Below are 576,716 nucleotides of genomic sequence, written 5' to 3' on the forward strand. Positions count from 1 at the left end.
CGGCTTCATAGTACAACCTTAAGTCTGGCAGGGCGAAGCCCCCTCTTTCTTTCGCATCTGTTAATATCTTAAACTTAATTCTGGGCTTTTTGCCCTGCCAGACAAATTTGGAAATATCTCTCTGCCACCTCCGGAAACACTCCGTTTTGTCCACAATTTGCAATGTTTGTTTTTTTTTTAAAATAAATTTTTATTGGGTTTTCAGCTTTTTTATACACATAGAAAACAAACACAAACACAAAAACAAAACATCTATAATTTCATAGCCTTACTTTCATAATCTTCTTTCCGTGACCTCCCCACACTCCCCTACCCACCTTCCACTTTCATTAAATATCTCAGCAAATTATTTGTTCATATCTCTTAAATGTTGTTCATATCTTTTCTTAAAACTTATCATTTTTCCATTTTTACTTATCATAATTTTGCATATCCCATTTTACACATTAAATCCTTTCTCTGAGGTCGGCCTAATTTCTCTCCCACAAATTCTTCCCTCATTATGTTAAATCAATGATCATAATATTTCCATTCTAAATCCCAGATTTTTACCACCCTATACTCCCCTCCCCCCCCTGTCCCGGTTTTCGCCCCTTCCAAATCAGTGTCCTCAAAAAAGAAAAAACAAATTTAACCCGGATTTCTCACATCAGAGGCTCTTAGGCCCCAGTTAGTCTCTCTCCACCAGTTTTGTTTGTAGTCCTTTTTGTTGGTCTTCTCTTTTCGAAGGAGTTCTATCACCAACTCCTCATATTTTCCTCCTTCCACATCAAGCAAAAACAGTTTCTGTCCAGGATCAACAAATCTCCCATGCTCCAGCTTGAAGAAAGAGTCCCCATCGTGCTTGTTCATTCTTTTATAGCTCAATGTTCTAGTTATTCCAGGGACTACCATCTTTCTCTCCTTTTGCAGATTTGTAATCCATTGGTTGTCTTCTTTATTTCTTTTGTTCCCAAAAGTTGCAGGCTTTTGATTACTCTTTTCCACCTGCACTTCCTCTTCTCCTTCTTCTTTTCCCCCCAATTCTAAAGTTATCTCTTCTTCTACAGCTGCTGATTTTATTTCCACCTGCTTAATTCCATCAACAGAGTTGCTTAGTTTGAGATTGAAGGTCACCAGTTGTTTACTCATGACGTGACTCTGTTCTTGTAAAGTTCCCACAAGAAAAAACATTTTTTCTATCTCTGCCAGTAATTTTCCTTCAGCAGCCATTGCAATGTCTTTAGTTCCCTCTAGGGGGGTTTCCATCATGGTTCTTTTCCAACAGTCTGTTACTTTGTTGTTCAGAATTAGTTTGTTTCCAATCAGTTCAACTTATAAAGTAGCACTTTTAATCCAGAAAGATATTTGTAACACAGTTCCAAGTTTTGGCTACCCGTTTGACAGCTCTTTTGACAGCTGTCAAACTCCTTATTCTTTTTCTCGGGCTCACACTCAGGGCGCTTCCCGGGTCCGGGGGGGGGGGGGTCAGCCAAGAAAGAAAAACCTCTGAAATTCCTCTCTCTTCCTCTCCAGCACAAATAACTTCTTGATCCAATTTATGAAAGTTATCAATTTAAACACCAGAGTCTTTTCCGACCTAGTGTTCCTCTCTTTGCTTTAAGTCTTTAGGTGGGGGGGGGGAGTGTGGACTTCCTTTTTAACACGTCCCCCGTTCGTACTTAAATTCGAGGATAAAAACTTTTAGTGCCGAAATTTCCTTCTACTCACGGGTTACTTTTTCCAGTCCAATTTCAGGAAGAAAGACAGCGCTCTCCGGTCATGGCTCGCGGCTTCGCTCCGCCGAGGTAGCGATGGACTCTCAGCACCGCGCCGCTCCCCAGTCCATTCCGCAGCCTTTAAAAAGGCTCTTCGCGGGTCGGGGAGGGCGTTTGAGGTGCCCACCGAGTCACCAGGTCCGCAGGCTTCCGCGCCTGCGGTTTTTAAGGGTCCCCGTGTCGCCGGCACGGCAAGACCCGTCCTCAACGGAGCCGATTCCCTCCAGAGCTCGGAGGGAATCCGCCATTACCCGTTCGCGCTGTCCCGGAAGTCCCAGTTTCCACAATTTGCAATGTTTGGAACAGAAACAACATCTTTGGCAATGCTGGAATATCTGGACTTTGACAACATCATTATGATGGGAGATATGAACGGGATTGTATCAACTAACATGGACAAGTCGCAAAGTCAAAAAGTTACTAAAGATGGCAGACTACCAAAGACCTTTTTTGAAATGACAGACAATATGGACTGGATTGACATTTGGAGAACGAGAAACCCCTTGGGAAAAGAAGGAACATTCTTCTCTGAAGCCCATCTGACTTGGACAAGAATCGACCAAATATGGATTACTAGAGGTCTGGCACCTAAGGTCAGGAAAGTGGAAATCTGCCCAAAGACCTGCTCCGACCATAACGCTTTGAAAATGGATTTGACATTGTTACCAACCGGTTCCTTTCGATGGAAGATGAATGACAACTTATTTAGAGATCAGGAGATCACTAAGAAGGCCCAAAAAGTTTTGAAGGACTATTTTGAAATAAATTTGAACACAACGGTGGAAAAAAGAACAATCTGGGACGCAAGTAAAGCCGTGATGAGAGGGTTCTTAATACAACAGAATGCTATAAAGAAAAGGAAACAAAATGAAAAGAAAGACAAGATTTTGGAGAAAATTAAAGAATTAGAGAAGAAGTTAAGAATAAACCCGAAGTCACAGCTGATTCTGAGAGAAATCAAACTTCACCAGGCACAATATTCTAAACTGATAAATCAGGAAATAGAATGGAAGATTAAATCAATGAAACAAAAAACGTTTGAATCGGCAAATAAATGTGGGAAACTGCTGGCTTGGCAGTTGAAGAAGAGACAAAAGTTGAACATAGTAACAAATTTGGAAATTGAAGGAAGAAATATTCAGAACCCCGTGGAAATTAGAAAATCCTTCCAGAAATATTTCAAGAAACTATATACTCAAGGGCCGCAAAATGAGGTTGAGATTGAACAATTTTTGAAAAAAAATAGTCTTAAAAAATTTACACAAGAAAATAGACTACTCCTGAATAGCCAAATAACATGACAAGAAATTGAACATGCCATTCAGAACATGAAATTGGGCAAATCTCCAGGGCCAGACGGCTTGACCTCCAAGTACTATAAGACAATGAGTGACTATTTGATTCAACCTTTGATGGAGGTCAGCAATGAAATCCTGGAGGGAAAGAAGGCGCCGGAATCGTGGAAGGAAGCTTTTATCACATTGATACCAAAATCAGAAACTGAAAAAACACAACTTAAGAACTATCGCCCCATCTCCCTTTTAAATGTGGATTACAAAATATTTGCTGATGTTTTAGCAGGCAGACTTAAAAGAGTTTTAAATGAAGTAATTCATAAAGACCAGGCCGGCTTTCTCCCAGGTAGACACATGTTTGCAAACACAAGGAACATTATTGACATTTTGGAACTTTTGCAAACAGACATAAACACTAAAGCAGTGCTGATTTTTATAGACGCGGAGAAGGCCTTCGACAACATCTCTTGGAAATTTATGAAGGGAAATTTAAAAGAAATGGGAGCGGGGCGGGGTTTTGAAAATGGGATTGATGCAATATATTCAGAACAAAAAGCTAAATTGATAGTCAACAATGTGGTAACGGAAGAATTTAAAATTGAAAAAGGAACACGACAAGGCTGCCTGATTTCCCCTCTGTTATTTATTTCAGTTTTGGAGGTGCTCCTGAACTTGATCAGAGGTGACCGGTTGGTGCAGGGGATTCAGGTCGGAGCGAAACAATATAAACTTAAAGCTTTTGCAGATGACCTAGTTTTGACACTGCAGGAGCCAGAATCTAGTACGAAAAGAGTATTACAACTGATACATGATTTTGGTCAGGTGGCGGGATTTAAGCTAAATAAACAAAAAACGAAGGTGTTAGGGAAAAATATGACAGATACAGAGTCAGAACGGTTTCAGAGAGAAACAGAATTATCATTGGTGAAAAAGGTAAAGTACCTAGGGGTTAACATAACAGCCAAAAATCTGAGTCTATTTAAGGACAATTATGAAAAATGCTGGTCTGAAATTAAGAGAGACTTGGATAGCTGGGCAAAATTGAAGCTTTCTTTGTTGGGCCGAATTGCTGCTATTAAGATGAATGTATTGCCAAAGCCTTTTTTTTCTTTTGGCGAGGGGTGCCAGGACTCCAAAGAGACACTGCCGAAGGGGTCTCCTTTGGCTTGAGCTTCCTTCCAAGCCCTTTCAGGGGTCATTTAGCCAAACGTTGCCCCTCACAGTACCGGTGTACGCCCCGAATTGCTTACTGCGATTGGAGCTCACACTGTTGCAGCTGTGGTAAAAGCGGAAGTCCAATTTTATTCCTTTATTCATAATTGTCCTCATTGTTCCACTATAAACTGCTCTTGAAATTTTTGCATCCATTTTCTCATACAAGGTTTTGCTTGTTTGGGCTCGGTGTCATATTTCAGTAATAGCTTATAAATTTTACCCAAAAGCTAGAACTCTGTTATGATGGACTCAAATTCTGTCTTTTCACTGATTTAACTGTTTGCCATCCAGTCTTTCTTGAATCTGGATATTAGTTGACAGTATGTAAGTAGTTTCATATTTTATCTCCTCTTTAATACTTCAGCATGTATTTGATATGTTCTTGAAGATGAACCATATCTTGGTACAATCTATAGTCGTAGATTCTCCTCTCGGCTCTAATAATAATGTGGTGACATTAACAGTGCTGGTAAGGGCATTTTTATGATTTTTCTAGTGCAACTCATGATTTTTGTGGTGCAGGCTGTGCCCCTAGCTATGATGTGTGATTTGGCGGTGAGTTTGGGGTGGCTCAATGCAAAAAGTGTGAGAATCCATGGCTATGATGTGTAATTTGACAGTGAGTTGGGGTTCGCCCAATGCAAAAAGAGTGAGGATCCATGAGGATTTGTGCTTCAGAACCACGTTTTGGGACATGCTATGGCCAGGAAGCCGTGGATCCTAGTTTTTTGTGGTGCATGCTGTGCCCCTGGCTATGATGTGTTATTTGACGGTGAATTAGGGGTGGCCCAATGCAAAAAGCATGAGGATCCATGCTTTGTAGCCACATTTTTGGGCCATGGAGTGGCCAGGAAGCCGTGGATCCGAGATTTTTGAGGTGCAGACTGTGCCCCTGGACTTAATGTGTGATTTGACAGTGAGTTGGGGTGGCCCAATTACAAAAGGCATCAGGATCCATGAGGATCCGTGCTTTAGAACCACGTTTTGGGCCATGGTATGGCCTGAAATCTGTGGATCCGAGTTTTTTGTGGTGCAGCCTGTGCCCTTGGATTTAATGAATTATTTGACAGTGAGTTAGGGATGGCCCAATGCAAAAAAAAAAAAAAAGAGGATCCATGAGGACCCGAGCTTTGAAATCACATTTTTGGATCATGGACTGGCCATGAAACCGTGGATTCTAGTTTTTTGTGGTGCAGGCTGTGCCCCTGGACATGTGTGATTTGACATTGAGTTTAGATTGGCCCAGTACAAGAAGCGTGAGTATGCATGAGGATCCATGCTTTGCTACCACTTTTTTGGGCCACAGTACAACTAGGAAGCTGTGGATCCTAGTTTGTTGAGATAAAGGCTGTGCCCCTGGCGATGATGTGTGATTTGACAGTGAGTTTGGGTTGGCCCAATGAAAAAAGCGTGAGGATCCATTAGGATTTGTGCTCTGGGACCACGTTTTTGCGCCACGGTATGGCCAGGAAGCCATGGATACTGGTTTGTTGAGATAAAGGCTGTGCCCCTGGCTATGATGTGTGATTTCACAATGGGTTTGGGGTTGTTAAATGCAAAATGCATGAGGATCCATGAGGATCTGTGCTTCGCAACCATGTTTTTGGGCCCTGGTATGGCCAGGAAGCCATGGATACTAGATTGTTCAGATAAAGGCTGTGCCCCTGGCTATGATGTGTGATTTGACAGTAAGTTAGGGGTGGCCCAATGCAAAAAGCATGAGGATCAATGAGGATCCGTGCTTCGAAACCAAGTTTTGGGGCCATGACATGGCCAGAAAGCCTTGAATCCGTGCTTTTTGTGGTGCCGGTTGTGCCACTGGACTTAATGCATGATTTGACGGTGAATTAGGGGTACGCCAGTGCATAAGCCCTGAGTATCTATGAGGATCTGTGCTTTGCAAAGCCACTTCAGGCATAAGGAGGAGGTGGTGTTGCGGGCTCACGCCCCCAACAATCGTGCGGGGCTGGCTGCACATCCCGGTGCGCTGCGCTCCAGTTCTCCGCCTCAAAACTGTTTGGGCTTCTTTCAGAGCGTTGCTCACGAGCCTTCTGGCTTGCTTCCTGACGTGGTGCTTTAACGTTGCCGTGGTTAGTTCGCTCGTACAGCGCAACGCTTCACAGAGGATCACCAGCACATTGGCCAGTCAGCTCATCGCAGCCGTGCAGCTCCCGAACCTCCACTCCGTCTCCTCTCCGCAGCTGCTAACTGGGTCCTTGTCGTTGTGCCCCCCGGCATCCCTTTTGACCTCGCCATTCAGCAGCAAGCAATCTAGGAGCAGATCCGTGGTAGTGAGCCACTGCGGTGCTCACGGGAGGTTTGAAATTACCGGGGGGGGGTGTTTATTTTTATAAATATTTATTAAAGTTTTTAGGTTACAATATAACAAACAAACAAAGTTATAACATAACATGACATATTTTCTTATCTTCTTAGGACCTCCTCCCGCCTCCCGCCCCTACCTTCCACTTTAAAAAATTAATCCAGCAAATTGTCCCATTAAACTTTAATTAGTTTAATGCTAAGTAAATGTCCAGTGCGCTTCCATCGTCACAAGTCCCATTACAGCAGAGCATTTCGCACAGCGGTTTAAGAAGGGCAGGAGAGGCAGTATCTTTTCAAAGAGGAATCTTGGAGCAAGTGGTTTGGAGCTCAAAGAAAAGGTTTATTTACAAAAGAAAAAAAACCCTGGTGACGAACCACACATATCAGCAAACACACCCAAAAAAGGAACAAACACACGGGAGACTGACTATTTATACAAACTCACATTCCTGGAAGCTTAATGACTTCCAGCTGCTCAGTGATTAGAGCATCTTAACCCTTTGGTAGCAACACCCCCTTAATTCAAATTTAAACCTGAACAGAAACATTTATGAGATTGTGGACTCAAAGCTTTTGTAAAACCGTCTGCGAGATTTTCTTGGCTTGGACAATAAGTAAAGGTAAAGGTACCCCTGCCCGTACGGGCCAGTCTTGAAAGATTCTGGGGTTGTGCGCCCATCTCACTTAAGAGGCCAGGGGCCAGCGCTGTCCGGAGACACTTCCGGGTCACGTGGCCAGCGTGACAAAGCTGCATCTGGCGAGCCAGAGCCGCACACGGAAACGACGTTTACCTTCCCGCTGGTAAGCGGTCCCTATTTATCTACTTGCACCCAGAGGTGCTTTCGAACTGCTAGGTTGGCAGGCGCTGGGTCCGAGCAGCGGGAGCGCACCCCGCCGCAGGGATTCGAACCGCCGAGCTTTCGATCGGCAAGTCCTAGGCACTGAGGCTTTAACCCACAGCGCCATCTGCGTCCCTGGCTTGGACAATACTTTAGTTCAATTAAACCTTGTTTTACACTTTGGCATACATTTTGATAACGGATATCCAAGTGTTTTGTGTGTGCCTTGAATTGACCTGATTTAGCTAGTTTAATACAAGGTTGATTGTCTTCCCACACTCTGATAGGTAGGGAACATTCTCCAAACAATTCTTGTACCAGTTGCTTATAAAATTCCAGTTCTCTACATACATCTGATAATGCATTGAACTCAGATTCAGTTGAACTTAAAGCTATAAGTGATTGCTTTCTTGATCTCCAACCAATTAGTGCATTTCCAAATTTTATCGCCATTCCTGACACTGATTTTCTATCTGGTCCAGCATCTGCCCAACTGCTGTCGGCCCAACATTCAAGTTGTGTGCTGCCCTCTGCTGATAGTTTTAAGCGAAACCTTTTGGTAGTTTGGAGATACCTTAAAACTCTTTTTTACTCCTTGCCAAGCATGCATTGATGGTTTTTCAGCTTGTCTACACAGCATGTTGACAGCATATGTTATATCGGGCCGAGTCCACTGTGCAATGTGGAGTAGACTGCCTATCGCTGACTGGTAAACCCCAGGATTACAGAACTCTGCCTGTTGCTCAGTTTGAGCATCCTTTATGTAACTTAACTCCATTGGGGTTTTAACACCAGCACAGTTGTCCATTTTAAACCTTTCCAGCAACTGCTGGATCTTAGCTTCTTGGCTGAGCCAATAGTTCCCATTTTCATCTTGCTGAATTTTAACTCCTAGATAAACAGATACATTGCCTAGTGATTTTATCTGAAACCTTTCTCCAAGCTTTGTGGCAAATTGTTGTGCAAGTTTATCATCCTTTCCACTGTATAATAAATCATCAACAAATATCAAGACTGCTTCTTGTTCACATCCCGAGCCTTTTAGATAAAGACACGCATCTGCTGCGCTCTTTCCGAACCCCATGCTCTCTAGAGCATCGTTTAAGCAGGAATTCCAATTACGGGCGGACTGTTTCAACCCATAAATGGATTTGTGTAGGCGCCAGACCTGGTTTGGCTTGTCTCCTTCAAAACCTGGTGGTGGTGTCATATAGACTTCCTCCTGTAAGTCTGCATTTAAATAAGCCACATTGACATCAAAATGAAACAGCTTATTTCCCTTCTTAGCTGAAGAGGCTAAAAGCATTCTTAATGACTCCGATCTTGAAGTAGGGGCATAGATTTGAGAATAGTGAACACCTTTGCGCTGCGAAAACCGTTTTGCAACTAGTCGGGCTTTATATTGCAACTCCTCAGTAGTTGTGGGCTTTAAACGATATACCCATTGTCAGGGTTTCTGGGAGAGAGGAGGAGATGACAGAGGAGACGGAGAGCGAGTGGGAGGAGGGGCAGAAGGATGAGGAAGAAGATGACGGAATTCTGAGGGAATCCACGAGTCTGAGCAGCGAGTCAGAGGATTCTCAAAAGGGGGTTACCTTAATCAAGCAAAAGGGAGGAGAAGGGAGAAGCGGAGAGGAGCCCAGTGGAAGACAGACGCAGCAAGAGGCGTCTCAGCCGGAACGGAGTAAAGGGGGTGGAGTCGTCAGCCTCTCGGAGGGAGCAGGATTAGGAGAGAACAGAGAAAGGGGGTTGGAGCAAGGTGTTCAGCCGGAAAGGGTGGAGAGCAGAACAAGGGGTGGTGTAGCGGTCGAAAGAAAGGTCAGCAGCAACGTACGCGCGCCAAGTTCAAACGTAGAGGCGCGCGGAAGTGGAGAGAGCTCAGGGGAGGAGCCCGGCCCTAAAGCCAGAAGGAGGGGGGAAGAGGCGGCAGAGGATTCAGCCTCAGGCGAGTCACGGAGAGAGGGAACCCAGGGGGGCAGGAAGACCCTGCGGAAAAGAAAGGAGAGGAAGAGGTGGTCTAGAGCCAGGCTATTAAGTTGGTGTGGAAGAGGGGAGGAGTCAGAGGGGACTTCAGCGGTCTAACGTGACAGACGTACGGCCACGATGCTGAACTGTACGAGAAGCAGAAATCTTCAATAAACTTTTCCTGTAAATAAACTGCAACGGAGTGAGGTCTCTTGTGAGCTGGGACCCGTCCTGGGTGGCCGTGACAGTAAGTCCCCTCTCAGAAAGCAAAAAATTTTTTTTTGCGAAGCTCACGAACGGGAGCAGCCATGAGCGCTGAGGAGCAGCTGGTTGCACTGCGGGATCAGGTTACCGCTCTCACATCGGCAGTCATTGCTTCGCAGAAGAAGAATGACGACTTGGAGAAGACGTGCCAGGATTTGCAGGCAAGGTGGGAACACGCGGACAGGGCGGGGGCCCCAGGTTCCAGAGCGGAGGGCATTGCGCTTGGACGGAGGGGGGGTGCCCTGGTTCCGCATTTTAATGGCAACTTGCAAGACTATCCCAATTTCAGAGCGGACGTCGTTTATGCACTGCATTTACTCCGTCACGATTTTAAAGATGAGGAGGAGAAAGTGGGGTTCATTGTTTCGCACCTGCATGGGGAGGCCAGGGCTTGGCTACGCAATCTGTGGCGCGAAGATGGACCGGCCCGTCGCAATTCAACTGCGTTCATCAAAGCGATGGATTCTTGTTTTCAATCCTCTGTGGATGTGGACATTGCGCGCCGTCAAATGCACGGGCTGAGGCAGGGGAAAGCGACTGTGCGCCAATACCACTCTAAATTTTTTGCATTGCTCACCGCCTTAGATTGGCCAAAGGACAGTAAGCCGGTCAGAGATCTTTTTTGGGAGGGATTGAGCCCCCCCATCAAGGATGAGATCGCTAGGGGGGACAGACCCCAGACCCTAGAAGACGTGGTGCAACGGGCTTTAGCTATTGGAATTCGACATGAGGGACGTCCGTGGCACGAGGAGGACGGGCCCCAAGCGCGTGCGCAAGCGAGGACTCTCCCTTTTGTGCACAGGGATTTCAGCCGTGCGCACCCCTCGCCAATGGGGAAGGACAGCGAGGAGCCAATGGAGATTGGTGGTGCTAGGGCTCAGAAGCCATCCCAGAGCCCTGTCCCTGGTGCAGCCAAAGCGAAGCCTCCTAGAGGAACCAGGAAGTGTTACATCTGTGACAGTGCGCACCATATGGCGAAAGAGTGCCCCCAGAGGCTCCAGAAGCACACTGCAGCACTGGCAACTGTAACAGCAGAGGTGCAACCAGGGGAGCAGCTTCAGGGAAACGACAGTGCCTGGCTGGAAGCAGAGCTACTGGGGCTCAGCCAGGCGGATCTGTAGACAAGCCCCCAGCATCACTGCAGAGCGTGGACCCTTTGCCTCCCAGACCGGCAGTTCTGCTCACAGCAACACTCCAGTTGCCTGATGGGAGACTCCTCGAGGTTCCAATAACGATCGATTCGGGAAGCAACGCCGACTTCGTGGGACTGCAGTTCGTTAAGCAGCACAACATGGCGCTCCTGCCTGCAACGACGCCTCTGAACGTGGTCACGGTAGACGGCAGGAAGTTGCTGGGGGGGCAAGTGGTGCAGCAAACCCCTCCCATGATGATGCAGATTGGCAACCATCGAGAACTTATTAGTTTCAATGTCACCCACTTATCGGACACACCCATCGTGTTAGGCATGAGTTGGCTGGAGAGGCACAGTCCCGCGGTTGCGTGGTACCAGCGGCAGATCACCTTTTGTTCATCGTATTGTGCTCAGCATTGCTTTCAGACCGATCAGGGAGGAGAAGCCGAGCAGCAGTTGCATCTGGGTATGGTGCAAACAGTGCCTCACAAGTACCAGGACTTCTTGGAGGTTTTCTGTGAGAAGGAAGCTGACAAGTTGCCGCCTCACAGACCTTACGACTGCGCGATTGATTTAGTGCCAGGGGCGCAACTGCCTGCTGCCAAGCTGTACTCCATGTCGGAAGACGAGATGCAAGAGCTTCGGGAGTTCATAGACCATAACCTCAAGCGAGGTTTCATCCAGGAATCTAAAGCAGCGGGTGGCAGCCCTGTGTTCTTTGTGAAGAAGAAAAACACGCCCCAAAAAAGGCTTATAGTGGATTACAGGTTCATAAACAGCTTGACTAAGCCCAAAGCTTTCCCCATGCCCAAGATTGACGACCTTTTAGCGACCGTCAGGAGGGGCAAGATTTTCACCAAGCTGGACCTACGTGGAGCTTACAATCTCATCCGCATCCGGAAAGGAGATGAGTGGAAGACCGCCATGTTCACCCCTCTGGGCACATACGAATACAGAGTCATGCCTTTCGGTCTCCAAAATGGCAGCCACGTTTTTCAAGCATTTATGCACCACGTGCTAGCAGGTCTCCTCTACAAGAAGTGTGTCTGCTTTCTCGACGATATCCTGATTTTCTCGGAATCGCCGGAGGATCACGATAAGGACGTGAGGGAGGTCCTGCAGAGGCTGAAGGACCACAGGCTGTACGCCAAGTTGGAAAAATGCCAGTTTGATGTCAGAGAGGTTGATTTCCTTGGCTACAAGTTGTCCGACGAGGGACTGGCCATGGACAGGGCTAAGGTTCAAGCGCTGTTGGACTGGAAAAGCCCTCGAAATCGGAAAGAGGTCCAGAGGTTCATCGGCTTTGCCAATTTTTACCGCAAGTTTATTAAAGGTTTTGCGAACGCGACGGCGGCTATCACTGACACCCTCAGTTCCAAGAAGAAGAAGTTCGTCTGGACCGAACAAGCGGAGCGGTCCTTCCGGACGCTTAAAGGTCTTTTCGCCTCCGAAGAGCAGCTGCTCCACGTGAATCCCGGCAGACCCATGCGGGTAGAGACCGATGCGTCAGACAGAGCGGTTGGGGCCGTTCTTTTGCAAGAGGATTCACAAGGCAACTGGAGACCGGGTGCGTTCTACTCCCGGAAGCTCAGCAAGACGGAGCGCAATTATACCATATGGGACAGGGAGTTGTTGGCCATTCATGCAGCTTTCAAAGCGTGGCGACACTTCTTAATAGGAGCCAAGCACACGGTGCAAGTCCGCACGGATCACAAGAACTTAGAGTATTGGCGGACGGCTAAGTTACAGACCCAGCGACACATGCGCTGGGCGGAGTTCTTTGCGGATTTCGACTTCAAAATAGAATACATCCCAGGAGACTCCAATGTTATTGCAGACGCGCTGTCCCGAAAGCCGCAATACTTGGAGGAAGCAGCTCCAATCGCAGCAAAGCACATTTTCGCACCGCAGGCGTGGACGTGCGCTACCATCGCAGTCGACCTGGACGCGGTGCGACGCGCGTTGCAAAGGGATCAGTTTGCACAGTCCAAGATGGAGGAGCTACGCGGAGGGTCGCGAGACAACGATGAGTTCCAATTGCAAGATGGACTTTTGACTCGTAAGGGTGCCCTTTACGTGCCCACCGACGATCTTCGAGCCAAGGTTCTGCAACAATTGCATGACGCCCCTAGTGCAGGCCATTTCGGCAAAGAGAAGACGATGGAGTTGGTGGCTAGAGACTTTTGGTGGCCCCAGATGAGAGGAGAGGTGGCGGACTACGTCGCCAGGTGTGATATCTGCCAGAGGTCCAAACCAGTGCACCAGAAGCAGGCGGGATTGCTAGAACCGCTGGAGACACCGCAGCAACCGTGGGAGAGGGTAGCGTTGGACTTTGTTACGGACCTGCCCAGCTCCAGAGGTAAGACGGCGGTGTTAGTGGTGGTGGACTTGTTCACCAAGATGGCGCATTTCATCCCTTGTGCCAAGGTGGCGACGGCAGAACAGACCGCAAAGCTCTTCATCGATCACGTCTTCAGAGTGCATGGACTTCCGCAGTCCGTCTTGTCCGACAGGGGGCGCCAGTTTGTTTCCACTTTCTGGCGAAAGCTTCTGGGCATCTTGCACGTCAAAATCAACCTGACATCGGCGAGACATCCACAAACCAACGGTCAAGCGGAGAGGGTCAACGCGATCATGCAGCAGTACCTGCGGTGCTACGCCAACCAGCGACCTGCGGCGTGGGTGGACTATCTGCCGATGGCTGAATTCGCCTACAACAACACGAAACACGCATCCACCGGGGTGACGCCTTTCTTCGCGAACAATGGCCGTCATCCCAGAACCTTCCCGAGATTTGCGGCACCAGGAGGGGGGGGGCCTCAAGATGCCGACCAGTTTGCAGCGGAGTTGCAAGAGGTGCACGAGGAGCTGCGGAGACATTTGGAGCTGGCAAAACAGGCGTATAAGGTGCAGGCCGATAAGCACAGGAGGGCGGGAGAGGACATCCAGATTGGGGACTGGGTGTGGTTAGCAGCCCACGCGATGCCGGCCAGGTCATTGGCCAAGAAGAAGTTAGGACACAGGCAGCTAGGGCCATATCAAGTTGAGGCTAAGATCAATCCGGTGGCTTTTCGTCTAGCCCTTCCGGAGGGTTCCAGGGTGCACCCGGTCTTTCATAGGTCGGTGCTCACTCCCTACAAAACCCCACACAGGTTTCAAGAGTCAGGAGCACTCCCAGAGCCACGTAGGAGGGCGCCTGAGGGGGGGGAATCGCCAAGACCAGAACCTCTTAACGAGGTCACAGAGATACTGGACTCGAGATGGGGGGAGGAGGGAGTTGAATATTTTCTAGCCAGGGAAGGCACTCCGGCCTCTGCCAATAGCTGGGTGCCGGGTTACGCGTTGGACGAACCCCTGTTGAAGGAGGAGTTCCATGCACTTTTTCCGCACAAGCCCATGCCCGAGGAGTATTTTGATGATTGGCTTTTCACGCCCACTTTGTCAGACAGCACGTTCGAGGGTTTCTCCTCACCCGAGGGCCATACGCCCGAAACAAGCCCGACCAGGGATCCGAGACTGGGGGGGGAGGAGGCAGGCCCTTGTTGGTGGGTGGATCAGCCAAGGGAGGCATGGAGTCAGAGATGGATGGTAGGTCCTTGGCAGGCAGCGCCAGGAGAAGCAGTGATGGAGGAAGAGACTGTGAGGTCTGTGGGTGGGGAACCCGAGTTCGAACACACATATACGGAGATGACAGAGGAGAACGTTGAAGTGGACAACTTGTATCCTGAACCGACCCCGGAAGAACCACGTTTTCCTCAACCTGCACCCGGCGAGCGGGAGGGGGGAAGGGGGGGCTTCGAGGGGGGGATGGATGTCAGGGTTTCTGGGAGAGAGGAGGAGATGACAGAGGAGACGGAGAGCGAGTGGGAGGAGGGGCAGAAGGATGAGGAAGAAGATGACGGAATTCTGAGGGAATCCACGAGTCTGAGCAGCGAGTCAGAGGATTCTCAAAAGGGGGTTACCTTAATCAAGCAAAAGGGAGGAGAAGGGAGAAGCGGAGAGGAGCCCAGTGGAAGACAGACGCAGCAAGAGGCGTCTCAGCCGGAACGGAGTAAAGGGGGTGGAGTCGTCAGCCTCTCGGAGGGAGCAGGATTAGGAGAGAACAGAGAAAGGGGGTTGGAGCAAGGTGTTCAGCCGGAAAGGGTGGAGAGCAGAACAAGGGGTGGTGTAGCGGTCGAAAGAAAGGTCAGCAGCAACGTACGCGCGCCAAGTTCAAACGTAGAGGCGCGCGGAAGTGGAGAGAGCTCAGGGGAGGAGCCCGGCCCTAAAGCCAGAAGGAGGGGGGAAGAGGCGGCAGAGGATTCAGCCTCAGGCGAGTCACGGAGAGAGGGAACCCAGGGGGGCAGGAAGACCCTGCGGAAAAGAAAGGAGAGGAAGAGGTGGTCTAGAGCCAGGCTATTAAGTTGGTGTGGAAGAGGGGAGGAGTCAGAGGGGACTTCAGCGGTCTAACGTGACAGACGTACGGCCACGATGCTGAACTGTACGAGAAGCAGAAATCTTCAATAAACTTTTCCTGTAAATAAACTGCAACGGAGTGAGGTCTCTTGTGAGCTGGGACCCGTCCTGGGTGGCCGTGACACCCATCAACAACCTACAGCTTGTTGCCCTTTCGGAAGCTCTGTACTTGTAAACACACCGAGAGACTTCATTGAAGCCATCTCCTTTTCCATTGCTTCCTGCCACTTTACGGCTTCTGAGCTTGGAAGCTGTTGTACTTCCATATAGCTATCTGGCTCACACTGTGCCATATTTACGTATACACTTGTCACCTTAAACCGCTCTGGCGGCTTGCCCTTTGTGGCACGATTTGACCTGCACAATTGCTCCTCTTGTGCCCCCTCTGACCGTTGGCTGTCAGAATCTGTCTCAGACTTTATATCTGGACGCGCCCCTAGGGATAAAGACCTCCGTTCAGATACCTCCCTTGGGCTTGGTGTTGCAGGTGACCTGCTTCGCTTTTGCTGTCTGCTAGGCCTACTGACTGGCGATGTTGGAACACTCCTAGATTCTGGCTTTTCTACCTTAGGAGAAAAACCTTGTGCCTGGTCAGAATCTGCATCTGAACCATGTGCATCATCCCCTTCTTGCTCACCACCCTCTGGACTTTCATTCTCAGCATAAATGCCTAAATCATCTCTCAAAATGTCAGGGTTAGCATGTAAGTGAGTCCATCCGGACTGCTCACAAAATTCAGCGCTCCTACTGAGGATCACTCTTGTAGTATCCCCATCTGGGTTCACGAACCTCCAAGATTTGGCATGTGGTTCGTACCCACAAAAGATGAGTTTCCTAGCCCTTGGACCTCCCTTTTTCCTTAACGCTTTTGGGATAAGTACATAGGCTTGACATCCAAACACCCGAAAGTAATTAACTTTGGGCTTCTTCCCATATAAAGCAAAATATGGGGTAGTATCAATTACCGAATTATATACTCGGTTCAGAATATGAGTAGCCGCCTGCCAGGCTTCCGCCCAGTAACTTTGAGGGAGTTTAGCATCAAACAACATAGAGTTTGCCAACTCTTGCAGAACCCTGTTTCTATGTTCGGCCACGCCTCCTTCTTGGGGGGAATAAGGTGTAGACAGACGATGCTTAATTCCCTTTTTCTTAAAGAAATTCTGCAACACAGACCCGGTAAATTCTGACCCTCTGTCTGTCTGAAAAGCAAGTACTCTAGTACCGAATTCAAGTTCTACTGCATGAACCCAATTTTTAACTGTTTCTGCAGTATCTGCTTTTGTTTTGAGAGGAAAAAACCATGTAACCTTTGTTTTGTCATCCGAGAGACACAGTGCATACCTCGAACCTCCCATGCTAGCAACAGGCATTGGGCCACATAGGTCCATATGCACAAGTTGGAATACTTTGTCAGATTTCCTATCTGAACTGGGATAGCTGCATCTATGAACCTTCGCCCTTTTGCATGCAGTACAATCCAAATACTTAGTACATTTGTTCATTTTGCACCCTTCTGATAATTCAGGTTGCCTTTTAACATACTGAAAATTAATATGTCCCAAACGGCGGTGCCATAAATGAACACAAGAATTATGGGTAGGCGAGTTCACACAACCAGCATGAACCTGTTCAACTTCATCTGGGCTTGTCTCAAAATAATATAACCCATTTCTGCATTCCACCTGCAAAAGAGATACGTTATTCTTTGAAATAGTGCAAACCCCATTTTCAAACACAGTTTTAAACCCATTTCTATCAAGTTCTGACACAGACAAAATACACCCCTTCATTCCCTTTAGCACGTAGGCATCAATTTCTGTTTGCAAACAATTCAGGAACACTGTGCCTACGGTCTCTAAGGAACGTTTAGTTGAATCTGCCATTGTCACAAGTTTAAGGGTTTGCAAATGTCTGCAATTCTGCAAACGGACACTAGATGGCGCCACCAGGTGGTGAGATGCACCACTGTCGATCAACCAGCGTAGATTGCTGCCTTGGCCACGCCCTTGCATCAACGCCATTGCTGAAGCCATGTGCTGTGTGCTGTGGGAGTAGCCACGACCTCCTCCTCTTCTTCGACGTCCCCTGGAACTCCTTGTCTGGTAACTAGAGGTAACGGCCTTGGTGCTGTCTTGACCAGGTTCACGTGTGAAATTCCTAATTAAATGGGAAGAGGAACCACAGCGAAAACAGTGTCTAGCTGCAAAAGCATTCACTGTGTTCTCAAACTCAGCATCCCCACTCTTAGGCACAGCATAACTCCCCTCTGAAGACAAACCTCTTTCTCTTTGCCTTTTATCCTGTTCATCTGCAAGCCGAGAAGAAATGTATTCAAGGGTTAATTCAGTTGAAGGCATAGCTTCCAAAGTTAGAGCTAGAGTCTCATAGCTTTTATCAAGAGAAGACAACAATATGTATGACTGCTGCTCCATAGAGAAAGGAATGCCCAGCTGTCTTAGTTGATTAAAGGCAGACACCATTTTGGCAATATGTTCTTTCACACACGCTCCCGGTTGGAGACGTAAATCAAACAAACATCTTGTAGCATGGATCTTGGCCCCCGCAGTGTTTCTGGAATTTAGCCGCTGCAGAACCGTCCAGACCTCATGCGTGTTCTTTAACTCAGAAACATAAGGCATTTGCTCTGGTCCCACTGCCAAAACTAGTAGACCTTGGGCTTTCCTGTCGCGTTTCTGTGAAGCTGCTGCTGCTGCTTTGTCTTCTGCAGACGCGTCTGCAGCTGCCTGTAAAGGCGGTGCTTCAGTACAACTCCACAACTCTTTTGCTTGCAACCAAACCCTCACTCTAGCCTTCCAATCTTGCCAATTTTTCCCATTGAGTCGCGTAAACGGGACAGTAAAACTTTCCTGGGACTCTGCCATCCTCCCTGGGGCTTAGGAACGATACTCACACACCTGTAGACCGTCTCCCAGCTGCTGAGGTGGCTCCTTGAGGAATAAGACGTCTTCCAGCGAGTACAAACTGTGCAGTGCCTGTTTAAAACTTTTTCTAGGCACGTTGCAGGACTCAAGCTGCTTTGAAGGCTTTCGTTGTCGGCAACCGCTTCTGTCTTCGCTCCAGTCCTTTCATAAATCACTCTGAACTGCACTCCTTATCTCCTTCTTGACGTACAAACACCCATAACCTGTCCCATTAAACTTTAATTAGTTTAATGCTAAATGTCCAGTGCGCTTCCATCGTCACAAGTCCCATTACAGCAGAGCATTTCGCACAGCGGTTTAAGAAGGGCAGGAGAGGCAGTATCTTTTCAAAGATGAATCTTGGAGCAAGCGGTTTGGAGCTCAAAGAAAAGGTTTATTTACAAAAGAAAAAAAACCCTGGTGACGAACCACACATATCAGCAAACACACCCAAAAAAGGAACAAACACACGGGAGACTGACTATTTATACAAACTCACATTCCTGGAAGCTTAATGACTTCCAGCTGCTCAGTGATTAGAGCGTCTTAACCCTTTGGTAGCAACAATTATCACCTTTCTTACATCCTTACTGTCTAGTTTTCAATGTTATATCTCAAATTTTAGGTACCTTGGTTATACTCCATAAAAAATTAAATTTAGCCAAATAGTTATCCAAAAAAATTTGTTTTTTCTTACATTTTGACTTATCTTCCTACTTCACTTCATCTGTTTTAATGGTGCCAAATTGTTTATAATCAAGCATCCTGCTTAACATTCATACAGCTTACAATATTTTTGCAAATAAATCTTAAATTTTTTCCAATCCTCTTCTACCGTCTCCTCTCCCAGGTCTCGGATTCTGCCGGTCATCTCAGCCAGTTGCATATAGTCCATCAGTTGCATCTGCCATTCTTCCAGTGTAGGTAAATCTTGAGTTTTCCAATGCTTCGCAAGAAGTATCCTTGCTGCTGTTGTTGCGTACATAAAGAATGTTTGGTCCTTCTTTACCACCCCTTGGCTGACAATACCCAAAAGGAAGGCCTCTGGTTTCTTAGAGAAGGTATACTTGAATACCTTTTTCAGTTCATTATATATCATTTCCCAGAAAGCCTTCACTTTAGGGCAGGTCCACCAGAGGTGAAAGAATGTTCCTTCATTTTCTTTACATTTCCAACACTTATTATCAGACAAGTGGTTTATTTTTGCAAGTTTGACTGGGGTCATGTACCATCTGTATATCATTTTCATTACATTTTCTTTCAAAGCATTACATGCAGTGAAATTCAACCCAGTAGTCCACAACCTTTCCCAGTCCTCAAACATGATATTGTGCCCAATGTCCTGTGCCCACTTTATCATGGCCGATGAAATTACTGGGGTTTGAGAGCAGCTGGGGGTCGCGATCGCTTCGGAGCGAGCCAGCTTTAAGCGGCGTTGGCTCTCATCGGGGGTTGCGGAGGAGTTTCTCGTTGCTGCGCGTACTTTTATTTGCCGTGCACGATCATTTGCTGCCCTTTATTTAATCAATTCGCCCAACGGGAAGGCTTCACCGGCAAGCGGTTTTACGCATTCAGGAGTGCAGCCAGCTCTGGTTACTAAGCTTACGGAGGCACGTGGGCTTCCCCCTTTATTCCGGTGTGCCTAAAACTCACTCCTTGGGGCTAACTGGGAACGTGTATGCGGTGTTGAATTGCTTTCTGCCGTTGGGGTTCTCTCTATTGCTTTTACAGGCGGATTTTATTCGAAAGCCTCTGTGGTGGATAAAGTGTTGAGGGTTGCCTAGGCTACAGCCACGCGCAATGCTGCCATCTTGAGTTGACCACGTGGTCACTCTACGGTGGCCATTTTAAGTGAGGCAACCCCCCAGCTTTCTAGTGATTATTTTTCTTAGCATAAGGGCTACATCGTATCCGCTTTTTGGGTTACTCTGTGTCTATTACGGATACATTTTACAGTGTTGCCAGCATTGTGCCTGCAAAGCTTCCGATTCCCATGGGAGTTACTTGGGCATTGATTTGTAGCTGTGCCGGTTATTGACTAATATTACATAGGTACTGTTGGGCTGCAATAGGGATCGCTCTCAGTAAAAACGTTGCATTACAATCTGCTCTGAAGGTGTTCTAAGTTAAGAGGCTTCACTCTTAATTCATTGGGGCTTGTTTAAAGTACATATTAAACTGTGATTCATATTAAAGCGCATTTACTCATAATTAAGGTGCATATTGTGTAATTTACAGGCAAAGTGCATTGGATTTAACATCTTTAGTTAAGAGGCTTCACCTTTAATTCATTGGGGCGTGTTTAAAGTACATATTAAATTGCAACTCATAATAAGCGCATTTATTCATAATTAAGGTGCATATTTTGTAATTCATAGGCAAAGTGCATTGGATTTATCATCTTTAGTTACGCTGTTGGTACAGGGGATTTAGCTCTGTGGTGCAATCTGATATCTGCAGTTCATAAGGTTGCCCTAATTAATCAATAATTCATAAGGTTACTCAAGGTACTCAATAATTCATTTGGGCTAAGCATAATTCATGTTGGGGATAAGCAGTGTCCAGTGCACAGCGGAATGATGAAAAGTATATGCCAACATGCTCTATACTACTTTATTTACAGTTCAAAGCTGGTAAGTTACAGAAAAACATCTTCCCTCTGCCGGAGCAGAGAAAGCGTCATCTCTCCTCTAAGGCACAGAGAGAATCACAAACTGAAACTGCAAAGAACAGTGAAAAACAGGAAACCAGTGTACGTCACATCCAGTCTCCCGTTCCCGTGGGAAAACCTCCAACAGTACAGACTCTGTGAAATGTAAACAACCTGTCTCGTGACAAGCACTTCGCTGCACAGAGAAGAAAGCAGAAACCAACATCCTCCCCCTTTCTGTGAACATCTCTGGGCAGCGTGTTCGTACAATATCAGTACAAACCCAACTTCTGCACATAGGTACAGTGTTGATCCCTTGATACAATCTTGGACAATACATCAGCAGGAATTTCATTACCTGGCATATAGGACACCGTTACGAGTCCCTTCTGAATACGTTCCCTAGCATGTTGCAACTTCAATTGCAAGTGCTTTGTGCTTTGCTTACAACCTTCAGAATTCAGCAAAGCCAAACATGCTTTGTTGTCCTGGTAAACCTGGATTGGACATTTGACAGGAATTTTCATGTCTTTGCACAATTGTAACAACCATTCACAATCTTTAAGTGAATAAGACAGTGCATTCAGTTCAGCTTCACAAGTACTTAAGCTAACTGTTGTTTGCTTCTTGCATGACCAATCAAATAGACCCTGATTGTACTTATAGCAAACTCCAGACGTACTTTTCCTGTCTGTAGTGTCACTTCCAAAACTTGCATCTGCAAATATCTCAAGACCACCAGACTTCTGATTGTTAAATCTCAGTCTGTAATGCATAGTGCCTTTCAAATACCGCGCTATGCGTTTCAGAGCTTTCCAATCCTTAACAGTAGGATTGTTGACTTGTCTGCTTAGCAAATTACAGCTTACAGCAATGTCAGGTCTTGAACATCTGGCAATGAAGTTTAGCTTGCCTAGCACACTTCTGGCACACAACTTTGAGTTGAGCTAGGGCGTTATTGTACATTGTGACATCTTTCCAAAAGAATAAAAGATCATCAACATAAAACAAACAATACAGTTTCTTTTGCCCCTCCTCTTTGACAAATACACATGGATCAGATTTCCCTTGCTTAAAACCTAGAGAAAACAACACTTCAGTGAGTTTTGTGTGCCAACACCGTGCACTTTGTTTGAGACCATAAAGGGACTTTTTCAGAGCACAAACAAATCCCTGTTTTACCTGTACGCCATCAGGTGGAAGCATATAAAGTGATTCATTTAGAGATCCGTACAGAAAAGCTGTATTCACATCATGGTGACTAATGTGTAGATTTTCTTCTGCAGCTAGCTTGAGCATAAGCCTAATGCTCTCATACCTCACTGTGGGTGAGTAGGTCTCGTGATAGTCTTCACCTGGTACCTGAGCAAATCCTCTGGCTACCAATCTGGCTTTGTGTCTGACTATCTTTCCATTTTGATCAGTCTTCGCTTTGAAGACCCATTTGCTTCCAAGCAGTTTCATTCCTGGAACTACTGGAACTAGGTCCCATGTTTTGTTCCTTTCCAAGGAATCAAGCTCAGCCTTCATGGCATTTAACCATGGCTCAGCTTCCTTTGATTCCAAATCCTGGATTTCTTGGAAACTTGAAGGTTCAAAAACCTTCTTGGAGCTTTTAACAGCTGTTACTGCTATCTTAGCAAACTCATCAGCAAATCTCTTTGGAGGTCTGCCTTTTGTGGCTCTCTGTGACCTGCGAATTAGCCTTAAGTCTTGAACACTCTCCTCTTCCTTCTTAGGAGAAAAGCGACCTATTGTGAACAATGGTTCCTCCAATTCTTGATCAGAGCTTTCAGAGGGTCGCATAGAGGCTTTCGCACTCTTGAAATCCTCTGAATCACCCGATTCAGTTTCAGACTCAGAATCAGAACCTTCATCAGTGGGTGTGGGTTGTTGTGGTTGCTTTTGACTATCCTCAGTCTCATCACTGTCATCAGGATAACATTGGAAGATTCCCACATTCTCCCCCCACTTGGCATTGTACTCAACACTTCTTGTGAGCTTAATTTCCTTAGAGTCAGTCATCATTATTCTGTAAGACCCTTTCTGATAACCTAGAAAGATACCATGCAATCCACGCTTGTCTAACTTTGAGTGTTGTGGTGAGTGAACCCACATGTCCGAACCAAAAATTTTCATGTGTTTGATGTATGGCTTCTTGCCAAACATCTTCTCATAGGGGGTACAACCAATCGCTGAAGATAACCTGCGATTATAACTGTAAGTGAAACATGAGAGAGCTTCGGCCCAATAACTCTCTGGAAGATTTGCATCATGCAGCAAGGTTTTTAACCCTTGAAGCAATGTTTGATTTGCTCGTTCCGCAAGTCCATTCTGCCATGGCGAGCGAGGACTAGACAAATCGTGTGGAATTCCTTTCTCAGCCAGAAAAGCTTCAAACTGCTGAGAAGTGAATTCTCCCCCCCGGTCAGTGAAAAGAATCTTTATCTTCTTACCATGCACATTTCCCAACCAAGCACAGAATTCCTTGAACCTAGGAAAAGCCTCTGATTTCTGCTTGAGATTGTACACAAAAATATACCTGGAAAATGCATCAACGAGAACCATGAAGTACCTATTTCCACCCAAAGAGGGCGCTAGTGGTCCAACCAAATCAGCATGAACAACCTGGTATGGTTCTGTAGCTTGCCTACTAGACACCTTACCTTTCGCAGCCATTTTTACCTTGTTTGCTGCGCATGCTTTGCACTTCATGTGGTACCTGCAGGGTTTAATAGTCATAACTTCAACCAAGGCAGGCATTTTAGATACTGCCTCAAAATGCAAATGACCAAATTTTCGATGAAAATCATGAATACATTCTGCATGCAAACTTTTGTTAGAACCTGCAATGCAACAAGTGTCATCCTGCACAACATCATCATAATACAAAAGAAACAAACGACCAACAAATTCAGCATACAATTGATAATCATTTTTCTTAGTGATGATGCATCTATTGTTCTTAAAGGAAACGTCAATCTTCTTCTCAATCAGCTGTCCAACGCTGAGCAGATTATGTTTCGCATCCGGCACATAAAGAACATCCTGTATCGATAAGTCCAAACTGTGAAGAACAACAGTTCCGTAGCCTTTACTGGGGATTGTGTGGTCATCCGCCTGGTGAATTGCACCTTCCTGCGGTGTAAAAGACACGAACAGTCGCTTATCGTTGCACATGTGATGCGTTGCCGCTGAATCAACAACGAAGAAAGATCTAGACGTCTTCTGGACCTCTGCAACCTCTGCAACCTCTGCAACCTTTGGAGCGTAGCGTGAGACCATTGCCTTGTGCTGCGTTGTCCTGGACACCGGACCTTTGCCTTTGCTCTGGCCTTTTCCACGCGGTGAGCTTCCACTGCGCTGCTCTGTCTTGGCCTTGGGATATTTGCATTCCCTCTTCATATGGCCTAGACGTCCACACGAGTAGCATTTCACTGCCTTCAAAGCTTTGGCGCCATCTGGTGGTTCCACTGCACTGCGGGATGACGTCTGTGAAGACTCCCCATTTCCCATGCAGCCAGCACCCCGCCGATCTGCTTCATTCTGAATCATGGCAGTATCACAAGCTACTGTGCGTTGAGCATTTGGCTGATCAGTGGTATCAAATCCCCCACATGCTTCATCCAGCCTTCTGCAGCTAGCCATCATGACTTTGGCATTTGCCTCTTGCGTCATCAATGCTGCTTTAAATCAGACTGCTTTATACAAGCTGTGTCTGTGTACAGCTGCTTCTATCGAAAGGCAAATTCTAAACAGCCTCTGCCTTGCCTGAGCCTCTTTGCTTATCTGCAGCTGCTTCAAACTGCATTCCAAAAGGCAAGTTCAATAGCGAAAGTCCCCAAGTGCTTTCTCTATGTTGCCCTTTAATTCTTGCTGCGTCATGTCTGCAGCTGCTTTGAAACTGCAGCATTTGTAAAAGTTACTTTCAATTTCCCAGCCATCCAAGCCACTACGCTTGTGCCGTGGAAAACGGCTTTAAAAGTTCAAAGTCCAGCCTTAAAGCCATTAATTAGAAGCTGGCAGGCTGCCCGGAGCAGTAGCACATACCTTCATCAATCATCTTGACGCGCAGAGCAGATACCGTGCGTTCCGTCTCTCTGCCGCTGTTCCGATGCTTTGCCGGCACTTCGTTTCTTGCTCCTTTGTTCCTCTGCCAGGAGCCCGACTTCTGGAGTCCATCCTCAAAACACTGCGTTTTCTGGGCCCGGAACCAAATGTTGGGGATAAGCAGTGTCCAGTGCACAGCGGAATGATGAAAAGTATATGCCAACATGCTCTATACTACTTTATTTACAGTTCAAAGCTGGTAAGTTACAGAAAAACATCTTCCCTCTGCCGGAGCAGAGAAAGCGTCACCTCTCCTCTAAGGCACAGAGAGAATCACAAACTGAAACTGCAAAGAACAGTGAAAAACAGGAAACCAGTGTACGTCACATCCAGTCTCCCGTTCCCGTGGGAAAACCTCCAACAGTACAGACTCTGTGAAATGTAAACAACCTGTCTCGTGACAAGCACTTCGCTGCACAGAGAAGAAAGCAGAAACTAACAATTTCACAGTACATAATCCTCACAGTGAATAATTTATGAGATAGTCTATAAATCAGTGGGGCTTCTTAATAATTTATTGGCAAAGTCCACAGTGCATAGGTATTATTTAAGGCTCATAATTCAGTCGGCTCATTTGTGTTGCGCTATCCTTTGGGCTTAGCTTACAGTAAATACCTTTAATTTAAAATGCTTAATTATTAGGGATCATTCGAAGGCTGGTTCAGTTGGTCTTCTCACGGGTGGCTGGGCATTTCCGGTGCAATTACCAGCTTCCAAATTTTTGTGGCGCACTCATTTTCTTGGTACACATTGTGATCTGCTTTGCTCCCCAGTTGTGATTTGTTTTTGCTTCCAAATTTCCTTTTATTATGGCTAACAGGGGCAACTCTCAGGCACCCAATGAGGGGCAGGGTGGTTCTCAAAACCCCACCATGCCTTGCAACCCTCAAGCCATAGCTCAGTTCTTTTCAGCGATTGAAACCTTTTATTTACAATGCAGGCCAGTGGCTGCCAATACTTCCACTCCTGTGGTGGCCTCCCAGAATTGCATCCCGGACACCCTTCCCAGTGAGCAGGTCTGCGCAGGTCCTTCAACCTTGGCCCCCAGTGCGATGCAACCTGGGGGTGGGTCAGGCAACTGGCCCCAAACACGTTCCCAGTCTTCGCATGCTCAGAAGTCAAAATCCGGTGCTGCAAAAACCAGAGTTCCGGGGGCCAGCGCCAAATCAACAAGGCCTGTTCACCCTACTTCTAACCAGCAGGTAATTGATATACCTAGCATATTTCAGGAAACACCACCCCAGCCTATGCCTTTGGAGGGCGCCTCAGGTTCTTCCTCGGAAGAGGTACTTCCTCAGCAGTCAACACCAGCATCCACTGACCCAGCCCCAGAGGTCAGCGGAACCCAGGGAGGAAAGAGAAAAGCTAAGAGAAAGCACGTCGCTAAGAAGAGTAAGAGAAGCGAGCCGTCAGATTCCGAGGATGAAACAGGTACCTCTTCATCAGAATATGATAGCGACGCCCCCATGGAAAGCAACTGGGGAGAGGGGGAGAATATTGCTGGGGTCCCACTTTGGGTGCACGAGAGGAGGGCCAATTCACACCGAAAAACCTTTAATGGGACCCTGGAATGGAAGGGTGGTGCACTAGTGGAAGATGTTAAAACTTCCACTAACGTGTCTACCGACTTCATCTTAGGAAATCACCTTTCTGATAGAAAAAGGACTAAGATACTCAATGGAGACTATATAGACATGTTTACTTTGCTCGAAAAACGAAGATCATGGCCACTGGGCCCATCACCTCCTGGCAAATAGAAGGGGAAGGAATGGAGGCAGTGAGAGATTTTACTTTCTTGGGTTCCATGATCACTGCAGATGGTGACAGCAGTCATGAAATTAAAAGACACCTGCTCCTTGGGAGAAAGGCGATGGCAAACCTAGACAGCATTTTAAAAAGCAGAGACATCACCTTGCCAACAAAGGTCCGTATAGTAAAAGCCATGGTTTTCCCAGTAGTGATGTATGGAAGTGAGAGCTGGACCATAAAGAAGGCTGATCGCCAAAGAATTGATGCTTTTGAATTATGGTGCTGGAGGAGACTCTTGAGAGTCCCATGGACTGCAAGAAGATCAAACACATCCATTCTTAAGGAAATTAGCCCTGAGTGCTCACTGGAAGGACAGATCGTGAAGCTGAGGCTCCAATACTTTGGCCACCTCATGAGAAGAGAAGACTCCCTGGAAAAGACCCTGATGTTGGGAAAGATTGAGGGCACAAGGTGAAGGGGACGACAGAGGATGAGATGGTTGGACAGTGTTCTCGAAGCTACAAACATGAGTCTGACCAAACTGCGGGAGACAGTGGAAGACAGGAGTACCTGGCGTGCTCTGGTCCATGGGGTCACGAAGAGTTGGACACGACTAAACGACTAAACAACAACAACTTTGCTCCCACCAGCTAAAATGTCAGAGAAAGGGGAAAGGAGGCGGTCTTACGGTAAGAGAAGGTATAGGTCACCCCGGGCGGAGCGCACCTTTGAGAACTGGCTGGAGGGGTTCCAGGTCTTCATGGGGGTCGTTTCAGCATGTTACCCCAAACGCGGGATGCATTTGGCGGCCTACATGGCGCACATTAGAAGGCCTCGGGAATTGGCTGGGGAGGCAGCCGCTCTAACGTATGATGAGGATTTCTGTAGGAACGCCTCCTTGCTGCTGACCACCCGCTGGGACCTGAGGGACCAGAACTATTGGATGGAGCACGTGGGTCCTTACGTGGAGAAGAAAACGCAGGACCCCGCTAAGTCCAGTAAGGTTGAAGCAAAACGCCATAAACAGTGTTGGGAGTATAACCGGGGTTCTTGCCTGCGCCCATCGTGTAAGTACTTACACGAATGTGAAAAGTGTCTGGGTAGCCATCCAGCAACGGCTTGCTATAAAGGTAAGCAGCCCTTTCGGGGCGGCAGGGGTCACCTCCATCAGGGAAACCGAGGTGCCCCCGGACCCTCCCAGGGCGCAACAGGCAATCACTACTAATTTGTCTCTTACCTTAGCCTACTCACCTATCAAACTACAACCCTTAAAAAGACTCCTAGATTCATATCCTAATAGGCATGCTGGCCTTCTCCTTTGGGAAGGGTTTTCCCATGGTTTTAGAATTCCGGTCACATTCACACCTAATTCAGGTAACACTCCTAATAAAAAAATCAGTAAAAGATAGGCCCGACATTGCCATGAAAAAGATACAGAAGGAAATTTTGGCGGGGAGGGTAGCTGGACCATTTTCGGAACCCCCCCCCCGGAAGACCTACACATTTCACCACTAGGTATCATGCCCAAAAAGGCCCCTGGGGAATTCTGGAGGATTCATAACCTCTCTTACCCAAAGGGTACCTCAGTTAATGATGCTATTCCCCAGGAACTGTGCTCAATGAAATATGCATCCTTCGATCAAGCGGTAAAGCTTGTTCGCAGTTTTGGTAGGGGTGCCTTCCTGGCCAAATGTGACATCGAGTCTGCCTTTCGCCTTCTGCCAGTCCACCCCCAAGATTTCCGCTGGTTGGGTTTTAAAATTGAAGGGGCTTATTTCATAGATAAAGCCATGCCCATGGGATGCTCAATTGCTTGCGCGGCCTTCGAGATCTTTAGTACATTCCTGGATTGGGCGCTTAGATTTAAAATAGATGCTAAGGGGGTGGGGCATTATTTGGATGACGATTGCGTAGCGCTCTTACAGGCCATCATGTCCTTGGCCGAGGAGCTGGGCATCCCTTTGGCGAACGATAAAATGGAAGGTCCAGTCACTACCATGACCTACCTGGGCATTGAGCTTGACACAGTTGCACAAACATCTCGCCTCCCTGGGGATAAGTTTAACGCACTGAAAGAACTTATTACGCAACTATTGCCCCTTAAGAAGGTTACCCTCAAGCAGATCCAATCTCTCCTAGGTCACCTTAACTTCGCCTGTCGGGTAGTTTCCCCAGGCCGCCCTTTTTGCGGGCGTCTGGCGAGATTGTCAGCAGGTTTAAGAACGCCACACCATAGGGTGCGTCTATCTAAGGCAATCAAAGCAGATCTTGGGGTCTGGCTAGAATTTTTGGAAGAATATAATGGCATTTCTCTTTGGCAAGTTAGCATGACACTGCAGGCCGATTTTCAGGTTCACTCAGAGACGGCAGGTTCCTTGGGGTTTGGTGTCTACTTTAGGGGACAGTGGTGCACGCAGCGGTAGCCCTCAACGTGGCAGGGTAAACCTATATTGCGTGATTATTGAAACTTTTTAGATTTTTTTCCCATTGTAGTTGCAGTTCATCTATGGGCGGAACACTTCAGAGACCGTCGGGTTTGCTTCTGGACGGATAACCAGTCAGTGGTCTCAGTCTTGACTAAGCAATCTTTGTGCTCTCCCAGGGTGGCTGCTCTACTGTGGTCCTTTGTACTTTTTTACCTTCAGCTAAATATGTACTTTTCTGTCAAATTTGTGCCAGGAGTTAATAACAGCATTGCGGATGCGGTATCTCGATTTCAGATGGATCGCTTCCGCTCGTTGGCACCGAATGTGCAGCAATTGCCTCAGCCGTTTCCGGAGCACCCTTGGAGCCTTGGGAACGAGACGTGCTAAAGGGAGTATTGGCATCAGTTGCCCCTTCAACCCTAAGATCTTATAAAAAGGCTTGGTCAGACTTCTCAGCATTCCGTCGCAAAATGGGGGTGGATAGGCCGGCCAATCTCCCGACTAAGGCAGAGGTTTTAAAATACCTCGTGCACCTGCGAGAGTTGGGGCGCGCTGCGAAGACCCTCAATATTCTGTCTGCAGCGATATCATTCTTTTGCAAAGCTATGTTCTCAGTCAACCCCTGTGCGGGCTTTGTAGTGCGGAAAGCTTTAGAAGGGTGGCGCAGACTGCAGCCCCACAGCACCGATAGCAGAAGGCCCATAACATTCAACATACTCTGCCAAATACATAAGAAACTCAGGGCCATCTGCTGGCCAAAGTATGAGGCCCGTGTTGGGATACTGCCAGGGAGACAAAGGCCATCACTGCCTCCATGCCGACTCCGGACTCCGGACGTCCATCGATCTCCCGTAGATACAGTATCAAATCAAATCAAAATGTTTATTCGGCTTTACGCCCATCATGAAACACACACACACACACACAAAAAAAAACAGCGGACTCGTACAAACCACAAATAATATAACACAATTCACAACTCACAAGGGCAGATATTAGCCATTCATAAGAAAAGATTAAGATTAAGAATTAAAAATTTTAGGCACAGTATCAGCAATTAGCGGCACGAGCTCCAGAAATAGATTGCCACATTCCTGGGCTGATGCACACTCTATCAGCAGAATTCACACAGCGAAAGTTGCACTCAGGAGAGTATCATTTAGAATGTTTATTCAGCGTTGATCAGAACAAAGAAAAACATGACCGCCTGCTAGTGTGTTCAGGCACCAAGAGAGAAAACGAAAGCAACAGCAAACACAAACATCTTGTGAACAGGAAATACGCAGACTCTGATTCACATAGCCTGCTCCCTTTTAAGGTGGAACGGAAATATCCTAACATCCTCCCCCATTCCGTGTAACCTGTAGTACCTGTGGTTCAACCCAATTGCAACCTCTGTACGTAAACCTTAAGTTGTTCTCTGTTAACAACTTTAGACAACAGATCAGCAGGAATTTCATTTCCTGGCATGTAGGACATCTGAATCAGTCCTTTCTGAATACACTCTCTTGCACGATGTAGCTTAATCTGCAAGTACTTGGTTCTTTGCTTGCAACTCTCTGAGTTCAGCAAAGCCAAAAAGGATCTATTGTCTTGATACACTTGTATTGGACATTTCACAGAAACTCCGATGTCCTTAAACAGTTGCATCAACCATTCACAATCCATGAGTGAAAATGACAGAGCATTGAGTTCTGCTTCACAGGAACTTAGGCTCACTGTCGTCTGCTTTTTGCACATCCAGTCGAACAGACAGTGGTTGTACATGTAGCATACTCCAGAAGTGCTTGTACCATCCGTGGTGTCACTTCCAAAACTAGCATCTGCAAAGATTTCAAGACCTCCAGTCTTCTGACTGGTGAACCTCAGCCTGTAGTGCATAGTCCCTTTCAAATAGCGGGCTATGCGCTTCAGAGCTTTCCAATCCTGAACAGTAGGATTGTTAGCATGTCTGCTAAGCAGGTTAGTGCTTACAGCTATGTCAGGTCTTGAGCATCTAGCAATGAAATTCAACTTTCCTAGAATGCATCTGTACAGCGTAGTGTCAGAAAACGCTTCAGCAGTACTATCTACCTGGTAACCTGTCACCATCGTTGTGTCTGCTGGGTTTGCATCAACCAAATTCAACCTGGTTAATACATCAGTAATTTTCTGTGTTTGGTGTACCAGAAAATTACCTGCTTGGTCCCTCTCCACCTGCAGAGAAAGATAGTTGGATACCTCACCAAGAACCTTCATGTCAAAGTGCTCCTTCAGCTGAGCTAGGGTGCTTTGGTAAAAAGCCTGATTCTTCCAAAACATCAGAAGATCATCAACAAAACATAAACAATACACTTTGTTTTGCCCCTCCTCCTTGACAAACACACATGGATCAGCTTTGCCCTGGTGAAAACCTAGAGAAAGCAATGTCTCAGTGAGCTTTGTGTTCCAATACCTGGCACTCTGCTTGAGACCATATAAGGATTTCCGCAGTTTACAGACCATTCCCTTCTGTATCTGCATTCCATCAGGTGGAAGCATGTACAGCTCCTCCCCCAAAATCCCATACAAAAAAGCTGTATTAATGTCATGATGGGAAACATGCAGTTTCTCCTCTGCAGCGACTTTGAGCATCAGCCGAATGCTCTCATATTTGACGGTGGGTGAGTAGGTCTCGTGGTAATCCTGTCCTGGTACCTGTGAAAAACCTCTGGCAACCAATCTGGCTTTGTGTCTGACAACCTTGCCATTCTGGACTGTCTTGGCCTTGAAGACCCATTTGCTGCCAACCAGTCTCATTCCTGGGACTACTGGTACCAGTTCCCAAGTTTGGTTCCTGTTCAAGGAATCAACTTCAGCCTTCATGGCATTAAGCCAAGGCTCAGCATCTTTAGAGGTTAACTCCTGAACCTCTTTGAAGCTTGAAGGGTCCATCACCTTCTCTGAGCTACTAAGAACAGCAGTTGCTGTCTTAGCAAACTCATCAGCAAATCTCTTCGGAGGTCTGCCTTTGGTCGCCCTTTCAGACCTGCGTACTAGACGTAAGTCTTCTGCACTCATCTCCTCCTTCTTAGGAGAAAAGTGACCAATGGTGAACAGTGGTTCTTCCAGTTCATTGTCAGACGCATCAGATGGTCTGACTGAGGCCTTTGCGCTCTTGTAGTCTGCTGTGTCATCACTGTCGCTGACACCAACAGCAGCGCCACCAACTGAACTGGAATCCGAACTCTGATCATCACCATCATCATCATCATCCTCATCCTCAGCTTTCTCAGATTTCTCAACATCATCTGCTTTCATCACATCACTTTCATCCTCCTCTGGGTAACTCTGGAAAATTCCCACATTTTTCCCCCACTTAGGATTGTACTCAACACTCTTGGTGAACTTAATGGACTTAGAACCAGTCATCCATACTCTGTATACACCTTTTTCGTACCCCATGAACAAACCATGTGCCCCATGCTTCCCAAGCTTGTTGCTTTGTGGGGTGTGTACCCACATGTCAGAACCAAAAATTCTCATGTGCTTGACGTTCGGTTTTTTACCAAACATCTTCTCGTAGGGAGTGCAACCTATAGGTGATGACAGTCTGCGATTATGGAATAAGTAAACGTCGACAGAGCTTCCCCCCAAAACATCTCAGGGAGGTTGGCATCATGCAACAAGGTTTTCAGGCCTTGTGAACCCGAGGAAGAGAAAGAGGAAAACCTCAGGGGTTCAGTCTTTACCAGGAATCGGCGGATACGCAGAGAAACAGCAAAGCAGAGATAAGCGTAATGAGCTACCACTAGTGACTACTTCGTTTCCCTGATAGACCTGAAAGACCTTTATATAAAAACATCTGACCCCCTCGGAAAAAGAGGTGGTTTAAACAGGGAACAGAAGACGCCGTAATTAAACTGAAACCATTTGCCAGAACGAAGGGGTTGCTGGAAAACGCCATCCTTATCGCGCTACGCCCAGCGGAAAGCGGAAGAGAAGCGCCGACGGCGGCGCCATTAAAGAGATCAGTACGCGCTAGCGGGCAATTTGCAACTCAGCAACTTGGACTAACCTGATCTAAAAACTTTGCGGTTGTGCTTCTGTCTATCTCCTGATGCCATAGCGAAGAGTCGGGTAAACCTGCGGTTAACGTCCGGAAAATAACCTTCTATTCCGCGCTGCCGGACCTTTTGGTTTATATGTGTGGTGAGCCTGTCTTTAGAACGAAGTAGGACAGAGAGAGCCACCTAGTGGATAAAGCGTTTACTTTGTTGGGAACTTTTTTATCTAAACTTTATTCTCCCTTCCCTTCTTCCTCTATTCCTGTAGACTTGCACCCCTTCCCTCCCCCCCCTGCCCCCTCGCCCCCCTCCCTTCCCCCCTCTCCCCCCCTTTTTTTGGTTCCTCCTGGGTAGAATAGAGTGAGATTTTCGATGCCGAGACCTTTTGTCTCTTACTTGTAAAATCAACCCCCCTAGCAAAACCCTTCTAAGAATTTATTGCGCCGATTTATTGTGCTGATTGAAAGCACATCCTTGACTGTAGACTTAAGAACTCTCAAATTTCTGAACTCTTAAACAGCGGGACTTTCTCTGATACCCCCAAGGAAGTAATACGGCGAAAAGAAACAAGACGCCCCTTGTGCAACCTGAAGATCGGCAAAAGACTGAGGGCCGGGGACAACTAGGGCAAATTGGAATCTGCCTAGAAATGTTGTAATTATATCGTTTGCCGTGTTAAGTACAGGTCACCCCCCCCAAATTAAGAATGTCAAACACAGGGAAAAGACCCGAAGGGGGAACACCAGTGGAAAGAAAGGGATCAAAGCAAGAAGGGGACTTCAGAGCAGAGATCCTAAGAATGTTTGCGGAGATAAGAGAGAGTGAGAAAAATGTAGAGCGTAAGATAGAACAAATAGAACATAGAATTGGGGAAGTAGATAAGAAGTTAGATGAAACAGTTAATGAATTGAAGAGTCAACTGAAAGAGGTATTTAGGAGGACACAGACAGTGGAGGAAGGTTTGAAAAAGACAAGAGCAGAATTGAAAGATGTAAGACGTGAGGAAGATAGGATTAAAGCTGAGGTACTGGACTTGAACAAAAGCCAAGAAGACATGAAAGACTGGATTGCCATGAATGAACTAAGACAGAGGGAGGCTAATCTTAGGATGAGAGGCATTCCCGAAGTTCAGGGAGAAAATATAAAGGAGAAACTAACAACAGAACTAGCCCTCTGGCTAGAGATACCATCAGAAGAGGTAGAAAAGGCAGTGCAATCGGCTTTCAGACTGAAAGCTAAATCCCCAAGGAATAAAAAATTTGTAGGAGACTGCCTAATTATATTCAAAGACAGGGAAATAAGAAACAGGATTCTCCACAAAAACAGAGAGAAAAGGTTCAATATTGGTGGCAACAACATAATAATTTTTAAAGACATCCCAGTTAGGCTTCTAAAACGCAGGGACTCCTATAAAGAATTGGTACAGATACTTAAAAGGAATAACATCGAGTTCAAATGGGAGTTTCCTGAAGGCATCTCCTTTACATATAGGAGCAAGAGACAAAAGCTGACAAATCCAGGAGAAACAGATAAGTTTTTAAGGAAATATAAAGAATTAAAACCACAAAAAGAAAAGGGCAAAGGCGAGGAAGAGGGATCAGAGGAGGACCTGGAGGGGGGGGTGGGGGGTTCTGGGGGAGGGGAGGAGGGAGGGACGGAGGAGGAAGTTTAAAAAGGAAACAACAAAAGGAAACAACAGCTGTTTACTTCTCTTTTCCCCTAATTAAATCACAATGGTGTTAAAGGTCTATAGTTGGAATGTTAATGGGATGAATGATAAGGGTAAGAGGAACCGAATTGAGCATATTTTGAAGAAGGAAGGTTTGGACGTTATTTGTCTCCAGGAGACGCATATAGCGAGAAAACATAAAAGAATTTTGATCAATCAGAGACTGGGGAATGAATTTATATCCTCTGACCGGAGCAAAAAGAGAGGGGTGGTTATCTATATTAACAAACAAATTGAAGCGAAACATCTATTCAAAGATGAAGAAGGAAGGATATCAGCAGTACAAATAAATTGGCAGGGAGAAAAGATAATAATAGTGGGAATATATGCACCCAACGACAACAAGTCAGAGTTCTATGGGAGGTTGGAAGAAAAGCTACTTGACTACGCCGATCAGAAAATCATATTATTGGGAGATATGAACGGTGTGGCGTCGTTGGAACTGGATAGATTGAGGGATACAAAGGGCAAAGAAGGGAAGTTACCCAGAACTTTTTTCTCCCTAGTGCAAAATTGTAGTTTAGTGGATATCTGGAGATTTAAACACCCCCTAGAAAAACAGTACACCTTCCATTCAGAACCTAATGATTCATCATCAAGATTAGATCAGATGTGGATTACGAAAGAATTAGTTCTAAGATCTGTACGGGTGGAGATCCAGGCTAGAACAATTTTGGATCATAACCCAATAAAAATGGAACTGAAAGGGCAGGAAAGCAGATCCAATAGATGGAAACTTAAGGATTATCTGCTGGATGACCAAGAGGTAGTAGAAAAGGCTAAAAACAGACTAAAAGAATACTTTGAAGATAACTTAGGCAATAACACAAAGTTAAAGGTGGTGTGGGACGCAGGCAAGGCGGTGATGAGGGGTTTCTTTATCCAACAGAGTGTAATTAAGAATAAAAAAAGGGAAAAAGGGAAAAGAGAAATTATGCAGCAATTAGCAGAGAATGAACAGAAACTAATTAAAAACCCAAAAGATAAGAAAATAAAAGAGAACTTAAAAGTTTTACAATCCCAATATACAATGCTGATAAAACAGAGAGATAGAATGGAAAATTAAAAGATTGAGACAGAGGAATTTCGAACACGCTAATAAAACCGGGAAGCTACTCGCTTGGCAATTGAAAAAAAGAAAGGAACAGAATATGATAAATAGGATAGTGGTGGAAGGAGAAGAGATAAATAAACCTAAAGAAATAAGGAGAGCCTTTTTGGATTTCTACGGAGGACTCTTTAAAAATACAGAAAAGAATAAGATGAGGAAAATAGAGCGATACTTAACATCTAAGAACATCAATAAGATTTCCACAACAGACAAAAAGAAGCTAAATGCCCCAATCGAGACAGAGGAAATTAAAGTAATAATAACAGACCTAAAAAATGGGAAAGCCCCAGGCCCAGATGGGTTTACCAATAGATACTATAAAGAGATGGAACCGGTTCTGCTGAAGCCACTACAAGAAGTAATGAACAACATTCTTAAGGAAAGAGAAATCCCGGAGACGTGGAAGGAGGCACTGATTACACTAATCCCAAAGCAAGATTCAGACTTAGAGCAAATCAAAAATTTCAGACCGATTTCCTTGCTAAATACAGATTATAAGATTTTCGCGGGAGTCCTGGCAAGAAGATTTAAAGCCATTCTGGTAAAAAGTATTCATAGAGACCAAGCCGGCTTTCTGCCGGGTAGGCAAATAAAAGATAATATAAGAAACATTATAAATATTATAGAATACCTAACAGAAAGGTGTGACAAACAAGGCTTACTGCTATTTGTGGACGCTGAGAAAGCGTTCGATAACGTAAACTGGGAATTCCTGCTGAAGCAAATGGAACATATGGAAGTAGGTACTGAATTTTACAATGGGATAAAAGCAATTTATACGGAACAAAGAGCGAGATTGATAATAAATAATGTGGAGACGGCAGAAATATTAGTATCTAAGGGAACAAGACAGGGATGCCCACTATCCCCACTGTTATTTATAGTGATGTTAGAGGTCCTACTAAACTCCATTAGAGCCAATAAAGAAATCAAAGGAATCAGGGTTGGCCAGCACGAACATAAAACTAAGGCTTTTGCAGACGATTTGGTTGTAACAATGGAAGACCCACTGAACTCAATAAAAGAGGTACTCGGAGAATTTGACCAATTCGGGGAAGTAGCGGGCTTCAAACTAAACAAAAGGAAAACAAAAATAATAGCCAAGAATATGCAAGCAGATGAAATTGAGGAATTACAAAGAGAAATAGAAATAGAAGTGACAAAAAAGGTGAAATACCTAGGGGTATGGGTAACGCCAAAAAATATAGATCTATTCAAAAATAATTACGAAACAGTATGGAAAGGAGTCAAGAAGGATTTAGAAACGTGGGGCCGGCTCAGATTGTCATTTTGGGGTAGGATAGCCACAATCAAAATGTCGGTACTCCCAAGAATCCTATTTCTCTTTCAAAATATCCCGATTATCAAAGGCACAAAGACATTCAAAGCCTGGCACAGAGAGATCTCCAGGTATATCTGGCAGGGAAGGAAGCCGAGAGTTAAATTTAAACTATTGACGGACACGAAAGAAAGGGGAGGCTTCGCCCTGCCAGATCTAAAGTTATATTACGAGGCATCATGTTTATGCTGGGTTAAAACATGGATAAAACTGGAAGATAGGGAAGTGCTAGACTTGGAAGGTCACGATACTCGATTCGGGTGGCATGCCTATTTATGGCATGGGCGGAAGAAAGGGCACAAAGGATTCGGGAACCACATATTCAGGGGGCCTCTGATGGAGATATGGGAAAGATATAAGGATGTGTTAGAACCTAGAACACCACAATGGCTGTCCCCATTAGAGGTTATATCCGTCAAAAAAATCAATATGAGAGCCAATTGGGCAACTTATGAGCAACTGTTAATGAAGGAGGAAGGAAAGTGGAAATTGAGGCCGTACGATCAGGTCAAATCTCAAGTATATGATTGGCTGCACTACCACCAGTTAAACGATTTGTTTAGAAAAGATGTTAAGGACAAAGGATACGCGGACAAAAAATCCAGATTTCAAACTGAGATCCTGGAGAATAACACAAAAATCTTATCTAAAATGTATAAGCATCTACTGGATTGGCACTTAGTTGACGAGGAGGTTAAGGCGGTAATGACACACTGGGCTAGAGACCTAGGCCGTAATATATATTTTGAAGAGTGGGAAAAACTCTGGAAACAACACATTAATTTTACGGCCTGTGTGTCACTCAAAGAGAACTTAATGAAAATGTTTTATCGCTGGTACCTGACCCCGGTCAAACTAGCCAAAATGTACGGATCCTGCAACAAATGTTGGAAGTGTAAGGAAAGAGAGGGGACTTTCTACCATGTGTGGTGGGAATGCCAAAAGGTCAAAGGGTTTTGGGAGAGTGTATATAATGAAATGAAGAAAATGTTAAGATACACCTTCGTTAAAAGACCCGAGGCATTCCTACTAGGCTTGGTAGGAATGGAGATAAAGAAAAAAGATCACAAATTGTTCCAATATGCAACAACGGCAGCAAGGGTCCTAATAGCTAAAAACTGGAAACAAGAGACTCTACCGACAATGGAGGAATGGAGATCCAAATTACTTGACTATGTGGAGATGGATAGGCTGACGGGAAAAATTAGATATGTAAAAGATCAGAGGTTTGTTGAAAATTGGGAAAGTTTTACGAAATATCTGGAAAGCTTAACCGAAGAACAGATAACACTGGTGGGTTTCAAAGGTGCTTTGTAAGAAGCAAAGGGTAATGCCAAAAGAAAAGGAATGAATGAGAACGACTTATGGTATTACAAATAAAGAAATGCGGACTTATTGTTTATAACAGTATGGACGATTCGTGGAAAGGCTGAAGGAAGTCCTTTTCTTTTATTTTTTTGGTGGAATAATAAGAGTATTGATATAGTTTGTTTTGTATTTTGGTTTGTACTTTGATTTATGTAAACCAATAAAAATTATCCATGAAAAAAAAAAAAAAGGTTTTCAGGCCTTGAAGCAAAGTTTGGTTTGCTCGCTCCGCAAGTCCATTCATCCATGGCGATCTAGGCGTTGACAAGTCATGCTGGATTCCCTTCTCAGTCAGGAAAGCTTCAAACTGCTGAGAAGTGAACTCCCCACCCCGATCGGTAAAGAGGCAGCTGATACGTTTACCGTGAACATTCTCCAACCAAGTACAGAATGCCTTGAACCTAGGAAACGCTAGCGATTTCTGCTCAAGCATAAACACATGAATGTACCTAGAAAAAGAATCCATTAGAACCATGAAGTACCTTGCTCCTCCCAAAGAGGGCGCAAGTGGACCAACCAGGTCTGTGTGCACAAGCTGGTAGGGTTTGGAAGCCTGCCTGCTAGACTCCTTGCCTTTTGGAGCAACCTTCACCTTGTTCTCTGCACAAGATACACATTTCATGTGAAACTTACAAGGTTTGATGTTCAAACCTTCAACCAACTCAGGCATCTTGGCTAGCGCTTGCCAAGACATGTGACAAAATCTTTGATGTGCTTCATGAATGCATCCTGCATGAAAAACCTTGTTAGTTTGTGCAACACAACAAGAATCAACATTAGACACAACAGCATTGTCATAATAAGTTACACAGAATAAACCATCTATAAACTTTGCATGCAAAATGTCCTCTTTGCCTTTCCTGATGACACAGACGCTCCTCTTGAAGGAAATCTCAAAACCACGCCCAGTCAGCTGTGGGACACTAAGCAAATTGTCCGCAGCACCTGGAACAAAAAGTACATCTCTGATGGTAGTGTGCAGACTTGCAAGTTTCACAGTCCCTTTTCCTGCAATTTGCAACGTCCTTCCATCAGCCAGGTGGATCTCTCCATCTTGAGGTGTGAAGGAGATAAACAGGTGCTTGTCTTTTGAAACATGGCGGGTACACCCCGAATCAATAACAAACCTGGCCTTAGCCTTTGGAGCAGCTCTTCTGGCAAGCAAAACCTTGTTTTCCACCGGTGTGGGCTTTTGCAGCTTGCCCCCCTGCTCCTGGCCATCAGACTTGCCATTAGCCTTTGGTGAAGCTGTGCCAGCAAACAAAGCCTTCTTTTCCACTGGCATGGGCTCTTCACCCTCCCTCTGCTTCGGGCCATCTGCAGGCATCTTGCTCTGTTTACCTCTGGCCTTCCGGCCTCTGCAAAGGCGATGACCTTGGCTCCCACAAGAAACAGAGCTCTCAGCTGCCCACTCCTTGGCTCCCCCTGGAGGCTGGAATTCTGCCTGGGATGACATCACAGTCAGCTCCCGCTGCAGCTTGCAACCGGTGCCCTCAGCATCCCTGCATTCACTCGCATTCTGGGAAACAGCCAGGACCTCCGACGCAGTCATACTCTGGGCTGGGATAACCGGCAGATGAGCTACTTTCAAAGCATTCCACATCTTACGTGCAGTCGTGTTGCCAGCTAGCGTTTTAATTTCCTCCAGAGAGACGGATAAGACTATTATGTCTACGGCCCGTGAATCTTGGGCCCTCCATCTATCTGTCAGAGGAACTGGAGGGGCCTCACACACAGTATGCCACACTCCAAATTGTCGCAGCAAGCTCTCGCAGTACCTTGCCCAGGTCTGATAGTTGTGGCCATTTAGCTTTGGGCACTCAGCAGCTTCAGAGGCTTGGAAAAACTCCATTTCAGCTATTTGCTTGAGCCGTGAGCCTTTATGCCTTCAAAGACTTCTTATCTCGGCAGCTCATTAATCACGATGCCTCTGGCTCGGCTCCCAGGCCAATTAGACCAGCCGGACATCTAAGACTTTTGCCGGCAAACAGAAAAGCCTTATTTTGCTTTTGCTTTTCCACACATACCTCAGCAGTCTATTGCAGTCTTACTCTCCTGTAAGTGCCGTGAATCTGGGCCCGAAACCTGTTGTTGGGATACTGCCAGGGAGACAAAGGCCATCACTGCCTCCACGCCGACTCCGGACTCCGGACGTTCATCGACCTCCCGTAGATACAGTATCAGCAATTAGCGGCACGAGCTCCAGAAATAGATTGCCACATTCCTGGGCTGATGCACACTCTATCAGCAGAATTCACACAGCGAAAGTTGCACTCAGGAGAGTATCATTTAGAATGTTTATTCAGCGTTGATCAGAACAAAGAAAAACATGACCGCCTGCTAGTGTGTTCAGGCACCAAGAGAGAAAACGAAAGCAACAGCAAACACAAACATCCTGTGAACAGGAAATACGCAGACTCTGACTCACATAGCCTGCTCCCTTTTAAGGTGGAACGGAAATATCCTAACAGCCCGCCTATTTTCAGCAGCTTATTCATTCACCTTCTATGGTGCCCTACGCATAGGCAAGGTGGTCTGCGAGGACCTACCAGATTCAAGTACAAGGGGGATTTTCCTAGAGGATGTGACCTTATCCCGCTCAGACCTGATTCCTAAAATCTGTAGTTCAAAAACCAACCAGCTTGGGAGAGGGGCGCTAATTCAGCTGCTAGCTACCCAAAAAACCGGTCCTTGCCCCGTAAAAGATGCAAGAAGATACTTATATTTAAGACCAAACACCCCTTGCCCCTTTTTCATTCATGCTGATGGCTCCCGCCTCTCAAAACACCAGTTTACGCGGGTTATGCGTAAAGCAATTGCTGCTATTGGGCTCCCTGAAGAGGAATATGCTGCTCACTCATTCCGCATTGGTGCAGCTACCACAGACCCGGTACACCTAGGCTTGACAGCAGAAAAAATAAAGGATTTGGGTCATTGGAAGTCCAACACTTATAGAGGGTACATCCGCAAACCGCTATGAGGATCTCCATCGCCCCCATCATCCCTGTCCCCTCTTTGTATGCTCTTTCCCATTTTAGGTGTCAGGGTGGTGCACCTTTGGATCATAGGCCATAGCATTGTGCATTGGGCCAGAATCCGAGCCATCACCAGGGGCTGGGGATGTGGCTTACAGCTTCCAAAGAACATTGAATTATCCTGGATCATGCGTCACGGAATGCGATGGGCTGAATTCCTACCTGCAATAAAGGCCAAAGCTGCCCTGGAAGGTCCCCCTGAGGCGTTGGTCATCCAACTGGGCGAAAACGACCTGGCCTATCGGAAGGGCATGGACTTAATGTGAAATATTTTCAGTGATTTTGAGGAACTGCGGGCTGCCTTCCCCAATCTAATGATAATTTGGTCATCACTGCTTTAAAGGCGTAATGGAGAGATTGCAGAAGCCCCAAAGCTGTAAATAAAGCCAGGAAGATCCTGGAGTGCTCAGTGGCTCATATTTTTTTTTAAAATAATTTTTATTAAGGTTTTCCAAATTAAAACAAATAAAATCCAATTCATAAACTTTTTCCAATATCCAGGACTTCCCCTCCCCACCCCCTCTTGTGTTCCAAATCTTCCAAAAAAGCAATAATATTCAACAAATTCTTATTCCCAAAATACACTCATCATCAATAACTCAATTTATGCAAATTTCCATCCCCTAAGGTCGACCTATTCCCTTCCACGAGTTCCCCCCTTTCAAATATAGTACAGATAAAAATAGAATAAAAACAAACAATAATTTTACAACCTTTGGATTCCAAATTTCCCTCCCCTCTTTCCCTGTTGCGTTCCTCCTATCCCTCCACTTCTAATGTCTTCCTGATGAACCCACATTTCACTAAACCCACATCCCTCTGGTTCTTTACCGGTCTTTTTTTTAAAATTACAGATGTCCAATCATAGAAGGAGTCTATCAAAGGGGGCCCATTTCTTCTATCCAGATTTTTATATCCAGGAGTATAAACTCCAATTTTATATCCATAAGCTTGTCAAATCTGGATATCCCAAATGTTCCCACTCCAGTTCTGTCCAGTTCTTGTTGTTTCCTTGTTCTTGTCAATCACTCTCCTCCTTTTTACTTCCCTGTTCCCTCACAGAAATGTTCTTTTTCCAAAGGCTTCTAGTGTCTCTACAGAGGCTTGTTATTCAGGAGCAAAACATTACATCATGTTCCTTTCATTTTTCAACAGATTAATCCATTGTTTCCAGTAAAGTGTAGGCCTCTGTAGACAAAATAATGTTCCATTTCTGCAGTTTCCCAGGAGATTAAAAGTTCTATCCAACTGTTCAAGTTTCCCGTCGAAAACACATGCAATGTCCCTCAGCTCCTCTAGGTGGATTACAATAACAAAGTTCCCTTCCAGATCACATCCGCCAGTCCAAATAACTTATAAATCCTTATTTGAAACAATTTATCTCCAATTTATAACAAATGTAACCGGCAAAGTCCTCATAACAAAGTCTCAATTTCATTCTTCCGTTTTGACAGCTCTTTGACAGCTGTCAAAACCTCCGTTATTCTTCTCCAGGCATTTTCACGAATCGCTCCAGGGATTCCGGGGGGGTTGCTTTTTAATCCGAATTCCACTTTTCTCCTCCAGCTCAATCTTATAGATTTCCCTCGCGAAGTTGCTAGTTCGGCAAGATAAGGTTCCTCTCGATCTTAGTTATCCAGTCCTTTGTTTTGGCTCTTCTACAATTTGGGGGGGGGCTGACTTCCTTTTTTCCACCTCCCCCGTTCGCTCCAAATTCTAAAAATTTATCCCTCTTTTTAGTCCATATTCCAATTACTCACGGGTTCTTCTTTTGGGTCCAAATTTTCAATAGAAGAAGTCAGCGCTCTCCGCCGGATGGCATGCGGCTGCGCTCGGCAGGGATAGCAGAGGACTCAAAGCACCACGCTCCTCCCCGGCACCCGATCCGTAGCCTTTAAAAAGGCTCCTTCACGAATCGAGAGGGCGCTGACGGTGCCAGCCGAGTCTCCATGTCCACGGCCTCCGTGGCCGTGGTTTTTAAGGGTCCCCGCATCGCCGGTGCGGTAGGACCCAGCCCCTGCCGAGCAGGCTCCCTCCGGAGCTCGGAGGGAGCCCGCCATTCGGCGATGGCGCCGACCCGGAAGTTTGAGTGCTCAGTGGCTCATAGAGTAGCGGTACTGGGGGGGGGTCATTGACCACCCCAGCATCCAGTTTAACAGGGAGGCCCTCTACCGCAGGGATGGCGTGCATCTTTCTGATGTGGGTAACGATATGTGGCTTGCTGACATACTCACGGGGATCAGGGATTGGTTTCAGGTTTGAGGGTATTGGCGGCGAGCTTTGCTCGAGTGGCAGTTAGGCATTGGTAGGGATATTATTATGTAGATGTGTTGGGGGGAGGAGTGTTGGAAACTGGCCCCCTCGGGAAAGGCTGGCTCCTCTTCCCAGGCTCTTCGGGGCCTGTTGCCAGTGGTCTACCCTGGCTGGCATCCCGGCAGACCAGGGAGATCTTGATAGGCGACACCTCCCTGATGAAAAGTGCACACCCCCTTCCCCCTTGCATAGCAGCAGGAGAAAGAAAACAGACAGAAAGTAGACTATTTCATCTCTACTTTATTCATCTCTGTACACTGTACAAAAAGCATGTCTGCTCACTCAGAATCCTCCAAGCAACTGAGTAAGACTTCCCGGACACGAACAACAGGAAGGTCTCATATTACACAGAGAACAAATCCCTGAGAATTGCCTGGAACATCCTGTCCCATGGTTAGACCCATCATGTGATGTAAACATCGAACTGCTTGTTTGCAGCTGCGTAGTACTCATATCCCAACATCCTCCCCCGTATGATTCGAAGCTAGCTGCGAACAAAGCTTCATCCAGAGAAGAAAACAAACAGTTGTTATACACGTAACAATCCCCTGTTGTTTCAGTTCCACCTTTGGAACTACCTGCCACTGGTTTCACCAGTGTAACCCTCTGGTTGTCTGTTTTCCAAGGAATGAGAGCTTCTGCATTACCTTGGCTAGGGAATGTAGTGTTACGTTTTGCAACTCCCAGTTGTGTCTTTGTCTCTGACTTAGACATACCTTTAACCTGGCTTGAGTTGTTAACTATAGTAACACATGCAAGAGCTGAATTAGCAAATTCTTGAGAGTACCTTTTGGGTGGTATGCCCTTTGTGACTCTCTCAGACCTGCGAATGAGGTGCAGATCCTCCTTGCTGACTGATTCATCCTCTGGACTTTTGGGAGAACCACGCCCAACAGTAAACAGTGGTTCAGTCAATTCTAGTTCAGCCTTAACTTGTGAAGGACTAGACATTGTGTGTGAACCCTTCTCAATGACTGTGTCAGCAGAACTCTCTGAGCTCTCTGTGTCACTCTCAGTATCAGAATACTCATCTGTATTGACATCAGTGGGAAATGTGTGGAGAACCTCTCTCTCCTGTCTTGGAGTGCTCTCTAGAAACTTTGTGAGAATCACCTGACCAGATTCAGACAAAATTACTCTGTAGAAACCCTTTTCATAACCCACAAAAATGCCTTTGGCATTTCTGACCCCTTTTGGAGTATCCACATTCACATGAGATCCAAAAACCTTAAAGTATTTTACTGAAGGTTTCCTCTGGAACAGCTTCTCAAATGGAGAACTTTCCATACCTTTTGGAACCTTCCTTAACCATGTGTAACAGAATGAGTTTAAGGACTCAGCCCAGAACTCTTGTGGCAAATGTGAACTAAGCAATTGTGCTTCCATGCCTTTCTGCAACTCTGTGTTCACCTTCACACACACACTCTTGTTCCATGAAGCTTCAGAGACAGCAATCTTATGCTCTATCTCATGTTTCTCAAGGAAATCTTGAAAATTCTGTGAAAGAAAAATTGGCTTTTCATCTGTGAAAAGATATTCAATATTAGCATCATGAACAGTCTTAACCTTGTTACAAAACTCTTTAAACCTTGCTAAGGTTTGGATGTCAAACTCAGCCAAGAACATATCAAACAGATTCCTCACTGGCCTTGCAGACAACTTCATTGTCCAGAAAGTGGGAGAAGCAACAAGAAGAACAGCCAAACAGCGGAGGAAGCTAAACAAACAGCGGAGGAAGCTAAACAAATAGCTGAGACTGCAATTAGCACAGCATCTGCCACTGAATCGAAAGTACAAAAGTTGGAAACAGAAGAAATTCCAGAACTACGAAAACAATTGGATGACCATAAATTGAAACTGTCTATGATCGAACTGAAAGATAAACAGGTTAACCTAAGGGTCAGAGGAATTCCAGAATTGGAACCTGGCAGTTTGGCAGACTTCATTACCAAAGAATTTCAGGACTACTGGAATTTGGAAAAGGAGGAATTTGGAATTGTGACAGCATTTAGATTGGGAAGAGGAGGAAAGAAAGAAAAGAACAGAATAAGAGATTGCCTGATTACATTACGATCCAAAGAGGAGAGAGACAAAATTCTGAGTTGCCACTACGAAAAATCCTTAGCGGTCTCACAGTCAAGAGTGGAAATTTTCAAGGATATACCAAAATTCCTTTTGGAGCTAAGAGGGGACTACTATGATCTAGTAGGCCTCTTGAGGAAGAACAAGATCAACTTCAGGTGGGAATTTCCCCAGGGCCTATCTTTTACATACGAAGGAAGGAAAATTAAAATCAAATCGGTGGAGGACAAAATCAGATTTTTGGAGAAACACGAGGAAGATCTACACAAAGAGCTAGGACATCAGCTGGCTGTATCTGCACTGGATGTACTGAACCTATCTTTTGGATTGAACAACAGAGTGAAACCAACAGAGGAAGAACAACTTCAAGGCGCAGTTGGAGGAAAAGCAGAATAAGTACACAATGTCGCTACAAATATTAAGTTGGAATATTAATGGCTGCAACGTCCCTGAAAGGAGGAGAATTTTTTTTCATATATTACAAAAAGAACAACTGGATGTGATTTGCTTACAAGAAACGCATGTGACTAGAATACACAGGAAACTCCTCAGTAACAAAAAATTAGGACAGGAATTTATTTCATCGGATAAAGTAAAAAAAAGAGGAGTAGTGATTTATGCAAAGGAAAATCTATCACCGAAATTAAAATTTAAAGAAGAACATGGAAGAATTTTGGCAATTGAAATTCAGCCGCAAGGAGAGAGATTCTTAATCATAGGGATTTATGCACCAAATGAAGGAGAATCGGAATTCTTTAAAAAGCTACATGAGATTTTGCTGGACTATTTGGATTATAACTTGATTCTGATGGGAGATATGAATGGAGTGGTTTCAACTAACATGGACAAAGCACAGAAACAGGTAATTACCAAGGACGGTAGATTACCAAAAACCTTCTTTGAAATGACAGATACTATGGATCTAATTGATACTTGGAGATTTAAGAACCCTCTAGAAAAAGAGGGAACTTTTTTCTCTGAGGCAAAAAAGACATGGACAAGGATTGATCAAATATGGGCAACCAGAGGACTGGCTCCGAAAATCATGAAAGTGGAAATTTGTCCTAAAACTTGCTCCGACCATAATGCAGTTAAGATGGATTTGAAACTAAGGCCAACTGGATCCTTTAGATGGAGAATGAATGACTCTTTATTCAGAAATGAAGATATGATTAAAAAGGCCCAAAAAACCCTGAGAGACTACTTTGAGATAAATTTGAGTACAACGGTCGAGAAAAGAGTAATATGGGACACAAGTAAAGCTGTCATGAGAGGATTTTTGATACAGCAGAATGCAATTAGGAAAAAACTACAAAATGAGAAAAAAGATAAAATCTTGGAAAAAATAAAAGAAGGTGAAAAGAAACTGAGATTGAATCCAAAATCACAGGAGATTTTGAAAGAGATAAAGCTATATCAAGTACAGTACATGAAATTGATGAATCAAGAAATAGAGTGGAAAATTAAACAAATGAGACAAAAAACCTTCGACTCGGCAAATAAATGCGGGAAACTGTTGGCTTGGCAATTGAAAAAAAGACAAAAATTGAATACCATAACAAACTTGGAAGTGGAAGGAAAGAACATACAGAACCCAGGAGAGATAAGAAAGTGCTTCCAGAGGTACTTTAAACAGCTGTATACACAGGAGCCGCAGAGAGAAATAGACATTGATTGCTTTTTGAAACTAAATGGTCTACCAACAATTTCACAAGAAAATAAATTAATGCTGAACTATAAAATAACGGACCAGGAAGTAGAATCGGCCATTCAGAATATGATTGATTGATTTATTATTATTATTACGGCCATTGGCCCATATCTAAAAACAATACATCAAAATTTATCCATAAACAATACAATTTAAACAGTTCCAAGTTAAAACACCCCTATAAAACCAATTTTACTTCCATTAAGTAAACTATACACAATAAGCTCCCTCTATGTCAACCACAATTCAAATCCCTCAGATTTGGGGGGATATGCGTCTTAGTTCTGGCACTTATTGATGGTTCTTAAGTTTGGCTAAGCTGTCAGAGTCATACAGTGATCCATTTCTCCTCTTATGAAATAAGACATTAATCAGGTATCTAGCGACTGCAGGGGATCTAGCGACTGCAAGAGATAAGAAAGTGCTTCCAGAGGTACTTTAAACAGCTGTATACACAGGAGCCGCAGAGAGAAATAGACATTGATTGCTTTTGGAAACTAAATGGTCTACCAACAATTTCACAAGAAAATAAATTAATGCTGAACTATAAAATAACGGACCAGGAAGTAGAATCGGCCATTCAGAATATGCAATTGGGCAAGTCACCAGGTCCAGACGGTTTGTCCGCGAAGTACTATAAATCACTGAAGGATTGGATAATACAACCATTAAAGGACGTTTGCAATGAGATACTGGACGGGAAAAGGGCACCCGAATCGTGGAAGGAAGCATATATCACACTTATACCAAAAACAGAATCTGAAAAGACACAGCTTAAAAATTACCGCCCCATATCCCTACTTAATGTGGATTATAAAATATTCGCAGACATTTTGGCTAAAAGATTGAAAAAAGTATTAGCTGAAGGAATTCATAGAGATCAAGCGGGCTTTCTCCCGGGCAGACATTTGTCTGACAATACAAGGAATATCATAAACATTTTGGAGAAACTACAAGAGGACATTAATACTAAAGCTGTTCTTATATTTGTGGACGCAGAGAAAGCCTTTGACAACATTTCTTGGAGCTTTATGAAGAAAAATCTACAAGGGATGGGGGTTGGTCAGGGGTTTGAGAATGGTATAGGTGCAATCTACTCAGAGCAAAAGGCCAAGTTAATTGTTAATAATGTAGTAACAGAAGAATTTAAAATTGAGAAAGGTACACGACAAGGATGCCCTATCTCCCCATTGCTTTTTATATCCGTTTTAGAGGTCCTGTTAAATATAATAAGAAGGGATCAATTGGTTAAAGGCATACAGGTGGGAGCAAAACAGTATAAATTGAAAGCATATGCAGATGACTTGGTACTGACGTTGCAGGAACCAGAGTCCAGTACAAAAAGAGCACTGGAATTAATTCAAGAGTTTGGGAAAGTAGCTGGTTTTAAACTAAATAAAATGAAAACTAAGGTGCTAGAGAAAAATTTAACAGACAGTGAGAAAGAGAAATTCCAGAGAGAGACAGGATTAACTTTGGTTAAGAAAGTGAAATATTTAGGGGTGAATTTGACAGCAAAGAATGTCAACCTATACAAAGACAATTATGAAAAATGTTGGTTGGAGGTGAAAAGGGATTTAGAGATCTGGTCGAACTTGAAATTGTCATTGCTGGGCCGAATTGCTGTTATAAAGATGAATGTATTGCCTAGAATGTTATTTCTGTTTCAAGCATTGCAGATTATAGATAAGATGGAGTGTCTCAAGAAGTGGCAGAAAGATATTTCAAGATTTGTCTGGCAGGGCAAGAAACCCCGAATAAAATTTAAGATTTTAACTGATGCTAAAGAAAGGGGTGGGTTTGCCCTGCCAGACTTTAAAGTGTACTATGAATCAGCTGCGTTTTGCTGGCTGAGGGAATGGCTACTTCTTGAAAATACGGATGTTTTGGATCTGGAAGGTTTTAATAATGCATTCGGATGGCATGCATATCTGTGGTATGACAAGGCCAAAGTACACAGAGCATTTAAGAATCATATTGTTAGAAAATCCCTCTTCAATGTCTGGATAAGATATAAGGACTTATTGGAAAACAAAACCCCAAGGTGGCTGTCTCCAATGGAAGCGAAAGCTTTGAAAAAACTCAATATGGAGGCCAATTGGCCGAAGTATTGGGAAATTTTAGAACAGGAAGGAGATAAGTTGAAATTACAGAGTTTTGAAAAGCTAAAGAGCAAGGTGCGTGATTGGCTCCATTATTATCAAATAATGGAGGTTTACAATTTGGATAAAAAAATTGGTTTTCAGATGGAAAAATCAAAACTGGAAACACAGTTATTAGATTCCAAAAGTAAAAACTTGTCAAAAATGTATAACTTGCTGCTGAAATGGAATACTCAAGATGAGATGGTGAAATCAGCTATGATTAAGTGGGCTCAGGATGTTGGACATAATATTATGGCGGCTGACTGGGAACAGTTATTAAATTTACGGCATGCAATGCTTTAAGAGAGAACATTATGAAAATGGTTTACAGATGGTACATGACACCAGTCAAGCTAGCAAAAATTTACCACTTGTCTGATAATAAATGTTGGAAATGTAAAGAGGCTGAAGGAACATTCTTTCACCTTTGGTGGACATGCCCAAAGATCAAGGCCTTTTGGGAAATGATCTATAATGAAATTAAAAGGGTATTTAAGTATACCTTTCTGAAAAAACCAGAGGCCTTTCTCTTGGGCATGGTCGGCCAATTGGTGCCAAAGAAGGATGACCTGGTTAGTGGGGTAGAAGTGGAAGGATCATTAGGCGCGAGTGATCATGCTCTTCTGAAGTTTACTATACAGCGGAAAGGAGCAGCCAAGCATTCTAGGACTCAATTAGTTGACTTTAAGAAAGCCGACTTCATAAAACACAGGGAAGTGCTGGGTGAGAGCCCATGGACAGTAATACTAAAAGGAAAGGGAGTTCATGATGGCTGGGAGTTTGTTAAGAGGGAGATAGTAAAAGCACAACTTCAGGCAATACCAATGAGACGGAAACATGGAAGGTGCCTAAAGAAGCCAGGGTGGCTATCTAAATAACTTTTAACTGAGTTAAGATTTAAAAAGGATGTGTACAAAAAATGGAAAAGGGGGGAAGCCACCAAAGAGGAATTCAAACAAATAGCCAGCACGTGTAGACACAAAGTCAGAAAAGCTAAAGCACAGAATGAACTCAGGCTTGCTAGAGAGGTTAAAAGCAACAAAAAAGGCTTTTATGGGTATGTTCGTAGCAAAAGGACGAACAAAGAAACAGTGGGGTCACTCAGAGGAGAAGATGGTGAAATGCAAACAGGGGACACAGAAAGGGCTGAACTCCTCAATGCCTTCTTTGCCTCAGTCTTCTCCGATAAAGAAAACAATACCCGACCTGAAGAATTTGGAGCAAATGATTTAGCAGAGGAAACACAGCCCAGAATAACTAAGGAGATAGTACAAGAATACTTGGCTAGTCTAGATGTATTCAAGTCTCCAGAGCCAGATGAACTGCATCCAAGAGTATTAAAAGAACTGGCAGGTGTGATCTCAGAACCACTGGCAGTCATCTTTGAGAATTCCTGGAGAACAGGCGAAGTCCCGGCAGACTGGAGGAGGGCAAATGTTGTCCCTATTTTCAAAAAGGGGAAAAGAGAGGACCCAAATAATTACCGCCCAGTCAGTCTGACATCAATACCAGGGAAGATTCTGGAGCAGATCATTAAGCAAACAGTCTGTGAGCACCTAGAAAGGAATGCTGTGATCACCAATAGTCAGCATGGATTTCTGAAAAATAAGTCATGTCAGACTAACCTGATCTCGTTTTTTGACAGAATTACAAGCCTGGTAGATGAAGGGAACGCAGTGGATGTAGCCTACCTTGATTTCAGCAAGGCATTTGACAAGGTGCCCCATGATATTCTTGTAAAGAAGCTGGTAAAATGCGGTCTTGACTATGCTACCACTCAGTGGATTTGTAACTGGCTGACTGACGGAACCCAAAGGGAACCCATCAATGGTTCCTCTTCATCCTGGAGAAGAGTGACTAGTGGGGTGCCACAGGGTTCTGTCTTGGGCCCAGTCTTATTCAACATCTTTATCAATGACTTGGATGATGGACTCAAGGGCATCCTGATCAAATTTGCAGATGACACCAAACTGGGAGGGGTGGCTAACACCCCAGAGGACAGGATCACACTTCAAAACGACCTTGACAGATTAGAGAACTGGGCCAAAACAAACAAGATGAATTTTAACAGGGAGAAATGTAAAGTATTGCACTTGGGCAAAAAAAATGAGAGGCACAAATACAAGATGGGTGACACCTGGCTTGAGAGCAGTACATGTGAAAAGGATCTAGAAGTCTTGGTTGACCACAAACTTGACATGAGCCAACAGTGTGACGCGGCAGCTAAAAAAGCCAATGCAATTCTGGGCTGCATCAATAGGAGTATAGCATCTAGATCAAGAGAAGTAATAGTGCCACTGTATTCTGCTCTGGTCAGACCTCACCTGGAGTACTGTGTCCAGTTCTGGGCACCACAGTTCAAGAAGGACACTGACAAACTGGAACGTGTCCAGAGGAGGGCAAACAAAATGGTCAAAGGCCTGGAAACGATGCCTTATGAGGAACGGCTAAGGGAGCTGGGCATGTTTAGCCCGGAGAAGAGGAGGTTAAGGGGTGATATGATAGCCATGTTCAAATATATAAAAGGATGTCACATAGAGGAGGGAGAAAGGTTGTTTTCTGCTGCTCCAGAGAAGCGGACACGGAGCAATGGATCCAAACTACAAGAAAGAAGATTCCACCTAAACATTAGGAAGAACTTCCTGACAGTAAGAGCTGTTCGACAGTGGAATTTGCTGCCAAGGAGTGTGGTGGAGTCTCCTTCTTTGGAGGTCTTTAAGCAGAGGCTTGACAACCATATGTCAGGAGTGCTCTGATGGTGTTTCCTGCTTGGCAGGGGGTTGGACTCGATGGCCCTTGTGGTCTCTTCCAACTCTATGATTCTGGGAAACACTCAACAAATTGAATTTTAAGTCTGGAACATAGTAAACATTATTTATAGTCAAATTCAGACTTTCCAGATAAACAGTTCCAATTCCAGTCGCTTCCATCTCTTGACCGTTGGCCTGTTTCACAGTGAAGCGTTGATTTTGAAACGTAGAAAATAACTCTCTGTGTGACGTCAGTTGCTCTGTCGCACCTGTGTCAAAAAAAAAAAAAGCATTCTCAACCGATGATGAGGCCTTTGGCGACATCAAAGCTTTTGCTGGTCTTGCCTGTGTTTTGACACGACCCTTGCCTGTAGCCTCTGGCTTTGTTGAGCCCCCTTTGGCTCCTTTAGGCTGACGTGCCTTTTTACAGTTCTTCTGAATATGCCCAGGCTGGCCACAATTATAACAATGAACGACGTTAAGAGCTACAGCCTGCTCTTCTCCAGCAACAACAGTGGGGGTGGTTGAACTGCTAGCTTCACTCCCCCCATCAGCAACAGCTATTGCAACAAGTCTGTCTCTTTCATTCAGAACAACGGAACAAATTCTCTGAACTGTCAGATCAGCAGCAGGTAGCGATCCAAGCTGACTTGCAACCGTTTTGTACGTTTGATTCAAGCTGTTGATTATCATAAAACAAAAAATAGACTCCTCAAGAGGAAAATTTCTTTGCGCCATCTGCTGGCGTAGAAATTGCATCTCTGTCAAATGCACTTGCACATCCTCACCAGGCTTCAGTCTCATGTTTGTGAGCTTTTCAAAATGCAGCAGTGCTGTACCAGCGGCGTCTCGCTGATGTATACGCTGAAGCGTGAGCCAAATCTCTCTTGCGAATTCCAAATGTGATATATGTACTAATTGATCGTCAGCAACACACAAGATGATAGCAGACCTTGCCTGCACATTAGAGCCATTCCAGGCCCTTGAAGGTGCTGCAGGAATGGGATTTTGAATCACCCCAAATATTCTCTGTCTCTCAAGTAGGGCTTTCATTTTAAAAGACAACGAGGAATAATTGTCATTTGTTGGGGGGGGGGTGGATAAGGCACCCTTGCTTAGCATCCATCTTGACCCCAATTACAACTATCAGCTACGAGCCGTAAGCCTTTGGCAGCAAGCTACGCTGAAAAATCCAACAGCCTTTGAGCCTTAACTGCTCAACTCCGGCTTGCTTCCCTTTTGCCTTTGAAGCTTAACGAGCCCATAAATCAGCCCAAAGTGCTCACGATTCCTTGGCAGTCGACGGCAGTGGTTATCAGCACTCTCCCGGAATGCAGGAATGTAGCTTTCTCACTGTGTTTTAATCCAAAAACAGCAGCTCTTCGATGAACCGGAGAACCGTTCAATCCGCATTCACCAGGCAGCCATCCATCAGAAACTGGCAGAGGTCCATGGAACGTTGCAATCAGCAAAAAACGCTTCCACCCGGTGCTCCAGCCGTCCTTAGTCGTCACTTGTTGCCACAGCCATCCGCGGTGCTACCATTTCTTGGCACAACCATCGGCTCTGCTGCCATTTGTTGGAAACTGGCCCCCTCGGGAAAGGCTGGCTCCTCTTCCCAGGCTCTTAAGGGCCTGTTGCCTGCAGACCAGGGAGATCTTGATAGGCGACACCTCCCTGATGAAAAGTGCACACCCCCTTCCCCCTTGCATAGCAGCAGGAGAAAGAAAACAGTCAGAAAGTAGACTATTTCATCTCTACTTTATTCATGACTGTACACTGTACAAAAAGCATGTCTGCTCACTCAGAATCCTCTGAGCAACTGAGTAAGACTTCCCGGACACGAACAACAGGAAGGTCTCATATTACACAGAGAACAAATCCATGAGAATTGCCTGGAACATCCTGTCCCACGGTTAGACCCATCATGTGATGTAAACATCGAACTGCTTGTTCGCAGCTGCGTAGTACTCATATCCCAACATCGAGTGCCCCCGAGTGGTGACCCCTGGGGGAGTTCCTAGTGATGTGCATCCCAGGGCTTCCCCTGCTGGTGTTAACCCTTTCCGGTTTTCATGCTAACAGGCTGAAGCCGGATAGTCTGATAGGACCAATGCCTAAAGCCAATACCGCTCTTACCTGTAACCAATAAAGTTGTGGCCAATTTTTGCCCATTAAACTTAATCAATGGTGTCCCGTGTCTTTATTTATTCCAATCGGGGGGAGGCGGGAATCGCCACGCAACCAAATTGTTGGGCCACGGTATAGCCAGGAAGCCTTGAATTCCAGTTTTTTGAGGGGCAGCCTGTGCCCCCTGGCTATGATGTGTGATTTGAGGCTGAGTTTGGGTTGGCCCAATGCAAAATGTGTGAGGATCCATGAGGATCCATGCGTCGAAACGTTTTTGGGCCATGGAGTGGTCAGGAAGCCATGGATCCTACTTTTTTGAGGTGCAGTCTGTGCCCCTGGACTTCATGTATAATTTGACGGTGAGTTAGGGGTGGCCCAATGCAAAAAGCATGAGAATCGATGAGGATCCGTGCTTCGGAACCACGTTTTGGGGCCATGGTACGCCCAGGAAGCTGTGGATCCTAGTTTTTTGTGGTGCAAGCTGAGCCCCTGGCTATTATGTGTGATTTCTACAGAAACCCTGAGGATCCACGAGGATCCATGCTTTGAAACTATGTTTTTGGGCCTCGGTATAGCCAGGAACCTCTGGATCCTAGTTTTTTGTGGTGCAGGCTGTGCCCCTGGCTATGATGTGTGATTTGACGGTAAGTTGGGGTGGCCCAATGCAAAAAGCATGAGGATCGCTGAGGATCCGTGCTTCGGAACCACGTTTTGGAGCCATGGAGTTGCCAGGAAGCCTTGCATTCGTGCTTTTTGTGGTGCCGGATGTGCCCATGGCTATGATGTGTGATTTGACAGTGAGTTTGGGTTGGCCCAACGCAAAAACCATGCGGTTCCATGAGGATCCGTGCTTTGCATAGCCACTTCCGACCCTAGGGGTGAGTTGGGGTTGCGGGCTTCCCGCCCCCAACTCTCGCTCAGAGGCTGGCGAACAGGGGAATCCTCTGCCGCGTCATCCCCTGGCCAGCCTATCAGCTGGCTCAGGGGGTGTGGCTTGCCGCTCTTAAGGCAAGCGCGGCAGAGGAGCTCCCTCTTTGCCGCCGCCGATCAGCTGGGGAATTTGGTTCGTTCTCTCCGGCTCTGTGCTCTGTTTGCGTTTCTTTCTACTTCTTTTTTTGCTTCTTCTGTTTTGCCTCCTATTAGGTTGCTGTTCTGTGTGAGGAGCGAGGGAGCAATTGTTTCTTCTCTTCTGTGCTTTTTTTTGCCGTGCTGCTTCTTCTGTTTTGCCTCCTTTTAGGTTCCTGTTTGAGAGAGGAGTTCCGGCTCGGGTACCTTTGCCGGCAGCGCGTTTTTTCTTGGATCAGTCTTCTCCATCCACCCCCTTTTGGTGCGCCACAGCCTCTCGGCTTCCAGCAGCCACTTTGTTCCTTCCACTGCCGCCAGCATCGTTTCGCTGCTGGATTGCCTTGTCCGAAGCTCCACACGGAAGCTTGGGAGTTTCTGTGCTGAGCTCCCTTCTCTAAAGTCCACCTAGGGTGACCCTGTTGCCCCTCTTGGAGCTCCTTACCGTGTTGAATTCTTCCCCCGCTACTGCTGCTCCTGCACCTCAATCACAGCTGTTCAACTGGAGGACTCCTGAGACGCGGTTTGCTTCAGCTACCACTCGAGGTGGGAGCTATTTGGGCAGCTCAGGGAAGGGAAGCGCCTTCGCCTTGTGTGACTCTTTTAAACACGGGGTGCTGCAGCGCCTGCGGGAGGTTTGACTCCTTTCATGATAATTTGGTGGGAGGCTTTGGGCTTCATTTCTGCCTGAGATTGAGGCGCTAAAGCCGAGTTCTCGCTGGCAGCCTCGTGAAAGCTACTGTTTAAATTTCCCTGTAAGCCAGCGCCTCCCTGGGCGATCGCTGGATTGCTTGCTGTGCGCTCTTAACAAAGGGGACCTTTGATCAACTACGCGCAGCCTGGCTGTGGAGTGCGGGTTTTAGCAGCTTCGTGAAAGCCACTGTTTTGTAAATCTTTGCAAGCCAGTGCCTTTAGGGGGCTAGATTGTTGGCTTCGCGTTTTAGAGCAATGAGTCCTGTTTTCTGGTTGCCAGGGTTACTGCGTCGTGCTGTTGCCATTTTAGAGCGACCACGTGGGCGAGGGGCGGCCGCCATCTTATGTGAGGCAAGCCCCCCCCCCCCCCCGCAGGGTTGAGTGGAGCTATTTTTCTTTGTGTTTACACCCGTGGCTTCACTCCTTTCCCCTGCCGCTTTAGTTGTATTTTGCTGTTCTAACTAGCCAGGTAATTTTATCAAAATCACACTTTTCCTTAGCTTAGAGAGAGTTTAAACTCTACAGCGTGCCAGGATTGTATCTCCTTCATCGTTTTCATTGTATCATTCGCTATTGTAATATATGCTTAGTGCTGCTGGAGGATTAGTTACAAAATGCTGAGTGCAGGGAGAAGTGGCTGGTTTTAAAGTGTAGCGTGCTTGGGGAGAGTTGCTTTCTCTGTACTGAATATTAGAGACCATAGATTACATTCAATTGAAGGGAATAAAATAAACAATTATTAATTAAGCAGTGTTTTATAAATTAAATTGCAATTACTGTTTTTAATTAATTTGAAAATCTTGAGCCATAAATACGTTATCCAGCAGGGATTAGATACATTACTCACATTGCATTGGTTTGATACAACGCCTCATTAATTTCAGTCACTGATGTCAGGGAACTGCCATCGGAGCCAGAGGGTGAGGGAAGGCTCCAGAGCGATGCCGGAGAGGGTCCCAGCAGGGAGAGAGGCAGCCCATCTGCTGGGGAAGGAAATCAGCGTAACACCAGGGGTGAAGGGGGGCAGATGGGGGAATTGGAGAGAAGGCTCCAGGACTCTTCACCGGAGACCAGTGGGGAGAGCACGGGTACTCCGCTGCCCACACCCTCCCTGCGCAGAAGACTTCCGCGCAGGGAGAGTAGGAGGAGACTTGGCGTCAAAGAACTTCTTTGCTGGAAGAAGTTCAAGAAACGCCCACTGACGGATTCTGCCATCGACTGAGACAGCCACAAAGTGAAAGGCTGTCCAGACAGAAAGGGTTCAACCAGGTAACCTAGCCAGGAGTGGCGGCAACTTACGCACGAGCAACCCCTAGAACCATTACAGCTGAGATTGATTAATTCATACAGTGGTCTAAGACATAAATATTTTATTTGGCATAGATTGGATATTTAACAAACAGTGCAATTGTTGATATAGCGTTTATTAAATTACGTTTACTGAGATTAATTAATTCATACAGTATTTAAATTCATAAATAACTAGTGGCCCATATAATTCATTCCTATTTTATGTATAATTCATTCCTGATTAACGTTAAATGCCTTGCGACCCTCAGGCTTTCGCTCAATTTTTCTCAGCCTTTGAAATCTTCTATTTGCAATGTAGGCCAAGGGTCACTGGGTCCGCTTTGCCAATTTTAAGTTCTCAGGACTGTATTCCAGATACTCCACCTAGCATGCTGGAGCAACCAGGTACTTCGGCCTCTGCCTCTAATCTGAGTAATGCGCAGCCTGGTGGCAGCACAGGTGAGCTACCCAACATGCGCTCTCAGTCAGCACGCAACAAAAATTCTACACCCAGTGCTGCTGAGGGTAGGTCCTCTTCCACTAGGCCTAGACGCTCTGCCCAACAGCGGGAAGAGATAGGTGTCCCTAGTGTTTTTCAGGATCCCTCCTCTCAAACAGCGCCCTCTGAAGGCGGTTCAGCTTCATCCTCGGAGGAGGAGGCCCAGCCGCATGCTGAAGCTTCCAGAAACGCAGGACGGGCCCCAGCAGCCACTGAAAAACAGGGAGGGAAAAGGAAGGCGAAGAAAAAACACACCTCAAAGACCAAGAAGAGCAAGCATTCCGACACCGAGGAGGAATCAGGTACTTCCTTCTCTCCAATTAAACTCCATCCATTAAAAACTCTCCTTGACTTATACCCTAATAGGCAAGCTGCTAGGTACCTCTGGGAGGGGTTTTCCCTAGGCTTCAGAATTCCTGTCTCAGTCACACCTAACTCCGGAAACCCACCTTATCAGAAATCAGTAAAAGACATGCCCGAAGTGGCTAGGAAGAAAATACACAAGGAAATTGCCGCTGGTAGAATAGCTGGCCCCTTCATGGAGCCTCCTTTTGAGGGATTGCATATTTCACCTTTAGGTATTGTTCCCAAGAAGGCCCCAGGTGAATACCGTATGATACATAACCTTTCCTATTCTAAGGGGAGCTCAGTCAATGATTCAATTCCGTAAGAGCTATGCTCTGTTAAATATGCCTCCTTTGATCAAGCGGTAAAGTTGGTCCGTAAATTCGGGAGGGGAGCTATGCTGGTGAAGTATGACATTGAGTCGGCCTTTCGCCTCCTTCCGGCTCATCCGGAAGACTTCCATTGGCTGGGCTTTAAGTTTGAGGGGGCATATTTCATTGATAAGGCTATGCCCATGGGTTGCTCAGTTGCTTCCGCAGCCTTCGAGACCTTTAGCACCTGCCTGGACTGGGCCCTCCGCTTTAGGACAGGTACGGAGGGGGTGGGGCATTATTTGGACGACTTTATTCTGGTGGCCAGTAATGCGCCTGACTGCGCAGCCCTGCTCCAAGCATTTACATCACTGACTCAGGAGCTGGGCGTGCCGTTCGCGAACAACAAGTCACAACCAGGACATACTTAGGCATTGAACTTGATACCATAGCCCAAACATCTCACTTACCCAGGGAGAAATTGACTGCGCTTAGGGAGTTCATCGTACAGCTTTTGCCCCTTAGGAAGGTTACCCTCCGACAAATCACTCTTAGGTCACCTTAACTTCGCCTGCCGGGTTACAGCCCCAGGCCGCCCCTTCTGTGGCCGTTTGGCGAGATTATCAGCTGGCTTACGCTCTCCCCATCACAGGGTCCGATTATCGAAAGCAGTTAATGCTGATCTGGAGGTTTGGCTGGAGTTTTTAGGCATGTACAACGGCATTTCACTATGGCAGGACAACCTGTCACTCCAGGCCGATTTTCAAATTCAATCAGACACAGCGGGTTCTCTTGGCTTCGGGGTTTATTTCAGGGGACAGTGGTGCGCGCAACCATGGCCTTCCTCCTGGCAGGGAAACCAATTACACGTGACCTTACCTTTCTGGAATTTTCCCCAATAGCGGTGGCGGTGCATTTGTGGGCAGAGGAGTTCAAGGATCACCAGGTGTGCTTCTGGATGGACAACCAGGCTGTGATTTCCGTACTCACCAGGCAATCCTCGTGTTCACCGAGGGTGGCAACTCTATTGAGGTCATTTGTTCTTTTGTGCCTGAAATTAAACATTTATTTCTCGGCCAAGTTTGTTCCAGGAATTAATAACGATATCGCGGATACTTTGTCCCGCTTCCAGAACAATTGCTTCCTCTCGTTGGTGCCGTATGCTCAGCAATTGCCTCAACCGTTTCCAGAACACCTCTGGAGCCTTGGGACCGAGAAGACCTAAAGGGAGTATTAGCTTCAGTTGCCCCATCAATGCTTAGATCCTATAAGAAAGCTTGGGCTGATTTCTTGGCATTCCGTATTAAATTAGGCATTGTTACTGAGGACACTCCCCCGAGAAAGGCGGAGGTGCTAAAATATTTAGTGCATTTATGGGGAATGGGCCGTGCACCCAAGACCCTTAATATTCAGTCTTCTGCGATCTCTTTCTTTTGTAAGGCCCTTTACTCGGTTGATCCTTGCGCCGACTTCCTAGTCCTGAAGGCGCTGGAGGGCTGGCGTAGGCTCCAGCCTCCTAGCACAGATGGCAGGAGACCCATCACCTTCGACATCCTGAGTCAAATTCATAAAAAGCTAAGGGTGGTTTGTTGGTCTAAGTACGAAGCACGCCTATTTTCAGCAGCGTACTCCGTCGCCTTTTTCGCCGCCTTGCACATTGGTGAGGTGGTGTGCGACAATCAGCCCAGTCTTATTTCTCGAGGGATCTTACTGAAGGATGTGACATTATCTTCCTCAGACCTACTTCTCCATATACGAAGCTCCAAAACGGATCAGCTAGGAAAAGGGGCCTTAATTCGCCTTATAGCAACTCAAAAGAAGGGGCCTTGCCCAGTAAAGGATACAAGGCGATTTTTATATTTGAGACCAAATGCTCCCGGCCCCTTCTTCATACATGAGGATGGCTCTTGCCTCACAAGGCATCAGTTTACACGCGTTATGCGCAAGGCAATTGCTGCATGCGGTTTTCCCCCTGCGGAATTTGCGGCTCATTCGTTTAGGATTGAGGCAGCCACGACAGTGGTACACTTATGCCTCCCGGCCAAAAGAATAAAGGATATGGGGCGTTGGAAATCAGATGCCTTTAAAGGGTATGTCCGGTGATCCATTATGATGATATTCAACACACACACCCGATCCCTCCTTGTTCTGCTCTTTTTCTTTTAGGTGGTGGGGCTGTGCACGTCTGGATCATTGGACATAGTATTGTGCACTGGGCCAGAATTCATGCTCTTAATCAAGGTCAAGGAAGGGCGCTGGAATTGCCTGAGAACATAGAACTCTCCTGGATTTCTCGGTGTGGAATGTGTTGGGCTGAATTTCTGCCAGCAGTGAAGGCCAGAGTCGCCAAAGATGGTCCACTGGATGCCCTTGTCATCCAGTTGGGGGGAAACGATTTGGCTTACAGGAAGGGCGTGGACATAATGTGGAATATTTACAATGATTTTGACGAATTGAAAAATACTTACCCAAAGCCAGTCATAATTTGGTCTTCCCTGTTAGAAAGGTGCAAATGGAGAGATTGCAAATGTCCTATTGCTATTAATAGGTCCAGGAAAATATTGGAACGCTCGGTGGCTTGTAGAGTGGTGTCACTGGGGGGGGGGGCGGGTCATCGACCACCCCAACATTCGATTCAGCAAGGCAACCCTCTACTGTGGGGATGGCGTACATCTTTCCAACGAAGGGAATGATGTTTGGCTCGCTGACATTTCTGCGGGGATTAGGGATTGGTTGCAGATTTGAGGGTATTGGCGGCGACCTTTTGCTCGAGTGGCAGTGAGGCATTGGTCGGGGTATTGTTATGTAGATGGATGGGGGGAGCGCCATCACCTCCCCCAGTTGCGAAGGGTAGTCCGGTAAAGCACTCCGGGGGCGTGGCCCCGTCCGAAGCCTAGGGAGGTCAGGGCCCAAGGCACGCCCCTGAGCGGTGACCCCAGAGGAGTGCCTAGTTGATGTGCATCAGCAGGGCTCCCCCTGCTGGTGTTAACCCTTCCTGGCCTCTCAGGCATACAGCCTGAAGCCGGATAGTGAATAGGATCAATGCCTAGGCCAATACCGCTCATTTCCTTCAATCAATAAAGTTGTGGCCAATTTTCGCCCCTTAAACCTTAACTTATGGTGTCTTGTGTCTTTATTTCTTCTGGTGGGAGGTGGGAACTCACCACGCAACCACGTTTTTGGGCCATGGTCTAGCTAGGAACCTATGGATATATTCTGTCACTACATTGTTCACAATTAATTTTGCCTTTTGTTCTGAATAAATTGCACCTATACCATTTTCAAAACCTTGACCTACCCCCATCCCCTGTAAATTCTTTTTCATAAAACTCCAAGAAATATTATCAAAAGCTTTCTCCGCGTCCACAAATATCAGAACTGCCTTAGTATTAATATTCACTTGTAGTTTTTCTAAAATATTAATTATGTTCCTCATGTTGTCAGACAAATGTCTGCCCGGGAGAAAGCCCGCTTGATCTTTATGGATTTCTTCTACTAGCACCAAATTCAAATTCAAATATCTTTAATACGGTCAATGACCTTTTTTAATCTTTTGGCCAAAATGTCTGCAAAAATTTTATAATCCACGTTAAGCAGCGATATGGGGCGGTAGTTCTTAAGCTATGTCTTTTCAGTCTCTGTTTTCGGTAGAAGTGTAATATAGGCTTCCTTCCACGACTCTGGTGCCCTTTTCCCTTCCAATATTTCATTACAGACTTCCTTCAATGGTTGTATTAACCATTCTTTCAAAGATCTGTAATATCTTGAAGTCAAACCATCCGGTCCTGGAGATTTACCCAATTGCATGTTCTGTATGGCCCCTTCCACTTCCTGATCCGTTATTTTATAATTCAACATTAACTTATTTTCCTGAGAGATTTTGTGTAGTCCATTTATTTTCAAAAATCGACCAATGTCCATTTCTTTCGGCTTCTCCTGTGTATAAAGTTGTTTAAAGTACCTCTGGAAGCACTTTCTGATCTCCACTGGGTTCTGTATATTCTTTCCTTCCACTTCCAAATTCGTAATAGTATTAAGTTTTTGTCTTTTTTTATTTGCCAAGCCAACAATTTTTCACACTTATTTGCCGATTCAAATGTCTTTTGTCTCATCTGTTTAATCTTCCATTCTATTTCCTGATTCATCATTTTCATATATTGTACTTGGTATAACTTTATCTCTTTCCGGATCTCCTGTGACTTTGGTTTTGCTCTCAGTTTCTTCTCTCCTTCCTTTATTTTCTCCAGGATTTTATCTTTTCTTTCATTTCGGGTTCTCTTCTTAATTGCATTCTGTTGTATCAAAAATCCTCTCATTACCGCTTTACTTGCGTCCCAGATTACTGTTTTTTCCACTGTAGTATTCATATTTATCTCAAAATAATCTCTCCAGGTTTTTTGGGCCTTCTTGATCACTTCTTCATTCCTAAACAAAGTATCATTCATCCTCCATCTAAAAGAACCAATTGGCGTCAATTTCATTTCCATCTTCACAGCATTATGGTCAGAACAAGTTTTGGGGCAAATCTCCACTTTGCTGGTCTTCGGAACCAGTCCTCTAGTTACCCAAATTTGGTCAATTTTTGTCCATGTCATTTTAGCTTCAGAGAAGAAAGTTCCCTCTCTTCCCAGAGGGTTCTTCATTCTCCAGATGTCAACTAAATCCATATTTTCAGTCATGTCAAAGAAGGTTTTTGGTAGTCTACCATCTTTGGTAACTACCTGTCTCTGTGCCTTGTCCATGTTTGTAGACACCACTCCATTCATATCTCCCATCAAAATCGTATTGTAATCCATATAGTCCATCAGAGTCTCATCTAACTTCTTAAAAAATTCCGGTTTTCCTTCATTTGGTGCATAGATGCCTACTATCAAGAATTGCTCTCCTTGTGATTGGATTTCAATTGCAACAAATCTTCCTTGGTCATCTTTGAATATAAATTCAAGATGTCATAGGCGAAGGGGATCGAGATACGGATATGCTCATACCCCTTCCAATCTGCGCCCCATCCCGAGAGACGAGGGTAGGGTGAGCAAGGATTACTCACCTCCGTCACTGGTGTTGTGCAATGCCAGGTCTATAGGCAACAAAACCGCCACCCTGCGAGATTTCTTCACCTCGCAGGGGGTTGACCTGGCATGTGTGACTGAGACCTGGGTGCGCGAAGGGGATACTGTTACCTTACGAGAGATGGCGCCCCTGGGCTTCCCCGTCCTCCACCAGTCGCGGACTGTGGGCCGGGGGGGAGGGGTGGCGTTATTAATCCGGGAAGATTGTTCTTTCAGGGCTCTACCATCGCCATCGATCCCCGGCATTGAATGTGTTGGCCTAGTGTGGGGCTCCGAGGTGAGCTTGGCTGTCTGGCTGGTGTACCGGCCACCTAGCGCACCAGCAGCCACCCTGTCAGGCCTGCTGGAGGCGGTGGCCGGCTGGGCCTTGGAGTTCCCTAACCTATTGGTATTGGGGGACTTCAACATCCATGCTGATGCCACTCCCTCCTCACAGGCTCTGGACCTGGTGTCTTCCATGGCGACACTAGGGCTCTCCCAGTTTGTTTCGGGCCCCACACATCAAGCAGGCCACACGCTGGATTTGATCTTTGGCATCAGTATAGATGTGATCATGTTTCCTTCAATGAAGGTGCCATGGTCTGATCACTATGCTCTGAAAGCCAGGATTGACGCTCCACCCCCACCCTGCTTGGGTGGCGAGCCAATTTGGGCTCGCCCGCAGAGGCTGATGGACCCTGATAGATTCTGTCAAGCCTTGCGGGACCTTTCTCCCCCTGGCGACTCATTGACTGAGCTTGTTGAGGCCTGGAACACCCAGCTCCTGGCAGCCATCAATGAGATCGCACCTAAGCGCCCTCTGCGACCCCGCAGAAACCGGGCTCTCTGGTTTACCGAGGAGCTCCGGAAAATGAAGCGGGACCTCAGACGGCTAGAGCGAGTATGGCGGGGTGCCCGTGACGGAGCTTCAAGAACATCTTATAGGGTTTTTATGAAAACCTACGAGATGGCAGTGAAGGCCGCGAAGAAGTCCTACTTCTCGGCCTCCATTGCATCCGCTAGCTCTCACCCGGCGCAATTATTTAGTATAATTCGGTCTTTAACGTCCCTCGAAGGACAGCCAAATTTAAATAACAATTTGACACACAGCTGTGAGGCATTTGCGAGCTTTTTTGCGGAGAAGGTCTTGTTGCTCCGCCATGACCTCCCTGCCAATTTGGATACAATAAAGGAACTGGAGGCCCCTCGACTGTCCTCGGGTTCAGTATTGGACCACTTTGACTGGATATCCCCAGCCGATGTGGACAGACTCCTCCGAGCTGGAAAGCCCACCACCTGTCCTCTCGACCCGTGCCCGTCCTGGCTGATTAGAGCGTGTCCAGACGAGGTGCGGGCCCCCCTGGGGGATATCATCAATCTGTCCCTTGGCACCGGGACATTCCCAGGGGAACTGAAGGAGGCAGTGGTGCGCCCGCTCTTAAAGAAAACATCATTAGATCCCTTAGATCTATCCAATTACCGCCCGGTTTCGAATCTTCCATTCCTGGGTAAGGTGATTGAGAGAGCGGTTGCTGAGCAGCTTGGTAGGTTTCTGGATGAAACATCAGCTCTGGATCCATTCCAGTCCGGCTTCCGCGCTGGTCATGGGACCGAGATGGCTCTGGTCGCCCTAACAGATGATCTCCGCAGGCAGCTGGATCGAGGCGGGTCGGGGCTGCTGATTCTTCTAGACCTGTCAGCAGCCTTCGACATGGTCGATCACGAACTCCTGGACCACCGCCTTGCCGACGTGGGGATCCAGGGCACAGTCCTTCAATGGCTGCGCTCGTTTCTCTCTGGTCGGGGACAGAGGGTGGCGCTTTGGGGGGAATTGTCATCCCGCCACTCCTTGGTGTGTGGTGTGCCCCAGGGTGCAATACTCTCCCCGATGCTTTTTAACATCTTTATGCGCCCCCTCGCCCAGCTTGTCCGGAGTTTTGGGCTGGGCTGCCATCAGTATGCTGATGACACCCAACTCTATCTGTTGATGGATGGCCACCTGGACTCGGCCCCAGACACACTGATCAGATGCTTGGAAGCTGTGGCTGGATGGTTACGTGGGAGCCGGTTGAAGTTAAATCCTTCGAAGACAGAGGTCCTCTGGCTGGGACGGGACGACATGGGACTGAGGGGGCAACTCCCATCTCTTGCGGGGGTGCAATTAGTGCCAGCACCGTCCGTTAAGAGTTTGGGTGTAATCTTCGATACCTCCCTCTCCATGGAGGCGCAGATTGCAGCTATTACAAAGGCGGCATTTTTTCATCTCCGCCAAGCTAAGCAGTTGGCTCCTTATCTCTCTCGCCCTGACCTAGTCACTGTGATCCACGCGACGGTCACCTCCAGACTGGATTATTGTAACTCGCTCTACGTGGGGCTGCCCTTGAGACTGACCCAGAAACTCCAGCGGGTGCAGAATGCCGCAGCGAGACTCCTTACGGGGTTTTCGCTTAGAGATCACATTCATCCGGTGCTACACCAGCTGCACTCGCTCCCGGTGGAGTACAGGATCAGGTTTAAGGTGCTGGTTTTGACCTTCAAAGCCCTATACGGCCTAGGGCCCTCGTACCTACGGGACCGCCTCTCCTGGTATGCCCCACAGAGGAACTTACGGTCTTCAAATAAAAACTCCTTGAAGGTCCCAAGCCACAGAGAGGTTAGGCTGGCCTCAACTAGAGCCAGGGCTTTTTCGGCTGCGGCTCCAACCTGGTGGAACGCTCTGTCACAAGAGACAAGGGCCCTCCAGGACTTGACATCTTTCCGCAGGGCCTGCAAGACAGAGCTGTTCCACCTGGCCTTTGGTCAGGGCGCAGCCTGACTCCCTCCTTTGGCAATCTTTACAAAACTTTAGTTTATGGTTGCCATCAATTTTGATTTTAATTCATTTTTATAATATTTTATAATGTTGTACTGTTTTAGTGTTGTTAGCCGCCCTGAGCCCGGCTTCGGCTGGGGAGGGCGGGATATAAATAAAATTTTTTATTACTATTATTATTATTATTATTATTATTATTATTAAATTTTGGTGATAGGCTCTCCTTTGCATAAAGAACTACTCCTCTTTTTTTAACTTTATCTGATGAGATAAATTCATGGCCCAATCTTTTATTACTCAATATCTTCCTGTGTAGCCTTATCGCATGTGTTTCTTGTAGACAAATCAAGTCCAATTGTTCTTTTTTCAATAAATGAAAGACTCTCCGCCTTTTTTCCGGGGCTGACTTCCGGTTCCGGCTGACTTCCGGTTCCGGCCGCGGACAGCGAGGAAGCGCAGAGAGCCCGGTCTCGGCTTTCTGAGCGTTGTAGAGGTTTGGGGAAACGCGCGAAGGCTCACCGACCCCCGAAAACCCCAAGGGGGGGACCCTTGGAGGATAAGGTCTTGGCAGTGTGGGAGCGGCTGCTTCGTTTCCTCCGGACCGTAAGGACGTGAGGGCGAAGGAACCGCGAGCGCAAACGAGGAGACACCGACTCTACAGCGCGATGCCTCGAGCTTCTGCTGGGGACGCGACGAACTCCCTTAGAGAGTGAATGGAAACCCCAGCGTTTAGTGGCTTTGTTTGGCGCCGGAAACAGTGCCACTTTAACGAGAATTTTGATTTAAAGCTGTGGGCTACCTGGTTGTTTAAGGATTATATGACGGAGTCCACTCAGTGGAGGAGTTAAGATGGCACAGACGCGAAGCCGTAAGAATGAGGAAGTTCATCGTAACTAATCTGACTGAGTGAGTAGGACTGAATTTGAACTGGGGGAGACTTTAAGGACTTTATTTTAGCCATAATTAAGAAGAAGGTTATTAGTAGGGATTTTTTCTATCACTGTTACTATTGCCATTATCGTTTAATCAGGCTAAAGTGGACTTCAATAAAGTTAAGGCGGACTCTGCCTGCAGGACTTTAGACGCCCACGCTTGCGTGCTTGCGCTACCTAACCCACTTATCGGGACTTTTGCTCAACCTTCCTGGGACGTTTTGAGGTGTACGCAGCTCCCCCTCTACATACTTGCCTGGGATCATTGGAGTGGACTAACTGGAGTGGCTGAACAGCAAAAAGAGGAGAGGAGGAGACTGGCGCGGAGACCCCATGCTATAGGTACCTCAAAGACCATAAGGATTTTAAGGACTTAAAGGACCCTAAGGCCAGATTTAGGACGAAGGGACATAGTGGGGGTGACATGCCTTTATGACCTTCCGAGGGTGAACCTCTGGGCCAGTTTTTGATCTATTGAACGGAGTCAATCGACGAGGCCACCGGAGTTTATTGGGTCATCGGACCCGGAATAACTTGATTCGATCTATAGAGGACATTAGTCAGTCCCACCACCGTACCGCAAGCGGGGCCCAGGATAAAGTTTATTGGTGCCCCTCCTCCGGGTTTTCTTTTGGGGCTTATCTGGGGGCTACTTTCTCCCGATATACTCCCTTGTGTTTCTTCTTTTTTAAGATTTGGGGTCTAGGGAAGGGGGGGGAAATTTGTGATATTTGTGGGTTTGCGGAAGAAGAGAGTTAATAAGGATGTGGAAGGATGGGAAAGAAGTGAAAAGAGGGGGTGGTACCCCTGGGGATAGGAAATCATCTCGCCAGGAAGAAATTAAAGACCTAGATAATTTATAGGCAAGAATAAAGAAGGAATTCAAGCAAAATGAGTTATATATGGAAAACAAATTGGGAGAAGTACAGGAGATGATTGATAAGAGGATTGAGGGTGCGGTTGGAGAACTTACAGCTAAGATCCAAGAGTTATCTGCTAAGTCCAAAATAATTGAGGAATCTAATAAAAAACTGCAGAAAGAGATGAGAGAACAGAAAAAGGAATCAGTTAGAATGAAAGAGGAGTTAAGAGAAATAAATATATCACAAGATAAGATCTGGGACAATCTGGCCATGGCAGAAATGCGACAAAAACAGCTTCACCTCAAATTTAGGGGGGTAGCTGAGGAAAAAAATGAAGATATTAAAGGGAAAATGATTAATGAACTTTCCAGGTGGCTGGGCATAAAGGAGGAAGAGGTGGCCATGACAGTGGAGAATATATTTAGATTGACAAAACCCCCACATCTAAAAGTAAATAGATTCTTGGGGGATTGTTTAGTGATTCTTAACTCTTTGGAGATGAGAAATTTGGAGATGAGAAATAAGGACGAGCTACCACAATAAATTAAGAATTGACGGCAGGCCTATTGTTATTTACAAAGAAATACCAGTCAGGTTACTGGGCAAAAGAGAAGGGTATAAACATTTGGTGGCAGTTCTGAAGAGGAATGGCATCCAATTTAGATGGGAATTTCCAGAGGGGATTACCTTTTTCTATAAAGACAAAAAATTTAGACTGTCGGACTTGCAGGAGGTGGAGAAGTTTATGAGAAGGTATGAAAAGGATCTTGGGAAGGTAGAGACTAGAGTGAGAACTAGAGAGATGGGAGAGGAGGAAGAGAGAGAGAGAGGGCAGGAGAGAGGGTTGAGGAAAGAGGAGAAGGTGGTGGAATCAGGAGATGAAGAAGATGAGGCCGCAGTGGGGAGAGAGGCGGCAGAAGAGGAGGAGTCCTCGGGAAGCAAAGGCGCAAGCTTATAATTTAAGAGCCTGATTAGAGAGTTTTTATTTTTAAATAATAGCCGATACATTAAAACTTTTGTCTTGGAACGTGAATGGGTTGAACGAAAGGGTTAAGAGGAATAAAATTGAGAAAGCTTTGAAAAATAAGAAATATGTGATTTGTTTTCAGGAGACCCATATTGCTAAGAAACATAAGCATATTCTTGTGAATAAAAGACTGGGAGTAGAGTTTGTTAACTCGGAGACAAATAAGAAAAAGGGGGTGGTGATATATGTCAAAGAAAAGTGGGCCCCTGTATTGATCTGTAAAGATGATGAAGGGAGAATATTGGGAATACAACTAAACTATCGGGGAGAAAAAATCAATGTCGTAACAGTCTATGCACCGAATACAAACAGAATGGAGTTTTTTGAGAAATTAGAACGTATCCTACTGGAATTGGAAGATCACAAATTGATTCTCTTGGGTGATATGAATGGAGTTCCGGCACCAGAGATTGATAGAAGCGAAAAGAAGGGGAGGCCGGACCGAGGGAAACTCACGAAATCCTTTAATGACATGGTTGAGAACTTAGCATTAATCGATATATGGAGGTATAAAAACCCGTATGAAAAGCAGTTCACCTATTACTCAGAGCCCCACCAGAGCTGGGGCAGAATCGATCAGATTTGGGTATCAAGTACAATTCCGTTGAGTGTAATAAAATGCGAAATTCAACCTAGGACACTTTCAGACCATTGCCCCTTAGCCTTGGAAATAAAAAATGTAGCAAAAGGACAGTACAGGTGGAGGATGAATGATTATTTATTAGAAATTGATGAGGTAATAGATAGGGCTAGAAGTACTCTGAAAGATTATTTTGATTTAAATTTAAATGGAGATATAACCTGGGATGCTGGGAAGGCGGTCCTTAGGGGTTTCCTAATACAACAAAATAGCTATAGAAGGAAAATTAGGGAACAAAAGAAAGAACATATTATCACCCAATTAAGAGAATGTGAGAGGAAACTAACTATAAATCCAGCAGATGAAGAGAGTATTCAAGTGTCCAAAGTATTACAGTCCCAATATTCGGCCCTATTAAACCAGGAGGTAGAATGGAAAATTAAAATTATGAGGCAGAAATATTTTGAGTCAGCAAATAAAATGGGGAAGTTATTAGCGTGGCAGTTAAGAAAAAGGAATAAACAAAATGTGATTAATAAACTTACAACGGAGGATAATACGACTGAAGACGCAGCTGAGATAGAAAGAAGGTTCATCCAATTTTTTGAAAAATTGTATGAAAAAGGAGAGGAAAATAATATAGAAATAAGAAACTATTTGGACAGAAGTGGGGGGAAATACCTAACAGAAGATGACAATCTGCAACTCAATAAAAAAATCACTATAGAGGAGGTGAAGGAGGCCATTAACAGGATGAAACCTGGCAAGGCGCCTGGGCCGGATGGTTTGTCATCAAAGTATTATAAAACGCTAGGGGAGTATCTAGCCCCGGTGCTTACAGATGTTATTAATAACATCCTTCAAGGAGGAAGGGCTCCCGACTCCTGGAGGGAGGCATTTATTACTTTAATACCAAAAACGGAAAAAGATAAAACAGACATAAGAAATTTTAGGCCAATCTCGCTACTCAATAGCGATTATAAGATCTTTGCGGACATCATGGCTAATAGATTAAAGAAACATTTAAAGAAATATATTCATAAAGATCAAGCCGGTTTTTTACCAAACAGGCAGCAGAAAGATAATGTCCGTCACATTTTGAATATCATTGAATATTTAGATATGAGGACAGACATCCCGGCAGCCCTGATGTTTATCGACGCCAAGAAGGCCTTCGATAATGTTTCGTGGGAGTTTTTATTACAATGTATGAAAACAGCAGGAATAGAAGGACCCTACTTGGATGGCATTAAGACTATATACTCTGAACAACGGGCCAGGTTGATTATTAACAATAACTTATCTAAATCCTTCCCGATCATGAAGGGGACAAGACAGGGCTGTCCCTTGTCACCCCTGCTATTCATTATGGTTTTGGAGGTTATAACAAATAAACTGAGGGAAACGGCAAACGTAAGTGGGATAAAAATAGGACAAAAGGAATTTAAATTAAAGGCGTACGCCGATGACCTGGTCCTGTCGTTGGAGAACCCCTTGGAGAGCGCTAGCTGTGCAATAAATCTGTTAGAGGATTTTGGTAAGTTATCAGGATTTAAACTTAATAAGAAAAAAACTAAAATCTTAGTAAAAAATTTGGATCCACAGGCAAAAATTACCCTAGAGCAAAGGACTGGAATACAGGTTGTGAATAAGATAAAATATTTGGGAATTTGGCTATCACCGAAAAATATAAACCTAATGGAAGATAATTACAATAAGACATGGCAGGGAATTAAGAAGGATTTAGATACCTGGCATAGATTAAAACTATCTTGGACAGGAAGGATGGCTGTGATAAAGATGTGTGTCCTCCCGAAGTTACTGTTTTTATTTCAGAATATCCCAATAATTAAAGGCACCACTTGTTTCAGGAACTGGCAAAAAATCTTGGCTAAGTTTATATGGCAGGGAAAAAGAGCCAGAGTGAAGTTCAAATACCTTACGGACTCGAGAGATAGGGGAGGCTTTGCCGTACCGAATATAAAGCTTTATTATGAGGCCGCCTGTCTCTGTTGGATAAAAGAATGGGCCATCTTAAAGAACACAGACATGTTGGACTTAGAGGGCTTCGATATAAGATTCGGATGGCACGCCTATTTGTGGCAGGAGAAAGGGAAGGTGCACCGGGGCTTCTCTAATCACATTATCAGAGGTCCATTACTTGAAGTTTGGAATAGATATAAGCAGATGATTGAAAAGGGTACACCTTGGTGGCTCTCCCCGATTGATATTGTTAAAATTAAAAAATTGAATATGACAGGTGAAAGGTGGACATATGAAGACTTATTAGTTAAAACGGAAGATGAGTGGAAAATTAGGCCCTATGAGGAGCTGAAGGATAAAATTAAGGAGTGGTTACACTTTCACCAAATCAATGCGCTGTGGAGAGACCATAAAAAATCAGGGATGAGCGATAAAAAATCAAAGTACCAAGTGGAAATTCTGGAAAGCAATAACAAACTCCTCTCTAAAATGTACAAACAGCTACTGGAGTGGGACACCAAGGGGGATGTGGTGAAGGGTGCGATGGTAAAATGGGATAAGGATCTTGGGCATAAGGTGGATTATACTAAATGGCAAACATTGTGGAAAAAGGGCGTGAGGGTCACGGCTTGTGTAACCCTCCGAGAAAACTTAGAAAAAATGATACATCGTTGGTATTTGACCCCGGCTAGGTTAGGCAAGATGTATAGGAATGTTGATAATCGTTGTTGGAGATGTAAGGATAAGGTGGGAACCTTTTTCCACATCTGGTGGTCTTGTGACGTCATTAAAGGATTCTGGGGACAAATTTATGAGGAGTTGAAAAAGATTTTGAAATATAATTTCCCCAAAGTCCCTGAGGTGTTCTTGTTGGGTATGATAGAGGATGAAATAAATCACGTAGACCAAACCTTCTTTCAATATGCCACCACAGCGGCGAGGATTTTAATTGCACAGAAGTGGAAATCCCCCGAAATACCCTCGGTTGGAGATTGGCAAGTGAAACTGTCCCAGTACATAGAATTAGCAAATTTAACACAAAGAATTAGGCACCATAAAATGGCTAAATTAAAAAATGATTGGAATAAATTTCTAAATTATATTAAGAGTAACTTGGGAATTAACATTATTACAGTAGATAATGGTTAATACTTACGGCATTATGAATAATTTTATAACAACTGCAGAAACTATACATGATTATGTAACCCTAAGCTGAGTGGGCTGGAGGTTTTACCATTATGTAGACTATATTTTTTTGTATATTCTGTGTGTTTCACACAGTATACTTTATATTTTGTATGTCAGATATTTCGATACTTTGTATCTATAAGTGTGTATCTATCTTGTGGTTTATTTCTTTTTTGAATGTTGTCTTTTTCTAGAAAAAGTTGTGCTCAATAAAGTTTTTTTTTTTTTTTTTAAAGAAAGACTCTCCGCCTTTTTTTCCGGGGAGTTCAGTCCATTCACATTCCAACTCAATACTTGCAACGCCATGGTATAATTACTCTGATTTTCCTCCAACTGCACCCAATACTTGCTCTTCTTCTGTTGGTGGTGTTGGTGTCACGTTCACTGGGGGATCCAGTCCAAAGGATAATGTTGCTATATCCACTATTCCTCTATTTAGTGATCTTCTATCCAATGCTCTTTGCTCTATTCCTCTATCTGGAGATCTTCTGTCCGATGCTCTTGGCTCTTTTCCAAGTTCCTTCTGCAGATCTTCTTCGTAGTTATACAAGAACTTTGCTTTATCTTCTACTGATCTTATTTTTATTTTATTTTATTTCCTTTGAAACTGAAGGATAGACCTTGGGGAAACTCCCACCTAAAGATGATCTTATTCCTTCTCTCTTTTTTATGATAATTTTTTATTGATTTTCCAACACAAAATAAAGAACAAAACAACACACAATACATAGACAAACAAAACATATAAACATGTATAATTTCAAAACCTCTTTTTCATAAACCTTACTTCCCAGGCTTCCCCTTACCTCCCCTTTTCTGCATCCCTGTTTCTAAAATTTCTTCAACAACCCCTCACTCCAATTAACTAATTGCTCATTTTCTTTTTCTTTTTTAGCTTCTTCTCATACTTAGTCAATTACAGCTGTAATTCCTTTCCCTTGACATTTTAGCACTCATTAATTTTACAACAGTTCTTGAGATATACTTTAAATTTCTTCCAGTCTTCTTCCACTGTCTCTTTTTTTTGGTCACGGATTCTGCCCGTCATCTCCGCCAATCCCATGTACTCGATCACCTTCGTCTGCCATTCTTCCAGTGTGGGTAGTTCTTGTGTCTTCCAATACTTTGCTAAAAGAATCCCTGCTGCTGTGGTAGCATACATTAATAACGTCCTATCCTTCCTTGACACCAATTGGCCGACCATGCCCAGGAGAAATGCCTCTGGTTTCTTATGAAAAGTACATTTAAGTACCTTCTTAATTTCATTATAGATCATTTCCCAGAAGGCTTTAATCCTCGGGCAAGTCCACCAAAGGTGATAAAAGGTACCTTCAGTCGCGTTGCATTTCCAGCATTTATTATTGGGCAGATGGTAAATTTTTGCAAGCTTGACTGGGGTCATGTACCACCTGTAAATCATTTTCATAATATTTTCTCTTAAGGCATTGCATGCCGTGAATTTTATACCAGTGGTCCATAACTGCTCCCAGTCAGCAAACATAATGTCATAACCAATGTCTTGTGCCCATTTAATCATAACTGATTTAACTGTCTCATCTAGTGTACTCCACTTCAACAGCAGGTTATACATTCTTGACAAATTCTTAGTATTGGGTTCTAACAGTTCTGTTTCTAATTTTGATCTCTCCATCTGTAAGCCAATTTTCCTGTCTTGTTTAAACACCTCCATTATTTGATGGTAATGAAGCCAATCTCGTACTTTAGACTTCATTTTTTCATAACTCTGCAATTTAATTGTTCCACTCTCTTGCTCTAAAATTTCACAGTATTTTGGCCATTTCGATTCCATGTTAAGTTTTTTCACTTCCTTTGCTTCCATTGGTGACAGCCACCTAGGGGTTTTATTTTCCAACAAGTCCTTATATCAAATCCAAACATTGTAAAGTGCTTTCCTGACAATATGGTTTTTAAATCCTTTATGAGTTTTTACCTTGTCATACCATATATATGCATGCCAACCAAATCTGTTATCAAATCCTTCCAAGTCCAAAATGTCTGTATTTTCAAGAAGTAGCCAGTCTTTCAACCAGCAGAAAGCTGCCGATTCATAGTAGTTCGGCAGGGCAAAGTCCGGCAGGGCAAACCCCCCTCTATCTTTTGCATCAGTTAATATCTTAAATTTTATTCTGGGCTTTTTGCCCTGCCAGACAAATTTAGATATGTCTTTCTGCCACTTCCTGAAACAGTCCATTCTGTCCACAATCTGTAATGTCTGAAACAAAAATAGCATTCTAGGCAATACATTCATCTTAATTACAGCAATTCGGCCTAACAAGGAAAGTCTCAGATTTGACCATATTTCTAGATCTTTCTTTACCTCTGTCCAACATTTATCATAGTTATCTTTAAATAAGTTCACATTCTTAGATGTCATGTTAATCCCCAAATATTTCACTTTCTTTGCCACCATTAATCCAGTTTCACTTTGAAACCTCTCTTTTTCAGCATTTGTTAAGTTTTTCTCCAGAACTTTACTTTTTTGCTTATTCAACCTGAATCCTGCTACCTGACCAAAAGCTTGAATTAGTTCTAGAACCCTTTTCGTACTAGTGTCTGGCTGTTGTAAAGTTAATACTAAGTCATCTGCAAAGGCCCTCAATTTATATTGTTTGGCTCCGACCTGAATTCCTTTAACCAGCTGGTCCCCCCTAATCATATTTAACAAAACCTCCAAGACAGATATAAAAAGCAGTGGGGATATTGGGCACCCCTGTCACGTCCCTTTTTCTATAGGAAGTTCTTCAGTAACCACATTATTTACAATTAACTTTGCTTTTTGTTCAGAATATATTGCACCTATACCATTTTCAAACCCTTGACCTACCCCCATCCCATGGAGATTCTTCTTCATAAAACTCCAAGAAATATTATCAAAAGCTTTCTCCGCATCCACAAATATTAATACAGCCTTCGTGTTGATGTTGACTTCTAACAGTTCTATAATGTCTATTATATTTCTCACATTGTCTGACAAATGTCTCCCTGGGAGAAAGCCTGCCTGGTCCTTATGAATCTCTTCCACCAACACCTTCTTCAATCTTTTTGCTAAAATGTCAGCAAATATTTTGTAATCCACATTAAGTAATGATATAGGGCGGTAGTTCTTAATCTGATTCTTTTCAGTCTCAGTTTTTGGTATAAGTGTAATAAATGCTTCTTTCCACGATTCGGGTGCCTTTTTCCCCTCTAAAATTTCATTACAGACCTCCTTCAACGGTTGTATCAACCATTCCGTCAAAGCTTTATAGTATCTGGAAGTCAGTCCATCTGGTCCTGGAGATTTCCCCAACTGCATACTTTGAATGGCCCCCTCTATTTCTTGTTCTGTTATTTTCTCATTCAAGACCATTGTACTTTGTTGTGAAATTTTTTGTAATCCATATTTCTTAAGAAAATCATCTATTTCTCCTTCATTCTCCAGCCCTCGTGCATATAGTCTTCTGAAATAACTCTGAAAACAATTGCTAATCTCGTTTGGTTTATAAATGTTCTTTCCATCCACCTCCAAACTTGTAACTGTGTTCAGTTTTTGTCTCTTCTTCAGTTGCCATGCTAGAAGTTTCCCACATTTATCTGCTGATTCAAATGTCCTTTGTCTCATTTGCTTAATTTTCCATTCTATCTGTTGATTCATCAGTTCCATATACTGCATCTGGTAAAACTTAATTTCTCTCAAAATTTCATGAGACTTTGGTTTTGACCTCAGTTTCTTTTCTCCTTCTTTTATCTTTTCCAAAATCTTATCTTTCTTTTCATTTTGTTTCTTCCTCTTTAAAGAATTCTGTTGTATCAGGAAACCTCGCATCACGGCTTTGCTTGCGTCCCAAATTACTCTTTTCTCCACCTCTGTCTTCAGGTTTATCTCAAAGTAGTCTTTCAAAGTTTTTTGGGCCTTTTGTAGATCTCTTCATCTCTGAATAGGGTGTCATTCATTCTCCATCTGAAGGAACCAGCTGTTGTTAGTTTCATCTCCATCTTTACAGCGTTATGGTCGGAGCAAGTCTTTGGGCAGATTTCTACTTTTTTTTATCTTAGGAGCCATCCCACTAGTAATCCATATTTGGTCAATTCTTGTCCATGTCATTTTTGCTTCAGAGAAAAAGGTTCCCTCTCTCTCAAGAGGGTTCCTTGTTCTCCAAATATCAATCAAGTCCATATTTTCAGTAATTTCAAAGAAAGTCTTTGGTAATCTCCCGTCCTTAGAGACCACCTGTCTTTGTGCTTTATCCATGTTTGTAGAAACCACACCATTCATATCTCCCAACATGATTACATTATGATCCAGATAGTCCATTAAAATCTCATGCAACTTCTTAAAAAATTCTGCCTTCCCTTCATTTGGTGCATAAATTCCAACTGTCAAAAAATTTTCTCCTTGGACTTGTATTTCAATTGCTAAAAATCTTCCTTGTTCATCTTTAAAGATCAGCTTTGGGGCCAGCTTTTCCTTTGCATAGATCACCACTCCTCTTTTCTTAACTTTGTCTGATGAAATAAATTCCTGTCCTAATCTTTTAGTTATAAGCAATTTTCTATGTGCCCTAGTCACGTGGGTTTCTTGTAAGCAAATTAAGTCCAATTGTTCTTTTTTCAAAATATGAAAGACCTCACGCCTTTTTCTGGGAAGGTTCAGTCCATTACAATTCCAACTTAGAAATTGCAGAGCCATCTTGTTGTTTAGTTGGTTACTCCTCCAACTGCTCCCTGCAGTTGTTCTTCCTCTGTCGGTGGTTTAAGTCCAAATGTTAAATTCGAAATATCTGCTTCTGAAGTTGGTTCCACCACTCCCTTCTGAAGGTCCTCCTTGTTTCTTTCCAGGAATTGTTCTTTGTCTTGAACTGTTCTTATTTTTACTTTCTTTCCTTTGTAGTTGAAAGACAAACCTTGTGGATATTCCTACCTGAAAAGTAGATCGTTCTTTTTCAGCAGGTAAACCAAGTCCTTGTAATAAGTTCTTGCCTCCAAAATGTATTTAGGGATGTCCTTGTAGATTTGCACAAAAGCATCTTCAATCTCCAAAGTTCTTTGGTAATGTAGATTTACTATTTTATCTCTTTCCTCTTTGGTTCTTAAGGTTATCAGACAATCCCTTGGACTCTTTCTGTTTTGTCTCATACCCAGTCTGAAGGCAGCTGTTATCTTAAATTCTTCTTCCTCCAAGTTTACCTGCCAGAATTCCGAAAGTTCTTTTGTGAGAAAGTCCACCAAGTTGTCCTTTTCACTTTCAGGGACTAGCCTCAATCTCAGATTCCTCTCCTTCCTCTGTAGTTCCAGCAAAGATAAGGCCGCCTCATGTTCATCCAGCTTTTTACAGACTGGTACTAATTTTTCCTGTGTAGTTTCTGCAGTAGTTTTAGCTTCTTCAGCAATTTTTCGAGTTGTGGAGTTTTCTTCAATCAATTTATTTATAATTTCTGTATTAGATGTAATACTTTTAGTATTCAAATCTAATTTTGTTGAAAGTTCTGTCAGCTGTTTAGTATTTTCAGTACTCTGCTTTGTCATGGCTTCTAAAGATTCATTTATTTTGACTAATGCTTGTGTCACTGGATCCATAGAAATAGTTGTCGCTTTTTCCTGCCCAGCTGGACCTGCTGGCAGTAGGCTTGATATTGAGCCCCTTTTCTTTTGTGCAATTTTACTTTTAGCTCTTGTTGTTATCTCTTCTGCTGGGCCACTCATGTCCCAAGGTCATTCCCACAGGAGCAGCTTTTAAATGGAAAAATCCACTGACTTGTTCTTTACAGTCTGTTTTGCAACTGTTACCTCTCAGCCCTCTAGAGGGGGTAGTCCAGAGTATCCAATAGACAAAGGAACAAAGAAACAGAGAGTCCCTAAAAAAGATTTTTTAGCAACAATCTTCCAATGTGTCAAAGCTGTCAATTAAAAGTTTCAATAAAGTCCCAAACTTGTAACAAATAAAGTCCCAACTTTGTAGCAAATCTCAAATGACAGTTCACTGTCTCGGTGCCTTGCTCTTATAGGCAGTCCGTTCCAAGAGTCTAAAATGGCAGAAAACTTTTCCCTTTACTTTTTCCGTGCAGGTTATGCAAAATCCACCTCTCTTCCCCCTTGCTCCTGCCTGCTAGGGGGAGGTTCAAGTTCAATGTCCAGGTTAAACAGTTTTCAATTTAATTTAATTTTCATCGGATTGCAGCTTTGTAATTTCGTTGTTTTAGCTGTCATGCAGTCCGGGGAAGGCAGACTTCCTTAATTTTTACCTTCCCGTTTTCGGCCAAATTTCAAGGATATTTTATAGTCCCAGTAAGCCTTTCAATCCTACTTATGGGTATTCAAGTTCAGTTCCAAATTTCAGGAAGAAATCGGCGCTCTCCGCTCATGGCGACGCGGCTTCACTCCACGGGCTGGGTGATTTTATTCCTTCTCAGCAGGGCAACCAAATCTCGATAGTTAGACCTAAGATCCAAAAGATATTTTGGGGCGTCTTTAAAAATTTCCACTCTTGACTGTTGTACTTCCAAAGTCTTCTGGTAGTGCCAACCCAAAATTCTGTCTCTCTCTTCTTTAGTTCGGAGGGTGATCAAACAGTCTCTTATTCTATTCTTCTCTTCTTTTCCTCCTCTTCCAAGTCTGAAGGCCCTCACAATTCTGAACTCCTCTTGCTCCAAGTCCAAGCCCCCAAAATCAGCAAATTCCTGCGTGAGAAAGTCTATCAAACTATCCTTCTCCAGTTCAGGTAAAGCTCTGATCCTCAAATTTGTCTGTTTTTCTTTGAGCTCAATCATAGAAAGCGTCAACTTGTGGTCATCAAGTTGCCTCTGTAGGGCTGGGACTCTTTTTTTCTCCAGTTGTGTTACTTCACCTTCCACAGCAGAAACTTTTTCCCTGGCTTCCTCTGCTGTAGTAGATTCCTGTATCAATTTCTGGGTGGTTTCTGTGTTGGTATTCACCTTTTGTCCCAGATTATTTATACTTTCTGTATTTAAATCGATTTTAGTACTTGCAGCATCCACTTTCGCATTTGTCGCGTCTGCTTTCTTGTTAAGCTGTTCCAATGAATCATTTATCTTACTTAATGCAAGCGCTAAGGCCTCTTCTGTTAACATTCCTCTTGATTTAGAATGTACTGGTACAGCCGCAGAGGAAGCAGGGGGGCCTGATGTTGAGGCTCTCCTAGGTTGCTGCCAGGTCTTCCCAGACCTTGTTGTTTTTTCTGGAATTGACTGGTCTATTTTTTCCTTTCCATCTGCCATAACACTTAAGAAATTCAAGGTCAGTCCCACAGTCACACAGTTTTTATCTTGCAGCTGGAAATTCCCCTAATCCAGCTCTTGTAACAGTTTCAAAAGCTTCCTCTAGAGGGAAACAGTTGTTATTTGTATTAATCCATAATGTCCCCTTTTAAAACACAGTTCAAACAATAAAGTTAGTTTCAGTTTTCAAATACTTTTACTCCTTTTTAAGGTCAGACGGAAACAACTGAAACAATGTATCTCTCTTATTTAGCTAGCTGTCAGTGAACGTTCTATTTGCAGTCAATGAACATTCCAAAGCACGTCAGTCTTACTAGCAGCCCGTTTCCAGGTTCGGAGAGGTGGTATTTTAACTTCCTTCACTCTCTCCTGCAGGCGTATACAATCCAAAACTTCCCCCCTCTTCTCCTGCTTCCAAGGGGGGTTTAATATTTTTACTGATGGAAATTTAGTCCTTTACAGTAGGCTTTCCAAGACTTTAGCTTGCAGCCTATTTGCTTCAGTCTATTTACAAAAGGGGAAGGTGGACTTCCTGTTTTGAACCTCCCCGTTTCGATGCCAAATTAAGACGTTTAAAAATCCAATTCTTCACTCTACTCACGGGTAGTTGCTTTAAGATCAAATTGTCTACAGGAAAAAGTCAGCCCTCTCCGGCAACAGCTATGCGGCTTCGCTCCATGGAAAAAGCAGTTGATTCGAAGCACCGCGCCGCTCACCCCACGTCACGCCGGATCCCCGAAACCGGGTTTCCCCGCGAGTAGGGGAGGCGCTAAAGGTGCCCACCGAATCCCACATTCACAGGCTTCACCCGCCTGTGATTTTTAGTGGGTCTCCGCCTTCGCCGTGGCGGCCAGACCCGAATTTCCACGAGGCAAATTCCTCCCGATCAGAGGAATTCCGCCATTACCGAAGGCGCCAACCCGGAAGTGTGCAAGAATCCGTGCTTCGCAACCACGTTTTTGGGCCACGGTTTAGCCAGGAAAATGTGGATCCGAGTTTTTTAATGTGCAGGCTGTGCCCCTGGACATGATGTGTGATTTGACAGTGAATTAGGGGTGGCCCATTGTAAAGAGCATGAGGATTTCTGGGCCATGGAGTGGCCAGGAAGCCGTGGATTCGAGAGTTTTGAGGTGCAGGCTGTGCCCCTGGACTTGATGTGTGATTTGAGGGTGAGTTTGGGTTGGCCCAGTGTAAAAAGTCTGAGGATCCATGAGGATCTGTGCTTCACAACCACGTTTTTGGGCCATGTTCTAGCCAGGAAACTGTGGATCCTAGCTTTTTGAGGGGTAGGCTGTGCTCCTGGACATGATGTGTGATTTGACGGTGAATTAGGGGTGGCCCATTGTAAAGAGCATTAGGATCCATGCTTCGTAGCCACATTTTTGGGCCATGGAGTGGCCAGGAAGCCGTGGATTTGAGATTTTTGAGGTGCAAGCTGTGCCCCTGGACTTGATGTGTGATTTGAGGGTGAGTTTGGGTTGGCCCAGTGCAAAAAGTCTGAGGATCCATGAGGATCTGTGCTTCACAACCAGTTTTTGGGCCATGGTCTAGCTGGGAAACTGGATCCTAGCCTTTTTTGGGGGTAGGCTGTGCCCTTGGTCATAATGTGTGATTTGAGGGTGAGTTTGGGTTGGCCCAATGCAAAAAGTCTGAGGATCCATGCTTCGTAGCCACATTTATGGGCCATGGCGTACCCAGGAAGCCGTGGTTCTGAGATTTTTGAGGTGCAGGCTGTGCTCCTGGACTTGATGTGTGATTTAACTCTGAGTTGGGGTGGCCCAATACAAAAACCCTGAGGATCCATGAGGATCCATGGTTCAAAACCATTTTTGGGGCCATCGTATGGCCAGAAAGGCGTTGTTCCCAGTTTTTTGAGGTGCAGCCGGTGTCCCTGGATTTCATGAATGATTTGACAGTGAGTTAGGGGTGGCCCAATGCAAAAGGCATGAGGATCCATGAGAATCCATACTTCAAAACCATGTTTTTGGTCCACGGTATGACCAGGAAGCCGTGGATCCTAGTTTTTTGAGGGGCAGGCGGCGCCCCTGGACATGATGTGTGATTTGACAGTGAGTTAGTGGTAGCCCAATGCAAACAGCGTTAGTATCCATGAGTATCCGTAATTCAGAACCATGTTTTTGGGCCATGGTATGACTAGGAAGCCATGTTTTCTAGTTTTTTGAGGTGCAGGCTGTGTCCCTGGCAATGATGTGTGATTTGACGGTGAGTTTGGGATGGCCCAATGCATAAAGGGTGAGGCTCCATGAAGATCCCTGCTTCGAAACCCTGTTTTTGGGCCATGGTATCACCAGGAGGCAATGGATCCCATTTTTTTGGTGGTGCTGGTGGTTCCCCTGGACATGCTGTGTAATTTGATGGTGACTTTTGCCCAATACAAAAGGTATGAGGATCCATGAGGATCTGTGCTTCGAAACCACGTTTTTGGGCCATTGCATGGTCCAAAAGCTGTGGATCCTAGTTTTTTGTGGTGCAGGCAGTGCTCCTGGAGATGATGTGTGTTTTGACGGTGAGTTTGGCTTGACCCAATGCAAAAAGCCTGAGGATCCATGAGGATCCATGCTTCAGAACCACGTTTTGGGCCATGGTATGGCCAGAAAGCATTGGATCCTAATTTCTTGAGGTGCAGGCTGTGCCCCTGGACATGATGTGTGAATTGAAAGTGACTTTGGGGTGGCCCAATGCAAAATGCGAGAGGATCCACGAGGATCCGTGCTTCGAAACCAAGTTATTGGGCCATTGCATGGCCGGAAAGCCGTGGATCCTCGTTTTTTGTGGTGCAGGCTGTGTCCCTGGTGGTGATGTGTGATTTGACGGTGAGTTAGGGGTAGCCCAATGCAAAAGGCGTAAGGATCCCTGAGGATCCATGCTTCAAAACCATGTTTTTGGTCGATGGTATGGCCAGGAAGCCGTGCATCCTAGTTTTTTGAGGTGCAGGCTGTGTCCCTCGCGATGTTGTGTGATTTGACGGTGACTTTGGCTTGGCCCAATGCAAAAGGCGCAAGGATCCATGAGGATCCGTGCTTCAGAACCATGTTTTTGGACCATTGCATGGCCAGAAAACCATGGATTCGAGTTTTTTGAGGTGCAGGCTGTGCCCCTGGCTATGATGTGTGATTTGACGGTGAATTTCAGATGGCCCAATGCAAAAGTCGTGAGAATCCATGAGTATCCGTACTTCAGAAGCACGTTTTTGGAATTGATGTGTGATTTGATGATGAGTTAGGGGTGTCCCAATGCAGAAAGCATGAGGATCCATGAGGAGACATGCTTCGAAGCCACGTTTTTGGGCCATGGAGTGGGCAGGAAGCCGTGGTTCCTAGTTTTTTGAAATGCAGGCTGTGCCCCTGGGGATGATGTGTGATTTGACGGTGATTTAGGGGTGGCCCAATGCAGAAAGCATGAGGATCCATGAGGATCCAAGCTTCGAAGCGACGTTATTGGGTGATGGTATGACCAGGAATCCGTGGATCCTAGTTTTTTCTTTTGCAAGCGGTGCCCCTGGTCATGCTGTGTGATTTGACGGTGAGTTAGGGATGGCTCAATGCAAAAAACGAGAGGATCCATGAGGATCCGTGGTTCAGAACCACGTTTTTGGGCCACGGTATGGCCAGGAAGTCATGGATCCTAGTTTTTTGAGGTGCAGGCTGTGCCCCTGGCGATGATGTGTGATTTGACAGTGAGTTAGGGGTGGCCCAATGCAAAAAGCATGAGATTCCATGATGTGTGATTTGAAGGTGAGTTAGGGGTGGACCAATGCAAAAAACGAGAGAATTTATGAGGATCCGTGCTTCACAACCTCGTTTTTGGGCCATGGTATATCCAGGAAGCTGTGGATCCGTGGATTTTTTGCGCAGGCTCTGCCCCTGGACTTGATGTGTGATTTGACAGTGAATTAGGGGTGGCCCAAAGCAAAAAGCATGAGGATCCATGCTTCGAAGCCATGTTTTTGGGCCATGGTATGACCAGGAAGCCGTTCATCTTATTTTTGGGGGTGCAGGCTGTGCCCTTGGACTTGATGTGTGATTTGACGCTGAGTTAGGGGTGGCCCAACACAAATACGTGAGTATCCATGAGGATCCGTGTTTCAGAACCACATATTGGGCCATGGTATGGTCAGAAACCCTCAGATCCTAGTTTTTTTGAGATGCGGGCTTTGTCCCTGGCAATGATGTGTGATTTGAAGGTGAGTTAGGGATGGCCCAATGCAAAAAGCGAGAGGACCACGTTTTTGGGCCATGGCATGACCAGGAAGCCGTGGATCTTAGTTTTTTGAGGTGCAGGCTGCGCCCCTGGCAATGATGTGTGATTTGACAGTGAGTTACGTGTGGCCCAATGCAGAAAGCTTGAGAATCCATGAGTATACATGCTTCGAAGCAACGTTTCTGAGCCATGGAGTGGCCTGGAAGCTGTGGATCCGAGTTTTTTGAGGTGCAGGCCGTGCCCCTGGCGATTATGTGTGATTTGAGTGTGAGTTGGGGTGGCCCAATGCAAAAAGCATGAGGATCCATGAGGATCCGTGCTTCGGACCCACATTTTTGGGCCATGGTATGACCAGGATACCGTGGATCCTAGGTGTTTGTGGTGCAGGCTGTGCTGCTGGACTTGATGGGTGATTTAACGTTGAGCTGGGGTGGCCCCATGCAGAAAGCGCGAGGATCCATGCGGATCCATTCTTCAAAACCATGTTTTTGGGCCATGGTGTTATGGTTCCAAGGGGTTGCTCGAGAGCAAGCAGGCAAATGCTTCCCTGCTCGGCTGTGAAGCCTTGCTTTTGATGCCAAAATAAAATTTGGCTTTTTTTGGTAATATTTTTTATTAATTTTAGCATACAAAAATTTTAAGACATACCACACAAATTATTATACATATATCCTTATTTGGACTTCCTTCAGCATCTCTGATAGCCTTCCGTCTTAATTATTTCTCCTGCAATTCTTTTTTTAAAAAAATAATATTTATTCAAAATTTTAAAGGTTACAATAAAAAAGGGAAAAACAGAAATTAAAAAAAACATAAAAAACATACAAAAACATACAATCATTAAAAAAAAGAAGAAAAAAGAAAAAGGAAAAAAGAACCAAATCAAACCTTTACATAACTTTCTTCCTTTACTTATTTCCTTGAACCTCCTCGCACCTCCCATTTCTGTATTCTAATTTAAATTGTTGTTTCAGCAAATCCTTCTAACCTAATTTTTATCTTAATAATTTATTTTAACATACTGTATCTTTACATTCTCTCGTTCATCAATTCATTTTTACTTAATCCTTTAATGTCTTTTTACCAAAGCCACATTAATTCCTTTCTCAAACATCTTATCAACAAAATCCTTGATTTTACCATATTTTTAAGAAACCACTTTTACTTTTACTTTGTCCAAACTTAACTCTCATCCAAACCTATATAGCAATACTTGTTCTTAAGACATTTCCCTAAGGTCGAAAGAAAATTCCCTTACACGAATTTCCCAATTCTCCTAAAAGTAAAACAAAAAGGTAAAACAAAAAAGCAACTTATATTATATACACTTTAAATTCCCATTTTTCATTCCACCCATACCCCCTTCCCGGTTTCAGTCCCCAACAAATCTCAAAAAAAAAAAGACCATCAACCCGGAGATCTTATATCCGAGGCTCTTAAATCTCTCCTCTGCCAGTCTTTTTGATAGTCTTTGATATTAAAGACCAAATCTCGGGGAGACTCCCGCCCAACAGCATCCACGTTTCTTCCAGCCAGGCCTGCGTACTTAAAGATAAGGCCTATAGGGTATTCCGCATCTTGTTTCATTCTCCTTTCAGTTCCAAGTGTCCCCATAGCTCCAACTTCCAGCTAAATCAAATTTATAATCCAAGGGTCATGTGATCTCCACATGAGGAGGTCTCTCCATCTTTCATTTTCCAATTCAGGCCAGGCTTCCATCTTCAAAGATTTGTTTCTCCTTGTTACCATCATGTCAGGCCTCAAGTTGCGGCTCACCTTTTGCATCTGCAGGGTTACGGCTCCCCCTTTTTTCTCTTCAGAGGCAACATTACTCTCCTTCTCAACTTTCTGTTTGTTCAGTTAAGTAGAATTCCTGTACCAAGTTCTTATCAAGTTCATTGCTGGTACTAACTCTTGTGCCCAAAGTTGTAACATTTGTAGTCAAAACACCTATTTGTCCTTGCAGCTTTCCCAAGAGAAAGAAAGTCCTGTTCAGTTCAGACTGGATTTCCTTACCAACTGCCATTCTTAAGCATATCAAGGTCAAAAAACAATTTCTCAGCTGGTTCTTAATGCAATGTCCCAAGGCTCCCTCTAGGGGGGTTTAAGTTTCTTTTTACTCCTTTCAGCACAAAACCAAAAGTTCCATACGTTAAATTGTAACAGTCCTTCCTTCTTTTAAAACATAGACTTGTAACAAATGTAGACAGTAGACACAAAGTCCTCTTTTTGTATCTTGACAGCTAACTTGACAGCTGTCAAATTGTTCAATTGCTCATCAACCGGCTCTCACGGACCACTCCCGGGTCCGGGGGGGGGGCACATCAATTCTTAAATTTAGTTCTTCTTCTGCAGGTTCCCCTGCTTCCAAATAATTTTTCTTGTAATCTCAATCAGTAGAATTAAAGTCTTTTACAAAAAATAAGGCTCTCCACGACCTTAGTTGGAGGTTCTTTGCTTTAGATTATTTACAGAAAGGGGAGGCAGACTTCCTGTTTGTACCTTCCCCGATCAGTGCCGAATTTAAATGTATTTTAAAAATCCCATTTCCGTACTACTCACGGGTTGTTGTTTTAGAGTCCAAATTGTCCCAGGAAAAAGGCAGCGCTCTCCGGCAACGGCTATGCGGCTTCGCTCCACGGAAATAGCCGATGACTCTCAGCACGGCGCCACTTCCCCCTCTTCACTTCAGAGCCCGTTAGTGGGTTCCTTAGCGGGTTGGGGGGGCGCTAAAGGTGCCCGCCGAGTCCCACGGTCACAGGCTTCATCCGCCTGTGATTTTTGAAAGGGTCCCCGCTTCGCCGTAGCGGAGAAGACCCGTTTCCCGCGGAGCTATTCCCTCCAGTTCAGAGGGAGTCCGCCATTGCCGGTGGCGCCACCCTGGAAGTCCGAGCTATTTCTCCTGCAATTCTTAACTTAATATTGTCTTTACATTTTCTAACATTTATTGCTAACTTTATACATTTTTGCTAACTTAACTGGCGTGATGTACCATCTATACATCATCTTCATCATGTTTTCTTTCAATGCATTACATGCAGTAAATCTCAAACCTTCTTTCCATAATTTGACCCACTCACTTAATTGAATATTATATCCTAGATCTTTTGCCCAATGAATCATCACTGATTTTACCTCCTCGTCCTTCAAGTGCCACTCCAGCAGTAATTTATACATTTTTGACAGAATTTTAAAATTGTTATTTAATATTTATTGTTTAAACCCCGATTCTTTTTCATAGAAACCATTTCTTTGATATCTTCATTCACCTGATAATAGTGTAACCAATTATTAACATACTGTTTCACTTCTTCATATGGCTTCAATCTCCATTTTCCTCCTTCTTTAATTACTAATTCCCCATATTTTATCACTTCCCACTCATATTAACCTTTTTACACACATCATTTCTAATGGAGACAACCAATGCGGTGTTTTTTGTTCCAATAGGTTTTTATACTTATCCCAGATTTCAATAAGAGATCTTCAAAATATGTGGTTTCAAAATCCTTTATGGACCTTTTTCTTGTCATACCACAAATATGCATGCCAACCAAATCTATTATCACGACCTTCTAAATCCAACAGTTCTGTATTCTCCAATTTCATCCACTCCTTCAACCAACAGAGGCACGATGCTTCATAATATAATTTCAAGTCCGGCAGGGCGAAGCATTCTCTTTCTTTCTTTCTTTCTTTCTTATTAAATAATTTTTATTAACAGACCAATCAAATCAAATCACATAAATTCCAAATTACAAAGCTGAATTTTAAATTTTTGTTGGGGGTACCCATATTTCAAGTTCCGAAAGGGATCCAATCCTCTTATTGCTGCTGCTTTAGAAGTCCACAAATCTGTCCAGATAATGTTCACAATTCTGTCCAATCCTTTCTTGTTGTTTTCCACATCTTTTCTAGTTATTTTCATATATTTTTCCTTTCTCTTTGTCTTTGTGGCCTCTGATAGTCTCCCAAGCGGGTTGAAACAAATTTGTATTCCTGTGTGGATTTTTCCGTTCATCCAAGAGTCGTATTTCAGACAGCTACCGTATTTCATCGCTTCCATAAAGAAAAACATTCTTGCCGTCTACTCATTAACTTTTCACAGGTCTGTCACACCCTTTCTCAGCCCTCGAGGAGGTTCTGCCAGGAATCCAATATGAAAACAAAACTTCCTCCTCCGGATCATGAATCTTTCGACAGGACCTGTCAAGATGGCGACGCCCTTTATGTTGCTGCATCATCAAAAGCCCTTGTTCTTTTCTCGATCTCATAAACCAAACTTTTGGTAGTAAATCATTTCCACACAGTTTTTAATCATCCTGCTTAGGTCAGTTATGTGACAGTTCTTTCTTGGGGAGGGATTATTGGTTAATCACATAGAAGAAGAGGGGGGGAAGTCCCCCCCCATCCAGTCCCGCTCCGGCATACTGAACCTTTGATGTATTTTCTTCATATTATATTCCGTTAAATCCAACCCATTGCTCTCGTTTCACAGAGGTCACTTCAATTAGCAGTCTTCACTCCCTTTCTTCACTTGAAATATGTGCATTTGCTTCTATTTCCAATTATATATTTCAAGCTGATGCAGCCAGTGAGCGATCAGAGACAGCGTCCGGGAGAGCCGGACCCTTCCGAGGGCTTTGTGCCTAGTGCCCTCACCCCCTTCTTTCAAATCCAGGGGTGAATTATGGACACAGCAGGCAAGGCAGTGTTCCCCATTCCCTTGGGGCAACAAAGGGAGGCTGCATACTCCCATATCAGCCTCTTAATTACCTTGGGTGGGTTGGAGAGATGTTATCGTCGGCCATCTTCCAATGCGCCCCCTGGTGGCCCCCCGAAGCCTCCTCTTTCTTTAGCATCTGTTAATAACTTATATTGTATTCTAGGCTTCTTACCCAGATATATCTTGAAATTATCTTCTGCCACTCTTTAAATATTGTTGCCCCTTTGATTATTGGAATTGTCTGAAACAAAAATAACATCTTTGGTAGCACGTTCATCTTTATTGCTGAAATCCTTCCCCAAAATGATAATTTCAACCTTCCCCATACATCTAGATCCCTTTTAACTCTATTCCACATTGGTGTATAATTATTTTGAAATAGATCAATATTTTTCGGGGTTAACCAAATTCCCAAGTATTTAACTTTTTAAACCACATCTATACCTATTTGTTGTTGTAATGTTTCAACCAATTCTTGTTCCATATTTTTAACCATTATCTTAGTTTTCTTTTTATTCAATTTAAAACCCGCCACTTGACCGAATTGTTCTATCTCCTCTATTACTTATTGATGGTTCTTCAATTGTTAATACCAAGTCATCGGCAAAGGCTTTTACCTTATATTCATTCCGACCGACTGCAACGCCCTTTATCCGCTCATTTTTTCCTTATCGACCTTAGAAGTACTTCCAGTATGAACACTAATGGAGAAAGGGGACATCCTTGTCTTGTGCCTTTAGCAATTACTATATTTTCTGTTGTTATATTATTTACAATCAATTTTGCTTTTTGTTCAGTATATATAGCTCTTAAACCATTTAAGAAGAATTGACCTATATCCATAAGATCCACATTTTTTAACATAAATTCCCAAGATATATTCTGCCTTGTTGTGCCTCAAGAGGCAGGGCCCATTCCTCAAACTCTGTTCAATTACAGAAGAAAAACCAATTCTTGCCAGCTATCAATTTACCCCTTCCTCAAATTACCCCTAATTAATTTTTACCCCTTCTGCTTTCCCCCCATGTCAATGACTTAGTCATGGGAGCTCTCTTTCCCTCCTAGGGTACCAGATGCATTAATGTCATCTCTGGGGCTGAATGGAGGAGGTTGACTTTTTGTACAGATGGTCCCCAAGGCTCACCTCCCACTTTGAGCCATAAGCGTTAACAGAAAATCTAGAAAACTCTACAAAGAAAATCTAGAAAACTCTACAAAGGGTGGAGATGGACGTTTGTCCTAAGACTCTCCTCCCTGGAAGAGAGGGGAGTGGTTGTGGGCGGGAGCCCGAGCTCCGCCCCTGGCCGGGGGCCTTAGCCCCCGCCCCTCCTCACCTGGCTGGCGCCCATGCCCACCGGAGACAGCCAACCAGGTGTCTCCGGGGGGCGTGTTTAGCAGCTTAATGCTGCGGCTCCAGCTCCGCCTCCTCCTCGGTCGTCATCGTCCAGCAGCGAGTCATCAGCTAGGAGAGTCATCACAGAGAAGAGCCATGAGGTTTGGAGTCGGGGGGGGGGGGTCTGGTTCCTTGCATGCCTTTTAACTTTAAGAGGCTTGCGTGCACTCATTGCTTTACTGCTTTTAAAAACCCAGGCATCCAGGTTTGCCTTGCTGTGTCTTCTTTTCCGTGTAAAAACCTACATTTAACCTTCTATTTCCCCCCCACTCCTGGTGCTTGATTTGTTTGTGCCCAGCACGTGCCCCCAGCAAGGTCTGAGTGTGAGTGTGGCTCCATCTTTCTTTCTCCCTCGTCTCCTCGCTTTCCTTCCCCTGCCTCTGCCTTGGTGGCTGTGCGTTTTATTTTAATTTTTGGCCAGGATGCTTGTATGTTTTCCCCTCTATTGCCCTTGCCTGTCCAATTGCATGGCTGGTCTGGGTGACTGAGTGGGTTTGCCTTACATTTAATTTGTTGGCCAGGGTGCTTATGTGTTTCCCCCCTCCATTGTCCTTGAGAGCCTGTATGGGACAGCTAAATATTTCTGCATTGCTGGGGTTGGACTAGATGATCCTCAGGGCTCCTCTCCAATTTTAAGTCGTGTGTGTGTGTGTGTGTGCTTGCAGCGTGTGTTTGTGCCTGCCATTTATTGATTATTACTCTTCTAGCGTGGGTTTAATTTACCCTGCCATCCCTTCCATTGGTACCACTTAAATCGGGAGCCCACTGTAAAATTTAAAGGCTGCTGGGGCTTGGAATACATTGTGCACTTAAACCTCACCCCTCTTGGTTTCTCTAAGCCACCCCCCTTCGCTTGATGTTTGGGGGAAGAAATAAGGCAGGGCTTGGGGTGGACAATTCAGGGTTTATGATCAGGGAACCATTCCTTAGCACTGCACGTTTATACGTTTAGAACCTTTGAAGGTGTGCCTTTGCCTGGTTCTTGTCATTGGCTGCATTTGCCAGTACAGGCTCCCTAAAGAAAACTGCTTTTAAACAACAACAACAAAAAAGGTTTCGGCTTATAGTACCTTACTAAAAAGTCCAGGTTAACTCACGGTTTATATTTCCACTTCATTTTGGCTCACTGTAAAGGACAGCTATTTTCCTTTTCTTCAAACTTTTTCCTTGCCCAGCATCTTCATTTTACTCCCTCCACCCCTCCTCCCTCCAAACTCCCCCCCACGCTTTCCTTCTCCTCCCTCCACCCCTCCTCCCTCCCTACACCCCCCACCCTTTCATGAAAGAGATACATCACATTAACCTTAAAGAAAAGGGGGGGAGGCGTCTTTGGATTTCCCTTTGCTTCTTGCCTGAGTCATCACAGTTACCAGACAGGTTTTTCAACTTGCTTGCTTGCAGGCTTGATTGCTCTTTGAGTGACTGGCAGATTGTGAGGCATTGTCTTTAAGCACCTGGCAGTTCAGCAGCTCTAGTTGCATTGTCAGTTTAACTAACCAGCAGTTTGACCAATTGCAGTCTTGTGTGTATTTAAGCACCTTTATTTCCATCAACTGGTCTTGAGCCAACCTTGTGGGCAAAAAGTTTACTTTCTTTGTTTGGCAAAGTTTCCTTTGTTTGGTGTAAGTTTCCCCAGATATTCCCCTTAAGAGCAACCTCACCCCTCCTTTTCAGAGGGCCGCTGCTGTGGGCCTGGAATCTTATTGATTTCCTTTTCTCTTAATTTGGCTGCAGCTTCTGAGCATCTCCTTGTAAGCAGTTATTTTCAATTCTGTTTGATTACTTGGCAATGCTTTGCGCCTAGATTTGCCTATCATTTAAAAGGGGCAACTTTTTATTGTAGGCAATTATCTTCTAATTCTGTTTGACTGCAGTTGGGGTTGCTTTGTGTATGGGATTGTTCCTTGGAGCCAGGTGCTAATATGTAGCTGAGCGCTGCTGCTTGAACTCTTGCTGGGTTGTGATTTAATAAATATAAATAAATACAAGCGGTGCAGTTAAGTGACGTATAGCTTGTTCATTTGAACAACAAAAGCTCATGCAGCAGGCACAAGATCCACCCACAAAAACCACAGTCAAGCGAGAGGACAAAGATTTGGCACCAAAGTACACAGCAAAAAAGCCCCATAAACTTTTGTTATAGGTGTTTTTGTGTTTTTTAAAAAAATATAAGTATCTGGAAAGGTTTATGAATCATGCAAGGAAAGATGAAACAAGCATGCATTTTATAAAGGAATGCAAGTATTTTAAGTGTATGGAGCAGATCTAATATGACATCTACTAGGAGGAATTTTTGTTGTTGTTGAATGCAAACATGGTACCATGAGAAACAAATTCTTTCACTTTGCATGATCCATTCATTCAGCTTCAGCCAATTTTTGGAATGGATCATCTTCATGATTGTATTTTTTGAGGAGGGTGGGGAGTTGTCTTAAAAAACAAAACAACAAACAAAGCACAGATGGCAGCTGCATCCCAATATTCTTCCAGGTTAGATAGGTGGGGTGGAGGTGGGGTGAAGGGAAATTACCAAAGTCATGACAAGGGCTTGAATAGTGAGGAAATATCCACCATTTCTACAGCACGCCCCCCCTCCCCCAGCAGTCATCCTCTGGCTGCACTTGAATACTATCAACATGGCTTTTTGTTCATACTGCTTTGTTTTGTTTTTTAAATAAAAGGGACAATGAGCCCCAGAAGCATTCAGGTGGCACCATTTACCAAACACTTACAAGGCTGGTTTTCATCTTTGTGTAGTGAAGATCAGGCGCACGCCACTCCCTAGTACTGTGATGTGCTCCATATGGAGCCTCGTAACACTTTAAGACCAGGTTGGACAGCAGAGGTGGGGAACCATCCAGGGCTCTTTATCTGCCCCTTAAAACTTTCTCCCGCTCTCCAGGCCTTAACCCTCACTGGCTCTACTTCACACTGTGAATGGTTTTGGCTGGCTGGAATGTGTCCTTAAACTCTGATAATGCCTCTTGCTTGCGTGGACGGAGGCTGGGTGTTTGTGTGTATTATTTGTGCATAGAAACTAGCCCACTGCACAAAGGTAAAAATTCACAATCATTGTTCCACCCACCAGTGGCATGTGGCTCTCAGGCTGAAAAAAGTCTTTGTTGTCCACTCTTATCTCCCTGGGGCATGAAAGGAGAACCAGTGTGGCTAGAGTGTTTGACAGACTAGGACCTGGGAGGCCAGGGCTCAAATCCCCACTAAGCTTAACCTACTTCACAGGGTTGTTGTGAGGATAAAATGATGAGAGGGAGAACCATGTAAACCACCTTGAGCTCCTTGGAGAAAAAGGTGCGAGAGAAACTAATGGAGACGTATGGGCATTTGCTGGGCATCACGCAGTGTGCATGGCATAGGGGTCCGTACACCCCACTTCTTCACCACACAAATAAGATCTTCCAGCCCAGTAAAGCACCTGAACTGGGTAATAACGTTTCCAACACCTGAAAAATCTTAAGGTGTGGCACAAAGGTAGACATGAGAAGAAAATCCAAACGCCACTTCCTGTTGGGCAGCCATACCCAGCAAAGGCAATGCCAGCCCACAGCTTATTCTCCAAGAGAAAAAGCATTTGGAGGCTTCCCCCATCAGATTGTGGATCATAAAGAGAATTCAGGCCCTGCTCATGACAGAGAGCATTCCTTTATTTGTACCTTCACTATCCGAATGACCTGAAGGAAACACGCCAGTGGCTGACAGGTAGATGAGCAGGACACTATCTGCAGGCAACTCCTGAAAGTTTGACAGGAGAAAGGGGGGGAGGGGATTTAAGGTAAAGGTAAAGGTACCCCTGCCCGTACGGGCCAGTCTTGACAGACTCTAGGGTTGTGCGCCCATCTCACTTAAGAGGCCAGGGGCCAGCGCTGTCCGGAGACACTTCCGGGTCACGTGGCCAGCGTGACATCGCTGCTCTGGCAAGCCAGAGCCGCACACGGAAACGCCGTTTACCTTCCCGCTGGTAAGCGGTCCCTATTTATCTACTTGCACCCGGAGGTGCTTTCGAACTGCTAGGTTGGCAGGCGCTGGGACCGAGCAGCGGGAGCGCACCCCGCCGCAGGGATTCGAACCGCCGACCTTTCGATCGGCAAGTCCTAGGCGCTGAGGCTTTAACCCACAGCGCCACCTGCGTTTTAGTGAGGTGAGCGGATTTAGTGAGGGAATATTGGAGAGGGAGAGGTAGGCATTTGTTTATTAATGCACAATACAGATACATATCATTTATTTTAAGCTGTCTGTATCAAGCATAACCCAATATTAATATTAAAAATGTTTTTTTTAAAATAAATGTAGCAGGAGAGAGAGAGAGAGAGAGAGAGAGAGAGAGAGATTCATTTGTGATGCCAAAATTCATTTGTGATGCCAAGTTCATAGGTTCCCTCTCCAGAACTTGCAGCATCCGGATCATGTCGATTGTCAGCTTGCTGAACATAAAATAAAATAGGCACATAGAGTAAGTACAGTTACAGGTTTTTAAAGTAATGAGGTCCAGGTCATTGGGGTGGTGAGTAAGAATAAAATGTGTCCTCACATAAAGAAAGAATATTAAGCATTATTTGACTATCAAGTATAGTTCCAGATGGGTCAGGCTTGTGACAATGGCTGCCTTGAAAATGATGGCTCTGCTGTATATGTAATCAAGAAATGTCAAATCAGATATGAAAAAAGGTCTTGAACTTCTAGTCCTTGTTGAAAGCTCAAATTATGTGTGATTTCATGCATTAGTGCTGGAAATGAAATGAGCTACCAAGTGTGTGTCTATATCAGCTTTTAAAAAATAAATAAATAAATAAATAAAAATGAAACCTTGCATACTGCTTTACAATTATTACAATAGAAGCACAATGCAGTGCAAAATACTAAAAATAGTACCAGAATATACATATTTAAAAGTCAAATCATAAAGCTATATAAAGGAGCAAAACATTTACCCTCTAAAAAGTCTAGAAAACTGGCAGAACACAGACATAAAGGCAATGCGGGGAGAAGCCCAGAGCCCTTTTCAAAAATTATGCTTAAAATTACTTTTGGGGGCCTATATCACTACCAGCTAATTAATCACTTTCTCTTCATAGATAATTCTAAAAATTATAGGGGTGTGTGTGTGTGTGTGTGTGTTAGGGATTGTCAGTATACTTCATAGCACCCTCATTAAACTACTATTCCCAGAATTCTTTGGGGGAGCCATAGATACTTTATGCTATAGTACAGGGGTAGCCAACATGGTGCCCTTTGCATGTCATTGGACTACAACTCCCATCATCCCTTACCACTGGCCATGCTGGTTGGGGATGATGGGAGTTGGGGTCCAGCAACATATGGAGAGTGCCTTATTGGTTACCTCTGCTATATTAGAAAGCCAATTATGTTTGTCTCATTATTTTTTAAAGCCTGTTCACTTTCAGCCCGGTGCCATCTGTTTCTGACCTGCAACGACTCTCTCCAGGGCCTTGAGCAGAGATTGTCCTCCTAGTTTGTTTAAAAGAAATGTGGGTGGTAGGAAGTGTCAAGGGCTGCTTTATGCACCTGTGCTCTACACTCTGTGTAGCCTGGAAGACCACGTTCATCCCTGAGGACAAAGATCGGTTCAGTTCAAACATAACACTGAGCCTTGATTATGGAAAATGAACCATGATTCAATATGATGTCCAAGCTGACAAGAGTAGAAGCACTCTCAGTGGCCAAACTTTTCCAGTTTGATAAATCTCCTATAGTGTGCATATGTGCATGCGCGTGCATGTACACACACACACACAAAAAAAACCCCCCAAAAAACCACACATCAGGCGATATATATACATTTCCCAAGTCCTGTTGGAGATTAAGTATACTAACTGGGAAATATGCACAACTCCCTCTTCACAGACAGCTTATGTGCATGTTCTCCACAAGATCTGGTGAATGTGTGTCAGGTGTGATGCACATTAATTTTTTTAATCACTTTTTAAAATTTAGAATTCTGTAACTTAAACTTAAAATAAGTCCATCTTGTGACCTATCATATCAAAGCCCATGAAGTTCTGAAGAGATTGGTGTTTTCAGTTTCTCAATGCTGTACTGAGCTTTTAAGGTTTTTGTGTAGTCCAAAAAAGCCAAAATGGTCATTTTTTTTATTTCCAACCCTCATAACTCAAAAATGGGATGAGCTAAAAAGCTAAAATTTTAGATTTAAACTTAGTTTTGATCATTCAACAAGTATACAAAAAACTGGATGACATGAGGAAAAAAGTTGGATCACTTGATATAAAATGACCACACTTGTGACATGGGACGAAAGTCTTGTGTACAGGATCCCACCTGGTTGTTGCAGTGGCCAATAATAAGCGCATCTGTGAGAGTCAGCTGCCCTACAATCATCCCCGGCTCCAGCAGAGGGACTCCCGTTTCAGAGAGGGATCTCCGCTCGGCCAAGCTGATAAAGCTGCCTTCAAAGCTTTGGCGCCATCTAGTGGTTGCACTGCATTCTGGGATGACATCTGTGAGGACTCCCCCTTGGTGATGCATCTAGCATTACGCCGATCCGCTTCATTCAACACCACAGCAGTGACATGCACTACCGTTAGCTGAGCAGTAGGCAAAACAGCAAGCTGGCTGGCAATTGCTTCCCAACTTAAACCCAAAGAATGTAGAATCATGAAGGAATACACAGCCTCTGGAAAGGTGATTCCATGCTGTTGCAACTCATGTCTGAGATTCTGCATTTCCTTTTTTTTTTATAAATAATTTTTATTATTTTTCCAACACAAATATACAATTTTATCAAAATTTCCACAAATTTGGTTCTTTTTGGACTTCCTTCAGCTTCTCTGGCAATCATCCATATTTGCCTCTCAATTACGCATTTCTCTGTTTATATTGCCATTAAACTTCCCTCCCACTCCTGTTTCTTTTTAACAATATATCTCAACTTTCACAGTGCTTCTTGAAACCCCGCCAGTGTTGTTTGCACATCACATATTCTTTTCAGATATTCAACAAATTTCCTCCAGTCCTCGATGAACTTTTGGTCTCGAAGATATCTAATTTTTCCGGTTAGTCTGTCCAGTTCTGAATAGTCTGTCAGCTTCAGTCTCCATTCTTCTATCGTCGGTATTTCCTCTTGTTTCCATTTCTGGGCCAGTAGAATTCTTGCTGAGATTCTGCATTTCCATGAGGTGAGCACGTACCTCTGCTTCTTCAGCAAGTGCCATATCATGCAACTTGGCATAAAAGAACAAAGAAGCTCCCGCCTCCATTCTTAAATGTGAATCCTTAAGACTGTCCCACATCTCTTTGGCTGAGGCCTTGTTATGCAAAAGACATAACTCTTCAGGGGACACAATAAGCGTCAGAGTTCCCCTTGCTTTGGAATCCTTAGCCTCCCATTCTGCGGTTACTGGAGCTGGCGGGGGGGCATCTGTTATCACATTAAACAGACCCTCTTTTCTTAGCAGAGCTTCTGCATACTGCACCCAGTCCTGATAATTCCCTTTGGAGAGCTTAGGAATTCCCAACACAAAATGAAGAGCCTCCTGTACTTTTGGATTAGCCATCTTGTGTCTTTTTACAAGCAGCTGCATTCCAAAAGCACACTCATGAGACTTTTGCTTTCCTGCCGCAGCTGGTCAGTGCTCTGGCTAAAAGTTCAAAGTCCACCCTTATTGCCATTAATTAGGGACTGGCAGGCTTCCCGGGGCAATGAGCACATTGTTGTTGTTGTTGTTTAGTCGTGTCCGACTCTTCGTGACTCCATGGACCAGAGCACGCCAGGTACTCCTGTCTTCCACTGCCTCCCGCAGTTTGGTCAGACTCATGTTTGTAGCTTCGAGAACACTGTCCAACCATCTTGTCCTCTGTCATCCCCTTCGCCTTGTGCCTTTTATCTTTCCCAACATCAGGGTCTTTTCCAGGGAGTCTTCTCTTCTCATGAGGTGGCCAAAGTATTGGAGCCTCAGCTTCACGATCTGTCCTTCCAGTGAGCACTCAGGGCTGATTTCCTTAAGAATGGATAGGTTTGATCTTCTTGCAGTCCATGGGACTCTCAAGAGTCTCCTCTATAATTCAAAAGCATCAATTCTTCGGCGATCAGCCTTCTTTATGGTCCAGCTCTCACTTCCATACATCACTACTGGGAAAACCAGGGATTTTACTATACGGACCTTTGTTGGCAAGGTGATGTCTCTGCTTTTTAAAATGCTGTCTAGGTTTGCCATCGCCTTTCTCCCAAGGAGCAGGCGTCTTTTAATTTCGTGACTGCTGTCACCATCTGCAGTGATCATGGAGCCCAAGAAAGTAAAATCTCTCACTGCCTCCATTTCTTCCCCTTCTATTTGCCAGGAGGTGATGGGCCCAGTGGCCATGATCTTTGTTTTTTTGATGTTGAGCTTCAGACCATATTTTGCGCTCTCCTCTTTCACCCTCATTAAAAGGTTCTTTAATTCCTCCTCACTTTCTGCCATCAAGGTTGTGTCATCTGCATATCTGAGGTTGTTGATATTTCTTCCAGCGATCTTAATTCCGGCTTGGGATTCATCCAGCCCAGCCTTTCGCATGATGAATTCTGCATATAAGTTAAATAAGCAGGGAGACAATATACAGCCTTGCCGTACTCCTTTCCCAATTTTGAACCAATCAGTTGTTCCATATCCAGTTCTAACTGTAGCTTCTTGTTCCACATAGAGATTTCTCAGGAGACAGATGAGGTGATCAAGCACTCCCATTTCTTTAAGAACTTGCCATAGTTTGCTGTGATCGACACAGTCAAAGGCTTTTGCATAGTCAATGAAGCAGAAGTAGATGTCTTTCTGGAACTCTCTAGCTTTCTCCACAATCCAGCGCATGTTTGCAATTTGGTCTCTGGTTCCTCTGCCCCTTCGAAATCCAGCTTGCACTTCTGGGAGTTCTCGGTCCACATACTGTTTAAGCCTGCCTTGTAGAATTTTAAGCATAACCTTGCTAGTGTGTGAAATGAGTGCAATTGTGCGGTAGTTGGAGCATTCTTTGGCACTGCCCTTCTTTGGGATTGGGATGTAGACTGATCTTCTCCAATACTCTGGCCACTGCTGAGTTTTCCAAATTTGCTGGCATATTGAGTGTAGCACCTTAACAGCATCATCTTTTAAAATTTTAAATAGTTCAGCTGGAATATCATCACTTCCACTGGCCTTGTGGCCTTGAGCACATACCTCTCATCAATCATCTTGACACGCAGAGAAGATAAGAGCTGCATTCCATTATTCAGGGCTCGGAACCAAAAATGTCGGGATCTTCGCTCGGCCAAGCTGATAAAGCTCATTTTGCTCTGGCCGAGTCCTTCGTAATTGCCTCCCGATGGGATTAACGACCTGAGCCTTTGATGAGGCCCCAGGCACATTCCTATCCAGCAGAGAATCAAAGCAGCATGCGGAAGTGATGAGAGGTTTGGACTACATGGCTAAAGAGTTTGTTTCTTACTACGCAGACTGAAAACACATCCTCTCTCTCTGTGAAAGCAGAGAGCAACTGAACAACAAAGGAACAAGAAACCATTAACGTCACATCCATCTCCCGTGAGACTTCCAACAGTATGGAATGTGTGGAATGTAAACAGAGTCTTGTGACTCCAAAGCACTGCTCAGTGGCAAACAGAAACTAACAAACACCCATAGCACTTTCCAAGTAGTTGCGGGTGGGAGCAGTGGAAGTTTGGGAACCACTGCTCTGTGAGAACAGTTGCACATTTGAGAATATGATAGCTCACAGCTGAGATGCATAATATGGTGAACGAAGACGGATCAGAGAAGATCAGACCAAAGAATACACAGAGCCTTTGGAAAAAATACTGATCGAGATCTGCCTGAATATGAGAGTAGAATGGTAAAGTGAGAGGTAGCAGATAATGAAATGGAGAGGACCTTCACACAGGTGGCTGGAGGAGTGGAACAGACAAATGATTAAGTTGTGATCCTGGAGGAGGGGAATGAAACCATTAACAGACATTAAGAAACATCTTGAGATGGCAGAGATAGAGCTGAGAGAGAAATGATCCTGTGTACAAGGTGGAGTGAATTCAGAGGAAAAAACTACCAAGCCTGTGCCAATTCTCTTTGGGGGGGGGGGGGCGGGATGGAAGAAGAGGAAATGGAAGGAACTTTTTTGCAAATTAGGACGGAAAATCATGGCCAACAGGAAATGGGATTGGAAGAGATGGAACTGGGTACAAATTAATGAATATACAACAAGTGGATAACTATGGATTATTATCCTTATAATGGATGTTGTTTTTTTATTTTTGTTTTTGAGATAAGGTCCACATACCGGATTGGAAGAAGACTATTCTAGGCATGTAGTGATAATAACAACTGGGGAGCCCCTTTTGGACTTTTTTGTGGAAATGAGAATGAACTTGGGGTGTCTGGGGTTGAAGATTGGGAAAACATCATCTAGCTGAATGAGAAACAGCTGGATATAATCATGGAATACAGCTAGATACTAGCATTGAGAGCCAGTGTGGTGTAGTGGTTAGGAGCGGTAGACTCGTAATCTGGTGAACCAGGTTCATGTCTCCGCTCCTCCACATGTAGCTGCTGGGTGACCTTGGGCTAGTCACACTTCTTTGAAGTCTCTCAGCCCCACTCACTGTTGGCATGCAACCAAGGAAATGGGGGCAATTGGCAGGCCCCCCCAGCTGGCGCCAGCCCACTGGCCAGTGTGCCAGGTGATCTCCAGTCCTCGTTGCAGCATCTGCGACCTGAGCTTCAAAAGCTGGGGCATGCAACTCAGCAGGGTAAACGCGCAAACAGAAGTGGCAGGAGAGGCTGTGTGAGCATATTTACAAGCAATTTATTCAGCATACATCAGGACAAAAGGAAACATGTATGATGTCCTTCGTGTCCAAAGCAAGGCAGCTAAAAGCAAAAGCTATACACAAACAGAAGTTCCCAGCAAGCTTTGCTGGCGTATAAACAGACATATGACATACAACAATTCCACATGTCTGTTCTTAAGGTGGAATGGAATATTCTAACACCTTTCATTGTAACCTGTGTCACCTGTGTCGCAGTATTTCAACCCAACTGCAACCTCTGTACATTAACCTGAAGTTGTTCTCTGTTAACAACCTTAGACAACAGATCTGCAGGAATTTTGTTTCCTGGCATATAGGACACCTGAATGAGTCCTTTCTGAATACACTCCCTTGCACAATGTAACTTTATCTGCAAGTATTTGGTCCTTTGCTTGCAACTCTCTGAGGCCAGCAAAGCCAAACAGGACCCGTTGTCTTGATACACCTGTATAGGACATGTCACTTTGACCCTGACATCCTGAAACAGTTGCATCAACCATTCACAACCCATGAGTGAAAATGACAAGGCATTGAGTTCTGATTCATAGGGACTTAGGCTTACTGTTGTCTGCTTCTTGCACAGACAGTCAAACAGACAGTGGTTATACATGTAGCATACTCCAGAAGTGCTTGTACCATCCGTGGTGTCACTTCCAAAACTAGCATCTGCAAAGATTTCAAGACCTGCAGTCTTCTGACTGGTGAACCTCAGCCTGTAGTGCAAAGTCCCCTTCAAATAGCGGGCTATGCACTTCAGAGCTTTCCAATCCTGAACAGTAGGATTGTTGGCATGTCTGCTAAGCAGGTTAGTGCTTACAGCTATGACAGGTCTTGAACATCTAGCAATGAAATTTAACTTCCCTAGAATGCATCTGTACAGTGTGGTGTCAGAAAATGCTTCAGCAGTACTATCTACCTGGTAACCTGTCACCATCGGTGTGTCTGCTGGGTTTGCATCAACCAAATTCAGCCTGGTTAATACATCAGCAATTTTCTGTGTTTGGTGTACCAGAAAATAACCTGCTTGGTCCCTCTCCACCTGCAAAGAAAGATAGTTGGATACCTCGCCAAGATGCTTCATGTCAAAGTGCTCCTTCAGCTGAGCTAGGGTGCTTTGGTACAAAGCCTGATTCTTCCAAAACAGAAGAATATAATCAACAAAATACAAACAATACAGTTTGTTTTGCCCCTCCTCCTTGACAAAGACACATGAATCAGCTTTGCCTTGGTGAAAACCAAGAGAAAGCAATGTCTCAGTGAGTTTTGTGTTCCAACACCTGGCACTCTGCTTGAGACCATATAAGGACGGGAGTAATCCAAGTGCACTTTATACCCAAAGTACAATCTGCACCAAGGCAGGGGCTGACTGGAAGGAGGCAAGAATGTGGAGAAGGGAAAATTATTTAGCAGATGGAAGAGAAATGAAGAGGAACATGGCTCCTGTGAAGGAATATCAAGTGATGCCCATGTTAGATTTTAATCACAGCTGTAGTATAGGCAGAAAATATTTCACTTTCAGTGCATGTAGAATTTGTCAGTGTTTGAAAAAGAAAAGGTTCTGACCTCCTTTTTACTCCTCAGACCTTAGTTGGCACAAAGAGTCCTTAAGAAAGAGTACTTTGCAGAATGCTACTTTTATTCTCAAAAATCTCAAAAGTCTTCTTATCCAACCACGACCAACAGCTTTTACACACAGCAAACGCAACCAGCTTTCTACCATCCAACCAACCCACACCAACACTAACATTAACCACTCTATATATACAGGTACAATTTGGTGAAAGGTTGCATGAGTCATTGTAGGCCACTGACTTAGTTCTTTTAGCATTAAAGAAACAGCGGCCAATTTTTAGCCATGACAGAATTATTGGAACTTGAGAGGACGAGTGCTTGGAGGACCAGAGATAATTTACTCTGGAGGTCTACGTGCCTCTCTACTACCTGCCAGCACAGCTATCAGGCCAATGGGAGGGATCATAGCTCTGGAGAACAGGATTTGCATGCAGCAGGTCCCACATTCAATGTCTGGCACTTCCAGCCAAATAACTCAGGTGGCTGCAGATGGGGAAATACTTTTCCCTGCCTGAGACCCTGGAAAGCCATGGCCAGTGAGATCGACAAATAGTTTGGCTTGGAAAAAGGAAGGTTCCTCCGTTACTAAATCCAACTTCTGACAGAAAGGAACAAAATGGCTGGATTTAGAGCATGCAAGAAGAAAGCTTGTATCCCTTAAGAAAAGGATTGGGTAAGCTTCAGTCTGTGGGGCAATATTGGCCCCCAAGGCTGTATTCCCCAAACCATGCCTACCCAGCCACCATCAGCTGGCATCACTAGTGACAACATATGATGGGAGGTAGGGTTAAATCCTGCAATGCCTGTGGCATGCCTTTTCCTACTAGTGTTTTTATACTATAAAGCACTCAGCAACCCTCAGGTGAAGGGCAGTGTACAAAACAAACTAACTAACTAACTAACTAACTAACTCCCACTCTTCAGCTGATGAGAAGTTAAATCCTGCTCAAGCTTAGCAGAAAGATATCAGAAAGGTATTTCCAAAACACTGTTCTCCAAAGCAGCTCCAAAGCAGTTAAGGCATGTTTGGCTGGGAAGGGGGTTCCAGGTCAAAGATCCCAAGCCCTTCACCCTCTCTGCAGAAGCCACTGGGGCTCCTGTGGGAACCTACAGTTTTGTATTCTGCTTCCCCTGCAGTAAAGCCCACCAGGGGTATTATATTATTGTTGTTGTTGTTGTTGTTGTTGTTGTTGTTGTTGTTGTTGTTGTTGTTGTTGTTGCTGCTGCTGCTGCTGCTGCTGCTGCTGCTGCTGCTGCTGCTGTATTTATTTATACCCCGCCTTTTTCCCTAATGGGACTCAAGGCGGCTGACAACTAAAATAGAAACAGCTATAAACATATTAAAAAACAAGCATTAGTAGACTATATATATATATATATATATATATATATATATATATATATATATAGCAGTATTATTTTGGAATACACACACACCATTAAAATAAAAAACACCACAGCACCAGCCCTTTCCTTAAAAGTAAGCAGCCATAATAGGAAAGACAGTTCCAAAGGGCTGATTGCAGCAAATTGCTGATTCTGTAGGTTCACCCTATCTATACTGTAATTAGTTAATAGGATCTTATTTCCCAAATGACTCTGGAAAAATGGGCTTGTAAAGCTGGCTTGACACTCATATCATCCAAAAGATATCTGCTGTGGCATTTGGCTTAGGGTTCTTGCTTTTACCCTAAGTTCTCTACCCAAGTACAGAGTTGCCTTACTCATTAGTCCATGTATTTGTGTCTTTTCTTTCTCTTTATCTACTTGCTGGCCAAAGTGTTAGAGAGGCCATTACTTTGGAACGTTCAGCAGAGATAAACCATATTTCTGAAGAACACCCTGGAAACCCTGTTAATTCACAGGCTGGAATGTTACATCCGCTGGAAAGGGGGATGTGTTACTGATGGAAGCAGTACCCTGGGCAGTGAAGGGCTCCTAAATATCCAAGTGGCTCCACCAAGCCAGGGTGGTAACTGGCTCTCCTCAACAGGAAGGGCTTATAAAAGACTTCTGAATGAACAGAGATGAGAAACCAGAACAACAACTCAATGCCAAAAAGGATCTGCACCCTCAATGTTGTGGGCCCAACTCTATGGAACTCCCCACAAGAAGTTAGACAGGCACTGTCCCTACTGAGTTTCAGACATCTGGTCAATATCATTATGTTTCAGGAGGCCACTGCACCCTGAATGCTTCTCGGATGTTTTGCATTACTTTCTTTTTTCTTTTTAGATTCTTTAGGTTTCTTTTGGTGGTTTAATTTAGTTCTTAAATTATGTATATGGTATAGCTTATTGTTGTAAGCTGCTTTGAGATCTAGATGGTGAAAAGCAGGATAAAAACTTTGAAATAAAAATAATAATCTGGAGTCTAAGAGCAAATGGAGAGCCACAGGTACCCATGTAGTACAGTTTTGGATAATAATAGGTTTCTCCTGGATCTGGCTCACATAAAGTCTTGGCTTCTTCCTTGATTGACTCCTGGGCCCTCATTCAACAGCTGCCTATGACTAATCAGGGATAGGGAACTTGTAGCCCTTCAGATTCTGCTGAACTGCAACTCCTTCACCCCAGCCCCCAGCTGGGGCTTGATGGGCATTACGGTCTAATGACATCTGGAGGGCCACAGGTTCCCCCATCCCTGCTCCTGCCGACACCTGCACCTCAAGGGAGGAGACACACAGGTAGCCAAGGGATGCCAACTGAACTGAAAGTGGCTGCCCACCAGACTTCCAGTTGATTCACAGAGCTGAAAGCAAGCGGGATTCAATCCTCGGGAGAATCCAGCTTCTCGGGGGGGGGGGGTTGCATAGGCGCTGCAAGCCCCCAAAAACCTCAGAAGGCAAATTCTGAGGGCAGGTTCCCAGCGAGCCAAAGAGCGGTCTCTCCGCCAGACAAAACATTCCTTTTAGGAGTGAGAGAGTTGGTGAGATCGAGACGCCGGCTTGGGGTCGCCATATTCTACTCCCGAGAAGTGCAGCCTCAAGCTTGCCCAGCACAGTGATCGACTCCAAAGGAAAAGAAATCCGCATTTGAATTGGTGAGAGACAAAAGACTTTTAAATTTAAATACAATTCGTATGCAGCGGGGTGGAAAAAAGGAGGTAAGCCCTGTCTGGGAATTGCATTGGGAAGCAGGACGCTCTTACAGAACAGAAAAGGCTTGATGTTCCCTACTGTGGAATTTATTGCTTTAAAGTAAACACATTTGCTGGAGAAGAGGATTATATATAATAAACTTAAAAGAGGTGAAAGCCTCTGTTTGTGGATATTAGCGATCTGTCTGGAATCTCTGCTTTTGCAGGAAGAGAACCTCCTGAAAACTTTTACTTTCAGTTTTAGTAACTGCGTAGCAGAAATTAAAACTTTGAAGTGCAGCCTTTCTTTTTAACTTTAAATGGTCCAAACCACAGAAGCTTGGAGATACTACTGAGACCAAATTGAAAGTAACTTGGATATATATTTATTTATTTATTTATTTATTATTTTATTACTTTTTATTGCGGCTAATTTAGGGAAGTGTGGAGCGGAGAGTAAAACAATAAATCAACCCCTGCTTTCCTTCTTGGAGTGGATTGTTAGAGCTGGAGGACTGGCGTCTAGAGAGAATCTCCTATCCTCCTTTTGATAAATACACTGTCTTCCCTTCTGCTTTCTGGATTATTTTTGGATTATTGGATTGGCATCTTCTTTATTTTCCTCCTCTTTTGACTGATGGATAATTGGTCTGCATGTGGAATTAGGCTGAAAAGCAGCTGAAGAAGTGGTTTGTTTTATATTTGGTTCTATTTTTTCCTTTGTTGGTGGACAGGGGTTTTTTTTTTTGGGGGGGGGTCTTTTTTGTTTTTTTGTTTTTTTCTTTTCCCCTCCCCCCTTTTTATTATTAATTATTAATGCCGCTTACTTTTAAGGATTGGCCAAACAAGAGGCAGAAGGAAACAATTTTTATTTACATTTTAACCTTCAACTGGGTGGTTTTTGGGGCTCACTCATTGAAATTGTGGATTAGCCATTTAAGAGGCAGGAAAACTGCTGTGGTGATATCTAGTGGTGAAAGGGGGGGATTACAATTAAGTGACTTCAATTACAAATATACAATTAGTTATAAAATTACAATTAAGTAATGGCAGAAAAAAAGAAGGTAGGAGATGGAGGGACACCACTAGAGAGGAGAGCGTCAAAACAAGAAAGTGAGAATAAAAGTGAAATTTTGAAAATGTTTGCAGAAATAAAAAAGGACATCAAACAGAGTGAAAGAAATATTGAGACAAGACTGCAGCAAATGGATCAAAAATATGATTTGACAGTTGAAGAATTGAAAGGCCAGTTGAAGGAAATAACAAAAAGAACACAAAGTTTGGAGGAAGGAATGAAGTGGACAAAACAAGAAGTAAGAGATATTAAAAAAGAAGAGGGAAAAGTTAAGACAGAAGTTTCAGAAATCAACAAAACACAAGAAGAGCTATGGGATGCGATTGCTATGAATGAACTGAGGCAGAGAGAAACAAATTTGAGATTGAGATCTGTACCAGAAACAAATTTTAGAAAAATTAACAACAGAAATTGCACAATGGTTAAATATGGAAGCACAAGACGTGGCAAAAACAATTCAAAATGCATTTAGGATTAAGACAAGAACAACAAAGGCAAAAAAATTCCCAGGAGACTGTTTGATTATATTTAAAGACAGAGAAATGAAAAATTTGATTTTGCAGAAGAATAGAGAAAAAAGATTATGTATTGATGGAGTGAATACAATCATATTTAAATACGTCCCACTTCGGTCGTTGAAAAAACGCGACCAATATAGGACATTAACACAGATTTTGAGGGAAAATAATATTGAATTTAAATAGGAATTTAAAGAAGGAGTCTCATTCTACTATAAGGAGAAAAAAGTTAAATTTAAGAATGTGACACACAAATTTCTGAGAAGGTATAAAGAATTGTGAAAAGGAGAAGAGGCAGCAGCAGCAGAACGAGGAGGAGGAGGAGGAGGATTTAAAAACCTTAAGAACTTTACTACAAAGGAGGCCAAAATGGCATTGAAATTATGGACATGGAATGTAAATGGCATTAACAATAGGAATAAAAGGAGCAGAATTGGACATTTTTCGTTAAAAAAGAATTTGGATATTATCTGCTTACAAGAGCTAGAAAACATAGAAGAGTACTGATCAACAAAAAAATAGGAAATGAGTTTATCTCATCTGATAAAAGTAAGAAGAGAGGAGTGGTGATGTATATAAAAAATAAAATAGAGGCTCGACAAATCTTTAAGGACTAAGAAGGCAGAGTAATAGCAGTACAAGTCACCTGGCAAGGTGAAAAATTGATAATTGTTGGAACCTATGCACCTAATGGTAGTAAGATGGAATTTTACAAAGATTTGGAAGAAAAACTTGTTTGAATTTATGGATCAAAAAATTATAATTATGGGAGACATGAATGGAGTAGTCTCATTGGAAATAGAACAAGGAAAAAAGAGAATAGGAAAGAAAGGAAGTTACCAAAGACCTTTTTCTCTATGATAGAGAATTGTAATTTAATAGATGTTTGGAGACTAAAACACCCATTAGACAAACAATTTACATATTTCTCAAAACCAAATCAATCAGCTTCTACAATTGACTATGTATGGCTTTCCAGTGAATTAACACCCAGAGTAACAAAAATAGAAATACAACCAAAGATATTTTCGGATCCTAATGCAATTAGATGTGAAATAAAAGAATTGGATGTAAAGACCTTTCGATGGAGACTGAATGAAAATTTGTTAGAAGATAAAAAACTAATGAGAAGGCTCAAAAGATGCTAACAGAATATTTTGTTAATAATTGTAATAAAGGAAATAAAATAAGTGTTGTTTGGGACGCTAGTAAAGCAGTTATGCGAGGCTTCTTTATACAACAAAATAGCATCCGGAATAAATTTAGAGAGAAAGGTAAAAAGGAGATCTTATATCAGATTATGGAAAATGAGAAAAAACTAATAAAAAATCCGAGAGATTTAAGAATTAATCAAAATATTAAGATGCTACAAAGCCAATTTGCAAATCAATCAAGAAGTGAAATGGAATATTAAAAGAATGAGACAGAAGAACTTTGAACATGCCAACAAATCAGGTAAATGGTTGGCGTGGCAAATAAAAAACTGGAAAGCTCTAAGTACAATAAATAAAATAATATTGGATGGAAAAGAAGTATAAAATCTGAAAGAAATTAGAAAAGGAGTTATTAACTTTTATAAACAACTGTATTAAAAAACTGGAAAGGAAGACGTAAAAAAGATAGAGGAATTCCTGAAACAGAAAGGAGTGCAACAAATCCTGACAGAGAAGAAGGAACGACTAAATGAAAGAATAGCGGAAGAAGAAATTAAAGAAGCAATAAAGCAATTGAAAAGTGGAAAGGTACCAGGGCCAGATGGATTTACAGCAAAATACTACAAGGAATTAAAGCACACCGTACTTGTACCGTTGAAAGAAGTGATGAATAATATATGAAACAATGGAGAAATACCAGAAACATGGAAAGAAGCATATATTACATTAATACCAAAACCAGATTCTGACTTACTACAAGTGAAAAATTATAGGCCAATTTCGCTGTTGAATAATAACTATAAGCTATTTGCTAGTATTTTAGTGAACAGATTGAAAAAAGTAATGAATGAGATAATACATGAAGATCAAGCAGGTTTTCTTCCTGGTCGCCAGATGAAAGATAACATAAGGAATATTGTGAACATAATTGAATATCTGACGGCCAGGAATGATAAACAAGCGAAGTTAATACAAAAAAAATCCTTCCAGTAGCACCTTAAAGACCAACTAAGTTAGTTCTTGGTATGAGCTTTCGTGTGCATGCACACTTCTTCATATACCCACGTATTTCGTGTGCATGCACACGAAAGCTCATACCAAGAACTAACTTAGTTGGTCTTTAAGGTGCTACTGGAAGGAAATTTTTTGTTTTGACTATGGCAGACCAACACGGCTACCTATCTGTAAGCGAAGTTAATGTTTGTAGATGCAGAAAAGGCCTTTGATAATATATCTTGGGAATTTATGATAAAGAATATTGAATTAATGGGCATTGGACAATTGTTTATGAAAGGTATAAAAGCTATATACTCTGATCAAAAAGCAAAATTGATAGTAAATAATATAATAACTGAAAATATTGAAATTACGAAAGGTACAAGACAAGGGTGTCCGCTTTCACCGTTATTATTCATATTGGTACTGGACGTCTTTCTAAGGACAATAAGAGAAAATGAGAAAATAAAAGGAATTTCAGTTGGCCGGAAAGAACATAAAGTGAAAGCCTTCGCAGACGACTTGGTACTAACTATAGAAGAACCATTAAATAATGCCAAAGAAGTTATTAAAGAAATAGAACAATTTGGACAAGTAGCAGGTTTTAAATTAAACAAAAGCAAGACTAAAATATTAGTTAAAAATATGAAACAAGACTTGGTTGATATGTTGCAGCAGGAAATTGGTATAAAAGTAGTTAAAAAAGTTAAGTATTTAGGAATCTGGTTAACCACAATGAATATAGATTTATTTCAAAATAACTATACACCGGTGTGGAATGGAATTAAGAGAGACATGGAAATATGGGGAAGAATGAAATTAACATTTTGGGGAAGGATTTCAACTATAAAAATGAATGTGCTACCAAAGATGTTATTTTTGTTTCAATCAATTTAAATAATCCAGGGGGCAGCAACTTTTAAAGAATGGCAAGAAGCAATTTCAAGACATGTCTGGCAGGGGAAGAAACCGGGAATACAATATAAATTGTTAACAGATGTTAAAGAAAGAGGGGGCTTTGCCCTGCCAGACTTGAAGTTGTACTATGAAGTTGTATTATGAAGCGGTTTGCCTCTGTTGGTTAAAGGAATGGAGGCTGTTAAGAAATACAGATTTGTTGGATTTGGAAGGTTATGACAATAGATTTGGTTGGCACACATATTTATGGTATAATAAAACAAAAATCCATAAAGAATTTGGTAATCACATATTTCGAAGATTTTTATATGAAGTATGGGACAGGTATAAAAACTTACTAGAACGTAAAACACCATGGTGGTTATCCCCATTAGAAGCTATGAGTGTGAAAAAGATAAATATGAGTAAAAATTGGGTTACCTATGAGAAATTGTTGGGGGGGAAAGGAAATAAATGGAAAATGAAACCATATGAAGAGGTTAAAGAATATGTAAATGATTGGTTGCACTATCGCCAAGTCAATGAAATATATAAAGAGGATTTAAAGGAAAAAGGATTCGATGATAAAAAAATCAAAATTTGAAATAGAAATATTAAACAATGAATGTAAAATAATGTCTAAAATGTATAAAATACTGTTGGAATGGCATTTGAAAGATGAGGAAGTGAAATCGGTAATGATACATTGGGCAAAAGACTTTGGATATAATATACAGTTTGAAGAATGGGAAAGGTTGTGGAAGGAAAGGATAAAAGGAAAGGATAAGAGAATATGATGAAAATGATGTATAGATGGTATATTACACCAGTGAAATTAGCTAAAATGTATAAGACAAATAATAAATGTTGGAAATGTAAAGAAAAAGAAGGAACATTTTATCATATGTGGTGGGAATGTAAAAAAGTAAAGAACGTCTGGGAAATGATATATAATGAGATGAAAAAGATCTTGAAATACACATTCTTAAAAAAAACAGAAGCATTTTTACTTGGTATTATAGGTCAAGACATTAATAGGCAAGTTGTTAAATTGTTTTTATACGCAACAACTGCGGCAAGAGTATTATTAGCCCAGAAATGGAAACAAGAACAAATTCCGACAAAAGAATGGCAGACGAAATTAATGGACTATGCAGAACTGGACAAAATGACAGGAAGGATTCGAAACCTGCGGGACCAGAGATTTACAGAAGATTGGAAGTATATGAATTATTTGAAGAGCAACTGTAATCAACAAATTACGCTAGTAGGATTACAAGAAGTTTTGTAAGGAGAAATATACAAAGTGTTACAAAGTAGAAAAAGATAGATATTGGTTATGAGTTTGAAATGTAATAGGGAAGATACGAAATGCATACTGAGAGATTAGATTGGAAAATTTTCAGACAGGATTGATGGAAGTCAAGAATTTGAATAAGATGTAAAAGTATGTTTAATTACTGTTGAAAATGATATGTTAAAAAAACAAATAAAAATTATATTAAAAAAAAGAAAGTGGCTGCCCACCAGCTGCCAAGTCACACAAGTTTGACAATCCAGCACTTCTCATTTTTAAATTACAAAAAACTCACAAGGCTGAGGCATGGCCTGACCTGTCTTCTTTGTTGACTTGGGAGTAGTAAGACCTCTGGCAAATAGCAGAGTAGAAGGAAAAGGCTTCATTCAGGTAGCTGGTTTCAGACGTGCGAAGGCTGTGTGGGAAGAAACACAAAGGGCTCAGTGCTCTGCTAGATAAACATGTACCCCTCCTGCCCTTGGCTGAGAGGGCTGCCCATCTCACAGCAGTCCTCCTGGCACTTCTGACATTCCACTGAACTTTTTGCCACTCTTAATTGCTAAGGCCAGCAAGACTTTCACTATAGAGAGACTGAGACAGACAGACAGACAGACACACAGACACACAGACACACACACACACACATGCTGCATCCAGGAAGGGTTGTCACTTGCTAGTAGTGGTAGTAAAGCTGCCAAATCTTGGAAGTGTTGTGGTTCTGGACAGTGAAGAGTTAACACTCCAGGAGCGTTCTTATCAATTGGGTGCACTGCCCACATGACCCGGGCATTTTCCTTTGATCTGTGCTCTCTGGGGGTTGCTGAGAGCAGTCTGTCTGGGAATGTGAGCAAGGTAGATCAAGAATTGCAAGAGCAAATAATTGGCCTGGGGACTGTCTGGTAACTTTTGTGAATATGGATATTAGAAATAAAATACTACAAATTAGCAGTAAGACAAAACTTAAAATTCAGGAAACAGACATAATCATTCATAAAATTGTTCCATCAAGGCTTTTAAGAAAAAGGGGAAAATATAAACCTTCAGTGGAAACCATAAATAAAAAATCAATTGTGCACAGATGGGAATTCCCTGAGGGAATTTCCTTTCTTTATAAAGGGAAAAAGAGAAGATTTTTTACATGGGAGGACGCTGACAAATTTTGGAGAACATATAGAGAAGAATTAGAAGGCAAAAGACAGCTGGGAGGCGGGGCGGATGATCTTAAAAAACAACCAGAGGAGGACAAATCTTAAGCATTAAGGACAAGTGACTTCTCTGACTTTATTATTATTTTTATTATTTTTAAGAAGTTGAATCACTGTGTAGTAAATAATGGAATTAAGGATTGTTACTTGGAAGGTAAATGGTTTAAATGATAAACAGAAAAGAAATAAGGTGGAATATATACTCAGCAAACAGAAATTGGTTTTGATATGTTTGCAAGAAACTCATATCACAAAACAACACACAATAATTTTATCCAATAAGACTTGATTTTGTTTCTTCAGATAAATCCAAGAAGAACTGAGTTGTAATATATGCAAAAAAGCATTTTGAGCCAAAATTGATCTATAAAGATTCACAAGGAAGGGTCGTTGTGATAGAAATAACAGTCCAGGGGGAGAAAATTAAAGTTATCGGCTTCTACGCACCGAATGAAAAAAAAAGTTAATTTTATCAAAAGCTGGAATGAGAGTTGGGGGAGTTTATTGGAGAGAAAATTATATTTTTAGGAGACCAAAATGGCGTGGTAAATCCTGATTTAGACAGATCCAAAAAGACTACTAAAAACAGCAAATAAAACTCCCAAAAACCTTTTTTCAGTTAGTAGATTTGTTAAGTTTAGAGGACGCATGAAGAATACAAAATCCGACAGTGAAAGAATACACTTCCCCCCTCTACCCTAATAACTCGGCAGGAAGAATTGATGCCATCTGGCTAACAAAAGATTTGACAGTCAAAATATGTAAATCTGAAATTCAACCAAAGACAATAGCTGACCATAATGCAGTACAAGTAACACTGACTTGGACCGTCCCTTGGATCTTTCCGGGCCCCAAGCTGTTATTTGTCACTGCTCAATGACCCACCCTTGCATCATGGTGTTCCCCTTCTGTTGTTAGATGTATTGGTTTTTTATGCTTCTGTGCTTTTATGTTTGCACATATTTTATGGGCTAATAGCCGTAAATAAATTTGAAATTGAAATTGAAATAACACTGACTTGGGGAAAGAGGAAATCTATAAGATAGAGATTAAATGAAACTTTATTGAGAGATGAAACAATAATAGAAAAAGCAAAAAAGACCTTAAAGGAATTTTTTGAATTGAATTTAAATAAGGACACTGATTTAAAAATAGTCTGGGATGCTAGTAAAGCTGTCTTAAGAGGTTTCTTTATTCAACAAAACGTAATTCAAAGAAAACAAAAGGAAAAAACAAACAAGAAATCTTAGAGGAGATTAGAAAAAGCGAGTTGGAATTATACAAAAAACCTGTCAGGGAACTGCCATCGGCTCAGGGCGAGAGATAGAAGGGCAGCTGTGTTACAGGGAGCCTCCGAAAATCTTGCGAAGCAATTCTTCTTCCAGTGAGGAGGAAAGCCCCACCTCTGAGTGGAGAAGAGGTACAAGGACGAGAGGATGCTAGGAAGAGCCTTAACACCGCGCCTGAGCAAGCCGGAGAGGCGGGAAGCATGCCCTTGCCATCGCCCATCCTGCGCAGTAGTCTGAAGCTCAGGGAGGGGCGGAAACGGCTGGGGGTGACGAGACTTTTATGGTGGGGGGGGGGTACAAAAAAAGACCACTCCCGGGTTCTGCTAGCGATTGAGCCAGACATGAACTTATGACGCTCTTCACTGTAAATAGTTTGCACCAAAATAAAGCCTGTAAAAGACAGGTCGGAGTCCTGCCTGGTTACTCTCGAGCAACTACAACAGCACCTGACAAAACCAAATAGTGTAGAATTAAAAAGAAATATTAAGATACTACAATCTCAATATTTAATGCTAATAAACACAGAAATGGAATGGAAATTAAGATTATTGAAACAAAAACCTTCGAACACGCTAATAAACCAGGAAGGTTATTAGCATGGCAATTAAAAAAGAGAGAGGCAGAAAGGCTTATAAATAGAGTTAAGTGCGAAGGCAACATAATAAACAACCCTAAAGAAATAGAGAAATGATTTGTCAAATTCTTCCCCCCCCCCCAAATAATATTTATTATTTTCAGTAGGTAAACATAATAAAAAAGAAGAGATTAACAATAATAAAGACAAACAAAAAATAGGAGAAAAAGAGAGAAAAGAAAAAAGATACATACAACATATTGCCACTTAATTAATTAAAATTAAGTACCATCCATCTTCATAAACATAGTATTTGAGTTCCTCGAATCTCTTCCATCCAAATTTATATGTAATTATATGTAGCAGTTTCCAATATCAGTGTTTCAGAAAGCCATATCACAGTCCTAATCATGTTACATAACTTTCCTTATCGTAGATTTTCTTATTTGTAAATTTAATTCCATTTTAATCCTAGGCCTAATTGTTTCTTTCAAGTGATTACATATCTTTAATATTACAATATTTGTTCAAATAGTCTTTAAATTTCTTCCAATCTTCTTAGTGTTCCTCTTCTTTCTGGTCGCGGATTCTCCCGGTGAGGTCAGCCAGCTCCATAAACTCCATCATCTTCATCTGCCATTCTTCTACCGTTGGTAATTCTTGTGTTTTCCATTTCTTGGCTAATAAAATCTGTGCAGCAGTTGTGGCATACAAAAATACTTTTACATCTTTTTGGGGCAGTTCAGAACCTGTTATTCCAAGGAGAAAGGCTTCTGGTTTCTTCATAAATGTATATTTCATCATTTTTTTAATTCATTAAAAAAATTTCCCCAGAAGTCTATTACCTTGGAGCAAGTCCACCATATATGATAGAAAGTACCTTCCTTTTCTTTACATTTCCAGCATAAATTATCACAATTGTGGTAGATCTTCGCCAGTTTAACAGGGGTTAAGTACCATCTATACATCATTTTCATAATATTTTCCTTTAGCATTGTACACGCAGTAAACTTAACCCCTTTCTTCCAAAGTCTCTCGCAATCCTCCAGCATTATATTATGTCCCACATCTTGTGCCCAATCAATCATAACTGATTTTACTTGCTCATCTTTTGTATGCCACTCCAATAACAAACTATACATTTTAGACAAATTTTTAACATTAGTATCTAACAACTCCTTTTCCAGTTTGGTTTTCTCAATTGCAAAACCTTTTTTCTTATCAATCTTAAATAATTCATTCATTTGGTAATATTGAAGCCAATTTACTTTATCTTTGATTTGTTCAAATAATTTTAACTTAAATCCCTCCCCATCTTCAACCAATAAATCTGAGTATCTCAACCACTTATTTTCCATATTAAGCTTTTTTTATGCCTGCGCTTCCATTGGTGAAATCCATTTGGGTGTTTTTCTTACCAAAAGATCCTGATATCTAGACCAAACATTAAAAAGTGCCTTCCTAATTATATGATTCTTAAAGCCACTGTGGGCCTTTATTTTGTCATACCAAAGATATGCATGCCAGCCAAACCTATTGTCCAATCCTTCTAGGTCCAAAATGTCCTCATTTTCTAAATTGATCCAATCTTTAATCCAGCAGAAATATATCTTTAAATCAGGTAGGGAAAAGCCTCCTCTTTTTTTTGAATCTGTAAGTAATTTATACTTAATTCTCGTTTTTTTCCCTTGCCAGATAAATTTGGACAGGGCCTTCTGCCATTCTTTAAAACATTTGACATTATCAATAATAGGTAAAGTTTGAAATAAAAACAGCATTTTCGGCAATACATTCATCTTAACCACCGATATTCGTCCCATAAGTGAAAATTTTAAGTTTGACCAAATCTCTAAATCTCTTTTTATTTCATTCCATACTTTCTCATAATTATCTTTATACAAATTCAAATTCTTAACTGTTAAATTCACACCCAAGTATTTAACCTTCTTCATAAATGCTAGGCCTGTTTTTTCTATTGGGGTTTTTCTTTCAACTTTATCTAGGTTTTTATCGATTACTTTGGTTTTGCTCTTGTTTAATTTAAAACCAGCCAGCTGACCATACTCCTGTATCATCTCCAGTGCTTTTACTGCACTGGTCTCTGGATCCTGTAAGGTTAAAACCAAATCATCAGCAAAGGCTTTTAATTTATATTGCTTAGTGCCCACTACAATGCCCTTGACTTTCTCTTCTTTTCTCAAACTGTTCAGCAAGACCTCCAGGACCACAATAAATAATAGAGGGGAAAGTGGGCACCCTTGCCTGGTTCCTTTCTCAATTTTAATTTCTTCCGATACCACATTATTAATAATAATTTTAGCTTTTTGTTCAGAATAGATCGCTTTGATACTATTTAAAAATTGTTGACCAACCTCAATACTTTCCAATTTTTTTCCCATAAAAAGCCAAGAGATATTATCAAAGGCTTTCTCCGCATCAATAAACATTAATAATGCTTTGGTGTTTCTCTTAGTCTCTAATCTTTCCAGAATATCCACTATATTTCTAATATTATCTTTCATATGTCTCAGTCTCAGTCAGTTTTATTGCACATAGCCAAAGGCTGCCGCAATGTACACAGAATTATTTGACAATTAAAATAAAATATACTGAATTGATAAAAAAGACTTAAAACATTTATATTATTAAAACATTACGTACTCTAAACAAACCTATAAAAGTACCCCAATGTACAAATAAAAACATTAAACAATAAAATTCATGAGCTAAAATCATCACATGGTCACTAATGTTAAAAACAATATCAATTAATACAGTGTGCAATTTATACTCAGAGTTTGGTGACAAAGATAGAGCATAGCCTGAGGTAGATAGATAGGATCAAATAAATTCATCTCCTTTACAGTTAATGGCTACCTTGGCTATATAATTTGCTCTAATTTTCCTAGTAGGAGTTGCAAAAAGTGCTACCCGCCAGGTCACATACTTATCTGTGTCTGCAAGGAGATATAAAATCATATCAAGGGGGTTCTGGCCAGGGGACCCTGTCATTATAGGTACCAAAAATCTTTTTCTTGCATCATTATATAACGGACAGTGCAAGATATAATGCATAAGGTCCTCTACTTCAGAACATCCCCTAATGCAAACACGTTCGTTTTTTTTGGTATGCCTCTGTGTCTCCCATCTCTACAAGCAGAGCTTATTGTATTTAGTCGTAGCTCTGTAAAAGCTTTTCGAAGCTGTGCAAAAGTCAATTCATTAAAATAAGATATGTGTTCATTGACCTCTCTAAGTTTAAAATACAATGGGGCGCATGTAGATGTGCACATAGAGTTTAGATCATTTTTAGTTCCCACTGCCCTTATGGTTCGTTTAAAAATATTTTTCTGTGAATATAAGGGGAGATCTTTAATCTCACTCACTGAGAGGTCATATTTGCCCATCAGTTGGGCAGCATGATGTACCCAGTTTTTAAGGGGTTATCCATTTGAGAGCTCAATCAGGCATTTTTTTGGTAGCCTAGTGTTGTCCATCTGTTGAACTCTAAACCAGTAACATAGAATTCTTTTATCTATTTGGCTCTCTATGCTTAACATGCGAGTTTCCAACCTGACCATGGCAGAATGCACGTCTTTGGGTAAACCTAAAAGAACTCTTAAAAAATAATTCTGTGGGGGTTCCAGACCGGAGACCTTTGAGGTACCCCAAACCTCTGCACCATATAAAATCTGGGCCATTGTTTTTGCTTTATACACAGATAGAGCTGGGTTGACCAGATTTCCACCTTTACAGGCAGCGAATTTCAGAATTGCTTTTGCTGATTTAAAGGCTTGCAATTTAATATTGGATAGCTGTGTATTCCAAGATGCCGTTTCTGAATAAATCAATCCCAGATATTTAAACGTATTTACTTGATTTATGATGTGTTCATCCAGGTGCCAAACATGCTTTTTAGAACACTTCCCAAATACAATGACCTGCGTCTTATTATAGTTTATAGATAAAGCATTCCTCGTGCAATAAGAACTTAATTTTGCAAACAGCTACCACCTGGGTTCTAGATACAAGTACTAGGTCATCAGCATACATTAAAACTGAGAGTTTTTGGTCGAGAATTGTGACAGGGGCAAACTGTAGGCCCTCCAGTTCTTTAACCATGTCATTAATATAAAAATTGAACAGGAAAGGTGCCAAAATGCATCCCTGTTTGACTCCAGTAATGGTCTTAATTCTAGTGGTGAGATGGCCAGCCAGATCCACCTTTACTTGTATTGATGTGTCAGTATATAATGTTTTGATGAGAAATAATAGACGGAGGTCTATATTTGTCTTTTCCAATTTTTGCCACAATGCGTGTCTTGGGACCGTATCAAAAGCTGACTTTAGATCGATAAAAGCAACATATAATTTTTGCTTCAAATTATGGATTTACATAGCAGAAAGTTCAGCACAAAGCAGTGGTCCAATGTGGATTTCCCTCTTTGGAAACCTGCCTGGACTTCAGATATCACCTTATTTGTATCTGCCCATTCTTCTAGTCTCCCAAGAAGGAGCCTGGCATATAGTTTGGAGGCTACATCTAACAAACTAATGGGTCTATAATTGGCAGGGTTTTTCTTATCACCCTTTTTATATATTGGGGCAATTATACTCAACTTCCACCCTTCAGGTATGCGACCTGAGCTGTTAATGTATGAAAACAATTTAGCAAAAATGGGTGACCAGAAATCAGGTCTTAGCTTATAGATCTCCATTGGGATCATGTCTTCTCCTGGAGCTTTATTAGCTAGTTGGCTTGCGATTAGCCTGTTAATCTGATTGGGCATGACGTCTGGCCATTGTGGCAGTTCTGATAACTGAGTATAGTAAACTTGTGGGGGTGGGTCAGGACAGGGGCCATATATTTCTGTAAAATACGTCACCCAATCCTTTCCTTGGACAGATGATTCTAACGAGTAGCCCAGCCCATTTGTGCCTTGGGCAACCAGATGCCAAAATTTCCGTGAGTCCTTTTGAAGTGCTGCATCTCCCACTTCCGGAGGCGGCGCCATTGGCAATGGCGGATTCCCTCTAGTTCTGAGGGAGTAAGCTCCGCGGAAACCGGGTCTTGCCGCTATGGCGAAGCGGGGACCCTTTCGAAATCACAGGCGGGTGAAGCCTGTGACCGTGGGACTCGGCGGGCAACCTTAGCGCCCCCCCAATCTGCGAAGGAACCCTGTAAAGGGCTCCGGAGCGAAACGGGGAGTCTGGCGCGGTGCTGAGAGTCAATTGCTTCTTCCGTGGAGTGAAGCCGCACAGCTGTTGCTGGAGAGCGCTGACCTTTTTCCTGTGACAATTCGGCTACTAAACAACTACCCATGAGTAGGTCAAGTTTAAAGATCGGGGAATTAAAGGGAAAAAAGGAATAATTTGGCACTGAAGCGGGAAGGCGTAAACAGGAAGTCCGCCTTCCGTTTTCTGTAAACAGATCAAAGCAAAGACTGTCTAAGCTAAGACCCGGAGAATTGTTTTAAAAGGACTTAAATCCTAACGCCAAATTAAGAGAACTCCCTCCCTGAGTTGCAGGAGAGGGGAGGGAAGAGGGGAAAGTAATTTTTTGCCTGCAAAAAAAGGAGAGAAAAGGGAATAAAGACCACCACTTAATCCTTGGGAACGGACTGTCAAGGATCAATAGAATTGCCATATTGAGAGTTGCACTGTTTATGGACAATGTAACTTTTTGACAGTTAACTCTGCAAGTGAGATACTTTCATTCTGAAGGGCTTCTTTGGACTTGAAACTGTTGCTTATTTTGTTGAAGGGGGACTTGGGAAAGTTGGAAAAGATACTTTATTGTAACAAGTATTGACTGCTACTGTGTCCCCCTAGAGGAACATTGAAACTGCTACAACTAGCTGGGGAATTTTCCACTTTTAACTGGCTAGGGAAATTTCCACTGCAAAACAAGTATTGGCTGTGGGACTGACCTTGATCCTCAGATAAAGTGTTATGGCAAACTTGCCTCAGGGAAAAAAAATTGCTTCAGGAAAAAAACAACAAGATCGGGTAAAGTTAGACTGCAGCAGAGCAGTGCAGCATTGCAGCAGCGCAGAGCAGCAGCATCCGGCCCTTCGGCACCACAAGGGGAAGATTCTGCACAAGCTGGGTCAAAAGGAATGGCATCTGAAGAGGGATTAGCTTCAGCATTAAGTAAAATTTATGAATCCTTGGAAAAACTAAGCAAACAAGTTGCTGAAACAACAAGTAAAATTGACCAAAACACTATTAGTATCAACAACTTGGGGCAGAAGGTGAACTCAAACACATAATCTATTGAGAAACTGCTGCAAGAATCTACTTCGAATCGAAAGACAGCTGAAGAAGCAAAGGAAAACGTATTGGCTGTGGAGGAAAAGATACCACCGATATGTAAGCAGCTCGAGGACCACAGGTTGTTGTTGTCTATGATTGAACTGAAGGAAAAACAGACTAATCTGAGGATCAGGGCTGTACCTGAACTTGAAAAAGACAGCCTAAGTGATTTTCTTACACAGGAATTTGCAGACTACTGGAACCTAGATTCAGACAAGCAAGATTTCAAGATAGTAAGTGCTTTTAGACTTGGAAGAGGGGGGAGAAAGAACAGGGTGAGAGACTGTTTGATTACCCTCCGATCAAAAGAAGAGAGAGACAAAATATTGAGTCTGCACTTCCAGAAGACTTTGGAGATACAAGAATCAAGAGTAGAGATTTTTAAGGACATCCCAAAATACTTATTGGATCTTAGGGCTAACTACGGAGATCTGGTGGCCCTGCTGAGAGGAAATAGAATTGTTTTCAGGTGGGAGTTGCCCCAAGGCCTTTCTTTTACCTTTAAAGGGAGAAAAACCAAAATAAGATCAGTGGAAGACAAAGAAATTTTTTTGAGAGAGCACGGAGAAAACCTGCAAAAAGAAGCTGAAGAAGAAGAAGAGTCAAGAGCATTAAAACCAGGAATACTAGACTTAGTATCACTACCTTTGGGATTGGACAAACTAGAGAAAGTGACACCACCGACAGAACAAGAACAATTACTTGGTGCAGTTGGAGGAAAAGCAAAATAATTACACCATGTCTCTGCAACTATTAAGTTGGAACATTCACGGTTTTAATTCCCCGGAGAAAAGGAAAAAAGTTTTTCATTTATTGAAAAAGGAACAATTGGACTTGATTTGTTTACAGGAAACTCATGTGATAAGGCTACACAGGAAAGTACTGATTAACAAAAGATTGGGCCAAGAGTTTATTTCATCGGATAAGGTTAAAAAGAGAGGAGTTGTAATCTATGCAAAAGAGAGCCTATCACCGAAATTTATTTTTAAAGATGACCAAGGAAGATTTGTGGCAATTGAAATCCAAATTCAAGGAGAGAAATTCTTGATAGTAGGAGTTTATGCACTAAATGAGGGGAAATCTGAATTCTTTAAGAAGTTGCATGAGACATTGTTGGACTACATGGACTATAACATCATTATGATGGGAGATATGAATGGAGTGGTGTCTACTAATATGGACAAGTCACAAAGACAGGTAGTTACTAAAGATGGCAGACTACCAAAAACTTTTTTTGACATGACTGACAACATGGACTTAATTGACATTTGGAGAACTAAGAACCCCTTGGGTAGAGAGGGAACTTTCTTCTCTGAAGCCAAAATGACATGGACAAAAATTGACCAAATCTGGATAACTAGATGATTGGCTCCCAAGATTCGAAAAGCGGAAATTTGTCCTAAAACTTGCTCCGACCATAATGCTGTGAGAATGGAGATGAAATTAACACCAATTGGTTCCTTTAGATGGAGGATGAATGACACCTTGTTTAGAGATGCAGAGGTTACCAAGAAGGCCTAAAAAATCTTGAGAGACTATTTTGAGATAAATATAAATACTACCGTTGAAAAAAGAGTAATCTGGGACGCAAGTAAAGCGGTCATGAGAGGGTTTCTGATTCAACAGAATGCAATAAAGAAAAGAACTCAAAATGAGAAAAAAGATAAACCTTTGGAGAAAATAAAAGAAGGTGAGAAGAAATTAAGAGTGAAACCAAAGTCGCAAGAGATTCTGAGAGAAATAAAGCTATATCAAGTACAATATATGAAAATGATAAATCAGGAAATAGAATAGAAAATTAAACAGATGAGACAAAAGACATTTGAATCGGCTAATAAATGTGGGAAACTGCTAGCTTGGCAGATGAAAAAAAGAAAAAAATTAAATACTATTACAAATTTGGAAGTGGAAGGAAAGAATATACAGAATCCACTGGAGATTAGAAAGTGTTTCCAGAGATATTTTAAACAACCATATACACAAGGGCCACAGAAAGAAACTGATATAGACCAATTTTTAAGAACAAATGGATTACAAAAAATTTCTCAAGAAAATAAGTCAATGCTGAATTACAAAATAACAGAACAGGAGGTGGAAGGTGCCATCCAGAACATGCAGTTGGGTAAATCTCCGGGGCCGGACGGTTTAACCTCAAAATACTATAGATCTTTGAAAGATTGGTTAATTCAACCACTAAAGGAGGTTTGCAATGAAATTTTGGAGGGGGGGAAAGCGCCAGAGTCGTGGAAGGAAGCTTATATTACACTTATACTGAAAACTGAGTCTGAAAAAACACAACTTAAGAACTACCGCCCCATATCCCTGCTTAACGTGGATTACAAAATTTTTGCAGATATATTGGCTAAAAGATTGAAAAAAGTATTAGTGGAGGAGATACACAAAGATCAAGCTGGCTTTCTCCCGGGTAGGCACTTGTCTGACAATACGAGAAATATAATTAACATTTTGGAGAAGCTCTAAGTGAACATTAATACTAAAGCAGTTTTGATATTTGTAAATGCGGAGAAAGCTTTTGATAATATTTCTTGGAGTTTTATGAAGAAAAATCTTCAGGGGATGGGGGTTGGTCAAGGTTTTGAAAATGGTGTAGGTGCAATTTACTCAGAACAAAAGGCCAAATTGATAGTTAAAAACGTGGTGACAGAAGAATTTAAGATGGAGAAAGGGACACGACAAGGCTGCCCAATTTCCCCATTGCTTTTTATTTCGGTCCTGGAGGTTTTGCTAAACATGATTAGAAGGGACCGTCTGATCAAAGGCATACAGGTCGGAGCCAAACAGTACAAACTTAAAGCTTTTGCAGATGATTTAGTATTGACATTACAGGAGCCAGAATCTAGTACTAAAAGAGTATTGGAATTGATTCAGGAATTTGGTCAAGTGGCAGGATTCAAGTTGAACAAGTTAAAAACTAAGGTTCTTGCGAAAAACTTAACACCGATTGAGAAAGAGAGGTTTCAGAAGGAGATAGGTTTAACACTGGTTAAGAAAGTAAAATATCTGGGGGTTAACATGACTGCTAAGAATTTAAATTTATTTAAAGATAACTATGAGAAATGTTGGGCAGAAGTGAAAAAGGATCTTGAAATATGGTCAAATCTGAAGCTTTCCTTGTTTGGTCGAATTGCTGCTATAAAGATGAATGTATTGCCAAGAATGTTATTTTTGTTTCAATCATTGCAAATTTTGGACAAAATGGACTGTTTCAAGAAGTGGCAGAGAGATATTTCCAGATTTGTCTGGCAGGGCAAGAAGCCCAGAATAAAATTTAAAATATTAACTGATGCAAAGGACAGAGGTGGGTTTGCCCTGCCACACCTTAAACTCTATTATGAATCAGCAGCATTTTGCTGGCTGAAAGAATGGCTGCTTCTTGAGAACACAGACATTTTGGATTTAGAAGGTTTTAATAACGTTTCTGGGTGGCATGCATATCTGTGGTATGACAAGGTTAAAGCACATAAAACATTTAAAAAACATATTGTCAGAAGAGCATTGTTTAATGTCTGGACAAGATACAAAGATTTACTTGAAAATAAAACCCCAAGGTGGTTATCACCGATGGAAGCGAAGGCTCAGAAAAAGCTCAATATGGAGGCCAAATGGCCAAAATATTGGGAGATTTTGGAACAGGAGGGCGACAAACTGAAATTGCAGAGTTTTGAGAAATTAAAAGATAAAGTGCAATATTGGCTTCACTATTATCAAATAAGGGAGGCTTACAATTTGGACAAAAAAATTGGCTTCCAGGTGGAAAAATCAAAATTGGAAACAGAACTGTTAGATCCCAAAACTAAGATACTATCAAGAATGTATAACTTGCTGTTGAAATGGAATACTCAGGATGAAACGGTTAAATCTGCTATGATCAAATGGGCACAAGATGTTGGACATAATATAATGTTTGCTGACTGGGAACAGTTGTGGACCACAGGTATGAAATTCATGGCATGTAATGCCTTAAGAGAGAATATTATGAAAATGATATACAGGTGGTACATGACAGCAGTCAAGCTTGCAAAAATATATCATTTGCCCGATAATAAATGTTGGAAATGTAAAGAAAATGAAGGTACATTCTTTCACCTTTGGTGGACGTGCCCAAGGATTAAGGCTTTCTGGGAGATGATCTATAACGAAATGAAAAAGGTTTTTAAATATACCTTCTTGAAGAAACCAGAGGCCTTTCTCCTGGGCATGGTCGGTCAATCGGTGCCAAAGAAGGACAGAACTTTTTTTATGTATGCAACAACAGCAGCAAGAATACTCATTGCGAAGTATTGGAAGACACAAGATTTACCCACCCGGGAAGAATGGCAGATGAAATTGATGGACTATATGGAATTGGCGGAAATGACTGGCAGAATCCGAGACCAGGGAGAAGAGTTGGTGGAAGATTGGAAGAAATTTAAAGACTATCTGCAGAAACATTGTAAAATTAATGAATGTTAAAATGATGTTGGATTGAAATGAAGTGGTTTTAGCAATAAGGTTAAAAAGAATATGTAAAAATGGATTGATAATCAGATGAAAATATAAAGTTATAATATGTTAAGACACAGAATTAAGATAAAAACAAAGAGGGGAAGGATTTGCTGAATTTACTATGTGAACTGGAATACAAAAAAGGGAGGTGTGAGGAGGTCAAGGAAATAAGTAAATGAAATATAAGATATGAAAAGATTGATCTGTTTTTAATTGTTTTTTCACTTTTCCTGTATTTTGTATTTTTACTATGTATTTTTGTATCTTTTTCTATTTTTTCCCCTTCTTTTTATTCTGTAACTTCTTTTTATTTGTAAAACTTTAATAAATATCTTTTTTAAAAAATGAAGTGCTGCATCTCCCAATTCTTTCCACTGTTCATAATATATTTGTTTCTTGTTTTTAAGTAATAATTTATAATTGTATCGTAATTGGGCTACCTCAGCTTGTAGAGCAAGATTGTGCTTATCCTGTTTTAACTTCAATTTTCTAAGTACCCTAGCTAGGCATTTTTTGCTATTCTGACATTCCTTATCAAACCAAGTCTGTCTCTTAAACTTTTTGTTTTTTATCACACTAGCTGTGGTCATCAGTGGGCGCATTGATTGATTGGTTGATTGTGTTCTCATAAAGTCCAATTATGTTTCCTGTTTCTAACAACATTTCCCCCTTTAATAAAGCAAATTCATGGGAATCCAGGATCTGAATCATTTTTTCTTGGACCTGTGCATTCCATTTTAACCTTCTATTTCCAAGTATCAGATATTCTGTTTCATCCAATAATTTAGGAGAGGCAGGAGAAACGAATGATGTCAGAGATAACTCAAGTGGAAAGTGGTCACTTTCAGCTCTGGGAATTATCCTGAAGGTATCTCGGTTAACTGGCACATTATTAGATGTTAGGATATAATCTATGGTGCTAGTAAATCCTCTGGGGGAGATAAAAGTAAAATAACCCTCTTGATCCTCTTGACCGTGCCCATTGCATAACAAAAGGTTATGCTTTATTATAAGTTCACAAATATATTTCCCAGCGCGATTAGAGGTGGTGTCCATTGCTGCCCTCTGACAGATTTCAGGTTCGTCCTCCAAGTTTAGACCAGATAATATTGTATTTTGTGGGGAAACAAGGCCGATCCAGGCATTGAAGTCACCTCCCAAGACAAGCCAAGGGTTAGGTGACAGAGAGTCTATACTTTCCAGTAGTTGATCAAGTTTATCCCAATATGATCTCAGTTCCCCACAAGACTTTACTGGAGGTATGTAGACACAGATGCAATAAGTATTTCTCAGGAGACTATCAGAAAGGGACAACACTAAAAAATTAGGGGTGGTCAACGAGGGACACTGTTGAATTGATACATTAAGAGAGGTTGACACCAGCACCGCCAGCCCCCCACTAGGCCTTCCATACTTTACAGTTCTAAAAGCTGGTTGAGTGTAACTTGTAAAACCCTGTAATTCAACCATAGTGCCCTCTTTTGCCCGGGTTTCTTGAAGAAAGATGATATCATGTGTTTGTAGATAGGAACAGAAATCACTGTCTTGGATCTTGTTCATCCACCCTGTTACATTCCATGAGAGAAGTTTAATTGTTTTACAGTGATTTACTCTTAGTCAATTGTTGGCCAATGTACTCTCGGAGTTTACCAGTTTTTGAGGCAACAGAGTATTGCTAATGCTAGTGGAATAATCAAGATGTTCGATTATTTCAGTCGTCGTACATAAAGTACTCACATTTGTAATCACTGGGCCTTTTCTTTGCAAATTGCTTGCCAATGGGGATTCCTTGGGTGTATTTCCTGACTCCTCCTCTTCTAAATATCTCATCTTTGTCCAATACTCCGGTGGTTCTATAGTTATCATTCTGTTGTGGCCATTGGGTCTATTATCAATCTCTGCCTCCGGTTCTTTAATCTCTTTCAATGTCTGGCTCATAAGATCAAGCCTCTTGATAACTGACTGTTGCTCTTCCTGAGGGAGATTCCTAAAGGAGCGGAGAAAATCCTCTTCCAAAGGATTTACAGAGTGCTCAGATTCCTGAAGATAATTGTCTAGAGGAATCGGCTGTTCCTTTTGGCTCACCTGGTTATTTTGATGTTGGGCATGATCCTGTGAATTCAACTCAGGCATGTCTGTTTCCTCCCCACCTGTCAAGTTTTTTTGCCATGTCATTGCTTCCATTGGGGAGCCAGGCTTTGGTTTTGTGAGCCCCTCTGAAGCACCAGTCCTCATTTTACATAAGGGTGCAACATTGCGAAATACCCAGGTTGGAAAAACTCCTCTGCTTGACAATCTGAATTTCAGCTTGTGAATCAGTGAGGGCAGTCTAGTAGAGGAAAAAGTTAACATAATTTTTTGGCTTTGATTTGTGGTATTCAATAGTTCAGTCCTAACGAGGTCAATCTCTGTAAGTCCAATGCCAAGTAAGTCTGATAAATGTTGTTTGGAACGCTGGGCACCTTTCCAGTTAGGAGATTGATCTGGCCTTCCACAAATTGTCATGCAGATCTTTTTTGGTTGGAAGATTAAATAAGAAGAGTTTGTTTTGAGAGCCTCTGCACGTTCTATGTTGAGCTTAGGGGTCTGCTCTTGTTGTTGCCAATTTCCTTTGGTACTATGGTGTTCTGTTGATGCCTGCTTGTTATTAACTGATAAACTGTGGACCTTATTGGAGGGGGATGCCAGCCGGTGGCAGAGGACAGAGTGACTCCAGGAGACATAGGTGTAAAAACACCAAACGGAAAAACGAAGACTTTATTACTAAACAAATAAACACAAGCTCTGGTGGATGTTATTCCTGCAGGCAAGGCAACAAAACTCAGCTTTTTTCCTTTATAGCAACGGTCACCTGCAGCCAATTAATCCCAGAAACTCTTAAAGGTATACACACATGTTTCTGTGCCGAATGTCCTCTAACACCCCCTCTCATTCAAAACAGAAAACAATAGTATTTTAAACAGAAAAGAACATATTTACATATCACACACTGCAACTCCCAACTTTGTTACCAGTCGTGTATGTTTTTCAAGGGTTAACGCTTTTGTAAATACATCCGCCACATTTTGTGTACTTTCACAATACTTCAGCATTATCTGGTTCTGTTTTACATTTTCAGCTACATTTTGGTATTTAATTTCTAAATGCTTTGATTTGTTTCTAAACAGGTCAGATCCAGACAAGGTTATTACGGCTTGATTATCTTCCATAACTTGAATAGGATAATTACACTCTACGTCTATATCCTTGAGGATCTGAACATAAAATTTTACTTCATTACATAATTCCGACAATGCACAGTATTCGGCTTCAGTTGATGATGTGGCCACTATAGTTTGTTTTTTGGATTTCCATCCTACTAAAGAATCTCCAAATTGAAATACCATTCCAGAAATTGATTTTTTATCAGGCAGGTTGGCCCAATCGCTGTCCACGTAACACTGCAATTTTGTGGACCCTGAAGATGGTAATTTTAAACAATAATCAAGTGTTTGCTTTAGATACCGGAAAATACGTTTTAAACCTTTCCAGGCATTTTCTGTAGGACAGCTTACTAGTCTGCTTAGTATTCCAATTGCATAACTCAAATCTGGTCTGCTCCACAATGAAATGTATAATAAACTTCCAATTATTGAATGGTACATTTCAGGATTTACAGGTTCTGTGCATTTTTCTTCATTTTTGAAAAAACCTATTTCCATTGGGGTTTTCATTCCCTTGCAGTTTTGCATATTGTTTCTTTCAAGTAACTCCACTATTTTGTCTTTTTGACTCAACAAAAAACTTCCATCGTTTGTTCTTTGAATTTCTAAACCGAGATAATATTTTACTGGCCCCAAATCTCTTACTTTAAATTCCTTTCTTAGTTGTTCTGCAAATTTTTTCACTTGCTTGTCACCTTTTGTAGAGTAAAGCAAATCATCAACATAACACAAACACAATTCTTGTTTATCACCCTTTCCTTTAGTGTATAAGCAGTTATCAGCTAAGCTTCTTTTAAAACCAAGATTTTTTAAAGCATTATCAAGACATTCGTTCCAATTTCTAGCTGACTGTTTGAGCCCATAAATTGCTTTGTTCAGCCTATATACAGAATTCTGTTCTCCTGCCTCAAAACCTGGCGCTTGATTCATAAAAATTTCTTCTTGCAGATTTGCGTTAAGATAAGCTGTTTCAATATCAAAATGGTTTACCTTAAACCCACGTTGTGCTGCAAGAGCTAGCAATAAGCGTACACTTTCACTCCTTGCAGTAGGAGAAAAGGTTTCATCAAAGCTTTCACCTTTTCTTTGAGTAAAGCCTTGTGCTACCAGTCGGGCTTTGTACTTAACATCACCACCTGCCAAGTGTTTTATTTTATACACCCATCTACAGCCCACTGCCTTTTTTCCTTCTGGCAATGGCTCAATGGTAAAGACATCGTGTTCTGCTAAAGATTTCATTTCTGCTTTCATTGCATTTTTCCACCTTACTATTTCCTGGTGTGGTAACTTTAAAACTTCCTCATAATCACGAGGTTCCTTTTTCACATCAACAGTTTTAGCTTCTTGTATAGTAAACCTTTCTGGAGGTACCCCCTTATTGCTTCTTTGTGACCTTCTAACTTGAACACTCTCCCCCTCTGAACTATCTTCCCCTTCTGATTCATCCTGCTCAGGAGAAATTGGTTCAGCTTTAGGAGATTGTGTACTGGGATCCTCATCCCCTGAATCCTCATCACTGTCACTTTCAGAACTTTCTTTAATTTGTGGCTTATCTTCCTCAGATTTCACAAATTTATCTGTATTATCAGAATATAACATAACTTCTGAATTTCCATGTAAACGAACCCAACCATCTTGCTCACAAAACTCACAAAACTTGGAGGGCTTCAGACATGAACTCGCCTCCACGGTCACTTTGCAACTGGGTAACTTTGTAAGGAAACTGCCTTTCTATATAGTTGATCCAATTCTTAATCAGTTGACCAGTTTCACTTTTGTGTTTTAACAAATATACCCAAGTATACCGGCTATAATCATCCACAAGAACCAAAAAAAACTTTGCTCCTCCTTCAGACTCTGCAAATGGCCCACAAAGGTCTGAATGTACTAAAGCAAATGGCCTCTTGCTAATTCTAGTACTTTCAGGATAAGACCCTCGCTTACTTTTAGACTCCTTGCAGGTATTGCAGTCTAGAAAAACTGAACATTTTTTCATTTTAATTCCCTTGCTTAATTCTGGCATTTTTGCAATACTGCGGAAATTGGCATGCCCCAAACGACGATGCCACAGATGCTGGCACTCATCATGCAAGGCTCTATTACAGGCTTTAACACATGCCCCAGACTCACTTACTAGCTGGTCTTTCAAAACAAACAAACCATTTTGTAGCGACGCTGTAACCACTTTTCCAGCTTTCTCTATTCTACAGCCTGAACCAGAAAAGGTTACTTTAAATCCCTGCTTAACAAGACTTGTAACTGAAAGCAAATTATTTTCTAAGCTTGGTACACATAAAACATTGGTAAACTTGGTACTTAAACAGTTGATATTCACACTACCCTTTCCAGCTGACTCATGCGCTGTTCCATCAGCTAGTACTACATTTACAGATTTACAAGGCTGCTTTTCTACAAGGGTTTGTGCAGACTTGACAAAAATGTTTGTTGCTGCTGAGTCTAAAATCCAGTCTTGTCCAACGTCGTGACTGGTGCCTCGAACTGCTGCAGAAACATACTGGATTCTATTCTTCCTGTTTCCTCGCTTCCCAGCAAACGCAGGCCGCCCTTGTCTTGTATTTTCTCCCACAGACACAGTGCACTGTCGTACTAAATGCTTGGTTGACCCACAACGATAGCATCTTCTAACTGTGAACGCTGCTTCCTCTCTGTGGTCTACAACCTCTTTAGGATGCCGCTCCTCATCAGTTGCATATCTTTTACTGGACTGCCTCCCATTTCTGGAGTTACAGTGAGGGGTTGTGGCCTTCCTCTCATGGCGTCTTTCCTCCTCATCAAGCAAACGGCCAGTTAAGAAATGCATTGTTAATTGGCTTTCTGGGATTGCTTCCAGAGTCATCACTAAATTGTCCCATGACTCAGGAAGTGAAGACAGCACAATATAAACTTTTCTCTGTTCAGAAAAATGTTCCCCAAGTTCATTTAACTGTGAAAATAAATCACGCATTCTTTGAAGATGTGTTGAAACACATTCACCCTCACTTAGTCTGGCTCGGTACAGAGCTCTCATTAGAGTAATTTTGCTGCCAGCAGTGTCTCTAATATGTATTGCTCTCAGTGCTTGCCAAATCTCACTTGCTGTTTCAAGGTCTCGCACATGAGATAACTGAGACTTCTCTAAACTCAGAATTAAATTGGCATAGGCTTTGTCCTCCAGCCTTTGGTCTGCTTCATCTACTTCTTCATCCTCCTCTTTTACAGGAGGGTTAACAATTGCAGTCCAACATTGTTCTTTCTTTAAAAACGCCTGCATCTGTAAACTCCATGACATATAATTGGACTCTCCCAGTTTCTCTACTGGAAAATAGGAAGCTCCCCCTTGAGCTCCAGCTCCAAGTCCAGCCATGGCACCACCCAGCCTTCAGCTTTCCACTCAGTTCTTACTCACACGTGGCTTGAAGAAACGTTCGGCTCCTGGTCCCAAACAGACACTCCCTGCTGATGCCTTCACACAGCCAGCTGCTTGAGAAACGCTGAGTTGCTTCCAGTCTCTGGGTTCTTTTCACGCTCTGCCTCTGCCCACTCAAGACTGGGGACTGGGCCCATAACCTATTGGAGGGGGATGCCAGCCGGTGGCAGAGGACAGAGTGACTCCAGGAGACATAGGTGTAAAAACACCAAACGGAAAAACGAAGACTTTATTACTAAACAAATAAACACAAGCTCTGGTGGATGTTATTCCTGCAGGCAAGGCAACAAAACTCAGCTTTTTTCCTTTATAGCAACGGTCACCTGCAGCCAATTAATCCCAGAAACTCTTAAAGGTATACACACATGTTTCTGTGCCGAATGTCCTCTAACAGACCTCTCTGGATAATTGGGTTATTTGAGAGGCAATACCTCTAATTTGCTGGAAGATATGCTCAACCGTTCTTGCAATTAGAGTTAATTGGGTGCTCTCCCTACTTGTTATTCCTTCCTCTCTGAGGAGCACAGGATCAACTTGCCCCATTGCTGGATCCAGTTCCACGCTCTCACCTTGAATACTCTCCCCACACTCACAATCATCTTCAAGAGGAGAAAACTGTTTTTTTGTTGGAACTATAAAAGCAGATTTGTTAAAAAAGTCCTCTATTTTAGATTGTTTGGGAACCGGTGAGAGAGCTACATCCTCTGGGTCCCTGTGGCGTTTACTAGCAGGCATAGCGTCACCGTGGGGAGTAAACAAGGAGAGGTTTCACCAACCAAAAAAGAGAGGAAAAAATAGAAAGTGCTCAGTTTCTTCAATTTAAGAGCTTCTCTGTGTGGAGACTGCCAGGAGTTTCAGCAACAAAGTATAGAAGGGAGTTGGCGGTTAATAGCTAGCAGCTGACGGCCTGCCCAGGATGCTTCACAGAACTTGCCCAAGATGTTTCTCATAGCATAGACAAGAAGGTGCTGTTAGAATCTCAGTAGGTTGGTAAGTTAAAAAGTAGAGAAGTAAAAAAGGAAAAAATACTTCCCTGGGTGGCAGTCAATGATAATTACAGTCCTGTTATCTGCGGAGCTCTGAAGCCTGCTTGCTAAGCCGGCGCCATCTTGCTCTTTCATATGTCTTCCAGGCAGAAAACCCGCCTGGTCTTTATGTATATATTCTGATAAAACTTTTTTCAATCTATTAGCCAGGATATTTGCAAATATTTTATAGTCTATGTTCAGTAGTGAGATTGGTCTATAATTCTTTACATCTGTCCTATCTTGTTCAGATTTCGGTATCAAAGTTATAAATGCCTCTATCCAGGTTGCAGGAGCCCTCCCTCCTTTCAATATCTCATTACAAACCTCTGCCAAAGGTTGAATTAACCAGTCCTTAAAAGTTTTATAGTATTTGGCAGATAATCCATCCGGTCCTGGGGTCTTGCCCAGTTGCATCTGGTTTATTGCCATCCCAACCTCCTGTCTAGTAATCTTGTCATTGAGTAGTGGTTTTTTATCTGCGGGAATTTTCTGCAATTCATTTGTCCTAAGAAATTGCTCAATTTTATCTGTATCCTCTTTACCTTTTTTATACAGCTGTTTAAAATATTTCTGAAAGCATTTTCTAATATCCCCAGGGTTTTCTACAGATTTCCCCTCCGATACAATATTTGTAATTGTGTTTTGTTTCTGTCTCTTTTTTAATTGCCAAGCCAACAGTTTTCCACATTTGTTTGCAAATTCAAAATTCCTTTGTTTCATTAGTTTTATTTTCCATTCTATTTCTTGGTTTATAATTTGAGAAAATTGAGTCTGCAACACTTTAATTTCTTTTTGTATCTATTGGCTTTTCGGCTTTGATCTTAAACTCTTTTATTTCTCTTTAATTTGAGATAGAATTGTTTCCTTTTTTGATTTTGTATCTTTTTCTTTATAGCATTCTATGACTCTTTTTTCTACCTCTGTATTTATATTTAGCTCAAAATAATCTTTCAGAGTCTTTTGGGCCTTACCCACCACCTGATCATTCCTCAGCAATCCATCGTTCATCCTCCATCTGAAGGAATCCTGCAGATACAATTTCATTTCCAATAACACTGCATTATGATCAGAGCAAGTTCTAGGACATATTTGGATTTTTGTTACCCTTGGAGCTAAATCCCTGGTAATCCATTGGTAGTCGATTCATGAAAATGTCTGGGACGAATTTGAAAAAAAAAGTATAGTCTTTCTCTATAGGATTCCATAGTCTCCATATGTCTGACAGGTCATATTTGTCTACCATATCAAATAACAATTTTGGAAGTCTGCCTGCATTTTGCACTTTCTGCTCTTGTGATTTATCCATAAATGTGGAGACTACCCCGTTCAAATCTCCCATTAGTATTATTTTATATTCCAGGTAGTCATTAAGTTTAAAATCCAAATTTCTGAAAAATTCTACTTTTCCATCATTTGGTGCATAAATTCCCAATAAACAATTTATCGCCCTGTGCTGTAATTTCCACGGCAATGTATCTTCCTTCCTCATCCTTAAACAACAACTTGGGGTTCCATTTTTCTTTAACATAAAAAAACCACTCCCCCTTTTTAAACTTTGTCTGATGAGATAAAGTCCTGACCAAGTTTTTTATTCTGTAAATTTTTCTATGCAATCTTGTAACATGTGTTTCTTGCAAGCAAATTATATCCAAATTATGTCTTGCCAAGATATGAAAGACTTGGCCCCTTTTTTGGGAGAATTTAAGCCATTAACATTCCAGGAGTAAATTCTTAAAGACATCTTAATTTTTTAGGGCCCTTTGGCCCCCGCACCCAAAGGGGGGAAACTTTCCAAACCAAGTTCTTTTGCGTTTTTCTCCAGAAATCTCTCCTTCTCTCCAACCGTTCTGATTTTTTCTTTCCTCCCTTGGAATTTGAAGGAGAGGTCCACTGGGAATTCCCAGCTAAAGAAAATATTTTTCTTCCTTAGGGCAGTTGCCAGATCTGTATAAATATTTCTCAAAGATAAAAAATGCTCTCCCATCTATCTTTAAACTTTTTTTATAATGATGTCCCAATATCGTGTCTCTTTGTTCCTTTGTTTTAAAAATCACCATGCAATCATGTGTGATTTTAGAATCCTTTTTAGGACCAAATCTGTATGCTTTGTCAATCCACAAATTTAGTTCTTCTTTTGAGATCTCCCAATAAGTTGAAAATTCTTCAATAAGCCACCCCTTCAAACTATAACTCCCAGGCGCAGGCACACCTCTGCCATGGCAATCTTTGTTAGAGATGACCTATTAAACCAAAATGAGTGTTGTTTAGGATGCCAGTAAAGCGGTTAAGCGAGCTTTCTTTATACAACAAAATAGCATCAGGAATAAATTCAGAGAGAAAGGGAAAAAAGAGATTTTAAATCAGATTATGGAAAATAAGAAAAAAATCCAAAAAAATTCCGAGAGACCCAAAAATTAATCAAAATATTAAGATGTTACAAAGCCAATTTGCAATGATAATCATGTTATTGTAAAGCACCAAAGCTGCTGCAAGCAAAGGCTCTAGCAGCTCAGGCAGCTGCTTGTGGCTGCAAAGCCAGACAGGATGTTTGTGACTGCTGCCATGGAAACAAAGGGGCAGTCCATTCTGTACTGAGCACCGGATGTTAGCTCAGTGTGTGTGTCATATGACCCATACTGGAAGTACATGGGCGGAGTTTATTCTAACTGCTGTTGAGTGCAGACATGTTTTCTCTGTACTGATATGAAAGACAGAAATAAAGATGTAAATAGATTTCTGTCTGCTTCTTTCCCCTCCCTGGGGGACACCAAAGGGGAGAGAGGATGAACGATGTGTTCCTCTCACACATCTGAGAAGAATCGCCGAGACCTCGGCTGCTTATCAGCAGTGTAGCAGCGGGGAGGTCGCCAAGGAATATCTGCCGGTGCCTAAGCTGTGGCACATACCTCTGACCTGGCAGAATTCCAACAGTGATAGCAGATGCCGGTTGCTGGTTTCTTCGATCCATGGGAGTCTGCAATAAAGAGTGGCAGAGCTGCTGTTTTCATCTGCTCCATGGAAGCCTGAAGTGAAAAGCTGATCTTCTGCAGCCAGAAGCTGACCAGAGGAACTGACAGCCAAGCCTCAGGAGCCCAAGGTATGAGATTTTCGGGCTTAAAAGAGTGAACGCAGATTGAGATATTCTCTGGTTCACGGGGAGCAGAGTTTGGGAAAAACAGCTCCAACTGCATTCCAGACATTATTGTGGTTTGCTGTCCAAGGAAAGGAATGCACTGTTGCTAAGCAACAGACCTCGGCTGCTTATCAGCAGTGTAGCAGCGGGGAGGTCGCCAAGGAATATCTGCCGGTGCCTAAGCTGTGGCACATACCTCTGACCTGGCAGAATTCCAACAAATCAATCATGAAGTGGAATGGAATATTAAAAGAATGAGACAGAAGAACTTTGAACATGCCAACAAATCAGCTAAATGGTTGGCGTGGCAAATTTTAAAAAAGCACGAAGTGCAATAAACTAAATAATATTGGATGGAAAAGAAGTAGAAAATCTGAAAGAAATTAGAAAAGGATTTGTTAACTTTTATAAACAACTGTATTAAAAAAAAACTGGAAAGGACGTAAAAAGATAGAGGAATTCTTGAAACAGAAAGGAGTGCAACAAATTCCGACAGAGAAGAAGGAACGGCTAAATGGAAGAATAGAGGAAGAAGAAATTAAAGAAGCAATAAAACAATTGAAAAGTGGAAAGGCACCAGGGCCAGATGGATTCACAGCAAAATATTATAAGGAATTAAAGCACACCCTACTTGTACCATTGAAAGAAGTGATGAATAACATATTAAGTAAGGGAGAAATACCAGAAACATGGAAAGAAGCATATATCACATTAATACCAAAATCCGATTCTGATTTATTACAAGTGAAAAATTATAGGCCAATTTCGCTGTTGAACAATGACTATAAGCTATTTGCTAGTATCTTAGCAAATAGACTGAAAAAAGTAATGAATGAGACAATGCATGAAGATCAAGCAGGCTTTCTTCCTGGTAGCCATATGAAAGATAATATAAGGAATATTGTGAACATAATTGAATACCTGACGGCCATAAACCAGCGATGTTAATGTTTGTAGATGTGGAAAAGGCCTTTGATAATATATCCTGGGATTTTATGATAAAGAATATGGAATTAATGGGCATTGGACAATCATTTATAAAAGGTATAAAAGCTATATACTCTGATCAAAAAGCAAAATTGATAGTAAATCCACTTTCACCACTATTATTCATATCGGTACTGGAAGACCTTCTAAGGACAATAAGAGAAAATGAGAAAATAAAAGGAATTTCAGTTGGCTGGAAAGTACTAACTATAGAAGAACCATTGTTGTTGTTTAGTCGTTTAGTCATGTCCAACTCTTCGTGACCCCATGGACCAGAGCACGCCAGGCACTCCTGTCTTCAACTGCCTCCTGCAGTTTGGTCAGATCATGTTTGTAGCTTCGAGAACACTGTCCAACCATCTCATCCTCTGTCGTCCCCTTCTTCTTGTGCCCTCAATCTTTCCCAACATCAGGGTCTTTTCCAGGGAGTCTTCTCGTCTCATGAGGTGGCCAAAGTATTGGAGCCTTGGCTTCAGGATCTGTCCTTCCAGTGAGCACTCAGGGCTGATTTCCTTAAGAATGGATAGGTTTGATCTTCTTGCAGTCCATGGGACTCTCAAGAGTCTCCTCCAGCACCATAATTCAAAAGCATCAATTCTTCGGCAATCACCCTTCTTTATGGTCCAGCTCTCACTTCCAAGAACCATTAAATAATGCCAAAGAGGTTATTACAGAAATAGAACAATTTGGACAAGTAGCAGGATTTAAATTAAACAAAAGTACGACTAAAATATTAGTTAAAAATATGAAACAAGACTTGGTTGATATGTTGCAGCAGGAAATTGGTATAGAAGTAGCTAAGAAAGTAAAATACCTAGGAATTTTGATAATATATCTTTGATAATATATCTTGGGAATTTATGATAAAGAATATTGAATTAATGGGCACTGGACAATTGTTTATGAAAGGTATAAAAGCTATATACTCTGATCAAAAAGCAAAATTGATAGTAAATAATATAATAACGGAAAATATTGAAATTACGAAAGGTACAAGACAAGGGTGTCCGCTTTCACCGTTATTATTCATATCGGTACTGGACGTCTTTCTAAGGACAATAAGAGAAAATGAGAAAATAAAAGGAATTTCAGTTGGCCGGAAAGAACATAAAGTGAAAGCCTTCGCAGACGACTTGGTACTAACTATAGAAGAACCATTAAATAATGCCAAAGAAGTTATTAAAGAAATAGAACAATTTGGACAAGTAGCAGGTTTTAAATTAAACAAAAGCAAGACTAAAATATTAGTTAAAAATATGAAACAAGACTTGGTTGATATGTTGCAGCAGGAAATTGGTATAGAAGTAGCTAAGAAAGTAAAATACCTAGGAATTTGGTTAACCACAATGAATATAGATTTATTTCAAAATAATTATACACTGGTGTGGAATGGAATTAGGAGAGATTTAGAAATATGGGGAAGAATGAAATTATCATTTTGGGGAAGGATTTTGGCTATAAAAATGAATGTGCTACCAAAATAATTATACACTGGTGTGGAATGGAATTAGGAGAGATTTAGAAATATGGGGAAGAATGAAATTATCATTTTGGGGAAGGATTTTGGCTATAAAAATGAATGTGCTACCAAAAATGTTATTTTTATTTCAATCAATTCCAATAATCCAGGGGGCAGCAATTTTCAAAGAATGGCAAAAAGCAATTTCAAGATATGTCTGGCAGGGGAAGAAACCGAGAATACAATATAAAATGTTAACAGATGTTAAGGAAAGAGGGTGCTTCACCCTGCCAAACTTGAAGTTGTACTATGAAGCAGTTTGCCTCTGTTGGTTAAAGGAATGGATGTTGTTAAAAAATACAGATTTATTGGATTTGGAAGGTCATGATAACAAATTTGGTTGGCATGCATATTTATGGTATAATAAAACAAAAATCCATAAAGGATTTGGTAATCATATATTTCGATATGAAGTATGGGATAGGTACAAAAACTTACTAGAACGTAAAACACCATGGTGGTTATCACCATTAGAAGCTATGAGTGTGAAAAAGATAAATATGAGTAAAAATTGGGTTACCTATGAGAAATTGTTGGGGGGAAAGGAAATAATTGAAAAATGAAACCTTATGAGGAGGTTAAAGAGTATGTGAATGATCGCCCAGTCTCAAACCTTCCATTCTTGGGCAAGGTGATTGAGCGAGTGGTTGCTGAACAACTCCAGGCACGCCTGGAAGAAGCGGACCATTTGGATCCCTTGCAGTCGGGATTCAGGCCTCATCATGGGACTGAAACTGCCTTGGTCGCACTGGTTGATGATCTCCGGCGGGCTAGGGACAAAGGTGAGAGCTGTTTCCTAGTTCTGCTGGATCTCTCAGTGGCGTTTGATACCATCGACCATAACATCCTTCTGGACCGTCTTGAGGGGCTGGGAGCTGGGGGCACTGTCATACAGTGGTTCCGCTCCTTCCTCCTGGGCCGTGTTCAGAAAGTGGTGGTGGGGGATGAGTGTTCAGACCCCTGGGCTCTCACTTGTGGGGTGCCTCAGGGTTCTGTCCTCTCCCCCATGCTTTTCAACATTTACATGCAGCCACTGGGAGAGATCATCAGGAGGTTTGGGCTGGGTGTTCATCAGTATGCAGATGATACCCAGCTCTACCTCTCTTTTAAATCAGAACCAGTGAAGGCGGTGAAGGTCCTGTGTGAGTGTCTGGAAGCGGTTGGAGGATGGTTGGCGGCTAACAGATTGAGGTTGAATCCTGACAAGACAGAAGTACTGTTTTGGGGGGACAGGAGGCGGGCAGGTGTGGAGGATTCCCTGGTCCTGAATGGGGTAACTGTGCCCCTGAAGGACCAGGTGCGCAGCCTGGGAGTCATTTTGGACTCACAGCTGTCCATGGAGGCACAGGTCAAATCTGTATCCAGGGCAGCTGTGTACCAGCTCCATCTGGTACGTAGGCTGAGACCCTATCTGCCTGCAGACTGTCTCGCCAGAGTGGTACATGCTCTGGTTATCTCCCGCTTGGACTACTGCAATGCGCTCTACGTGGGGCTACCTTTGAAGGTGACCCGGAAACTACAACTAATCCAGAATGCGGCAGCTAGACTGGTGACTGGGAGCGGCCGCCGAGACCATATAACACCGGTCTTGAAAGACCTACATTGGCTCCCAGTACGTTTCCGAGCACAATTCAAAGTGTTGGTGCTGACCTTTAAAGCCCTAAACGGCCTCGGTCCAGTATATCTGAAGGAGCGTCTCCTCCCCCATCGTTCTGCCCGGACACTGAGGTCCAGCTCCGAGGGCCTTCTGGCGGTTCCCTCACTGCGAGAAACAAGTTACAGGGAACCAGGCAGAGGGCCTTCTCGGTAGTGGCGCCCGCCCTGTGGAATGCCCTCCCATCAGATGTCAAAGCGATAAACATCTACCTGACATTCAGAAGACATCTGAAGGCAGCCCTGTTCAGGGAAGTTTTTAATATGTGACATTTCAGTGTATCTTTTATCTTTGTTGGAAGCCGCCCAGAGTGGCTGGGGAAACCCAACCAGATGGGCGGGGTACAAATAATAAATTATTATTATTATTATTATTGGTTGCACTATTGCCAAGTCAATGAAATATATAAAGAGGATTTAAAGGAAAAAGGATTTGATGATAAAAAAAATCAAAATTTGAAATAAAAATATTAAACAATGAATGTAAAACAATGTCTAAAATGTATAAAATACTGTTGGAATGGCATTTGAAAGATGAGGAAGTGAAATTGGTAATGATACATTGGGCAACAGACTTTGGATACAATATACAGCTTAAAGAATGGGAAAGGTTGTGGAATGAAAGGATAAAAGTTACAGCCTGTAATGAAAGAGAATATGATGAAAATGATGTATAGATGGTATATTACACCAGTGAAATTAGCTGAAATATATAAGACAAATAATAAATGTTGGAAATGTAAATATATTTTATCATATGTGGTGGGAATGTAAGAAAATAAAGAACTTCATGATATATAATGAAATGAAATAGATGTTGAAATATACATTTTTTTAAAAAACCAGAAGCATTTCTACTTGGTATTATAGGTCAGGATATAAATAGGCAAGATGTTAAATTATTTTTATATGCAACAACAGCGGCAAGAGTATTGTTAGCCCAGAAATGGAAGCAAAAAGAAATTCCGATGAAAATAATAATAATAATAATAATAATAATAATAATAATAATAATAATAATAATTGTCAGGGGCTCAGGAGCAGAGGCACAGGAGAGGGAGGAAATGGAGAGCGAGGGGGAGGAATCCGAGGGGAGCGTAGGCGATGACAGTGGTTCGAGGGATTCCCAGAGTCTCTCCAGCGAATCGGAAGGGCCAGGGCAAGGGGGGTGCCTAGGGGGACACCCCAGGAAGAAGGGGCCAGAGGGGACTCAGAGAGCAGCAGTTGGAAATCAGGACCAGCTTCCCCACCAGAGCGCAGTGGGGGGGAGGAGTCCCAAGTATCGGGATCAGGCTGCTCACCACCAGCGAGAGGAGATGAGTCAGGATTGACCACGCCTCCATCGGAGAGCGCGGAAACGGTCGAGAGGAAGGTTGGAGGCTGGGCGCACGCGCCAAGTTCAAATGTACAGGCGAGCGGCACAGCAGGTAGCCCGGATAGGGAACCAGGTCCTAAAGCCCGCCGGAAGGAGGGACAAGAGTCAGGGGGGTCAGCGTCAGAAGAGTCCAGAAAGGAGGAGACCCCGGGGGGCAGAAGGACCCAGAGGAGGAAAGAACAACGGAAGAGGTGGAGTAAGGCTAGAGTCTTAAACTGGTGTACAGGGGGCGGAGACTCAGACGGAGCTTCGCCGGTCTAGGTTCTAGACGTAGAGCTGCACGCTGCGCCTTATAAATGGAAACTGAACTTCAATAAAGACTTTTGTACTTTACCACCGGCTGGCGTTGGTCCTCTGTGAGCTGGGACCTAGAGGCAGCTCTGACAATAATAAAAAATAATAATAATTTTATTTATATCCCGCCCTCCCCAGCCGAAGCCGGGCTCAGGGCTGCTAACAATACTAAAACAGTGCAACATTATAAAAACATTATAAAAATTAATTAAAATCAAAATTGATGGCAACCATAAACTAAAGTTTTGTAAAGATTGCCAAAGGAGGGAGTCAGGCTGTGCCCTGACCAAAGGCCTGGTGGAACAGCTCTGTCTTGCAGGCCCTGCGGAAAGATGTCAAGTCCTGCAGGGCCCTAGTCTCTTGTGACAGAGCATTCCACCAGGTTGGAGCCGCAGCCGAAAAAGCCCTGGCTCTAGTTGAGGCCAGCCTAACCTCTCTGTGGCCTGGGACCTTCAAGATGCTTTTATTTGAAGACTGTAAGTTCCTCTGTGGGGCATACCAGGAGAGGCGGTTCCGTAGGTACAAGGGTCCTAGGCCGTATAGGGCTTTGAAGGTTAAAACCAGCACCTTAAACCTGATCCTGTACTCCACCGGGAGCCAGTGCAGCTGGTATAGCACCGGATGAATGTGATCTCGCAGCGAAGACCCCATAAGGAGTCTCGCTGCGGCATTCTGCACCCACTGGAGTTTCTGGGTCAGTCTCAAGGGCAGCCCCACGTAGAGCGAGTTACAATAATCCAGTCTGGAGGTGACCGTCACAGTGGCTAGGTCAGGGCGAGAGAGGTAAGGATCCAACTGCTTAGCTTGGCAGAGATGAAAAAATGCCGCCTTTGTTATAGCTGCAATCTGCGCCTCGATGGAGAGGGAGGTATCGAAGATTACACCCAAACTCTTAACGGACGGTGCTGGCACTAATTGCACCCCCGCAAAAGATGGGAGTTGCCTCCTCAATCCCATATCGTCCCGTCCCAACCAGAGGACCTCTGTCTTCGAAGGATTTAACTTCAACCGGCTCCCATGTAACCATCCAGCCACAGCTTCCAAGCATCTGATCAGTGTGTCTGGGGCCGAGTCAGGATGGCCATCCATCAACAGATAGGGTTGGGTGTCATCAGCATACTGATGGCAGCCCAGCCCAAAACTCCGGACAAGCTGGGCGAGGGGGCGCATAAAGATGTTAAAAAGCATCGGGGAGAGTATCGCACCCTGGGGCACTCCACACACCAAGGAGTGGCGGGATGACAATTCCCCCCAAAGCGCCACCCTCTGTCCCCGACCAGAGAGAAACGAGCGCAGCCATTGAAGGATTGTGCCCTGGATCCCCACGTCGGCAAGGCGGTGGTCCAGGAGTTCGTGATCGACCATGTCGAAGCCTGCTGCCTGCGGAGATCATCTGTTAGGGCGACCAGAACCGTCTCGGTCCCATGACCAGCGCGAAAGCCAGACTGGAATGGATCCAGAGCCGATGTTTCATCCAGAAACCTACCAAGCTGTTCAGCAACCGCTCTCTCAATCACCTTACCCAGGAATGGAAGATTCGAAACCGGGCAGTAATTGGATAGATCTAAGGGATCTAATGATGTTTTCTTTAAAAGCGGGCGCACCACTGCCTCCTTTAATTCCCCAGGGAATGTCCCGGTGCCAAGGGACAAATTGATGATATCCCTCAGGGGGGCCCGCACCTCGTCTGGACACGCTCTAATCAGCCAGGACGGGCACAGGTCAAGAGGACAAGTGGTGGGCTTTCCAGCTCGGAGGAGTCTGTCCACATTGGCTGGGGATATCCGGTCAAAGTGGTTCAATACTGGACCCAAGGACAGTCGAGGGGCCTCCAGTTCCTTTATTGTATCCAAATTGGCAGGGAGGTCATGGCGGAGCAACAGGACCGTCTCCGCAAAAAAGCTCGCAAATGCCTCACAGCTGTGTGTCAAATTGTTATTTAAATTTGGCTGTCCTTCAAGGGACGTTAAAGACCGAATTATACTAAATAATTGTGCTGGGCGAGAGCTAGCGGATGCAATGGAGGCTGAGAAGTAGGACTTCTTAGCGGCCTTCACTGCCATCTCATAGGTTTTCATAAAAACCCTATAAGATATTCTTGAAGCTCCGTCACGGGCACCCTGCCATACTCGCTCTAGACGTCTGAGGTCCCACTTCATTTTCCGGAGCTCCTCGGTAAACCAGGGAGTCCGGTTTCTGCGGGGTCGCAGAGGGCGCTTAGGTGCAATCTCATTGATGGCTGCCAGGAGCTGGGTATTCCAACCTTCAACAAGCTCAGTCAATGAGTCGCCAGGGGGAGCAAGGTCCCGCAAGGCCTGACGGAATCTATCAGGGTCCATCAGCCTCTGCGGGCGAGCCCAAATTGGCTCGCCACCTAAGCAGGGTGGGGGTGGAACGTCAATCCTGGCTTTCAGAGCGTAGTGATCAGACCATGGCACCTTCATCGAAGGAAACATGATCACATCTATACCGACGCCAAAGATCAAATCCAGCGTGTGGCCTGCTTGATGTGTGGGGCCCGAAACAAACTGGGAGAGCCCTAGTGTCGCCATGGAAGACACCAGGTCCAGAGCCTGTGAGGAGGGAGTGGCATCAGCATGGATGTTGAAGTCCCCCAATACCAATAGGTTAGGGAACTCCAAAGCCCAGCCAGCCACAGCCTCCAGCAGTCGGGAAGGGAAGGGGAAGGGGAAGGGGAAGGGGAAGGGAAGGGCGAAGGGGGAAGGGAAGGGCGAAGGGGGAAGGGAAGGGCGAAGGGCGAAGGGCGAAGGGAAGGGCGAAGGGGGAAGGGAAGGGCAAAGGAGGAAGGGGGAAGGGGGAAGGGAAGGGAAGGGAAGGGAGAAGGGAAGGGAGAAGGGAAGGGAGAAGAGAGAAGGGAGAAGGGAAGGGAGAAGGGAGAAGGGAAGGGAAGGGAGAAGGCAGAAGGGAGAAGGGAAGGGAGAAGGGAGAAGGGAAGGGAAAAGGGAAAGGAAAAGGGAACGGAAAGGAAGGGAAAGGAAAAGGGAAGGGAAGTTTTACCAGTGGCGCAGTGACAAAATTCATTCTACATCTACTTCCTTTGAAACCATTGCTTCGTGTGTTTTGAAATATAATACACAGAAGAAAGAGATTGCTGTATAAATACAATTTACTAAAGAGAAAATAATTCCCTTTTTAAAAATATATTTTTTAAAAGGTGTGGGGGGATGGAGAGAAACCTACAGCTGTTTAGAATAGGACCTATAATTCAGAAAAGGAAATCTTTTTACAGTTATCATGACTGCAGCTAAAGAGGAAGTACAACCCAAATACAGAATTACTCCTATGATTATCATTATCATTATTTATACCCCGCCCATCTGGCTAGGTTTCCCCAGCCAGGGCAAAGGAAAGTATGTTTGTGGGAAGGTGCTAGGCAAGATTTGAATGCAAAAAAAGATATTCCCAAACAACAAGATGAGATTGTCGTCATTGGGGGGGGGTTGAGATTCCTGTGTCCTTAAACACACCAGAAAATCAACAGGTACAAATTTCACATGGGGCAGGTGGGTGGGAGGGGCCGGAATAGGGTGCAAAACACTTCCAGCGGTTGAATTCCTGCCCTGTTCGGAAGCTCCCACCCAACCTTGTAAGCAAATGGATGGCCAGCCAGGGAAAGTACGTGGAGAGGCTGTAAAGTGGAGCAGAAGCAGGAGCAGAAAGGAAGAGAACTTCGCCGAGCAAGGCGGAAAGAGATGAAAAGAGGCGACGACCCAGAACGCGGCGGGTCACGCGTGTGGAGCGTTGCGCAAGCAAGGGAGCCACGGCGTTGCGCAAGAGAGGCCCTCCTTAGCCCGGACACTACCTGCCCGCCTGCCCGCCTGCCCGCGAGCACGCCCCCCTACCCTTCAGCTGGCCGACAACGGCCCAGGCAAAGGCCCGGTTCTGTCACCGGCAGAGCGGCCCGCCCCGGCGTTCAATCACAGCAGCGGCACGAGCCCCGCCCACAAAAGTCGCTCGAAGCTCCCCGATCCCTCCCCATCACGTGTCACGACTTACCCAATAGGAACGAGATTTCCGCTTTGGAACGCTCTTCATTCAAGCCCCACCCCTCTCATGGCAACTGCTTCTGCTCCGGGTTGGTGGTGGGCAGGGCTTGAGGGGGGCTGGGCTTTGCGCCCGGCTCTGAGAGTGAGTGAGTCAGGTAGGGGCAGAGAGCTGTGAGTGCGAGCGCGCCCCCCCAGATGTTGCGCCCGGTGTGGCCGGCCCCCCCTGCACCCCCACGCTATGCCACTGTGACTATATGACAATGAAAATATGGTGTTCTTTCTAAGAAAAATGTTATTAAAGGTAGAAGCTTCCATAGCCAGCAATTGTCTACAGTGGTGCCCCGCAAGACGAATGCCTCGCAAGCCGAAAAACCCGCAAGACGAAAGGGTTTTTCGGTTTTTGCGTCGCTTCGCTAGACGATTTTCCCTATGGGCTTGCTTCGCAAGACGAAAGCCCATAGGGAGATCTCCGGGGACCTCTTTTAAATGCTGGCGGTGGGGAGCAAAGCCTTTCCCCCCCCCTCCGGACTTCAGAAGAGGTCCAGGAAGGCCGGCGGGGGCGAAAGGCTTTGCTCCCCACCGCCAGCATTTTAAAAGCGGTCCGGGATAGCAGGGAAGCGCTTCCCGCTATTCCGGACGGCTTTTGAAGGCAGGCGGGGGGAGCAAAGACTTTTGCCCCCCGCCAGCCTTCAGAAGAGGTCCAGGACCTCTTCCGAAGGCGGGCGGGGGGCGAAAGTCTTTGTCCCCCCTGCCTGCCTTCCCAGGGGCTTTTAAATCGCCCCAGGACTGTCCGGGGCGATTTAAAAGCCCCCGGATGGCTTTTGAAGGCAGGCTGGGGGGAGCAAAGACTTTTGCCCCCGCCAGCCTTCAGAAGAGGTCCAGGACCTCTTCCCCCCGCCAGCCCCAAAGAGCAGGTCGAAAGGAACCTGAAGCCTGGAGAGCGAGAGGGCGCACTGACCCCTCTCGCTCTCCAGGCTTCCAACGTAGCTGCCTGAACGCACCTTAAACGGCACCTTGTTTTAGAGCAGGAAAACAAGAGGGGAAAAATTCTCCCACTTTCTGTGCAGCGCTTCCTGCCGCTTCGCTGAAGGGGCGCTGGGCAGAGAGCGGAAGAATTTTTTCCCCTTGTTCTCCCCCCTCTAAAACAAGGTGCATCTTATTGTCCGGTGCGTCCTATGGTGCGAAAAATACGGTACATCCAGAAGCTTCCAGAGTGCTTTTAGGGATGCAAAATAAAGGCATGTGATAAATTCTTGGATTGCAGAGCTTGCAAAAGAGTAAAGGTAAAAAGGTGCAGTTATCCTAGGTCTGACAGAGTGACCACAAAACCTTTTGAACTGGTACATGCAGACCTATGTGGCTCCATGCCAGTGGCCAGTCTGGGCGGGGCCAAATTTGTGCTCACTCTGACAGATGATTTTTCCTGAAATGGTTGGCTGTTCATCTTGAGACACAAGAGTGAGGGTGAGCCGCTGATCAGAGACTGGATTGCGGCAGTGGAACTACAATTTTCCACACGTGTACAGAGCTTTCAAAGTGACCATGGTGGAGAATTTACTGGGTCTGCTTTGCAGGGTTTCTTCCACCAGAAAGGGATACGTCACAGGCTGACGGTCACTTATTCTCCCCAGGAGAATGGCATTGCGGAACGCAGGAACAGAACACCACAAGAGGCAGCTGAAGCTCTACTTCCGCCCAAAAGCACCTGCCCCAGCGCTTTTGGGTGGAAGCTTGGAAATCGGTGAACTTTACGATTAATCGCTCATATAGCTCTGTTGTAGGGAACATGCCCTATTTCCTGATGCACGGTAAGAAGCCCAAGGTACATTTCTTATGTGTGTTTGGATGCGAGGCTTGGGTTCTTGTGCCAAAGGCCCAACCCAAGGTCCCAGAAAATGATCTTTTGTGGGTATGAGCCTGGGACAAAGGGGTGGAGGTTTGCCTATCCAGAAGACGATCAGTCCAGGATTCTAGTCAGCAAGAGTGCTGAGTTCTGTGAGCAGAGTGGGTGGACACGGATCCATAGGAATCCTGACATTCTCTCAGAGAGTCTGTTTGATTCTGCTGAGGAGCGAGAAGTAGACACTGAATCTGCTGCTGAGGATCAGGTCTCTGACCAGGAGCAGGAACAGGGAAAGGCATCTCCACAGGCTATTAAGCTAGAGCAAAAGAGCGCACCTTCATCTCCCATCAGACCAGCGCAGAAGGCCAAAAGATGCAGTAAGTCAGAGGGGGAGTCTTCTGATGTCAAGGACACATTAGCTGGCCCCAGTTGGTCAGAGGGAGCACCTGAGGTAGTGCTCAGACGTTCCACACACACTACTAAAGGGATACCTCCTGAGAGGTTCGAGATCACTAGCGTGTGGGTTGGTTTGGTGCAGTGCAAACCAGAGAGTTTGAGGAAGTTCAACAGTTGCCTGAAGCAGAAGCCAGGAAATGGCAAGAGGCAATGGGAAAGGAGTTGAACTCAATGAGGTATTTAGGTGTGTTCACCACCACGAAGCTGCCAGCAGGCAAGCAGGCTGTGAACCGTTGCTGGGTTTACAGGATTAAGCCCACAGCGACTGGAGAACCACAGTACAAGGCTAGGCTAGTAGCCAGAGGGTTTATGCAGAGGAGGGGGCTGCATTACATTGAAGTATGCTCATACTTCCCGGAGTGAAACTCTGTGCATGCTTTTAACAGTAGCTGCACAAAGAGGGCACCAAGTGCACCATTTTGATGTAGATGTGGCTTATTTGAACTCAGACCTGAAGGAGGATCTGTACATGCTACCTCCTCCAGGGTTTGAGGGCAATGAGCCAGGTGTTGTGTGGAAGCTGCACAAGTCCATTTATGGCTTGAGACAATTGGTCAGAAATTAGAACATATGTCTAAATGATGCTTTGGGAAGCATGGGTTTCCAAAGGAGTCTTGCAGACAGCTGCCTATACCTGAAGAGGGTCAGGAGAGACACAGGAGTTGATCCTGGTGTTTGTGGATGACATCTTATACGTGTCACAGACAGCTAAACAGGTGCAAGGTTTTGCCAAAGAGCTTGGAAACCATTTTAAGCTCAAAAACCTTGGTCCAGAAAGGCAAGATTGAGCAGTTGCTTGAGAAGTTCAGGATGTCTGACTGTGCAGGGGTCAGAACACCCATGGAGACAAGCTACATGAAGGACAGTCAACTTGGGGATCATTCTGAGTTCCAAAACCCTGAGGTTTTTCAGTCATTTTTTCCAAACTTTACCAACCCCATCCATTGTTTTAACAAGATGGCCTGTCCCTTAAAAAAAAAAAATCACCCTATACTATATAAACCTGTGATTGGAAACACCCGGTATCAGTCTTTAACATCAGCAGTAACATCTAGACCAGTGTTTCCCAACCTTGTGCCTCCAGATGTTTTTGGCCTACAACTCCCATCATCCCTAGCTAGCAAGACCAGTGGTCAGGGATGATGGGAATTGTAGTTCAAAAACAGCTGGAGGCACAAGGTTGGGAAACACTGATCTAGACCATGGGAGCTTTTCAGCCCTGTTCTTGAGTTTGTTTAAAATCTAAAACAGCTTATCTTGTGTTCCTTTTTTTTTTTTTGAATTTGTGCCATTTAGGTTTTTAAACCTTTTGTAAAAGCAGCACTAGAATTTTCACAGTTGAGTCCTCAATCCTTTATTACTGCGCTGTGCTTTACCTAGGTCAAGCTAGGATTATAATACTTCAGAATTTTGGGGGGGTTCTACCCTTTTTTGAATTTTGATCATTTAAAGTTTATGATTTTTCTATTTCCTTCTGAGGAAACTGAATAGTTCAGTGAAACGAGGTTTGTAGCCAGCATCCCGTTAAGGCTTTGTTCTGTTTTAGGTTTTTCTAATGTTTTCCTTAAGCTTTTTGATTTTTAATATTTAGTTTATTTCCACAAGATAATATTTCTAGTAGATTACTTCTCGTTTCAGGGATTTTCACAGTATTTCATTTGTTTTGTGCAATTTCTCAATTCCATGACTGTCTTTTTTCTATAGGGATGAGGAACCAGCAGCTCTCTAGCTGTTACCAACTCTGATCATCTCTTACCATTGGCCATGCTGGCTGAGGCTGATGGGAGTTGGAATCCAACATCATATGCAGGACCAGAAGTTTCTTATACTGTTGCAGCTGGTCTCTGAAGCTCCTGATTTTCACTCCTACCCAGCACAGTTGTTTCCCCTCAAAGGCTGATGTCAGAAAGGAGTGGCTTGTTTTACACCGTGACTGCCCAACCTTAACCTTCACACGACCATTGCTCAGTGCTTTTTTTCCAGGGGGTACTCAAGGGTATGCAGTACCAGCACCTCATTTTGTTGTTTAAAAAGTGTGGCACTTATTGTAACAACTTCATGGTGAGTACCAGCACCTATTTCTCTAGAAAGAAAGAAAAGCATTGCCAGTGTCCAATCAGCAGCAGGGAGGTTGCCAGGAAACCGGCCCTGATTGCTATTTAGAATCTGGTTTTATTTATGGTGGAAAGAGAGCCCAAGTATTGGGCCATTACAAACATTCACAAATATTCACATATACTGTGGTGGGCAGGACAGGGAGGGGGCACACAAGCAGACGAGCTGACACAGCCTGGTGCCTAGGCCTTCATCTCTCCAGTTTCCATATGCATCCCAGACTGAGGCTTTGGGTGGGACACTCAGTCCTCATGAATTTGAAGAGTCATCTTGGGTTGGAGGAAGTGTTTGTAGCATTAGAAGAGAGAAAATGCCTACCCACTTTCTTCACATTTTGCATAATTGTATACATGTTCCCACACGCACTGTTTTTTCCAGCATTACAAATGTATCCTTTCATTAGAGGGGATTTGTTCCTGTCCCATGATCGTTTTGCTTGCCTTTTTCTGAACCTTTTCCCAGTTCTACAATGCATTTTTTAGGGACAGTGACCAGATCTGTACAGAGTATTCAAAGTGCAGTATCACCACAGATTTGTATAGTAGTGTTGCAATACTGACAGTTGTTTTCAATCCCTTTCTTAATGGTCCATAAGATGGTATTCACCTCCACAGCTGTGGCACACTAGTTGATGCTTCCATTGAATGTCTCGAATACCTTTTTCCTGGTCAGTCTATCACTCGCTCAGGCCCCTTTAAGTGTACAGTTGAAGCCAGGATTTTTTGCCTCAATGGACATCACTTTGCACTTACTTACATTGAATAGAATTTGCCATTTGAAAGCCCATTCACCCAGTTTGGAGACATCCTTTTTGTTCTTACTGCCCTGACCAATTTGGTGCCATTTGTAAACTTGGCCATCTCACTGCTCATTCAGGTTATTAGTATAATAGTTCAAAACTCAAGTCCCAGTACTGATCCTAGGGGGGCCCTACTTACAGTCTTCCATTGTGAGAACAGCCCATTTATTCTTACCCTTTGCTTCCTGATTGTTGACCAGCTGCTGATCCATAAGACCTTATCCTCTTTATTTCATCACTGCTAAGCTTACTCATTAGTCTTTGGTGAGGAACTGTATCAAAAAGTTTTGAAAATACGGTATCTACCACAGCACCTCCGCAGATATACTTATTGACGCTCTTAAAATAACTGCTATGGGAGGCAAGATGTGTTGGGATATGAGTGCTCACCAGCTGCCAACCAGCAGCTCATTGTTTACATCATGTGATTCATCTGGTGTTACTGAGTGTGAGACAGGATGTTCTTCGCTCTTCTCAAGGTTGGGTTCTCAGTGTAACTTGAGACCTTCCTGTTGTTGCTGCAAAGGGGGAGTGAGTGAGTTGTGTGGAGGTTATTGAGATGTACACACTGTGCTGGTTATTTTTCAGCAAGGCTCTCTTTTTTGTACACTTGGTAATTCTACCTCTAATAATGCTCTGCAATAGCTTTTCCAGTAGAAATGTTAAGCTAACTGGCCTGTAATTTCATGGCAGCTCCCCAATTATCTTTTTTAAAAAATGGTGTTACCTTTAGGACCTCAAGCACAGAGGCTGATCTTAGGGTGTTGCATACTTTTGGTAGCTGATCAGCCATTTCACATTTCAGTTCTTAAGATTACACTTAAGCTTCTGCTGTTCAACACCCTTATTTTGAAATGTTCCATGAAATGAAGGATTTTCATGAGCTCAGGTGAACTACTGCAGCTGCCCAAGGGCCCGTTTTTACCTGGCTCCAGATATATAGTTTGTTGTCATATACTGAAGACTGACCAGTGAGGACAAGTCATGCCCCCTTTGAGCCTGTCACACACCAGTGCAGCTCATTGACTGATACGGGGCATGGGGAGTGGTTTATTTTTTGTGTCCTCCTTCCACATTGCTGGTGGCACATGACGTCCTTGAATTCCCTCTCAACCCTTGCAGCCACCCAATCCAGTCATCTGCTCTGTATGAGAAACATACAGGGGATTCTGGGGGCCACTAGGTGGCGCATCGGAAGATGGCTGACAATAACATCTCTCCGACCCACACAAGGTAATTTGGAGGCTATGATGGGGGTAATTAGCCTCCTTAACCCCCCCCCAGGATTGTGGGGGGGGGGGGACACGGCCCTTGCCTGCTGTGCCCTATACCACCCCCAAATTTGTGAGGGTGGGGGCACTAGGCACAAAGCCCTCCTGTGGGATTCCGGCACTCCTGGACGCCGTCCCTGATTTGCGCCGCTAGTTGCAAGGATCTTCAAAAGAAACAATTTGGACAAGATAAATTGCACATGCTTCAAGGAAAAAGGGGAGTAAAGACTGCTGACAGAAGAGATCTCTGATAACAAGACAAGAATAAAATATGAGAAGATACGTCAAGATACGGTACGACAAATGACTGAGGGGGGAGGGGGGGAAAACCTGCCTTCCCTTTTATTATGTGATTTAACAAGAATCCCCTCCCCTAATGAGTCAGAAATCAAGGACTTAAGCTGTGGATTTAAGGCTGTGTGGAGATAAACGTTCGATCCAAAGCAATGTTTCAAGATGAAGCTGGAAAGCTAAGAGTTTTGGAATGATGCAGTTAAAAATGCCGTCGCCATTTTGGGAGGCATTGTTGGAGCTCTTGGGTCTGGGAGGAGAAAGAGAGAAATAGAGTTGACTTTCGGGACAGCGCCAATGACTAATGGCGGATTCCTTCTGAGCTCCGGAGGGAATCGGCTCCGCGGGATCGGGTCTTACCGCTGCGGTGAAGCGGGGACCCTAAAAAATCACAGGCGGTGAAGCCTGTGAACGTGGTGACTCGGCGGGCACCATCTGCGCCCCCCAAGCTGCGAAGGAGCCTTTTTAAAGGCTCCGGAACGGGACGGGGTGAGCGGCGCGGTGCTGAGAGTCGACTGCTCCTTCCACGGAGTGAAGCCGCACGGCCATTGTCGAAGAACGCTGACTTCTTTCTGAACAATCGGACTCTAAAGCAACTACCCGTGAGTAGGTTTAAATCGAATCAATTTGAGGAAAAATTTGAACAATTTCGGTACCGAAACGGGAAAGGCATAAACAGGAAGTCTGCCTTTCCTGCTTGTAAACAGACCAAAGCAAAGAGACTATAAAGCGGAAACTCTGAAAGACGTCTTATAAAGGTTTAAAATCGAACATCAAAAAAGTGGTTCCCCTCCTGTTTGCAGGAGTGGAGGGGGAGAAGTTTGAGCATTATTTACCTGCAAGAAAAGGGGGAAGGAAAGATATATCCGCCGCCTCCAAAACCTGGGAACGGGCTGCCTTTGAAAGGGAAAGCCGATCAGTGGGAAGACTGTCAGCACGTTAAAGGTAAAGACTCTTGAAATAATTCTGCGTAAGATATAGTGTTTCTAGACTGCTCTTGATTATAAAGTAACTTTTAAGGACATTGAAACTGTGGCTTTTAAGTGATTTGGGGGACTTATAAGGACCATATTTGTTTTAAAAAGTGTTTTAAAAAGTGAAGCTGGAAATGTGTCCCCCTAGAGGAGACTTTGTTGCAATAACAACTAAGCCACTAAGTAACTAAGCCATTGGAAAATTCCTCTTCACAACAAATCTACCAGGCGTGAGACTGACCTTGGATTTTCATAAGAGTGTTATGGCAAATGATAAAGGGAAGATAGAGCTGGTACAGGAAAAAATCGCCAGGTCTGGCAGACAATACAGGACTGACAGTACACATCAGCGAAGGGCTTCAACATCTGGAGCAGCAGGTACAGCAGGAGCTGCTGCTTTGCAAACAAAACTAAAGGTTATGTCATCTGAAGATGTATTGGCTCAGGCACTTGGTAAAATCAATGAATCCTTGGAAAATTTAGCTAAACAGGTAGCAGAGACAAATAAACAAGTAGCAGAAACAAACAAACAAGTAGCTGAGGCCTCAGCAAAAATTTATTTGAATACCACAAGCATTAACAAATTGGGAAAGAAGGTGAATTCTAACACACAGTCCATCGAAAAACTATTAGAGGAATCGGCCACGACCCGAAAGATAGCAGAGGAAGCAAAGGAAATTGCAATTGCCACTCAGGAGAAGATACCACTGGTATATAAGAAACTAGAGGACCATGATCTGACATTGTCTATGATTGAACTACAAGGAAAGGAGAGAAATTTAAGAATCAGAGCAGTACCGGAAAGTGAGAAGGACAACTTGGCGGACTTCCTTACAAAGGAATTTACAGATTTTTGGCAACAGGACTTGGGGAAGGAAGAATTCAAGATAGTGAGTGCATTTAGACTTGGCAAAAGACAAAGAAAGAACAAGGTAAGAGATTGTTTGATTACTTTTCGAACAAAAGAAGAAAGAGACAAAATTTTGAATTTGTGGAGATCTTTAAGGATATACCAAAATATATTCTGGATGTAAGGACCTATTACGGAGATCTTGTCGTTCTACTGAGAAGAAACAGAATACTCTTCAGGTGGGAATTCCCCCAAGGCCTATCTTTCAAATATAAAGGAAGGAAAATAAGAATAAGGACAGTGAATGACAAAGACAAGTTTTTGAAAGATCACGAAGAGGATTTACAGAAAGAAGTGGAATCTGGAGAGGAGCCAATCGCACCAGAAAAAGGAATATTAGACATAGCAAACTTATCATTCGGACTCCTTGGCCCAAGGAAAGATACACCACCAACAGAAGAAGAAGAACTACTCGGTGCAGCTGGAGGGAAAACTAAGTAACTTCAACATGGCTCTGCAACTTCTAAGTTGGAACTGTAATGGACTTAACTCCCCTCGGAAGAGAAAAATGTGTATTTCATATATTAAGAAAAGAACAATTGGACTTGATTTGTTTACAGGAAACACACGTAATGAGGCTACACAGGAAAATACTTATTAATAAGAGATTGGGACAAGAGTTTATTTCGTCTGACAAAGTTAAAAAGAGAGGAGTGGTGATATACGCAAAGGAGAAACTTTCACCGAAATTAATTTTTAAAGATGAACAAGGAAGATATTTGGCAATTGAAATTCAATTCCAAGGAGAGAAATTTTTGATTGTAGGGGTGTATGCACCAAATCTGAATTCTTCAAGAAGTTGCATGAGACTTTACTGGACTATCTAGATTACAATTTGATTTTGATGGGAGATATGAATGGAGTAGTTTCTACAAATATGGATAAAGCACAGAGACAGGTAGTCACAAAAGATGGCAGACTACCAAAAACCTTTTTTGAGATGACAGACAATATGGACTTAGTGGATATTTGGAGAACAAAGAACCCTCTCGGAAGAGAGGGAACATTCTTTTCTGAAGCCAAGATGACATGGACTAGAATTGACCAAATTTGGGTAACTAGAGGAATGGCACCAAAGATAAAGAAAGTGGAAATCTGCACAAAAACCTGCTCCGACCATAATGCTGTAAAGATGGAGATGAAACAAATATCAACTGGCTCCTTCAGATGGAGGATGAATGACACCCTATTTAGAGATGAAGATGTGTACCAAAAGGCCCAAAAAACTTTGAGAGATTACTTTGAAATAAATATGAACACTGATGTTGAGAAAAGAGTAATCTGGGACGCAAGCAAAGCTGTTATGAGAGGGTTCCTGATACAACAAAATGCAATAAAGAAGAGAAGCCAAAATGAGAAAAAAGATAAAAATTTAGAGAAAATAAAAGAAAGGGAAAAGAAATTGAGAGTGAAACCAAAGTCGCAAGAGATTTTGAGAGAAATTAAATTATATCAAACGCAATACATGGAACTGATGAACCAAGAAATAGAATGGAAAATTAAACAAATGAGACAAAAGACATTTGAATCAGCAAATAAATGCGGGAAACTATTGGCTTGGCAAATGAGAAAAAGACAAGAACTAAATACGGTTACAAATTTAGAAGTGGAAGGAAAGAACATACACAACCCAACTGAGATTAGAAATTGTTTCCAGAGGTATTTTAAACAATTATACTCACAAGGGCCACAGAAAGAAATGGATATAGACCGATTTTTAGAGACAAATGGATTACAAAAAAATTCTCATGAAAGAAAATGAATGTTGAACCATAAAATAACTGAACAGGAAATAGAAGGTGCCATTCAAAACATGCAACTGGGCAAGTCTCCGGGACCGGATGGGCTGACTTCCAGATATTATAGATCTTTGAAGGAGTGATTATTACAACTTTTGAAGGAAGTCTGCAATGAAGTTTTGGAGGGGAAAAGGGCACCAGATTCGCGGAAAGAGGCATATATTACACTTATACCGAAAACAGAGACTGAAAAGACTCAACTTAAGAACTACCGCCCTATATCGTTATTAAATGTGGATTGCAAAATTTTTGCTGACATTTTGGCTAAGAGATTGAAAAAAGTTTTGATGGAGGAGATTCATGGAGACCAAGCGGGCTTTCTCCCGGGAAGACACTTGTTTGATAATTTGAGGAATATAATTGATATTTTGGAAAAACTAGAAGTGAACATAAATACTAAAGCAGTTTTGATATTTGTGGACGCGGAGAAAGCCTTTGACAATATTTCTTGGAGCTTTATGAAAAAGAATCTTCAGGGGATGGGGGTAGGCCAAGGTTTTGAAAATGGTATAGGTGCAATATATTCTGAGTAAAAAGCTAAGTTAATTGTAAATAATGTGGTGACAGAAGAATTTAAGATAGAAAAAGGGACACGACAGGGGTGCCCAATCTCCCCATTGCTTTTTATATCAGTCCTGGCGTTTTTGCTGAATATGATCAGAAGGGACCGGTTGGTTAAAGGTATACAGGTCGGAGCCAAAAAGTACAAATTGAGAGCATTTGCAGATGACCTAGTACTAACATTACAAGAGCCAAAATCTAGTACTAAAAGGGTCTTAGAACTAATTCAAGAATTTGGTCAAGTGGCAGGATTTAAATTGAACAAGTCCAAAACTAAGGTTCTAGAGAAAAACTTAACAGCAATTGAAAAAGAGAGGTTTCAGAATGAGACAGGTTTGGCTGTGGTTAAGAAAGTGAAATACTTGGGGATTAACATGACAGCTAAAAATGTGAACTTATTTAAAGATAATTATGAGAAATGTTGGACAGAAGTGAAAAAAGATTTAGAAATCTGGTCAAATTTGAAGCTTTCCTTGTTTGGTCGAATTGCAGCTATAAAGATGAATGTATTGCCTAGAATGTTGTTTCTGTTTCAAACATTGCTAATTGTGGACAAGATGGACTGTTTCAAGAAGTGGCGGAATGATATCTCTAGATTTGTCTGGCAGGGCAAGAAGCCCAGAATAAAATTTAAGATTTTAACTGATGTAAAGGAAAGGGGGGATTTGCCCTGCCAGACTTTACTATGAATCAGCAGCATTCTGCTGGTTGAAAGATTGGCTGCTCCTTGAGAATACAGACATTTTGGATTTAGAAGGCTTTAACAATATTTTTGGGTGGCATGCATATTTGTGGTACGACAAGGTCAAAGCTCATAAAGCATTTAAAAACCATATTGTCAGGAAAGCTTGTTTAATGTCTGGATTAAATATAAAGATTTGTTGGAAAATAAAACCCCAAGGTGGTTGTCGCCAATGGAAGCAAAGGCTGTGAAAAGGCTCAATATGGAGGCCAAATGGCCAAAATATTGGGAAATATTGGAACAAGAAGGAGACAAATTGAAATTGCAGAGTTTTGAGAAATTAAAAGATAAAGTGCGAGACTGGCTTCACTATTATCAGATAATGGAGGCTTATAAATTGGACAGGAAAATTGGCTTCCAGGTGGAAAAATCAAAATTGGAAACAGAATTGCTAGAACCAAAAAGTAAGATTTTGTCAAAGATGTATAACTTGCTGTTGAAATGGAATACGCAAGATGAAACGGTTAAATCAGCTATGATTAAGTGGGCATAAGATATTGGTCATAACATTATGTTTGCTGACTGGGAACAGTTGTGGACCACCGGTATGAAATTTACGGCATGTAATGCCTTAATAATAATAATAATAATAATAATAATAATAATAATAATAATAATAATTTATTATTTATATCCCGCCCATCTGGCTGGGCCCCCCCAGCCACTCTGGGCGGCTTCCATAGAAACCAGGAAACACTAAAATATCATACATTAAAAACTTCCCTGAACAGGGCTGCCTTAAGATGTTTTCTGAATGTCAAGTAGTTGTTTATCGTTTTGACATCTGATGGGAGGGCGTTCCACAGGGCGGGCGCCACTACCGAAAAGGCCCTCTGCCTGGTTCCCTGTAGCTTTGCTTCTCGCAATGAGGGAACCGCCAGAAGGCCCTCGGCACTGGACCTCAGCGTCCGGGCAGAACGATGGGGGTGGAGACGCTCCTTCAGGTATACTGGGCCGAGGCCGTTTAGGGCTTTAAAGGTCAACACCAACACTTTGAATTGTGCTCGGAAACATACTGGGAGCCAATGTAGGTCTTTCAAGACCGGTGTTAGGTGGTCTCGGCGGCCGCCCCCAGTCACCAGTCTAGCTGCCGCATTCTGGATTAGCTGTAGTTTCCGAGTCACCTTCAAAGGTAGCCCCACGTAGAGCGCATTGCAGTAGTCCAAGCGGGAGATAACTAGAGCCTGCACTACTCTGGCGAGACAGTCTGTGGGCAGGTAGGGTCTCAGCCTGTGTACCAGGTGGAGTTGGTAGACAGCTGCCCTGGATACAGAATTGACCTGTGCCTCCATGGACAGCTGTGAGTCCAAAATGACTCCCAGGCTACGCACCTGGTCCTTCAGGGGCACAGTTACCCTATTCAGGACCAGGGAGTCCTCCACACCAGCCCGCCCCCTGTCCCCCAAAAACAGTACTTCTGTCTTGTCAGGATTCAGCCTCAATCCATTAGCCGCCATCCATCCTCCAACCACCTCCAGGCACTCACACAGGACCTTCACTGCCTTCACTGGTTCTGATTTGAAAGAGAGGTAGAGCTGGGTATCATCTGCATATTGATGGACACCCAGTCCAAACCCCCTGATGATCTCTCCCAGCGGCTTCATATAGATGTTAAAAAGCATGGGGGAGAGGACGGAACCCTGAGGTACCCCACAAGTGAGGGCCCAAGGGTCTGAACACTCATCCCCCACCACCACTTTCTGAACACGGCCCAGGAGGAAGGAGCGAAACCACTGTATAACAGTGCCCCCAGCTCCCAACCCCTCTAGACAGTCCAGAAGGATGTTATGGTCGATTGTATCAAAAGCCGCTGAGAGATCCAGCAGAACTAGGAAACAACTCTCACCTTTGTCCCTAGCTCGCCGGAGATCATCAACCAGTGCGACCAAGGCAGTTTCGGTCCCATGATGAGGCCTGAACCCCGATTGGAAGGGATCCAAATGGTCCGCGTCCTCCAGGCGTGCCTGGAGTTGTTCAGCAACCACACGCTCAATCACCTTGCCCAAGAATGGAAGATTTGAGACTGGGCGATAGTTGGCCATACTGGCTGGGTCTAAAGATGGTTTTTTAAGAAGCGGTTTAACGACCGCCTCTTTCAGCGGATCTGGGAATGTTCCCTCACAGAGGGAAGCATTCACCACCCCGCAGAGCCCATCGCCCAGCCCTTCCCGGCTTGCTTTTATTAGCCAGGATGGGCAAGGATCAAGGAGACAGGTGGTTGGTTTCACGCGTCCAAGCAGCCTGTCCACATCCTCGGGGGTAACGGATTGAAACTGATTCCATGCAACTTGACCAGACAGGGCTCTAGCACTCTCCCGCCCCAGCCCTGCTCCCACGGTGGTGTCTAGCTCCTTCCGAATATGAGTGATTTTATCTGCAAAAAACTTTGCAAAATCGTTGCAGGAGATCTTGGGGTCTTTACAAGGCCCCGGTGGTAAAGGTGGTTCCGTTAAATTGCGGACCACCTGAAAGAGTCTCCTGCTACTATTTTCTGCAGATGCAATAGAGGCGGTGAAGAAAGTCTTCTTCGCCGTCGCTATCGCCACTTGGTAGGCTCGACGTTGAGCTCTAACCTGTGTCCGGTCAGATTCGGAGTGAGTTTTCTGCCACCGACACTCTAGCCGTCTCAGCGATTGTTTCATCGCCCTCAGCTCCGAAGAAAACCACGGGGCTGTCCGGGCTCCATGCAATCGGAGAGGGCGCTTCGGAGCCAGACAATCAATAGCCCTGGTTAACTCCGCATTCCAGCGGGCCACCAGGGAATCAGCTGAAAGGCCATCAACATGGGATAAAGCATCCCCTACCACTCTCTGGAAACCATTTGGATCCATTAAGTGGCGGGGGCGGACCATCCGAATTGGTCCCACCTCCCTGCAGAGGGGAAGGGTCGCGGAGAAGTCCAGTTGCACCAGGAAGTGATCTGACCATGGCACTTCTTTGGTTTCACTTTTACTTAGTGTCAGATCACCCACGTCACTAGAGGTGAATACCAGGTCTAAGGCATGTCCATGACTATGAGTTGGGCCCAACTTATTCAGGGACAGCCCCATGGAGGCCATGCTTTCCACGAAGTCCCGAGCGGCCCCTTGTAAGGTCGTGTCGGCATGGATGTTAAAATCCCCTAGGACAACCAAGCTAGGTGTATCCAGGAGAACATCCGCCACGACCTGAAGCAGCTCGGACAGGGAATCCTTGGTGCAGCGGGGAGGTCGGTACACCAAAAGGAATCCTGTACTGCCCCTATTGCCCAACTTCCAGAACATGCACTCAGAAAACTGGGTCTTCCCAGTAGGACGCCTGATGCAAACTAGTGACTTCCTAAAAATCACTGCAACCCCCCCTCCCCGCCCACATGACCTGGGTTGCTGTGCGTAAGAGAAACCCAGTGGGCAAGCGGCAGCAAGGACAGGCCCATCTGCTTCCTCCAACCAGGTCTCTGTCACACATGCCAGGTCAAATCCTCCATCCACAAACAGGTCGTGGATGGCAGTGGTTTTATTCATCATTGACCTGGCATTACACAGCAACACCTTCAGGTCATGTGGGTTTCCCCTGTTGATTCCAGTATCCATCCGGTCAAGGCCAGACCCGGAGGCAGGGATAGTCTTCAAACAGCGACTAAACCTGCCTCCTCGGTAATGACATGGTCTGGTCTTAGTGTAACTCCGCCTCCTGCCCATGATCACTGAGATCGGATGTCCCAGTGCTTCCGCCCCTGTGGAACTTGTCCCAGCCATCGTGTTGGCTGGGGCCCCACTCCCAGGCAGCCCTGATCCCGCCCCTTAAAAACAAAATACAAACTATACAGAACCAATAAAACAACAGAAAACAAAACAGAACAATAATACTAAAATTAATCCCCAACCAAATATCCATCCCACCCACCCACCCCAACAGAAGAAAAAAGGAAAAAGAGAAATACAAATTTAAATTGCCACCGACTGCTTGAGGACATTTTAAAACACATTAACCACTTGGAATAAGGGCCTTGGCCGCGCCCCCTGGGCCAGTTGGAAAAAGCCCTGGAAGGGAGCAGGCCCTGCAGTCCTCACCCAGCCGATGGTCCGAGGCCTCCCAGCAGCAGGAGTCCCTTTATAGCTGGGAGAGAGGGCTTGGGCCACCCCCCCTGGGCCAGTTGGAAAAGGCCCTGGAAGGGAGCAGGCCCTGCAGTCCTCACCCAGCCGATGGGAGAATATTATGAAAATGATATATAGGTGGTACATGACCCCAGTCAAGCTTGCAAAAATCTACCATTTGCCCGATAATAAATGTTGGAAATGTAAAGAAACTGAAGGAACATTCTTTCACCTTTGGTGGACGTGCCCAAGGATTAAGGCTTTCTGGGAAATGATTTATAATGAAATGAAAAAGGTATTTAAATATACCTTCTTGAAGAAACCAGAGGCCTTTCTCCTGGGCATGGTCGGCCAATTGGTGCCAAAGAAGGACAGAACATTTTTTATGTATGCAACAACAGCAGCAAGAATACTCATCGCAAAGTATTGGAAGACACAAGATCTACCCACTCTGGAAGAATGGCAGATGAAGGTGATAGAATATATGGGACTGGCAGAAATGACTGGCAGAATCCGAGACCAGGGAAAAGAGTCGGCGGAAGAAGACTGGAAGAAATTTAAGGACTATCTAGGGAAATATTGTAAAATTAATGGATGTTAGAATGATGTTGGTTAGAAATTAAATGGTTTTCAGCTGTAATGTTTAAGATAATTGGGGGGGGGAAGGTTGAAAATTAAGCGAAAATTAATGGTGAGGATTTGCTGAATTAACAATTTGAATTGGAATACAAATGGGGAGGTATGAGGAGGTCTGGGAAGTAAGTTATAAGAAAATAAGTGAATGGAATTTTATGTGGTTTTTAATTGTTTTTAGTTTTGTATTTTTGTTATTTCTTTTTGTTTGTGTTTCTTTTTTATTATTGTTTTTGTATAACTTATGAAATGTTAATAAATATCTTATAAAAGAGAGAGAGAGAAATAGAGTTGTTTACATATCGTGGATCAACTCCTCGGTGGGACTTAAGAGCGACAAATGCCAAAATTTACGATGGAAAGAGTGATGTTATCTACGAAGGAGATATATGGAAACCATATGGACTTAGTGGAGGAACGGGAAATCCACACAGGATTATTATACTTGCTATCGGCTTAAGGAGACTAACAGAAGAGATCGTAAAGGAAAAAGAGAAATTATATGAACAAGATATGATGTGGAAACACCAAGATAAGACTGGATAGAATTATGAACTTTGTCTGGACTGATTGGGACTGATTTGGACATTAACGCAGTAATAAGAAGATGATCTGAATCCCCCTTTGGATCTTGAAGTATGGGTTCCCCCAACAAAATTTAAAAATTTGGCTTTGTAATTTGGAATTTATGCGATGTGATTTAATTTGATGTGATTGGCCAGTTAATAAAAAATATTTTTTTTAAAAAAAAAAGAGAAACAATTGGGGGATTCTAGTCTACCATGTAATAATAACTGGCTACAGCTTCATGCTAGGCCCCAGCTTGGATCCCAAGCAGTTAGGAGAGAGAAATTTAAATGAGGCTCACATCCATGATTAGGTTACTGGGCAGTTTATCATCTGGCATGCATATCCTTTCTTCCAACAGAAATGGGGAACCTGTGACTGGCCATATGTTGGACTCCTGGCTCCTATCAGCCCTGGGCAGTATGGCCAGGTCACAAGTTTCCAATCCCTGCCTTACAGAGTAGGGACCATGCCTCCTTGTTCCAGTGAATAGCCAATAAATGCTTTTCTAGATTAAAGGACAAGATTTGTCCCCCAGGAACTACAGTTGTGCCCAACAAGGATTGTGTGTGCATCCCACTTGAGTTTGGAACAGCATCTCCTTTCAGCCAGGCATTCCATGCCCCAGGCTTGGGTAGGGAACAGGTATCATGTCAAAGGGAAAGCAGGCACAGGAGAGGAATGAACCCTAGTCCCCTAGAGCCCAGCCCAGCATCATAAGTGACAACTTGCAACACAAAACAAAGCAGGCACAATTCAGGGGGTTCCAGAAATTCACCATCTTGCTGCATTCCTCTCTGCACCAGGAAAGCAGCCTGATATGCCAGTAAAAGCTCTGCTTTGAGGAGAGAACCCACCTCTTTCCCTTGCTGTAGGAGAGCAAGGGAGTGAAATCTTGCTACTGTAAGTTGGTTGTTGTCAAAAAAAGATGGAGGAGATAGCCCAAGTTCTTGCTGGAGAAAAGGAGTAGTAACAGGTGACGAGGTAATTACTTTACTTTCCGAGTGGGCTTCAGGATGGAGTGGAAAACACAGGAATGCCTGTGCCTTCTGCCCAATACCTGCATCAAAGAAGAGTGCCTTGACTTTCCACCTTCAGTTCTTTGCCCGTGCCAGGAGATTCTGGGAAATGAGGCGACAGTCCCACATAACACTCCTGACTAGAAAGCCAACCTAACTGCTGAAGACAAAGTGGGAGATAATCCCAGCTAGGGAGGACAGATTTTTCAAACCAATCCTCCTCCCAGGAATAATAGAAACCTTGTGTACAGCTAAGCTATGATGGAGCTGATCGGAGATAGGAAACACCTGTGGACACCTTAGCTGCTGCTGACCATTGGGTAAGTTGGCTGGAAGTGCTTGGAGTTGAAGTCCACCCACAGCAACCAAAGGGCCACAGGTTTCCTGTCCATGGACAAAACCTTCCATGTTGAACAGACCGCCTGCCCCCCTGCAGCTAGTCCTTCCCTTTGCGCAACACTGACAGGGAAGACTTTTGCAAAGACAGGATGCTGCTGCAGCAAATCCCACCTTAGCTGAATGGTATGAGGGATAACCCAGCAAAGTGCCTTAAGATTTTTCTGCAGCAGATAATTATACTCTGTGTAAAGGGAATTGGGGTTGCTCGTGCGTAAGTGGCCGCTGCTCTAGGCAACATTGTCTGGCTAAACCTTTCCCTGGCTGAACAGCACTTTCACTGCCTCCCACCGCCCTTGATTCTCTTATGAAACCTCTTTTCAGGTTCTTGTCAATAAACCCCCGCAACTCCTGCATCTCTCTGTCTGACATGGCATACAGTTTACCCACTGGCAGCTGAGCTCCTGGGAGTAGGTTGATTTGACAGTCAAAGGGCCTATGGGGGGGTAGTCTATCCGCTTCCTTCTCACTGAAGACCTCCTGCAGGTCAGCGTATTGCGGTGGTACCTTCCCTTTTCCCCCCACCGCCATCCCTGCCACCCTGGCTACAGCCATCCTCGGGGTCCCCCCCCCCCCGTGACAGTGCTCCAAGCAGTGAGCTGACCCAAAAGTAACTGTCCGCTGGTGCCATGCCACCACTGGATCATGTAGTGCCAGCCAGCTCATCCCCAGTATGATTGGTGGTCCTGCCAGTGTGGCTACGTGGAAGGCAATGGTTTCTGTGTGTCTGGAAACTCTCATTCTCATGGGGGGAGTCTGGTGCGTCACTTCTCCTCCCAGGAGTTCTCTGCCATCAATGGTCGTTACTTGTAAGGGACACTCTAGAGGCAGAAGGTGGAGCTGGTGCTCCAGCGCGAAATCCTTGCTAAAAAAATTGCAAGAACTGCCGGAATCCAGCAGTGCCTTCACCTTGATTGGGTGCCCATTAGGGAGTTCTAGTACCACCTCTATGGCTATCGCTGCTTGGGGGGGGTCTGGCTTGGGCACTTTTACTGGTTGCTGGCCTGGCTGCTGTGCCCGCAGATCAGCAACCAAGCGTTGGCTTTTCCCTGCTCCTTATCCCCCTCCTCCTCCTCACAGCCAGCAGCCCCCACCATTCCTTGCCATGCCTTCCTCTGAGGGCAGACCCTGGCAAAATGTCCTGGCTGTTGGCAGAGGAAACACTTCTTGGTTGTTTTCCCCTCCTTTCCCTCCTTCTTTCGAACTTCGTCGGAGTTTGAAACCCCCCGCGTGCGCGCTCCCCCAATCTCCATTGGTTCCACTGGCTGGGAAGGTTGCTCCGGTATTTCAGGAATGCGGTTGTCATGCCAACGCTCTCCCCTCCCTTCCCGCTTCTCTAGAGCGCGCGCTTCTTGGCGTACTCCTATCGCAAGCACAGCTTTAGTCAGCTGATCCATCGATTGAGGGCGGGGCGCGCGGGAAAGTTCATCCTTCACCGAGGGGGATAAGCCTTCCTCAAAAAGCATTTGCATGGGTTCCGAACCCAGTTCCCACCCAAGTCTGTGGATAAGCATCACAAAACGCGACCAGTACTCTCTAACTGACTGGCCCCCCTGCTTGCACGCCATCAGTTCCCTGCGCGTCACACTCTGCTCCACTTCACTTGAGAACATGGTATCCATGGCGCCAAAAAATTTCCTACGGTCCTTTAGAGCAGCATTCTGCGTTGCCATTGATGGCCGGATCCATTCTCTGGCCGCGTCCTGAAGATGCCCGATAACATAAGCCACCCTCTCCCCATCATCAGCAAAGTCATCATACTGCAGTTCCAGCGTGTACTGTACCTCCGTCCTGAATGCATTATAATCTCTGGGGTTTCCCCCAAACTTGTGCACCAGTCCCGGTACCTTCCTTGCAATGGGGGTGGGCTTCCCCTGGGCATCTTGAGTCCGCCTTTCATCTAGCCGCGCCGCTAACAGGGCCACCTGCCGTTCCAAATCTCAGTTTCTCTCCTCCAGATTTGGCACTGCCGCTGCTCCCTCTCCGGCGCCTGCTCCTCCTGTTTGACTCATGATGCTGCCTGTCCTGTCGTTGTGCACAAGCAACGTCAAGGACTGACGGATTGCTGTAAAGGGAATTGGGGTTGCTCGTGCATAAGTGGCCGCTGCTCTAGGCAACATTGTCTGGCTAAACTTTTCCCTGGCTGAACAGCACTTTCTCCGTGGCTGTGTCAGTCACTGGCAGAATCTGTCAGTGGGCGTTTCCTGAACTTCTTCCAGCATAAAAGCTCTTTGACACCAAGTCGCCGCCTAGCCTCCCTGCGCGGAAGTTTTCTGCGCAGAGTGGGTGTGGCCAGCGGAGGTCCTGGGCTCTCCCTGCTGGTCTCTGTGGAAGAGTCTTGGAGCCATCTCTCCGAAGTCCTTCCCGGCTCCCTTTTCTTCCTGGTGTCACGCTGATTTCCTTCCTCCGAGGAAGTGTTCCCTCTCTCCCAGCTGGGCCCTTCTCCTGCATCGCTAGGGAGCCTTACCTCCACTCTTGGCTCCGATGGCAGTTCCCTGACACTCTGGTAGTGTTTAAAGTGAGTATAAGGAACCTGTGACTCTCAAGAGTCCTTGTCCATTGCCCATGCTGGCTGGGGTGTTCTGAGTTTCCCCAACATCTGGAGGGCCACACGTTCCCCACTCCTGGTTTAAAGAGGAGGCAAAGGGGGCTAAGTCCTAAAAAACCAGCTGTGTGAACAGAGCACTTGACTCCTTTAAAGAAATTAGAACATTGGGTTTGGATAGAGCTGGGAGAGAATGTGTACGTGGAGGCTGACCCTTTCAACTTCCTCGCACCCTGTTTTACACAACTGGAATTACAGCAGCTTTAGCTGAGGGGTGAGTGGAATGGGAATTCCAGTCAGGAAAATGCAAGTCGCTTAAATGATGCACCTTCAAAAAACACAATGCAGGCTCTCAAATTAAAACTGTCCTTCAAGATGCCTTCGTGTTCAACAGTTTAGGTGATGGACAACAGTATCAGAGCCAAAATCCATTTCCCTTCCTTGCTGATCTTGGTTTACTGGTCCGTACTGGGACTAAGAGCTCAGCACTCTCTTCCCCCAACCAACAACAGCTTGCTTTGTCCTGGGAAGGATATGGCAAGAAACTGTTTTCAAAAGTCAACTGTTATTGTACAGGTAAGCATCAAGTGGAAGTTGTAAACGGCCTTCTTTAGTCTGTACAACTCACTGCCAAAAATGGGTGGAAGAGGCAGCCATTACGGCATATAGATAACATCCGTTTTCCCCTCAGAGCAGAAGTGCTTCTATGATGGGGTTGCTTTCCACCCACCCCCCACCCTATCCACCAGGCTTCAGAAGTAAGAGGCCGGACCCAAAAAATGAGGCAGGAGACTGAGGCTCTGATGCAGGTTTTTCTGTACATAAGTTTTTTTTGACACCAAAGTGTTGCTTAAAACAAATCAGAAGAAGCAGCAGCAGCAGCAGCTGCAGCAGCTGCAACACATGCCCCAAAGCCTTGGTGGAAGAGAGAGATGGTGGCGGAGAGAAGGGAACGCTGTTTGCTTTTTCCAAGGAAGGAGGCCAGAAGAGGCAGCCTGCTTGGAAAACTGATTTTGGAGCTGTGCAAGGAAATGCAGCTCCCCGAGTGGGAAGGGGGGGGACACAACACAAAAGAACAAAAATGTCACCACCCAAAACAACCTCCCCAGAGCAGAGGAAGAGCCAAAATAATAAGAGATTGTCCAGTCCTTGTTATTTTTTTAAAAAAATATTTATTGAAATTTTTAAGTAATAGTGTAACAAACAAACAAAGTTATAACATAGCATAACATATTTTCTCATCTTCTTGTGACCTCCTCGCACCTCCCACCCCTACCTTCCATGTTATAAAGTTAATCCAGCAAATTATCACCTTACTTCCATCCTTACTGTCTGATTATCGGTTAAATTTAACCAAATAGTTATCCGAAAGAAAGTTTGTTTTATCTTACATTTTAACTTATGTTCCTACTCCACTTCATCTATTTTGATGGTGCCAAATTGTTTATAATCAAGCATCCTGCTTAACATTCATACAATTTACAATGTTTTTGCAAATAAATCTTAAATTTTTTCCAATCTTCTTCTACCGTCTCCTCTCCCAGATCTCGGATTCTGCCGGTCATCTCAGCCAGTTGCATATAGTCCATCAGTTGCATCTGCCATTCTTCCAGTGTGGGTAAATCTTGAGTTTTCCAGTGTTTCGCGAGAAGTATCCTTGCTGCTGTTGTTGCGTACAATTATAAAAAGTCCCTCTTTACTCACGGGTCCAATTATAAAAAGTCCCTCTTTACTCACGGGTTGTAGCTTCTGATTCCGAATTTAAAGGAAAAAAGGTCAGCGCTCACCGACAGCAGCTGCGTGGCTTCACTCTGCAGAGTAGCGATCGACTCACAGCGCCGCAACCCCCTCCACGATCCGAGGCTCCTTACGGGGTCTCTTCAACGTTTCGGGGGTCGCTTTTGGCACCCGCCGAGTCCCACGTCCATAGGCTCTTGCTGCCTGTGGTTTTTCGGTGCGGGTCTCCGCTTTGCCGTAGCGGACGACCCGATTCCGCAGAGCTTCCCCCTCAGCAAGAGAGGAGGACCGCCATTGCCGTTTCGCGCCGCCTCCGGAAGTGATTGTCCAGTCCTTGTTAGCACCTGTACAATAAAACTGTACCGCACACCCCCACACCCTGCCCCCCTACCCTCCAAATGATCTCTCTCTCTCTCTTTCTCTGCTGCCCCCACCCCGTTGAAGACCGTACTGCCTTGCCAGCCGAACTGATTGAACAAGGATGAAATTATAAAGAGGGAGTGGGAGCTGTACAAATAAAATAGCTGAGACCACCAGGTGCCTTCGGCTGTGTAATCATTCTGTTTCGAAAAGTGGCTGGCTGGACATCAGAAACAAAATAATATGATAAAAAAGGGCAGGGAGGGAAATGCACCCAACCAGGGGTGCCAACTTGAATAAAGTACTGGGGGGGGGGGCAGGTGTCACATTGCTTAGCTGATCACAAGACGTGATGACCACACACCATTTGAATGGTTATGCTCCTCAACTTTGGGGGGGGGGCGGCCCCTCAAATAATTTATTGTGGAAACTGAAGGTTGGCTCCTACTCACCCAACAGAAGCTGGGTGTCTCTAAAACAGAGGGGGGAGAAGAAACAATAGCCTCCCTCTCGCTATTTCATGGAGGACAGGAGAAAGGAAGGCCCAGCTTAGTCACTCAGGGGAATCCCAGAGGCGATGGTGGCTGCAGGAAGTTGTCCCCTGTCTCTCCACACACACACACACCCGAATCACAGTGATACAGACTTACCAAGAACAAAAAAGAAAAAGAACACCACAAATTAAATACTAATTTAAATAAATACTCTCGAAGAGCTTGGGGGTGGGGAAAGAGACGCAGTTCCATGGAGAGGCTTCCAAGCCACCGAGGCCTTGCAGCAGGTGAACGAGTGCAGAGTCCAGGGCACAGGGGACAGCAGCTTCCTACAATCAGGGTTGGTGGGAAGGTAGGAGGGCAGGCGGTGAGCACCTGTTGCAGTTCGTCAGGGAGGACCAGGCAGACAGAAGCCCTGCCCGCGAGAAGGCCACCTTCTCTCCTTGGTCCAGATTATTGCCTTGCAGTGCAGTCCGACGCCGACAGAGGGGAATGCCCAGCCCCCCATCAGCTGCTCCAGGCCTCCAACATCACCTCCGAGCCCAGCAGCCGAGCCAGCTCCAGCTCGTGGCGCACCAGCTCCACCGTCTCTGCAGCACCCAGAGCCAAGGGGGGCGCCATGTGCTCCTGGATTTCTTTTGGGGCCAGCACCTGGCTCAACAACACCTGGCGCTGGAACTCCACCTTGGGCAGGGTGGTCACCTCAAAGTGTGGGAAACGGGCCTGGAAGATGTGGGACGAGAGCTTCAGCCGCTTCAGCATGTCTGAGAAGAGGAACCAGTTGCAGGGCCTGGGCAAAGGGGAGAAGCGTGGTGGTCAGTAGGGACATGCTCTCTGTGCCCATCCCTCCCCTGTTCTCCATTTCACTCTCCCCCTTCCCACCCCCACAGTCAAAGTTCTAAAAGCTGAAATGCAAGGGTTGAAACCTACCCATAAGTGACACCATCCCATCTTGATGGAAGCCCATTTTCCCCATATGTTGCTAGATCACAACTGCCATTATTCTTCCCACTGGCCAAACTGGCTGGGGCCAACAGGAGTTGGAGCTCAATGACATCTAGGGGGCCACATGTTCCCCATCCCTAATGTACTCAGAGCAACTGCCCTATCTTCTAGTGCCGTGTTTCCCCAAACGTGGGTATCCAGCTGTTTTGGGGCTATGATTGCCATCATCCCTGACCACTGGTCCTGCTAGCTTAAAAAGTGCTCACGCTGCAACTCCACGCATCCTCTCTCCCCAGCCGTTAGCACCCACCTCATATTACCCACGGCTACAACTGCCTGGTGCAAGTAAGTGAAAAGGATGGTAGTGCTTAGTTTTTGAACACCATGCTTCTAACCCTCATGGGTGCCCATTATGCTTGAATACACTGCAGCCTGTCCCTACTGACATCTCAGCAGTTGGCTGGACAGAGGAGGGGGGAGGCAGGACTTGGGTCAGGTAGTGGGTAGCTTGTCTCTGTGCTGTGCGGCCCTCCCCCATCCCTCCCCCAGCTTCTGCCTAATAAAAAACAGAACCAATGATGCAAAAGCACAAGACATTCTGAGATCTGCTTCCTTTGCATCCTTTATCTGGGTCACAGTATTGTAATGACTGCAGCACCAGCAGTTTGGAATGGTGCTTTTGCAGATGCAGGATCTTGGCCACGACCCTGCCTGCCTTCACCCCCATCCTTTTGGAACCACGGAGCTCCCACCACTTCCATGCTTAATATGCAGAATAGGCATCATATACCCCCCCAAGCCTGTTATTTTGTCATGGTTTGCCAGTCTCTCATTTGTCACAGCAGGCTCTCTGAATGCCCCTCCCCTCCTTGAGAAGGAGAAGGAGAAGCTGGCAAAACCTTGCTGTGCCTGTGTGAGCTGGAGAAGGAAAGGGAAAGCTGACTTGCAAGCAAATGCATGTCTCCTCATCCTTTCTCCAAGGCTCTCAAAAGCTGTTGTCTGCAACAGACCCGTCATTCTTTCCCTCCTGCTCACCACCTTCCAATGGCACTGGCCTTCAGACTCCTCTTTCTCCCAGGGAGTAGTGGGGTGGTACAATTTGGCCCGTTCTCAAAAGCTCCCCAAGCGCTCCCAACAAGGAGCTGCCGCCATTACTCACCCATGGGAGACAGACACTTCCAGGTTGTAGCAGGGGAGCAACGGCTTGTTGGAAAACTCAAACATGAGGTGGCCCGAGTCCTGCTCATCGTCCTGATCAGAGCTCCCGGGAGGGTTGAGCAGAAGGTCACAGCCAATTTTCTCTTTCCCCTCTGAAACAAGGGATACGGGAAATGGAGAGGGAAGTGAGAGAGGGGAAATGCCACGGGCTCAAAGAACTCTGCACGCACAAGCTTGCTCCCTAGCCTTCCCTGTGCCCAGTTCACTTGCTGGACAGCCATCACCATAGCAACCCAACCATGGGCTGCAAAAAAAAGCCCAGCATGTAGATGCCTGGAGGAACACCTGGCAGAAGCCGATAGAAATTTAGAGACCACTATGGGGCTGTATTATGGTGCAATGCTACAGGAGTGCAGATGGCTCAGGCTGGGTGAGGAATGTAGCTCTGCAAGAATGACAGCTCCTGTTTTGAAAAACCCCATGCATCTAGCCTTTTTAGGTGCAGAGAAGCATCTGGCAGTGCTAGTAAGCTGAGTCTCCTGATGTTTCAGAAGTCGGAATGTAAGATTTCCAGGGGTTGGGGTGCATAGCTCATCAGCCCCTCCCAGGATCAGCAAAGGTAGAATAAATGACAGACACACACACAAAAACCCAAATAGTGGAATAAATTGTGCATAATAAGGGAACTTATGCACAGTGCTCAATCCTTGTCCTTTAGAGCTACCTTCTCCAATGTGGTGCCCTCCAGTTGTTTTTAGACTACAACTCCCATTACTCATGACTGTCAGCAGTGCTGGCTGGGGTTGATGGGAACTGGGACCATGTAGCATCTAGAAGGCACCAGGTGAGGGGAGGCTACTTTTGGCAGGCACAAATTTCAACTGTTCTGGACTGCATGGATGCAAAAATGCTGGGTTCCTCTTTCCCACATTTAAACAGAGAGTACAAACAGTCTTAGATACATACTGCCTCTCATTTCCCCACTCTCTCCACTCTCAGGATGGGAGAGGCCAACTTCCTGAGGCACAGGAGCAGCAGGCTCTTTTCTCCCACAGAGAATGGCTGGAATTCTGGCACAAGGTATGCCAAAAGTCACCCATCTCTTGCTGCCTACTGCTTGCCCAGAGCTGCCATTAGGGCAAGGACAGGGAACCTGTGGCCCTCCAGATGATGCTGGACTCCCAACTCCCATCAGTCCAAGCAAACAGTTAGGGATGACAGAAGCGGAAGTCAAACAGCACCTGGAAGGCCACAGGTTCCCTGTCCCTGCCTAGGCTGAAGAAGGGAAGGCACCAGCAAAGGATCAAAGAATGGAGGAAACTGTTAGGATATAGTTCCGTTCCACCTTAAATGGTCAGGCATGATTGTTGTGTATCACATGCCTGTTTCGTTCCAGCTCTCTCTCTTTTTTAAAAAAATAATAATTTTTATTAACCAACCAATCAAATCAAATCAAATCAAATCACATAAATTCCAAATTACAAAGCCAAATTTTAATTTTTTGTTGGGGGTACCCATATTTCAAGTTCCAAAGGGGATCCAATCATCTTCTTGCTGCTGCTTTCAAGTCCACAAATCTGTCCAAATAATGTTCACAGTTCTATCCAATCCTTTATTGTTGTTTCTTGTTGTTTTCCACATCTCTTCTTGTTGTTTTCATATATTTTTCCTTTCTCTTTGTGACCTCTGATGGTCTCCACAAGCGGGTTAAGACAAATTGTAATCCTGTGTAGGTTTTTTCCGTTCATCCAAGAGCCATATCAGACAGCTTCCGTATATCATCGCTTCCATAAATAAAAACGCTCTTACCGTCGTTAATCTTCACTAGTCTGTCACTCCCTTCTCAGTCCTTTGAGGAGGTTCTCTAGGAATCCAGTATGAAAACAAGTCCATTCCTCCTCCCGGTCGTAAATCTTTCGACAAAACCAGCCAACATGGCGACTCTGTTTTTTATTGCTGCGTCATTCCAAAAGCTCTTGTTCTTTTCTCAATCTCCGTAAAGCAAACTTTTGGTTAGAATTCATTTCCACACAGTTCTTAATCATCCTGCTTGGATCAGTTAAGCAACGGTTCTATCTTGAGGAGGGGTTATTGGTTAATCACTTTGAAGAAAATAAAAAGAGTTCCCCCCCATCCAGTCCTGCTGCCGACATTCCAAGCCTTTGATGTATTCTTCATGATATATTCCTGTTGATCCAACCCGTTGCTCTTCTTTCACAGAGGTCCCTTCAATTAGCAGTATTCACTCTCGTTCTTCACTTGAAATATATGCATTTGCTTCTTTCTAATTGTTTATTTCCAATTTGCTGCAGCTAGTGCGCGATCAGAGACAGCGTCCAGGAGAGCCGGAGTCCACACAAGGGCATTCTGCCTAGTGCCCTCACCCCCTTCTTTCGAATCCGGGGGTGATTTATGGGCACAGCAGGCATGGGCAGTGTTCCCCATTCCCTTGGGGCAACAAGGGAGGCTGCATACTCCCATAACAGCCTCTTAATTACCTCGTGTGGGCCGGAGAGATGTTATTGTCGGCCATCTTCCAATGCGCCCCTAGTGGCCCCCCCATTTCATTCCAGCTCTCGCTGGGAACTTCTGTTTTGTATATAGCTTTTGTTCTGGCTGTTTTCCTGGACACGGAGGCAAGCAGTCATGTTTTTCCTTTGTTCTGATCTACGTTGAATGAAGCTGTAAATAAGCTCTTCTGTCTGCATCTTCCGTTGTGGAGACTCTGCTGAAAGGGTGTGCACGGGCCTTGGAATGTCTCTGAGGCTCGTGTCGCTAATTGACTGACGCTGTTCCTGTTGGAAAGCATGCCCCCTCGGGAGAGGCTGGCCCCTTTCTGCGGCTCCCGGGGCTTGTCTCCGGTGACCTACTCCGGCTGGTATCACGGCAGTCCAGAGAGGTCTTGATAGGCGTCATCCCCCAGCATGGAAGATGCACACCCCCTTCTCCCCCTGCATACCAGCAGGAGAAAGAAGATAGTCAGAAAGTCTATTACATTTCTACGGTTTATTTCTGACTTTACATCTGTACAAAAACATGTCCGTTCAGTTCAGTCTCCTCCAAGCAACTGACTAAGACTTCCTTCACACATGCAACAGGAAGGTCTCATATTAGACACAGAAAAAATCCCTGTAAACTGCCTGGTACATTCTTTCCCAGGACTAGCCACATCATGTGATGTAAACATCGAGCTGCTTGTTTGCAGCTGCGTTGTACTCATATCCCAAAATACTCCCCCATATGATTCAACGTTAGCTGCGAACAAAGCTTGATCCAGAGAAGAAAACAAACAGTTGTTATACACGTAACAATCCCCTGTTGTTTCAGTTCCACCTTTGGAACTACCCGCCACTGGTTTCACCAGTGTAACTCTCTGGTTGTCTGTTTTCCAAGGAATGAGTGCTTCTACATTGCCTTGGCTAGGGAAGGTAGTGTTACATTTTGCAACTCCCAGTTGTGTCTTTGTCTTTGACTTAGACATACCTTTAACCTGGCTTGAGTTGTCAACAATGGTAACACATGCAACAGCTGAGTTAGCAAACTCTTGAGAATAACTCTTGGGTGGTATGCCCTTTGTCATTCTCTCAGACCTGCGTATTGTTGGTTTCTGCTTTCTTCTCTGTGCAGCGAAGTGCTTGTCACGAGACAGGTTGTTTACATTCCACAGTAAATGCACTGTTGGGTTTCTCACGGGAACGGAGACTGGATGTGACGTACACTGGTTTCCTGTTTATCACTGTTCTTTGCAGTTTCAGTTTGTGATTCTCTCCGTGCTTTAGAGGAGAGAGGATGCCTTTTTCTGCTCCGGCAGAGGCAACATGTTTTTCTGTAACTTACCAGCTTTGAAATGTAAATAAAGCAATATAGAGTATGTTGGCACGTACTTTTCATCATTCCGCTGTGCACGGGACACTGCTCATCTCCAACATTTGGTTCTGGGCCCAGAAAAACGCAGTGTTTTGAGAATGGACTCCAGAAGTCGGGCTCCTGGCAAAGGAACAAAGGAGCAAAGAAACGGGAGTGCCGGCAGAGGATCGGAACAGCGGCAGAGGGACGGATCGCACGGTATCTGCTCTGCTCTGCGCGACAAAATGATTGATGTGAGGTATGTGCTACTGCTCCGGGCAGCCTGCCAGCTTCTAATTAATGGCTTTATGGCTAGACTTTGAACTTTTATAGCCGGTTTTGCCGAGGCACAGGCAAATGGCTAAAAGCAACACTTTCCTATGCTGGGGGAAATCGAAAGTAACCTTTTAAAGGTGCTCTTGAAGCAAAGCAGCTGCAAGTGTGACGCAGCAAGAATTTAAGGCAGCATAGAGAAAGCACTTTAGAACTTTCGCTTATGAACTTGCCTTTGGAATGAGGTTTCAAGCAGCTGCAGATAAGCAAGTGGCTCAGGCTCACAAGCAGAGGCTGTTTTGAATTTGCCTTTGGATTAAAGCAGCTTGATTTACAGCAGCAGAGATGATGCAGGAGGCTAATGCCAGAGTCATGATGGCTAGCTGCACAAGGCTGGGTGAGGCAAGTGGGGAATTTGATACCACTAATCAGCCAAATGCTCAACTCACAGTAGCCTGTGATACTGCCATGATTCAGAATGAAGCAGATCGCCGGGGTGCTGGCTGCATGGGAAAGGGGGAGTCTTCACAGACGTCATCCCATAGTGCAGTGGAACCACCAGATGGCGCCAAAGCTTTGAAGGCAGTGAAATGCTACTCGTGTGGACGTCTAGGCCATATGAAGAGGGAATGCAAATATCCCAGGGCCAAGACAGAGCAGCGCAGCGAAAGCTCATCGCGTGGAAAAGGCCAGAGCAAAGGCAAAGGTCCGGTGTCCAGGACAACGCAGCACAAGGCAATGGTCTCACGCTACGCTCCAAAGGTTACAAAGGTTGCAGAGGTTGCAGAGGTCCAGAAGACGTCTAGATCTTTCTTCGTTGTTGATTCAGCGGCAACGCACCACATGTGCAACGATAAGCGACTGTTCGTGTCTTTTACACCGCAGGAAGGTGCGATTCACCAGGCGGATGACCACACAATCCCCAGTAAAGGCTACGGAACTGTTGTTCTTCACAGTTTGGACTTATCGATACAGAATGTGCTTTATGTGCCGGATGCCAAACATAATCTGCTCAGCGTTGGACAGCTGAATGAGCGGAACATTGACGTTTCCTTTAAGAACAAAAGGTGCATCATCACAAAGAAAAATGATTATGTATTGCATGCTGAATTTGTTGGTCGTTTGTATGTTTTGTATTATGATGATGTTGTGCAGGATGACACTTGTTGCATTGCAGGTTCTAACAAAAGTTTGCATGCAGAATGTATTCATGATTTTCATCGAAAATTTGGTCATTTGCATTTTGAAGCAGTATCTAAAATGCCTGCCTTGGTTGAAGGTATGACTATTAAACCCTGCAGGTACCACATGAAGTGCAAAGCATGCGCAGCAAACAAGGTGAAAACGGCTGCGAAAGGTAAGGTGTCTAGTAGGCAAGCTACAGAACCATACCAAGTTATGCATGCTGATTTGGTTGGACCACTAGCGCCCTCTTTGGGTGGAAATAGGTACTTCATGGTTCTCATTGATGCATTTTCCAGGTATATTTATGTGTACAATCTCAAGCAGAAATCAGAGGCTTTTCCAAGGTTCAAGGAATTCTGTGCTTGGTTGGAAAATGTGCATGGTAAGAAGATAAAGATTCTTTTCACTGACCGGGGGGGAGAATTCACTTCTCAGCAGTTTGAAGCTTTTCTGACTGAGAAAGTAATTCAACACGATTTGTCTAGTCCTCGCTCGCCATGGCAGAATGGACTTGCGGAACGAGCAAATCAGACATTGCTTCAAGGGTTAAAAACCTTGCTGCATGATGCAAATCTTCCAGAGAGTTATTGGGCCGAAGCTCTCTCATGTTTCACTTACAGTTATAATCGCAGGTTATCTTCAGCGATTGGTTGTACCCCCTATGAGAAGATGTTTGGCAAGAAGCCCTACATCAAACACATGAAAATTTTTGGTTCTGACATGTGGGTTCACTCACCACAAAACTCCAAGTTAGACAAGCGTGGATTGCATGGTATCTTTCTAGGTTATCAGAAAGGGTCTTACAGAATAATGATGACTGACTCTAAGACAATTAAGCTCACAAGAAGTGTTGAGTACAATGCCAAGTGGGGGGAAAATGTGGGAATTTTCCAATGTTATCCTGATGACAGTGATGAGACTGAGGATAGTCAAAAGCAACCGCAACAACCCACACCCACTGATGAAGGTTCTGATTCTGAGTCTGAAACTGAATCGGGTGATTCAGAGGATTTCAAGAGTGCGAAAGCCTCTATGCGACCCTCTGAAAGCTCTGATCAAGAATTGGAGGAACCATTGTTCACAATAGGTCGTTTTTCTCCTAAGAAGGAAGAGGAGAGTGTTGAAGACTTAAGGCTAATTCGTAGGTCACAGAGAGCCACAAAAGGCAGACCTCCAAAGAGATTTGCTGATGAGTTTGCTAAGATAGCAGTAACAGCTGTTAAAAGCTCCAAGAAGGTTTTTGAACCTTCAAGTTTCCAAGAAATCCAGGATTTGGATTCAAAGGAAGCTGAGCCATGGTTAAATGCCATGAAGGCTGAGCTTGATTCCTTGGAAAGGAACAAAACATGGGACCTAGTTCCAATAGTTCCAGGAATGAAATTGCTTGGAAGCAAATGGGTCTTCAAAGCGAAGACTGATCAAAATGGCAAGATACTCAGACACAAAGCCAGATTGGTAGCCAGAGGTTTTGCACAGGTACCAGGTGAAGACCATCACGAAACCTATTCACCCACAGTGAGGTATGAAAGCATTAGGCTTATGCTCAAGCTAGCTGCAGAGGAAAATCTACACATTAGTCACCATGATGTAAATACAGCTTTTCTGTACAGATCTCTAGATGAATCACTTTATATGCTTCCACCTGATGGCGTACAGGTAAAACAGGGATTTGTTTGTGCTCTGAAGAAATCCCTTTATGGTCTCAAACAAAGTGCACGGTGTTGGCACACAAAACTCACTGAAGTATTGTTTTCTCTAGGTTTTCAGCAAGGGAAAGCTGATCCATGTGTATTTGTCAAAGAGGAGGGGCAAAAGAAACTGTATTGTTTGTTTTATGTTGATGATCTTTTATTCTTTTGGAAAGATGTCACAATGTACAGTAACACCCTAGCTCAACTGAAAGAGCACTTTGACATGAAAGATCTTGGTGAGGTAAACAACTACCTATCTCTGGAAATAGAGAGAGATCAAGATGGTAACATTCTAATACACCAGTCACGGAAAATTGCTGATGTGTTAAGCAAACTAAACCTGATGGATGCTAACCCTGTAGACACACCGATGACAACAGGTTATCAGGTAGATGACACTGAAGAAGCATTTTCTGACACTACACTGTACAGAAGTGTGCTAGGCAAACTAAACTTCATTGCCAGATGTTCAAGACCAGACATTGCTGTTAGCTGTAATTTGCTAAGCAGACAAGTCAACAATCCCACTGTTAAGGATTGGAAAGCTCTGAAACGCATAGCACGGTATTTGAAAGGCACTATGCATTACAGACTGAGATTTAACAATCAGAAGTCTGGTGGTCTTGAGATATTTGCAGATGCAAGTTTTGGAAGTGACACTACAGACAGGAAAAGTACGTCTGGAGTTTGCTACATGTACAATCAGGGTCTATTTGATTGGTCATGCAAGAAGCAAACAACAGTTAGCTTAAGTACTTGTGAAGCTGAACTGAATGCACTGTCTTATTCACTTAAGGATTGTGAATGGTTGTTACAATTGTCCAAAGACATGAAAATTCCTGTCAAATGTCCAATCCAGGTTTACCAGGACAACAAAGCATGTTTGGCTTTGCTGAATTCTGAAGGTTGTAAGCAAAGCACGAAGCACTTGCAATTGAAGTTGCAACATGCTAGGGAATGTATTCAGAAGGGACTCGTAACGGTGTCCTATATGCCAGGTAATGAAATTCCTGCTGATGTATTGTCCAAGATTGTATCAAGGGATCAACACTGTACCTATGTGCAGAAGTTGGGTTTGTACTGATATTGTACGAACACGCTGCCCAGAGATGTTCACAGAAAGGGGGAGGATGTTGGTTTCTGCTTTCTTCTCTGTGCAGCGAAGTGCTTGTCACGAGACAGGTTGTTTACATTCCACAGTAAATGCACTGTTGGGTTTCTCACGGGAACGGAGACTGGATGTGACGTACACTGGTTTCCTGTTTATCACTGTTCTTTGCAGTTTCAGTTTGTGATTCTCTCCGTGCTTTAGAGGAGAGAGGATGCATTTTCTGCTCCGGCAGAGGCAACATGTTTTTCTGTAACTTACCAGCTTTGAAATGTAAATAAAGCAATATAGAGTATGTTGGCACGTACTTTTCATCATTCCGCTGTGCACGGGACACTGCTTATCTCCAACATGCAGATCTTCCTTGCTGACTGGTTCTTCCTCTGGACTTTTTGGAGAACCACTCCCAACAGTAAACAGTGGTTCAGTCAATTCTAGTTCAGTCTTAACCTGTGAAGCACTAGACATTGTGTGTGAACCCCTCTCAATGACTGTGTCAGCAGAACTCTCTGAGCTCTCTCTGTCACTCTCAGTATCAGAGTACTCATCTGCATTGCCATCAGTGGGAAATGTGTGGAGAACCTCTCTCTCCTGTCTCGGAGTGCTCTCTAGATATTTTGTGAGAATCACCTGACCAGATTCAGACAAAATTACTCTGTAGAGACCCTTTTCATAACCGACAAAAATGCCTCTGGCATTTCTGACCCCTTGTGGAGTTTCTGTATGGACGTGAGATCCAAAAACCTTAAAATGTGTTGCAGAAGGTTTCCTTGTGGAAGAGCTTCTCAAAAGGAGAACTTTCCATACGTTTTGAAACCTTTCTCACCCAAGTGCGACAAAAAGAGGATAAAGATTCAGCCCAGAACTCATATTGCAAATGTGAACTCAGCAATTGCGCTCTCATGCCATTTTGCAACTCTTTGTTCACCTTTACATACACACTCTTGTTTCATGAAGCTTCAGATACAGCAATCTTATGCTCTATCCCTCGTTTCTCCAGGAAATCCTGAAAATCCTGTGAAAGAAAAATTGGCTTTTCATCTCTGAAAAGATAAACAATATTAGCATCATGAACAGTCTTAACCTTATCACAAAACTCTTTAAACCTTGCTAAGGTTTCTTTTGGTGATTGCAATACATATGTATGTGTCAGGGAACTGCCATCAGAGCGAGAAACGGAGGCAGGGCTACCCAGCGATGCCGGAGAGGGGACGAGCAGGGGGGAAGGATTTCAGCGTAACACCCATAGAGAAGAGAGGGAGTTGGAGGAATTGGTGACAGGGCTCCAAGACCCTTCCCCCGACACTAGTGGAGAGAGCACTGGGACGCCCCTGCCTTCCCCTTACTTGCGCAGACGCGTTCCGCGCAGAGAACATAGGAGGAGACTCGGGGTCAAACAGCTTTTATGCTGGAAGAGGTTCAAGAGACGCCCACTCTCGGATTCTGCAAGTGACTAACAGGTCACGGAGGGCGAGCTCCGACCCTAAGCATGGTTGGGGTAAGCAAACTAACTGAACTGAAGTAAGGTTACGCACAAGTAACCCCTCACAACCATTACAGCAATCCGAGAGTCCCTGCTGTTACTTGTGTGCAAGCAGTGGAAACATGAGCCAGACTGGAGGCGCCGGGGCAGCGGAGCCAGCTGCGGGGGCGCAGGACCTACTAAAGAGGAACCAGGAGCTGGAACGGCATGTAGCACTGCTGATGGCGCGGCTGGACGAGAGGCGCACCCAGGACGCGCAGGTTAGACCCACCCCAGTGGCAAAGAAGGTGCCAGGACTCGTACACAAATTTGGGGGGATACCCAGAAATATAATGGATTCCGAACAGAAATAGAGTACGCCTTGCAGCTACAGCATGATGACTTTGCTGACGAGGCAGCGCAGGTGGCGTATATCGTGGGGCACCTTGAGGGCAGCGCGAGGGAATGGGTTAGACCCCTAATGGCCTCGCAGAACCCCGCCATGAAGGACGTTCGGAAGTTTCTTCAGGCAATGGACGCAATGTATTCTAGCCAATTGGGGGAGAGCGTGAACCAAAGGGAGCTGCTGAGATGCAAGCAGGGGGAACTTTCCGTGAGAGACTACTGGTCCCGCTATGCGATGCTAATACACCGGCTCGAATGGGATCTAGATAGCCCTCCCATACGGATGCTGTTTGAGGAGGGGTTGTCCCCAACCGTTAAAGATGAGCTCTCCAGCGCGCCCCGCCCGGAGACTATGGATCAGCTGACAAAAGCAGCGCTGGCGATAGGCGCGCGCCAAGAAGCGCGCGCTTTGGAAAGGCGGGAAGGGAGGGGAGAGCGCCACTCTGACTACCGCATTCCAGAGATGCCTAAGCTGCCTGCCGATGACGTAGTGCCAATGGAAATCGATGGAGCGCGGGCGCGCGAGGTTTCTGGCGCCAACCAAGGAGGCAAAAGGGAGGGAAAGGCTGGGAAAAGCACCAAGAAGTGTTTCCTCAGCCAACGGCCAGGACACTTTGCCAGGGTCTGTCCTCAAAGAAAGGCTTGGCAAGGGATTGTGGGAGCCGCTGGAAGCGAGGAGGAGGGGGCAGAGGAAAAGGTGCAGGGAAACGCCAGCGCTTGACTGCCCACAGGGGGGCGCAGCAGCCAAGCAAACAGATAACAGAAGTGCCCCAACCGGACCCACCCAAGGTTTCTATAGCGATAGAGGTGGTGCTAGAACTCCCAAATGGACACCCAGTCAAGGTGAAAGCAATGCTGGACTCAGGCAGCTCCTGTAATTTTTTTAGTAAGGAGTTTGCATTGGAGCACCAGATCCACCTGCTGCCACTTGATTTCCCGCTCCAAGTGACCACGATAGATGGCAGGGAGCTGCTGGGAGGGGAAGTGACACATCAAACCCCACCTATGAGAATGAGTGCATCCAGGCACACAGAGACCATTGCCTTTCACGTGGCCACACTGGCGGGACCCCCGATAATACTGGGCATGAGCTGGCTAGTGCTACATGATCCAGTGGTACATGATCCACCAACGGACAGTCACCTTCGGGTCAGCACACTGTTTGGAACACTGTCTAGGGGGGTGAAACCCAGGGTGAGGTTGGCCAGAGTGGCAGCAACTACACTGAAGCAGAGAGCGGACGTGCCACCACAGTACGCAGATTTACAGAAAGTCTTCAGCGAGAGGGAAGCAGACAAGCTGCCGCCACATAGGCCCTTCGACTGCCAGATCAACCTGCTCCCTGGGGTGCAGCTACCGGTGGGTAAGCTGTATGCCATGTCGGACAGAGAGATGCAGGAGTTGCGAGACTTTATTGACAAAAACCTTAAGAGGGGGTTCATAAGGGAATCTAAGGCAGTGGGGGGAAACCCTGTGTTTTTTGTGGACAAGAAAAACACGGATCAGCCGAGGCTGGTAGTGGACTTTCGAAAATTAAACCTTGTATCGGAACCCGTGACCTTTCCAATGCCCAGAATTGATGATATTCTGACTAAGGTGAGGAAGGGCAAGATCTTCACCAAGCTGGACCTCCGGGGAGCATACAATCTGATTAGAATAAGGAAGGGGGACGAATGGAAAACCACCATGTTCACCCCCCTAGGGGCCTTTGAGTACCTAGTCATGTCATTTGGATTACAATCGGGCTCAGCCCGTTTTCAAAGCTTCATGCACCATGTGCTGGGACCCCTGCTGTACAAAAACTGTGTAGCATTTCTGGACGACGTACTGATCTATTCGGACAATGAAAAGCAGCATGTCCAGGACGTCAGGGAAGTGCTGAAGAGGCTACTAGAGCACCAATTGTGGGTCAAGCTGGAAAAGTGCCAATTTCACGCCAGTGAGGTGGAATTCCTGGGATACAAGTTGTCGGACAAAGGACTTGCCATGGCCCCTGGCAAGGTGCAGGCAGTGCTGGAATGGAAGGCCCCTAAGACCCGGAAGGATGTGCAGAGGTTCCTCGGGTTTAGCAACTTCTACCGGAAGTTCATCAAGAACTTCGCCCACTTGACCGCACCCATCACGGATTGTCTCAGTAGCAAGAAGTTCGTCTGGACGGAAAGTGCCCAAAGTTCCTTCAAAAACCTAAAGAAGGCGTTCGCCTCGGAGGAACAGCTCCTGCACGTGGATCTGCAGAAGCCGATGAGGCTGGAGACCGACGCATCAGACAGAGCTATTGGAGCAGTGTTGCTACAGCCGGGACGGAGCCAACACACCTGGAGGCCGTGCGCCTTCTTCTCACAGAAACTGAACAAATCGGAGCATAACTACACGGTTTATGATCGCGAACTGTTAGCTATTTATGCAGCGTTTCGACAGTGGAGACATCTCCTAATAGGGGCATAGCACAAGATTCAGGTTTGCACGGATCATAAGAACCTGGAATATTGGAGAACAGCTCAAGTGCTCAACCAGAGACAGATTCGATGGGCACAGGAGTTCTCCAAGTTCAACTTTGAGATCAAGTACATGCCGGGGGAAGAGAACGTGAGGGTAGACGCGCTTTCACGGAAGCCCGAGTATATGGAAGGAGAAGGACCGCCGCAAGCTCGACACGTGTTCCCTGAGGAACGATGGGTTTGCGGGGGAGCGTTGGTTGGGAAACGAGAACTAACCGAGCTGATTCGCCAGGACGAATTCGCCCAAACCAGAATCAGGGAACTCAGGGGAACGGGGGGAGATCAGGGAGGCTTTGAGGAGAGGGAAGGACTGCTGTATTACAGGGGAGCAATGTATGTGCCCGGGGAAGCCCTGCGAGAAAGGGTTCTCAGACAGCTTCATGACAACCCAACAGCGGGGCACTTTGGGCAACGCAAAACCATGTTACTGGTTATGAGGCAATTCTGGTGGCCAAGGGTGAGGGAAGATGTACGAGAGTATGTACGGGGGTGTGACCGCTGCCAACGGGCCAAGGGAGAGAGAGCGGCCCCGGCGGGGTTACTGGAGCCCTTACCCACACCGGGAAGACCATGGGGGGAAGTGTCGATCGATTTCATGACCGATTTACCCAAATCTAGAGGGAAGACAGCAGTCATGGTAGTAGTAGATCTGCTAACCAAAATGTGCCATTTTATAGCGTGCTCACATGCAGTAACGGCCGAGGAAACCGCCCGGTTGTTTGTGGATCACATCTTCAGGTTGCATGGGGCTCCGTCGAGGGTTTTCTCCGACCGGGGGAAACAATTTACCTCGAGGTTCTGGAGGAAACTCATGAGCTTATTGCAGGTGGAAGTGGGATTCTCGACGGTGAGACACCCGGAGACCAACGGGCAAGCAGAGAGGGCGAACAGCATTTTACAGCAATATCTACGCTGCTACGTCAACGAGAGACAGAACGATTGGGTAGAGAAGCTAGCACTAGCGGAGTTTGCGTATAACAACGCTGAGCATATGTCCACGGGGATGAGCCCATTCATGACTAATTATGGGTTGCACCCCAGGGCTTTTCCTGGGAGAGGGGAGGAAGGGTGGAGCGTGCCCACCGCAGAGCAGTTTGTGGAAGAAATGGAAGCTCTGCACCAGCAGCTTAAGATGAACCTGGATAGGGCCAAGGAAGTGTACAAGAGACAAGCAGACAAACGTCGCCGGGAAGGGGAGACCATTAGGGTGGGGGACCGAATGTGGTTATCCACACAAGGCTTACCCTTCAAGGGCGGGTGTAAGAAACTGAGGCCAAAACGGCTGGGACCATTTGAGGTGACCCACCAAGTGAACCCGGTGGCGTTCCGGCTCAAGTTGCCAGACAGCATGAAGATCCACCCGGTATATCATAGGTCGCTGCTCTCACCGTACAGAGGGGAGCGGAGGGTCCGAGAGGCAGGAGGGGAAGGGCTCACCCACCCACTAATGGAAGAGAGGGAACGCCACCACGAGGTAATGGAGATCCTGGATTCGCGCTGGCGAGGGCGGCAGGTGGAGTACCTAGTGGCTTGGGAGGGGGAACCCGAGTCAGAAAACACGTGGGTGCCTGCAGGGGAAATAGATGATGGATATCTGGTGGAAGAGTTCCACAACAGGTATCCGAGGAAGCCCAAACCCCTTGAGAGATTCTGGGAGGAGCAATTTGCCACCACCGATGAGGAGGAGGAGGATTTCGTGGGTTTTCCGGCTTCCCAGGAGGAAGGAGGAGAATCGTCAGGAGAGGAGGAGTCAGATTGGGAAGTCCCGCCCGTAAGAAATTGGAGCAGGTGGGAAGCGGGGTTTGAGTCCACGGACGACGACAGCAGCTCCTTTCGGGGGTTCCCGGCATCGTCAGCTGAAGAAGGGGACAAGGTCCCGTCACAGGGTCAGGCTGGGGGTGAAGGGGGTCCTGGGGAGGAGGTGGATGTCAGGGAACTGCCATTAGAGCGAGAAATGGAGGCAGGGCTACCCAGCGATGCCGGAGAGGGGACGAGCAGGGGGGAAGGATTTCAGCGTAACACCCATAGAGAAGAGAGGGAGATGGAGGAATTGGTGACAGGGCTCCAAGACCCTTCCCCCGACACTAGTGGAGAGAGCGCTGGGACGCCCCTGCCTTCCCCTTACTTGCGCAGACGCGTTCCGCGCAGAGAACATAGGAGGAGACTCGGGGTCAAACAGCTTTTATGCTGGAAGAGGTTCAAGAGACGCCCACTCTCAGATTCTGCAAGTGACTAACAGGTCACGGAAGGCGAGCTCCGACCCTAAGCATGGTTGGGGCAAGCAAACTAACTGAACTGAAGTAAGGTTACGCACAAGTAACCCCTCACAACCATTACAGTATGCAATCCATACATATTGAGAATAGTGATCAACAAACACAAGATAGTATTTAGCATTGCGTCTAGATGGTGCTAGAGGACCAATTACATCAGCATACACTCGCTGAAAAACACTGTTAATCTTTGTTGCCTTTCTTCCCGTGGCTTCTTTCGATACACCTGCAAAAGAAAGCATTTTAGATTCACATGCAGTGTGCATTTTGTAATCATTCTCATCAAAAATCAATAGATACAGTCCATCTTTCTCTCTGGCAGAAAGATACAGCTCTCCATCTTTAAAGATTTTGCAACTCTGCTTATCATAGGACAACATCAGCCCTTTCTTTGTCATCTGAGAAACACTCAACAAATTGAACTTTAAGTCCGGAACATAATAAACATTACTTATAGTCAAGTTCAGACTCTCCAGATAAACAGTTCCAATTCCGGTAGCTTCCATCTCCTAACCATTGGCTTGAATCACAGTGAAGCGTTGCTTCTCAAACGTAGAAAACAATTCCCGGCGTGACGTGAGGTGCTCGGTCGCTCCAGCGTCGATAATAAACGCGTTTTCTACCGATGATGTGGCTTTTGGCGACATCAAAGCCTTTTCTGGTCTTGCCTGCGACTTGGTACGACCCTTGCCTGAAACCTCAGGCTTTGCACAGCCCCCTTTGGCTCCTTTCTGTTGACGTGGACTTTTACGGTTCCTCTGAATATGCCCAGGCTGGCCACAATTGTAAGAACGAACAACGTTCAAAGCTACAGCCTGCTCCTCTGTAGCAATAACAGTGGGGGTGCTTGAACTCCGAGCTTCACTCCCCCCATCAGCAACAGCTATTGCAGCAAGTCGGTCTCTCTCATTCAGAACCACGGAACAAATTCTCTCCACCGTCAGATCCGCGGCAGTTAGAGAACCAAGTTGACTTGCAATGGTTTTGTAAGTCTGGTTCAAGCTGTTAATAATCATAAAACAGAATATTTCTTCCTGAAGAGGAAAAATTATTTGCGTCATCTGCTGGCATAGAAATTTCATCTCTGTCAAATGCACTTGCACATCGCCATCAGGCTTCAGTCTCATGTTTGTGAGTTTCTCAAAATGCAGCAGCGCAGTGCCAGCGGCATCTCTCTGATGAATTCGCTGTAACATTTGCCAAATCTCGCACGCGAATTATGTGGTCAGAAACACATAAGATGATAGCCGACCTGGCCTTCACATTCTGTTCATTCCAAGCTCTTGTGGGAGCTGCTGGGATGGGATTTTCAATCACCCCAAATACTCTCTGTCTCTGAAGTAGGGCTTTCATTTTCAAAGACCATGAGGAATAATTGTCATTAGTTAGGGGGGGGTGGATAAGGCAAACCTGCCCCTTGCTTGGCATCCATCTTGATTCCAAGTGTCAGCTCTCAGCTACAAGCTTGAAAATCCAACAGTCTGTCAGCTGGCTCCCGGGGCTTGTCTCCGGTGACCTACTCCGGCTGGTATCACGGCAGTCCAGAGAGGTCTTGATAGGCGACATCCCCCAGTGTGGAAGATGCACCCCCCCTTCTCCCCTTGCATACCAGCAGGGGAAAGAAGATAGTCAGAAGGTCTATTACATTTCTATGGTTTATTTCTGACTTTACATCTGTACAAAAACATTTCCGTTCATGAGAGACTATTTTGAAACTAATTTGAGAACTATGGTGGAAAAAAGAGTAATCTGGGACGCAAGTAAAGCGGTCATGAGAGGGTTTCTAATTCAACAGAATGCTATAAAAAAGAGGACTCAAAATGAGAAAAAGGATAAAATTTTGGAAAAAATAAAAGAAGGGGAGAGGAAATTAAGGTCGAGACCCAATTCAAAGGAGATTCTGAGAGAAATCAAACTTTATCAAGTACAATATATGAAACTGATAAATCAAGAAGTAGAATGGAAAATAAAGCAGATGAGGCAAAAGACATTTGAATCGGCTAATAAATGTGGGAAGCTGCTAGCTTGGCAGTTGAAAAAAGACAAAAGTTAAACACAATTACAAACCTCGAGATAGAAGGGAAAAACATTCAGAATCCCGTGGAGATTAGAAGGTGCTTCCAGAGATACTTTAAACAATTGTACACACAAGGGCCTCAGAAAGAGACTGATATAGACCAATTTTTGAGACTTAATGGACTACAAAAAATATATCAAGAAAAAAGGACAATGTTGAATTATGCAATTACAGAACAGGAGATTGAAGGTGCCATTCAGAATATGCAGCTGGGCAAATCTCCAGGGCCAGACGGGTTAACCTCCAAGCATTACAAAGTTTTGAAAGATTACTTAATTCAACCATTAAAGGAGGTTTGCAACGAAATTATGGAAGGGAAGAGGGCGCCGGAGTCATGGAAAGAAGCTTTTATTACGCTTATACCTAAACTAGAGTCTGAAAAGACACAACTCAAGAACTACCGTCCCATTTCCCTGTTAAATGTGGATTATAAAATTTTTGCTGACATTTTAGCTAATAGACTAAAAAAAGTATTAGTAGAAGAGATTCACAAGGATCAGGCAGGCTTTCTCCCAGGTAGACACTTGTCTGATAATACAAGGAACATAATTGATATTTTGGAGATGTTACAAGTGAATATTAACACAAAAGCTGTTTTAATTTTTATTGATGCGGAGAAGGTCTTTGACAATATTTCTTGGAATTTCATGAAGAAAAACCTTAAGGGAATGGGGGTGGGACAAGGGTTTGAAAATGGTATAAGTGCAATTCATTCAGAACAAAAAGCTAAACTGATTGTTAATAATGTGGTGACTGAAGAATTTAAGATAGAAAAAGGAACACGACAAGGTTGCCCTATCTCTCCATTGTTATTTATTTCAGTCCTGGAGGTGCTGTTGAATATGATTAGGAGGGACAGTCAGATTAAAGGAATTCAGGTCGGAGCCAAACAATACAAACTGAAAGCTTTTGCAGATGACCTAGTTTTGACATTACAGGAGCCAGAATCTAGTACGAAAAGGGTATTAGAACTGATTCAAGAATTTGGTCATGTGGCAGGTTTTAAATTGAACAAGTCAAAAACTAAAGTTCTAGAGAAAAACTTAACACAGATTGAAAAAGAAAGGTTTCAGAATGAGATTGGTTTGACCTTAGTTAAGAAAGTGAAATATTTGGGGATCAATATGACAGCTAAAAACTCGAATTTATTTAAAGATAATTATGAGAAATGTTGGTCAGAAGTTAAAAAAGATTTAGAAATATGGTCTAAATCGAAGCTTTCCTTGTTGGGGCGAATTGCAGTTATAAAAATGAATGTATTGCCAAAAATGTTATTTTTGTTTCAAACCTTACAGATTGTGGACAGGATGGATTGTTTCAAGAAGTGGCAGAAGGATATTTCTAGATTTGTTTGGCAGGGCAAAAAGCCCAGAATAAAATTTAAAATATTAACAGATGCGAAAGAAAGAGGGGGGTTTGCCCTGCCGGACTTTAAACTACGAATCAGCAGCATTTTGCTGGTTGAGAGATTGGCTGCTTCTTGAGAACACTGATATTTTGGACTTAGAAGGTTTTAACAATGCTTTTGGTTGGCATGCATATTTGTGGTATGACAAGGTTAAAGCGCACCAAGCTTTTAAATACCATATTGTCAGGAAAGCATTATTTAATGTCTGGATAAGGTACAAAGATTTATTGGAAAACAAGACCCCAAGGTGGTTGTCACCCATGGAAGCAAAGGCTCTGAAAAGACTCAATATGGAGGCCAAATGGCCGAAATATTGGGAGATATTAGAATTAGAAGGAGATAAACTGAAATTGCAGAGTTTTGAGAAATTAAAGGGCAAAGTGCGAGATTGGCTTCATTATTATCAAGTAAGAGAGGCCTATAATTTGGACAAAAAGTTGGGTTTCCAGGTGGAAAAATCAAAATTGGAAACAGAACTGTTAGAACCTAAAACTAAGATCCTTTCAAGAATGTATAACTTGCTGTTGAAATGGAACACTCAGGATGAAACAGTCAAATCAGCCAAGATTAAATGGGCACAGGACATAGGCCATAACATTTTGTTTGCTGACTGGGAAAAGTTATGGACCACCGGTATAAAATTCACGGCATGTAATGCCCTAAGAGAGAATATTATGAAAATGATTTATAGGTGGTACATGACCCCAGTCAAGCTTGCTAAAATTTATCACCTGCCTGATAATAAATGTTGGAAATGCAAAGAGTCTGAGGGTACATTCTTTCACCTATGGTGGACGTGCCCAAAGATTAAGGCTTTCTGGGAAATGATATATAATGAACTGAAAAAGGTATTTAAATATACCTTCCTTAAGAAACCAGAGGCCTTTCTCTTGGGCATAGTTGGACAATTGGTGTTAAAGAAAGATAGAACGTTTTTTTATGTACGCGACAACAGCAGCAAGAATACTTATCGCAAAGTATTGGAAGACACAGGATTTGCCCACCTTGGAAGAATGGCAGATGCAAGTGATGGACTATATGGAGTTGGCAGAAATGACTGGCAGAATCCGAGACCAGGGAGAAGAATCAGTGGAATAGGACTGGAAGAAGTTTAAAGACTATCTGCAGAAACACTGCAAAGTTTATGAATGCTAAAATAATGTTGGATTTGGAAATAATAAGGCATTAGTGACATAGCTTAAAAAGTATGCAAAATGTAATAGAAAAGGAGGAAAGATTAAAGTGATATTATGTCAAAAGTAAATAATATATAAAGGTGATTAAGTACGAGGAGAAAAGATTGGTGACATAATAGAATGAACTTAATAATTAGAAATGAGATCTGAAAGAGGGTAAGGATTTGCTGTATTTGATTGGGTAAAGAGGAACACAAAAAAGGGAGGCGTGAGGAAGTCAAGAAAGGAAGCTAATCAAGCATGATCGAAAAAGTTGGAGTTTTTATGTTTTTGTACTTGGTTGGGTGGAATTTTTCTTTACTGTATTTTATATTTTTGTGTTTTGATCTGTTCTATGTGTTACTTTTGATTATGCTTTATTTCTTTTTACATTTTTTCTATTTCTGTGGTGGTTATGTACTTTTATTTTTTGTAAAAACCTAATAAATATATTTTTTAAAAAAAACATTTCCGTTCAGTTCAGTCTCCTCCAAGCAACTGACTAAGACTTCCTTCACACACGCAACAGAAAGGTCTCATATTACACACAGAACAAATCCCTGTGAACTGCCTGGTACATTCTTTCCCAGGACTAGCCACATCATGTGATGTAAACATCGAGCTGCTTGTTTGCAGCTGCGTTGTACTCATATCCCAACAGTTCCACGGGAGACCAGTGATTGTCTGGAGACGACGTGTAGGCTGACTGATGCCTCCGTCTCCCTGGCAGTATCCCAACAACAGGTTATGGGCCCAGATTCACGGTGCTTACAGGAGAGTAAGACTGCTGAAGACTGCAAGAGGTATGTGGAGAAAAGCGAGACTTTTCTGTGCCGCAACAGAGTCTTTGAAGTCCGAGCCAACTAATTAGGCTGGCAGAGAGAGCAAGCAGGCCTCGTAATTTACAACCTGCCAAAGATAAGGAGCTTTTGAAGGGAATAAGACTCATGGCTGAAGTAAAGAGCTGAAATGGAGCTTTTACAAGCCTAAGATGGGGTTCCATGCCCAAAGCTTAATGGCCACAACTATCAGACCTGGGCAAGGTACTGTGAGGGCCAGATGAGACAGTTTGGAGAGTGGCACACTGTTTCTGAAGCCCCTCCAGTTCCTCTGACAGATAGATGGAGGGCTGATGATTCAGATGTGAAATGCTTTGAAAGTAGCCCATCTGACAGCGTCTCCAGCACAGAGTTTGACTGCCTCGGAGGTCCTGGCTGTTTCCCAGATTGAGAGTGATTGCAGGGATGCTGAGGGCACCAGTTGCAAGCTGCAGGGGGAGCTGACTGTTACGTCATCCCAGGCAGCATTCCAGCCTCCAGGGGGAGCCAAGGAGTCGGCAGCTGAGAGCTGTTTCCTGTGAGAACCAAGGTCGCCTTTGCAGAGACCAGAAGGAGAGATGTAAACAGAGACAAAAGCCTGCAGGTGGCCAGGAGCAGGGGGGCAAGCAGCAGCCCAGGCCGGTGGAAAACAAGGTTTTGTTTGCTGGCACTGCTGCTCTAAAGGCCAAAGCCAGATTTGTTGTTGATTCTGTAGCCACAAGGCACATTACGAAAAATCAACGCTTGTTTATCTCCTTCACGCCTCAAGATGGAGAGATCCAACAGGCTGATGGAAAGACGTTGAGAGTTGCAGGAGTCGGGACAGTGAAACTGGCAAGTCTGCACACAACCATTAGCGAAGTACTTTTTGTTCCAGATTCTGCAGACAATTTGCTCAGCGTCCCACAGCTGACTGGGCGAGGCTTTGAGATTTCCTTCAAGAAGAGCGTCTGTGTCATCAGGAAGGGCAAAGAGGACCTTTTGCATGCAAAGTTTATAGATGGCTTGTTCTTGATAACTTATGATGACAATGCTGTTGATGTGTCTAGTGTTGAATCTTGTTGTGTTGTACAAACTAACAAAGTTCTTCATGCAGGATGTATTCACGAGGCGCACCGAAAATTTGGTCACATGTCTTGGCAGGCACTGGCCAAGATGCCTGGAATGGTTCAGGGTTTGAACATCAAGCCCTGTAAGTTTCACATGAAATGTGTGTCTTGTGCAGAGAACAAGGTGAAGGTTGCTCCGAAAGGCAAGGAGACAGGCTTCCAAACCATATCAGCTAGTCCACGCAGACCTGGTTGGTCCACTTGCACCCTCTTTGGGTAGAGCAAGATACTTCATGGTTTTAATTGATTCTTTTTCCAGGTACATTCATGTGTTTATGCTCCAGCAGATGTCAGAAGCATTTCCTAAGTTCAAGGCGATCTGTGCTTGGTTGGAGAATGCTCACAATAAACACATTGGTTGTTTATTTTCTGATCGAGGTGGTGAATTCACTTCTCAGCAGTTTGAAGGTTTCCTGACTGAGAAGGGAATCCAGCATAGCCTCTCAAGTCCTAGATCTCCATGGGAGAATGGACTTTGTGAGCAAGCAAGCCAAACTTTGCTGCAAGGCCTAAAAACCTTACTGCATGATGCCAATCTCCCTGAGAAATAATGGGCTGAAGCTTTATCGTGTTTCCTTTATTCCTATAATAGGAGACTGTCATCACCTATTGGTTGTACTCCCTATGAGAAGATGTTTGGTAAGAAACCTTACGTCAAGCACATGAGAATATTTGGTTCTGACATGTGGGTACACACCCCACAGAACAGCAAGCTTGGGAAGTGTAGGGCACATGGTTTGTTCACGGGGTACAAAAAAAGGTGCATACGGGGTATTCATAACTGACTGTAAGTCCATTAGGTTCACAAAGAGTGTTGAGTACAATCCTAAATTGGGGGGGGGGGGGAGGGATGTGGGAATTTTCCAGAGTCACTCAGAGGAGGATGAAGATGATGTGAAAGAAGCAGATGATGATGAGGCAGATGAGGAAGCTGAGGATGATGATCAGAGTTTGGATTCCAGCTCAGTGGGCAGCGTTGCTGCTGTTGTCAGCGACAGTGATGACATAGCAGACTACAAGAGCGCAAAGGCCTCAGTCAGACCATCTGATGCGTCTGACACTGAACTGGGAGAACCACTGTTCACCATTGGTCACTTTTCTCCTAAGAAGGAGGAGATGAGTCCAGAAGACTTACGTCTAGTACGCAGATCTGAAAGGGCCACAAAAGGCAAACCTCCAAAGAGATTTGCTGATGAGTTTGCTAAGACAGCAACTGCTGTTCTTAGTAGCTTAGAGAAGGTGTGGGAACCTTCAAGCTTCAAAGAGGTTCAGGAGTTGACCTCTAAAGATGCTGAGCCATGGCTTAATGCCATGAAGGCTGAAGCTGATTCCTTGAATAGGAACCAAACCTGGGAGCTAATCCCAGTAGTCCCAGGAATGAGGCTGGTTGGCAGCAAATGGGTCTTCAAGGCCAAGACAGACCAGATTGGCAAGGTTGTAAGGCACAAAGCGAGATTGGTCGCTAGAGGTTTTTCACAGGTACCAGGACAGGATTACCACGAGACCTACTCACCCACCGCCAAGTATGAGAGCATTAGGCTAATGCTCACGATTGCTGCAGAGGAGAAACTGCACGTTTCTCATCACGATGTGAACACAGCTTTTTTGTACGGGGTTTGGGGGGAGGAGCTGTATATGCTTCCACCTGATGGAGTGCAGATACAGAAGGGAATGGTCGGTAAACTACGGAAGTCCTTATATGGTCTCAAGCAGAGTGCCAGGTGTTGGAACACAAAACTCACTGAGACATTGCTTTCTCTAGGTTTTCACCAGGGCAAAGCTGATCCATGTGTGTTTGTCAAGGAGGAGGGGCAAAACAAACTGTATTGTTTATGTTTTGTTGATTATCTTCTTCTGTTTTGGAAGAATCAGGCTTTGTACCAAAGCACCCTAGCTCAGCTGAAGGAGCACTTTGACATGAAGGATCTTGGTGAGGTATCCAACTATCTTTCTCTGCAGGTGGAGAGGGACCAAGCAGGTAATTTTCTGGTACACCAAACACAGAAAATTGCTGATGTATTAACCAGGTTGAATTTGGTTGATGCAAACCCAGCAGACACACTGATGGTGACAGGTTACCAGGTAGATAGTACTGCTGAAGCGTTTTCTGACACCACACTGTACAGATGCATTCTAGGCAAGCTGAATCTCATTGCTAGATGTTCAAGACCTGACATAGCTGTAAGCACTAACCTGCTTAGCAGACATGCCAACAATCCTACTGTTCAGGATTGGAAAGCTCTGAAGCGCATAGCCCGCTATTTGAAGGGGACTTTGCACTACAGGCTGAGGTTCACCAGTCAGAAGACTGCAGGTCTTGAAATCTTTGCAGATGCTAGTTTTGGAAGTGACACCACGGATGGTACAAGCACTTCTGGAGTATGCTACATGTACAACCACTGTCTGTTTGACTGGCTATGCAAAAAGCAGACGACAGTAAGCCTAAGTTCCTGTGAAGCAGAACTCAATGCCCTGTCATTTTCACTCATGGGTTGTGAATGGTTGATGCAACTGTTTCAGGACATCAGAGTTTCTGTGAAATGTCCTATACAGGTGTATCAAGACAATAGATCCTGTTTGGCTTTGCTGAACTCAGAGAGTTGCAAGCAAAGAGCCAAGTACTTGCAGATTAAGTTACATTGTGCAAGAGAGTGTATTCAGAAAGGACTCATTCAGGTGTCCTACATGCCAGGAAATGAAATTCCTGCTGATCTGTTGTCTAAGGTTGTTAACAGAGAACAACTTAAGGTTTATGTACAGAAGTTGCAATTGGGTTGAACCACAGGTACTACAGGTTACACGGAAAGGGGGAGGATGTTAGGATATAGTTTCATTCCACCTTAAATGGTCAGGCATGATTGTTGTGTATCACATTCCTGTTTCGTTCCAGCTCTCGCTGGGAACTTCCGTTTTGTATATAGCTTTTGTTCTGGCTGTTTTCCTGGACACGGAGGCAAGCAGTCATGTTTTTCCTTTGTTCTGATCTACGTTGAATAAAGCTGTAAATGTGCTCTCCTGTCTACATCTTTCGTTGTGGAGACTGCTGAAAGGGTGTGCACGGGCCTTGGAATGTCTCAGGCTCGTGTCGCTAACTGACTGATGCTGTTCCACGGGAGACCGGTGATCGTCCGGAGGCGACTGGGGGCCTGCCTGATGCCTCCATCTCCTTGGCAGTATCCCAACAAAAACATCGCAAGGTGCACTTGTGAGACCAATATGTCTTGAGCTTGAAGGGTCAACCAAACCAGTTTCTTCAAAGGGCAGTAACTGAGCAAAATCACCCACCATTTGAAGAAAATGGTTCAAACACATCTTTGAAGATCTGTCTCCTCCACTCAGTACGCTGCAGGAGCAAGTGGTTTAAGACCAAAAGACAGAGTGCTTGGGAAACAAATAAAAAATGCCCTGCACTTCATTCCCTTGCTCCAAACATCCTGCCTCTAAGGATGGAGGGAAGCCGATCAGCTCCACTACTTGTTGTTCCAGGGAGCAGGGAAAAGAGGTAGGTGGGGTCTACTCACCTAATATAGTGCTGCTGTAAAAATCCCAGGCTGTATGGGGGTCCCCTTCAGCTCAACCCTGCAGATCCAAGATGTAATCTGCAAGAAGATAAAATGGAATAAAGGAAGCTGAGATGTCAATGTGTTTTCAGGTGCTTAGGCAAGGTTCCCAGAGAGTAAGATGGGGGGATTTTTGACCTGATGTGCCAGATATTTTATCTCTCCCCATCCTTGTGGCTGAACTTTTACAGGTAGGCAGAGGCAACCCATCTGCCATCGGGTGACCATTAAGTAGGCAATCTTGCCCACCTGTTTAAGTTAAGTTGCGGAAGGAAAAAGTCACCAGGAAGCAGCAAGGAGCAGAACTGAACTCTCTCTCATCAGGTGATGGGTGGGCACTTAAAATACTGATGCTTTGGCTGAGCATACCAGCTCCATGTGGGGAACAGGCAGGCACAGCCCATGCAGAACTGAACAGCCCATCAGCTGATTTCACCCACCCATCAAAGTGATGTCAGGTTAAAGGGAAGTTTTCCTTCTGCACATATGTTTTCCCTCTGCACATAACTGTTGCATTATAGGGATACATAACTGTGGCCTTATGGGAAGTCTTGCTATGGGAAGTCTTGCTTCTCTCCTCTTGCATTCTGGGAAGTCTCGCTTATAATCTTCTCTCTGTTTCTGCACACACTGTACGAACCTGCTCCAAACACCAAGACATTCCCTCATCGCTCAGTTCACCTTAAGTTCATGGTGACTTGTACTCCATGCATAGCTGACCACATCTATAGAACTTGATTATTATATTCTTTCATGTTATGATCAATCATTAGTAATTGTTTGTGTTATATTAATCTTTAGTTATAATTAATTAGGAGGTTTCATGCTTGTCTAGTCCCAACCTTGTTTCCCAGCCTTTAATCTACCAGTGATAAATGTTCACATGTAATTCCCACCCCTCACATGTAATTCCCACCTTGCATTTGCATTAACCAATAGGCAATGAGTTTCTTTGTGTTTGTATCAACCAATCAACCACAAGTACACCTGTGGCAATGTTTGTGATATTCAATAAAAGAGAGTTCCCGGGACTTCCCCGGCAGACGCCTCTCACATGACACCTACTACTCGTCTCCCGTGATTTTCATTCCTACATCTGGTGACCCGGGACGTGCCAGATCCCTTACGCAGCCTAGCACCTGTACTTCACTCAACTGGAAAAGTCTCAGCGCGCTTACTTCGTGAGTATGGGGGGCGATTTGACAAAATTGCAGAAAGAACATGCCAGGGAATTGTTTTCTCTAGTTAGACAGCGAGTTGTGGGTGTTAATGTTTCCTTAAAAGAAATTGAACAGCTCCTTGGTGAGATTGCTTGCCAATGTCCCTCCTACCCCGAAAGGGGGTCCCTTGAGGTGGGGACTTGGCAAAAGATCGGGAAGACCCTCTTTGCAGAACCGAGGGCTCCGATTCATTGTCTGCTCACCTGGCAGAAATGTGCAGCTGCCGTTGCTAAATTAGGACCCCAGGCGTCTCCTTCGGCCCCTGCCCTTCGGGCTGTTGCAGACAATCCCCCCTCTCCTTATCCTAAGCTTTTGCCTCCATTGCAGCCTTGCCAACCCCTCCCTACACCTCAGCCCACAAACCCATCCACCCCCACTTCCGGGTTAGCGCGTCTGGCTAATGGCGGATTCCCTCCGAGCTCCGGAGGGAATCGGCTCAGCAGGGGACCGGGTCTTACCGTGCCGGCGACACGGGGACCCTCACAAACCACGCACACGGAGTGCGTGGACATGGTGACTCGGCGGGCACCGTAAGCGCCCCCCCGACCCGTGAAAGAGCCTTTTTAAAGGCTAAGGATCGGGTGCCAGGGAGCGGCGTGGTGCTGTGAGTCTTCTGCTACCCCTGCTGAGCGAAGCCGCATGCCATTCTTCAGTCAGCGCTGACTTCTTCCTGTTAAATTTGGACTTAAAAGCAAGAGCAACAACCCGTGAGTAATTTGAAAATTGGATTACAAATTTTTTTGGTTTGGATTTGGCACGAACGGGGGAGACGAAAAAAAAGGAAGTCCGCCTCCTCCATATTGTTAACAGTGCAAGCAAGGATTTGTCAACTAAAGTTGCGGGAAAAATTTGTGTGATTGGATAAAAGATATAAACCTCACGGATTTAAAAGAACTAAGTTAAGGTGCTGGAGGACAAGAGAGTATTTTGTTTGAAGTAAAATACCACCCTACTCAAGCCCGGGAGCAATCTGAGTTAAGAGCCTGCCGAGATATTGATATTTTTGACAGCTGTCAAATTTGCTGTCAAAGTTGAAAGGACTGAAATTGAAACTCTAATTGATTAAATCGCTACAAAATATCACAAATAAGGAAAGATTGATACAAACCAATCTGACTTTTGGATCGGAGAGGGAAAGATTACTAAGTAACCAGAATCCCTCTAGAGGGGACTTTCGGACATTGCAAGAATGGAACTAAAACAAGGAATACAGGAAATACGTGCTGACTTGAAAGAGCTGATCCTTTTCGTGGGAAAATTGTTACAGAAGAATGAGAAAGGCCATGTTTTGTCTACGAGCCCACCAGACCCGAAACTATCTGAAAATACATTAACTGACTTGGAAAGGGACTCGTTGTTCAAAACACAGGCAGCTGGACAAAGAAAAGAACTCAAGACTGAGGAGGAAAAAACACCTGCCAAGCAAAAGGATTCAAAAGAAGTGAAGGCTGAGACACTGCATAAGAGAGAAAGACCTGTTAAAAAGAAATTCAAACTGACCAAGATGAAAACAGGACTATTTGGGGCATATAGATTCATGAAACAGCGTTGGAATACTGGGTATAAGCGAACAGGTCCAACTGAAAGAATCACTGCCAGCACTGAGAAAATAAGTCACCGATCCTGGGAGTTAAGCATGAGAGATTTTCAAAGAAATCAGCTGAAAGGAACTGTGAGAGACTTGCGCGCCTCGGACGTGAGATCGCCAGGCTAAAAAGATGGACTAAATGTACTTTGGTTAAGGATTGAAACCGGGGGGAGAAGGGTGGGAATTAACAGTCCGAAGGGGATCTTTTCTTTTTCTTTCTTTTTCTCTTTTTTTCCTTTTAATTTTTATAGAACAAAGATTAGTATTACAAGAATGGGAAATCCGTGGGAGGGAAATGGTGGCAATTTTAGGAAAGGTATTTTTTTTCTTTTTTTAGATCTATGTTTATATTTTTGTCTATTCTTTCATTTTTATATAGAGGATTAAGGGATATATGTTAATGAAACGTCAAAAGCATAATAAAGTATAATTTTACAACTAAAATGTCAAAGCACAAACAAAGTATAAATTTTATAACTAAAATGAGTTTAATTAAATTAGGGATAAGTAACTTTAACAAAATAAGGTACAGGATGTTCAGGGGAAAAACTTGCTAGAATAAATAAATTGGAGTTGGGAAACAATAGGAGGAGACGTGGGGAAGTCCTGAAAAGAAGCTATTGAAAATAAGTGTGAAGAGGAGAATCTTTTTTCTTTTTTTCTTTTTTCTTTCTGCTGGTGTACTGCATGTTTATTTGATGTATTTGATGTAACCTTTTTGGAAAACCAATAAAGATTATTTTAAAAAAAAAACAAAAAAAAAACCCATCCACCCCTCCCCTTCCTCCTTTGCCTGCTTTGCCTGCCACAACCCCTGCGTGCTCTCCTACAGGAGCTGTGCGCACCTCACTTTCCCTGGCTAGGCAGAAAGGAATTCTGTCCTTAGAGGAGGAATCTGTGTGGGCTGGGGAATTGCCTTCTGCTTTCCCTATTAGCTCTTTTGTTAATATTAAACAACAACATTCAGAGCCCTACCATCAATTTATAGATAGATTGAAAGAAGCAGTCACCAGGCAGGTTGATAATACTACAGCCCAGAATGAACTGATGAAAAAATTGGCTTTTGAAAATGCAAACACTGACTGTAAGAAGGCTTTGCAGTCAATCATTAACCGTCCTAAGTACGATCTGAGCCATGCCATGTCCTTGCTTGCCGGAGCCAATCCAAATTTGGCAGCCAACCAAAGTGAATTTAAGCATAGCGCAGTAGCTCTGTCCCGTTGGATGCCCTTACTGTGTTTACTAATGGAGCCCCCTCCAGGGGGGTCGTTGCATGGCTACAAAATGATAAATGGCACAGCCTCTACATTCTTCCACAGAAGTTTGCCCAGCATTCTGAGCTGGCAGCTGCTGTTAAAGTTTTGCATCATTTCTCCACGCAGCCAATTCCATGACCCCATACGTGGCTTCCTTTAATGTTACTTGTGCCCGTATGGTGAGCTGCACAAAAACCAACAGTGTAAAAATGGGCAAGGATAACTTCAATTGTTCTGATTATGTAAATATTTCATATATATATAAATACACAGAGCTGCCTGACGGCTGGTTTTGGTCGTGTCCAGGCTTCACGTTTAATTATATTCCTGCAAACATTAGCCATGGCACGCCCTGCTGCTTAAGCCGTATGTCTATTATTTTACCAAAAAAGCATCATTTGTCCCGCTCTCGATATTGACGCCCTGTGCAATTGACTAATGATTATAACGATTCTGTTTCTCTCCCTAGCAGATCTGAATATATTTCTTTAGCTGTCTCTCTTTTAGGAGACCCTGGATTGGCTGTACGAAATAGCAGGAATATTAACTCTTTAGCTTGCTCCGCAGCAAAAGCCTTGAATTCTACTTCACAAGCTCTTCACCTTTTGAATAAAGAACAGAGTGAATTGCGTCACGGACTCTTATAGAACCGCTGCTATCGATTATCTATTGATGCTCCATCATTATGGATGCGAACAAGTGGAAAACATGTGCTGCTTTAATATCACTGACAATTCTAAGGCTATTCAGAAACAAATCTCTCATTTGCAAAATCTCACACATCACATCAAACAGGATGTTGGTTTTTCTGCTTTCTGGGATTCTTTCACCCAGTGGCTTACCGCTTGGCTGCCAAACCTTACTTGGCTTCGTAATCTCTTTCAATATGCTATTGTCATAATTTGTATATTGATTCTACTATGCTGCTTCCTCCAATGCATTCCTGGCCTCATAAGTCTTTTCTCTCGACTTCTCTGTCCCCCTCAGCCACCCAATAAAATCCTTGCTGCTTATTTTGCGAAATGGCAACACCAACAGTAAACCAAAGGGGAGATATGGGCAGATTTATTTCGAGCATGCGTTGGCAAACCACGTATCTCGTAGTATTTTTTGTCCCATCCTCCCTGGCGAATTTATTTTGGGCATTCGCTGGCACACCACTAATCCCGAAATATTTTTGCCTTATTTACCCAGAATGCCTCGCATATAAGAAAAGAAAGGGGGAGATAAAGGGAAGTTTTCCTTCTGCACATATGTTTTCCCTCTGCACATAACTGTTGCATTATAGGGATACATAACTGTGGCCTTATGGGAAGTCTTGCTATGGGAAGTCTTGCTTCTCTCCTCTTGCATTCTGGGAAGTCTCGCTTATAATCTTCTCTCTGTTTCTGCACACACTGTACGAACCTGCTCCAAACACCAAGACATTCCCTCATCGCTCAGTTCACCTTAAGTTCATGGTGACTTGTACTCCATGCATAGCTGACCACATCTATAGAACTTGATTATTATATTCTTTCATGTTATGATCAATCATTAGTAATTGTTTGTGTTATATTAATCTTTAGTTATAATTAATTAGGAGGTTTCATGCTTGTCTAGTCCCAACCTTGTTTCCCAGCCTTTAATCTACCAGTGATAAATGTTCACATGTAATTCCCACCCCTCACATGTAATTCCCGCCTTGCATTTGCATTAACCAATAGGCAATGAGTTTCTTTGTGTTTGTATCAACCAATCAACCACAAGTACACCTGTGGCAATGTTTGTGATATTCAATAAAAGAGAGTTCCCGGGACTTCCCCGGCAGACGTCTCTCACATGACACCTACTACTCGTCTCCCGTGATTTTCATTCCTACATCAGGTGACTGACCAGAGGGGGCACAGTTTAGAGGAAATGGCCTCATGGGCCAAACTGGATCCAAGATTGGCCTGCAGGATGAAGGCTCCACAATCCTTGCCATAAAGACTGATTAAAGCAGGGTTTCCCAAACTTGTGCCTCCAGCTGTTGTTGGACTACAACTCCCATCACCACAAGCTAGCAGGACCAGTGGTCAGGGATGATGGGAAATGTAGTCCAAAAAAACAGCTGGAGACCAAAGTTTGGGAAACCCTGGATTAAAGGGATAATTCAATGTGGATTTATCACAAAAGATTGTGATGTTATGATAAATCCACATTGAACTTTGCAAGCCTTTAATGAGAGCAAAAATCTTCGTCTTTTGCTCACAGGTACCTTCTAGCAAGATTCATGTAGGATTCTAGTCTAATGTTTTCAAGGCAGAGCCCTCCAACATGAATCCGTCCAAAGCCCTCCTTAGAGGGAAAACTAAGCACCAGAATCAACCCATTGAAGCATGCATATATCCTGCAGAATGATGTCCTTTAGTGCAAATCAAGCACTTTCCCTGCAAAACCCATGTGCATTTTCAACTGCAGCAACACATACGTCATATCTAGTATCCAATGGCCAGGGTGTGTGTGTGCAGGGGAATAAAATTGCTGCCTTACCTTTGACAAATGGAAACCTACCATTAAGGAAGTTTTTCATGTTTTCGCTGCTGGCCAGCTTCAGGGCAGTCTGCCCCGAATATGTAGCCAGGGTTGGGTCAGCACCGTAAGACAGCAGGAGCCACATGATCTCCAAGTTGTCATTTGCTGCAGCGTCATGGACAGGCCTGCCAAGAGACAAAGAGTTTTAAATTGAATTTCACAGAGTCAAAAGGCTGGAGCTGACCAGGGATCACCCATTCCTCCCTGGCCTTTTCCCATCAGGGAACCCTTGAGGAACCTGCAAGGGACCCTACCCCTCCTGTTTGCCTTTGTAAAGTGTTGTGTACTCTCTGTTAATGACAGGCGGTAAGCTCAGCATCTGATTGCCTACAAGAGGTCCCAAGTTCAATCCCTAGGAGCTTCAAGTAGGGCTGGGAGAGACCCCTCTGAAAAACCAGAGAGCCTCAGCCAGCCAGTGCGAACAATATGCTGAGGTGGATGGAAGGGTCCTCTGTTCTGCTACATATTTTAAATAGGGAGAAATGAATATGGAGAAATGTCCACTGTTGATCTGTCCTTGGTAACTGAGCAACGACCGTATTATTAATAAATAATTATCCTGAGGTGCAAGGATTTTAAGAAGTACCAGACATGAAGGAGCCACAGCTCAATGGCAAAGCACATGCCTTTCAAGTACACGGGACAACAATTTAGTCCCCGGAATTACTTGATAAAAGATCCAGGCACTGCCACTTTGGGCTTGGGACATTGCAGAACTGATGCCCCTCAGGGTAGATGAGTGCATCAGACAGCCCATCCATTGCGTCTTTCTCATGGGGTGAGGCGTGGACTGGACTACTTTCAAGACCGCAGAGGGATTCTTGCTGAGCCTTCTCCCTAGCATGCTATTTTTAAAGAGAGAGCAGCTCCACTTCAGCAGACAGTTCTCAACCTGCAGAACTTGCTGAAATTCAGTGCAAGATCCTGACCTTAAACTGTATTATGAATCTGCTTGTTTGGTATGGATCAGGGACTGGATGAGGTTGGATAAGCAAGAGACATTAGAATTAGAAGGACATGACAATAGATTTGGTTGGCATGCATATTTATGGTATGGGAAAGGGAAGATTCACAGAAGTTTCTATAACCATATTGTAGCACCCTGCTTGTGGTTAACGCTTAGCTGGAATGAAATATTCAACGCAGCAATAGAGAAATTAAAATAATAATTTATTTGTCAGACAAATAAATGAGAGGCACAGTGGTATATGGTTACCAAGCTCTGGCCTGGCCTCCTGCCATTCTGGCCAGCACTTATATTTCCTTAATCCAGCCCCCTTGCTCCTCCTGTGGCTGCCTTTGTCCAATCAGCCTGGTTGAAATTCCCATTGGCTGTTTGCTAGAACCAATCACAAAAGATACACCCATTTCCTTTTGCCTTTTATGGGAGACAAAAGCTATATATTCTTCTATCTATAAATGACAAATAAGTAATCATTTATCTTACATTTATCTCAACAAGGAACCTTAATTACCAGCTCACCTCTTGCCCTCCTTGCCCTATTGCCCTCCAAAACAGATCGTTAATGGTTTTAAATTTTTATCTTTAACAGATGTCAAGGATCTTAAGTTCACATTCTCATGCATCATCAATGAAAGATCTCCTTTTGGAGGTCTTTAAACAAAAAGCCTGACAACTATATATCAGGAGTGCTCGGTGGCATCTCCTGTCTGGCAGGGGGCTGGGCTCATTTGCCCCTCTGGTCTCCTATAACCATGATTCTATGAAATAAGAATTTAACATTTCTTTCTTTCTAGATCCTTTGCATAATTACATTTAAGCTAATATATTTAATACATAGCATAAATAACCTTTTAAAAGGAAAAGAAATCTTAAAAGGATATCAGTTTAAGAAAGAAACAACTTTAGAAAAAGATTTCCCAAAATACTCCCTCCTTTTCTGCCAGCTAGATGTTTTCCTTTCCATTTCTCTTGACCTTTTTAACCTTAGGAAGAAGATATGGCTCAAGTTTACTATTTGCCTAAGCTTAATCTGTAGGGTCAGTGTAACCTTGCTCTTAGCCTGTAATTCCCTTTTTACGACTTTGAGAATTGTTTTCTGCTATAAATCAAGGGGCCCCTTGTCCAGGAGAATAAACATCTTGCCAAGGTTCTTAGGCAGCTGGTTTGCCTGGCATGAAACATTTGAAAATCTTTAAGCTCATTTTAAAATACAGATCCTGATTAATATATAAGCTTTGATAAAAATGCAGGCTGTGATTAGATGCCTCATTCCCCCCTTTCAAGCTCAAGGACCTTCATCCCAAGTGTCCTTGATAGCTTGACCTTCATCATTTTCCTGAGGTAAAGCTCTGTATAGGGCCATAATATGAGGTAGAGTTTCATTTGAAATCATCTTGCTAATTGTACTTCTAAAACATGAAATGATACATGGCACCATACATAAAACCATTACTACTACTGTCAAGAAAAACAAGCAAGACAATAGTATCCCTTTGAGTCCTGCGACATTAGGTAACCAATTGGTGAGCCATCCCATATCCCATCCTTCCCATGTTTGTACAGGGACATGTGCTATATTCTCCATCTTTGTGGCCAACACACGGATTGCCTCACCATTATCAGAAATGTTAAAGCAACAGGCATTCCCTGTCAAGTTCAAGACTCCACATAGGCCTCCCTGCCTGGCAAGTACATAATCCATTCCCATTTTCAGCTGCAAAATGGCGGCTCTACTTTCATCCAACTGTTGTGCAATAAGTCTCAAACTCTGGGCCGTTGCATTGGTTACAAGTTCCACTACTGCTTGCAATCGAATTATTCTGTTTAGATTATAAATAGGATCCCGTGCCCCTTGTATGAGCTCACCAGGATTCCAGGAGGCAGGATCATAATAGGCTATAATGCGCTCTGGTGGCCAATCATCAGTATCGCTCCAACTTTGTGTACTTCCTCCTGCTATATGAGAAATATCAGCGTTTCTTCGTGTACGCTTGACCGAACTAGTGGGCATGATCCACATTGGTGGTAATACCCATCCCAAGAAACAAGTCCCGCTCCATTTGGAAGGGAGTTTCTTGTATGCCCATTCTCCACATATCCACCACAACCATCGGGTCTGAGGTTTTTGGTACGTGGAGTGCATAAGGCGAAATATCAAAAGGGGTAGAGAGTTCACAGTGCAGTATGTTAGATTGCCTTTTTCTGTCACAGTTATGTTCCATACCACTTTCCATGCATGAATAAAAGGAGGTGCACAGGGCAAGGTATTCCGAGTTCGATAGGTAGTACCGTTTGCCCAGGTTTGACTATTCTTAATATAATCCCAAGTATAGTGGCAATGAGAAGAGCCTATCATGGTAGAATCAGCTGCATCTGATGATTTATGTACACAGAATTCCCCTTGCACAGGTATAACTCGTATTGGTTTAGTTGAGTTCCATCCGGGGAAATTCTGTACTTCTGTTTGGTGTGGCATTTCGCTTACCATACCAATGGCATTTAATGGTATCGGTAATAAGGGCATACCTCCCTCTGAATCATCTGGCCCAAGAGAGCAAACAAGGCAATTAGTCCTATTTGTAACCTTGGCTACCATCTCAGCTAAGCCTACCCACATATTGTGGTCATGGCGGAATCCATATTTAGCAAATTTGGTCAGATTCAAGGACCCTTCCCCTTCCCAAGGGATCAGGATTAATAATAAAATCATGTTGATGTCTAGTAGATGCATTCTTTCCACAAAAGATTACCTTATTGTGATAGCAAAAAAATATTAGCCCCAATATAATTCCCCCAGTGACAGAAATGGGGAACCACCAAGACCAAAACATATATCCCGAGGATCCCCAATGAGTAATATCCCTGATAATTGTTCCACAGGGGGGGGGGGGCAATCAATCAATTGTATAAGAGAATCTTTCCATTCACAATCGCTGGTTCAGATGTTCCTCAAGCTTCAGGCGTGCGCAGGTCAGCCAGCTTCCAGGTTGTGGCTGCAGCAGGCCGGTTGTCTAATGTTGCCCGTGACCTAGCCCGTTCCCGGTAGGGCTAGATACAGGGGTTTTTGGAGAGAGTCAGTTTTAAAGGATTAGAGGGGTCACCTTTGCACGTCCAACTGCCTTCGGACTTCTTCAAACGGGAGTGATGAATCCAGGGGGTCACCTCAGCTACCTTCACCGCTGTTGGAGTAGAGAGCAAGACGGTGTAAGGTCCACGCCACTTAGGTGCAAGTGGATCGCGTTTCCACTCTTTCACCCATACACTATCGCCAGCCTGGAACTGATGAATCGGCTCGGCAATGCTGCACGGCGTGCGTTCGAGGGCCCACCTGTTAAGAGAAACAAAAACACGGGAGAGAGATTGCACTTGTCCCTGTGTCACATGGTCTCCTATTTGTTTAAGGTCAGCTGGAATATCCTGAACAAAGGAGGGCGGCCTCCCATACAGGAGCTCAAAAGATGACAACTTAAGTCTTTTTGTGGGTGCACACCGAACACGAAACAGTGTTATGGGTAACACATCTACCCATCCCAACCCCGTTTCCTGGGTTAATTTTGCCAATTGGGTTTTCAGAGTCCGATTCATTCTTTCAATTTTCCCTGAACTCTGAGGCCTATATGCTGCATGCAGTCTCCATTTCACTTGTAGGACTCGACATACTTCTTGTACTACTTGATCAATGAACGCTGGCCCATTATCACTTCCAATGCATCTAGGTAATCCAAACCTCGGGATCAATTCAGTGAGGAGTCTCTTAGTTACCTCTCGTGCCTTTTCAGTTCGGGTGGGAAAAGCTTCAACCCATCCGGTAAGAGTATCTACAAACACAAGGAGATACTTGAATCCCTTAGAAGGGACCAGCTCTGTGAAGTCCACAATTAGGCTTTCCATGGGGACATATCCCACATGTTGGATTCCAGGAGGTTGTACCGGTCCCTGCCTGGGATTGTTTTTAGCACAAAGAACACATTTCTGGGAAATGCAAGTTGCTAATTGTGATAGATTAATAATATAAAACTTCCGACTGAGACTCTCTCTGGTTGCAGTACCGCCAAGGTGAGTAGATTCATGATAATTTCTTACAATGGTGCCTGCTAGATGATGAGGTACATAAATCCTATTGTCCGGCAGGATCATCCAACCGTCCTTCACAACCGCTCCTTCCTGTTCAGCCCACTTCCTCTCTTCTGGGGTATAGTGAGGTTTAACTTCTTCTGGAACTACCTCTGGTATGAGGGCTGCTATAAATCCTCCCACAGGCTTTTGGGCTGCCTCTCGGGCTGCTTTGTCAGCAGCATGATTTCCTCTGGTTATTGGATCCCTTCCTCGTCCATGACCTTTGCAGTGCATTACAGCAATCTGTTCTGGAGCCCATACTGCTTCCAACAGGATTTCTACTTCAGGTCCATATTTCAAAGCCTTCCCGTGGGCTCCGATCAGACCTCTTTCTTTCCATAGAGCTCCATGTGCATGCAGGGTTAAGAAGGCATATTTAGAATCAGTATAGATGTTTGCCTTACATCCAGCTGCCAATTGCAGAGCTCTAGTTAAACCTATAAGTTCAGCTTTTTGTGCTGAGGTGCCGGCAGGCAAAGCTTCAGCTTCCACAACTTCCTCATTGGTGACCACAGCATATCCTGCTCGTCTGGCACCTTCATGCAGGTAACTGCTACCATCAGTATAATATACAACATCTGGATTTTTCAATGGTTCATCTTTCAGATCGGGTCTACTGGAATAAACTTCATCCATTATTTGGAGACAATCATGTGATTCTTCATCATCTACCTCTGGTAGGGGCAGCAAAGTTGCTGGATTGAGCATATTCACTACTCGTAGATGAATCCTGGGATTTTCACACAATAGGCCTTGGTATCTAGCCATCCTTGGGTTCGTTAGCCAATAACTACCCTTATATTCCATGAGTGTCAGAACAGCATGAGGTACATTCACATACATTGTTTGGCCAAAGGTAAATTTATCAGCTTCTTTGACAAGGCTTGCAGTGGCCGCTACTGCCCTTAGGCATGGAGGCCATCCTTTTGCTACTGAGTCCAATTGTTTAGACAAATAAGCTACTGGGCGGTTCCAACTTCCTAATCTCTGGGTCAGGACTGCTGCTGCAATCCCATTCTGTTCATGTACATACAGCTGAAAGGGTTTTTCCGAATTAGGCAGTCCAAGCGCTGGGGCCTCCATAAGTCGTTGTTTGATAACTAAAAAGGCTTGTTGCTGCTCAGGTCCCCATACAAATGGGTCCTTTTCTGCACCTCGAGTGCTTTCATGTAAGGGTTTGGCCAGACTGCTGAAATCAGGTATCCATAGTCTACAAAACCCTGCTGTTCCCAGGAATCCTCTGAGTTGTTTTCTTGTGGTAGGTTCCTTGATAAGGCAAATAGCTTCTTTCCTCTCTGGTCTCAATGCTCGTTGTTGGTGTGAGATGTCAAAGCCCAAATATTTGACCTTTTCTAAACATAACTGTGCCTTTTTCTGGGAGACTCGGTAGCCAGCTTGCCAGAGCAAGTGGAGCAGTTCCTCTGTCCCTTCTTTACAGGTATCAAAATCCTTTGCCGCTAGTATAAGGTCATCTACATATTGCAGAACCACCTTTTCTCCCGGTATTGAGGGGTAACTTGTTAGATCCTTCGCCAAGGCAGTGCCAAATAAAGTTGGGGAATTTTTGAATCCCTGGGGCAATCTTGTCCAGGTTAGCTGGCCTTTTGTTCCTGTTAAAGGGTCTTCCCACTGGAAGGCAAATATAGGTTGGCTCTGTGGTGCCAGCCGGCAACAGAAGAATGCATCTTTCAAGTCCAATACAGTAAAAAATGTTGCTTCTGGTGGGATCAAACTCAGCAAGGTATATGGGTTTGGTACATTTGGGTGCAAGGTCTCGATAGCCTGGTTTACGAGCCTCAAGTCCTGTACTGGCCTGTATTCATCTGTCCCAGGTTTTCGAACAGGCAAAAGGGGTGTGTTCCATTCTGATTGGCAGGGCTTAAGCAGACCATATTTTAATAGGCGGTCCAAATGTTTCTGGATGCCCTCCGCTGCTCGCCGGGGTAAGGGATATTGCTTTACAGATACAGGGGTAGCCATAGGTTTTAGGGTTACTACAATTGGAGCTATATTCTTAGCCATTCCTGGTGGGCTATTTTCGGCCCATACTCCTGGTGGCACCTGTAGGGTTCGGAGGAGCTTGTTTAATTCTGTATCCAATGTGGGTTGGACTTGCAAGGCTGACATTAGGCGCCATGATTGTTCCTTAGGTACTGAGAGGGTAATTATTTCTGCTGCTTTTGATGGCAGTTTCATTTCTGGACCTCGAGGAGTGAAGGTGATTTGGGCCTGCAATTTGGATAACATATCTCTACCTAAGAGAGGTATTGGACACTCAGGTATATACAAAAACTGATGGGTTAAACGATGTCCCCCAATCTGGCATTCCAAAGGTTGGAGGAAAGACCTCTTAGCTGACTGTCCAGTGGCGCTTTTAATGACTACACTTTTGGATGCCTTTTTCTGCAATAGTTCTGGGAGTACTGAGTATTCAGCCCCAGTATCAATCATAAAGTCTATTAAATGGCTCCCTAATTGAATCGTGACCGTGGGCTCCTGGAAGCCTAACTTTATGGAGTCCGGTTGTTCCTAGTCTTGGGTAAAATCCTCTTCTGCCAGTCCAATGAAATTGTCTCTACTCCGTCCTTGTCCAGGTCTCTGATATCTTCCATCTCGAATCATTCCCCGTCCCCGTCCCTGGTTTCTTGGGCCGGAGCCTGGGCCTGGGCCTGGGCCTGGGCGTACTTCTTCCAACCTCAGGGGTTCAGGACACTCCCGCTTCCAGTGACCCTCCTTCTTGCAATTTGCACATTGATTCCTTCCCAGTGGTGGATTCCTTCCCCGCCCTCTCCCTCCATTTAAGGGGCGGTAGTCTTGCTTTACTGCTGTGGCTAGCATCACCATCTTTTCCTTCTGCCACTTCTTCTTCTCTTGTTTCTCAGCCTCATCCCTATTCCGATAAACTCGGCGTGCAATGGCCATAATTTGGCTCATCAGCATCCCTTCCCATCCTTCTGATTTCTGAATTTTCTTACGAATGTCAGAAGCGCACTGGGCCACAAATGTAGCAGTAATCATTCTGCTGTTTTCAGGGGCTTCAGGGTCAAAAGGAGTCCATATACGATAGGCTTCCTGCAGCCTCTCTAAAAAGTCTCCTGGACTCTCATTTGGTTTCTGTTCTACTTCTGAGACTTTAGACATATTAGTGGGCTTCTGACATGCCCTGCGGATACCTTGCACAAGCGTCTGGCGGTAGGTGGTAAGCCTGGTCAGGTGAATTGCATTGTTTGGATCCCAATTAGGATCTTCCAAGGGAAAGTTGTCTTGGAGATGACGGTCAATATTAAAAATATTTCCCACTCTGGCCTGCTCACGCAAATATATCTGTGCCTTTTCAATTATGTCTCTTCTTTCCTCAGTGGTGAAAAGAGTATTCAGGAGTTGGCGGCAATCTGTCCAAGTATTTGGACATGAGTATTGGTCTATGAGTATTTACTATTGAAGTCACCAAGTCCATCATAGCCTGAGGTTTTTCTGCGAAAGATGGGGTGTGTGTTTTCCAATTCATCAGATCCGTAGTCGTGAATGGAATATATTGCAGGGTCGAAGTTCGAGGTGGCCTTGGTCCGGGTTGCCCGTTAACCAGCACAGGCTCCTCAAGTGCATCAAATACTCTTCTAAGAGGGGCTACTACGTGACCTTTCTCTTCGCTTTGCTCTAGGGGCCTCAAATCATAGGGGATGGTATCTGTCCCAAGGCGTTCTTTTAGCAGCTTTATACGCCTGGCTGTATTGCTTGCTGACCAATCAAGGTCTCCCTGTAACTTCTGTAATAGTTCTCTAGGACTAGGATGTACAGGGGTTTGGGGTGGGCAATCAGTTGTTCCACTAACGGAGACTGTAGATGGAGGTCTACTGGGACTCACAGGTGGAATAACCACTTCTGCTTGGGCTTTATTATAAGACTCCAATGCCTCCTGAAGATATTTATCATAATCTATCAAGTTCTGTGACTCCACCCCCATTATTCATTCCACTTTCTTGCCTTGGGGTTACAACTGGTGGAGTGTTTGGATCAGGCTCCCTTCGATGTGGAGCATAGGGTGGAGGTGGAAGCACCTCTTCCTCTGGTCCCTCAAAAATGGGTTTGAGTTTATTTGGCAAGATTCCTTTCCTAGCTTCGGCTTTTACAGCCAACAATTTGCATCGTTTGACTTTGCATTTCCTTATCCATGGAGGATTTTTATTTAATGTGCTCAGCCAAGAATCTATATATGAAAATTGTTCTGGGCACCCTCCAGTTTCTTTGGCGATATCAGACCAAAGTTTGCTTACTAAATTTATATCAAAGGTTCCCTGAGATGGCCATCCAGTATTTTGTTTCGGCCACTCTAATTCACATAACGTTCTCAAGCGCTCTGGTGTCATTTTGACTCCATATGCCCCTGAGAAGGCTTTCTTAAAATTTTTTAACATACATTCAAGAGGTGTATTTTCCCCCTTTGAACCTCCAACTCCCATTGTATGGCCCTGTGAAGTATCCACTCAGTAGCTCACACACGCGCTTTGTGGGGATCCTTGCCCGGTGAAGTCGCCTTACCGGGAACCGAAGTACTGCCCACTCCACACTCAGGTCAGCTACAGATTGTTCTGTACTTTCTCACACATACAATGCGCTAGATACTTCACCACACTCTACCTCCCAACCTTTCCCTTTTCCTCCACCAGACCACCATCTGATGTACCCAACCACCTAGCGTACTCAGTTTCCCCTTACTGAGACGCAGAAGTTTGATCAGGACTTCTCTTCCTCCCAATTAATTGGAGGGCCAAAACCCCTTAGTGCACTTACCCTTAGCTGGTTCCCTGTTTATTTCTCTGGTTCCCCCCGGTCCGTCGCCGCCAGTGAGCAGGGTATCAGACAGACGAGACTTCTGCGTTCCCCTGGAAAAAATTTCCAGTGCGCGCTTGGGTAAGCAGTTCGTGGTCCTCCCTCTTGTACCCTGCCCAGTAGGGCGAAGGGGCTGCGTTCCAGCAGACCACTTATCCGAGTCACAGGGGCACCATAAAATGTAGCACCCTGCTTGTGGTTAACGCTTAGCTGGAATGAAATATTCAACACAGCAATAGAGAAATTAAAATAATAATTTATTTGTCAGACAAATAAATGAGAGGCACAGTGGTATATGGTTACCAAGCTCTGGCCTGGCCTCCTGCCATTCTGGCCAGCACTTATATTTCCTTAATCCAGCCCCCTTGCTCCTCCTGTGGCTGCCTCTGTCCAATCAGCCTGGTTGAAATTCCCATTGGCTGTTTGCTAGAACCAATCACAAAAGATACACCCATTTCCTTTTGCCTTTTATGGGAGACAAAAGCTATATATTCTTCTATCTATAAATGACAAATAAGTAATCATTTATCTTACATTTATCTCAACAAGGAACCTTAATTACCAGCTCACCTCTTGCCCTCCTTGCCCTATTGCCCTCCAAAACAGATCGTTAATGGTTTTAAATTTTTATCTTTAACAGATGTCAAGGATCTTAAGTTCACATTCTCATGCATCATCAATGAAAGATCTCCTTTTGGAGGTCTTTAAACAAAAAGCCTGACAACTATATATCAGGAGTGCTCGATGGCGTCTCCTGTCTGGCAGGGGGCTGGGCTCATTTGCCCCTCTGGTCTCCTATAACCATGATTCTATTGAAGCAAAGAGGTACTCGCGAAGTGTTTAAAATATAGATCAGCCAGACAGCATTTGGAGAATAAGAAGGTGAGGTTTATTGCCAGGCAATAAGGACCCAGTTGGAATATCTTCCAAAGAACTGGGACCCCGATTGACAGAAATCCAGAGGTCTTTATACCTGAGCAGAATACAGCAAATCATTGATCATAAGACAATCATGAGGGACTCACAATATTGTCAGCGAGAATCAGCCAATCAGCAAGCGGTTGTCACGCTACCTGACCCCCGGTCAAGCCTTGGTCAGCACCGGATTCTAGTTCTGCTTTCCGAGCTTGCAGTGACGCTCTGTCTAACCTTTCCCCCAGTAATGACAGGACAGGGAGCTTGGACATTCTGTGGTTTTGCTCTTCCTGTTCTGTGGATTAATTTAGCCTGTATCTGAGGGGAATTTGTATCAGAATCTCTGATTCATGTCTTTCCCCCTTGTCCGGGGTGCGCAGATGTTTAGGGGAAAGGTCAGCTCCAAATTTCGCTGTTTCAAGCATTTTGCAGTTTGCTAAAGCACAGCTTCCCTTTTGATTTAAAATGGATTATAAAGTACTGTATTCCTTGATTTGTGTAAGCATATATGAATATATATTGAATATATTGGTTTCTGATAACTGATTATGTGGATAGCGTAGGGGTAGCCCTTTCCCCTTGCCTCACTATGAAATAAGAATTTAACATTTCTTTCTTTCTAGATCCTTTGCATAATTACATTTAAGCTAATATATTTAATACATAGCATAAATAACCTTTTAAAAGGAAAAGAAATCTTAAAAGGATATCAGTTTAAGAAAGAAACAACTTTAGAAAAAGATTTCCCAAAATACTCCCTCCTTTTCTGCCAGCTAGATGTTTTCCTTTCCATTTCTCTTGACCTTTTTAACCTTAGGAAGAAGATATGGCTCAAGTTTACTATTTGCCTAAGCTTAATCTGTAGGGTCAGTGTAACCTTGCTCTTAGCCTGTAATTCCCTTTTTACGACTTTGAGAATTGTTTTCTGCTATAAATCAAGGGGCCCCTTGTCCAGGAGAATAAACATCTTGCCAAGGTTCTTAGGCAGCTGGTTTGCCTGGCATGAAACATTTGAAAATCTTTAAGCTCATTTTAAAATACAGATCCTAATATATAAGCTTTGATAAAAATGCAGGCTGTGATTAGATGCCTCAATATAATTAGGAAATCATTAATGAGAGTATAGGAGAGATATAAAGATTTATTGGAACAAAAGACCCCTTGGTGGATTTCACCACATGAAGCATTACTTGCTCAAACCACTTGGAAAGAAAGGAAAATGGCTCACATATGTTGATCTATTAAAGGATCATGATGGAAAATGGAAATTAAGAGATTATGACGAGATCAAAGATCATTTTCAGAGTTGGTTGCACTAGCAACAATTATACGAAACATATAAAGAAGACAGTAAGAAAGGATTTAGCTACACAAGATCTAGATTCCAAACGGAAGTGATTGAAGGGAAAGTGAAATTACTGAAGGCTGCTTACAGCATACTATTAGAATGGGAGACGTAAGATGAAGAGGTAAAATCAGTCATGATTAAATGGGCACAAGATGTAGGCCACAATATTATGATGGAAGATTGGGGAAAGTTAAGGAAAACTGAAATAAATTTTACAGACTGTTCCCTGTTGAAGGAGAATTATATGAAGAAGATGTATATGACACCAGTGCAGTTAGGGGAAATGTACAAAACTAGTTCAAATATATGTTGGAAATGTAAGGAAAAGGAGGTGACATTTTTTCATATGTGGTGGGATTGTAATGTAATAAATTTTTTTTGGAGAAATGATACACAATGAAGTGAAGAAAATGTTCCACTTAACGTTTGTTAAAAAACCTGAAGCATTTCTGTTAGGGATCGTAGGGAAAGACCTGCCAAAAAACCTGAAAAACATCTTCATGTATGCAACAACGGCCGCGAGAGTCTGGATGGAAGACTGAAGAAATCCCAACTAAAGAATCATGGCAAGAGAAACTGATGGACTATGCAGAACTGGCAAAGTTGACACATAAGCTACGGGACAAGGATAACTGTGACATCAAAAGTGAATGGGAACCCTTTATAAACAATTTGAAGAAGCAACAAAGTGAATTGGACTCTTCAGCAGGTTTTGAATAAACACTCACAAACTCTTTATTGACAATAATCAGTTAGACAACTTAAGGATTTATACAACTTTGTAACATGCAGAGAATAGCATTCATAGAGAAACCAAAGATTGGAACTGAGGGAAGTCAGGGGGTGGGGGGTGGGCTTTTTAGGGGAGGGTGGGGGAAGGGAGGAAAATGGGGAAAATATTAAGGAAGACATGTTTTTGGATAATATGTTTTGCTTAAATGCCTAATATTTTTTTTTAAAAAAGGAAAGCAAATGCAAAAAAGAAAAGAAAAAGAAATTCAGTGCAAGATGCCCCTCTTAGAGCACACAGACAAGGTAGGTTGCATTTATTTATTTAATTGCCACCCCACCTTTCCTCCCAAGAATCTCAAGGAAGTTCACGTAGTCTCCCCCGTCTCTTTACCCTCATTAAAAACGTGCAATGTAGGTTAGGTAGGAAGGGTATGGCTGGTCCAAGATCACCCAGAGAGTGGCAGAGTTGGCAATGGAACCTGACTCTCCTCTGCCCTAAATCTGACACTCTTAAGTACTGCACCACAGCAGCTCTCACTGGCTTAACTCATCAATGTTACAGATTCAGAAGCTAAAACGGGCCACCTGAGGCCCAGATTCAGTGGACCACTTAGCCCCTGGCCAAGCCCCTGGCAACTGTGGTTCCTCAGCAGCGGTGGACTTGCCTGGTGCCATCCTGCACACTGCAGTTCACGTTTGCACCATGCTCCAGCAAGAGCTGCAGGATGTCCACCCAGCCGCGAGCGCAGGCCTCGTGCAGGGCTGTGTAGCCTGCGTTGTCCCTGTGGTTGACATTGTTGTTTTCCTTCTGCAGGCAGTACATCACCACATCCTGGCGAAAGAACCCCCAACCCAAGATTAGTAAACAATGGCAGCAGTTGTCTCCTGCTGTTTATCCGCCCCGCCCCCCTTGCAAGAAGTGGCACCTACCTTGTAGCCAAGCAGGGCTGCTCTCTGCAGCAGTGTCTCCCCTGCATTCTTGTTCACTATCAGTCGACGAGCTTCAGGGGGCACTGGCGGGGCTGCGGGGGGCTCAGGGGCTCTTTCTGATTTGTGCTGCAGGGACTTGTTCAACAAGCAGGGTTCCTGAGCTTTCTTTGGAGAGCGTATCTTGAACTGGCTCAGGCGTGCCTTGGCCTTTAAAAAAAAATGGAACACAGAGAATGATTGGGGGGATTGGGGAGGAAGAAGAGTAGTGTCAGAACAGGGCTAAGTGAAGAAGAATGCTGAACCTCTAAAAAAAGCTTGCATTCCACAACGTCACAGTTTACATCAATAACACATTTACTTTTGTATGCACACTCAATTCTGCTTCTGCTAGCTGTTGAGAAGGGCAGAAAATGATATACAATATGGAAGTCCGGAAATCTCAGCTGTGTAAATCACACTCTCCAACACCACGCTAGCCCAGTTTCCTGGGATCTCACAGGCATCGCTCACATTTTTTAAAATCTTAAAAAAAGAAAAGAAAACCGAGACTCTCAAATGCTGAATTCTGCTCCCAGTAATCCATTCGGCCTTTGCATTGTGCACAGGCAGACGTACCCAGGGCGGATTGCTGATTTGGGTTCTGAACACATACACACACGGCTTCTGCTCTGATCATATTGAGAGCCCTTTAAAATAAAATGAAAAATGCTAGTAAATCCATTCACAGGAACTGAGGAAGCAGCTGTACACCAGGATGAAACTCTTTGTTTTGCTTAAATTAGTACTGTTGACAACAGGGATGTGCTGCCTTTGGCACTTCAGCTCCCTCCCACCCCAGCTAGGGGGATGACGGGTTGCCCATCCTTGGTCTGTGATGCCGAGTGGCAACTTCCCAAAGCCCCAGGCAACCAAGAGAAGTTATTTCCCAGCATCTGCTAGCTAAACCTTTTAAGTGGCGATTGAGCCTGGTTTTGTAGCTCAGACTCCCACAGAGCCCTGGGTGCAGCACCCGTCTAACCCTATCCCGAAATCAACTCCAGCATCTCCTAAGCAATACTGTACCTTCCCCTCTTCACAGATGCCTGAGAGGTGTTTGGTTTTGCATTTGCGTTCCCCGGAAGGTTTCTCTAGCACATCCTGGATGGGAGCCGAGTTGGGGTGATCCAAGAGGAATCCATTGTGGAAGTCCAGGAGTCCTTGGAGGGTTGGAGAAAGCCTGCTCCTCAAGCACAGGGCCGAGCCTTTGCTCGGCACAGCATCCTTGTGGTTTCGGTACCTGAAGTCTGCAAGGCAAGGCAGAGGGGGATTAAACAGCACAAAGGAGGCTCAAATGCACACATCCCTGGGCTCAAATGCACACATCAGCTCCTGAACATGCAAACAGAAGTGGGGAGTAGAAAAAGAAAGGAACAGCAGAGGCTTCAGAGCAAGCTTCTTGGTTAGCTCCCCTTGCATACTATCAGCCAGCCGTGGGTACATCAGAGGAAGCTGTCCAGCATCCTCAGTCTATGGTGTGCTGCTAAGCAACTGCTCCATTTTAGCCAACTGAAATGGCACTAACGTCACAACTTCTGCACCTATTTCCCTAGCTCCCTTTTATTCTGAGCCACTGCCACATTACCGTGGCAGTGAGTTCCATAGCTTTATTGAATTTATTATTATGCCATCGACGTATATGATCCTTTGCTAACAACTTGAAAGGAAGATGGATCAGAGGGCCAGAGAACTGCAAAAGCAAAGGATTCTGGGAAACTGATACCTCTGACCAGAAGCAAAGAATTAGCATACAAACGAGGGCGAAGGGAGAAGCAGACTGGTGGACGGACCCACCACTGGCAGCACACACCGTTAGATACACTGCAGATGTCCACAATCGCCCCAAAGGGAAGCTGTGCTTGAAGTTCTACGTGGTTTCCTCCTGCTTAATGAACTTTCCCACAATACATGCGGCCGTGTCCTCCCTTAAGGCTTCCAGGCCTTTAAGCTCTTCACGAAGCACTCCGCAGCTTTTTCCACCCGTGCTAACAGAGACCAAGCTTAAGCAGCTGCCCCCTGGTGGCTACCGCAGCTGGCAAACTGGACAGTTGTGCCTTGCTCCGTGCCACTACGGAAGACTTGTCCTCACTCAGGCTGAAGAGGGATGCCTTCCTGCAACCGACAGTGGGATTAATTTGGCAAGCCTGCAAGAGCAATTGTCCCTCTTCTTTCCAATGGCCTAAAAGGGTTTTGTTTTTGTTTTTTTTAAAAAAAAGATGCCAGAAAGGAGAGGGACAACAATTGCTTGTTATTTCCTCTCTGGTAAAGCACTGCCTTTTAAATTCTAGGGAGGAGACAGCTGCAGCATAAGCTGTTCAAAGGGCACTCCATAGACTTCAGAGCCGTTCAGCAACAAATAAGCAGGCTAAGAAGCTGGCGAGGTCTATTTTGGACAACCTCTAGGGAGGTGAAGTTGGATGGATGTCCACCAGGGGTGCTTCAGGCACAGACAGGGCTGTGTGCAGCACTTGGCGCAGGATCACAAACTTCAGACTGCACCACATGGTTCAAAATGCATGGTCAATGCTGGCAAAACCTCAGATGACCCGAGGAAGGGAGACTGCCAGTCCCAAGTTCACACTGTTTCCATGGGAAACTACTGCACATGCACAGAAACATGGTAGGCAAACTAAGAGTGCTGGCAACCATTGTGAGCAGTGGGGGCACACAGGGTGAACAATGTTTCCCTCTCTGCCCCTTATAACCCTCCCAATCACAGGTCTTGGCATGGGTGGCACAGCCCACAAATTTGTGTTTTTTATTTACCAGCCCGCCCCACGGCCAGCAAGAAACACTGGCAATGCTTTGTTTAAAAATTGCATTCTGCAAAGCAGGTTGGCAGAGAAGAGGCAGAAAGGTCCATGCCTCTTTTGCGAGTCCACTCACTTGCCTGCATGGGATTCCTGGTTGCCCATGGCAAGTAAGTGAATTGTTAAATGCAAAGCTGCCACAGGGCCAAGTAACACTAGCCTGACAGCGCAGAAGTTGCACCAAGGGCTGCCGCCTTGAGGATCCCTGCCCTGCAGCCGTTCCCGGTGGCTCCCCTTCGCTACCTGCTTGCATTTTCCACGGCTTGTTGCAACATCTCATGTGCTCCTCTTTCTCCCGCTCTATCAAGTACTCTCCAGTCTGGTACCTCCAGCTTTTCTGCCTCCTCCTTTTCGTTCTCTTTTTTTCCCCCTTTCCTTTTCTTATTTATACCCCACCCTCCCCAACTAATTCTAGGCTCAGGGTGGCTAACACCAAGTATAAAAACAATTGATTAAAATACAACTTAAAAACAAGACAGATAAAAAATAATACAAGAATAGTGACTGATCTTCTATTTTTTTTAAATGATATTTTATTAAGTTTTAAGAATAACAACAAACAGAAAAAGGAAAAAAAACACATACACAAAAATATAAAGTTATAGAATACAAAAAATACAATCATTTAGAAAAAAAGAAAAAAGACAACACCAAAAAAGAAAAGAAAAAGCACATTGAAAAAAACAACAACACAAAAATCCCTCTTTTTAATTCCTCATCTTTGATTCACTTATTTTCCTGACTTCCTCACATCTCCCTTTTTTGTATCCCTTTTAAAAATTAGTTCAGCAAATTCATATCCAATTTAGTTTATCTATTATCAATCCAATCTTATTTTTTACCTTGTCGCTAGAACCCCTTCAGTTCATTTCAATGCCATTAACATTCAAAAATTTTACAATGTTTCTGTAGATAAATTTTAAATTTCCTCCAATCTTCTTCCAACAACTCTTCTCCCTGGTCTTGGATTCTGCCAGTCATTTCCGCCATTTCCATGTAGTCCATTACTTGCATCTGCCATTCTTCCAGTGTGGGTAGGTCTTGTGTCTTCCAATGCTTTACGATGAGTATTCTTGCTGCTGCTGTAGCATACATAAAAAAGTTCTATCCTTCTTTGACACCAATTGGCCGACTATGCCCAAGAGAAAGGCCTCTGGTTTCTTGGGGAAAGTGTACTTAAGTACCTTCTTCAATTCATTATAGATCATCTCCCAGAAAGCCTTAATCTTTGGGCATGTCCACCAAAGGTGAAAGAATGTACCTTCAGTTTCTTTACATTTCCACCATTTATTGTCGGGCAAGTGATATATTTTTGCAAGCTTGACTGGAGTCATGTACCACCTATACATCATTTTCATAATATTCTCTCTTAGGGCATTACATGCCATAAATTTAATCCCGGTGGTCCACAACTTCTCCCAGTCAGCAAACATGATATTATATCCTATATCTTGTGCCCATTTTATCATTGCAGATTTTACTGTTTCTTCCTCAATGTTCCATTTCAACAGCAAATTGTACATTCTTGATAGTATCTTAGCATTGGGTTCTAACAGTTCTGTCTCTAACTTTGTTCTTTCCACCTGGAAACCCACTTTTTTGTCCTGGTTGTAAACCTCTCTTATTTGAAAATAGTGTAACCAGTCTCGCACCTTCTCTTTAAGCTTCTCATAACTCTGCAATTTCAATTTGTCACCTTCCTGTTCTAAAATTTCCCAGTATTTTGGCCATTTTGCCTCCATATTAAGTTTTTTCAAAGCTTTCGCTTCCATGGGTGAAAGCCACCTTGGGGTTTTACTCTCCAAAAAATCTTTATATCTGATCCAGACATTAAACAATGCTTTCCTGACAATATGGTTTTTAAATGCCTTATGTGCTTTTACCTTGCCATACCACAGATATGCATGCCACCCAAATACATTATCATACCCTTCAAGATCTAACACATCCGTATTTTCCAGAAGTAGCCATTCCTTCAGCCAGCAAAAAGCTGCTGATTCATAATAGAGTTTAAAGTCTGGCAGGGCAAACCCCCCTCTATCTTTAGCATCAGTAAGTATCTTAAATTTTATTCTGGGCTTTTTGGCCTGCCAGACAAATCTAGATATATCTCTTTGCCACTTCTTGAAACAGTCCATCTTGTCAATGATTTGTAGTGATTGAAATAAAAATAACATTCTCGGCAATACATTCATCTTAATAACAGCAATTCGACCCAGCAAGGAAAGCTTCAGGTTCGACCAAGTTTCTAGATCTTTCTTCACTTCTGACCAACATTTCTCATAGTTATCTTTAAATAAGTTCACATTCTTAGCGGTCATGTTCACCCCCAGGTATTTTACTTTCTTTACCAATGTTAAGTCTGTCTCCTTCTGAAACCTCTCCCTCTCTATTGGTGTCAGATTCTTCTCGAAAACCTTGGTTTTTGACTTATTCAACTTAAAACCTGCTACTTGACCAAATTCCTGGATTACTTCTAGGGCCCTCTTGGTGCTAGTTTCTGGCTCTTGCAATGTCAATAATAGGTCATCTGCAAAGCCCTTAAGTTTATATTGTTTAACTCCAACCTGAATACAGTGGTGCCCCGCAAGACGAATGCCTCGCAAGACGAAAAACCCGCAAGACGAAAGGGTTTTTCGGTTTTTGCGACGCTTCGCTAGACGATTTTCCCTATGGGCTTGCTTCGCAAGACGAAAGCCCATAGGGAAATCTCCGGGGACCTCTTTTAAATGCTGGCGGTGGGGAGCAAAGCCTTTCCCCCCCCCCCTCCGGACTTCAGAAGAGGTCCAGGAAGGCCGGCGGGGGCGAAAGGCTTTGCTCCCCACCGCCAGCATTTTAAAAGCGGTCCGGGAGAGCCGGGAAGCGCTTCCCGCTATCCCGGACGGCTTTTGAAGGCAGGCGGGGGGGGGAGCAAAGTCCCGGGGCGATTTAAAAGCCCCCGGTTAGGCAGGCAGGGGGGACAAAGACTTTTGCCCCCCGCCAGCCTTCGGAAGAGGTCCTGGACCTCTTCTGAAGGCTGGCGGGGGGCAAAAGTCTTTGCTCCCCCCCGCCTGCCTTCAAAAGCCGTCCGGGGGCTTTTAAATCGCCCCGGACAGTCCCGGGGCGATTTAAAAGCCCCCGGTTAGGCAGGCAGGGGGGACAAAGACTTTTGCCCCCCGCCCGCCTTCGGAAGAGGTCCTGGACCTCTTCTGAAGGCTGGCGGGGGGGCAAAAGTCTTTGCTCCCCCCCGTCTGCCTTCAAAAGCCGTCCGGGGCTTTTAAATCGCCCCGGACAGTCCCGGGGCGATTTAAAAGCCCCCGGTTAGGCAGGCAGGGGGTCCTGGACTTCTTCCGAAGGCGGGCGGGGGACAAAAGTCTTTGTCCCCCCTGCCTGCCTTTCCGGGAGAGCGGGAAGGCAGCGCTGCCTTTTATACTCTCCAAAATCTTTTCTTTTTTCTCCTCTTGAGTTCTCCTTTTTATTGCATTCTGCTGTATCAGAAACCCTCTCATTGCAGCTTTACTTGCGTCCCAGATTACTCTTTTTTCCACAGAAGTCTTCAAATTTATCTCGAAATAGTCCTTCATCATTTTTTGGGCCTTCTTGGTGATTTCTGTATCTCTAAACAAGGTGTCATTCATCCTCCATCTGAAGGAACCAGTCGGTGTTAATTTCATTTCCATTTTCACAGGATTATGGTCGGAGCAGGTTTTGGGGCAAATTTCCACTTTTCAAATCTTGGGAGCCATTCTTCTGGTTATCCAGATTTGGTCAATTCTTGTCCAGGTCTTTTGGGCTTCAGAAAAGAAAGTCCCCTCTCTACCTAGGGGGTTCTTAGTTCTCCAAATGTCAATCAAGTCCATATTGTCTGTCATTTAAAAAAAGGTTTTCGGTAGTCTTCCATCTTTTGTCACCACCTGTCTTTCTGACTTATCCATGTTTGTCGATACCACCCCATTCATATCTCCGAGCATGATGATATTGTAATCCATAAAGTCCAACAATGTCTCATGCAGTTTCTTAAAAAATTCTGATTTCCCCTCATTTGGTGCATAAACCCCTACTATCAAGAGTCTCTCTCCTTGAGATTGTATCTCAATTGCCACAAATCTTCCTTGGTCATCTTTAAAAATAAATTTTGGTGATAAACTTTCTTTTGCATAGATCACAACTCCTCTTTTTTAACTTTATCTGATGAAATAAATTCTTGACCTAATCTTTTATTGATTAATACTTTCCTGTGTATTCTGGTCACATGGGTTTCTTGCAGACAAATCAAATCCAATTTTTCCTTTTTCAATAAATGAAAGATTCTTTTCCTTTTGTCAGGGGAGTTCAAACCTCGAATATTCCAACTTAGTGCCCGCAGAGACATTGTATAAATTATTCTATATTCCTTCCAACAGCTCCCAGCAATTGTTCTTGATCTGTGGGTGGTATCACTTTCTCTGATTTATCCAGTCCCAATGGTGGTTTCCCTGGGTCCAAAGCTCCTGGTCTTGGTATCTTCGGTTCTCTTTCTTCTGCCTCTTTTTGTAGATTTTCCTCGTGATCTTTCAGAAATCTCACTTTATCTTCCTCTGATCTTATCTTCACCTTTCCCCCTTTATAGGTAAAAGACAGGCCTTGTGGAAACTCCCACCTAAAAAATGATACTGTTTCTTCTTAACAGATACACTAAATCTCCGTATTTAGCTCTAAGGTCTAATAGGTATTTTGGGATATCTTTAAAAAATTCAGTCCTTGAGTCTTCTATCTCCAATGATTTCTGGTAATGGAGGCTCAATATTTTGTCCCTCTCTTCTTTAGATCTGAGTGTAATCAGACAGTCTCTTACCCCTCTTCCCCCTTTGCCGCCTTTACCGAGTCTGAAGGCAGTCACTATCTTAAAATCTTTGTCCTGATCAAGGCCCCAGAATTCTTCAAATTCCTGTGTCAGAAATTCACTCAAGTTATTTTGTTCCAATTCTGGTACCGACCTAATCCTTAAATTGGTCTGTTTGTCTCTTAGTTCGATCAAGGACAATAGCACCTTATGATCCTCAAGTTGTTTGTTAATTGGCTGTATCCTTTCTTCTACTGTCTGTGCCTTCTCTTTTGCTTCCTCAGCAATTTTTCTTGTCAATTTAGAGTCCTGCAGCAACCGATCAATGGCCTGTGTGTTGGAGCTGATAGTTGTGGTGTTTAAGTCAATTTTAGCTGACAATTTTTCCAAAGCTCCAAATATTTTATCTAATGATGCATTTAATGTCTCTTCAGAGCCCCCACCTTTTGCTCCAGGCTGTCCAATTTCTTCTTTTTCTAAGACAGGTGGGGCTACTACTGATTGTCTTCGTTGCTGCAGCCTGGTTTTTATCTTTGAGGAGTTTACCTGGGATTTTTCCTGAGGTAGAAGCTGATCCATTACTTTATCTTTGAAACTCAAGGTCACTCTCACGGTTCAGATTCTTTAGTAATGGGAAAATTTCCTGGCCAGCTATAATGGAAAATCCCCAGTTATATCACAAAGCTCCTCTAGGGGAGCTCCTTGGCAACAATGTTCTTTTCAAAGTAACTTATTTCTATAGGCAGTAGTATCCTTCAGTCAAAAGCAACAGTTACAAAGAGGGTCCTTCAATAAAGTCAGTTCAGTTACAGAGTGGTCTCATGTAGTAACAATGTCTTTAAATGGTGCAGAACTTTCCCTGCTGTCTCTGGCAGTCCAATATCAGGGATTAAGCAGTGGTCTTTATTTTCCCTCACCCTTTTTCCTTCAATCGAAAAATTTCTTCTCTTCCCCCCACTCTGAGGGGGGTTACTTATTCCAGACATTAAAATTTAGCTCCTTTTAGCTCAATTTTCCGAATTCTTAGCTTCAAAAGTCTTTGCTTTAGTCCTATTTACAAAACCGGAAGACGGACTTCCTTTTTGCGCCTTCCCGCTTCAGTGCCAAATTCAAGTTCTTTGCGTCGATCAAAGCAAACAAATCCTTTGATCTTCCACTTTTAACGAAATCTTACTCACGGGTTGTAGTTTAGAAGCCGAATTTTCAAAGGAAAAAGGTCAGCGCTCTCTGGCATCAGCTGTGCAGCTTCACTCCGCAGAAGTAGTGATTAACTCTCAGCACCGAGCCACACACCCCCGTCTCGTTCCGGAGCTTTTTAACAAGCCCCTTTGCCAAACGGGGGGGGGGGCGGCGCAAAGGTGCCCGCCGAGTCCCACAGTCGCAGGCTTTGCTCGCCTGCGGTTTTTGGAAGGGTCTCCGCTTCGCTGCAGCGGGTAGACCCGATTTCCGTGGAGCTTCCCCCTCTGTATCAGAAGGAGACCGCCATTGCCGTTGGCGCCGCCTCCGGAAGTCTAGTGACTCATCTTCTAGAATATATTGATATGAAACCTAGCAAGAAGGTGGCAATGTTACTGGTAGATGCGGAGAAAGCCTTCGACATTGTGGCCTGGAATTTTCTGGTCCACACTGTGGAAAGTTTGAAACTTGGGAACAAAATTTCGAATGGTAGTAAAGCGATATATGAAAACCAGAAAGCTAAGTTAATAATTAACAATGAAATAACTGAAGAATTCCGAATTGAAAGAGGCACCAGACAAGGATGCCCTCTATCCCCACTTTTGTTTTTTATGACGCTGGAAACACTCCTAATAGCGATAAGAAAGGACCTAAAAATCAAGGGGATTAGTCTAGGTAATAGACAATATAAAGTTAAAGCGTTTGCGGACGATGTAATCATTACTACAGAAAACCCAGAAGAAAGTATACCAGAAGCACTAAAGAAATTGTTTGAGTATGGAGAAGTATCAGGCTTTAAGTTAAATAAAGAAAAATCTAAATTATTAATGAAAAATATGGGGGTAAAGGATCAGGAAGAATTGGAAAGAGTAGCAGGCCTTAAAATTACCACGAAAGTTAAGTATTTGGGGATCTAGATCACAAATAAAAATACCAATTTGTACAAAGATAACTATGTGAAGAAGTGGAAGGAAATAAAAGGATATCTAAATAAATTGAACTTGCCCTTATGGGGAAGGATATCCTTGATAAAAATGTCAATTCTACCAAAGATGCTCTTCCTTTTCCAGACGATCCCAATAATTATCAGGACAAAATGTTTTAAAGGTTGGCAAAGGGATCTTTCTAATTTTATCTGGCAAGGTAAGAAGCCAAGAGTAAGGTTCAAAGTACTGATGGAGCCTAGAGAAAGGGGCGGGTTCGCAGTCCCAAACCTCAAGCTGTATTTTGCGGCTGCATGCATGACATGGCTAAAAGATTGGATGTTACTGACAGATACTGAAATCTTAGACCTGGAGGGCTGGGACAAAGTTTTCGGGTGGCATGGTTATCTGGGTCACGATAAAATAAAAGCACATAGAGGATTCACTAATCATTTGGTGAGAAAGGCCCTATTCAAAGTCTGGGAAAGAAATCAAACAATAGTAACAGCCAAAACTCCCTGGTGGCTGTCACCTATAGAGTCATCAGCCTTGCACAGAAGCAATATGAAAGATAGCTGGCTAACATATAGGGAACTCGTAGAAGAGATAAAAGATTGCCCAACAGTAAAGACAAAAAAATTCCTTCCAGTAGCACCTTCCAGTACCTGGTATCTGAAGAAGTGTGCATGCACACGAAAGCTCATACCAAGAACTAACTTAGTTGGTCTTTAAGGTGCTACTGGAAGGAATTTTTTTGTTTTGACTATGGCAGACCAACACGGCTACCTATCTGTAACCAACAGTAAAGAAATTAAAAGAATTAAAAGAGAGGGGGGTGAATTGGTTAGAATATTTTCTATTAAAACAATATTTGAGAAGGATAGTAAGCTTAAGGGTTTGATAAAAAAATCTCGGCATGGGAAAAGGAAATTTTATATAACAACCAACAGACTCTTTCAAAAATATATAAACTGTTACAAAATGGGGAAGTAGAAAAGGAGGAAAAAGGAGACGCTATTAAAAAATGGGAACAAGATCTGGGCCACCCAATTGAATATAATGGGAAAGACTATGGACAAAAAATATAAATTTTACAGCATGTTACCTAATAAGAGAGAACTATATGAAAATGTATCACAGGTGGTACATGGCACCAGAAAGTCTTGCAAAAATGAATAAAACATAATAATAAGTGCTGGAGATGCAAGATACAAAAAGGAACCTTCTACCATATGTGGTGGACGTGCCCCGAAATTGGGAAATTTTGGAGCATGATCCACAAAGAAATAAAGAAAATATTAAGAATATCATATAGTAAAAGGCCAGAGGCATTCCTTTTAGGAATTTTAAATGACGATAGTCCAAAAGACAAAACTAGATTTTTCTTATACACAACGTCTGCAGCAAGAATCCTGGTGGCTAAGTACTGGAAAGGGAATCAGTTACCCACTAGGGGAGAGTGGCTATGTAAGCTCTCAGAATACTTAGAATTAGCCAAATTGACAGATTTAATAAGACAAAAACCAAAAAATGAAGTTAAAAATAATGGGAGTGCGTAATGAATACCTCAAAAGTCAAGGTTCGAGGGCAGAAATCTGGCTGAGTCTGGAATAACCTTGTGAAGTGAAAGGATATGAAAGAAGGATTTATATCTAGATGTTAGGATAGAGAGGATAAAGAAAACAGGAAATCAGGAAGACAGAATGAGAGATAAAGGAGGTGCTGTGGGATTGGTGGAAGTCAATGTCTTGTTGTTGTTGTTTTAGTGTTTATAATATTAACTTGTAAGATATGGATTTGTTTTTTTGTTTTTTGTTTTTTTTTGTCTTTTTTAGTTTTCGAATGTTGATTTTTGTGTGTTGTGTATTGCTATCTTTTGATATCTTTCGGGTTGTTGTTGTGTGGAAAATACTAATAAAATTCATTTATTAAAAAAAACAAAAAACAAACAAACATACAACATTAAAATTCAGCCTCATTTCAGTAGAAACTCAAATCAAAACTTTTAATAATAATAATAATAATAATAATAATAATAATAATAATAATAATATCTTTATTGTCATTGCCCCCTCTCGGGGACATAGAAATTACTTGGCTGCTCCATCCACCCAGGTAGGGCACTCCACACAAAATCAAAACAACTATAAAAACACTAATTAAAACAATACAGTATAATACAGCAAGGAAGATTAGATGACTTTCAAAGTCCAGGCTTCCCATTCAGGGCCGAGATTGCTCTGGAGAAGAAGCTGTTCTTAAGACGGCTCGTTCTTGTCTTCATCGTCCTGTATCTCCGTCCCGACGGCAGGAGCTCGAAGAGACAGTGACCAGGATGCGATGGATCTTTTACTATGTCCAGTGCCTTCCTATGGCACCTTGTGGCATAAATCTGCTCTAAGGTGGAGAGTGGGCAGCCAACAATGCTCTCTGCTGCCTTAACAACTCTGCACAACCCCATCCTGTCCTGGGTAGTACAGCTTCCGTACCACACACATAAGCCATAAGTGTGTGCAATTAAGATGGCGTCCGGCACGTTTCCCCCTTCATACTGTGCTTCTGTGCCGATAGAAAACATCTTCAGCTCTCTCAGCTTAGTCCCAGCAGAGTTCACGCAGCGGGGGAAAACTGTTGCTGTGTGTGGAAAATAAATCAAACTGGAAGCAGGCTTTCCTCTTATCTCCAATAGTCTTTTATTGCGTAGAATAACATTGTAAATTTAGCCCGGCGAACAAGCAGGCATCTTTCGCCTCTCCTCTCAGTCAAAACCGAAAGAGAACTCACACAAAGGAAAATTCCCGTATGTGAACATAACCACGCCTCAGAATGTGAGACGTCACTCAGAACTGTTTAACCCTGTAAGTTCTGATTCTCCTCACAAAGTGAGCATGCTCTCAATGGCACAGTGATAGAAGGCAAGCAGCAGTTTCTGCGGAAGATGGTTTTTCCTTAGAATTCTCAAAAAGTACAGTCTCTGCTGCGCCTTCTTCACAAGCCCCCTTGTGTTGACACTCCAGGACAGATCCTCTTGTAATTCAATGCCCAAAAATCTGAACGTTGTTACCCTCTCCACACAGACCCCATCAATCAAAAGTGGCTGGACATTGCTCTTCTGTCTCCTGAAGTCCACCACAAGCTCCTTTGTCTTCCTTGTATTTATGAGCAAGTTGTTAGCTCTGCACCACTCTGTCAGCCACTCTACCTCATCTCTATAGTCCGTTTCACCCTCCCTTTCAGAGATGAGCCCAATCACAGTTGTGTCATCTGCAAATTTGACAACCCTATTACTAGGGTGAGCAGCGACACAATCGTACGTGTAGAGAATATAAAGGAGCGGACTGAGTACGCATCCCTGTGGTGTTCCTGTGTTAGTCTTAAGCATATTAGAGGTATAAGGGCCCAACCGAACCCTCTGGGGGCGGTCTGACAAAAAGTCCAATATCCACCCACAAAGTGATAACGGAAGCCCCAGATCTTCCAGTTTAGACATCAGACGTTGTGGCAGAATGGTATTAAATGCCGAACTGAAATCTTAAAAAAGCAGTCTGGCATACCCCCCCCCCCCCCCGCTGCTCCAAATGTGCAAGAACGGCATGGAGGGCAATCGCCACAACGTCCTCTGTCGATCTTTTCGTTTTATAAGCAAATTGGAATGTGTCCAGTCCCTCTGGTAGGCAGGCAATGACATAATTTCGTACCAGCTTTTCAAAGCACTTCATGATTATAGGTGTGGGTGCTACTGGACGAAAGTCATTCAGATCTTCCGGGTTAGATTTTTTTGCTATTGGAACGATAGTAGAGGACTTTAGGCAGGATGGAACAATAGCCTGGGCTAGGGATCGATTTAAAATCCCAGTGAAAACTCCTGCTAGTTGATCTGCACAGTCTCTCAATACCCTTCCAGCTACCCCATCTGGCCCTGTGGCCTTCCTTGGGTTGATTCCCTTCAACACCTTCCTCATCTCTTCTTTTTCCACAGAGACTACTACATTCCTTTGTACTGATGATGGTGATGGTGGTGATGGTGGCAAAGCCTTCACAGGGAGTGGTGGTGGTGGTGGTAAAGCCTCAGCAGGTGTTGCTGCAGATGTTACTTCAAAACGGGCAAAAAAGGCATTCAAATCCTCTGCGAGGGATGCCCCTCCCTCGTCTGCCAGGGAATCCTTGGATTTATATTCTGTTAATTCTTGTACACCTTGCCACACCTGCCTGGTGTTATTACTTTGTAGATGATTCTCCAGCCACTGTCTATACGCCTCCTTTGCTACACGGATACCTCTCTTTAGATCCGCTCTAGCTAAGCTGTACAACAACTTATTTCCACTTCTGAAGGCAGTATTTCTTGCCTTTAGCAACCCCTGGACCTCCCTTGTCATCCAGGGCTTCCTGTTTGGGTAGATCTTTATCCGGCGCCTCTGTGTTACATTGTCAGTGCAGAACCTGATATAGTCCAACACTTGCTCAGTATGAGTCTCTACATCCTGTTGGGCGAATACCTCCCAATCGGAGTCATGAAAACAGTCTTGTAGTTGTTGGGATGCTTCAGCTGGCCATATTGTAATATCCCTCTTTATAGCTGGAGTCCGTTTCCTCAATGGAATATATTCAGGAGTCAGGAGCAGGGACACATGATCAGATTGGCCTAGATGTGCCAGTGGTTCAGCCTTATAGGCCTGTTTGACATTTGTATACAGCCTGTCCAGAGTCCTTTCTCCCCTGGTTGCACACTTTATGTGTTGATAGAATTTAGATAGGACCACTTTCAAATCTGCCTGGTTAAAATCCCCGCATACAAGAAATGCAGCCTCGGGATACTTGCCTTGTTGTCTGCTAATGGCATCATGCAGAAGACCCATTGCCTCATTGATGTTCGCATCAGGTGCAATGTATACTATAGTTATCAGTACTGCTGTAAATTCTTGGGGGATATATATATATATATAGTTGGGGAGCAATGACTAGCTATCACAGCGTGGTTTGTGCACCAGCTGTTATTCACATATGCACACAAACCTCCCCCCCTCTTTTACCAGAGTCCTCTGTTCTATCATGGCGGAACACTGTATAGCCTGTTAGTTCTATGGCTGAGTCAGGAATAATTGGTGTCAGCCAAGTTTCTGTAAGCAGCAGAAGACAGCATTCACTCACAGTTTTCTCCGTTGCTATCCACAATTTCCACTCCTCCAGCTTATTCACCAAAGATCTCACATTCGCATAGAAAATGCTGGGAAGCGGTAAGTTATAATGTTGTGTCTTCAACCTTAATTGCCTTAATAGCCTTCCTCCTCTGCAGCCTCTCTTCTGTTTACGGTCTCTCCTTCTCCTGTGTCTCTTTACTCCCCAGTTCTTTGAAGTCAAAAAATCTTCCTTGCAGACGCGGAGACACTCACAATTTGTGCAGCACTCACTCCGTAGCCGAATAGATAACATGTCCTGCCGACTATAAACAAGTCTATTTTGGCAGGACAAAAAAGCCAAATTCTGAGTTGAGGAGCAACCAGCCGCTGCGTCTACACGCGCCACCATCTTATCTGTTCTTGGGGGATAAAGAGGGACCACTAGGGGCGCATCAGAAGATGGCTGACAATAACATCTCTCCGACCCACACGAGGTAAATTGGAGGCTGTGATGGGAGTAAATAGCCTCCCTACCCCCCCCCTCGGATTGTGGTGGGGGACTGCCCTTGCCTGCTGTGCCCTATACCACCCCCAAATTTGTGGGGATGGGGGCACTAGGCACAATGCCCTCCTGTGGGATTTCGGCGCTCCTGGACGCCGTCTCTGATCTGCGCCAAAAGCTGCAAGAACTTCAAAAGAAACAATTTGGATGAAGCGAATGCACATATTTCAAGGAAGAAGGGGGAGTAAAGACTGCTAACAGAAGAGATCTCTGATAAAACAAGACGAGTCAGAGGAACAAGTATAAATCATGAGAAGATACGCCAAGACTCGGTATGGCAAAGGGACTGATGGGGGAGGGGGGAAAAAACCTTTCCTTTCTTTCCTTTATGTGATTAAACAAGAATCCCCCCCCATAAGTCAGAAATGTCGTTTTAAGGACTTAAGCTGTGGATTTAAGGCTGTGTGGAGATAAACTATCTAACCAAAGCATTTTTTAAGAAGAGCGTGGAATGTATAAGGGCTTTGGAATGACGCAGTTAAAAATTCCGTCGCCATATTGGGAAGTTCTGTCAGAGGACTTAAGTCTGAGAGGAGAAATAGAGAAATAGAGCTGTTTTTATATTGTGGGTGAAACTCCTCAGTGGGACTTAAGAATGACAGTTCTGTAATTAATGATGGAAAGAGCACTGTTATCTATGAAGGCGATGATATATGGAAACCATCTCGATGTGAGGATTGGAAGAACGGAAAAATTCACACAGGATTATTATTGGTGTTTATCGGCTTAAGGAGACTATCAGAAGAGATCAGAAAGAAAAAAGAGAAAATATATGAACAAGATGTGATGTGGAAACAGCAAGATAAGACTGGATAGAATTATGAACTTTGTTTGGACTGATTTGGACATTAACGCAGTGGCAAGAAGATGATCAGAATCCCCCTTCAGATCTTGAAATATGGGTTCCCTCAACAAAATTCAAAATTCAGCTTTGTAATTTGGAATTTATGTGATGTGATGTGATTTGATTTGATTTGATTTGATTGGCCGGTTAATAAAAATTATTTTTAAAAAAACAAAAAACTTTTTGGGGATAAAAATGTCAAATCTTCAAGGCCAACTATCCAGACTGGTCCTACGTGGGCCAGAAAAAACCCAGGGAAGTCCCCAAATAGGAGTTCCATCACAGAAGGAGAAAGGAAAAATGAAAGAGGGAGAGGGGATCAAGTTGATTCCAAGCCAAAGGCCAGGCGGAACAACTCTGTTTTACAGGCCTTGCGGAAAGAAATCAGATCCTGCAGGCCCCTGGTCTCATGGGACAGAGCGTTCCACCAGGCCGGAGCCAGTGTTGAAAAGGCCCTGGCTCTGGTTGAAGCTAATCTGACTTCCTTAGGGCCCGGGATCTCTAGGGTGTTGCTATTTATGGACCTTGAGGCTCTCCATGGGGCATACCGGGAGAGGCAGTCCCGTAGGTATGATGTGGCCGCTCTCCTCCGCCGCCTCCTTGCAGCTCCACAGCTGCCGAGTGGCATCCACTTGCCACGGCATCCCCTGACCCTTGCGCGAGTGGAAACTGCTCTTCTCTGACCGTGACTGCTCTCTGTCTTTGCAGCCGGAGTGGGGGGAGAGGTGGTGGGATTTTCTCAGCCTGCGATGCCTCAGGGTGAATTGATCCTCTCCCTCAACATTCTCTTCTTCCTCTTCCACCGGCAGTAGAATCTCCTGGCCACACTCCTCCAACATGTTAACAGAAGAGCCTCCCATGCTTCCTACAGGAAGAAGGAAAGGAAAGGACCCCCCCCCCCCCGCTCTTGAATCAGAATTAAGCACTACACCTCGGGATCTCAGCTTTAGCAACACCTCACTCTTTTGTGCCCAATTTTTCCTCTCAGGATCCCCTAATATATAATTCATTTCGCAAGTAACAACAACAACAAAACAATTAGCAAATCCAGATGCTGATTTTTCTTCCAAATTCACTCTGAGGAAGAGACCTGTGTAATTCAAAAGCCTGCACACTTGGTTTCAAAATTAAATTGACCCAAAGCAGAGATATTGTTGGTTTCTGCTTTCTTCTCTGTGCAGCGAAGTGCTTGTCACGAGACAGGTTGTTTACATTCCACAGTAAATGCACTGTTGGTTTTCTCACGGGAATGGGAGACTGGATGTGACGTACACTGGTTTCCTGTTTTTCACAGTTCTCTCGGAGTTCTTTGTTTCCGAGGAGAGAGGAGTTTTTTCTCTGCTCTAGCAGAGGCAAGATGCCTGCTTGTAATCTCTCAGCATTGAAGTGTAAATAAACTAAACTTAAGCATGTAGTATGTACTACTCATTCTTCTGCTGTGTAAAGGACTCTGCAAAATCAACATTTTTGGTCCTGGGCCCAGAATAACGCAATCAAGCTGAAGGATGGACTCCGTAGGTCGAGTGGGAGTTCCGGCAAAGGAACAGAGAAACGGACCGGTCTTATCTTCTCTGCGTCAAGTTGATTGATTGAGAGGTATGTGCTCATGCTCCGGGCAGCCTGCCAGCTCCTAATTAATGGCTTTATGGCTGGAATTTGAACTTTTAAAGGCCGTTTGCCACGGCACAAGCGTAGTGGCTTGGATGGCTGGGAAAGTGAAAGTAACTTTGAACTTGCCTTTGGAATGAGGTTTGAAGCAGCTTGTATAAAGCAGCCTGATTTAAAGCAGCAGAGATGACGCAGAAGGCTGATGCCAGAGTCATGATGGCCCTTCAGGATGCTTGTGGGATTCCTAAGCTCAATAAGAAAAACTATGTGGACTGGGTTCTCTATGCAGAGGCTATTCTGTGGAAAGAGGGTCTGTTTGAAGTTATTACAGACACCCCCCCCAGCTCCAGTTACAGATGCATGGGAAGCTAAGGATTCCAAAGCAAGGGGAACTCTTACATTGATAGTATCCCCAGAAGAGCTCTGTCTATTGCGTGATAAGACCTCAGCCAGAGAAATTTGGGACGCTCTGAGAGAGGCTCACTTGAGGACAGAAGCTGGATCCACTATGTTTTACTTTAACAAGCTGCATAATATGGCTCTTGCTGAAGGTGGAGATGTGCGTATACATCTGATGGAGATGCATAATCTGAGACATGAGCTGCAACAGAGAGGACTCAACTTTCCAGAGGCTGTGTATTCCTTCATGATACTACAATCTTTGGGTTCAGGTTGGGAGTCTGTTGCAACTCAGATTTCTGTACAACCAACTGCTCAGCTGACAGTGGACTATGTTACTGCCGTGATTCTGAATGAAGCAGATCGCCGGGGTGCTAGCTGCATGGGCAAGTGGGAGACTTTACAGACGTCATCCCATAGTGCAGTGGAACCACCAGATGGCGCCAAAGCTTTGAAGGCAGTGAAATGCTACTCGTGTGGACGTCTAGGCCATATGAAGAGGGAATGCAGATATCCCAGGGCCAAGACAGTGCAGCGCAGTGGAAGCTCATCGCGTGGAAAAGGCCAGAGCAAAGGCAAAGGTCCGGTGTCCAGGACAACGCAGCACAAGGCAATGGTCTCACGCTTCACTCCAAAAGTTGCAGAGGTCCAGAAGACGTCTAGATCTTTCTTCGTTGTTGATTCAGCGGCGACCCACCACATGTGCAACGATAAGCGACTGTTCGTGTCTTTTACACCGCAGGAAGGTGCGATTCACCAGGCGGATGACCACACAATTCCCAGTAAAGGCTACGGAACTGTTGTTCTTCACAGTTTGGACTTATCGATACAGGATGTGCTTTATGTGCCAGATGCCAAGCATAATCTACTCAGCGTTGCACAGCTGAATGAACGGAAAATTGACGTTTCCTTTAAGAACAAAAGGTGCATCATCACAAAGAAAAATGATTATGTGTTGTATGCTGAATATGTTGATCGTTTGTATGTTTTGTATTATGATGATGTTGTGCAGGATGACACTTGTTGCATTGCAGGTTCTAACAAAAGTTTGCATGCAGAATGTATTCACGATTTTCATAGAAAATTTGGTCATTTGCATTTTGAGGCAGTATCAAAAATGCCTGCCTTGGTTGAAGGTATGACTATTAAACCCTGCAGGTACCACATGAAGTGCAAGGCATGCGCAGCAAACAAGGTAAAAATGGCTGCGAAAGGTAAGGTGTCTAGTAGGCAAGCTACAGAACCATACCAAGTTGTTCATGCTGATTTGGTTGGACCACTAGCGCCCTCTTTGGGTGGAAATAGGTACTTCATGGTTCTCATTGATGCATTTTCCAGGTATATTTATGTGTACAATCTCAAGCAGAAATCAGAGGCTTTTCCTAGGTTCAAGGAATTCTGTGCTTGGTTGGAAAATGTGCATGGTAAGAAGATAAAGACTCTTTTCAGTGATCGCGGGGGAGAATTCACTTCTCAGCAGTTTGAAGCTTTTCTGACTGAGAAAGGAATTCAACACGATTTGTCTAGTCCTCGCTCGCCATGGCAGAATGGACTTGCGGAACGGGCAAATCAAACACTGCTTCAAGGGTTAAAAACCTTGCTGCATGATGCCAACCTTCCAGAGAGTTATTGGGCTGAATCTCTCTCGTGTTTTGTTTACAGAAAGGAACAAGACTTGGGAACTAGTTCCAGTAGTTCCAGGAATGAAACTGCTTGGAAGCAAATGGGTCTTCAAAGCGAAGACTGATCAAAATGGCAAGATAGTCAGACACAAAGCCAGATTGGTAGCCAGAGGTTTTGCACAGGTACCAGGTGAAGACTATCACGAGACCTACTCACCCACAGTGAGGTATAAGAGCATTAGACTTATGTTCAAGCTAGCTGCAGAGGAAAATCTACACATTAGTCACCATGATGTGAATACAGCTTTTCTGTACGGATCTCTAGATGAATCACTTTATATGCTTCCACCTGATGGCGTACAGGTAAAACAGGGATTTGTTTGTGCTCTGAAAAAGTCCCTTTATGGCCTCAAACAAAGTGCACGGTGTTGGCACACAAAACTCACTGAAGTATTGTTTTCTCTAGGTTTTCAGCAAGGGAAAGCTGATCCATGTGTATTTGTCAAAGAGGAGGGGCAAAAGAAACTGTATTGTTTGTTTTATGTTGATGATCTTTTATTTTATTGGAAAGATATCACAATGTACAATAACGCCCTAGCTCAACTGAAAGAGCACTTTGACATGAAAGATCTTGGTGAGGTAAACAACTACCTATCTCTGGAAATAGAGAGAGATCAAGATGGTAACATTCTAGTACACCAGTCACGGAAAATTGCTGATGTGTTAAGTAAACTAAACCTGATGGATGCTAACCCTGTAGACACACCGATGACAACAGGTTATCAGGTAGAAGACACTGAAGAAGCATTTTCTGACACTACACTGTACAGAAGTGTGCTAGGCAAGTTAAACTTCATTGCCAGATGTTCAAGACCTGACATTGCTGTTAGCTGTAATTTGCTAAGCAGACAAGTCAACAATCCTAGTGTTAAGGATTGGAAAGCTCTGAAACGCATAGCACGCTATTTGAAAGGCACTATGCATTACAGACTGAGATTTAACAATCAGAAGTCTGGTGGTCTTGAGATATTTGCAGATGCAAGTTTTGGAAGTGACACTACAGACAGGAAAAGTACGTCTGGAGTTTGCTACATGTACAATCAGGGTCTATTTGATTGGTCATGCAAGAAGCAAACAACAGTTAGCTTAAGTACTTGTGAAGCTGAACTGAATGCACTGTCTTATTCACTTAAGGATTGTGAATGGTTGTTACAATTGTGCAAAGACATGAAAATTCCTGTCAAATGTCCAATCCAGGTTTACCAGGACAACAAAGCATGTTTGGCTTTGCTGAATTCTGAAGGTTGTAAGCAAAGCACGAAGCACTTGCAATTGAAATTGCAACATGCTAGGGAACGTATTCAGAAGGGACTCGTAACGGTGTCCTATATGCCAGGTAATGAAATTCCTGCTGATGTATTGTCCAAGATTGTATCAAGGGATCAACACTGTACCTATGTGCAGAAGTTGGGTTTGTACTGATATTGTACGAACACGCTGCCCAGTGATGTTCACAGAAAGGGGGAGGATGTTGGTTTCTGCTTTCTTCTCTGTGCAACGAAGTGCTTGTCACAAGACAGGTTGTTTACATTCCACAGTAAATGCACTGTTGGTTTTCTCACGGGAATGGGAGACTGGATGTGACGTACACTGGTTTCCTGTTTTTCACAGTTCTCTCGGAGTTCTTTGTTTCCGAGGAGAGAGGAGTTTTTTCTCTGCTCTAGCAGAGGCAAGATGCCTGCTTGTAATCTCTCAGCATTGAAGTGTAAATAAACTAAACTTAAGCATGTAGTATGTACTACTCATTCTTCTGCTGTGTAAAGGACTCTGCAAAATCAACAGATATTGCTTGTCTCTTTCTGTATGGTTGTTTAGGGACTGGGGGACCAAGGCAGCTAAGCTAAGAAGATTTTACACAACACACAAGCATATGTTTCAGACAGACCACAACTCCCTGAAAAATAGCCAGGTTCCCCTACCCCAGGTTGAAGGAATCAGCCACTCACCTGACTGGCTGCGTGTGCGGGTGCTCAGCACCACAGGAATGAAGTCCCGGAAACTGTTCTTTGATTTCTTCTCAACAAAAGCTGAGGAGGATTGTTTGGTTGGGGGGAAAGAAAAGAAAAAAGAAGAGAGCTCTGAAAACTAAACTGCCATTTGGAATAATACAACTATTGGTCCAGGGACGCTGTACATCTTCCTTCCTGCCCCCATCCCCAGAGATCTTAGCCACAAGCAGGTGTGAAGCTGGGAAAGTGAGCCCACAAACCCAAAAGGGGGTTTTCAGACACACAACTCGAGATTAGGGCACAATAGATCAAACTGTTCATGGGTTCAGTCATTCAGTCTGCTCTGTCCCACTTCCACATTAATCGGAAAATATACTTTAAAATTTTCATTTCTAGGTTCCGGAGGCGGCGCGTCCGACAATGGCTGCCCTCTTCTAACCGCGAAGAGGGAGCTCTGCAGAAACGGGTCGTCCGCTACGGCATAGCGGAGACCCACGTCGGAAAACCACAGGCAGCGAAAGCCTGTGGCCGTGGGACTCGGCGGGCACCAGGAGCGCCCCCCGAAACGCAGAAGGGACCTCGTAACGTGGAAGGGTTGGCGCGGTGCTGTGAGTCAATCGCTCTTTCTGTGGAGTGAAGCCGCGTAGCTGCTGTCGGCGAGCGCTGTCCTCTTTTCCTGGGAACATCCGATTGGAAAACAACAACTCGTGAGTAAGAAAAGAAAGAAAGATTTGGAGGATAAATTATTGCTAATTCGGCTAAAAGCGAGAGACGAAACCAGGAAGTCCGTCTCTTGTCACTGCTTAAGATTCAAAGCAAAGGACTTTGATGTTTGGAGCCTTTGAAGAGGCGCTAAAAGGCAATCAATTCTTACATCTATTGAAGTCGCTTTTAAGATTTAACCCTTTAAAAGGTTTACTTCGTAATATGAACTGTGCTTTACCTTCTCTGCTGGATTTACAAATTGACAGAGAACCCCAGGCAGTCGGACTGCCTATATAATAGAACTGTCAGATTGCAAACTTTGACACTTTGTTGCTTTGTGCTATTACAAGCTGAGCTCTAGTGGAACTGTTACATTGAATTATTCCATCCTGCACTTGTTATACCTTGAGACCAACTCTGCTAAACACAAGGAAACTGAAGGTTCCTTGGAAACTAAAGGCTGTTTGGACATTGCTTTTGAAGTATTGGAATGTGGAAAAGTTTGAAGTTTTAAATAATTGGCTTTAATAATTTGATTTCCTCCCTCAAAACATAAGTGGGCTCCCTCTAGAGGACTTTGGATTTACAACTATATGTGACTTTGCTTTCTGTTTCCTTTCCTCCTACTTGGTTGTTTACTTTATGGGCTTGTGGATTCTCATGGGAATGCATGAGACCTTTGACCCTGACTAGCAGACAGAATTGGAATGAGTGGCACTGGGAGAATAACAAGAGCGGCTAAAGGGAAAACAAAGCAAACAACTTTGAATCTATCCTCACAGCCGCACAGATCATCTGTCCCTGATGTTTTGGAATTAGAAGAAACTGAGCAACCGTTGTTAGAAGATATGGCAACAGGTGGATCTGCTTCAGTATTAGACAAAATACTTGAAAAACTGGAAGGCTTAGACAGAAAAGTGGATGAACAAACGGCAAAGATTGATCAGACTAGAGGCAGTGTCAATAAACTAACTGAACAAGTTACCTTGAATGCACAATCAATTGGCAAACTATTTGAATCCACTGCAGAAAATCGGAAATTGGCAGAGGAAGCCATCCAGAAAACTGAGGTACTGGAGCAGGAGGTAAGACCACTGCATAAGCAGGTTGGAGAACAGCAGGCCTACCTGTCTATGATCAAACTACGGGCTCGGGATAACAACTTGAAATTGAGGTTTATACCAGAACTTGAACCTGAACAAGGGAACTTAATTGAGTTTTTGACAAAGGACTTTTCCAAGTGGTGGCCTTTGGAGGAAGAAAAGGACTTTAAAATTGTGACTGCTTTTAGACTTGGAAAATCAACAAGGAAAGACAAGCCCAGAGACTGTTTGATTACCCTGAGATCCAAGGAGGAAAGAGACAAAATATCCAAGGAGGAAAGAGACAAAATATTAGGACTACACTACGAAAAGTCACTTGAAATTTTGGATAAAAGAGCAGAGATTTACAAAGATATTCCAAAACAACTTTTGGACCTTAGATCCACCTACACTGAACTAGTAAGGCTGCTGAGGAGTAATTCAATTATTTTTAGGTGGGAATTCCCCCAAGGACTATCTTTTACGTTCAGAGGGAAGAAGGTGAAAATTAAAACAGCTGAAGACAAAGAAAAAAATTTGAATACCTACGGAGAGGACCTTCAGAAAGGGATTGAAAGACCCTCAGGGGCTGGACCACTGCCTGTACCTACACCTACACCTTCGGGGTCTGAAGACCAGGAAAAAAAGATACCACCACCAGAGCAATAACAGATTTATCCAGGATGTCTCTGCAACTTCTGAGCTGGAACATAAATGGCGCCAACCCCCAGAGAAAAGGAGAAGGATATTTCATATATTGAAAAAAGAACAATTGGACATTATTTGTTTGCAAGAAACACATGTGACCAGGCTACATAGAAAAGTGTTAATAAATAAAAGATTAGGCCAAGAATTTATCTCTTCGGACCGAGTAAAGAAAAGAGGTGTGGTGATATATGCAAAAGAGAGCCTGTCACCAAAACTTTTATTTAAAGATGAACAAGGAAGAATTTTGACAATTGAGATTCAAAATCAAGGTGAAAAGTTTTTGATATTAGGAATTTACGCGCCAAATGAGGGAAAATCGGAATTCTACAAGAAGCTGCATGAGATAATGCTGGACTATCTGAATTATGACAACATCATTATGATGGGAGACATGAATGGGGTGGTATTAACCAACATGGATAAGTCACATAGCCAAAACGTAACAAAAGATGGCAGACTACCCAAAACATTCTTTGAACTGACTGACAACATGGACTTGATTGACATTTGGAGAACAAAGAACCCTCTAGGAAGAGAAGGAACATTCTTTTCTGAAGCCCAACTGACATGGACAAGAATCGACCAAATATGGATAACTAGAGGCCTGGCACCCAAGATAAAAAAAGTGGAAATCTGCCCAAAGACCTGCTCCGACCATAACGCTGTAAAGATGGACATGAGACTAACTCCAACCGGCTCCTTCAGATGGAGGATGAATGACAATCTGTTTAGAGATCAGGAGATTGTTAAAAAGGCCCAAAAAGCTTTGAAGGACTATTTTGAGATAAATTTGAACACCACGGTGGAAAAAAGAACTGTCTGGGACGCAAGTAAGGCGGTTATGAGGGGGTTTCTGATACAACAGAACACTATAAAGAAAAAAGCACAGAATGAGAAAAAAGAGAAGATTCTGGAGAAAATTAAAGAAATTAAGAACAAGACCGAAGTCAAAGGAGATCCTAAGAGAAATTAAACTTTACCAAGCACAATACTCAAAATTGATAAACCAGGAAGTGGAATGGAAAGTTAAGCTAATGAAACAAAGATCCTTTGAATCGGCAAACAAATGTGGAAAGCTGCTAGCATGGCAGCTGAAAAAGAGACAAAAATTGAACACGGTCACAAATTTAGAGACTGAAGGAAGAAACATTCAGAACCCAGTGGAGATTAGAAAGTGTTTCCAGAGATACTTTAAACAACTATATACACAAGGGCCGCAAAACGAAGTGGAGATAGAACAATTTTTAAGGAAGAATGGTTTACCAAGGTTGTCCCAGCGAAATAGAACAATCCTGAACCATAAAATAACACAACAAGAGATTGAAGAAGCCATTCAGAACATGCAACTGGGCAAATCTCCAGGGCCAGATGGGCTCACCTCCAAATATTACAAGACATTGAAAGACTATTTGATACATCCATTAATGGAGGTTTGCAATGAAATTATGGAGGGGAAGAAGGCACCGGAGTCGTGGAAAGAAGCTTTCATCACATTGATACCCAAACTAGAAACTGAAAAGACCCAACTTAAGAACTACCGCCCCATCTCCCTCCTAAATGTGGATTACAAAATATTTGCAGACATTTTAGCAAGTAGATTCAAAAAAGTGTTAAATGAAGTAATTCACAAGGACCAAGCAGGCTTTCTCCCAGGTAGACATTTGTTTGCTAATACAAGGAATATTATTGACATTTTGGAACTTTTGCAAACAAATATTAATACAAAAGCAGTGTTCATATTCATAGATGCGGAGAAGGCCTTTGATAATATCTCATGGAAGTTTATGAAGAAAAACTTGGAAGGGATGGGAGTGGGGCGGGGGTTTGAGAATGGGATAGAGGCAATCTATTCGGAGCAAAAGGCTAAATTAATAGTGAACAATGTGGTGACGGAAGAGTTCAAAATTGAAAAAGGAACACGACAAGGTTGCCCTATTTCCCCTTTGCTATTTATTTCGGTCCTGGAAGTGCTCTTGAATATGATTAGAGGAGACCGGTTGGTGGAAGGAATTCAGGTCAGAGCGAAACAGTATAAACTTAAAGCATTTGCAGATGACCTAGTATTGACCCTACAGGAGCCAGAGTCAAGTACCAAAAGGGTATTGCAACTGATTTATGAGTTTGGTCGGGTGGCGGGATTTAAACTTAATAAGCAGAAAACCAAGGTTTTGGAAAAAAAATTGACTTCTTTAGAATCAGAAAGGTTTCAGAAAGAGACAGAGCTAAACGTGGTTAAAAAAGTAAAATACCTAGGGGTAAACATAACATAACATAATTGAAACTTTCCTTGTCAGGAAGTATTGCTGCTATAAAGATGAATGTATTGCCAAAAATGCTGTTTTTGTTTCAAACTTTACAGATTGTGGATAAAATGGAGTGTTTGGGGAGGTCGCAGAGAGATATCTCTAAATTTGTCTGGCAGGGCAAAAAGCCCAGAATTAAGTTCAAGATATTAACTGATGCTAAAGAAAGAGGGGGCTTTGCCCTGCCAGACTTAAAGTTGTACTATGAATCAGCAGCTTTCTGCTGGTTGAAGGACTGGCTGCTTCTTGAAAACACTGATGTTTTAGATTTGGAAGGATTTAACAATGCTTTTGGATGGCATGCATATTTGTGGTATGACAAGGTTAAAATCCATAAGGCTTTCAAGAACCATATTGTCAGAAAAGCAGTGTTCAATGTCTGGACAAAATATAAAGACTTATTGGAAAATAAGACCCCAAGGTGGTTATCACCAATGGAAGCTAAGGCCCCGAAAAGACTCAATATGGAGGCCAAATGGCCGAAATATTGGGAAATAATAGAAAAAGATGGAGATGACTGGAGGTTGCAGAGTTTGGAGAAACTAAAGGATAAAGTGCGAGATTGGTTACATTATGCTCAGATTAAAGAAGTTTTTAAGTTGGACAAAAAGATAGGATTCCAGGTGGAAAAATCAAAGTTAGAAACAGAACTGTTAGAACCCAGTTCTAAGATACTTTCAAGAATGTATAACTTGCTGCTAAAATGGAACACACAAGATGAAACGGTCAAATCAGCTATGATAAAATGGGCACAGGACATAGGGTACAATATTATGTTTGCTGACTGGGAAAGGTTATGGACCACCGGCCTGAGATTCACGGCATGTAATGCCTTGAAGGAAAATATTATGAAAATGATATATAGGTGGTACATGACCCCAGTCAAGCTTGCAAAGATATACCATTTGTTAGATAATAAATGTTGGAAATGTAAAGAAACTGAAGGAACGTTCTTTCACCTCTGGTGGACCTGCCCTAGAGTCAAGGCTTTCTGGGAAATGATATATAATGAGCTGAAAAAGGTATTTAAGTATACCTTCCCTAAGAAACCAGAGGCCTTTCTTTTAGGCATTGTCGGCCAGAGGGTGTTAAAGAAAGACCGAACTTTTTTTATGTATGCAACAACAGCAGCAAGGATACTCATCGCTAAATACTGGAAAACCCAAGATTTGCCCACACTGGAAGAATGGCAGATGCAACTGATGGACTATATGGAACTGGCGGAAATGACTGGCAGAATCCGAGACCTGGGAGAAGAAGTTGTGGAGGAGGACTGGAAGAAATTTAAGGATTATTTACAAAAACATTGCAAATTGTATGAATGTTAAGAAAGATGTAAGATTAGCAACAATGTGGTACCAATAAATTAGTTAAAAGGAATATGAAGATAAATGTAATTAAAAGAAAAGATAAATTTTGGATAAATACTATGTTAAAATTAAGTTTTTAAAACCGGGATTTAAATTATCTAAAATTAGGGATATAATATTCGAAAATTATATTATAAGAATTGAAACAAGTTAATAAATTGCTGGTAAAGTTTAAGATTTTGGAACGCAGGAACAAGAGTTGTGAGGAAGTCCAATGAGGTGAATGAAATGTGGATATTGGAAAATTATATGTTATTCTGTATGTTTTCTTACTGTTTAAACAAAATTTTAATAAATATTATTATTATTTTAAAAAAATCATTTCTATCCTGCCCTTCCTGTCACCTAAAATACACATTTAAAACGTATTTTGGTACTCCCCCCCAAAAAATCTTTATTTATTTATTTTTAGCTACGAGCTGTATTGCAAAATTTGAACAGCTGCAAAACCCAAAGGACAGTTGTGTTCTGATTCGCATTATCATCAGCTTGTAACCTCATGCCCAGCTCAACAGGCAAGTGGTCCTGCCATGGTTGCACAAACAAAAACTGAGGTAGAGGACATTGCAAAAAAATTAAATAAATAAAATAAAAACCTACATTTAAGTTATCTAATAGGCTTGATGTTTGTTAAACCTTTGCTTACATGTAACCCTAACCCTAACGGGAAAAAAAAGGAAAATGCTAGGTACGTGTAATGGTTCTAGGGGTTGCTCGTGAGTAAGCCGGTGCCAACACCTGGCTGGGTTGCCTGAGTGAACCTTTTCTGTCCGGACAGCTACTCACCCGTGGCTGTCTCAATCGCTGGCAGAATCCGTCAGTGGACGTTTCTTAAACTTCTTCCAGCAAAGAAGCTCTTTGACGCCTAGTCTCTTCCTACTCTCCCTGCGCGGAAGCCTTCTGTGCAAGGAGGGCGTAGGCAGCGGAGGACCCTTACCCTCCCCGCTGGTCCCCGGCAAGGAGTCATGGGACCGCCTCGCCGATTCCCCCATCTGCCCCCCTTCTCCACTGGTGCTACGCTGATTCTCTTCCCCAGAAGATGGGCTGCCTCTCCCCATCCCGGGACGCTCTCTGGAATCCCTCTGGCTTTTGCTCTCTCCCACCAGCACTGATGGCAGTTCCCTGACATCCACCTCCTCCTCAGGACACCCCCCCGGCGCAATTTACCGATACAACCTCCCCTCTCTCCTCGGCCAACGATGCGGGGAATCCCCTGAAGGAGCTGTCATCATCTTCTGAGGATTCAAAATCAGCCTCCCATCCGCTCGGATCTCTTCCCTCTGGTTGAACCTCCCAATCTGATTCTTCTCCCTTGGACACCTCCTCTCCCTCCTCTTCGGAGGCAGGAAAACCCACAAAGTCCCCTTCGTCGTCTGTGGGTCCAAATTCTTCCTCCCAGAATCTAGCTAATGGTTTGGGCTTATCTGGGAACAAACTGTGGAATTCTTCCACCAGATACCTGTCAGTGATTGATTCAGCAGGGACCCACGTGTTTTCCGACCTAGGTTCCCCCTCCCAGGCTACCAAGTACTCTACCTGGTGACCTCGCCACCTTGAATCAAGTATTTCCGTGGCTTCGTTACAGTGTTCCCTCTCCTCTACCCGCGGGTGGGTGGTAACCCCTCCCTCCCGTCCCGGGAATTCCCGCCCCTCCCTGTAAGGTGAAAGTAGGGACCTATGGAACACCGGATGTATCTTCATGTGCTGTCAGGCAACTTGAGTTTAAATGCCACTGGGTTAACCTGCTGTATTACCTCAAAAGGCCCCAGCCGCCTCGGCTGCAACTTCTTGCACCCTCCCTTTAGGGGCAACCCTTGGGATGACAACCACACCCGGTCTCCCACCCGTATGGCCTCCCCCTCCCGACGGTGCCTGTCCGCCTGCCTCTTGTAAACTTCCTTGGCCCGCTCCAAGTTCAACCTGAGTTGCTGGTGTAAGGCCTCCATTTCCTCCACAAATTGCTCAGCTGCAGGTACACTCCATCCTTCCTCCCCCCGCCCCGGGAAGGCCCTGGGGTGACACCCGTAATTGGCCATGAAAGGGCTCATTCCCGTGGACACATGTTCAGCGTTATTGTACGCAAATTCAGCCAAAGCTAATTTCTCTACCCAGTCGTTCTGTCTCTCACTGACATAGCAGCGTAGGTATTGCTGGAGTATACCGTTCGCTCTTTCGGCCTGTCCGTTGGTTTCTGGGTGCCTTGCCGTCGAGAAGCTCACCTCGACCTGTAGCAAGCTCATGAGCTTCCTCCAGAACCGGGAAGTAAATTGTTTCCCACGATCCGAGATTACCCTCAAGGGAGCCCCATGCAGTCTAAAAATGTGATCCACAAACAGCCTGGCTGTCTCCTCTGCCGTTGCTGCATGTGAGCAAGCTACAAAATGGCACATTTTAGTCAGTAGATCGACTACTACCATGACCGCTGTCTTTCCCCTTGACTTGGGCAGATCTGTCATAAAATCAATGGACACCACCTCCCAGGGCTTTCCTGGTGTAGGTAAGTGTTCCAGTAACCCTGCGGGGGCAGCCCTTTCCCCCTTAGCCCTCTGGCATCGGTCGCACCCTCATACATATTCTCGTACGTATTCCCTCACCTTTGGCCATCAGAACTGCCTGGTTACAAGTAGCATGGTCTTGTGCTGTCCAAAGTGCCCAGCTGTTGGGTTGTCGTGGAGCTGTCTAAGTACCTTCCCCCTCAAAGTCTCCCCCGGTACATACAGCGCCCCCTTATAGTACAGTAGCCCTTCCTTTTCCTCAAACCCTCCATTGTCTTCCTTTCCGAGTTCCCTGTTTTTTGTCTAAGCGAACTCATCGTCTCTGGTGAGCCCTGCCAGTTCTCGTTTCCCAACCAACGCTCCCCCCCACACCCACCAGTCCTTGGGGAACACGTGCCTGGTGTCTGGTGGTCCCTCTCCTTCCATGTACTCCGGTTTCCGGGAGAGAGCATCTGCCTTTACGTTTTCCTCTCCCGGCACGTATCGGATCTCGAAGGAAAACTTGGTGAACTCCTGGGACCATCTGATCTGTCTCTGGTTGAGCACTCATGCGGTCCGTCAGTATTCCAAGTTCTTGTGGTCAGTTCGGACCTGGATCTTGTGCCGCGCCCCTATCAATAGATGTCTCCATTGCCGAAATGCCGCATAGATCGCAAGCAGTTCTCGGTCATACACTGTGTAGTTTTGCTCTGACTTGCTCAGCTTCCTTGAGAAAAAGGCACACGGCCTCCAGTTCTGCTTGGCCCCAGGCTGCAAAAGGACCGCTCCAATGGCGTGGTCGGACGCGTCCGTCTCCAGTCTCATAGGCTTCTCCGGATCCACATGCAGGAGCTGCTCCTCTGAGGCAAACGCTTTCTTCAGTCTTTCAAAGGATTGCTGCACACCCTCTGTCCACGCGAACTTCTTTTTGTTACTAAGACAATCCGTTATGGGCGCTGTCAAGTGAGCGAAGTTCTTTATGAACTTCCTGTAGAAGTTGCTGAAGCCTAGGAACCTCTGCACATCCTTTCTGTTTTGGGGGGCTTTCCATTCCAGCACTGCCTTCACTTTGCCTGGGTCCATAGCTAGTCCTTTGTCTGACAACCTGTACTCCAGGAACTCAGCCTCCCTGGTGTGGAATTGGCATTTTTCCAGCTTGACCCACAACTGATGCTTCTTCAATCTCTGTAGCACCTCCCTGACGTCTCTGACGTGTTGCTTTTCATTGTCCGAATAGATTAAGACGTCATCCAAAAAGGCTACGCAATTCTTGTACAGCAGGGGCCCCAACACATGGTGCATGAAGGCTTGAAAGCAGGCGGACCCCGATTGTAATCCGAATGGCATAACTAAGTACTCAAAAGCCCCCAGGGGGGTGAACATCGTCTTTTTCCATTCGTCCCCCTCCCTTATCCTAATTAGATTGTATGCTCCCCTGAGGTCCAGCTTGGTAAAAATCTTCCCCTGCCTCACAAGTGTCAAAATATCGTCAATCCTGGGCATTGGGAAAGTCACAGGTTCTGACACCAGGTTTAGGGCCCGGTAATCCACGACTAATCTGGGCTGATTAATCTCTTTTTTTGTCCACAAAGAACACCGGACTGCCCCCACCGCCTTTGATTCCCTTATGAAACCTCTCTTCAGGTTCTTGTCAATAAACTGCCGCAACTCCTGCATCTCCCAGTCGGACATGGCATACAGCTTACCCACCCGTAACCGAGCCCCTGGAAGCAGGTTGATTTGGCAGTCAAAGGGCCTGTGGGGGGGCAGTCTATCTGCCTCCCAATGCTGAAGACCTCCTTCAAATCAGCATATTGTGGTGGCACCTCCCCTTTTTGCTCCAGGGCCAACCCAGCCACCCTGGCCACAGTCATTCTTGGTTCCTTCCCTCCCAGACAGTGTTCTAAGCAGTAAGCTGACCCAAAGGTGACCAATCGCTGATGCCATGACACCACTGGGTCATGTATTGCCAGCCAGCTCATTCCCAGTATTATTGGGGGTCCTGCCAGCGTGGCCACGTGAAAGGCAATGGTTTCCGTGTGCCTGGAGACCCTCATTCGCATTGGCGGTGTCTGGTGTGTCACTTCCCCTCCCAGGAGTTCCCTGCCATCAATGGTGGTCACCTGCAAGGGAAAATCTAGTGGTAACAGGTGGAGTTGCTGCTCCAGAGCGAAGTCTCTGCTGAAGAAATTACACGAGCTGCCAGAATCTAGCAGCCCCTCCACTTTGACGGGGTGCCCATTTCGGAGTTCTAGCACCACCTCTATGGCTATAGCTGCCTTGGGGGGGGGTCAGGCTGGGGCACTTCTATTGGTCGCTGAGCTGGCTGCTGCCCCTGCTGGTTGGCAGCCAGGCGTTGTAGTTTCCCTGGACCGGCCCTTCCTCCCCCTTCTCGTCATGGCCTGCAGCCCCCATCATGCCTTGCCAGGCTTTTCGTTGAGGGCAGACCTTCGCAAAATTTCCCGGTCGCTGACAGAGGAAACACTTCTTGGTAGTTTTCCACTCCTTCCCCTCCCTTTTCCGACCTTCACCATCGTTTGAAACTTCGCGCGTGCGCTTTCCATCGGCTCCACCGCCTGGGAAGAATCCCTTGGCATCTCCGGAATGCGGTTGTCATGGAAACGTTCCGCCCTTATCTCCCGCTTCTCCTGAGCCCGCGCTTCCTGGCGTACACCGATCGCAAGCACAGTCTTTGTGAGTTCATCCATCGACCGCGTGCGGGGCGCTCGGGACAACTCGTCTTTCACTTCGGGGGACAAACCCGCTTCAAGCAACATTTGCATTGGTTCAGAGTCCAGATCCCACCCGAGCTTGTGGACTAACATCGCAAAACACGACCAGTAGTTTCTGACGGACTGGCCCCCCTGCTTGCACCCCATCAGCTCCCGCCGTGTCACGCTTTGCTCCACCTCACTGGAGAACATCGCGTCCATTCCCTGGTAGAATTTCTTAAAATGCTTCAATGCATCATTCTGCGTCACCATTAGGGGCCTGATCCATTCGCGCGCCCCATCCTGCAGATGTCCCACAATGTAAGCCACCCTCTCCCTGTCATCCGCAAAGTCATTTTTCTGCAATTCCAAAGCGTACTGAATTTCCGTTCGGAAAGCATTGTAGTCTTGGGGCTTTCCACCAAACTTGTGTACCAGCCCCGGGACCTTCCTCCCTATCGGGGTGGCTCTGACCTGTGCATCCTGAGCCCGTCTCTCCTCCAGCCGCGCAGACAGGGTAACTACATGCACCTCCAGGTCTCGGTTCCTCTCGACCAGACCTCGCACCATGGCTTCTTGCTCTGTCTCTCCGGCCGGCCCTGTTTGGCTCATCGTGCTGCCTCTCCGGGGCAACGCACAAGCAACGTCAGGGACTGACGGATTGCTGTAATGGTTCTAGGGGTTGCTCGTGCGTAAGCCGGTGCCAACACCTGGCTGGGTTGCCTGAGTGGACCTTTTCTTTCTTTTTTTTAATAAGATTTTTATTAAAGTTACAAAAATTATATAAAAACAAAACAAAACAATAATACAAACAGACAAAAATAAAAACAAGTATAATTTCAATCCCTTATTTTCTTATAACTTACTTCCCCGACTTCCTCATACCTCCCCTTTCTGTATTCCAATTTCTAATTTATTAATTCAGCAAATCCTTTCCCTTAATTTTCATTTAATTTTTAACCTTTATTTTCTTTTTACTTATCCATTACAGCTGGAAACCACGTAATTTCTAAACCAACGTCCTTGTAACATTCATTAATTTTGCAATGTTTCTTAAGATAGTCCTTAAATTTATTCCAATCTTTTTCCGCTGTCTCTCTCCCCTGGTCTCGGATTCTGCCAGTCATTTCTGCCAGTCCCATGTAGTCTATCACCTTCATCTGCCATTCTTCCAAGGTGGGTAGATCTTGTGTCTTCCAATACTTTGCGATGAGTATTCTTGCTGCTGTTGTAGCGTACATAAAGAAAGTTCTATCCTTCTTTGACACCAATTGGCCAACAATACCCAAGAGAAAGGCCTCTGGTTTCTTCAGAAAGGTATATTTAAATACCCTTTTCAGTTCATTATATATCATTTCCCAGAACGCCTTAATCTTTGGGCACGTCCACCAAAGGTGGAAGAAAGTACCTTCATTTTCTTTACATTTCCAACATTTATTATCAGGCAAGTGATAAATTTTTGCAAGCTTGACTGGGGTCATGTACCACCTATAAATCATTTTCATAATATTCTCTCTTAGGGCATTACATGCCGTAAATTTCATTCCGGTGGTCCACAACTTTTCCCAGTCAGCAAACATAATGTTATGACCAATGTCTTGTGCGCACTTAATCATGACTGATTTCACCGTTTCATCCTGCGTATTCCACTTCAACAGCAAGTTATACATTTTTGACAAATTTTTTGTATTGGATTCTAACAATTCTGTTTCCAATTTTGATTTTTCCACCTGGAAACCAATTTTCCTGTCCATCTTATAAACCTCCATTATTTGATAATAATGAAGCCAGTCTCGCACTTTATCTTTTAATTTCTCAAAACTCTGCAATTTCAGTTTGTCCCCTTCTTGTTCCAAAATTTCCCAATATTTCGGCCATTTGGACTCCATATTAAGCTTTTTCACAGCCTTCGCCTCCATTGGCGACAACCACCTTGGGGTTTTATTTTCCAACAAATCTTTGTATCTAATCCAGACATTATACAATGCTTTCCTGACAATATGATTTTTAAAGGCTTTGTGTGCTTTAACCTTGTCATACCACAAATATGCATGCCACCCAAGAGTATTATTAAAACCTTCTAAGTCCAAAATGTCTGTGTTCTCAAGAAGCAGCCAGTCTTTCAACCAGCAGAAAGCTGCCGATTCATAGTATAGTTTAAGGTCTGGCAGGGCAAATCCCCCCCTTTCCTTTGCATCAGTTAAAATCTTGAATTTAATTCTGGGTTTCTTGCCCTGCCAGACAAATTTCGAAATATCTTTCTGCCACTTCTTGAAACAGTCCATCTTGTCCACAATTTGCAATGTTTGGAACAAAAACAACATTCTAGGCAATACATTCATCTTTATAACCGCAATTCGACCAGACAAGGAAAGCTTCAAATTTGACCAGATTTCTAAATCTTTTTTCACTTCTGTCCAAGATTTCTCATAATTATCTTTAAATAAATTCACATTTTTAGCTGTCATATTAATCCCCAAATATTTCACATTCTTAACCACAGTTAATCCTGTCTCATTCTGAAACCTCTCTTTTTCAATAGCTGTTAAATTTTTCTCCAATACCTTAGTTTTTAACTTGTTCAGTTTAAATCCTGCTACTTGACCAAACTCTTTAATTAATTCTAAGACCCTTTTAGTACTAGATTCAGGCTCTTGTAATGTAAGTACCAGATCATCTGCAAATGCTCTCAATTTGTACTGTTTTGCTCCGACCTGTACCCCTTTAACCAGCTGATCCCTTCTAATCATGTTCAACAAAACCTCCAGGACGGATATAAAAAGTAATGGAGAGATTGGGCACCCCTGACATGTCCCTTTTTCTATTTTAAATTCTTCCGTGTCAGGGAACTGCCATCAGAGCAAGAAACGGAGGCAGGGCTCCCGAGTGATGCCGGAGAGGGGACTAGCAGGGGGGAAGGATTTCAGCATAACACCCATAGAGAAGAGAGGGAGATGGAGGAATTGGTGACAGGGCTCCAAGACCCTTCACCCGAAACTAGTGGAGAGAGCGCTGGGACGCCCCTGCCTTCCCCTTACTTGCGCAGACGCGTTCCGCGCAGAGAACATAGGAGGAGACTCGGGGTCAAACAGCTTTTATGCTGGAAGAGGTTCAAGAGACGCCCACTCTCGGATTCTGCAAGTGACTAACAGGTCACGGAGGGCGAGCTCTGACCCTAAGCATGGTTGGGCAAGCAAACTAACTAAACTGAAGGCAATTTACGCACAAGTAACCCCTCACAACCATTACAGCAATCCGAGAGTCATTTACGTTACTTGTGCGCAAGCAGTGGAAACATGAGCCAGACTGGAGGCGCCGGGGCAGCGGAGCAAGCTGCGGGGGGGCAGGACCTGGTGAAGAGGAACCAGGAGCTGGAACGGCATGTAGCCCTGCTGACGGCGCGGCTGGATGAGAGGCACACCCAGGACGCGCAGGTTAGACCCACCCCAATGGCAAAGAAGGTGCCCGGACTAGTACACAAATTTGGGAGGAAGCCCCAGGAATATAATGGATTCCGAACGGAAATAGAGTACGCCTTGCAGCTGCAGCATGATGACTTTGCTGACGAGGCAGCGCAGGTGGCGTATATCGTGGGGCACCTTGAGGGCAACGCAAGGGAATGGGTTAGACCCCTGATGGCCTCGCAGAACCCCGCCATGAAGGACGTTCGGATGTTTTTTCAGGCAATGGACGCTATGTATTCTAGCCAATTGGGGGAGAGTGTGAACCAAAGGGAGCTGATGAGATGCAAGCAGGGGGACCTTTCCGTTAGAGACTACTGGTCCCAGTTTGCGATGCTAATACACCGGCTCGAATGGGATCTGGATAGCCCTCCCATACGGATGCTGTTTGAGGAGGGGTTGTCCCCAACCGTTAAAGATGAGCTCTCCCGCGCGCCCCGCCCAGAGACTATGGATCAGCTGACGAAAGCTGCGCTGGCGATAGGCGCTCGCCAGGAAGCGCGCGCTTTGGATAGGCGGGAAGGGAGAGGAGAGCGTTGCCCTGACTACCGCATTCCTAAGATGCCAAAGCAGTCTCCCGGTGACGTGGTGCCAAGGGAAATTGATGGGGCGCGCGCCCACAAGGCTCTGAGCGCCCACCAAGGAGTCAAAAGGGAGGGAAAGGCTGGGAAAAGCACCAAGAAGTGTTTCCTCTGCCAACGGCCAGGACACTTTGCCAGGGTCTGTCCACAAAGAAAGGCTTGGCAAGGGATGGTGGGAGCCGCTGGAAGCGAGGAGGAGCGGGCAGAGGAAAAGGGGCAGGGAAACGCCAGCGCTTGACTGCCCACAGGGGGGCGCAGCAGCCAAGCGAACAACTAACGGAAGTGCCCCAACCAGACACACCCAAGGCTTCTATAGCGATAGAGGTGGTGCTAGAACTCCCAAATGGACACCCAGTCAAGGTGAAGGCAATGCTGGACTCCTGTAATTTTTTTAGTAAGGAGTTTGCACTAGAGCACCAACTCCACCTGCTGCCACTTGATTTCCCACACCAAGTGACCACGATAGATGGCAGGGAGCTGCTAGGAGGGGAGGTAACACATCAAACCCCACCCACGAGAATGAGTGTGTCCAGGCACACCGAAACCATTGCCTTTCACGTGGCCACACTGGCGGGACCCCCGATAATACTGGGCATGAGCTGGCTAGTGCTACATGATCCACTGGTGGCTTGGCATCAACGGACAGTCACCTTCGGGTCAGCGCACTGTTTGGAACACTGTCTAGGGGGGGAGAAGCCCAGGGTGAGGTTGGCCAGAGTGGCAGCAACTACACTGAAGCAGAGAGCGGAGGTGCCGCCACAGTACACGGACTTACAGGAAGTCTTCAGTGAGAGGGAAGCGGACAGGCTGCCGCCACATAGGCCCTTCGACTGCCAAATCAACCTACTCCCTGGGGCGCAGCTGCCGGTGGGTAAGCTGTATGCCATGTCGGACCGAGAGATTCAGGAGTTGCGGGACTTTATTGACAAAAACCTTAAGAGGGGGTTCATAAGGGAATCTAAGGCAGTAGGGGGGAGCCCTGTGTTTTTTGTGGAAAAGAAAAACACGGATCAGCGTAGGCTGGTCGTGGACTATCGCAAATTGAACCTCGTATCGGAACCCGTGACCTTCCCAATGCCCAGAATTGATGATATTCTGACTAGGGTGAGGAAGGGTAAGATCTTCACCAAGCTGGACCTCCGGGGAGCATACAATCTGATTAGAATGAGGAAGGGGGACGAATGGAAAACCACCATGTTCACCCCCCTAGGGGCCTTTGAGTACCTAGTCATGCCATTTGGATTACAATCGGGCTCAGCCTGTTTTCAAAGTTTCATGCACCATGTGCTGGGCCCCCTGCTGTACAAAAACTGCGTAGCATTTCTGGACGACATCCTGATCTATTCGGACAATGAAAAGCAGCATGTCCAGGACGTCAGGGAAGTGCTGAAGAGGCTACAGCAGCACCAGTTGTGAGTCAAGCTGGAAAAGTGCCAATTTCATGCCAGAGAAGTGGAATTTCTGGGGTACAAGTTGTCGGACAGAGGACTAGCCATGGACCCCGGCAAGGTGCAGGCGGTGCTGGAATGGAAGGCCCCCAAAACCCGGAAGGATGTGCAGAGGTTCCTTGGGTTCAGCAACTTCTACCGGAAGTTCATCAAGAACTTCGCCCACTTGACCGCACCCATCACGGATTGTCTCAGTAGCAAGAAGAAGTTCGTCTGGACTTCTTAAAAAATTCGGATTTCCCCTTATTCGGTGCATAAATTCCTACAATCAAAAATTTCTCTCCTTGAACTTGAATTTCAATTGCCAAGAATCTTCCTTGGTCGTCTTTAAAAATTAATTTCGGCAACAATCTTTCCTTTGCGTATATCACCACTCCTCTTTTTTTAACTCTGTCAGATGAAATAAATTCTTGTCCCAATCTTTTATTAATAAGTATTTTCCTATGTGACCTCATCACATGTGTCTCTTGTAAGCAAATCAAGTCCAATTGTTCTTTCTTTAATATATGAAAAACGCTTTTTCTCTTCCGGGGTATATTCAGACCATTACAATTCCAGCTTAGAAGTTGCAGAGCCATGATGGGGTTATTTACTTTTCCCTCCTACTGCTCCAAGTAATTGTTCTTCTTCTGTCGGTGGTTGCAGTCCAAATGATAAATTTTCTATGTCCAGTATTCCTTTTCCTGGTGAGATTGGTTCCACTCCAGATTCCACCTCTTTCTGAAGATCCTCTTCGTGGTCTCTCAAAAACTTGTCTTTGTCGCTCACTGTCCTTATTCTTATTTTCCTTCCTTTGTATTTAAAGGATAGGCCTTGAGGGAATTCCCACCTGAAAAGTATGCTGTTTCTTTTCAGTAGAACAACCAGGTCTCTGTAGTGGGTTCTTACATCCAAAATATACTTCGGTATATCTTTAAAGATCTCCACATAATAATCTTCAATTTGCAATGTTTTTTGGTAGTGCAAATTCAGAATTTTGTCTCTTTCTTCTTTTGATCTTAAAGTTATCAAACAATCTCTTGCCTTATTCCTTCTTTGTCTTGTGCAGAGTCTAAATGCACTCATTATCTTGAATTCTTCCTTCTCCAGGCCCTGTTGCCAGAAGTCTGAAAATTCTTTTGTAAGAAAGTCCGCCAAATTATCCTTTTCACTTTCAGGTACTGCTCTGATTCTTAAATTTCTCTCTTTTCTCTGCAAAACAATCATGGACAGTGTTAGATCATGATCCTCCAATTTCTTAAAAACCGGTGGAATTTTCTCCTGGGTAACAATTGCAATTTCCTTAGCCTCCTCTGCAATCTTTCGAGTTGTAGCCGATTCCTCTAATAGTTTTTCAATAGTCTCTGTGTTAGAGTTCACCTTCTTTCCGAGTTCATTTATACTTGTGGTATTTAAATCAATTTTTGCTGAGACCTCAGCTACTTGCTTGTTGGTTTCTGCAATTTGCTTGTTAGTTTCGGCAACTTGTTTACTTGTCTCTGCCCCTTACTTCGTTAAATATTCCTGAGATTCATTAATTTTACCAAGTGCCTTTGCCAATGCGTCTTCAAATGACATAGTTCTTGATTTTATTTGCGAGGCAGCAGCTGCTCCTGTGCCTCCGAATGTTGAGGCCCTTCTTTGTTGTAAAATATCAGTCTTGTATTGTCTGCCGGATCTTAAACCTTTTTCCTGTGGCTCTACTTTCCCTTTACCATCTGCCATAACACTCTCATGCCAAGCCAAGGTCAATCTCACGCTTGTAAAATTGTTTTGAATAGGAATTTTCCAATGGCTCAGCAGCTAGTGGTTCAGTTATCATTGTTGCAACAAAGTCTCCTCTAGGGGGAGAAATCTCCAGCTTCACTTTACAATTTTTGAAACAAAAGTGTTCTTTAAAAATCCCCCATGCCTCCTAAAAAGCCACAGTATCAATTATTTTCAGAGTTATTTTAAATGCAACACAGTCCAAAAACAATCCAGGGACACTGTATCCTTTCAAAGAGTTATCAGAAGTTAGCTCAAAAGTTACTTCTTTACCTTAACGTGCTGACAGCCCACAGCCGGCTTCCCTATCAAGGCAGTCCGTCCCCAGGGTTTTAAAACAGTGGTTAAATTCCAATTCTCTTCTTTTCATGCAGGCATGTAAGGTACAATTCCCCCCCCCCCACCGCTCCTGCAAACGGGAGGAGGACTACTTTTTTGACGGTGGATTTGCTTTTGTCCAAAGATAAATTCTCCAAAAGTTACAGCTTCGCAGTCTCTTTGCTTTAATCTATCTGCAGAACGGAAAGGCAGACTTCCTTTTTATACCTTTCCCATCTCGGTACCGAAATTCATCAAATTTAGCTTCAATTTAGTCCTTTAATCCTACTCACGGGTAGTTGCTTTTTTAGATCCAATTCTCAGGAAGAAATCAGCGCTCTCCGATAATGGCGATGCGGCTTCACTCCACAGGCTCGGTAAACAACTCTCAGCACCGCGCCGCTCACCCGCTGCTGTTCCGAAGCCTTTAAAAATGCTCCTTCACAGTTTTTTTGGGGGGCGCAAAAGGTGCCCGTCGAGTCTCCTTGTTCACAGGCTTCACCACCTGTGATTTTTAGGGGTCCCCGCTTTGCCGTAGCGGCAGGACCCGAACCCGCGGAGCAGACTCCCTCCAGAGCTCAGAGGGAAATCCGCCATTAAACGCTGGCGCTGACCGGAAGTCCTGAGTGAACCTTTTCTGTCCGGACAGCCACTCACCCGTGGCTGTCTCAATCGCTGGCAGAATCCGTCAGTGGGCATTTCTTAAACTTCTTCCAGCAAAGAAGCTCTTTGACGCCTAGTCTCTTCCTACTCTCCCTGCGCGGAAGCCTTCTGCGCAAGGAGGGCATAGGCAGCGGAGGACCCTTACCCTCCCTGCTGGTCCCTGGCAAGGAGTCATGGGACCGCCTCGCCGATTCCCCCATCTGCTCCCCTTCTCCACTGGTGCTATGCTGATTCTCTTCCCCAGAAGATGGGCTGCCTCTCCCCATCCCGGGACGCTCTCTGGAATCCCTCTGGAGCTTGCTCTCTCCCTCCGGCACTGATGGCAGTTCTCTGACAGTACGCTACTGTATTTTAAGGAAGCAAGCCAGAAATTCAGAGAACGGGCCTTATATATCCCAGAGAGGATGTACAGAAACGCCTCACACTGCAGGTAGCAGCTCTGCCCTTTAAGGGTGGCTCACACCCATTTTGATCATCCCTCTCTCAAGAGGTAGGAAAAGATGGACTGTGCCCAGCAGAGAGAGACCCTTGCTGGCTACAGGACCAGCGTAAAAGAGTCTTCCATGGATGTTGGACACTTTTAGGAAAGGCAATCGTCAGAGCGCAGACCCAGCTCCTGTACCTTCTTCGCAGCTGTGCCCATGATGCCCTGGAGCTGCCTTCCGGCGCTTGCGCTTCACACGAGGGCTGCCATGCTCCTTCGTGGAGCCCGACTGGCTCTCCTGCTTGCTGACCTCATGGGAGCTGTGATACGTCCGCCACTGTGGATACAGAAGAGACACACTGGCAGTGAGAAGAAGCAAGAGGTCTTTGCCAGATTTGTTCCACGTTATTTTTTCCATGTTTGTACCCCGCACCTCCCCCCTTCATGGATCACTGCCTTGCCATGGCGAAGGGGCTTGAATAACTCAGAGAAGCTATGAGCTATGCCATGCAGGGCCACCCAAGATGGACAGGTCATAGTGGAGAGTTTTGACCAAACGTGATCCACCTGGAGCAGGAACCGGCAAGCCACTCCAGTATCCCTGCCAAGAAAACTGCATGGACAAAGACAACAGGCATATAAAAGTTATGACGCTGGAAGATGAGCCCCTCAGGTCAGAAGGCATCCAACATGCTACTGAGGAAGAGCGGAGGTGTAATGGCTTGGCTCTCCCACAGAAGCGAGAAACCAGCAGTAATTATCTCAGGTTTATTGCTCAAACACATAAATCACTCCGGAGCTCCTTCACTCCATGTCTGACTCCAAGTTAGCAGTTGCCAAGTCTAAACTCCGCCCCTTCCTCTTCTTCCAACAGTGGAAAAAACCCTTCCGCTTCCGTTCTTTTTCCCTCCTCTTACTGACCTTTTCCCGCCTTCGAGTCTTTGGGCTAACTGTTCCCAGCCTCTCTCCTTCTGTCTCTGAGCTAAGATTGGTGTTTAGAGCTTTTTTATCTTCTGCTTGCTCTCTGCTCTCTGAAGTTCTGCCACTCGGCTGCCCCTCCTCCCTCTCACATTCCAGTCTGCATTCCAGTGTCCTTATCTCCCTCGGCTTGCTTAGATTCCCAGCTTCTGTCAGCTCCGGAACGAAGCTGACATCACCCCCTCCTCTAAGCCCCCCTTCCTCCTCCTCGGCTTTGCTGCCTGTCTCGGAGGGCTCTCTCTGCTCTGGTGCCCACCATGTGCCAGTCTCTTCAGCTTCTTCTTCGCTAAGGTCATCCTCTTCCTCCCACCCTCTGGGCTTGGGTTTGTGGGGGAACCTACGGTGGAACTGCCGCTGCAGGTCTGGGGCATGTAAATCCTGGCTTCGTACCCAGGAGTTTTCTTCAGGTCCATAAACTTTCCATGACACAAAATACTGTAACTGTCTTCTACACAGTCTTGAGTCTAAAATCTGTCGGATCGCAAACTCCTCCTGATCCTCCACCATGACCGGAGGAGGAGGTGTTTGTTTAGGTTCCTGGCAGGGATGTGCAGGAACGTATGGTGACAGGAGAGCCCTGTGAAATACAGGGTGTATCTTCATCAAGGCAGGCAATCTCAATTTAAACGCTACGGGGTTTACCTGTTCTACCACTTCAAATGGTCCCAATCGCCTTGCCTCTAACGTCTTGCACCTCCCCTTTGTTGGTAAGTCCTTGGCCGACAACCACACCTTGTCCCCCACCTTGATCTCTTCTCCCTGCTGTCTACGTTCATCAGCATTCCTCTTATACACGTTTTTAGCTGCGTCCAGCTTTTCTCTCAGTAGTTCGTGTAACACCTGCATCTCCCCTACAAACTGTTCTGCCACTGGCACCAACAACGTGTCCTCTGGTTCTGGAAACGCCCTCGGATGTCGTCCATAGTTGGCCAGAAACAGTGTTTGTTGGGTAGACGCATGTACCGCATTGTTGTACGCGAATTCTGCTAGTCCCAATTTATCCACCCAGTCCTCTTGCTGGTACTTCACGTAGCAATGCAAGTATTGCTGCAACGTAGCATTGGTCCTCTCTGACTCTCCATTGGTTTGAGGGTGTCTCGCTGATGTCAGACACAATTCAACTTCCAAAAGCTGCATCAGCTTCCTCCAAAACTGTGAGGTAAATTGTGTTCCTCTGTCCGAAATCACTCGCAACGGCAAACCGTGCAGTTTGAACACGTGGTCTACAAACATCTGGGCTGTTTCCTGTGCCGACAGCAGCTTTGGGCATGGCACGAAGTGCGCCATTTTCGTGAACAAGTCGACCATGACCCAGATGACTGTCTGCTTTCGAGAAGGCGGCAAGTCTGTGATAAAATCCATTGTGATCGCTCTCCCTTGCGGAGTCAGAAGTGGTTGCAGAAGTCCCACTGGTGCTGCTCTAGGTGTTTTTGCTCGCTGGCAAGTGTCACATGCCCTGACATACTCCTGGGCCTCTTCTCTCATCCTGGGCCACCAAAACCGTCTCCTTAGTTGATCTACAGTCTTGTACTGCCCAAAGTGACCCGCCGTCGGGTTGTCGTGGCACTGCCGCATGACTCGTGCTCGCAAATCCCCTTCTGGCACGTAGAGCACCTCACCCTTAAACAAGAGGCCTTCCCTTTCAGTGAATGCTTCAGCGCTGTTCTCCTTGTTACGTATCGCTGCCAGTTTCTGCTGCGCAAATTCATCTCCTTGTGTTTGGCGCCTGAACTCTTCCACATTGACAATTGATGTTGCCGCTAGTTGCAACTGTTCTGGCTTCAGAATGTGTTTCAATTCTTGCTTCTGTTCTCCCCTCATGTATTACGGTTTCCGGGACAAGGCAGCACACCTGTTGAACCGATGCAGATTGGATCGGTGGAAGGGGGGAGAACCAGGAAGGCATGGAAGGAAGGGAGTCAGTGGCGTCGGGAGACACGCACTTGCTTTGTGTGTGCTAGGCAGGGGCATTTGGCTAAACAGTGTCCTGATAGGAAGACAGGGGGATCCCTTTCAGGGACCAGGGTGGAGAAAAAGCCCAAACCCCAAGCAGAACAGTCGGGAAACGGCCAATCCCAGCCCTTAAGAGAGGCTAGGGGCTGGGAGACAAGTCAGTAGAGGGGCCTCAAATGGAACCAGCCGTTTCTGGGATAGCTCTGCCCATGACGCTACAACTCCCAGATGGTCGCAGGGTGCAAGGGCAAGCACTGGTGGATTCGGGGGCTTCTCTAGACTTTGTAGATGCAGATTTTGCGAAGCAACACAACCTTGGGACACAGCAACAAGACTCCCCAATCGAGGTACAGACGATAGATGGTTGACCCTTAATAGGGGGGGAGGTGGTTCAAGCCACACAACTGTTAGGGGTGGAGGTGGTGGGACACAAGGAGACAATGAGGTTCCATATCACTAAGTTAGTGACACACCCCATAGTCCTAGGAATGATGTGGCTCACAAAACACAATCCTGTCGTGGCCTGGCGCCAACGCTCCTTAACGTTCGCGTCAGCCTTTTGCCAAGCGAACTGCTTGAGGCGTGAAGTACCTAGAGAGGTGGGAGCGAAGGGGGCGGAGGTAGGAGGGAAACTCACGGGAGAAGAGAGTTCCATACCCTTGCAGTATAAGGCCTTCAGAGACGTGTTCTGTGAGAGGGAGGCAGACCAGTTACCCCCACACCGCCCTTATGACTGCAAAATAGACTTGGTGCCAGGGGCCCAGATACCCACCAGTCGCCTCTATTCCATGTCAGAGATGGAGTTAGCCAAGCTGAGGGAGTTCTTGCAGAAGAATTTGGCAAGGGGTTTTATCCGACCAACAAAGGCACCAGGGGGAGCCCCAGTTTTCTTCATAAGCAAGAGGGACACCCTGGAATAAAGGCTCGTTGTGGACTATAGGAGAACCAACAAGCTCATGATTCCCAGCCGATACCCCTTGCCACGTATTGGGGATCTGCTGGAGAAGTTGAGATCAGCGAAAATTTTCACCAAGTTGGACCTGAGGGGGGCCTACAACCTGATACGGGTAAGGGAAGGCGACGATTGGAAGACGGCCTTTAATACAAGATATGGGACCTTTGAGTACTTAGTGATGACGTTTGGGTTGCAATCGGGCACAGCCTCCTCCTCCTCCTCCTCCTCCTCCTCCTCCTCCTCCTCCTCCTGCTCCTGCTGCTCCTGCTGCTCCTGCTGCTGCTGCTGCTGCTGCTGCTGCTGTATGGAAGTGAGAGCTGGACCATAAAGAAGGCTGATCGCCGAAGAATTGATGCTTTTGAGGAGACTCTTGAGAGTCCCATGGACTGCAAGAAGATCAAACGTATCCATTCTTAAGGAAATCAGCCCTGAGTGCTCACTGGAAGGACAGATCCTGAAGCTGAGGTTCCAATACTTTGGCCACCTCATGAGACGAGAAGACTCCCTGGAAAAGACCCTGATGTTGGGAAAGATGGAAGGCACAAGGAGAAGGGGACGACAGAGGACGAGATGGTTGGACAGTGTTGTCAAAGCTACCAGAATGAGTTTGACCAAACTGCGGGAGGCAGTGGAAGACAAGAGTGCCTGGCATGCTCTGGTCCATGGGGGTTACGAAAAGTCGGACACGACTAAACGACTAAATAACAACAACAACAACATCCCGCACCTCCAGCACTCCCATGTCCCCAGGGCTGTTTGCAATTGAAATGAAACTTAATAAAACTCTGGAACCGAAATGCTAAGAAGATCCAGCAGATTTTTAAAAAGCACAGCAGTGACATCACTACCCCAATCTGCTTAACAGGTAAAAAAAAAAAAACTAAAATTAAAACAACCTGGGAAAATGGAAAGGGACATAGCTGGTGCTGAAATGACATCAAATCAGGTGCCACCTGGGGGGAAGTGTGTTTATATATATATATGGGACTCGGGTGCCGCTGTAGGTAAAACCTCAGTGCCTAGGATTTGCTGATCGTAAGATCGGCGGTTCGAATCCCCGCGGCGGGGTGAGCTCCCATCATTCGGTCCCAGCTCCTGCCCACCTAGCAGTTTGAAAGCACCCTTAAGTGCTAGTAGATAAATAAGTACCGCTTTATAGCGGGAAGGTAAACGGCATTTCCGTGTGCGGTGCTGGTGCAGCTTCATCACGCTGGCCACGTGACCCGGAAGTGTCTTCGGACAGTGCTGGCTCCCGGCCTCTTAAGCGAGATGAGCGTGCAACCCTAGAGTCGGACACAACTGGCCCGTACGGGCAGGGGTACCTTTACCTTTACTATATATATATATATATATATGTTTGTGTGTGTGTGTGTGTATGTATGTCTATATATGTGTGTGTGTGTGTATGTCTATATGTGTGTGTGTGTGTGTGTGTGTGTGTGTGTGTGTGTATGTACACACACACACACACGGGAATACCTGAAAAGGTCTCTCACTGCCCTTAGAGCCAGTGTGGTGTAGTGGTTAAGAGCGGTAGTCTCGTAATCTGGGGAACCGGGTTCGCGTCTCCGCTCCTCCACATGCAGCTGCTGGGTGACCTTGGGCCAGTCACACTTCTTTGAAGTCTCTCAGCCCCACTCACCTCACAGAGTGTTTGTTGTGGGGGAGGAAGGGAAAGGAGAATGTTAGCTGCTTTGAGACTCCTTAAAGGGAGTGAAAGGCAGGATATCAAATCCAAACTCTACTTCTTCTTCTTATTGCCACTCACTTAGCCTTTGAAGGGCAGGTCACCCTCAGAAAGGCTACAGAAGTGAACCTCAGTCACAGTGGTGTGGAGGAAGACAGTCTAAGAGATAATCTGGGTTCCAAGCCATGCAGGAGCTTTAAAATGATCAGCATGGGCCACTTTGAACTGAACTCTGAAAGGAATCAGAAGCCAGGGCTTCTTAATGGCTGTGTCTCAATCAAGCAGCTGCTGGCAACAGGGAACGCACTTGGGGCAATTAAAACAGACCTGCCCTAAGCCATATGACACAACCAAGCAGTGGCGTAGCGTGGGGGGTGCAGGGGGGGCCGGCCGCATCGGGCGCAACATCTGGGGGTTAGGGTTAGGGGGCGCAAATCCACGGGTTAGGGGGCACAAATTACTTGCCTTGCCCCGGGTGCTGACAACCCACGCTACGCCACTTCAACCAAGTGCCTCTGAGCCTCTTCTGATGTCACATGCTCCATCTAGCTGCACAAAACAACCTCTGATACAAGTAAAGTCTAACACAGGGGAAAGCCCAAGGCATTCTGGTAAGGCTGGAACCACCAGACAAAACGAGAATCGCTTCCAAGACCACATCTGGGATTCACACATCAGCTTCACCTCCAACACAGAGATTCAACCTGGCTACATTTTTTTAAAGTATAGAGGACAAACTACATTTTAAAATGTAATATCAGAGGCATCTCGTCATGTAATTATTTTCCCTGGATCCGTTCTGTCTTTTAGGTAAGATACAGTAAAAATAAGAAACTGAATAAAAAATAACCAACCAGGACATTCGTGTAAACAATGGACACTGATCCTAATAGTGCTCTCATGCAACAAACAAGCACTTCTCATGAGGGAAAGTCACAAAATAATTTAAGATGCACAGTGGTATCACATGAAATTCCTGGTTCTGTCTGCTGTCCAGGCAAGATTCTCTCCTTCCTGTAGTATTGGAAGCAGCTCTGCAGGAACTCCATCAGCACTACAGGAGCTTACTTCCAACATCTTTCAATCCTAGTTCATCTTTTTCCTTGTCCTCAGCAAGAAACTAGTCCTCCCGGAGGACTCCCTAACCCTCAGCCCAATCTCACCCATGCCACCCCTAAGATGCTGCTCCAGGAAACACTGGGTGTGAGCCCTGTTTTCACATCAGGGCAAGTCACTCACCTTGCGGGTGTGCAGGTTCTGGCTGTCCGATTTGCAGAGAGCCTGAGATTCCTCACTGCCCCTGCACTTCTGCTTCTTGTGGGTCAGGCGGTCTGGCCCGTCATGCTGCCGCTTGGACTTGCAGGGGAAGCCCTCCTCCATTTCAATGTGGGCCACCCCCTTGAGCTTGGCTTTTGGAGGGCTTCTCGAGGCAGCCCCAGCATGCAGACAAGTGGCAGAGGTGATCAGCACCTCTGGCTCCACTTGTTCCTTCTTCACGCGGCTGAGATCAACCTGGTGCACACTGCGGAGAGGGACTTCTGCCGCCAGCTGATCCCGAGGTGCGTTGCTGCACTTCCGGTCCTTGCGCTTGCTCCCTGGGAGAGGTGTCTCAGAGGTCGTCCGCACACCTGGCTGGCTAGCTAAGGAAAGGCCGTGAGATAGGTAGGCAGCCAAGACCTGGTTTTTAGGCTTGGTGTCCCCGGGGCACTTGCGGCTACAGCCCTCTGGGGGAGCTTTGGGCTGCTGGGTGGCCTCTGCTGCTGAGTCAGCCTCAAGTCTGTCAGAGTCGTATTTTGGAATGAGACCCTCGGAACCCCTTGTGTCTGGGAGACTGGTCTGAAGAGCTGGTGAGATGCACAAAGGGCTGGCATTGTTCAGCAAGGCTGCCTTACAACCCTTGCCCTGAGAGGGAGATTCGGGGGCTTTCTGAACCACTGCGGAGGACTCTATCAGCTGCACACCAGGGAACATGGCCAGCTCACCTGCACCAACTGGCTTGCAGGGGGCAACTTGATTCGGGCACAGCTGCCCGGCTGCCGAGATGCCGATGGAAAGCAGAGGGCCCTGATGGTAAGGCGACCACCCCGAGGGCAGCAGCTGGGGGCTGGCAGGCTTCCTGTTGACTGAGCACCGAGGGTAAATGCTTCCCTGGCTGGGGCTCCAAATGGCAAGCTCCTTTGAGGGGTGCAACTGGGCCCCTGGGACACCCCAGGCACGAAGGAGCTGCCTTGCGGGGTCAGGTGGCCCCTCTCCACCACTCTTCTTCCCGGGAGGCAGCCTGCCACTGCGAGGCTCTTCCTGGTCAACAATGGAAATGAGCTCCTGCTTGGCGAGATGGCGGGAGTCCCTGCCAAGGCTGGTGCCAGAATCCTTCCCCAGCAGCACGGAAGCTGGGACTGGGTTGGCCACCCCAACGTAGGTGCCTGGGATGGTGCTGATGAGGGTGGTCGAGTTCTTCACCCAGGAGCCCTGCTCCCCATTGCGGAGGAACTCCGGGAAGAAGACAAAGGGCGACGTGGTGCCTGGGCCGCCAATGGCCTGAGCTACCCACTGAGGCTTGGAGAAGACTGTGGTGAGCAGTGCTTTGCCACTGGTGTGCACCGGGGTCAACACAGGCATCGGGGCCATCTTTCGCTGGCTTGGAGGAGGCAGCTTCTGGTGGTTTGACTTGGCGGAAAGGTCAAGGGGCATCTCGCTGCATTCTGGGGAGACCATCTCACGCTCCAGCTGTGGGGGGGGATTTCAGTGGGGAGATGGAGGCCAGGATGCCCAAGGGAAGCTGTTCTGGGCCTGCTGGGCCCCTGGCAAGCACGCTGGTGGCGACTGACAGCGGCACAGTGCTGGCACCTGCCATTGCCGAGGCAGGCGTGCTAGGCAAGAGGTCCGAGCCATCGACAGCAGAGGAGGGTCCAGTGACCGCAGGGGTGCTGCTCTCCCCTGACGGGGCAGGGCAGTTCAGCTGGCTTGTCTCCACAGGGGCCACTTTGGGATCTGCGGCCAAAGGCCTAGCCACGGAGAAGGCATATGGGTAAGAGCAGAGCTCAGAGGGGGAGAGAAGACTAGGCAGGCAGGGGTCTTGTGGGAAGGAGGGCATGACAGGCAGAGCAAGGGCAGAAGGGACCCCGAGCAGGCTCGGAAGAGGTGGGAGGTAAACCAGGGGCTGGCTGGGGGTGAGGACTGCTCCGGGTGGGAAGGAGAGGGCCATTTTTTGCATAGCAAGGGCCTGAGAAGTGGAGAAACAGATGCTTTTCAAGGTGAAGGTGGCTGGGGCAGAGGTCAAAGTGCTGCAGCTGTTGGTGGCCATGGTGGCGGCGGCCTTTGTGGCAGCTGTAAGGGTTGTGCCAGCAGCTGCGGTGCTCTTCTCCTTCCCTGGATGCTCGCTCTCCAGAGCCTTTGGGAAAGCAGGGGAGACCTCTGCCGCCTCCTTAGCAGACAGCCGTGCACCGTCCGGGCTGCCACTGCTCTCTGGCCTTGTGAGTCCACCCTCCCTAACTTTGCCTGGGTTGGCATCGCTGCCCTTCAAGGCCTTCTCAGCACAGTCTGGCTCGCAGGGCTGCTCCTTAAGTGTAGGTTCGAGTTCCTCTTCCATGGTGCCCTCTGCCTCAAACCCTTGGGCATTGCCGCCGCTACTTGAGACTGCCGTGTGCTCCACCTGCAGCAATGAGGGAAGGCAATTGCATTAATAACATTATTGTATAAGCACAATGCTGGTGTTTCATATGCAAATTATATCAGGAATCCTAAAACAGGTTAGAAATCAGTTTTATTGTCTCCACATTGCTAGGGAGCCAAGGCAGAGTGACTTGACTAAGGCTACCTAGAATCAACAAGGGTGATCCACACCTCCACCTGGTACGCCGCGTGAGACCCTACCTACCTTCAGATTGTCTCATCAAAGTAGTGTGTGCCCTGGTTATCTCCTGCTTGGACTACTGCAATGCGCTCTACATGGGGCTACCTTTGAAGGTGACTCAGAAACTACAACTAATCCAGAATGCAGCAGCTAGACTGGTGATTGGGAGTAGCTGCCGGGACCATATAACACCAATCCTAAAGGATCTTCACTGGCTCCCAGTGCGTTTCCCAGTACAATTCAAAGTATTGGTGTTGACTTTAAAGCCCTAAATGGCCTTGGTCCAATAAACCTGAAGGAGCGTCTCCTCCCTCATCCTGGACACTGAGGTCCTCCTCTGAGGGTCTTCTGGTGGTTCCCTCACTGAGAGAAGCAAAGTCACAGGGAACCAGGCAAAGGGCCTTCTCTGTATTTAATCATAGCTGATTTCACCGTTTCATCCTGTGTATTCCATTTCAGCAGCAAATTATACATTCTAGATAGATTCTTAGTATTGGGTTCTAGCAATTCTGTTTCTAACTTTGACCTCTCCTTCTGAAAACCAAGTTTCCTGTCTTGCTTAAATGTCTCATTTATCTGACGATAATGTAACCAATCTCGAACTTTATGCTTTAGCTTCTCAAAACTTTGAAGCTTCAACTTTTCACCATCTTGTTCTAAAATTTCACAATATTTAGGCCAGTTAGATTCCATGTTGAGTTTTTTCACTGCCTTGGCTTCCATTGGTGACAACCACCTGGGGGTTTTACTTTCCAATAGATCTTTGTATCTAATCCAAACATTATACAGTGCTTTCCTGACAATATGGTTTTTAAAGCTTTTGTACACCTTTACCTTGTCATACCACAAATATGCATGCCAACCAAAACTATTATCATATCCTTCCAGATCCAAAATGTCTGTATCCTCCAGAAGTAGCCATTGCTTCAACCAGCAAAATGCTGCTGATTCATAATAAAGTCTTAAGTCTGGCAGGGCGAAGCCCCCTCTGTCTTTCGCATCGGTTAAAATCTTAAATTTTATTCTGGGCTTTTTGCCCTGCCAGACAAATTTAGATATATCTTTCTGCCACTTCTTGAAACAGTCCATTTTGTCTAGGATCTGCAACGTCTGAAACAAAAACAACATTCTCGGCAATACATTCATCTTGATAACAGCAATTCGGCCTAACAAGGAAAGTTTCAGCCTAGACCATATATCTAGATCCTTCTTTACTTCTAACCAACATTTTTCATAGTTCTCTTTAAATAAATTCACATTTTTAGATGTTAAATTTACCCCCAGGTACTTGACCTTTTTTGCTATTTCCAACCCAGTTTCACTCTGAAACCTATCTTTTTCTTCCTTTGTTAATTTTTTTTCCAACACCTTTGTTTTTTGTTTGTTTAATTTAAATCCTGCTACCTGACCAAATATCTCAATTAGTTCTAAAACTCTTTTGGTGCTAGCTTCTGGCTGTTGCAAAGTTAGCACTAAGTCATCTGCAAATGCCCTTAATTTATATTGTTTAGCTCCGACCTGTATTCCTTTAACCAGCTGGTCCTTTCTAATCATATTTAACAAAACCTCCAGGACAGCTATGAAAAGTAGAGGGGATATAGGGCATCCCTGTCGTGTGCCTTTTTCTATTGGTATTTCGTCCATTACCACACTGTTCACAATTAGTTTAGCTCTTTGTTCAGAATATACTGCACCTATACCATTTTCAAACCCTTGACCTACCCCCATCCCCTGGAGATTCTTCTTCATAAAATTCCTAGAAATATTGTCAAAGGCTTTCTCCGCGTCCACAAAAATCAAAACTGCCTTTCTGTTAATGTCCACCTCCAACAACTCCAAAATATCTATAATGTTCCTCACATTGTCTGACATGTGTCTCCCTGGGAGAAAGCCTGTTTGATTTTTATGAATCTCCTCTACCAATACTTTCTTAAATCTCTTTGCTAAAATGTCTGCAAATATTTTGTAATCCACATTTAATAATGATATCGGGCGGTAGTTCTTCACTTGAGTTTTCCCTTCCTCTGTTTTTGGTACAAGTGAGATGAATGCTTCTTTCCACGATTCGGGAGCCTTTTTCCCCTCTATTATTTGGTTGCATACTTCCTTCAATGGTTGTATTTGTTATTCTAAAGCACCAATGCTACAGCAAGCAAAGGCTATAGCAGCCAAGACTGCTGCTTGTGGCTGGAAAGCCAAACAGGAAGTTTGTGACTGTTGCCATGGGAACAAAGGGGCAGTCCATTCTGTACTGAGCACCGGATGTTAGCTCAGTGGGTTTGTCATATGACCTGTGCTGGATGTACATGGGTGGAGTTTATTTCTAACTGCTGATGAGTGCAGACATGTTTTCTCTGTACTGAAGTAAAAGACAGGAATAAAAGATGTAAATAGATTTCTGTCTGCTTCTTTCCCCTCCCTGGGGACACCAAAGGGGAGAGAGGAGCAGTTGGTGTGTTTTCCTCACAGCCTGAGGAAAATCGCCGGAACCGACCTCGCGTATGTTTATTCCTGCCGGGAGTCGCCGGAGGGAGGTCTAAGGAATTCAGCCGGTGCCTGAACAGATAGGCACATACCTCTGAGACGGGCTTGCATTCCAACAGTGGTAGCAGACGCCGGTTGCTGTTTTCATCGACCTCTGCATCAAGAAGTGGCCTCCATGGAAGCCTGAGGTGAGAAGGCTGATTCTCTGCAGCCAGAAGCTGACCAGAAGAATCTGAAAGCCAAGCAACGGAGCCCAGGTATGAGATTTTCGGGCTTAAAGGAGTGAATGCAGATTGAGTTATTCTCTGCTTCACGGGGAGCAGCGTTTGGGTAAAACAGCTCCAGTCAAAAGAGAAACCGCATTCCAAACATTCCTGTGGTTAATCCTGTTCAAGGCAAGGAATGCTGTTGCTTAGCAACGAAGGCCATGCCTCAGAGAGGAGAAGTGAAAGTTAAAATGGAATGTTTTGACTACACAGTCTGAAGAGCTCTTGGAAAATTCCAACGCAGCTAGCGTTGAGAGCTGCCAGGTGCACAGAGTGTAAACAAGCCAGCTATTGGATTTTAGAGGCTTGTGTTTGAGAGTCAATGCAAGGACTCAAGATGGATGCAAAGAAGGGAGCTTTGCCTTCTCCGCCCCTTTTGACCAGTGACAATTATGCATCTTGGTCTATTAAGATGAAGGCCCTGCTGCAGAATCAGAGACTGTTTGGGGTGATTGAAAACCCCATTCCAGCAGCACCAACGCGTGCTTGGGAGTCACAGAATGTGAAGGCCAGAACGGCTATAATTCTGTGCGTGTCAGATTCGCAGTTGATCCACATACAAGATTTAGACCACGCGAAAGATGTTTGGAACACGCTGAGAAGGACACATCAGAGAGATGCAGGTTCTTCAGCGTTGCTGTATTTTGAGAAGCTGACCAACCTGAGGCTTCCGCCTGATGGAGATGTTCAAGCGCACCTGACGGAAATGAAATTTCTGCGTCAACAGATGGTGGAACGTAACTTCCGTCTGCAGGAGGAAGTGTTTTGCTTCATGGTGATTAACAGTCTGAATCGGACTTACAAAACAGTTGCCAGTCAGCTGGGGTCTCTCCCAGCAGCTGATCTCACTTCGGAGAGGGTCTTTGCCGTCGTGTTGAATGAACATGACAGACTTGCCGCCCTGGAAGTGAAGGACAAGGGGAGACAAGAACGGAGTTCTGACACCCCCACTGCTGAAGCTACTGGAGAAAATGCTGTAGCTTTGAACATTATCCGATGCTACAATTGTGACCAGACTGGGCATCTTCAGCGCTACTGTAAGAAGCCACGTCGGAACAGAGGAGCCAAGGGAAGCTCCACAAAGTCTGAGGCGTCAGACAAAGGTCACACCATCCCAAAGGCAAAGACTGCAAAAGCTTTGATGTCGCTAAAAGCCACACCAGAGGTGGGAAACTTCTTTGTCCTAGACACGGGCGCGACGGTTCACATGACAGGACACAGAGGACTATTTTCTACGTTTAAGAAGCAAAACTTCGCTGTGCAACTAGCCAACGGTCGAAAGCTGGAAGCCACCGGAATTGGAACTGTGTATCTTAAAAGTCTGAACTTGACTATAAGCAATGTCTATTTGGTTCCAGAGTTGAAGTACAATCTGCTCAGCGTTTCGCAGATTGCCAAGAAGGGACTAAAACTGTCCTATGATGATGAGAACTGTGAGATCTACAAAGATGGAGAGCTGTATCTTTCTGCCAAAGAGAAAGATGGACTGTATTTGTTGACTTTTGATCAAAGTGATTACATGAAATGTAATTCTTGTGATTCTAACATGATCTCTTTTACAGGTGTAGCCAAGAAGAACACCAAGCAGGTGACCTCGAGGGTCAACAAGGCATTTCAGCGGGTGTATGCTGATGTGATTGGTCCTTTAGCGCCTTCTAGAGGCAATGCAAAGTATTACCTAATATGTGTTGATTCTTTCACAGGTTTTGCCTGGATTTATCTTTTGGAGAGACCGAAAGAAGCCTTAGAAAGGTTTAAAGAGTTTTGTGACAAAGTTAAAAATATGCATGATGCTGACATAGATTGTCTTTGCACAGATGAGAAGCCAATTTTCTTTTTACAGGATTTCCAGAGGTTCCTGAAGAAGAAAGGGATAAGACACAAAACTGCTAGTTCCGAACAAGCTTGGAACAAATGTGTCTGTAGTAGAGTGAACAAAGAATTGCAAAAGGGAATGCATGCGCAATTGCTAAGTTCACATTTGCCACATGAGTACTGGGCTGAGTCGCTAATGTCATTCTGTTACACGTGGTTGAGAAAGTTTTCAAAAGAGTTGGGATGTTCTCCTTTTGAGAAACTGTTCCACAGAAAACCTTCTGTTGCCCATTTCAAGGTTTTTGGGTCTCATGTGAGAACAGAAGCTCCAGGTGGGGTAAAGAATGCCAGAGGCATTTTTGTGGGTTATGAAAAGGGTCTCTACAGAGTAATTTTGTCTGAATCTGGTCAGGTGATTCTCACAAAATTTCTAGAGAGTGCTCCTGAACAGGAGAGAGTGATTGTTCACACATTTCCCACAGGTGATGATGATTCTGATGATGATGACGATGAGTTTGATTTTATTGAGTTCAGTAGTACTGATGATGACAGCGATAGCTCAGACAGCTCAGTTGTCACAGTCATTGAGAGGAAATCTCACGTAATGACTAGACCCTCAGAAGAGGAGGATGAACCACTGATTAAGCTTAGTACTGGTTCTCCAGAGAGTTCAGAGGCTGAACCAGAAATCAAAGAAGAGCAGCACCTCTTACGTATGTCTGAGAGAGCAACGAAGGGTGTACCACCCAAGAGGTATTCACAAGAGTTTGCTAACTTATGTGTTGCTGTTGTAAACGACCAAGGTCAGATAGAAGCTGTGTCTGAGTCAGAGACAAAGGCACAACAGAGAGTTGCTAACCAAGGTAAAGCAGATGCACTCATTCCTTGGAAGTCACACAACCAGAGAGGTACATTGGTAAAACCAGTGGCGGGTAGTTCCAAGGGTGGAACTGAAACAACAGGGGAGTGTTATAAGTATAACAACTGTTTGTTTTCTTCTCTGGATGACGCTTTGCTCGCAGCACGCATTGATACTTTAGGGGGAGTATGTTATTCTAAAGCACCAATGCTACAGCAAGCAAAGGCTATAGCAGCCAAGACTGCTGCTTGTGGCTGGAAAGCCAAACAGGAAGTTTGTGACTGTTGCCATGGGAACAAAGGGGCAGTCCATTCTGTACTGAGCACCGGATGTTAGCTCAGTGGGTTTGTCATATGACCTGTGCTGGATGTACATGGGTGGAGTTTATTTCTAACTGCTGATGAGTGCAGACATGTTTTCTCTGTACTGAAGTAAAAGACAGGAATAAAAGATGTAAATAGATTTCTGTCTGCTTCTTTCCCCTCCCTGGGGACACCAAAGGGGAGAGAGGAGCAGTTGGTGTGTTTTCCTCACAGCCTGAGGAAAATCGCCGGAACCGACCTCGCGTATGTTTATTCCTGCCGGGAGTCGCCGGAGGGAGGTCTAAGGAATTCAGCCGGTGCCTGAACAGATAGGCACATACCTCAAGACGGGCCAGAATTCCAACAGTATTAACCATTCCTTGAGTGCTTTGTAATATTTTGCAGTTAAGCCGTCTGGTCCTGGTGATTTCCCCAATTGCATATTCTGAATGGCACCCTCTATTTCTTGTTCTGTAATTTTCTCATTTAAAATCCTTTTGTTTTTTTCTGAAATCTTTGGTAGTCCGTATTTTTTAAGAAATTCCTCTGTCTCTTGTTCATTTATAGGCCCTTGTGCGTACAATTTCTTGAAGAAACTTTGAAAACAATTACTTATCTCATTTGGTTTGGTAATAAGTTTCCCATCTATTTCCAAGGATGTCACAGTATTCAACTTTTGTCTCTTTTTCAATTGCCATGACAGCAATTTCCCACATTTATCTGCCGATTCGAATGTCTTTTGCCTCATTTGCTTTATCTTCCATTCTATTTCTTGGTTCATCAGTTCCATATATTGCGTCTGATAATATTTTATTTCTCTTAAAATCTCATGAGACTTTGGTTTAGATCTCAATTTCTTCTCTCCTTCTTTTATTTGTTTCAATATCTTTTCCTTCCTCTCATTTTGTTTTTTCCTCTTTATAGAATTCTGCTGAATTAGGAAACCGCGCATCACGGCCTTACTTGCGTCCCATACCATTCTTTTTTCCACCTCCGTTCTCATATTTATCTCAAAATAATCCTTCACTATTTTTTGGGCCTTTTGGTAGATTTCTTCCTCTCTAAATAGGGTGTCATTCATTCTCCATCTAAAGGTTCCAGCTGTTGTTAATTTCATTTCCATCTTTACTGCATTATGGTCGGAGCAGGTTTTTGGGCAGATTTCTGTTTTTTTCACTCTTGGTGCCAGATTGCTAGAAATCCAGATTTGATCGATTCTGGTCCAGGTCATTTTTGCTTCAGAGAAGAAGGTTCCCTCTCTTTCCAGCTATGATTAAATGGGCACAGGATATTGGTCATGATATTATGTTTGCGGACTGGGAACAGTTATGGACCACCGGTATTAAATTTACGGCATGCAGTGCCTTGAAAGAGAACATAATGAAAATGATCTATAGGTGGTACATGACCCCAGTCAAGCTTGCAAAGATCTACCATTTGCCCAATAACAAATGTTGGAAGTGTAATGAGACTGAAGGCACCTTTTACCATCTTTGGTGGACCTGCCCAAAGATTAAGGCCTACTGGGAAATGATCTATAATGAAATTAAGAAAATCCTTAAGTGGACATTTGTAAAGAAACCGGAGGCTTTTCTCTTGGGCATGGTCGGCCAATTGGTACCAAAGAAAGATAGGACATTCTTTATGTACGCAACTACAGCAGCAAGAATCCTGTTGGCAAAGTATTGGAAGATGCAAGAACTACCTACTCTGGAAGAATGGCAGACGAAGGTGACTGAATATATGGGACTGGCAGAGATGACCGGCAGAATCCGTGACCAGAGGAAAGAGACAGTGGAGGAGGATTGGAGAAAATTTAAAATATATCTTAAAAATTATTGTAAAATCGTGGTTTGATAAAATGTTAAGGGGAAAGAAACAAAGAATTACAGCTGTAAATGTTAATCTTAAGTAAATCTAAAAGAGACTTGATTAAAAAATTGACTGAAGGGTTGCTAAAAAAGAAAATGGTAAAATAAGGATGCGGTGAAAGGGAGGTATGGGGAAGTCAAATTCTGTTGTATGTTTTTGATATATGTGTTTTGTTTTGTATTGTCTTTGGTATGTTAAGAAAACTAATAAAAATTATTATAAAAAAGGGCCTTCTCTGTAGTTGGGGCCGCCCTGTGGAATGACCTCTCATCAGATGTAAACCGAAAGTAACTTCACACACAAAGAACATTCCCCGTATGTGAACAAAACACACCTCCCAGTGGGCAGGACGACACATTGAACTATTAACCCTGTAAGCTTTGATTCTCCTCACACTCCCTCTCATTCTGTACACTGGGGGAACTGTAAGTACAACCACTTACCCCAAACACAACCCTTCACAGAACTCCCCATGACGCTGGAAGCTCAAAGGTTTAGTAAACCCATCTGCCAGATTCTCCTGACTTGCACAGTACCTCAGCTTCACCAAGCCTGTCTGGACACTCTGACACACATTTTGGAAATGTTTGGTTCTGGACTTAAACTGTCCAGACTCTGCCAACTTCAAACAGCATTGATTGTTCTCCCAAACAGTGATGGGCAGGCAACAATCCCCACAGATCTCTTAGACCAAACACTGGTAAAATTCTAGTTCCCTACAGAGTTCTGATGGCACACTGAACTCAGCTTCAGTAGAGGAAACTGCAATAAGACTTTGCTTTTAGGACTTCCACCCAACTAGAGATTCCCCAAACTTCACTACCATCCCAGACACCGATTTCCTGTCTCCAAGATTTGCCCAATCGCTGTCAGTCTAGCACGTGAGCTGTGCTTCACTCTCAGCTGACAGTTTGAGACAGAAATCTTTGGTATTTTGCAGGTAACGCAGCACCCACTTGATACCATTCCAGGCACTCACACTTGGCTTTGTAGCCTCCCTGCTGAGCAGATTGGTAGCAAATGCTACGTCTGGTCTGCTCCACTGGGAGAGATAAAGCAAACTACCCAGAGCTGACTGAAAGATCTCAGCGTTTTCAAACTCAGCACATTCCCCAAGCGGACTGTCTTTCACGTAGCTTGTCTCCATGGGTGTTCTGACCCCTGCACATTCATACATCCTGAACTTCTCAAGCAACTTCTCAATCTTGCCTTTCTGACTGAACAAAAAGCTTCCATCCTCAGACCTATCTATCTGGACACCTAGGTAAACCTTCACTGGATCAAGGTTTTTTATCTTAAACCTTGCACCTGTTTCCCTGTTTGTGCCACATGGACGATGTCATCCAGAAACACCAAGACCAGCTCCTATGTCTCTCCTGACCCTTTCAGGTACAGGCAGCTGTCTGCCAGACTTCTCTGGCAACCCATGCTCTGCAGAGCATCATTCAGACACATGTTCCAATTACTGGCCGATGGTCTCAAGCCATAAATGGACTTGTGTAACTTCCACACTACATCTGGCTCATTGCCCTCAAACCCTGGAGGAGGTAGCATGTACAGATCCTCCTTCAGGTCTGAGTTCAAATAAGCAACATCCATATCAAAGTGATCCACATGATGACCTCTTTGTGCAGCTACTGTTAAAAGCATGCACAGTTTCACTCCGGGAAGTAGGAGCATACACTTCAGTGTAATGCAGCCCCTTCTGCTGAGTGAACCCTCTGGCCACTAGGCTATCCTTGTACTGTGGTTCTCCAGTCACTGTGGGTTTAATCCTGTAAACCCAGCGACAGCTCATGGCCTGCTTGCCTGCTGGCAGCTTCGTGGTGGAGAACACACCTAAAGACCTCATTGAGTTCAACTCCTTTCCCATTGCCTCTTGCCATTTCCTGGCTTCTGCTTCAGGCAACTGTTGAACTTCCTCAAAACTCTCTGGTTCGCACTGCACCAAACCAACCCACACACTAATGACCTCAAACCTCTCGGGTTTAGTAGTGTGTGTGGAACGCCTTAGCACTACTTCAGGTGCCTCCTCTGATCCACTGGGGCCAGCTAGTGTAGTGCGTCCTTGTCATCAGAAGACTCCACCTCAGACTTACCGCGTCTTCTGAACTTCTGCACTGGACTGGTGGGAGATGAAGGTGCACTCTGAGGTTCTTTTTTAATAGCCTGTGGAGATGCCCTTCCCTGTTCCTGCTCCTGGTCAGGGACCAGATCCTCAGTAGCAGGTTCAGTATCTACCTCTCCCTCCTCAGCAGAGTCAAACAGACTCTCTGAGAGAATGTCAGGATTCCCATGGATGCGTGTCCACCCACTCTGCTCACAGAACTCAGCACTTCTGCTGACTAGAACCCTTGACTGATTGCCTTCTGGATAGGCAAATCTCCACCCCTTAGTCCCTGGTTCATACCCACAAAAGATCATTTTCCAAGACCTTGGGCCACCCTTCCTGCATTGGGCCTTTGGCACAAGAACCCAAGCCTTGCACCCAAACAAATGGAAAAAATGCACCTTGGGCTTCTTACTGTGCAGCAGGAAATAGGGCATGTTCCCTACAACAGAACTGTATGAGCGGTTCAGCGTGAAGCTTGCAGCTTTCCACGCTTCCCCCCAAAAGCGCTGTGGCAACCCTGCGTCAAACAGCATGGCTTCTGCCACTTCCTGCAGTGTTCCGTTCCGACGTTCTGCAACCCCATTCTCCTGTGGAGAATTTGCGACTGTCAATCTGTGGCATATCCCTTTCTGGCGAGAGAAAGCCTGCAAAGCAGACCCAGTGAATTCCCCACCGCAATCTGATTGAAAACTACACACCCTCAGGGGGAATTGTAGTACCACTGCAGTGATCCACTCTTTTAACCATGTTGGCAGTTTCACTCTTGTCCTTAAGACAACCAACCATTTCGGGGGAAATCATCAATCAGAGTGAGAGCAAACCTAGCTCCGCCCAGACTTGCAACTGGCATAGGGCACATAAATCTGCATGGACCAGCTCAAAAGGTTTTGTGGTTACCCTGTCAGAGGTAGGAATAAGTGCACATTTTAACCTTAGCTTTCTTGCAAGCTCTTCAACCCAGAAACTTATTACATGCATTTATTTTGCATCCCTCAGTGCATTCTGGCAGCTTCTTGACATACCCCCAATTGCTGTGCGACATTCTCCTGTGCCACAAATGCTGACACATATCGTGAGTGGGAACGTTAGCACACTGGGCTTGTGCTGTCTCAGTGTCACCCTCACGTGCTTGAGGTGTTTCCAGAACAAAGAACCTTGTTCTGACATTCAACACTAACCAGGTGCTTCCCACCCCTGGAAATAGAACAGACATAATTTTCAAATCTAACCTTATAGCAATCTGTAACAAGAGAAGAAACAGACAGCAGACAACATTGCATTCCTGGCACAACATAGGCTTCCAGTTCCGCCTGTAAAAAAGGAACAAAGGTATTTCCAACAGTCATTAGCTGACTCTGCGACCCATCTGCAAGTGTGACTGCTTTTCCAGTCGAAACAGCTCTGCAGTTCCACATTCGGCCACCAGAGAGCAGCAGATGATGACTGGCACCACTGTCGATGACCCAGCGCAGCATGCTGACCTCACTGGAGCTGTCTATCACCATCGCCATAGATGCAGCAAGATGATGCGAAGTGCTGTCTCTCTCACTTCCGCTGTCACTTCCTCTCCTCGCGTTACCACGCTGGGCTCCCCCTCTTATCTGGTTGCCATGAGAAACAGCCTTGGAGGCATCCTGTGCAGATTCCTTTGCTCTCCTTGGACACTCTCGATGCAGGTGTCGATCAGAGCCGCAAACAAAGCAATGACACGTTGAAAAAGCTTTGGCTGTGTTTTCTGTCTTTACTGCTCCCTCACTCCTGGCGGCAGCTCTCCTTGAGGCTGTCCTGCTTCTGGGGATGTGGCCTTTGGCTCCCGCTGTGGTTCCATGATGAACCCTCTCCAGTTCCTGCCAAACAGCCTGGGCATTTCCAAGACCCTCAACAACTGGCAACTGTGAGCCATCCAGACTGAGCACTATAGATCCCAGGGCTCTCTGGTCCCTCCTCTGTGAGGCATTTGCCGCTGCAACTGCTGCTGCTCCAGCTCCGTCTCCAGCCTGAAGCGGAGCTGCCTCCCAGAGACCTTTGGCTGTAAGCCAGGCTTTCCGGGACCATTCCTCCCAGTTATGTCCATTGAGTCTCTCAAAAGGGACTGTGTAGGACTCTTGGCCTTCCGCCATCTTCTCCCCCAGGGCTTAGCGTACTCATGTTCCAGTAGCTCCTGGCACCCAATTCTGAAGACGAGGCCTTCACCAGTGAGCTCCATGGCCTCAAGCCTTAGGCAGGATCTCCAGCTGGACCTCCTGCTCCCCCACACACAGGCACGACGTGGCTGAATCCATAACCTGTTGTTATGCAGGCAACTGCCACAACCTGTGATGATTTCTGGATGTCCTGTACGCTTCCTTGTGCTTCTGGACTTTCCCCAGCTTCGAGCAGAGTATCGCAAACAGTGGAGTGTGCTTGTGCGGGTGCAAAAATGACAGTCCGTACGCAGGCTTCTTTCTAATCTAAAGAAGCTTTAATGTACATGTAATGGTTGTAAGGGGTTACTTGTGCGTAAGTTGCCTGCTAGTTGTGTTCGACTGCCTGGTTCACCATGCCTTGGCTGCCAGCCCACACTCCGTGGCCGGTCAGTCGCTTGCAGAATCTGTCAGTGGGCGTTTCTTGAACCTTTTCCAGCATAAGAGCTGTTTGACGCCAAGTCTCCTCCTACTTTCCCTGCGCGGAACTCGTCTGCGCAAGTAAGGGGAAGGCAGGGGTGTGCCAGCGCTCTCTCCACTAGTCTCTGATGCAGGGTCTTGGAGACCAGTCTCCAATTCCTCCATCTCCCTCCCTTCTCTACTGGTGTTGTGCTGAATTCCTTCCCCCCTGCTGGTCCCCTCTCCGGCATCACTCTGGAGCCCTGCCTCCGCCTCTCGCTCTGATGTCAGTTCCCTGACAGTACAGCATAGCAAATAAATCATCCAGGAGAAAGAGCAGGCATCCTCCCTTTTGTCAGTGAAAACCGAAAGTAACTTCACACACAAAGAACATTCCCCATATGTGAACAAAACACACCTCCCAGTGGGCAGGACGACACATAGAGCTATTAACCCTGTAAGCTCTGATTCTCCTCACAATATCTGATCACTTGGGGATAGAATACCTCAGCACGCAGAGGTTCCATTTAGCTATCCTGGCTTAAGAAACAGGAATATCCTTTTGTACCAGATTCAGATGACTGGCCCATCTAGCCCAATACTGTCTTCTTTTACTGGCAGCAGCTTCCCAGGGTCTCAGGCCTTCCTAGAACCTGCAACCTGATCCTCTGGAGTTGATGTGGAATGAACCTGGGTCTATACACATGCAAAGCAGTTGCTCTACCTCTTGGTCAGGGGGTAAACAGCCATTAACAAATCTCTCCTTCTCCTCCATGAATGTGCATAACACCCTTTATATAAAAAAGTCACCCAAGTCCATAATAATAATAATAATAATAAATTTTATTTATATCCCGCCCTCCCCAGCCGAAGCTGGGCTCAGGGCGGCTAACAACAATCAAAATAATCCAACATTCTAAAAACATTCATTATAAAATTAATTAAAATCAAATTAAAATCAAATTGATGGCAACCATTAAGCAAAATTCTGTGCAGATTGCCAGAGGAGGGGGTCAGGCTGCGTCCTGACCAAAGGCCTGGTGGAACAGCTCTGTCTTGCAGGCCCTGCGGAAAGATGTCAGGTCCCGCAGGGCCCTAGTCTCTTGTGACAGAGCGTTCCACCAGATTGGAGCCGCGGCCGAGAAAGCCCTGGCTCTAGTTGAAGCCAGCCTAACCTCTCTGTGGCCTGGGAACTTCAGGATGTTTTTATTTGCAGACCGTAAATTTCTCTGTGGGACATACCAGGAGAGGCGGTCCCGTAGGTACGAGCGTCCTAGGCCGTATAGGGCTTTAAAGGTTAAAACCAGCACCTTAAACCTGATCCTGTACTCCACTGGGAGCCAGTGCAGCTGGTATAGTACCGGATGAATATGATCTCGCAGCAAAGACCCCATAAGGAGTCTCGCCACGGCATTCTGCGCCCGCTGGAGTTTCGGGGTCAGTCTCAAGGGCAGCCCCACGTAGAGCGAGTTACAATAATCCAGTCTGGAGGTGACCGTCGCGTGGATCACAGTGACTAGGTCAGGGCGAGAGAGATAAGGAGCCAACTGCTTAGCTTGGCGGAGATGAAAAAATGCCGCCTTTGTTATAGCTGTAATCTGGGCCTCCATAGAGAGGGAGGTATTGAAGATTACACCCAAACTCTTAATGGACGATGCTGGCACTAATTGCACCCCCGCAAGAGATGGGAGTTGCCCCCTCAATCCCATATCGCTCCGTCCCAGCCAGAGGACCTCTGTCTTCGAAGGATTTAACTTCAACCGGCTCCCACGTAACCATCCAGCCACAGCTTCCAGACATCTGGTCAGTGTGTCTGGGGCCGAGTCAGGATGGCCGTCCATCAACAGATAGAGTTGGGTGTCATCGGCATACTGATGGCAACCCAGCCCAAAACTCCGGACAAGCTGGGTGAGGGGGCACATAAAGATGTTAAAAAGCATCGGGGAGAGAATCGCACCCTGAGGCACTCCACACACCAAGGAGTGGTGCGATGACAATTACCCCCCAAGCGCCACCCTCTGTCCCCGACCAGAGAGAAAGGCGGCAAGGCGGTGGTCCAGGAGTTCGTGATCGACCATGTCGAAGGCTGCTGACAGGTCTAGAAGAATCAGCAGCCCCGACCCGCCTCGATCCAGCTGCCTGCGGAGATCATCTGTTAGGGCAACCAGAGCCGTCTTGGTCCCATGACCAGCGCGGAAGCCGGACTGGAATGGATCGAGAGCCGATGTCTCTTTTTTTTTTTTTAAAAAAAAGATCTTTAATAAAGTTTCAAAAATTATATAAAAACAAAACAATAAGACAAACAAAACACAAACAAAAACAAGTATAATTTCAATCCCTTATTTTCTTATAACTTACTTCCCCGACCTCCTCATACCTCCCCCTTTCTGTATTCCAGTTTCTAATTATTAATTCAGCAAATCCTCTCCCTTATTTTTCATTTGATTTTTAACCTTTCTTTTCTTTTTACTTAATCATTACAGCTGAAAACCACTTAATTTCTAAACCAACGTCATTCTAACATTCGTTAATTTTGCAATGTTTCCTAAGATAATCCTTAAATTTCTTCCAATCTTCTTCTGCCGTCTCTCTTCCCTGGTCTCAGATTCTGCCAGTCATTTCTGTCAGTCCCATATAGTCTATCACCTTCATCTGCCATTCTTCCAAGGTGGGTAGATCTTGTGTCTTCCAGTACTTTGCAATGAGTATTCTTGCTGCTGTTGTAGCATACATAAAGAATGTTCTATCCTCCTTTGGCACCAATTGGCCGACCATACCCAGGAGAAAGGCCTCTGGTTTCTTCAGGAAGGTATATTTAAATACCTTTTTCATTTCATTATATATCATTTCCCAGAAAGCCTTAATCTTTGGGCATGTCCACCAGAGGTGAAAGAATGTACCTACAGTCTCTTTACATTTCCAGCATTTATTATCAGGCAAGTGGTAAATTTTTGCAAGCTTGACTGGGGTCATGTACCCCCAAAAATCATTTTCATAATATTTTCTTTTAAGGCATTACATGCCGTAAATTTCATACCAGTGGTCCACAACTGTTCCCAGTCAGCAAACATGTTATGACCAATATCTTGTGCCCACTTGATCATAGCTGATTTAACCGTTTCGTCCTGCGTATTCCATTTCAACAGCAAGTTATACATTCTTGACAAATTTTTGATTTTGGGTTCTAACAATTCTGATTCCAATTTTGATTTTTCCACCTGGAAGCCAATCTTCCTGTCCAACTTATAAGCCTCCATTATTTGATAATAATGAAGCCAGTCTCGCACTTTATCTTTTAATTTCTCAAAACTCTGCAATTTCAATTTATCCCCTTCTTGTTCCAGAATTTCCCAATATTTCGGCCATTTGGACTCCATATTGAGTCTTTTCACAGCCTTTGCCTCCATTGGCGACAACCAAGCCGATGTTTCATCCAGAAACCTACCAAGCTGTTCAGCAACCGCTCTCTCAATCACCTTACCCAGGAATGGAAGATTCAAAACCGGGCAGTAATTGGATAGATCTAAGGGATCTAATGATGTTTTCTTTAAGAGCGGACACACCACTGCCTCCTTCAGTTCCCCTGGGAATATCCCGGTGCCAAGGGACAAATTGATGATATCACCCGGGGGGTCCGCACCTCGTCTGGACATGCTCTAATCAGCCAAGACGGGCACGGGTCAAGAGGACAGGTGGTGGGCTTTCCAGCTCGGAGGAGTCTGCCCACATCTATACCGACGCCAAAGATCAAATCCAGTGTGTGGCCTGCTTGATGTGTGGGGCCCGAAACAAACTGGGAGAGCCCTAGTGTCGCCATGGAAGACACCAGGTCCAGAGCCTGTGAGGAGGGAATGGCATCAGCATGATGTTGAAGTCCCCCAATACCAATAGGTTAGGGAACTCCAAGGCCCAGCCGGCCACCGCCTCCAGCAGGCCTGACAGGGTGGCTGCTGGTGCGCTATGTGGCCAGTACACCAGCCAGACAGCCAAGCTCACCTCGGAGCCCCACACTAGGCCAACACATTCAATGCCGGGGATCGATGGCGATGGTAGAGCCCTGAAAGAACAATCTTCTCGGATTAATAATGCCACCCCTCCCCCCCGGCCCACAGTCCGCGACTGGTGGAGGACGGAGAAACCCGGGGGCGCCATCTCTCGTAAGGTAACAGTATCCCCTTCGCGCACCCAGGTCTCCGTCACACAAGCCAGGTCGCAGGGTGGCGGTTTTGTTGCCTATAGACCTGGCATTGCACAACACCAGTGATGGAGGTGAGTAATCCTTGCTCACCCTACCTTCGTCCCTCGGGATGGGGCGCAAATTGGAAGGGGTACGAGCATATCCGTATCTCGATCCCCTTCGCCTATGACATCTGCCCCCACCGCCATACTGTGGCATCTGAATATAGACTGCATTTTTAATCAAGACTTATATTGGCTTATATCTTGATCAGGTTCCTAAATTAAATGGGCTTAGATTTTCAAAGGTTTCATGCCAGGCAGAAAAAACCTTGGCAAGAGGTTTTCTCCTAAGACAAGAGGGCCCCATTGATTTATGGTAGAAAAAACAATTCTCAAAGTCATAAAAAGGGAGAATTACATATGCTGCCCCAAGGCTGAAAAAACACTATTAAGAATGGGTAAATAGTAAAATAATACCAATGTGCCTCCCAGTAAAATGAGCCATATCTTCTTCCTAAGGTTGAAAGGCCAAGAGCAAATGGTTTTGAAAAACAACTGGCTGGAGAAGGGGGGGAGTGTAAACAGGGGAAGAGACTTTTTCTTCACTTTTTATTTTGAGGCTGTAAACTGTTCCTTCCTTTTACTTTGAGGAGATTTATCCTTCTAAAAAGCTATATATGATAATGTATGAAATATATTAGCTTAAATATATTGGCTTAAATGTAATTATGCAAAGGATTTAAGAAATGCTAGATTCATAGAGTCATATTGCAATAGGAGACCAGAGGGGCAAATGAGCCTAGCCCCCCCTTGCCAGACAGGAGACGCCATCGAACACTTCTGATATATAGTTGTCAGGCATTTGTTTAAAAGACCCTCAAATGAAGGAGATCTTTCAATGTTGATGTGAACTCAAGATCCTTGACATCTGTTGAACATAAAAATGTAAGATTAAACATTTGTTTTAGAAGGCAATAGGGCAAGAGGTGAGCTGGTAATTAAGATTCCATGTAAGATATATTATTACTTATATGTCAAATATATAGCTCTTTGTCTCCCTTATAAGGATAGAAGGAAATGGGTGTATCTTTTTGTGATTAGTTATAGCAATCAGCCAATAGGAAATCCAACCAGGCTGATTGAACAGAGGCAGCCCAGGAGGAGCAAAGGGGGCTGGATTAAGGGAATATAAGTGCTGGCCATAATGGCAGGAGGCAGGCCAGAGCTTGGTAACCATATACCACTGAGCCTCTCATTTATTTGTCTGACAAATAAATTATTATTTTAATTTCTCTGTTGCTGCGTTGAATATTTCATTCCAGCTAAGCGTTAACCACAAGCAGGGTGCTACATTTTATGGTGCCTGCGACTCGGATAAGTGGTCTGCTGGAACGCAGCCCCTTCGCCCTATTGGACAGGGTACAAGAGAGAGGATCTCTAAACTGCTTCCCAGCGCGCACTGGTAAATTTTTCCAGGGGGAACGCAGAAGTCTCGTCTGTCTGATACCCTGTCCACTGACGGCGACGGACCGGGGGGGACCAGAGAAATAAACAGGCAACCAGCTAAGGGTAAGTGCACTAAGGGGTTTTGGCCCTCCAATTAATTGGGAGGAAGAGAAGTCCTGATCAAACTTCTGCGTCTCAGTAAAGGGGAACTGAGTACGCTAGGTGGCTGGGTACATCAGATGGTGATCTGGTGTAGGGCAAAGGGAAGATTGGGAGGTAGAGTGTGGTTGAAGTATCTAGCGCATTGCATGTGTGAGAAAGTACAATGTGTAGCTGACCTAAGTGTGGAGTGAGTACTACTTCGTTTCCCAGTAAGGTGTGTGTGAGTGACTGAGTGGATACTTCACAGGGCCATACAATGGGAGTTGGGGGTTCAAAGGGGGAAATACACCTCTTGAATGTATGTTAAATAATTTTAAGAAAGCCTTCTCAGGGGCATATGGAGTCAAAATGACGCCAGAGCGCTTGAGAACGTTATGTGAATTAGGGTAGCCAAAACAAAGTACTGGATGGCCATCCCAGGGAACCTTTGATATAAATTTAGTAAGCAAACTTTGGTCTAACATCACCAAAGAAACTGGAGGGTGCCCAGAACAATTTTCATATATAGATTCCTGGCTGAGCACATTAAAAAAAAAAAAAAAATCCTCCATGGATAAGGGAATGCAAAGTCCAACGATGCAAATTATTGGCTGTAAAAGCCGAAGCTAGGAAAGGAATCTTGCCAAATAAACTCAAACCCATTTTTGAGGGACCAGAGGAAGAGGTGCTTCCACCTCCCCCCTATGCTCCACATCGAAGGGAGCCTAATTCAAACCCTCCACCAGTTGTAACCCCAAGGCAAGAAACTGGAATGAATAATGGGGGTGGAGTCACAGAGCTTGATTCCTTGATAGATTATGATAAATATCTTCAGGAGGCATTGGAGTCCTATAATGAAGCCCAAGCAGAAGTGGTTATTCCACCTGTGAGTCCCAGTAGAACTCCATCTACAGTCTCTTTTAGTGGAACAACTGATTGCCTACCCCAAACCCCTGTACATCCAAGTCCTAGAGAATTATTACAGAAGTTACAGGGAGACCTTAATCGGTCAGCAAGCAATACAGCCAGGCGTATAAAGCTGCTAAAAGAACGCCTTGGGACAAATACCATCCCCTATGATTTGAGGCCCCTAGAGCAAAGTGAAGAAAAAGGTCACGTAGTAGCCCCTCTTAGAAGAGTATTTGATGCACTTGAGGAGCCTGTGCTGGTTAATGGGCAACCTGGACCACGGCCACCTCGAACTTCGACCCTGCAATGTATTCCATTCACAACTACAGATCTGATGAATTGGAAAACACCCCATCTTTCGCAGAAAAACCTCAGGCTATGATGGACTTGGTGACCTCAATAGTAATAGTCCTATTTGGACAGATTGTCGCCAGCTCCTGAATACTCTTTTCACCACTGAAGAAAGGAGAGACATAATTGAAAAGGCACAGATATATTTGCGTGAGCAGGCCAGAGTGGGAAATATTTATAATATTGACCATCATCTCCAGGACAACTTTCCCTTGGAAGATCCTAATTGGGATCCAAACAATGCAATTCACCTGGCCAGGCTTACTACCTACCGCCAGACACTTGTGCAAGGCATCTGCAGGGCATGCCAGAAGCCCACTAATATGTCTAAAGCAGGGGTGTCAAACTCAAATTCATCGGGGGGCCGCATCAACAGTTTGGTCACCCTCAAAGGGTCGGTTGTATCTGTAGGACTATGTGTCCACTCTTTATTTGTATGGTGCATGTATGGGGACATATTTATACTACTGCTGGCATTATATCACTCCGTTTCTCCTCTCTTCTACAATGGGAATAACCATGGCCTACCTCCTAGGATTGTTGTGAGATCACATTAAGTGTGTGCAGTCGGGTACTGCTGCTGCAAGGCTGAAAACAAGAAACCAGCTCCCTAAAATACAAGCTGGCAATAGCCCATTATGTGGGTCAGAGGCGGCTCTGGTGCAAGTTCAGCTTTTCTGCGGAGCTCAGAGAGGCATTTGCCACCCTAACCCACCACGCTCCGTTGGCCCCAGTGTCTGTTGCGTGTGCCCCCGGGGGGGGGGGGATGATTGCCACGAGGCTTCCGGCAGGTGCTTCACCCAGGAGGGAGAGGGCCCAGCCTGCCTCCATCTCTTACGGCCCTGCACCCCAGGGACCAGGCCGGGCTGTGCCAAGCCTGCAAAGGAAAAGCACAGGCTGCTTTAATATCCCCATGTGCTTGCTGACCCATAACACTGTTTCGTGTTCGGTGCGCACCCACAAAAAGACTTAAGTTGTCACCTTTTGAGCTCCTGTATGGGAGGCCGCCCTCCTTTGTTCAGGATATTCCAACTGACCTCAAACAAATAGGAGACCATGTGACACAGGGACAAGTGCAATCTCTCCCGTGTTTTTGTCTCTCTCCCGTGTTTGTTTGTTTGTTTATCTTAACAGGTGGGCCCTCAAGCACACGCCGTGCAGCATTGCCAAGCCGATTCATCAGCTCCAGACTGGCATAGCATATGGGTGAAAGAGTGGAAACGTGATCCACTTGCACCTAAGTGGCGTGGACCTTACACCGTCCTGCTCTCTATTCTAACAGCGGTGAAGGTAGCTGAGGTGACCCCCTGGATTCATCACTCTCGTTTAAAGAAGTCTGAAGGCAGTTGGACATGCAAAGGTGACCCCTCTAATCCTTTAAAACTGACTCTCTCCAAAAACCCCTGTATCTAGCCCTACCGGGAGCGGGTTAGGTCACGGGCAACATTTGACGACCGGCCTGCTGCAGCCACAACCTGGAAGCTGGCTGACCTGCGCACGCCTGAAGCTTGAGGAGCGTCTAAACCAGCAATTGTGAACGGGAAGATTCTCTTATACAATTGATTGACTGCCCCCTTGTGGAACAATTATAAGTGATATTACACATTGGGGATCCTTGGGATATATGTTTTGGTCTTGGTGGTTCCCCATTTCTGTCACTGGGGGAATTATATTGGGACTAATAATTATTTGCTATCACAATAAGGTAATCTTTTGTGGAAGGAATGCATATGCTAGACATCAACATGATTTTATTATTAATCCTGATCCCTTGGGAAGGGGAAGGGTCCATGAATCTGACCAAATTTGCTAAATATGGATTCCGCCATGACCACAATATGTGGGTAGGCTTAGCTGAGATGATAGCCAATGTTGCAAATAGGACTAATTGCCTTGTTTGCTCTCTTGGGCCAGATGATTCAGAGGGAGGTATGCCCTTATTACCAATACCATTAAGTGCCATTGGTATGGTAAGCAAAATGCCACACCAAACAGAAGTACAGAATTTCCCCGGTTGGAACTCAACTAAACCAATACGAGTTATACCTGTGCAAGGGGAAATCTGTGTGCATAAATCATCAGATGCAGCTGACCCTACCATGATAGGCTCTTCTCATTGCCACTATACTTGGGATTATATTAAGAATAGTCAAACCTGGGCAAACGGTACTACGTATCGAACTCGGAATACCTTGCCCTGTGCACCTCCTTTTATTTATGCATGGAAAGTGGTGTGGAACATAACTGTGACAGAAAAAGGCAATCTAACATACTGCACTGTGAACTCTCTACCTCTTTTGATATTTTCGCCTTCTGTACTCCAAGTACCAAAAACCTCAGACCCGATGGTTGTGGTGGATATGTGGAGAATGGGCATACAAGAAACTCCCTTCCAAATGGAGTGGGACTTGTTTCCTGGGATGGGTATTACCACCAATGTGGATTATGCCCACTAGTTCAGCTAAGCGAACACGAAGGAATGCTGATATTTCTCGTATAGCAGGAGGAAGTACCCAAAGTTGGAGCGGTACTGATGATTGGCCGCCAGAGCGCATTATAGCCTATTATGATCCTGCCTCCTGGAATCCTGGTGAGCTCATACAAGGGGCACGGGATCCTATTTATAATCTAAACAGAATAATTCGATTGCAAGCAGTAGTGGAACTTGTAACCAATGCAACGGCCCAGAGTTTGAGACTTATTGCACAACAGTTGGATGAAAGTAGAGCCGCCATTATGCAGCTGAAAATGGGAATGGATTATGTACTTGCCAGGCAGGGAGGCCTATGTGGAGTCTTGAACTTGACAGGGAATGCCTGTTGCTTTAACATTTCTGATAATGGTGAGGCAATCCGTGTGTTGGCTACAAAGATGGAGAATATAGCACATGTCCAAGTATAAACATGGGAAGGATGGGATATGGGATGGCTCACCAATTGGTTACCTAATGTTGCGGGACTCAAAGGGATATTATTGTCTTGCTTGTTTTTCTTGACGGTAGTAATAATGGTTTTATGTATGGTGCCATGTATCATCTCATGTTTTAGAAGTACAATTAGCAAGATGATTTCGAATGAAACTCTACCTCATATCATGGCCCTATACAGAACCATACCTCAGGAATATGATGAAGATCAAGCTATCAAGGACGCTTGGTAAGCAAGGTCCTTGAGCTTGAAAGGGGGGAATGTGGCATCTGAATATAGACTGCATTTTTAATCAAGACTTATATTGGCTTATATCTTGATCAGGTTCCTAAATTAAATGGGCTTAGATTTTCAAAGGTTTCATGCCAGGCAGAAAAAACCTTGGCAAGAGGTTTTCTCCTAAGACAAGAGGGCCCCATTGATTTATGGTAGAAAAAACAATTCTCAAAGTCATAAAAAGGGAGAATTACATATGCTGCCCCAAGGCTGAAAAAACACTATTAAGAATGGGTAAATAGTAAAATAATACCAATGTGCCTCCCAGTAAAATGAGCCATATCTTCTTCCTAAGGTTGAAAGGCCAAGAGCAAATGGTTTTGAAAAACAACTGGCTGGAGAAGGGGGGGAGTGTAAACAGGGGAAGAGACTTTTTCTTCACTTTTTATTTTGAGGCTGTAAACTGTTCCTTCCTTTTACTTTGAGGAGATTTATCCTTCTAAAAAGCTATATATGATAATGTATGAAATATATTAGCTTAAATATATTGGCTTAAATGTAATTATGCAAAGGATTTAAGAAATGCTAGATTCATAGAGTCATATTGCAATAGGAGACCAGAGGGGCAAATGAGCCTAGCCCCCCCTTGCCAGACAGGAGACGCCATCGAACACTTCTGATATATAGTTGTCAGGCATTTGTTTAAAAGACCCTCAAATGAAGGAGATCTTTCAATGTTGATGTGAACTCAAGATCCTTGACATCTGTTGAACATAAAAATGTAAGATTAAACATTTGTTTTAGAAGGCAATAGGGCAAGAGGTGAGCTGGTAATTAAGATTCCATGTAAGATATATTATTACTTATATGTCAAATATATAGCTCTTTGTCTCCCTTATAAGGATAGAAGGAAATGGGTGTATCTTTTTGTGATTAGTTATAGCAATCAGCCAATAGGAAATCCAACCAGGCTGATTGAACAGAGGCAGCCCAGGAGGAGCAAAGGGGGCTGGATTAAGGGAATATAAGTGCTGGCCATAATGGCAGGAGGCAGGCCAGAGCTTGGTAACCATATACCACTGAGCCTCTCATTTATTTGTCTGACAAATAAATTATTATTTTAATTTCTCTGTTGCTGCGTTGAATATTTCATTCCAGCTAAGCGTTAACCACAAGCAGGGTGCTACAATACCTCTCTCACCCCTCCACGGTAGCAATCCCAAGCCTCATACTAGCCTCCATTAACAAATCAAACCAAAAACAATTGTACCAACAAAACAAATCCCCACCCCACTCACCATCCAACCCCAAACCAACATAAAACGGAACAAAATAAAAATACATGTATACAGACCACCGTTCACGGTGGTACAACAAAGTAAAAACCCCTTTAAAACACTTTAAAATATATAAAAACATCTTTAACATTTGCTGCAGCAACACCAGTGTCCTTAAAACTGTAGCGGTGGCGAGTGTGGGCCCCGCCCCCTAGGCCTGGTGGAGTGGGCCTACAGGAGGAAGCGGCCTTCCTCAACCCCCACGGTGCAGCAGCAGCAGTGGTGTCCCAGTGCCTCAATGAGGCCTTTTAAGCTGTGGCGGTGGTGAGTCAGTCTGGGCCCCGCCCCCTGGGCCAGGTGGAATCAGCCTGAGGAGGGAGCGGCCTTCCCCAACTCACAGTGCAGCAGCAGCAGTGGCCATCAGTCCACCCTGTGGCAGCCCATTCCATTTGAGCTGGCCAGATAATTAGCCACCTAGGCCCTCTGTATCTCAGCAAGTGTCAAAGCCTCCTCCCTTAGGTACAGCCACTAATACCAGCTGCCCTTACCTTAGAAAAGCTGCTGCCAGTGCAGGAGTCAGGGGAGCCCAGATGCTGGGAGTTGCTGGTGTTGGATTCTTCATCAGAAAGTGGGGCTCTTGTGTTGCAGAAAGAAGAGAAAGAACAGTGAAGCTGAGAAACAATCTCCCAAGCCTGCAAGACCCAAAGCACCCCACTTTGGGGGGTATCTCTTGTTAGCAGATGCACGTAGGCAGGGGGCTTCGTCAGCTAGATACAGTTCATGAGTCACACACAGCTCACGCTTGTCCTAAAGGATGTGCAAGCAAGGCAAGGTTGGCTTCCCAACCTTCAGCAGTGGTCCTGTGTAACTTAAGAGAAATTCAGAATCACTGAATGCTTCAGTCTGGGTCGCCAGGTGCTGCTGGACTAAAACTCCCATCATGCAGAACCAGTTTAGCCAAGAGTCAGGGATGATGGGAGCCGTAGTCCTGCAACTCCAGGGAAGCCAAGGTTGAAGAACACTAACAAAGCCATAACAAGCGACAAACACCAGCTCCCTCCCAAGACCTTTTTCTACCTGTTTGCCTTGATACATGTGGCACCCACTCCTAAATCTATGCTGTTTTGGGTCCAGGGCTGCAGCTTCCCAAACTTTACCACCAAGGACGATGGAAGTAAACTTGTGAAGTAGCAGTTGAGATTGTAGCCAAAGTTAGTGTGGGGGGAAAGAAGAGTCCAAGAATCTTGATGATGAAAGAAGAGATCCCTTCCATCCACCTTCCCCCCTGAGATCCCTCACCTCAAGCTTTCCAGACTTTCCACAAATTCTCTCATATCTCAACCATGGAGAAAACCAGCATCAAATACCCCACATTACCCACTTGGCCTGACCTCAATCCCCTACTCTACTTAAGAGTGCTGAGTGGAAAGCCTGGCCATGCTTTTAGAAAGTAATCTTTCTTTCCCTCCACCCCAACATTTTTTTGGGAGGTAGAGCAGCACTATCTCTTCAAAAACATGTGGTTAGTGGTGGTGCTGTCAGCTAATTTCAGGCTGCATATATGCTATAAATTTAAAGCACATTACTTTCTTCTAAGAATCCTGGGAGCTGTAGTCTACGCCTCACAAAGCTGCAATTCTTAGCTACTAAAAACAACCTACAGTTCCCAGGATCCTTTGGGGGAAATCGTATGCTTCAAATGAGCTTTAGATTTATGATTTATGATCTTGAAACACTGGTCTTGCTGGGGGCAGCAGGGAACTTTTGCTAGTTATTATGTCCATTACATCACTTCAAAAATGTGGAAAGCCAGTCCTGCTGCATTTGGGACCCCTCCTGCTCCTTTTGCTAAGGAGTGGGGCTCTGGGCATGCATCTCCGAACCCTGCCCTGATAGCACCACTGCATACTAGAGACTCAGAGAGGTGCCTGTGATCATGTAGGAGTGATTTGTCCCACTTTGCCTCTGCTGGTGATGCATACGGCTACAGGTGAAATGTCATAGATCTTGCAAAAATTAAAAGGATCCAGCAAAGCTTCTCCATTCAAACCTGATACATTGAAAGTTTCTGATTTTAGCTTAAAAACTACCATTCTAATATAGATCTCGCAATATTGAGTACTACTTGGCCAAATTCATACTTTAAATTAATGATTATTATGATGATGATAACAACATATTATTATTATTCAATGTACCACTTAATGACAAAAAAGGCTCGATACCATGTGATGCAGTGGTTAGAGCAGACTAGGAAAGGAGAGACCCAGGTTCAAACCCCCACTCAGCCATGAGGCTCCCTGGGTTCCTTTGGGCTGATCACTCTCTTTCAAAGTAGCCTACCTCACAGGGTTGTTGTGGGAATAAACAACGGGGGAGAGAAGAACCACAAGTTACTTGGAGGAAAGCATAAAACTTTCATTATTATTAAACAACAAAGCCACACACTTCCAGCAAAAAAGAGAGAGTTAAAATAATTAACAGAGATCATAAAATGTACTGGCTGGTGCTGATCTGATCCATAGTCAGCACATCTGGTGGGTACCAAGAGATAGCTACTTTAAAGCAGTAGTCTTCCAGCTTTTTCAGACCCAGGAACTTCCTTTAGCTCAATCATACATATCCTGACCCATTTATTATTTTTCTTACCATATATTTGTATGGTTGTAGAGCTACTGTTTTGACCCACTGTAGATAAGTAGCGGATACCTGGTGCAAAAGTTTAAAGCTGATGTCTGGTGCCGGGAACTTGTGTCCCTGCAGATGTTGTTGGACTGCAACTTCCAGAAGCCCCCAGGCAACAATCAAGAATGGTGGGAGTTGTAGCCCAGCAAAGTCTGGAGGGCCACAGGTTCCCCAGCCCCACTCCCAAGTCTCTTTGGCTAAAACACCCTACAAATTAAGTCAGCTGAACTGCATTTCTGCAAACTGGAGGACACCCCTTTTCCCAGCATCGTCTAACAAGGAATCCAACACCTCATACACACCAGCTGCCCAACCTCTTCGCTCCTGGCCTGTGGAGGCTACACGCACCTCACCTCTCTTCGCTGAGGCCACACATGCGAATCCACTCAGCGCCAGTCCAGTTGTGCACCCCGCTGTAGAGAGGCGCTGCAGAGATCATGACAGCGGCTCAGTGCCAGCCAGTCTCAATCCTGTCACGGGCTCTGCCTATTGAAAAACAACAACAACAAAACACAAAGCATTAGGGCCAGATTTGACAGTCGCTGTTTTCAGCTTCTAAGGGGCAGTTCAGACAGATAAAGAGCAGGGGGGCAGTCACACTGACCCTTGGCTAAGGTGAGGTGCTGCCATGCACAAAGTTAGGCTGGAGGCAAGGGCATCTGCAGAAATGTTTTTGGGAAGGTGGAGCTAAACCACCAAAAAGGGGAAAGCAAGCTAACCTCTCTGCCGCACAAAATGAGAATAATTACCGTACTTCTTGTACTTTTTTGCCTCGTATCTCAGGCTTGAAACTTAGCTTGTTTAAAATGAAAAGCGGGGAATCTGGGAGTTATGGTTCATGGGGTGCAGGGTTGTCTCCTTTGTGGATGCCTATGGCTGGAGGAAGCATGGAACACTGCAGGAGAAGAAGTGCAAAAGGCAAAGGCACGCACGTCAGCTTGAAATTCCTTGAGCTGAGTTCTGTTCAGATAAAGAGTCATTTCCTCTCCGCACTGCCAGGCAATTAATTGCAAAGCAATTCTCAGTACAGATATGCAAGACATGAGCTGTCAAATTTCCAGACTGGGGCCACAGTGGGAAGACCATACAGGGATTGTGGGAAACCCAAAGAGGGGAGTACTGTAACTTCTCATGATGAGAAGTTAGTAGAAAACACAACACCAAGGGAAAATTCAAAGTCACTAGGAAGCTGTGTGGTGTAGTGGTAAGAGCTTGAGACAAAGGAGACCCAAGTCCAAATCCCTTGGGCCCATCGTCATGTATTAACCTAACCTACCTAACAGGGTTGTTGTGAGGAAAAAAATTGGGCAGGGAGGAGCATCATCTATGCCACCTAGATCTCCTTGGAGGAAAGATGGGGGTTGAATGCAGTATATGAAATAAAGGGGGGAGAGAGATGAGGGAAGCAAGTGTGAACTCTTTCTCCCATGCACCGTATCAGTGCTTTATATGGTTATAAGAGAGCTTGCAGATGTGTGGGGGACTTAACAAGCAAATTTCATGGTATATCGAGGGCAAGAAGAAAGCAAAGTACCATACAAAATGGGAGGCGGCACTGGGGGAGAAGCAGAGAGCACAGATGGGACAGGATCTCCGTGCACGAAACATGCCAAAAGCAGAGGCCAAGGCTGCACGGGCAGCCATGTGTTTGTCGAAAGCGCAAAGAAGGACGGGGGTCAACGGCAGAGGCACGAAGGCACCTTGAAGGATGCAGCAACAGAAACGGACATTGTTGAGTGCTTTTTTTGTTGTTGTTCCCAGGGAGGATGTGGGATGTGAGCCAGACAGAACCATTCCCAGGGAGCAGAGAAAAGGGGAGAGCAGGAATCCCTCGCAACTAGGGGAACAAAACCCAGGGGTTGAAAATTGGGTAGCGGAGAAAATAGAGAGAGAGACTCCAAGCTAGGCAGTACAAGTGCAAGTTCCCAAGGAACTACGAGGAGTTCCCTTCTGGGCAGGCAGCACGTAGGGAGGTGCCAAGTGCAGAGAGAATTCCACAAAGGAATTTGCAGAAGTGCCCTCGACCAACCCCACTGAGAAGTCACCCTGATGGCAAGCGTCCCTTCTTGGGAGTCAGGAGCCTTGAGAAGCAACAAGCACCTTCTTTCCCAATCCTCAGTATGCCACTCCCTCAGCAGGAAGATAGCCATGTACACCTCTTGGGGTCCTATAATGTCATCTTATGTAGCCTGGCAGATTAGCATGAGCCAAAGCTCCGTCTCTGCCAATCTACAGTGAACTATTACAACAAAACAGAGGCACCAGGAAAGCAGCTTGAGCCTACAAATGTTTACTCGGAAATTGCCCTGCTTTCAGCAGTTGAGGCTAACTGTGAAGAGGATGCTGCAATCTGTAGGGTCTTCCAAATTTAGTAAACACCTTAGCAATGGAGCTTTGAATATAGCTCTCATGAGAAAGAATATAGCTCTCCATTCCTCGGCCTCAGCTGCCTTTTTCAGAAGCCTGTTCCAATTGCCTGTCAGTACGCCTTTGAGCCGATGCCAACAACTGGGCTCAACAACTTCTGCCGCAACTGGAGCACTTCCAAAGACCTTCCACTCCTGGAAAGCAGGTCTAAGTGCACTGGAGCCACAAATGTCCATTGTGAGCACCAAACTCAGCAGAGTATGAACAACACGGAAGAAAGCTGTGAAGCATAACTTCTTTTATTTCTATTAGCTACTGCAAACTAAAACTAAAAAGAGGTACTGGCTTGCATGAGTGTTATAGTTCTCACTCAGCCATTTAATCTCTACAGAGATAACACTCAGACTCCCACAGAATCAGGCAGGAGCGGAAGAAGCAAAGAGCAGTTTCCGCCTCCTCCTTTCTCAAAACATCAGATCAGGAGATTATTGCAATGGGAGGGGGTGGAAATGTCCACATTGCCAGAGATGAATCCAATTCGGAACCCATACAGAAATGCTTTCTGTTTTCCTGTTTTATTGCAGAGTTATTCAAAAAGTAGCACACTTGATAATACTGGAACAATCATCGCTTGGGAGTGCTACACTTGGTCCAGGATGTTGAGGTTAAAGAGGGCTGCTGGAAGCATAGAATAGATTTTGGTATCTTACCCATAGAATTAATTCAAAGCACAACTGCATATGTCATTTAAGCTTTTGCAGGGGTTGAAAGGCTTCCGGTTTCACTGCCTCCTGAGAATAAGATAAGAGCGACAGTGAAATTTCCAGCGACCTTTATCCCATAAAAATAAAGAATTCGGCTGATAAGGAATGCATTAAGGACAAGGGGACAAAGCTAGGCTACGGAACCAACACGACGTGAACGTGCTGGTGTGGCAAAAAGAAGCCAACCCCAAAAAAATTCCCCCAAAAGACTAAAGCACAAAGAATAAAGAGCGGGGAGAAGATTTTATTTGATAAATTACAGAAATATTTCTCATTATACTTAAACAACAGCGCAGAACTGTACAATAAGTATCAAAAAAAGTGGAAGAATAACAATATTTATTCTGCAGCGGCAAGTTTGTCCTATGTGTTACGGCAAAATCTGGGTGCGAGGCTGCTCTGCCACCCAGCTCATCGGACTAAGTCCGTGGGTCCCTGCGGAGGAAAATGAGCTCAGCCGGAGACAGGAGCAAGCAGCAGAAGATCCAAGTTTATTGCGCAACAGGTTCAAGGCGAGATTGAACAGTGAGAAAGGGGTGACATGAGTTTTTGAAACTCCCTCCATGTCCCAGAATACAGTGCAAAACACGTCATGAATACATTAAAGAGAGGTTTGGTTACACAGATTAACATATGGAGGAGGGAGGGGGGAATATGCAGAGCTACACCAGATTAACATAAGGAGGAGGGAGGGGGGAATATGCAGAGCTGGAGATATGCACAGATAAACACTTCCTGGGGATGAGAAAACAATAGTCCCAAATATGCATAGTCTGCCACCTGACATTGTCTGGAGGAAAGGCTGATCAGAGCAATTTGAAAGGATTAGGGTCTTGACACCTTGCTTGAGGGATTTTGCTGGACAGGGGAAATGTGATGGAGTCCTAGGGTAATTGAGCAAACTGGCACGCTGATTTTCTATGAATTTTATAGATTTTAGTCCCTTTTGACATTGACAATTGGAAATAAATTGATATATTGTAGCGAAGAAGAAGGTGAAGAAGACATGCCCCCCCTTCCGTAACAGTCCGCCATTCGGAGATAGATTTGCATTAAAGTTCTGTAAGAACTTGCAAATCTTTTCTCCGCACCCTAAATCTCGGTGAAGGTAGGGGTGCCGTGTGAGTGGGAATAGGCCCTAATGGAAAAGGAGGTTGGTTGAGCAGGGCAACAAAGGAGGGAGCAACACGGACCAATACAATGTATGTTTACGTTATATAGATATGCACTAAGTATCCAGGCTGCAATTAGCTTTTGGTCCTTTTAAGTGCAAGTGAGCAACTTCCCATGACTGCAAGACCAGAGCCTCTAAAATAAAACCCCATAGAAAGGCCAAGGTAAAGACATTTACCTCAGGACGTGTCCAAACCTGTGCCAGCTGTGATGGGTGCCAGGCAACATGGCTAATATGAAAGCCCTAAGTGGATTCACCAGGGATTGCCACTACTGTGACACGTGAGACCACAGAAGAGCTACCTTGACACCTGAGAACACAAAATGGCGGGGGGCAAAGCAAACTGCATTTTTTCCAGTCAATAGTGGACCTTCCTGCTAAATGTAAAGCATAGACCACCACTGAACAAAATACAACAGGTGTTCCTTTATGCGATATCCTATATCCAGCTATCTGCACTACTATACTTGCAAATGGCCTTAAGAGGCATGATTTGCAAGTCCCCTTCAGGTTTGCACAAACCCACACATCTAGTACGATAGATACAAAGTTATTATTTAGTGCAAATCTATCTCCGAATGGCGGACTGTTACGGAAGGGGGGGCATGTCTTCTTCACCTTCTTCTTCGCTACAATATATCAATTTATTTCCAATTGTCAATGTCAAAAGGGACTAAAATCTATAAAATTCATAGAAAATCAGCGTGCCAGTTTGCTCAATTACCCTAGGACTCCATCACATTTCCCCTGTCCAGCAAAATCCCTCAAGCAAGGTGTCAAGACCCTAATCCTTTCAAATTGCTCTGATCAGCCTTTCCTCCAGACAATGTCAGGTGGCAGACTATGCATATTTGGGACTATTGTTTTCTCATCCCCAGGAAGTGTTTATCTGTGCATATCTCCAGCTCTGCATATTCCCCCCTCCCTCCTCCTTATGTTAATCTGGTGTAGCTCTGCATATTCCCCCCTCCCTCCTCCATATGTTAATCTGTGTAACCAAACCTCTCTTTAATGTATTCATGACGTGTTTTGCACTGTATTCTGGGACATGGAGGGAGTTTCAAAAACTCATGTCACCCCTTTCTCACTGTTCAATCTCGCCTTGAACCTGTTGCGCAATAAACTTGGATCTTCTGCTGCTTGCTCCTGTCTCCGGCTGAGCTCATTTTCCTCCGCAGGGACCCACGGACTTAGTCCGATGAGCTGGGTGGCAGAGCAGCCTCGCACCCAGATTTTGCCGTAACATATGAAAGTTGTTAAAACTACAAACACAAAGCGGCTGAACTGCTAGAGAGCAAAGAGGAAAAGACACGAAAAAATCAAGAGAAAAAGCAGAAAGAAAGACTCAACACGTGGTTTTGGATTTAAACTTTTTTTAACTTACATAAATGGCAAATATGGCATAGTGTGCTTGGAGAAAAGGCTGGACTAAGTGTGGACTCAGGAGCAGAGAGAGGAACGACGCAAGAAGGGGTGGAGTCAAAGAAACAAGAGGTCTTAAAGGAGACAAAGACAGGTATCTATTAAAAGGATTACAGAGACTGGACACAGCGACACCAAGTGGTGTAAAAAAGAAAAAGCATCCAACTTTACTCCAGTTAACTGTATAAGAGAGACTGAGTGAATTGAAGAGTGAACAGGCGATTGAATAGGGGAGGAAGGTAAAAAAAAAAAACCACTCTCCCACCCCTGGATATACAGACTCACAAACAGTCTTCCCTTCTTACTTTTTCCCCCTTTTCCCATTTCCCTTTTTTGGGGGGATCATAGAATCATAGAATCACAGAGTTGGAAGAGACCACAAGGGCCATCGAGTCCAGCCCCCTGCCAAGCAGGAAACACCATCAGAGCACTCCTGACATATGGTTGTCAAGCCTCTGCTTAAAGACCTCCAAAGAAGGAGACTCCACCACACTCCTTGGCAGCAAATTCCACTGTCGAACAGCTCTCACTGTCAGGAAGTTCTTCCTAATGTTTAGGTGGAATCTTCTTTCTTGTAGTTTGGAACCATTGCTCCGTGTCCGCTTCTCTGGAGCAGCAGAAAACAACCTTTCCCCCTCCTCTATGTGACATCCTTTTATATATTTGAACATGGCTATCATATCCCCCCTTAACCTCCTCTTCTCCAGGCTAAACATGCCCAGCTCCCTTAGCCGTTCCTCATAGGGCATCGTTTCCAGGCCTTTGACCATTTTGGTTGCCCTCCTCTGGACACGTTCCAGTTTGTCAGTGTCCTTCTTGAACTGTGGTGCCCAGAACTGGACACAGTACTCCAGGTGAGGTCTGACCAGAGCAGAATACAGGGGCACTATTACTTCCCTTGATCTAGATGCTATACTCCTATTGATGCAGCCCAGAATTGCATTGGCTTTTTTAGCTGCCGCGTCACACTGTTGGCTCATGTCAAGTTTGTGGTCAACCAAGACTCCTAGATCCTTTTCACATGTACTGCTCTCAAGCCAGGTGTCAGCCATCTTGTATTTGTGCCTCTCATTTTTTTTGCCCAAGTGCAATACTTTACATTTCTCCCTGTTAAAATTCATCTTGTTTGTTTTGGCCCAGTTCTCTAATCTGTCAAGGTCGTTTTGAAGTGTGATCCTGTCCTCTGGGGTGTTAGCCACCCCTCCCAGTTTGGTGTCATCTGCAAATTTGATCAGGATGCCCTTGAGTCCATCATCCAAGTCGTTGATAAAGATGTTGAATAAGACCGGGCCCAAGACAGAACCCTGTGGCACCCCACTAGTCACTCTTCCCCAGGATGAAGAGGAACCATTGATGAGCACCCTTTGGGTTCGGTCAGTCAGCCAGTTACAAATCCACTGAGTGGTAGCATAGTCAAGACCGCATTTTACCAGCTTCTTTACAAGAATATCATGGGGCACCTTGTCAAATGCCTTGCTGAAATCAAGGTAGGCTACATCCACTGCGTTCCCTTCATCTACCAGGCTTGTAATTCTGTCAAAAAACGAGATCAGGTTAGTCTGACATGACTTATTTTTCAGAAATCCATGCTGACTATTGGTGATCACAGCATTCCTTTCTAGGTGCTCACAGACTGTTTGCTTAATGATCTGCTCCAGAATCTTCCCTGGTATTGATGTCATACTGACTGGGCGGTAATTATTTGGGTCCTCTCTTTTCCCCTTTTTGAAAATAGGGACAACATTTGCCCTCCTCCAGTCTGCCGGGACTTCGCCTGTTCTCCAGGAATTCTCAAAGATGACTGCCAGTGGTTCTGAGATCACATCTGCCAGTTCTTTTAATACTCTTGGATGCAGTTCATCTGGCCCTGGAGACTTGAATACATCTAGACTAGCCAAGTATTCTTGTACTATCTCCTTAGTTATTCTGGGCTGTGTTTCCTCTGCTGAATCATTTGCTCCAAATTCTTCAGGTCGGATTGTTGCATTCTGGAAAATTTGTTGATAAATTCCTACCCTCTACTCCCCTCCTTCTTTTTTTCCTTGCCTCCCTTCCTGGCTTCCCTTTCCCCTTTTGTTTCCCTCACCTACCATTAATTTGGTAACAGGAATTGTTGAGCATCAACAATAATTGAAAAATAATTGGATTAATAGGAATCTCATTTGAAGAGAGTGGGTGACAAGGTGGGAGGCGAGTGGGGGGAGAGGGGGTGGAATGGAGGCGGGCAGGGGAGAAGAGTGAAAAACGAAAGGTATTCGGATTATTTAGAAATATTTGATTTTATACAGAAAGCAACAAACCCAATTGAGGGGGGGGGAATAGAGAGATAAGAAAAATTGAAAAAAGTCATTATTTTATAAATCGGAAGGTGCCAAGTTTTATTTGGAAATAAAAGATCATGCCAAGGGATTAACCTTATATAACCTCAGGGAGGACAGAGGGAAAGAGTAACAATTAAGGCTTGGGATAAGGTTTTTACTTTATCCCAAAGAAACTAATATGTCATCCAACAAAAAGTTTATTACAGGCCCAACATACAACCAACAGGGCAGAATAAATTCTGGGTTAGAACAAGAAATGGACCTGAGAGACCTCATTCTGAGTTTGAAGAACAATATAGGATACATGAAAAAGGAATTTTGTGATCTCAAAATGGAAATGAATAATAAAGTAAAAGGACTAGATGATAAATTATATAGGATGGTGTGAAAAATTGATGAAAATACAAAATCAGTTACAGAATTGAAGATTCAAGTAAAAAAAAACTCACTGAGGGAAAGCAAGAACTAACAAAATCAATACATGAACTCAAAACCAAAACACAACATTTAGAATAAATTAAAAAAAAAACCTCCAAAGAATTAAGAGAAAATAAAAAAAAGATTGGGAAAGGGTTAAAAAGGAAAATGATGACTTTAAAATAACACAGGAGACAACCTGGGATGCCTTGTCTATTCTCCAGATGCAGACTAAAGAGAATGTTCTCAGAATACACGGTGATCCAGAAATAGCTGAAGAGAATGTACAAGAAACTATCACAAGAGAAGTAGCTAATTGGCTAGAAGTAGAAGAAGATTTGATATCAGAAAACACAGAGAATGTATTCAGGGTAAACTCTAGAAAAGCAAAGGCAAATAAATGGCCTGAGGATTGCTTAATTACATTCTCATTGAATAAACTGAAGAATAGGGTCTTACAACATAGAAGAAAGAAGGCATTTAAAATAAAAGGAGAAGACATCATAATCTTGAAAGAAATCCCCCCCCCATCTGCTTAAAAAGAGAGAAAAATATCAATTCCTGACAAATGCCCTAAAAGCAAAATCTATATTTTTTAATGGGAATTCCCAGAGGGAATCGCCTTTAATTTTAAAGGAAAAAGAAGATTGATTTAGAAACAGTAGAAGAAGCTGAAAAATTCTACAGAACATATAAAAATGAGCTAGGGGGCAACAGACAGACAATAGCAGAAAGTCCAGCCTAAAATATAAGAACTATAAGAACACTAATCTAGAATACATTAGGAACGTGATTGTAGAAGGTGATTTGACATTCAATAAAGTATTATACACTGACTTGCTAATTTACAATATTAACACTGACTTGTTAATATTGTAAATAAAAATTATTGTAACAAATTTTAACGAATAAAAATGAATCTAAAAATTATGTTGTGGAACGTTAATGGTTTAAACGAAAAGAAAAAAAGTAACAAAGTACAACACATATTAATGAAACAAAAGAATGATGTCATCTGCTTACAGGAGACCCATGTTACAAAAGACCACAAAAGAGTGCTAATAAATCCTAAACTAGGAAAAGAATTCATCTCTGTCCAGGTAAAAAAAAGAGGGGTAGTGGTCTATGTTAGACCATGCTTAGAGCCAGAATTAATATTTTCCGACCCAAACAGAAGAATAATAATACTCAAAATTCAAAGCCAAGGAGAAAAAATTATTATAGTAGGGGTGTGTGCCCCTAACGAGGAAAAGGCAAAACAAATTTAAAAACTAGAAACGAAGTTGTTAGACTATATGGAAGAAGAAATAATATTTGTCAGGGAACTGACATCGGAGCCAGAAGTGGAGGCAGGGCTCCCAAGCGATGCCGGAGAAGGGCCAAGCAGGGAGAGAGGGAACTCATCGGCTGGGGAAGGAAATCAGCGTAACACCAGGGATAAAGGGGGGCGGATGAGGAAATCGGAGAGGGGGCTCCAGGACTCTTTGCCGGAGACCAGCAGAGAGAGCACAGGTCCTCCGCTACCCACACCCACCCTGCGCAGAAGACTTCCACGCAGGGAAAGTAGGCGTAGACTTGGCGTCAAAGAACTTCTTTGCTGGAAGAAGTTCAAGAAACGCCCACTGACGGATTCTGCTAGCGACTGAACAGCCATGAAGCGAAGGGCTGTCCAGCCAGGAAAGGTTTAATCAGACTACCTAGCCAGGAGTGGCGGCAACTTACGCACGAGCAACCCCATATAACCATTACAATATTATTAGGAGATTTTAATGGGGTTATAAACCCACAACCAGATGGAATGGGAGAAAATAATAGACAAGGGAAATTACCATCCAGTTTTGTGAATATGATTGAGAGCTTGGAACTAAAAGATTCTTGGAGGTATAAAACATGAGCTAGAAAGAGATTATACGTATTTCTCTGAACCAAAGAAATCAGCTAGCAGGATAGATGCTATATGGATTTCTACAGACTTGCTTAGAAGGATTGAGGAGTCACAGATTTTACCAAAAACAATTTCAGACCATTCAGTCCTCTTAGGCCTAAAATCAGATTGGAGAACAGGAATAAGGAGAAGGCAATTGAATGAATCTTTATTGAAAGATGAAAAATAATAGAAGATGCTAAAAACACACTAAAGGAATACTTCGAATTAAATAACAAGTAAACGAGCGATATCAGAACAATATGGGATGCAGGCAAGGCGGTTATTAGAGGATATTTTATAAAACAAAATGCCTTACAAAGAAAAGAGAGCAATAGGACTTCAGTGTTGGCTGCCCGTTCTGCTGGAAGGGTGAGCTCTTTCGCTTGAAAGAGCACCGGTGCTTTGAAGGTTGAAGGTTGGGGAAACCACTAGAGCGATGCGGTACCTCTTAGAAACCTCGGATTGAGCATTCCGAGGACTTGGTGTTCCTGCGGGTGCCTGGAATGACTCCCTCACTCCCTGGTAAGCTCTTGATAAGGCCTCCGAGAGCGGGTGGGGTTGGAGACTGAGGCACTTGGGAATAGACTCGCTTCCTTCATCACATGAAGCTCTGAGTCCGGCGATCGTGAGCGGCCAATTTCTCCAAGCAACTTTGATTGGAAAAGAGTGAGTAATAAATTAAAAATCTGGACATTTATTTGGAAAGGACAGGGGCTTAAAAAAAACGGAGGTCAGTCCCTTCCTCTGATTAAGAGACAAAACAGCTACATTAGCCGAAGCCGCGATCTAAGATTTACGACTTTCTAAAGACTTTCAAGTTAACCTTTGTATCCCTCCTGCTAGCAGGGGGAAGGGGGGAGATACTTTTCAGACTTTTTTTAATCCTTGCAGACAGTTTGGATTTACGAGGTATTTTCTTTGTGGAAGCAGACTACTCAGTCGGGGAGACTAGACTCCATTGTGACGTTGTAAAGAAAAGGACACGTTCAACGTTTGTTTTCCTACTTGGGGGGGGGGGAGTAACTGCAGCTGCCCGAACTCAAAGGTTTTTCCTTTTCCCTTTCTCTTTTAAACCGTACCCCTACCCCCAGATATACCGTATTTTTCGCACCATAGGGCGCACCGGACCATAGGGCGCACCCAGTTTTTTGGGGGGGAAATAAAGGGGGGAAAATTATTTTCCCCCAGGCACGGGGCTGGGGTGGGGGAAGCTCGAGTTTCCCCCGACCCCAGCCCCCAAAACAGGCAGCTCTCTGCAAACCGTGGGAGCACTCCCGCTGCTTGCGGAGAGGTCCGCGAAGCCTGGCTGCGCTGAGCTCAGCGCGCGCAGGCTTCAACATGCAGGCAACTCTCCGGAAGCAGCGGGAGCGCTCCCGCTGCTTGCGGAGAGGTCCGCGAAGCCTGGGCGCGCTGAGCTCAGCGCGCGCAGGCTTCGGCATGCAGGCAAGTCTCCGCAAGCAGCGGGAGCCCAGCGCTGGGCTCCCGCTGCTTGCAGAGAGGTGTGCGAAGCCTGGAGAGCGTGAGGGGTCGGTGCGCACCGACCCCTCTCACTCTCCAGGCTTCAGCGAAAGCCTGCATTCGCACCATAGGACGCACACACATTTCCCCTTCATTTTTGGAGGGGAAAAAGTGCGTCCTATGGTGCGAAAAATACGGTAAATGGTAAATTGTGACTGTGTTATTAACTTCTGGGGAATTAAGGAAGGATTACAAGTTAGAGAGACTGTTGACTTGTATATTAAGACTGGTGGAGAGGCTTGAGAAGAGAAACTGTCTGTCTCCTTATCTCACCTTTGTGTTTGAGACTGACCTTGAACAAAAAATTGCAAGTTATGGATGGGGGAGAGAAAGGAGAGAGGACAGAGAAAACAAAAACCAAAGCAAGGAGGGATTCTAAGTCACCATCTTTTGAGGACTCTGTGTTGCAATTGCTTCAGGAAATTAAAACAGAAGTAAGAGGAAATCAAAAGTCTATACAGGAACTAAAAAGTGACTTTGCTCAATTAAGACAAGATTTGACCCAAGTTAATTCAGATGTATCAGCACATGAGTCAAGGCTGGCGCATTTGGAAACTGTGAGAATTGCTGACTTAGAAGCAATTCAGCGACAATCTCAAATTTCAATTGCATCTCTGCAGCTAAAACAGAGGGAATGCAATCTGAGATTGAGGGGCGTACCTCAGAAAGAGCAGGATAATTTGAAGGATTGGTTAATTGAAGAATATGCAGTGTACTGGGGCCTCTCAAAAGAAGAATTAAATTCCTGGATTGACAAGGCCTACAGATTTGGACCTAAAAAAGATACTAAGATGACACATGACTGTATGGTGATTTTTAAAACTAAGAGCAGAGAGATATTATTTTAGGCCACCATTATAAAATAAAAATTAAAGATAGATGAGAAGGGAATAATTCTGTTTAAAGACATTCCGACATACTTTTTTTAAAAAAAGAATATTTATTAAAGTTTTCAATAGTAATACAATAAAAATCAAAAAGAAAACAGAAAAAATAACAAAAATACAAAAATGAAAATAATTAAAAACACACAAAGTTTCCATTACTTATTTTCCATTAACTTATTTCGAAGACCTCCTCGTACCTCCCTTTTTTGTATTCCAATTCAAATTGTTAATTCAGCAAATCCTTATCAATAAATTTTAACCTATTTCTAAACCTTTTTTTCCATATTCTCTTAAAGCATTACAGCTGGAAACCACTTAGTTTCTATCCGACATCATTCTAACATTCATTAATTTTGCAATATTTCTGTAGATAGTTGTCAGGGGCTCAGGAGCAGAGGCACAGGAGAGGGAGGAAATGGAGAGCGAGGGGGAGGAATCCGAGGGGAGCGTAGGCGATGACAGTGGTCCGAGGGATTCCCTGAGTCTCTCCAGCGAATCAGAAGATTCACAGAAGGGGGCGCCTATGGCCAGGGCAAGGGGGGTACCAAGGGGGACACCCCAGAAGGAAGGGGCCAGAGGGGACTCAGAGAGCAGCAGTTGGAAATCAGGACCAGCTTCCCCACCGGAGCGCAGTGGGGGGGGGAGGAGTCCCAGGTATCGGGACCAGGGTGTTCACCACCAGCGAGAGGAGATGAGTCAGGATTGACCACGCCTCCATTGGAGAGCGCGGAAACGGTCAAGAGGAAGGTTGCCCACTGGGCGCGCGCGCCAAGTTCAAATGTACAGGCGAGCGGCACAGCAGGTAGCCCGGATAGGGAACCAGGTCCTAAAGCCCGCTGAAAGGAGGGACAAGAGTCAGGGGGGTCAGCGTCAGAGGAGTCCAGGAAGGAGGAGACCCCGGGGGCAGATGGACCCAGAGGAGGAAAGAACAACAGAAGAGGTGGAGTAAGGCCAGGGTCTTAAACTGGTGTATAGGGGGCGGAGACTCAGACGGAGCTTCGTCGGTCTAGGTTCTAGACGTAGAGCTGCACGCTGCGGCTTGTAAATGGAAACTGAACTTCAATAAAGACTTTTGTACATTACAACCAGCTAGCGTTGGTCCTCTGTGAGCTGGGACCTGGAGGCAGCTCTGACAGTAAGCTCCGTCCCCTAAAACCTCGCAACGTGAGTGGACGCAGCGAGGGGCGAAGATTGGTGCTTCGCGAGCTCACAAAAGCAGGACAGGATGACTACCGAAGAACGAATGGTAGCCCTGCAAAATGCAGTGACACAACTTAACGCGGAGATACTAGCAGCCAGGAAGAGGGAAGAAGATACTGCTGCTACCTGCAGGGATCTGCAAACCAGGTTTGAAATGTTGACTAAGCAGGGGCTACCGGGAGCCAGACCAGAGGGGATTGGGCTGGGAAAGAGAGGAGGCAGCCTTGTGTCTCATTTCGATGGGAGTCTGCAGCAGTACCCTAACTTCAGAGCAGACGTGGTATTTGCGCTACAGTTGCTGGAGAAGGACTTTAGAGATGAGCAGGAGAAGGTGGGCTTTATACTAACTCATCTCCATGGAGAAGCTAAAGCGTGGCTGCGCAATCTGTGGAGAGATGAGGATCCCGCTCTCCGAAGTGCGGATGCCTTCATTAAAGCGATGGATGTGTGTTTTTTATCTACAATAGACGTAGATATCGCCAGAAAAGAGATACATGGACTGAAACAAGGGAGAGCCACTGTAAGGCAGTATCACTTCCGCTTTTTTGCATTGGTCAACGCGCTGGGATGGGAGAAAGATTCAGCTGCGGTCAGAGACCTTTTCTGGGAGGGGTTGAACGGAGCTGTGAAAGACGAAATTGCTAGGGGGGAACGACCCCAAAGCACTCAGGAAGTTGTCCAGAGAGCGCTAACGGTTGGGGTGCGTCTGGAAGAACGTCCGTGGAGCAAAGACAAAGGGCGTTGGGGACGCACGCCGGCGAGAGCACCTCCCTTCTTTCCCAGGGACGCAACGCGCGCTCAATCCACGCCTCCGCTGGGAGGGGGAGAGGAACAGATGGAGATAGGTGGTGCCAGGGCTCAGTCAGCAACCAGAGCCCTAACACCGGGAGCAGTCAAAGCGAAGCCTCCTAGAGGGAACAGGAAGTGTTACATCTGCGACAGTGCTCAGCACATGGCAAAAGAGTGTCCCCAGAGGCTCCACAAGCACACTGCAGCCTCAGCAACAGTAACAGAAGCAGTTCAGCAGAAAGAACCACAGCAGGGAAACGACGGAGTCTGGCTGGAAGCAGAGGCACTGGGGCCCAGCCAGACGAGTCAGTGAAGCAGTCCCCAGAGATTTTACAGCCCACAGACCCACTCCCGCCCAAACCAGTGGTGCAACTCACTGCATCGCTCCAGCTACCCAATGGACTCACTATGGAAGTGCCCATTACGATCGACTCTGGTAGTAATGCAGACTTTATAGGACTGGATTTCATCAAGCGACATCGCATAGCGCTCCTGCCAGCCACGATGCCCCTGAAAGTTGTCACGGTCGATGGAAGAGAATTGCTAGGGGGGCAGGTGGTCAAGCAAATGCCGCCGATGGTGATGCAAATTGGAAATCACCGGGAAGTCATCAGCTTCAATGTCACCCAACTGTCGGACACGCCTGTAGTATTGGGCATGAGTTGGCTGCACAGGCACAGCCCGGCATTGGCATGGTACCAGCGCCAACTAACTTTCGGCTCCTCCTACTGCGCAGAACACTGCATCCTGCCTAGCCCGGAGGGGGAAGAGGATGACCCGCAGCTACGATTAGGCACGCTGCAAGCAGTGCCCCACAAGTACGCAGCGTTTTTGGAGGTTTTCTGCGAGAAGGAAGTGGACAAGCTGCCTCCCCACAGGTCCTATGATTGCAAGATTGACCTCCTGCCGGGGGCGATGCTGCCGACCGGGAAACTGTATTCCATGTCGGAAGACGAACTGCAAGAACTCAGGGAGTTCATAGATCACAACTTGAAGCGCGGTTTCATCCGGGAGTCCAAAGCAGTGGGGGGCAGTCCCGTGTTTTTCGTGAAGAAAAAAGACACGCCCCAAAAAAGGCTTGTGGTTGATTACAGAATTTTGAATTCGAAAACCAAGCCCACGGCCTTTCCCATGCCCAAAATCGACGACCTACTCGCGACGGTGAGGAAAGGACGCGTCTTCACCAAGTTGGATCTGCGAGGGGCGTACAACCTTATTCGCATACGGGAGGGTGACGAGTGGAAGACAGCCATGTTCACGCCCCTGGGCACCTATGAATACAGAGTTATGCCGTTTGGATTACAAAATGGCTCCCACTATTTCCAAGCCTTCATGCATCACGTGTTAGCGGGACTCCTCTACAAGAAGTGCGTCTGCTTCCTGGACGACATCCTGATATTCTCAGAATCGCAGGAGGCTCACGAGAGGGACGTCAAGGAAGTTCTGCACAGACTACGGGAGCACAGACTGTACGCCAAACTGGAGAAGTGCCAGTTCGACATGACAGAGGTGGATTTCCTGGGCTACAAATTGTCCGACAAGGGGCTCGCCATGGACAGCGCCAAGGTCCGCTCAGTGTTGGACTGGAAGAGCCCGCGCAATCGGAAGGAGGTCCAGAGGTTTGTCGGCTTTGCCAACTTTTATCGCAAGTTCATCAAGGAGTTCGCTATGCAGACGGCAGCCATTACCGACACTCTCAGCTCCAAGAAGAAGAAGTTCATCTGGACGGAGCAGGCGGAGCAGTCCTTCCAGAAGCTCAAGCGTCTCTTCGCGTCCGAAGAGCAGCTACCGCATGTGAACCCCAGCAAACCGATGAGGGTTGAAACGGACGCCTCAGACAGGGCCGTGGGAGCGGTCCTGTTGCAGCAAGATCCGCAAGGGGACTGGAGGCCGTGCGCTTTCTACTCCAGGAAACTCAGCAAGTCGGAGCAGAACTACGCCATCTGGGACAGGGAGTTGCTGGCCATTCATGCAGCATTCAAGGCGTGGCGGCACTTCCTCATCGGAGCCAAACACACAGTGCAGGTCCGCACGGACCATAAGAACCTGGACTACTGGCGCACGGCAAGGTTCCTGAACCAGAGGCACATACGCTGGGCGGAGTTCTTTGCGGATTTCGACTTCAGGATAGAGTACATCCCAGGAGACAACAACGTCATGGCGGATGCACTGTCCAGGAAGCCGCAGTATCTCGAGGAAGCGGCACCGGCGGCGGCCAAGCACATTTTCGCACCGAAAGCGTGGGCGTGCGCTTCGGCCACCGTGGACCAGGACGCCGTGCGTCGCGCGCTGCAGGCGGACTCCTTCGCACGAGCCAAGATTTAGGTGGTGCGCAGTGGCACAGCGAAGGACGACGAGTTCCAGATACGCGACGGACTGCTCATCCGCAAAGGGGCCCTCTATGTACCGGGAGACGACCTCCGCGCGAAGGTACTGCAGCAGTTGCACGACGCACCCACCGCCGGGCACTATGGCAAAGAGAAGACTGTAGAATTAGTAGCCAGAGACTTTTGGTGGCCCAAGATGCGGGGGGAAGTTGCGGATTACGTCACGAGGTGCGACACATGCCAAAGGGCCAAACCAGTACACAGACCGCCGGCGGGACTGCTGGAACCGCTGCAGACCCTGCTCGAACCGTGGGAGAGGGTGGCTCTGGACTTTGTCACAGATCTACCCAGCTCGCGGGGCAAAACAGCAGTTCTCGTGGTGGTGGACATGTTCACCAAAATGGCCCACCTCATTCCGTGCACGAAGGTGGCCACAGCGGAACAGACCGCCAAACTGTTCATAGACCACGTGTTCAAGGTTCACGGTCTACCACGGTCTATCCTGTCCGACCGGGGGCGCCAGTTCATCTCGAACTTCTGGCAGAAGCTGATGGGCATCCTGAACGTCAAGATCAACCTAGCGTCGGCGAGACACCCGCAGACCAATGGACAAGCGGAGAGGGTCAACGCCATCATGCAGCAGTACCTGAGATGCTACGCGAATCAGCAGCCTGCGACATGGGTGGACTACCTGCCGCTCGCCGAGTTCGCCTACAACAACACGAAGCACGTGTCCACGGGGGTGACACCGTTCTTCGCCAACAATGGGAGGCATCCCAGAACCTTCCCGGGATTAGAGAGCGTGGGGGAGGGGGAGCCACAGGCAGCGGACGCCTTCGCGTCGGAGTTGCAGGAGGTCCACGAACAGCTCCGAAGGCAGTTAGAACTAGCGAAACACGCATACAAGCTGCAGGCTGACAGACACAGAAGGGTTGGGGAAGACATACAGGTGGGAGACTGGGTCTGGTTAGCAGCCCAGGCAGTACCGGCCAGATCGTTAGCGAAGAAGAAGCTCGCACATAAGCAGCTAGGGCCTTACCAAGTCGAGGCAAGGATCAATCCAGTGGCCTTCTGGTTGACACTTCCGGAGGGATCCAGAATGCACCCGGTCTTTCATAGATCAGTGCTCACGCCCTACAAGGCACCTCACAGGTTTCAGGCGCCAGGGACGGCACCAGACCCGCTCAGGGAAACGCCCACGGACGGGGGGTCACCAAGGGGGGGAGCCTATCAACGAGGTCACAGAGATTTTAGACTCGAGATGGGGGGAAGAGGGGGTTGAGTATCTCCTCGCCAGGGAAGGTACCCCGGCCAGCGCCAACAGCTGGGTGCCGTACTATGCGGTGGAGGAGCACTACCTCAAGGACGAGTTCCACGCACTCTTCCCACACAGACCTATGCCGGCAGATTATTTCGATGAATATCTTTTCACACCCACACTTTCAGCCAGCACGTTCCAGGGGTTCTCATCGGACGAGGAACCAGCACCCGACACACGTTCCCCGGAGGGATCACCCTCGGGGTCTGCCACAGACCGCTCTTACTGGTGGGACAATCAACCGGAGGAGCAGTGGCGCAGGAAGTGGCTGAAGGGGCCTTGGCAGGCAACATCCCCCGAGGCGACCGGGGGAGAGACAGACATGGACGTGTTGGGGGAGGACCTTGGGTTCGAGCACGGAGGCAAAGAGATGGAAGCAGAGGAGATCGCCGTCGGCAAGACCATGGAGGACTATCCGGACTTATCCGGCTGGATGCACGCCACGGGGGACGAACTGTATCCTGCATTCACCCCCATAATGATGGAGCAACCAGAACCCACACCTGAAGGAGGGGAGGGGGGAAGGGGGGCTTCGAGGGGGGGATGGATGTCAGGGGCTCAGGAGCAGAGGCACAGGAGAGGGAGGAAATGGAGAGCGAGGGGGAGGAATCCGAGGGGAGCGTAGGCGATGACAGTGGTCCGAGGGATTCCCTGAGTCTCTCCAGCGAATTGGAAGATTCACAGAAGGGAGCGCCTATGGCCAGGGCAAGGGGGGTGCCAAGGGGGACACCCCAGAAGGAAGGGGCCAGAGGGGACTCAGAGAGCAGCAGTTGGAAATCAGGACCAGCTTCCCCACCGGAGTGCAGGGGGCGGGGGAGGAGTCCCAGGTATCGGGACCAGGGTGTTCACCACCAGCGAGAGGAGATGAGTCAGGATTGACCATGCCTCCATTGGAGAGCGCGGAAACGGTCAAGAGGAAGGTTGCCCACTGGGCGCGCGCGCCAAGTTCAAATGTACAGGCGAGCGGCACAGCAGGTAGCCCGGATAGGGAACCAGGTCCTAAAGCCCGCCGAAAGGAGGGACAAGAGTCAGGGGGGTCAGCGTCAGAGGAGTCCAGGAAGGAGGAGACCCTGGGGGGCAGACGGACCCAGAGGAGGAAAGAACAACGGAAGAGGTGGAGTAAGGCCGGGGTCTTAAACTGGTGTATAGGGGGCGGAGACTCAGACGGAGCTTCGCCGGTCTAGGTTCTAGACGTAGAGCTGCACGCTGCGGCTTGTAAATGGAAACTGAACTTCAATAAAGACTTTTGTACATTACAACCGGCTAGCGTTGGTCCTCTGTGAGCTGGGACCTGGAGGCAGCTCTGACAATAGTCTTTAAATTTCTTCCAATCTTCTTCCGCCGACTCTTCTCCCTGGTCTCGGATTCTGCCAGTCATTTCTGCCAATCCCATATAGTCCATCACCTTCATCTGCCATTCTTCCAGAGTGGGTAGATCCTGTGTCTTCCAGTACTTTGCAATGAGTATTCTTGCTGCTGTTGTGGCATACATAAAGAAAGTTCTATCCTTCTTTGGCACCAATTGGCCGACCATGCCGAGGAGAAAGGCCTCTGGTTTCTTCAGGAAGGTATATTTAAATACCTTTTTCATTTCATTATATATCATTTCCCAGAAAGCCTTAATCTTTGGGCATGTCTACCAGAGGTGAAAGAATGTACCTACAGTCACTTTACATTTCCAGCATTTATTATCAGGCAAGTGGTAAATTTTTGCAAGCTTGACTGGGGTCATGTACCCCCAAAAATCATTTTCATAATATTTTCTTTTAAGGCATTACATGCCGTAAATTTCATACCAGTGGTCCACAACTGTTCCCAGTCAGCAAACATGTTATGACCAATATCTTGTGCCCACTTGATCATAGCTGATTTAACCGTTTCGTCCTGCTTATTCCATTTCAACAGCAAGTTATACATTCTTGACAAATTTTTGATTTTGGGTTCTAACAATTCTGATTCCAATTTTGATTTTTCCACCTGGAAGCCAATCTTCCTGTCCAACTTATAAGCCTCCATTATTTGATAATAATGAAGCCAGTCTCGCACTTTATCTTTTAATTTCTCAAAACTCTGCAATTTCAATTTATCCCCTTCTTGTTCCAGAATTTCCCAATATTTCGGCCATTTGGACTCCATATTGAGTCTTTTCACAGCCTTTGCCTCCATTGGCGACAACCAAGCCGATGTTTCATCCAGAAACCTACCAAGCTGTTCAGCAACCGCTCTCTCAATCACCTTACCCAGGAATGGAAGATTCGAAACCGGGCAGTAATTGGATAGATCTAAGGGATCGACTTCCGGTCGGCACCAGCGTCTAATGGCGGTCCTTGCCTTGAGCTCCGAGGCAGGACTGCTCCGTAAGTTCGGGTCTGACCCGCTACGGCGAGCGGGGGACCCCTAAAATCACAGGCGCGGAAGCCTGTGAACAAGGAGATTCGGTGGGCACCTTTGCGCCCCCCGGTACCGTGAAGGAGCCTTTTTAAAGGCTACGGAGCGGCATCGGGTGTGAGCGCGGTGCTGAGGATCGCAACCCAGCTTACGGAGTGAAGCCGCGTCGCCATTGACGGAGAGCGCCGATTCCTTCCTGAAACAACCAATTGGCAACAATACCCGTGAGTAAGATCTGCAAAACTAAGAGAACGGGACTTTTAAAGTTTTTCAAGAAATTAGGCTGAAAACGGGAGAGGCAGAAATTAAGGAAGTCAGCCCTCCGGAATTGCATGACCGATTGAGCAAAGGGAAAAATCAAGCTATCTTTAAAGGAAACATCTCTCTTTAAAACTTTTCCGAACTTTTGACATTTGTAAGAGACTTCCCCCCCCCCCCCGACAGGCAGGAGAAGGGGGGGAAGGAGAAGAAAATAACTTTTACTGCCAGAGGAAAAAGGGATTAGAAGTGAGGCTCTCCACCGCCGAAACCTCTGATCAGGCTGCCGGAGAGACTAGCGCCTGAAGGGAACTGTCAAAAAGTTGCTGGATATAAAGATTAAATCTAATGGATATAAAATATAGGGACTTAAGTGGATGAAACTGTTCAGTTTCTGTTAATTGATTCTCATGGGAAACTTGCAGATTCTGGCTTCAAACAATTAACTCAAGGCAGTGTCAATTTACTCTTGGCAGAAAGCCCAGGTCAGCTTGACCTAGAAACTGCTTACTCTGATTGGTTAACAACCAGCATTCAACTCTTAACTAGGGATTGCTAGCTCAGTTTGATGTGAGGTGTGTTAGGAGTAGAAGTGCTGTGTATGGTTTTGAGAGAGAGAGAAAGAGAGGATTTATTTTGCTTTTATTTGTATGCAGAAACTCTGCTGGTTTTATTTTCTCCTTTTAATAAATCCTGTAAATAGTTATTCTGAGTCTAGCTGACTAGTCATTACTGCCGCAACTAGCTTCTTCGCTGTGCAGGAAAACTCTGCTACGTTTGGGCTAAAGCCAATAGGGCTATGCCTGACACTTCAAAGTTCCAAGAGGTTATGGGCATTGTGCTGCCAGCCTGAGTTGCGGTGGTGTCAGCATCAACGGCGTTGGTTCCAGTAGTTCCAGAAGTTGTTGTTCCTGGCTGGTTCCTGACCGTGGTGAGCTGGTGACGCAGCGGACAGAAGGACAACAGCTGCAGCGTGTGAGTGCTGGGTGCTGTGGTTCCTGTTCTCTCTCTCGGTGGTCGTGAGTAGCTGGTTCCGGGTTCCAGGGACATCGCTCTCAAGATGGCCTCACAACCAGTTCAGATGGCTTTTGAGCGTCTGAATGACTCCAGTTACTTGCTGTGGTCGGAACGCATGCAGGCAGTGCTGCAGAGGGATCGTCTCTGGCAAGTGGTGAGTAAGTTTCCTGCGAAGCCTGATGATGAAGACCTCGATAAAGACCAAAGAGCAAGGGCCACAATTGTCTTGGGGCTGGAAGATTCCCAGTTGCCGTATGTGAGGGGAATCAAGACAGCTAGAAGTGTGTGGCAAGCACTTAAAGAACTCCATGTGCGTGAGACAGCGGTTTCCAAGCTGTTCATTCGCAAGGCATTGTACAAGGCAATGTTAAAGCCTGGGGTTACAATGCAGGAACACCTACACAGTTTACAGTTAAAGTTTACTGCGCTACAGGAAAGAGACTGTGCGTTAGACCAGCAGGAGAAGGTGGCTATTATTTTGAGTTCTCTCCCGGAAAGCTGGGATAATTTAGTTTTGTCTCTAGAAGGCATCCAAGAGCGTGATTTATCAGTCAGTTATGTTACTGGGCGTTTGATTGAAGAATGGCAGAAGAGGCAAGAAAGGTCGTTTGCTGCAGAGGCTTCTACAGGCGGGCGGTTTGGAAGGAGTTCTCATGCCGTGCCAGAGGTGAAGCAAAAGCAGCGTACCGGTGAGGAGTCAGCGTTTGCTGTTAGGCGTTGTTTCCGATGTGGGTCCTCAGCACATCTAAAATGACAATGTCCGGAGTTGGTCAAGTCTCAGTGGCCGGTGCAGGAGCAGAGACGAGATCAGCAGCAGCAGCAGCGGAAAAAGAAATTCTTCAAACGAAAACAGTCGGCTCAGCTGGTGACCGGCGAGGTCAAGATTGCTGATGAGAAACAAGCGGTCTGGGTGGTCGATTCGGGAGCATCTCGCCACATCGTAAACTCAGATGACTTGTTTGTTTCCAAGAACTCAGCACAGCGCAGCCAGGTGGCTCTAGCAGACGGAAGTACTTCCGAAGTGATTTCGGGGGGTGCAGTTTTTGTTCCTTGTCTTCGTGAATGTCTGCAAAATGTACTTTGTGTGCCTTCATTAAGGAGCAATCTGATGTCTGTAGATTGTTTGCTAAAAGCTGGGTTTAAAGTGTATTTTGAAGGAGACAGTTGCATTATTAAGAAGGCTGGTGAGATTTTAGGCACTGCTAAGTCAGAGGGAGGCTTGTTTTGGCTTAAAGCAGGATCTCAAGTTGCAGCAGTAGTCAGTAAATCTCAGCCTGCAGTGAATAACAAAGCTATACATGACAACTGTGTGCACTTATTGCATAGGAAACTGGGGCATGCTGGCTGGAAAAGTGTACTAAAAATGTCTGAATTGGCTGATGGGGTTGATTTAAAGAGTTGTAACAAGTACCTTGATTGTAATGTGTGTAAAAAGGTTAAAACCCACAGAGTCTCTTACCCCAGAAGTGACAGTTAGTGAGTCACCGCTACAGCTGGTTCACATGGACGTAATTGGTCCATTTGCTGTAAGCAGGGGTGGATCGCGTTTTTCACTAACAATTGTGGATGACGCCACACGTTATTCTTGGGTTTTTCCCATGAAGAACAAGGGTGACGTGTTCACTAAGTTTAAAGGCTGGGTGGCATCTGTGGAAAGATTTCTGTCCACTAAACTTAAAAGGATTCAGACGGACAGAGGTGGCGAATTTATGTCAAATGCCTTTAGAGATTGGTTACAGAAGCGTGGCATTGGGCATAGAAAAACAAACGTTTTTTCCCCAGAGGAGAATGGCGTTGCAGAGCGAAAAAACAAATCTTTGCAAGATATGATGTTTGCCATGCTTGATGATGCTGATTTGCCCATGTTTTATTGGGGGGAGAGCATGCTCACCGCGTGTTATCTCCAAAACAGGCTCTTTCATCAAACCATAGGTACAACCCCGTACTTTAAATTGTTTCAGAAAAAACCCAAAATTGACCATTTACATGTGTTTGGATCAAAAGCCTGGGTATTAATTCCAAAACAAATGAGAAAGAAGGGAGATCCTAAGACCAAACAGTTAGTGTTTGTGGGTTACCAGGAGCTGGGAAAAGGTTTCCGCTTTGCTGAAGGGACAAATGGCATTGTGATCTCCAGGAATGCCAGTTTTTGTGAACATAGTGGCTGGGAGAGACTACATGCCAATACTGAGGTTTGGTTTGAACCTTCCCAGGAGCTTCATGACTCTGAAGGTAAACATAGAGAATCAGAGTCTGAGGGGGAGGAAAGTTCAGATAAGAGCTCTCAAGAAAGTGGAGTTAGCCAGAGACCAGTTGCTAAGCAACAAAAGAGAGGTCGTAGTTCTGAAGAGGAAAGTGGGTCAGAAGAAAAATTTTCTCCCAGAAGATCTAAAAGACAAAACAAAGGAGTGCCTCCTGTGCGTTTTTCTCCAGATACTGCAAATGTGTTTAGTGTAATTGCAGAGCCCAAGAGTTTTCAGGAGGTGTTAAAGTTACCAAAAGAGGAGGCAGAGCGCTGGAAACAGGCAATGGAGGAAGAGATGTCCTCTCTGAATGAGCACAAGGTTTTTACACCAGTAGCAGCGCCTGAGGGGGCAAAGATTGTAGGCTGCAGGTGGGTGTACAAACTTAAACCACTGGTGACAGGAAAGTACAAATACACAGCTCGTTTAGTGGCTCAAGGATACTCTCTGAGGCCTGGAAAAGATTATGACGAGACTTAGGCCCGGTGAGGACATATCTAGGGTTGGAAGTGTGCTGGGCCCAAGATGGCAGCTGCCTAATTAGTCAGCAGAACAAAATTAAACAACTACTGACTACATACAGAATGCAGGATTGCAAAGGGGCAGTGGTGCCTATGGATCCAGGTTTCATAAAAACACTTCATACAGATGAGAGTCCTGAATTTGAACATCCTGATGTATATCACTCTGTAATTGGAAGTTTATTGTATCTAGCACAGTGGTCCAGACCTGATATTAGTTATGCAGTAGGCATATTAAGTAGATTGGTCTCAAAACCCACACTAAATGCCTGGAAAGGGGTAAAACAAGTTCTGAGGTATCTCAAACAGACAATTGGCTATATGTTACAATTAAATTCTTCAGAGGATGAAATGTTGAGTTGCTTCTGTGATAGTGACTGGGGAAATTTGCCGGATAGAAAATCTGTCACAGGACTGGTCATAATGGTCGGTGGAGCTTTAATCAGCTGGCGGTCACGCAAGCAAGACGTTGTAAGTGTGTCATCAACGGAATCAGAGTACGCCGCATTGAGTGAATTGTGCAACGAGGTGATTTATTTCAAGCATTTGTTAGCAGATTTAAATGTAAATTGTGGAGAACCAGTACAAGTTTACATTGATAATCAAGCTTGTATAACTTTAAGTAAAACAGAGGGTTTCAAATCACGTTCTAAACATATCTCTGTAAAATACCAAAATGTGCGTTGCTGTGTACAAGACAATATAATCACCTGTACTTATGTATCAAGTGAAGAAAATGTAGCAGATGTGTTAACTAAACCATTGGCAAAGGTAAAGAACAAGCGAATGTGCAAGGGTTTAGGTTTGCTGGAAAAATGATCTTCTACATAGGTGTATTTGATGTTAATTGTCCAGCAGAATCTGTGAGGGGGTGTTCAGTTTCTGTTAATTGATTCTCATGGGAAACTTGCAGATTCTGGCTTCAAACAATTAACTCAAGGCAGTGTCAATTTACTCTTGGCAGAAAGCCCAGGTCAGCTTGACCTAGAAACTGCTTACTCTGATTGGTTAACGACCAGCATTCAACTCTTAACTAGGGATTGCTAGCTCAGTTTGATGTGAGGTGTGTTAGGAGTAGAAGTGCTGTGTATGGTTTTGAGAGAGAGAGAAAGAGAGGATTTATTTTGCTTTTATTTGTATGCAGAAACTCTGCTGGTTTTATTTTCTCCTTTTAATAAATCCTGTAAATAGTTATTCTGAGTCTAGCTGACTAGTCATTACTGCCGCAACTAGCTTCTTCGCTGTGCAGGAAAACTCTGCTACGTTTGGGCTAAAGCCAATAGGGCTATGCCTGACACTTCAAAGTTCCAAGAGAAACGTACAGCATTTAAATTGTAACGAACAGGGCTTTTGGCCGGACTTTGGTCTATGGAACTTTGCATGGGTTACTTTTTCTTTGTTATTTGGTTGCTATTGCTGTTGCCACTGTCTGGATACAGTTTCTCCCTCTAGAGGACTAAAAGAGAGAAACAGTTGCATTGTGCCAGAGACAAAGAAGTGGGATTTTCCACTGGAAACCTTCCTGTGTGAACGACCTTGAGTTATGAGCGGCCAACTGGAGGAGATAGCAACAAGAAGCAAAACAAAACAGGCTCAAAAACAGACTCAAAGAAGAGGCTCCATGTCAGGAGCCGCAGCTGCACAGGAAAGGGGAACAACAGCATCAATGGAATCTATGACACAAGCATTGCTTAGAATAAATACATCCCTAGAAGCATTAACCAAGCAGTCTACAGAGAACTCTAAGAAACTGACAGATAATTCTAAAAAGTTGACAGAGCTAACAACAAGATTAGACTTGAACACGACAGCAATAGCAAGTAACACAGACTCTATAAATCGTCTTGTGCAAGAAAGCACAGAAACAAGAAAAATAGCTGAGAACGCAAGGTGCACGGCCGAGGACACTAGGGGAAAATTTGTACCTATTGCAAAGAAAGTTCACGAACATGACACAGCTTTGGCCTTTATGGAACTAGAGAGGAAAAATAAAAATCTGAAATTGAGATCAGTACCGGAGGAGGAAGAAGGCAACCTGGGAGAATTTCTCACAGACAAGTTTCAAGAATTTTGGACTGATGAATTAGAAGGGGAAGAAGATGAATTTGTAATCACTTCAGCCTTCCGGATTGGCAGAAAACAAGGTAAATAACCAAGGGATTGTTTAATCAGCCTAAGATCTAAGGAAGAAAGAGATAAAATATTGAATTTACACTACCAGAAGGCCTTGATCGTCAAGAATTCCCGAATACAGATCTTCAAGGATATCCCTAAGTACTTTTTAGAGGTGAGGTCCCAATTTAAGACCTTAGCGGATCTGCTGAAAAAACACAATATCCCATTTAGGTGGGAGTACCCACAAGGATTGTCTTTCGACTTCAAAGGGAAGAAAATCAAGATCAAAACAATTCAAGACAAAGAGCAATTTTTGGAGAGAAATTTAGAGGATTTTGAGAAAGGAACTGTAAGCGAGAGAGAAATACCGGACATAGCAAACCTTTCATTTGGATTAACCCCTACACCTACAGAAGAGGAACAAGAACTGGGAGCAGTCGGTGGGAAAGCAGCCCAATAACAAAAATGTCTCTGCAACTTGTGAGCTGGAACTGCAATGGTTTGAACCACCCCCGAAAAAGGAGACAGGTGTTCCACATATTGAAAAAAGAAAATCTGGATATAATATGTCTGCAAGAAACCCACATTGCCAGGATAAACAGGAAACTTCTGATAAATAAAAGATTAGGACTGGAATTTATTTCTTCGGACAAAGTTAAGAAAAGAGGTGTGGTGATTTACGTTAAAGAAAAATTGGAACCTAAATTGATCTTTAAAGACGAACAAGGAAGATTCCTGGCAGTGGAAACTCAAATTCATGGAGAAAGAATTTTGATTGTAGGAGTTTATGCACCCAACGAGGGTAAGGCTGAGTTCTTCAAGAAGTTGCATGAGACCTTAATGGACTTTTTGGACTTAAAAATAATATTGATGGGCGATTTGAATGGAGTAGTCTCCACGAACATGGATAAAGCACAAAGGCAAGTAATTTCAAAGAATGGAAGACTGCCAAAGACTTTTTTTGAGCTGACTGATACTATGGACTTGATTGATATTTGGAGAACAAGGAACCCTCTGGAAAGAGAGGGGACCTTCTTCTCTGAAGCAAACATGACCTGGACCAGGATTGACCAAATTTGGATCTCTAGCAATCTGGCACCGAGGGTTAAGAAAATAGAAATTTGCCCAAAAACTTGTTCAGATCACAATGCAGTAAAGATGGAAATGAAACTGACAACAGCTGGGACCTTCAGATGGAGAATGAATGACACCCTGTTTAAAGATGAAACAATCTACAAAAAGGCCCAAAAGACATTGAAAGACTACTTCGAGATAAATTTAAGATCAGATGTCGAAAGAAGAATAATATGGGACGCAAGTAAGGCCGTGATGCGAGGTTTCCTGATCCAGCAGAATTCAATAAAGAGGAAACAACAGAATGCGAGGAAAGAAAAAATTTGGAAACAAATGGAGGAAGGAGAAAAGAAACTGAGGTCTAAACCTAATTCCAAAGAGATTTTAAGGGAAATAAAGTATTATCAGACCCAATATATGGAATTGGTGAACGAGGAGATAGAATGGAAAATAAAACAAATGAGGCAAAAAACTTTTGAATCAGCAGACAAATGTGGGAAACTCCTGTCATGGCAATTGAAAAAAAGACAAAAGTTGAATACGGTGACATCGCTCGAAGTGGAAGGTAAACATCTTAATAAGCCAAATGAAATCAGTAATTGTTTTCAAAGTTTTTTCAAGAAGCTATATGCTCAAGGGCCAAAGAAAGAGCAAGAGATTGAAGACTTCATTAAAAAGTATGGACTATCAAAGATTCCGGAAAAGAATAAGAGGATTTTAAATGAAAAAATCACAGATCAAGAAATAGAGGGTGCCATCCAAAGTATGCAATTGGGGAAATCACCAGGACCAGATGGGCTGACTGCGAGATATTATAAGGCACTGAAGGAATGGCTGATACAACCACTGAAAGAAGTTTGTAACCAAATTTTGGAGGGGAAAAAGGCTCCCGAATCGTGGAAAGAAGCATTCATCTCACTTATACCGAAGACAGAAACTGAGAAACATCAAGTTAAGAACTACCGCCCTATATCACTCTTAAATGTGGATTACAAAATCTTTGCAGACATTTTAGCAAAAAGATTCAAAAAAGTGCTACAAGAGGAGATTCATAAAGACCAAACAGGCTTTCTCCCTGGGAGACATATGTCAGACAATGTGAGGAATATTATAGACATTCTGGAATTGTTGGAGTCTGACATTAATAGAAAAGCAGTTCTGATTTTTGTGGATGCGGAGAAAGCCTTTGACAACATTTGTTGGAGCTTTATGAAGAGGAATCTCCAAGGGATGGGGGTAGGCCAAAATTTTGAAAATGGTATAGGTGCTATATATTCTGAACAAAGAGCTAAACTAATTGTGAATGGTATGGTTATGGATGAAATCCCAATAGAAAAAGGGACACGACAGGGATGCCCATTGTCCCCTCTATTGTTTATATCAGCCCTGGAGGTACTGTTGAATATGATCAGAAGGGATCAGCAGGTAGAAGGAATAAGATTGGGAACAAAGCATTATAAGTTGAGGGCATTTGCAGATGATCTAGTTCTGACTTTGCAACAACCTGAAGCCAGTACAAAAAGAATTTTAGAACTTATTGAAGAATTTGGTCAAGTGGCAGGTTTTAAATTAAATAAGCAAAAGACAAAGGTGTTGGGGAAAAATCTGACGCTGGGGGGAAAAGAGAATTTTCAAAGGGAAACTGGTTTGGAAATAACAAAAAAAGTTAAATATCTGGGGGTGAATTTAACATGTAAAAATGCGAATCTATTCAAAGATAACTATGAGAAATGTTGGTTGGAAGTTAAGAAAGATTTTGACACATGGTCTAGGTTGAAACTTTCCTTGTCAGGCCGAATTGCTGTTATTAAGATGAACGTATTGCCGAGATTGTTGTTTTTATTCCAGACACTGCAAATTTTGGATAAGATGGACTGTTTCAAGAGGTGGCAGAAAGATGTATCTAATTTTGTCTGGCAGGGCAAAAAGCCCAGAATAAAATTCAAAATCTTAACAGATGCAAAGGATAGAGGGGGCTTCGCCCTGCCGGACTTAAGACTTTATTATGAAGCAGCAGCTTTTTGCTGGCTGAAACAATGGCTACTTCTTGAGAATACAGACATCTTAGATTTAGAAGGATATGATAATAATTTCGGCTGGCATGCATATTTATGGTATGACAAGGTAAAGGTGCATAGAGGTTTCAAAAACCACATTGTCAGAAAAGCATTGTTTAATGTATGGAACCGATATAAAGATCTGTTGGAGAATAAAACCCCCAGGTGGTTGTCACCCCTGGAAGCCAAGGCGGTAAAAAAACTCAATATGGATCCAGACTGGCCAAAATATGGTGAAATCATAGAATATGATGGTGAAAAGATTAAATTACAGAGTATGGAGAAACTGAAACCTAAAGTCCGAGACTGGTTACATTACCAGCAGATTAATGAGACGTTTAAGCAAGACAGGAAAGTAGGATTTCAGAAGGAGAAGTCAAAGTTAGAAACAGAATTATTGGAGCCCAATACTAAGATTCTGTCTAGAATGTACAATTTGTTGCTGAAATGGAACACACAGGATGAAACAGTAAAATCAGCGATGATTAAATGGGCACAAGACATTGGTCATGAGATTATGTTTGCAGACTGGGAAAGGTTATGGAACACAGACATTAAGTTTACGGCATGTAGTGCCTTAAAAGAGAACATAATGAAAATGATCTATAGGTGGTACATGACCCCAACCAGGCTAGCAAAGATATATCATTTGCCCAATAATAATTGCTGGAAATGTAATGAATGTGAAGGAACCTTTTACCACCTTTGGTGGACCTGCCCAAAGATTAAGGCCTACTGGGAGATGATCTATAATGAAATTAAGAAAATCCTTAAGTGGACATTTGTTAAGAAACCGGAGGCTTTTCTCTTGGGCATGGTCGGCCAAACGGTACCAAGGGAAGACAGAACATTCTTCATGTATGCAACCACAGCGGCAAGAATTCTACTGGCAAAGTATTGGAAGACTCAAGAACTACCTACTCTGGAAGAATGGCAAATCAAGGTGACAGAATTTATGGGACTGGCTGAGATGACCGGCAGGATCCGTGACCAGAGGAGAGAGACGGTGGAAGAGGACTGGAGGAAGTTTAAAATCTATCTTAAGAATTGTTGTAAAATTTTGGAATGTTAAAATGTCAAAAGGTATGAGATATAGAATTATAGCGGTTAAATTTGAAATATGAGAAAAACTTAAGGAAAAAGAGTTTTGAAATTGATCAAAGGTTTGCTAAGAATTAACACTTTAAAACTAAGGATGCAGTGAAGGGGAGGTTTGGGGAAGTCACATTAGTGTTAGTTTGTGTTGTTTTGTTGTTGTTGTTTTTGTTATGTATGTTCCTGTTATTGTTTATGTTGTTGAAAATGAATAATTTTTTTTTTTTTTTTTAAAGGATAGATCTAAGGGATCTAATGATGTTTTCTTTAAGAGCGGACGCACCACTGCCTCCTTCAGTTCCCCTGGGAATATCCCGGTGCCAAGGGACAAATTGATGATATCACCCGGGGGATCTGCACCTCGTCTGGACATGCTCTAATCAGCCAAGACGGGCACGTCCTTGGGCACGTCCACCAAAGGTGAAAGAATGTACCTTCATTTTCTTTGCATTTCCAACACTTATTATCGGGCAAATGATAAATTTTTGCAAGCTTGACTGGGGTCATGTACCACCTGTAAATCATTTTCATAATATTCTCTCTTAAGGCATTACATGCCGTAAACTTCATACCTGTGGTCCATAACTGTTCCCAGTCAGCAAACATAATGTTATGTCCAACATCTTGTGCCCATTTAATCATAGCAGATTTCACCGTTTCATCCTGAGTGTTCCATTTCAACAGCAAGTTATACATCTTTGACAAAATCTTAGTTTTAGGTTCTAACAGCTCTGTTTCTAATTTTGATTTTTCCACCTGAAAGCCAATTTTCTTGTCCAAATTATATGCCTCCATTATCTGGTAATAATGAAGCCAATCTCGCACTTTGTTTTTTAATTTCTCAAAACTCTGCAGTTTCAATCTATCTCCTTCTTGTTCCAAAATTTCCCAATATTTCGGCCATTTGGCCTCCATATTGAGCTTTTTCTGAGCTTTTACTTCCATTGGTGACAACCACCTTGGGTTTTATTTTCCAATAAATCCTTATATCTTATCCAAACATTAAACAATGCTTTCCTGACAATATGGTTTTTAAATGCTTTATGTGCTTTAACCTTGTCGTACCACAAATATGCATGCCATCCAAAAACATTGTTAAAACCTTCTAAATCCAAAATGTCTGTGTTCTCAAGAAACAGCCAGTCTTTCAACCAGCAGAATGCTGCTGATTCATAGTAAAGTTTAAAGTCTGGTAGGGCAAATCCACCCCTTTCCTTTACATCAGTTAATATCTTAAATTTTATTCTGGGCTTCTTGCCCTGCCAGACAAATCTAGAAATATCTTTCTGCCACTTCTTGAAACAATCCATCTTGTCCACAATTTGTAACGTTTGAAACAAAAACAACATTCTAGGCAATACATTCATTTTTATAGCTGCAATTCGACCCAACAAGGAAAGCTTTAAATTTGACCAGATTTCTAAATCTTTTTTCACTTCCATCCAGCATTTTTCATAGTTATCTTTAAATAAGTTCCCATTTAACCACGGTCAAACCCATCTCATTCTGAAACCTCTCTCTTTCAATTGATGTTAAATTTTTCTCTAAAAGCTTAGTTTTTAACTTGTTCAATTTAAATCCTGCCACTTGACCAAATTCTTGAATTAGTTCTAAAACCCTTTTAGTACTAGATTCTGGCTCCTGTAACGTCAATACTAAGTCGTCTGCAAATGCTCTTAGTTTGTACTGTTTAGCTCCGACCTGTATACCTTTAACCAGCCGGTCCCTTCTAATCATGGTCAGCAAAACCTCCAGGACCGAAATAAATAGCAATGGGGAAATTGGGCACCCCTGTCGTGTCCCTTTTTCTATCTTGACTTCTTCCGTAACCACATTATTTACAATTAGTTTGGCCTTTTGTTCAGAGTATATTGCACCTATACCATTTTCAAAACCTTGACCTACCCCCATCCCCTGTAGGTTCTTTTTCATAAAACTCCAAGAGATGTTGTCAAAAGCTTTCTCCGCATCTACAAATATCAGAACTGCTTTAGTGTTTATATTCACTTCTAGCTTTTCCAAAATGTCAATTATGTTCCTCAAGTTGTCAGACAAATGTCTTCCCGGGAGAAAGCCCGCTTGGTCCTTGTGAATCTCTTCCATCAATACTTTTTTCAATCTCTTGGCCAAAATGTCAGCAAAAATTTTGTAATCCACATTTAATAACAATATGGGGCGGTAGTTCTTAAGTTGAGTCTTTTCAGTCTCTGTTTTCTATGTAAGTGTGATATACGCCTCTTTCCACGACTCTGGTGCCCTTTTCCCTTCCAAAATTTCATTGCAGACTTCCTTCAAGGGTTGTAATAACCACTCCTTCAAAGATCTATAGTATCTGGAAGTCAGCCCATCCGGTCCTGGAGACTTGCCTAGTTGCATATTTTGGATGGCACCTTCTACTTCCTGTTCAGATATTTTATAATTCAGCATTAATTTACTTTCTTGAGAGATTTTTTGTAATCCATTTGTCCTCAGAAATCGGTCTATATCCATTTCTTTCTGTGGCCCTTGTGAGTATAATTGTTTAAAGTACCTCTGGAAGCAATTTCTAATCTCAATTGGATTATGTATGTTCTTTCCTTCCACTTCTAAATTTGTAATGGTGTTTAATTTTTGTCTTTTTTTCATTTGCCAAGCCAGCAGTTTCCCACATTTATTCGCTGATTCAAATGTCTTTTGTCTCATTTGTTTAATTTTCCATTCTATTTCCTGATTCATCAGTTCATCATGTATTGTACTTGATATAGTTTTATTTCTCTCAGGATCTCCTGCGACTTTGGTTTTGCTCTCAATTTCTTCTCCCCTTCTTTTATTTTCTCCAAAATTTTATCTTTTTCCTCATTTTGGCTTCTCTTCTTTATTGCATTCTGTTGTATCAAAAACCCTCTCATAACAGCTTTGCTTGCGTCCCAGATTACTCTTTTTTCAACATTGGTGTTCATGTTTATTTCAAAATAGTCTCTCAAAGTTTTTTATACACTTCTTCATCTCTAAATAAGGTGTCATTCATCCTCCATCTGAAGGATCCAGTTGTTATTTGCTTCATCTCCATCCTTACAGCGTTATGGGACATTCCGACATACTTTTTGGCCCTGAGAAATAATACGGATTTGGCCAGTGCCCTAAGGAAAAAGAACATTTTCTTCAGGTGGGAGTTCCCGGAAGGACTATCTTTTAAATTTCAAGGAAGGAAACAAAGAATAACAGCTGTCGGAGAGAAAGAAAGATTTTTGGAGAAAAACGCAAAAGAGCTTGGACTGGAAAGTTCTCCTTCATTAGGGGCAGGGGCAGTGGGCCCCTAACAAATTAGGATGTCTTTGAAAATCTACTCCTGGAATGTGAATGGTCTAAATTCACGCTTTAAGAGGAATCAAGTTTATCACGTACTGGCAAGACAGAATTTGGATATAATTTGTTTACAAGAAACAGTGCTACAAGGGCACCACAGCCCCCCAACACACCCCTGGAAGGAGATTCAGGGGCCAGGATCCTGGCATGGCTGTTGAGTGATTCCCCCGGCCGCCAGGTAACCTCTTTTTTTAGAGGAGACGAGAGCGGCAGGGTAGAAAGGCAGGCAGCGGGACGCCATTGCTAACCTCCAGGAGCGAAGCCCCGAGCTTGTACGCTGGAGCGATCGGCTCTCCAAACTAAGAAATCGAATTGGAAACTTTTTTTAAAAAAAGGACTAAAATATAATCTAATTGCATCTAATTCGACACAGACAAGGTGGAAAAAAAGGAGGTCAGCCTTGTCTGGATTCCTAAGAATACACAGGGATTATTCTCAGAACGGAACGGAACAGAACGGAATAGTGAGTTAAGACAAACGGTTTTGTTTTGGCGGTTGGATTTATCTCTTTTTTATTATTTTTTATAATAAATTTTATTAATTTTCATCCAGTTATACATTTTAACCCGAATACAACAAATTATGACTGTTTTGAACTTCCTTCAGCATCTCTGACAATCATCCATATTTATACCTTTAATATACATTCCCTTTTTTCGTATTGCCATTGTTCCTCCTTGCTCCCATTATTTCTAATAAACAATACTTATTTGTTTTTTTACAGTGCCTCTTGAAAACCCACTAGCGTTGTGTTTACACCACATATGTTTTTCAGATAGTCCACCAATTTTCCCCAGTCCTCGATGAACTTTTGGTCTTTAGTATATCTGATTTTCCCAGTTAATTTGTCCAATTCCGCATAGTCTATCAATTTTAATCTCCATTCTTCTATCGTCGGTATCTCCTCTTGTTTCCACTTCTGGGCCAACAGGATTCTGGCTGCCGTTACCGCATATTGGAAAAGCTTATAGTCCTTTCTTCTTATGTCCTTTCCTACAATACCTAAAAGAAAAGCTTCTGTTTTTTTCACAAAAGTATATCTTAACATTTTTTTCATCTCATTATATATCATTTCCCAGAAGCTTTTCACTTTCTTACATTCCCACCACTGATGAAAGAACGTCCCTTCTTTATCTTTACATTTCCAACATTTGTTATCAACCTTATACATCTTTGCTAGTTTTACAGGTGTCATATACCATCTATAAAACATTTTCATCACATTCTTTTTCAATAACGTACATGCCGTAAATTTTATATTCTCTTTCCACAATTTTCCCCATTCCTCAAATTGAATATTATACCCAAAATCCTTTGCCCACTGTATCATTACCGATTTAACCTCTTCATCCTTCGTATTCCATTCCAGCAATATCTTATACATTTTTGACAGAGTTTTATACTCATTGTTTATTATGTCTTTTTGGAAAATTGATTCTTTTTCCACAAAACCTTTTTCCTTCAAATCTTTTTTGAATATTTCATTTACTTGAAAGTAATGCAGCCAATCATATATATGCTCTTTGATTTGTTCGTATGGCTTCAGTTTCCATTTCCCTCCTTCATTAGTCACCAATTCACCATATTGTTGAATGGTTTCTTTAAATGTAAAGGTTCATCATTGTTCCACTCGATGTGTATGTCTTTAAGGGGCCAGAGCAAGGGCCAGAGCAAGATAACGAGACCCAGCTTTACAGCTGTGAAACCTAGCAGGTGCTGCTGAGTTATACTGATTAAGCTGTGTTGGCAATTGGGTGTAGTATATAAGGAGCAGCACCTAGCTCTCCCATTACCCTGGGGGTTGGGTCTGGTTTGTTGTTAATGTATTTAGTGTTTAAGGAGTTTTTGTAATTAAAACCTTGTTTAAGTTATTTTTGAGTCCCTTTCTTTTTAATGCATGATCTCCCCAGCAAGCTCTCTGCAGCGCTACCATACTGCAAAAAGCCAACATCTTTGGTTATGGGCCCAGCTGCTGAGTGGATGACTGCATATTTTTGGACTCTGAGAAAGGTTTGAAAACTCCTTCTCCTGTTAGTGTAGTTTCTGTGGGTCTGGAAGAGTTCCAGAATGGTTGATCGGGTTTCTGAAGCTGAGAAGGCTCTGGTCTTCCCACAGCTAACAGATGAGAACTATAGTTTATGGTCTTTTCGGGTGGAGGCGCTTTTGACCTCTAGAGAAGTATGGACCTATGTAACTGATGACCCTCCTGACCCTGTAACTAATGCTTGGTTGAAAGGAGATGCGAAAGCTAGGGCGATAATTAATTTGGCAGTCAGCGACCAGCAAGTAGTTTATATAAGAAATAAGAAAACTGCCAAAGAAATGTGGGACAGTCTTGCAGCAGTGCATGTTAGAAAAGAGTCAGTGTCTGCATTGACATTTTTCAAGCAGCTGTACCAGACGAAGTTGCAGCCTGGTGGTGATTTGGCAGCACACTTGAGACGTCTGGAGGCAATACGCAGCGAATTAATTCGAAGGGACATGGACATACCTGATATTCAGTATGTTTTTATCATTCTTTGTTCCCTTAATGAGGACTTTGATGGTATAGCTAGCCAGATATCTGCTGTTCCGCCAGCACAATTAACTGTGGAAGGGGTAACGGCAAGATTAATGGGCGAGTTGGATAGAAGGGAGGCTTGTGCCATAAGCATTCCTATTTCCAGAAGTAATGAGGAACGCCATATGCAAACTTGTGGTGATACAACTGCATTTAAAGCTGCAAAGCGTTGTTGGTTGTGCAATAAGCAAGGACATTTTGCAAAGGACTGCAGAGCCAAAAGAAAGCAAAGTACTCCCAAGCCTGCTTCTGTTCGTCAGTCACGGTTGTCATCTCAGCAGCCAACATCATATTGTAAAGACAGAAACGAGCCGCGAGCTTTTCATGCTCGGACTACAGATCGTAAAAGATTTAAAGGTGCCAGGTGGAAGTCTTTTATTGTGGACTCAGGAGCATCTCAGCACGTTTGCAACGATCGAAGCTTGTTTATTTCTTTCGAAGAGGAAATTGGTAATGTACATTTAGCCAATTCACAAGTCTTGCAGTCGCTTGGCAGGGGTACTGTTAAACTCGACTCTTTAAACATTACGATAGCGAACTGCATTTACTGCCCGTCAGTGGACAATTTATTGTCAGTAAGGTGTTTTGCTCGTCAAGGCATAACTGTGCGTTTCTTAAAGTCAATGTGTGAGTTTTTCGATGGGAACAAACGTCTATTGTATGCCCAAGAATCTGATGGTTTATATAGACTGTATTTTTGCACCTACTCACAATCGCCTATAAATTGCAGAACAGCACAGTCAAGCCAGGGGTTGAGGAATGTAAGGCCACATTCCGGGTGTCTCCATGAGGCGCACAGGATTCTGGGACACCTGAATTTTGCTGATGTAATTAAGACAAAGAATATTGTTAATGGCCTCAACTTAAAACCATGTAAATTCTTTATGCAATGTCTATCCTGTTGCAAGAATAAGATTAAGGTTGCACGCAAGGGTAGGTGCTCAGATAGGAAAGTAACTGAGCCATTTGAACGTGTACATTGTGATTTAGTTGGGCCACTCCCACCATCATTAGGAGGTTCTAAGTACTGGCTCACCCTGGTAGACCAGTATAGTAGATACTGTTGGACTTATGCAATAGCTGAGAAGTCGCAAGCATTTGAGAAGTACAAAGCTTTTTGCAACTGGGTAAAAATGCACTTTAACAAACCAATTAAGAACCTGTTTTCTGACCGGGGCGGGGAATTTGTTTCTGAGGATTTTGAGAAATTCCTGGAAGCACAGGGGACTACTCATGAGTTATCTTGCCCCCGAAGTCCCTGGCAAAATGGGCTTGTTGAAGTTGTGCAGCGTGACCTGCAGGCAGGGGTTAAAACGTATCTGCACGATGCTAATCTGCCCAAAGACTTTTGGGCTGAAGTGCTTAATGCGTTTTGTTATGTTAGAAATCGCAGTTATCATTCTGGTTTAGATGTCACCCCCTATGAGAAGTTGTTTAAAAAACACCCTAATCTGAAATACCTACGTATTTGGGGTTCAGATGTAATTATGCATTATCCCGCTAAGCAGAAATTGGGTGAACGTAGTGTCCAGGGAAAATTAATGGGCTACCAGCAGGGGGCGTACAGAATTTACATACCAGCAACTGGCAAATTTCATATTACCAGAAGCATGATACAAACTGTAAATTGGAATGGAGTTGCTGTTTTCCAAGATACTGATGGTATAGATAATACTGAGGAAGAGGAGGAAGAAGCAGCAGCAGCAGGGAATAATGGTGCTTCTGAATTAACTGAAGAAGACAAAAAGCCTGTTGAATCTGATTTGTTTGGTGATTTAAAGTCACAGGCACCTGAGGGGAGGTTAGATTCTCTTGAGTTTTCTGACCGTGAGCTTAGCCTACAGGCATCTCTTCAGCCTGACAATGATGATTTACAACCTGAAACTAGTAGTTCACTTAGTCCCATTAAGTATGAGGAGTCTGACTCTCCTTCCGGACTGAGACGTTCAGATAGAAAGAGACAGAAGCCACAACGATTTGCAGATGAACATTTTAATACTGTGTATGCCAATAAGGCGGTTTTTGAGCCAAAAAGCTATAATGATGTTCAGAATTTACCTAAGCACCAACCTGCAAATTGGTATAAAGCTATGAACTCTGAAATAGCTTCTTTAAAAGAGCATAACACTTGGTCTCTTGTACCACAAACCCCAGATATGAGACTTATTGATTCAAAATGGGTTTATAGAGTTAAAATGAATGACAAAAATGAAGTTGTAAGGTACAAAGCAAGATTAGTTGCTAGGGGTTTTCAACAAATTCCAGGCGAAGATTATGATTTGTGTTATTCACCAAGCGTAAAATATGAAACAGTTAAGCTTTTGTTAAAAGATGCATCACAACGAGGACATTCTGTTTATCACCTAGATATAAAAACTGCATATTTGTTTGCTGATTTAAAAGAACAAATTTTTATGCGTGTTCTTGAAGGCATAGAAGCCGCTGAAGGTTTGGTATGCAAATTAAATAAATCCCTTTATGGTCTGCACCAAAGTGGAAGGAATTGGCACCAAACTTTAGCAAAAGAATTGCTGGATATTGGTTTTTCACAAGGAAAGGCAGACAATTGTGTATTTATAAAGGAAAGGGAAAACTCTGTAACGAAAATATGTGTGTATGTAGATGACGTGTTAATTTCTACAAAAACTAAACAGGAATATGAACAGGTAGTATCACAGTTACAGAAGAAATTTGATGTGGTGGAATTAGGCATAGCTAAAAATTACTTATCCATGCAAATTGAGAAAGGCAAAAATGGATCTTTTCTGGTTCATCAAACTGCAAAAATTGATGATCTTGTTGAAATGCTACATTTAGAAAATGCAAATGGGAAGGAAAACGCCTATGGTGTGTGGTTTCACCTTTACAGGTGAAGATAAGCCATTTCCTAACAAAACTTTGTATCGTTCTGCTATAGGCAAGCTAAATTTCATTCAAAGAATCTCAAGACCAGATATAACTTATGCTTTTCACTTTCTGGCAAAATTTGTGGAAAAGCCCACTACACAATGTTTCTCTGCTCTTAAGAGAGTGGTAATGTACCTTAAACATACCAAACATTATAGGTTGCAGTTTACATCAAGTATTGACAAAGGTTTTGAAATTTTCTGCGATGCATCTCATGCAGTGGAACAAAATAATTGCAGGGGTGTGTCTGGTATGGTGTTTTGTTATAACGGTTGTCCATTTGAATGGAAGTCCCAGACACAAACCATTATTTGTCTCTCCACAACAGAGAGTGAATTATGTGCATGCGTTCAGGCAACTCGTGATGAATGGTATCTGCAAGTGTTTGCAGACCTACAGATACAAGTAACACTACCAGTAAAAGTTTACCTTGATTCCCAGAGTGGACTTGCTATCCTATGTTCAGAAACCAATACGCAGCGCACTAGAGTCTTAAGATTACGGTTGCAGTTTGTAAAGAAACTAATTGCTGACGAAATGATTGTATTTGAATATGTTCCAGGTGACAATCAAATTGCAGACATTTTTACTAAAGCACTTCCAAAGGTTACACATGAAAAACATGTACAAAGTATGCTTTATGTTTTTGTTCCACAATGATGAACCGCAGGGGAAATGTTGAATGGTTTCTTTAAATGTAAAGGTTCATCATTGTTCCACTCGATGTGTATGTCTTTAAGGGGCCAGAGCAAGGGCCAGAGCAAGATAACGAGACCCAGCTTTACAGCTGTGAAACCTAGCAGGTGCTGCTGAGTTATACTGATTAAGCTGTGTTGGCAATTGGGTGTAGTATATAAGGAGCAGCACCTAGCTCTCCCATTACCCTGGGGGTTGGGTCTGGTTTGTTGTTAATGTATTTAGTGTATAAGGAGTTTTTGTTTTTGTAATTAAAACCTTGTTTAAGTTATTTTTGAGTCCCTTTCTTTTTAATGCATGGTCTCCCCAGCAAGCTCTCTGCAGCGCTACCATACTGCAAAAAGCCAACACATATGTGCCCCATTTTTCTCTCATATTAATCTTCTTAACACTCATTACCTCCAACGGGGACAACCAGTGCGGGACTTTGGGTTCCAATATATTTTTATATCTTTCCCAAACCTCTATTAAAGAACCACTGAAGATGTGGTTTCCAAATCCTTTGTGAACCCTCTTTTTATCATACCATAGGTACGCGTGCCACCCAAATCTATTATCAAAGCCTTCAAGGTCCAGTAATTCATTGTTTTCTAACTTTATCCATTCTTTTACCCAGCATAAACATGCTGCCTCGTAGTACAATCTCATATCTGGCAGGGCGAAGCCTCCTCTTTCTTTAACATTGGATTTATCTCTTTTTGATTCTTTTTATTTGGCTCCTATTAAGGAGTAAGGTGGACAGAGGGGATAGAGGTGATAATTTTTCTTTTTGTGGACAGTCTTTATGTGAAATCAATGGGAAACGTTGACAAAGGACCTTCGGGTTGTTTTTTACTTTCGATTTTAAAAGACCTGCGCAACAAGCAAGAAGCATAGACTACAGACTTTTGAAGTCTTTGTTTAAGCGTGTATTTACCTTTTCTTCCCTTGTATTACCATACGATAAGAAGACACAAACTGCTCTTTTGGTTGCTAAGTTTAAGTATATATGGGACATATTTAGCGTGGTTTTCTCCCTCTTTGGATTTATTGGAGACTGCACCCCCACTCTTTTTGTTTATTACGGAAATGACTGGAATAGAACAGGGCATCACCATTTTGATCTCCAGAGTGGATGAGATTTGATCCTGCTTCTCTTTTAAGTAACTGATTGGATTGGAATTAGTTTCGCTTTTTCGCCTTTTTCTTCCTTTTTTCCTTTATATATATGGATAGACTTTTTGTTTCTATTTGCTTCTTTTGAGGGACTTGGTTTGGGAATTTTTATTTTTGTTTTGCTTTTATTTTTAAACTTTTTTAAGAGTTAGGGACATTTTTTTTGTATTAGTGGTTTTGTGGAATATAATTAAAAATATTGGATGTGGCCATGCAAGTGGCAAGAAGAAAGTGAAGTAACCCTCTGAATTTTTAATTGGTCTAAATTCCGGATCTTGTGGCCTTGGGTTTTTGTTTTTACTTAGCTCCCTCTGGTGGATACTTTTATTGGAGTTAAATTGGAACAGTTACATAGGTGGCAGAAGATATTTAATCAGAATGTCTCACATACAGAAGAAAGGTGAAGGAGGGACACCTGCAGAAAGGAAGAGTTCTAGGCAAGAATCTGAAATTAAAGGAGACTTAATAAAGATGTTTACAGAGCTTAAATCAGATCTTAAGTTAGAAATAAAAAAAAGTGAGAAAAATATTGAAACAAAATTGGAACAAATGGATAAAAAAATAGATGTGACTGTTAAAAAAAATTGATGAAATGGTTAATGAGATAAAAGGGCAAATGAAGGAGATGACAAAAAGGACACAAAATTTGGAAGAAGGGATGAAAAAGACCAAATTAGATGTTAGGGAAATTAAAAAAGAAGAGAAAATCAAAGCAGAGGTGTCAGAGGTGAATAGAGCACAAGAGGAACTGTGGAACTCAATTGCCATGAATGGAAAAAAAATTCCTTCCAGTAGCACCTTAAAGACCAACTAAGTTAGTTCTTGGTATGAGCTTTCGTGTGCATGCACACTTCTTCAGATACACTGAAACAGAAGTTTCCAGACCCTTCTATATAGTGAGAAGGTGGGGAGGGGTATTACTCAGAAGGGTGGTGGGAATGGGTGATTGGCAGATAGCTGTGATGAGCCTGTTGACGACTCTTAACGACTACAATAGGTCTTACAGGAAAAAGCAAGGGGTGGAAAGGTGAAAAATGGCTTTGTCATGTATAATGAGATAAGAATCCAAGGTCTTTGTTCAGACCAGGTTTCTCCATGGTTTTAAGTTTGGTGATAAGTTGCAATTCAGCAGCTTCTCTTTCCAGTCTATTTCTGAAATTCCTTTGTAACAAAACAGCTACTTTGAGATCTTGTATAGAATGTCCTGGGAGATTGAAATGTTCTCCTACTGGTTTCTCTGTCTTGTGATTCCTGATGTCCGATTTATGTCCGTTTATTCTTTGGCGTAAGGTCTGGCCTGTTTGTCCAATATAGAGAGCTGAAGGACACTGTTGGCATTTGATGGCATACACAATGTTAGACGATGAGCAATTAAATAGTCCCGAGATGGTATGTGTGATGTTGTTGGGGCCAGTAATGGTGTTGCCCGGGTGTATGTGGCAGCAAAGTTGGCATCTGGGTTTATTGCAGGCTCTGGTGCCAGTGTCCGTGTTTGGTCTGGTTGTAGTATTATTGTGGGTTAGGTCTTAAACATCAAAAGGATGAGACAGAGGAATTTTGAGTTTGCAAATAAATCAGGAAAATTTCTGGCTTGGCAGATTAAAAAAAGGAAAGAGCAAAACACAATTAAAAAAATTATAGTTGAAGATCAAGAGATAGATAATCCGAAAGGAATTAGAAAAGGATTTGTGGATTTCTAGAGACATTTATATAAAAGAAAAGAAAAAGGTAATATTAAAAAATAGAAGATTTTTTAAAGGAAAAAGAGGTGCAGAAAATTCCGACGGAGAAAAAGAATAAACTGAACGAGACAATCGAGATAGAATAAATTAACTGTGCAATTAAAGAATTGAAAAGTGGAAAGACGCCAGGGCCGGATGGATTTAGTGCGAGGTTTTATAAAGAAATGAAAGACATTCTACTTGTACCGTTGAAAGAAGTGATGAATAATATTTTAACAAAAAAAAGAAATACCAGAAACATGGAAGGAAGCTTATATTACTTTTATCCCTAAACAAGATTCTGATTTGTCTCAAGTTAAAAACTATAGGCCTATTTCGCTTTTGAATAATGATTATAAATTGTTTGCAAGTATATTAGCAAATAGGATGAAAAAGGTATTAAAATAATTGATACATAACGATCAAGCAGGTTTTCTTCCAGGCAGGCAGATGAAAGGTAACATAAGAAATATAATTAATATAATGGAATATCTGACTGCCAGGAATGATAAGCAAGCAATGTTGATATTTGTGGATGCAGAGAAGGCCTTTGATAAAAAACTTAGAAATGATGGATATGGGACAATTGTTTTTAAATGGTATTAAGGCAATATATACAGAACAAAGAGCAAAACTAATAGTTAACTGTTAGGATATTTCCGTTCCACCTTAAAAGGGAGCAGGCTTGTGAGTCTGCGTATTTCCTGTTCTCAGGATGTTTATGTTTGCTATTGCTTTCGTTTTCTCTCTCTGCGCCAGAACACGCTAGCAGGCAGTCACGTTTGTTCTTTGTTCTGACCAACACTGAATAAACATTCTAAATGATACCCTCCTGAGTGCAACTTTTGCTGTGTGAATTCTGCTGACAGAGTGTGCACCAGCCCAAGAATGTGGCAAGCTATTTCTTAGGCTTCGTGTCGCTAATTGCTGATACTGTATCTACGGGAGGTCGATGGATCATCCAGCAGCCGGCTTGGGGGCTCAGATGGACTTTATCTCCCTGGCAGTATCCCAATGTGAAAATATTACAATAACTAAAAGTACAAGACAAGGGTGTCCTCTCTCAGCGTTGTTATTCATTGCGGTCCTGGAGATCTTTCTAAGGGCAATAAGAAGTAATGAACAAATAAAAGGTGTGACTGTGGGCTGTAATGAATATAAGGTTAAGGCCTTTGCTGATGACTTGGTTATTACTGTGGAGGATCCCATAAATACTGTAACAGAAGTGCTGAAAGAAATAGATCAGTTTGGTCAGGTGGCGGGATTTAAATTGAATAAGAAAAAAACCAAAATAATTGCCAAAAATATGGATCAAGAAATAATTGATAAAATGCAGCAACAAACAGAGATGGAAGTGGTCAAGAAAGTTAAATATTTAGGAGTTTGGTTAACCCCCAAGAGTATTGACCTATTTCAGAATAATTATTCCCCAATTTGGAATAAGATCAAAAGAGACCTGGAGGTGTGGGGAAGAATGAAATTGTCATTTTGGGGAAGAATTGCAACAATAAAGATGAGTGTGCTACCGAAATTGCTATTTTTGTTTCAAACAATTCCAATAATTAAAGGGGCAGTAACTTTTAAAGAATGGCAAAGAGTAATTTCAAGGTATATCTGGCAGGGTAAGAAGCCGAGAATAAAGTTTAAGTTATTGACAGATGCAAAAGAAAGAGGAGGCTTCGCCCTGCCAGACTTGAAATTATATTATGAAGCATCATGCCTCTGTTGGTTAAAAGAATGGATGAAACTAGAAAATACAGAATTGTTAGATTTGGAAGGTTTTGATAATAGATTTGGGTGGCACGCATATTTGTGGTATGACAAGAAACGTGTGCATAAAGGTTTTGAAAACCACATAATACGAAGGTCTCTTATTGAAGTTTGGGAGAGGTATAAAAATCTATTGGAGCCAAAAACTCCATATTGGTTATCGCCACTGGAGGCGATGAGTGTAAAGAAGATCAATATGAGGGGGGGATGGGCGACATATGAGAAGTTAATAACGAGGGCAGGAAGTAAATGGAAAATGAGACCATATGAAGAGGTTAAAGAATATGTTAATGATTGGCTGCATTATTTTCAAATCAATGAAATGTTTAAGAAAGATATGATACAAAGGGGTTTTTCTGATAATCAACATTTCAGAAAGAAATATTGAACAATGAAACTAAAAGCTTAGCGAGAATGTATACGTTATTATTGGAATGGTATACAAAGGATGAAGAGGTGAAATTGGTTATGATTGACTGGGCCAAAGATTTTGGTTATAATATACAAATAGATGATTGGTTAAAACTGTGGAAGGAAGGAATAAGATTTACTGTGTGTACTATAATAAAAGAAAATGTGATGAAGATGATGTATAGATGGTATATAACACCAGTGAAATTAGCAAAGATGTTGTGATGAGACGATGAGCTGCTTGTGCGTAAAATGCAAGTCCCTCAGAGTTTGATCAGGTTTTCAAACCTCTGCCTGTGACGGAGCCCCTCCAGCATGGCTGCGTCAATCACTAGTAGAATCCGAAAGTGGCTGCTTTCGGAAACGTTTCCAACATAAAAGCTCCTTAACGGAAACACGTCGTCTGGCCTCTCGGCGTGACAGTTTCCGTCGAGGTGTGGGTGTCCCTATAGGAGGTCCTGAGACCTCCCCACTGGTTTCGCTTGAAGCGTCTCTGAGCCATCCCTCCGACTCACTTTCCCTTGGAGTTCTTGCTCGCCCTCTACTGGTTCCCTCTTCCGCTGCTACTGCTCTCTCAACCTCAGGGAGCCTTTGCACCTGCGGCGCTTTAGATGTCAGTTCCCTGACATCCACCTCCCCTCCAGAGCCCCCTTCACCCCCTCCCGTCTCCTCTCCTACTGGCGGTGAGGAGGTAAAACCCCTGAAAGAACCTCCCTCATCTTCCGACGTCGCGAACACTTCCTTCCACTTGTTGCTGTTCCTACTCTCTAGGTACTCTTCGTCATCAGAGTCCACTCCATCTTCCAACTCCGACTCCGCGAACCCTTCCATTTCCTCTTCCTCATCGGTGGTGCCGAAATACTCCCTCCTAAACCTTGCTATAGGCTGAGGTTTCCTCGGGAACCTTTGGTGGAACGTTTCTGTTAAAACCTCGTCATTGACTTCCTCTGCACTTACCCAGGTGTTTTCTGACTCCGGTTCCCCTTCCCACGCCACCAAATACTCCACCTGATTACCCTTCCACCTGGAATCGAGGATTTCCGCTACATGGTTGCGGCGTTCCCTCTCTTCCAAGGCTGGTCCCCTGACGTGCTCCCCTTCACGTCCCCCCCTGTATGGTGACAATAACGACCTGTGGAACACTGGGTGCAATTTCATGTGGTTGGGTAATCGGAGTTTGAAAGCTACCGGGTTGACCTGCTGAATCACCTCAAAGGGTCCCAATCTTCTGGGCCTCAGTTTCTTACAACCCCCTTTGAACGGCAACCCTTGGGTTGACAACCACACTTGATCCCCCACCCTTATGGTTTCACCTTCCCTTCTGTTCTTGTCTGCCTGCTTCTTATATTGTGCCTTGGCCCTTTCTAAGTTGAGCTGGAGCTGCTGATGGATGGCTTCCATCTCTTCTACAAAATGTTCAGCCGCTGGAACGCTCCATCTCTCCCCTCCTTCCCCTGGAAATGCCCTGGGGTGACACCCGTAATTAGCCAAGAAGGGACTCATCCCTGTGGACACATTCTCCGCATTATTGTAGGCAAATTCTGCCAACGCCAACTTTTCGACCCAATCGTTCTCTCTGTCATTGACATAACACCTAAGATATTGTTGAAGAATGCCATTTGCCCTTTCCGCCTGCCCGTTGGTTTCAGGGTGCCGGGCAGTTGAAAAATTAACTTCCACGTGTAGCAAGCTCATGAGCTTCCTCCAGAACCTGGAAGTAAATTGTTTGCCTCGATCTGAGATCACCCTCGAGGGAGCCCCGTGCAACCTAAAGATATGTTCCACAAACAACTTCGCCGTTTCTTCCGCTGTGACTGCATGTGAGCATGCTACAAAATGGCACATCTTAGTTAACAGGTCTACTACTACCATGATGGCTGTTTTCCCCTTGGACCTTGGCAGATCCGTCATAAAATCTATTGATATCGCTTCCCAAGGCCGTTCTGGTGTGGGTAAAGGTTCTAATAACCCTGCCGGCGCCCTTCTTTCCCCTTTGGCTCGCTGACATTGGTCACACCCTCTTACATACTCCCTTACATCTTCCCTCACCTTAGGCCACCAAAATTCCCTGGTAACCAACCACATGGTTTTGTGTTGCCCAAAATGTCCCGCCGTGGGGCTATCATGCAACTGCTTGAGTACTCTCCCCCTCAATTCACCTTCGGGTATATACAGTGCCCCTTTGTAATACAATGCCCCATTTCTTTCCTCAAAACCTCCGGGGCTCTCGCCCTCCCCCCTGAGACCTCTGAGCTTATCCTGGGCATATTCATCATTTTCCGTTTCCTCCACCAGTTCCCGTTGCCCCACCAGCGCCGCCCCACACACCCAGCGGTCCTCCGGGATGACATGTCTCTCTTCGATCACCTCCTCCCCTTCCCAATATTCTGGTTTGCGTGAGAGCGCATCCGCCCTGACGTTTTCTGGGCCTGGCACATAACAAATCTCAAAGTTAAATTTGGAGAATTCCTGTGCCCATCTCACTTGTCGTTGGTTGAGCACTCGAGCTGTTCTCCAATACTCTAAATTTTTGTGGTCGGTGCACACTTGCACCTTGTGTTGTGCCCCAATTAATAAATGTCTCCACCTCCGGAATGCTTCGTGAATGGCAAGTAGTTCCCTGTCATACACCGTGTAATTCCTCTCGGACTTATTCAGTTTCCGCGAGAAGAATGCACACGGTCTCCACTCCGACGCACTCCTCCCCGGTTGAAGAAGGACTGCCCCTATAGCCCGGTCGGATGCATCTGTTTCCACTCTCATGGGTTTTTGTAAATCCACATGCAGAAGTTGTTCTTCCGAGGCGAAAGCCCTTTTCAGTTCTTCAAAGGCTCGATCCGCCTCCACCGTCCAAACAAATTTCTTCTTGCTGCTGAGGCAGTCGGTGATGGGCGCCGTCAAGTGGGCAAAGTTCTTGATGAACTTCCGATAAAAGTTCCCAAACCCCAAGAATCTTTGCACGTCCTTCTTGGTCTTCGGTGTCTTCCATTCCAGTACCGCTTGAACCTTGCCTGGATCCATGGCCAATCCCTTGTCTGACAAGCGGTACCCCAGGAATTCCACCTCCTTGGTATGAAACTGGCACTTCTCCAGTTTCACCCACAGTTGGTTGGCTTGCAGCCTGCCCAACACTTCTCGAACGTCCCTCACATGCTGTTCCTCATCTTCCGAATACACCAACACGTCGTCTAAAAAGGCCACACAGTTCTTGTAGAGCAAAGGTCCCAGAACGTGGTTTATAAAAGCTTGAAAACAGGCGGAGCCCCCTTGTAGACCGAAGGGCATAACGAGGTATTCAAAGGCTCCCAAAGGGGTAAACATGGTGGTCTTCCATTCATCTCCCTTCCTTATGCGTATCAGATTGTACGCCCCCCGTAGGTCCAGTTTTGTAAAAATCTTTCCCTTCCTTACTCTGGTCAAAATGTCGTCAATTCGGGGCATAGGGAAAGCCAGGGGCTCCGACACTGCATTGAGGCCCCTGAAGTCACACACCAGTCTCGGTTTGTCTGTGTTCTTTTTGTCCACAAAAAACACTGGGCTGCCCCCCACCGCTCGGGACTCTCTGATGAAACCTCGCTTCAAGTTTTTGTCAATGAACTCCCTCAGCTCCTGCATCTCCCTGTCTGACATGGCGTACAGCTTGCCTACTGGGAGTTGGGCCCCTGGGAGTAGGTTGATTTGACAGTCAAAGGGTCTATGCGGTGGCAGTTTGTCTGCTTCCCTTTCGCTGAATACGTTGCTCAGATCTGCGTATTGCGGGGGCACCTTCCCTTTGCCCATCACTTCCATCCCCGCTAGGGTGACTCTGTCTCCTCCCGAGACCTTCCCCTCCTTGCAGTGTTCTAGGCAATGCGCTGACCCAAAGGAGACCACCCTCTGATGCCAGCCCACTAGCGGATCGTGTAGCGCCAGCCAGCTCATCCCCAAAATGATGGGCGCTCCTCCCAGGATGGCCACATTAAACGCTATCTGTTCGGTGTGCCTTGCCACTCTCATTATCATCGGGACAGTCTGTTGGCTAACTTCTCCCCCCAACAGCTCTCTGCCGTCAATCGTAGTCACCTGCAAGGGGTTACTTAAAGGGATGGTCTGTATCTGGTGCTCAGCTGCAAACTCCTTACTCATGAAATTACAGGAGCTGCCTGAATCCAAAAGCGCCTTGACCTTTAGTGGGTGTCCGTTTGGCAGTTCTAGTAACACCTCTATCACTAAAGCAGGTCTGGGAGGTTCTGGCATGGGCACTTTCATTGCTCTTTGGCCTGGCTGCTGTGCCCCGACGGTGGCAGCCAGGCGTTGGCTTTTACTTGCTCCTTGCTTTCCTCTTCCTTTCCCCCAACAGCTCCTGCCATCCCTTGCCATTCCTTTCTTTGTGGGCAGACTCTGGCAAAGTGCCCTGGCTGTTGGCAGAGATAACATCTCTTGGCGCTCTTTCCCTCCTTCTTCCGCCCTTCACTGGGATTTGAAACTGCGCGCGCCCGCGCTGTTCCAACTTCCATCGGCTCTGCCGGCGGGAAAGATGGCTCTGGAATGTCTGGAATGCGGAACTCCCTCCAACGGTCTCCTTTCCCTTCCCGCCTTTCCAAAGCCCTCGCCTCCTGGCGCGCTCCTATGGCCAGCGCAGATTTGGTTAATTGGTCCATAGACTCCGCCCTGGGCCCCCGGGAAAGCTCATCTTTGACGGTTGAAGAAAGCCCCTCTTCGAAAAGCATTTGGATGGGCTCCGCCGATAGGTCCCACCCCAATTTATGAATCAGCATAGTAAATTCAGTCCAGTACTCACGGACAGATCTGCTTCCTTGCTGGCAAGCCATTAACTGCCTTCGCACCACCCCCTGCTCAATATCGCTGGAAAACATCAGGTCCATGGCACGAAAAAACTTCCTCGTGTCCTTTAAGATCTCATTATTCGCTGCCATCAGGGGTCTAACCCAATCTTTCGCCCCGGATTCGAGATGGCCAATCACATACGCCACTCGCGATTCCTCGTCGGGGAAGTCATCAAACTGCAAGTTTAGAGCGTATTGCATCTCTGTTCTAAAGGCATGATAGTTCCTGGGATCCCCCCCGAATTTCTGCACCAATCCTGGTACCTTTCTGGCGAGCGGGGTGGTTTTCTCCTTTCCCTTTTCTGCATCCTGAGCCCTCCTCTCCTCAAGCCTCGCCGTTTGCAGCGCCAACTGGATCTCCAACGCTCTGTACCTTTCTTCCAGGCTTGGACCCCCTCCAGCTGCTCCTGCACCCCCGGTTCCGGCTGGGTTGCTCATGATGCTTCTCTCTGCACAAGCTGGCTTTCGGTGACTTTCGGATTGCTGTGATGAGACGATGAGCTGCTTGTGCGTAAAATGCAAGTCCCTCAGAGTTTGATCAGGTTTTCAAACCTCTGCCTGTGACGGAGCCCCTCCAGCATGGCTGCGTCAATCACTAGTAGAATCCGAAAGTGGCTGCTTTCGGAAACGTTTCCAACATAAAAGCTCCTTAACGGAAACACGTCGTCTGGCCTCTCGGCGTGACAGTTTCCGTCGAGGTGTGGGTGTCCCTATAGGAGGTCCTGAGACCTCCCCACTGGTTTCGCTTGAAGCGTCTCTGAGCCATCCCTCCGACTCACTTTCCCTTGGAGTTCTTGCTCGCCCTCTACTGGTTCCCTCTTCCGCTGCTACTGCTCTCTCAACCTCAGGGAGCCTTTGCACCTGCGGCGCTTTAGATGTCAGTTCCCTGACAGATGTATAAGATAAGTAATAAATGTTGGAAATGTAAAGAAAAGGAAGGAACGTTTTATCATATGTGGTGGGAATGTAAAAAAGTAAAAAGCTTTTGCGAAATGATATATAATGAATTGAAGAAAATGTTGAAATATACATTTGTTAAGAAACCAGAAGCGTTTTTACTAGGAATAATAGGTAATGAAATAAATAAGAAAGAAAGGAAATGATTCTTATACGCGGTGACAGCAGCAACAATATTGATGGCCCAGAAATGGAAACAAGAAGAGCTACCTACGATAGAAGAATGGAGAATGAAAATGATGGACTATGCGGAACTCGATAAAATAACAGGACGGATCCGGAATCGATGCAACCAGAGATTCACAGAAGATTGGAGGAAATTTACAGAATATATGCAAAAATTAAGTGATGATGAGATAACGTTTGTAAGTTTTAAGGAAGTTTTGTGATAAGAAAAGTCAGAAATATTGTTTTTAAAAAAACAAGATAAAAAGTTAAATAATATTCTAGTGCAATATTAATTTAAGAAATGTGGAAGAAGTAAGTAATATGAAGGATTGCCAGGCGAGTTGAGGGAAGTCAAAAAGGAGAAATTGGTGACAAAAAAGATGTTTTGATTGTATAATTTTGTATTGGAAAATGAATAAAAATATTATAAAAAATAAAATAAAAATATTGAAAGATTGGCTAATTCAACCGTTGGCAGATGTGTGTAATAAGATTCTAAGAGGGGACAAAGCTCCTGAAACCTGGAAAGATGCATTTATCACTCTGATTCCAAAAATAGATCAAGATAGATCTGATGTAAAAAATTATAGACCAATCTCATTACTTAATGTGGATTATAAAATCTTCGGAAACATTTTAGCCAATAGATTAAAAAAGGTTCTATCAAATTATATACATAAAGACCAGGCAGGATTTCTACCTGGGAGACATATGAAAGATAACATTAGAAATATAATTGATATAATAGAAAGGTTGGAAGCGAAAAGAAATTGTAAAGTAATGTTAATGTTTATTGATGCTGAAAAGGCCTTTGATAATGTTTCTTGGTTATTTATGATGAAAAACCTAGAAAGAATTGAGGTTGGCCAGGAATTTTTAAATGGTATCAATGTGATCTATTTTGAACAAAAAGCAAAAATCATAGTTAATAATGTGGTCTCAGAGGAAATCAGAATTGAGAAAGGAACCAGGCAAGGGTGCCCGCTTTCCCCTCTGTTATTTATTTCTGTTCTGGAGGTTTTGTTAAACATGTTGAGGAAAGAGGAGGAGGTTAAAGGCATTGTAGTAGGATCCAAGCAATATAAATTAAAAGCCTTTGCTGATGACTTGGCTTTAACTTTACAAGATCCAGAAACCAGTGCAGTAAAAGCACGAGCTGATTCAAGAGTTTGGGCAGGTAGCAGGATTTAAATTAAACAAGAGCAAAACCAAAGTTTTAGAAAAAAAACTTAGATAATGAGGAAAGAAAAAACCTTTTTGAAAGGACAGGCCTTGTTTCTGGGGAAAAAGTTAAATATTTGGGTGTGAACTTATTGGTAAAGAATTTGAATCTTTATAAAGATAACTATGAAAAATTATGGAATGAAATCAAGAGAGATCTTGAGATATGGTCAAACCTAAAACTCTCATTGATGGGCCAAATATCAGTGGTTAAGATGAATGTATTGCCGTAGATGTTTTTATTTCAAGTTTTACCAATCATTGATAACGTCAAATGTTTTAAAGAATGACAGAAGGCATTGTCTAAATTTATCTGGCAGGGGAAAAAACCTAGAATTAAATATAAATTACTTACAGATATAAAGAAAGAGGGGGCTTTTCCCTACCAGATTTGAAGATATACTTTGAAGCTGCCACATTCGGCTGGATCAAGGATTGGATTCAATTAGAGAATGATGATGTGTTAGACTTGGAGGGACTGGATAATCAATTTGGATGGCATGCATATCTATGGTATGACAAGATAAAGGCCCACAGTGGTTTTAAGAATCATGTAATTAGAAAGGCATTGCAGTGGTGCCTCGCAAGACGAAATTAATCCGTTCCGTGAGGCTCTTCGTATAGCGGTTTTTTCGTCTTGCGAAGCAAGCCCATTGACAGCTTAGCGGATTAGCGCTACAGCTGTCAAGCGGCTTCCAGCGATCAGCTGTTAAGCGGCTTATCAGCGGAACAGCTGATAAGCGGCTTAGCGGCTTTAAAAAAGGAAGAAAAAAGCGAAAAAAACCCGCGGGGGGATGCAAGATTTTTTTCGTCTTGCGAAGCAACCCCATAGGGGAATTCGTTTTACGAAGCGCCTCCAAAACGGAAAACCCTTTCGTCTAGCGGGTTTTTCGTCTTGCGGGGCACCACTGTATACAATGTATGGACTAGACAGCTTTACGAGCGGTGATTAGGCCATCCATAACCTATGCGGAATTGATTGATTGGAGACGTGACCGTCTAATTGGTTTACGATCGCTAATTAGCCCTTTACCACGGTCCGGCACGCTTCCTCACGAACTGCGCACTTCTGCTACCCTCCTGGTCACGTCGTGCAGAGTAAAACACAGCGGTAAAAGACTGTCGCCTAGCTTCAGATAAACTCAGAGAGCACTTAAGTCCATTTACAGTTGTTTATTGAAACATTTCATCAACAGAATCCAGGACTTCTTTCAGCCATAGCAAAGGCACGTCTTTCTCTCTCAAACACCCAGAGAAAGAGGTTGACTCCTCCCAGCTTCTAAAAGCTGACGTCAGAATGTGACGCACACCCAGAACAACTTAACCTGTTAAGTTCTGGATTATCACAGTATGGACTAGATACAAAGATCTCTTAGTAAGAAAAACACCAAAATGGATTTCACCAATGGAAGCACAGGCCCAAAAAAAGTTAAATATGGAAAACAAATGGATGGGGTATTCAGATTTGTTGTTAGAGAATCAGGAAGGTTTTAAATTAAAACCATGTGAACAAATTAAAGAAAGTGAATTGGTTGCAATATTATCAAATTAACGAATTATATAAGATGGATAAGAGAAATGGTTTTGCAACAGAAAAAACCAAATTGAAAACGGAGTTGTTAGATACTAATGATAAGAATATGTCTAAAATGTAGGGGTTCCCCCCCCCACCATCCTGCCTCCCCCCCCCCCCGTAGGGGGAGAGCAGTGACTGGTGAAACACTGGATGGATCCTCATGCTCTCTGGCAACCGCAGCTTAAAGGCCACCAGGTTGATTTGATGGATTACCTCAAATGGCCCCACCCTCCGGGGCTTGAGCTTCTTGCAACCTCCTTTCCAGGGCAACCCTTGTATGGACAACCACACCTTATCCCCAACCCGGACCACTTCCCCCGGCCGCCGATGCTTGTCGGCCTGCCTCTTGTAAACCTCCTTGGCCCTTTCCAAGTTCAACTGCAGCTGCAGGTGGATCGCCTCCATTTCCTCTGCAAAGCGTTCTGCTGCGGGCACACTCCTTGACTCCTCCCCCCTCCCTGGGAATGCCCTTGGGTGACAACCATGGTTAGCAAAAAACGGAGTCATTCCCGTGGAAACATTCTCTGCGTTGTTGTAGGCAAACTCAGCCAGAGCGAGTTTGTCCACCCAATCGCTGGGTCTCTGACTGACATAACACCACACTGTTGCAAGACAGCATTTGCTCTCTCCGCCTGCCCACTGGTCTCTGGGTGCCTGGCTGTGGTAAAACTCACCTCCACCTGCAACAGACTCATGAGTCTGCGCCAAAAACGCGAGGTGAACTGAGTCCCCCATCTGAGACCACCCGCGTGGGTACCCCGTGTAACCTAAACACGTGCTCAACGAACAGTCACGGCATGCGAGCAGGCCACAAAATGGCACATTTTTGTTAGAAGATCCACCACCACCATGATCGCTGTCTTTCCCCTGGACCTGGGCAGATCAGTGATGAAGTCCACCGCCACCACCTCCCATGGCCTGCCCGGTGTGGGCAAAGGTTCCAGCAAACCAGCTGGTGCCGCCCTTTCCCCTTTGGCTCTCTGGCAGGTGTCACATCCTCTCACATACTCCTTGACATCTTCCCTCACCTTGGGCCACCAAATTCCCTGGTGACCAGCAACATGGTTTTATGCTGCCCAAAGTGCCCCGCTGTGCAGCTATCGTGGAGTTGTTTGAGCACTCTGTTCCTAAGGTTTTCCCCCAGGACATACAAAGCTCCCCTATAGCCTCCCCCCCCTAACTTCGGAACCTCCCTCGGAACCTCCCCTTTGCCTTAACTCCATCTTTTTCCTGGCAAAGTCATCCTCTCTGAGCAGCCCCATCAGTTCATCGTCCTTGACCAATGCCCCCCCCCCACATCCACTTGCTCTCGGGGAACATCAGTCTTGCCACCGGAGCCCCTTCTTCCGGCATATACTCCGGTTTCCGTGACAGTGCATCGGCCCTCGCATTCTGTTTGTTGGCTATTTGCAGTATGGTAGCGCTGCAGAGAGCTTGCTGGGGAGACCATGCATTAAAAAGAAAGGGACTCAAAAATAACTTAAACAAGGTTTTAATTACAAAAACTCCTTATACACTAAATACATTAACAACAAACCAGACCCAACCCCCAGGGTAATGGGAAAGCTAGGTGCTGCTCCTTATATACTACACCCAAATGCTGACACACCTTAATCAAATACAACTCAGCAGCACCTGCTATGTTTCACAGCTGCAAAGCTGGGTCTTGTTATTTTGCTCTGGCCCTTGCTCTGGCCCCTTAAAGACATACACATCAAGTGGAACAATGATGAACCTTTACATTTAAAGAAACCATTCAACACTGTTCTCCCGGCACATACTGGATCTGAAAGTTAAAGTTGGCAAAGAACTCCGCCTACCTTATCTGTCTCTGGCACAACACCCTCGCTGTTCGCCAGTACTCCAAATTCTTGTGGTCAGTGCACACCAAGATTTGGTGCCTCGCTCCAATCAGAAAATGCCGCCATTGTTTGAACGCAGCGAAGATCGCAAGCAATTCCTTATCGTAGATAGTATAGTTCTGCTCTGATTTACTCAGTTTCCGTGAAAAGAAGGCACACGGACGCCACTCCCCTTTTTGATTTGGCTGCAGCAAAACCGCCCCAATCGCCCGATCAGAGGCATCCGTCTCAACCCGCAGTGGTTGATCGGGGTTGATGTGGAGCAGTTGCTCCTCTGATGCAAAGACCCTCTTTAGCTGCTCGAAACCTTCTTGTGCCGCCTCCGTCCAGCGAAACTTCTTCTTGGCACTAAGACAGTCCGTTATGGGCGCCGTCAGTTTCATGAAACCTTTGATGAATTTCCTATAGAAATTGCTGAAACCCAGGAAACGCTGAACATCCTTCCTGGTCTTAGGGCTCTCCCATTCCACCACCGCCTTCACCGTCTCCGGATCCATGGCCAGACCCTTGTCTGACAGCCGGTAACCCAGGAACTCGACCTCTTTCGCGTGGAACTGACACTTCTCCAGCTTCCCCCACAATCGATGCTACTTAAGTTTGCTCAGGACCTCCAGTACGTCCTTGACGTGCTGTTTCTCGTTGTCCGAGTACACCAGTATATCGTCCAGGAAACAAACACAGTTCCAGTACAGCAAAGGCCCTAGCATGTGGTGCATGAAGGCCTGGAAACAGGGAGTGCCACACTGTAATCCAAAAGGCATAATGAGATACTCAAATGCCCCCAGCGGGATGAACATGGTGGTTTTCCACTCATCGCCCTCTCGCACTCTGATGAGATTGTACGCCCCCCGGAGGTCCACCTTGGTGAAAATCTTCCCCTTTCGCACCCTGGCTAGAACATCGTCAATCCTGGGCATTGGGAAGGCCACCGGTTCCATCAGGCTGTTCAGGATTCTGAAATCCACGACCAAGCGGTGTTCGTTAGTCGATTTCTTGTCCATGAAGAACACAGGGCTCCCACCAGCCGCCTTGGATTCTCTGATGAATCCCCTCCTCAGATTTTTCTCAATAAAGTCCTTTAGGTTCTCGATTTCTCCTTCCGACATGGCGTAGGTCCGTCCCACAGGCAGCGTGGCCCCAGGCTTCAGGTTGATCTGACAGTCATATGGCCGATGAGGTGGTAACGCGTCAGCCTCCTTTTCACTGAACACCTCCTGCAGGTCCTTGTAGCACGAACGTATCTCGGGAGCTGCCATCCTGGCCTCCATCAGCTGTTGTTGCTCTAGGCCCAGGCAGTTCTCCATGCAGTGCGTCAAACCAAAAGTGAGGGACCGTTGGTGCCATGAAACCACCGGGTCGTGCAGAGCCAACCAACTCATGCCCAATATGGCCAAGGTGGCCACGTGGAAGGCGATGACCTCGGAGTGGGTGGACACCCGCATCCTCATGGGAGGCGTTCGATGTGTGACTTCACCCCCCAACAGTTCTCTCCCATCAATGGTAGTAACTTGCAACGAAAAATCCAAAGGCCTCAGGTTAAGTTGGTGCCGGGCCGCAAACTCCTTGCTAGAAAAGGAGGCAGAAGCACCTGAGTCAACTAAAGCGAATTCCTCCACCGTCTGGCCATTGGGGAGCTCTAGAATCACTTTCAACATTATGCTTGCTTTGGGGTGTCCAAGCCGGGGACTTTCGCTGTCGCTTGTGCCTGGCTGCCGCCCCGGTTCATCACCAGCCAGGCCTCCTAGTTTCCCGACATCTTAGGGACCTCTGCCTCAGTCTGTTGAGCTGCCCCAACCATTCCCTGCCAGTTGCGACACGCAGGGCACACTCTGGCAAAGTGCCCTGCTTTCTGACAGACAAAACATTTCTTGGCTGCTTGCCAGTCTTTTTTCTCCTTCCCGCCCGGCCGTTGCATTTTCAAACTTTCCCGTGCATGGGCAGTGTCTATCTCCATCGGCTCTGGCATTTGCTGACCTTCTGAGGCAGCTGCCGGCATTTCAGGAGTGCGGTTACCATGATAACTCCTTTCCTTGCCTTGTCTCCGCTCCCTCTGTCTGGCTTCTTGTCTCAAACCCACCGCAAACGCAGCCTTCGTTAACTCATCCATGTCCTTAGGGCGTGGACCCCTGGCCAGTTCGTCTTTAACTTCCGAGTTCAAGCCCCCCTTAAATAGAGCTTGTACTGGCTGTGACTCCAATTCCCAGCCCAGCTTGTGTATAAGCATGGCGAACTCGGCCCAATACTCACACACCGTGGATTTCCCCTGCTTCAAAGCTAACAACTCCTCCTGTGTCTTGTCAATTAAACTTTCATCTGAGTAGATAAAGTCCATAGCTTGCCAGAATTTGGACAGATTCTTGAGCGCTGGATTCCCCGAGGCAATTAACGGCCTCACCCAGCTCTTGGCAGAGCCCGATAGGTGACTAATTACGTGGGAAACTTTCTGCGCGTCATCCTCAAACTGAGCGCTGTGCAGTTCCAAAAAATAACCCATTTCAGTTTTGAAATCAAGGTAAGTCCCAGGGTCTCCACAGAATTTTTCAACCCACGCAGACCTGCCCCCTGCCCCTGGCAAACCTGCGGTCTTTTGCTGTGCTGCTCTGGATTCCATAAGCCGAGCCTCCAAGTCCGAAACACGAGCCTGAAGAGCCGCATTTTGCTTTCGCAAGTCTGCCAATTCCTTTTCCATAATGAGCCGTCTGCTTTCTGTCACTAGCTTCCTGCAGCAGAAAATTGAGAAGCAGCAAGCTGTGAGGGATGTGTTTGCTGCCTAGCTAGTTAGGAGATAACATTCCAGGCATCGAGCCACTTCTGTCCGGTAGATTTATTACTGCAAAATCCAAGCCCACGCCAGAGCTCCAAAACAACACCTCCGTGTTGCTCAGTCAGTTGCCGCTTCTAAAATTTTGTGATGTGGCTTTCTAGACCAGCATGCCCAGTGAGACAGGGAACGCCTCTTATATCCTCTCTTCTGGGAATAGCTAGTTCCTGGAACAGACTGGCCACTCCCTATTTCAGTCTCCGATTCAGAGGACTGGCTGGAAAAGTGCTGTTTGGGCTCTTGGTAAGTGTTTCCATGCCCCCCCCCCCATCTCTGTCTGCCTCCCTTTCCCTGACAGGTGCAAAATTTAATTAAAATTTATTCGAAAAAAAAGAAAAGAGAGCAATAAAGAAAAAGGAAATTGAATTAAACAAACAACCAAATAATGAAAGAATTAAAAAAGAAATTAGGTAATTACAGCCAGAGTATACGTCGAAAATAGAACAAGAAATTGAGTGGAATTTGAAAACGCTTAAACAAAATAATTTTGAATTCGCAAATAAACCAGGTAAGTACCTAGCATGGCAACTCAAAAAATTAAAAATGAAAAACAAATTAATAAAAATAGGAGAGAAAAGTATAGATAATCCTAAAATAATATTACAAAAGTTTTTTAAATATTATGACAATCTATATATTAAAAAAAATGCTGACATAGAGGAAGAGATAGAAGATTACCTATGCCATGTGGGTCCGGTACGTTTCCACAGCAACAGAAATTCACGGACTTGCAGCAGAGCGGCACAGCAAGTGGTTCTTGTGTGAGTGAGCTTGCAGAAGGGAGAGTCGACACGCTGTTGTTCCTCTAGCTAACAGCTTTATTTACATCAGAACGGTAAAATAACAAACAAACCATCGGAGACGGCAGGCATGGTGTCTCTCAGTGTCTCAGCAGAAAAGTGAAAGTAACTCAAAGACAAAGAACTCAGCTTTCCCGGATGTAGGGAATGTTAGTGAGTAGCAGTGTCCCGTGCACAGCGGAAGGATGAGGAGTACGTACTACATACTCTATATTGCTTTATTTACACTTCAAAGCTGGTAAGTTACAGAAAAACATCTTGCCTCTGCCGGAGCAGAAAATGCATCCTCTCTGCTCTAAAGCACGGAGAGAATCACAAAGTGAAACTGCAAAGAACAGTGAAAAACAGGAAACCAGTGTACGTCACATCCAGTCTCCTTTCCCGTGAGAAACTCCAACAGCAATTGACTATGGAATGTAAACACCTGTCTTGTGACAAGCACTTTCGCTGCACAGTGAAAGAGAGCAGAAACCAACATCCTCCCCCTTTCTGTGAACATCACTGGGCAGCGTGTTCGTACAATATCAGTACAAACCCAACTTCTGCACATAGGTACAGTGTTGATCCCTTGATACAATCTTGGACAATACATCAGCAGGAATTTCATTACCTGGCATATAGGACACCTTTACGAGCCCCTTCTGAATACATTCCCTAGCATGTTGCAACTTCAATTGCAAGTGCTTCGTGCTTTGCTTACAACGTTCAGAATTCAGCAAAGCCAAACATGCTTTGTTGTCCTGGTAAACCTGGATTGGACATTTGACAGGAATTTTCATGTCTTTGCACAATTGTAACAACCATTCACAATCTTTAAGTGAATAAGACAGTGCATTCAGTTCAGCTTCACAAGTACTTAAGCTAACTGTTGTTTGCTTCTTGCATGACCAATCAAATAGACCCTGATTGTACTTATAGCAAACTCCAGACGTACTTTTCTTGTCTGTAGTGTCACTTCCAAAACTTGCATCTGCAAATATTTCAAGACCACCAGACTTCTGATTGTTAAATCTCAGTCTGTAATGCATAGTGCCTTTCAAATAGCGCGCTATGCGTTTCAGAGCTTTCCAATCCTTAACAGTAGGATTGTTGACTTGTCTGCTTAGCAAATTACAGCTAACAGCAATGTCAGGTCTAGAACATCTGGCAATGAAGTTTAGCTTGCCTAGCACACTTCTGTACAGTGTAGTGTCAGAAAATGCTTCTTCAGTGTCATCTACCTGATAACCTGTTGTCATCGGTGTGTCTACAGGGTTAGCATCCATCAGGTTTAGTTTGCTTAACACATCAGCAATTTTCTGTGACTGGTGTACTAGAATGTTACCATCTTGATCTTTCTCTATTTCCAGAGATAGGTAGTTGTTTACCTCACCAAGATCTTTTATGTCAAAGTGCTCTTTCAGTTGAGCTAGGGCGTTATTGTACATTGTGACATCTTTCCAAAAGAATAATAGATCATCAACATAAAACAAGCAATACAGTTTCTTTTGCCCCTCCTCTTTGACAAATACACATGGATCAGCTTTCCCTTGCTGAAAACCTAGAGAAAACAATACTTCAGTGAGTTTTGTGTGCCAACACCGTGCACTTTGTTTGAGACCATAAAGGGACTTTTTCAGAGCACAAACAAATCCCTGTTTTACCTGTACGCCATCAGGTGGAAGCATATAAAGTGATTCATCTAGAGATCCGTACAGAAAAGCTGTATTCACATCATGGTGACTAATGTGTAGATTCTCCTCTGCAGCTAGCTTGAGCATAAGCCTAATGCTTTCATACCTCACTGTGGGTGAGTAGGTCTCGTGATAGTCTTCACCTGGTACCTGTGCAAAACCTCTGGCTACCAATCTGGCTTTGTGTCTGACTATCTTGCCATTTTGATCAGTCTTCGCTTTGAAGACCCATTTGCTTCCAAGCAGTTTCATTCCTGGAACTACTGGAACTAGCTCCCATGTTTTGTTCCTTTCTAAGGAATCAAGCTCAGCCTTCATGGCATTTAACCATGGCTCAGCTTCCTTTGAATCCAAATCCTGGATTTCTTGGAAACTTGAAGGTTCAAATACCTTCTTGGAGCTTTTAACAGCTGTTACTGCTATCTTAGCAAACTCATCAGCAAATCTCTTTGGAGGTCTGCCTTTTGTGGCTCTCTGTGACCTACGAATTAACCTTAAGTCCTCAACACTCTCCTCTTCCTTCTTAGGAGAAAAACGACCTATTGTGAACAATGGTTCCTCCAATTCTTGATCAGAGCTTTCAGAGGGTCGCATAGAGGCTTTCGCACTCTTGAAATCCTCTGAATCACCCGATTCAGTTTCAGACTCAGAATCAGAACCTTCATCAGTGGGTGTGGGTTGTTGTGGTTGCTTTTGACTATCCTCAGTCTCATCACTGTCATCAGGATAACATTGGAAAATTCCCACATTCTCCCCCCACTTGGCATTGTACTCAACACTTCTTGTGAGCTTAATTGTCTTAGAGTCAGTCATCATTATTCTGTAAGACCCTTTCTGATAACCTAGAAAGATACCATGCAATCCACGCTTGTCTAACTTGGAGTTTTGTGGTGAGTGAACCCACATGTCAGAACCAAAAATTTTCATGTGTTTGATGTATGGCTTCTTGCCAAACATCTTCTCATAGGGGGTACAACCAATCGCTGAAGATAACCTGCGATTGTAACTGTAAACAAAACACGAGAGAGATTCGGCCCAATAACTCTCTGGAAGATTGGCATCATGCAGCAAGGTTTTTAACCCTTGAAGCAATGTCTGATTTGCCCGTTCCGCAAGTCCATTCTGCCATGGCGAGCGAGGACTAGACAAATCGTGTTGAATTCCTTTCTCAGTCAGAAAAGCTTCAAACTGCTGAGAAGTGAATTCTCCCCCGCGATCACTGAAAAGAGTCTTTATCTTCTTACCATGCACATTTTCCAACCAAGCACAGAATTCCTTGAACCTAGGAAAAGCCTCTGATTTTTGCTTGAGATTGTACACATAAATATATCTGGAAAATGCATCAATGAGAAGCATGAAGTACCTGTTTCCACCCAAAGAGGGCGCTAGTGGTCCAACCAAATCAGCATGAACAACCTGGTATGGTTCTGTAGCTTGCCTACTAGACACCTTACCTTTCGCAGCCACTTTCACCTTGTTTGCTGCGCATGCCTTGCACTTCATGTGGTACCTGCAGGGTTTAATAGTCATACCTTCAACCAAGGCAGGCATTTTAGATATTGCCTCAAAATGCAAATGACCAAATTTTCTATGAAAATCGTGAATACATTCTGCATGCAAACTTTTGTTAGAACCTGCAATGCAACAAGTGTCATCCTGCACAACATCATCAAAATACAAAACATACAAACGATCAACATATTCAGCATACAATACATAATCGTTTTTCTTTGTGATGGTGCACTTCTTGTTCTTGAAGGAAACGTCAATGTTCCGCTCATTCAGCTGTCCAACGCTGAGCAGATTATGCTTGGCATCCGGCACATAAAGCACATTCTGTATCGATAAGTCCAAACTGTGAAGAACAACAGTTCCGTAGCCTTTACTGGGAATTGTGTGGTCATCCGCCTGGTGAATCGCACCTTCCTGCGGTGTAAAAGACACAAACAGTCGCTTATCGTTGCACATGTGGTGGGTCGCCGCTGAATCAACAACGAAGAAAGATCTAGACATCTTCTGGACCTCTGCAACCTTTGGAGTGAAGCGTGAGACCATTGCCTTGTGCTGCGTTGTCCTGGACACCGGACCTTTGCCTTTGCTTTGGCCTTTTCCACGCGATGAGCTTTCGCTGCGCTGCTCTGTCTTGGCCCTGGGATATCTGCATTCCCTCTTCATATGGCCTAGACGTCCACACGAGTAGCATTTCACTGCCTTCAAAGCTTTGGCGCCATCTGGTGGTTCCACTGCACTATGGGATGACGTCTGTGAAGTCTCCCGCTTGCCCATGCAGCTAGCACCCCGGCGATCTGCTTCATTCTGAATCACGGCAGTAACATAGTCCACTGTCAGCTGAGCAGTTGGTTGTACAGCAATCTGAGTTGCAACAGACTCCCAACCTGAACCCAAAGATTGTAGTATCATGAAGGAATACACAGCCTCTGGAAAGTTGAGTCCTCTCTGTTGCAGCTCATGTCTCAGATTCTGCATCTCCATCAGATGTGTACGCACATCTCCACCTTCAGCAAGAGCCATATTATGCAGCTTGTTAAAGTAAAACATAGTGGATCCAGCTTCTGTCCTCAAGTGAGCCTCTCTCAAAGCGTCCCAAATTTCTCTGGCTGAGGTCTTATCACGCAATAGACAGAGCTCTTCTGGGGATACTATCAATGTAAGAGTTCCCCTTGCTTTGGAATCCTTAGCTTCCCATGCATCTGTAACTGGAGCTGGGGGGGTGTCTGTAATAACTTCAAACAGACCCTCTTTCCGCAGAATAGCCTCTGCATACTGAACCCAGTCCGCATAATTTTTCTTATTGAGCTTAGGAATCCCACAAGCATCAGCTAACTTTGCATTCGCCATTTCTGCTGCGTTAAATCAGGCTGCTTTATACAAGCTGTGTCTGTGCTGCTCTGCTTATCTGCAGCTGCTTCAAACCTCGTTCAAAAGGGCTTTCTCTCTGCTGCCTTAAATCTTGCTGCGTCATTGCTGCAGCTGCTTTATTCCAAAAGCGCTTTTAAAAGTTACTTTCGATTTCCCCAGCATAGTAACTTATGCCTGTGAGCCTTTTGCCTGTGCCCGACAAAACGGCTTTAAAAGTTCAAAGTCCAGCCATAAAGCCATTAATTAGAAGCTGGCAGGCTGCCCGGAGCAGTAGCACATACCTCATCAATCATCTTTACGCGCAGAGCAGATTCCGATCCGATCTGTCCCTCTGCATTCCGATCCTTTGCCGGCACTCCGATTCGACCTCTGGAGCCCATGACCATGTGTTAGTGAGTAGCAGTGTCCCGTGCACAGCGGAAGGATGAGGAGTACGTACTACATACTCTATATTGCTTTATTTACACTTCAAAGCTGGTATGTTACAGAAAAACATCTTCCCTCTGCCGGAGCAGAAAATGCATCCTCTCTGCTCTAAAGCACGGAGAGAATCACAAAGTGAAACTGCAAAGAACAGTGAAAAACAGGAAACCAGTGTACGTCACATCCAGTCTCCTTTCCCGTGAGAAACTCCAACAGCAATTGACTATGGAATGTAAACACCTGTCTTGTGACAAGCACTTTCGCTGCACAGTGAAAGAGAGCAGAAACCAACAGGGAAAAGCTCCTCCCCAGATGCAGGACACACAGAGCTGCTAACCCTGTAAGCTCCAAACCTCACACCCCCTCTTGTCCTGCACTGGGGGCATGTAAGTGTGACCACTTACCCCAAACACAGACCTTCACAGAACTCCCCATGTCGCTGGAAGGTCAGCGGTTTTTCGGGAACCCATCTGCCAGGTTCTTCGAACTGGGACAGTATTTCAGTTGCACCAATCCCAACTGAACACTCTGGCACACATTTTGGAAACAGATGTCTAGGTGTTTGGTTCTGGCCTTAAACTGCCCAGACTCTGCCAACTTCAGACAGGGTTGATTGTCCTCCCAAACCGTGACGGGCAAGCAACACTCTCTGCAGATCTCTTGAACCAAGCACACATAGAACTCCAATTCCCTACAAATCTCAGACAGCGCACTGAACTCAGCCTCAGTAGCGGATAGCGCTATGAGGCTTTGCTTTTGGGACTTCCACCCAACCAAAGAGTCCCCTAGCTTCACCACCATACCAGAGACAGACTTCCTGTCTTCCAGATTCGCCCAATCGCTGTCTGTTCAGCACATCAGTTTGACATCGCCCTTGGCTGACAGCTTGAGACAGAAGTCTTTGGTATCCTGCAGGTAACGCAGTACCCGCTTGACTCCATTCCAGGCCTGTACGCTTGGGTTTTTAGCTTCCCAGCTGAGCAGATTGGTAGCAAAAGATATGTCAGGTCTGCTCCACTGGGACAGATACAACAGACTACCCAGGGCCAACTGAAAGAGCTCAGCATTTTTTAACTCAGCGCATTCTACTTGCTGACTGTCTTTCACGTAGCTTGTCTCCATAGGTGTCCTGACCCCTGCACATTCAGACATTCTGAACTTTTCAAGCAACTGCTCAATCTCGCCCTTCTGACTGAGCAAGAAACTTCCATCTTCAGTCCTGTATATCTGCACACCTAGGTAGATCTTTACTGCACCTAGGTTCTTGAGCTTAAAACGTTTTCCAAGCTCTTTGGCAAACTTTTCCACCCGTTTATTTGCCTTTGAGACATATACGATTTCATCAACAAAAACTAAAAGCATTTCCTGTGACTCTCTTGACCCTTTAAGGTACAGGCAGCTGTCAGCAAGACTCCAGTGTGGTGTAGTAGTTAAGAGCAGTAGTTTCGTAATTTGGGGAACCGGGTTCGTGTCCCTGCTCCTCCACATGCAGCTGCTGGGTGACCTTGGGCTAGTCACACTTCTTTGAAGTCTCTCAGCCCCACTTACCTCACAGAGTGTTTGTTGTGGGGGAGGAAGGGAAAGGAGAATGTTAGCCGGTTTGAGACTCCTTCGAAAGTATGTGTTTTGCCCCACCCAGACTGGCTACTGGCATAGAGCCACACAAGTCTGCATGCACCATCTCAAAAGGCCTGGTTGTCACTCTGTTAGACCTATGGTAAGAGCACATTTTTACTTTGGATTGCTTACAAGCTATGCAATCTAAAAACTTATCACATGCCTTCATCTTGCACCCCTCAGTGCACCCCGGGACCTTCTTAATGTAGTTCATGTGTGCCATACGTCTGTGCCGTAAATGCTGACAGCCATCATGTGTTGGAACATTGGCACACTGAACCTGTGCTGACTCAGTGGGACTGTTACCTGCAATAGGCGTTTCTACCACAAACAGCCTGTCTTTGCATTCAACACTGAACAGTTGATGCCCACCCCTGGAAAAAGAACACATATTATTCTCAAAACTAATGCTGAAACCATCAGCAACAAGGGCAGCCACGGATAGAAGACAGCTGGACATCTCTGGAACGACAAAAGCCTCAATCTCGTGCTGTAAAAAAGAACAATACAGTGAGCCAGATATAGTCAAAGCACATTTGCTTCCATCTGCTAGTGTGACAGTTCGTCCACTTTTTACAGCTTTGCAGTTCCGCAGAAGACCACTAGAGGGCATGAGATTGTGAGTAGCACCACTGTCCACCACCCAGCTCAGCACGTTGCTATGGGTGGAGCTGGTCTCTGTTGCCATGCTCGCTGCAAAATGATACTGTGAAGACTTGTCCTTGCTTTCAGTTCCCTTGATACTTTTGTGAGCTTTCCCACGTCTCTCCGCTGAGCTTATCTGGTTGCTACGTGAGACTGTTGGTTTCTGCTTTCTTCTCTGTGCAGCGAAGTGCTTGTCACGAGACAGGTGTTTACATTCCACAGAGTCTGTACTGTTGGAGGTTTTCCCACGGGAATAGGAGACTGGATATGACGTACACTGGTTTCCTGTTTTTCACTGTTCTTTGCAGTTTCAGTTTGTGATTCTCTCCGTGCTTTTGGGGAGAGATGACGCTTTCTCTGCTCCGGCAGAGGGAAGATGTTTTTCTGTAACTTACCAGCTTTGAAATGTAAATAAAGCAATATAGAGTATGTTGGCACGTACTTTTCATCATTCCGCTGTGCACTGGACACTGCTTATCTCCAACATTTGGTTCCGGGCCCAGAAAAACGCAGTGTTTTGAGAATGGACTTCAGATGTCGGGCTCCTGGCAAAGGAACAAAGGAGCAAAAAGCATCGGATCAGCGGCAGAGAGACGGAACGCACGGTATCTGCTCTGCGCGTCAAAATGATTGATGAAGGTATGTGCTACTGCTCCGGGCAGCCTGCCAGCTTCTAATTAATGGCTTTATGGCTGGACTTTGAACTTTAATAGCCGGTTTTTGCCGTGGCACAGGCAAATGGCTAAAAGCAACACTTTCCTATGCTGGGGGAAATCGAAAGTAACTTTTACAAATGCTGTTGAAGTACAGCAGCTGCAGATGTGACGCAGCAAGAATTAAAGGGCAACATAGAGAAAGCACTTGGGGACTTTCGCTTTTGAACTTGCTTTTGGAATGCAGTTTGAAGCAGCTGCAGATAAGCAAAGCAAATAAACAGAAGAGAGGCTCAGGCTCATAGGCAGAGGCTGTTTAGAATTTGCCTTTGGATTGAAGCAGCTGTACACAGACACAGCTTGTATAAAGCAGTCTGATTTAAAGCAGCAGAGATGATGCAGGAGGCAAATGCCAGAGTCATGATGGCTAGCTGCAGAAGGCTGGATGAAGCAAGTGGGGAATTTCATACCACTGATCAGCCAAATGCTCAACTCACAGTAGCTTGTGATACTGCCATGATTCAGAATGAAGCAGATCGGCGGGGTGCTGGCTGCATGGGAAATGGGGAGACTTCACAGACGTCATCCCATAGTGCAGTGGAACCACCAGATGGCGCCAAAGCTTTGAAGGCAGTGAAATGCTACTCGTGTGGACGTCTAGGCCATATGAAGAGGGAATGCAAATATCCCAGGGCCAAGACAGAGCAGCGCAGCGAAAGCTCATCGCGTGGAAAAGGCCAGAGCAAAGGCAAAGGTCCGGTGTCCAGGACAACGCAGCACAAGGCAATGGTCTCACACTTCGCTCCAAAGGTTGCAGAGGTTGCAGAGGTCCAGAAGACGTCTAGATCTTTCTTCGTTGTTGATTCAGCTGCAACGCATCACATGTGCAATGATAAGCGACTGTTCGTGTCTTTTACACCGCAGGAAGGTGCGATTCACCAGGCGGATGACCACACAATCCCGAGTAAAGGCTACGGAACTGTTGTTCTTCACAGTTTGGACTTATCGATACAGGATGTTCTTTATGTGCCGGATGCGAAACATAATCTGCTCAGCGTTGGACAGCTGATTGAGAAGAAAATTGACGTTTCCTTCAAGAACAAGAAGTGCATCATCACAAAGAAAAATGATTATGTGTTGCATGCTGAATTTGTTGATCGTTTGTTTGTATTGTATTATGATGATGTTGTGCAGGATGACACTTGTTGCATTGCAGATTCTAACAAAAGTTTGCATGCAGAATGTATTCATGATTTTCACAGGAAATTTGGTCATTTGCATTTTGAGGCAGTATCTAAAATGCCTGCCTTGGTTGAAGGTATGACTATTAAACCCTGCAGGTACCACATGAAGTGCAAGGCATGCGCAGCAAACAAGGTGAAAATGGCTGCGAAAGGTAAGGTGTCTAGTAGGCAAGCTACAGAACCATACCAAATTATTCATGCTGATTTGGTTGGACCACTAGCGCCCTCTTTGGGTGGAAATAGGTACTTCATGGTTCTTATTGATGCATTTTCCAGGTATATTTTTGTGTACAATCTCAAGCAGAAATCAGAGGCTTTTCCTAGGTTCAAGGAATTCTGTGCTTGGTTGGGAAATGTGCATGGTAAGAAGATAAAGATTCTTTTCACTGACCGGGGGGGAGAATTCACTTCTCAGCAGTTTGAAGCTTTTCTGGCTGAGAAAGGAATTCAACACGATTTGTCTAGTCCTCGCTCGCCATGGCAGAATGGACTTGCGGAACGAGCAAATCAGACATTGCTTCAAGGGTTAAAGACCTTGCTGCATGATGCAAATCTTCCAGAGAGTTATTGGGCCAAAGCTCTCTCATGTTTCACTTACAGTTACAATCGCAGGTTATCTTCAGCGATTGGTTGTACCCCCTATGAGAAGATGTTTGGCAAGAAGCCATACATCAAACACATGAAAATTTTTGGTTCTGACATGTGGGTTCACTCACCACAAAACTCCAAGTTAGACAAGCGTGGATTGCATGGTATCTTTCTAGGTTATCAGAAAGGGTCTTACAGAATAATGATGACTGACTCTAAGGAAATTAAGCTCACAAGAAGTGTTGAGTACAATGCCAAGTGGGGGGAGAATGTGGGAATTTTCCAATGTTATCCTGATGACAGTGATGAGACTGAGGATAGTCAAAAGCAACCACAACAACCCACACCCACTGATGAAGGTTCTGATTCTGAGTCTGAAACTGAATCGGGTGATTCAGAGGATTTCAAGAGTGCGAAAGCCTCTATGCGACCCTCTGAAAGCTCTGATCAAGAATTGGAGGAACCATTGTTCACAATAGGTCACTTTTCTCCTAAGAAGGAAGAGGAGAGTGTTGAAGACTTAAGGCTAATTCGCAGGTCACAGAGAGCCACAAAAGGCAGACCTCCAAAGAGATTTGCTGATGAGTTTGCTAAGATAGCAGTAACAGCTGTTAAAAGCTCCAAGAAGGTTTTTGAACCTTCAGGTTTCCAAGAAATCCAGGATTTGGATTCAAAGGAAGCTGAGCCATGGTTAAATGCCATGAAGGCTGAGCTTGATTCCTTGGAAAGGAACAAAACATGGGACCTAGTTCCAGTAGTTCCAGGAATGAAATTGCTTGGAAGCAAATGGGTCTTCAAAGCGAAGACTGATCAAAATGGCAAGATAGTCAGACACAAAGCCAGATTGGTAGCCAGAGGTTTTGCACAGGTACCAGGTGAAGACTATCACGAGACCTACTCACCCACAGTGAGGTATGAGAGCATTAGGCTTATGCTCAAGCTAGCTGCAGAAGAAAATCTACATATTAGTCACCATGATGTGAATACAGCTTTTCTGTACGGATCTCTAGGTGAATCACTTTATATGCTTCCACCTGATGGCGTACAGGTAAAACAGGGATTTGTTTGTGCTCTGAAAAAGTCAATTTATGGTCTCAAACAAAGTGCACGGTGTTGGCACACAAAACTCACTGAAGTATTGTTTTCTCTAGGTTTTCAGCAAGGGAAAGCTGATCCATGTGTATTTGTCAAAGAGGAGGGGCAAAAGAAACTGTATTGTTTGTTTTATGTTGATGATCTTTTATTCTTTTGGAAAGATGTCACAATGTACAATAACGCCCTAGCTCAACTGAAAGAGCACTTTGACATGAAAGATCTTGGTGAGGTAAACAACTACCTATCTCTGGAAATAGAGAGAGATCAAGATGGTAACATTCTAGTACACCAGTCACGGAAAATTGCTGATGTGTTAAGCAAACTAAACCTGATGGATGCTAACCCTGTGGACACACCGATGATAACAGGTTATCAGGTAGATGACACTGAAGAAGCATTTTCTGACACTACACTGTACAGAAGTGTGCTAGGCAAGCTAAACTTCATTGCCAGATGTTCTAGACCAGACATTGCTGTTAGCTGTAATTTGCTAAGCAGACAAGTCAACAATCCTACTGTTAAGGATTGGAAAGCTCTGAAACGCATAGCGCGGTATTTGAAAGGCACTATGCATTACAGACTGAGATTTAACAATCAGAAGTCTGGTGGTCTTGAGATATTTGCAGATGCAAGTTTTGGAAGTGACACTACAGACAGGAAAAGTACGTCTGGAGTTTGCTATAAGTACAATCAAGGTCTATTTGATTGGTCATGCAAGAAGCAAACAACAGTTAGCTTAAGTACTTGTGAAGCTGAACTGAATGCACTGTTTTATTCACTTAAGGATTGTGAATGGTTGTTACAATTGTGCAAAGACATGAAAATACCTGTCAAATGTCCAATCCAGGTTTACCAGGACAACAAAGCATGTTTGGCTTTGCTGAATTCTGAAGGTTGTAAGCAAAGCACGAAGCACTTGCAGTTGAAGGTGCAACATGCTAGGGAACGTATTCAGAAGGGACTCGTAACGGTGTCCTATATGCCAGGTAATGAAATTCCTGCTGATGTATTGTCCAAGATTGTATCAAGGGATCAACACTGTACCTATGTGCAGAAGTTGGGTTTGTACTGATATTGTACGAACACGCTGCCCAGAGATGTTCACAGAAAGGGGGAGGATGTTGGTTTCTGCTTTCTTCTCTGTGCAGCGAAGTGCTTGTCACGAGACAGGTGTTTACATTCCACAGAGTCTGTACTGTTGGAGGTTTTCCCACGGGAATAGGAGACTGGATATGACGTACACTGGTTTCCTGTTTTTCACTGTTCTTTGCAGTTTCAGTTTGTGATTCTCTCCGTGCTTTTGGGGAGAGATGACGCTTTCTCTGCTCCGGCAGAGGGAAGATGTTTTTCTGTAACTTACCAGCTTTGAAATGTAAATAAAGCAATATAGAGTATGTTGGCACGTACTTTTCATCATTCCGCTGTGCACTGGACACTGCTTATCTCCAACCGGGCAGTCTCTCACGAGATGGGAGGGGGATCCACATCTGTAGCAACGTCTTGAAGAAAAAGCTTTCACAGATTCATCATTGCTTTTTGCTGCCCCCCCCCCCCACTCCTGGGTGCACAGCTCATGGGGGCACAGCTAGTGCCTACTCGCTTTCTGTCTCTTCTGCTCTTCATCGCAAAGTCTCCCCGTTATATATTCCAGACTAAGCTGGTCAGGCAGCATCGTTTCCATGGTCAAAACTAAATTCTCATAACTCCTGTCCAAAGAGCTCAACAGGATGTAAGCCTAGAGCTCATCAGGGAGAGGTACGTTCAGCTGCCGCAGCTTAGTAAAAACACAGCATCTGTGTAATGTGATCTTGTACCGATTCCCCTGGAGACAGCCTCAACTCAAAAAGAGAGCGTGTCACATGAATCTTGGCACCAGCCGTGGTTCTTTGGTGTACCCTGACCAAAGAGTCCCAGACCCCTTGCAAGTCAATAATCCATCAATGTGGGGCAGTTGAGAATCCTCCAGGGGAAGTACTATATGGGACATTGCTTTCTGGTCTTTCTTCACTGCCGCTGTAACTCTGGCAACCTCAGCAGCATTTGCCCCAGCGGCTGCCACTGGCGGTTCATTTTGGGTGCAATCCCAGAGCTGTTTGCCCAAAAGCCAATACTTCACTCTTCTCGACCAGTCCTCCCAATTGCGCCCATTAAGCCTCTCAAAAGGGATGGTGAAAGTCTCATGAGCCTGGGCCTCTGCCATCTTCCCGGGGCTATAAGCTTACTCACGCTTTCTGCCAGCCGGTTGTTTCAAAGATGCCTCCTCCAGCAGGCTCTTGCTTCCACCAGCAAGATCGGACTCCTTCTGCTTTCTCCACAACAGCAGACAGGATCTCAGAGCTGGACTTCACTGCAACTCCTCTCCTCACACTCAGCACAAACGTGGCTGGAAAGCTTCCATAACCTGTGGGTCCGGTACGTTTCCAAAGCAACAGAAATTCCTGGACTTGCAGCAGAGCGGCACAGCGAGTGCTTCTTGTGTGAGTGAGCTTGCAGAAGGGAGAGTCCACACGCTGTTGTTCCTCTAACTAACAGCTTTATTTACATCAGAACGGTAAAATAACAAACAAACCATCAGAGACGGCAGGCATGGTGTCTCTCCGTCTCTCGGCAGAAAAGTGAAAGTAACTCACAAAGAACTCAGCTTTGAGTTGTTAACCCTGTAAGCTCCAAACCTCACATGCCAACAGAAAATCCTAGAGGCTAATAAAGAAAAAATTCAAAAGTTAAACGCCCCAATAACAATATTAGAAAACAAAAATCCAATTAAGAAGGCACACAGTCCAGATGGCCTCCCAGCTGAATTTTATAAAAAAAATGGACGAGATTTTAGTAACACCATTGTTAGAAATAATGAATAATGCCCTTAATAAAGGGGAAATCCCCGATTTGTGGAGGGAAGCCTACACAATACTAATACCTAAACAGGGAGGCAACCCAGAACTAATATCTAACCACAGGCCGATATCACTATTAAACTGTGATTATAAGCTTTTCACCAATATATTGGGAAATAGGCTCAAAGAAATCATTAGAGATATTATATATCCAAACCAGGCGGGATTTCTTCCTGGAAGACAAATCTCTAGAAATACCAGAAACCTTGTCGAAATTTTGGAATATCTAGAAACTAAGAGTGATAAAAAGGCAGCTGTGTTATTACTTGATGCCGAGAAAGCATTTGACAATGTTTCCTGGCTTTTTATGAAAAAAACAAATAGAGGTAATGAAATTAGGAGAAAAGTTTAGAAACGGAATGGAGGCAATATACCATCAACAAAGAGCTAGACTTCTGATGAATGGCAACCTTACAGAAAATATCCCTATCACAAAGGGGGCAAGACAGGGTTGCCCCTTGTCGTCCTTATTATTTATATTAGCCTTATAACCACTCTTACAAAATATCAGGAAGGATGAAAATTTAAAAGGGATAGTGATTGGGGGGAAATCCCATAAAGTCAGGGCATTCGCTGATGATTTAATGGTAACAACACAAGATCCAAAACAAAGTTTACCAGCAACTATAGATTTAATTAAAAAAATATGAAAGAATAATGGGAATAAAAATAAATTACCAAAAAACTAAAATATTGACAAAAAACCTAACACAAGAAGAGAAAAGAGAACTACAAGAAACAACAGGCCTGGAAATTAAAAACAAGGTTAAATACCTGGGGATCTGGATATCAACTAAAAATATAAACCTATATGAACATAATTATATTAAAACTTGGAAAGAGATTAAGAAAAACATGGAAATGTGGACTAGACTTCACCTCTCCCTTTGGGGAAGAATCTCAGTAGTTGTCACAGAGCTGCCAGGGAATGCTCCGGATCTGGAGGAGGGGGAGGAAAAGGAGCCAGTAGAAGAGACAGGAGGAGCACAGGGGAGAGAGCAAGAGGAAGGAACTCAAGTGGCAGGAAGGCTCCCTGATGTTGGTGAGCAGCAACACCACTCTACCAGCTCAGGCACAGAGGGAGAGGTGATGCCAGTTCCTTCAGCACAGGACAGGAGAGGGTTAAAGTGCAGGGAACAAAGAAGGCATTTGTGACTTCCCAAGCTGCTCTGCTGGAGGACACTTCCCACTTCCTGGATCTACTATGGATGATTTGGACGCATGAAGCTACACTCTGTACCTTGTACATAGATGTAAATAAATACTGTAAATACATCTCTGAGTGAGCAGAGGTATTTCTTGCAAAAGGCTTCCCAAACCCATCACAGTAGTGAAGATGAATATCCTTCCTAAAATGATTTACCTGTTCCAAACAATACCAATCTTGGGAGGAATGAAATGCTTCCAAGAATGGAGAAAGGAATTAGCAAGATTTGTTTGGAGTGGAAAGAAACCGAGAATCAAACATCAATTATTAATAGATAAAAAAGAGAGGGGAGGGTTTGCATATCCGGACTTAGAATTAATTATACCATGCGGCTGCAGGATTAGTATGGTTAAAAGAATGGATTATTCTAAAAGATACTGACGTGTTAGATCTTGAAGGCCATGACAATCGGTACAGATTTAATATATGAAAAAGTGAAGGTCCACATGGGGTTATTGGAACCAAAAGTACCCTTGTGGACTTCACCCGCAGAAGCAATAGCAATTAAAAGGAGGGATATGAAGGGAGAGTGGCCTACGTACCGGACACTATTGGAAGTGGAAAAAGAAGAACCAATTTTGAAGAATTATAATGAAATTAAAAAATATCTATCAGACTGGCTCCAATATTTTCAGTTAAACCAAAGAGTGTGCATAGATAAGAAAGAAGGTCTCGCAAAAGAAACATCTAGATTTGAAAAAGAGTTAACCCATAATAAAGGAAAACACATATCGCAAATTTATGATTATTTATTAGAATGGGAAGTAAAAGAAGAACAAGTTAAAGTTGTAATGGTAAGATGGGCGCAGGATTTGGGATACAACATTTACATAATAATAATAATAATAATAATAATAATAATAATAATAATAATTTATTATTTGTACCCCGCCCATCTGGTTGGGTTTCCCCAGCCACTCTGGGCGGCTTCCAACAAAGATAAAAGATACACTGAAATGTCACATATTAAAAACTTCCCTGAACAGGGCTGCCTTCAGATGTCTTCTGAATGTCAGGTAGATGTTTATCGCTTGGACATCTGATGGGAGGGCATTCCACAGGGCGGGCGCCACTACCGAGAAGGCCCTCTGCCTGGTTCCCTGTAACTTGGCCTCTCGCAGTGAGGGAACCGCCAGAAGGCCCTCGGAGCTGGACCTCAGTGTCCGGGCAGAACGATGGGGGAGGAGACGCTCCTTCAGATATACTGGACTGAGGCCGTTTAGGGCTTTAAAGGTCAGCACCAACACTTTGAATTGTGCTCGGAAACGTACTGGGAGCCAATGTAGGTCTTTCAAGACCGGTGTTATATGGTCTCGGCGGCCGCTCCCAGTCATCAGTCTAGCTGCCGCATTCTGGATTAGTTGTAGTTTCCGGGTCACCTTCAAAGGTAGCCCCACGTAGAGCACATTGCAGTAGTCCAAGCGGGAGATAACCAGAGCATGTACCACTCTGGCGAGACAGTCTGCAGGCAGATAGGGTCTCAGCCTAAGTACCAGATGGAGCTGGTACACAGCTGCCCTGGATACAGATTTGACCTGTGCCTCCATGGACAGCTGTGAGTCCAAAATGACTCCCAGGCTGCGCACCTGGTCCTTCAGGGGCACAGTTACCCCATTCAGGACCAGGGAATCCTCCAAACCTGCCCGCCTCCTTTCCCCCAAAAACAGTACTTCTGTCTTTCCCTTTTTTTAAAAAAAAAAAAAGATTTTTATTAGGATTTTAACAGATTTTATCATAACAAACAAAACAAAACAACACAATAACAGACAATAAACAATATAACACATAAAAATCGAACAAAAATATATAAGTTCAATTATTAATTTCATATACCTTACTTTCCCGACTCCCTCACACCTCCCTTTCCTGTATTCCAATTTCCAAATTTGTTTCAGCAAACTCTTCCATTATTTTGACTGATGTTAATGTTACTTAATTTCTTTTAAATTAACCATTGCCGCTGCTAACCACTTGTCTTCTAATCCCCGTCATTGATTAATTTTGCTATGTTTCTTTACTTGTTACTTATACAACATCTTTGCACGTTACTTTCAATTTTGTCACTAATGCCACATTATCTCTATATCCTGCATCGTTTTAACATTCAAATAGTTTACAATGTTTTTGCAGATAATCTTTAAATTTCCTCCAATCTTCTTCTGTTTGTTCTTCTCCCAAGTCTCGGATTCTGCCAGTCATTTCTGCCAGTTCCATGTAGTCTATCAGTTGCATCTGCCATTCTTCCAAGGTGGGCAAATCTTGTGTCTTCCAGTACTTTGCGATGAGTATTCTTGCTGCTGTTGTTGCATACATAAAAAAGGTTCTATCCTTCTTTAACACCTTCTGGCTAACAATGCCCAAAAGAAAGGCCTCTGGTTTCTTAAGAAAGGTATACTTAAATACCTTTTTCAGTTCATTATAGATAATTTCCCAGAAGGCCTTAACCTTGGGGCATGTCCACCAGAGGTGAAAGAATGTTCCCTCAGTTTCCTTACATTTCCAACACTTATTGTCAGGCACATGATATATCTTTGCAAGCTTGACTGGTGTCATGTACCACCTATAAATCATTTTAATAATATTTTCTTTCAAGGCATTACATGCCGTGAAATTCATGCCAGTGGTCCATAACCGTTCCCAGTCAGGAAACATAATGTTTTAACCAATGTCTTGTGCCCACTTAATCATAGCTGATTTGACCGTTTCATCCTGAGTATTCCACCTTAACAGCAAGTTGTACATTCTTGACAATACCTTAGTTTTAGGTTCTAACAATTCCGTTTCTAATTTCGATTTTTCCACCTGGAAACCTATTTTCTTATCCATATTAAAAACCTCTCTGATTTGATAATAGTGTAGCCAGTCTCGCACTTTGGCTTTTAATTTCTCAAAACTCTGCAATCTCCATGTATCCTCATCATGTTCTAGTATCTCCCAATATTTCGGCCATTTGGCCTCCATATTGAGTCTTTTCAGGGCCTTAGCTTCCATAGGTGACAACCACCTTGGAGTCTTGTTTTCTAATAAATCTTTGTATCTTGTCCAGACATTAAAAACTGCTTTCCTGTCAATATGGTTCTTAAATGCTTTATGAGCTCTAACCTTGTCATACCACAAATATGCATGCCACCCAAACGCATTGTTGAACCCTTCCAAATCCAGAATGTCAGTGTTTTCAAGAAGTAGCCAGTCCTTCATCCAGCAGAAAGCTGCTGATTCATAATATAGTTTCATGTCTGGCAGGGCAACCCCCCCCCCTCTTTCTTTAGCATCAGTCAGTATTTTAAATTTTATTCTGGGCTTTTTGCCCTGCCAGACAAATTTAGAAATATCTCTCTGCCACCTCTTGAAACAGTCCATCCTGTCCACAATCTGCAAAGTCTGAAACAAAAACAACATTTTTGGCAATACATTCATCTTTATAGCAGCAATTCGGCCCAACAAGGAGAGCTTCAAATTTGACCATACTTCTAGATCTTTTTTTTACCTCTGACCAACATTTTTCATAATTGTCTTTAAATAAGTTCAGGTTTTTAGCTGTCATATTTATCCCTAGGTATTTCACTTTCTTCACCACATTTAAATCTGTCTCTTTCTGAAGCTTTTCTATTTCCGTAAAGATCATATTTTTCTCCAATACTTTGGTTTTTTGCTTATTTAATTTAAATCCTGCCACCTGACCAAATTCCTGAATCAGTTCTAAAACTCTTTTCGTACTAGATTCTGGCTCCTGCAACGTCAAAACCAGGTCATCTGCAAAGGCTTTTAATTTATATTGTTTGGCTCCGACCTGAACACCTTTAACCAACTGGTCCTTCCTAATCATATTCAAGAGCACCTCCAGAACCGAAATAAATAGCAATGGAGAGATAGGGCAACCCTGTTGTGTTCCTTTTTCAATTTTAATCTCTTCTGACACCACATTATTAACTATCAATTTTGCTTTTTGTTCCGAATAGATTGCTTCTATACTATTTTCAAACCCTCGTCCCACACCCATTCCCTTGAGGTTTTTTTTCATAAAACTCCAAAAAATATTATCGAAGGCCTTCTCCGCATCAATAAAAATTAACACTGCTTTTTTTTTTTTTAATAATATTTTTTATTGCTTTTTTCCAAGGTCAAATACATCGTCAATAATCCAACAAAAGCGATTTTACAGAAAGGAAAAAGAAAAGTTATTGGACAAGAAAGAAATCATGCTTTATAAACAATTTTTCATGATCTACTGGACTTCCCCACATCCTCCATCCCCTGCATCTTTTTCAATAAAAAAAAAAAGTTAACAGCAAATTAATACCTTGTTTCCTGTGTTTTTATACTTTCATCAATTGTATTTTAGATTTAGGGTAAATATTATTAGTTCACATTTCCAACAGTCCTAAAAATAAAAACTTTACCCTAGACTTTAGTCATTTCACAATCATAACTTAAGTTCCAGCAAAATCAAAGTTTGATATCTGAAGCTTGTTGTCTAAAAGCTTAACAAATTCTCAACATTCATATAACTTATAATGTTTTTGTAAATAGTCCTTAAATTTTTTCCAGTCCTCTTCCACTGCCTCTTCTCCCAGGTCTCGGATTCTGCCAGTCATTTCGGCCAGTTCCATATAGTCCATCAGTTGCGTATGCCACTCTTCCAGCGTGGGTAGCTCCTGTGCCTTCCAGTATTTAGCTAAGAGAATTCTTGCTGCTGTAGTTGCATATAAAAAGAAAGTTCTATCCTTCTTTATCACTCTCTGGCCCACAATGCCCAGGAGGAAGGCCTCTGGTTTCTTGTGAAAGGTATACTTAAATACCTTTTTCAGCTCATTATAAACCATTTCCCAGAATGCCTTCACCCTCGGGCACGTCCACCAGAGGTGAAAGAATGTTCCTTCAGCTTCCTTACATTTCCAACACCTTTTATCAGACAAATGATAAATCTTTGCAAGTTTGACTGGGGTCATGTACCACCTATATATCATTTTCATAATGTTTTCTTTCAAGGCATTACATGCCGTGAATTTCATACCGGTGTTCCATAACCTTTCCCAGTCTTCAAACATGATGTTGTATCCAATGTCTTGAGCCCATTTTATCATAGCTGATTTAACTAACTCGTCTTGTGTATTCCATTTAAGCAGCAGGTTATACATTCTTGAAAGCACTTTCGTCTTAGGTTCAAGTAGTTCTGTCTCTAATTTTGATTTTTCCACCTGGAAACCAATCTTTTTATCTTTTTTAAAAATCTCTTGAATTTGGGCATAGTGAAACCAATCTCGCACCTTGTCCTTTATTTTTTCTAAGCTCTGCAGCCTCCAATTGTCTCCAACTTTTTCTATTATCTCACAATATTTTGCCCAACCACTCTCCATATTAAGTAATTTGGTGGCCTTAGCCTCCGTTGGTGATAACCACCTCGGCGTCTTATTTTCAAGTAAGTCCTTATATTTAGTCCAGACATTAAACAAAGCTTTCCTGACAATATGGCTCTTAAACAATTTATGGACCTTTACCTTGTCGTACCACAAGTATGCATGCCATCCAAAAGCGTTGTTAAACCCTTCCAGATCTAGGACATCAGTGTTTTCTAGTAAAAACCAATCCTTCAGCCAGCAGAAGGATGCTGCCTCATAATATAACCTTAAGTCCGGCAGGGCAAATCCCCCTCTTTCTTTAGCATCTGTTAGTATTTTAAGTTTTATCCGGGGCCTTTTGCCCTGCCAGACAAATTTCGTGATATCCTTCTGCCACTTTCCAAAACACTCCACTCTGTCCACGACCTGCAGGGCTTGAAACAAAAATAACATCTTTGGCAATACATTCATCTTTACAGCTGCAATTCTTCCCAACAAGGAAAGTTTTAATCTTGACCAAATTTCTAAATCCTTTTTAATTTCAGTCCAACATTTTTCATAATTGTCTTTAAATAAATTCAAATTTTTCCCAGACAAATTAACCCCCAGGTATTTCACTTTTTTAGCCACCATTAACTCCGTTTCCTTCTGAAACCCATCTATTTCTAAAGAAGTCAGGTTTTTCGCCAAAACCTTTGTTTTTTGTTTATTCAACCTGAATCCCGCCACCCGACCAAACTCATAAATTAATTCTAAAGCTCTTTTTGTACTAGACTCTGGCTCCTGTAGTGTTAAAACTAGATCATCTGCAAAAGCCTTCAGCTTGTATTGTTTACCTCCGACCTGTATTCCTTCCACCAACTGGTCCACCAACAATACCTCCAGGACCGAAATAAATAGCAGGGGTGATAGGGGGCACCCCTGTCGTGTTCCTTTTTCAATTCTAAACTCTTCTGTCACCACATTGTTCACTATTAATTTAGCTTTTTGCTCTGAATAGATTGCTTCTATACCATTTTGAAACGCCCTTCCCACTCCCATCCCTTCCAAATTTCTCTTCATAAATTTCCAAGATATATTGTCAAAGGCCTTCTCTGCATCTATAAAAATTAATACAGCTTTCGTATTCATATTGGTCTGCAATAGCTCCAAAACGTCTATAATATTCCTAGTATTGTCAGACAAATGTCTACCAGGGAGAAAGCCTGCTTGGTCTTTATGAATTACTTCATTCAGGACTTTTTTAAATCTACTTGCCAAGATATCAGCAAAAATTTTGTAATCCACATTCAGGAGTGAAATAGGACGGTAATTCTTGAGTTGGGTCTTTTCAGATTCCAGTTTTGGTATCAAGGTGATGAATGCTTCTTTCCACGATTCCGGTGCCCCCTTCCCCTCCATAATTTGATTGCAAACCTCCACTAATGGCTGAATCAGATAGTCTTTTAGAACCTTATAATATTTGGAGGTAAGTCCATCTGGGCCTGGAGATTTCCCCAATTGCATATTCTGAATGGCACTTTCAATTTCCTGCTGTGTTATTCTATAATTCAGGGTTGTTTGTTTATCTTGAGATAATTTTTCCAGTCCATTACTTTTTATAAATTGAATAATCTCAGCCTCCGCCTGTGGGCCTTGAGTAAACAGTTTTTTGAAATATCTCTGGAAGCACTTTCTAATTTCTTCTGGTTTCTGAATACTTTCTCCATCAACCTCCAAGTTGGTGATAAAGTTCAATTTGTGTCTCTTTTTCAACTGCCATGCTAATAATTTTCCACATTTATTTGCTGATTCAAACGATCTTTGTCTCATTTGTTTAATTTTCCATTCTACTTCTTGATTTATCAATTTGGCATATTGTGCTTGATGAAACTTAATTTCTCTTAACACTTCTTTTGACTTTGGATTGAGTCTAAGCTTCTTTTCACCATCTCGTATCTTCTCTAGTATCTTATCTTTTTTCCCATTCCAGAGTTTTTTCTTAATAGAATTTTGTTGAATCAGAAACCCCCTCATAACAGCTTTGCTTGCGTCCCAGATTGTTTTCTTATCCACCGAAGTATTCATATTAATTTCAAAATAATCCTTCAACGTTTTTTGGGCCTTCTTCACAATCTCCTGATCTCTAAACAAAGTGTCATTCATTCTCCATCTGAAGGATCCAGCTGGCATAAGTCTCAAGTCCATTTTCAGAGCGTTGTGGTCGGAGCAAGTTTTAGGGCAGATCTCTATTTTTTTAGTCTTAGGGGCCAGCCCTCTAGTTATCCAAATTTGGTCGATTCTTGTCCATGAAAGGTGGGCCTCAGAAAAGAAAGTCCCTTCTTTACCTAGTGGGTTTTTTGTCCTCCAAATGTCGATCAAGTCCATATTGTCTGTCAGTTCAAAAAAAGATTTGGGTAGTCTGCCATCTTTAGTCAAATTTTGGTTTTGTGACTTATCCATATATGTAGAGACAACTCCATTCATAATCTCCCATCAGAATGATGTTGGTATAATCTATATGATCCAGCATTATCTCATGCAGCTTTTTATAAAATTCCGATTTCCCCTCATTTGGTGCATATATTCCTACTATCAAAAATTTTTCTCCTTGTGTTTGTATTTCAATCGCCAAAATTCTTCCTTGTTCATCTTTAAATATAAACTTTGGTGCTAGGTTCTCCTTTGCATAGATCACTACTCCTCTTTTCTTAACTTTGTCTGAGGAAACAAATTCTTGGCCTAATCTTTTGTTAATTAAAACTCTCCTATGGAGCCTAGTCACATGTGTTTCTTGTAGGCAAATAATGTCCACTTGTTCCTTTCTCAATATGTGAAAGATCTTTTTCCTTTTCTCAGGGGAGTTTGCACCGTGAATATTCCAACTGAGTAGCTGCAGAGACATCTTGAATCAAATTGTTAGCCAATAGGGGTGTCTTTCTTATCGTCTAGATCTGGAGGTGTTACACCAGGCGGAGGTGGTGGCCAGGCACCTGCTACTCCTTTCCGAAGGTCCTCCCCGTAGTCGTTCAGGAATTTTTCTTGGTCTTCTGCTGATCTAATTCTCACTTTTTTCCCTTTGATACTGAAAGATAGTCCTTGAGGAAATTCCCACCTATAAGGAATTGTGTTATTTCTCAATAGGCTTGCAAGGTCTTTATATGTAGTTCTTAAATCCAACAGTTGTTTCGGTATGTCTCTGAAGATTTCTGCTGTCCTTCCCTGAATCACCAATGTATTTTTAAAATGAAGGCCGAGTATATTATCTTTTTCTTGCTTAGATCTCGAAATGACCAGGCAGTCTCTTGGTTTATCCTTCTTAGCCACTCTTCCCAGCCTAAAGGCGGTGACAATTTTAAAGTCCTTGTCTTCTGCGATGCCCCAGAACTTTGATATTTCTGCCGTCAAGTAGCCAATCAAATCTTCTTTCTCAAGTTCTGGAATATTCCTAATCCTAAGGTTGCTTTCCCGATTTTTCAATTCTGCCATGGACAGATAGGCTTGCTGTTCATTGATCTGTCTGCTCAGTGGTCTTACTTCTCCTCTTACTTCTTCTATCCTCTTTTTGTTTTGGTCTGCTTTTAAGTTTGCTTCTTCAGCTAATTTACGATTTTCTACTGTTGTTGATTGCAAATTTCCAATAGCCTGTAAGTTTTGAGAAACTTGGTCAGTCAATTTGTTAATTGTAGCTGTCACTTGGTCGAACTTAGAGGCCTGTTCATCTGCTTTTTTATTCAAAGCAGCCAGCTGTTCCAATATTTCTTTAGATACAGGGTCCAGCCCTCCTGCAGCCATGTCCCGGAAGGCTGGCTGTTTAGATTCTCCTTCTTGCAGACCTGTAACAATTGGAACGGATGATCTACGAGGCTGCACAGGCAGGGTTGTTTGTACTAGCTCAGATTGTTTTGCTTTTTTGGCAGCTCTTGTTTTTGCAGCACCACTCATTCCACAGCTGTCCATGTAGCAAGGTCAAATTGTAAATCCCATGGGAAAGACAAACCGAAAGAAAAACATCCAGGCAGAAGATTTACAAAGACAACCTGCAGTTCCCAGAGACTAAATATTCCACAATCCAGTAGGGGGAGCTCCCCAAAAGTTAAGAGGAAAGAAGTGAAAAGTTTCCACCATTAAGTTCCAAACTTTAAAAGTTCCAAAAGTTAAAAAGGGAACCAAAAACCAAGGGGTAGGACCTTCAAAAGTTCACTTTAACTAGCAGAGGATAGATGTTCTTTACTATGGTGCATGTAACAGTTCCTTATTTGTAGCCCCAATGTAACTTCAAAGTTTTATATACAGTTACTGCAATCTGATGATTTTTTGTATCCAGACAGTCCGAGAGCTGGGTTTTGAAACTTTGAAACTTTGTAATCCACAATAAAGGAAAGGGAAGAGGTCGCTGTCTATATCCTCTTCTAAAGAAAAAGTTCTTAACTTTTATACACTTTAATCCGAATTTGCAAGGTATACTCCAACTTCTTAAAAGCCCCTCTCAGCGCTTCAGCTTTATAACTCTTTGCTTGCTTTCAGCCGAATTTCAGAAATTTAAGTTCCCAAATCTCAAAGATCTTACTCACGAGTAGGTTGTTTCAAATCGAATGTTCAAGGAAGAAAGGTCAGCGCTCATCAGCAGCAGCCGCGCGGCTTCACTTCCGCGGAAAGAGCGATGAACTCACAGCACCGCTACCCCCTCCACGTTCCGGAGCCCCTTACGGGGTCCCTTCTTCGTTTCCGAGGTCGCTCTTGGTGCCCGCCGAGTCCCACGACCACAGGCTCACTCTACCTGTGGTTTTTCTTAACGGGTCTCCGCTTTGCCGTAGCGGACGACCCTTTTCCGCGGAGCCCCTCTTCACAGCGCGAAGAGGACCGCCATTGCTGTTTCGCGCCGCCTCCGGAAGTGCTTTTGTATTAGTATTTGTCTGCAATAACTCCAATATATCAATAATGTTCCTTGTGTTATCAGACAAATGTCTACCTGGGAGAAAGCCTGCCTGATCTTTATGTATTACTTCATTTAACACTCTTTTCAGTCTGTTGGCTAAAATATCTGCAAAAATTTTAACAGGGATATGGGACGGTAGTTTTTAAGTTGTGTCTTTTCAGCTTCGGATTTTGGTATGAGTGTGATGAAAGCTTCTTTCCACAAGTCCGGTGCCTTTTCCCCCTCCATAATCTCGTTGCACACCTCCTTTAGTGGTTGAATTAAATAGTCTTTCAAAGTCTTATAGTACTTGGAGGTTAACCCGTCCGGCCCTGGAGACTTGCCCAATTGCATGTTCTGGATGGCACCTTCAATCTCCTATTCCGTTATCTCATAGTTCAATATTGTCTTATTTTCTTGAGATAATTTTTGTAATCCATTAGTTCTTAAAAATTGGTCTATAGCAGTCTCTGCGGCCCCTGTGTATAAAGTTGTTTGAAGTATCTCTGGAAGCATTTTCTAATCTCCACAGGATTCTGTATGTTTCTCCCTTCTATCTCGAGGTTGGTGACCGTGTTCAACTTCTGTCTTTTTTTCAACTGCCATGCCAGCAGTTTTCCACATTTATTTGCCAATTCAAAAGTTTTTTTGCCTCATTTGCTTAATTTTCCATTCAACTTCCTTGTTTACTAATTTCATATATTGTACTTGATATAATTTAATTTCTCTCAAGATCTCCTGTGACTTTGGTTTCGATCTTAGCTTTTTCTCTCCTTCTTTTATTTTTTCCAAGATTCTGTCTTTTTTCTCATTTTGAGCTCTCCTCTTTATTGCATTCTGCTGTATCAGAAACCCCCTCATAACTGCCTTGCTTGCGTCCCAGATTATTCTTTTTTCCACTGTAGTTTTGAGATTTACTTCAAAATAGTCCTTCAGGTTTTTTTGGGCCTTCTTAACAATCTCTTGGTCTCTTAATAAGGTGTCATTCATCCTCCATCTGAAGGAACCAGTCGTAGTTAGTCTCATTTCCATCTTTACTGCATTATGGTCGGAGCAAGTTTTTGGGCAGATTTCCACTTTTCTAGTCTTCGGTGCCAGTCCTCTAGTTATCCATATTTGGTCAATTCTTGTCCATGTCATTTTAGCTTCAGAAAAGAAGGTCCCTTCTCTTCCTAGGGGTTTTTTTTGTTCTCCAAATGTCAATCAAGTCCATATTGTCAGTTAGTTCAAAAGAAGTCTTTGGTAGTCTGCCCTCTTTTGTTATATTTTGGCCTTGTGCTTTATCCATATTCGTGGATACCACCCCATTCATATCTCCCATCATAATGATGTTATTATAGTCAATATACTCCAGCATTGTCTCGTGCAACTTCTTGTAAAATTCCGACTTCCCCTCGTTTGGTGCATAAATTCCCAAGATCAAAAATTTTTCTCCTTGTACTTGAATTTCAATTGCCAAAGTTCTTCCATGTTCATCTTTAAAAAGAAATTTTGGTGACAGGCTTTCTCTTGCATAGATGGCAACTCCTCTCTTCTTCACTCTGTCAGATGAAATAAATTCTTGACCCAGTCTCTTATTAATTAAGACTTTCCTATGAAGCCTAGTCACATGTGTTTCCTGTAGACAAATTAGATCTAATTGTTCCTTTTTTAATAAATGAAATATCTTCTTCCTTTTCTCCGGGGAGTTACAGCCTTAATGTTCCAACTTAGTAGTTGCAGAGACATGTTGAAGTGTGTCTATTCTCCCTTTGGCGGTGGTATCACTTTCTCAGAGTCCACAGAACCCAAAGGTGTAGGTACAGAACTAAGTAGTCCAGATCCTAAGGCTCCTAGTTCACCTTCAGTCCCTTTCTGAAGGTCTTCTCCGTAGTCACTCAAAGTTTTTTCCTTGTCTTCAGCTGTTTTGATTTTAACTTTCTTCCCTCTGAAAGTAAAAGATAGTCCCTGGGGGAACTCCCATCTAAAGATGATGCTGTTGCCTCTCAGTAGTGTCACCAAATCTCTGTAATCAGATCTAAGTTCCAGTAAGTGTTTCGGGATGTCTTTGTAGATTTCCACGTTAATATCCTGAATTTCTAAGGTCTTTTGAAAATGTGCACTCAGTATCTTATCTCTTTCTTCCTTCGTTCTGAGGGAGATCAGGCAGTCTCTAGACTTTACCTTCTTCCCTCCTTTTCCAAGTCTAAATGCACTTACAATTTTAAAGTCTTTATCTTCTTCCAAAGACCAAAATTCTGCAAATTCTTTTGTCAAATATTCAATTAGAGCTCCCTTTTCAAGTTCTGGGACTGACCTCAATCTCAGATTATTTTCTTTACTTTTTAATTCCACCATAGACAGGTATGCCTGATGATCACCAATCTGTTTACGCATAGGTTTTATTTCCCGTTCCACGGCCTCCACTTTCCGTTGGGCCTCTTCCACAATTTTGCGGTTTTCAGTAGTGGTTTCCAAGAGTTTCCCAATAGCTTGTGTATTTAAGCCGACTTGTTGAGTCAGATTATTTACACTGGCTGTATTTTGGTCTAATTTAGTTGAATGTTCATTCACTTGCTTACACAGATCATCTAATTTTCCAAGAATTTTATCTAATACTGATGTGTCTCCACCTGTGGCCATTCCTTCAGGCCTTTCTTGCCTTTCTTGCTCTGAGTCTTCCTGTTGTGTCACGGAGACAATAGGAACCGATGATCTGCGCAGCTGTGAAGTTATAATAGTTTGTTGTGTCTTGGCTTTGCCTGATCTTGTTTTCCAACTCATCCCACCACTGTCTATGCGCCAAGGTCAGTCTCACGGTTAGTAATTCCCATGGGAATCCACAAGTCCCTGAATGGAAAAATCCCCCAGCAGTTGCACAATTTCAATGTTCCTCTAGGGGGATCTATCTGTTTCTTACAAGAGAGAAAGTTACTGTTCATACAACTTTCCAAGTTGTTTAAAGTCTCTCAAATATTAATATCAATGTCAAACAGCCTCCAATTCCTAAGAACCTTCTTAGTCCTTTAATCTTTTGCAGAGTGAACCTTAAATACTTACAATGTCTCAAAAGGTGCGAGTTTCCAGCATAGCAATTCAACGTAGCAGTCCACTGTAACAATTCTAACCAATTGACAGTTCTAGCAATTTTGTAGCTCTAATAGTCTGGCAGCCCGATTGCAGGGGTCTCACAGAGATTTTGTAAATCCATAAGAAAGCAAGGATATATCCACAAGTAAAAGGTAAAATCCACGGGTAGAAAAGTAGGCTAAATTCAGTTGATGCTCAGATTACTGCCCTTTAAAGACGTAGTTTCCAAGGCATTAGAAAGTTAACCGTCTTTGCTCTGGGTCTTTGTACAGAGCCGGGAGGCGGACTTCCTGGTTGCACCTCCCGCTTGAGTGCCGAATTTCCAATAATTTAGTCCCCAGGTCAATAAACTTCGTCTTACTCACGGGTAGTTGTTTTATAGCCGAATTGTCCCAGGAAGAGGGTCAGCGCTCACCGACAGCAGCTTCGCGGCTTCACTCCGCAGAAAGAGTGATCGACTCACAGCACCGCGCCAGCCCTTTCACGCTCCGGAGCCCCTTACGGGGTTCCTTTGATGTTTCGGGGGGCGCAAATGGTGCCCGCTGAGTCCCACGGCCACAGGCTAACGCTGCCTGTGGTTTTCCAACGAGGGTCTCCGCTTCACTGTAGCGGATGACCCGTTTCTGCGGAGCTTCCCCTTCACCAAGTAAAGAGGACCGCCATTGCCGTTCGCGCCGCCCCCGGAAGCCAGTACTTCTGTCTTTCCCATGGAACAATGGGAAAGATTATGGAGGAAAGATATAAAATTCACAGCATGCTCAGCAATCTCAGAGAAAATAGTATGAAGATGTTATACAGATGGCATCACACTCCTTTTAAACTTGCAAAAATGTACAAAGGCAGATCGCCATTATGTTGGAGATTGAAAAATGATACAGGATCATATTTCCATATGTGGTGGAATTGTGAGGTTATCCATGAATTTTGGAACAACATTTATAGTGAACTTAAAAAATTATTCAAAGTTACATTTATAAAAAAAAAACCCAGAAATCTTTCTATTCGGTATAATACCAATGGAAATAAAAAAGAATATAAGGCAACCAGAATAATAGTGGCAAGAAATTGGAAAAATGAAATCTTACCAACGATTACAGAGTGGCAAATTCTTATGATAGAATACCTGCAACTAGCAAAATTGACTGAAAAAAATAGAGGAATGTCAAACCAAAAGGTATTCAGGGAATGGAAGGTATTTAAAGAATACTTGAAAATGTACTGTACGAACAATAAGATACTTGCAGAAATAGAGTGATACAGATAACCAAGAACTATTTAAAATATAATAGTGGAATATAGATCTATATATAAAACAAAATAATATGAATCTGTGCAAGGAATACAGATAATATAAGCAGTATAATGAAGATTATTGGAAGTTACATATTTTAATTTGTTATGTAAGTGTAATATGTTTGTTTATTGTTTATTTGCTTATTTGTTTATGTTTGTTTTTCTATCTTTTCTTACTCTATTGTTTTTATTGATTTGTATCTTTTTGTATTATATGTTATGTAATTCAAGTATATTTGTCTATGTGAAAATTAATAAAGATTTTCTAAAAAAATAAATAAAATATAAGCTTTTGTAGGGGTTAGTCCTGCAAGTCAGGGAGGGGCTGTTGATCAGCAGAGGAGCACCGTGCTTTGTATGTGAAAGCTCCCAGGTCCAATCTCTGGTATCCCCAGGTAGGGCTGGGAAAGAGCCCTGCCCCAAATCCTGGAGAGCAGCTACCAGTCAGGAAATGGCCTGCTACTCATTCATCAATAGTTTTTGTAACCTGCCTTTCATCCCAAAGAGGAGCACAGGGTGACTAACAAGATAACATGAAAAGAACTATATGACACAACTGTTACGATATGGATGCAATACTGCTGCAAAGTGCTAGCTTGAAAAGTAAACATGATGGGAATGTTGGGACTGCCCGTGGGAAACAAAGGGACAGTCAATTCACAGTGCGAAGCACCGGAATTAGCTCAGAGTGTAATATGAGCTCTTCCGTTTGTTCCTGTCCAGGAAGTACAGGAAGTGTTTGTCTCTACACTGCTGGAGTTTGAAGAGAGCAGTCATATTTTTTTGTAACGCTGCAAAGACAGAAATAAAGGCATGTAAATACGTTTCTGTCTATCTCTTTCCCCTGCCAGGGAGCAGTAAAGAGGGGGGGTGTTCTTCTCACGTTTGAGAAGAATCGCCGATTGAGACCTAGCCTGCGCTTGCTGGGGAATGCAACCAGGGAGGTCAACAAGGAATCAAGCCGGGTGCCTGTGATTGTTGCCAGTTTCTCCTGATATGGGCTTGAATTCCCGACATATGGTAGCACGGAGTCGATGGCATCGATCCATGAAAGCAGCTAAAGAGGTTGATGGATCGTACTCATCCTCTGCAAGGAGATAAAGGAGTTTGTGGTAGCGTGCAGATGGAGGCTACAACGAACGGCTAAACACCGAAGCAGGCGTTTTTGCTGATAAGCCAGGAGCAACGGAACCTCCAAGGTATGCTGATTTATGGGCTAAAAGAGTGAACGCAGATTGATTCTTCTCTGGTTCACAAAAGCTGCTTTTTGGATAGAAAAACAGCACTGAGAGAGAGCCACATTCTTCGCATTCTTGGGACTGATAACAGTTTGCTGCTCAAATCTGGAATGTCCAGTTGCTAAGCAACAAGACGTCAGTCTTTTCAGCTACTTCGGAGATAGTTAGCTTGAAAAGAAAGTGGAACGTTACTAGCCAACACGGCTGACAGTGTTAGAGGCTAGAAAAACAGCGTTTGTTTGTCTGCTATATCACTGCTCTTGGAGGGACTTCCAAAGCAGCTTGCGTTTAGCTGCCAGGTGCAAAGAGTAAACAGCCAGCTATTGGAATTTAGAGGCTCGAGAGTGGGAGCTGAGGCTTGGATTCAAAATGGATACCAAGAAGGGGGGAGGCTTGTTGCTATCAAAGGGTTAAGAAGTAGCAAGATGCTCTAATCACTGAGCAGCTGGAGGTCATTAAGCTTCCAGGAATGTGAGTTTGTATAAATAGTCAGTCTCCCGTGTGTTTGTTCCTTTTTTTGGGCGTGTTTGCTGATATGTGTGGTTCGTCGCCAGGGTTTTTTCTTTTCTAAATAAACCTTTTCTTTGAGTTCCAAACCGCTTGCTCCAAGATTCCTCTTTGAAAAGATACTGCCTCTCCTGCCCTTCTTAAACCGCTGCGCGAAATGCTCTGCTGTAATGGGACTTGTGACGATGGAAGCGCACTGGACATTTGCTTAGCATTAAACTAATTAAAGTTTAATGGGACAGGTTATGGGATGTTTGTACGTCAAGAAGGAGATAAGGAGTGCAGTTCAGAGTGATTTATGAAAGGACTGGAGCGAAGACAGAAGCGGTTGCCGACAACGAAAGCCTTCAAAGCAGCTTGAGTCCTGCAACTTGCCTAGAAAAGTTTTGAACAGGCACTGCGCAGTTTGTACTCGCTGGAAGACGTCTTATTCCCCAAGGAGCCTCCTCAGCAGCTGGGAGACGGTCTACAGGTGTGTGAGTATCGTTCCTAAGCCCCAGGGAGGATGGCAGAGTCCCAGGAAAGTTTTACTGTCCCGTTTACGTGACTCAATAGGAAAAATTGGCAAGATTGGAAGGCTAGAGTAAGGGTTTGGTTGCAAGCAAAAGAGTTGTGGAGTTGTACTGAAGCACCGCCTTTACAGGCAGCTGCAGACGCGTCTGCAGAAGACAAAGCAGCAGCAGCAGCTTCACAGAAACACGACAGGAAAGCCCAAGGTCTACTAGTTTTGGCAGTGGGTCCAGAGCAAATGCCTTATGTTTCTGAGTTAAAGAACACGCATGAGGTCTGGACGGTTCTGCAGCGGCTAAATTCCAGAAACACTGCGGGGGCCAAGATCCATGCTACAAGATGTTTGTTTGATTTACGTCTCCAACCGGGAGCGTGTGTGAAAGAACATATTGCCAAAATGGTGTCTGCCTTTAATCAACTAAGACAGCTGGGCATTCCTTTCTCTATGGAGCAGCAGTCATACATATTGTTGTCTTCTCTTGATAAAAGCTATGAGACTCTAGCTCTAACTTTGGAAGCTATGCCTTCAACTGAATTAACCCTTGAATACATTTCTTCTCGGCTTGCAGATGAACAGGATAAAAGGCAAAGAGAAAGAGGTTTGTCTTCAAAGGGGAGTTATGCTGTGCCTAAGAGTGGGGATGCTGAGTTTGAGAACACAGTAAATGCTTTTGCAGCTAGACACTGTTTTCGCTGTGGTTCCTCTTCCCATTTAATTAGGAATTGCACACATGAACCTGGTCAAGACAGCAACAAGGCCGTTACCCCTAGTTACCAGACAAGGAGTTCCAGGGGACGTCGAAGAAGAGGAGGAGGTCGTGGCTACTCCCACAGCACATGGCTTCAGCAATGGCGTTGATGCAAGGGCGTGGCCAAGGCAACAATCTACGCTGCTTGATCGACAGTGGTGCATCTCACCACCTGGTGGCGCCATCTAGTGTCCGTTTGCAGAATTGCAGACATTTGCAAACCCTTAAAGTTGTGACAATGGCAGATTCAACTAAACGTTCCTTAGAGACCGTAGGCACAGTGTTCCTGAATTGTTTGCAAACAGAAATTGATGCCTATGTGCTAAAGCGAATGAAGGGGTGTATTTTGTCTGTGTCAGAACTTGATAGAAATGGGTTTAAAACTGTGTTTGAAAATGGGGTTTGCACTATTTCAAAGTATAATGTATCTCTTTTGCAGGTGGAATGCAGAAATGGGTTATATTATTTTGAGACAAGTCCAGATGAAGTTGAACAGGTTCATGCTGGTTGTGTGAACTCGCCTACCCATAATTCTTGTGTTCATTTATGGCACCGCCGTTTGGGACATATTAATTTTCAGTATGTTAAAAGGCAACCTGAATTATCAGAAGGGTGCAAAATGAACAAATGTACTAAGTATTTGGATTGTACTGCATGCAAAAGGGCGAAGGTTCATAGATGCAGCTATCCCAGTTCAGATAGGAAATCTGGCAAAGTATTCCAACTTGTGCATATGGACCTATGTGGCCCAATGCCTGTTGCTAGCATGGGAGGTTCGAGGTATGCACTGTGTCTCTCGGATGACAAAACAAAGGTTACATGGTTTTTCCCTCTCAAAACAAAAGCAGATACTGCAGAAACAGTTAAAAATTGGGTTCATGCGGTAGAACTTGAATTCGGTACTAAAGTACTTGCTTTTCAGACAGACAGAGGGTCAGAATTTACCGGGTCTGTGTTGCAGAATTTCTTTAAGAAAAAGGGAATTAAGCATCGTCTGTCTACACCTTATTCCCCCCAAGAAGGAGGCGTGGCTGAACGTAAAAACAGGGTTCCGCAAGAGTTGGCAAACTCTATGTTGTTTGATGCTAAACTCCCTTAAAGTTACTGGGCGGAAGCCTGGCAGGCGGCTACTCATATTCTGAACCGAGTATATAATTCGGTAATTGATACTACCCCATATTTTGCTTTATATGGGAAGAAGCCCAAAGTTAATTACTTTCGGGTGTTTGGATGTCAAGCCTATGTACTTATCCCAAAAGCGTTAAGGAAAAAGGGAAGTCCAAGGGCTAGGAAACTCATCTTTTGTGGGTACGAACCACACGCCAAATCTTGGAGATTCGTGAACCCAGATGGGGATACTACAAGAGTGGTCCTCAGTAGGAGCGCTGAATTTTGTGAGCAATCTGGATGGACTCACTTACATGCTAACCCTGACATTTTGAGAGATGATTTAGGCATATATGCTGAGAATGAAAGTCCAGAGGGTGGTGAGCCAGAAGGGGATGGTGCACATGGTTCAGATGCAGATTCTGACCAGGCACAAGGTTCTTCTCCTAAGGTAGAAAAGCCAGAATCTAGGAGTGTTCCAACGTCGCCAGTCAGTAGGCCTAGCAGACAGCAAAAGCGAAGCAGGTCGCCTGCAACACCAAGCCCAAGGGAGGTATCTGAACGGAGGTCTTTATGCCTAGGGGCGCGTCCAGATATAAAGTCTGAGACAGAATCTGACAGCCAACGGTCAGAGGGGGCACAAGAGGAGCAATTGCGCAGGTCAAAACGTGCCACAAAGGGCAAACCGCCAGAGCGGTTTAAGGTGACAAGTGTATACGTAAATATGGCACAGTGTGAGCCAGATAGCTATATGGAAGTACAACAGCTTCCAAGCTCAGAAGCCGTAAAGTGGCAGGAAGCAATGGAAAAGGAGATGGCTTCAATGAAGTCTCTTGGTGTGTTTACAAGTACAGAGCTTCCGAAAGGGCAACAAGCTGTAGGGTGTCGATGGGTATATCGTTTAAAGCCCACAACTACTGAGGAGTTGCAATATAAAGCCCGACTAGTTGCAAAAGGGTTTTCGCAGCGCAAAGGTGTTCACTACTCTCAAATCTATGCCCCTACTTCAAGATCGGAGTCACTAAGAATGCTTTTAGCCTCTTCAGCTAAGAAGGGAAATAAGCTGTTTCATTTTGATGTCAATGTGGCTTATTTAAATGCAGACTTACAGGAGGAAGTCTATATGACACCACCACCAGGTTTTGAAGGAGACAAGCCAAACCAGGTCTGGCACCTACACAAATCCATTTATGGGTTGAAACAGTCCGCCCGTAATTGGAATTCCTGCTTAAACGATGCTCTAGAGAGCATGGGGTTCAGAAAGAGCGCAGCAGATGCGTGTCTTTATCTAAAAGGCTCGGGATGTGAACAAGAAGCAGTCTTGATATTTGTTGACGATTTATTATACAGTGGAAAGGATGATAAACTTGCACAACAATTTGCCACAAAGCTTGGAGAAAGGTTTCAGATAAAATCACTAGGCAATGTATCTGTTTATCTAGGAGTTAAAATTCAGCAAGATGAAAATGGGAACTATTGGCTCAGCCAAGAAGCTAAGATCCAGCAGTTGCTGGAAAGGTTTAAAATGGACAACTGTGCTGGTGTTAAAACCCCAATGGAGTTAAGTTACACAAAGGATGCTCAAGCTGAGCAACAGGCAGAGTTCAGTAATCCTGGGGTTTACCAGTCAGCGATAGGCAGTCTACTCCACATTGCACAGTGGACTCGGCCCAATATAACATATGCTGTCAACATGCTGTGTAGACAAGCTGAAAAACCATCAATGCATGCCTGGCAAGGAGTAAAAAGAGTTTTAAGGTATCTCCAAACTACCAAAAGGTTTCGCTTAAACCTATCAGCAGAGGGCAGCACACAACTTGAATGTTGGGCCGACAGCAGTTGGGCAGATGCTGGACCAGATAGAAAATCAGTGTCAGGAATGGTGATAAAATTTGGAAATGCAGTAATTGGTTGGAGATCAAGAAAGCAATCACTTATAGCTTTAAGTTCAACTGAATCTGAGTTCAATGCATTATCAGATGTATGTAGAGAACTGGAATTTTATAAGCAACTGGTACAAGAATTGTTTGGAGAATGTTCCCTACCTATCAGAGTGTGGGAAGACAATCAACCTTGTATTAAACTAGCTAAATCAGGTCAATTTAAGGCACACACAAAACACTTGGATATCCGTTATCAAAATGTATGCCAAAGTGTAAAACAAGGTTTAATTGAACTAAAGTATTGTCCAAGCCAAGAAAATCTCACAGACAGTTTTACAAAAGCTTTGAGTCCGCAATCTCATAAATGTTTCTGTTCAGGTTTAAATTTGAATTAAGGTTGGTACAGCTCAGTGTTACGAGCGAGAGGGGGTGTTGCTATCAAAGGGTTAAGAAGTAGCAAGACGCTCTAATCACTGAGCAGCTGGAGGTCATTAAGCTTCCAGGAATGTGAGTTTGTATAAATAGTCAGTCTCCCGTGTGTTTGTTCCTTTTTTGGGGCGTGTTTGCTGATATGTGTGGTTCGTCGCCAGGGTTTTTTCTTTTCTAAATAAACCTTTTCTTTGAGTTCCAAACTGCTTGCTCCAAGATTCCTCTTTGAAAAGATACTGCCTCTCCTGCCCTTCTTAAACCGCTGCGCGAAATGCTCTGCTGTAATGGGACTTGTGACGATGGAAGCGCACTGGACATTTGCTTAGCATTAAACTAATTAAAGTTTAATGGGACAAGGCTTACCTTACCCACCTCCAGTGACTAATGACAATTATGCCTCATGGTCTGTAAAGATGAAAGCCCTGCTTCAGAATCAGAGGGTTTTGGGGGTGATTGATAACCCCATCCCTCCTGCACCAACACCAGGTTGGAATTCACAGAATGTGAGAGCCAGGACGGCCATAAGTCTGTGTGCCTCAGATTATCAGCTTGTGCATATTCAGGATTTGGAATACGCGTGTGAGATTTGGCAAACGCTGCATAGAATACATCAAAGAGATGCTGGTAATTCTGCGCTAAAAATTTTGGACTAACACTAAGTGAGATCTGGATGTAAAAGGATTTAAGTGAGGAACCCGACCTGTTTTTTCAGAGCGAAAATGACGCAGGATACATAGTCGTAAGAGCGAAGAAAGGAAATGACTAATCACCCACTGTAGAGAACAGAAAAGTGAAAGTCCTCAGCAATCTTTTAAGCGAGGCGAAGGAAACTAAGTAATATAAAAGTAATTGAACAGACCTTTAGAGACTTTGTATCTCCTTTGGGGGGAAGACACTAAAAACAAGAGAATAAACTGAACAGAGTGGTTGTAAAGAGATAAATACCCTGAAGCCTCAAACGCTAATATTGAAGCACAAGGGGGAAGGAGGGGGAAGGAGAAAGGACGAAACAAAATAAAAGTTTCTAAACAAAATAATAACTTCCACTCACTTGCCCTTTTTGTTCTGAAGTTTGAAAACTGAAATCTTTATAGTGTAGTATAACTTGAGCAATTGATTAAGCAAAAGCGTAAATTTTTCTTCCCCCTTCTCTTTTAAACTTTAAATTTGGACATTAACCTCCTCCCCCCCCTAAAGAATTCGGAGTTTTGACCTCTTTTTCTGCTTCTTTTCTCTGAGTTATTTGGAATTATTCATGGACTGAGCTCATAGAGACAAGACCAACTTTTATTTGAACACCTACCCCCTCCTTTTTGAACGACTGAATTAAAATTTGAGTACACCTGACTCTTAAAGGCTTTGAAATTTGGATTTTTGTGGGACTGAAATATATTCGAATATGAGAGAGGAGTGTATTCAAGATTATCGGAGGATATATTCACATTCATTTGATGGTCTGGACTTGATCTTTGGTTGTTTGGACTTCTGGATTTTTTTTCAATTATAGCCCAATATTGGATTAAGCCAGCAAGTGGCTGAAGAACACAGAATTTAGAAGCTAAGTAAATAATTCTCTCCCCCGCTTTCTCATTACCTGTGGAGAACTAAATGTGTGGAGCCCATCAAACTGCACATTAGAGATTGGGTTTATTCCTTATCTATCTAATTATCCATAATTTCTCCCTCTACGGACTGCTTCGATGTTCTCACTCTCTCCTTGGCCGTAGAGATTTATTTACTGAGACCAACCCTTAAATACTGATGCACTCTCCTGGTGAAATTTCGGAATCGGATTAAGCTGACCAAGTGGCTGAAGTTCAAATAGAAGGAAGGAAAGAGAGCCTTCACATAAGACAAAATTAGATATATGCTAAATTTATCTTGCTGTTCTTACTGTTTGTTTGCTGCTCTGTGTGTTTCGATTTGTTTCTCTCTTTTTTTTCTTTTCTTTTTTACTCTTTCTTTCATTACAAAGGCTTCCCAGTAAGATTGATAGATTCCTTATGAGGCCCTTATTTAATATAACTAACAACTTTTTAATAAGTTTATTATTGAAACAATCTAGACTAACTTGTATTAGTTGTGAGGTTATGTGAGGTTATGTTAGACCCTATCTAAATTTGGAGTTTATAATTTGTAAGCTCACCAACTGGGGCTTCAATCTTGGAAATTAACCAACATCTGAGACCCTAGAATTGAAGCTGGAAATTATCTAAGCTAACTTGGCAGTATTAACGTATTTGTTGGAAACCGAAGGGACTGAGAACAATTTGATTTATTACACTCAGCTTCCACTTACCTTTTTATAACTCTAAATGGTTAAAAATTTGAAATCTGAGTGTTCAAGAAAGTGCTTTGGAATATACTGTTCGATAATTAGTAAGATCCCCTTCGTGGATCACTGCCTTGCCGTGGCAAAGGGGCTTGAAGAACTCAGAGAAGCTATGAACTATGCCGAGCAGGGCACCCAAGATGAACAGGTCATAGTGGAGAGGTTTTTTTTTTAATGAATATTTATTAGCATTTTCAATAACAAACATAACAAAAATAAACAGAAAAAAGTAATAAAAATACAACAAAACTTAAAAAGAACAATTAAAAACATATGCAATTTCAATTGCTTATTTTCATATAACTTCTTTCTCAGACCTCCTCACACCTCCCCTTCTTGTATTCCAATTCAATTGTTATTCCAGCAAATTCTTATTACTTATTTCTCAACCTTCGCTTAATAATTTTTACATATTGTAATTTTACCTTTCCTCTTTCTTCCATTTCCTTAAATTATTTTTGCAATTCTTATTTTCATTTTAATTTGACCATTCTAAAAACCAATTTTAACTTATCTAAACTTAAACATCAATACTTATACGTCATTTCTTATTCTTAAGCATATTTCTTAAAGTCGGCCAATATTTCCCTTCCACGGCTTTCCCAACTTCCATGCAAATAATCAACACATTAAAACAAAGTAATTTATAATTATATACCCTTTGGATTACCAAACTCCACCCCCCCTTTCCCGGTTTTGGTCCCCAGCAATTGTTCATCATATACTGTTTAGCCTGGAGATCTCACGTCCGAGGCTCTCAAGTCACCCTCAGTTCCTCTCTGTCGGCCTCTTTGACAGTCCTTGATGTTAAGCCCCAAGGCTCGGAGGGGCTCCAACCCCACAGGATCCAAGTTTTTTCCAACTAACCCTCCATATTTAAAATTAACGCTTATGGGGTGCTCCAGACCTAGTTTCATCTTCCTCTCAAGTCCAAAAGTTCCCCAAGCTCCAACTTCCACCTTGGTCAGATTTGTGATCCTTAGGTCTTCATTTTCCATCTCAGGCCAGACTTTCCACCTCAAATTTTTATTCTCCTTTGTTACCTTCCTGTCAGGCCCCGAATTATAGCTCTCCTTTTGAGGAGATTTCACCCCTCCCATAACCAAGAATCTCCTGATCATCTCCTGAGGTCTCTGCTGACTCTACAGAGAGGAGGAGCAATGTACTGCTCTCTACTTAATTAGTCAAGTGAGTGAGTCTCTGTGTGTGAGAGAGAGTCAGTCAGTTTGTCGGAGAGTGAGTGCAAGAGATAGTATTTAGAGATAAGATTGCTGCTAAGAGCAGCTGCAGGCACTCAGAGTAGCATTGATGTATGCTCAGAATATTTAGCTCTGTATATAGTTTGTATTATAGCTGTAGTTATAGAATAAAAGAAGATACTTTACAGAGCTGCTCTCCGAGTGGTTTATACTCTGCAAGACTCTGCAAAACGCTGCTGCGCAACGACTGCATTATTGAGACAGTGTATCTGGTGCTCTCAGCTCCAAGCTGTGAGTCCACAGCACTGTGACCAGTTCCTGTGGAAAAGGAGGTCTCTGGCAGTGCTACCCAGCTCGCCCAGCCCAGTCGGGGCTGTAGTGCATGAGTCCAGTTGGTACACTGGCTCAAGGGCGATGCTGACATCGGTTATGGGCCCAGTCGTCTGACCAGTCGTTGTTCCAGTCATCCCAGTCGTCCCAGTCGCCAGAGGTGTCTGTTGCTGATCGCTGGACGGCGGAACGGAGGCTGCATGCTGGACTGGTTTGTGGTGCCTAGAAGCAGAGCTGTGTTGGAGCAGAGTGCTCAAGCTGCCGCCGTTGCTGTTGCTGCTGCTTGAGGTATGTTGCTGACTGCCAAAGAAAGAAGATAGCATCCCTGTTTGCCTGTTAATTGCGCTTTGAGTGGGGGAGAGAGTGGCTGAAGAAGTCCAAGGCTTTATCTGTGTTTGCACGAGGGAAGTGTCTTGCTCTAAGTAATAGCAGACATGGCCTGTGCACATTCTGGCCAGATGGCTATGTCCTTTCCCCTCCTCACGCCTGAAAACTATGCAGTTTGGCAAGTTAAGATGAAAGCGCTTTTACAGAGGGAAAAGCTATTTCACACCATAGAAGATGACCCTCCAGATAAAGATGATGATGATTGGGCTGAGTGGCATGCTGCAGATATGAAAGCCCGAGGGACAATTGTTTTGAGTGTTTCAGACCACTTGCTGGTAAACTTAGAGGGTCAAGAGACTGCACAAGCTGTTTGGCATAAGTTGAGAGATATGCATCTGAGACAAAATGCTGGTTCCAGTGTGATTTTCTTCAAGAAGCTATGCAGGTTGCAGTTGCAGAAAGGTGGTGATTTGCCTAGCCATCTATCTCAGTTAAAGCGTCTCAGACAGGACCTTGTTCAGCGAGACCTGGCTATTTCAGAGGCTGTGTTTGCAATGCTGATGATAAATAGCCTAGATGAGTCTTATGATGGAGTAGCTGCCCAGATTTCTACAATGCCTTCTGACCGGCTAACAGAAGATTATGTGTCTAGCGTGCTCCTGAATGAGTGGGATCGCAGACAGGCTGTTAGAGAAAGCCGGGACAATGGTGCTGTTAAAAATGTGCCTGAAAATGTGCCTGAGTCTTCAGCAGGGGAAAGTGAAAGTGAAACTGCTGCTGTTAAAGCACTAAAGTTGAAGCGGTGCTTTTCATGTGGAGCACAAGGCCATTTGAGTTTCCAGTGCTGCAAGAAATCTTCAAAGAAGAAGGGAAACTTCAGAGGCAGAGGGGGAGGAGGACGAAATCCCCAAGCACCTGCTACTTCAAAGGTTTTGCTCTCTCGCTGCTGCAGTCAACGTGGGTGGAGTTTCTTTGTGATCGACTCTGGCTGTACCAACCATGTAGCCAAAGATAAGGATCTCTTTGTTCAGCTTGAGAAGCAAGAGAAAGAAATTCATCAAGCAGATGGGACAGTTCTCACGAGTGAGGCTAAGGGAACTGTGTTCTTAAAGAGCCTGAATGCAACAATTAAGAATGTCCTGCATGCACCTGATATTCAGGATAATTTGTTGAGTGTTTCCCAGCTTGATCATCAGGGTTTTAAGGTGGTGTTTGCTAAATCTCGCTGTGAAATTCGTCGAGATGGCAAGCTCATTCTATATGCAAAATGTGTAAATGGTCTTTATCAATTGCCTTTTGTTTCAGGTACAGGTACTGCAGAAGCAACTGAGAAAGAGTGTTGCAATTTGTCTGTTGATAAGAATGAGAAGATGCATGACCAATGTATTCATTATTACCACCGTGTTTATGGTCATTTGAATTTCCAGGCTGTGGCAAAAATGCCTGATATGGTTCAGGGTATGAAGCTGAAAGAATGTCCCTACCACATGAAATGTGTTTCTTGTGCTCAGAGTAAGGCAAGGCAAGCTCCCAAAGGTACAGAGTCTGGGAGAGAGGCCAAGAAACCATACGAAGTCATTCATGCAGACTTAGTGGGGCCTCTAGCGCTCTCTAGAGGCAATTCAAGGTTTTTCATGGTTTTGATAGACTCCTACTCTAAATATGCATGGGTCTATATGCTGCAGAAAAAGTCTGAAGCCTTTACTAAGTTTCGTCAGTTTTGTAAATGGCTCAGAAATGTACATAATGAGAATGTACATTTGTCTTTTCACTGACAGGGGTGGAGAGTTTTGTTCAGAAGAGTTTGAGGCTTTTCTTTCTGAACAGGGCATTGAGCATAGGACTGCCACGCCCAGATCGCCCTGGCAGAATGGTTTATGTGAGAGATTGAACCAGACCCTGCAGCAAGGAATCAGAACACTGTTACATGATTCGGGGCTGCCCAATCCTTTTTGGGCCGAAGCTCTTTCGTTTTTCTGTTACGTGTATAACAGGAGGTACCAGTCTAGTGTAAATTGCACCCCATATGAGATGCTTCACGGAAGAAAGCCATGTGTGAAGCACTTTAAAATTTTTGGTTCGGAAGTTTGGGTGCACACCTCGCAGGGTGACAAACTGAGTAAGCGTGGAGAACATGGTATTTTCCTAGGATATGAGAAAGGGTCTTATCGTGTCCTGATCACAGACACGAAAACCATAAGGCTGACCAGGAGCATTGACGACAATCCACAATGGGACAGAGTTGGCGTTTTTCAGTGCCATCCCATTTGTGATGATGGTGCAAAAGGGGCAAAGAAAGTTAAGAGGGAGGCAAGTTCTGATGTGATTGATAATTCTGATGCCAATGTAGATCCAGATGATGGCACAGATTATCAGAGCCCAAAAGCCTCAGGTGAATCTGACGCTGATTCAGACTTAGCAGCTTCATATACTTTAGCTCCCCATTCTCCCGAAGAGGAGGAAGCACCAGAACAAGAAGATCAGAGAGTTTTGCGCAGATCTGAGAGAACAACCAAGGGGGTACCACCGAAAAGGTTTTCTGAAGAGTTTGCAAAGGCTGCGGTCACATGCAACTCTGGTGGGGTTTTTAAACCTAGCATGAAGTGTACTGAGAGTAGTGGCACAAAACGCTGCATTTATTTCCTTACCTGACGTTAAAAGGATCAGGATTGAAGGAGCAAGCATGTGTTTAAAGTGATTTGTTCAAATCTGCCTAATTAGAAATGTCAATTTGCATTTGAGAGTGAGAAACGTGTATGAAGATTTTTCCAGAAGCTGCTTATTCATTTGTATGTTCACAATGTGTATTTTGTGTAAACTACAGGTTGAGGTTTATGTTTTAACTCTTTCCTAATAGACACAGAGTGGTTGAAGTAACTGTTTAATGATGTGATAAAGTGTCTTAGATAAGGGGGAAGAGAGATACCTGCAAGTATGTAACCAAGGTTGTAAGCAGAGAACAACTTTTGGAGTGTGTGTGCAAATTGCAGTTATGTTAAAGATTCTTGAATGGTCGGATGAAATGGGGGAGGATGAGGAGATTTCACCCCTCCCATACCCAAGAATCTCCTGATCATCTCCTGAGGTCTCTGCTGACTCTACAGAGAGGAGGAGCAATGTACTGCTCTATACTTAATTAGTCAAGTGAGTGAGTCTCTGTGTGTGAGAGAGAGAGTCAGTTAGTTTGTCGGAGAGTGAGTGCAAGAGATAGTATTTAGAGATAAGATTGCTGCTAAGAGCAGCTGCAGGCACTCAGAGTAGCATTGATGTATGCTCAGAATATTTAGCTCTGTATATAGTTTGTATTATAGCTGTAGTTATAGAATAAAAGAAGATACTTTACAGAGCTGCTCTCCGAGTGGTTTATACTCTGCAAGACTCTGCAAAACGCTGCTGCGCAACGACTGCATTATTGAGACAGTGTATCTGGTGCTCTCAGCTCCAAGCTGTGAGTCCACAGCACTGTGACCAGTTCCTGTGGGAAAGGAGGTCTCTGGCAGTGCTACCCAGCTCGCCCAGCCCAGTCGGGGCTGTAGTGCATGAGTCCAGTTGGTACACTGGCTCAAGGGCGATGCTGACACCTTTAACATCTGCAAGGCTAGAACTCCTCTTTCCTTTTCTTCAAAAAGAACATGTGTCTCTTTCTCCATATTCTCATGGCTCTCAGATTTCTCTGGTTGTTCAATTGTGTAGATTTCTTACTTCCACGCCTTATCAGTCTCAGGAATGTTATTTACTGCCAAGACCAAAGTGTTCACACTTGTAGTCAAAACATTGGTCTGATCTTGTAACTTTCCCAGGAGAACAAGTATTCTATTGAGTTCAGTCTGATTTTTATTTCCTTCAGCCATTCTTGTAATGTCCCTACCCCCCACAAGGGGGATTTTGGTACTTTACTGTCTTTCGATTTAAACCCAGTAAACAAGTTAGTTTGTATCAGCTCTCCCTTATTTTCGAAAAATTGCAACAAATATAGCCAGCAGAAGCGACAAAGACAAAGTTCTCTTTTTCCTTTCCTTTGACAGCTAGTTTGACAGCTGTCAAACTCTTCAGTACTTCATCAGCAGGCTCTCTCACGGGACGCCCCTGGGCTCGGGGGGGGGGGTGTGAAACTTTAACTCCCAAAGTTACTTTTATCCTCTGGTAAAATTCTTGTAGTGTCAAACCGTGAAGGTTAAAAGCTTTTAGATAAAAAAAAAGAAGATTCTCTCGACCTTAGATAGCAGGCTCTTTGCTTTAAAATATCTACAAAGAGGGGGGGGCGAACTTCCTTTTTAACCCTTCCCCGCTTGTTCCTAATTCAACAAAATTTTCTTTAAATTCCGAATTTCATATTTACTCACGGGTTCTTATTTTTAGGTCCAAATGTTCCAAGGAAAAAGTCAGCGTTTCTCCGACAATGGCATGCGGCTTCGCTCCGCAGAAGTAGCAGTCTACTCACAGCACCGCGCCGTACCCCGTCCCCGTTCCGTAGCCTTTAAAAAGGCTCCTTCGCAGTTTGGGGGGGCGCAGATGATGCCTGCCGAGTCACCACGCTCACAGGCATCTGCGCCTGTGATTTTTAAGGGTCCCCGCGTCGCCGCCGCGGACAAGACCCAATCCTGCGGAGCCGATTCCCTCCGGAGCTCGGGGGGAATCCGCCATTAGTCGATGGCGCTAACCCGGAAGTCATAGTGGAGAGTTTTGACCAAACGTGATCCACCTGGAGGAGGAACCGGCAAGCCACTCCAGTATCCCTGCCAAGAAAACTCCATGGACAAAGACAACAGGCATATAAAAGTTATGACGCTGGAAGATGAGCCCCTCAGGTCAGAAGGCGTCCAACATGCTACTGGGGAAGAGCGGAGGGCAAGTACAAGTAGATCCAGAGCTGATGAAGCGGCTGGGCCAAAGCCGAAAGGACGCTCAGTTGCGGATATGCCTGGAAGCGAAAGGAAAGTCCAATGCTGTAAAGAAAAATATTGCATAGGAACCTGGAATGTAAGAACCATGAACCTGGGTAAGTTGGAGGTGGTCAAAAATGAGATGGCAAGAATAAATATTGACATCCTGGGCATCAGTGAACTAAAATGGACGGGAATGGGTGAATTCAGTTCGGATGACCATCATATCTACTACTGTGGGCAAGAAACCCGTAAAAGAAATGGAGTGGCCCTCATAGTCAACAAAAGAGTGGCGAAGGCTGTACTGGGATGCAATCTCAAAAATGATAGAATGATCTCGATACGAATCCAAGGCAGACCTTTTAACATCACAGTAATCCAAGTTTATGCACCAACTACTGGTGCTGAAGAAACTGAAATTGACCAATTCTATGAAGACTTACAACACCTTATAGAAGTGACACCAAAGAAGGATGTTCTTCTCATCATAGGGGATTGGAATGCTAAAGTAGGGAGTCAAGAGGTAAAAGGAACAACTGGCAAGTTTGGCCTTGGAGTTCAAAACGAAGCAGGGCAAAGGCTAATAGAGTTCTGTCAAGAGAACAAGCTGGTCATCACAAACACGCTTTTCCAATAACACAAGAGACGACTCTACACATGGACATCACCAGATGGGCAGCATCGAAATCAGATTGATTATATTCTCTGCAGCCAAAGATGGAGAAGCTCTATACAGTCAGCAAAAACAAGACCTGGAGCTGACTGTGGCTCAAATCATCAGCTTCTTATAGCAAAATTCAAGCTTAAACTGAAGAAAGTAGGAAAAACCACTGGGCCGGTAAGATACAATCTAAGTCAAATCCCTTATGAATACACAGTGGAAGTGAGGAACAGGTTTAAGGATTTAGATTTGGTGGACAGAGTGCCTGAAGAACTATGGATGGAGGCTCGTAACATTATACAGGAGGCAGCAACGAAAACCATCCCAATGAAAAGGAAATGCAAGAAAGCAAAGTGGCTGTCCAATGAGGCCTTACAAATAGCGGGGGAGAAGGCAAGCAAAAAGCGAGGGAGATGGTGAAAGATACAGGAAATTGAATGCAGATTTCCAAAGAATAGCAAGGAGAGACAAGACCTTCTTAAACGAGCAATGTAAAGAAATAGAGAAAAGCAATAGAATGGGAAGAACCAGAGATCTGTTCAAGAAAATTGGAGATATGAAAGGAACATTTTGTACAAAGATTTCCATAATAAAGGACAAAAGTGGAAAGTACCTAACAGAAGCAGAAGACATCAAGAAGAGGTGGCAAGAATACACAGAGGAATTATACCAGAAAGAAATGGATGTCCCGTATACCCCAGGTAGTGTGGCTGCTGACCTTGAGCCAGACATCCTGGAAAGTGAAGTCAAATGGGCCTTAGAAAGCACTGCAAATAATAAGGCCAGTGGAAGTGATGGTATTCCAGCTGAACTATTTAAAATTTTAAAAGATGATGCTGTTAAGGTGCTACACTCAATATGCCAGCAAGTTTGGAAAACTCAGCAGTGGCCATAAGATTGGAGAAGATCAGTCTACATCCCAATCCCAAAGAAGGGCAGTGCCAAAGAATGCTCCAACTACCGCACAATTGCACTCATTTCACACGCTAGCAAGGTTATGCTTAAAATTCTACAAGGAAGGCTCAAGCAGTATGTGGACCGAGAACTCCCAGAAGTGCAAGCTGGATTTAGAAGAGGCAGAGGAACCAGAGACCAAATTGCAAACATGCACTGGATTATGGAGAAAGCTAGAGAGTTCCAGAAAGACATCTACTTCTGCTTCATTGACTATGCAAAAGCCTTTGACTGTGTCGACCACAGCAAACTATGGCAAGTTCTTAAAGAAATGGGAGTGCCAGATCACCTCATCTGTCTCCTGAGAAATCTCTATGTGGGACAAGAAGCTACAGTTAGAACTGGATATGGAACAACTGATTGGTTCAAAATTGGGAAAGGAGTACGACAAGGCTGTATTTTGTCTCCCTGCTTATTTAACTTATATGCAGAATTCATCATGCGAAATGCTGGGCTGGATGAATCCCTAGCCGGAATTAAGATTGCCGGAAGAAATATCAACAACCTCAGATATGCAGATGACACAACCTTGATGGCAGAAAGTGAGGAGGAATTAAAGAACCTTTTAATGAGGGTGAAAGAGGAGAGCGCAAAATATGGTCTGAAGCTCAACATCAAAAAAGCGAAGATCATGGCCACTGGTCCCATCACCTCCTGGCAAATGGAACGGGAAGAAATGGAGGTAGTGAGAGATTTTACTTTCTTGGGCTCAATGATCACTGCAGATGGTGACAGCAGCCACGAAATTAAAAGACGTCTGCTTCTTGGGAGAAGGGCAATGACAGGCCTAGACAGCATCTTGAGAAGTAGAGACATCACCTTGCCAACAAAGGTTCGTATAGTTAAAGCTATGGTTTTCCCAGTAGTGATGTATGGAAGTGAGAGCTGGACCATAAAGAAGGCTGATCGCCGAAGAATTGATGCTTTTGAATTATGGTGCTGGAGGAGACTCTTGAGAGTCCCATGCACTGCAAGAAGATCAAACCTCTCCATACTGAAGGAAATCAACCCTGAGTGCTCACTGGAAGGACAGATTGTGAAGCTGAGGCTCCAGTACTTTGGCCACCTCATGAGAAGAGAAGACTCCCTGGAGAAGACCCTGATGTTGGGAAAGATGGAGGGCACAAGGAGAAGGGGGCGACAGAGGACGAGATGGTTGGATAGTGTTTTCGAGGTTACCAGCATGAGTTTGACCAAACTGCGGGAGGCAGTGGAGGACAGAGGTGCCTGGCGTTCTCTGGTCCATGGGGTCACAAAGAGTCGGACACGACTAAACGACTAAACAACAACAACAATTAGTAAGATAGGGCTTAGATTGTGCGCCCTCTAGGGGAGAGAACAAATATTGTAAGAGATTTAATTCAAAACTAGAGAAGGAGAAAATGTCGGGAGAAAATGGAAAAAAGATAGGAGGAACACCATCGGAAAGGAAAACATCCCGACAAGAAGAGATTAAGGACCTAGATATTTTATGGTTAAAAATAAAAGAGGAGTTCAAACAGAGTGAAATACATATGGGGAAAAAACTAGGAGAGATGCATGAGTTAATAGATAAGAAAATAGAGGGAGCAGTAGGAAAATTGTCAAATAAAATTAAAGATCTGACAGTTCGGTCAAAGACTTTGGAAGAAACAAATAAAAAATGCAGAAAGAAATGAAAGAACAAAGAAAGGAGACAGATAGGATAAAGGATGAGATAGGAGAACTGAATAGAAATCAAGACCAAGTTTTGGATAATTTAGTGATGATTGAAATGAAACAAAAACAGCTAGATTTGAAATTTAGGGGAGTAGGAGAAAAAATAAATGAAAACATTAAAGAAAAAATGATTAAAGAACTAGCGAAATGGTTAGAACAGAAAGAAGAAGAGGTTGCATATACGATGGAAAACGCTTTCAGAATTAAAACAAAGACCAAACAAGTAAAATCAAAAAAAGTCGTAGGATACTGCTTAGTTCTTTTCAACTCGATAGAGATGAAAAATATGATATTAAGAATAAGCTATCAAAAAAATTAATTATTGATGACAGACCAATCATCATCTTTAAAGAGATACCAACCAGACTCCTGCGCAAAAGGGAAGGTTATAAACAGCTGGCAAGTGTCCTAAAAAAGAATAATATACAATATAGATGGGAGTTCCCTGAAGGGATTTCCTTTTTTTATAAAGATAAAAGATTTAGGATTGCCGAGACCCAAGAAGTGAAGAAATTCCTGCGTAGATATGAGAAAGAGCTAGGAAGAGTAGAGGAGAGATATGAAGGAAGAAGTGAGGATCCAGAGGAGAGAAGAAGGAAAAAACAAATAGGGAAAGATAAAGAAGATAAAGGTAGAGAAGAAGAAGTAGATGAAGAAGAAGAGGAAGAGGTAGCAGCGGAAGAGGAACAAGAAGAAGAGGAAGAGAATAGAGAAAACAAAACCACTCAAATCTAAATTATTAGTTATCTGTAAACTGGAAAGTAGTCATTATAATGAACTTGAAAGTTTTGTCGTGGAATGTGAATGGTTTGAATGAAAAAACCAAAAGGAATAAAATTGTAAATGTGTTGAAAAGAAAGAATCTAGATTTAATCTGTTTACAGGAGACACACGTGACTAAAAAGCATAAACATATCCTGGTACACAAAAAGTTGGGGGTCGAGTTTATAAATTGTATAGCGGAAAAGAAAAGAGGGGTAGCGATATATGTGAAAGAAAAATGGGAACCCAAAGTGATTTGTAAAGACAATGAAGGAAGGATTTTGGGAGTACAAATTAACTTCCAGGGTGAAAAATTTAATGTGATAAACATATATGCCCCAAATCTGAATAAACCGGAATTCTTTAAGAAACTGGAACAAATTTTATTGGAGTTAGAGTGTAACAAGACGATACTACTGGGAGATTTTAATGGAGTGCCGAAACCAGAATTAGACAATCAGGAAAGAAAAAGAGTAAACAAGGAAAACTGCCAAGATCCTTTAATAATTTGGAGGAAAACTTAGATTTAATAGACATCTGGAGATACAAACATGCAATAGAGAAGCAATTCACCTTCTTCTCAGAGCCACACAAGAGCTGGGGTAGAATTGATCAAATCTGGGTCTCAAGGGAGCTTACACTGAGAACTATAAAGTGTGAAATCCAACCTAGAACTCTCTCTGATCATAATTTGGTAGTTTTGAAAATAAAAGGCAAATCACAGGGCGGGTTCAGATGGAGAATGAATGAACACCTACTGGAGAACGAAGAAGTGGTTGAAAAAGCCAAAGCCACCTTAAAAGATTATTTTAACCTGAATCTTAATACAGAAACAAGTATGGACATAGTCTGGGACGCCAGTAAGGCGGTCTTAAGAGGGTTTTTTATTCAGCAAAATAGTTACAGGAGGAAAGTAAGAGAACAAAAGAAAGAGGAAATCCTCAACCAGCTAAAAGAATGTGAGAAAAAATTAACAACAAACCCGAAAGATGAACAAAACATGCAAATAATAAAAATGCTACAATCCCAGTACTCAATGTTAACAAGCCAAGAAATTGAATGGAAAATTAAATCAATGAAACAAAAATACTTCGAGTCAGCTAACAAAACGGGTAAATTATTAGCTTGGCAATTGCGAAGAAGGCAAAAACAAAACGTAATAAACACGATAAAAATAGAGGAGCAATTGATAGAAGACCCAAAAGAAATAAAGGAGAATTTCCTCAAATTCTATGAGAAGTTGTATAAAAAAGAAGAGGAAGAAATAACCCAAATAGAAAAATATCTAGAAGATTACAGCGGGAGGACCATAACAGAGGAAGAAAGAATTCAATTAAATAACCCCATAAAAGCAGAAGAGATCCAAGATGCGATAAAGAAGATGAAAACAGGGAAAGCCCCAGTACCGGATGGATTACCAGCCAAATATTATAAAGTATTGGAAAACCAATTAACGCCAGTGCTATGTGACATCATGAACAATATATTAAGAGGAGGAAGGGTACCAGAGACATGGAAAGAGGCTCACATTACGATGATCCCTAAACCAGACACGGATAAATTGAACATTAAAAACTATAGACCCATATCACTATTAAATAACGACTATAAAATCTTCGCGGAGGTGATGGCAAGCAGACTTAAAAAATGTCTAGTAAATCTAATACATAAGGATCAGGCAGGATTTCTTCCAAACAGGTTACTTAAAGATAACGTAAGGCATACCATAAACATTATTGAATATCTGGAGTGTAAGAACGAAATACCCGCGGCGCTGATTTTTATCGATGCCGAAAAGGCATTCGACAACGTTTCATGGCAGTTCCTATTGAAGAGTATGGAGAAAGCAGGGCTAGAGGATGAGTTTATGGATGGAATAAAAGCAATATATTCGAATCAATCTGCAAAACTGATTATAAATAATAATCTAACAAACTCATTTAAAATTGAAAAAGGAACAAGACAGGGATGCCCTCTATCCCCGCTTTTATTCATTATGGCACTAGAGGTAATTACAAATAAAATAAGAGTAACACCAGAGATCCGAGGGATCAAAATAGGAACAAAAGAATATAAACTAAAAGCGTATGCGGATGACTTGATGTTATCCCTGGAAAATCCGCAAAAAAGTGTTGGTAAGGCCTTGGAGATGTTAGAAGAATTTGGCAAGCTATCTGGTTTCAAATTAAATAAATTAAAGACAAAAATGTTGACTAAGAATCTGGGAAAGGAGGAAAGTGAAAAATTGGAAGTACAGCATGGAATTAAGGTGGCAAAAAAAATAAAGTATCTGGGAATTTGGCTAACTACAAAAAACATAAATCTGATTCAAGACAACTATCTTACAACATGGAAGGAGATTAAGAAAGATCTAGATACGTGGAATAGAGTGAAGCTTTCGTGGATGGGAAGGATGGCGGCAATAAAAATGAACTTACTTCCAAGAATGTTATTTCTGTTTCAAAATATCCCAGTGATCAGAGGCTCTAAAATGTTTACGGATTGGCAAAAAACCCTTTCGAAATTTATATGGCAAGGTAAAAGACCAAGAATTAGATTCAAACTTCTTACAGACCGGAAAGAAAGAGGGGGATTCTCGGTACCCAATCTGAAACTATATTTCGAGGCCGCCTGCCTCTGTTGGATCAAAGATAGGATTAATCTGGAAAACACTGATTTGTTGGACCTAGAGGGGTTCGACAATAGGTTCGGCTGGCATGCCTATTTATGGCAAAATAAAGAAAAGGTACATAAAGGGTTTTCAAGTCATATTATTAGAGGGCCTCTATACGAAGTGTGGGAGAAAAATAAAAAACTCCTAGAATGGAAAACACCCTGGTGGTTATCACCAACTGATATTTTAATAACTAAAAAAGTAAATATGGAAGGAGAAAGGCTGACCTATGAAGACCTACTGATAAGATCAGAAAGCAGATGGAAGATGAGAACATATGAGGAGTTGAAAGATAAATTAACAGGCTGGTTACAATTCCATCAAATAAATGCAGTATGGATAGAAGATAAAAAAAGTAGGGATGAACGAGAAGAAATCCAAATTTCAGATAGAAATAGTTGAAGGCAAATCCAAATTATTATCCAAAATGTATAATATATTATTAGAATGGGACACCAAAGATAAAGGAGGTAATGACAAGATGGGCAATGGATCTGGGATACAATATAGGATATGATAAGTGGTTGAAATTATGGACTAGCGGAATGAAATTCACGGCATGTGTAACACTCAGGGAAAATTTGGAAAAGATGATGTATAGGTGGTACATCACACCGGCAAAACTAGGGAAAATGTATAAAACAGGAAATAAGATTTGCTGGAAGTGTAAAATCAAAGAGGGCAATTTTTCCATATGTGGTGGACATGCGACGAAATGAAGAAATATTGGGAACATATTTATAATGAGTTAAAAAATATATTCAAATACACATTTCCCAAAAGACCAGAGGCCTTCCTACTAGGAATAATTGGGGATGAAATCAAAAAAGAAGATAAGACATTATTCCAGTATGCTATAGCTGCCGCTAGATTATTAATTGCCCAAAATTGGAAAAATCAAAACACCCCAGCAATTAGAGATTATCAAAACACCCCAGCAATTAGAGATTGGCAAATAAAATCATTTGAATTTGTTGAACTTGCAAAAATGACACAAAAAATCAGAAACCCAAAAAATACAAAGTTTATTAGCGACTGGAATAAATTTATGATATACATTGAAGGGAATTATAGAAACCTAAAAACTATAGCAGGTTTGATATAGATCTTACGATGTGTAAACCATTAACAATTACCAGCTGCAGGAGAAATAAATTATTTACATCAAGAAGCCTGAAATCGGGAGGGATGGAGGTCAATAGGGTGTAGAAGAATGATTTAAGCTTTCAAAGATATAAAGATACAAGTGTGAAGAGAAAGAACTGTAACGGAAACTGATATTATTTTTATGTTACGTTCAGATTTTTTTTTTCCTCTCTTTTTTGTAACTGTTGATTTGTTTTCCCTTTTGGTTATTTAAGTGAAACTCAATAAAAAGAAATAATAAAAAAGAGATGCTGGTTCTTCGGCGTTGCTGCATTTTGAAAAGCTGACCAATCTAAGGCTAGCGCCTGATGGAGATGTGCAAGCGCATCTGACAGAGATGAAATTCTTACGCCCGCAGATGGCGCAACACAATTTTCCTCTACAGGAAGAGATATTCTGTTTCATGATTATTAACAGCCTTAATTGGACTTATAAAACGGTTGCAAGTCAGCTGGGTTCTCTACCTGCCAGAGATCTTACGGCAGAGAGAATTTGTTCAGTGGTTCTCAATGAGAGAGACCGCCTTGCTGCAATAGATGTCAAAGACAGGGGGAGAGAAGCTCAGAGTTCTGACACCCCCACTGCTAGTGCAAGTGAAGGACAGGCTGTTGCTTTGAACGTTGTCCGTTGTATCAATTGTGGACAGACTGGGCATCTTCAGTGGAATTGTAAGAAGCCACGTCAACAGAAAAGAGCTAAGGGGAGCTCTGCAAAGCCTGAGGCGTCAGGCAAAAGTCGTACCAAGTCCCAGATGAAACCTGCAAAAGCATTGCTGTCAACAAAAGCCGCATTTTCAATGGAGAACACTTTTGTTTTGGACACTGGAGCGACGCAACACATGACGTCGCACAGAGTACTGTTTTCTACGTTTAAGAAGCAAAGCTTCGCTGTGAAACAGGCCAATGGCCAGGAGCTGGAAGCGACCGGGTTTGGAACTGTGTATCTTGAAAGTCTGAACTTGACTATTAACAATGTGTATTTGGTTCCTGATTTAAAGTTCTTTGACTGCTTTTATTCTCAGTTGTCATATTTCCAGTCTCTCAAATACATGGCATAAAAGCATTTTGATGGAATTGGTTAATTTAAACTTGTTGCTAGATTACAGCAACTCCCTTTCCAATTTCTAAGGCTTTCCAATCTTTCAGTTATATATTATGTTTTAGACAATATTTGCAATGCTAACAGCAAATATTAACATTTAAAAATATTGTTTAACATACAGCTGTAAGGTTGTTGTTGGTTTTTGTAAAGTACCAATTTCCATTTTTATTCCTACTACTAATATGTATTATTATGTACCTAAGATGTTATTATTATAATATCAGCAGGTACCAGCTGAGAACAAGTTATAGTGAACTGATTTCAAGCTGTAGAGTTCTTCCAGCCAGAAAACATCTCGATTAGCCAATAAGGTGTTACAAAGCCTTCAGGTATTCTTCTTAAATGTGTTCATTACTTGTCATTTTCACATATTCATAATAATGCCAATATGGCCCATCACATGTGTGCGCGCGTGTGAAAGTTTAGCTGCAGGTGAAACATTGCAATGAATACTTTATGTTAGTACTGTGTGTTCAGTTTATGAACAGAGCTATGTGCCAAAAGCACATAGCTAAAATGCCATTTCATTTTATAACTTTTCAATTTATATATATCCAGTTATGAAACAGTTAGTGGAATGAGCTTTATATTATATTGTATATATAAGTTTTGCATTAAAGCCCCTGGGACCAACCCTTATAATTATTTAAATCTAAATATAACGGCAAATAATTCTCAATGCTGACATGTTTTTATTTCATTACTTCCATCTGAAAATATGCTATTAACTGACAAAGTTGTGATGAAGATACATAAAATCTTGAGGGGGAAAAATTGGATTTATTAGCCCCACCAATTGCCACAAAACTTACTTTATTTTAACAAACAATCTTTATTACGGTCCAGAGACCAACAAAACATTACAAATCAATACAGAGTTCATACAGCCTACCTCCAGGTTAATCAAGCACTTTGTTTGGAATATTGGGCTCATTTGTTCTTTCAACCACCGATAAAAACTTTGCCACTGCCAAAGTTCTAGCTTTTGTCCGGTCTTCCAGTAGGAACCTGACATAGTGAGCCTCTGACTTTCCCGGGAAAGGCACCAGCAAGGGTAGTATCAGTTCAGCCCTGGCCTGCTCATACTTCGCACAATGTAACAAAATATGATTTATGGACTCGATGTCTTGAGCACACGAGCAAAGTCTGTCCTGGTAGGGAACTCCTCTCAACCTGCCATCCAGCACTGCAGAGGGGAAGACATTCAGTCTGGCCTTGGTGAAAAGGCTTCGATAGTTAGGTACTGTCAGGTTTTTGATGTAAGGTGTTAACTCAAAGACATACCCATATTGAACTCCTGCTGCCAGTGGACTACAGACTGCGTGTGACCGAGATCGCAAGTCACTGTGTGCATTGTCCCATAATCTTTGCTTTAAAGCCTTTTGGGCGCCTTCATAGCCCAGGTAATACAGTTGGGGGGGAGACAGACCAATAGAGGTGGCTTTTTTAGCCATGGTTTTCTGCCATTTGCTGACAAATTCCTCATTGGTGATATGTTGGTACAGACCCTTCCCTAGATTAAACACTGAAATCCTGAGCCAATGTCTTAGGGCAGCCCACCATGCTCTAGCTGAAATTGGGCATTCACCAGCTTCCAACAGAAGTACGGAGTTGGGGACGCAGTTAGGTACCTGCAGCAGAGATCGTAAAAATTTTGCCTGAAAGCCATCTAGCTTTGGCAGGTCCCCATTATGCCAGACATTTGCTGCATACAGGAGTTGGGAAACGGGCTTTGCGTTGAAAACCCTTAAGGCTGCTGGAACATATTTGCCGCCCTTTGTGAAGAAGAATTTATGTATGGCTAGCTTTGTAATCTCCGCCTTTTGAAGGGAGGTTTGCCAATGGTGCTTCCAAGATCTTGTATGATGGAATGTGAGCCCTAGGTAGCTGAAGTATTTTACCTGTTCGAGGTTATGGCCATCCAGCACCCATTTAGACTGGGAGAATCTTCTTTCGAAGACTAAGATTTTAGATTTTTCATAATTAATGGATAAACCATTTCCAGAACAGTAATCAGAAAATTTCCTCAACAGATAATTCAAGCCCGGCCTGGAACGCGAGATGATGGCTGCGTCATCAGCATACAACAACAAAGGGGTCCTTCTCATTCCTATTTTTGGAATGTGTCCATCTGGGTCCATTAAGTTCTCTTCTAGGTCATTTAGGAATAGGCAGAACAATGTGGGGGCCAAAATACAACCCTGTCTCACCCCCCTAGTCATCTCGATGCTGTTCGATAGCTGTCCCTGTCGACCGCATCGGACCTGCAGTTTGGTTCCATTGTACAGGGCTTTTATAAGAAAGAGAAGTCGTTTGTCCTGCAAGATCAGACTCAATTTGGACCATAGCTGGGATCTGGGGATGGAGTCAAATGCTGATTTCAGGTCCATAAAGGCCACGAAGAGTTTACCCTGTAGGTGTCTGGTATACTTCTCAGCTAGGAAGGACAGCATTAGACAGTGGTCTGTTGTTGAATGATTCTCACGGAAAGCTGCCTGGGCTTCAGATAGTATATTATGTTCATTTAGAAAAGTTGTCAATTTGCTACTGAGGAAATGGGCATATAGTTTCCCAATTATTGAGAGCAGGCTAATAGGCCTATAATTGGAAGGTACATTTGGGTGGCCTCTCTTAAAGATTGGGACTATTATAGCATGTTTCCAGCTATATGGTACCTTACCAGAGTTATTTACTACCGTAAAGAGTGCTGCCAGAAGCGGGGCCCACCAGTGCTGGTTTGATGTAATCACCTCAGCTGGGATAAAGTCTTTCCCCGGAGCCTTTCCGCTCTTCAGCTTCCCAATTAATGTATGGACTTCCTCCACAGTTACCGGCCTCCAATTAGGGAGCAGTGACAATTGTACCCTGTCATCCTCCTGTGAACTGGAAGGGAGGTTTGGACTTTCCATAAATATATTTCTGAAGTGGTTCTCCCAAACCTGAGCTGGAATGACACAGCTGGGGGCTGAGGAGCTATTTTTCATTGAGTCGGAGACCAGTTGCCAAAAGAGTTTAGTTTCATTGTTTAGTGAGGCATTTAAAGTTCAATATGCTGAGTGTTTCGCAGATCACAAAGAAAGGACTGACTTTGTCCTATGATAGAAAAAGCTGCAAAATCTTCAAAGATGGAGAGCTGTATCTTTCTGCCAAAGAGAAAGATGGACTGTATTTGTTGACTTTTGATCAAAGTGATTGCATAAATTGTAATGCATCTGAATCTAACATGATTTCTCTTGCAGGTATGGCGAAGGACGTCCAGAAGGCGACCAAAGTTAACAGTGCATTTCAGCGAGTGTATGCTGATGTGATTGGTCCTCTAGCACCATCTAGAGGCAATGCAAGATATTATCTTGTGTGTGTAGATTATTTCACTCATTATGTATGGATATACATATTGCAGAAACCACAAGAAGCCTTAGAAAGGTTTAAAGAGTTTTGTGACAAGGTTAAGACTGTTCATGATGCCAACATTGATTGTCTTTTCACAGATGAAAAGCCAGTTTTTCTTTCACAGGATTTTCAGGATGGAGCATGGAACAAAAGTGTCTGTGTGCAAGTGAAAGAAAAAAAAGAATTAAGGACCACAAGGCTTTCCATAGTTAAAACCATACTCAAGGCAGCTTACAACTTGAAAAAATTTACATAATTACAAACATATCAAAAGTAGCCATAAACAATAAACAAAATGTCAGAAAGTACACAACCGAATGAAACAATTTCCACAATGTACCTCATCAGTGAAGTCATGAGAGCTATCCATTGCACTCACACTACCACATTCCAGACAGCACTCTAAATAGCAATCCCTTACCCAGCTGAGCAAAGAATTTAAAATTTCCCAACAACAATATCGTTCCATCAGTGTTTTTCAGGAGGGTTGGGGGTGATGGTGACTGCAATACCCTTTCGGAACAGAAGCAGTTCCTCAAGGGAAAATGCCCTGATCCTGTGCAAGCAGCACATTTCTTGGTCTTCAAAATAAACATGTGAAAAGGAATTCCAACCCTGGATGGAACTCAGTGGGTCATCTAATACAATCTCAATGTAATCTCAGTCAAATGTAGTTGGTACAAGTGTCAACCTGGAAAACCCATGTCTGAGTCTGTGTTAAGTCATGAAGCTCACTGCAGGACCTTGGCTTAGTCACTCATCTTCAGCCTGTGCTACCTGACAGGGCTGTTGTGAAAATAAACTATGATAACCCTCATGTATATTGCCCACAACTCATCCTAGAAAGAGCAGGATACAAACATGATTGATGGTAACAATAAATAACAATAAATAACCTCCTAACCTAGGAGACAAAATCTCTTAGATGACATCCAAGAAAGACAGGAAGTTAACTCCATTGCATAACAGCTCTCCAAACTTCTTAAATCATTTTTAGTCTACATCTGTCATGGAAGTTCACTACAAAGCTAGGGAAATGGCAGAAGTTGGATTCTAGCACATAATTATACAAAATAGGGTGCACAGGACTCCAATGTTATATAAATGCTGGTGCTTGGAAATTTTATGTATTTTCCAAAGTCTGGATTCAAACCCATTGCTTTTTGCTTTGTCCTCAGTAGAAATGATGTCTGATATCCCTAACTTTGCAAAGATCTGTTCCTGTCCAGATCTGTTTTCTGCAGAACATATATTTCATCCTGGATATCATGATCTGAATTTTCTGTTGAAGGGTCCAGACATACTCTGAAGGGTGCCAAACAGGTGAATAAAATACCAAAAAGGATGAAAATCTAAAGGAGACGGACAAAAAGAAGCGTCCAGAGAAATTGTTTTACAGTTTATGCATTTGTAAAAGGAGGACTTATTTCTGCAAAATAAAATCCCCAAAGAAATAGCAGGACAGAAAAACTCCAGCAGTAAAGTTTCAAACCTCATGTTGCCTTGAATATACATCTTGTCTTACTTTAGCCAAATAGCTAAACGTATCGTCCCCCTAGTTCCTTCTCCTCCTACTGCATACCCAAAATGATCAAACACTATTTTATCTGAAGAATGACAACACAAGCTTTTCTAGCCATAACACAGCATTCACAGAATTCAAGTTTGTGCTTCAAGAGGCTCAAAGCACTTAAGATACATTATTTCAATAACTCATACAACAATCCTGTAAGTTAGGGCAATATCCAGGATGGGTGAGAAAGCAAACAGCGGTTTTCCTAAGGGAACCACATTCACGACAGAACAGAATTTGAACTGGATATTTCTTAAATTCAGTCTCAAAGCCCTTATATTAAACTTGTCTCAGAAAAGTGACCATTAGTAATGGACAGATCTGCCCAAGTCTGCCCCTTTCCTTTCCACTGGCACCCAATCATAGGTCTGTTCCATTCTATTTTGTGCAATTCTTTTTTAAAGATAGCATGAAAAAGTTGTACTTAAATTATATGCACCCCCCAAATATGTATTTTTAATGCTTTTCAATGTATTTTCCACAAAAGGTACATTTTACATGTGCTTTAACCATCAACAACGTTTGTCTGTGCTCTTTTTGTGCACTAAAACTTCATTGCAAAATCCAGTTAAGTGCATCCTCTAATGAGGACTTGTGTTCCAATCCACAGACAAGTTTAGGACTGTTGAACTGGGTCAATACATTGCAAAAAACCCCCCACCAAAAACGGACTAATTGAATTCCTCCTCCATCCCAAAAGACTACAGAGCAGAAACAGGAGAACCTATGGCCCTCCAGATGTTGCTGAACTCTAGCTCCCATCAGCCCCAGCCAGCATGGGCAATGGTCAGGGATGATGGGAGTTGTAGTCCAGTATGTTCTGGTGGGCCACAGGCTTCCCACCTCTGCCACAGAGGAAAAACCAGTGTCTGAATAAAGCTTTAGATGTTGTTGGAACATATTTACTAAGAATAGGGCAAAATTTACAACATACATATATACTGTATGTTATAAAGCCAACAGCTTGTACAGCTTTGAGAGCTTCAGTGGCTGCCACAAAAAGTCAAAATGGACATCTCTGCTGGTGCTTGCAGAGACAAAGGCCAAAAGGAAATGAGCTCCGTCAACAGTTAAAGGCCAGACGGATTAACAGATTAACAACATTTCTTATAGCTTTTGTGTTACAGGTCAGCCCTCCAGATGAAGAAAGAGGTTTATTCCCAACCTGCAATCTCTTTAAGTTAACCTTTGACGGACACATGGTACATAAACAAGTGTGCTCCTGAATCAAATTCCATATATGACATTTTTCTTTTTAAAAATACTTTCCAGCCCCCACCGCATGAAAAACAGCAACCATCATGTAGGAAATAAATTCAGCTTGCAAAAGTTGCCAAAACTTTAGCAATATGGAGAAGATAAAGTTACACTATTTACTTATGCCGCGCCTTATAACAACCTGGAAATCTGGATGTTGAGAACTTAAGTGAAGCAAGGACTAAGCAGTGGCAACCTGCAATTAAGCACACAACACTACTGAGAGTGTACAGAGTGCCTCTTTCTCTTCATGAATTGAGAGAGAACACAGCTCCCATTCTACACATCTGGGTTGAAGGAACAAAGTTTCTAGGCCTACAGTGGCTTGAGGTATGGCACTACTTTTAGAAACAAACCACCACTATACCCAGTGGAAGGCCTTATCACAGTAGTGTCAGCAACCACTTCCAACTGGCTTCAATAGAAGGCATGCATTTGGAGTGCAGGATCAGAGTGGAAGTCCCCATTTAAAACCAGCTCCTCTCCCTCACACTCTGCTTGCGAGTATGTATACAGAATGACTGCCAAAGCAATCTTTGCCTGCACACCTGCTCATTCCCTTTTCTTAAGCGTGCGCAGCCAGGACAATGCACTCCTAAGCATGCAAAGACAATAATGCATCTCCACCGAAGCCAGGCACTTGCAAACTTTTACCATGTCCAGGTAAACCCTCTCTCTTAGTCACACTGTGCAATGGCACGGAGAGAACCATCACTCGCTTGCTCACTGCAGCCTGGCAAGGGAAGTCTCACAGTGGAAACCTGTCGCAGCTGCAGATTAACATCATGTTTCTAAAAAACACAAGACAGGCTATCAAGACTGGGAAAAGCCTCCTCCAGACTCCAAGCGCACACACATTGTCCAGCCAATGCCTGCAGCACCTCTTCCCACCCCCACCCCGCAAACTGCCCTTCATCCCCATTTCAGTTTCAAAAAATGTCCCATCCCTTCACTCTTTCCTGCTGCCACTGCCAGGCTCCAATTTCCTTGGCAGACTGAGAACTACACAACATTAAACATGCACAACGACTAGCTCCGGGGGCTGCCATTTGTGGGCCCAACTTGGAGGCAGAGCCATGATTACAACAAATTGGAGGGGGGTGTTGCTCATGTGTTACCTAACTCTATGCTCCTCACCAACACAGACACATGGACACTTTTTGTGCTTTGCAAGCATTCTCAAGCCACCCTCCCACCAAGACATCTGAGTTTAAAGGGCTGGCCACGTACACTGCAAAGATGCCAACCAATACTTCCCACTCTTCCAAACAGGGCAAAAGTTGTCCCCCTCTTTCTGAAAACAAGCTTATGTTCTCTTCGCCTCCTGCGGACACACTCGCTACCGAGACTCAGAGAAATCAACCTCCGGCAGAATGGGTCGCCTCCGTTCCGCCTTCAGCAGCCCATCTCTGCCTCCCAACCGTCTAACATTTGGTTACTGCTTCGAGTTTACTGTAGCTCACCTCCGCGCCACGTTCCTCCTCTCCTTTTCCCTCGCGGACCACAATCTAAGTTGCCTGTCCCTTCGGGACCATCACTGACTTCGCCCTTGTCTCTTGTCAGGAGGGACCAACCAAGCTTGAGTCTCTGCCATTCAGAAGTGTATATGCCATTATGAGGTCTCGTCTATCGGCGGATCGCCCCGCAACGTGCGCCTGGAGTGGGTGGCCGCTGAATAATTTCCCCTCCTTGCACAAAAAATTAAGTCCAGAATTTAGACGGGGTGGTGCAGCTCAGGCTCCCCATGCCGAAGGCTCACCACACGCCCTAGATGCACAGAGACTCGCGCAGAGCACCGTATCCGCCTCCGGAGGCCAGAGCGAAAAGGGTGTCGACCCCCTCTGTCCGCCCCGTCACTGGAAGCAAAGGAGAAATGGAAAGAGAGTGTGAAGAAGAGGAGGGTGGCAGTGGTCGAAGTAGTGGGGGTAAGCTCAAGCACCCCTTCCTGAGAACAGAAAAATCTGCCTGCTAGCCTGAAGCGACGATCGCGTCCTCCCTTGCCGTCGGCGCCGGAGCAGAAGCGGCCCTGCTGTCACCATCCTGTCCTGGACGGGACCTTACCGCGAAGGGAGGACGGGGGGGGGGTCAGGAAGGGAGAGAAAAGGTCCGCGGTCCAAGGCCCGCTCCCCGTTTCCATGGAAACCTCACTCACACGCCGCCCCCCCTTCCCTCCCCGATGGCGAAGGAGGGGTGGAGTATAGCTGTCAACTTTTCCCTTTTCTTGCGAGGAATCCTATTCAGAATGAGAGAATTTCCCTTAATAAAAGGGAAACGTTGACAGCTATGGGGGGGGGGGAGGAGAAGTGGGCGAGGCAAAGGGAATCTCCGGGGGCCGTCCACACGCACCTGCTCCCAGGGCGGGCCCCCGCCGGGTACAAGTGGCATTTGATCCCAAAGGAATCCAGCCAAGCGGAGCCGGAGGAGCACAAGGGCCGACCAGCGCGGCTCCGCCGAGCAGCAACGCAGCGTAAGGAACAGCGGCGGTGGCAGCACTGGCAGAGTGTGAGGACGAGGACGAGAACGAGCCACCGCAGACTGCTGCTTGCTGCGGGGTCTGCCGGGAAGTGTAGTCCGGCCGCCCCCACGCCCACCCCGAGCCGGGCCCTGCCCTGCAGCTTACGCCTCCCCGGCTGCACCGTGGCGAGCCCTGCCGTGAGAGCGGGGCGGTTTGCTCTGAGCCAGCCGAGTCTGGAGAAGGAAAGAAGGGGGGAGGAGTGTGGAGGGGGGTTGAGAGGAGGAGGGGCCTCGCGCCCTGCCCGGGGAGGGGCTGGGTGAGGGCCTCCCCTCTTTCCACCCCCTGGGGTTACCCATTCACACGCACAAAACCAAGTCCTCGGGTGGTACTGGGCACCCATCCCAAAAATATGCACGGTTAGCTCTCCACACCAATGAGGTCACGGGACTGGAGAGAGAGAAAAGAGATGGGGTCGGGGTACATATTCAAGAACAGATCAAATACATGCCAAAGTATTAAAGAGGAGAAAAATTATGAAACTGCTTACATACTGTCAACTAATATCCAGATTCAAGAAAGACTCTATGGCAAATATTTAAATAAGTGAAAAGACAGAATTTGAGTCCATCATAACAGAGTTCTACCTTTTGGGTAAAATTTATAAACTATTACTCGGAAAAAGGTAAAAGGGGGATCTAGACGGATCCTTGTGAATTCATATGATTTTTTCATTCAAATTAAATGAAACCACCATGATACTGTAGACCATGTCTTACTGTGTAGGCAGCATCAAAAAAATCACGCATCCACTGTTTCGGGGGGCCGCAGGGGAGCAAAAATTGTTAGGAAATCTGCCATATCAGGAGAAACTGGCCACTCTCCAGGAACCCGGCATGATCTCCTGGTGACCTCCCTGTCTGCATTCCTCGGCAGATGCAGGCTAGGTCGCGATTGGCGATCCTCCTCAACGTGAGAAGAACACACCGCTCTTCCCCCCCTCCCAGGTAGGGGGAAAGAGAGAGACAGAAATGTATTTACATGCCTTTATTTCTGTCTTTGCAGCATTACAGAGAAAACACGTCTGCTCTCATCAGAGTCCATCAGAAGAGAGAGAAAACTCCACCTCCTGTACTTCCTGTACAGGTCATATTTCACTCTGAGCTAATTCCGGTGCTTTGCACTGAAAATAGACCCTCCCTCTGTTCCCACGGAACAGTTCCAACATTCCCATTATGTTTTGCTTCCAAGCCACCTGCTGCTCGCGGTCGCATTGCATCCATATCGTAACAAAAAGATGGTTATGAAACACGGATCCTCATGGATCTTCACGCTTTTTGCATTGGGCCAACCCAAACTCACTGTCAAATCACATATTATAGCCAGGGGCACAGCCTGCACAACGAAAAACTCGGATCCACGGCTTCCTGGTCGTAGTGTGGTCCTAAAACGTGGTTTTGAAGCACGGATCCTCATGGATCCTCATGCTTTTTGCATTGGGCCAACCCAAACTCACAGTCAAATCACACGTCATAGTCAGGGACACAGCCTGCACCACAAAAATCACGGATCCACGGCTTCCTGGCCATACCGTGGCCCAAAAACGTGGTTTTGAAGCATGGATCCTCATGGATCCTCATGCTTTTTACATTAGATCAGCCCAAAGTCACCATCAGATCAAACATCATGGCCATGGGCACAGCATGCAACACAAAAATCACGGATCTACGGCTTCCTGACAAAACCGTGGCCCAAAAATGTGGTTTTGAAGCACGGACCCTCATGGATCCTCATGATTTTTGTATTGGGCCAACCCAAACTAACCGGAAAATCACATATCATGGCCATGGGCACAGCATGCAACACAAAAATCACGGATCTACGGCTTCCTGGCAAAACCGTGGCCCCAAAACGTGGTTTTGAAGCACGGACCCTCATGGATCCTCATGATTTTTGTATTGGGCCAACCCAAACTAACTGGAAAATCACATATCATGGCCATGGGCACAGCATGCAACACAAAAAACTCGGATCCACGGCTTCCTGGTGAAACCGTGGCTTAAAAACATGGTTCCGAAGCATGGATCCTCATGATTTTTGTATTGCGCCAACCCAAACTCACTGGCAAATCACATATAATAGCCAATGACACAACCTACACCACAAAAAACTCCACACCTGCCTGGCCATACCGTGGCCCAAAAACGTGGTTTTGAAGCACGGACCCTCATGGATCCTCATGATTTTTGTATTGGGCCAACCCAAACTAACCGGAAAATCACATATCATAGCCAGGGGCACAGCTTGCACCACAAAAAACTCGGATCCACGGCTTCCTGGTGAAACCATGGCTTAAAAACATGGTTCCGAAGCATGGATCCTCATGATGTTTGCATTAAATCACCCCTAAGTCACCATCAGATCAAACATCATGGCCATGGGCACAGCATGAACACAAAAATCATGGATCCACGGCTTCCTGGTGAAACCATGGCCCAAAAACGTGGTTTTGAAGGATGAATCCTCATGGATCCTCACACTTTTTGCATTGAGCCACACCTAAATCACTGTCAAATCACACATCATAGCCAGCTGCACAGCCTGCACCACAAAAAACCCAGATCCATGGTTATCTGGCAACGCCATGGACCAAAAACCTGGTTATGAAACACGGATCCTCATGGATCTTCATGCTTTTTGCATTGGGCAAACCCAAACTCACCGTCAAATGACACATCATGTGAGGAGAATCAGAACTTACAGGGTTAAACAGTTCTGTGTGACGTCTCACATTCTGAGGCATTGTTATGTTCACATACAGGAATCTTTCTTTGTGTGTGAGTTACTTTCGTTTTTGGCTGAGAGGCGAGAAGGATGCCTGCTCTCTTGCCGGGACTGATTTATGATGTTTTCCTTCTCATTAAAGGCTGTTAGAGATTAGCAAGAAGCCTGCAAACAGTCTGATTTATTATCCACACACAAGGCAACACTTTCTGCCGCTGCAGAACTCTGCTAAGAGCTGCAAAGAGAGCTCAAATTTTTTCTATCGGCACAGGCGTCCATCGGCACAGGGGAAGTGTGCCGGGCACCATCTTATCTCAGCAGGTTATGGAAGCCAGCCAAGCTTTGGAAGCTGTTGCCACGTCGTGCCTGTGTGTGTGGGAGAAGCCAGCTGGAGCTCCTGCCTAACATTTTGAGGCAGCGAAGCTTGCTGGGGAGGATCTCATCTTCAGGACCGGGTGCCAAGAGGAGCTGCTGGTTACGTGAGTAGGCTCAGCCCCGGGGGAGAAGATGGCAGATGGACAGGAGTCATTCTCAACTGGGAGCAACTGGGAGGAGTGGTCAAGGAAGCTGAAGGCCTGGCTGGTAGCCAAGGGTCTGTGGGAGGCAACCCAAGGGCCCCCACAGCAAGCTCCAGCCGGAGCTGCAGCAGCGGTTGTTGCAGCTGCCCATGCCTCACAGAGGAAAGACCAGGAAGCCCTGGGAGCTATCGTGCTCAGTTTGGAGGGCTCACAGTTACCTTTGTTGGAGGGTCTTGACAGTGCCCAGGCTGTTTGGCAGGAGCTGGAGAGGGTTTGCCGAGAAACCACAGCGGAAGCCAAAAGCCACGTCCCCAGATGCAGTACAGCCTCAAGGAGAGCTGCTAGCAAGGTTTGGGGGGGGGGCAAGAAGACCAAAGGCCAGTTTGCAAAGTTTTCCACCGGTCGTTTGTGTGACGAGGAGGAACGCCGTCTCAGAGAGGGCCGAGCTGGCTCAGGGTGCCCTGCCGGTAGCAGGGGGGGGGGGATCAAGCCAGAAGGCACAGTTCAAGCTTTTTCCACTCGTCATTGTTTTGTCTGCGGGTCTGTTGAACACCTGCGTCGGTCCTGTCCGAGGGGAGCCAGAGAGGCCGGGTAGGATGTCTCCAAGGTCACTTCCCATGGCAGTCAGCCAAGTCCTCATGGCAGCCAGCCAGGTTTCCATGGCAGCCAGTCTAGGAGAGGAGGCCAGCGTGGGAATGCGAAGGGAGGGGGACGTGACAGAGGAAGTGAGAAGGACGGTTCTTCTTATCACCTAGCTGCCTCCATGGCAACACTGAAGGACAACTCCAGTGAGGGCAGCATGCTGCGTTGGGTCATCAACTCAGGAGCCAGCCATCACCTGATGCCAGTGCCACCTAGTGGTGAAATGTGCTACTGCAGGGCTGTTTCAACTGGGAAAACAGTCACTCTTGCTGATGGCTCACAGAGACAATTAACCACTGTTGGCAATGTGTTTGTTTCTTTTTTACAGGCAGAGCTGGAGGCCTACGTTGTGCCAGGAATGAAATGTTGTCTTTTATCTGTATCTGCTCTTGTATAGGAGGGTTATAAGGTTTGCTTTGAAAATGATGTCTGTTCTATTTCCAGGGGTGGGAAACAACTGGTCAATGTTGCATGTCAGAACAACCTCTTTGTTCTGGAGACACCTCTGGAGGGTAAGGGGGGCGCTGAGACAGCACAGGCGCAGTGTGCTAACGTTCCCACACATGATTCGTGTGCTCACTTGTGGCACAGGAGAATGTCGCATAGCTGTTGGAAATATATCCAGAAGTTGCCAGAATGCACTGAGGGTTGTAAGATGAAAGCATGTGATAAATTCTTGGATTGTAGGGCATGCAAAAGAGCAAAGATAAAGAGGTGCAGTTATCCCAGATCGGAGAGGGTAACCACAAGGCCTTTAGAGCTAGTGCATACAGACCTTTGTGGACCCATGCCAGTGCTGAGTCTGGGCGGAGCCAGGTATGCGCTCACGCTGATAGATAGATAGATAGATAGATAGATAGATAGATAATACTTTATTCGGCTATAAGCCCACAAGGTAAAACCAATCAATAAATAAAATAGCATTTTACATTCTAAAATATCAACTAAAATATTTCAACGCATAATCTCCTTCACATTACATACAATCTCTAGATGTACCGTATTGTGGCCTTGAAGATAAAGATGGTGCATAGAGTTTACTAGATTTTTAATAGTCATGCAGCATTTTATATGAAAGAACTGAAATCAGGAATCTGGCAACCTGTAATGTTCTATAAGAGTCAATGTCCTGGAGTAGATAGGCTAGATGTAATTCAGGTGGTTTAGCAACAGTTTCCAAAATGATTGAACTCAGAATCCTTGATCGGGGAACAATATATAAAGGACAATTAAACAAGATATGATAAAGGGATTCTATTGATTTGTTGTCACATGTGCATAAAACAGAGGTTTTACCGTTAGAAAATCTATTGCTCAACACATTTGAGGGGAACACATTAAATCTGGCTCTAACAAATGTGAATCTATGCGACGCAACCGATAAGGTAGACAGATATCGAGGTATCTGGGACGTAGATGTAATGCCCTGATTTATCGGGGAACATGTACCTCCACCTGTAGTGAGATTTTGTTGCAAATCAGCCTCCTCCAATCTTTGTTTGATGACCTTTTTAGCTGTAATTAGATCTAAATTTAGTATATCGGAAGGAGAGATTCCATAAGACAACAGTTTGGAATGGATTTTTGTTGCCCATGGGCTGGTAAATTCATCTCTCCAAAGGCACTGGATAAGATGGTAATTAGGCAATTTATGCCAAAGGGACAGCCAATAATTAAAGGCATGTCTCCACATCAGAATCTCTAAGAAGGGGGTCTTAAGTTCTAAGCGAATAGCAGAGTTGCTTACACAGGAGGGTAGTTTCAAAAGGCATCTGAGAAAAAGATTTTGCAATGTCACCAGAGGCATGAGGTTTACAAAAGCGCCCCATAAAGGGACCGCATAGGCCATAGTTGCAACCACTTTTGCACTATAAATTTTTAAGGCAGATGGAACATGCATAGCCCCCTCAGTATAGAAGAAGCGTAATAGAGCGTAGATAAGGGCTTTACCCTTATTTTGTAAGTATGTGATATACGCTTTCCATCCCATATTGTGCTGGAAGTAAATTCCTAGATATTGAAATTTGTAGACTTGTTCAATTGGCTTCCCCTCGAGTTCCCACCTATACAATTTACGACTCCTGGAAAAAATTAGGACTTTAGATTTGGAATGGTTAATAGTAAGTAAATTTGTTTGGCAATATAACGCGAAAATCTTAAAGGCCCTCCTCAAACCGATTCTTGAATATGAGAGGATCACCGCATCGTCAGCGTACAATAATAAGGGGCAGCGATAGTCTGCAAGCCTGGGTGCATGAATGGTGGTTTGGGCCTCAGCTAGGGGAGTTCTCATGTCACTAATATAGAGGTTAAAGAGATAGGGGGCAAGGATGCACCCTTGTCATACCCCCTTATTTATTGGTACAGAGTTTGTGAGATCGCCCTCAGGTGTTAACCTCACCCTAGCAGCCGTCCCTTCATGTAATTTGATCATAAGCCACAACAGCCTTTTATCTATGCCCCACTTTGCCAATTTTCCCCATAACAGCTCTCTAGAGATACTGTCAAAAGCCGCCTTCAGGTCTATAAAAGCGGCACATAGAAGACCATGAGTGGGGGAAGAATACTTCCACGCCAAATGATATAGAATTATTGCATGGTCAATAGAAGCACGATTTGGTCTAAACCCGGCCTGTTCATGGCCTATCAGATTGGAATCTTCGGCCCATTAGGTTAGTCTGGTTAGCAGGAAGCGAGTATAGATTTTTCCGATGATTGATAATAAACTAATATTACGATAGTTTCCTGGGTCCTCTGGTGGTCCTTTTTTATATATAGGAATTATGATGGACTCCTTCCATGATCTAGGTATCTGGCCCGTGGCATTGATTGCATCAAAGACTTTTGCAAGAATTTTGGCCCACCATGCTGGGTGTTGTTTAATAGCTTCCGCCGGGATCAGATCGGGCCCTGGGGCTTTATCAGTTTTCAGTTTAGCAATTAAATCTACTATTTCCTCCGGGTCAGTATCTGGCCATATGGGCAAGTGACTTGAAAGAGTATCAGAATGAATGTTAGAGATATCTGTCTGGGAGAAATATTTTCTTAGAAATTGTTCCCATGTCGGGGCTGGTATAACCGTCAATGGGTATTTCCTCGATCTTTTGTTTATTAAATTCCAAAAACCACGAGAGCCGCGAAGCTTAGAGGCAGCAATCAGCGCTTGCCAACATCTTAGCTGCCACTCATGCTTGGCTGACTTCTGTGCCTGTTTGTAAGCAATTTTGGCCTGCAAGTACTCTGGGGGAAGAGTTTCAGCTCCAGAAGATTTATATCTGTTGTAGATACAACAGAGAGAGAGTCTAGCTTGCTTACATTTGGAATCAAACCAAGGTGCACCGAACCTGGGTTGATCTCGGTTAACCAGGTGAGCTGACATCGTAAAGAAGCTAGTTAAATCTACAGAGAGGTGGGAGAACCACTCCAGTATCCTATTTGGTTCAGACCACTCCGCCACTGAAGCAATAAGGGATTCGGAGATATTCCTCTGGAAGAATTCTGCATATTTTTGGGCCTGTTTCATAGACCATTTCATGCTTCTTACTTGAGCTGCGGCATTTAAACCTACATGAATTGGGTGTGAACCGCTAACCAGGTGCCAGTCAAGCGTTAGCTTGGCCGCTAGAGGTAGGTGGTCACTGAATTGTACATTGTCTACTTTGAAATAAAAGAAGTTTGAAAATAGGTCTTCTGAAACTAGAAGGTAGTCTAGGACACTATTTGATGTTGTGCCCAAATGAGTGAATTCTCCTGGCACGTCCAGAGGGCAATTGCCATTCAAAATGTTCAAATTCATACGAATGGCCAATTGATAAAGAAGGACTCCCGCCTCATTCACTCTGATGTCCTTAGATCTTCTTGATGTAAAAGAGATTAAATCAGATTTTGGGTAGGGGGGAGATACCCACCACTTGGCCTTAATTATCCCATCCCAGTTGGCGGCTGTACGTGCATTAAAGTCACCACCCATTATCGATGGGATATTAGGGTACATAGCATAGCATGCCAATAAATGATCTTCCAGAGAATCCGATATAAGACCACCTGGAGGAAGATAAACATTGGTGATTAATAGTGAGAATTTTTCGCTTGAAATCAGACCTGTAAAGGCAAAAGGAGGAAAAGTCTGAACTAGCGAGAGTTTAGCGCTCATTTTAAGCGATATGGTGATTGCAAGACCACCTCTGGACCGGCCACCTTTTGGGGAGGAACTAGCTGGAAGTGATATCAGTTCAAAGCCATTTATATCTATTTTATCTTCTTCCCATGTTTCTTGCAAAAGGATTATCTGAAAAGAGTTTATATAGGACAGAAATTCGGGATCTAATCTTTTCCTTTTCCAGCCAGCAATGTTCCAACTTAGGACTGCTAGCTGGGGACTTCTGTGTTGTTCTTTTAACAGTCAAAACGGAGGAGGGGCGGACTCTCTGGAAAAGACAGAAGATGTAACGAAAAAATCAGTTATTTTACATTGGGAAGATGGTAACTGTGAGGAGCCCTCCAAATTAAAAATTTTAACAATTTGGTTCGACTGTTGGAACACCGTGGATGATCTACTAGAAGTAGATCCCTGAACAGGAAGTCTCTTCATTTCGAAATTCTTTGTACAACTTGACAGAGAAATATCCAGAGAGGGAGAAATTAAGTCTGTCGGAGGAAACCCTCTAGCAGATTTATCATCAGACATTAGGATGATTTTATTGATGCGTCCCATCGGGTCTTCAATCGTTTCCGACGATGGGTCCCAAAGTGTAACATTCACATTTTCCTTTAAAGAAGATAGTTTAGGGGACATCACGGGGGCGGGAATTGCGGAAGACTCTCTCAGGGGCATCACTTGTGGACTACTTCTATATCTGGTCGAAACTGGAGAAGATTCTAGCTCTGGCATAGATGAGTGAGTTAAAGAGGGATTTGAGTCAAGCAGGGAAATCAGAATTTCGTCCTTAGGTGTGTTGGTCGATGGCTGTAGATGAAGGTTAAGTGAGGATGGCAGAGCCTGGTCGTCTCGTGGTATAGCACTAGGGGCAGAAACAACTTGAAGATTTGAGTCTTGCAGAATGGTTTTTGTTTTCAAAGTGGGGCTGAGCTGAAGAAGGTCGACCACTTCTGTCCGGTGAGCCCGAGTGGGGTTATTTGAAGCATCGTTAGTATCTTCCCCTCTGTGTTGGACTTGCAAAAGCTGAGATTTAAGCGTGTCAAATCTTTGCATCATCACCGACTGTTCTTTCAGAGGGAGGGCTCTGAATGAATCAATAAGTTCCCTTTCATCAAGGGCAGTCTGCAGGTTTTCGTCCTCATATATGGCTGTTTGAGAGGGTATCGAGATTGGTCGAGAATGGCACGCTGCAGAATCATCGCAGTGGGGCCTGACAGTATTTTGAAGTAAGGCAGAGTCTCTTGTCCTAATGTCCTCACCGCCAGGGCACCTATTTAGAAGGGGTTTGATCTTGCTATCTGCAAAAACCCTCGTTGCTACGATATCGGCCATGGACAGAAGCGTTTTCCGCCTAACAATAATAGATGGCTAGACTCTCCCATTGGATTTCACCACTAGAAGTGATGAGTGTGAAAAAAAATAATATGAGGGGGAGGTGGATAACATATGGAGAATTGGTAATAAGAGAGGGAGGGAAATGGAAAATGAAAACTTATGAAGAGGTGAAATAATTCGTTTACGACTGGTTACACTACTTTCAGATTAATGAAATGTTTAAAAAAGATTGTAAAATGTGTGGGTATGAAGGTAAAGAATCAAAATTCCAAATGGAGGTATTGAATAATGAGTATAAAAACCTGTCTAAAATGTACAAAATGTTGCTGGAGTGGCATACAAAAGATGAAGAGGTAAAAATAGTAATGATACACTGGGCAAGAGACTTTGGTTACAATATACAGTATGATGATTGGATGAAATTATGGAATGAAAGGCTGAAATTTATGGCATGTACTGCATTGAAAGAAAATGTAATGAAAATGTTTTACAGATGGTATATAACGCCAGTTAAACTGGCCAAAATGTATAAAACATGCAATAAGTGTTGGAAATGTAAAGAAAAAGAAGGTACTTTCTATCATATGTGGTGGGAGTGTAAAAAGGTGAAAGACTTCTGGGAAATGATATACAATGAATTGAAAAAGATATTGAAATATACGTTCGTTAAAAAACCAGAAGCCTTTCTATTAGGAATGGTAGGAAATGAAATCAATAAGAGAGACTGTAAACTGTTTCAATATGGAGTGACTGCCACAAGGTTACTTCTGGCCCAAAGATGGAAACAGGAAGAAATTCCAACAGTGGAAGAATGGAGAAGGAAATTGACCGAATATGCAGAACTGGACAAATTGACTGGGAAGATTCGATACCAGAAAGACCAAAAGTTTATCAAGGCCTGGGGGAAATTTACAGAATATCTGAAAAATATATGTGATACACAGACAACGCTTGTTGGTTTTGAAGAGACTCTGTGAAATAGTAAGAAATACTGCAAAAAAGAGAGTAAGAGGAAAAGGAGTGGGGGAAGGCAATATCATGTTTAGAAATGCGTTAATAAATAGAAATTTGTCGAAAGATTGACAGAGAAACTGAGGGAAGTCAAAAATTGAAGCATGAGTGTAAAATAATTTGTTGACTGTATAAAACTTGTTTGGAAAATGAATAAAAATTATTTTTTTTAAAAAACAACCCAATAATAGATGGTATCTTTTCAGAGTGGAACGCAAGTATCACCTTCAAGAAGTTGGTCTGTCGGAACAGGGGCATCACAGCATATAGGTCAATCTGGTGTTTCTTAATTTTTAAAAGTTTGCTTAAACAGTCTTTAGCCCCTTCTAGTGATGACCATCTTCCTATTTCCGACCTGACAGAAAGGCAACTTTTCTTGGGTTGCAGAGTTAATTTCTGATTATTCAATTGGGAATTTAAGATATATTTAATTTTAGTCACCTTTATTTTATCTGAATTGGGGTGAGGCAATAAATTTTTGACCTCACAAACTGAAGATTGTGTTGTTGATTCAAGTTTTTCTACTTTCAGCAGGATGTTGGATAATTGTGAAGATACCTCATCCAGCCTTTTAAAGATACAGTGAAGGGTCTTAATTACTAAGTGTAACTGCTCACAACTGGGGAACTCCCTCATATCAGATGTTAGACCATCATCCTGTGATGAGAGTTTTTCTTTTGTATTCTCCATTACAGGCTTTACTTTTGAAAAATTTTGAGTCATAGGAATTGGAGTGGCTTCTAAATCAGTTAGAGGTAGGAAGCGATTTTGGATTTCCACCGCAAAGCAATGCTCGGCATGGTCACTCCCTCTTCTATTCCGGTGAGGCACCAACCTTGATAGTTTTGGTTTAGGGGATGATAGGGGCTCGTCAAAGTCTCTCAAGCGTTTTTTCTGACCCATACTATCCTCAGGCCAAGGATTATACGATTCTTAAAATAACACAAGCCCTCTCTCCAATTAAAATAATGGCGTTCTCTTCTCTTTAAGCAGCCGAGGCCGGCCCGCTGATAAGAGAGAAACAAGGAGCAGTCTGCAGCAGTCTGGAGCAGGGCCAATTCTCTCAGAGAGTTGCCATAGCATGTAGCTGCAGCAATTATAAAATGCTTCAAAGACTGACTGGGTCAGTTAAGATAAAATATAAAAGATTAAAAGAAGATTAAAAGAAATCTGAAGAGCACCGGTAAGCGCGTCTTACCTCGGCGCCAAGTTGAGCTCCTGTTCTCTCACGCTGACAGATGATTTTTCGAGGAACAGCTGGATCTTCTCGCTGAAACAGAAAAGCGAGGCGGCGCAACTGATCAAAGACTGGGTTGTGGCGGTGGAACTACAGTTTTCCACCAAGGTGCAGAGCTTTCAGAGCGACCGAGGTGGAGAGTTCACCAGGTCTGCTCTGCAGAGTTTCTTCCGCCAGAAGCGGATAAGTCATAGGTTGACGGTTGCTTTTTCTCCTCAGGAGAATGGCATAGCGGAGCGCAGGAACAGAACGCTAGCATAGGCAGTTGACGCTCTAATGTTTGATGCTGGTTTGCCTCAGCGCTTTTGGGCCGAAGCTTGGAAAGCTGCCAGCTTCACTTTGAACAGGTCCTATAGCTCTGTTGTAGAGGACACACCCTATTTTCTGCTGCACGGCAAGAAGCCCAAGGTGCATTTCTTCCGTGTGTTTGGTTGCGAAGCTTGGGTGCTTGTGCCAAAGGCTCAACGCAAGAAAGGTGACCCGAGGTCTTGGAAAATGATCTTTTGTGGGTACGAGCCTGGGACAAAAGGGTGGAGGTTTGCCTATCCAGAAGGCGATCAGTCCAGGATTCTAGTCAGCAGGAGTGCTGAGTTCTGTGAGCAGAGTGGGTGGTCAAGGATCCATGCGAATCCTGACGTTCTCTCAGAGAGTCTGTCTGATTCTGCTGAGGAGGGAGAGTTAGAAGCTGAACCTGTTGATGAGGATCAGGTCTCTGACCACGGTCAAGAACAGGGAAGGGCATCTCCACAGGTTGTTAAAAAAGAGCCCAAAAGTGAGCCTTCATCTCCCGTTAGTCAATTGCAGAAGGCCAGAAGACGCAGTAAGTCAGAGGGGGAGTCTTCTGATAACAAAGACACACTAGCTGGCCCCAGTGGGTCAGAGGGAGCACCTGAGACAGTGCTCAGACATTCCACACACACTACAAAGGGGGTACCACCTGAGAGATTTGAGGTCACCAGCGTGTGGGTTGGTTTAGTGCAGTGCGAACCAGAGAGTTTTGAGGAGGTTCAACAGTTGCCTGAAGCAGAAGCCAGGAAGTGGCAAGAGGCAATGGGAAAGGAGTTGAACTCAATGAGGTCCTTAGGTGTGTTCTCCACCACGAAGCTGCCAGAGGGCAAGCAGGCCATGAGCTGTCGTTGGGTTTACAGGATTAAGCCCACAGCATCTGGAGAACAACAGTACAAGGTGAGGCTTGTAGCCAGAGGGTTCACGCAGAGAAGGGGGATGCATTACACCAAAGTGTATGCTCCTACTTCCCGGAGTGAGACTCTGTGTGTGCTTTTAGCAATAGCTGCTCAAAGAGGGCACCAAGTGCACCACTTTGATGTGGATGTGGCTTATTCGAACTCGGATCTGAAGGAGGATCTGTACATGCTACCTCCTCCAGGGTTTGAGGGCAATGAGCCAGGTGTTGTGTGGAGGCTGCACAAGTCAATTTATGGTCTGAAACAGTCAGCCAGAAATTGGAACATGTGCCTGAATGAAGCTCTGGAAAGTTTGGGTTTCCGGAAGAGTCTTGCAGACAGTTGCCTGTATCTGAAGGGGTCAGGAGAGACACAGGAAGCGATTCTGGTGTTCGTAGATGATATTCTGTACGTGGCACAGACAGGTAGACAGGTGCAAGGTTTTGCCAAAGAGCTTGGTAAGAAGTTTAAGCTCAAAAACCTTGGTCCCGTTCAGGTTTATCTAGGCGTTAGGATAGACAGGTCTGAGAACGGGAGTTTCTTGCTCAGTCAGAAAGGCAAGATTGAGCAGTTGCTTGAGAAGTTCTGGATGTCTGACTGTGCAGGGGTCAGAACGCCCATGGAGACCAACTTTGTGAAGGACAGTCAGCTTGGGGAGCGTTCTGAGTTCCAAAACCCTGAGGTGTTTCAGTCAGCGCTAGGGAGTCTGTTGTATCTCTCTCAGTGGAGCAGACCAGACATAGCGCTTGCTGTGAATCTGCTCAGTAGGGAGGCTACAAAGCCCAGTGTGAATGCCTGGCAAGGCATCAAGAGAGTGTTGAGGTATTTGCAGGATACCAAAGATTTTTGCCTCACGTTGTCAGCTGAAGGTGACGCACGGCTTACGTGCTGGAGTGACAGCGATTGGGCTTCTCTTGGGGACAGGAAGTGTGTGTCTGGGCTGGTGGTAAAGTTCGGGGAATCCCTGGTTGGGTGGAAGTCCCGGAAGCAAAGTCTTATTGCACTTTCTTCCACTGAGGCTGAGTTCAGTGCGTTGTCGGATTTGTGCAGGGAGTTGGACTTCTACCGGTGCTTGATCCAAGAGATCTGTGGGGATTGTTGCTTGCCCATAACTGTTTGGGGAGACAATCAACCTTGTATTAGGTTGGCAGAATCTGGACAGTTCAAGTCCAGAACCAAGCATTTGGACATACGTTTCCAGAATGTATGTCAGAGTGTCCAGGCAGGTTGGATACGGCTCAAGTATTGTTCGAGCCAGGAGAACCTAGCTGATGGGTTTACTAAACCCTTGACCTTCCAGCGACATGGGGAGTTCTGTGAAGGGTTGTGTTTGGGGTGAGTTATACTCAGTTTCCCTCAGGATGCGAGACGAGAGGGGGTGTGAGGAGAATCAGAACTTACAGGGTTAAACAGTTCTGTGTGACGTCTCACATTCTGAGGCGTGGTTATGTTCACATACGGGAATCTTTCTTTGTGTGTGAGTTACTTTCGTTTTTGGCTGAGAGGCGAGAAGGATGCCTGCTCTCTCGCCGGGACTGATTTATGATGTTTTTCTTCTCATTAAAGGCTGTTAGAGATTAGCAAGAAGCCTGCAAACAGTCTGATTTATTATTCACACACAAGGCAACACTTTCTGCCACTGCAGAACTCTGCTAAGAGCTGCAAAGAGAGCTCAAATTTTTTCTATCGGCACAGGCGTCCATCAGCACAGGGGAAGTGTGCCGGGCACCATCTTATCTCAGCACATCATGGCCATGGACACAGCCTGCACAACAAAAAGCTCAGATCCACGGTTATCTGGCAACGCCATGGCTCAAAAACGTGGTTTTGAAGGTTGGATCCTCATGCTTTTTTCCATTGGGCCACACCAAACTCACTGTCAAATCAAACATCATGTACAGGGGCACAGCCTGCACAACAAAAAACTCGGATCCATGGCTTCCTGGCCGTACCGTGGTACAAAAACGTGGTTTTGAAACACGGATCCTCATGGATCCTCACGCTTTTCGCATTGGGCCAACCCAAACTCAACATCAGATCACGCATCATAGCCAGGAGCACAGCTTGCACCATGAAAAACTCAAATCCACAGCTTCCTGGACACTCCATGGCCCTTCCTCCTGGGCTGTGTCCAGAAAGTGGTGGTGGGGGATGAGTGTTCAGACCCCTGGGCCCTTACTTGTGGGGTGCCTCGGGGTTCCGTCCTCCCCTCCATGCTTTTTAACATCTACATGAAGCTGCTGGGAGAGATCAGCAGGGGGTTTGGACTGGGTGTCCATCAATATGCAGATGATACCCAGCTCTACCTCTCTTTCAACTCAGAACCAGTGAAGGCGGTGAAGGTCCTGTGTGAGTGCTTGGAGGCGGTTGGAGGATGGATGGCAGCTAATGGATTGAGGTTGAATCCTGACAATATGGAAGTACTGTTATTGGGGGACAGGGGGTGGGCTGGTGTGAAGGACTCCCTGGTCCTGAATGGGGTAATTGTGCCCCTGAAGGACCAGGTGCGCAGCCTGGGAGTCATTTTGGACCATGGAGGCACAGGTCAATTCTGTATCCAGGGCAGCTGCCTACCAGCTCCATCTAGTACGCAGGCTGAGACCCTACATGCCCAGAGACTGTCTCACCAGAGTGGTGCATGCTCTAGTTATCTCCCGCTTGGACTACTGCAATGTGCTCTACTTGGGGCTACCTTTGAAGGTGACCTGGGAACTACAACTAATCCAGAATGCGGCAGCTAGGAGACCACAAGGGGGCGCGTTGGAAGATGGCCGACAATAACATCTCTCTGACCCACACGAGGTAGTTTAGGGGCTGCTATGGGAAGTAGGCAGCCTTCCCTTCCCACCAGGATGTGGTGGGACCCTGTCTTGCCAGCGGTGTTCATAATGCACCCCCTGATCCGAGAGATGGGGGTGCAGAACACTTGGCATGAGCCCTCGGTGAGGTCAGCTCTTCCTGACGCCGATTCCTATTAGCGCGTGCTGGTTGCTTCAGTTTGGATTTATAATTGGAAACAGATGATTGGAAATGAACCTGAAGCACATATATCAAGTAATGCTCGACAGATAAGGCTGCTGAATAATGGATCTCTGCGACTGAGAGCGACGGATGGATAAGTAAATCTTTTGATATGTCATCACCAAGAGACTGTATGTTTGGAATGAAGGGGGGGTGGAGGAAAAACTCTTTTTTTCTTTATATGATGTGACAAAAATAATCCTCCACTCCAGAAAGAAACAAGATCGTTACGTATTTTTTTTAAGAAGCATAAGCAGAAGTTTAAGAACTGTGTGGGAGGTGGAAAAAAGATCGGTGGGCGCTGAGGAATTTTTATGATGCAGTTAAAAAAATGGCGTCTCACCAAGACAGGCTGCAGGAGAAAAGAGAAAGATGGGGGAGGAGAATCAGGAATGCTGGAAGGAGAAGGAGTACGAAACTGAAGTTTGACCTGACAGAGCCCCCTGATCTACTTGATTTATTCGGCTAGCCTGGAAAAATAAAGGACAATGAAGATTAATTTTGTCTACGGAGGTGTTGAACAGGGCTGTCCTGGACTAAACCCACACAGAGAGAGAAACCAGCTTTCAGTCTGCTTATGAGAATCATCAGAGATCGCAAAGAAAGGAATACGATAACAACAAGATGAAGAAAATATATAAAGAACTATCTGGTCTGAGCTGGATAGAACTGATCAATTAATGCAGTAAAATAAGTGAAGTCTGGAAATAGCCAGAATTTTGGACTTGTGCGGAGCTTGATATACGGGTACTCCCAAAAAAATTAAAATTTGGCTGTATAATTTGGAACCAATGTGATTTGAATAATATGATGTGATTGGCCTGTTAATAAAAATTATTTTTAAAAAAAACAGAATGCGGCAGCTAGACTGGTGACTGGGAGCGGCCGCCGAGACCATATAACACATGTCCTGAAAGACTTACATTGGCTCCCAGTACATTTCCAAGCACAATTCAAAGTGTTGGTGCTGACCTTTAAAGCCCTAAACGGCCTCGTTCCAGTATACCTGAAGGAGCGTCTCCACCACCATAGTTCTGCCCGGACAATGAGGTCCAGCAACAAGGGGCTTCTGGTAGTTCCCTCACTGCGAGAAGCAAAGCGACAGGGAACCAGGCAGAGGGCCTTCACGATAGTGGCGCCTGCCCTGTGGAATGTCCTCCCATTAGATGTCAAAGAGATAAACTACATGACATTTAGAAGACATCTGAAGACAGCCATGTTTAGGGACGTTTTTAATGTGTGACTTTTTAATGTATTTTTATTTCATTTTTTTTTTGGAAGCCACCCAGAGTGGCTGGGGTACAAATATATTATTATCATTATTATTATCAGTAATTTGTAGGATTTGATAATCTTTATAGGTCTTTTAAATTTCTAATCTATCTATCATCTATCTATCTATTGTGAGGAGAACCTGACCTTACAGGGTTAAACAGCTCAGAGTGTACGCCCTGCCTACTATTTGGGAGGGGGGAGATTCTGCGTGATATCCGAGAGTCTCCAGCCTTTGTTCTTTCTCTCTACTTTCGCTTTTGAGGAGAGTGGACGTGTTTTCATGATGCTGTTCGACAATGGATAGTCTGCTGTAAATAAAAACTGTTTCTAGCTGCTAATATCCTGAGTGGACTTTATTTAAGCACACTGAAGAAAGCACTGAAGTTTGCAGCTTTCTCTTACCGCTGCTTAACTCCGGGCTGGACGCCAGGACATATCTGAGCAATAAATCTTCTTCAGGTTATGGACGACAGTAACGGCAATTAGGGAAAGCCTACTTTGATGTGCTGTGTGCTTTAAAAAGGCTGTAAAAAGTTGAGAAGCTTCTGTTTTTGCTGCCGGAAGAAAAAAGTCCTGCTTTGAGGCTTTACTTGGGAGAAAGCAGGGAAACTGGCTGAAATGCTGTGTGCTGCAAAGAGCCACTGGAGGCCTCTCCTTTGAAGCTGGCTGGTACGCGTGAGTACTTCAAAGCCCCAATGGGAGCACTGGGGGAGGAGATGGCTGAGCTCCAGGAATTTTATGATGTCCCGTCCTGGGATATCTGGGTTAGGAGAGTAAGGGGGTGATTTTTGGCCACAGGGCTCTGGAGTATAGCCCAGAAGGAGCCGGCCCCACCGATGCCAGTTGCTGCTGAAGATGGCGCAGCAGACCTGGAGGCTGCTTTGCTGGAAGATAGAGAGCAGAGAATGCAAAGAGAGCTCTGCATGTTGAAAGCCAGCGTAGACGCTTTACTGTTGCCCCACCTGGAGGGGGTTGAGGAGTCTGTGTGAAAGCTCAGCAGGAGCCCAGGGCCGGAAGAAAGCCGAGAGCAGGGAGGAAGCCGAGAGCCCAGTGGGGACTGCTGGCCATGTTCCTGAAGTTACAGCTGGGAGTAGCTGCTTTGTCTCCGAGGGGCCATGTGATGTAGAGGCCCGCAACCAGAGTGCTGGGGAGCGTGCAGGCCCAGGCTGTGCACCCAAAGGTGGGGGTGCTGGGAACGCAGAAATGGCTGAAGAGGAAGCTATGAGAGCTGTTGCTACGCATCACCGCTGTTATCGCTGTGGCTCCCCCTCCCATCTTGTGAGAGAATGTCCAGTGGAGGCACAGGAACAGCCGAAGGCCGTCTCCCGTAGCAACCAGATAAAGGGCTCTTCTTCAAAGCGTGGGAAAGGCAAGCCGAAGGCAGCTGGCAGAGACACTGAACATAAACATTTGGCAGCCTCTATGGCTGCAGACAAGAGTTGGCAACAGGATGCTGTGCTGGCTTTTGTGATCGACAGTGGAGCTTCCCATCACCTAGTGCCATCTGCAGGATTCCTGGAGAACTGCACCTCTGTATCTTCTGGGAAGACTGTCTGTTTAGCAGATGGGACTCAACACCACTCACGCAGACTGGCTCACTGTTTTGTTCTTTCTTACAGGATTCAATCCAGGCTTTTGTTGTTCCAGGACTGTCCTGCGCATTGCTGTCTGTCAGCGCCCTTCTTGCTGAGAACTACAGAGTGTGTTTTGAGAACAATAAGTGTTCTATTTCTAAGAATGGACAGCAACTAGTCAATGTTGAATGTAAAGACAGGTTGTTTGTGATAGATGCTTCCTTTGCAGGTACAGGTGGCACGGAGGTGGCTCAAGCACAGTGTGCCAACGTTCCAGTTCATGATGCATGTGCTCACTTATGGCACCGACGCATGGCTCACGTGTCCTGGGGGTCAGTGAAGAAGATCCCAGAGTGTACGCAAGGGTGCAAAATGAAATCATGTGCTAAGTTTCTAGGTTGCAGAGCATGCAAGTCTGCAAAGGTAAAAACGTGCACATACCCTAGGTCTGAGAGGGTGACCACTAGGGCTTTTCAGTTAATTCATGCAGATTTGTGTGGTCCAATGTCTGTGACCAGTATGGGCAGAGCCAAATATGCGCTGGTTCGGATTGATGACCATACGCGCAACTCCTGGCTCTTCACGATCCAACACAACAATGAAGCTGCGCCACTAATCAAAGACTGGATTGCAGCTGTGGAACTGCAGTTTTCCACACAGGTGCAAAACTTTCAGAGCGATCGCGGTGGGGAGTTCACCGGGTCTGCACTGCAAAGTTTCTTCCGCAAAAAGGGGATTCAACACAGATTGTCCTCTCCACACAGTCCCCAACAGAACGGGATTGCGGAAAGACAGAACAGGACTCTAGGGGAGATGTCCGCAGCTCTTTTGTTTGATGCCGGGCTCCCACAGCGCTTTTGGGGGGAGGCTTGGCAAACAGCCAACTTTATTCTGAACAGGTCGTTCAATTCAGTGGTAGGTGACACACCCTACTTCTTGCTGCACGGAAAGAAGCCGAAAGTGCACTACTTCCGCGTTTTTGGCTGTGAGGCTTGGGTCCTCATACCAAAGGCCAAACGCAAGAAAGGTGAACCCAAGTCCCCCAAAATGATTTTCTGTGGGTATGAGCCAGGGACCAAGGGGTGGAGGTTTGCTTATCTGTCAGGGAATCAGTCCAGGATTCTGCTCAGCAACAGTGCTGAATTCTGTGAGCAGAGTGGCTGGGCAAGGATACATGGGAACCATGACATCCTGTCAGAGAGTCTGCTTGACTCTGCCGATGAAGGAGAGGAAGAGGTTGAACCTGCTACTGAGGCTCAGAGTTCAGACCCAGTGCAGGCAGAGGGGAGAACTTCTCCCAAGGCTGTGAAGATTGAGCAACGCAGTGCTCCATCTTCCCCCACAGGTTCGGCTGAGAAGTCCAGAAGGCGCAGTAAGTCAGAGGGGGAGCTCTCTGATGCCAAGGACGTTCTGGCTGGCCCCAGTGGGTCAGAGGGGGTTCCTGAAGTAGTGCTGTGCCGTTCAGCTCGGACGACCAAGGGGAAACCTCCTGAACGGTTTGCCATCACTAGCGTGTGGGTCGGAATGGCACAGTGTGAACCCGAGAGTTTTGAAGATGTTCAGAAACTGCCTCAGGAAGAAGCCAGGAAATGGCATGAGGCGATGCAGAAGGAAATGAACTCAATGGAGTCTCTAGGTGTGTTCTCCCTCACGAAGCTGCCGGTGGGCAAACAGGCCGTGGGTAGCCGCTGGGTTTACCGTCTTAAGCCCACAGCGACAGGAGAACCGCAGTATAAGGCCAGATTAGTGGCAAGAGGATTCACGCAGCGCAGGGGGTTGCATTATACGGAAGTTTATGCTCCCACCTGTAGGAGTCAATCTCTACGTTTGCTGTTGGCCGTTGCTGCACAAAGAGGGTTGCTGGTGCATCATGTGGACGTTGCTTACTTGAACTCAGACCTCCAGGGGGATTTGTACATGCTTCCTCCTCCAGGGTTTGAGGGCAATGAGCAAGGTACTGTGTGGAAACTTCACAAGTCAATTTACGGTCTGAAGCAATCGGCCAGGAATTGGAACTTGTGCCTGAATGAAGCTTTGGAGAAGCTAGGTTTCAGGAAGAGTCATGCTGACAGTTGCCTGTTCCTTAGAGGATCAGGAGACTCACAGGAACTGGTGTTATTTTTCGTTGATGACATCATCCATATTGGAAAGGCAGACAAACAGGTGCAGAAGTTTGCCAAAGAGCTTGGGAAACGGTTTCAGCTCAAGAACCTGGGTGCAGTAAGGATCTACCTGGGCGTGCTGATAGCGAGAACTAAGGATGGTAGCTTCTTGCTCAGTCAGAAAGGCAAGATTGAGCAGTTGCTTGAGAAGTTCAGAATGTCCGATTGTGCAGGAGTTCGGACACCTATGCAGACGAACTTCGTGAAAGATAGCCAGCAAGCAGAAAGTGCCGAGTTTGAGAATGCTGAGCTCTTTCAGTCAGCTCTAGGTAGTCTGTTGTATCTGTCCCAATGGAGCAGACCAGACATTGCCTTTGCTACCAACCTGCTAAGTAGGGAAGCGTCAAAGCCCAGTGTGAGTGCTTGGCACGGTATCAAGCGGGTACTGCGCTACCTGCAGCATACCAAAGACTTTTGTCTTAAGCTGCCAGCTGAAGGTGAGGTGAAGCTCACATGCTATGCGGACAGTGACTGGGCAAATTCGCAGGACCTCAAGTCTGTGTCTGGGTTGGTGGTAAAGTTTGGGAAGTCACTAGTTGGGTGGAAATCCCGGAAGCAAAGTCTCATTGCGCTGTCTTCTACTGAGGCTGAATTCAGCGCACTGTCAGATTTGTGCCGGGAACTAGAGTTCTATAGATGCTTGGTGCAAGTGATCTATGGGGATTGTAGCTTGCCCATCACGGTTTGGGAGGACAATCAACCTTGTTTGAAATTGGCTGAATCTGCGCAATTTAAGGCCAGAACCAAGCATCTGGACATACGTTTCCAAAATGTGTGTCAGAGTGTTCAGTCAGGTTTGATTCGGCTGAAGTATTGTGCCAGTCACATTAACTTGGCCGATGGATTTACCAAACCTTTAAGCTTCCAGCGTCATGGGGAGTTTTATGGTGGTTTGGAGTTGGGGGTAAGTTCTGTACATACTTTCCCCACAGTAGCGCAGGGCGAGAGGGGGTGTGAGGAGAACATGAGCTTACAGGGTTAAACAGCTCAGAGTGTACACCCTGTCTACTATTTGGGAGGGGGGAGATTCTGCGTCATATCCGAGAGTCTCCAGCCTTTGTTCTTTCTACTTTCGCTTTTGAGGAGAGTGGACGTGTTTTTCACGATGTCTGCGGTGATAGATAATGGATAGTTTCTGCTTAAATAAAAACTGCTTTTAGCTGCTAAGATCCTGAGTGGACTTTATTTAAGCACACTGAAGAATGCACTTGAGTTTGCAGCTTTCTCTGACTGCTGCTGATCGCCGCGTGTTGCTCAGAGCCTTTGGAATGTGGCCTTTGAAGTCCGGAGGCCTGGCCGGTAGCTGCGCAGCCGAAGCGGGCTGGACGCCAGGACTTATCTGAGCAATAAATCTTCTTCATCTATCTATCCCCTCCCCTTTTTCCCTTTCTGTACTTCCCTATTCTTATAAAATTTAATATATATATTTTTAAAAAATTTACGGCTCCACAGTTTTCTGGGTAGCCCCATATTCATTACCCAACCACCTATGCTGCTCATGGCCAGATCATTTGGGGCACTGTCATGCTGTAAAAAGATTCTCATGAAGCACAGATCCCCATGGATCCTTAGGTTTTTTATGATTGGTCACCCTGAAATCACTATCAAATCACACCTGATGTATATGACCACAGAATGAACCACAAAAACCACAGAGCACAGCCAGGGAACAAACACTATATTAAATACTTTAATCCTCATGGATGGTCATGATTGTTAAATGGGCTCCACCAAATTACATTGTAACATCACACCAATGTCCATGGAATGACCAAAATAAAAACTCTATCTGAAATGGTTCTGCATTAGCATGAACATTGTATTTAAATGACATTCATATCCATAGCTTCCACTGTGAAGAACTGCACCTGGAAATTTTTGACCCTGCTAAACTTCAAGAATATCCAAGGCAGAGATTGTGATGAGCTTACCTGTGAATGTAAATTATCAAACCAACTAGATGGAGACCACCAAAGTACCCATGAAAAACAATCATCTGTCTTGCATCAATTCAGCTACAAATGATTTTGGGATAAAAGTTGGTTGCTTTTTGGGGGGGGGGTAATTATAAATGGAGGTTTAACTGCAAGTTTTCTTGCCAACAGAGTTTGTCAGTGCAAACTTTGAAATAGGGGGTCTCCAACATGGTGCCCATGGGCATCATGGTGCCTGCTGACAGCTTTCCTGGAGTCTACCACGTGTTTTTAGAAAAAGAACAGGATTAGTGGTGAATTGTGCCCAGAATGACTTCAGATTGTTCATAGTACATTTGATTGGCTGCAGGGGCATACGAAGGGGCAGCGGGGTGGTGGTGCCCTAGGGTGCCATGCTGGGGTGAGGGTGACAGTAGGGTCGCGGTACTGGATGCCGCTTTTGCGGCGTCCGTGTTCGCTGCTGCTCTTGCAGCAACTGTACAGGCAGCCCCTCTCGCAGCAACCATATGGGCCGTACGGGCAGCTGCTCTCGCGGCGACTGTACAGGCTGCTGCTCGCATAGCGTCCGTACAGACAGCCCCTCTCACAGCGGCTGTACAGGCTGTACGGGCAGCCGCTCTCCTGGTGACTATACGGGCTGCCGCACGCACAGTCCATACAGGACATTGTGTGCGGGCCCATCATCCAGGACTTGTTACCATATTATAGCTGCCACAAAATCTATCGGCATGCCACCAGAACCAGGGAAGCCTTGCCAGTTGCAGCTCACACAGTTGAAGGGAAATAAAAGACAGAAGAGTAGATTGGGAAGAAAGTTCCCCAGACTGCTGGAAAAGATAACAGTAGCTCCAGCATCTGATTCACTGCAGGCTGCTGAGGGGTTGGACTCCTTAAGATCACCAACTGACTATGAGACACCTGGAAAGCACTCAACCTCAGATGACCTCCACTCGAAAAAGTGGGAAAGAGGATTTGACAGTGACCAATATTGATTCTTTTGATAGCAGCCCCATATTCTCAACACAAAGTGAGAAGTGCTTGGGCAAATCACTGATTTGTACATCATTTCCCCCATGGCACAACTGTACCTTCCCCACACTCAGTCTACAAACCATGGGACTTGTGGGTTCAGTTGGCAACATCTGTGTGTATGACTATGACATAAACACACTGAAAGGATCAAACTGGATAAATGACTGCATAATAGATGCCTTTCTTGCCTCCAGGGTGATCATGGCCAAAGAGCTAGGTCACGATGGAACAATTTTCCCACTTACTTGCCACTTCATGCAGATATGTCAAAGATTGTCAGTGCAAGCTCTGAAGAACTGTTTGAGATTTGGAGTGCTAAAGAAAGATGTTTTGATTATTCCAGTAAATGACAGAGAAGTCCACGGGATACTGATAGTAATCATTTTTAAAAGGAAGACCGTGCTCTACCTAGATTCCAAACATGGATTGAACCACTCTGTGATTGTTGCAATAACATCCTTCTTAGCATGTCTGTATGAGATGGATTCAAAATATCCCTATAGTTTTGCGGACTGGTCATTTTTTGTACCAACTGATATACCCAGGAAAGGTAATTCCAGTGACTACGGTCCTTTCACATGTACCATTGCCCATCTGAATGCTTCTGCTGCCCAATTACAGTTCATACAAAAGGATATGGCTGCCATTAGACCCTGGATTGCAAAAGAAATAATACAGTACAATGGGAAAACCTATTTTGAAGGACAAGACAAATATTTTCATGTGGAAATTGATGCTGTTCCTCCCAAGAAGAGACAAATCTTGAAAGAGAGTCACATTACTGTGTCTCGATCATGCCCAGAGGGATGGAAGGATACACTAACCTATTGCTCAGATATTTTACCTTCCTTGTTTGAAGGCTGCTGGTCACTATGTTTCTTGAAGGAAGGGTGCAGGAGGCCCAGTGGTGACCTAACTGGTTTACTGTGAAGGAAACTGCAAGGACTGGCACCACTGCTTTCGCATAGGCATTGATTCAAAAGATCTTCCAGAGGTTTTTGTGTGCCCAGACTGTCAATCCACTGTAGCCAAATAGATTTTGAAACTGCAAACTGTCATATTCCACAGGCTGGTATAATACAGCAAAATCCAAACACATAGTTTTCATCATCATGGCAGGGATGGTCTTTTTCCATAGAATTCTTGTTCATGGAGTTGGTTTTTATATCCTGCTTTTCTCTACTTGAAGGAGTCTCAAAGTGGCTAAAAAACTCCTTTCCCTTCCACCCCCACAACAGACACCTTGTGAGGTAGGTGGGGCTGAGAGAGTTCAGAGAGAAATGTGACTGGCCCAAGGTCACCCAGCAGCCTGCATGTGGAGGAGCGGGGAAGCGAACCCGGCTCACCAGATTAGAGTCCACCGCTCTTAACCACTACACTGTTGGAATTCTGCCAGGTCAGAGGTATGTGCCACAGCTTAGGCACCGGCAGATATTCCTTGGCGACCTCCCCGCTGCTACACTGCTGATAAGCAGCCGAGGTCTCGGCGATTCTTCTCAGAAGTGTGAGAGGAACACACCGTTCTTCCTCTCTCCCCTTTGGTGTCCCCCAGGGAGGGGAAAGAAGCAGACAGAAATCTATTTACATCTTTATTTCTGTCTTTCATATCAGTACAGAGAAAACATGTCTGCACTCCATAGCAGTTAGAAAAGACTCCACCCATGTACTTCCAGTACGGGTCATATGACACACACACACTGAGCTAACATCCGGTGCTCAGTACAGAATGGACTGCCCCTTTGTTCCCATGGCAACAGTCACAAACATCCTGTCTGGCTTTCCAGCCACAAGCAGCTGCCTTAGCTGCTAGAGCCTTTGCTTGCAGCAGCTTTGGTGCTTTAGAATAACATACACCACAGAAACATATCTCTTAAAACTCTGGAGCAAGCTGTTCAGTTCAGCCTCATAGTGATACTGATTTGCGGAGGGAAGGTTGGTGATGAGCAAGATCTGTTCCTATTTCCCAACACAGAGACAATAGAGCAGTTTCTTTGGGGGGCTGAACCTGCAGAGTGTTTCTGTTCAGAATTGAATTTCCATGGCAGAAATTGGCTAAGTGCCTTTATAAACATTCAGCTTCTCAAATCGAATCCCATCATGAAACTTTCAGGAGTAGCTGTTGGAGGTGGAGGGCAGAGAAGGTGCTAGTCCTTATCTCCCTCCTCCCAGCCCCATGATCAGTTGCCCAATGGGCTGAATTTCAGGGCTTTTGCATGTAAAGGGCAAGCTTGTTCTTTACTTGTTTAGACTCTTTAAACTTGGGAACAGATATTTGGCTCCATGATCAAAATTACCAAAAGGGTCAGCTTCTAGAGGACTGGAAAGATCATGATTGTACTTCCCCTACCCTCAGCCCTAACTCCGTTGAGTATTTTTTGTTACGAGTGTTTGGGGCTGATGCTGTAGCATTCTTGTCTGGGGGCTTGATTGAAAAACAGAAAAGTGACCCTCACCTAACTCTCCAATGCCCTTCAACAAGAATGCTGTAGGAAATATTGCTAAGCCCAAAGAGAGACAAGAATTTGCTTCAGCTCACCCTGTTAATGGAAGAGCAAAAGCTATGCGTGTGTCATTCTCAATCAGTCTGCTTTCAGGACTGATTTTAGAACCCTCTTATATCAGGCCACATGGTCACTGGAGGTGGCCCCATCATGCAGACTTGTCTATCCACACAGGGACCATCTATTTTTATTTTTTTCTGATACTGGATTTTAAGTTACAGTTACATCTTTTAAAACAGCTGTCAGTATATCACACTGTATTCCACCTGCCTTCCAAAGGAACACGTGGCTCTCCCCACATAGCGGGTTAGGTTGAGACTGCTGATCCAAAGTGATCAGTAATTTTTACGGTAATTACAACCCTGCTTTCCCTTGTACCAGCTTACCTTGACTTCAGTAAGGCCTTTGAAAAGGTCCCCCATGATATTATTGCAAAAAAGCTAGTAAAATGTGGGCTAGACAAAGCTACTGTTAGGTGGATTTGTAATTGGTTGATGGGCTGAACCCAAAGAGTGCTCATTAGTGGCTCACCTTCATCCTGGAAAAAAATGACTAGTGGGGTTCCACAAGGTTTTGTCCCGGGCCTGGTGCTATTCAATATTTTTATAAATGATTTGGATGATGGAATAGAGGGCATGCTAATCAAATTTGCAAATGACTGCAAACTGGGAGGGGCTGCTAATACACCAGAGGACAGGGTCAGAATTCAAAATGACCTGAATAGCCTAGAGAGCTGGGCCAAAACCAACAATATGGAGTTCAATAGGGAGAAATGTAAGGTACTCCACCTGGATAGAAAAAATGAAATGCACAGGTGGGGGACACTTGGCTTGACAACAGTACCTGTGAAAGGGATCTGGGAGTCTTAGTCGACCACAAGTTGAACATGAGTCAACAGTGTGATGTGGCAGCTAAGAACGCCAATGCAATTTTCTGGGCTGCATCAATAGGAGTATAGTGTCTAGATCAAGTGAAGGAATGCTACCACACTATTCTGGTTGGACAGACCACACCTGAAATACTGTGTCCAGTTGAAGAAGGATATTGTCAAGTTGGAGCATGTCCAGAGGAGGATGACCAAAATGTAAAAGGTCTGGAATACAAGCCCTATGAGGAGAGACTTAGGGAGCTGGATTTGTTTAATCTAGAGAAGAGAAGATTAAGGAGTGACATGATAGCCATGTTTAAATATTTGAAGGGATGTCATGTTGAAGAGGGATGCGGGTGGCGCTGTGGGTTAAACCACAGAGCCTAGGACTTGCCGATCAGAAGGTTGGCAGTTTGAATCCCTGCAATGGGGTGAGCTCCCGTTGCTCGGTCCCTGCTCCTGCCAACCTAGCAGTTTGAAAGCACATCAAAGTGCAAGTAGATAAATAGGCACCACTCCGGTGGGAAGGTAAACAGCGTTTCCGTGTGCTGCTCTGGTTCACCAGAAGCGGCTTAGTCATGCTGGCCACATGACCCAGAAGCTGTACACCAGCTCCCTCGGCCAATAAAGCGAGATGAGCGCCGCAACCCCAAAGTCGCCAAGACTGGACCTAATGGTCAGGGGTCCCTTTACCTTTACATGTTGAAGAGGGAGCAAGCTTGTTTTCTGCTGTTCTAGAGACTAGGATGCAGAATAATGGATTCAAACTATGGGAAAAGAGATTCCACCTGGGCGTGGTAATCCAGTCAGGGAAAAAGGGAGACAGACTATGTTTAGGGCACCGTTTCCAGCCCCTTCCCCTTTTCGGGGTGAGCATAGTGGATCCTGAAAAGGGCTGCTCAGTCATGGATACAGCTGCTGAGCTGCTCAACTGCCTCATTTCTTGAGTCAGAACGACTGACCGCCCATGTGTCGGTTCATGACTAGGGGCTTCACATTCCTGCCTCTGTAGGCATTTAGTGATCGCCATGGGGGGTTGGGTTTGGGGGGGTTGGGTTGGGTTTTTGGAAGACGTCTGTGCGTGAATTTGTTTTATGTGTGTAGATCAGTGCACGCTGACCAACGCACAGTCTTCGCAGTAGGGCTCTGTTCTGATGGCATGAGTAGTCACGATGAACTGTGGATCCTATCTGCTGCAGCCTTCATCCGCCTTCACAGCCGTTGTAACACACTGCGTGTTATCACCCGCCTCTTCTGCCGTTAAGGACTTCTTGGATCATTCTTTGTCTAGCTCCTTCCCTGTTATGTACTAAGCTTGGATCCTAGAACAATAGGCAAGTAGGATCCTAGAATGCAATAACTGATTGGCTTGCAGGAAAAGACCAATCAGGCTCCAGGAGGGAAGCAGAATCAGCCAGTCAGACGGGACTCATTGTGTAAATAATGTATATAAAAGCCTGAGGTTTGGGGGGAAATTCAGTCACTGTTTTACAAGCTGCAATAAAGAGCATGTAATCACTACAGGACTCTGAGCATATTTAATTTTCTTTGACCTTACTGCCTTGGGTGACCCTGCTGGGAGTACGAGATTCCCAACGGCTTCGCTCACAAGGGTCATAGGAATGTGCAAGCCCACTCACCATGACAAGTGAGAGAACTGAGATAGATTGCACCGAGCCCTGGTCTCATTAGACAAAGCGTTCCACCAAAAAGGTTCTGGCTCTGGTTGAGGACAGCTGGATATGTTTTGGGCCAGGGACCACCAGTAGGTTGCTGTTAGATGAGCATCACACTCATGGGGGTTGTATTGGAAGATAATTCCCACAGATAAGAAAGGTCACAGACTGTTTAGGGCTTTAAAAATTAGCACCAAAACATTGAACCTGATTTGATACTCCACCTGGAGCCAATCCAGCTGATGAACAACCAACTGGATGTGGGCTCTCCACAAAGTCCAATTCAGAACCCATGCATCTGCATTTTAGACCATTTGGAGTTTCTGGAGCAGTCTCAAGGGTAGCCCTGCATATCTCTCTCTCTCTCTCTCTCTCTCTCTCTCTATATATATATATATATATATATATATATCACATTTATGCCCTGCACTCCCCGGCTCAGGTGTACAGCAAGTTAAAGTACGATAGTCTAATCTGCAAGTGACTACTGCATAGATCACCATGGCTAGGTTGGAAAGGGACAGGTACGGTACCGATCGCCTAAGCTGACATAGATTAAAAAATGCCAGTTTGGCTACATTTGTGACCAATGCCTCCATAGAGACAGAAGCATCCAGGATCACACCAGGTGTGACTATTGCTACAGGTGACTATTGTGCCCCATGAAGAGCTGGGAGCTGGCAAACCAAACCAAAATCATTCTGGCCCAGCCATTGGATGCCCATCTTTGATTGAGGCAAGGAAGAAGGGCTACCCCTATGCTATCCATATAATCAGTTATCAGTAATCAATATATTCATATATGCTCACACATAATCAGGGCTTACAGTATTTTATAATCCATTTTGAATCAAAGGGAAGCTGTGCCTTAGCTAACTGCAAACTGCTTGAAACAGCAAAATTAGGAGCCGACCTTTCCCCTACAAACATCCGTGTACCCTGGACAAGGGGAAGACGTGAATCAGAGATTCTGGTACAAAATCCCCTCAGATACAGGCTAAATTAATCCACAGAACAGGAAGAGCAAAACCACAAAATCTCCAAACTCCCTGTCCTGTCATAACTAGGGGAGAGGTTAGACAGAGCATCACTGCAAGCAACGGAAAGCAGAACTAGAACTCCATGCTTGACCAGTGCTTGACCAGGAGCTGGAAGCATGGCAAGAAGCTTGCTAATTGGCTAATTTTTGCTGGCAATATCGTGACTGCCTCATGGTTGTCTCATGATCTATGATTTCCTGTGATCTGCTCAGGTATAAAGACCTCTGGATTTCTCTCAATCGTGGTCCCAGTTCCTTTTGGAAGAGATTCCAAACTGGGTCCTTATTGCCTGGCAATAAACTTCACCTTCTTATTCTCCCTTGCTGCGTCTGCCTGATCCTTATTAACGCTAAGTGGGTACCTGCTTACGTTCGTGTGCATCATTTGGTACCGTGCTCGGATCATACAGGCCAGTAGGGTATTTTTTTTACCCAAAAAGAGCCTTGCTCAAGCTTGGGCGGGGGGACACGTCGAGGGACCTTGTTTCACCTCCCGGCGCCAATCAGATATCATTTCCGAAGGAGAGAGGCAACCGCCTTCGGCGTGGACTCCTGTCAAGGCGAAGGCAACAACCGAGGGAGAATTTGAATGTGAGCCAACAGGAAAGGCGCACCACGAAAGGAACTCACGGTGAGTTAAGATAATAATGAGTGCTTTATCAACACTGTGAGCTACCCACTAGTATCTTCCCGTTAAAGGGGAAAGGATCCCAAAAGAAAGGGAAAGGGAGGAAAAGCTGGGTCAGCCAAGGAGGAATAAAGGTTTCTGCAGTAAAAGGTTGGGAGGAAAAAACAGCTGTGGGGGGGGGTGAGGGGGGGAAAAGTGCTGTGTGTGTTTCTCTGCCAAGTTGTTTTCGCCGCAAGCAAAGGGGGACGAAAGGGCTGTGTGTGCGTGGTCGAATGAAAGAGCGTCCCGGGACCATGTGGTTTGAATGAGTAAAGACTGTGTTAAAAAGGAAGAGTGTTTGAAAAAAGAGATTGTGAGTAAGCGGAGAAGGGCTTTAGAAAAGTGAGGAGGAAGAGTCCTTGTTCTATTTTTGAAAGCTGCCTGGTTGAAAGCGTTTTGCCTGGTGAAAAGGGAAAGCTTTTTGCAAAGAAATGGGGGGGAAATGTTCAAAAAACGTTCAAGCCTGTACACCCCTAGAATGTATGATAGAGAATTTTAAAACAAACAAACAAACAAAAAAATTCCTTCCAGTAGCACCTTAAAGACCAACTAAGTTAGTTCTTGGTATGAGCTTTCGTGTGCATGCATTTTGTGTATTTTAGGTAGAAGATAGAAAGTTCCTGGTCGAGGTTCTGTTGGTGTGTTAGTGAGGATCTGTTCTTGGATGTGTGGGGGCAGCTCCTTAACAATCTTGTTCAGTTCTTTTTTGTATTCTTGTGTGGGGTCTGAGTCCAATTTTATGTAAAAAGCGGTATTGGAAAGTTGTCTGTGAGCCTCCTGAATGTAGTCAGTTTTGTTCATGATGACGGACACTGGCACCAGAGCCTGCAATAAACCCAGATGCCAACTTTGCTGCCACATACACCCGGACAACACCATTACTGGCCCCAACAACATCACACATACCATCTCGGGACTATTTAATTGCTCATCGTCTAACATTGTGTATGCCATCAAATGCCAACAGTGTCCTTCAGCTCTCTATATTGGACAAACAGGCCAGACCTTATGCCAAAGAATAAACGGACATAAATCGGACATCAGGAATCACAAGACAGAGAAACCAGTAGGAGAACACTTCAATCTCCCAGGACATTCTATACAAGATCTCAAAGTAGCTGTTTTACTACAAAGGAATTTCAGAAATAGACTGGAAAGAGAAGCTGCTGAATTGCAACTTATCACCAAACTTAAAACCATGGAGAAACCTGGTCTGAACAAAGACCTTGGATTCTTATCTCATTATACATGACAAAGCCATTTTTCACCTTTTCACCCCTTGCTTTTTCCTGTAAGACCTATTGCAGTCGTTAAGAGTCGTCAACAGGCTCATCACAGCTATCTGCCAATCACCCATTCCCACCACCCTTCTGAGTAATACCCCTCCCCACCTTCTCACTATATAGAAGGGTCTAGAAACTTCTGTTTCAGTGTATCTGAAGAAGTGTGCATGCACACGAAAGCTCATACCAAGAACTGACTTAGTTGGTCTTTAAGGTGCTACTGGAAGGAATTTTTTTTGTTTTGACTATGGCAGACCAACACGGCTACCTATCTGTAACTGTAAATAATGTGGTTACGGAAGAATTCAAGATAGAAAAAGGGACACGACAGGGGTGCCCAATTTCCCCATTACTTTTTATATCGGTCCTGGAGGTCCTGCTGAACATGATTAGAAGGGACCGGTTGGTTAAAGGTATACAGGTCGGAGCCAAACAGTACAAATTGAGAGCATTTGCAGATAACTTAGTTTTGACGTTACAGGAGCCAGAACCTAGTACTAAAAGGGTTTTGGAACTAATTCAAGAGTTTGGTCAAGTGGCAGGATTCAAATTGAACAAGTTAAAAACTAAGGTTTTAGAGAAAAACTTAACATTGATTGAAAGAGAGAGGTTTCAGAATGAAACAGGTTTGACTGTGGTTAAGAAAGTGAAATACCTGGGGATTAATATGACAGCTAAAAATGGGAATTTATTTAAAGATAACTATGAAAAATATTGGACGGAAGTGAAAAAAGAGTTAGAAATTTGGTCAAATTTGAAGCTGGGTCGAATTGCAGCTATAAAGATTGAATGTATTGCCTAGAATGTTGTTTTTGTTTCAAACATTGCAAATTGTGGACAAGATGGACTGTTTCAAGAAGTGGCAGAAAGATATTTCTAGATTTGTCTGGCAGGGCAAGAAGCCCAGAATAAAATTTAAGATATTAACTGATGTAAAGGAAAGGGGTGGATTTGCCCTGCCAGACTTTAAACTTTACTATGAATCAGCAGCATTCTGCTGGTTGAAAGACTGGCTGCTTCTTGAGAATACAGACATTTTGGATTTAGAAGGTTTTAACAACGTTTTTGGGTGGCATACATATTTGTGGTACGACAAGGTTAAAGCACATAAAGCATTCAAAAACCATATTGTCAGGAAAGCATTGTTCAATGTTTGGATAAGATATAAGGATTTATTGGAAAATAAAACCCCAAGGTGGTTGTCACCAATGGAAGCAAAAGCTCAGAAAAAGCTCAATATGGAGGCCAAATGGCCGAAATATTGGGAAATTTTGGAACAAGAAGGAGATAGACTGAAACTGCAGAGTTTTGAGAAATTAAAAAACAAAGTGCGAGATTGGCTTCATTATTACCAGATAATGGAGGCATATAATTTGGACAAGAAAATTGGCTTTCAGGTGGAAAAATCAAAATTAGAGACAGAACTGTTAGAACCCAAAACTAAGATTTTGTCAAAGATGTATAACTTGCTGTTAAAATGGAATACTCAGGATGAAACGGTGAAATCTGCTATGATTAAATGGGCACAAGATGTTGGACATAACATTATGTTTGCTGACTGGGAACAGTTGTGGACCACAGGTATGAAATTTACGGCATGTAATGCCTTAAGAGAGAATATTATGAAAATGATTTACAGGTGGTACATGACCCCAGTCAAGCTAGCAAAAATCTATCATTTGCCCGATAATAAATGTTGGAAATGTAAAGAAACTGAGGGTACATTCTTTCACCTTTGGTGGACGTGCCCAAGGATTAAGGCTTTCTGGGAAATGATCTATAATGAAATGAAAAAGGTATTTAAATATACCTTCTTGAAGAAACCAGAGGCCTTTCTCCTGGGCATGGTCGGCCAATTGGTGCCAAAGTAGGACAGAACTTTTTTTATGTACGCTACAACAGCAGCAAGAATACTCATCGCAAAGCATTGGAAGACAGAAGATCTACCCACTCTGGAAGAATGGCAGATGAAGGTGATAGACTATATGGGACTGGCAGAAATGACCGGCAGAATCCGAGACCAGGGAAAAGAGTCGGCGGAAGAAGATTGGAAGAAATTCAAAGATTATCTTCAGAAATATTGCAAAATTAAGGAATGCTAGAACGATGTTGGATAGAAGTTAAGTGGTTTCCAGCTGTAATGTTTTAAGAGATATGAAAAATAAGATTTTGAAATAAGCAAAATTAATGGCGAGAACTAATAATTTGCTGAGTTAATAATTTGAACTGGAATATAAGGAAGGGAGGTATGAGGAGGTCTGGAAAATTAGTTAAAAGAAAATAAGTAAATGGAAATTTTATGTGTTTTTATTTTTTCTGTTTTTGTACTTTATGTATTTTTGTTTTTTTTCTTTTTGTTTTACAATGTATTTTTTTCTGGAAGAGTTTAATAAATATTTATTTAAAAAAAATAGAATTATGTCGCGCAGTTTTGGATTCAATAATGCAAAGACCGGATCTATATAAGGAGCAGTATTATTATATCAATAAATGGATTACAATATGTTTAAAAAATCCGGACTGGCTCAGAATGAAAAAAGGAAGTGGTGGCAGCTGTGAGATTTTCGTTGTAAGGCAGGGGGCCAGGAAAACCACAAATTCTTCTGCAACTGACAGGAAAATTTATGTTGCTCCTCCAGAGGAAGAGGGAATTCTCCCCCCTCCATATAACTATAGCAACAGAAATCAAGCGATACTGCCGCCTTCAGAGCAAGTATTGGCACCTCAAAACATATCGGCAGGACAAACCCAACAGATCCCTATGCCCAGCCGATCTCAGCCAGCTATAAATAACTCTCTGCAAGCCACAAATAGTACCTTACAGGCTGCCCCACCTTCTCAAGCATCGCTGGATGTGCCTAGCCTTCCAGATTTGCCTTGCCAGCCAAAACAAACTGCAGCTTTTGATCAAAGCACGCTACCCTACCCTCCCGAGGGAAAATTCAACCAGGACGTCAGCCTGGCAGACACAGACAGAGGGAGCGGAAGGAGGAACCAGTCTAGTCAAGTTTATTAAATTTGTGAGGTCCATGCCTTTACACAAAATACCATAAAACATTATTAAAAGATAAACAATAAAATTATAAAAATAAGCTAAAATTCAAGCCTTGCTGTCCAAGCAAGGAAACTACCCAAAAAACCCCCACCATTCAAGAAAGAAGATACAGCAACAGGTTAGGAGAGCAATGGGAGGGACCTCCCCTTTTCATCCAGGAACCATACTCTAGTTTTCATAGCCTTCACCACAAAGACCGCTACCACGTGAGAAATCCGTGGATCAGCGTCCACCAGTAAAAACTTTACTTGGTCCTCAGAGTTGACCATTGATTTGGGAATGGTTTGTAACATCGCATCCCTGAAGGCCGAATAGATGGGACAATACAACATGTAATGTGTGAGATCCTCTTTGGTTCTCATATGACAAGGACATATACGCTGCTCTACTGGGATTCTTGCATATCTGCCTGACAGATAGGCCGTAGGAATGGTTTGAAAATGGGCCATGGTGAAAGCTCTCCGAAGGGTGGGATTGGTGATATTCGCCAAGTAATTGGCGCAGGTTTTGACTGTTTTCAGTCGGGGAAACCAGTGGGAGGACCCTGGGTTCTGTATTTTTGTGATATCTAACAGAGCGTCTCTCTCCAGGATCCATTCCCGAACTTTGTCCGGGCTCCACAGTTTGAGAATATTAAATTCCGGAAGGGTGTATCTAACCAGGATCTCAGATAGGTTTTGACGCCAAGTGGTGTTATTTTGAAGAGATACAAAGGCTTGTTTGGCCAATAAGATGTTTGAAGTGTTTGCAAGGTTGATGTAGAATCGTAGGAATCTTAAGTGGGCCCTGGCAGACACAGAGGGTAATCCAACCTCCACCCTCAAGAAAGCTGCTGGGGTTCCCTGGAGAAGGCCTAGAATCCTCTTGAGATAATAATTTTGCAAAATTTCAAGCCGTTCCAACAGCCTCTGGTTCCACCCCCAGAGTTCTATCCCATATAACATATAACATCTGGGGAATAGCTTTCCCAACAAAAGCTCTTAATGCCGGGATCACCAATTGACCTCCCCGGGTATGGAAGAAACTAAGCCGGACACCAATTGTTCTTCGTGTTAGGATGGTTACAGCCTTAAAGTGGGCTAACCAACTAGATGTAGCCTGAAATGTAACACCCAGATATTTAAAAAAAGGGCACTGTTCAATCACATGTTCGTCTAAAGACCATCTAAAGGTGTGGCGAGCTCTACTGAACACCACAATTTTTGTTTTGTCATAGTTTATCTTTAGTGAGTTATGGGAACAGTAGGCTGCGATCCCCTCCAGCATGCTGCGTAAGCCTCTTCGGGTGAGTGCCATTAAAGCCATGTCATCGGCATAAAGCAATATATTCAGACGTTTACCTTCAAGGGCTGGAGCCGATGACTTGTACTTTGCCATGTACTGCACAATGTCGTTTATATAGAAGTTAAAAAGAAATGGGGCTAGCAGGCATCCCTGTTTGACCCCTTTCCCCAATGGCAGTGGGTCCGTAAGAATTCCCGATGGGCCAGTTCTGATTTTGACTGTAGTATCTGTGTGTAACTCTCTGAGGATTTTTAAAAGCCGTCTATCAATGTCCGTTTCATATAATTTTTTCCATAGTCTATCTCTACAGATTGAGTCAAAGGCAGATGTCAAGTCAACGAAGGCCACAAAGAGTCTGCTCTTATACGCTTTTGCATATTTAGCTACCAGGGTCTGTAGTACCATACAGTGACCTATCGTATTGTGGCCCTTTCTAAATCCTGCCTGTTCCTGGTTGAACAGGTTAGAATGGTCCGCCCAGTCTACCAACTTGTTTAATAAGTACCGGGTATAAAGTTTGTATGCGATGTCCAGAAGGCTTACAGGGCGGTAGTTTGCTGGATCTTGAATATCTCCCTTCTTGCAGATAGGGGCTACCACACTTAGTTTCCAGTTTGCTGGAATTTTACATGTGTTGTTTATTGCCGTAAAAAGTTTGGCCAAAAAGATGGCCCACCATTGGGCATTTGATTTAAATACCTCAGGGGGGATCATATCCTCACCAGGAGCTTTGCCATTTTTTAATGTTTTAATTAGCTGTAGGCACTCTAATTCCGTAACAGGATCCCAACTAGCTAGATGGTCATTCTTCAATGGGAGGGACGGACTCGAATTAGCAATATTTGAGGGTGTGTATAACTGGGATAAGTGTTGAAACCACACATCGGATGGAATACTGTTGTTTACAATTTTTCCTTTGGATGAGACGGAAGGAGGAACCAGCACATTTCAAATGTCTGGAGCATGGGGAGAACAAATTAATTCATTGAAAACCCCAGAAAGCCGTGACAGTTCAAAATTATGGGAATTGATGGATGCTATTACAGATTCTGGACAGAAATTGGTCCTAAAAATGAGAGAAACTGAATTGCCTAGCACATCTCAAAGCCCGGCCTCGCCTAGTTTTCCTAAGGGAGGTTATTATTTATGAAATAACAAGGGGGCACCAGCGCCGATGCTTCCCCTGAGGGCAATCCTAGGGCCCCAAGACCCACGTCCTATGGATGGCCAGGGCAGACCAACTGGACCCTGGCCTGCAAGAACTGTCACACTCCAATACGTCCCTTTTACAACAACAGATTTATTGAATTGGAAAACACATACGGTACCCTTTTCAGAGAAACCTCAGGCCATGCTGGATTTAGTTGCTTCCATTATGGTAACCCATCTGCCTACATGGCAGTATTGCAGACATCTTTTAATGACTCTTTTCACCTCCGAGGAAAGGAGAAGAATAGATTCCACTGCAGACAACAATCTCAAAGCCCAGGTGCCAAATTCTGAAAATAATCCGGATGTTTGGGTTTGTGCCAGATATCCACTTTCAGATCCAGGGTGGGACCCTGATAGGGATAAGGACGCCTTGGACAATTATCGGCAGGAAGTTTTAAAAGCTATAAAGGGTGCTGCCAGGAAGCCTACAAATATCTCTAAAGTCTCTGAAGTTGTTCAACTTAGTGATGAATCTCCCTCCAATTTTTTGGAACGCTTAATGGAGGCATATAGGATTTATACCCCTTTTGATCCAGAAGCCCCAGAAAGTAAGCAATTGGTAAATGCGGCATTTGTGGTTCAGAGCGCTTCGGACATAAAGAAAAAATTACAAAAGTTAGATGCCTTTGAAACATTGCAAATGGAACAGCTCCTAGCAATCGCACAAAAGGTTTTCTTGAACAGGGAAAATGAGGTTAAGAAGGACAGAGTTCGGGAACTGAAGCAAAAGGCAGTGTTTTTGGCTGCAGCCATCAGCCAAGGCTCAGCATTTGATGCAGGTGCCCAAGGGAGAGGTTCAAATAGGGCACGTGGAAGAGGAAGAGGAAGGGGACTGCCATTAGGAAGAAATCAGTGTGCAATTTGCTGGAAGGAAGGTCATTGGAAACAGGAGTGCCCCGATGCAGGGGAAACAGAGGGAGAAGGTGGATTCAGGGAACAGAGGGAACGTGGACGTGGATGGGGATTGCAGCGTGGAAGGATGCACGCAGGAAGATGTTGGGATACTGCCAGGGAGACAAAGGCCACCACTGCCTCCACGTCGAACTCCGGACGTCCATCGATCTCCCGTAGATACAGTATCAGCGATTAGCGACACGAGCTCCAGAAATAGATTGCCACATTCCTGGGCTGATGCACTCAGGAGGGTATCATTTAGAATGTTTATTCAGCGTTGGTCAGAACAAAGAACAAACATGACTGCCTGCTAGCGTGTTCTGGCGCAGAGAGAGAAAACGAAAGCAATAGCAAACATAAACATCCTGTGAACAGGAAATACGCAAACTCTGTGACACACAAAAGCCTGCCCCCTTTTAAGATGGAACGGAAATATCCTAACATCCTCCCCCTTTCCGTGTAACCTGTAGTACCTGTGGTTCAACCCAATTGCAACCTCTGTACGTAAACCTTAAGTTGTTGTCTGTTAACAACCTTAGACAACAGATCAGCAGGGATTTCATTTCCTGGCATGTAGGACACCTGAATCAGTCCTTTCTGAATACACTCTCTTGCACGATGTAGCTTAATCTGCAAGTACTTGGTTCTTTGCTTGCAACTCTCTGAGTTCAGCAAAGCCAAACAGGATCTATTGTCTTGATACACTTGTATAGGACATTTCACAGAAACTCCGATGTCCTTAAACAGTTGCATCAACCATTCACAATCCTTGAGTGAAAGTGACAGAGCATTGAGTTCTGCTTCACAGGAACTTAGGCTCACTGTCGTCTGCTTTTTGCACAACCAGTCAAACAGACAGTGGTTGTACATGTAGCATACTCCAGAAGTGCTTGTACCATCCGTGGTGTCACTTCCAAAACTAGCATCTGCAAAAATTTCAAGACCTCCAGTCTTCTGACTGGTGAACCTCAGCCTGTAGTGCATAGTCCCTTTCAAATAGCGGGCTATGCGCTTCAGAGCTTTCCAATCCTAAACAGTAGGATTGTTAGCATGTCTGCTAAGCAGGTTAGTGCTTACAGCTATGTCAGGTCTTGAGCATCTAGCAATGAAATTCAACTTGCCTAGAATGCATCTGTACAGCGTAGTGTCAGAAAACGCTTCAGCAGTACTATCTACCTGGTAACCTGTCACCATCGGTGTGTCTGCTGGATTTGCATCAACCAAATTCAACCTGGTTAATACATCAGCAATTTTCTGTGTTTGGTGTACCAGAAAATTACCTGCTTGGTCCCTCTCCACCTGCAGAGAAAGATAGTTGGATACCTCACCAAGATCCTTCATGTCAAAGTGCTCCTTCAGTTGAGCTAGGGTGCTTTGGTAAAAAGCCTGATTCTTCCAAAACATCAGAAGATCATCAACAAAACATAAACAATACAGTTTGTTTTGCCCCTCCTCCTTGACAAACACACATGAATCAGCTTTGCCCTGGTGAAAACCTAGAGAAAGCAATGTCTCAGTGAGTTTTGTGTTCCAACACCTGGCACTCTGCTTGAGACCATATAAGGATTTCCGCAGTTTACAGACCATTCCCTTCTGTATCTGCATTCCATCAGGTGGAAGCATGTACAGCTCCTCCCCCAAAATCCCATACAAAAAAGCTGTATTAATGTCATGATGGGAAACATGCAGTTTCTCCTCTGCAGCTATCTTGAGCATCAGCCGAATGCTCTCATATTTGACGGTGGGCGAGTAGGTCTCGTGGTAATCCTGTCCTGGTACCTGTGAAAAACCTCTGGCAACCAATCTGGCTTTGTGTCTGACAACCTTGCCAATCTGGTCTGTCTTGGCCTTGAAGACCCATTTGCTGCCAACCAGTCTCAGTCCTGGGACTACCGGTACCAATTCCCAAGTTTGGCTCCTATTCAAGGAATCAACTTCAGCCTTCATGGCATTAAGCCAAGGCTCAGCATCTTTAGAGGTTAACTCCTGAACCTCTTTGAAGCTTGAAGGTTCCCACACCTTCTCTGAGCTACTAAGAACAGCAGTTGCTGTCTTAGCAAACTCATCAGCAAATCTCTTTGGAGGTCTGCCTTTGGTCGCCCTTTCAGACCTGCGAACCAGACGTAAGTCTTCTGGACTCATCTCCTCCTTCTTAGGAGAAAAGTGACCAATGGTGAACAGTGGTTCTTCCAGTTCATTGTCAGACGCATCAGATGGTCTGACTGAGGCCTTTGCGATCTTGTAGTCTGCTGTGTCATCACTGTCGCTGACACCAGCAGCAGCGCCGCCAACTGAACTGGAATCCGAACTCTGATCATCATCATCATCCTCAGCTTTCTCAACATCATTTGCTTTTATCACATCACCTTCATCCTCCTCTGGGTAACTCTGGAAAATTCCCACATTTTCCCCCCACTTAGGATTGTACTCAACACTCTTGGTGAACTTAATGGACTTAGAGTTAGTCATCCATACCCTGTATGCACCTTTTTCGTACCCCATGAACAAACCATGTGCCCCACGCTTCCCAAGCTTGTTGCTTTGTGGGGTGTGTACCCACATGTCAGAACCAAAGATTCTCATGTGCTTGACGTTCGGTTTTTTACCAAACATCTTCTCGTACGGAGTACAACCTATAGGTGATGACAGTCTCCGATTATAGGAATAAGTGAACGTCGACAGAGCTTCCCCCCAAAACTTCTCAGGGAGGTTGGCATCATGCAACAAGGTTTTTAGGCCTTGAAGCAAAGTTTGGTTTGCTCGCTCCGCAAGTCCATTCATCCATGGCGATCTAGGCGTTGACAAATCATGCTGGATTCCCTTCTCAGTCAGGAAAGCTTCAAACTGCTGAGAAGTGAACTCCCCGCCCCGATCAGTAAAGAGACAGCCGATACGTTTACCATGAACATTCTCCAACCAAGCACAGAATGCCTTGAACCTAGGAAACGCTAGCGATTTCTGCTCAAGCATAAACACATGAATGTACCTAGAAAATGAATCAATTAGAACCATGAAGTACCTTGCTCCTCCCAAAGAGGGCGCAAGTGGACCAACCAGGTCTGCATGCACAAGCTGGTAGGGTTTGGAAGCCTGCCTGCTAGACTCCTTGCCTTTTGGAGCAACCTTCACCTTGTTCTCTGCACAAGATACACATTTCATGAGATACTTACAAGGTTTGATGTTCAAACCTTCAACCAACTCAGGCATCTTGGCTAGCGCTTGCCAAGACATGTGACAAAATCTTCGATGTACTTCATGAATGCATCCTGCATGAAGAACCTTGTTAGTTTGTGCAACACAACAAGAATCAACATTAGACACAACAGCATTGTCATCATAAGTTATACAGAATAAACCATCTATAAACTTTGCATGCAAAATGTCCTCTTTGCCTTTCCTGATGACACAGACGCTCCTCTTGAAGGAAATCTCAAAACCACGCCCAGTCAGCTGTGGGACACTGAGCAAATTGTCCACTGCTCCTGGAACATAAAGTACATTACTGATGGTTGTATGCAAACTTGCAAGTTTAACAGTCCCTTCTCCTGCAATTTGCAACGTCCTTCCATCAGCCAGGTGGATCTCTCCATCTTGAGGTGTGAAGGAGATAAACAGGTGCTTATCCTTTGATAAATGGCGGCTCGCACCAGAGTCCACAACAAACCTGGCCTTGGCCTTTGGAGCAGTTTTTCTGGCAAGCAAAACCTTGTTTTCCACCGGTGTGGGCTTTTGCAGCTTGCCCCCCTGCTCCTGGCCATCAGACTTGCCTTTAGCCTTTGGTGAAGCAGTGTCAGCAAACATAGCCTTGTTTTCCACTGGCGTGGGCTCTTCACCCTCCCTCTGCTTCGGGCCATCTGCAGGCATCTTGCTCTGTTTACCTCTGGCCTTCCGGCCTCTGCAAAGGCGATGACCTTGGTTCCCACGAGAAACAGAGCTCTCAGGTGCCGACTCCTTGGCTCCCCCTGGAGACTGGAATGCTGCCTGGGATGACATCACAGTCAGCTCCCCCTGCAGCTTGCAACCGGTGCCCTCAGCATCCCTGCATTCATTCGCATTCTGGGAAACAGCCAGGACCTCCGATGCATTCACACTCTGGGCATTCAGACTCTGAGCTGGGATGACTGGCAGATGAGCTTTCTTCAAAGCATTCCACATTTTACCTGCAGTCGTATTTCCAGCTAGCGTTTTTATTTCCTCCAGAGAGACGGACAAGACGATTAGGTCTATGGCCCTTAAACTCTGGGCCCTCCATTTCTCTGTCAGAGGAACTGGAGGGCTTTCAGACACAGTATGCCACACTCCATACTGACGCAGCAAACTCTCACACCATTTTGCCCAGGTCTGATAATTTGTCCCATTTAACTTTGGGCATTCAGCAGCTTCAGAGGCTTGGAAAAACTCCATTTCAGGTCTTTTCTTGAGCCGGAGTCTCTTCCTTTGCCTCAAAGACTCCTTATTTTGGCTCCCATTAATCACGAAGCCTCTGGCTCGGCTCCCAGGCCAATTAAGCCCTGCCGGACATCAAAGACTCTTTGCCGCGGCCCAACAGAAAAGCCTCCTCTTTCGCTTTTCCACATACCTCAGCAGTCTGTCCCAGTCTTACTCTCCTGTAAGTGCCGTGAATCTGGGCCCGAAACCTGTTGTTGGGATTCTGCCAGGGAGACAAAGGCCACCACTGCCTCCACGTCGAACTCCGGACGTCCATCGATCTCCCGTAGATACAGTATCAGCGATTAGCGACACGAGCTCCAGAAATAGATTGCCACATTCCTGGGCTGATGCATACTTTATCAGCAGAATTCACACACAGCAAAAGTTGCACTCAGGAGGGTATCATTTAGAATGTTTATTCAGCGTTGGTCAGAACAAAGAACAAACATGACTGCCTGCTAGCGTGTTCTGGCGCAGAGAGAGAAAACGAAAGCAATAGCAAACATAAACATCCTGTGAACAGGAAATACGCAGACTCTGTGACACACAAAAGCCTGCTCCCTTTTAAGGTGGAACGGAAATATCCTAACAGAAGATATGTGAGGAACAGAGGAAGTAGCAGAGATTTTGTTGGATTAGCGCAATTGGAGGAATACGAGAATGAGAATGCATAGGACAGACTGGGCTCAACTCTTTCTTTAGGCTCCCAAGAGCCCATGGTCTCGGTCAAACTGGGGAGCCGCTTAGTAAATTTCATGATAGACACTGGAGCACAATTTGTGGTGCTCACAAAGCCGTTAAAAGCAAAAAGCAACCAAGCAGTAACAATTGTGGGGGCCACAGGCAACAGGGTCCTTAAACCGTTTTTGCAACCTCAAGAATGCCAGATTGGAGGGAAAACCCTTACACATCAATTTCTGTATGTGCCTGAATGCCCCATTCCCTTGCTGGGATGTGACTTTCTGTCAAAGGTTCAAGCCCAAATTGCTTTCACACCAAAAGGGGCAGAAATGAAATTACCCCAGGCTGCTACAGGGATTGTTACAGTAGAGGTCCCTAGAGAACAGGCCTGGAAAATGATGATGGCTTTATCAAATAAGGACTCCCAAAGGGAAATATCACAGATTCCTAAAAATCTGAGAGCCCCACCTGGAGTATGCGCAGAGGACAACCCACCAGGCATGGCAAAGAACATAGCACCATTCATAATAACCCTAAAGCCAGGGGCAAAGCCAATAGCAACTCGGCAGTACCCTATCCCAAGACAAGCAGCAGAGGGAATGCAGATGCACATAGACAAGTTTTTGCAATATGGACTCTTGGTAAAGTGCCAGTCCAGCTGGAATTCTCCACTTTTTCCAGTACGTAAGCCTAATTCTGATCAGTTTCGCCCAGTCCAAGATCTGAAAAGGATTAATAATTTAATCCAGACTCTGCATCCCTGTTTGCCCAATCCTTATAATCTCCTAGGATTATAAGGACTTAAAAGATGCATTTTTCTGTTGCCGCGTTGCATCTCAGAGCCAGCCAATATTTGCATTTCAATGGGAGGATCCTTACAAGGGGACAAAAACCCAGTTAACGTGGACCAGATTACCTCAGGGATTCAAGAATTCGCCAACACTTTTTGGAACAGCCCTAGCCCAGGATTTGTCTAAATTCCCATCAGTACCTGGGAAAACGATTCTTTTTCAATTCCTGGATGATTTATTACTTGGATGTGATAGCTATGAGACTTGTAAGAAGGCCACAGATGATTTGCTTTATCTCCTTTGGGAGGCAGGATACAAGGTGTCTCGGAAAAAGGCTCAAATTTGCCAAGAGACAGTGAAATATTTGGGTTTTCAGATTTCTCACCAGCAGAGGGCGTTGGGATCCGAAAGGAAGGAAGCCATATGTATCATTAAGGAACCCACAAGCCGCAGGCAATTGCGAGGTTTTTTGGGGGCAGCAAGCTTTTGCCGTATTTGGATCCCTGATTTTAGCACCCTAGCAAAGCCTCTTTATGAAAGCACAAAAGGCAGAGAGAATGCTCATTTCGAATGGCATGCAGAGCAAAGGAAAGCTTTCAATACGTTAAAGTCTAAACTGATGCAGGCACCAGCCTTAGCCTTGCCAAATCCAGATAAAGCCTTCCATCTTTACGTTCATGAGAGGTCTGGGGTTGCAGCAGGGGTCTTGACTCAAGTATTGGGAAGTTGGAAAAGACCTGTAGCTTATTTGTCAGAACAGCTGGATGCAGTGGCAAAAGGATGGCCACCTTGTATGAGATCAGTAGCTGCAACAGCCCTATTGGTCAAAAAGGCATTTAAATTCACCTTTGGACAGGAAATTTATGTGAATGTGCCTCATGCTGTTTTAACATTAATGGAATACAAGGGAAGTTATTGGCTTTCAAATGAGCGCATGGCAAATTACCAAGGGCTTTTATGTGGTAACCCACAAGTGCATTTGCAAGTTGTAAACACCCTGAACCCGGCTTCCTTGCTACCCCTTCCCGAGTCAGTGGACCATGAGCCTCATGATTGCATTCAAGTAATGGACGCAATTTACTCTAGCCGTCCATATTTGCAGGATGAGCCTTTAAAAGACCCAGATGTGGAATATTTCACAGATGGAAGCAGCTTCATAAAGGAAGGGCAAAGGAGGGCTGGATATTCTGTGGTTACTCAAACTGACGTCATTGAAGCATGGCCTCTGCCAATTTCATCCTCAGCGCAGAAAGCAGAACTTGTGGCTTTAACCAGAGCTCTTCAGCTAGCAGCTGGTTGTAGCGTAAACATCTACACAGACTCAAAGTTTGCTTTTTTAACTTTACATGCCCAGGGAGCCTTGTGGAGGGAAAGGGGGCTCATTGGGACAGAAGGAAAAGCGCTGAAATATGGCTTGGAATTAGAGGCTCTTTTGGAAGCTGTATGGGCTCCAAGGAAGGTTGCGGTCATACATTGCCGAGGCCACAGCAAGGAAACCACAAAATCAGCAAAGGGAAATCGATTTGCAGATTTAGCTGCAAAACGGGCTGCTCTATTACCACCGCCACCTGCCTCTATAACCGCTTCTCTTTTTCCTACAGCAATTGATGTAGAGCAAATAAAACCCATTTACACGGAGGCAGAAGCAAAATGGGCCCTACAAGAAGGGGGGTACAGAATGCCACCACAGGATGGATGGTTTATCCTATCAGACCAACGAGTATTTGTCCCAGAAGCCTTAGGCAGGGACATAGTAAAACAATATCATGAGTCCACTCACTATGGGGCCACAGCATTGCGGGAAAGCCTGAATAGACAATTTGACATAACTAGGATATCCCAGCTGGCCGAAGCAGTATCACGTGCATGTCTTCTGTGTGCAAAAAACAACCCCAAGCAAGGCCCAGTACCTCCACCAGGAATACAGCAAACAGGCTTAATGCCAATGGAGAATTTGATAGTGGATTTCACAGAAATGCCCAAGGCAAAAGGTTTTAAATCTCTTTTGGTCTTTACATGCTCTCTCACAGGCTGGCCTGAAATTTATCCCGCTAGAACTGAAAAAACCCAGGAAGTCGTAAAACGCCTCCTAACAGAAATCATTCCAAGGTTTTGTCTACCAAGATGTATAGGCAGTGACAATGGTCCAGCCTTCGTTGCATCAATAGTGGATGGTGTATGCAAAGCCTTACAAATACAATGGAAACTACATGCGGCCTATAGACCTCAAAGCTTCATGATGGATAAAGATTCAGCCGACTCCGTTTCCTCCATCCCAGCACACCCACCTAAAAACTGGCCAATATATCCAGGGTAGCATCTGGCCAGGGCCATGAAGCAGTAAATCCATGATGTTTGTGGTCATATCTGTGGTTATGTACAAGATATTTGAATAAAGGGTGAATTTGGGGTTCCCCAAAGTGAAAAGCGTGAGGATCCAAGAGGATCCGTGTTTCAAAACCACATTTTTGTACCACGGTACGGCCAGGAAGCCATGGATCAGAGTTTTTTGTGGTGCAAGCTGTGCCCCTGGACAGGATGTGTGATTTAACGGTGATTTAGAGGTGGCCCAATACAAAAATCATGAGGATCCATGAGGATCCGTGCTTCAAAACCACGTTTTTGGGCCACGGTATGGCCAGGAAGCTGTGGATCCGTGATTTTTGTGTTGCATCCTGTGGAAAAAAGGTAAAAGGCGGATCTAGACAGATCCTCGTGAATTCATATGATTTTTTCATTCAAATTAAATAAAACCACCATGATACTGTAGACCATGTCCTACTCTGTAGACAGCATCCAAAAAATCATGCATCCACTATTTCGTGGGGCTGCAGGGGCGCAAAAACATGGTTAAAAAACACGGATCCTCATGGATCCTCATGATTTTTGCACTAGATCAGCCCAAAGTCACCATCAGATCAAACATCATGGCCAGTGGCACAGCATCCACCACAAAAATCACAGATCCACGGCTTCCTGGCCATACCGTGGCCCAAAAACATGGTTCCAAAGCACGGATCCTCATGGATCCTCATGCTTTTTGCATTGGGCCAAACCAAACTCACTGTCAAATCATATATCATAGCCAGGGGCACAGCCTACACCCCCAAAAACTCGGATCCACGCCTGCCTGGCCATACCGTGGCCCAAAAACGTGGTTCCGAAGCACGGATCGTCATGGCTCCTCTTGATTTTTGCACAAGACCAGCCCAAAGCACCATCAGATCAAACATCATGTCCAGGGGCACAGCCTGCACCACAAAAATCACGGATCCACGGCTTCCTGGCGATACCGTGGCCCAAAAGCGTGGTTTTGAAGCACGGATCCTCATGGATCCTCACACTTTTTGCATTGGGCCAACCCAAACTCACTGTCAAATCACATATCATAGCCAGGGGCACAGCATCCACCACAAAAATCACGGATCCACGGCTTCCTGGCCATACCGTGGCCCAAAAACGTGGTTTTGAAGCACGGATCCTCATGGATCCTCACACCTTTTGCATTGGGGCAGCCCAAACTCACTGTCAAATCACACATCATGTCCATGGACACAGACTGCACCACAAAAAACTCGGATCCATGGCTTCCTGGTCATAACACGGCCCAAAAACGTGGTTTTGAATCACGGATCCTCATGGATCCTCACACTTTTTGCATTGGGCCAACCCAAACGCACCGTTAAATCACACATCCTGTCCAGGGGCACAGCCTGCACCACGAAAATCATGGATCCACGGCTTCCTGGCCACTCCGTGGCCAACAAACGTGTTTTTGAATCACGGATCCTCATGGATCCTCACGCTTTTTGCACTAGATCAGCCCAAATTCACTGTCAAATCACACATTATGGCCAGGGGCACAGCCTGCACCACAAAAAACTCGGATCCACGGCTTCCTGGCCATACCGTGGCCCAAAAACATGGTTTCAAAGCACGGATCCTCATGGATCCTCGCGCTATTTGCATTGGGCCAACCCAAACTCACTGTCAAATCACACATCATGGCCAGGGGCACAGCCTGCACCACAAAAAACTAGGATCCATGGCTTCCTGGTCATACCACAGCCCAAAAATGTGGTTTTGAAGCACGGATCCACATGGATCCTCACGCTTTTTGCATTGGGCCAACCCAAACTCACTGTCAAATCACACATCATGGCCAGGGGCACAGCCTGCACCACAAAAAACTAGGATCCATGGCTTCCTGGTCATACCACAGCCCAAAAATGTGGTTTTGAAGCACGGATCCACATGGATCCTCACGCTTTTTGCACTAGATCAGCCCAAACTCACTGTCAAATCACACATCATGTCCAGGGATACAACTTGCACCACAAAAAACTAGGATGCATAGCTTCCTGGTCATAACACGGCCCTAAAACGTGGTTTTGAAGCACGGATCCTCATGGATCCTTACACTTTTCGCATTGGACCTGCCCAAACTCACTGTCAAATCACACATCATGGCCAGGGACACAGCCTGCACCACAGAAAACTCAGATCAACGGCTTCCTGGCCGTACCGTGGCCCAAAAAAGTGGTTTTGATGCACAGATCCTCATGGATCCTAACGCTTTTTACATTGGGCCACCCCAAAAGGTAAAGGTAAAGGTAAAGGTACCCCTGCCCGTACGGGCCAGTCTTGACAGACTCTGGGGTTGTGCGCCCATCTCACTTAAGAGGCCAGGGGCCAGCGCTGTCCGGAGACACTTCCGGGTCACATGGCCAGTGTGACATCACTGCTCTGGCGAGCCAGAGCTGCACACGGAAACACCGTTTACCTTCCCGCTGGTAAGCGGTCCCTATTTATCTACTTGCACCCGGAGGTGCTTTCGAACTGCTAGGTTGGCAGGCGCTGGGACCGAGCAGCGGGAGCGCACCCCGCAGCAGGGATTCGAACCGCCGACCTTTCGATCAGCAAGTCCTAGGCGCTGAGGCTTTAACCCACAGCGCCACCTGTGTCCCTGGGCCACCCCAAACTCACTGTCAAATCACATGTCATAGCCAGGAGCAGAGCCTGCACCACAAAAAATCATGGATCCACAGCTTCCTGGTCATACTGTAGCCGAAAAACGTGGTTTTGAAGCACGTATCCTCAAGGATCCTAACGCTTTTTGCATTGGGCCACCCCAAACTCACTGTCAAATCACACATCATAGCCAGGGGCACAGCCTGCACCACAAAAATCATGAGTTGCACTGCAAAGATCACAAAAATGCCCTTACCTGCACTGTTAATGTCACCACTGCAATATTATTATGAGAGCCGATAGGAGAATATATGATTACCGTATTTTTCACTCTATAGGACACACTTTTTACCCTCCAAAATTAAGGGGAAATGTGTGTGCGTCCTATAGAGCGAATGCAGGCTCCTTGGCTTCAGAAATAGCAGCACGAAGCCCCCGAAGCGCAGAGGGAGCGCTCCCTCCGCCCTCCAGAGGCTACGAGTTGCTTTCGCTGAAGCCTGGAGAGCGAGAGGGGTCGGTGCGCACCAACCCCTCTCACTATCCAAGCTTCAGGGATAGCTGCCTGAAGCCTTTGGAGCGCAGCGCAAGTTCCCGCTGCGCTCCGAAGGCTTGCAGATAGCCAAATGAAGCCTGGAGAATGAGAGGGGTCGGTGCACACCGATCCATCTTGCTCTCCAGGCTTTGCTTCGCTGGAGAGGCGCTGAGCGGATGGGGGAGAATTCCCCCCCCCCCGTTCTTCCCCTCCTATGGTTCGGTGCATCCTATATAGCGAAAAATACGGTATATATTGTACCAAGATATGGTTCATCTTCAAGAACAAATCAAATACATGCCAAAGCATTAAAGAGGAGAAAAAATATGAAACTGCTTACATACTGTCAACTAATATACAGATTCAAGAAAGACTGTATGGCAAATATTTAAATCAGTGAAAAGACAGAATTTGAATCGATCATAACAGAGTTCTACCTTTTGGGTAAAATTTATAAACTATTACTCAAATATGAAACCAAGCCCGAACAAGCAAAACCTTATATGACAAAATGGATGCAAAAATTTTAAGAGCAGTTCACAGTGGAACAATGAGAACAATTATGAATAAAGGAATAAAATTTACTGCAAGTTAAGCCCTAAAACAAAATTGGTACAGTGGAACCTCGGGTTGCAGACATAACCCGTGACTGAGGCACGTCCGCAACCCACAGCATTCGCATCCTGAAGTGCCACGTCTGTAAGGATTTGTATAATAGACCTTAGTTACAAAAATATTTCCTGTTTAAAAATAGAAGCTTTGTGTGTATATGATAAAGAAAGAAATATATAGTAGAAAAAATCTTGTCTGTCTGATCTAGAAATGAAATCATATTTTAAAATAATTCTTGCTTTAGATTTTTATAATCATATATGGTATTTCTCCAATAGCAAACTACCTAGAATTGGAAATAATATTTAGTACACTAACCTTTGATTAACTCTTGATAAATGTCAGCTTGCTGAGTTATTTTGTACGATTGTGATTCAATGTTATATTTGCGCTCAACAAGGGAAACCCACATGACCTGAAGGTGTTGCTGTGCAATGCTAGGTCAATGATTCATAAGACCGCTGACATCCATGACTTGATCGTGGATGGAGGACTTGACCTGGCATGTGTAAGAGACTTGGTTGGATGAAGCAGATGGGCCTGTCCTAGCTGCTGCTTGTCCACCAGGTTTCTCTTACACACAGCAACCCAGGTCATGTGGGTGGGGGTGGTGGGTTGCAGTGATTTTTAGGAAGTCACTAGCTTGCATCAGGCGTCCTACTGGGAAGACCCAGTTCTCTGAGTGCATGTTCTGGAAGTTGGGCAATAGGGGCAGTACAGGATTCCTTTTGGTGTACCGACCTCCCCACTGCACCAAGGATTCCCTGCCCGAGCTGCTCCAGGTCATGGCGGATGTTCTCCTGGAGATACCTAGTTTGGTTGTCCTAGGGGATTTTAACATCTATGCCAACATGACCTTACAAGGGGCTGCTTGGGACTTCGTGGAAAGCATGGCCCCCATGGGGCTGTCCTTGACTCATAGTCACGGACATGCCTTAGACCTGGTGTTCACCTCTAGTGACGTGGGTGATCTGACACTCGGTGAAAATGAAACAAAAGAAGTGCCATGGTCAGATCACCTCCTGGTGCAACTGGACTTCTCCGTGACCCTTCTCCTCTGCAGGGAGGTGGGACCAATTCGGATGGTCTGCCCCCACCACTTAATGGATCCAAATGGTTTCCAGAGAGTGGTAGGGGATGCTTTATCCCATGTTGATGGCCTTTCAGCTGATTCCCTGGTGGCCCGCTGGAATGCGGAGTTAACCAGGGCTATCGACTGTCTGGCTCCGAAGCGCCCTCTCCGACTGCATGGAGCCCGGACAGCCGCGTGGTTTTCTTTGGAGCTGAGGGTGAGGAAACAATCGCTGAGACGGCTAGAGCGCCGGTGGCAGAAAACTCATTCTGAATTGGACCGGACACAGGTTAGAGCTCAATGTCGAGCCTACGAAGTGGCGATAGCGACGCCGAAGAAGACTTTCTTCACCGCCTCTATTGCATCTGCAGAAAATAGTAGCAGGAGACTCTTTCAGGTGGTTTGCAATTTAACAGAACCACCTTTACCACTGGGGCCTTGTAAAGACCCCAAGATCTCCTGCAACGATTTTTCAAATTTTTATGCAGATAAAGTTGCTAATATTCGGAAGGAGGTAGCAGGGTCGGGGCAGGAGAGTGCTAGAGCTCTGTCTGGTCAAGTTGCATGGAATCAATTTCAATCCGTGACTCCCGAGAATGTGGGAAGGTTGCTTGGATGAGTGAAACCAACCACCTGTCTCCTTGATCCTTGCCCATCCTGGCTAATAAAAGCAAGCTGGGAAGGGCTGGGCGATGGGCTCTGCGGGGTGGTGAATGCTTCCCTCTGTGAGGGGGCATTCCCAGACCTGCTGAAAGAGGTGGTCATTAAACCGCTTCTTAAAAAAACATCTTTAGACCCGGCCAGTATGGCCAACTATCGCTCAGCCTCAAATCTTCCATTCTTGGGCAAGGTGATTGAGCGGGTGGTTGCTGAACAACTCCAGGCATGCCTGGAGGATGCAGACTATTTGGATCCCCTCCAATTGGGATTCAGGCCTCATCATGGGACTGAAACTGCCTTGGTCGCACTGGTTGATGATCTCCGGTGGGCTAGGGACAAAGGTGAGAGCTGTTTCCTAGTTCTGCTGGATCTCTCAGCGGCTTTTGATACAATCGATCATAACATCCTTCTGGACCGTCTAGAGGAGCTGGGAGCTGAGGGCACTGTTATACAGTGGTTCTGCTCCTTCCTCCTGGGCTGTGTCCAGAAAGTGGTGATGGGGGATGAGTGTTTAGACTTACGTGTGGGGTGCCTCGGGGTTCCGTCCTCCCCTCCATGCTTTTTAACATCTACATGAAGCTGCTGGGAGAGATCATCAGGGGGTTTGGGCTTGGTGTCCATCGATATGTGGATGATACCCAGCTCTACCTCTCTTTCAACTCAGAACCAGTGAAGGTGGTGAAGGTCCTGTGTGAGTGCTTGGAGGCGGTTGGAGGATGGATGGCAGCTAATGGATTGAGGTTGAATCCTGACAATATGGAAGTTCTGTTCTTGGGGGACAGGGGGTGGGCTGGTGTGAAGGACTCCCTGGTCCTGAATGGGGTAACTGTGCCCCTGAAGGATCAGGTGTGCAGCCTGGGAGTCATTTTGGACTCACAGCTGTCCATGGACGCACAGGTCAATTCTGTATCCAGGGCAGCTGTCTACCAGCTCCATCTGGTATGCAGGCTGAGACCCTACATGCCCGGAGACTGTCTCACTAGAGTGGTGCATGCTCTTGTTATCTTCCGCTTGGACTACTGCAATGTGCTCTACGTGGGGCTACCTTTGAAGGTGACCAGGAAACTACAACAAATCCAGAACGCGGCAGCTAGTCTGGTGACTGGGAGTGGCCACCAAGACCATATAACACATGTCCTGAAAGACTTACATTGGCTCCCAGTACATTTCCAAGCACAATTCAAAGTTTTGGTGCTGACCTTTAAAGCCCTAAATGGCCTTGGCCCAGTAGACCTGAAGGAGCATCTCCACGCCCATCATTCTGCCCAGACACTGATGTCCAGCACCAAGGGCCTTCTGGTGGTTCCCTCACTGCGAGAAGCAAAGCGACAAGGAACCAGGCAGAGGGCCTTCTTGGTAGTGGCGCCCGCCCTGTGGAATGTCCTCCCATTAGATGTCAAAGAGATAAACAACTACCTGACATTTAGAAGACGGTAGCCCTGTTTAGGGATGTTTTTAATGTGTGACTTTTTAATGTATTTTTTTTTTTTGGAAGCCACCCAGAGTGGCTGGGGAAACCCAGCCAGATGGGCAGGGTACAAATATAGTAGTAGTATAGTACAGTGTTTCCCAACCGGTGTTCCGCGGCACACTAGTGTGCCGCCGGACGTTGCCTAGTGTGCCGTGGGAGGGAGGCGGGCGAGTCGGGCTAATCCTCCAACGAGCTCCACCTCCAGACCCATTGCTCAAATCCTTTAACCCAGGAGGGCGGGGAGGGGGGGGAGAAAGAGAAAAAAGAAAGGGTGGGAAAAAAGAAGGGGAAGAGAAAATATTTTTTTAAAAAAAGGAAAGAGAGGGAAAAAAGCGAGGGATGGAGGAAGGGGAATAAACAGAAGGGGAGGACAATGAAGAGGGGCGGGGCTTGGCAGGCAGCAGATAACTGGGGAGGGGGGCGCGGCTGGCGGCGGCTCAAGGCAGGAAGGGAGGAGCTGCCTTGCGGAGAGTCTTGGGCTGCAGAGATTTCCCGTTCAGGAGCGCGGGAGGCCACGCCGTGGATGGGAATCTCCTCCTCCTCTTCCTCCTCCTCCTCCAGGAGAGAGGGTGGTCCGCCCCACCGAGTCGGGCGTGCTCAAGCGTGGGAGCCTATAGTTAGAGCTCAGCTCCTTTTCTTGCCTTCCCCGCCCCCCCACGGAGCACATTTTCCTCGCCCCCCCCAACCCCCGCATGTAGAATAGAAGCCCTCCAGCCTCCACGGTGCACAAACTCTCCCCTCTGCAACGAAGGTGTTATGTACTGAGTCGAATAGGATCCAAACTGCAGCAGTCTGATTGGTCCTAGAACAATAGGCTCCAAAAGGCAGCAGTCTGATTGGTCCTAGAACAATAGGCTCCAAAAGGCAGCAGTCTGATTGGTCCTAGAACAATGCAGCAGTATGATTGGTTAGCAGGAACCACCCAATCATGCTCCAGATAGAAGTGAATCCACAACCTGATTGGCTTACAGTAGAATTCCGGAATTAGCCAATCATGTGCAGCCCATTGTGTAAATAATGTATATAAAGCAGATACTCTGAGGGGACATTCATTCATTCCTCCTCACCACTATGAGCTGAATAAAGAGCATGAAATCACTTTGCGACTCTGAGTATATTTCAGAAGCGCTTTGTTGCATATCTTTGGTGAGGTTTTTAGGCAGTCTTGGTGCACCTTAAATCAGCGCTAATTGCGCCTGGACGCAGTATTTACTTCCGCGTAGGCCCCCTCCCCCCCCCCCGGTAGCACCTGACGTTGCTATTCGTATCATCAGGTTTGTTTGTTGATAATTTAATTGTTTTAAAAGCATCATGCTAAAGAGCTCTCTCCCACCCCCAGACCCTTGGGCAAAACAGAAACACACACATACACAAACACAGAGATTGAGCCCTGCAGGTTTTATGAAATGAATGGATTCTGAATGCCTGTTTCAGTGGCTTGTCCGCCTTAGGCTGCTGGGCCAGACACCTGTTACACGGTGCAGTCCGTAAGCTGTGAGCGCTGCTACCTGCCGCCGAGACCACGTAACGACAGTCTTGAAAGACCTACATTGGCTCCCAGTACCTTTCCGAGCACAATTCAAAGTGTTGGTGCTGACCTTTAAAGCCCTAAGCGGTTTCGGTCCAGTATACCTGAAGTAGCGTCTCCGCCACCATCGTTCAGCCCAGACACTGAGATCCAGTGCCAAGGGCCTTCTGGCAATTCCCTCACTGTGAAAAGTGAGGTTACAGGGAACCAGGCAGAGGGCCTTCTCAGTAGTGGCGCCCGCCCTGTGGAATGCCCTCCCATCAGACATCAAAGAGATAACCATTACCTTCTATGCTGTTACTATTTTTTTATTTTTTTTTACATAAGTAAAAAGTGACCTTTCCCCATCTGGCATGGTGGTGTGCCTCGAGATTTTTTTCATGAAACAAGTGTGCCTTTGCCCAAAAAAGGTTGGGAAACACTGGTATAGTAGTAGTAGTACTTTGTAGGAATTGATATTCTTTATAGGTCTTTTAAATTTCTAATCTATCTATCTATCTATCCCCTCCCCCTTTTCCCTTTCTGTACTTCCCTATCCTTATAAAATTGAATATACCGGTATATATATATATATTTAAAATTTACGGCTCCACAGTTTTCTGGGTCACCCCATATTCATACAAACGCTATCTGAAATGGTTCTGCATTACCAAGAACATTGAATTAAAATGGCATTCATATCCATAGCTTCCACTGTGAAGAACAGCACCTGGAAATTTTTGATGCTGCTAAACCTCAAGAATATCCAAGGCAGAGATTGTGATGATCTTACCTGTGAATGTAAATTATCAAACCAACTAGGTGGAGACCACCAAAGTAACCATGAAAAACAATCACATGTCTTGCGTCAATTCAGCTACAAATGGTTTTGGGACAAAAGTTGGTTGCTTTGCGGGGGTGGTAATTATAAATGGAGGTTTAACTGCAAGTTTTCTTGCCAATAGATTTTGTCAGTGCAAACTTTGAAATAGGGGGTTTCCAACATGGTGCCCATGGGCATCATGGTGCCTGCTGACAGCTTTCCTGGAGTCTACCACGTGTTTTTAGAAAAAGAACAGGATTAGTGGTGAATTGTGCCCAGCATGACTTCAGATTGTTCATAGTACATTTGATTGACTGCAGGGGCATATGAAGGAGCAGCGGGGTGATGGTGCCCCAGGGTGCCATGCTGGGGGGAGAGTGACAGTACGGTCGCTGTACTGGCTGCGGCTTGTGCGTCGTCCGTGTGGGCTGCCGCTCTTGCGGCAACTGTACAGGAAGCCCCTCTCGCAGCGACTGTATGGGCAGTACGGGCAGCTGATCTCGCAGCGACTGTACAGGCTGGTGCTCGTGTAGCGTCCATACAGGCAGCCCCTCTCACGGCGGCCGTACAGGCTGTACGGGCAGCCGCTCTCCTGGCGACCATATGGGCTGCCATGCATGCACAGTCCGTACAGGACATTGTGTGCACACTCCTCATCCAGGACTTGTTACCATATTATAGCTGCCACAAAATCTATCGGCATGCCACCAGAACCAAGGAAGCCTTGCCAGTTGCAGCTCACACAGTTAAAATGAAATAAAAGACAGAAGAGTAGATCAGGAAGAAAGTTCCCCAGAGTGTAGGAAAAGATAACAGTAGCTCCAGCATCTGATTCAGTGCAGGCTGCTGAGGGATTGGACTCCTTAAGATCACCAACTGACTATGAGACACCTGGAAAGCACTCAGCCTCAAATGACCTCCACTCCAAAAAGTGGGAAAGAGGATTTAACAGTGACCAATATTGATTCTTTTGATAGCAGCCCCATATTCTCAACACAAAGTGAGAAGTGTTTGGACAAATCACTGATTTGTACATCAGTTCCCCCATGGCACAACTGTACCTTCCCCACACTCAGTCTACAAACCATGGGACTTGTGGGTTCAGTTGGCAACATCTGTGTGTATGACTATGACATAACCACACTGAAAGGATCAAACTGGATAAATGATCGCATAATAGATGCCTTTCTTGCCTCCAGGGTGATCATGGCCAAAGAGCTGGGTCACAATGGAACAATTTTCCCACTTACCGTACTTGCCACTTCATGCAGATATGTCAAAGATTGCCAGTGCAAGCTCTGAAGAACTGTTTGAGATTTGGAGTGCTAAAGAAAGATGTTTTGATTATTTCAGTAGATGACAGAGAAGTCCACTGGATACTGATAGTAATCATTTTTAAAAGGAAGACCGTGATCTATCTAGATTCCAAACACGGATTGAACCACTCTGTGATTGATGCAATAACATCCTTCTTAGCATGTCTGTATGAGATGCATTCAAAATATCCCTATAGTTTTGCGGACTGGTCATTTTTTACACCAACTGATATACCCAGGCAAGGTAATTCCAGTGACTACAGTCCTTTCACATGTACCATTGCCCATCTGATTGGTTCTGCTGCCCAATTACAGTTCATACAAAAGGATATGGCTGCCACTAGACCCTGGATTGCAAAAGAAATAATACAGTACAGTGGGAAAACCTATTTTGAAGGACAAGACAAATATTTTCAAGTGGAAATTGATGCTGTTCCTCCCAAGAAGAGACAAATATTGAAAGAGAGTCACATTACTGTGTCTCGATCATGCCCACTAACCTATTGCTCAGATATTTTACCTTCCTTGTTTGAAGGCTGCTGGTCACTATGTTTCTTGAAGGAAGAGTGCAGGAGGTCCAGTGGTGACCTAAGTATGGTTTACCGTGAAGGAAACTGCAAGGACTGGTACCACTGCTTTCGCATTGATTCAAAAGATCTTCCAGAGGTTTTCATGTGTCCAGACTGTCAATCCACTGTGGCCAAATAGATTTTGAAACTGCGAACTGTCATATTCCACAGGTTGGTATAATACAGCAAAATCCAAACATATAGTTTTCATCATCATGGCAGGGATGGTCCTTTTCCATCGAATTCTTATTTATGGAGTTGGTTTTTATATCCTGCTTTTCTCTACTTGAAGGAGTCTCAAAGTGGCTAAAAATCTCCTTTCCCTTCCACCCCCACAACAGACACCTTGTGAGGTAGGTGGGGCTGAGAGAGTTCAGAGAGAAGTGTGACTGGCCCAAGGTCACCCAGCAGCCTGCATTTGGAGGAGCGGGGAAGCGAACCCAGCTCACCAGATTAGAGTCCACCGCTCTTAACCACTACACCACAGAAACGTATCTCTTAAAATTCTGGAGCAAGCTGTTCAGTTCAGCCTCATAGTGATACTGATTTGTGGAGGGAAGGTAGGTGATGAGCAAGATCTTTTCCCATTTCCCAACACAGAGACCATAGAGCAGTTTCTTTTGGGGGTTGAACCTGCAGAGTGTTTCTGTTCAGAATTTCCGTGGCAGAAATTGGCTAAGTGCCTTTATAAACATTCAGCTTCTCAAATAGAACTCCATCACGAAACTTTCAGGTGTAGCTGTTGGAGGTGGAGGGCAGAGAAGGTGCTAGTCCTTACCTCCCTCCTCCCAGCCCCATGATCTGTTGCCCAATGGGCTGAATTTCAGGGCTTTTGCATGTAAAGGGCAAGTTTGTTCTTTACTTGTTTAGATCTTTAAACTTGGGAACAGATATTTGGTTCCATGACCAAAATGACCAAAAGGGTCAGCTTCTAGAGGACTGGAAAGATCATGATTGTACTTCCCCTACCCTCAGCCCTAACTCCGTTGAGTATTTTTTGTTATGAGACTGAGTGTTTGGGGCTGATGCTGTAGCATTCTTGTCTGGGGGCTTGATGGAAAAACAGAAAAGTGACCCTCACCTAACTCTCCAATGCCCTTCAGCAAGAATGCTGTAGGAAATATTGCTAAGCCCAAAGGGAGGCAAGAATTTGAGTCAGCTCACCCTGTTAATGGAAGAGCAAAAGCTATGCGTGTGTCATTCTCAATCAGTCTACTTTCAGGACTGATTTTAGAACCCTCTTATATCAGGCCACATGGTGACTGGAGGTGGCCCCATCATGCAAACATGACTATCCACACAGGGACCATCTATTTTTATTTTTTTCTGATACTGGATTTTAAGTTACAGTTACATCTTTTAAAACAGCTGTCAGTATATCACACTGTATTCCACTTGCCTTCCAAAGGAATACGTGGCTCTCCCCACATAGCGGGTTAGGTTGAGACTGCTGATCCAAAGTGATCAGTAATTTTTACGGTAATTACAATCCTGCTTTCCCTTGTACCAGCTTACCTTGACTTCAGTAAGGTCTTTGAAAAGGTCCCCCATAATATTATTGCAAAAAAGCTAGTAAAATGTGGGCTAGACAAAGCTACTGTTAGGTGGATTTGTAATTGGTTGATGGGCTGAACCCAAAGAGTGCTCATCAGTGGCTCCCCTTCATCCTTGAAAAAAATGACTATTGGGGTTCCACAAGGTTCTGTCCTGGGCCTGGTGCTATTCAATATTTTTATAAATGATTTGGATGATGGAATAGAGGGCATGCTAATCAAATTTGCAAATGACTGCAAACTGGGAGGGGTTGCTAATACACCAGAGGACAGAGTCAGAATTCAAAATGACCTGAATAGCCTAGAGAGCTGGGCCAAAACCAACAATATGGAGTTCAATAGGGAGAAATGTAAGGTACTCCACCTGGATAGAAAAAATGAAATGCACAGGTGGGGGACACTTGGCTTGACAACAGTACCTGTGAAAGGGATCTGGGAGTCTTAGTCGACCACAAGCTGAATATGAGTCAACAGTCTGATGTGGCAGCTAAGAATGCCAATGCGATTCTGGGCTGCATCAATAGGAGTATAGTGTCTAGATCAAGTGAAGGAATGCTACCACACTATTCTGGTTGGTCAGACCACACCTGAAATACTGTGTCCAGTTCTGGGCACCACAGTTAAAGAAGGATATTGTCAAACTGGAGCATGTCCAGAGGAGGGTGACCAAAATGTAAAAGGTCTGGAATCCAAGCCCTATGAGGAGAGACTTAGGGAGCTGGATTTGTTTAATCTAGAGAAGAGAAGATTAAGGAGTGACATGATAGTCATGTTTAAATATTTGAAGGGATGTCATGTTGAAGAGGGAGCAAGCTTGTTTTCTGCTGTTCTAGAGACTAGGATGCAGAATAATGGATTCAAACTATGGGAAAAGAGATTCCACCCAGGCGCCGTAATCCAGTCAGGGAAAAAGGGAGGCATACTATGTTTAGGGCACCGTTTCCAGCCCCTTCCCCTTTTCGGGGTGAGCATAGTGGATCCTAAAAAGGGCTGCTCAGTTATGGATACAGCTGCTGAGCTGCTCAACTGCCTCATTCCTTGAGTCAGAACGACTGAATCTGTATCCACCGCACATGTGTCGGTTCATGACTAGGGGCTTCACATTCCTGCCCCCGTAGCCATTTAGTGATCGCCATGGGGGATGGTTTGGGGGGGTTAGGTTGGGTTTTTGGAAGACGCCTGTGCGTGAATTTGTTTTATGTGTGTAGATCAGTGCACGCTGACCAACGCACAGTCTTCGCAGTAGGGCTCTGTTCTGATGGCATGAGTAGTCACGACGAACTGGTGGATCCTATCTGCTGCAGCCTTCATCCACCTTCAGAAACGTTGTAACACACTGCTTGTTATCACCCGACTGTTCTGCCGTTGAGGACTTCTTGGATCATTCTTTGTCTAGCTCCTTCCCTGTTATGTACTAAGCTTGGATCCTAGAACAATAGGCAAGTAGGATCCTAGAATACAAGAACTGATTGGCTTGCAGGAAAAGACCAATCAGGCTCCAGGAGGGAAGCAGAATCAGCCAGTCAGACGGGACTCATTGTGTAAATAATGTATATAAAAGCCTGAGGTTTGGGGGGAAATTCAGTCACTGTTTTACAAGCTGCAATAAAGAGCATGAAATCACTACAGGACTCTGAGCATATTTAATTTTCTTTGACCTTACCACCTTGGGTGACCCTGCTGGGAGTACGAGATTCCCAATGGCTTTGCTCACAAGGGTCATAGGAATGTGCAAGCCCACTCACCATGACAAGTGAGAGAACCGAGATAGATTGCACTGAGCCCTGGTCTCATTAGACAAAGCATTCCACCAAAAAGGCTCTGGCTCTGGTTGAGGACAGCTGGATATGTTTTGGGCCAGGGACCACCAGTAGGTTGCTGTTAGATGAGCGTCACACTCATGGGGGTTGTATTGGAAGATAATTCCCACAGATAAGAAAGGTCACAGACTGTTTAGAGGTTTAAAGATTAGCACAAAAACATTGAACCTGATTTGATACTCCAACTGGAGCCAATCCAGCTGATGAACAACCAATTGAATGTGGGCTCTCCACAAAGTCCAAGTAAGAACTCATGCATCTGCATTTTAGACCATTTGGAGTTTCTGGAGCAGTCTCAAGGGTAGCCCTGCATATCTCTCTCTCTCTCTCTCATTTATACCCTGCCCTCCCCGGCTCAGGTGTACAGCAAGTTAAAGTAGTCTAGTCTGCAGGTGACTACTGCATGGATCACCATGGCTAGGTTCGAAAGGGACAGGTACGGTACAGATCGCCTAACCTGACATAGATTCAAAAATTCCAGTTTGGCTAAATTTGTGACCAATGCCTCCATAGAGACAGAAGCATCCAGGATCACACCGGGACTCCTGATGGCAGCTACAGGTGACTATTGCACCCCATGAAGAGCTGGGAGCTGGCAAACCAAACTGAAATTATTCTGGCCCAGCCATTGGATGCCCATCTTTTATGGATAGAGATTCAGCCGACTCCATTTCCTCCATCCCAGCACACCCACCTAAAAATTGGCCAATATATCCGGGGTAGCATTTGGCCAGGGCCATGAAGCAGTAGATCCATGATGTTTGTGGTCAGATCTGTAGTTATGTACAAGATATTTGAATAAAAGGTGAATTTGGGGTTCCCCAATGCAAAAAGTGTGATGATCCATGAGGATCCGTGCTTCAAAACCACATTTTTGGGCTACGGTTTTGCCAGGAAGCCATGGATCCGTGATTTTTGTGGTGCAGGCTGTGCCCCTGGCCATGATGTGTGATTTGATGGTGAGTTTGGTCTGATCTAGTGCAAAAAGCTTGAGGACCCATGAGGATCCGTGCTTCAAAACCACGTTTTTGGGCCACGGTATGGCCAGGAAGCCGTGAATCCGTGATTTTTGTGGTGGATGCTGTGCGCCTGGCCATGATATGTGATTTGACAGTGAGTTTGGGTTGGCCCAATGCAAAAAGTGTGAGGATCCATGAGGATCCATGCTTCAAAACCACGTTTTGGGGCCACGGTATGGCCAGGAAGCCGTGGATCCGTGATTTTTTGGTGGATGCTGTGCCCATGGCCATGATGTTTGATCTAAAGGTGACTTTGGGTTGGCCCAATGCAAAAATCATGAACATCCATGAGGATCCCTGCTTCGGAACCATGTTTTTGGGCCACGGTATGGCCAGACAGGCGTGGATCCGAGTTTTTTGATGATGTGTGATTTGACGGTGAGTTTGGGGTAGCCCAATGCAAAAAGCGTGAGAATCCATGAGGATCCATGCTTTAAAACCACGTTTTTGGGCCATGGAGTGGCCAGGAAGCCGTGGATCCGTGATTTTTGTGGTGCAGGCTGTGCCCCTGGCCATGATGTGTGATTTGATGGTGAGTTTGGGTTGGCCCAATGCAAAAAGCGTGAGGATCCATGAGGATCCATGCTTCGAAACCACGTTTTTGGGCCATGCCGTTGCCAGATAACCGTGGATCTCAGTTTTTTGTGAAGGATGCTTTGCCCCTGGACATGATGTGTGATTTGACAGTGAGTTTGGGTTGGCCCAATGCAAAAAGCGTGAGGATCCGTGCTTCAAAACCACGTTTTTGGGCCATGGAGTGTCCAGGAAGCCATGGATCCGTGATTTTTGTGGTGCAGGCTGTGCCCCTGGCCATGATGTGTGATTTGACAGTGAGTTTGGGGTAGCCAAATGCAAAAAGCATGAGGATCCATGAGGATCCGTGCTTGAAAACCACGTTTTTGGGCCATAGAGTGGCCAGGAAGCCGTGGATCCGAGTATTTTTTGGTGTAAGCTGTGCCCCTGGGAATGATGTGTGATTTGACGGTGAGTTTGGGTTGGCCCAATGCAAAAAGCGTGAGGATCCATGAGGATCCGTGCTTGAAAACCACGTTTTTGGGCTACAGAGTGGCCAGGAAGCCGTGGATCCGAGTTTTTTGTGGTGTAAGCTGTGCCCCTGGGAATGATGTGTGATTTGACGGTGAGTTTAGGGTAGCCCAATGCAAAAAACGTGAGGATCCATGAGGATCCGTGCTTCAAAACCACGTTTTTGGGCCATGGAGTGTCCAGGAAGCCGTGGATCCGAGTTGTTTGTGGTGCAGGCTGTGCCTCCGGACATGATGTGTGATTTGACAGTGAGTTTGGGTTGGCCCAATGCAAAAAGCGTGAGGATCCATGAGGATCCGTGCTTCAAAACCACGTTTTTGGGCCATGCCGTTGCCAGATAACCGTGGATCTCAGTTTTTTGTGGTGGATGCTTTGCCCCTGGACATGATGTGTGATTTGACAGTGAGTTTGGGTTGGCCCAATGCAAAAAGCGTGAGGATCCATGAGGATCCGTGCTTGAAAACCACGTTTTTGGACCATGGAGTGGCCAGGAAGCCGTGGATCCGTGATTTTTGTGGTGCAGGCTGTGCCCCTGGAAATCATGTGTGATTTGACGGTGAGTTTGGGTTGGCCCAATGCAAAAAGCATGAGGATCCATGAGGATCCATGCTTCGAAACCACGTTTTGGGCTATGCCGTTGCCAGATAAACGTGGATCTCAGTGTTTTGTGGTGGATGCTGTGCCCCTGGACATGATGTGTGATTTGACAGTGAGTTTGGGGTATCCATGCTTCAAAACCACGTTTTTGGGCCATGGAGTGGCCAGGAAGCCGTGGATCCGAGTTTTTTGTGTTGCATGCTGTGCTCCTGGCCATGATGTTTGATCTGATGGTGACTTTCGGCTGATCTAGTGCAAAAATCATGAGGATCCATTAGGATCTGTGCTTCGGAACCACGTTTTTGGGCCACAGTATGGCCAGGCAGGAGTGGATCCGAGTTTTCTGTGGTGTAGGCTGTGACTTTGGGTTTGCCCAATGCAAAAGTGTGAGGATCCATGAGGATCCGTGCTTGAAAACCACATTTTTGGGTCACGGTATGGCCAGGAAGCCATGGACCCGTGATTTCTGTGGTGGATGCTGTGCCCCTGGACATGATGTGTAATTTGACAGTGAGTTTGGGCTGATCTAGTGCAAAAATCATTAGGATTCATGAGGATCCGTGTTTTTTAACCATGTTTTTGCACCATTGCGGCACCACGAAACAGTGGATGCGTGATTTTTTGGTTCCTCCTACAGACTAAGATGTGGTCTATAGTAGCATGGTGTTTTTATTTTGTTTCAATATAAAAATCATATGAATTCATGAGGATCCGTGCCTCGGATCCATGTTTTTGTGGTGCTGCAGCGCGGCAAAGTGTTGGATCCATGTTTTTTATAGTCCAGTTTGTAGGCGTGCCTTCTAGGTGTGATTTGACATTGCATTTGTTGGAATTATTTTTTAAAAAGTGGAGGATCCATGAGGATCCGTGTAGATCCGCCTTTTACGGAGACCCTCCATTAACTTTGCTAACTCTGCATAGTTCACCAACTTCTCCGGTCTTCCAATTTTGAGCTATTAAAATTCTTGCAGCTGTTGTAGTGTACATGAATAATGTCTTTTTTTTCTTTTGGCAGATCCTGTCCTAAAATACCTAACTGTAGATCTTCTTTCCTCCCCCCCCCCCTTCCCATGCCTTATTGTCCATAATTGCATCGGTACATCAAAGACATATCTTCATTATTGCCCGTCAATCAAACTTGTCGAAAATAAGAATCCAACGAAAGAATGTTTCCACATTGGAAAAGTGACCATGCTCCTTCTAGGACAAGATGGATTCCAAAACCAGTTGAATATGCGGAGTTGTTGGACAATTTGTCAGGGAAAAATGAAAAAAAAATATTTTTTTAAATAAATTTTTATTGAAGTTTCCACAAATTTTTATCACAACAAAGAAAAAACACAATAACAAACAGAAAAGAAAAAAGACAAAATAGAAAATACAAACAGAAAACACGTATAGATTCAATTTTTACTTTCTTATAGCTTACTTTCTCGACTTCCTCATACCTCCCATTTCTGTATTCTAGTTTCTGATTAATTTGTCAGCAAATCCTTCCCTTACTTTTAGTTTAATTTTAATGTTATTCATTTACTTTAAATTATCCCTTACCGCTATTAACTCCTTATTTTATAATCCAGCGTCATTTTAACAATCATTAATTTTACAGTATTTCTTTAGATAATCCTTGAATTTTTTCCAATCTTCTTCCGCCGCTTCTCTTCCCTGGTTTCGGATTCTGCTCGTCATCTCTGCCAAACCCATATAGTCTATCACCTTCATCTGCCATTCTTCCACGGTGGGTAGATCTTGCATCTTCCAGTACTTTGCGATGAGTATTCTTGCCGCTGTTGTAGCATACATAAAGAAAGTTCTGTCCTTCTTTAACACCAATTGGCCAACTATGCCCAGGAGAAAGGCCTCTGGTTTCTTAGGGAAAGTGTACTTAAGTACCTTTTTCAGTTCATTATAGATCATTTCCCAGAAAGCCTTACTCCTTGGGCACATCCACCAAAGGTGGAAGAATGTTCCTTCAGTTTCTTTACATTTCCAACATTTATTGTCGGGCAAATGATAGATTTTTGCAAGCTTGACCGGGGTCATGTACCACCTGTAAATCATTTTCATAATATTCTCTCTTAGGGCATTACATGCCGTAAATTTCATACCGGTGGTCCACAACCTTTCCCAGTCAGCAAACATAATGTTATGACCAATGTCCTGAGCCCACTTAATCATTGCAGATTTAACCATTTCATCTTGTGTATTCCATTCCAACAGCAAGTTATACATTCTTGCCAAATTCTTAGTACTGGGTTCTAACAGTTCAGTCTCTAATTTTGATTTTTCCACCTGGAAGCCAATTTTCCTGTCCATTTTAAAAACTTCCATTATTTGATAATAATGAAGCCAGTCTCTCACTTTCCCTTTTAGCTTCTCAAAACTTTGTAATTTTAATCTGTCCCCTTCTTGTTCCAAAATCTCCCCATATCTCGGCCATTTGGCCTCCATATTAAGTTTTTTAGAGGCCTTTGCCTTCATTGGCGACAACCACCTTGGAGTTTTGCTTTCCAGCAAATCTTTATATCTAGTCCAGACATTATATAATGCTTTCCTGACAATATGGTTTTTGAAACCTTTATGAGCTTTAACCTTGTCGTACCACAGATATGCATGCCACCCAAAAATATTGTTAAAACCTTCTAAGTCCAAAATGTCAGTGTTCTCAAGAAGTAGCCAATCTTTCAACCAGCAGAAAGCTGCTGATTCATAGTAAAGTTTAAGGTCTGGCAGGGCAAATCCGCCCCTTTCTTTTATATCAGTTAATATCTTAAATTTTATTCTCGGCTTCTTGCCCTGCCAGACAAATTTAGAAATACCTTTCTGCCACTTCTTGAAACAATCCATCCTGTCCAATATTTGCAATGTTTGGAACAAAAACAACATTCTAGGCAATACATTCATCTTTATAACTGCAATTCTACCCAACAAGGAAAGCTTCATATTTGACCAGATTTCCAAATCTTTTTTCACTTCAGTCCAAGATTTCTCATAATTGTCTTTAAATAAGTTCACATTTTTAGATGTCATATTTATCCCCAAATATTTCACTTTCTTAACCACAGTTAACCCTGTCTCATTCTGAAGCCTTTCTTTTTCAAATGATGTTAAATTTTTCTCCAATACCTTCGTCTTAGATTTATTCAGTTTAAATCCTGCTACCTGACCAAACTCTTGAATTAGTTCTAAAACTCTTTTTGTACTAGATTCAGGCTCTTGTAATGTAAGTACTAAGTCATCTGCAAATGCTCTCAATTTATACTGTTTCGCTCCGACCTGCACTCCTTTAACCAACTGGTCCTTCCTAATCATGTTCAGCAAAACCTCCAGGACCGATATAAAAAGTAGTGGAGAGATTGGGCACCCCTGACGTGTCCCTTTTTCTATCTTAAATTCTTCTGTAATCACATTGTTCACAATAAGTTTTGCTTTTTGTTTAGAATATATCACACCTATACCGTTTTCAAACCCTTGGCCTACCCCCATCTTCCGGAGATTCTTCATCATAAAACTCCAAGAAATATTGTCAAAGGCTTTCTCGGCGTCCACAAATATCAAAACTGCTTTGGTGTTAATGTTCACTTCCAACATTTCCAAAATATCAACTATATTCCTTACGTTATCTGATAAATGTCTTCTCGGGAGAAAGCCTGCTTGATCTCTGTGAATCTCCTCCATCAAAACTATTTTCAACCTTTTTGCTAAAATGTCAGCAAAAATTTTGTAATCCACATTTAGTAAGGAAATAGGGCGGTAGTTTTTAAGTTGAGTCTTTTCCGTCTCTGTCTTCGGTATAAGTGTGATGTAGGCCTCTTTCCATGTATCTGGTGCCCTTTTTCCCTCCATAATTTCGTTGCAAACTTCCTTCAAAGGTTGTATTAACCACTCTTTCAAAACCTTATAGTATCTGGAAGTCAATCCGTCCAGTCCTGGAGATTTGCCCAATGTCATATTTTGAATGGCACCTTCTATTTCTTGCTCTGTTATTTCCTGGTTCAAAATTCTTTTACTTTCCTGTGAGATCTTTCTCAGTCCATTTTTTCCCAAAAACAGTTCTATATCTGTAACTTTCTGCGGCCCTTGTGTATACAATTGTCTAAAATATCTCTGGAAACAGTCCCTAATTTCTGTTGGTTTGTAAATGTTCTTTCCATCCACTTCTAAATTTGTGACCGTATTCAATTTTTGTCTCTTCTTTATTTGCCAAACCAGCAATTTTCCACATTTATCTGCTGATTCAAAAGTCTTTTGTCTCATTTGCTTAATTTTCCATTCTATTTCTTGGTTCATCAACTCCATATATTGTGTCTGATATAATTTAATTTCTTTCAGAATGTCCTGTGATTTTGGTTTTGATCTTAATTTCCTTTCTCCATCTTTTATTTTCTCCAAAAAATTTTCTTTCTTTTCGTTCTGGCTTTTCTTTTTAATTGCATTCTGTTGTATCAAGAATCCTCTTATAACTGCTTTACTTGCGTCTCAGATTATTCTTTTTTCTACACTGGTCCTCATGTTAATTTCAAAATAGTCCTTTAAAGTTTTCTGGGCCTTTTTACAAAATTCTTCATCCCTAAATAAGGTGTCATTCATCCTCCATCTGAAGGTGCCAGTTGTTGTTAACTTCATCACCATCTTTACCGCGTTATGGTCGGAGCAAGTTTTTGGGCAGATTTCCACTTTTTTTATCCTAGGCGCCATTCCTCTAGTAATCCAAATTTGGTCAATTCTAGTCCATGTCATTTTGGCTTCAGAAAAGAGGGTTGCCTCTCTTTCAAGTGGGTGTTTTATCCTCCAAATGTCAACCAGATCCATATTGTCAGTCATTTCAAAAAAAAATTTGGGTAGTCTTCCATCTTTTGTAACTATCTGTCTTTGGGCTTTGTCCATATTAGTTGATGCTACTCCATTCATGTCTCCCATCAAAATTAAATTTATGTCCATATAGTCCGTCAAAGTCTCATGCAACTTCTTAAAGAATTCCACTTTCCCCTCGTTTGGTGCGTAAATTCCCACGATCAAAAATTTCTCTCCTTGAACTTGAATTTCAATTGCCAAATACCTTCCTTGATCATCTTTAAAAATTAATTTCGGTTGCAATTTTTCCTTTGCATAAATCACCACTCCTCTTTTTTTAACTCTGTCTAAGGAAATAAATTCTTGACCCAATCTTTTATTAATAAGTAATTTCCTATGTGACCTCGTCACATGTGTCTCTTGTAAACAAATCAAGTCCAATTGCTCTTTTTTTAATATATGAAAAACACTTTTTCTCTTTCGGGGAATGTTCAAACCGTTACAGTTCCAACTTAAAAGTTGCAGAGCCATGATGGGATTATTTGTCTTCTCCTCCTACTGCTCCGAGTAGCTCTTCTTCTTCTGTCGGTGGTGTCCGTTTATATGGTAGCTTGTCTTTGTCCAGAATTCCTCCTCCTGGATGATCTTGCCCTGGTTCCACCCCCTTGTAAAGATCCTCTTCGTGTTCCTCTAGAAACTTGTCTTTATCCTCCACAGTCTTTATTTTCCTTTTCTTTCCCTTGTACTTGAAAGATAGGCCTTTTAGTTGATTTGCTTTATAATTTTGTATTAATGGGTGATGAAGAATCTTTTCTTTATTTCAATTAAGCAATTTTTTTTTTAAAAAAAAGAATATAAATCTTAGAAAGATTCCCCCCCAAAGCATTTTATTTTAAAAATCCGATTTATTTATTTTTAAAAATCCGATTAAAAAAATAAAATAAAATCCGATTTAAATAAAATAAACCCGATTTTTTAATTTTTTTTAAAATGATCATTAATGTTTATCCACCCTGATTACACATTTTTATTTGCTGCAAGTCACTTGGAGACCTTCAGGAGACAAGCGACTAATAATAATACCTTGAAAAATCAAAGGCACGTGCAAAAGAACGAACGAGGACTCGAACTCGCAGCCCTGAAAAGGAATCATGACGCTTCTTCCAGCGGCCCCGGCCTCTCACCGCAGAAGCCACTTTCTGGATTGGCCCGTAGAGGGATGTCAAAATAGAGCAGCAAATCACTCTGCGGTAAAGCGCTTGCCCCGCCCTCAATGGGCGGAGCGGCAAGGGAGAGCCGCGGTGACGAAATCATGAGGCTCGCCTTCCCCCCGCCCGGACTTTTTCCCTTTTGCCCCGCCCTCTATTCGGTTGAGCATGCGCAATCGTCGTCGGGAGCAGCTCCGGCCAGATGCACGCACGCGTAGAGGCCGACATGCGCAGGAGCAGCGGGACGCATGCGTGAAGGGGCGGCGATTCAACAGCCCGCGCATGCGCATCGCCTACCGGCTTGCCAGCCTCCAATGCCGTGCTTCGGCGAGACGCACGCACGCGCAGAGGCCGACGTGCGCATGCGTGAAGGGCCTGCCCGCCGTTTCCCTTCCTTTCGCCCAGCAGCCGGGCGATCCAGTTGTCAGCGCTTGCGCAACGCTTACCGGCTGGCCAGCCTCTGCCTGAGGAGACGCTCCGACGCCGCTCCTGAGGCGAAGGTGCGGCGGCGGTGACGACGGGCTGGAGCAGGAGCCTCCTCCGCCGGGCAAGTTCCATGCTTCTCCCGTCACAGCTGGGAGGCCAGGCCTGAGGAGCAGCAGCCGAGGCCGCCCTCAGTGAGCAGGCCCGCCGCCGCCATGGCCCAGGTCGAGAAGATGGAGTTGGACCTGGAGCTGCCGCCGGCCGGGAGTGAGGGGGGCGGCCTGAGGCGCTTCAATAGTGCCCCACTCATCCACGGGCTCAGGTGAGGAACGGGCCCTCCCGCTGCTCGGGGATTACAACTCCGATCATTCCTACCGCACGTGACCGGTGGTCAGGGATGATGGGAATCGTAGTCCTCGAACAGCTGGAGGGCCGAGTTTGCGTCTAGTTCAACCGGTATCCCAAGAAATGGGGCACTGCGCCATGAAGGCAGGGGGCGCCTTCTCCTCTTGCGCCTGGTCATTCGCAGGAGGAGGAATAATAATAATGATAATAATAATTAAAAAAAAATTGTATCCCGCCCTCCCTGGCCGAGGCCGGGCTCAGAGTGTCTAACATCATATAAACAACACAATGTGCATAAAAACAGACATCAATCTTAAATCTAAAATAAATCTTAAAATTAATTCAGACAAGTTAAAATCTGGGCAGGTGGTGATTATCAGGTTGGAATTGAGAGTGGTTAATACTTGCCAAGACCAACTGTTTCCACTGTTTAAAATAATAGTTATTATTTCAAAAAGGGCATTGGGGTCGGTAGGAACAGAAAGGAGGCATCACCCCCCCCCCCCGAGGTACTGTCACCCTTTTGGCCCTCCAGCTTCTTTGGGACTGCAATTCCCATTATCCCTGACCGCTGGTCCTGTGAGCTAGGGGTGATGGGAGTTGTAGTCCCAAAGACGGCTGGAGGGCCAAGTTTGGCCATGCCTTCTCGAAATGAATGGGCGCGCAGAGACTCGAGCAGACCAAGATCCCTCTTGTGCGACGAAGCCGAACTTGAGGTTGGTGTGGGTATTATGAGACGTATAGGATGCCCAACTACTGCGCTTGCAGACCCAGAGCAGAAATGTGAAAATTGTTTATAGGCACCTTGCTTGTATATATCCCGTATCTTTTGCTCTATAGGACACACTTTTTCCCCTCCAAAAATTGAGGGGAAATGTGTGTGCGTCCTATGGAGCGAATGCAGGCTCCTTGGCTTCAGCGATAGCAACGTTAAGCCTCCGAAGTGCAGAGGGAGCGTTCCCTCCGCACTCCGGAGGCTTCGCGTTGCTTTCGCTGAAGCCTGGAGAGCGAGAGGCGTCGGTGGGCACCGACCCCTCTCGCTCTCCAGGCTTCAGGGATAGCTGCCTGAAGGCCTTCGGAGCGCAGCGCAAGTTCCCGCTGCATTCTGGAGGCTTCAGGTTCCTTTCACTGAAGCCAGGAGAGTCTTGCTCTCCCGGCTTCAGCAAAAGGAACCCGAAGCCTGAGGAGCGCAGTGGGAACTTGCGCTGCGCTCCTAAGGCTTCAGGGATAGCCGTGCGCAGCTCCTTTGGCAGGGAGAGGCTGCACGGGGCTAAAGAGGAAGCCAAAACCGAGCGGGATCTATTCCGCTCGCTGTCTTGGCTTGTGCCATAGCCATGTGCAACCCCTCCGGCAGGGAGAGGTTGCGCTGGGCTAAAGAGGAAGCCAAAACAGCAAGCAGGATTCATTCCGCTCGCTGTCTTGGCTTATGCCATAGCTGAGCGCAACCCCTCCGGCAGGGAGAAGCTGCTCAGGGCAATGGCTTCTTTAGCCCCGTGCAGCCTCTCCTGGCTGGAGAGGTTGCGCGCAGCTAAAGAGGAAGCTTGTGCCATAGCCGCATGCAACCCCTCCGGCAGGGAGAGGTTGCAGGCAGCCTGTACACTGCTCTTTGGGGCTGGGGGAAAATATTTTCCCCCCTTGATTTCCCCCTCTAAAAACTAGGTGCCCCCTATGGTCCGGTGTGCCTTATGGAGCGAAAAATACCGTGTATATGCGATGGAAGGCTTAAAAGTGGTTTTTGCGCCAGGTGAGCTGGGGGTTCCCCCGGAGGAAAAGCAGGGTGGATTTGATTTAAATCCTCTTTTTTTTTTTACAGAAATGTTCAACCTTGCTGAAATCTTCTTCATATTGACAACCAGAGGAAGGTTTCGTTTTTGGAAGAATAAATTTTCAGAATAGTTTTTACAGTTACATCAAAAATGACTGATTTGGTTATACTATTAGAAATACATACAGATAATTGTGAAATTATTGTTTCTATTTGGACACTGTACTTGATTGGAAGGAGAAAAATAATCATTTCCTTCATAACAATTTAAACAATTTATTTCACTAAAACAATAACATGATAAACATGATGGGCCATGCCTGGTTTAAAGCATACAGTTAAAACACAAATAAAGGATCTGGAGAGCACATTGGAATGTTGTTCTACTTTATGCTACCTAAGGTCACAGGGAACTGGTATCCTATAGACCAGCGATGGCCAAACTCGGCCCTCCAGCTGTTTTGGGACTACAACTCCCATCATCCCTAGCTAACAGGACCAGTGGTCAGGGATGACGGGAGTTGTAGTCCTAAAACAGCTGGGGGGCCGAGTTTGGCCACCACTGCTGTAGACGTCTGTTACAATGGGCAATTAACCTGTTGATATCAGTGGGGTTCCTGTTTTGGACTGGGCCTGTTGAATGGCCTCATTCGTAATAATTTCAAACGGAGGGCTTCTTGTTTCACAGCTCATACTCTTAGCCAACATACTGCTATTCCACTAGTAATTAATAATGCTAATAATTTATTATTTATACCCCGCCCATCTGGCTGGGCTTCCCCAGACACTCTGGGTGTCTTCCAACCGAATATTAAAAACACAAGACAGCATCAAGCATTAAAAAACTTCCCTAAACAGGGCTGCCTTCAGATGTCTTTTAAAAGTCAGATAGTTGTTTATTTCGTTGAGGGAGGGCGTTCCACAGGACGAGAGCCACTAGCGAGAAGGCCCTCTGCCTGGTTTCCTGTAACTTCATTTCTCGCAGGGAGGGATCCGCGAGAAGGCCCTCGGTGCTGGACCTCAGTGTCTGGGTGGAACGGTGGGCTGGAGACGCTCCTTTGGGTATACAGGATCGAGGCTGTTTAGGGCTTTCAAGGTCAGCACCGACACTTTGGATTATGCCTGGAAACGTCCTGGGAGCCAATGCATATCTCTCAGGACCATTGTTATATGGTCTTGGTACGGTTTTATTTTACAGAAAGGTTCAACCTTGCTAGCATCCTAATTATACTGACACACAGAAGTAGGTTTCCTTTTGGGAACAATTAAGTCCTTTATTTACACAAAGGTTCAGCCTCGCTGGCATCCCCTTAACACACTTTGAATTGTGCCTGGAAACGTCCTGGGAGCCAATGCAGGTTTCTCAGGACCGGTGTTGTATGGTCTTGGTGGCCGCTCCCAGTCCCCAATCTAGCTGCTGCATTCTGGATTGATTACAGTTTCCGGGTCACCTTCAAAGGCATCCCCACATAGAGCGCATGGCAGCAGTGTGGCCAGGATCCAAAGTGCTACAGGTGGTATTGTGCTAGCTGTGCATGGGAGCTACATATTTGTATAGAGCTAGCAATATGTGTGGCACATTTCAGAACAAACCAAGCAGCCTCTTCCAAAATTGATAGCCGACATTCGGATGGGAGAGAAGAGGGTGGGAAGGGAAGAGTAGTCAATCAGGAATTTAGAATCGTATGTAAGACAGCTGCATAACGTAACAGATGCTTTCGCTTCTTTCAGTGACAATTCCCAGGTCTTTCAGCCTCACGTCTTGCACACCCGCTGGAACAGCACAATGGTCGTGAACCGGCACAGCATGGTAAGCACTGGTGAGGTACAAAGCGCATTCGAACCCCAAGGGTTTGTGGAAGAGGGAGGCTGTGTGGGAGCCTGACAGACAGGCGGCGAAAGCCCCGTTGCATTTCCATCAAAGCTGAATTGGTGGTTGTGCTGTCAGCCCTTGACTAATATTATTTCATGCATATCAGTTGATATCTTGACCCTCCTCCATGAAAATAGCTGTTTACTTGGCCGTTTTCCTATGTCGTGAAGGCTGAAATTTCAATTCAGTGGAGCAGGGTCAAGATATTAACTGATATGCATGAAATGTCAGAGATAGCTATATAATCCCTAGTGTAGTAACATAAGACCTTTGGAGCAGGCATTTTTTAAAAAAAAGTTTTTTATGAACCGCCCTAATCAGAGAACCACTTTTTGAGGTGGCAAAAGTGATGTCTTCAATTTCCAGCTCCTGCCAGCCAACTCCATAAGGAGGAGGCCATAAGGCATCATCATCAGTTATCCTCTTAATTTGTATTTATTTTTGTTCAAATTTTATTCATTTTCAATCACAATCTTCCAATTAATGACAAATCAAATCAAACCAATCCAGATTACAGTAATAGCAGTGCACCAATTATATATTCCAATTGTAAAAAAAATTTAAAAATTGGGACTTCTGTGTTCCAGATGTCTGGAGATAACCGTCCTCATTCACATCTCTGCATTTCCGGCTATTGTTCAAATTCCATACTAATATTATCCACCCTCATTCTGAATCAGATCAGTTGTCGTTTCTGTGGCTCACATCTTCTGTAGCAAAGCTTTTATGCATATGTATTATGCATATTGTATTTTTTCTGTGATGTTAACCGCTCTGAGCCTGGCTCCGGCCGTGAGGATTCTCCTGATCCTCAGATCCCAAAGGTGTAGGTACAGGCGATGCCCCAGACCCTGGAAGTCTTTCAATCCCTTTCTGAAGGTCCTCTCCGTAAGCACTCAAAATTTTTTCTTTGTCCTCGGCTGTTTTAATTTTCACCTTCTTCCCTCTGAATGTAAAAGATAGTCCTTGGGGGAATTCCCACCTAAAAACAATTGAATTGCTCCTCAGCAGTCTTGCTAACTCTGTGTAGGTGGATCTAAGGTCCAAAAGTTGTTTTGGGATATCTTTATAAATTTCTGCTCTTCTGTCCAGAATTTCAAGTGACTTTTCGTAATGTAGGCCTAGTATTTTGTCTCTTTCCTCCCTAGATCTCAAGGTAATCAAGCAGTCTCTGGGCCTGTCTTTCCTTGTTAATTTTCCAAGTCTAAAAGCAGTCACAATTTCAAAGTCCTTTTCTTCTTCCAATGGCCAAAACTTGGAAAATTCTTTTGTCAGGAACTCAATCAAATTCCCTTGTTCAAGTTCTAATATTGACCTCAATCTCAAGTTATTTTCCCGACTCCGTAGTTCTATCATAGATAGGTAAGCCTGCTGTTCACCAATCTGCTTGTGCAATGGTTTTACCACCTGCTTTAATGCTTCAGCTTTTTGATTGGCTTCCTCGGCCAATTTGCAATTTTCTGTGGTGGCTTCAAATAGTTTCCCAATTGATTGTGCATTCAGAGCAACTTGTTCAGTTAGTTTATTAACACTGGCTGTGTTTTGGTCAATCTTAGCCGTTTGCTCATCCGCTTTTTTGTCCAAAGCTTCCAATTTTTGGAAGATTTTGTCTAGTACTGAGTTGGATCCTCCTGCTGCCATATCTTCCAACAAAGTTTGCTCAATTCCTTCTTCTTCTGCCACCAAAACAGCAGGGACAGATGATCTACGCGGCTGTGAAGTTAAAGTCAAAGTTGTTTGTTTAGCTTTCGCTTTAGCCGCTCTTGTTTTCCCAGCGCCACTCATTCCCGTTCTGTCTACTAGTCAAGGTCAAACTGTATGTTCCCATAGGAATCCACCAGCCCAGAGAATAAACAAGATAAAAGGGAAGGAAAGAGAAAGCAAAGTCACATACAGTTATAAGTCCAAAATCCTCTAGAGGGAGTTCGAATGTATCTTGAGGGAAGAGCCAAATTGTTAAAATCAATAGTTTTTAACTCCAGTTAATCCAACGTTTCAAAACTTCTAAAACAATGTCCAAACAGCCATTAATTTCCAAGGAACCTTCAGTTCTCTTGTAGTTAGCAGAGTTGGTCTTAAAAGCACAACAATGTCTCTAGCAAGTGCCAGAAAAAGTATTTCAATGTAGCAGTTCCAGTAACACTCAGTTTGTAACAGACCAAAGTAACAAAGTGTCAAAGTCTGCAATCTGACAGTTCTGTTGATCAGGCAGTCCGACTGCCTGGGTTTCTCAGTAAAATTGTAATTCCACAAGAAGAGGTAAAACACAGTCCATGCTAAAAAAATAAACCACTTAAAAAATTAAATCCTAAATCTCCATGAGAGCAGCTCCCTTAGATGCACAGATTGATTGCTTTTAACGCCTCTTCAAAGGCTCCAGACATCAAAGTCCTTTGCTTTAGATCTTAAGCAGAAGCGGAAGACGGACTTCCTGGTTGCGTCTCCCGCTTTTAGCCGAATTTTAAATACTTTAGTCCCCAATTCTTTCTGTCTTTTTTTACTCATGGGTTGTTGCTTTTCAAATCGAATGTTCCCAGGAAAAAAGGTCAGCGCTCACCGACAGCGGCTATGCGGCTTCACTCCACAGAAAGAGCGATCGACTCACAGCACCACGCCAGCCCTTCCACGTTCCGACACCCCTTACGGGGTCTCTTCTTCGTTTCGGGGGGGCGCTTCTGGTGCCCGCCAAGTCCCACGACCACAGGCTTTCGCTGCCTGTGGGTTTCTGATGCGGGTCTCCGCTTCGCCGTAGCGGACGACCTGTTTCTGTAGAGCTCCCTCCTCACAGCGCGAGGAGGACCGCCATTGCCGTTCGCGCCGCCTCCGGAAGTCGTCCCAGCCAAAAATAAGAGTTTTTAAATGGCAAGTCAACAACTTCTCTCTGGTGTCTCCTAATGAGCTGGTGTCCGTGTATGTCTGTATATAATGCTGTGTTGTGGGGCATGCTTCCTGGCTGTGTATTACGTGGAAATTATTTAAATTCCTCCAAGAACAAAAGGACCCCCCCCCCAAGTGTCAGGCCTGGTCGTTGTCCTCTTCAGATCACCACACAAACGCTTCTTGTTCTTTTATAACTTTTTATTGATTATTAACAAAACAATCTCATAAGCGGGTCTTAAATATTATTCCTCAGAGTCACTTCTTTCAGATACCTTCTGAGCTCTGCTTCTCCGTGACCAGCCACCCTCAAAATGGCGAAGGCGCCCTTCCCTTCGCTTTCCCACTCTTTTTTCTAACCTCCTGGCTAGAGCTGGCTTGTATCTCCCCTCCTCCCAATCTGAGCTAGAACTTAACCCTTGCCTTTCCTGTGAACAGCCGGTCCCTCCCTGTTGTTCTTCTTGCTCCCTTCTATTAGATTCACTGCTCTCCTTCCCCCCTTGGGGAATGCTTTCTCCCTCTGAGAAACTGGAAACTTCTAACTCTTCCCTGACACCAAGCTCCTCCAGGTTGAGTATCCTCTTTACTTCTTGAGTACGTATGTGTCAGGGAACTGACATCGGAGTCAGAAGTGGAGGCAGGGCTCCCAAGCGATGCCGGAGAAGGGCCAAGCAGGGAGAGAGGGGACTCAGCAGCTGGGGAAGGAAATCAGCGTAACACCAGGGATAAAGGGGGGCGGATGGGGGAATCGGAGAGAGGGCTCCAGGACTCTTTGCTGGAGACCAGCGGGGAGAGCACAGGTCCTCCGCTACCCACACCCACCCTGCGCAGAAGACTTCCGCGCAGGGAAAGTAGGCGTAGACTTTGGCGTCAAAGAACTTCTTTGCTGGAAGAAGTTCAAGAAACGCCCACTGACGGATTCTGCTAGTGACTGAACAGCCACGAAGTGAAGGGCTGTCCAGCCAGGAAAGGTTTAACCAGGCAACCTAGCCAGGAGTGGCGGCAACTTACGCACAAGCAACCCCATATAACCATTACAGTATGCTTCTTTTCTGATCCAGACATCATTTTTACAATTGCTGCCGTTTGCATGTCTCAGTTTCTCATCAGGGCAGAACTCGAACTCAAGGCCGGACTTCCCCTTGTGCCCGACATAATCACACAAATAGAAATTGCAAATAGAAATATGGCCTGTCAAGAATCCCTGCTCTGTAGTGTAACTATTCATGGCATATCTCAGGACTGGAGTTGTTGAGCTTTTTTTACACTTTTACCCCAAAGCTGTTGAGCTGTTTTTCAGATGGAAGTTGTAGAGCTTTTTTTAGGATTGATGCTGCTGAGCTTTTTTTTTACAATTTTAAGCCAAAGTTGTTGAGCTTTATTTAGGATTGAAGTTGTGCTTTTTTACGATTTTGCCCCAAAGCTGTTGAGCTTCTTTTAGGATTGAAGTTGTTGAGCATGCAGTAAACTTTGTTTCCTCTTTCCATGACTTTTTGCAAGATGAGGAACTTGCAATTTTCTGTCTTGCAAAGAGGCAAGCTGATAGCATTTTCAATGGCAGGAATAAATTCAGCTAATTTTGCCCCAATATTGAATTAGCTTTAGTATCAATCTCTACATGGTAGGCTAAAGTGTCAATCATCTCCACCAGATAAACAGATGAACAGTGAGAAGAATAAGTTTTGCAGCTGAAATTCCACATATAAATAATGCTTCAACTCTTCTTAGCCACCAATGAAGGTGTTTTCAGGTTCTATCATTGTTAAAATATTTAGAGTACTGTATTTTTCGCTCGATAAGATGCACTTTTTTCCTCCTAAAAAGTAAGGGGAAATGTCTGTGCGTCTTATTGAGCGAATGTGTGGGCCCTGGAGCCGGCTGGCCCAAGTGCAGGGGCGAAAATCAGATCGCGTGTCACAGAGGAGGAAAGGCTGCAGAGAGGAGGCTGCTGGGGTTCCTGTATCGGGCATACTTTGGTGTGTGTGTGGAGGCGTGTGAGTCGTGTTGCTGCATGGGAGAGCGCATGGTTAAAGGGGGCGCTTGAGTGTCCTTGTGTGTGGAGCCTCTCAATCTGTACGGCATCCCAAGGCTACCGTCTGTTCATCAGCCCTGTTCCCCTTGCCTAATTATTGTAGGGCCTTCCTAAAGATTCAATTGCGACTCCTATTTTGTTTTGCGCTCCCCGCTGCGTATGGTTTTAACTGGGCGATTGAAGTCAGCCGCTGCTCTCCTCTTTTTGTTCTTGTCCCTTTCTGGCAGGGAGCGCACAGCCTCAGTGAACTCCTTTCCTGCCCTCTGCCTCAGGGTCTTACTGCCCACCCTCTTTTGTTTTTGGTTGATGTGTTTGCTTGGATTGGGCCAGCAATGGCCCATTCCCCTTGCTCAGCGTGTCTGCTTGCTGTGAGGTGACGCAGCTAGGAAGGAATTAGCAGGCAGACACGATCCTTTCCCCTTCCGTTGTTCAGCACAGGCTGCGGCAGCGTCACCTCACAGCAAGCAGACACGCTAAGCAAGGAGACTGGTAGCAGACAAATGCAACAAAGAGCAGGGAAGTCCCCTGCCCTCCTGGTAAGCAGAGGGGAAAGGATCACGTCCTTCCTGCTAATTCCTTCCTAGTCACCCTGTGTGCAGGCTCCAGCCCACCCGGCTCAGGTTCCGTCAGCCAGAAGCGCAACCGACAGCTGCTGCCGCTGCCTCCTCTCCGTGCTCCAGTGCTTCTGCTGCTGCGTCCAGGGAAGCATTTTAGGGAAGCGCAGGCAGCCAGAAAACATGCAGGTGGGAGATAGAGAGAGGGGGCTGGCTTGGGGGGGGGGACTTTTGCTTTCCTTTCCTCCCTCCCGTTAAACCCCTCTCCTGCATTGTTAGCCAGCTCCTTCTCCACACACCCCTCTCGTGCTCCTTGTCCCTTCTGTGTTTTTCCTTCCCTCCCCACTTAAAACGTGGTTACGAAGCATGGATCCTCAGGATCTTTGCATTGGGTCACCCCAAATTCACCATCAGATCACATAGCATGTCCATGGGTACAGCCTGTACCAAAAAAATCACGCACCCACTGTTGCCTGGGGCTGCAGTGGCGCAAAAATGTGGTTACAAAGCACAGATCCACATGGATTCTCAGGATTTTTGCATTGGGCTACCCCAAACTCACTGTCAAATCACATGTCTGTGGCCACAGCATGAAGCACAAAAATCATACATCCACTGTTTCATTCAGAATATTATTTTTTTGTTGTTTTCCTTCTCTAAAAACTATGTGCGTGTTATGGTCAGGTGCGTGTTATAGAGCGAAAAATATGGCAATATTACCTTCCTTTGCAACAGATTTATATGATGGAGTTTGATCGCATCTGCATGAGAGAAACTGTCATTCCTCTTTCCTTTTAAGAAGAATGAATATTCTTTCAATGCTATAAAAATAAGGAGTTTTCAGGGCCACATGCTTTGGAGCAGAGGCTGAGTGGTAGTGTATTTTTCCTACATTAAAATGGGTGGAATGCATATCTACCATAATCTATAGTCCTGGGGAGGTTACAGCTGTGGAAATATTAGTGTTCTTCAGGGTGGATTTGATTTAAATCAAATCGATTTAAATCACGATTTAAAGCACTAGTCCATAACGCTTGATTTAAATCCTTTTTTACAGAAAGGTTCAACCTTGCTGGCATCCTCTTCATAAAAACAGAACACTGGAGGTACACTTTAACAGGGTGGATTTGATTTAAATCAAATCAATTTAAATCACAATTTAAATCACTAGTCAGTAAGAATTGATTTGCACCTCCATGGACAGCTGTGAGTCCAGAATGACTACCAGGCTGCGCACCTGGTCCTTCAGGGGCACAGTTACCCCGTTCAGGACCATGGAGTCCTCCACACCCGCCTTGTCCGCCCAAAACAGTACTTCTGTCTTGTCAGGATTCAACCTCAATCTGTTAGCCACCATCCATCCTCCAACCGCCTCCAGGCACTCACACAGGACCTTCACCGCCTTCACTGGTTCCAATTTGAAAGAGAGGTAGAGCTGGGTATCATCCGCATACTGATGAACACCCAGCCCAAACCCCCTGATGATCTCTCCCAGCGGCTTCATGCAGAACTAGGAAACAGCTCTCACCTTTGTCCCTAGCCCGCCGGAGATCATCAACCAGTGCGACCAAGGCAGTTTCAGCCCCATGATGAGGCCTGAATCCCGTCTGGAAGGGATCCAAATGGTCCGCTTCTTCCAGGCGTGCCTGGAGTTGTTCAGCACCCACTCACTCAATCACCTTGCCCAAGAATGCCCAAGATTTGAGACTGGGCACACAAAAACTTTAAACAAATCCTTATTTCCTGATGAATAGCCTTTGGACTATAATGTCACTTAAATAGAAATTCTTGACAAAGATTTTTCCTCCGAAAGCGTTTTATTTTCAAAATCCGATTTACCGTATACCATGTATAAGACACCCCCTATTTTGGGGGACTCTAAATTACCTGTGTAGAAGACGAGCCCCAATTTTAAACCTATCTTTTTGGTAAAAAACCCTAGTCTTATACATGGAAAAATATGGTAAATCCAAAAAATCCAATTTAAATATTTTAAAAATCCTATTTAAATTTTTAAAAATTGATTTTTTTCATTTTTAAAAAATCATTGATTTTAACCCACCCTGGCATTCTTACTATACAATTCTGTGGGCAGTTTTTATTAGCGGCTCATCTTTCCTTCTTTACAAAGTGGCATGCCAGGTTCTTGAGTGAGTGTTGGCTTTCAGCCCAACCAAAGCAAGGTAACTTCTGAAAGGTCTGTGTCTTCCTTCTCTCCCACAGCTGATCTCTTCCTCTACAATTTGTATTCCCAGCAGCCGACTCCATCAGATCAGGAGGGTAAGCAACATTTCACTTCTACAGGCGCTGTCATTGAAGTACAAACATATATAAAGGTTCTTTGGAATTGGTCTCAATAATATCTCGGTTATTCGAAGAAAACAATTGTTTTGCAGAAATTAAGACTATAATGGAAATTGTTTGAAGATTATATGTCCAGACACTGCTCAAAAAAATAATATGTTGATATGTTTGGATTAATGCTTGTAAAGTCGAGTAAGAATAAATAATAATAAGTTAAGAGAGTTAAGAAACAAAGATATAAATTGCAATGTGAAATACAGTAATACTGTACAAAAGAAGGTGAATGTTGGTGGAGGGAAGTCACAAGGGTGTTTTAATGTTTGTAATTGGTGTCAGTAGCGTATGTGAAATTTTTCTGTTTTCCTGTTGGTTTGTATATAAAATAAAATAAAATTTAAATAATAATAATGTATTTCTACTGTGCCCATCTGGCTGGGTTTCCCCAGCCACCCTTGGCAGCTTCCAACAGAACACTAAAAACATAATAAAACAAGCATAGGCAAACTTGGCCCTCCAGCTGTTTTGGGACGACAACTCCCATCATCCCTAGCTAACAGGACCAGTGGTCAGGGATGATGGGAGTTGTAGTCCGAAAACCTCTGGAGGGCCGAGTTTGCCTATGCCTGGAAGAAGGGGCAGGGGAGTTCAGGGTGGGGCGGGCAGGCTTCCTTGCTGGCATCCTCTTAATATTGACAACTAGAGGAAAGTTTCCTGTACTGCGCCGTTGAGGGCTTTCAAGGTCTGCACCAACACTTGGAATTGTGCCCAAAAACGCCCCGGGAGCCTATGCAGGTCTTTCAGGACAAGTGTTATGTGGTCTCGGCGGCTGCTCCCAGTCCCCAGTCTAGCTTCCGCATTCTGAATTAATTGCAGTTTCCAGGTCACCATCAAACGTAGCCCCACGTAGAGCATGTTGCAGTAGTCCAGTGATGGCCAAATTTGGCCCCCTCCAGCTGTTTTGGGACTACAGCTCCCATCACCCCTAGCTCACAGAACCAGTTTGGCCATCACTGCAGTAGTCCAAGCGGGAGATAACCAGAGCATGCACCACTCTGGTGAGACGGGAGGCAGGGAGGGTCGGTGCTGGTTTCTGCTGCTGCAGAGGGTTGAGATATGAGCTTCCAGGTTTGAAAGCTTCCTGCAGACAGAAAACGAGCATGTTGGGGGAAAATGTATCTTCCTGATACATTTATGTTTTGTGTGCATCTACGCGGTTATTTATATTCAAACGCATACAGTGGTACCTCGGGTTAAGTACTTAATTCGTTCCGGAGGTCCGTTCTTAACCTGAAACTGTTCTTAACCTGAAGCACCACTTTAGCTAATGGGGCCTCCTGCTGCTGCCGCGCTGCCGGAGCACAATTTCTGTTCTCATCCTGAAGCAAAGTTCTTAACCTGAAGCACTATTTCTGGGTTAGCAGAGTCTGTAGCCTGAAGCGTATGTAACCTGAAGCGTCTGTAACCCAAGGTACCACTGTATTACCCTATCCACTGTGATGGTACAGTTTGGCTGCACCATGCAATTCTGCTGATACACCCTGGTGCAAATTTATGTATTTTTTCCGTGTATAAGACTAGGTTTCTCCCCCCCCCCCAAAAAAAATAAAAAATTGGGGGGGGGGGGCGTCTTATACGCGGATATATCTTCCACCCATTTTCTTAAATCTGATTCCCCCAAAATAGTCTTATACAGTGGGACCTCAGGTTACATACACTTCAGGTTACAGAACATGCTGATTCCTGGACCGTCTGCAGGCCAGATTGAAAAGGCAATTGGGCCGGATCCGGCCCCCGGGCCATCGTTTGCCTACCCATGCTGTTGATTTTCAGATCCCCACACCACACTCGAGCTTCTGCATAGCTGCGCAGTCTTACAGAGGCGACTTTCTGCATATAGCCCACCAATTCTCCATGGGATTGTTGGGGGAATTTCCTGGCTAATCAAGTATCTGTCTTTGCTGCTCTGTCGTGAATTTCTTCGCCGCTTTCGATATGTGACAGGGAGCTAGGTCCTGCTGCAATATCTCAGTACCGTCAGGATACCTCTTTCTCAGCTCTGGAATAACTCTCTTACGTAGAACCTCAATAGATTGTAGCGAGCTCATCGTTCCTCCTATTGGCTGCAGGCTTCCGACACCACAATGACCAACTGGCTTTTGATGTTTGTTTTGAGTACAGGATAGCGAGTGAGATAGAAAATATTCTTTGTTTCAATTCATTTGCACAAGGCTGTATAGGATGTAGCAGTGGTGGCCAAACTTGGCCCTCCAGCTGTTTTGGGACTACAATTCCCATCATCCCTGACCACTGGTCCTGTTAGCTTGGGATGATGGGAGTTGTAGTCCCAAAACAGCTGGATGGCCAAGTTTGGCCATCACTGGGATATAGGATTTATCGGATTCTGTTGATATAGGATATATAGGATATTACAGGGGTCAGCAAACTTTTTCAGCAGGGGGCCGGTCCACTGTCCCTCAGATCTTGTGGGGGGCTGGACTATACTTTTTTTAAAAAAATGAACAAATTCCTATGCCCCACAAATAACCCAGTGATGCATTTTGAATAAAAAGGCACATTCTACTCATGTAAAAACACGCTGATTCCCGGACCGTCCGCTGGCTGGATTGAGAAGGCGATTGGGCCGGATCCGCTCGCCGAGCCTTAGTTTGCCTACCTGTGATATAAGATATATCAGATTATGCTGATATAGGACAGGCATCGGCCAACTTGGCCCTCCAGATAGCGAGTGAGATAGAAAATATTCTTTGTTTCAATTCATTTGCACAAGGCTGTATAGGATATAGCAGTGGTGGCCAAACTTGGCCCTCCAGATGTTTTGGGACTACAACTCCCATCATCCCTGACCTCTGGTCCTGTTAAATAGGGATGATGGGAGTTGTAGTCCCAAAACAGGCATCCCCAACCTGCGGCCCTCCAGATGTTTTGGCCTACAACTCCCATGATCCCTAGCTAACAGGACCAGTGGACAGGGATGATGGGAATTGAAGTCCAAAACATCTGGAGGGCCGAGTTGGCCGATGCCTGATATAGGATATATGGTTGATATAGGAAGTGATATTTTGCGGAGCAGGAAGTCATTAAGAACTAAGCTGTGAATTCTTGTACTCCAGGAGGAAGGAGTGGATTTGATGAACAGAGAAGCGGCACATGAAAGGTAGGCGCAACTGAACTGCTGTCTTAAAAAAAAGGAGCAAATATACCCACAAAGTAACTGGCTGTGTTTAACTATATAAATTATTTATACATCATATAAATATAACTCTTTTCACATTAACTAACTGAGTAGAAGCAATTAAGGACCAACATTTAGAACGGGAAATACAAATAGATCAGTTCTTATATACGTAATGTTCAAATAGAAGCTTTTGTGTTCCACGTATGTACAAATGAATCAGTTTTTTTAAAGGTAATGTCCAAATAAAAGCTTTTTGTGTTCCATGTATGTCTTTACAAATACAAGTGTCAGACGCGACAACTTTAAGAAGCAGTACTTGTAGAAAATGAACTTGTTCTTTGTAATGTTCCACATATGCCTTTGCAAAGTATAGTTGTTGTATGCAGTTGCTGTAAAAAAAAAGAAGAAGCAGCGACTGTGTTCTCTTGTCACCACTGATGAGCCTTTTTGTGTTTTAGGGAAGTCCAAACAGCAATGCAGATAAGCCAATCATGGGAAGAAAGCTTGAGCCTGGTAATCTTTTTACAGATGTTTAATATTTTAATTTAATTTAATTTAACCAGTGAGCTTAGAGTGGGGAATGAAGTGATTGGCTGTGCTCTTTTTCATTGAGATTTTTGCAGCGCAGCCCCATGAGGCTGTCAATATGACCCTTTTGTGTTCTCAGAGTGACAACGACTTGGACAAATCAGAAAAATCATCGTCTCCTAAGAGGATAGACTTCATTCCCATCTCTCCGGCACCTTTGCCCACGAGGGGGATTGGAAAGGTACGCCAGAGAGCTTCCTCAGTTTAGGAGTCGCAAGGGAGGTGGCAGTGTGGGAAGACTTTTCTATACAGCAGGGACGCCCAACGCCCGATAGACTGCAATCTACTCTCGCAGTATAAAAAAAACTGGCCGGGATCTACTCATTGTCGTTGGATGGATCAAAGTTGTGGAGCTTTTTTTGGGGCAGCCAAAGTGGTTGACCTTTTCCCCTGGAAGCAAATGAATGAAGGAGACGGAATATATGAATGAATGAATGAATGAATGGAACGAAATATATGAATGAATGGAACGGAATATATGAATGAATGGAACAGAATATATGAATGAACAGAACAGAACGAGCGTTGCGATTCACACAGAACATAATCAAAGGTCACTTATATATAATACACAGTTGAGGGTCCTGAATCCGCAGTCCGATAGTGCAGGGATATCCAACTCCCGATAGACTGCGATCTACTCACAGTATTAAAAAACAACTGGCCGGGATCTACCCATTGTTGTTGGGTGTATCAAAGTTGTGGAGCTTTTTCCCCCCGGAAGCAAATGAATGAAGGGAATGGAATATATGAATGAAGGGAATGGAATATATGAATGAAGGGAACAGAATATACGAATGAATGGAACTGAATAGATGAATGAATGGAACTGAATGAGCATTGCGAGATACACAGAACATAATCAAAACTTGATTATATAAAACACAGTGGAGGGTCCTGAATCCACAGTCCGATAGTGGAACTTAATTTGATGGCCCACTTTTTTGCTAGGGAGCAAAAGTGGCTGATCTTTTTGGGGGAAGGCAAAGTTGTTCAGCTTTTCTTAGGAAGCCAGAGTGGTTGAGCTTTTTTGAGGATGCAGTAGTTGTTGAACTTGTTTTATTGTGGGGGGGGGGGAGATCCCTGAGGGACCAGAGATCGACCAGGAACACCCCACATTCTACTAGTAGATCGTGATCTACCTGTTGGACGTGCCTGTTATACGGGAACTAAATGATATTTAGTGGTCTTCGGGAGTCCTCAGATCTTTTGGACCGATAAGCTCATTCATAATCTTCAGAGAGGGCTGTGGACACCAACCCTTCTGGTTCCTTCTGTCCAGAACTGGAGGGATAAATATTTTGCAATATGTTTATAAAACTTCATTTTTTTCCTATCATTTTTATTAGTTTTTTGTAAACATTTTAAACATAACATTCAACTTATATATAACATAGAAAACATTTGGCTAAAACAGCCGGAGACTTCCCTCCTCCTTGACTTAATGGTTTTCTGTGTATAAGACTAGCCCCCCCCCCCCCAAAAAAAAATAATGTCAAAAATTTGGGGGCATCTTATACACAGATACGTCTTCCCCCCATTTTCTTAAATCGGATTTCCCCAAAATAGGGGGTATTTCCTACATGGGGGCATCTTATAGGCAGAAAAATAAAGGTAAAGGTACCCCTGCCCGTACGGGCCAGTTGTGTCCGACTCTAGGGTTGCGCACTCATCTTGCTCTAGAGGCCGTGAGCTGGCGCCATCCGAAGACACTTCCGGGTCACGTGGCCAGCGTGACGAAGCTGCAGCTGGCGAGCCAGCACCAGTGCAGCACACGGAAACGCCGTTTACCTTCCCGCTATAAAGCGGTCCCTATTTATCTACTTGCACTTAATAGTGCTTTCGAACTGCTAGGTGGGCAGGAGCTGGGACTGAACGACAGGAGCTCACCCCGCCGCGGGGATTCGAACCACCGACCATACGATCGGCAAGTCCTAGGCACTGAGGTTTTACCCACAGCGCCACCCGCGTCCCTAGGCAGAAAAATACAGTACTATTAAATCCAAATTGTAAATTGACCATTTTTAAATTACCATATTTTTCTGTCTATAAGGCGCCCCCATGTATAAGATGCCCCTCAATTTTGGACACTATTTTTTAGGGGGGAAACCTAGTCCTATAGACGGTAAAATATGGTACTATTAAATCCTAATTATAAATCAACCATTTTACACTTTGCAATAATAGATAAAGTCCACCTTACAAAACTTCTGGCAACCCTCCTAGCGAAGTTAGTTTTTTACAATTGTCTTTCAAGTATTCTGTAAATTTATTCCAATATTTCAGGAAAGTCTGGTCTTGCTGGTTCCGAATTTTCCCTGCAAGTTTCGTCAGCTTGCCATAGTCCATTAATTTTGTCTGCCCCTCTTCTTTCATTGGGATCTCTTGTATGCTTCCAACGTTGGGCTAATAATATTCTTGCTGCAGTTCTTGCAGATAAAAACAGTCTTTTATCTTGCTTATGTATTTCATTACCTACAATGCCTAGTAAGAAGTCTTCTTGGTTTGTTTTTTTAAATAAATATATATTTTAACATTTTTAAAAAGTTCATTATAAATCATTTCCCAGAAAGCTTTCACCTCCTTACAGACCCACCACATACAGTTTAAAAGTACCTTCCTTTTCTTTACGTTTCCAACAACGATTCCTTGTTTTATGCATTTCAGTTAATTTCGCTGGTGTTGATATGTTAATAAAACTTCTTATTTCTAACGACAGAAACATCATTTCAGGTGCTTTTCAATGCTGTGCTTGTCTTTCCTAGCAATGCTTCTCTCCCTCCCTGCAAATGTTTGTGTGTAGTAATGGATTGCCTCCAAGCCCAACTCCTAGCCCCATAAGGAGATTTTCAAAGTAAGTCAGTATATCTGCGGAAGCGTTTCTTAGTAATCAGTTTGACTTCTGTACTGTTAACTTATACATGACCTATGCCTGCGAATGGAACAGATCAGGGTGGATAAAAAGCAATGATTTAAATATATATATGTCAAAAAAGATGTTTTTATTTAAATCGGATTTTTAAAAAAAATTAAATCAGATTTTTAAAATAAAATGCTTTTGGAGGAAACATCTTTCTAAAGATAGTTTTCTATTTAACTGACATTCGAGTCCAAAGGCTATTCATCAGGAAATAAGGATTTTCATTTTCATTTTTCAAAAATAATAAATTTTCAGAGTAGTTTTTACAGTTAATAATAATAATAATAATAATAATAATAATAATAATAATGATTTATTATTTGTACCTCGCCCATCTGGCTGGGTCTCCCCAGCCACTCTGAGCGGCTTCCAACAAAGATGAAAGATACACTAAAATGCCACATATTAAAAACTTCCCTGAACAGGGCTGCCTTCAGATGTCTTCTGAATGTCAGGTAGATGTTTATCGCTTTGACATCTGATGGGAAGGCGTTCCACAGGGCGGGCGCCACTACCGAGAAGGCCCTCTGCCTGGTTCCCTGTAACTTGGCCTCTCGCAGTGAGGGAACCGCCAGAAGGCCCTCGGAGCTGGACCTCAGTGTCCGGGCAGAACGATGGGGGCGGAGACGCTCCTTCAGATATACTGGACCGAGGCCGTTTAGGGCTTTAAAGGTCAGCACCAACACTTTGAATTGTGCTTGGAAACGTACTGGGAGCCAATGTAGGTCTTTCAAGACTGGTGTTATATGGTCTCGGCGGCCGCTCCCAGTCACCAGTCTAGCTGCCGCATTCTGGATTAGTTGTAGTTTCCGGGTCACCTTCAAAGGTAGCCCCACGTACAGCGCATTGCAGCAGTCCTAGTGGGAGATAACCAGAGCATGTACCACTCTGGCGAGACAGTCTGCAGTCTGATAGGGTCTCAGCCTATGTACCAGATGGAGCTGGTAAACAGCTGCCCTGGATACAGATTTGACCTGTGCCTCCATGGACAGCTGTGAGTCCAAAATGACTCCCAGGCTGCGCACCTGGTCCTTCAGGGGCACAGTTACCCCATTCAGGACCAGGGAATCCTCCACACCTGCCCGCCTCCTGTCCCCCAAAAACAGTACTTCTGTCTTGTCAGGATTCAACCTCAATCTGTTAGCCGCCATCCATCCTCCAACCGCTTCCAGACACTCACACAGGACCTTCACCGCCTTCACTGGTTCTGATTTAAAAGAGAGGTAGAGCTGGGTATCATCTGCATACTGATGAACACCCAGCCCAAACCTCCTGATGATCTCTCCCAGTGGCTGCATGTAAATGTTGAAAAGCATGGGGGAGAGGACAGAACCCTGAGGCACCCCACAAGTGAGAGCCCAGGGGTCTGAACACTCATCCCCCACCACCACTTTCTGAACAGGGCCCAGGAGAAAGGAGCGGAACCACTGTAGGACAGTGCCCCCAGCTCCCAGCCCCTCAAGACGGTCCAGAAGGATGTTATGGTCGATGGTATCAAACGCTGCTGAGAGATCCAGCAGAACTAGGAAACAGCTCTCACCTTTGTCCCTAGCCCACCGGAGATCATCAACCATTGCGACCAAGGCAGTTTCAGCCCCATGATGAGGCCTGAATCCCGACTGGAAGGGATCCAAATGGTCTGCTTCTTCCAGGCGTGCCTGGAGTTGTTCAGCAACCACTCGCTCAATCACCTTGCCCAAGAATGGAAGCTTTGAGACTGGGCGATAATTGGCCATCGTGGCCGCATCTAAAGATGTTTTTTTAAGAAGCGGTTTAATAACCGCCTCTTTCAGCGGGTCTGGGAAGGTTCCCTCACGGAGGGAAGCATTCACCACCCCACGAAGCCAATCGCCCAGTCCTTCCCGGCTAGCTTTTATAAGCCAGGATGGGCAAGGATCCAGGAGACAGGTGGTTGGCTTCACTCGTCCAAGCAGCCTGTCTACATCCTCGGAGGTAACAGATTGGAATTGATCCCACACAACTTGACTAGACAGGACTCTAGCACTCTCCTGCCCCGGCCCTGCTCCCACGGTGGAGTCTACTTCTTCCCGAATCTGAGCGATTTTATCTGCAAAAAAAAATTGCAAAATCATTGCAGGAGAACATGTGGCCCGTACTGGGCCCCGATGTTGCAGGTGCTTCCACTAAATTGTGAACCACCTGAAAAAGTCTCCTGCTGCTGTTTTCTGCAGATGCAATAGAGGCGGTGAAGAAAGTCTTCTTCGCTGTCGCTATCGCCACTCGGTAGGCTCGACGTTGAGCTCTAAGCTGTGTCCGGTCAGATTCGGAATGAGTTTTCCGCCACCGGCGCTCTAGCCGTCTCAACGATTGTTTCATTGCCCTCATCTCCGTGGAAAACCACGGGGCTCTCCGGGCTCCATGCAATCGGAGAGGGCGCTTCGGAGCCAAACAGTCAATAGCCCTGGTTAACTCCACATTCCAGCGGGCCACCAGGGAATCGGCTGAAAGGCCATCAACATGGGATAAAGCATCCCCTACCACTCTCTGGAAACCATTTGGATCCATTAAGTGGCGGGGGCGGACCATCCGAATCGGTCCCACCTCCCTGCAGAGGGGATGGATCGCAGAGAAGTCCAGTTGCACCAGGAAGTGATCTGACCATGGCACTTCTTTCATTTCGCTTTTACTTAGTGTCAGATCACCAACATCCATAGAGGTAAACACCAGGTCCAAGGCATGTCCGCGGCTATGGATTGGGCCAGACTTATTCAGGGACAGCCCCATGGAGGCCATGCTTTCCACGAAGTCCCGAGCGGCCCCTTGTAAGGTCGTGTCGGCATGGATGTTAAAATCCCCTAGGACAACCAAGCTAGGTGTCTCCAGGAAAACATCCGCCACGACCTGAAGCAGCTCAGGCAGGGAATCCTTGGTGCAGCGGGGAGGTCAGTACACCAAAAGGAATCCTGTACTGCCCCTATTGCCCAACTTCCAGAACATGCACTCAGAAAACTGGGTCTTCCCAATAGGACGCCTGGTGCAAACTAATGACTTTCTAAAAATCACTGCACCCCCCCTCCCCGCCCACATGACCTGGGTTGCTGTGCGTAAGAGAAACCTGGTGGACAAGCAGCGGCAAGGACAGGCCCATCTGCTTCATCCAACCAAGTCTCTGTTACACATGCCAGGTCAAGTCCTCCATCCATGATCAAGTCATGGATGGCAGTGGTCTTATGAATCATTGACCTGGCATTGCACAGCAACACTTTCAAGTCATGTGGGTATCCCTTGCTGATTCTAGTATCCATCCGGTCAGGACCAGACCCGGAGGCAGGGATAGTCCTCAGACAACGACTAAACCTGCCTCCTCTGTAATGACATTGTCTGGTCTTAGCGTAACTCCTCCTCCTACCCGTGATCACTGAGATCGGTTCTCCCAGTGCATCCCCCCCTGTGGAACATGTCCCAGCCATTTTGTTGGCTGGGACCTACTCCCCAGCAGCCCTGAACCCTCCCCTTAAGAACAAAATAATACCTTAAAAAAAAACAAATAAAACAATACAAACAAAAAACAATAAAAATTACAAAAACATAAAATTAAACAAATTCCCAGGCCTAATAAACATCACCCCCACCCCCACATACAAAACATTCAAAATAAAATTTTTAAAACATTTTAAAAGCACTCTGCACCCCTCCAGCAGTAACAGCAACTGTCATAGTGACGCCCGTCAGGCCCACCCCATGGCCAGGTGGTGAGTGGCAGGAAGGAGCAGGGCCCCCAGACACTCACACAGGAGAGTCCTCCTGGGCAGCGGAACACAGCAGTCCTTTTGAGGCTTCAGGCCCCGCCCCAGGCCAGATGGTGAGTGGCAGGAAGGAGCAGGACCCTCAGACACTCACACAGGAGAATCCTCCTGGGCAGCAGCGCACAGCAGTCCCTGTGAGGCTTCAGGCCCCGCCCTAGGCCAGATGGTGAGTGGCAGGAAGGAGCAGGGCCCTCAGACACTCACACAGGAGAGTCCTCCTGGGCAGCGGAGCGCAGCAGTCCTTATGAGGCTTCAGGCCCCGCCCTGGGCCAGATGGTGAGTGGCAGGAAGGAGCAGGGCCCTCAGACACTCACACAGGAGAGTCCTCCTGGGCAGCGGAGCGCAGCAGTCCTTATGAGGCTTCAGGCCCCGCCCTGGGCCAGATGGTGAGTGGCAGGAAGGAGCAGGGCCCTCAGACACTCACACAGGAGAGTCCTCCTGGGCAGCGGAGCGCAGCAGTCCTTATGAGGCTTCAGGCCCCGCCCCGGGCCAGATGGTGAGTGGCAGGAAGGAGCAGGGCCCTCAGACACTCACACAGGAGAGTCCTCATGGGCAGCAGAGCACAGCAGTCCCTGTGAGGCTTCAGGCCCCGCCCTGGGCCAGGTGGTAAGTGGCAGGAAGGAGCAGGGCCCTCAGACACTCACACAGGAGAGTCCTCCTGGGCAGTTACATAAAAAATGACTGATTTGGTACTACTACAGTCATACCTCAGGTTAAAGACGCTTCAGGTTGAGCGTTTTCAGGTTGCGTCCTGCGGCAACCCAGAAGTACCAGAAAGGGTTACTTCCGGGTTTCGCCACTCGTGCATGCGCAGACGCTCAAAATGACGTCACACGCATGCGCAGAAGCGGCGAATCACTAAACACACGCAGACGTGGGTTGCATTCTGCTCAGGTTGTGAATGGGGCTCCGGAACCATAAAATTACTCATCTACTACTATCCTTCCGAGAAATACCCCACCCCACCCTCCCTCTATGTATCAGGGTCTGGGGACTTCTGGTTCAGTGTATCTGAAGATGTCTGCCTGCGCACGACAGCCAAGTATTATTAGTGAATACAAGGATTAAGAAAAAGTCAGTCATGGAGGCGCAGGTCTGTAGTCTTACTATGCTTCTGTTTGGGAACCATAAAATCACTCATCTCCTACTACCCTTCTGAGAAAAACCCCACCCCACCCTCCCACGATATATAAGAGTCTGGGGACTTCTGTTTCTGTGTATCTGTAGAGAGCCAGTGTGGTGTAGTGGTTAAGAGCGGTAGACTCCTAATCTGGGGAACCGGGTTCGTGTCTCCGCTCCTCCACATGCATCTGCTGGGTGACCTTGGGCCAGTCACACTTCTTTGAAGTCTCTCAGCCCCACTCACCTCACAGAGTGTTTGTTGTGGGGGAGGAAGGGAAAGGAGAATGTTAGCCGCTTTGAGACTCCTTAAAGGGAGTGAAAGGCGGGATATCAAATCCAAACTCTTCTTCTTCTTCTGTGTATCTGAAGAAGGGTGCATGCACACGAAAGCTTATACCAAGAACAAACTTTGTTTGTCTCAAAGGTGCTGCTGGACCATTTTTAATTTTTTATTTATTTATTCCGACTGTGTCCGACCAACGCGGCTGCCCCCCTGAATCTAGATGCATGCTGATGGACAGTGGGTGGCGTTGTGTTTGTTATTATTTATTATTTCTTTTATTTCTGCACCACCCCATCCCTGAAGCTCTTGGGGCGCTTCACGTTAAAAACCACTTGCATAAAACCAACACGAAAACCAGATTATCAGTTGTATAATTTAAACATCATGTGTGTTTCCTTACTTGTATACTCCAATACAGCCACAACACGTGGTTAATGAATGTAATAAATGCATTTATTAATAGTAGAATGTCACCCCAAATTTACAATTTCCAAATAAAATAGATATCAGTCCATCACCAAAGAGTAGTCAATGTAATGAGTTAACATTTCAAATAGTGCTGAAGCAACCTGTATATTAATTAACGAATAAACAATAAATTAGGAATACACACCAAGTAATTTTTTTAGAATATCCATACAGGTAAATATAATACTTGGGGATCGGTGCTTACTAACCAGTGTAGCTAGCTGATGCTGATAAAACCAATGTATAGAACTTATAAGGTTATTCACAGATGTATCAAATAACAAATAATTAGGATCAATGTAAGAAACTTTAAAGGTACAGTATATCAAATCTGGCAGCACACCGCAAGCTGAAACCATAAAGTCACAGGCTGGTTACTTAAAGCCCATTTTTAAAATAAATTTATTTCTTCTGACAATTTATCAGTTATACAGTGGTACCTTGGGTTATAGACGTTTCAGGTTACAGACTCCGCTAAGCCAGAAAGAGTACCTCAGGTTAAGAACTTTGATTCAGGATGAGAACAGAAATCGCGCGGTGGCGGGGCGGCGGCAGCAGTGGGAGGCCCCATTAGCTAAAGTGGTGCTTCAGGTTAAGAACAGTTTCAGGTTAAGAACGGACCTCCAGAATGAATTAAGTTCTTAACCCGAGGTACCACTGTAATTTAAACATGTTATGTGTTGCCTTACTCGCCTAAGCAGATAGCAATTGGCATTTCTGATGTTATGTAACTTGTCATTATTTATGTTTTATTTTCTGGAAAGGATAGCATTTATTTTCAACTTTATATCAATTTTATTAGCATTGTCCTGAAAATACTGCCCCGTGTAGATATGCTTATTAAAGAGCGGACTCGTGTAGCAGAGTTTCATTTGATAAACTGCTAGGGCACAAAGTCCATCTTTGGTGAAATTCCTTGGCGGTTAAAAATATTAACAGTGTTTGCTTTTATGGGATGAAAGTTTGTGAAAGGCTACTCTTTGTAAGGGCATTATACAGCATTATAATCAGGGTGGATTTGATTTAAATCGATTTAAATCACGATTTAAACCACTCGTCAGTCAGACTTGATTTAAACCACTAGTCAGGAAGGCTTGATTTAAATCCCTTTTTACAGAAAGGTTCAACTGTGCTGGCATCCTCTGAATACTGACAACCAGAGGAAGGTTTCCTTTTTGGAATGATAAAATCCCTTTTTAACAGAAAGGTTCAACCTTGCTGGCATCCTCTTAATATTGACAATCGGGAGGAAGGTTTCCTTTTTGGAATCATAAATTTTCAGAGGTTTTCCAGTTATAACAAAAATGACTGATTTGGTTATACCATTAGAAATACTTACAAAATTATGGTGAGGTTTAATAAGTTAACTGTTTCAATTTGGAGAACTTTTCTGCAGTACTTGATTGGAAGGAGAAAAATAATCTTTTCCTGCACAACAATTTAAACAATTTATTTAACTAAAGGAATAACATTATAGCACATGTATCCATGTTTGTTAACTGATGTGGTTAAACTAATTTTTTTTTTTAAAAAAAACCCTTAGACTGAGTTTTAGCACTTAAAGCAGGCATCCCCAACCTGTGGCCCTTCAGATGTTTTGGCGTACAACTCCCATGATCCCTAACGGGACCAGTGGTCAGGAATTATGGGAATTGTAGTCCAAAACATCTGGAGGACCGAAGGTTAGGGATGCCTGATTTAAAACAAATCCTTATTTCCTGATGAATAGCCTTTGGACTATAGTGTAACCTAAATGGAAAACTATCTTTTTAATGATTTAAAAATCCGATTTAAATTATTAAAAAATCTGATTTTTTTAAAAAAACATTGATTTTTATCCACCCAGATTATAATTTTGAAAACACAATACAGTAGCTTTAAAGTCGTCTTGTCACCTCAGAAGTTTTCCCGTTCCTAGGTTGACCGTAATCCGGCTTTGATTTTAGCAGGAGGAGCCAGAGTCCAATCAACTGCATCCGGCCCAGCGCTCTTGGTCCCATCAAAAGGAAAGGTTTGTGCAGGGGCAAAGGCAGGGGGGTGCCGTGGGGCCGTCCATCCCGGGTGTCACCACTGGGGGGGGACACAAAATGCCATGGGGCCCTCACCGTGGGGCCTGTGGCCTGACCGAGCCATGCGTCTTTCCTGCTCCAGATCAGGCGTGGCCAAACTTGGCCCTCCAGCTGTTTTGGGACTACAACTCCCACCACCCCTGACCACTGGTCCTGTTGTTGGGATATTGCGTTCCACCTTAAGAACAGACGTGTGGATTGTTGCATGTCACATGTCTGTTTACAGTCCAGCACAGCTTGGAGGATGGATGGCGGCTAACAGATTGAGGTTGAATCCTGACAAGACAGAAGTACTGTTTTTGGGGGACGGGGTGGGCGGGTGTGGGGGACTCCCTGGTCCTGAATGGGGTAACTGTGCCCCTGAAGGACCGGGTGTGCAGCCTGGGAGTCATTTTGGACTCACAGCTGTCCATGGAGGCGCAGGTTAATTCTGTGTCCAGGGTGGCTGTCTATCAGCTCCACCTGGTACGGAGGCTGAGACCCTACCTGCCTGCGGACTGTCTTGCCAGCGTGGTGCATGCTCTAGTTATCTCCCGCTTGGACTACTGCAACGCGCACTACGTGGAGCTACCTTTGAAGGTGACCCGGAAACTGCAATTAATCCAGATTGCGGCAGCTATTCTGGTGACTGGGAGTGGCTGCCGGGACCACATAACACCGGTCCTGAGAGATCTGCATTGGCTCCCAGTACGTTTCCGAGCACAATTCAAAGTGTTGGTGCTGACCTTTAAAGCCCTAAATGGCCTCGGTCCTGTATACCTGAAGGAGCGTCTCCACCCCCATCGTTCAGCCTGGATGCTGAGATCCAGCACCGAGGACCTTCTGGCGGTTCCCTCATTGCGAGAAGTGAGGTTACAGGGAACCAGACAGAGGGCCTTCTTGGTAGTGGCGCCCGCCCTGTGGAACGCCCTCCCTTCAGATGTGAAGGAAAGACATCTGAAGGCAGACCTGTTTAGGGAAGTTTTTAATATTTAATGCTGTATTGTTTTTAACACTTGATTGGAAGCCGCCCAGAGTGGCTGGGGAAGCTCAGCCAGATGGGCGGGGTATAAAGAACAAATTATTATTATAAATTATTATTATTATTATTATTATTATTATTATTATTATCATCATCATCATCATCGCTGGGAACTTCTGTTTGCTTTTGCTTTAGCTGTCTTGCTTTGGACACGAAGGAAAGCAGACATGTTTTCCTTTTGTCCTGATGTATGCTGAATAAACTGCTTGTAAATATGCTCACACAACCTCTCTTGCCACTTCTGTTTGCGTGTTTACTCTGCTGAGTAGAGTGCCCCAGCTTCTGAAGCTCGGGTCCAGATTCATGCTGATCCAAGGACTGGAGATAGCTCGGCACACCAGCCGGTGGGCTGGAGCCAGCTGGGGGCCTGCCAATTGCCCCCGTTTCCTTGGTTGCATGCCAACAACAGGGTTATGGGCCCAGATCCACGGCGCTTACACAAGAGTAAGGCTGCTGATGGATGCTGCACCACCTGGCATTTGATGTCTGTGCCAAGCAATTAAGGCCGGAGAGAAGCAGGCTGCGTTGATTTACGACCTGCTAAGATAAGCGGCTGTGAAGAGCTCAGGTCCTGGCTGAAGTAAAAAGCAGGAATAGATCTCTTACAAGCATCAGATGGGGCTCCCTGTCCACGTCTAAATGGACACAATTATCAGACCCGGGCAAAGTACTGCAAGGGTCAATTGAGAAGGCTTGGGGTATGGAACACTGTTTCTGAAGATCCCCCAGCTCAAATAACAGATGCATGGTCTGCAGCCGACTCCAAATCAATGGGGGCGATTCTCCTGTCAGTAGCTCCGGAGGAGTTAATTACCCTGGCTGGCAAGGCGTCTTCACGCCAAATGTGGAAGGCGTTGAAGGAATCGCATCTGAGACAAGAAGCTGGGTCTGTATTGCTTTACTTCAGAAAGCTGCACAGAAAGAAGCTTGAGCCAGGGGGAGATCTCAGAGCCCACGTATTGGACTTGCAGAAGTTAAGACAGGAATTAGTGCATACAGGTTTCATTATGCCGGAGTCTTGATTTGCGGTCCTGATTTTGGATTCCCTGGATGAGACTTACCACGCTGTGGCAAGCCAGCTGGCTACTCTACTTGCTCAAGACCTGACTGCAGCAAAGGTTTTGGCTGTCCTCCAAAATGAGAGCAGTGGTACCTTGGGTTAAGAACTTAATTCGTTCTGGAGGTCCGTTCTCAACCTGAAACTGTTAGTAACCTAAAGCACCACTTTAGCTAATGGGGCCTCCTGCTGCCGCTGCACAATTTCTGTTCTCACCCTGAAGCAAAGTTCTTAACCCGAGGTACTATTTCTGGGTTAGCAGAGTCTGTAACCTGAAGCGTATGTAACCCAAAGCGTATGTAACCCGAGGTACCACTGTATGATCGGAGGAATGCAGAACCCGATTGCGTGCTTCAGGGAGAGCAGACTGCGATGTCATCTGGGACAGCATTGCAGCCACCAGGGGGAGCTAAGGCTTTGGCAGCTGTGAAATGCTAGTCCTGTGAGAATCAAGGTCACGTCCAACGGAATTGTCCAAAGGCGAAAGATAAACAGAGAAAAAAGACTGCAGATGGCCGGAAGAAGGGGGGCCAAAAGCCCGAAACAGTGCAGAACAAGGCTTTAGTTGCTAGCACTGCTTCTCCAAAAGCCAAAGCCTGATTTGTTGTGGATTCATGCGCATCGCAGCACATTGCAAGGGACAGACACTTGTTTATCTCCTTTATGCCACAGGATGGGGCAGTTCAACAGGCTGATGGAAAGACATTGCGGGTTGCTGGAATTGGGACAGTGAAACTGACAAACTTGCACACCACCATCAGCAAGGTACTGTATGTTCCTGATTCAGCAGACAATTTGCTCAGTATCCCACAGCTGACTGAGCAAGACTTTGAAATTTCCTTCAAGAAGGGGGTTTGCATCATTCGGAAGAACAATGAAGGAATCTTGCATGCTGATTTTATAGATGTATTGTTCTTGATAGCTTACGATGACACTGGTGTTAATGTCCCTAATGTTGAATCTTGTTGTGTTGCACAAACTAACAAAGTTCTTCATTTAGATTGTATTCATACACATCATCAAAGATTTGGTCACATGGCATGGCAAGCGCTCGCCAAGATGCCAGAGAAGGTTCAAGGTATGACAATCAAACTCTGCAGGTATTATATGAAATGTGTCTCCTGTGCAGAAAACAAAGTGAAGGTTGCACCCAAAAGCAAAGTGTCTAGCAGGCAGGCTTCTAAACCCTATTAGCTAGTCCACGCAGACCTCGTTGGTTCACTTTCACCCTCTTTGGGTGGCGCCAGGTACTTCATGGTTTTAATTGATGCTTTTTACAGGTACATTCATGTGTTTGTGCTCAAGCAGAAATCAGAAGCATTTCCTAGGTTCAAGGCCTTCTGAGCTTGGTTGAATAATGCCCACGGTAGACAACTTGGTTGTTTGTTTACTGACCGAAGTGGGGAATTCACTTCTCAGCAGTTTGAAGCTTTTTTGACTGAGAAGGGAATCCAGCACGACCTCTCAAGTCCCTGGGAGAATGGACTTTGTGAAAGGACAAATCAAACTTTGCTGCAAGGCCTAAAAATCTTGTTGCATGATGCCAATCTTCCTGAGCAATATTGGGCAGAGTCGCTGAATAATTTTGTTTACACGTATAACAGGAGATTGTCTTCACCTATCGGCTGTACTCCCTATGAGAAGATGTTTGGTAAGAAACCTTACGTCAAGCACATGAGAATCTTTGGTTCTGACATGTGGGTCCACAGCCCACAGAGCAGCAAGCTTGGGAAGCGTGGGGCACATGGTTTGTTCATGGGGTATGAAAAAGGTGCATACAGGGTACTCATGACTGACACTAAGACCATACGGTTCACAAAGAGTGTTGAATACAATCCCAAGTGGGGGTGGGATGTGGGGATTTTCCAGAGTCACTCAGAAGATGAGGATGCTGAGGTAGCAGAGGAAGCTGAGGATGATGATCAGAGTTCAGATTCCAGCTTAGTGGGCGGTGCTGCTGCTGATGTCAGCGACAGTGATGACACAGCAGACTACAAGAGCGCAAAGGCCTCACTCAGACCATCTGATGGGTTTGACACTAAACTGGAAGAACCACTGTTCACCATTGGCCACCATTCTCCTAAGAAGGAGGAGATGAGTGCTGAAGACTTGCATCTAGTATGCATATCTGCAAGGGCCACAAAAGGCAAACCTCCAAAGAGATTTGCTGATGAGTTTGCTAAGACAGCAACAGCTGTTGTTAGTAGCTGATCCAAGGACTGGAGATCGCCCAACACACCAGCCAGTGGGCTAGAGCCAGCTGGGGGCCTGCCAATTGCCCCCATTTCCTTGGTTTTATGCCAACACCTATTAGCTAGGGACAATGGGAGTTGTAGTCTCAAAACATCCGGAGGGCAGAGTCTGCCTATGCCTGGAGTCGAGGAGCGGGTGCCTGAAATGATAATCACCCAGAGACTTGGTTTGGTTGTCTTGTTTTGCTGCTATGAGGCAAGCTTCAAACTGCTGCTTTTTGAAGGTCTCCTCCTCCAATCTGAACCAAATCTGCTTGATTTTGGTAGGAAAAATGGAAACCGAAAGCCAGCCCAAGAGACTTTTCCAAGGAACCACCAACATGCTTTCTCCCGACGTGACCCAACTGTCAGACCTCAGCTCATGGTAAAATTAATCTTAATAATGCATATACTACTCATCTTGGCCCAGAAATGGTTTGCCATGTCTTTTGATGTTCCAGCATTCCAAAATAGTTCCTACCCAGGGTGGATAAAAATCAATGATTTTTTTTTAAAAAAAGGGATTTTATATTTAAATCTGATTTTTTTTACTTAAATTGGATTTTTTAAAATTTAAATCAGATTTCTAAAACAAAATGCTTTTGGAGGAAAAATCTTTCTAAAGCTTTTTTATTTAAGTGACATTCTAGTCCAGGCATAGGCAAACACGACCCTTTAGATGTTTGGGGACTACAACTCCCGTCATCCCTGACCACTGGTCCTGTTAGCTAGGGATGATGGGAGTTAGTATTAAGAGGATGCCAGCAAGGTTTGGCCTTTGTGTGTGTGTGTGTGTGTGTGTGTGTGTATATATATATATACCGTATTTTTCGCCCTATAGGACGCACATAGTTTTTTGGGGGGGAAAAACAAGGGGAAAAATTATTTCCCCCCCAGGTTTGCGCAGCCATCCGCAAGCTAGAAGAGGGAGACGGAGCGCTCCGTCTCCCCCTTCTGCCTTCAGGGACAGCCTCTCTAGCCTCCGTGGGGCAGCAGCTTGCCCCGCTGTCCCCCGAGTTTGTGGGGCTGGCGGGGGAGAGAAGCAAGCTTGCTTCTCCCCCCCGCCAGCCTCCAGATCGGGTCGGGGAATAGCGGGGTGGCGGCGCTGCACCTCCCCGCTGTCCCCCGAGCTTTTGGGCTTCAGGCTGCTGCCTGCAAGCCTTGCGAGCCCGCGGGACCTCCCACAGGGCTTGCAAGACTTGCGGATATCTTCCTGAAGCCTGCATTCGCCCCATAGGACGCACACACATTTCCCCTTCATTTTTGGAGGGAAAAAGTGTGTCCTATAGGGCAAAAAATACGGTGTGTGTATATATATCAAGCGTTACTGAGTGACTTGAATCATGATTTCAACCGACTTGATTTGAACCCAATCCACCCGGCTGGGTACGGACCAGAACCTGCCAGTGACTTCTTCGTATTTGTTGCTTTTTGTTTGTTTCTGCATTCACTTTATATGCACTTTATCTGAAGAGGTGAGTTGGTCTATGACATGCATAGGCAAACTCCGGCCCAAACTCCGGGGGAATACAATTCGCATCATCCCTAGCTAGCAGGACCAGTGGTCAGGGATGGTTGGAATTGTAGTCCTCAAACAGCTGGAGGGCCAAGTTGGGCCATCACTGCTCTAGATCAGGCGTGGCCCAACTTGGCCATCCAGCTGTTTTTGGACTACAACTCCCATCATCCCTAGCTCACAGGACCAGTGGTCAGGGGTTATGGGAAATGTAACATAGGAGTTTGCCTATGCCTGCTCTAAGTTTCTACTGGACATTTTTTTATTTTTTTATTTTCATTTCATGTGCCCTGACTGAAGCTTGTGGTTTCCCCTCGTGCCCTGCAGTTTGTCCTCGGACGCCCTCGACGGGAGCTCCAGCAGTGCCAGGCTTTCCTCCGACTCCCTGGCCAAAGGCGCCGTGGCGGAAGCACCTGTTGCGCGATCCGAACCCCCTTCATCTTGATGGATGACCTTTCCCCCAAGTGACTCCCCCCTGCCGCTCGCCTGGATGTCCGCCCGTGCCGTCCTTTCCCTATACCCGCCCACAGAGAAATTGGTGGCATAAAACCCCTGAGGGCATGCGGATTATAAGCGCAGAGTGCGAAATGCCCACGTCAACCTTCCTTCTCGGCAACGTCTCCTGGCGATTTTAATCCTTTTAAGGGATGCGTCAGGTCCCAGCGGTGCCTGGCTTGCCGGTTTCCCTTTTAATTCTTTTGCCAACATCTGCTCGGTTTTCCTTTTAACTACCAATTATTTTGACAACAACTGCTCGGATCGGGACTTTCCTTTCAAAGAAAGTGAATCCACATTTCCTCCAGATTCTCGGAAAAGCACCCAATTTATATTCGCGTTAAAAATGGCGAGAAACCAGTCGCCGTCACTTGTTCCAAAGGTAAGAATGTAGTTGAAATAAACTCTGTTGCTCTAGGTCAGGCCTACACAAATTTGGCCCTCCAGCTGTTTGGGGACTACAACTACCATCATCCCAGACCACTGGTACTGTTAGCTAGCGATTGTGGGAGTTGTAGTCCCCGAACAGCTGGAGGGCCGAGTTTGCCAATGCCTGGTCTAGATACTTGTTTAGAAAGAACAATTCTCCTTTTAATAGACACATCAGGCCCAATGCTGCCTGGTTTGCCGGTTTTCCTTTTAACTACCTGTAGGAGCATCTCCACCCCCATCGCTCAGCCCAGACACTGAGATCCAGCACCGAGGGCCTTCTGGCGGTTCCCTCATTGCAAGAAGTGAGGTTACAGAGAACCAGACAGAGGGCCTTCTTGGTAGTGGCGCTCGCCCTGTGGAATACCCTCCCTTCAGATGTGAAGGAAATAAGCAGCTATCTTCTCTTTAAAAGACATCTGAAGGCAGCCCTGTTTAGGGAAGTTTTTAATATTTAATGCTGTATTGTTTTTAACACTTGATTGGAAACCGCCCAGAGTGGCTGGGGAAACTCAGCCAGATGGGCGGGGTATAAAGAATAAATTATTATTATAAATTATTTTGCCAATGTCTGCTCGGATCGTAACTCTTAATTCTCGGAAAAGCTGTTGCGATCGCTTGTTCTGAAGCAGGCACAGGCAAACTCCAGCCCTCTAGATGTTTGGGACTACAACTCCCATCATCCCTAGCTAACAGGACCAGGGGTCAGAGACGATGGGAGTTGCAGTCCCCAAACATCTGGAGGGCCGGAGTTTGCCCATGCCTGTTCTGAAGGTAAGAATGGAGTTGAAATAAACTAGATCAGACCTAGGCAAACTCTGCCCTTCAGCTGTTTTGGGACTACAGCTCCCATCATCCCTGACCACTGGTCCTGCTAGCTAGGGATCATGGGAATTGTAGGCGAAAAACATCTGAAGGGCCAAGGTTGAGGAAGCCTGATCTATTCCTTCTCACAAGATCCCATCGGCCTTAACTTCTTTTTTCTTTTTTAAAAAGAAGCAAACAATTTGCCATCTACTGTCTCACACGCTATTTATTATTTATAATTCTGTAAAATAAAATAAAATAATCATAATCATAATCGTAGTAGTCTGGTGATTTGTTAGAGTATTTATGAAGCCCTTTCCCCATGTTCTGTGAGCGCTGGCTGGTCTGTATTGATAGGCAACGTAGTCCTATTTGTAGGATTCCGGTTCCAAATGTTTCTTGTCGTCCACATTTGGAAAACTTTGATTTTCTTCCTTCCTTCATTCCGAGAAATAGCACGGAATTTGATGTGAGATTGTGCTCATCTGGCTTGGAAAAAGGAGAAAAAAAGGACATTTGGCTTTTCCCTTCCTGGAATTTTCCTTTGGAAAGCGTTGGTTTGGAACTGGAGTTGTACCTCTTGTTACCCCTATTCCGGTTTTCACCTGGGGAGAGTTGGTTTCCTCAGCCACCACTGCTCTAGATCAGGCATGGCCCAACTTGGTCCTCCAGCTGTTTGGGGACTACAACACCGATCATCCCTGACCACTGGTCCTGTTAGCTAGGGATGATGTGCGTTGTAATCCCAAAACAGCTGGAGGGCCAGGTTGAACCACGCCTGCGCCTACTATGGATGAGCTTCCCTGAAGTGCAAATACAGCAGTACCTCCGCTTATGTAACCCTTTGGTTACGTAAACTTCGGGATATGTAAGTGGCAACCCCAGAAGTGTTTTACTGGGTTTTGCAGCTTGCGCAGAAGCCCTCTAGCACGCCGCGCACATGTACAGAATGGCACCTCTGGTTGCAAAAACCTCGGAATCCGGCCAGACCTCCAGAACGGATCCTGTCTGCAACCAGAGGTACTGCTGTAATGTATTTGTGTGTGTGTGTGTGTGTGTGTGTGTGTGTGTATGTATGTATGTATATGTATATATAAACTCTGTGTGTGTGTGTGTGTGTGTGTGTGTGTGTGTGTGTGTGTTGCAGATTTAGCAGTCAACAATTCATCCGGTGTAGCTGTATGATTGCAAAAGCTTGTCCTCTTTTCTCCTTTTGTAAAAAGGGCGCCAGGGGTCAGCAAACATTTTCAGCAGTGGGCCGGTCCACTGTCCCTGGACCTTGGGGGGGGGGCTGGACTATATATATTTTTTTGGGGGGGGGATGAACGAATTCATATGCCCCACAAATCACCCAGAGATGCATTTTAATAAAAGCACTCATGTCAAAACACGCCAATTCCTGGACCGTCCGCTGGCCGGATTGAGAAGGCGATTGGGCCGCATTCAGCCCCTGGGCCTTAGGTTGCCTACCCATGCTCTGGGCCATCCCCCCCTCCCATTTTCTGAAATCTGAGTCTCCAAAAATAGGGGGCGTCTTATACTGTGGGCCATCTCCTCTCTCCCCCCCCCCCCCGGTTTTCTTAAACCTGAGTTTTCAAAAATAGACTGAAAAACATGGCAGCTTCCACTGTCAGGCGAGTGGCTTTCTATTCCGCCATCTTGCCGTTTTATCCGTATTTAAATTTGCAATACTCACAGTCAAATGAACGTTGCAGATAGAACTGCCGGCTCCTATGGCAGCCAAACGCTAAAGTCGACGTGAATTTAAAAACATGCAATTTAAAAAGAAAGCAGAAATGAGATTTTTGCATGGTAGACCTAGGTAGAGAAGTTTCTGCAAATTCCTTCGACCATTTCATGGCTGTCTGTCGAAAAGTGCCTCCGAGCATGCGAGTCTTTCCAGTGAAAACAGAGTTAAAGCTTTGCTTTCCAGGGAAAAAAAGCAATGCAAATCGCCAGATGATTTTTGCACCCAAACGGGAGTCAGAGGCCCACGTTCAGGATGCAAATTTAAAACGCGGTAAGAAAAGGAGAAAAAAAGATAAACATCCAGTTGTGTTTTCACTCATGTTCTCAGGATGACCATAGTGATAAGACCTGCAAGAATCAGAGGAAAAAATCCAGTTATTTCAGCTTAACTCGAGAAATAACCCACACCGAGAGGTTTGTTAGGTGTGGGGGGCACGCATGAAAGCTTGTTCATGTGAAGAGAATCAGAACTTACAGGGTTAAGCAGTTCTGAGTGACGTCTCACATTCTGAGGCGTGGCTATGTTCACAGAGGCGAGTGTTTCTCTGTGTGTTTTTTTTTTCCTTTCGCTTTTGCGGCGAGGCAGCAAGATGTGCGCTCTCTCGCCGGGCTGATTTATGAGGTATTTCTACACGATTAAAGACTGTTAGAGATAAGCAAGAGAGCCTGCGTGCAGTCTGAGTTATTACACACACACAGGAACAGTTTTCTACCACTTCGACGACTGCTACAGGGAACTGACGGAGAGCTATGCACGGGGGTCCTATGGGGTGCAGCAGAAGCCTGCCGGACCACATCCAATAGCCACAGTTCACCGGGAGCCAGATGCACGTTTGTTAATATTTGTGAAATGTAGTTTGCATAGACAACTGATCTTTGTACAAACGCGGAAATGTCAGGGGGCTCAGATATACTTTCAATTGCAATCAGGGTGGATTGGATTCAAATCAATTTCAATCACGATTTCAATCACTAGTCAGTAAGACTTTATTTAAATCATATTTTTTTCTACAGAAAGGTTCAGCCTTGCTGCCATCCTCTTCATATTTGACAAGCACAGGAAGGTTTCCTTTTTGGAATAAGTTACAGAAAGGTTCAGCCTTGCTGGCATCCTCCTAATATTGACAACCAGAGGGAGGTTTCCTTTTTGGAACACTAAAATTTCAGAATCGTTTTTACAGTTCTATCAAAAATGACTGATTTGGTTCTACTATTCGAAATACATTGACAGATAATGATGAAATGTTGGTGAGGTTTCATAAGCTAACTGTTTCTATTTGGACAGCTTTTCTGCTGTACTTAATTGAAAGGAGAAAAGGAATCATTTCCTTCATCACAATTTAAACCATTTATTTAACTAAAGCAATAACATGCTAGCATATGGACCCATGTTTGTTAACTGATGGGGTTGAACGTTTTTTAAAAAACAACTTAAGACAGACTGAGTTTTAGCACACATTAAAAACTTAAAACAAATCCTTATTTCCTGATGAATAGCTTTTGGACTATAACCTAAAAGGAAAACTATAGAAAGATTCTTCCTCCAAAAGCATTTTATTTCAAAAATCCGATTTTTAAAAACTTTTTAAAAAAAACCATTGATCTTTATCCACGCTGGTTGCAATTTTGCTGGCATGGGCCTCACGCAGTGACTCGATTATAGGTTGTTTTTTTAAAAACGTTTCTATACACATTTTCATTTTTTCACTTGGTCCTGCCCCAAAACACATAATGTAATGACGACAAAAAGATGCGTACCTAATACGTAAGCTGCTACTAACTTTTGATTCACACTTAAGTGGAGGTAGAGAGGCACGAGGGAACCCCCTTCTCCCAATGTGGGAAGCATGAGAGCCGCAATGCACACGATTCCGAGGAACACGGTGAGCAAACTCGGCCCTGATGAGGCAATTCTGTTTTCTGGAAAAAGGAAAAGGCATTTGACATTATGGAAAGGGGCAGAATTTCTTTCCTTTCCTTTCTTCCCCCACCCATTTATCGAATTTAGTAAATAACAAAACTTTAAAAAAAATCTTTATTATGTTGCAAAGTAAATAAATCAAAACAAAACCATACATAAAGAAAAATATCCAATAAAACAGAAAGAAAGAAAAAAGAAGAAAAAAGTAGACAGTTAAAGAATAAAGAAAAGTATAATATTTCAATACAATAAACACTATTTTACAAAATAATAATAATAATTAGACTTCCATCACTTTCACATTTCCTTTCACCTTTCATATTTTATCTGTATTTCAGTATTATTTTCCTCTTAATATATAGATTTGTATATATGTATATTTTCCCTTTTCTATTCACGAGGTCATTCTAGACACAGCCAAATTTTTACTTTTGTACCTTGTATTTCTGAATAGTCATTCAAGCAATTCCATTCCTTCTTGACTGTATTCATTGGCTTTAGTCTTATTATATCCATCAATTTGGCCAGTTCTAAATATTCACATAATTTACATAACCATTCCTCTTTGGCTGGTACCTGGTTACCCTTCCAGTACTTAGCCACCAGAATTTTCGCCTCTGATGTCGCGTACAGAAAAAAATTAGTTTTTTCTTTTGGAATACAGTATCACTGTTCAATATTCCCAAAATATATGTTTCTGGTCTTTTACTATGTGAAGTTCTTAGTAACTTTTTTTTTTCATGAATCATGTCCCAGAACTTTCTGATCTCTGGACATGTCCACCACATATGGTAGAAGGTTCCAATCTGTTTTGTGCATCTCCAACACTTATCTCCCCTTCATGGATCACTGCCTTGCCGTGGCGAAGGGGCTTGAAGAACTCAGAGAAGCTATGAACTATGCCGAGCAGGGCACCCAAGATGAACAGGTCATAGTGGAGAGTTTTGACCGAACGTGATCCACCTGGAGGAGGAACCGGCAAGCCACTCCAGTATCCCTGCCAAGAAAACTCCATGGACAAAGACAACAGGCATATAAAAGTTATGACGCTGGAAGATGAGCCCCTCAGGTCGGAAGGCGTCCAACATGCTACTGGGGAAGAGCGGAGGGCAAGTACAAGTAGATCCAGAGCTGATGAAGCGGCTGGGCCAAAGCCGAAAGGACGCTCAGTTGCGGATATGCCTGGAAGCGAAAGGAAAGTCCAATGCTGTAAAGAAAAATATTGCATAGGAACCTGGAATGTAAGAACCATGAACCTGGGTAAGTTGGAGGTGGTCAAAAATGAGATGGCAAGAATAAATATTGACATCCTGGGCATCAGTGAACTAAAATGGACGGGAATGGGTGAATTCAGTTCGGATGACCATCATATCTACTACTGTGGGCAAGAAACCCATAAAAGAAATGGAGTGGCCCTCATAGTCAACAAAAGAGTGGCGAAGGCTGTACTGGGATGCAATCTCAAAAATGATAGAATGATCTCGATACGAATCCAAGGCAGACCCTTTAACATCACAGTAATCCAAGTTTATGCACCAACTACTGGTGCTGAAGAAACTGAAATTGACCAATTCTATGAAGACTTACAACACCTTATAGAAGTGACACCAAAGAAGGATGTTCTTCTCATCATAGGGGATTGGAATGCTAAAGTAGGGAGTCAAGAGATAAAAGGAACAACTGGCAAGTTTGGCCTTGGAGATCAAAACGAAGCAGGGCAAAGGCTAATAGAGTTCTGTCAAGAAAACAAGCTGGTCATCACAAACACGCTTTTCCAACAACACAAGAGACGACTCTACACATGGACATCACCAGATGGGCAGCATCGAAATCAGATTGATTATATTCTCTGCAGCCAAAGATGGAGAAGCTCTATACAGTCAGCAAAAACAAGACCTGGAGCTGACTGTGGCTCAGATCATCAGCTTCTTATAGCAAAATTCAAGCTTAAACTGAAGAAAGTAGGAAAAACCACTGGGCCGGTAAGATACAATCTAAGTCAAATCCCTTATGAATACACAGTGGAAGTGAGGAACAGGTTTAAGGATTTAGATTTGGTGGACAGAGTGCCTGAAGAACTATGGATGGAGGCTTGTAACATTATACAGGAGGCAGCAACGAAAACCATCCCAATGAAAAGGAAATGCAAGAAAGCAAAGTGGCTGTCCAATGAGGCCTTACAAATAGCGGGGGAGAGAAGGCAAGCAAAATGCGAGGGAGATGGTGAAAGATACAGGAAATTGAATGCAGATTTCCAAAGAATAGCAAGGAGAGACAAGAAGACCTTCTTAAACGAGCAATGCAAAGAAATAGAGGAAAGCAATAGAATGGGAAGAACCAGAGATCTGTTCAAGAAAATTGGAGATATGAAAGGAACATTTCGTACAAAGATTTCCATAATAAAGGACAAAAGTGGAAAGGACCTAACAGAAGCAGAAGACATCAAGAAGAGGTGGCAAGAATACACAGAGGAATTATACCAGAAAGAAATGGATGTCCCGTATACCCCAGGTAGTGTGGTTGCTGACCTTGAGCCAGACATCCTGGAGAGTGAAGTCAAATGGGCCTTAGAAAGCACTGCAAATAACAAGGCCAGTGGAAGTGACGGTATTCCAGCTGAACTATTTAAAATTTTAAAAGATGATGCTGTTAAGGTGCTACACTCAATATGCCAGCAAGTTTGGAAAACTCAGCAGTGGCCAGAAGATTGGAGAAGATCAGTCTACATCCCAATCCCAAAGAAGGGCAGTGCCAAAGAATGCTCCAACTACCGCACAATTGCACTCATTTCACACGCTAGCAAGGTTATGCTTAAAATTCTACAAGGAAGGCTCAAGCAGTATGTGGAACGAGAACTCCCAGAAGTGCAAGCTGGATTTAGAAGAGGCAGAGGAACCAGAGACCAAATTGCAAACATGCGCTGGATTATGGAGAAAGCTAGAGAGTTCCAGAAAGACATCTACTTCTGCTTCATTGACTATGCAAAAGCCTTTGACTGTGTCGACCACGGCAAACTATGGCAAGTTCTTAAAGAAATGGGAGTGCCAGATCACCTCATCTGTCTCCTGAGAAATCTCTATGTGGGACAAGAAGCTACAGTTAGAACTGGATATGGAACAACTGATTGGTTCAAAATTGGGAAAGGAGTACGACAAGGCTGTATTTTGTCTCCCTGCTTATTTAACTTATATGCAGAATTCATCATGCGAAAGGCTGGGCTGGATGAATCCCTAGCCGGAATTAAGATTGCCGGAAGAAATATCAACAACCTCAGATATGCAGATGACACAACCTTGATGGCAGAAAGTGAGGAGGAATTAAAGAACCTTTTAATGAGGGTGAAAGAGGAGAGCGCAAAATATGGTCTGAAGCTCAACATCAAAAAAACGAAGATCATGGCCACTGGTCCCATCACCTCCTGGCAAATAGAAGGGGAAGAAATGGAGGTAGTGAGAGATTTTACTTTCTTGGGCTCAATGATCACTGCAGATGGTGACAGCAGCCACGAAATTAAAAGACGCCTGCTTCTTGGGAGAAGGGCAATGACAGGCCTAGACAGCATCTTGAGAAGTAGAGACATCACCTTGCCAACAAAGGTTCGTATAGTTAAAGCTATGGTTTTCCCAGTAGTGATGTATGGAAGTGAGAGCTGGACCATAAAGAAGGCTGATCGCCGAAGAATTGATGCTTTTGAATTATGGTGCTGGAGGAGACTCTTGAGAGTCCCATGGACTGCAAGAAGATCAAACCTCTCCATACTGAAGGAAATCAACCCTGAGTGCTCACTGGAAGGACAGATTGTGAAGCTGAGGCTCCAGTACTTTGGCCACCTCATGAGAAGAGAAGACTCCCTGGAGAAGACCCTGATGTTGGGAAAGATGGAGGGCACAAGGAGAAGGGGGCGACAGAGGACGAGATGGTTGGATAGTGTTTTCGAGGCTACCAGCATGAGTTTGACCAAACTGCGGGAGGCAGTAGCGGACAGAGGTGCCTGGCGTTCTCTGGTCCATGGGGTCACGAAGAGTCGGACACGACTAAACGACTAAACAACAACAACAACAACAACACTTATTACCAAGCGATTTGTTCATTTTAGCCAATCTCTCTGGTGCTAAATACCACCTACAGTGCATTTTCAGGTAATTTTCTCTTATTAAATAACATACTGTAAAATTTATATTTTTTTATCCACAGTTTTTATGAATGGTATTGTCAGGGGCTCTGACAGGTATAATACAGGCATGTCCAATAGGTAGATCGTGACCTACTTAGACCTGAACCCCCCCAAAACAGGGGTATGTGACTGCCAGTTTTTAACTCTGAGTGGATCACAGTCTCTTGGGAGTTCGCCACCCCTGGTATAACAAAAAGTACAAATGACTATCCCAAATAACTATCCCAAAATACAGACGTGCCTTCACACTGGCAAGATTGGATGTGATGCCCTCTGCCGTACTTGAGGGCAGATACCAAAAGATTCCAACTGAGAAACGACTCTGCCCCTGTGCAGATGGCAATCTGGAAACAGTGGCTCATGTTTTCCTGTCCTGTTCTGTCCCCTTTATAAAGATCTGAGGAATGAGATCATCACCCCACTCTTACTTACCATCCCAGGCCGCCCATCTGTGGCCACATTGTTTTTTCTTTTATCAGATCAAAATGATCAGACAACAGCAAAGGTTGCTAGGTTTATCAAGGGTGCAATGAGATTAAGGGACACTATCTGAACAATAATCTTGGCCCTTTTTACCCACTGTTGTCTTTTTAATTGTATATATTGCTTGTTTTATGTTGCTATGGCCATTGGCTAATGTGAATAAAGTTTATCTATTTATCTACAAATGAGATCCACTTCATTCCTAAATGTTTCATTTCACCAAACAATCTTGCTTCCCGTCATATCCACCCTGCCAGAATGGCTAGGACTTCAGGGGTCGGCAGACTTTTCTGGCAGGGGGCCAGCCCACTGTCCCTTGACTATATTTTGAAAAATCAAAAAAAAATGAAGAAATTCCTATGCCCCACAAATCACCCAGAGGTGTGTTTAAAATAAAAAGGTGCATTCTATTTGTGTAAAAACACGCCAATTCCTGGACTGTCCGCTGGCCAGATCAAGAAGGTAATTGGGCTGGATTCAGTCCCCGGGCCGTAGTTTGTGGACCCGTGGATTAGAGCAGGGGCCGGCAATTTTTTTTTGCTGCGGGCCGGTCCACCATCCCTAGCAACTTGAGGAGCCAGAGAAGCAGCACCGGGGGGGGGGGGTGTGGAGCTGGAAGAAGAGGCGAGGGGGGCAAGTAGTCCTCCCGAGCCCCACCTGCTGCAGTTACCTCCTGGAGGCTGCCACCACTACTGCTGCTGATTCTCGTGAGTAGGCAGAGCGAGCTCATCCGCTGCACTCTCCGGCCCACAGGAGCAGCAGGGCGGCGGAGTGTGAAAGGGCTGGCTCCGGAGAGGGGCTGCTCAAAATGGCACTCAGCCAGCCCCCTTCCTCCTCTAGGCAGGGTGGGGAGAAGCAAGGAGGGAGGGATTTAAATCACTAGTCAGCAAGACTTGATTTAAATCATTTTTTACAGAAAGCTTCAACCTTGCTGGCATCCTCTTCATATTGACAACCAGGGGAAGGTTTTCCTTTTTTTTGAATCATAAAATCCCTTAGTTTTTTTGGGGTTTTTTGCTTGTTTTTTTACAGAAAGCTTTGACCTTGCTGGCATCCTCTTCATATTGACAACCAGAGGAAGGTTTCCTTTTTGGAATTTGGAGGCACACCATACCATCATTTGCTAGACTAAGCTTGTAAGGTGACTTGATGTTACACCGTCATAGTACTATAAAAGAAGTAATTGCAACAATAAATGATATGCAGTGGGAATGAGAATTTAAAGGACTACAAGGTGCTGGGTGCTGGTGGAGGAGAGTCAAATGGGTATGGTCCTCCATCCTTCCTTTCTTTCTGACCCTTTCCCTTTACTCTCTTTGGTTTTGGGGGGTGAACTTTTTGTCTGTTTGTAAATATGCTTAAATAAAACATTAAAAAGTCAAATGGGTGTGGTACTTGACCCTTCCCCCCCCCTTCCCTTTACTCTCTGGTTTTTGTGGTTAAGTGCAGGCTTCCTCAACCTTGGCCCTCCAGATGTTTTGAGACTACAATTCCCATCATCCCTGACCACTGGTCCTGCTGGCTAGGGATGGGAGTTGTAGGCCAAAAACATCTGGAGGGCCGAGGTTGAGGAAGCCTGGGTTAAGTGTGTGTACCTTATTAGTCAGTAAAATTTTATTTATACCCCGCCCTCCCCAGCCAAGACCAAGCTCAGCCCGGCTAACCTCAAATATCAAATACATGAAAACGCAACCAAATGATTAAAACACAGCTTAAAAATTAGAACCAGGATAAACTTAAATGGCTGCCCATGAATTACAACCATAGGGGTCGGGGACTTCAAGTATTCGTAAGGGCCAGCTATCCGTTTTGGTCCCACATGAGCCGATAAAAGGGCCAAAGAGATAACTTACAGGGTCCCATAGAGGGGGGGGGGGGTTCAAACTGGGCCCGGACCGAAGGCCAGGTGGAACAGCTCCGTCTTGCAGGCCCTGGTGGAAGGACGTCAATTCCCGCAGGGCCCTGGTCTCCTGCAATAGAGCATTCCCCCAGGCTGGGGCTAAAGCTGAAAAGGTCTTGGGCCTTGGATGAGGCCAGTTGAACTTCCTTGAGGCCTGGGACCTCCAAGTTATTATTTGCAGACCCTAAGGTCCTCCACGGGGCATGCCAGGAGAGGTGGTTCCATAGGTACGAGGGCCCTCGGCTGTATAGGGTAAGGGTACCAGGCGACCCCATTTCCCGGGGACAGTCCTTGGATTTACAAATCGGTCCCCTGACAAAGCCTATCCCCTTCAACTGAAGTTGAAAAGTGTCCCTGGATTCATGGGGGGGGGGGGAATCCGGTAACGTTCGTATAGGGCTTTAAATTATGGTTACCAGATGTCCCCGTTTCCCGGGGACAGTCCCCCAATTTACAAACCTGTCCCCGGATTTAATGTCCCTGGATTTATATTGTTGTTGATTTATTGGTAGGGAATGAACGTGGTGTGATTGGTTCAATGGCACAAGGCACATCATATGGCTGCTGAGGCTGCCACCGCCACTGCCAAGGGGGAACTGGGGACGCCCGGCATGTCGACTGGGGGAACTGCTGACACACACACACCCCGCGACCCAAATCAAGCCGGGGGCGAGAGCGCCCGGCCACCCAGCTGACTGCTCAGTGGCGCTCCGGGGCAAGAAATACCCCGGAGCCGACACAGGGAGGAGGAGGAGAAGGAAGAGAAAGAGGAAGGCAAAAGAGGGAAGCCCTGACTTTGCTGTGTCGCCACCAAAGAGGAGAGGTAGGAGAGCACCAGGAGGGTGAGGGCACATGGACGAGCCCCGGCCCGAGCCAAGCCTACTCCACAGCGGCTAGCGCAGGCTTCCTCACCCTCAGCCCTCCAGCTGTTTTGAGACTACAATTCCCATCATCCATGACCACTGGTCCTGCTAGCTTGGGATGATGGGAGTTGTAGTCCCAAAACATCTGGAGGGCTGAGGTTGAGGAAGGCCACACGACAGAGGAGACCACAGAAGAGAAGAGGGTACTTCTTTTTTTTTAAAGTAACTTTTCTTAATAGCTTTTTTTTCTCTTTTCAAAGAAAAGTGTCCCCGGATTCTTTGGAAAACCTTACTTGAAAGCAGGCACCTCCAACCTTTGGCCCTAGGCCAAAACATCTCAAAGGCCACAGGTTGGGGATGCCTGCTTTAAAGGTGAAAACCAGCACCTAAAACCTGACCTTGTGCTCCACCAGGAGCCAGTGCAGCTGGCATAGTGCTGGGTGGATGTGGTCCTGCGGCGGGGAGTGTTCTGCACCCGCTGGGGTTTCTGGGTCGGCTTCGAGGGCAGCTCCGCGTAGAGCGAGTTATAATAATCGAGCCGGGAGGTGACCGTTGCATGGATCACAGTGGCTAAATCAGGGCGAGGGAGGTAAGGAGCCAACTGCTTAGCTTGGCGGAGATGAAAAAATGCCACCTTTGTTATAGCTGCAACTTGAGCCTCCGTATTGTCTGCTTGTAAATATACTTAAAGAAATAAGAAAAGGCAACTGGAAATTATGTGTGCAACAAAACCGGCAAGAATTCTACTAGCACCAGCTCGGAAGAAAGCCCAATGAAAAAACAGTGTCAAGAGAAACTCCCGGGATATGCAGCATTAGCCAAATGAACAGATAAATTACACAAAAGGGACAACAAAGACTTTAAAAGAATTTTGAACCATTTATGATATATATGAAGAAACTGTTATGATATTGAAGCAATGCTGCTGCAAAGTCCTAGCTTGAAAAGTAAACATGATAGGAATGTTGGGACTGCCCGTGGGAAACAGAGGGACAGTCAATTCACAGTGCGAAGCACCGGAAATAGCTCAGAGTGAAATATGAGCTCTTCCGTTTATTCCTGTACAGGAAGTGCAGGAAGTGTTTGTCACAACACTGCTGGAGTTTGAAGAGAGCAGTCATGTTTTTTGTAACACTGCAAAGACACAAATAAAAGCATGTAAATACGTTTCTGTCTATCTCTTTCCCCTGCCCGGGGGGGGGGGGGCAGGAAAGAGGGGGGGGGTGTTCTTCTCACGTTTGAGAAGAATCGCCGATCGAGACCTAGCCTGCGCTTGCTGGGGAATGCAGCCAGGGAGGTCAACAGGGAATCAAGCTGGGTGCCTGGGATTGTTGCCAGTTTCTGCTGATATGGGCTTGAATTCCGACAGAAACAACACAAAGAGTTGGACTCATTGGCAGGGTTTGAGTAAACATTCACAAGTGTATATAACATGGGTAGCCCAATCGCCTTCTCAATCCAGCCTGCAGACGGTCCAGGAATCAGCATGTTTTGACATGAGTAGAATGTGTCCTTTTATTTAAAATGCATCTCTGGGTTATTTGTGGGGCATAGGATTTTGTTCATTTTTATTTAAAAAAATAGTCTCCAAATATGTACATATAGTCTCCAAAATATAGTCTGCCCCCCACAAGGTCTGAGGGACAGTGGGCCGGCCCTGGCAGAAAAAAATAAGACGCAGGATGAAGAAATTGAAAGTAAAACCAGTGGAAGGATAAGGGAAGTCCAGGGGAGGGGGGCAGGAAAAAATGGGAAATTGTTGGAGAGATATTTCATCAAGGATGTATATATCGCAAAACCAATAAAAACTGTTTAAAGAAAAAAATTTAAATATGCTTAAATAAAACAATTTTTAGAAAGAAAGAGGCAGGTACCGATATACAGTGGTGCCCCGCTAGACGAATGCCTCGCAAGACGAAAAACCCGCAAGACGAAAGGGTTTTTCGGTTTTTGCGACGCTTCGCTAGAAGATTTTCCCTATGGGCTTGCATCGCAAGACGAAAGCCCATAGGGAAATCTCGGGGACCTTTTTTTAAATGCTGGCGGTGGGGAGCAAAGCCTTCCCCCCCCTCCGGACTTCAGAAGAGGTCCAGGAAGGCCGGCGGGGGCGAAAGGCTTTGCTCCCCACCGCCAGCATTTTAAAAGCGGTCTGGGATAGCAGGGAAGCGCTTCCCGCTATCCCGGACGGCTTTTGAAGGCAGGCAGGGGGGGCAAAGACTTTTGCCCCCCCGCCTGCCTAACCGGGGGCTTTTAAATCGCCCCGGGACTGTCCGGGGCGATTTAAAAGCCCCCAGACGGCTTTTGAAGCCTCCCCCCCCGCCCGGCTTCGGGGCATCATCCCGATGCCGGGCGGTGGGGCAGGAACGCCTCCCCCAGCCGCCCGGCTTCGGGGCATCGTCCCGATGCCGGGCGGTGGGGCAGGAAAGCCTCCCCCAGCCGCCCGGCATCGGAACGATGTCCCGAAGCCGGGCGGCCGGGCGAGAATGCCTCCCCCCCCCGCCCGGCTTCGGGGCATCGTCCCGATGCCGGGCGGTGGGGCAGGAACGCCTCCCCCAGCCGCCCGGCATCGGAACGATGTCCCGAAGCCGGGCGGCCGGGCGGGAAAGCCTCCCCCCCCGCCCGGCTTCGGGGCATCGTCCCGATGCCGGGCGGTGGGGCAGGAAAGCCTCCCCCAGCCGCCCGGCATCGGAACGATGTCCCGAAGCCGGGCGGCCGGGCGGGAAAGCCTCCCCCCCCCGCCCGGCTTCGGGGCATCGTCCCGATGCCGGGCGGTGGGGCAGGAACGCCTCCCCCAGCCGCCCGGCATCGGAACGATGTCCCGAAGCCGGGTGGCCGGGCGGGAAAGCCTCCCCCCCCCGCCCGGCTTCGGGGCATCGTCCCGATGCCGGGCGGTGGGGCAGGAACGCCTCCCCCAGCCGCCCGGCTTCGGGGCATCGTCCCGATGCCGGGCGGTGGGGCAGGAAAGCCTCCCCCAGCCGCCCGGCATCGGAACGATGTCCCGAAGCCGGGCGGCCGGGCGGGAAAGCCTCCCCCCCCCCGCCCGGCTTCGGGGCATCGTCCCGATGCCGGGCGGTGGGGCAGGAACGCCTCCCCCAGCCGCCCGGCATCGGAACGATGTCCCGAAGCCGGGCGGCCGGGCGGGATAGCCTCCCTCCCCGCCCGGCTTCGGGGCATCCTCCCGATGCCGGGCGGTGGGGCAGGAACGCCTCCCCCAGCCGCCCGGCTTCGGGGCATCGTCCCGATGCCGGGCGGTGGGGCAGGAACGCCTCCCCCAGCCGCCCGGCATCGGAACGATGTCCCGAAGCCGGGCGGCCGGGCGGGAAAGCCTCCCCCCCCCGCCCGGCTTCGGGGCATCGTCCCGATGCCGGGCGGTGGGGCAGGAACGCCTCCCCCAGCCGCCCGGCATCGGGGCATCGTCCCGATGCCGGGCGGTGGGGCAGGAACGCCTCCCCCAGCCGCCCGGCTTCGGGGCATCGTCCCGATGCCGGGCGGTGGGGCAGGAACGCCTCCCCCAGCCGCCCGGCTTCGGGGCATCGTCCCGATGCCGGGCGGTGGGGCAGGAACGCCTCCCCCAGCCGCCCGGCTTCGGGGCATCGTCCCGATGCCGGGCGGTGGGGCAGGAAAGCCTCCCCCAGCCGCCCGGCATCGGAACGATGTCCCGAAGCCGGGCGGCCGGGCGGGAAAGCCTCCCCCCCCCGCCCGGCTTCGGGGCATCGTCCCGATGCCGGGCGGTGGGGCAGGAACGCCTCCCCCAGCCGCCCGGCTTCGGGGCATCCTCCCGATGCCGGGCGGTGGGGCAGGAACGCCTCCCCCAGCCGCCCGGCATCGGGGCATCGTCCCGATGCCGGGCGGTGGGGCAGGAACGCCTCCCCCAGCCGCCCGGCTTCGGGGCATCGTCCCGATGCCGGGCGGTGGGGCAGGAAAGCCTCCCCCCCCGCCCGGCTTCGGGGCATCGTCCCGATGCCGGGCGGTGGGGCAGGAACGCCTCCCCCAGCCGCCCGGCATCGGAACGATGTCCCGAAGCCGGGCGGCCGGGTGGGAAAGCCTCCCCCCCCCCGCCCGGCTTCGGGGCATCGTCCCGATGCCGGGCGGTGGGGCAGGAACGCCTCCCCCAGCCGCCCGGCATTGGAACGATGTCCCGAAGCCGGGCGGCCGGGCGGCCGGGCGGGAAAGCCTCCCCCCCCCGCCCGGCTTCGGGGCATCGTCCCGATGCCGGGCGGTGGGGCAGGAACGCCTCCCCCAGCCGCCCGGCTTCGGGGCATCGTCCCGATGCCGGGCGGTGGGGCAGGAAAGCCTCCCCCAGCCGCCCGGCATCGGAACGATGTCCCGAAGCCGGGCGGCCGGGTGGGAAAGCCTCCCCCCCCCGCCCGGCTTCGGGGCATCGTCCCGATGCCGGGCGGTGGGGCAGGAACGCCTCCCCCAGCCGCCCGGCATCGGAACGATGTCCCGAAGCCGGGCGGCCGGGCGGGATAGCCTCCCCCCCCGCCCGGCTTCGGGGCATCGTCCCGATGCCGGGCGGTGGGGCAGGAACGCCTCCCCCAGCCGCCCGGCTTCGGGGCATCGTCCCGATGCCGGGCGGTGGGGCAGGAACGCCTCCCCCAGCCGCCCGGCATCGGAACGATGTCCCGAAGCCGGGCGGCCGGGCGGGAAAGCCTCCCCCCCCCGCCCGGCTTCGGGGCATCGTCCCGATGCCGGGCGGTGGGGCAGGAACGCCTCCCCCAGCCGCCCGGCTTCGGGGCATCGTCCCGATGCCGGGCGGTGGGGCAGGAAAGCCTCCCCCAGCCGCCCGGCATCGGAACGATGTCCCGAAGCCGGGCGGCCGGGCGGGAAAGCCTCCCCCCCCCCGCCCGGCTTCGGGGCATCGTCCCGATGCCGGGCGGTGGGGCAGGAACGCCTCCCCCAGCCGCCCGGCATCGGAACGATGTCCCGAAGCCGGGCGGCCGGGCGGGATAGCCTCCCTCCCCGCCCGGCTTCGGGGCATCCTCCCGATGCCGGGCGGTGGGGCAGGAACGCCTCCCCCAGCCGCCCGGCTTCGGGGCATCGTCCCGATGCCGGGCGGTGGGGCAGGAACGCCTCCCCCAGCCGCCCGGCATCGGAACGATGTCCCGAAGCCGGGCGGCCGGGCGGGAAAGCCTCCCCCCCCCGCCCGGCTTCGGGGCATCGTCCCGATGCCGGGCGGTGGGGCAGGAACGCCTCCCCCAGCCGCCCGGCATCGGGGCATCGTCCCGATGCCGGGCGGTGGGGCAGGAACGCCTCCCCCAGCCGCCCGGCTTCGGGGCATCGTCCCGATGCCGGGCGGTGGGGCAGGAACGCCTCCCCCAGCCGCCCGGCATCGGGGCATCGTCCCGATGCCGGGCGGTGGGGCAGGAACGCCTCCCCCAGCCGCCCGGCTTCGGGGCATCGTCCCGATGCCGGGCGGTGGGGCAGGAAAGCCTCCCCCAGCCGCCCGGCATCGGAACGATGTCCCGAAGCCGGGCGGCCGGGCGGGAAAGCCTCCCCCCCCCGCCCGGCTTCGGGGCATCGTCCCGATGCCGGGCGGTGGGGCAGGAACGCCTCCCCCAGCCGCCCGGCTTCGGGGCATCCTCCCGATGCCGGGCGGTGGGGCAGGAACGCCTCCCCCAGCCGCCCGGCATCGGGGCATCGTCCCGATGCCGGGCGGTGGGGCAGGAACGCCTCCCCCAGCCGCCCGGCTTCGGGGCATCGTCCCGATGCCGGGCGGTGGGGCAGGAAAGCCTCCCCCCCCGCCCGGCTTCGGGGCATCGTCCCGATGCCGGGCGGTGGGGCAGGAACGCCTCCCCCAGCCGCCCGGCATCGGAACGATGTCCCGAAGCCGGGCGGCCGGGTGGGAAAGCCTCCCCCCCCCCGCCCGGCTTCGGGGCATCGTCCCGATGCCGGGCGGTGGGGCAGGAACGCCTCCCCCAGCCGCCCGGCATCGGAACGATGTCCCGAAGCCGGGCGGCCGGGCGGCCGGGCGGGAAAGCCTCCCCCCCCCGCCCGGCTTCGGGGCATCGTCCCGATGCCGGGCGGTGGGGCAGGAACGCCTCCCCCAGCCGCCCGGCTTCGGGGCATCGTCCCGATGCCGGGCGGTGGGGCAGGAAAGCCTCCCCCAGCCGCCCGGCATCGGAACGATGTCCCGAAGCCGGGCGGCCGGGTGGGAAAGCCTCCCCCCCCCGCCCGGCTTCGGGGCATCGTCCCGATGCCGGGCGGTGGGGCAGGAACGCCTCCCCCAGCCGCCCGGCATCGGAACGATGTCCCGAAGCCGGGCGGCCGGGCGGGATAGCCTCCCCCCCCGCCCGGCTTCGGGGCATCGTCCCGATGCCGGGCGGTGGGGCAGGAACGCCTCCCCCAGCCGCCCGGCTTCGGGGCATCGTCCCGATGCCGGGCGGTGGGGCAGGAACGCCTCCCCCAGCCGCCCGGCATCGGAACGATGTCCCGAAGCCGGGCGGCCGGGCGGGAAAGCCTCCCCCCCCCGCCCGGCTTCGGGGCATCGTCCCGATGCCGGGCGGTGGGGCAGGAACGCCTCCCCCAGCCGCCCGGCATCGGGGCATCGTCCCGATGCCGGGCGGTGGGGCAGGAACGCCTCCCCCAGCCGCCCGGCTTCGGGGCATCGTCCCGATGCCGGGCGGTGGGGCAGGAACGCCTCCCCCAGCCGCCCGGCATCGGGGCATCGTCCCGATGCCGGGCGGTGGGGCAGGAACGCCTCCCCCAGCCGCCCGGCTTCGGGGCATCGTCCCGATGCCGGGCGGTGGGGCAGGAAAGCCTCCCCCAGCCGCCCGGCATCGGAACGATGTCCCGAAGCCGGGCGGGAAAGCCTCCCCCCCCCGCCCGGCTTCGGGGCATCGTCCCGATGCCGGGCGGTGGGGCAGGAACGCCTCCCCCAGCCGCCCGGCTTCGGGGCATCCTCCCGATGCCGGGCGGTGGGGCAGGAACGCCTCCCCCAGCCGCCCGGCATCGGGGCATCGTCCCGATGCCGGGCGGTGGGGCAGGAACGCCTCCCCCAGCCGCCCGGCTTCGGGGCAGGAACGCCTCCCCCAGCCGCCCGGCTTCGGGGCATCGTCCCGATGCCGGGCGGTGGGGCAGGAAAGCCTCCCCCCCCGCCCGGCTTCGGGGCATCGTCCCGATGCCGGGCGGTGGGGCAGGAAAGCCTCCCCCAGCCGCCCGGCATCGGGGCATCGTCCCGATGCCGGGCGGTGGGGCAGGAACGCCTCCCCCAGCCGCCCGGCATCGGAACGATGTCCCGAAGCCGGGCGGCCGGGCGGGAAAGCCTTTGTCCCCCCTGCCTGCCTTCCCAGGGGCTTTTAAATCGCCCCGGACAGCGGAGAAGTCCTCCGCTGTCCCGGGCGATTTTAAAATGCCGCCCGCCAGAAGAGGTCGGGGGAAGGCTTTTTCCATAGGAACGCATTAATTGATTTTCAATGCATTCCTATGGAAAACCGTGCATCGCAAGACGAAAAACTCGCAAGACGAAGAGACTTGCGGAACGAATTAATTTCGTCTTGCGAGGCACCACTGTATAGCACCAAAAAGCAATGGCGTTCCAAGCACCCAACTACCTGGCTGGGATAAAGCCTGCTCGAAAAAGACGCTCTCTGCCAGGTGCTCCGTGATCATCTTCTCCTCCTCTTCCTTTGGCTCTTTCGCCGCCGGAAGCAGCATGGCGATGACCTCTTTCCTCCCCAACGCTTTCCTCTGGCTCTGCTCGGAGACCAGGAGCCGAAACTTGTCAATCACACCATAGTGGCACGGTTGGACGTCTCGGTGACGGATCATGCTGTAACGGGAGGAGAGTGTGAACGGCCACATTTCCATTTTTAACACGTTATTGCTTTTTTTTGTTTTACTGTTTATTAAATTTTCTTTTTTTCCTTTATAACAAGCATCCCCAACCTGTGGCCCTCCAGATGTTTTGGCCTACAACTTCCATGATCCCTAGCTTAACAGGACCAGTGGCCAGGGATGATGGAAATTGTAGTCCAAAACATCTGGAGGGCCGAATGTTGGGACTGCCTGCTTTATAACAACCAAATAAAATTTCTTTATCAAATATATCTTTTCTCAAATTGAGCTTTGTCTTCCTTCCATTCCCCTCCCTGATTTCCATATGCAATCACTTTTATCTTCGCATTTCTAAATCACCCTATTTACCTTATCTCAGGCTTCCTCTCAATATGGACAGAGGAAGGTTTCCTTTTAGGAAAGGTTCAGGCTTGCTTGCATCCTCTCAATATGGACAAGTGGAGGAATGTTTCCTTTTGGGAACCATAAAATCACCCATTTCCTACCACCCTTATGAGAAATACCCCACCCCACCCTCCCACTATATATCAGGGTCTGGGGACTTCTGTTTCAGTGTATTTGAAGAAGAGCGTCTGCACATAGAAGCTTAGACCCAGAACAAACTGAGTTGGTCTCTAAGGTGCTACTAGACAATTTTTATTTTTTTATTATTTCAGCTATTTTTGTTCACCTGCATAATCTCCCTTGCTTTTTCCTGCCGGACTAATTGCAGTCGTTCACAGTCGCCCACAGGTTGACCAATCCCATTGAGTTCTACTACCCTTTGTAGAAAAACCCCACCCCACCCTCCCACTATATATCACGGCCTGCTAATAATAACAACAAATAATAAACTTTGATTTGTATCCCGCCCTCCCCGGCCAAAACTGGGCTCAGGGCAGCTAACATCAAATATGTAACACTGGTATAAAATCAAGCAATAACGAAATTACCTCCTGAAAACAAGTCAGGATCAAATTAAAATCCAATTAGATGGCTTTCTGCAGGATTAGGGTTGGGAACAGTAAACGCTCATCAGGCCCAACTATTTGCGCTGCTCTTATATGGGCCTGGGAGGCCTCTTTTCATACTAGTCCTTATACAGACTTCAGTTTCCGTGTATCTGAAGAACTGCGCATGCACACAAAAGATCAGACCCAGAACAAACTTCATTGGTCTCTACGTTCCTCCTGGACCATTGTTCTTTATTTTCCCCACCCTGAGATGTCTTGATAAGGGTAGACTATACATCTAATAAAGGGAAGATCGGCCTCTGGAAGGCAGGTTAGTGGTTGCTATTCATTACAAGCCAACAAACCCAAAACCAGCTTTTTTTTTTTTTAAAAAAAAAGATTTTTATTAAAGTTTCAAAAATTATATAAAAACAAAACAAAACAATAATACAAACAGACAAAAGTAAAAACAAGCATAATTTCAATCCCTTATTTTCTTATAACTTACTTCCCCGACTTCCTCATACCTCCCCTTTCTGTATCCCAATTTCTAATTTATTAATTCAGTAAATCCTTTCCCTTAATTTTCATTTAATTTTTGGCCTTTCTTTTCTTTTTACTTATCCATTACAGCTGCAAACTACGTAATTTCTAAACCAACGTCATTCTAACATTCATTAATTTTGCAATGTTTCTTAAGATAGTCCTTAAATTTCTTCCAATCTTCTTCCGCTGTCTCTCTTCCCTGGTCTCGGATTCTGCCAGTCATTTCTGCCAGTCCCATATAGTCTATCACCTTCATCTGCCATTCTTCCAAGGTGGGTAGGTCTTGTGTCTTCCAATACTTTGCGATGAGTATTCTTGCTGCTGTTGTAGCGTACATAAAGAAAGTTCTATCCTTCTTTGGCACCAATTGGCCGACAATACCCAAGAGAAAGGCCTCTGGTTTCTTCAGAAAGGTATATTTAAATACCTTTTTCAGTTCATTATATATCATTTCCCAGAACGCCTTAATCTTTGGGCACGTCCACCAAAGGTGAAAGAATGTACCTTCATTTTCTTTACATTTCCAACATTTATTATCAGGCAAGTGGTAAATTTTTGCAAGCTTGACTGGGGTCATGTACCACCTATATATCATTTTCATAATATTTTCTCTTAGGGCATTACATGCCGTAAATTTCATACCGGTGGTCCACAACTGTTCCCAGTCAGCAAACATAATGTTATGACCAATATTTTGTGCCCACTTAATCATGGCTGACTTCACCGTTTCATCCTGCGTATTCCATTTCAACAGCAAGTTGTACATTTTTGACAAATTTTTAGTATTGGATTCTAACAATTCTGTTTCCAATTTTGATTTTTCCACCTGGAAGCCAATTTTCCTGTCCAACTTATAAGCCTCCATTATTTGATAATAATGGAAGCCAGTCTCGCACTTTATCTTTTAATTTCTCAAAGCTCTGCAATTTCAGTTTGTCCCCTTCTTGTTCCAAAATTTCCCAATATTTCGGCCATTTGGACTCCATATTGAGCCTTTTCACAGCCTTTGCCTCCATTGGCGACAACCACCTTGGAGTTTTATTTTCCAGCAAGTCTTTATATCTAATCCAGACATTATATAATGCTTTCCTGACAATATGATTTTTAAAGGCTTTGTGAGCTTTAACCTTGTCATATCAAAACCAGCTTTTTACTCACATGTCAACGCAGCACTGAGGCTTCACCGCACCCACTGCATCGACCACAATGTATTTATTTGGGGTTGTGCAAAGAACTAAAAGAAAAGAAAAAGGGTCGTTATTCGATGTCAGCCAATTGCCAGGAACTGGCACAGAAGCGAAGCTCAACATCAGGCACAGGCAAACTCCGGCCCTCCAGTTGTTTTGGGACTACAACTCCCATCATCCCTAGCTAATTGGATCAGTGGTCAGGGGTGGTGGGAATTGTAGCCCCAAACATCTGGAGGGACAGAGTTTGCCTATGACTGCTCTACATTTTTTCGTCATTTACTTCACCTACTGCAGGGATGGCCCAACCCGGCCCCCCAGCTGCTTTGGACTACAATTCCCATCATCCCTGACCACTTTTTAAATAAAGAATTTATTGAACAGGCAAAGTCTTAAAATACATGCAATACCAGGAAACAAACATAAAAATTATTAAGAGTATACATACAAAATAACAAAAATAAAGGAAAAAGAGAGGGAGAGGGAAAAAGAAAAGAAAAAAGAAAAGAAGAATAAATGAATAGAGTAAAAAACATAGTAATAGCTCATATTTTAGTCAGCAAAGAAAAGAAACTTCCAACTATACCCATGGTACTAATTTTCAAATAAACTATTATTTACAGTTACACAACACTGTTTTTCGTTAACTGTTGGGGAAACGCTGAAGACCATTGTAATTTCAAGGAGCTAGATGACATGCCTCTTTCCCTTTACATTCCTGGTTTTAAATTTGCCGATTCATGCTGGTATAACTTGTTTTCCACACACCTGTGTCAGGAGTTTCCTGGGTCTCCTGTGTTCTAGGTGCTGATTGGCTAGTGGGGAGGATACCCAATTGCAGTGAATTGGTTTGGAGATGCTCAGCTGCTCCGCATTCCTGTTGAGTCACAACCCGTGTCCCAGGCTGATCATGAGTGATCCCTGCTAACCAGGTGCAGTCAATCAAAGTTGGCTATAAAAGCTGTAGGTTGAAGGGGCTCACAGAGCTTCTTCACAGATTGAGGTACCAGATACTGTTGGCTGGGGTCTCTCTTGCTGCTCTACCTGGAGCTCCAGGCAGCTAAGGGGAGATTGTGTGTGACTTCTGTCAGGTATGCTGTAATTTGTGTTTTGTATGCCTGCTGCTATCTGTTAACCTTATGCAAATAAAGCATTACTTATTCTTCATCCACTGGTGTGTTTATTGGCTCCAGATCTAGAAAGAACCCTGCCCTTGGCAGAACATTAACTTAACTTTATCTAATGTGTACTTTGTATTACAACGCTCATTCAATATCCTCCAGAAAACTTTTACTATTGCAGTACCCTTTGAGATATTACTTATTAACCAATCCTTATTTACTTCTTGTTTTGTATTTCCTCTTCCTGACCCCGTTCTCCTTGCTAATTGTAAGTACTCTTATCAATTTGGCTTGCCATTCAGTCTTTGAGGGGACATCATCCCTGACCACTGGCCCTGTGAGCTAGGGATGATGGGAGTTGTCCCCAAACAGCTGGAAGGCCAAGTTGGGCCATGCCTGATCTAGACTCCCAAGTTATTGTAAACCACCCAGGGACTTTCAGGCAAAAGGCAGGTCAGAAAGTGAATAAAAGGAAGTTGAGGCAATCCCTCCTCCCCAAGCAAGCCCTTCAATTGAATTGTACCTGAGACGCACCTTTGAATTTTAAGGCAAATTCATAGGGGTTATAGAGAGTCAACACCTGTTTGTGGGTCGACTGGTCGTCCGCGTAAAAGATAAGCTCCGTGGGGAACAGGAATACGGGAAGGGTTCCTTCCACTAACTCTGGCTGCCGTTTTTGCTGCTGCATTGGCCCCGAGTCGTCCTCCCCGCTGTGCCTTCTGCTCACAGGACCGCTTCGTCTCCCCAAGCGTCTTGTCAGAGCAATTTAGGAATCCAAAAGCATTTTGGCAAACCTATAGGCAGAAAAACAACAACGGTAAAGGTCAAAGGCTCTGGTTCGCATACTTTGGCAGCCAGGTGGATATATATTAATATATAGCAAGCTTCCTAAACCTTGGCCCTCCAGCTGTTTTGAGACTACAATTCCCATCATCCCTGATAACTGGTCCTGCTAGCTAGGGATCATGGGAGTTGTAGGACAAAAACATCTGGAGGGCTGAGTTTGAGGAAGCCTGATATATAGAAACAATCATAATATTGTTCATAGTTGTTTCAAATGGAGGACTTCTTGTTTCACAGCTCGTACTCTTGGCCACTATACTCCATACCGCTATTAATAAAGTTTGGCCCTCCAGCTGTTTTGGGACTACAACTCCCATCATCCCTAGCCAGCAGCACCAGTGGCCAGGGATGATGGGCATTGTAGTCCCAAAAAAGCTAAGAGGGGGTCATCCCTGACACAACTCCGGGAACTCCGCCACGGGAGAAGGAGGCGCTGCCCACCACTGCCCGGGACCCCCAAGGCGAGAGAGAGTGACCGTCAAAGGCATGACGACGACCCCCCCCCCAAAAAAGCCAGGCCCTCCTCGCCCTCAGTGAGGGTCGCCTGCTTCTTCGAGAGCCATTTCCCCCAGGAAGCCCCCCCCCAACGGCCCGAGACCCCCGATCGCCGCCCACCCCCGCAGAGGAGCGCAGCGCAGCTCCTTCCCCTCAAGCCCGAGGAGACCCGCTTTTGTTTCGGGGTCGGGTCGCCTCGCAGCTGTTTCGGGACTACAACTCCCATCAAGGAGCAAGAAGTGAGGGATGGTGGGAATGGTAGTCCCCAAACAGGCCCCTCAGCGGGAAGGAAACCCCTGAGGGCATTCCTGGGGGGCGACAGACCCCCGCTCCCTGCCCTCACTCACCCCTCGGACAGACCCGCCGCCGCCTCTGGACTCTTTCGGTCACCAAGCGCCGACTCTCTCCCTCCGCTCAGCGGACGGGCCCGCCCATTTCCCCGCCCCTTTTGTGTCACCAGTCGATAGGGCTGCCGGGAATGTGAAGCGGGAGGCGGGAAAAGGGCGCGAGAGGCGGTGCCTCTTCTCGACGTCCTTGGGCGGCAGGGGGCGGGGCGGTGGGTGGAGCTTCCTCGACGCGTGCACAAAGAGGAGGGCCTCGCTCGGGCCGCCCATCGTCGCTTGCTGCGGTGATGGGAATAAGGGCTGTTGTTTCTGTGGAGGCTGCGGATGTGCGTTTCCCTCGCCCGGCCCGTCCAGAAAGAGGGTCGTCCTCTCCCCGCCTCTCACGGTATGTAGTGAAAAACGACAATAAACAACGCGCGCGCGCGCGCACACACACACACACAGAATCGCAGGTTGGCTGGCGAATGGTGGCCGTCCAGCTGTTTTGGGACTACAACTGCCTTCATCACTAGCTCACAGGAGGATCTGGGTTAAAGGCGGATCTAGACGGATCCTCATGGATCCTCCCCTTTTTAAAAAATAACCCCAACAAATGCAGTGTCAAATCACACCTGGAAGGCACGCCTACAGACTGGACTATAAAAACGTGGATCCAACCCTTTGCCGTGGGCACGCTGCAGCAGCACAAAAACATGGATCCGAGGCATGGATCCTCATGAATTCATATGATTTTTATATTGAAACAAAATAAAAACACCATGATACTGTAGACCACTTCTTAGTCTGTAGGCAGAACCAAAAAAATCATGCATCCACTGTTTCGTTACAAAACACGGATCCTCATGGATCCTCATGATTTCTGCACTAGATCAGCCCAAAGTCACCATCATTTCAAATATCATGGCCATGGGCACAGCATCCACCACAAAAAATCACGGATCCATGGCTTCCTGGCCATACCGTGGCCCAAAAACGTGGTTTTGAAGCACGGATCCTCATGGATCCTCACGCTTTTTCCATTGGGCCACCCCAAACTCACCGTCAAATCACACATCATGTCCTGAGGTACCGCCTGCACCACAAAAAAGTAGGATCCACGGCTTCCTGGTCGTACCGTGGCCCCAAAACGTGGTTTTGAAGCACGGATCCTCATGAATCCTCATGCTTTTTGCATTGGGCCAACCCAAACTCATTGTCAAATCACATGTTATAGCCAGGGGCACAGCCTGCACCACAAAAAACTCAGATCCACAGCTTCCTGGCCACTCCATGGTCCAAAAACATGGTTTTGAAGCATGGATCCTCATGATTTTTGTATTGGGCCACCCCTAAATCACCATCAAATCACATATCATAGCCAGGGGCACATCCTGCAACACAAAAAACTCAGATCCATGGCTTCCTGGTCGTACCGTGGAACAAAAACGTGGATCCTCATGGATCCTCACCACAAAAATCATGAGTTGCACTACAAAAATCACAAAAATGCCCTTACCTGCACTGCTAATGTCTCCACTGGAAAATTATTATTAGAGAATATATGACTATATATAGTACCAAGATATGGTTCATATTCAAGAACAGATCAGATACATGCCAAAGTATTAAAGAGGAGAAAAAATATGAAACTGCTTACATACTGTCAACTAATATCCAGATTCAAGAAAGACTGTATGGCAAACATTTTTTCAAAATTATTTTTATTGAGATTTTCAGTTAAACAGAAAACAGAAAACAAACCAGAACAAACAATCAAAAACTAAAACAAACACTCTTAACAACCGTTCTTTGGTACCATCATCTTATTTACATTGCGTTGGATCACGCCTCGACTTCCTTCCTATCCCGTTGCGGTTTTCTTGGTATACTTCTACTCTTACAGTTTCTGTTCCAATTATGTACACGTTACAAGGTTTATGTTAAGCCTACTGTAGTTTTTAAATTTCTACAATTACTTTCAGTATATGTCACAAATTTACTCCATTCGTCAATAAACTTTGTACCTTCTTGGTGTCTAATTTTATGTGTCATTCTTGCTAAGTCTGCGTATTTAAATAATTTTACTTGCCAATCCATAACCGTAGGGATCTCTGCTGATTTCCATTTTTGAGCTATCAATACCCTGGCCGCCACCGTCGCGTATTGAAACAATCTCTGATCTTCTTTTTTAATTTCGTCACCTATTATTCCTAACAAAAATGCCTCCGGTTTTTTTGAAAAAGTATATCTGAAAATTTTCTTTAATTCGTTATATATAAGCTCCCAAATTTTTTTCATTTCCTCACAAACCCACCACATATGGTAAAGATCCCCATCCTTCTGCTTACATTTCCAGCATGTGTTTCCAATTTTATACATTTTCCCCAATTTTATACATTTTCCCCAATTTTACCAGTGATGTACCATCGGTACACCATTTTCTCCAGGTTTTCCCTTAATGTGACGCATGCTGTGAACTTCATTCCTTTATTCCATAGCCTCACCCACTTGTCGTACTCTATGTTATATCCAATTGCCCATTTTACCATCACCTCCTGTCAGGGAACTGCCATCGGAGAGTCAGGTGGTGGAAGGGCTCAAGGAGGCTAGGAGAGCCTCGGATGCGGAGGAAGGAACCAGTAGGGGGAGAGGGAGAGTTCCTGCAGAAACTCAATCGGAGGAAGGGCTCCAAGATGTTTCCAGTGAGAATAGCGGGGAGGGCTCAGGACCTCCGCTGGGGACGCCCACTCCGCGGAGGAAACTGTCACGCAGAGAATCCAGAAGAAGAGTTTCCGTCAAGGAACTCTTATGTTGGAGTAAATTCCGGAAACGCCCACTGACGGATTCTGCCAGCGATTGAGGTAGCCACGCACCCATGGCTCCTCGAACTGGGAAAGTTTAGGAACTGATGTGAAGCTTGGAGGACTTAAACGCTTACGCACGAGCAGCCCCCTTTTCCCATTACACCTCCTTTATCAACTCATCTTTTGTATCCCATTCTAACAAAAAATTATACATCTTAGATAAAAGTTTGGTTTTTCGTTCTAGAATTTCTATCTGATATTTAGATTTTTTTCTCATTCATCCCCAGTTTTTTATCTTCATTCCAAAGTGCATTTATCTGGTGGTCTTGTATCCAACCTGTCAATCTATCTTTCAATTCCTCATAAGTTCTTCCAACCTTTTTCTGTTTTTACCAATAAATCTTCATATGTTAACCTTTTCCCCTTCATGTTCAATTTTTTTATTGTTAAAATATCTACCGGGGATAACCACCAACGGGGTGTTTCTTTCTAGAAGTTTTTTGTTTTTCTCCCAAACTTCGTACAGGGCTCCTCTAAAAATATGATTTGAAAAACCTTTGTGAACCTTTTCTTTGTTGAGTCACAAGTAAGCATGCCAGCCATATCTATTATTAAAGCCTTCTAAGTCCAACAATTCCGAATTTTCTAAAACAATCCACTCTTTAAGCCAACATAAACAGGAAGCTTCATAGTATAATCTTAGATTTGGCACTCTTTCTCTCCGGTCTGTAAGTAGTTGGTATTTAATTCTCGGCCTCTTTCCCTGCCATATGAATTTTGAAAGATTTTTTTTGCCATTCCTTAAATATTGAAGGCCCCCTGATTATCGGAATAGTCTGAAATAGGAACAACATTTTTGGGAGAATATTCATCTTGATTGCCTCCATTCTTCCGGACCATGAAAGCTTTAACCTATTCCGTATATCCAAATCCTTTTTAATCTCTTTCCATGTAGGTATATAATTATCACTGATTAAATTGATATTTTTCGATGTCAACCAGATACCTAGATATTTTACTTTTTTTACGACTTTAATTCCATATTTTTGTTCCAATTGCTCTCTTATATTCCTATCCATATTTTTAACCAGCATTTTAGTCTTTCTTTTGTTTAATTTGAAACCTGATAATTTGCCGAATTCCTCTAATTGTTCCAAAACCTTACCGACGCTTGTTTGTGGTTCTTCTAAGGATAACACCAAGTCATCCGCATATGCCTTTAACTTGTACTCCTTGGTACCAATTTTAACCCCCCGTATCTCTGGTGTAGTTCTCATCCTGTTTGCTATTACCTCTAACACCATTATGAAAAGTAAAAGGGATAGAGGGCAGCCTTGTCTTGTTCCCTTTATAATATTAAATGAATCTGTCAAATTTAGCTGTTTGATTAGAGTAAATCGCTTTTATGCCTTTCATGAAAGTGCCCTCTATCCCCATTGTCTCCATGCTCTTTAACAGAAACTGCCATGATACGTTATCAAATGCTTTTTCGGCATCTATAAATATTAGGGCCGCTGGTATTTCATTTTTGACTTCCAAATATTCTATAATATTTATGATATGCCTGACGTTGTCCTTAAGTTGTCTATTTGGGAGAAATCCAGCTTGGTCTTTATGTATAAAATCCTTTAAACAATTTTTAAGTCTGTTTGCCAGCATTTCTGCAAAAATTTTATAATCATTGTTTAACAATGAAATAGGTCTGTAATTTTTTATATTCAGTCTATCAGTGTCTGGTTTAGGAATCAGGGTTATATGTGCTTCCTTCCAGGTACCTGGTATATTCCCTCCTTGCAAAATGCTGTTCACATAACACCGGAGTCAGTTGGTCCACTAAGGTTTTATAATATTTGGCCGGTAATCCGTCCGGGCCTGGGGCTTTACCTAATTTCATCTTTTTTATCGCTTCTTGTATTTCTTCTTTCGTAATTGGTTTATTCAATTGTGCCTTTTCTTCTTCTGTTATGTATTTTCCTTTGTAATCTTCTAAATATTTTCCTATTTTGTTTGTTTCTTAATTTTCTCTTTTATATAGTTTTTCATAATATTTATGGAATGATCTCTTTATTTCATTCAAATCTTCTATTTGACGTCCTTCAACTTTGATCTCATTTATTACACTTTGTTTTTGTCTTTTCCGTAACTGCCATGCCAAAAATTTTCCTGTTCTGTTGGCTGATTCAAAAAATCTCTGCTTCATTGATTTTATTTTCCATTCTACCTCCTGATTTACCAGCATTGAATATTGGGTTTGTAACATTTTAATTACTTGTTTATTCTGCTCGTCTTTGGGTTTTATCGTTAAATTCTTCTCACATTCTCCTAATTGCGTTAGAATATCTTATTTCTTCTTTTCTCTTAATTGTCTTCTATAGCTGTTTTGCTGTATTAGGTGACCCCTCATGACGGCTTTGCTTGCGTCCCAGACTATGTCAATATTAATATCATTATTTAAATTCCATTTAAGATATTCTTTCTTTTTTTTATATAAATTTTTATTAAGATTTTCACAGATTTTTAGGATAATACACAAAACATAGAACATAGAAAAACATACAACACGTATAATTTCAGATCTTACTTTCTTATAACTTACTTTCCCGACTTCCTCATGCCTCCCTTTTCTGTATTCTCATGTCTAATTAATTGATCAGCAAATCCTTCCCTTATTTTCAATTTAATTTTGTTAACCCTCATTTTCTTTTATCATAACCATTGTTGCTATTTAACCCCTAACTTTCTCATCCAGCATCAATCTAACATTCACTAATTTTTGAATATTTCTTTAGATAGTCTTTAAATTTTTTCCAATCCTCCTCCGCCGTTTCTCTTCCCTGGTCTCGAATTCTGCTTGTCATCTCCGCCAAAGCCATGTAGTCCATCACCTTCATCTGCCATTCTTCCACGGTGGGTAGATCTTGTGTCTTCCAGTACTTTGCAATAAGTATTCTTGCTACTGTTGTAGCATACATAAAAAATGTTCTATCCTTCTTTAACACCAATTGGCAGACTATGCCCAGGGCATAGTCATTTAAGATATTCTTTCAGGGTGTCTTTAGCTTTTTCAATTACTTCGGAGTTCTCAAAAACATTTTCATTCATCCTCCATCTATATATACTTTACACTTTACCTTTTATTTCTAAGACTATGGGGTTATGGTCTGATAGAGTTCTTGGCTGTATTTCACATTTCAAAATTCTTGGAGTTAGGTACCTTGAGGTCCAGACCTGATCTATCCTCGCCCAACTCTGGTGAGGTTCCGAAAAGAATGTAAATTGCTTTGTACTTGGATGTTTATCTCTCCAAACATCTATTAAGTCCAGATTTTCCACCAAATTGAACAAGGACCTTGGTAATTTCCCTTGATTACCTTTCTTCTTTTTTGTTAGCCTGTCCAATTCTGACTGTACCACTCCATTGAAAACTCCTAATAAAATTATTTTTTGATCCTCTATTTCAATCAATCTCTCTTCCAATTTCCTATAAAACTCTGCCTTATTTGTATTTGGCACGTAAATGGCAACCACATTAAGTTTTTCACCCTGATGATTGATTTGTACCCCCAATATTCTCCCTTCCTCATCCTTACAAATTAATTTAGGTTCCCATTTTTCTTTGACATAGAGTACCACCCCTCTTTTTTTACCCACATCAGAATTAATAAATTCCACCCCCCCTAACCTTTTATTTTTCAAAATATATTTGTGTTTTTTGGCAATATGAGTTTCTTGTAAACAAATTACATAGAGATTTTTTTTCTTCAATACATTCTAAGTTTTATTCCTCTTAGATTTCTCATTTAAACCATTCACATTCCAGGTTATTAATTTCAACGTCATTATTATTTAACCGAATTAACCGTAGTAACAAATTAAAATTAAATTTGAGTGGTTTTGTTGCCTGTGTCGTCCTCCTCTTCTTCTTCTTCTTCTTCTCCCACTTCTCTTTCTTCTGTTTCCTCCTCCTCTTCTTCTTTTCCTCTTCGTTCTTTCTCTTCCTCTCTCTCCCTTTTCCTTCTTCTCTCCTCTAAATCTGACTCCCTTTCTCCAAATTTATCCTCTACCTTTCCAAGCTCCTCCTCGTATCTCCTTGAAAATTTCCTCACTTCTTGAATGTCCGTCAACCTGAATCTTTTATTTTTGTAATGAAAGGAGATCCCTTCCGGGAACTCCCACCTGTGTTGTATGCCGTTTCTTTTCAAAACACTCACTAGTTGTTTATAGCCATCTCTCTTACGTAAAAATATGGTAGAAATTTCTTTGAAGATAATAATCGGCCTGCCATCTATTATCAACTTTTTTTGGTAACTCGTTTTCAATATCGCATTCCTCATGTCTAACGAGTTAAATATCACTAGACAATCTCCTGGTAGTTTCTTTGATTTAGCTTGTAAAGATCTTACTTTTATTCTAAATGCATTTTCCACTGTATATTCAACTTCTTCTTTCATGTCCAGCCATCTTGCCAGCTCTTTGATCATTTTAACTTTGATGTTCTCATTCATCTCTTCTCCTACTCCTCTAAATTTCAAATTCATTTGCTTCTGCCTCATCTCCAACATGGCTAGACTTTCCCATACTTGGTCCTGACTTTTATTCAGGTCTCCTAACTCCGCTTTAATCTTATCTCTCTCTCTCTTGTTCTCCTTCACTTCCTTTTGGATTCTTTTAGTTGACTCTTCTATTGTCTTTGATCTAACTGTCAAGTCTGTGATTTTGTTTGAGAGTTCTCCTACTGCCCCTTCTATTTTTTTATCTAGCATTTCCTGCACTTCTCCTAACTTCTTCTCCATATGTTGTTCGCTTTGCTTAAATTCTTCCTTTATCTTCAGCCACAAAATGTCCAAATCTTTAATTTCTTCTTGTCGGGATATTTTCATTTCCCTCGGTGTTCCCCCTATCTTTTTGCCATTCTTTCTTGCCATTTTAAATCAATTTTCTTTTTTTCCCCATTTTTTAACAAAGTTTTCCAAATTTTTCTAATGAAATACTCAATTTCACCCCTAGGGGGCGTACAATCCCCCTCTAATGCCTTTTATATATGAAAGAAACCTATTGTCTATTATACCACAAGATGTCTCTCTTCAACTTCTTTCCCCAGCACAATATTAATATATTTTATCACTTTTTTCTCAATTTCCTTAAATATCTCCACCAATTAACCAATTCTTGTGATTAAGCAAATTGATACAGATTAATACAGATTAATACACTTGCATTAACACATTTTTGGAAACCAGTAAATCAGTTAATCAAATAAATCAAATAAATCAGTTTCAGTACCCTCACTCCAATTAATACAATTAATAATTTTCAACAATAGGGGTTTAAAAGGTCTACTTAAGTTAATTCACTTATAACTGATTTAGCTGAAATTCTCTTTTAGCCCCCTGTTTTCTTACCTTTTGAAGTTTTAATTCAGTTAAGCAATAATTTTCAGCCACTTGTAGGCCTAAATCCACTCGACTTAAATGCTCTTCAGCCACTTGCAGGCCTAATCCAAATCGGGGCAGGTCAACTTGAATGTTAAACAGCTTTAAAGAACCAAAAATGGAATATTTGTAATCCAGAATGGCTTCCTTCTCTTCTTGTCCTCTTACTGGTATAGTCTAATATTATAACAAATTGTATCCAAAACCTACAACCTGAGAGGGAGATAAAGAAAGAAATAGTCCCAAAATCCTGAGTCACTGGAAATCCAATATATAAAAATCCAAAGGGGAAGTGTCCAAAGTTCAATATTAAAGTTCTTATATTTTTTCTTCACCTCTTGCCGGCTTATTAGTTATTAATATGAAGAGAATATGAAGAGAGAGGGGAAGAGAAAGGGGAAGAGCCAAAAAAGAGGAAGTTTATTTTCCCCTCTCCACACTTTTTTCCTTACCCAGAAAAAAATATAAAAAATAAACGGAGGGAATGTACTGAAATAGCATAATAATTAGGCTGGGAGGGTTATCCATATACTTAAAGTCAATTTGGGTTTTTTTAAAAAAACCCCTGGAACCAAAAATGATAGTGTTGATGTTCTTAAAATCCAGCTCTTAAATCCCAGTTCCTAGATCTCAGCTCTTATTTCTGCTTTTCCTCTACTTGGCCACCATTAATCAAGCACAGTTCATAAGTCCTTTAAGTCATTAATCACTCTCTCCTTCAAAAAAGCCTCTTACGCATTCTTTTCACAACCATGAGGGTAAAACAAAGTTCCAATATAACTCTTTTTGCAGCTCTTTAGTTCAAATTAATCCACTGCCTCGGCACAAAGTTTCAGAGGACTTTCACTTTGTACTCACTCAGCAGGGTTGTCAGCCTCCTTCCTTTTTTCTTGCAACTTTCTCTCTCTGCGCCATTTTCTCTCCGCTACTGGGATGGACCCCTTAAATCAATCCTTCGACATCCAGAACTCCCTCAGTGTATTCTTTTCAAGTCTATCTTTAAAGCCAGTTGTGCACACTGAGGGTTCTGTTCTTATAGATTTGGAAGTTTACCGCTTTTCAGTAGAAGTTAAGAGACATCGCAACGCGGGGGTGGTGGTGCCTCCCTGTCGTGTCTGCAGCTCCGTTTGCTCTTGAGCCTTAAAAAAAAAAAACCTGAAAAAGTGGAGAAGCTGCTTTGACGTCGCTGGGTGCCCTGTCCCCCAAGGCTGCTCCCCTTGAGGTTTGGGGCCACCCCCTGAACCCCTGCGTCACTCAGAAAGCCTCAGAGAGGTTTTCTGCACTTCCACAATGTCCGCGGTAAACCAGAACTCCTTGTATGGCAAACATTTAAATCAGTGAAAAGACAGAATTTGAGTCCATCATAACAGAGTTCTACCTTTTGGGTAAAATTTATAAACTATTAATCAAATATGACACCGAGCCCGGACAAGCAAAACCTTATATGACAAAATGGATGCAAAAATTTTAAGAGCAGTTTACAGTGGAACAATGAGAACAATTATGAATAAAGGAATAAAACTTCAAGTTAAGCCCTAAAACAAAATTGGTACAGTGGAACCTCGGGTTGCAGACATAACCGGTGAAAGAGGCACGTCCACAACCCACAGCGTTCGCATCCTGAAGCGCCACATTTGCACAGGCGCCAGCACAATTTGGCGCTTCTGCGCATGTGTGAGCGGCGAAACCCAGAAGTAACCTGTTCTGGTACTTCCAGGTTTCCCGCGGTCCGCAACCCAAAAACACGTAACCTGAAGCGGCCGTAACATGAGGTATGACTGTACAAAAATGTTCTTTCAATGGTATATAACTTTGAAAAATATACAGAAGATGAATAATGCAATGAATGGACATTGCTGGAAATGTGATAGACCTTAAGGAATCTTCTTCCATTTATGGTGGACCTGTGAAAAGACCAAAAAGTTTTGGAGGAAAGTTCATTTCGAAATGAAAAAAATGTAACCCCCCCAAATTTGCATTGGACCCCCAAACTATGCTGTTGGGTATGACTCCTTCAGCTACTGTACTGTGAAATCGTCAGTGGAACTATTTAGTTATATGACCACAGCAGTCAGAGTGGTCTTGGCTAACATATGACCACTGCCATCCATGACTTGATCGTGGATGGAGGACTTGACCTGGCATGTGTAACAGAGACTTGGTTGGAAGAAATAGATGGTCCTGTCCTAGCTGCTGCTTGTCCACCAGGTTTCTCTTACACACAGCAACCCAGGTCATGTGGGTGGGGGGGGGGGGTTTGCAGTGATTTTTAGGAAGTCACTAGCTTGCATCAGGCGTCCTACTGGGAAGACCCAGTTCTCTGAGTGCATGTTTTGGAAGTTGGGCAATAGGAGCAGTACAGGATTCCTTTTGGTGTACTGACTGTTAGGATATTTCAGTTCCACCTTAAGAGAGAGCAGGCTTGTGAGTCACAGAGTCTGTGCATGTCCTGTTTCTCAGGATGTTTTAAGTTTGCTATTGCTTTCGTTTTCTCTCTCTGCGCCAGAACACGATAGCAGTCGGTCATGTTTTTCTTTGTTCTGACCAACGCTGAATAAACATTCTAAATGATACTCTCCTGAGTGCAACTTTTGCTGTGTGAATTCTGCTGAAAGAGTGTGCACCAGCCCAGGAATGTGGCATTCTATTTCTGAGGCTTGGTGCCGCTAATTGCTGATACTGCGTGACTACGGGACATCAACAGATCGTCCGGAGACGACGTGGAGGCAGTGATGGCCTTTGTCTCCCTGGCAGTATCCCAACAACAGGTTTCGGGCCCAGATTCACGGCACTTACAGGAGAGTAAGAATGCAACAGACTGCTGCTGAGGTATGTGAAAAGCGAAAACGGAGAGGCTTTTCTGAATGCCGCGGAAGGGAGCTTTTGATGTCCAGCAAAACTAATTGGTCTGGGAGCAGCGCCAGAGAATTCGTGATTAATGGGAGCCGAGATAAGGAGTCTTTGAAGTAAACAAAGAGACTCGGGCTCACGTAAAGACCTGGAATGGAGTTTTTCCAAGTGTCTGAAGCTGCTGAATGCCCTAAGTTAAATGGGGGAAATTATCAGACCTGGGCAAAATGGTGTGAGAGTTTGCTGCGTCAGTACGGGGTGTGGCAAACCGTGTCTCAAGCCCCCCCAGTTCCTCTGACAGAGAAATGGGAGGCCCAGAATTCGAGGGCCATTGACATAATCGTCTTGTCCGTCTCTCTGGAGGAAATAAAAACGCTTGCTGGCAACGTGACGGCACGTAAGATGTGGAATGCTTTAAAGAGAGCTCATCTGCCAGTCATCCCAGCTGAGAGTCTGAATGCTCAGAGTTTGAATGCATCGGAAGTCCTGGCTGTTTCCCAGAATGCGAATGAATGCAGGGATGCTGAGGGCACCGATTGCAAGCTGCAGGGGGAGCAGACTGTGATGTCAGCCCAGGCAGAATTCCAGCCTCCAGGGGGAGCCAAGGAGTCGGCAGCTGAGAGCTCTGTTTCTCGTGGGAGCCAAGGTCATCGTCTTTGCAGAGGCCGGAAGGCCAGAGGTAAACAAAGACAGATGCCTGCAGATGGCCCGAAGCAGAGGGGGAGTGAAGAGCCCACGCCAGTGGAAAACAAAGCTTTGTTAGCTGGCACAGCTTCACCAAAGGCTAAAGGCAAGCCTCATGGCCAGGAGCAGGGGGGCAAGCTGCAAAAGCCCACGCTGGTGGAAAACAAGGTTTTGCTTGCTGCAAAGACTACTCCAAAGGCTAAAGCCAAGTTTGTTGTGGACTCAGGGTGCACGCGCCATTTAACGAAGGATAGACACCTGTTTATCTCCTTCACACCTCAAGAAGGAGAGATCCACCTGGCTGATGGAAGGACGTTGCAAATTGCAGGAGAAGGGACTGTTAAACTTGCAAGTTTGCATACAACCATTAGTAAGGTGCTTTATGTACCTGGAGCTAAGGACAATCTGCTGAGCGTCCCACAGCTGACTGGGCGTGGTTTTGAAATTTCCTTCAAGAGGAGCGTCTGTGTCATCAGGAAAGGCAAAGAGGACATTTTGCATGCAAAATTTATGGATGGTTTATTCTGTATAACTTATAATGACAATGCTGTTGTGTCTAATGCTGATTCTTGTTGTGTTGCACAAACTAACAAGGTTCTTCATGCAGGTTGTATTCATGAAGCACATCGAAGATTTTGTCACATGTCTTGGCAAGCGCTAGCCAAGATGCCAGGGTTGGTTGAAGGTTTGAGCATCAAACCTTGTAAGTACCACATGAAATGTATATCTTGTGCAGAGAACAAGGTGAAGGTTGCTCCAAAAGGCAAGGAGTCTAGCAGGCAAGCTTCCAAACCCTACCAGCTAGTGCATGCAGACCTGGTTGGGCCACTTGCGCCCTCTTTGGGAGGAGCAAGGTACTTCATGGTTCTAATTGATTCTTTTTCTAGGTACATTCATGTGTTTATGCTTGAGCATTCCCTAAGTTCAAGGCATTCTGTGCTTGGTTGCAGAATGTTCGTGGTGAACGTATCGGCTGTCTTTTTACCGATCGGGGCGGGGAGTTCACTTCTCAGCAGTTTGAAGCTTTCCTGACTGAGAAGGGAATCCAGCATGATTTGTCAATGCCTAGATCGCCATGGATGAATGGACTTGCGGAGTGAGCAAATCAAACGTTGCTTCAAGGCCTAAAAACCTTGTTGCATGATGCCAACCTCCCTAAGAAGTTTTGGGGGGAAGCTCTGTCGACGGTGGTTTATACCGTTAATCGCAGACTGTCATCACCCATAGGTTGCACTCCGTACGAGAAGATGTTTGGTAAGAAACCGAACGTCAAGCACATGAGAATCTTCGGTTCTGACATGTGGGTACACTCCCCACAAAACAACAAGCTTGGGAAGCGTGGGGCACATGGTTTGTTCATGGGGTACGAGAAAGGTGCATACTGTTGGAGATAAGCAGTGTCCAGTGCACAGCGGAATGATGAGAAGTATATGCCAACATGCTCTATACTACTTTATTTACAGTTCAAAGCTGGTAAGTTACAGAAAAACATTTTCCCTCTGCCGGAGCAGAGAAAGCGTCATCTCTCCTCTGAAGCACGGAGAGAATCACAAACTGAAACTGCAAAGAACAGTGAAAAACAGGAAACCAGTGTACGTCACATCCAGTCTCCCGTTCCCGTGGGAAAACCTCCAACAGTACAGACTGTGTGGAATGTAAACACCTGTCTTGTGACAAGCACTTCTGCTGCTCAGTGAGGGAAGCAGAAACCAACATCCTCCCCCTTTCTGTGAACATCACTGGGCAGCGTGTTCGTACAATATCAGTACAAACCCAACTTCTGCACATGGGTACAGTGTTGATCCCTTGACACAATCTTGGACAATACATCAGCAGGAATTTCATTACCTGGCATATAGGACACCGTTACGAGTCCCTTCTGAATACGTTCCCTAGCATGTTGCACCTTCAATTGCAAGTGCTTCGTGCTTTGCTTACAACCTTCAGAATTCAGCAAAGCCAAACATGCTTTGTTGTCCTGGTAAACCTGGATTGGACATTTGACAGGAATTTTCATGTCTTTGCACAATTGTAACAACCATTCACAATCTTTAAGTGAATAAGACAGTGCATTCAGTTCAGCTTCACAAGTACTTAAGCTAACTGTTGTTTGCTTCTTGCATGACCAATCAAATAGACCCTGATTGTACTTATAGCAAACTCCAGACGTACTTTTCCTGTCTGTAGTGTCACTTCCAAAACTTGCATCTGCAAATATCTCAAGACCACCAGACTTCTGATTGTTAAATCTCAGCCTGTAATGCATAGTGCCTTTCAAATACCGCGCTATGCGTTTCAGAGCTTTCCAATCCTTAACAGTAGGATTGTTGACTTGTCTGCTTAGCACATTACAGCTAACAGCAATGTCTGGTCTTGAACATCTGGCAATGAAGTTTAGCTTGCCTAGCACACTTCTGTACAGTGTAGTGTCAGAAAATGCTTCTTCAGTGTCATCTACCTGATAACCTGTTATCATCGGTGTGTCTACAGGGTTAGCATCCATCAGGTTTAGCTTGCTTAACACATCAGCAATTTTCCGTGACTGGTGTACTAGAATGTTACCATCTTGATCTCTCTCTATTTCCAGAGATAGGTAGTTGTTTACCTCACCAAGATCTTTCCTGTCAAAGTGCTCTTTGAGTTGAGCTAGGGCGTTATTGTACATTGTGACATCTTTCCAAAAGAGTAAAAGATCATCAACATAAAACAAACAATACAGTTTCTTTTGCCCCTCCTCTTTGACAAATACACATGGATCAGCTTTCCCTTGCTTAAAACCTAGAGAAAACAATACTTCAGTGAGTTTTGTGTGCCAACACCGTGCACTTTGTTTGAGACCATAAAGGGACTTTTTCAGAGCACAAACAAATCCCTGTTTTACCTGTACGCCATCAGGTGGAAGCATATAAAGTGATTCATTTAGAGATCCGTACAGAAAAGCTGTATTCACATCATGGTGACTAATGTGTAGATTTTCCTCTGCAGCTAGCTTGAGCATAAGCCTAATGCTCTCATACCTCACTGTGGGTGAGTAGGTCTCGTGATAGTCTTCACCTGGTACCTGAGCAAAACCTCTGGCTACCAATCTGGCTTTGTGTCTGACTATCTTGCCATTTTGATCAGTCTTCGCTTTGAAGACCCATTTGCTTCCAAGCAATTTCATTCCTGGAACTACTGGAACAAGGTCCCATGTTTTGTTCCTTTCCAAGGAATCAAGCTCAGCCTTCATGGCATTTAACCATGGCTCAGCTTCCTTTGAATCCAAATCCTGGATTTCTTGGAAACTTGAAGGTTCAAAAACCTTCTTGGAGCTTTTAACAGCTGTCACTGCTATGTTAGCAAACTCATCAGCAAATCTCTTTGGAGGTCTGCCTTTTGTGGCTCTCTGTGACCTACGAATTAGCCTTAAGTCTTCAACACTTTCCTCTTCCTTCTTAGGAGAAAAGTGACCTATTGTGAACAATGGTTCCTCCAATTCCTGATCAGAGCTTTCAGAGGGTCGCATAGAGGCTTTCGCACTCTTGAAATCCTCTGAATCATCTGATTCAGTTTCAGACTCAGAATCAGAACCTTCATCAGTGGGTGTGGGTTGTTGTGGTTGCTTTTGCTGTTGACTATCCTCAGTCTCATCACTGTCATCAGGATAACATTGGAAAATTCCCACATTCTCCCCCCACTTGGCATTGTACTCAACACTTCTTGTGAGCTTAATTTCCTTAGAGTCAGTCATCATTATTCTGTAAGACCCTTTCTGATAACCTAGAAAGATACCATGCAATCCACGCTTGTCTAACTTGGAGTGTTGTGGTGAGTGAACCCACATGTCAGAACCAAAAATTTTCATGTGTTTGATGTATGGCTTCTTGCCAAACATCTTCTCATAGGGGGTACAACCAATCGCTGAAGATAACCTGCGATTATAACTGTAAGTGAAACACGAGAGAGCTTCGGCCCAATAACTCTCTGGAAGATTTGCATCATGCAGCAAGGTTTTTAACCCTTGAAGCAATGTTTGATTTGCTCGTTCCGCAAGTCCATTCTGCCAAGGCGAGCGAGGACTAGACAAATCGTGTTGAATTCCTTTCTCAGCCAGAAAAGCTTCAAACTGCTGAGAAGTGAATTCTCCCCCCCGGTCAGTGAAAAGAATCCTTATCTTCTTACCATGCACATTACCCAACCAAGCACAGAATTCCTTGAACCTAGGAAAAGCCTCTGACTTCTGCTTGAGATTGTACACATAAATATACCTGGAAAATGCATCAAGAAGAACCATGAAGTACCTATTCCCACCCAAAGAGGGCGCTAGTGGTCCAACCAAATCAGCATGAACAATTTGGTATGGTTCTGTAGCTTGCCTACTAGACACCTTACCTTTCGCAGCCATTTTCACCTTGTTTGCTGCGCATGCCTTGCACTTCATGTGGTACCTGCAGGGTTTAATAGTCATACCTTCAACCAAGGCAGGCATTTTAGATACTGCCTCAAAATGCAAATGACCAAATTTTCGATGAAAATCGTGAATACATTCTGCATGCAAACTTTTGTTAGAACCTGCAATGCAACAAGTGTCATCCTGCACAACATCATCATAATACAAAAGAAACAAACGACCAACAAATTCAGCATACAATTGATAATCATTTTTCTTTGTGATGATGCATCTATTGTTTTTAAAAGAAACGTCAATCTTCTTCTCAATCAGCTGTCCAACGCTGAGCAGATTATGTTTCGCATCCGGCACATAAAGCACATCCTGTATCGATAAGTCCAAACTGTGAAGAACAACAGTTCCGTAGCCTTTACTGGGGATTGTGTGGTCATCCGCCTGGTGAATCGCACCTTCCTGCGGTGTAAAAGACACGAACAGTCGCTTATCGTTGCACATGTGATGCGTCGCCGCCGAATCAACAACGAAGAAAGATCTAGACGTCTTCTGGACCTCTGCAACCTCTGCAACCTTTGCAACCTTTGGAGCGTAGCGTGAGACCATTGCCTTGTGCTGCGTTGTCCTGGACACCGGACCTTTGCCTTTGCTCCGGCCTTTTCCACGCGATGAGCTTTCGCTGCGCTGCTCTGTCTTGGCCCTGGGATATTTGCATTCCCTCTTCATATGGCCTAGACGTCCACACGAGTAGCATTTCACTGCCTTCAAAGCTTTGGCGCCATCTGGTGGTTCCACTGCACTGCGGGATGATGACTGTGAAGTCTCCCCCTTGTTGATGCAGCTAGCACCGCGGCGATCCGCTTCATTCAATATCACGGCAGTAACATAGTCCACTGTCAGCTGAGCAGTTGGCTGTACAGCAATCTGAGTTGCAACAGACTCCCAACCTGAACCCAAAGATTGTAGTATCATGAAGGAATACACAGCCTCTGGAAAGTTGAGTCCTCTCTGTTGCAGCTCATGTCTCAGATTCTGCATCTCCATCAGATGTATACGCACATCTCCACCTTCAGCAAGAGCCATATTATGCAGCTTGTTAAAGTAAAACATAGTGGATCCAGCTTCTGTTCTCAAGTGAGCCTCTTTCAGAGTGTCCCAAATTTCTCTGGCTGAGGTCTTACCACGCAATAGACAGAGCTCTTCTGGGGATACTATCAACGTAAGAGTTCCCCTTGCTTTGGAATCCTTAGCTTCCCATGCATCTGTAATTGGAGCTGGGGGGTTGTCTGTAATCACCTCAAACAGACCCTCTTTCCGCAGAATTGCCTCTGCATACAAAACCCAGTCCGCGTAATTTTTCTTATTGAGCTTAGGAATCCCAAAAGCATCAGCTAGCTTTGTACAGCTAGCCATCTCTGCTGCTTTAAATCAAGCTGCTTTAATCCAAAGGCAATTTCTAAACAGCCTCTGCCTATGAGCCTGAGTCTCGTTGCTTCTCTGCAGCTGCTTCAAACTGCATTCCAAAAGTTACTTTCACTTTCCCAGCCATCCAAGCCACTACGCTTGTGCCATGGAAAACGGCTTTAAAAGTTCAAAGTCCAGCCTTAAAGCCATTAATTAGAAGCTGGCAGGCTGCCCGGAGCAGTAGCACATACCTTCATCAATCATCTTGACGCGCAGAGCAGATACCGTGCGTTCCGTTCCTCTGCCGCTGTTCCGATGCTTTGCCGGCACTTTGTCTCTGTGCTCCTTTGTTCGTCTGCCAGGAGCCCGACTTCTGGAGTGCATCCTCAAAACACTGCATTTTTCTGGGCCCGAAACCAAATGTTGGAGATAAGCAGTGTCCAGTGCACAGCGGAATGATGAGAAGTATATGCCAACATGCTCTATACTACTTTATTTACAGTTCAAAGCTGGTAAGTTACAGAAAAACATTTTCCCTCTGCCGGAGCAGAGAAAGCGTCATCTCTCCTCTGAAGCACGGAGAGAATCACAAACTGAAACTGCAAAGAACAGTGAAAAACAGGAAACCAGTGTACGTCACATCCAGTCTCCCGTTCCCGTGGGAAAACCTCCAACAGTACAGACTGTGTGGAATGTAAACACCTGTCTTGTGACAAGCACTTCTGCTGCTCAGTGAGGGAAGCAGAAACCAACAGGGTGTGGATGACTAACTCTAAGTCCATTAAGTTCACCAAGAGTGTTGAGTACAATCCTAAGTGGGGGGGAAATGTGGGAATTTTCCAGAGTTACCCAGAGGAGGATGAAGGTGATGGGAAAAAGACAGATGATGTTGAGAAAGCTGAGGATGATGATGATGATGATGATGATCAGAGTTCGGATTCCAGTTCAGTTGGTGGCGCTGCTGCTGCTGTCAGTGACAGTGATGACACAGCAGACTACAAGAGCGCAAAGGCCTCAGTCAGACCATCTGATGCGTCTGACAATGAACTGGAAGAACCACTGTTCAGCATTGGTCACTTTTCTCCTAAGAAGGAGGAGATGAGTCCAGAAGACTTACGTCTGGTTCGCAGATCTGAGAGGGCCACCAAAGGCAGACCTCCAAAGAGGTTTGCTGATGAGTTTGCTAAGATGGCAACTGCTGTTCTTAGTAGCTCAGAGAAGGTGTGGGAACCTTCAAGCTTCAAAGAGGTTCAGGAGTTAACCTCTAAAGATGCTGAGCCTTGGCTTAATGCCATGAAGGCTGAAGTTGATTCCTTGAACAGGAACCAAACTTGGGAATTGGTACCGGTAGTCCCAGGAATGAGACTGGTTGGCAGCAAATGGGTCTTCAAGGCCAAGACAGACCAGAATGGCAAGGTTGTCAGACACAAAGCCAGGTTGGTTGCCAGAGGTTTTTCACAGGTACCAGGACAGGATTACCACGAGACCTACTCGCCCACTGTCAAATATGAGAGCATTCGGCTAATGCTCAAGATAGCTGCAGAGGAGAAACTGCATGTTTCTCACCATGACATTAATACAGCTTTTTTGTACGGGATTCTGGGGGAGGAACTGTATATGCTTCCACCTGATGGAATGCAGATACAGAAGGGAATGGTCTGTAAACTGCGGAAATCCTTATATGGTCTCAAGCAGAGTGCCAGGTGTTGGAACACAAAACTCACTGAGACATTGCTTTCTCTAGGTTTTCACCAGGGCAAAGCTGATCCATGTGTGTTTGTCAAAGAGGAGGGACAAAACAAACTGTATTGTTTATGTTTTGTTGATGATCTTCTGATGTTTTGGAAGAATCAGGCTTTTTACCAAAGCACCCTAGCTCAGCTGAAGGAGCACTTTGACATGAAGGATCTTGGTGAGGTATCCAACTATCTTTCTCTGCAGGTGGAGAGGGACCAAGCAGGTAATTTTCTGGTACACCAAACACAGAAAATTGCTGATGTATTAACCAGGTTGAATTTGGTTGATGCAAACCCAGCAGACACACCGATGGTGACAGGTTACCAGGTAGATAGTACTGCTGAAGCGTTTTCTGACACTACGCTATACAGATGCATTCTAGGCAAGTTGAATTTCATTGCTAGATGCTCAAGACCTGACATTGCTGTAAGCACTAACCTGCTTAGCAGACATGCTAACAATCCTACTGTTCAGGATTGGAAAGCTCTGAAGCGCATAGCCCGCTATCTGAAAGGGACTATGCACTACAGGCTGAGGTTCACCAGTCAGAAGACTGGAGGTCTTGAAATCTTTGCAGATGCAAGTTTTGGAAGTGACACCACGGATGGTACAAGCACTTCTGGAGTGTGCTACATGTACAACCACTGTCTGTTTGACTGGTTGTGCAAAAAGCAGACAACAGTGAGCCTAAGTTCCTGTGAAGCAGAACTCAATGCTCTGTCATTTTCACTCATGGATTGTGAATGGTTGATGCAACTGTTTAAGGACATTGGGGTTTCTGTGAAATGTCCTATACAGGTATATCAAGACAATAGATCCTGTTTGGCTTTGCTGAACTCAGAGAGTTGCAAGCAAAGAACCAAGTACTTGCAGATTAAGCTACATCGTGCAAGGGAGTGTATTCAAAAAGGACTGATTCAGGTGTCCTACATGCCAGGAAATGAAATTCCTGCTGATCTGTTGTCTAAGGTTGTTAACAGAGAACAACTTAAGGTTTACGTACAGAAGTTGCAATTGGGTGAACCACAGGTACTACAGGTTACACGGAAAGGGGGAGGATGTTAGGATATTTCCGTTCCACCTTAAGAGAGAGCAGGCTTGTGAGTCACAGAGTCTGCGCATGTCCTGTTTCTCAGGATGTTTTAAGTTTGCTATTGCTTTCGTTTTCTCTCTCTGCGCCAGAACACGATAGCAGTCGGTCATGTTTTTCTTTGTTCTGACCAACGCTGAATAAACATTCTAAATGATACTCTCCTGAGTGCAACTTTTGCTGTGTGAATTCTGCTGAAAGAGTGTGCACCAGCCCAGGAATGTGGCATTCTATTTCTGAGGCTTGGTGCCGCTAATTGCTGATACTGCGTGACTACGGGACATCAACAGATCGTCCGGAGACGACGTGGAGGCAGTGATGGCCTTTGTCTCCCTGGCAGTATCCCAACACTGACCTCCCCGCTGCACCAAGGATTCCCTGCCCAAGCTGCTTCAGGTCATGGCGGATGTTCTCCTGGAGATACCTAGTTTGGTTGTCCTAGGGGATTTAAACATCCATGCCAACACGACCTTACAAGGGGCTGCTTGGGACTTCGTGGAAAGCATGGCCCCCATGGGGCTGTCCTTGACTCATAGTCACGGACATGCCTTAGACCTGGTGTTCACCTCTAGTGACGTGGGTGATCTGACACTCGGTAAAAATGAAACAAAAGAAGTGCCATGGTCAGATCACCTCCTGGTGCAACTGGACTTCTCCGTGACCCTTCTCCTCTGCAGGGAGGTGGGACCAATTCGGATGGTCTGCCCCCACCACTTAATGGATCCAAATGGTTTCCAGAGAGTGGTAGAGCATGCTTTATCGCATGTTGATGCTGATTCCCTGGTGACCCGCTGGAATGCGGAGTTTACCAGGGCTATCAACTGTCTGGCTCCGAAGCGCCCTCTCCGATTGCATGGAGTCTGGACAGCCCCGTGGTTTTCCCCGGAGCTGAGGGCGATGAAACAATCGTTGAGACAGCTAGAGTACGGCAGAAAACTCATTCTGAATTGAACCGGACACAGGTTAGAGCTCACCGTCGAGCCTACCAAGTGGCAGGCAGAAAATAGTAGCAGGAGACTCTTTCAGGTGGTTTGCAATTTAACGGAACCACCTTTACCACCGGGGCCTTGTAAAGACCCCAAGATCTCCTGCAACGATTTTGCAGATAAAGTAGCTCATATTCGGAAGGAGGGTAGACACCACTGTGAGAGCAGGGCCAGGGCATGAGAGTGCTAGAGCCCTGTCTGGTCAAGTTGCATGGAATCAATTTCAATCTGTTACCCCCGAGAATGTGGACATGGATCCAATGTCCCCATGGATCCTTACATTTTTTATGTTTGGTCACCCTGAAATCACACATGATGTATATGACCACAGAATGAACCACAAAAACCACAGAGCACAGACAAGGAACAAACACTATATTCAATACTTTGATCCTCATGGATCGTCATGATTGTTAAATGGACTCCACCAAATTATATTGTAAGTGTCAGCATCGCCCTTGAGCCAGTGCCACCAACTGGTAAAGGCTTCAGACTTTTTCTGCAACATATAGACCCATACATATCTTGAATAGGCATCTATCAAAACCATGAAAAACCTTGAATTGGCTCTAGAGAGCGCTAGAGGCCCCACTAAGTCTACATGAATGACTTCGTATGGTTTCTTGGCCTCTCTCCCAGACTCTGTACCTTTGGGAGCTTGCCTTGCCTTACTCTCAGCACAAGAAACACATTTCATGTGGTAGGGACATTCTTTCAACTTCATACCCTCAACCATATTAGGCATTTTTGCCACAGCCTGGAAATTCAAATGACCATAAGCACGGTGGTAATAATGAATACATTGGTCATGCAGCTTCTCATTCTTATCAACAGATAAATTGCAACACTCTTTCTCAGTTGCTTCTGCAGTTGTACCTGTAACAAAAGGCAGTTGGTACAAACCATTAACACACTTGGCATACAGAATGAGCTTGCCATCTTGACGAATTTCACAACGAGATTTAGCAAACACCACCTTAAACCCTTGTCGATCAAGCTGGGAAACATTCAACAGATTGTCCTGAATATCAGGCGCATACAGGACATTCTTAATTGTTGCATTCAGGCTCTTTAAAAACACAGTTCCCTGAGCCAAACTCCTGAGAACAGTCTCATCTGCTTGATGAATTTCTTTCTCTTGCTTCTCAAGCTGAACAAAGAGATCCTTATCTTTGGCTACGTGGTTGGTACAGCCAGAGTCGATTACGAAGAAACTCCGCCCATGTTGATTGGAGCAGCGAGAGATAAAAGCCTTTGAAGTAGCAGGTGCTTGGGGATTTCGTCCTCCTCCCCCTCTGCCTCTGAAGTTTCCCTTCTTCTTTGAAGATTTCTTGCTACACTGGAAACTCAAATGGCCTTGTGCTCCACACGAAAAGCACCGCCGCAACTTTAATGCTTTAACAGCAGTTTCACTTTTCCCTGCTGCTGGAGACTCAGGCACATTTTCAAGCACATTTTTAACAGAACAGTCCCGGCTTTCTCTAACAGCCTGTCCGCGATCCCACTCATTCGAGAGCACGCTAGACACATAATCTTCTGTTAGCTGGTCAGCAGGCGCCGTAGAAATCTGGGCAGCTACTCCGTCATAGGAATCATCTAGGCTATTTATCATCAGCATTGCAAACACAGACTCTGAAATATTCAGGTCTCACTGAACAAGGTCCTGTCTAAGGCGTTTTAATTGAGACAGATGGCTAGGCAAATCACCACCTTTCTCCAACTGCAACCTGCACAGCTTCTTGAAGAAAATCACACTGGAACCGGCATTTTGCCTCAAATGCATATCTCTCAGTTTATGCCAAACAGCTTGTGCAGTCTCTTGACCCTCTAAATTCACCAGCAAGTGGTCTGAAACACTCAAAACAATTGTCCCCCAGGCTCTCATGTCTGCAGTATGCCACTCAGGCCAATCATCATCATCCTTCTCGGGAGGGTCATCTTCTATAGTGTGAAATAGCTTCTCCCTCTGTAAAAGAGCTTTCATCTTGACCTGCCAGACAGCATAGGTCTCAGGCGTGAGGAGAGGAAAGGACAGAGCCATCTAGCCAAAATGTGCATAGGCCATGTCTGTTATCAATTAAAGCAAGACACTTCCCTCGTGCAACACAGATAGAGCCTTGGACTCCTTCAGCCACTCTCTGTCCCACTCAGAGCACAATTAACAGGCAAACAGGGATGCTATCTTCTTTTCTTGGCAGCCAGCAACATACCTCCATAAATCAAGCAGCAGCAACAGCAACAACGGCAGCTTGAACACTCTGCTTGAAAACAGCTCTGCTTCTGGGCACCACAAATCAGTCCAGCATGCAGCCTCTATTCCGCCGTCCAGCAATCAGCAACAGAAGCCTCTGGCGACTGGGACGACTGGTACAACTGGAACAACGACAGGTCAGACAACTGGAACAACGACTGGGCCCATAACCGATGTCAGCATCGCCCTTGAGCCAGTGCCACCAACTGGACTCATACACTTCAGCCCCGACTGGGCTAGGCGAGCTGCGTAGCACTTCCAGAGACCACCTTCTGCACAGGAACAGGTCAAAGTGCTGTGGTCTCACAACTTAGAGTTGTGAGCACCAGATTCACTCCAACAAGAAGACAGTCGTCGCACAGCAGAGTACAGCAGAGTATAGCAGAGCATAAATGACTCGGAGAGCAGCTCTGTAGAATATCTTATTTTATTCTATCTACAACTATAATACACAACTATGTACAGAGCTAAATGAGGTCTAAACAAAAATGCTGAACTGCACTGAGTGTCTGCAGCTGCTCTTAGCAACAACCTTATCTATACACACGATCTCTCTCTAACACTCAGTCTCTCTCTCTCTCTCTTTGATGTGAGGCTGGAGCGGAATAAGTAGAGAGCAGAAACCGCCCCCTCCTCTCTGGAGAATCAGCAGAGAACATCAGCAGATTCTTGGATATGGGAGGGGTGAAATCTCCTCAGTAAGATCACACCAGTGTCCATGGAATGACCAAAATAAAAACTATATCTGAAACGGTTCTACATTAGCAAGAAGATTGTATTAAAATGACATTCATATTCATAGCTTCCACTGTGAAAAACTGCACCTGGAATTTTTTTTTTTTAAATTAATTTTTATTCAAATTTCCAATAACCAATCCATTTATAAATAAACATCCAATTTAACTTATACATTCTTTTAGACTTCCATCAGCCTATCTGACAATTTTCATATTTATCACTTCTCACATTTCATACATTTATGTTGCACTTTGACAATCCCTATTTTATCTTCTCTTTTAAGCGACATTCCAGTTTATTTTTTCACAGAGCTTCTTGAAATCCAGCACCTGGAAATTTTTGACGCTGCTAAACTTCAAGAATATCCAAGGCAGATATTGTGATGATCTTACCTGTGAATGTAAATTATCAAACCAACTAGATGGAGACCACCAAAGTAACCATGAAAAACAATCACCCGCCTTGCGTCAATTCAGCTACAAATGGTTTTGGGACAAAAGTTGGTTGCTTTGGGGGGGGGGTGGTAATTATAAATGGAGGTTTAACTGCAAGTTTTCTTGCCAACAGAATTTGTCAGTGCAAACTTTGAAATAGGGGGTCTCCAATGTGGTGCCCATGGGCATCATGGTGCCTGCTGACAGCTTTCCTGGAGTCCACCACGTGTTTTTAGAAAAAGAACAGGATTAGTGGTGAATTGTGCCCAGCATGACTTCAGATTGTTCATAGTACGTTTGATTGGCTGCAGGGGCATACGAAGAGGCAGCAGGGTAGTGGTGCCCCGGGGTGCCACGCTGGGGGGAGGGTGACAGTACGCTCGCTGTACTGGCTGCCGCTTGTGTGGCATCCGTGTGGGCTGCCGCTCTTGCGGTAACTGTACAAGCAGCCCCTCTCTCAGCGACTGTATGGGCCGTACGGGCAGCTGCTCTCGCGGTGACTGTACAGGCTGCTGCTCACGTAGCGTCCGTACAGGCAGCCCCTCTCACGGTGGCCGTACAAGCTGTACGGGCAGCCGCTCTCCTGGCAACCATACGGGCTGCCGCACGCGCAGCATCCGTACGGTCTGCCATGCATGCACAGTCCGTACAGGACATTGTGTGCGCGCCCATCATCCAGGACTTGTTACCATATTATAGCTGCCACAAAATCTATCGGCATGCCACCAGAACCAGGGAAGCCTTGCCAGTTGCAGCTCACACAGTTGAAGCGAAATAAAAGACAGAAGAGTAGAGCGGGAAGAAAGTTCCCCAGACTGCAGGAAAAGGTAACAGTAGCTTCATCATCTGATTCAGTGCAGGCTGCTGAGGGGTTGGACTCCTTAAGATCACCAACTGACTATGAGACACCTGGAAAGCACTCAACCTCAGATGACCTCCACTCCAAAAAGTGGGAAAGAGGATTTGACAGTGACCAATATTGATTCTTTTGATAGCAGCCCTATATTCTCAACACAAAGTGAGAAGTGTTTGGACAAATCACTGATTTGTACATCAGTTCCCCCATGGCACAACTGTACCTTCCCCACACTCAGTCTACAAACCATGGGACTTGTGGGTTCAGTTGGCAACATCTGTGTGTATGACTATGACATAAATACACTGAAAGGATCAAACTGGATAAATGACTGCATAATAGATGCCTTTCTTGCCTCCAGGGTGATCATGGCCAAAGAGCTAGGTCACGATGGAACAATTTTCCCATTTACTTGCCACTTCATGCAGATATGTCAAAGATTGCCAGTGCAAGCTCTGAAGAACTGTTTGAGATTTGGAGTGCTAAAGAAAGATGTTTTGATTATTCCAGTAAATGACAGAGAAGTCCACTGGATACTGTTACTAATCATTTTTAAAAGGAAGACCATGCTCTACCTAGATTCCAAACATGGATTGAACCACTCTGTGATTGATGCAATAACATCCTTCTTAGCATGTCTGTATGAGATGGATTCAAAATATCCCTATAGTTTTGCGGACTGGTCATTTTTTGCACCAACTGATATACCCAGGCAAGGTAATTCCAGTGACTACGGTCCTTTCACATGTACCATTGCTCATCTGTACCATTGCTCAACTGTGTCCAGTTCTGGGCACCACAGTTGAAGAAAAATATTGTCAAGCTGGAGCATGTCCAGAGGAGGGTGACCAAAATGTAAAAGGTCTGGAATCCAAGCCCTATGAGGAGAGACTTAGGGAGACTTAGGTAGCTGGATTTGTTTAATCTAGAGAAGAGAAGATTAAGGAGTGACATGATAGCCATGTTTAAATATTTGAAAGGATGTCATGTTGAAGATGGTATCCAGCTGAGAGTGAAAATTTTCTTTAATGTCTTCATCGGCATCCAGTGTTTGTGCATAAATGCTTATAATAGTAGTCTGTTGGTTTTTTGTGAACTTTATTCGAAGGGTTGAGAGTCGCTCATTAATGCCAGTAGGGACTTCTGACAGGAGCTTCACAAGGTTGTTTTTCATAGCAAAGCCTACCCATGTATTCAGTGTTCTCGTTCAGATAGACCTTTCCAGAAGAATGTGTAGCCTCCTTTTTCTTCCTTCAGTTGTCCCTTGCCTGCTCTTCGAGAGTCTTGAAGCGCTGCAATATCAATGTTCAAACGTCACAGCTCTCTTGCAATGATGGCAGTTCGCTGTCTGTGTTATCTGACAAAGTCCATATATTCCATGTTCCAAAGTTCAATTGTCTTTTACGACCCCTGGGTGGTGACCCCACTGGGTGCGGTAATCCAGTCAGGGAAAAAGGGAGGCAGACTATGTTTAGTGCACCGTTTCCAGCCCCTTCCCCTTTTCGGGGTGAGCAGAGCAGAGTGGATCCTTGAGTCAGAACAACTGACCGCCCATGTGTCGGTTCATGACTAGGGGCTTCTGCTGCAGCCTTCATCCGCCTTCACAGCCGTTGTAACACACTGCGTGTTATCACCTGCCTGTTCTGCCGTTAAGAACTTCTTGGATCATTCTTTGTCTAGCTCCTTCCCTGTTATGTACTAAGCTTGGATCCTAGAACAATAGGCAAGTAGGATCCTAGAATGCAAGAACTGATTGGCTTGCAGGAAAAGACCAATCAGGCTCCAGGAGGGAAGCAGAATCAGCCAATTAGACAGGACTCATTGTGTAAATAATGTATACAAAAGCCTGAGGTTTGGGGAGAAATTCAGTCACAGTTTTACAAGCTGCAATAAAGAGCATGAAATCACTACAGGACTCTGGGCATATTTAATTTTCTTTGACCTTCCCGCCTTGGGTGACCGTGCTGGGAGTACGAGATTCCCAACGGCTTCACTCACAAGGGTCATAGGAATGTGCAAGCCCACTCACCATGACAAGTGAGGGAACTGAGATAGAGTGCACTGAGCCCTGGTCTCATTAGAAAAAGCGTTCCACCAAAAAGGCTCTGGCTCTGGTCGAGGACAGCTGGATATGTTTTGGGCCAGGGACCACCAGTAGGTTGCTGTTAGATGAGTGTCACACTCATGGGGGGTGTATTGGAAGATAATTCCCACAGATAAGAAAGGTCACAGACTGTTTAGGGCTTTAAAGATTAGCACCAAAACCTTGAAACTGATTTGATACTCCACCTGGAGCCAATCCAGCTGATGAACAACCAAATGAATGTGGGCTCTCCACAAAGTCCAAGTAAGAACTCATGCATCTGCGTTTTAGACCATTTGGAGTTTATGGAGCAGTCTCAAGGGTGGCCCTGCATCTCTCTCTCTCACACACTCTCTCTCTATCACATTTATACCCTCCCCTCCCCGGCTCAGGTGTACAGCAAGTTAAAGTAGTCTAGTCTGCAGGTGACTACTGCATGGATCACCATGGCTAGTTTGGAAAGGGACAGGTACGGTACCGGAGACTTCCGGTCGGCGCCAGCGTTAATGGCGGTCCTTGCTTCGAGCTCCGAAGCAGGACTGCTCCACGAGTTCGGGTCTGACCCGCTACGGCGAGCGGGGGACCCTTAAAATCACAGGCGCGGAAGCCTGTGAACAAGGAGACTCGGTGGGCACCTTTGCGCCCCCCGGTACTGTGAAAGAGCCTTTTTAAAGGCTCCGGAGCGGCATCGGGAGTGAGCGCGGTGCTGAGAGTCGCTACCCAGCCCGTGGAGTGAAGCCGCGTCGCCATCAACGGAGAGCGCTGATTCCTTCCTGAAACTACGATCTGACAGCAACACCCGTGAGTAAGACTGAGGGATTTAACGGGACATTAAATTTGGACATTCGGCTGAAAACGGGAACGGCTTAAATTAAGGAAGTCTGTCTCCCCGAACTGCATGTTAAACAGAGCAACGAAAGAATAAGCTGCATTTAAAAGGAAAATTCTTTTTTTTTTTAACTTGTCAAACCTGACATTGAACTTAAACCTCCCCCCCATCAGGCAGGAGAAGGGGGGAAGATAACTGGACACTGTTAACCTGCATTAAAATAAGTAGAAGGAAAAAGTCTTTCACTGCCAAACCCCCCGGAATCGGGCTGCCTGAGTAAGGAAAGAGAACTGTCAAAATAATTTTGGATACAAAGTGGACTTTATCTGAAACAAAATTACGGGACTTTAGAGGAACTATTTTGTTGAACTTTTGGTTGAAACAAAGTAAGGATTTACAGTTTGACTCTTGAACTTTTTCATCGCTCTATGTTTCCTTGTTTCTTTGTCTCTTATTTCCATTTGGATACAATCAAATGCTCCCTCTAGAGGGTTTAAAAGGAAACAGTTTCATTGAAGAAGAAATAGTGGGATTTTCCACTTGTAAACTTTTCCTGTGAGAACGACCTTGAGGATATGAGTGCCCCAGCGGATGAGATATCAACTAGATCCAAAACAAAGTCTGCACAAAGAAAAAGGGGCTCAATATCAGGAGCAACGCCAGCTGCACAGGAGAAGGTAACTACAGCATCAATGGATTCTATGACACAAACATTGTTTAAAATAAACCAGTCTTTGGAAGTATTGACAAAGCAGTCTGCGGAAAATTCTAAAAAACTGACAGAATTGACAGCAAGATTGGATTTGAATACTGCAACTGTGACATCTAATACAGACTCTATAAATAGATTAATACAGGAAAGCACAGAAACAAGAAAAATTGCTGAAAGCGCTAAAAGTACGGCAGAGGAGACAAGGCAAAAATTTATTCCAATTGCAAAAAAAGTGAATGAACATGATGCAACTCTGGCCTTAATGGAACTGCAGAGGAAGGAGAAGAACTTGAAATTAAGATCAATTCCTGAAAGTGAGGGGGACAACCTTGTGGAATTCCTTACAGAGAAATTTGTGGAATTTTGGCAAGATGAATTGGAGGCAGATGAGGAGATTGCAATAACCACAGCCTTTCGGCTGGGCAGGAGACAAGGCAAGAAGCCAAGGGATTGCCTAATTACATTGAGATCAAAGGAAGAAAGAGATAGAATATTGAATTTGCACTACCAAAAGGCACTGGTGATCCAGAATTCTCAGGCACAGATTTTCAAGGACATCCCCAAATACATTTTGGAGGTGAGAACCCTCTATAAAGATCTGGTAGACCTGCTGAAGAAAAACTCCATCCCATTCAGGTGGGAGTTTCCACAAGGCTTGTCCTTCAACTTCAAAGGTAAGAAGTTCAAAATAAGAACAATTCAAGACAAGGAACA

General features: G+C 44.7%; 5 protein-coding genes and 1 long non-coding RNA gene across 7 annotated transcripts; 3 read left to right on the forward strand and 3 right to left on the reverse strand.

Annotated features, from left to right (window-relative positions):
* Positions 1 to 37,318: 37,318 nt before the first annotated feature.
* Positions 37,319 to 461,438, reverse strand: LOC309361218 (uncharacterized protein; the record flags this gene model as incomplete). Its single annotated transcript, XM_081896149.1, has 3 exons — positions 461,263 to 461,438; positions 39,421 to 40,606; positions 37,319 to 37,387 (listed from the first exon to the last, which is right to left on the reverse strand). The coding sequence occupies exons 2-3, from the start codon at positions 40,528 to 40,530 to the stop codon at positions 37,319 to 37,321; spliced, it is 1,179 nt and encodes a 392-aa protein (XP_081752275.1). The 5' UTR covers positions 40,531 to 40,606; positions 461,263 to 461,438.
* On the reverse strand, positions 170,751 to 297,114 carry LOC309361165 (BCL-6 corepressor-like protein 1). The gene is given in 17 exon segments (XM_081896134.1): positions 170,751 to 171,353; positions 172,668 to 172,818; positions 197,516 to 197,567; positions 197,571 to 197,593; positions 204,154 to 204,299; positions 217,745 to 217,911; positions 218,010 to 218,216; positions 219,072 to 219,292; positions 221,099 to 221,213; positions 234,827 to 235,143; positions 239,914 to 239,994; positions 260,109 to 260,247; positions 266,723 to 268,219; positions 268,221 to 269,135; positions 293,624 to 293,714; positions 296,114 to 296,246; positions 296,510 to 297,114. Coding segments are annotated over 16 exon segments (4,491 nt in total). The 5' UTR covers positions 296,200 to 296,246; positions 296,510 to 297,114; the 3' UTR covers positions 170,751 to 171,070.
* On the forward strand, positions 211,789 to 214,169 carry LOC309361196. The gene is made up of 3 exons (XR_014164388.1): positions 211,789 to 212,624; positions 212,684 to 213,202; positions 213,310 to 214,169. It is a non-coding gene; the product is annotated as an uncharacterized lncRNA (long non-coding RNA).
* Positions 461,439 to 470,507: 9,069 nt separating the features above from the next.
* On the forward strand, positions 470,508 to 476,920 carry LOC309361148 (uncharacterized protein). Its single transcript, XM_081896110.1, has 2 exons — positions 470,508 to 471,964; positions 476,602 to 476,920. Exons 1-2 carry the CDS (start codon positions 471,087 to 471,089, stop codon positions 476,672 to 476,674), a joined length of 951 nt encoding a protein of 316 aa, XP_081752236.1. The 5' UTR covers positions 470,508 to 471,086; the 3' UTR covers positions 476,675 to 476,920.
* Positions 476,921 to 488,812: 11,892 nt separating this feature from the next.
* Positions 488,813 to 532,042, forward strand: LOC309361150 (PABIR family member 2-like). Its single transcript, XM_081896114.1, is given in 12 exon segments — positions 488,813 to 488,997; positions 492,517 to 492,595; positions 500,345 to 500,401; positions 503,557 to 503,600; positions 504,080 to 504,134; positions 504,289 to 504,390; positions 506,975 to 507,063; positions 514,716 to 514,780; positions 519,436 to 519,532; positions 520,991 to 521,087; positions 521,093 to 521,540; positions 531,754 to 532,042. Coding segments are annotated over 11 exon segments (831 nt in total). The 5' UTR covers positions 488,813 to 488,890; the 3' UTR covers positions 521,132 to 521,540; positions 531,754 to 532,042.
* Positions 523,690 to 546,776, reverse strand: LOC309361157 (motile sperm domain-containing protein 1-like). Of its 2 annotated transcripts, XM_081896121.1 has the most exons (6): positions 546,753 to 546,776; positions 545,602 to 545,861; positions 543,918 to 543,993; positions 541,038 to 541,255; positions 525,902 to 526,063; positions 523,690 to 524,491 (listed from the first exon to the last, which is right to left on the reverse strand). In XM_081896121.1, the coding sequence occupies exons 2-6, from the start codon at positions 545,753 to 545,755 to the stop codon at positions 524,460 to 524,462; spliced, it is 642 nt and encodes a 213-aa protein (XP_081752247.1). In that variant the 5' UTR covers positions 545,756 to 545,861; positions 546,753 to 546,776; the 3' UTR covers positions 523,690 to 524,459. The 2 variants fall into 2 exon arrangements, with proteins under 2 accessions (XP_081752247.1, XP_081752246.1); XM_081896120.1 differs by lacking the exon at positions 523,690 to 524,491 and having other exon boundaries at positions 525,703 to 526,063.
* Positions 546,777 to 576,716: the final 29,940 nt, after the last annotated feature.

The sequence above is a fragment of the Podarcis melisellensis genome, assembly GCF_964234715.1.
Source record: "Podarcis melisellensis genome assembly, chromosome: W".
Taxonomy (NCBI): Eukaryota; Metazoa; Chordata; class Lepidosauria; order Squamata; family Lacertidae; genus Podarcis; species Podarcis melisellensis.

What these genes read in the sequence shown, in the direction of transcription:
- LOC309361148 (XM_081896110.1), top strand. Translation starts at nt 471,087, where the DNA reads ATGCTTTTTAACATCTACATGAAGCTGCTGGGAGAGATCATCAGGGGG. An exon ending in TACCTGACATTTAGAAGACG is followed by an intron (nt 471,965 to 476,601) that starts GTAGCCCTGTTT and finishes TTCAGAGAGAAG; the next exon opens with TGTGACTGGCCCAAGGTCAC.
- LOC309361157 (XM_081896120.1), bottom strand. Translation starts at nt 545,755, where the DNA reads ATGCAGCAGCAAAAACGGCAGCCAGAGTTAGTGGAAGGAACCCTTCCC. An exon ending in CCTCAGTGCTGCGTTGACAT is followed by an intron (nt 541,256 to 543,917) that starts GTGAGTAAAAAG and finishes CTCCCGTTACAG; the next exon opens with CATGATCCGTCACCGAGACG. An exon ending in GCAGGCTTTATCCCAGCCAG is followed by an intron (nt 526,064 to 541,037) that starts GTAGTTGGGTGC and finishes TCCTTTTTCCAG; the next exon opens with AAAACAGAATTGCCTCATCA.